The sequence below is a fragment of the Dysidea avara genome, chromosome 6 (genome assembly GCF_963678975.1).
Source record: "Dysidea avara chromosome 6, odDysAvar1.4, whole genome shotgun sequence".
Lineage (NCBI taxonomy): Eukaryota > Metazoa > Porifera > Demospongiae > Dictyoceratida > Dysideidae > Dysidea > Dysidea avara.
This window is the reverse complement of record NC_089277.1, coordinates 28,637,706-29,184,761: the sequence shown is the minus strand read 5'-3', so window position 1 is coordinate 29,184,761 and position 547,056 is coordinate 28,637,706. Positions and strand designations below refer to the sequence as shown.

Here is a 547,056-nt window from a genome sequence, read left to right as displayed (position 1 = left end):
AAAAACACCGTGCTGTGTTGTGTTATCTGATATAATATACTGTAACACAGCAGCAGAACACAGAGTGTAAAGTAATGGAATTGTGATGATGAGATTTTTGGCCTCAAATTTAGGGTTTCCACTGCAGAATAGGAAGATGCTGTGGCTAGTTCAGCTGGCTACAATGCTATTGCAGCTACAGACTGACCTTATAAAACTATATCAAGTGCTGATTTATTATTGTCTACTATATCATGATGCATAAAACATCAAAAACTGGTCACGTTACCAACAACCCCATAATTGACAGTGGCGGATTTAGGGGTGGGTCAAGGAAAGCTTCTTGGTGTTAAAATTGGGCTCTGCACTTAACAGTATCACCCTAAACATTGAAATTCTAATTATTTCATGCGTGATATAAGTAAGCTGTTCTCAATAGACACCTTAAACTCCCTGATGCTCTGGGAAATTTTACTGCCTTCTAGTATGTACCTACCCTGTGAAGTATACTTCAATCTCCCGTGATAATTTGGGAAGGCAATTTGACCTTATGTACATAACAACATTGATGAGGGGCGTCTGTTACAAAAAGACAATATGGGTGATTTTCAAATTTTGTGGTCAAATTTAATGAATCTTGTGAACATTCTATTAGGATATTTCAAATTTGAACGTTTCTATTAGAGTATATTGATTTTAAGCTGCTTTTCCCTTCACAAACTAGATGTAAATACTGAATTTTATCATGTTTTCCTGTATTATTACACTATAACAATTTGCATCACACAAAATCTGTAGAGTTTCTTAATCGTTTAAATATTATTATGTGTCATCTTAATGCACCCATATCATGATTTCCCAAAATTTGGTCACAAACATTCTAATAGAGCAAATGAGCAATCAAATACAATTTTCTAACAGCATAATTTATTTTGGGCATAAATGGAACATATATGCATAATAAGGCAAAAGTATACATTGTACAATGCTATACATGTACGTAATAAAAGAACCTGGAGGTGCATTTTACTAAGCACTTATTACGCTTTTTAAATTGTCTATTATTGTTGACAGTTGACAGTATTTGATTGTCCTATATAGCTAGTCCAATATGTACAATATACACTATAATTATATATATATATATACTGCAAAATTGTTTTTTTCTACAGTATCAAGACACATGGTAGTGTGTCGTGCGGCCCAAGAAGCCGGCGCGTATCACCCGTGAGTATATTGACAGGAAGAAAGAAAACACAATTTTCGCACCTCCGTAGCTCTGTGCTTCCTTGATGAAACTAGACGATTTTTGCTGTGGACATGCCCTCCAACTGCAGCACTCCACATTCCAAATTTGAGCGAAATCGCTTCACGCGTTCCCGAGATATGCGACTTCAAAAATTGGCTCAGTTTCTTCGTTTTTTTTTTCTTCTTATTTTTCTTCTTCTTGTCGCACACTTACAAAAACTGCTATAAAACGCGAACGCCACATCCGATTTCCTTGAACTTTGGCACACAGAAGGGGGATATAAAGGCGCATCTCGGTACCAACTTTGGCTGGAATACGATAAACAGGCAAAGAGTTATGAGGGATTATTCACGAAAAATAACACCAATATGTTGTTACGCCTACAGGGTAAACCGCGTATGGAAAGAAGCTGAAAATCGATGGGTGAATAGATTAACTATTGAACCTCAAACCTTTTGTGGTTTGAAAGAAATCGAGCTACAAATCAGAAAGATACAACGAAAAAACCAACAGTGTGTAACAATTATGCAATCAAGATTAGCTAATAAAAAAAAACGACTGCTTGCCACGCCTACCAGATAAACCGCTTGGGGTAATGCTTTGAAAATCTTTGTCAGATGGAGTAATCATCTTAGAAAGGATTATCAATGGTGTAGAAGAATCAGACTTAAAGCCACGGAGTTATAACATGAAATCCAACTTGGTGCAGCAAGTGCGAGATCGAGATACTCTATAATAGAGCAGTCATCCTAATAGAGCAGTCACCCTGAAGAGAATTCAAGAGATCAGGTAGTTAAAGTCTAAGTAGCTAAAGTCTTTGAGCTGGCTGTAGGACCAGGTGTCCTACAGACCTTCAGCACTTGTGCTGTAAAGCATTAATAAATAAAATCAGCTAGAAACAAGAAACCTGCATAGAGATCAGTTACACACAAGTCACCCTGTAGAGAGATCAGCTAGAAGAAGTTACCTTGTAGGGAGTTCATGCAACTATGGAAAGAGATAGTTCAGCTAGAAGAAATCACCTTGTAGAGTTCAGCTACAAAGAAACCACCATGTAGAGAGTTCAGCTACAAACAAATCTCCCTGTAGAGAGATTAGCTAGAAGAAGTTACCTTGTAGAGAGTTCAGCTACAAAGAAACTATCATGTAGAGAGTTCAGCTACAAACAAATCTCCCTGTAGAGAGATCAGCTAGAAGAAGTTACCTTGTAGAGAGTTAAGCTTCCAACAAATCACCCTGTAGAAAGATCAGCTAGAAGAGGTCACCTTGTAGAGAGTTCAGTTACAAAGAAACCACCACGTAGAGAGCTCAGCTACAAACTAGTGACCTTGTAGAGACATCAGCTAGAAGAAGTTGCCTTGTAGAGAGTTCAGCTACAAAGAAACCATTCTTTAAGAGCTCAGCTGCAAACAAATCACCTGTACAGACAAACAAATCACCGTGTAGAAAGATCAGCTAGAAAAAGTTACCTTGTAGAGAGTTCAGTTACAAAGAAACCACCATGTAGAGAATTCAGCTACAAACTAGTGACCCTGTAAAGACATCAGCTAGAAGAAGTTACCTTGTAGAGAGTTCATCAACAAAGAAACCATTATTTAAAGAGCTCAGCTGCAAACAAATCACCTATACAGAATTCAGCTACAAACAAATCACCATGTAGAGAGATCAGCTAGAAGAAGTTATCTTGTAGATATTTCAGCTACAAACAAATCACCCTGTAGAGAGATCAGCTAGAAGAAGTTAACTTGTAGACAGTTCAGCTACAAACAAATCACCCTGTAGAAAGATCAGCTAGAAGAAGTCACCTTGTAGAAAGTTCAGTTACAAAGAAACCACCATGTAGAGAGTTCAGCTACAAACTAGTGACCTTGTAGAGACATCAGCTAGAAAAGTTACCTTGTAGAGAGTTCAGCTACAAAGAAACCATTCTGTAAAGAGCTCAGCTGCAAACAAATCACCTGTACAGAAGTCAGCTACGAACAAATCACCCTGTAGAGAGATCAGCTAGAAGAAGTTACCTTGTAGATAGTTCAGCTACAAACAGATCTCCCTGTAGAAAGATCAGCTAGAAGAAATTACCATTTGTAGAGAGTTCAGCTACAAAGAAACCATTCTGTAAAGAGCTCAGCTGCAAACAAATCACCTGTACAGAATTCAGCTACAAACAAATCACCCTGTAGAGAGATCTGCTAGAAGAAATTACCTTGTAGATAGTTCAGCTACAAACAAATCACCCTGTAGAAAGATCAGTTAGAAGAAGTTACCTTGTAGAGAGTTCAGCTACAAAGAAACCGTTTTGTAAAGAGCTCAGCTGCAAACAAATCACCTGTACAGAAGTCAGCTACGAACAAATCACCCTGTAGAGAGATTAGCTAGAAGAAGTTACCTTGTAGATAGTTCAGCTACAAACAGATCTCCCTGTAGAGAGATCAGCTAGAAGAAATTACCTTGTATAGAGAGTTCAGCTACAAGAAACCACCATGTAGAGAGTTCAGCTGCAAACAAATATCCCTGTAGAAAATTCAGCCACAAACAAATTGCCCTGTAGAAAGATCAGTTAGAAGAAGTTACCTTTTAGAGAGTTCAGCTACAAAGAAACCATCATGTAGAGAGTTCAGCTGCAAACAAATCACCTGTAGAGAGTTCAGCTGCAAACAAGTCTCCCTGTAGAGAGATCAGTTAGAAGAAGTTACGTTGTAGAGAATTCTGAATCAGTTACAAAGAAACCATTCTGTAAAGAGCTCAGCTGCAAACAAATCACCTGTACAGAATTCAGCTACAAAGAAACCACCCTGTAGAGAGATCAGCTAGAAGAAGTTACCTTGTAGAGAGTTCAGCTACAAAGAAACCACCATGTAAAGAGATCAGCTAGAAGAAGTTACCTTGTAGATCGTTCAGCTACAAACAATTCACCCTGTAGAGAGAGCATCTAGAAGAAGTCACCTTGTAGAGTGTTCAGTTACAAAGAAACCACCATGGAGATTTCTGTAATAAATATATGTATTATATATATATATATATATAATTTGTACATTTACTGATAAAATATTTAAAGTACATCTACTTCATCTTTTCTTCTTCCTCTGGTAAAAAAAGATAGGTTTTGGGGTATACAAATACAAAAAGAAATGAAATCTAATCCAAAACAGCCAAGCTGTAAAAAAAGTGTGCGGCCCTCAAAAAGGCTATGGTGAAAAAAGATGTGAAATCCAAGGTGGCGGCCAAGAAATGGCTGTGATGGTAGGTTAATGGTAAAAATTTTAATAATGACAATTCAGGTGAATTTTGTGCCGCTTGGTAGCACACTTTTTTTTACAGCTGTGGCTGTTTTGGATTAGATAATTATATGACTAGTACACTATAATGTGTTGGTCATACATAATATTGCTATCTTCATTTCTACACATTATGATGGACAGTTTTACAGATATGCACACAAAACATACCACCATTATAATATTGTATATCTTAGTTACAAAGTAAAAGCTGGTAGTACATGGCTGCTGAGTATGTATATAGTTCATTGTGAGTCCATTAAAACATCTTGACTGATTGCACAGGGTAAACTGGCTGGCATTGATAATACTGCAATTTGTCCATGCTCCTGTGGTAATCACTGCATGCTTTATCAGAAACCCTGAGTATAGTGACTTGTACGTACATTATTATTATTATTATTAATTGTAATAATTACACCCAATCATGAGTGGCCCATTGTCATTTAAAGTTTGCTTGTTAGATGGGGACATGATATGGAGGAGACATCAAGACCATTTAAGACAACATCAAGAAACCACTGTCACTGAGCCATTTGGATCATCTGGGGAAGACCCAATAACAGAGACTGTCCCCTCCCTTCTGCCATGTCGTAACCCAAGACGCAGTTGTACCAAACCTATAAAAGGTATCAGAATTATTTACTATTTAATTATAATTGCTCTGTCAATTAAAGGAGGAGGAGATTTAGCGAATGACTTGTATAATAATGCACGCATATTATTAATTGTAATTACACCAAATCACATGCACCTTGATGTAATAAAACTTAGTTTCAGTTTTGTAAGAATTGCTGTAGTTTCAGCTGCTGTGTCTCATTTGAAGTGGGATGTATACCTGTGTGTCTTTTGTAACCATTGTGTGATTTGAATCTTTTGAGTGATTATAACACCCTGATCTATAAGTTTCATGTGGAAACTGGACTGCTATATGTACACTGTGGTGTTGCGCATGAATCAGACTTAGGCAAGTCAAGCATTAAAAAGACTTGTATACATGTCCTTTCCATCTGGTGTCACACACATTGTGAACCACACACATTTGTGAACCTTCTTGAACTCTGCCAGAAAGTTATTTTGTTCTATTTTGATACCACTATGCAATGCCACATGGTCAGATTTCCAGTCTTCTGTGTATCATAATTATACAAACTAATATCAAATGAAAATTTTACAGTAATATTACAGCAGTTTTTTATAGTCTAGCATGCTATAGCTATATGTACGTAAAACACAATTGCAAGTATTATAAAAAAGGCCATAGCTATTATTTTTGACTGGCCAATTTTCCTTGATTTGTATCAGAAGAAAGTGTTAATTAATTTGATCAATGCTGAATCAGTCTGCCGTTGGTTACATACATACTGAAACAATGTTTTGGCTCTGGCATGCAGCAACAGCTAACTATATATCCTTCCGAAAAATTTCTTGCTCAGACTGGCTCAGACATTATAATATAATGTATGATATTTAATGGGTATAGCTACTTAATTGTGTGTGTGATTTTGATGCACAGACTACGTCTCTATCCAAAATTTACAATAAACTAATTTATAATTTAATTAATTAAATAATTAATTAAAAATATACCTTCCAGAGAAGTCACACATGGCCTTAATTGCACATGGCTAATCTGCAATCTCTGTCCCTGAATCACCTGTACTGAAGCTTTAACCATCTTAAGACTTCGTGTACGGCTAAATCTTCACTCTTGCCAGCAATGGCACACTACATTATGTTGAGATAGTTACTGAACACCACTAGCTCTGATGGGGCTCGAAAACCCACGAAAACATCAGCTCTCACAAGCTTTCATCCTTTAGAGCCTTGCATACGGAATTCAAAAAGCACGCACGGTCAAGAAAGCACGCACGATCATGAATAAAGCATCGATCCACATGCATGCATGCCTTAATTATATCTCTTCCGGTCTGATCCGTAAAATAGACCTTCTAAACACCTAGCTTGCTAAGCAGAAGCTTCCGGTCCGACGGTCCGGTCCGGTCTGTAAAATAGACACCCCCACAATATCATAGTTAAAAATGCAGCTAGCTAATTTTAAACATGCAGTAACACGATATTGCTAATGCGTACATATAGTGTGTTTACAACCATAATGGTAACAGGTCTGTATCATATACAAAATTATCTAAATGCCAGGGTGAGTCCTTATAATTTTCACGTAGCAATCTGAAATCACCAACAGAAAACAATTTTCTGTGTGGAAATGTCTTCTTCACAGTCACTCTGATATCTTTCGCATAGACCCTCACATTTTGCTCATTGTATACATGCTGGTATGCAACAATAATAAGTGTCAGTAGACCAGGAGAGTTTGCTATGAGACTGATGATTCCCTCGGCAGTCACAGAGTGCACATGCATGAAAACATGTAGTAGTCTACCATGAAATAATATTGTATCCATAAAGATGTTAGGAATGACAATACGCACTGAATCAATGCACAGTTGTTCTAGCTTTGGGTGGTGGATAGAAGTAAGCAGCAACTGCTTCCAGGAATCACAGTAAAAACAAACAAGCTCCTTGTAGGCTGTGGTGATGTCTTGAATAGCATTTGAGTCATCAGTGCACAATTTACAGTACCTCAGTGCAGGGAAATTGGACAACAATGACCATTTAATCTCAGAAGCATAACACACTTTGCATAAATCACAGACGTAATAGGCATGTAACTGCAATGCCTGTAAATCAGAAAATTTTTGAAAGCACATAATCAATCTTTGTTCATACTCATCGCAGTATGCAAACGGTTGGAAAGCACAAACCTCAATAGATAAGTGTGTTAAATACATGATACTCAGTATTTCCCATAACTCAATATGACTCTCAATTTCTTCAGCTGGTATGGAATCCAAATTCAGTCCATGAAGATCACTACAGTACTGAGCAATCATGCGAAGACCTTTTAGACAACTTAGACAATGTGAATGTCTCTCCAACATGCTAAAGCCAATTGTTCCAGGTGGCCTGAATGCACACTATCAGCTCCACCAAAACTAAATTCCGTCACAAAGTTTAGTGAATCAAGAGAGGTATTAAACATATTATCATGAGTATTTTCCAAGGTGAAAAGTTCTGCCTTACAAACTACTGTACTATCGTGGACATAATCAGTTAATAGCAACAAATCACTATTTAAACCCAACATTCCATAGTCACTAGCTTTCACAAGAGATAATGTTGCATTCTCACCGAACTCTAACCAAATTGTGGTACTGCACTGTAAAAATTTAGTAGTGAATTGCTCTGCCACAATACTCACTACTTTTTGCAGTGAACGTCACTACTTGGTGGTCAATGTAGTGACGTTCACTACAAAATTAGTAGTGAACGTCACTACACAAAAAGTAGTGAACATCACTACACAAAAAGTAGTGAACATCACTACACAAAAATAGTGAGTATTGTGGCAGACATTAGTAGTGACGTTCACTAGTTTGTTTTTACTGAGTGTGGGGAACAGTTTTAGTGGTACTTGAAAATCATAGTAATACTTGAAATAAGACACATACTCTTTTGGCACAGCAACAGTGCTTCTTAGCAATGACTCCAAAAAATCTAGCCTATCTGTGTATAGCCTGTAAATTTGGATACAAGTGTAAGGTTGACTGGAACAAAGCCTTGTTTCATCCACTCTTTTACCCATGCTATACACAACAAACACTTATCTTCTGGTACCTGAACTGCGAGTTCCTTCAGCCCTTGAATAAGAAGTAATGGCTTGATGTCACTGCTTAATTGAACCTCCAACTTCTCTAGGCCTCTCATGTGTTGTGCAACTCGGTTTAGTTTTCTCAGATCTAACTTCGTTACAGCTGGTAATATAAGTTGTGTTACATTTTTACAGCGGCTTGCCATCTTTAAAAGTTTGGATGGGTAGCTATACATGATTAGGGAAGATCAATCGTTTGATGTGCTTTCCAAAAGCCTTCAACACTTTCATTACAGAACGCTCCTCTGGTGGGTCATACAATGGCCAAACAAACTCAGCCCATAGTGATGGTGTTTCGGTGGCTGTTCGTAGTTTTCTTGAAACGTAACGTTGCCTCACTAAATCACGTGCCGCAGGTAAAAATGACATGGTGTAAACTAACATCTCTATTGGAAGATTTAAGAGATTTGTGGACTGTTTTGGCGATTCGCATGGGTATCCAGTCTTCTTGTTGCCCTCACGGACGTCCTCCATCGTACACAGATATTGGCGCCTTTACGTAGATCAGATGAAGGTTTGATTGTGGGTTGTAGCTACTGAGATTGGTTTGATTGTGATTATGAACTAGGGGGCGGATGAGGGCCGGGGGGGGAGGGGGGGGGGGGGCAACTGGGCCCCAGTCTGAAAGGGACCCCAGGGGGCTCCACCAAGGGCCCCTTGAATAACTGTTTAAAAGATTGTTATATACTCTAACAGAGCAGTCAAGATTTAGATACTCTAATAGAGCAGTGACAGTTTCAGAGGAGCAGTGTAGCAAGCTTTAAATAAGGAGATATAGTTTGTGAGGGGCAGCTATTGTCATTGTCAGCACGTAATGACCTTCAGTTTTTTTTTTTTTGGTCTTTGCTTTACAGCTAGGCTGAAGTTGTGATTCAGAGTGGAACCCTCCTTGTCCCTGGGGCCTCACTTTAATTCTTTGCCCTGGGCCCCTTAATATCTCTGGGTGGCCCTGGGGCGGATCCAGGGTGGTTTCTGAGGTTTCCAGAAACTGGTCAAGTAGCTATATTCAGGCAAGATTTTGCATTGATTTGCAAAGGTATCAAAGGTTCAGATCGAAATGCTCTAATAGAACAGCCAATTAGCTACCCTAATAGAACAGTCAAATTTTCATTTTTATATCAACACGGTAAAAAGTAGTCAAAAGCATACCTTAGACTGTTTAAGACCTGAAAATTATTTGCTGGGAGCATGCCCCAGAATAGTGGCATGCACAATTTAACCATTTGATGTAAAGCAAAATGTGGCCAAACAGGGCATGCAGGCACAAACTACACCCTGTCACACAACAGGTCATATCTCTGTATTGCATTCTGTAATTGTGCTACAAAGCCAATTAAACTTTTAAGTAATGCTTAAAATTGTATGACCATAACATAATGAAATCACTGGCCACTTCTTAACTCTTTAGCCTGCTCCTGGTACTGTGCCAGCAGAAACTAGCATAAGTCAATCAATTCCTAACACATGTTTAAAATGTTAACTTTAACTAGAATTGGGATGCAACAGAAAGGAAACCATGCAGTCACCAAAGCCACCCTTGTATGAATATGATAATTGGAAAGACAGTACAATAAATGCTGATTGCATCATCCAGGTTGTAGTAGACATGCTGCATCCAGGTTGTAGTAGACATGCTGCATCCAGGTTGTAGTAGACATGCTGCATCCAGGTTGTAGTAGACATGCTGCATCCAGGTTGTAGTAGACATGCTGCATCCAGGTTGTAGTAGACATGCTGCATCCAGGTTGTAGTAGACATGCTGCATCCAGGTTGTAGTAGACATGCTGCATAAATAATAGGCTGAGCCGTATTGTAGATAGGCTATATATAATTAATTGTGGGAAACGTTTTTGGCATCATTAGTCACTAGCTAGCTATAGCTACTAAGCTAGTCTGAAATTCTCCAAACATTTTGACATTATATATAGCTATTATGTTAAAAATATAATCCCTAAATGCATCCATTAGCTTTGTAGCATAGATATTCTCAAACTTAGCAATTCTAAAATTTTACAATAAACAGCTGCAGTTTTAGTTGTAATCAACTAAATGTTCTGCAATGCTCAAAGTAGTAAAATTTGCATTTATAAATAGCCAGTTTTCTTTAATGTACATCCAATTCTCAATGAGTCATTGTTCAGTATAAGAGGAACCACATGCATGTACTCACAGATGTTCTTGAAATGGGCTGTCGAAGGGTATTTCAGTAGTTAGATACATACTGTATATAAATACTGTGACTCAGCGTAATTATGAATGATGTTCTCACCTGTTAATTAGTCCATGGTCATGGTGAATTTCATTATTTGGACCAACAACATACACTGTAGGTACTGTAGGTCACACTATAGTGACACCTACACCCAACATGGAGGTTATTGATATGATCTTTTCCTCTATCAACATGTTAATGAACCTATGCGATATAGACTCAAACACCCAATACCTTATCACTAGAGCACATGATGCAACCACAGATCTTGGGCTCAGTTGCCATGTTTGTTAAAACTGATGAAAGAATGTATTCCTATTATATCAATCCCTAGAAAAAGGAAATATTTTTACATTACTCGGGTAGCTTATAATCTTTAAGGAACTATCTTTGGACAAGATATACTAGATTGCAATCTCATGCTGATTACATACTGTATGCATGTATATATATATATATATATATAATAGCTTACACACAAGTTCATAATGCATACAAGAAACTGCAGAATGAAGACATGTTCAACTAATGGAAATATCGAAGGTAAAAGTAACCCTACACCTCATCATGATCAGAGAAGATTTTAACACAGCACCTACCTTAGTTTCACATAGACAAAATGATGTTTCATTGTCCAGTATTAGTACCATTAATCCACCTATTGTGTTTGAAAAATCAGCTTCTGTTAAAATTGCTATGTAAATCACCAACTGGATGGCCAGCTGAGGTTTTCGTGTGCAAATCTGACCAATTTCCAGTCTTGTTGTAATGTACTGCTCTCTAAAGATCTTCAATAAGCATTAAGCACAGTATAGATAGAGCTACACATAACTATAGTACTCACTTGTGCAAAAAGGCTAAGGTAAAAAGACAAAGGTAAATAAATATTGTCAGCTTTCCCACCAGTGTGAACTCTAAATATTCCATTATATCGTATTCTTCCGTTATTTTCCAGTTATTCTTACATACTGCACTGGAAAGAATAGCCATCTTGTAACATTGTCAGCTTTTTATGATTGTGCCAGCCAAATAATGGCTTGAAAAGCTGCCAATGTTATAACAGAATAATGGAAATAGATCGTCCGCCAGCACGCAAATATGCCTGAGTCCAGGACAGGAAACAGAGAATTTATTTGGAGTGGCCCTACATGGGTTTGATAGGCATCTACTTTTACATTTCTATTTTTAATGGTATAGGTTACAGGGGCGGATCCAGACTTTTAAAAAGGGGGGTTCCACTTTGGAATTGCAACTTCAGCCTATAGCTGTAAGTTGAAGACAAAAAAAAAAAATAAGGTCATCACCTGCTGACAATAGCTGCCCCTCACCATAGATGCCCTCACCAACTATACATTTCCTTATTTATAACTGTACACATAGCTTGCTACACTGCTCCTCAAAAGACTACTGTGACTGTGACTGCTCTATTAGAGTATCTCGATTTGACTGCTCTATTAGAGTATCTCAAGTAAGAGAGGCTCTTTCAAAAGGGGGATTCCATGGAACCCTTTGAACTCCCCCTGGATCCGCCCCTGGGTTATGACTAAGGAATGATAAAGTATTATTGGCTTTTTTACAAAATAATCATTGATATGTTTCTCAGTATTAAATGATAGTTTTGAGTCAATGACAACCCTGAGATATTTGGCTTCAGTTACTTGCTTGTCAATGAGTTTGCTGTTATAAAGAATGTAAGATGTTTCACTTTGAGGCTTGAGTGATATTTGTACTATATACTTCACATTTGTCTACACTGAATGACATTAACCATTTTCTTGCACACATTTCTATATTATAGAGATCCTGCTGCAGTGCTCTGCGGTCATCATCATTTTCTACCTTTCTATACAGTAAACAATCACCTGCAAATAAGCTGCAGGAGGATGAAATACAGGTTGGCAAGTCATTTATATAGATTAAAAATAATAGTAGGCCCAGAACTGTTCCTTGTGGTACAGAATATTTCTGGGAAGAAATTGTAAAGAGTGGTGTACCAACTAGATACATAGTAGTATTATATTTTTGTAATACAATGATTAGTTTACCTTGCCATGCCTACAGTGTGTACGTGGTTCTCTACAATGGTCACATGCAATGATGCATGGTTCTCTCTCTTTAACTTTGGTGTCATGTATATGGTCTGGCTGGACTGGCTAAAGCACCACAGGGGACCAGTTGTGGCAGATCTCACAGAACTACTTTATTATGTGTGAAAATCACGTTTTCTTTCTTCCTGTAAATACCCCCACTGTGTGGCGCCGGTTTCTAGAGCCGTTCATATTCACAACAATGATATGATTCAATTTTTACAAATACAAGGAAGACTAAATCTCATGTTATAAACTTGTCAACTAACTATATGTATGTAAAAAATTATCTGGTATAGCACTAGTTGTGAATTCAGTCTTGTTGACATTTGAAAACTCTTCAGAGCAGATAGATACAGCACATGCATTGGAGGGATGGAGGGAGAAGTATAAGTTTGCTGATGATTCTACAAAGCTGGAGTATTTTCCAAGTAGAATAATACAGTCGGCATGAATAGCAATTGTCTTTTCTAATATTGCAATAAACCCTCTGTCTGATATTCCACCTGAGGCATTTATCAACATTTCTTCTCTCTCCTTCATTTGAATACTGCCATTAAACACATCTGAGAATATTTGATCACGCATTGGAAATAGTCGTTTGTCACTATATGCAAAATATCCGTCACTCCCAAATGTTCCTAAGTCATAAGCCATGAATATTTCCCATCTGTTCCTAACCTTGTCTAGTGTGTGTTTTAGTTGTTTACTGCAATTAAGCAAATATTGGTTCTTTAAACTCTTTCGATTTATCCCGTAACGCAAAACACAATGTGTTCTAAAAACAATACCAACATACTTGCGGTCACCAATGTACCATGCAATATAATTTTCATATGCCTTTAAAACTCTTAAACTTGGTGATATCTCAGGTGAACTATGTGGAAGACGGAAGTCAACTTGAACAGCATCAAGGAAAGAACTATTAAGTGTGGTTTTCAATTGTATTCTCCATTTCTCTGTACCCATGCCAATCCAATTTACAATAATTAATGTCACTTTGGTTGGATCAAGGTCTCCAAATACATATGAATTAAGTTCTTCCAGTAACATGGGATACTTTTTCTTGCATCACGAATGAAAGTTACCACTCTGGTAATATTGAAATTCTGTTTCAGCCATAGCATGTCTTCAGTTGGAATGTGCTCAAACTTGCCAGGATCATATTTTTGTACATCATCTTCACCATATGTAACAACTATTGGTCCCGTAACTTCTCTTAGTAACGTATAAAAAACTATTACTTTACGAGGTGAATTAGATAGAAATTCTTCCCACTGTACTAATGAACTTCCACCATAAACATTCACCATTTTGTTCCACTTGTCTATATCATAATAATCACTGAACCGCAATGTTTGACTAAAGTTAGGTAATGCCCCAATCACACCAAACATAGAGTCTACAGCGAATGGTTCTGCAACTCTCATCTTCAACGTCTTAGCCCACATTTGTAACTGCCACAAATTTCTAGCTCCGTTTGTCTGTTCTTCATAGCTACTGTAGACCAAAATGTGGCCTTGGGATTCCTGGTCATTACCGAGACTGATGGCTTTACTGGCTGTGGTTGTTGCCTCTAGTTGGGGGTGATCAGAGTTTCGTTCCATCAAAATATCAACACTTGTTCGGTCAGTATCGATAGAAATCGAATCGTTATTAATCATAGTTCTTTTACGCCACATACCAGTTACCTTTGGCGCCAGCACTGAATCTATGAGCGACACCACTGGTGTAGTAACACTGATCCAATAGCATTTGTAACCAAGTACAATAACTATCGCGAAAGCTACGATACTTCCTCGTCTCAATACCGCAACAGGCTGTCGCATCGTCACTAACGTGACTCTCCGGCCGGCTGTCCCTGAATACGTGACACAGCTACACCCTTGGCATACACCGAGGCATACACTGTGTATTGCGAGGTGTATTGAGTATTATTGTCGTAATCCATGTATTCTCATATTACCTATGGTAACCGTATACTGTTGCACCCACCCCGGTTGCACCTTACAGCAATATAGCTAGGTAGTTTTTTTCCCCGGGCTAGATGGTATGCCCTTGCCACCACAATTTATAGGTAATCGCTGAGAGGTTGTGAGGGGTGACATTATAGTATATTAAACAGTGATTTAAGCACAGTATTACTGCTGCATGCAATGAGTTCGCTGTAATGCCTGTAGACTAACTAGTTACAAGTTTATTTAATTTGACATTTGTTTAATAACATAACCCCATGTGACAATGAATCCACATAATTATGTGATGCTCATAGCTAGCTACTGTACATGCCTGCCTACGCATACCACTGTAGCAGTACCAGCAACATGGCAACAGAATCAATCGCTAGACATTGAATCTGAGAACTGAGCATTTCTACAACGTAACTTGAGACAGTGTCCCATTACTGTGTCTTGTCATAGATAACAATAATATTATATACCTTACTTCTATAGTCTTGTAAACACTCTTTTCTTATAAAGATGCACCAACTTGAAATTTGCAGGTGAGAAAGGTGGCTGTCCACCTTGCCATTGGAGTGCCATGGTATTGCTAGGGTTTTTTGTGATGGAATCACACTACATTTTGTGACCCTATTTTGGAAAACCATACATCTTGGCACATGCAAATAAAATTTGTGGGAATTCTCAATTGAAAATTTCAGTGATTTTTTTAAAGTTAATTTTTTTGCATAATTATTCTGATAAAGCAACTATTAAGCCTTCTTGCTGTGAAATTTCACACCCATAGCTTCTTTTATCTAGGAGATATATATACTGAATTATATCAGACCATGTAGTAGTTTCACAATGCGTGGGACAACAATTAACTTACAAATTGGGTAATTTGTTCATTCCCAAAACCAAACATTTTCTTGTCTTTACACAATATTATATACAAGTGATTTAATTGAGGAAAAGCACAAAGAACTCATGATGAAACTCTCAAGAATCTCTTTTCATTAATTTTAGATTGTAAGAATGGTAATCTTTGTGACAAAGTGATTTGTCATCAATTTGTCACATCTGATCACTATTCAGTTCTATAAACTGATAATGAAAAGTTAGTTTGTAATGTATTAGACAGTAAATTGGCCATATCTTTGGAATGCTTCAACGTATCATCACAAAATTTTGACACAAGGTAGAACCACTCAGTGCTTCATTGTAGCTATAAAAAAGAAAATTGGCCAATGTGCCCTGATGTATGGTTTTCCAAAATATAGGGTCACATTATGGTTGATCACCCCAGAATCTCAGCCCTGCTAGCTGTGTTTGTGGTAGATATAAGTCTTAGAGTATTGAACATGCCCTCAGCTATTCAAATGGATCCTATATCATTCACTATACAAAGACATCTGAGACGGATCCAACAGCTGATTTACTGCCTGAAGTCTGCCACTATGCATCTACTGAGCTTTCCCTTCAACCTTTGATGGTGAGTCTCTCTCTCTCTCTCTCTCTCTCTCCATACTGCAAATTGTGATGCTGGTGATATCAAGGAATCTGGCTTCTGGGGTTGTTGGTTTCAACCTACGTATATACTTTTTCAATGTTAGAATATATTTAACTCATATGCCCCCTCTAACCATTTCAACTCCTACCACCAACATGAAAGTGTGAAGCATCGTCAGTACGAAGAGAGAGTTTGAAAAATCAAAAACTGAATATGTGACCTGATCTTGGAAAACCTACCTTTTTGGCACATTGGTCAATTTTCTGTTTTATAGCTTAAATGAAGTACTGGGTGCTCATCTATCTTGTGTTAAAATTTCAGCTTAATATCTTTAAGCATTCCTGAGATATTGCCAATTTTTTGTCCTGTACATTACAAACTAACTTTTATGATAATGTATTGAGTTCTGTGAGTGATTAAGGGTGACAAATCACTTTGTTCACCAATAATTCCATTCTTACCATATAAAATACTTTAAAAGACATTTCTGATAGTTTAATGAAGTATTCTTGGTACTTTTCTGTGATTAAATGGCATGTATCATTGTCTAAGACTACGTTTTAGCCATTCCAGCAGCTGAACAAATCACCCAATTTGTAAGTTAATTGTTATCCCACGCATGTGAAATTACTACATGGTCTGATATAATCATCCATATCCCCTAGGAAAAAGAAGCTATGGGTGTGAAACTTCACAGCAAGAAGGTTCAATAGTTGCTTTATCCAAATATGCAAAAAAGATTAATTTTAAAGAATTTGTTAGAATTTTTATTTGAGTTTTCCCAACAAGTTTGCTTGTGCCGAAAAGGTAGATTTTCCAAGATCCGGTCACATATATCTTTAATCCTCTCATTTTCTCCACTTCAGGTGGCATGGGTGCCTCACAACTGTAGCCTATAAGTGTCTGGCCTTCCTCTTGTCTCGCAAGTGGAAAACTCCATATTGTAATGTGGTAAGCTGGCTTCACTTCAGCCTTGATTTTTCCCTGTTGCAATCAGCCATCATTTGCATCAGGGGTTGTCGTTTCTCCTCCGGTCATCCCCTTACTGGTCATATTCCAGCCTCAGTTGACCTAGCACTGGGGGAGGGATGCCTTGGGGCTGTGTAAGCCCCCTTTCATTCTTCTCTTAACTATCGTTGGTTCTGTTGTTTTAGTTCTGTAGGTGTAGGTGTGTAGGTATATAGACAAAACTCTTTTAAATAGAACATCTTACCTTAGAGTTACAGTGTGGTGGATGGGTGTGCCATTAGAGCCGGTTCTTCTATCCTTAAACAAATAACTAAAATTTTAAAACTTTATACATTTACCTTTCTCCCCCTAGCTATAATTCCATGTACAGGGGTTCGCAAAATTCTTGCAAATTCCGTAATTTTCAAACGTTCACACATGCACGTTATTGTTCTCACATTTATCTTGAGACAAATGGTGTCTACTACAACTGTACATAATGATAGTGTTCGAATATGATACTATAGTTGCAATAGCTCATTCATTTTTGTGTCTAGGAATTTGAACTGCATTGTGCACACACATATAACATCATCACTGAAATAATAGGAGAATGTACATAATATACTTACATTAATGTCAGTGTCCTTGGTCACATGTGATCACAGAGAAGTAATGATGTGCAAGCAGCAATGTTCATCTCCTGTGCATGTGGCCGATTGAGCCCCTCCATCAAAGGTTCAATTCACTTAATATGTACATGGCAACTACTGTAATACTGTATTAAGTCTTGGTCTTATTACTGCAAGAGCCAGTTGTTTGTGCTGATTTGACGTGAATTTCCTCTGAGAGTCTCCATTCAAATCTTAATTGAGCAGACACTTCAATTCTCATGTATTACGTGTGATGAGATACACGCATCAGATTGCTGTCTCATACATGCATGCTTTTCCATCTCATTCATTGCAATTCCTGGAAAATTAAGCTCTCCTGTAAGTTAATTTCACTTCAAACCTCTTGGCAAAGCACTAAACAGTGCTCCATAGAAAAAGGAATATTTTTACATCACTTGAGCTGCTAAACCTTTATGCATAGATATATACAGTGTATATATACTGTAAGGTACTAGCTATTAAAAAAATTAAATTTTAAAAGAAAGTAGGGATTGATATAATAATACATGCTACAAAAAGTAAGGAAAAACAAGCTAAAAAATGTTACAGCTGAAATGAGAAACGATCCAGCAATAAAAGACAAGGAAAAAAGATTAGACAACTACTTGCTAAAGTGAGACACACTTTAATGCCTACTTTTGGCTATTTTGACGGTCTCATTTCAAGATGCTAGCCAAAGTATAGGTATTAAAGTGTGTCTCACTTTAGCAAGTAATCATCTAATCTTGTTTACTTACCTTTTATTGCTGGATCATTTTTCATTTCAGCTGTAACATTTTCAAGCTTGTTTTTCCTTACTTTTTATAGCATGTATATTATATCAATAATCCCTACTTCCTTTTAAAATTTTAATTTTTTTAATAGCTAGTAACAATACTTTCTACAAAAGATTGAGATATACTCTAATAGAGCAGTCAACCACTCTTAATATTTATTATTTACTTAGCTAGTAAGGCTTTACAGCACAAGTGCTGAAGGTCTGTAGGACACCTGGTCTTACAGCCTGTTTAAAGTTGTTACAGAAAGTGTGTTTGTAATAGAACAGTCTCATATTTTATGTCTCAGATGCCAGTAGCTAGTCAATTTATTTGTATTAACAACATGAAAGTAGTCTAAAAGTATTGCCTTAGGCCTCCTAAATTTTGAAAATCATGCATTGCTGGGTGGGCATTGTGCACCCAGAATGTCACCTAATCATTGTCTGACTCACATGCACACATTGCTATAAGTTTTCATAGACTCTTTGACCTGCTCCACCTCCCTTAAACTTTATTTTACTGAATCAAAATTTTCTTGGGAAATTTTTGTAAATCATTTTGATACCTGTGGGAATGTCCCCGTGCACAGACCACAAAACACTGATGATGCATGCTGTTGTAGTAATGTTGCAAGCACGTACTATTCTAAGTCCATTCCATTAATATTGTCACTGTTGTCTTTCTCACACTATGGCTTGTTCCACTTGATGATGGTATATAAATCACCTGGCAACATCTTATTCTTTATAGTCAACAATGGCGGATCCAGGATGGGGCATTTGGGGCAAATGTCCCTCCCCTTGTGGAGGAGCCAGCCATGCTTCTCATTAAAATAGCTACTAAACTGTATGTCAGGCCAAGATCAGTTTATCAACTCATGCAAATATGCACATTTTACCACAAATTCACCTGAAACCAAAGCAAACTAACTGTAAAATTGTCACCCAGCACATTCGTCCGTACTAAGCACCTCTAAAATAATTATCATGTTGCTGTTTAAGGCATTCAGAGCCTTTTAAAACTTCACAACCATCTGAAAAGGCCAAAATGGAAAAAATCAACAGTGAGACACTACTAAGAGGTGATTATTTACTGCTTCAAAATGCAGCACTGCATGAACTAGAGAATCTGGTTCTCCCCAACCACCTACAACTTAGCCTGCTTGTGCCCCTCCTCTTGTCAGCTCCTGGATCCGCCCCTGATCAAATCCACCAAATAAATTTAGCATCCTAAATGTTACCCAATTTTGGAAAACCATTCTTTTGGCACATTAGTCAATTTCTTTCTCTCTTCCTGTATCTAAAAATGAGACACTGCATTGGTGTTTAGTTATCTAGCTATCTTGTGTTAAAATTTAGCTTGATATCTTGAAGAATTCCAGCAGTATATGACCAATGTATAGCCAATGATACATGTATTCAATTATTATTGTGTTTATAGCTTCAATTCATATATAGTGTTCCTCAATTGTGATGTTGACTAGCCACATCATTAACTATAAAAAAAATAACCAAATGTACTCCATTGCATGCTTTATATTGCTGATCATCCAATGTTCTTCATCATGTTATATTTTTGCAATTTACCACTATAATCTTTGAGTTTTGATCATTGTGCTGGGTAGACAGACTGCATGGCTGATGCATCCAGGAGGTAAAAACTATCAGATTCAACTGCAATGATTCGTGAGTTATTCCATTCATGATTCAGCACAATTGAAATTTAAGTCACGTTATTGCCTTGTTGAAAATGAGTATAAAATTATTATGGACTGGTGGTAATTATAGTTTTAATCAGGAATAATTTCATTAGCTAATCTAAAAATAGATGCATAAACAGCAATGTTGGCCATCTAAATTGAACTAACATGGCTCTGTCTTCTATAAATACCCACCAGATTGCTATAATCTGTTTATGTCCTCATAGGGTCCCAAAAAGGGACACATGCTGTTGCCTTTACAGTATAACAACACTAGTACTTACTTACATTGTATTGAAGTTTAGCACTTTAGAGGCTTTTAAGGACATTGAATTGCATTTGCATGTCCAAGTTTAGCTCTTTTAGCTAACCAGCTGCTTGCCGTAATCCTGTTGAAATATTGGAGATAAGAGTCTTTCAAACACTATATAATATACTGTTCGTATATACTCTATAAAATGCATGCGGGCATTAGTGTGATACTTCAAGAATTTTTTATTGCTAACAGACACCAGTAATAATTCGTGTGGGACAAGTAACAAGAACAGTTCTTGTAGTACTCCAAATATATCATGAATTTAACTGAGGATAACTGTAAAAAACGCACACATTCGATCTACTGTCTATACACAACCAGCACTAGAGCAGCAATAACTCGGTAGAATAAATAAAGTCAGAGGAGGTGGACAAAGAGTCTGCATGGACAAGCTTCTAGTAATGAAGATTACACATGCAGTTTGAAACATACAACTACAAAGGCTGGGAAGACAATGAAGTCAATGATGCATGCATGGGTGACATTCTGGGGGCACAGCCCAGCATGATTTTCAATTTAAAAGGTCTAAGGCAATACCATTAGACTATTTTCACTTTGTTATTACAAATATTTCACCAAATAAATTGACTAGCTACTGGCATTTTGAGATATAAAATATGAGACTGTTCTATTAGAGTGGTTAACTGCTGCTCTATTAGAGTATATCTTGATCTTTTATAGAAAGTATTGCAATACCGAGCCTGCAGTTCTATATCTTATGTTTGAGGGAAGGGTAACTACTTATTATTAATTTACAAACTTAATCAAAAAGTATAATTGTGCATATTACATTTATATGTCATTTATTTACTTATAAATTTATTAAATCAATCAAGTGTTGAGGCTTGGACAATATGACTTGCCAGCATTGGTCCTCTTCTGCATCAATTAATAAACCATCAATCTTTAGTGCAAAAACAGCACTTGCTTGTAGTACTGTGCACATAATCTCCTAGCTCCCGGTTCCCAGTTTTACCAAGCAATCTTCCGCTCCCACTCCCCTCCCGGGTTTACCAATACCCAAGCTCCGCAACTATTAATTATATCCTTCGAGAAGGAAAAAGAAGCAAATGAATGATGAAAGCAAACAGCATGGTGGAGTGGACAGAACGTAATCGGAACAACAGATTCGTGAATCCACCATTATTATCTTGGCAGTCTGAAATTTCTGGAGCCGTACACCGAGCACAACTGGGTCTTATGGCAGGCAAGCAGGCAGGCAGGAGAATTTTGTACGTTCTACTTTTCGCTTTGTCTAACCAAGGTACAGCATCATTACAGCAGTACTAATGTATTTCAGGTGTTTTTCAGGTAGAACTTATTGCAAGGCTGCTTTTTAAAGTGCGAAAAAATATGAAGCCATATGATTCTTACCAATCCCTACTTATTAAGTACTATCATACTTAATGATATATTATCTATGCTTTAAGGAACCGTCTCTGGAAAAGATATACCAGATTACAATAGGAGTGATGAAACTGATTTCTAATATTAACATCCTTGAGGCTACTGTCTTTGAGAAGTTGTGTGAACTCAGGGTCAATAAGGCTCTAGGCCCTATAATTACATTCCTATGTCCTTAAATCATGTGCAAGTACCATTTTTGCTCCATTGACAATATTATATTCACAATCTCTATCTCATAGTAGTGGAGAACTTAAAATGAGTGGAAGCAGGCTCACATTATTCCTGCGTTCAAATAAAGTCGTAAAAATCAAGCTGCCAACAATATACAGACCAATAAGTTTTCTTTTAAAGTTTAACATCTATTGTTGTGAAGATTTTAGAATCCATCATACAATCATCTTTTGTACCAACAATAACATTCTAATTTATGAGCAGCATGGATTTGTTAACAGAAAGTCTTGTTTTACAAACTTAATGAAAACTTTTGAGGAATGGACTTCTGCATTGTATAAAGGATTTGTATTGATTTTCTTAATTTTCTTTCCAACCGATCGCAAAGGGTGGTATTAAATGGATAGTTATCCAAGTGGGTTCCAGTACTAAGTGGTGTTCCATAGGGATTCGTTTTGGGACCTCTCTTATTATTATATAAATTATATTCTTTATGTGAACGACATCCCTGATCTTATTCAGGGTATAATGTACAAATGTTTGCTGATGACACCAAATTTATTCAGCTATTTAAAGCTTGATGATAATTTGAGCTTACAGAAGGACTTGGATTACCTAATGCAACTGGGTTTAATGTTGCAAAATGTAAATTTTTGCAAATTGGAAACTCCCATCTTTATCTATTTTTATGATGGATAGTTTCTCCTCCCAACCTATTGCAATGGATGTAGTTCATGAAGAAAAGGATCTGGTACTAGCGATCTTAAAGCCATCCTTTCACTGCTAGAGGGCAGCAGTCAAAGCTATGCAAGTTGCCAAGTTCTAGGAGATTTTTTTAAATTATCTCATCTGACATGTTTACTTTTTTGTACAAAATGTTTGTGAGACCACATCTTGAGTCCCTCTTTCGCCAAAGATATTATATTATAGACCTACTTGAGAAAGTGCAGCAACATGGCACCAAGCTTCTATCTAACATCTTATTATTATCCCATCTGCATTATGAGACTCGTTCGTTAAGTTAGGCTTGTACTCTCTTTATTGCAGAAGACAAAGGGGAGATTTAATCAAAACCTTCAGGATCTTGAATGGATACTATGATATAGATTCTACTATATTTTTTACCCTCAGCAGCACTAATACCACCAGAGGTCATCAACATAAGCTTTTCAAATTTCGATATCTGCTTGTTGTCAGGCACAACTTCTTTACTAACCGAGTTGTTAATTATTGGAATTCCCTACCCAGTGATTTGGTCTCCGCATCTTCTGTGGTTTTAAGAAACACAGATAATTTTTGGGCTAGATATGGGCATACCGAAAGGCCTAGGCCTGGCCTGCGGCCTAACCTATAGCAGACTGGTATTGCTATGGTAACCGTCTATTCAATAATAACAGTAATCTCATGCTGATCACATACTAGCTGTACATATAGCTTGCACACAAGTTCATAATGCGTCCTTTAGAAAATTCCAGAGACAGATTGCCAACAAGTTATGGAGAATCTGAAAGCATTTTAGAATTATGCAAGAAACAGAATGAAGACATGTCCAACTTTTGAAATATTGGCAAAATTAACTCACCATCATGATCAGATAAAGATAAATTCAATGCTCTTAACAACTTCTGTTCAATAATGCTTTTCCACAAGAAGATTTTAACACAGCACCTACCTTAGTTTCACATAGACAAAATGATGTTTCATTGTCCAGTAATACTACCATTAATCCATCTATTGTGTTTGAAAAATTAACTTCTGGTAAATCACCAGCTGGATGTCCAGCTGAGGGTTTCAAACAGTGCATGTGTGCAGTTCAGTACTAGTTATGTGTACCTCTATCTATAATTATGCTTAATGCTTATTGAAAATCTTTAGAGAGCAGTACATTACCACAAGACTGGAAAACTGGTCACATAATAGCTTATACAAAAAGGCTAGAGTATAACAAACAGAGGTAAACATTATTGTCTATTGTCCAGTTTGCCTAGCAATTTTTGTCAGGGATGTAATATAACACATTGATGAACATCTCTCTACTATACTGATGTAGTTTTATTATTTTTGATTTTAGGCATTCAACACTCAACAGCGTCCCTCATAGCAGACTTTCCCAGCATACTAAATTAATGGTCGCTTTAAATTGGACAAAAGTTATTTTACAGTTACACATCAATGGTGCTTTCATCTCGGGCACAGGTTTCCAGTGCATGGGGTTCCGTGCTTGGGCTGTTTTTTTTTCTTCCTTTTTTACAAATAAAAAATATTAATGAACTGCCGTCACTAGCTATATAGTCTCCAGCTAGTTGCTTATGTGTTTGTACTGTAGATGATATCAAGCTCTATCATTGTATCCACTATGCTGAATACTTGACGTCTTATACTACAAAATGACATAATATCTTGCTTGACTAGTCAAAACATTGATTATAATCTTTTAATGTTTCCAAATGTAATCAAGGTTTTACAGTTATCCATACACACAGACAATTTTATGCTTTAAAAGGAATTCATCTGGCTGGTAAAATGCTATTTCTCTTGAGGAAAAAGTCACTTTTCTTTTAGCTGTTTTCTCAGGGCTCATGCAGCTCAACTTGTGGCATACTAGTTAGCAAGGTGCTATCAAGAATTAATAATAGTATCTCTCCTTATCTTGGTGTTATGGTAGTTAATGAGCTAAGTGCCTAATGGCTAGCTAAAACATTTTTTGCCCATTGTTCTGTTCGCGCATGTCTACTAATTTAAAAGTGTCTCGATCTTAATGCATCAGTTTATGCTTTTCCTCTCAATTCTTTTACACCACCAGTATTCTCAATTATTTAGGCATGGCTACTGTAATTCCCACTTCTCTACTGTACTGCTTACAAAATTGAATCGTTGATGATCCATTGTCAAATAAATCATTTAGATATGATAACTAATTAATCCAGAATACCATGCATAAAAAAGTATAATCTAGCTAACTTTACTAGCCATCAGCCAATGAATAACAAAATAAATAATCAGTTTCACCAATTGTTCTAATAGTAGGTGAGTGCTCTATTAGAGTGTATGGTCTCAGTTTCAAAAATGCTTTATGTTAAATAGGCTGTAAAACTGCTTCAAAATACTAGAGCAATTCTCAATTCTTCATGCATTATTCTTTCAGGCACAATTACTTCCCACATTCCTAAACTGTATACAAAGTAAAGTTGTCAGCAATCCATTGTGACATGCAAACTATTTAATGGACAATTTTAAAGGTAGAGATGGCTATAAACCAGACCAAACATAAGTGTGTAGAGAATAATCTTTTCTAACCACAAAGCATACTGCAGCTGTATGTTTGGAAACATTTGAAGGTAAAATTTCACTATTTTTGTGATTAGCCCACAAGTTACAATTTAAAAGGCTGCAGGTTTGATACCATACAGTTTAATGTCCTGAATCCTCCTCTTGCATACTGGAGTACAAGATTCACCTAACTACGTACCTTAATATTATTAAGCTGAAACAATTTAAAAAAATTCATTCCACCATAGAGAACATGCTACTAATCGCATACAATAGACTTGACGTACAGTAGTAATTAACTATTACTCTTCATAAAGTCCCTCGATCAAGTGAGCATATTTCTGTAGCACTGCTGATCTCTTCAACTTCAATGTAGGACCTGCAGACAACATAAGTTATAATTTCGATTCTCCATACACATGCAATATTACTGTGATACTTATTAACCTTGCAATATAATTTATATTATGTATGCTTTGTTAAATATTGTTCTAATGAATGACTGACACGTCTATATGAAAAATTATGATAGAAACCAATTTTGGGATAAAAGCGTACAGTCACAATTGCAAAGATGGGGGTGCCATATTGTAGCATCACAGAAGCACACTATGAGTGCTTCAACTATGCTTGGAAGTTTGATTTTATAAGCTTACAGGAAACTCTAATAGAACAGTCACTACAAGGTGAAAATTATACCTACGTACTCTATGCAGTGGTAAATAGATGCTGTGCAAGCAAAACAGTTTTGTACAGAACTACATCAAGCATAATAGGAGGGAAAGTGCTGGAAAGACAATAGGTGAAAAGGATTTTATATTAATAGTTGTTATCAGTTCACACACCTAACTCTCCACTAGCAACAGTGAAGTCTTTATCAAGTAACATCCACTTCTTCACCTAAAATTAATCTCCATTGAACACTTGTATATTGTGTTACATACATACATACTTTATCTACATTGGTCTGGCTGTGTTGTGTGTTGTAGCGATCAATACCATCCTGGATGGCCTTGAATACTATCTTGTCCTTACTATTGATCACTTGTGACACTCTTGTACAGTTGGTACCTAACTCCTCAAACATCGTGATCACTTGTGGGATGAGATTATCTGTGGCCTCTCCACTATCAGGATCCATAACACACTATAAAATATAAACTGTATACAGTAAGTTGTGTTCACCCAGTTCACCTTTAGTGTTAATAAACAAGTTAAATAGTTCTTTCCTTCTCCTGCTAACACCACATTGCTTAGAAATGGAATTTCAAACTTGATACGGTCCTCAATGTAACTTGGAACAATATTAAAACTATTTTGTAACATGACTAGATCTATAGTAAATTAATAGTAATCAGTTCTTCAATATGTATGTATACCTACCTTTAATGCGACCAGTAATGTACAGAAGACCATTCTATATACACACAGAGCAACAAGTTGTATAATTCATCTTAGAGAAATTATAACACTCACCTCATCCATACGTCCAAAGTCTCCAGTGTGTAGCCATCTTTCATCATCAATTACTTCCCTTGTCTTTTGCTCCATACCAAGGTACCCCATAGCAACAGGTCTGCCTCGAATTAAGACCTACCAACAAAAGTTGTATTTTGGTTCAGAATCTAAGATCCCTGCTCAAATACAATTTTTCCTTACAATTGTTTGTTTATAACATAATGCTGTTGAAATAACGTAATGCTGTTGAAATAACGTAATGCTGTTGAAATAACGTAATGCTGTTGAAATAACGTAATGCTGTTGAACCATCGCGTACTGCATCAAAGCAAAGAGAAGAATGGCGCCAGACCCATTTCAAAAACTAATTGTATGGAGCAGTATGAGCAGTGCCTCTGAAATTAATCCAGTAACACTACAGAAATTACAATTGAATACATGCCCTGACTATCAATTACTGAAATGCACAGTTGCTATTCCGCTTCAATTTCAGCTATGTTCCACCCATTCTAGAGCATTAAAACAAAGGACAGTATGAAAAGTACTTCTGCAGTCAATCCACATAATACTCGATAGAAAATTTAAATTTAAGTGAATTTTCTACTAACTGACTAACTAACTGACTGATGCCTTCAGCCAATCATAACTTGACTATAGTCAACTCCTTGGTTTCTTCACTGTTCAATGCCACTTTATCTCGAGGCGTGCCTTTTTGCCAAACAGCAGCAGCTAAAATGTATGTACACTGTATCATGGACTTGCCTTTGTTGTTCTTTTTTTCCAGAAACTTGTTTGAAAGGTTTTGGGGTTGTTCTGAAGACATTTATTGGTTTAGTTGTGCCTACAACTGTTATAAAGGAAGGAGAGGCTGCTTGAGGATGATATTTTTGGGCACGAAAGCCCAAACCTCCATGATCAATACTACCATAATTTAATGATAGCTGCATGGTTGCTGGAGTCAATAATAAAATAATAAAACCTATAAGGCTTTTGCATTTCAGACAAAAGGAATGTGAATTAGCTTTAGAGTTCACCACAAGCACTCCCCTGTGCATGCTTCATGAGATTTGTGACCTACTTAATTCTGACTTCCGACATACGTACAAACAACAGGTACATCACTGACCTCTCCATTGCCGTGCTTGTCAGGATTACTGATCTTGATCTCAGCACCAATACGACACATTTTACCACATCCACTCCTTGCTGCTGTAGCTATTGCTACCGATCCATTGCTCTCACTTGTTCCATATGATTCCCTGATAGGCATATCCATGGCCAAAAAGAATGCCAATGTTTTGGGATTTGCTGAACTACCTCCTGTTAACATCAGCTGGCATTTTCCAAAACCAAAGTCTTCTTTGGTAGTATAATTGTTGGTTTCAACTTTTTTCTTAATCTCCTCCCACACACTATACTAACTAAAAGTAAAATTAAAAAAAATTAACTAGTTTTCTCACAGTGGGTATCCATAGAATATAGTGGGTTGCACCTCTTTTAGAGTGGCAAAAAGGGAGCCCTATATATATTAAAAAAAAAGTAATCTCTTTGCTACGTTCCAATAGTCAACTTAAACATGCATGTGTACAGTAGCTATATATACACATAATGTAGCCACATACCTCCTTAGCGTCGGGTTGAGCAAGGTAGACAGTTCCACCAGCAGGTATTGGCCATAACATACTATTATTCTGATTATATAATGATTGTATATAATGCAATTTGCATTATCTATGATTTTATTCACCCTTGGGCCTATGTGAGCTAGACTAAGTGAGCCGTAGATAACAGTGCGCATCTCATCGCACGCCTTGTCACCAATGTGGTACATGTCACAAAAAGCATATGACCCCCACGTAACCTGTACAAGTAGACAATGCAAATTCAAACATTGTTTATATGTGACCGGATTTGACAAAACCAGGCTTCCACACACATCCAAATTTACGACTTTGAAGGACCATAATTCAGTATGAAAGTGAGCTATCAGTTTCTAATTTGGACTTGTTATTACATAATGCAATGACAGCATTGTGTAAAAATTATAGGGTAATAGCATACTGCGTTGTCAAGTTACTAGCAATTAAAGTTGAAGAATTGGATATGTGTGGAAGCCTGGTTTTGTCAAATCCGGTCACATATGTTACTGACATTGTCGTGACTTAACATGATTCCTTTGGAGGTTCCAGTGGTTCCTGACTGCAATGATTGCATTACACAGATATCCATATTAAGATGTCAGAGTTGAACTTACAGTGTAAACCACCATAGCACACTGATTAGGTTGCTGTTTACTAATGATGTCATCAATGACAGAGTCTTCCATGTCCTTACCAAGTGCCAAAAACTGCATCCACTATAGTAGATATGCTCTCATTATAACTTCATGACTATACACAATGTGGTTTAGCAGATACAGCCTGTGATACACACACGAAGTACATGCTGGATACTTCATACAGACTGAAATTCTAATAGTGTTTTCAAGTCCTCATATTTTCATTGTGCTAAAGTATGTATCAATAGGAATTATGAGCCACATACAATATGTATCTGGGTCACCTACCGCATATTAAATTGCCTCATACAGTAGTGCTAAGCTTGTTTGTTAACCATTAATACAATGGAACCTAATGTTGTCCACACACGACCATCCTTAGACTAGACGAAATTAAGTGCTCAGATGTGAGAATTTGTTCAGATAAATAAAGCGATTTAGACAATGTAAAATTACTCTAATGGAACAAACACAGAGTCTTGCTTGAGACATCATTTTTCCTTAATAACCAGAGGTTGAGGTCATTACTTTATTAATGTAAGTTGTTACATATTACTCATAATGTCTAAGCAATGTAACATACTACAGCTACATATGTGACCAGATTTTACAGAACCGATCCAAATCGCACATCAGGCAAAATCAAACTAACACCACCAGTGGATAGCTACACTATCGTACTACAAGTTTTGACCCTCAGCACTACTCAAACTACACGAGGCTGGTTTTTACACACGTCTTTTCTGGGTGGTGTGGAGTGCTCAAATGGCGGTTTCAGGCCTTGTGAAGGACCTGGCTTGGCAAGAGTCAGTGGTATACTGGTGGACAGCCTTATAATGTTGGCCAGACGTGTTCTCTGTTGATTTTGCTACATATCAGCCACTAGGGAGCCAGCACAGCCCTGTAATCTCGTGTCTGGACTCCAATCATGGTCTGCCTCCATTTTGAGGTATAACTTTTGCCCTCCCCGCCACCCCCCAGCCTCCACCCCTTTGTGAGCACTCGTGATACTACTTCGCTCGTCCAACTGCTCAGATTTTCTATCTTATTTGGCGGGAAACTGTACAAGCAGCTACAAGTACTGGAAGTGGCTTGAAAGGTAACAGATTGATGCATCTTTTGTGTAAATTTCATACGCGTGCTTGCTATCCTTGGAGAGTTATGCTGGCTTCAATTCTTTGAAACCGTTTATCTCGGAACTTCTAATGTGCGATTTGGATCGCTTTTCCAAAATCCAGTCACATATTACTCTCAACTAAAGATGAAAATACCATGATTAGTCATGTTACACATAACTTGCGTATATTTGTTACATGCTGTAAATCAAGTCCACCCTGCAAAATACTGTACAGGCTCCAGGCATGGGGCCAAGTACATTTAAAAGTACTTAGTACAAGTACTTTTGAATTTTCCAAGTACAAGTACTCCAGCAGCAATCAAGAGAGTACTTAAGTAAAGCACAAGTACATGCTGGAAGTACTTAAGTAAAGTACAAGTAATAGTTGTAACATGGGCACGAGGGCTTTGCCTGATATGTGGCCCGAGGGCAGAGGGCATACATATCATGCCCGAGGGCATTGCCTGATATTCTCATTGTACACCCATTGTGTACAAACTACGTATAATGTTTGTAGTACTTACAGGTACTTAAAAGTACTTTAAGTACTCAAGTACATACAAGTACTTGAGTATAAGTACAAGTACATTGGAGAAATTAAGAAAGTATTTAAGTAAAGTACAAGTACTTTCAAATCTGTACTTAAGTGTAAGTACTCATGTACTTGGACCCATGTCTGACAGGCTCCCAGCCTACAAGTGATATCCATTTCTCTCATGTAGTTCAGTTACATGCAATATTTACATACTTTACTTGGCCCCAAAGGTACTCACCATATGTACACTACTGCTCTTGATTCATGGCTGCAGTGCTAGTCTGGTTACAAAATGAATGTGCTGGATTCAGTGTGTATTTAAAAAGAAGTAATCATTGCAGTTAATAACCATTACATTTACTGTAAATTAAGCAGAAACTTCATGTCTACCTACGTATGGAACTAAATTAAGCTTAACTTTGATTCTGACAACAAATACTGTAACAGTTATTATCTACTGTGTCCCTATAAGATCCTTAAAACCACTAATTTTGATCCTCTTTAATATACCATAAAGTTCTAGATATGTTATAGTTATATCCCGGTACGAGGGTGATATCATTGTTATTACACGAGTCCGAGGCGGAGCCGAGGACGAGTGTAATAACAATGATATCATCCGAGTATACGGGATATAACTATTTTATATCCCAGTGCGCGGGAGTGCACAGACGTTTACGGATAGTAAATTAAGTTCCGGTTTGAGTTCCTGTCACTGTGCTCAAGATTCCGTCCGAATTGTGTGGAGATTCTACTTCGTAGCTACAAGAGAGACCTTACATACTGCCTACAAACTGTAGCAAAGGGCGGTGTTATGAAGCAGCGGTTCCAGGTACGATTTGCCTTCGTCAGAAGTTAGTATGGTGGTGTCGCGTGGTGTGTAAGAGAAAAATAAAGACCAACAAGTGGCTACCATAGTCCGAGATAGAACGATGAAGCTAGAGGAAGTTAGTTCTTCACTATAGTGACCGTTGGGAGTGATTGCTGGAGCGAAAATCGTCACGGACTATTCTTGACATTTGTTAAACTATCCGGCGTATTGGTAACTTGTAGTGTTATTGTGTAAAGGATTAACAGTTTTCTTGTAAGATTTAGCTAGTTTTAAGTGCTGTATTGGTGTGTTTTGTATCAATATTTCCTTATTTGGTTCTTTGTTCCATTGGTAAACAATGCCATTCGCGGTTATTATGATGTCATGAAAGAGACTGAGTGGCTCCGCAACAGGGTGATAAGTTAGTTATCACTGGGTGATAACTAATATATCGTACAGTAGCAGCGCCGCTCTGTCTAGCTGTATGGTAGTTATAACCCAGCGCGGCGCTTTGATACTCCCACGCACTGGGATGTAAATGTAGTTATTAGCAGTGTTGGGCAAGTTACTTTGTAAAAGTAACTAGTTACATATTACTTGCAACTGAACTATTTAGTTACAGTTACATATTACCCATAACTGTAATAATATTACATATTATATTACTTTGTGTCCACAGCCTTAAGCTGTCACGTGTGAAACTACCACCTTATCACGTGACATGATTGCGCTGTTGGACAATATGCAAATTTTGGTTATAAGTAAGAAGCTGATGAATAAGCTTCATTCAGTAGACCTCGTTACTTCGCTGTGGCTAGGCATTACTCAGAGGATAACTAACGAGATTAGTAACTTCGTTACTTGTAGTAATAATATTACGTAATATTAGACTCGTTACAGTAACTATATTACTTAGGTAACGCGTTACATTTGTAAGTAAAGTAGCTTGCGTTATATTACCTGTTTTTATAGCGTATTTCGTTATATTACTTTGTTACCACAAAAGTAATAATATTACCTAACGCGTTACATAAGTAGCGCGTTACTCCCAACACTGGTTATTAGGCTATAATTATGTAATTACTCATGGTAAATTATTAATATTATTATTATTAATTACTCATAATTCTGGCCATTGTATTAAATGTTAAAATAATTTAAAAGAAAGAAAAAAAAAAGAATCAAAGGCTATATATGGTAACGACTATAATTATTAAGTTGTATTACAGTGCCTGCATTTATTGCACTAGTCTTTTTCCTTCCAAGTTAGGTATGCATGAATGTACTATTAGGATTTAGATTTTGCAGTGACTGTCTTGGAGTATCTTAATTTTATGTAAACGTGGTACAAAGCAAATGTTGCACCTTTTGTGCAAGAATACATTTTCCAGCCTGTTGTATCACAAGCTCTGCTAACATAGAATTTATCATGACGATTATGATGATGACGATTAGTGCAAGTATGAGTGTACTACCAATATCAATGAGTGCCAAAATGGTTACAATATCAGCTCTGATTCAACAGAATACTAGAGAAGTTACAATAGTGTTGTACTGCAGAATTTATTTGATTGCTTTTTATTCTCTAATAGAGCGCACATAGTTTTTGAGGACTTCTAATAGAACAGGCATAGAATGTTCTAGATTTTTTATTGGTAGATCTATGAAAGTAGCTAAATTACAAATTAAGTGAGGTGAACAGCCATGATAGCAGCGTGTCACTAGATAAGGATTTGAGTATTTAGTATGGAGGTTCCTGGTTTGAATGGTGGTAAGTCTTTTCATGCACTTTTCTACTCTGTGGTGATAGCATATCTGCAATTTACTATTGTTTGGTTTATGTCTTGTAACTCTATAACTGTCATTGCAATATTTTTAAACCACAAAAGGTTTGAGCTATGATGGACAGTCTATACGCATATTGATGTTCCCATAAGCGGATTAGTTTATTCTGACCAAAAGTCAGCTTTTAACCAGATACATGCCTCAAATACAACCTTTGGCCAGCTGCGGGGCACGTGCCTGTTTACTGTAATTATTTTGGAAAAACATGACGTGTGTGTGTGCATGTGTGTGTATGAGTCCGTGCCATTGTGTCCATGTGAGCAAACAGTTCTGTGGCAAAAGCAGCCTGCATATATCTGAAATGAAGACTTTTAAAACATTGTATTACACTTTCAGGAAGCTAAGCTTTATGCTGAGGCCACTAATTTCAAAGTCAAGATAAATGGGTTTACTTTCCTAATGGACTATATGGGCATAATAAACAGCGTAATAGGCTTCGTAGAATACCAGAAATAACAAATTCCTTGGGGGAATGTCCTGTACTTATGCAAACAAAAATGACGGGCAGCCTTGAGGCTCTCTAAATTATTCGTATGATAAACACACTATAAAACAGTTGAGAAGATACTTCTGTGTGTAATTAAAGTGGCTTGTTAGAGTTATGTTTCTTTAGCAACATAATTACCAAATTATCATGAATTACAGAATGTGCTAAAATATTGTTACAAATCTAATTATCTAGCTTAGTAAATAATAGCAATAGTATGAAATCAGTTGATGTTGTGCTACTTCTAAAAACCAGATGCCATGCAGCAAACAAACCTAACTGGAATTAATCAACAGTGTACTATTTTGCTTTGTTGCTACATACACAATTGAATCATAGTAATTTGTATTATGTAATTGATGAAATATTTTGTAATTCTGTACTTACATTGCTATAAGCAATGCTAAGGAGGCGTACCTCGAACAAAACGCTTTAACTCACCAATAATGCACAGAAGTATCTTCTAAACTGTTGTATAGTCTGTCTACAACATTTTCTTACACAAATTCTCCAGGCTAAGCCTCAAAGCTGATCTTCATTTGCTTTCGCGTAGAGTAACTCACTTAATATCGGACGGGCTCCAAAATCAGATGCCATTACTCTAGCTACATCAAGAATTTTTGTATGTCTTTAGATAGTTCAAGGCTGTGGGACTTTGCACACCAAGTATCAGCTTTCTTGGCTTCTTTGTCGGTGGTGGCAGCCCTACAAAGTCATTTCCGATTAATACATATAATCCAGAAAAAAGATCGAATCACGGACAGCCAGCATTTACAGGCTAGATCTGCAATCCATCAACCATTCATTACATTGGCGGTGAAGGGCAACTCTTCTACTTTCTTAATATCTATGATTTTAAATCCCTTTTACTATGAATTACAATTGAGGATGTCACTGGAATAATGATCGGTTACACGTGATTTGTTTTATTAGTTCCGGTTTTGTGATTAGTAAAGTGCGGGCCAAAGTTTCTCCTACTCCAGTTCCTAATTGATGCTTAGACTATAGTCTAGGCTAGGTACCTGCTTTTTCACCGTTGATGTAAAGGTACATAAAGTGTGCATGATGTGAGTGTAATAGTCAGATCCATATACATGGTAGCTACTGATAAGTTGACGAGTCACATGATGACTAGTTAGCAGTAGCTACTACCTGTAAAGAGTGTCTATAATGGAAAATGATCACGTACACTTATAAACCTGGGGTTTATAAATCTATGATCTAAATTTGATGTAGACTATAAGTTTTTAAAGCTATAGCTAGTCACTGAACTTAGCCTACGAATAGACTCATAGTTCAGTAGTGCACAATAGCTAACTAGACTAGACTCTATGCTGCCTGATATTGTTGGCAATGGCGGTAATCTCTACTACTAGATGGCAGCTCAGGCTAAAGCGGCTAAGAATTCTTCCACAAAGAGCAGAATCATATGTTCCTCAGAATTGAGCATTTATACTCCACCGATACCTTCCAGAAGACTATCAACGTACACTAAATGGAATGAAGTCCACATGCAAGCAGCATGCAATGATGTCCGTGCAGGCCAATCAGTTTGGAGAGTAGCACTGACTTATGACATCCCAAAAAGTACTTTCTACGACAGAATGACTGGCAGAGTAACAGGGAATAAACCTGGGCCACCTCCTTTCCTAAGTGACAGACAAGAGGATGAATTGGCACCATTTTTAGAAGGCTGTGCATCAATAGGATATGCCCGTTCAAAGAAACAGGTTATTGCTTTAGTTCAAAGAGTAACCGTACTGTTGGAGAAGGGTGGTGGAAGTCATTTTTATGGACAGGCATGGCACCTTGGCTTTACGCATGGCTGAGTCACTATCATATGTTCGTGCTGTTTGTTCACAACCAGATATTCACAATCACTACTATGACTTGTTGCAGCAAATGTTGCTTGACCATGAGTTTGAAGGCAGACCAAATCAAATAGGCTAGATGAATACCATTGAATCCAATTCTACCAAAAATTGTGGTAGCAAAAGGCATAAAGCACTCCACTTCTATTACCTACAATCACAGTTCTTGCTTGCTATAGTGCTGCTGGATATGCAATTCCACCATTAATGGTGCTTGATCAAAAAACTTTGAGACCAGAATATGCATTCGGGGAAGTACCAGGAACCATGTATGCACTATCATCAAATGGATGTATGGATACCGAGCTCTTTGAAGAATGGTCCAAGCATCATTTCCTTATTCATGCGCCTTCCTGTATAGACGTCTTCTACTTATAATGGATGGTCTCTCAACACAATTACAACCAATTGTTGTTCGTATGGCAGCAAAGGAAGATGTAATACTATTTTGTTTGCCACCTCATTCCACCCACATGACTCAACCACTAGACAAAGGGTGTTTTGGGCCACTGAAGACTGCCTGGAAAGAGGTATGCCATGAATACATGACAAACAACCCAGGTAAAGTCATAACACACTACAAATACTCAGAATTGCTTGGTAAGGCAAGGGCTCAAAGCATGACCATGGCCAATATAACTGCAGGCTTTTGCACAACTGCAATATTCCCATTCAACAGAAATGCTTTAAAACCAATAGCAGCTTTAACATCTTCAAAGTTTAATCGTGAACGTCTCTGGTTAAAGGCACAAAATTGACCATTTACAGTCAGCAATTCAATAGTGACCATTACCAGCTCATTTCAGTGAAGAAACCAACCTTTTCACTTGTAGGTATGAGGAAGGTATATATGATCTTACTCATGACAAGTGCTACAATCAGTGGCTTCAGTTGAAAGTAGGCAAAAGTGATATATTGGATGAGTATGGAAAAATACCAATGGAGGTGGCAGTGGATCTATAGAGGAGTGTCTAGTGGTTAAGTCTTTGATACCACCCAAAGATACATCAGAGGTTGAGTTTAATGCTGTTAAGGTACAGACAGTACCCAATCACTTGGAAAAAGTTGGTCTTGCTGCTGACAAAGAATGTTTGACAGAGACAACAAAGAAGATTATTAAGAATAATGGTGCTGCTAAAAGTATTCTTGTTCTGCTGAAGCGCTCATCAACACTTTCCAAAGTTTTATCTTCATAACATACAGATGTCAAGATTGCTGCCAACCACCCTAAAACATCAGCTCGCATCTTAACAAGTACTGAGAACCTTAAAATGTTAGAAGAGAGAGAAAAGAAGATGTAAGAAGCTGAAAACAAGAGACAGTGTAAGGATGAAGCAGAAAAGAACAAGATGGAAGAAGCTGAGCAGAAAAGACAACATAAGGATGTAGCAGAAAAGAAGAGAAAAGAAAAGGAGAAGTCTAAATGGATAAAGAAAAGAAAAAAGGAAAGAATTTATTAGTTACATTAGTAAATTTTGTTGGCTATAAAACTTATTCATCTAGCTACATTGTAGGCTCACAAATATAACTGAATGTCTTTTTGTTTGCCATAAGGACATGGTGCAAGTATTGTAGTAGTGCTTTTATCATTTGCAAAACATATATAGCAATTGGATATTGTGGTACTTTACATGTGTACTGTAGCTGGTATTAAGTGCCAAATACTGTAATTGCCTCTTTCGTTGTTAACTAAATTTCTCATGCAACAAGTTGATGCTGTGCTACTTCTAAAAACCAGACAGCCTGTAAATACTATCCCTTGAATTTATCAGCTCTTTATAAATTAACACAGAGTATGCTATTAATTTGCTTGTTGCCTTCTTTTGTATGTACATTAAATATTTGTCATTTTCACATTTAATCACAAAGATCATTCCAGACACAAGGGCGTGCATTCAACTTTGGCCAGCAAGCACAGTGCTGCTGTATTAAAAGAGCACTTCAGGTAACTCAATGAGAACAGCATCTGAGAAATCAACGAGGGGTTTGGGCGGAGTACCACTCCAAATTTTCTACTGCATCTCGCCATATGCCACATGTACCTTCTTGTCCAAACATTTCTGGAGCATGATTTTTGGCTGAGGTATTATTCCACTTGACGTAATCTTCCTGTGTACCAAGTTTGGTGTCAATAGGTGGCTCCCTTGACCATTAACAGCGGAAACCGTACAGAGTCAAAGCAATTGCTTATCAGAACCCTGGCTCAATCACTGGAACTCCGTTAGCTTACATGTTTCAAATACTGGAAGATTACCAACTACTGGCCAGTATGTCACACCTACAGCCACTAAAACTTTGATTAAATTCCAGGCGTCTTATCAACAACCATGCAAATTTTCGATGCATAACATTTTGTGTCACCCAATAGTTACAATTTTTAAAAATAGAAATGCACACATAAATTGCTTGATAATTTAACACACTAGTGGTCATTTAACAGACCTACAGCACTGAATTAATAGTGAAGTAACTAGCTTCCTACCATTGTCTTTGCTCTGTTCTGGTTATTATGGTGGTTTCATGGTGGCATGCTTGAATCCCAGTAGTGGAAATGAGTATTGGACACATCGTGTCTCTTAGCAATTGGCTAGATTATTGGCACCATTCTAGACTATGTTCTTGCCAACAACTGCCTTGAAAATAGCTGCCATATCATTGTAGGTCATGACAGTTCAAGTATTAAGTTGGACCAGTAGCCATCACAGTGTTTATCTATGGTAACTTCAGCAAGTGCTCGCCTACATCATGGCTTGGCTTGTTCCTTTCATTGTTTGGTGACTATAACATTGAAGCAGCACTTGAAATTGACTGTCATGGCTTCTCAAAGTTACAGAAACAAATGCCATTGATGGCGCTCTCAAAGTGACAGAAACAAACACCATTGATGGTGGCAGGCGAAAATCACTTCCAACACAACCACACTAACCTACAATAAAGAAGTTACACATACTGTTAACTTTTGTCCAATTCTTTAGTGCAAATTATAATTAATCAGTAGAGTTATAGTTGTCATCAAGCTTAATACACACTTTGTCATTCATTGTGCCATGGAATCTTACTGTTTTTATTAGCATAACACATGTCTGATAATTGAATCACTGCTTTTTGATAATCAAGCCCATCTGATAATTGGTTGCTTACACTAGTTAGAAGAGCTTTCTTTGCCGCAGTCATCGTAGCATGAAAAAGTATTCACGTTGTACCTTGTTTATGAGATAGGTTATTTTCTAGAATTTCAATTATAAATGTTTACCAGGACAAGGCCTCAGGATGGATATGATTTATTAATTATAGCTAGCCACCACAGCTGTAACAGTGTTACACTATTCAAGGGTGTGATGCAATTAAAACACATTTTATTATTAATTTTGCTGAAACAAAAACATTCAGTTGAAGCACAGCACACTGCAGTACTATTTGGGAGTGCATGTGACACAGTTTGAGTAGATACAGTTTGTTATGCAATTGGTCCCACAGTGTGCATTATTTGGAGATTCTACTAGCTGTGTTGCATTGTTGATTTCTTAATAGTGGATCAAGAGAAGAATAAAGAAATAAGTGTCACTGAAGAGGAAGATGATCAACTATAGTGTGTATGTCGTGAAGAAGAATAAGGTCGAATGATTTTGTGTGAAAACAAAAGCTGCAAACTTGGCTGGTTCCACTTTAAATGTGTTGGATTATCAAGGAAGCCATCTGCCTCCTGGTATTGTGCTGACTGTAAAACATAAACATGTTTCAACTATTTACTGTGTCATGTTGTGATTATACAACAATTTGGTTGGGTGTTTAGATGTTCATTTGTTTATTGGATAATTTTGCGCAATAGTTATTTATGATAAACTGTTGTGAATTGTGTAGAGTTAACTAGCTAGTTTAGAGCAGAACGTGTAATCATTTTTAACTATCTGTGGCTTCAGCACATAGTTTAATGTGACCAGGGATGTTTATGCATTTAAAAAGACAAAGTGACTAACTGGAACAAAGCTCAAGAGGGCATCCATTGTACATAGCTGTGCCTGCCCAGTAATAATAAAAACAGCTAACTGCTAGGCAATCAAATCCTAGCGTGTCTGCCACATCCTAATGTTTTGCATAGTAGCAACCCGGTCTTTTTTTCAACCATGAAACACCAACCACTGGGAATTTAATAGAAAAAGCCATGCATGCTATATAAAAGCTGAATAACTTTATACTATGTCACTAGCAGTAGACATGCAATCAAAAAATGTTAAAAGCCCGGCCGCGCCGTGGACCACGCTTCACTAATTACAAAACCAGAACTAATACAAATCATGTGTGATCATTACTCCAGTGACATCCTCAGTTGTAATTCATAGTAAAAGGGATATAAAATAAATAAACCATAGATATTTAGAAAGTAGAAGAGTTGCCCTTCACCACCAATGTAACGAATGGTTGATGGATTGCAGATCTAGTCTGTAAATGCTGGCTGTCCGTGATTCGATCTATTTCTGAATTATAAGTATTAATTGGAAATGACTTTGCAGGGCTGCTGCCACCAGACTAAGAAGCAGAGAAAGCTGATACTCGGTGCCCAAAAGTCCCACAGCCGTGAACTATCTAAAGACATATGAGTTGTTCAAAAATTCCTGTTGTAGCTTGAGAAATGGCGTCCCCGTCCGATATTAGGTGAGTTACTCTATGTACGGGCACGCTTCCCTTTTAACTCAAAGGAATTCGTTATACCTGGTAGCCTAGAGTCTAGCTGTGCTGTTTTTCGGCTGTTTGACATCCATAGAGCCCTTTGGGTAAGGCCTTCACCACATCCTTATAAACTCGTTTCACCCATATTTCAAACCAGCATGTATTAACTGTCTTAAACCAAAGCTTACCTGCCCAGAAGTTTAATACAGGCTCTATATGGTCTTTATTTATCACATGCTGTTTTTAGTGAACAAAATGTTGCTCACATGGGTGTGGAAAGACAAATAAATATACAAACACACAAACACACTTTTCAGAAAACAATTTCAATAAACGCACGCCGGCCGGCTGTGATAAACAATTTGAAAACAATTTCAATTTGAAAACAATTTCAATAAAGGCCATTTCAATTTGAAAACAATTTCAATAAATGCATGCCGGCCGGTGTGCGCCCACAGCCAGCCTTTGGTAGGCTGTGGATACACGCCTGGTTTACTGTAAATACATGGTTGATTTGTTACCTATTAATTTTTAGTAAGAATGGGATAGTGTTAACTACATGGGTGCCTGGTTTTTAGAAGTAGCATAACATCAACTTGTTAATGCAAGTAATCATCTGTAGCTCTATGAATATATTTATCAGATTTGGTACATGATTTTGCTGTAATATGTCTTTAAAGTGCAGGAAAGTTCAAGAACATTAAGCTACATGTTTGCATTTCATATGGGTTTTTGTAAAGTGGGCTAAAAATGTCTCCCAAAAGCCCCTACAAATGTAGAAATTAATGGCTTGTATTTCACGACTGTGTTAGGCGATCTTGCTCAAATCTGGTTTGTGGGATGCTGAAGTTGGAGGGCATTTGCAATACAAAAATAATTCCAGGGAGTACGGAGCTACATACATATGTGTGAAAATTAGGTTTTCTTCCTATAAATAAATACAGTACCGCTCAAACACAATGTCGTCTTGCGAGAGTGCGAGTGATTTAAAAAAACTCACCAAGTGGCACCCATTTTGCTTCCGAGAATTCATCTCAAACTAAACAGGATGAATACTCGTGAGCAAAACAAGTGCCACACGTACCCTTTAATTGGCGAGTTTTTAAATTACTCCTACTCTCGCAAGATGACGCTGCATTTGAGCGGTACTGTATATTCATGGTGTGGCATACCGGTTTTCTTAGCCACAGACACACTACTGTGTGTCCTGATACCGCACATATAGTGTAGGTTAGAGACCTAGCATGAAGATCCAAGGGCGTGGTCTTTAACCGACTTAGAAAATGTATGTGTTTTATATGTGGAGTAATTGTGGGACTGGGTTATATGTCATTTTGAAATACCCGGGTTAGTAGTAGCCAGTGCTCACAGCAGTGTAAAGAACACGAAGAAGCAGCCTGTGCGGATTTATACAATGGAAACGGTTTGTCAAAAGTTGTGCCTTCAGTGGCACCACAGTAGTACAAAGAACAGGCACCAAGCTAGTCTCGCACGCTTGACCTAGGAACCCAAGCACCTGACCTAGAACAGGCACCGAGCTAGGCATGGTTTCGAATACGTACCACACCCACATTACAGCTAGTGCAAAATAACATTTCTACAAGGAAGTTTACTCATTTAAGCATTTAGTCAAGTCAACCCATAGTTTAATAGAAGACGAAAACAGCCTTAAAACACTCTAGAACAGATGGACACTAAACAGAATTTTCCATAATATTTCTGGATTTTTCCGTTCATCGTATTACAAACATATGTACAACGTTAGATTGTACAACCCATAATTGAATTCTTTAGACATACCTATAAAATGAATAGAGTGGTTAAACACATGTTGGCCTGGGTGACTGGTCGCCCACTGCAGGCTATCAGCCTGAATATGCTTGGAGGGAGCATTGCAAATCAATGATCTAAAGTGAGATTTGTGATGCTTGAGGTCTTTCTGCTAGCTGGTTTCTAACCATTATAAGAATCTGCTAGCAGGTCTCTTTAGTTAGTGGATTTTTAAAGACCTCATTATCCTCCAAAGATCAAAGCATATTATGCATACCATTTTCTAATGTATAGTAGGGATCATGGACGTTTCCACCTTTCTCACAAGAAAATATTGACCAAAAACTAATGGATTGGTGAGGTACCTGTATAATCAAGTCCAAAAATGCCTTCAGAAATGTTGCAACAAGTTGCTACAAAATATTAATTTAGTGGAGTTGTCTGCTGACTAACTAACTTACTTACTAGTACCTTCAGACAAGTGTAACTCGATAACAGCTGAGGCTATGGATTTGATTTTTCACTGTTAGATTTGCTTCATCCTGACAGGTGCCTTTTGGTATACCACAGTACGTGCAATGCACACATGATGAACTTACCTTCGTTCTCCTTTGTGTCCCATTTATTTTTGCTGACAGTTTTATGGTTTCCCTAACTAACTATCATCATAGATACTACACCTATCATGGTTATTGTCTGTATGTATTTTTTATAGTAACTGGAATGATCGTTCTTCATTTGAAATACTAACCACTGAACATACACCTGTATGTACTGTGACTGTGAAGCATGATGGCCTTTTCACTTCTCAGTAATTGATGCATGGGGCATGCATTTAGATTCAAAGTTTATTATGGCATGTCTAGTGCTATTCTTTCTTTTGATGTGGTAGGCGTGTATTCACTATAGGGATCTGCAATACATATCGATACGGCAATATATCGATACAGCAAATAAGTATCACGATACGATACTGTACTTAGGAAGTATCGATATATCGAAGTTTTCTAGTAGAACAGGTAGTAAGTGCTCTATTACTGCAACAGTGATCTAAATACTCGAACAGAAAGCCTACCCGTGCTATAAAATGCAACGTTACGAGAAGCCATACAAATACGCGTTTATAAGTGCTGCTGTTACTGTGTTATGGCTAAAATATTCTTACCCAAGTCTTCTAAAAACAGTAGCTGTTACACTTTAAGTATAAGGAACTAGCAGTAAACATCTGCTGTATATACTAGCCATCTTGACAACTCACAAAAATGCGGAGAAATCCGGACAAGCCTTTGTGGGAACATTTATTAAAATAAAATGATTGTGGTAGCTAATTGTCTGGGTGGTGTAATAGAGGCAGGTATCTAGGTAGAGATGTACTTTTAACAGCAACTCTGTTTTCCATACTAAAAATCATACCAGGAACACACTAGCTATTTGTCACATCGTGATCAGTATAATTATTATTACTGTAGTTTAGCAGCATTCACTGAATAAAGAAATTGTATACACAATGAATGTAGAATCAGTGTTGGTTCTTTAAGGTACAGATAAATTGGATATTGTTACAACTATTAGCTAATATGCCAGTTATAACTAGCCATGACCACTTCATTATAGTATCGTGATACAGTATCGTATCGAACAGTTTATTGATGGTGATACGCGATACACAAAATGCACTGTATCGCAGAACACAAATTCACTAGTTATAATTATGTTACAAAAAAGTAAACCAACATCCACAATGAAAAATTAGGATATTAAGTTTGATTAGGAATCATTAAAATAAAAGTAACAAAACAAGAGAGGTCGCCTACACCTGCAGATATACTTGGGGACATTTAATCCCTAATTCAGTCATGCATGGCTATAGACTGAAGTATAATGATTAAATGTCCACTAGTATATCTGCTGGTCTAAACAACCTCCCTTGTTTCACTATTTCTACGATCCCTAATCAAAATAAAATATTTATATTTTTTTGTACATACTGATATATAAGTATTATACATATTGAGATCTGGTTAAGACAACTGCAGTTGCAACTTACTGTGTAAACATCGGGATACTCCTTGTTGGGTTCTCCCTTACACTGAATCATGGCCTTCAAATTAGGAAGTCTACTTCGTACCTATACATACAGTAAAAACACATAATGACATTTTGTAAACTATCTTTGTACACTTAAGAAATCCATTGAATACTTGGCATACCATCCCATACTAACTTATGAACCTTATAATAACTATAATGACCAATTCTTGCTGAAATTTCTCTTGTAATCGACAGCTTCTAATAAGCCCCACCCAGCAGTATTACAAATTGTCAATGGCTACTGTGCAAAAACCTCTTTGAATATAAACACACTTTTGTACTACCACTTTTCACTACCTGCTCAAGCATCAATGGAAAGCTCATTTTGACTAGCACATAGCAAAATCATTTCTTTAAAAATATAGCACACATTCATCATATGCATGTGTAACTACATAATTGGTGGTGCACACATATTATTCATGTAAAGAGTGTATGCTTTGATGACAATGGTGCGTACACACATACGGCATATATTGAACAATGGTCTCAAACAAATTATGGTGGTTGAAATCATCAAAACCAGAATGCTAGCTAATGTTTTCACATGCAAGTTTTGATGAAGCATCTTTTGAGGGCAATACAATGAATAATTAGATAGCTTTTCATCACTACATGAACACAGGTATACGTACAGTGTAGTAGTCCATTATAAAACACAGAAACAATTTAATGCTATCAATGTCAGTATGTCACAGCTATTCGGTATAAACTTCTTTAAATTATGTGAATAAATCCTTCAATAGATTACAGACATTGTTGACGTATTGTATGTGTAAGTAATGTGGTCTGGTTTGTGAAATACTGACATTGTACAAACATGTAAAATTTTACTTGAAGTATCTTGTCTAGTTGTTCCTGCTCATCTACTACAACTACGTCAGTTCTGCTGTTCTCCAGAACATAATAACAACCAAGAGGATTAGTAGTGGCATAAATGCCAGTCGATAATCCTCTAATAATAACATAGAAAACATGGAAAAGTGTAGGAGTCGTATCATTTCCTACCCAGCATAAACTGCTCCAATACAACACGAATACAACTCAATGCAGTTGGAACCAAGAACAGCAACTGCATGAAATGGCTCCAGTCCAAGCTACGTACAGAACTTTATTAACACTCTAGAATAAAATTGGCATACTAGCTATTTTACCTTCAACAAGGACTTGGCAATATTGTAGATCAGCTTCTTGTATTCTCCATACGTCAAGCTCTTCCATGGGCCATCCTTGTTGTCCTTCCAACACAAAGCTTTCTTGTGTGACATCTTATCAAAAGTTGACCGATAATATTCTGGGATAGTAACAGGCTTTTTAGCTGCGATACCGGAGTCTCCCATTGCGATGTCTACTGTATCTGAAGGATCGAAACAGCGAACCTTTTTTCCAAATCCGGCGTTAAAATTTTCATTCAAATCCATAGTGATTCATTCATGTAGTTGCTGATTGCTCCCTCGTCAGTCCTACTGAAGTTCTAGGATTGGACTGTTAGATTGTTTCAACGCCACTTTGTTGAGACATAGATACTCACACCCAGACTAGACGCTATGTATTTCGTGCAAGACATGGCTAGTGCACGGCGCGCGCTAACAATACATGTCTGACGTGACGTCATTTTATTCGAGTTTCAATTAGCCTGATCGTGAAATTCCACACTATTTTGTATACATAGCTATACCTTACCACTATATTTATACGATCAAAAAACTATAGTATATAATTTAAAAGTGGAGTAGGGATCCAAGCTATAAAAAGTAGTAAAACAAGAGGTGAATGATGGTGTTACAGCATAGCTCGGTGGGAAAATTTATACTTTGGTATTGAACAAAATGATTGTTATAACATTCCAATGTAGGGATTTTCGCACCAAGCTGTGCTTTAATACTTTTGTTTCACTACTTTATATCACTTAGATCCCTACTTCACTTTTGAATTAACATACTTTCAATATACTACGTATATAATAGTTTTCCTTGACAGCAGGAAAATTCTTGTACTGTGGTTTAGTTTTGTTGTTTGCTATATCACTATAATATTGTGACTGGATTTGTGAAAAGGTACCTTTTTCACAAACACTTCTTTTTTGAAAAATTTGAAGGTTCATAACTTTTTATCATTACATATAATTGCCTGAAAATTTTCCTGAATGCAGCTAAAGTATCTGGCTGCACTTTGAAACTAATTAAATCACTATAGGAAGTCAAGTGTTAGTGTTACATCATTTTGATTGGTGGAATGTAAAATTTGTGAAAAAATACCTTTTCGCAAATCCAGTCACAGTTGTTGATATAATACCAATGGCAATATTACCAATGATGAATAGACGTACAAAGAAAACACCTAAAGACCTTAAGTGATCAGCAGTCACATGAAGCTGTGTAGTCTTCCTTTTAAAATTAGCATTCTTCTTTAATGTGCATAATTTTGTATGACAGTGTGTAATTGAATGAAGCATATACTTAATTGTTAATACAAACAAGCTTGTATGTGACTGTTGTGTGTACTAATTAGTTTATGCACTGCAACATTTGAATAGACAACACTGGAATGAATTACCCTCTGCTAAAATGATTGCTGAACAGATTGTGACAGTGCATGGTCTGAATCAACCACATGCGGAATATACAGGGCATTATTGACTACACTTCAATTCTACTGAGTTTTAGGTACAAAATACAACACAACAATTTTTTGTCCTCAGCATTATAAAGTATTCACTTTTCAGGTGGCTGTGGCCAACTTTCAGCTTCAAGCAACTTGCACTTCTGCTCCAAGTCTACATAAACAGTGATCCGAATTTGTCCAGGCAGTAAGTTGGCTACCTGCATCTATAAATGCACAGGTTTATATGCACATACTATTAATTTAGGTGAATAACAAGTTCTTACCACAATTCTGAAGTTAGTTCCTGTTACCATCTGGCTCTGATACTCCACAGCCTTGTACATTTCAAAGCGATACCCCATTTTCTTCTCTGCCTCTTCTTTCACCTGTTAATGTGAATGGTAGTCAACTGTATACTCTAACAAAAGTAGCTATTGTAGTATACATACAGTATGTAAGATTTAAGTTCACGACAAATGCTGTCATATGTACAACTATAAGGAGTATGAGCATAATAATATATATGTATACAATGGTTTTTTTTTTACCGCATCGGCAATCTTTTGCTCATGCTCTGTTGCTGGCTTTGGATCACTGTAAGCTCCAACATTACCATGGCTACTCATCTTGGTATTGTTACCAAATCTCTACTAGCTAAGTTATATATCACACTAACAGAGTATACTGTATAATGTGACTACCACTGAAAATTACTGCTCCTTTTATACATGCTGTAATTATGGTTGCTGATGTCATACTGTATTACAACATGATTCTGAGAAAAGTTATTACCCTAAACAATTGGTCAGGTATGATAATTATCAACTTTTGGCTATCACAGTTTTGTGGTTGCCACCTGGAGTTATTAATTATAATTATCGTGGTCCCATATCTCATATAAATCATTTAGCACATATGCTCATAGGCATGCAATTGTTACTCAGATATTACTCATGATCAATTATTTTACTGCTGCATGAATATCATGCATTCAGTGAACTATTTACAGTATAAACCTCTCACTCCTAACCCAGTGAAGTACGTATGTAGCTAGGTGTACATGGGCCTTGGGTATAGCTATACACTCTACCTACATAACTCTAAATCTCATGTTTTAAGAGCAGCTGGATAATCAATAATTTTGAATCCTTTGATACAGATAAGGAACCAGTAGATACCATAGTGTACTGTATATGTACTGTAAAAGAGACCAGATTGTAAATATCAGTTCAATATCACATTTGTGACTTTTACCAATTAGAATATTGGAAACAATAAACCTTTTGGACATGATATGTATTAACATGTACGTATATGTGCTCTAAGTATATAGGCAGATAGTGACTGCATTGTGGTGTCCATCATTGCTATATTTTTTACAAGGACTCTAGGCTTACCAGTATACTATGTAATTACCTTGTACTAGGCAATCTAAGACCTCAATCTCGTGCTGTATAATTATAAACATGCAAATAAGATCATTGTTGCTGACTCCATAAAATTTAGTTACACAAATGATGCGCAAGTTTCTGAGAAAGGGACTACCATGAAGGGATCATCGTTGCTACTGCATAATTGTGATGTAGGCAATCATGGAAGTCTCAGTTATATTAGGCAACTATCCCTCTAGGGACCTGCAAGGGGGCTACCCTTGTGAAGCAGGGATAGTAGCTAATGGCCTATATTATACCTGTAGTATTTACATACAGAAAAAAATTCTAATCAAAACTTGTGGATAGATATAATATGTCCTGCCACCTCACTTTAAATAGTGTTGGCTAGTGTTAATGTGGTAACCAGGAGTGTGGTACATACTTGCATGGCCACTATCCTGGACTCGTGGTGGCCTGTGCATGGTGAGTGCACTTGCAGTTGGTTTCCTTTTTTCACATAGCTATTTAGGTTGTCTGGCTGTTTGTTAGGTTGCAGTATTAAACTTAATCATGAATTATGAAGTATGTATGTACATACAGTGTAATATATGTTTATACATATATTTGGGTGGCAAACCCAGTTGTTAGTCTTATTCTGTAAAAGCCTATAACACAATGCAATACTATACATAACACCAGCAGTGAGGTAACTTACCACTACTGACGCAAAAATTAAGCTATGGTTATAGTTATTAGAAGGCAGTGATTTCTTAAGAAAAATATGGTCATGTATTTCCTGTTGTTTTTAGTTACACTTTAAATATAGGATAGCCAACCACACAGTAAAATTTTATTCTATGACTACATATACTTCTTATGAAAGTCAACATTACTTTAGGCAACACAAACTTCTTGTGGGTAAACCTAACCAATAAGTTGTTATTCTTTGGTTGCAAATAAAAATGTTTATGGTTAATTCATAAGAAAGTTAACATTTATTTAAGCAACCCAACACAAACTTTTCGTGGGTGAACTCAACTATCTAATACTGAATAAAGTTTCATTCTTTGGCTGTACATAAAAATGTTTATATAAGAAAGTTAGTACTAATTTATAGGTAACACAACCTTCTTGTGGGTGAGCCCAAGGTAATACTAAATAAGTTGGTAGCATATTCAGCCGCATGATAATATGTTATAGTCTTATAGATATAAATTATGGTATTCCTCATACAGAGAGATTTTCCTTGTTAGTGATTATATATTGTGGCTCCAATTGCATTATGGCCTGAAAAGAACAAAAAAACACCGTTATTATCTGCTACACACAAAAATTCCCTGTAGTTTATTATATCCCTTCTATAAAGTGCATATATGGTTGTGTGATTCATACATGCGTGTGTAACAGATTACAATTGCAAATGGGTGATTGACTGACTGTTGCATTTAGTTTAGGCGGAATTTGGATATATAGAACTGAAATCAAACCTTTTAGAATACTGCTCATGAAGGTGTATGGTCTGAACCAAAGCAGAAACACAGGACATTGCTGACTAAGTGAGCAAGCATCATACTTTGGTAGTACACTTGTAAGTGTATGTATGCTTCAATGTGTAGTACATGCTGTATGCTAGCTTGCTTGTACCTTGTGTGGATGATTTACTGTACATACGTAGGTAAAGGAAGAAGCTTTGATAAAACTCAAGCAAGAGGAGTTTTTTGAGTACAAGGCCATAAAATACCAGGATCAAGTAGTGGCTGGGATGAACTTTAAAATTAAAGTACGTCGTAAGAGCCATCATTATACAACAGTGCATGTGTTTACTTGCATTTCACTATTCATTTTTTATACTGTTCACATGTACAAACGAAACCTTTGGTTATGATAAGGGATGTGCCTTATGTTGACATCGTACAGCTTGATGTGTATCACAGCTTACAATTTGAGTACAGTTTGACTGATACAACAAACCTTGGCCAGCAACAAGCCAGGATTCAGTGCAACATTTATACATATTTAAATAGATTTTAGAATACTGCAATTATTCCTTACAAACTTATGCATAATTCAATACATATGCTGTACATATGTTACTATAGCATATGTAGTTACTGCTGTATGCCAAATTCAAGTCTGTCATCCACATGTAATTGCAGTATACTTGTAGAATGGCATGAATACCATAATAGTATTGCATGGTTAGCTCTACATTGATGTTAATCCTTTACAATAGAGCAATTATTATATATGTCAACACTAGTACTGGACCAGGTATAATCAATTTAATAATAATTTCCTTGTTCTGCTATAAACTTTATAGCAGCAACAAGGAGTATGTATATTAAACACTTTGATACTCAAGAGATTTGCAGAAACAGGAATAATTAACAAATGGCTACTTAATCCTTGTATCTACAATAATACAATTATGTCTAACTAAGATTAAACTCCTTGTGATTGAATCTGAAGTTATTTTGATGATTAGTCAGGAGTGATCTAATAAACTGAGATTGATGGTTGTATATCAGTGCTCAGTACTAGTTTCAAAATGTTGTAATGATCTGGTGAAAGTGCTATTAAAAGTGGTCACTGCTGTCTTAATCATGACATAATAAAATCAAACTCCTTTGCCCAATTGCTTCACAGTGATTAATACAGTTCCTACATGTAAATGTATATGTGACCGGATTTGCGAAAAGGTACCTTTTTCACACACAAATTTTGACCCATTTTTTTATCTTTGAAGCTTCATAACTTTTTAGTCATTACATAAAATTGCCTGAAATTTTCTATGCATGCAACTAAAGTATCTGGCTACATGTTGCAACTAAGACCAGGTTGATCAGTATATGGAGTCAAAAGTTATATTGCTTTGTTTATTCACCTGTAAAATGTGTGGAAAAGGTACCTTTTCGCAAATCCGGTCACATATAGAGTCCTTGTTTTCTACTTACACGGCATAATTATATGTAATGGTTTTCTATATACTTTTCTGGGTTTTGATCTGCTCTTGGCATCAACGTTGTCCTATTGCAGAGAGTCCAGAGGCAAGAATGTGGTCAGGGGACAAAACTTCCATTGTTCATTCAGTTCCACAAATGTTAAGGAAAATGCATCCATAATTGTGATTGGATTTGCAAAAAGGGGTCTTCCACACACATCCAATTCTATGAACTTGGAAGACCATAACTTTGTGTTCAAAAAAGATACAAGCCTGAAATTTTACCATCCGTTATTAACCTATGGCGGTGTACACTACTAACCAAATTTCAAGGCAATAAATTTTCCCAAACTGATGTTATGAATTGTTAAAGTTGGTAGATTGGATGTTTGTGGAAGATCCCTTTTTGCAAATTCGGTCACAATTTTTGGTATTTATCTGACTGGAATACAACAGTAACTGTTGTGGTAAGGTTTTAGAAGGTACTGTACACATTGAGATCATAATTTCTTAAGAAAAGTGTGCATGGTTACACATTTCCTGTCTTTGTACTTTATGCTTAGATGGTTATCTAGTGTATAAACACAGTGAATGGTTTATTGTTATTCTTTGGTTGCACATAAACATCTATGTGGTTAATTCATAAGAAAGTCAAAATAAAATTTATTTATGCTTAATATTAAACTTCTTGTGGGTAGCTATTAAACACGTACAAGGAAGTTAAGGAAATAATAATTAATATCTATTTTAAGTTTGATTAATGAACAAGGGAGGTTGCCTATGCCTGCAGATGCACTAGTCTCTACTTTGCTAAGGTGTAACAGTTCCCTGACCATAAAATATACGTATACCTTATCAGGCTGAATGCTGAGATAAAGAAACTCCATACATATCTTGGTGTGGCAATTTATGATACCCTGTCATAGTTATTGCATGCATGTAGTACAGTACAAGCAATAACTACAGTAAAAACAACCAAAGTGTTAAATTTATTAAACTAAACCTGAATGACTGTCCACCTAACACTAAAAGAACAGCATTAGGTATGGAATATTTACTGTATGCTGCCCCATGCAGTCTGGGATCCATATGTTGAAAAAGTACAAAGTAGAGCTGCTCGATGGATTTCCTGGAATGAATGGCTTGAATGTTTGATAGTATACTTATTGATAAAAGGTTGATCACAGGGAACATGGAGGTTTGCACTTTCTCACAAAAAATGTATTGACTATAAGAACCAGCATCACAGATTCACAGTGCCTTGCCTTAATTTGTGACATACTGACATATAGCTTATCTTTGCTGACAGCACAGGGTGGTAGTGTTGTTGGTTGTACTGGCCAGAATGAGTGATTAGTCACTCAAAGCAGGCTACTAGCCATCAAAAAGTCCTGGTAGTTCTAATATAGAACTAATATACAATAGTACCATACGGTAGGTAGTATTAATTTTATGATAGTATTCCTTGTACTGTGACTTTCTGTGTTAGCTGGCTATAATTGTGGCTCCAGTTGTAGGTTCAGTAGCCTGAAAAGTAAAAGCATCTTTATGTATGATTTGTTGTGGTTTGTAAGTGCATATAATGAATGCATGTATATACTTGCATGCATGAATAATGTGTGTTATAAAATAAAAGCTTGTGATTATTTCATTTAAGTAAGAGCACACCTAAAATTTACCGAATGTGAATTCTGAAGTCAAGCTTTTGCCAAAAATGAGTGGAATGAGTGCTACTGCTTATGGTGCTTGGTCTGAACCAAAGCCTGCTACAGCAGAAACACAGGACATTGCTGAAAAAGTGAGCGTGCATCATACTTTGGTAGTACAAATGCAAGTGTATATTTGTGAAAGTGTAAAGCATTGTATATAGTAGATGCTACTAGCTTGTTTGTGACTCTTTTCATATCATTTATTGTAGGTTAAGAAAGCAGCATTGGAAATACTTAAACAAGAGGTGTTCATTGAGTACAAGGCCATAGAATACCAGGATCAAGTGGTGGCTGGGATGAACTTCAAAATTAAAGTATGCAAGACCTAGCTATCATTGGAATGGTGCATTTATTTGCATACTGTTCATAGGTACAAACAACACCTATGGTTATGATAAGGGACGTTGGCTATGCTGGCATCATACAGCTTGATGTTTATCGCAACTTGCAATTTGAGTTCAATTTGACTGATGCAACCAACCTTGCCCAACAACCATTATAAGCCAAGAATCAGTGCGCATAATATTGTCATGTTATACACTTTCAACTATTGAGCAAAACTACATAGATTTTTTTTGTCTTAGTATATTATGTTGATATTTACATGTATTAATTTTTATAGCATTTTGTTATCACAGATACTGTAGATAGTACTTAGAATTATCTTATAAGTAATGTTATTAATTTTTGTTATAATACTGTAAGTAGGAAAATACTGGCACAATCAACATTGATTGTGTCAGTATTTTCCTACTGTACAAAAAACTGGAAAGAATACGAAAGGAAATTAGCACTTATGGCACTCATGCACATATGATTATTTATATCTATGTATATTAAACTATACACTTACACAGTCAAAAATAAATACTGGAAATTCTTAGTGACGGTTACTAAAATGTACAATAATGTTCATGCACTAACTATCTAATACTAAATAATTTGTTATTCTTTGATTACACATTTATTTAATGGTTAATTCATAAGAAACAACACAAATTTCTTGTGGATGAACTTAACTACGTAGCTAATACTAAATAAATAGGTAGCATAGTTATGCCATTAGCATAAATTATAGAATTCCTCATACAGAGATTTTCCTTGTTAGCTGGTTATAATTGTGGCTACAATTACATCATGATCTGAGAGAAAAATAAAGCACCTTTATGATCTGTTACACAAAACTCCCTGTGGTTTATTACATCACTTCTATAAAGTGCAGTTGCATGTATGCTTGTGTGACACATGCATGTATGTGTGACAGATTGTTATAAAAGGCAAACCGGTGATCATCGTTGCACTGGGGCATGCAGAATTTGGATTAATAGACTTGAAATAAAACCTTCCAAAATGAATACTACTCATGAAGGTGCATGGTCTGAACCAAAGCCTCCTACAGCAGAAACACAGGACATTGCTGACAAAGTGAGCAAGCATCATACTTTCATAGTACATATGCAAGTGTATGTATACTTGTGTAGATTTGTAGTACAGGCTGCATGCTAGCTTGCCTGTATCTTACATGAGCGATTTACTGTAGGTAAAGGAAGCAGCTTTGAAAAAACTCAAGCAAGAGGTGTTTTTTGAGTACAAGGCCATAGAATACCAGGATCAAGTGGTAGCTGGGATGAACTTCAAAATTAAAGTACATAAGAGCCATCATTATGCAACAGTGTGTTTAGTTGCATTTCATTTGCATACTGTTTACAGGTACAAACTACACCTATGGTTATGATAAGGGATGTGCCCTATGCTGACATTGTACAGCTTGACGTGTATCGCAACTTGCAATTTGAGTACAGTTTGACTGATGCAACAAGCCTTGGCCAGAAACAAGTATAAGCTAGGAATCAGTGCATATATATATATATATATATATATGCCTTTAATTGGTTGCATACCTTGAACTATTGAACAAAACTTGCCTCAGTTTGTGTATGTTGCAATTGATTTGTTCACATGTATTTTTTATCATGGTCATTTATATAACCTAGCAACCTGCATCACAGCCTGCATGATTATGTTGAATGCATACAGTGGAAATGCACTTTATGCCTTGTTCAACATTGATAATACTGAGAATTACTGTATAATTATAGATCAGAATTAATATTTTGTTATATTTGTATAAAAAATAATACAGCAGCTATGTATAGGATCTCTGCATGTATTAAACAGGTGTGTGTAATCCTGACACAAGCAGTCTTCATTGTGAGTAGCTATATCATTGCTTTGAAACGTAAAGACTAATGAAGTTTATAGTGAATAAACGTTTTACATTAGGACTAGGAGTTACAAAGGCTTGCAATGGTTTGTGCTTTGCGTACAGTACAGTATGAGCCATTTCTTAAGTAGCTACCATACATCCCCAACACTAAATTCATTAGCTACAGCGGTGAAGCACCAACCAGTAAAAATGATTTCCTTATCTTTTACATCCTTAAACATTTCTTAAGAAAAAGGAAACAGTGAATAGTTAAAATAGCATACAGTTAGTCCTTAGTATACAGTACAATAACAACTCCATGTACATTCCTGTACCAACCATCTTTTGTTACAGGTTTTTGCAATTGAATTCGGCGACTTTGCAATTGAATTCGTCCCGTTTGCAATTGAGTTCGTCGCTTTTGCAATTGAATTCGTCCCGTTTGCAATTGAGTTCGTCGCTTTTGCAATTGAATTCGTCCCATTTGCAATTGAATTTGTCGGTTTTGCAATAGAATTCGTCGCTTTTGCAGTTAAATTCGTCCGTAACAAGAATGGCAGCTGGAGCAAACACGAAAACATGATGTAGCAGCTGCTACAAGAACTTGTTCAAGTACAACAGTAGTAAACAACTCTTTATAAGGCAATAATTCTTCCTCGACAGCATAGGCGGCGGAAAGGGGGGGGGGGGGGGGCTAGGGGGCTAAAGCTCCCCCTCGGTCTGCTGAGGGGGGGCTTAGCCCCCCCTCAGAATGATATCACAACGAAATTATCTTTCTTGGAATGGGGCTGAAAACCGTGATAAAGATCGAGATACTCTAATAGAGCAGTCACTCTAATAAAGTAGTCAGTGTGTAGCGAGCTATGTAAGGATTTTTATGTAGTTTATCAGCTAGAAATGGTAGCTGGTGAGGTGGAAAGCTCTTGTCAGTTGGTTGTGACCTTTTTTTTTTTTTTTTTTTGGTCTCACCTTACTAAACTATAGAAATAAGTCTGGGTTAGCCCAGCCCCCCCTCATATCAACTACTTCCTCCGCCGCTGCTCGACAGCCTCTCCAGCAACATTCCAAACTCTACTGCGCCATTCACGATGGGTGTGGTCACTCGCGAGCAAGCTAATTAGCTTGTCAGACAGCTATCAACTTCGCGTACTACCAGCTCCATTTACCTTCTAGTGTCTCAAGTGTAACTCTCCACGGCGTAAATAATTCATCTCTTAATGAACGGTTGGTTTCTTGGAACCGTTTTGTTTATGACGAATTGTAATGCAAACGCGAAGAATTCTATTGCAAAACCGACTAATTCAACTGCAAAACCGACGAATTCAATTGCAAACGGGACGAATTCAATTGCAAACGGGACGAATTCAATTGCAAAACCGACGAATTCAATTGCAAACGGGACAAATTCAATCGCAAACGGGACGAATTCAATTGCAAAACCGACGAATTCAATTGCAAACGGGACGAATTCAATTGCAAACGGGACGAATTCAATTGCAAAACCGACGAATTCAATTGCAAACGGGACGAATTCAATTGCAAACGGGACGAATTCAATTGCAAAACCGACGAATTCAATTGCAAACGGGACAAATTCAATCGCAAAGGCGACTAATTCAATTGCAAAAACCTGTAAGATACACTATTATATTCATGTTTGGGTATGCACGTTCTGAATCAAACCAGCTGTGAGCTAACTGTCCAGTACCTAATCTTAAATCTGAATACGTACTGTATATGGTGTGATTATTCTATACCATGCAGTCATATATCAGTCTAGCATACATGTGTTAACAAATCACCAGATCATAGCAATGTACACATAATATATATAATGGTGGAAGAAATACTTAAACCAGAACCTTCTATGAAAACTTTCTGTACTTACACTGTACATACCTGTGACTATAATATATTTGCTATTATTATAATATTAGTCGCTACGGTCCGGTAAGTATATACTTGCTTATCACCTCTGAGTAATGAGCTAAGTGAACTATGATATAATTATTGTGATTTTGTTATTAGGGTTATCAAGTAAAAGATCTACTTTAAAGCAAATTGCAAGACCAATCTTATGTATATACTGTATTGTAGCAGTAATGGTGATCATTGTTTTAAAGTACACATGATATCTACAATTCATCAATGACACATATCAAGGCCCATTTGTATCAGTAGCTATACATTACTATTAGTCACTATCCCACAAAGAAGGCTACTGAATACCAGTGTAGGAGGAAGTCAGAAACTTGCATAGTTGCATTAAATGCAGAAAGAAAATAACCCAGACAAGGTGGTTATGGTATAATGCAAAAATGTCAAAGTATTCATTCAAATGATTTGCATTGCACACACATGCACCACTGCATGCAATCGGTGGATCCAGGAGGGTGCACAGCTGGAAAGCAATCCCCACTCTTAACTGTACATGCACATTTAGTGTAACCTACTGTAACCTACTGTAACCCATTGTAACCTGTTGTAACCCATTGTAATCTACCGTGACCCGTTGTAACCCATTGTAACCTGTTGTAACCCATTGTAACCTGTTGTAACCCATTGTAACCTGTTGTAACCCATTGTAACCTGTTGTAACCCATTGTAACCTGTTGTAACCCATTGTAACCTGTTGTAACCCATTGTAACTTACTGTAACCTGTTGTAACCTACCGTAACCCATTGTAACCTACCATAACCTGTTGTAACCCATTGTAACCTATTGTAACCTACCATAACCCATTGTAACGTATCGTAACCTGTTGTAATAGGTTTTCAGTTCCAGTTTGCTAGGTTAGGTAATCCAAAAGCTGCAGCACATGTTGCTGTCAGACCTTCAGTGCTGGTCACTATAAAGCTTTAATAATAGTAACCTACTGTACCTATTGTGATCCATTGTAACCTATCATAACCTACTGTAACCCATTGTAACCTACTGTAACTTGTTGTAACCCATTGTATCCTGTAAACTGTTGTACAAGGGGTCGCCAGCCACCCACGCAAACTTCTAAATTGTGTACGAGAGTTCCAATATTTCAAAACGTATTTCTGTACTATTTCAATAAATATTTCATGGATTTTGATGGATTTATAATTGGATTTCTCAGATAGTGTACGAGAGTCCCAAGACTTTGGCTACCCCTTGCTGTTGTATGAGCAGTAGTGCATGAGATCTAGTGATTGGTTGGAAACATGGATAAGGGTTTAAGATGTCTGTTACCTTGTAACCTTTTTAACTGGTCACGGGGAGAAATAAAAGCCAAAACAAGACTCTCATATTGTGCCATATCTATACTATAGCTAATAGGTAGCTAGCCACACGTGACAAAACTATCATACCGTATACGCAAGGAAATTTTGATTTAACTAGAGGGATGCTACGATAGACAGCATTCATTGGCGAGCCTTAGCTTGACTTAGTCTGGCGCGGCCGCCCCTTCGCAAACAGGAAAGGTGCAGCTGCGCCAGACTAAGCTTGACTGTCCGTCTTCGTTACGTAATTTTTTTGGGAACGGTCGGACGTACAGTTGACCAAACACTACCATGAGGTGGCTCGCTAAGGCTCACTAATAAAAATGGCTAAATGTGCCGATTGTAGGGACTATCAATGCACCAACGGTCTTGTCATATAAGGTCCACCCGGACCATGTATGTTGACATATTTGGCCCGGCCGGACCACTTGTGCTTGCATAATTGGTCCACTGGGACCAGTTATACCAGTGCAAATACGGTCCAGGCTGAACAAAAATGGTCCACGTTTGCATAGCTACACATTTATAGCTATAACCAAAGGTGTGCTCTCTACTATCTATACTACATGTATAATCATTCCAGCGTAATCAAAATTATCCAAACCTTTTCTATTTAACAATGTTAGGGATCATTATTTTATTCCTTGTTTCCCGTAACCGCCCGCATCAATTTTTAAGTATCCGCATCAATTTTTAAAATTTGATTATAGACCATGTGAATGCACTATTCATGACAGAGGGAGGTATAGGAGGACCGAGTGTTAAAGTAAATGCATTAGCTGTGCATATAAAGAGTAAGAGGTTGGAGACCCTCCACTCTTGTTCAACAGGATGCATGCATGGGTACACAGTCTTTGCACCTTTCAAGAGCGAAATACTCTAATACAGCAGTCACATACTCATATAACAAGAGTCAACTGTATATTTAATGATCAATAATCACCTCCCACCTGCATCAGTTTTTGCTTACTAGGTGATGGGAAACAAGCAATACAATAATGATGCATATAAAATTAAAACTCTTTAGCAGAACTAAACAGCGTTCATGTTCATAAGCCATTATTGCTGTGACCTTTTTTTTTTTGCTCTTCAACTTTTCAGCAATGTGTACCCCCTCTTTCCAAACTCTGGACCTGCCCCTATCCCTGTACTTGTTATTGGTAACATATTGATAAACATCCTCTAGCTAGTGACTCGATAGCCATCATCACTGTTCATTCCTTTGTCACAGTTCAATGGTTCGTCTCTGTCAGCATGGTCCACGTGGTCTATGGCGCACTCTCACTAGCTACAGCTACACTTACCACTAGCTAGTTTGTTAAGCTGACACCATTAAATAAAAGCAAAGTTGATACAACTAGCTACTATGGTACTAAGCAAAAACTCTGAAGATTGGCTGATTTCCTGTGGAGTGAAGTTTTATAGCTGAGCAGTCTGCAAGATTTTGCATGACATATCACGTTTGCAACTGGAAAGACACCATAGATGGCTTATAAAAAGTGATTTGTAGGCGTGGAGCAGTGAGTTACAATTAGATTCTTATCCGGACAATTTTTGGTTCAGTAGGACCACTTTTGTTGTCACATTTGGTCTGCCTGGACCATTTATGCAAGAAATAGAGTCTATTTGGTCTGGCTGGACCGATTATGCACCCGGACCAAATGTTATGTTACAGGACGCGTCGATTTCGCTAGCAAGTATTTTTGGCAAAAAGCAATGAACAAAATGCTACAATTTTTGTTAAGTGAACATAAAAATTGCACAAAAGCGGGTAAATTTTTGGCAAAATGGGTGAGGAAAAGCAATGAGCAAAATGCTGGTATAATAGGTACAATTTTTGGTAAGTGGACATAACAAAAACACAAAAGATCGAATAGAACAGTCACATGCGATAAAACATGACATCAAACAATGCATAGCTAATTGTTACGGGAAGAGGAAGTGGCCATTGAGATACCCTAATAGAATAGTCACATGTGTTAAGCAATTTTATGCTATTATTATTATTTATCTAGGACCGCGTCACATACAACCAAGTACATACAACCAAGAACATACACCAACGTGACAGCCCCCTAGTGAGGCTATTAGGTGGTGAAGGCACGATCCCCAAATAATCTCAATATGTCACAGTAGTGACAGATATAACACAGTAGTGGCGTCGTGACTAAATGCCACCAGTAGCTAAGTGCCAGTACATCATTGGTGTGGTAATGGCATAGTGATGTGTACAAAGTATATGTATACAAAACATACAGGAGAGAACTATACATTATTGCAGTATTGTATGCAGCAATACATTATAGGCAACATCACCAGATAAAAATTATTAGCCAATATACAGCACAGTATATCCAACATCAACTAGAGCTACATAGGGTTCATCAGTGATGTAGCAATGGCACAGTGATGGGTGACACACTATAATTATGCATACACAACTTGCAGGAGAAAGCTACACAATACTGTAGGAGTATGCAAGCCAGATGAACCAGATAAAGGAAGACAGCCAAGCCAGCCAGAGCCTAGAGGTAGTAGCTACGCCAGGTGACATATGGAAGAATTCAGTACAAAAAAATGACAGACTGCTTTATTAGAGTGTTTGAAAATCTTTCTCTCATATAACAGAGATAGCTATACTGAGAGATGATTGATGTATACAAACATCTTTAGTTGTTGATCAGTTGCCTATCTAACCAATGAAATCCCTACAAGTGCAAATTATATTCATATGGCAATATGTGACAGTAAGCCTTTTCTATGTCGCATTAACTTTCTTTAACATGATTCATTATTGAAGGGAATTCATTAGCTCATACAGTACACATAATAATTGTCTTCAAGGCAAACCCTTCAATTTTCTTTCAAGTGATCACTGTTTACTGTAAACAAGTTAAATCCAAACCTGGCCAACTGCTTTATTAGAGAACTTCAAAATAATTGTTATTGTATATCAGAAACAATTGTACTTAAAGTCAGTTGCTCTGTATTGCCTTCTTTAGTGGTCAGCTACTTACTTATTAAGGTAATGAAATCCTTACAACTGTTAAGTATATTGATACCACTCAATGAGACAGGTATGACATATTTGGTTTCTTAAATGTTATTCGTTATTAAAGCAAATTCATTGGTCCATATGATGTATATAGCACTTTACTAAGTGTCTATACACACAAACATTCTGAATGTGTTATGTATATTGTAGGAAACACGAGGTCAACTCTCTTTATCACATGATCACATAATAATGTACACACATTAATAGAATTACTTAATGTTACAAGTATGTATGCATGTAAGGCAAGTGTTACAGTTTACTGTTCCTACACCTCCCCCCAAGCATTGGTGGCACAGGGGAGCACCAATGCTGATATCAATCAGGCCAGCTGGGGTCTTCAATAAGTCTTGCAGGTGGTCTGTGGGGTCGCACAGAGCGTCGTATTTCAGCTGGAGGTTGTGATGGTGGTCTTGGAGATGTTGGTGGAGAGGCATGTGTAGCATTTGTTCTTCTATCATGTGACAGGGAGGGTGGTTGAAGTGAAGCTGGTGTACGGCGTCTGAGGAAGCGGCGATTATGGACAAGGATTCTTCCACTTTGCGTCTTGACAAAGTACCTGCGATTAGGTCCAATACTGACAACTATTCCATATATGTCCCACAGCTTTGTTTGTTGGTTTTGTAAAGCTACCTTAGAACCAACTTGAATGTCAGGAAGTGAATGAGCATGGGTATTGTAAAATTCCTTAGATTGGGCTAGCGTCTCAGTGGCTTGTTGTTCAGCTTCTTAAGTGCTTTTCTGCCACTCTGGTGCAAACGATCGGCGGTGTGCTGGTATACTGTCCTGTATGGGATGTCCAAACAATTTCTGGGCTGGAGAGGTTCCATCTTTACATGAAGGTGTATTACGGTATTGGAGAATGGCACGACACAATTGGTCTTCATTGAGGTGACGATGATCCCATGAGGCTGCCAGAATCTTCTTCATTGATTTTACTGTGGCTTCTATCTTGCCGTTACTCTGTGGGTACCGTGGTGACGAGGTGTTGTGTGTGAAACCCCAGTGCGTTGCAAAGTTTCTGAATGCATGGGCTGTAAATTGTGGACCCCCATCGGACCATAGAATGTCAGGTACTGATGTGCGACAAAATGTTTGCCTTAATGCTGTGATAAGGTAGTGTGTAGTAGAGTTATGACCCATTGGAATAATCTCTGGCCAATCCGTGTGACAGTCTACGAGGATCAAGAATTGGCGTCTACCATAGCTACAATAATCAACTGCAATTTCCTGAAAAGGACAAAGTGGCTTTGGTTTCTGCATCAGTGGCTCTTTGGGATGAGAGGGTAGGTGATCTTGGCACAACTGGCAAGATAAAATAATGTTATCAATATCATTATCGATTCCTGGCCAGTAGACAGTTAACCGTGCACGCTGTTTAGTACGAACTTCCCCCTGGTGTGATTCATGAAGGTCAGATAGGGATTAACAAACGGCACCCGTGGACAATAAAGCCACCATCTATGCTAAGATGTTCTCGTGCATTCCAGAATCGTCTGCAGGACTCTGGAAGCTGTTGTCGGTGATCTGGAAATCCTTTGAGAATCATCTCTCTCAGCTGTTGATATTCTGGGTCATTGGCTGCATTGTCTTGTAGTTCTTGTAAGCGTGTGGTGGTGAGAGGCTCTGAGCTTGACAGAGCTCTAATCTCGGCTGTTGATAATTCAGGGTTGTGTTGGCTATCATACTCTGCTAATGAGTCTTCAACAAGAGGGTTGCTAACAGGGTTGCAGGACAACGCATCAGGAGCACAGTGACTGCTACCTTTAGTCCATTGTGTGGTAAAGTGGTATCCCATCAAGCGAGACTTAAGGCGTTGCAACCTAGGGTTCTCTACCTCATCCAGGCGACGTGTATTAAGGATCGGGATCAGTGGGTTATGATCTGTTGTTATAAGAAAATGCTGTAGGCCTGCAAAGAATACACTCGGTGACTGCCCAACACACAGCAAGCATTTCCAACTCAATCACTGCGTATCGTGTTTCTGCGTCAGATAAGAATCGAGATCCTGCTTGGACCAGGTTCCATTCATCTCCAGTCTTCTGTTGTAGAATAAATCCAAGGCCTTGTCTACTGGCATCCGTACTTAACCTTGTCGGTTTGGTCTTGTCAAAGAAAGACAGCAGTGGTGAGGTAGTCAGGGATGTCTTGATGTTTGTGAAGGCTTCCTGATGATGACTAGACCATAAGAATTCATTTTTTGTGCTGAGCAGTGGTCTGAGAGGTGTCAACAGTGATGCCAGAGTGTGGGTGCTCGTTGACAGTTGGTTGACTAGACCCATGAAGGAGTGCAAGTCGGACCTGGTTGTAGGTGTAGGGTACTTGGTAATTGCTTCTGTGATAGATGGGTCTACTTTGTATCCATGTGATGATAGCTGAAAGCCTGCAAAGGTGACTTGAGCTTTAAAGAACTGGCACTTCTCCATGTTCAGTGCAATGTTGTTCTCCACACACCGCTGCAAGAATTGCTCCACGTGCTTAACATGGTCTGTGACATTGTTATCATAGATTACAAAATCATCAACAATGCGTCTGAACCCTGAAAACCCACTGAAGGCTTCAGTCATTCTCCGGTTGTAATGCTCAGAAATTGAGGAGATGCCATAGGGGGCTCGTAGGTATTTATATCTACCGAATGGTGTTATGAATGTGGTCAGTTCTTGGCTGTCTGCATCTAATGGGCATTGATGGTAGCCCTTAAGTGCATCAAGAACAGTGAATACCTTTGCGTCACTGGTGGCAATGTCAGCCACAGCTTGGGCAGGGGTGAGAGATTGGTATCTTTCTCGGATGACGAAGCGGTTGAGATGTGATAGGTCCACACACATGCGAATGTTCTGCGAATGCTTCTTCGGTGTGACCACAATCGGTGCACACCATGTTGTGGCCTCAGTGATTGGAACAATTACGTTCTATGACTCCAGGAGGTCTAGCTCAGCTTTTAATTTGTCGCGATAAGCAAACGGTATTGTGCGAGGTGTGTGTACACAAAAGGGTTTGGCATTTGCTGCTAGACAGATACGGAACTCTTCGCCCTGCATGGTTCTGATCTGGCCATCAAACACTGTGGGGTATTGATCATTGCATCAACTTCTGCTATACTGAGTGTTGCGTTGACAGTCTTGATGTCATTACTAGGTGTCATGGAGGGTGCAAAGATTGGTGTTGGTTGGGGGGTACTGTGAGGGTAATATGCTGAGGCTTCTAGCTGCCTTCCAGGACATGATGACCCCTGATACTTGTGAATAAATGTGCATGTCTTCCTTGTGCTGCCTTCCCTGTAGGTGAAATGTTATAGGTATTTTGCCCATTGGCTGCATGCTATGGCCATCTGCTGTACGGGGATGATCTCTGACGGTAATAGGTTAAGGGGGTGTTCCTTAAGCAACTGTAGGAGCTGTGGTCCGGCTGCTGAAATGTCAGCACCTGAGTCTGGTAGGGCTAGTGTATCACATGAACCATTGGCAGAGCAGATACAAACTTCAATGGTGGGTGCTGGTTCAGTGGCGGCGATCTGTGTGATGGTGTCTAGCCTATGCTGCTGATGGTCCTCAGTCCACGTTGTCTGTACAGATTTAGCAGAGACTGGTGGTGGGGGTCAGGGTAGTGTGGCTTTCTTAGCCCGACATACTCTGGAAAAGTGTCCCACCTTGTTGCAGTGATGACAGATTTGTTCATACGCTGGGCAGAGTACTCGACCCCCAATGTGTGGCTTTGACGCACACCCTGGGTAGATCACAGGCAGCTGGCTGGGCTGAGTAGTTGGTGGCTGTCGCCGTTGTTTAATTTCCAAGACAGCTCCAGGGTTTGCACTGTTCATTTCACTCCGCTGTTTCTTAGCAGCCTCCTGTGCCCTACACATGGTTATGGCAGTATCCAATGTCAAGTTTGGTTGCTTCAGTAGGTTCTCAGTGACATCACCATCGAGAAAGCCTTCAATTATCTGGTCCCGTATGCTTTTTTGCGTACATTGCTCTGAGCAGAAGCCACATGTCTTTGCTAGCTCGCGTAAGGAGACCAAGAAATCATCAAAGCTCTCACCAGGTTGCTGTGTGCGAAAGCGTAGGTTACGTCGCTCTACAGATTCGTTGATATTACCATCGATATGGCGCTTTATTGCTGTGATGATGGCGGATGGGTCTTGCCGTTGCTTGGTAGTGAGACCAAGATTATTAACAATGGCGAGGGTTCCTCGTGACAAACACAGAGTTAATACTTGTACCTTAGTTGCTACGGACTCCTCTGCCAGCCCTGAGAGGGTACAGTACGATGCCCATTGATCCTTCCACGCCTCAAAATCGGAACCTCTGTCTACTTGTATGTTGAGCTTGGGTAAGTCAGTTTGCCGGAACATGTATGGCATCTTCTCCGGGTAGTTTTGTATCAGTCTACAAGGGAGCACGCAACAAAAACGACTACAACTTGGTTAAAATCACCTTTACAGGTGCCTCGACCGGCACAGGGATATAGTCTGGTGGTTCCTTTACAGTTGCCGAATAGCGGTAAGTCGCAACTTCTCAGTTTTGAACTGCTCGCAGCGCCATGTAGGAAACACGAGGTCAACTCTCTTTATCACGTGATCACATAATAACGTACACACATTAATAGAATTACTTAATGTTACAAGTATGTATGCATGTAAGGCAAGTGTTACAGTTTACTGTTCCTACATATATCAATGAAATCCATGAAGACTGTATTTACATACTCTAATAGAACATTCACTGATGTCACAAAATTGTTTCCTTATGAAGGCAAAAATATTAAGCACGTATTGGATTGCCTGACACCAACACAAAGGAAGTTCGCCATGCCAGCTGCACAATACAAAATTGTTTACTTGTATTTTATATGTAACTGTATTGTAAAGAGCGCGGCATATGTTTTAACGTTTTCTTGTATTCACGTGAATGAATCCACTCATAGGCGGCGGAAAGGGGGGGCTAGGGGGCTAAAGCCCCCCCCTCGGTCTGCTGAGGGGGGGCTTAGCCCCCCCTCAGAATGATATCACACCGAAATTATCTTTCTTGGAGTGGGGCTGAAAACCGTGATAAAGATCGAGATACTCTAATAGAGCAGTCACTCTAATAAAGTAGTCAGTGTGTAGCGAGCTATGTAAGGATTTTTATGTAGTTTATCAGCTAGAAATGGTAGCTGGTGAGGTGGAAAGCTCTTGTCAGTTGGTTGTGACCTTTTTTTTTTTTTTTTTTTGGTCTCACCTTACTAAACTATAGAAATAAGTCTGGGTTAGCCCAGCCCCCCCCTCATATCAACTACTTCCTCCGCCGCTGAATCCACTGGCAGCTGGCATGGAGACTTGAGATGTTACAAACATAAAACTTACTTGTAATCTTCTTGTTTACACGTAAAGTGGCCTGTGGCTCTCCTGCACGGGCATCGCTAATCTTCTCCTTCGTGCTATCTGTAAATAATTAAGCAAGGGTGTGGTACTGGGCGTTATATAGAATTACATGTATGGTCAAGTCATCAGCACGAACAGGAGCGACGATTATACGTTTGCGCCTTCATTCACAGGCGAATCTATCCCCGGTTATTTCATGTCTCTAGACCTCGTAGTTTTCGAGAACATTAATTATTAATTATTTATTTATGACGTAATCTTAACCTCATTTCGTATTATCTTTAGTACTTGGTTGTATAATTATTTATTTATAATGTACAAAACTCAGAATTGAGTATGACGTACATGTAAACATGCAAAGCTAAAAGTGTTTTGAAATTGATAGCTAATATTAGCTAGCTAGCTAGTTTCTTGCAATACAAGAAGACAGAATTAATAGAACAGTCACTTAATTGCAGCTTTTCACTTAGAAATGGTCTAGCTATTACAAAGATTAATGCTGAGCAAAATATAAAATTGAACAAAATATGGAGCATAGCTAATACTATTAGGTGAAAAATAAAATGATTGCTGAAAAGAAAAATGGGTGGAAAAAAGCAAAATAGCTAGCTACTGTAGAGTCTAGACTCTTCCTAGTCGATTGCTGTGAGTATAAACTATTAAATCAATTTGACGAATTCACACTTCTTTAGCTACTTCATCAGATTACATACTGTAAACATTTTAAACAATCTGTCTGCTAATAAATCTCCTGGACCTGACTGTATCCCTAACTTTGTACTAAAACTCTGTAACTCAATCATTGCTCCAGTACTACAGGTAATTTTCACTCAAAGCCTTAAAAATCAGACACTTTCTACAGACTGGTTATCTGCTAACATTGTACCAATCCACAAGAAGGGTAACAGAAACCTGGCATCCAACTATAGGCCTATTTCTCTTACATCTACATGTTGTAAAGTAATGGAGCATATTGCATTTCATTTCATAATGGAACATCTCAACAACAATAACATCATTAATAAGCATCAACACGGTTTCAGGCCTTCTCATTCCTGTCAAAGTCAGCTACTGCTACTAGCTGATGACATTCTTAAAGCTACGGACGAAAAGAAACAAGTAGATCTGATCTTTTTAGATTTTTGCAAAGCCTTTGATAAAGTGCCACATAGACGGCTATTAAACAAACTAAAGTACTATGGAATTACTGGTAACCTTGTTAAATGGATAGAGCAATGGCTGACTAAAAGAAACCAACAAGTAACTCTAGAAAATCATGTGTCAAGTTAACTAATCGTAAAGTCTGGAGTTCCACAAGGAACCGCATTGGGACCTCTCATGTTTTTGTTGTACATTAATGACATTGATGAAAATATTTCCTCAACTGTTTGGCTATTTGCTGATGATTACGTTATGTATAGGATAATTGATTCCTTAGAAGATTCACTGTGCCTTCAAAGAGACCTCAGTACCATTCTTAACTGGACTAAAAAGTGGCAGATGCAATTGAACATTGACAAATGTGTAGTATTAAGGTGTACAAGATCAACATCTCCCATTAATTATGACCAATGGCGGATCCAGGATGGGGCATTTGGGGCAAATGCCCCCCTGTGGAGGAGCCAGCCATAGCTAGCTAGCTACTTCTGATTAAAATACTAAACTTTATATCAGGCCAAGATCAGTTTATAAAACTCATAAAAATACTGTATGCACATTTTACTAACATTCATTACAAATTTGCCTGAAACTAAAGCAAACCAAAGTCCAACTAGCTGTGAAATAGTCACCCAGCACTTTCGAGTGTACTAAGCGCCTCTAAAAATAATTATCGTGTTGGTGCTGTTTAAGACATTCAGAGCCTTTAAAACAGCTTTAAGACTTCACAACCTTCTGCAAAAGTCCAAAATGGCTAAAATCAACAGTGAGACACTACTAAGAGGTGATTACTTGCTGCTTCAAAAATTTAGCAACTAACAAGAGAATCTGGCACCTACAACTTAGCCTGTTTGTGCCCCTCCCCTTGCCAGCTCCTGGATCCGCCCCTGATGACTATAATTTAAATGACAAAACTCTTCAAGTAACAGAACAACATCGATACCTGGGACTTATTTTTCATGAAAGCATGCAATGGTCGCATCATATTCAAGCTATGTGCATTAAAGCAAACAGATCCTTGAATTTTCTTCGGCGCAACTTAAGTAAATTTAGTAGTAATGTCAAGCAAAACGCCTGCATTAGGCCAATGAAACTTGATTACCAGTTTCTCGCTCAGATTTTTGAAAATTTGATGCGGGCGGGCGGTTATTATTCATTATTCATTATTTTTCCAAAAGCACAACACACATCCAAACATGAAGATTCCTGCCAAAAAACAGTGAGATCTACACTGATTACTCTTGCATTAAATAGCTAAGGTACGTTACTAATCTATAACAAGTGATTTTTCCATTAGAGTATAGCTGATTGCTCTATTAGAGTAAAAGTGACCGTTCTATTAGAGTATTTCGATCTGAAATACCAATAATGAAATTCCATGCGGGTGTATCAAAAGCATGCGGGCGATGACGCGAAACTGCTAATCAAGTTTCATTGGACTTACCATTATAAGACCATTGTTAGAGTATGCAGCTTGTGTCTGGGACCCTTATCATGAATACTTAATACATGACATAGAAAAATCCAATGACGTGTTGCAAGATGGGTCCTTTCTGATTTTAGTTGGTACAGTAGTGTGACAGATATGTTGAACTTCCTTGAATGGCCAACCCTACAAGAGAGAAGACACATTAATAGGTTAAGCCAATTTCACAAAATTGTTCATCAGCTTACTCCTTCCATACAGCTACCATCTTATTTCTTACCAACTCAGTATCCAACTATAACATCGATTTATCATCCCAGTCAGTTCCACTGTATCGTATCAGAAAAGTTTCTTTCCGAATACTTTAAGAGAATGGAACACTTTACCTAACAACTTTATTGAAGAGCAATCCACAGAAATTTTTACCAACCACGCAATGAATAATTTTATGTATGCATGTATGTGTTAAATGTTTTTTTTGTTTGTAATTACCTGGGTCAATTATCAGCTATGCTGTCTCGACCCGGTATATAATCATAATCATAATAATCATAATCACTTACCGTACGCAAGGAAATTTTGACGTCAAAAAATTTGACGAATTTGACGAATCGGTTTAATTCTTCAAATTTAAATTCGTCAAATGTTTATAAGCGCACTTAAAAGTACAGGTTTTGCCTACAATTTTTTGATTTTCGTCAACATTTTATTCGTAAAATCTGCTAAAGTCTGAATTGGTCAAATTTTTTTGACGTCAAAATTTCCTTGCGTACGGTATGCGATCAACTCAATACTTTCAAGTAGCGCCTAAAACGCTGCGTTTTTTAGCTCAAAAATTGTGTCTTATTGTGAGTACGTGATTTAATAGCATGCATATAATCTACCACTCCCTAGACTGATTGCATGCATTCTATTACACTAGCTATATGCATACATGCAAACTCGCATGAACACTGCGTGGTGCAGTAGAGCGTGATAGCTAGTACAGCTAACTTGTATGTTAACTATAGCGTTTGGTTGTAGTGATTCAGTTAATACTAATAATTTAAACCTAACTTGAAAAAATGAGCAGTGGACCGGGGGAGTGGTCTAGTTTTAAACAAGCAACTCCAGAAACACAAGATATCGCTGAAAAGGTAACAGTATGTCACACAGACCGGCGCAAACTGTGAACGTGTGTTTAAATTGATGCTATAAGTGGCTTTGAAAAACTGCTTCTGACAAGTCACCTTGATAATTTCCCTACATTACCGGCACGAAATCTATCTCGCTAGTCTATATATTTTAATTCGTGAACATACTAACTTCGTGTAGTAAACTGAGATTATTGCAGTAACAGGTATATACGTGGACATAGCATGTTTATCGTTTCAACATATTATTGTTATCGCTTGAGTGCGGTCACGCGTGGTGGTTTCTAATTAAATTAGCCGCAGGCTATATTTTTAGGCACACTTGCAGTCTTAGTAATAGTTAGACACTCGCAATAGGTGTCTTCGAGGATTTAAAAACCTGAGGTGACGTCAAGACGTCACCGATGGTTTTTAAATCCTCGAAGACGCCTATTGTGAGTGTCTGTGTTTTAGACAATGGCGTAGAAGCAGTGAGTTAGTATAGAGAGTTCCCATTGGAAACACCTAGGGTATTTCAGCGAGCAAAAGATGTGAGGTCGCGCAAGCTCGCGCGCAAGCCATGAAGCGCGAATAACTGAAGGTTTGTAAAGTCGATAAAAGGTGTTTAATCCAACTGCTTCGTCATACCGTGCTACACCAGTGGCTTCATTGTATCGGAGATTTGAAAAGGAGAAACGTAGGAAATATGAGCAGAGGATTAGGGAGGTTGAGATGGGTTCATTTACCCCATTAGTCTTTTCAACGTTTGGTGGAATCAGTGGATGTACCAGCATCTTTTACAAACGTCTAGCCTACTTACTGTCCCTGAAGAGAGAAGTTCCCTACAGCAGCGCGATGTCTTGGCTACGTTGTCGCATCAGTTTCTCGTTGCTCCGCTCAGCGATTGCGTGCCTTAGGGGGGCGCGCTCCCACAGTGGTTGTCCCATCAGCCATAGGGCACTTGACCTTGTACTATCAGAGGGTCGGGTGCCTTCCCCCTAATTATTTAAATTGCTCCCTTTAATCTCAGTCCAATTTTTGTCTAGCACTTCAACATCTAGTGCTAGGGGTGGTGGCAAGGGGTGCTGGTTACCCCGGGAAAAAAAAAAAAGTCGATAAAAAGTATGTTTGAGGCATTATAGATACGTCTGAATGGCAGCAAATGGGAATAGCCAGTGCCAACATGGCTGTCTTGCATGGTTTACAGAGCGTGCTTTAATATGGCGAAGGCCACAAACTGAATTAATGGCTTGTACCACGATGGTCTATAAATCCGCTGAGCTACCCACGATAACAGCGTACCTGAGTGTAATTTATTTGTAATAATCTGCTCGCAATCGCTTGGTGTTTACTGATGTGCGAAATAATAATTGTCCACAAAAGGCTAATTGCATTACTGTAGGCCACATTGTGGTTGTAAACAACTGTCGGGTGTCTTACCAGTAAGACACCTGATACCAGGTTTCTTCGCAAATAAGAGACCTCCACACATCAAATGAAACGCTGCATGCCATTGTCTAAGTACAGTTAATAGGTCACTAGGTGTCGTCCTCAGCTGTTGTCACAAGACTCACAACTACCAACGTACGGGTGTATACGTAGCTAGGGACTCTAGGAAGCGGGCTTTCTAGGAGTGGGCTTCTCAGTTGTCATAGCTACTATGTAAGTATTGCTGTTGCCTGTGTTTTCTTGTCATCTATGTAATTCAGTGTTATGTGTATGCATGGTGCTATTTTCTTGCTTTGTGTTTATGCATGTATCAGTATGTAGGGTTTCCACTCAAAATAGGAAGGTGCTTCATTTTGTTGTTTCTGAAGATTTTCACACAGATTTACCTTTACGATAAAGCAAACAAGTGTTAATTTGTTATTGGAATGTTTGCAGCAGTCATTATCAGCACAATTTCAACATAATTATGTAAAAATCAAAAAAGTGGTCACGTGACCAAAAATCCCTTCGTATAGGATTCAGTTCCACTGCAAAATAAGATGATACCCCAGCCTTTTTCATTGTTTATGATGATTTTCACACAGGCCGACCTTAAGATAAAACAAACAAATATTAAACTGTCTTACTTTCAATATCAGTGCAGTTTTAACTATAAATAGCCAAAAAGTGGTCACTTGGCCAACAATCCCATTACAGCTATAAAGGATGTGTATAGCATTACAAGATGTAGAAGTCAGGTAAGAAAATACACTAATTGTGACTTAGGTCACCATAAAATACAATGATTTTCTAATAAGCTGTTCTTCCTATTATGCTAGCATTATGCTCAATGCTTTCAGGCACCTATTATGCTCATAGTTATCCCAGTATAATCGGCGGGTCCCTACTGACAGGAGAACAGAACATAGATTGCTGATGCTATATAAAATAATTCACTATCTAGTAGACATTGACGCTGACTCCTTACTCCCACCTTGCCCTTGTAACCACTCTACACGTGGACGCCCAAAGAGATTCTTACAGTTACCAGCAAGAATTAATGCTTACTCAAATTTTTCCCAAGTAGTATCAAGCTATGGAACTCTCTATCTTAATGATGATGTAAATATTTCTGATCTCAGCTTATTTAAGCAAAGGATAACAGGACTGCTCTTTTAATTTAAATAATTAAATAATTTTTTGTAATCACTTTGTGCATATATGCTCCTTGTGAGGCCTGCACAGTAATAATATTGAATTAAAGAATGCCCAACTATGGAGTAAGGTGGTACAACAGTAATACAGAAAGACAAATGGCAATGGTGGTTGGGTTGAGTAAAGATGTAGAGGATGCATCACTAGTTTCATTAGGCCACACATTGCCATTTTCCATTTTCCATGTTGCATTATGCTACTAACAGCTGAATGCAGCCACTAACCAACTGTGTTAGATAACATAACTACTTAAACATTTACATTCTTGGTCATGTGTATTATTACTGTGTTATATTAAGGTATTAATATCTAATCTTGTAATTTTTTTCCAGCAGTGCTGAATGCCCAGTAAACAATTGTGACCAGGCCTGCAAAAACAGGGCATCTGGGCACAAACTACACCCAGTGACTCTACAGGTCATATCTCACTCAGTACTGTACAGAATCTTTGCAATCTGTAACTTAGACAATTAAATGTTCACTAAGAGCTGATATTTACACAATTAAATGTTTACTCTAAGAGCTGATAATTGCAACAAAAAGTTATGATTGGTGAAAGTTTGATAAAGTAGGAAAAAATCATGTGCCCACAAGCCCTATTTTCGCAGGCCCAGTCACAATTTTATTTTTATTAATATTCCTTTTTACATGAGCCATCACCAAATGAGATTGATTGCTTCATGGTTGCCCGGCATTAGACATTGCTCATGCCAATTCATTTTGCTCCTATCAATGTCATGCCCCTACCCCAAGGGTCCCATACACGTACTGAGGATTTGTCATCCTCATCGTACCCCACTCTTGGGCTTTTGGTGGTGGTAGGCTGTTGAACCAATAACAAAATAAATTATTTTTATAGGTAACTAATGAATTATATTTAATGTACAGAACTTAGCAAATTGGATAAATCAAATCTCCTATAGAAACCTCTCTTAGGGGTGAAAATTTTATTGTTACTTGTAAAATTAATTCTATACCCCAGGTGGGCTCAGCTATTAAATCAGATAAGTATTATCAGTGTTGTGCTAATTGTAGTGAGAAGTGATTCTATATTAATAGCTGTAAATTCTTCACATAGTTAGTCATCTCTATGGTAATTAATTTTGATTGTTGATATAATAGGCCAGGCAAAGTAAAATTGGTAGTTTCTCATAAGCCACTTGCTCAATTTTGATTTGGGCAGGATAGTGGCAGTTATTTTTTACTATTTAGCTAATATGAAGGAAGTATGAAGGAAGCCACCCAAAATCACAGCAATAGCAGGTTATATCTGTCACTGCAAGGATTATCAAAAACCTTCTTAAATGTAATGCTTACAATCATCTTTCTGGATCAGGAATAAATGTTTCCTTGGCTGAAAATGATGGCTGGCTTGTCTAAACATCAAAACACCAGCGCACATGATCAATTATAGCAGCAATGAATTAAGAGTTTGTAGTGTTGGTAGCGGGTGATGAGAAACTAAAACTTTTCCTGGCATTATGATGCTGTAGTTATAATCATTTCCACCTGGATTTTCAAATTTTCATGAATCACGATCACATTTGTTTTAGCCTTGTGCCCATGTAAGGTTTCAACCATAGTGAACAATGAATAATAGCCACCTGCCAGAGTACCCTAAAAAAACCCATGTTTCACATTTGTGAAGAGTGTGCTCTGTGAACGTTGTGCCAGTATGCATTAACTTCTACAATTATATATATCATTGTCCCCTAGGCCTCAGCAAAATTTCCTAATGACAGGGTGTGCAGTAGGGTAGTAGGTATATGGAATAGGGGTCTAGGGGCTGTGCCCCCCACATGCCTGACACTATAGAGATATTTAGTATGTTTTGGGACTAAAATTTTTAATGCAGAGTAACAACTATGTACAGTAGTACAGTCATTATGAGAGTCAACCTCACACTAATTGCAACAAAAGCAAACTCAACAGATTTTGTTTCCTTATTATGTCCTCAATGATAGAAAAAAAGTCCTAAGGAATCCCCGTTGGGGAACAGTGTGAAATCACTAAAATAAAAATCCACGTTTTCGCTTTGATGTTTTAACAGTGTTTGCAGTCATATCTCAGCTAGGATACTACTTATATCAAAACTTATTATACCATTAAAAAGCTCTCGCAAAGACAAATCTTTTGGTACTAAAATTATCACCTTAGCAAAAATGTGTTAACGAGTTATAATCAAATATAATTAATAATATACAATACTATCAAAGAGATTGTAGCAAATGCCCTTGTATGACTACGCAAGTGTGTCAATACCATTGTTGTGAGGTATGTTTGTGCAGCCAGTTCCCTTGCAGTTACTACAAGCGGGAGTGCACTCATTATTGTGCTTCTTGCATGAGCATCTTAGTGTACTGCAGTCAGTCTGGCAGTTGCATCTGATCACCCATAGCAGATGTTCAGGACCAGGAGGTAGCGATGTTTGAAGTGGCACAAACCCCCTTCACACTCTTGCCATCCCCAGTCTCTGGGATAAAGTTCTGCAGCTGATCCTTTCCATTCTTCAACTTGAAGGTACACGTGCAGGATGTGGTACTTTGCTGCTGCTGAAGTTGGTGGTAAGGATTGTGGTTTTATGTGGGATGTTTTTGCAGCCACCTTTTCACAGAGCCATTTATGTCAGAGGGAATCTAGTGTGTCAGTTAACATTCCATTGTAGACTAGTACTAGAGCTTTCTCTCTTGCATCTATCACATCATGTGTGAAGGCTGAATCAGAATGGAACACCTTTGCTTACACACAGAACATACCACTTGCTTTGAACTTGCTAAGGGATGTCCCTTTTCCAATCCCATAGAGATGTGATGTTCCCAAGAATGGCATGGATGAAGAGGATGTTGTTGCAGATGTCTTGACCAAGCTTTTCTTTTGCAGCTTTGATGTTTCAGACACAAGCTTTTTGTGTTTTTCTTTGGCTCAAGACAAAAGAAGATGCCATGGTAGTTGAGACGTGTGTGGTAACAGAGCAGAACAATGAGGTCAGTGTCTTTACCAACTGGTATAATGGTACTGGTGGTAGCAGATTGAACAGCCTTCTGAACAATCAAAAGATCAGCATCTCCTGGTGCATAGTTTTGTAATTACTCTTGTACTCAGCATGAAAATAATTGCTGCTCATTTGTTTGGTTGGACAAAAACTGGTCCTTCGTTGTGATGGTCATGCATGTTAGCAGCAACTTTCACAGTTGCATCAGCCTTTCCTTTTGACTGCCTCTGATGTGTCATATCTTCTGTGTTCACATCTATGGCATCCTTGTACTTTCCTGCATTGCTACACATTCTGTGTACTGGTGCAGATGTCTCCATATGTACACAAGACCATGCATGGGATGCATTGTAGAGGTGTTCCACCCACCAAGACATACTGAATGCCATCATCTGGGATTTCTGCTAGGACACCACTTTCACAAGTCTTCTATATTGCATCAGCAAGTGCTGGCTTGTCTGTTTCATGGAGCAAAAGAGAGGAATCTAAGAAAGCAGGTGGATAGCTACACAGTTCATGTTTGAAGGCTACCTCCAGATCATCTGATGATTGCATGACAGTAGTAAGTCTCTGATCTGAAAGAGGAGCAGTGGACCAACCTGAATTCCTCTGAAGATGACCAAAGATGACCAAAAATCTCTCCTCAGATGAAAAAGTACAAGCCTGCCATTGTTTAATGTGCTTGGCATTGGCTCCTCTTGGTTGGTGTCTTTTGCTATTTGATGTGGGTTGCAGTATTTGCAGCAACAATGCTGATGTACTACTTCCCCAGGCATAGTACAAATGCTGTCATTCCTGGAAATACTGACCTGGTTGATGGTTGAACTACCCTTTACTGTTGGAGTAGAAGATGGGACACCTGTATCTGCAGAAATCTTGTAGATGGTGCACAATACAGGTTGTACATCCATTGCTGGAAGAAGAATTGAGAATATTTGAGTGAGCTGAAATACAGAATGATCAACCTACTTTTATCTAAAGGTCCCTGGTTCATTCCCGGGTTTCAGCACCTAATGTCAAAATTAACAAAGTTTGCCCTGGCTTGTTCAGTTAGTTAGTAAGTACTCTTCTCATGCTATCACCAGCATTAAAAAACAACTACAGATACTCTGCCTTATATACCACACAATGTTGGGCCTGATCATTCTCATTGGTAGATGTGATATTTTGTGCATCCACAACATAACCTTTCTCCTGCTGGTTGAAAACTCTCAAGCTCACTATAGTACTCTGTATGCATGCAAAAACATGCATAAAGGCATTGCTACAGTAGTTACAGTTGCAAAACATGTACATGTACAAAGAGTAAGCAAATCCAGGATATATTTAATTATAACTCATTACCACATTTTCCTAAGGTGATAGTTTTAGTACCAAAAGATTCGTCTTTGCGAGAGCTTTTTAATGGTATAATAAGTTTTGATATAAGTAGTACCCTAGCTGAGATATGACTATAAACACTGTAAAAAACATCAAACCATTAAGGAGCAAAAAGTGGATTTTTATTTCAATGATTTTCACACTGTTCCCCCATGAGGATTCCTTAGGACTTTTTTCTGTCATTGAGGACATAATAAGGAAACAACATCTGTTGAGTTTGCTTTTGTTGCAATTAGTGTGAGATTGACCCAATATTCTTGGTAAAATGACTGTACTACAGTGTATCAAATACAAATAGTGATTTTCTGAGTGCATAGCATGCACTGATCAAACATTGTAGGGTCAGTGACAGTCATGAGTAGTTCTGAATCAGTTACGTATGCCTAAAATATTATTAATAGCATTCAAAGGACCCTTGCATGACTGTGCAATTCATTTGCAAAAAAATCCTAGCAAGCCAAAATTAATGTGCCCATGGGATGGGATGGTGCTGCAGATGCAAGTTATCATATTCAGCAACTGCGCCTATTCATGCAGGTGACCGCTCTATTGGAGTAATTGACTGACTGCTCTGTTAGTGTTAGGGATGCGGCGATTATGCTGGCATAATTTCGGGCATAATAGGTATGTGTGGAAATCAGGAATTATGCTAGCATTTTGAGGTGATTATAAAGCTTTAACAGTAGGAAAATCTGCAGATTGCATAATTCCGTTAAAAAAGATCGAGATACTCTAATAGAGCAGTCAGAAACTCTAATAGAACAGTCATTGAATATTATTTACTCTAATAAAGCAGTCATATTGAAATGAAATTCTCTAATACAGTAACCAGCTAAAGAATTCAAGACTATTTGAAGCCTAAACATCAATGAAAATGGTCTGATACAGCAATGAACTGGCATTATTAGCCAATTATGGTGGCATAATTTTGGGAATAATGGGCAATTCTCAAAAGCATAATAGGTGATTTTTTGAGCACTGCTCAAAAGCATAATGCTCAATTTTTGGAGCATAATAGCCTCATGCCTAGTTAGTGTATATGTCTTGATCTTGTATAATTTTGAGGCACGTGCCCAGTGTTTCTCCTTGAATCTGCCACTGATACTTATACTACAATATGACTAACTATATATACATAGCTAAGCATTATTATTTAATGTTGAACCATATTTTACTGTAGGTAAAGAAAACTGCTGAAGAAAAAGCTCAGATGAAGTTTAATGTCTACAAAGCTATCAAATACCGAACTAAGGTGGTAGCTGGAATCGATTTCAATATTATTGTAAGAAAAGCTGTATTACGCATAACTCTGTACCAGTTGTACAATAATAATGTATAATTGCACACTATACCACTAGATTGATACAGAGATACCTGTATAATTAGAGCGGCACAGCACAAAAAAATGGGCATTTCATGCACTTTGTGATACAATTACGAAACTTTCGACACAAATAGTAATCCTTGTGATAATTATTTTTTGATATAGAGCCATCACTGATTTGACCTCTGGTGACCTTTACAGCCATGTTTTCATTGCAAATTCATCATTTTCTGTCTTTATTTCCCTGAGGCATTATTTTACACTGTTTAAACATGGTTACAAATTAAAGGCCTTGCTGACAGAAACTACTTGATTTTTATTTGAAGTCAATTAATGGTTTTATCCCAAAGTTATGATAATTTATTTTAGCCATGAAATCCTATGAAGTTTACTACCCATCGGTAATTTATACCCCAAGGGCAACAAATTTTATGACTACTTAAAGTAATCATGCATGGCTTTGTGATGGAAAGAGCTGTTCACTTCAAACAAAAGTCGTATTGTTTCTTAGATCAACACCTTTAATTTGAAACCTCTAAGCCCCAGGTGGGCTCAGATAAACTCTCAATGCAAAAAATGGCTATAAAGGTTTCCTAAGGCCAAACATGCAGTGGCACTATATCAAAAAATAAATGTCACAAGGATTATTATTTATGTGGAAAGTTTCATAATTGTATCACAAAGTGCATGATATGTGCACTATTCTGCTTTACTAGTAGACAAGAACATGACTATCTAAAGGCACTAGCTACCTTATAGTGTCACTAGACTATTGCAAATTTTCAAATTTAATAATTTCTTTTTGAAAAGACAACACTGCAGCTATAATAATTATGTATATCTGTGTCTGATGTATATATAATTGTATAGTGAAAGTGAGTAATCAAACAAGGATAGAATCTTAGCCTGCATGGGTTGTCAAGAATTTTAATTACCTTCCAGGAGAACTATATACACTGCAAGCCTGAAGCTGAAATATCAATTTCAGTTTAAATTATGTTGAAATCTGCTGAGTTGTGAGTCTGAAATATTGTATGTCTATAGTATGTTCACGTTGAGCTGAATCTTGAAAAACAGCTAAAAATTAAATGTGGATTTTATCTCAACAGAGTTACCATTTCAGCCAACCAGATGATTATTGGTAACAGCAAAGGTGTCAACAACAGACACATACGGTTTGGCTCCATTACAAGTTTAGGAAAGGGCTGTAATGGACACTGTATTTGTATGGCTTCCCCATAGGAAATGTATAGTGAAAATTTTGATTGGCTGTAAATATTATGTCAAACATTTGAACAAAAAGATTTTGAAACGTTTTTAGCGGGTCAAGCAGTACTACAAATCGGCCAAATTTCAAGATCGTGAGTAATTGCATCCATGAGTTATTAAATGTTTTTGAGGATTCAGCTCAACGTGAACATACTATAGCTAATGTTTTATTCATTGAAATTTGCAGTTGCAAATTGTTGCGGTAAGGCTAAGAAAAGTTAATTATATGTTTCTGGTTCCCTTCCTGGTCATTTTGTGCTGAATGAATTGCACAATCACCATACAATATTTTTATATCTGTTGAAAGGTATTCATGTCTTGTAAACACGACTTTTCTTATAAAGATGCACTAACTTTATACATTAACTTTGTTTTTTCCTGCAATTCCATGTACTGCCATGTAAAATGTATAGCGTACCACATCAAAAAGTTCAAAAAAAATCCTGGTCACCTGGTCAATTTTAGGGAATTGGCAGGACCAGAAAAATATAATTACCTTTGCATGGCCTAATTATGTGATTTTTCTTCAGGTGAAAATAACCGAGATGTCACAAAATGCTGATATGGTGGTAACTAGAAGTTTGGATGATGAGTTTTCACTGGTTTCAATAACATTTGACGTGAAACCTAATTGACAGGAATATAGAAAACATAATAGAGCATTTTACTTCAAGTTTAGTAGAGACAGTAGAAATTTAACATTTTTGTGTTTTGCACAGGTATCTAGCTATACTTTTGTGTGTTTGTACCTTCAATGAGGTTTACATGACAATTTAAACCAAGTTAATAACGGATGATATAATTGTGATATACATACAAAAATAACTGTAGGGTATACGCATGTGTGAAGTAGGCACGTGATCATTATTTGTCACTTTGACATGGTGTTGACACTGATTAAGTTTTCAGCTGGTTTCTTGCATGTCACGGTATATGATATGTTATTTGGCATGCACATATTCAAGGCTCATGTGCATTTGTATGCACAGTTTGACTGGGCCTGAAAACAGGGCATGCATGAGGGCACAAACTACACCGCATCACCCAATAAGTCATATCTCAGTTAATTTTGCATTCTGTAACTTGTATAGCTATAAAAAAGCCAATTAATTATAACTGTGTAACAATTACTGAAATTTGCATTGCCATAGCAAAACTGCATACAAAGTTATAGGTGATGAAAATTTGGCAACTTTTATGTGTCCATATGCCCTGTTTTTGCAGGCGTAATCAAATACAATGTATACACCATTACTATGAGGTGTATTGCTCTTATATACACCCCAATTTCAAAGTCAGGGAAAATTACTGTTGATAAACACTGAGGCGAAGCTAAGGGGTTTATCAATGGTAAATTTCTGATGGCTGAGGAGGAGAGGTGTATATGCAGTAAGTGCAATACACTAAAGTGAGCCATCATTTATATGATATAGCATGCCTTGTAAGTAACATACACTACATGAAATACTAACAGACCATATGCACACAGGATAATCAATAAAATGATCATTTGGACAACGCATATTTTTTACCTACTACATCTCAGTCATTGAGAATAACACAAAGAGGACAACTAGATTTAAATAGGTGAGTAACTTATAGTTTCAACTATATACTTAATATATCTTAATATATTAACTTATCAGGTGAGTGTGCCTAGAGTGATATATATCAACTTATACAACGACTGCGTCAGGTTTTGCTGATACATACACCCTTCACCCTCGGGCCTGCAGCCCTTGTGCTTCAGGTGTATATACATATCAGCGAAATCCCTCACAGCCGTGGCATAACTATTATATATCCAGTGGTTGTACTTGTATTGACTATTAGCCTACTATGGATCAAAGCTGTTATTTATTTATTAAGGTTTTTACAGCACAATCATGTACAAGTGCTGAAGGTCTGTAAGACACCTGGTCCTACAGCCTGTTTAAAGTTGTTACATTAAGTACATATGTTTGAAAAGGTGAAGAAAGGAGAAAAAAAATCATCACTGGCCTTGGGCAGCCTCGAACCAATTGACATTCAAACATTTAACCGGAGTCTTCCAAGCGGTCAGGATGTTTTCTCCTTGTAAATTTCAAGTATAATCCATAGGAACTCTAGAGAGTGACTTAAGTACCCCATTCGGAACCAAATGGACATTAGTTTTTACATTAGTTGTAACACAGGGCATTAGGGATTTTGTATGCCTTCAGCCATTGGGCTGTTGGGAATATCTCTCATGCCTTTGTTACAACTGTTACATGCATTATGGCATGACGTAGACTGTTCTGTTATTCTATATGTGCATTTTTGTTTTATTAGAATTCATTGAGTATAACATTGGTTCATGTACAGTAGAACTCACTGTCTGACTTATGCTGGTGAAGCATAATAATCATGTAGAAAAATCATGCTCACAAATGTTTTACCAAATGACCAAACTGGACTATACAATATCAAGATACATAATTATTTTAAGTAAAGCTTTTGGCAAGGCAGTTTTAGGTACACATGCCACCCATTTTTATGAAATGTATGACAACTTCCATCAGTCTGAAAACTATTCCCATTGTGGTAAAGAAAACAGTTGCATCAACTACAACAATAACCATCGTGGTAAGGTTTAAGAAGGTGGTGATTTCTAAAGAAAAGTGTGGTTACACATTTCCTGTCTTTGTAAAGATGGTTAACCACTGTATAAAATAAACACAGTGAATGGTTTATTGTTATTCTTTGGTTGCACATAAAAATGTTTATGGTTAATTCATAAGAATGTCAACACTAAAAAATTATTTTATGCTTTACAGTATATTATACTTCTTGTGGGTAGCTATTAAACAAATACAAGGAAATAAAAATATTAAGTTTGATTAAAGTATAGTATGGACAAGGGAGGTCACCTATGCCTGCAGACACACCCCTAGTCCCTGCTATGCTAAGGTGTACCAGTTTCCTGACCATACAATATATCTTTCCAGGCATTACATTATACAAACAAGTGCATAGTAGAGCAACCAAAAGTGTTAAATTTATCATTACGTAAATAAAATACCCACCTGACACTAAAAGAGCAGACCCATCATGGCCCCAGAGGACATTGTGATGCTGGTTCCTACTTTTTTTGTGAGAAAGTGCAAACCTACATGATCCTACTGTGCTGTGAGTATTATAGTATTCCTTGTACTGTGGTTTTCCTTGTTAGCTGACTATATTGTGGCTCCAATTGTAAGTTCAGTAACCTGTGCTAAGGTGTATACAAACAACAAGTGTGTAATAGAGCAACCAAAAGTGTAAAATTTATTATTACGTAAATGAAATTCCCACCTGACACTACCTAAGGACTAAGTTAGATCCATCATGGCTGCAGATGGCATATATAGTGATGCTGGGTCTTACTTTTTGTGTGAGAAAGTGCAAATCTTTATACTGTGCCGTCAGTATTATAGTATTCCTTGTACTGTGATTCTCCTTGTTAGCTGACTATATTGTGGCTCTAGTTGTAAGTTCAGTAACACGAGAAGTAAAAGCACCTTTATGACCTGTTATACAAAGAGAATCCTTGTGGTTTATTACATCATTTGCAAGTGCATGTCATAAATATGCATGAATGTATGTCATAAAATAAAAACTTGTGATTATTTCATTTAAGAGCACACCTATAGAATTTACTAAATGTGGAAAATCTGAAATCAACCATGAGTGGATTGAGTGCTACTGCTTATGGTGCATGGTCTGAACCAAAGCCTGCTACAGCAGAAACACAGGACATTGCTGAAAAAGTGAACATGCATCATACTTTGGTAGTACAAATGCAAGTGTGCTTGTGTGAATGTGTGAAAAAATGTATAATCATAGTACATGCTACATGCAACTTTTCCATATTCGTTAAGAAAGCAGCATTGGAAAAACTCAGGAGTATTTTGAGTACAAGGCCATAGAATATCAGAATCAAGTGGTGGCTGGGATGAAATTCAAAATTAAAAGTATGCAATGGAGCATTCATTTGTGTACTGCTAACAGGTACAAACAACACCTATGGTTATGATTAGGGATGTGGGTTACACTGGCATCATACAGCTTGACGTTAACGTTTATCGCAATTTGCAATTAATTTTGAGTTCAGTTTGACTGATGCAACCAACCTTGGCCAACAATAATAGAGTATAATTATATAAATCATGCAAGAGCAGTGCCGCGGTACATATTATGTTACACACTTAACTATACATTGAGCAAAACTATACGTGACTGGGCCTGTGAAAATAGGGATAAAATCTGCCTACTTTTTTTAGCTTTTCATGATTCATAACTTTTCATGGCTTTATGCCATGGCCAAGCAAGTTTCAGTCCTTATTAACCATGTAAGTGGCTATATGATAAAAGTTACAAAATGCAAATATTCCATTCCAATGCTCAGATGTGACCAGGTTTGTAGCAGGGTATAGTTTGTGCTCACATGCCCTATTTTCGCAGGCCCAGTCACATACATAGGATTTTTTATTCCTGTATTATGTGGATATTCACATGTATTTTACCATGGTAATATAGCTTAGTATTTTGTATCACAGCTTGTTCAATTCTATACAGGGCAGATATTTACATTTTGTCCTTAAAACTGCAGATATATAGTGCTGAGAATTAGAATTATCTTTTAAATAATATCCATAGCCTATACATATACACTATACATCGCATTATATTCTTCAAAGTAATTAAGTAAGTGATACTACTTGCACCTGTGACACCTATCCCAATACCCTCCCTTCAAAGAGTCAGAGATTTTAGTATTCGGTGTTATTGAACACTCTAGTGGGAGTTTTGCAACACCCTGATGAAGTGTATCAAAGCACCCCAAAGGGAGTCCCAGAAACATAGTTGTCAGTGTTGGGCAAGTTAGTTTTTAAAAGTAACTAGTTACATATTACTTGCAACTGAACTATTTAGTTACAGTTACATATTACCCATAAAATAAAGTAACTGTAATAATATTACATATTATATTACTTTGTGTCCACAGCCTTAAGCTGTCACGTGTGAAACTACCACCTTATCACGTGACATGATTGCGTTGTTGGGCAATGTGCAAATGTTGGTTATAAGTAAGAAGCTGGTGAATAAGCTTCATTCAGTAGGCTTCATTACTTCGTTGTGGCTAGACGTTACTCAGTGGATTACTAACGAGATTAGTAACTTCGTTACTTGTAGTAATAATAGATTCGTTACAGTAACTATATTACTTAGGTAACGCGTTACACTTGTAAGTAAAGTAACTTGAGTTATATTACAGGCCCGTAGCCAGGGATTTTGAAAGGGGGGTTCTTTTTGACCAAAAGTGGACCTTTAGTAAAGGTCCAAATATTGTGACTGTTCTATTAGAGTGGTTGACTGCTCTATTAGAGTATCTCGATCTTGCATTGCATTTAATCCATGCAATGAATGAGTTACTCGAAGCGCTTAATTTAGTTTCTTATTAGTGGTATCTAGTAAATTGTAGCTAATGGACTTTTGCTCCTGAAAATTTGGACTTGTATACCAAAAATTGTGGACCTTTTGGTTACATTATGGCCTTTTTTACTGAAATTGGGGACCTTTTTTCCAAGAGGGCGGTTCTTCAGAACCCCCCGAACCTCCCCTGGCTACGGGCCTGTATTACCTGTTTTTATAGTGTATTTCGTTGTAGCTATTACTTTGTTACCACAAAAGTAATAATATTACGTAACGCGATACACAAGTAGCGCGTTACTCCCAACACTGATATTTGTAGTTGGGACACCCAAAAAGGTGTGTTGGAACACCATTGTTTTTACAATGTACACTTCAAAGTAATCACGTGCATACAACATGTAGTACATGCAGAGCTATAATACAATAATTCTTATAAATAAAGAATCTTGCAACAATTGTGCTTAGTTGGCTTATAGCTACAGTAGATATTGCAGTGTTCTTTAATTACTAATAAACCTTCAGTTAAAATGAGTGCAGGTGGCGGAAAATGGTCTGATTTTAAACCAGCAACAGCTAAACACAGGAAATTGTTAACAAAGTTAGTGGTGCATTACTCTATGTATGCTGCAGCTATGTTCTTCTGATTATACAGGTGCAAGGAAAAATTAGAAATTCTATTATTTGAGTAGGGGATCATAGAAACAAAAGGCAACAAGGAGGTCATGTATGTGCACCTGCAGCTGTACTAATGGCCATTTAATTCCTATATACTTCAGCCATATGCAGATCTAGAGTACAATTATAGCCATGATCAAAATAGGTTGAAGGAGCTAAAATTAATGTGCCCTATAGTATAGCTGCAGGTGTAGCTAGAAGATCTCTCTTGTTTTATTGCCTTTAATTTCTATGATTCCTGCTCAAATACAATTATATAAATTTCTAAATCCACCACTCTGCAGACATTTTAGGGCTTGATAATATTGCTAAACTGTCACAAAAGAAAAATGAAGATTTTTTTTGGCCAGATAAGTCCAAACCTTTATGATGCCGGCCCACTTCACAGTACTGATTATATAGCTAGTATAGTTACAATAGATAGCAATATTCCTTATGTAGCACCTGTAGTGGTACGTTAGTGAATACACAGCCAACTCATTGTTTAAAACAATTATAATAGTACTAACCAACAAACATGATTATAATGATTTTTTCAGGTGAAGAAAGTTGCTGAGAATAAGATTGATTCTCAGAAGTGAAACTTGAAGTGTACAAAAGCATAAAGTACCAGACATTGGTGATTGCTGATTAAACTTCCGGATTATTGTAAGTAGAAGAATGTTTTTAGCTATGCTTTGCACCCTCTATTTTCTATGGCTATACCTGTACATTGCAATGAATAGTATAATTAATCAGTAATGGTAGTAGTGGTAATTAACTGCATAATACACAGGGGCAGATCCAGACTTAGACTTTTAAAAGGGGAGGTTCCACATTGCACATGATACTACCTAGTAGCAATATTTTCATAGCAAAAAAATCACTCTCCATGATCCAGTAGTGTTTCACTGTTGAATCTTACCATTAGAAATGCAAGAGAAGCCTTTAGCAGTAATTTTACGTAAGCGGTTATAATAACTTTAAATCACCGAATCATTTTAGAGGCACTTATTGTGCATGAAGACACTGGGGTAGCAGTTTCAAGTAATTTTAATTTCCAGTGAGAGGTATTGTATGTAAATAAAATGGGAGTTTTGCCACTATAAGTGTGTGCAATAAGCATTTCTTTAACTGATAAAAATAAGTTTTAGTTTACTAAGTATAACAGAATAACTTGCCAGCAGCTCATGAAGTAATATAAGGCTAGGCTTTTCAAAAAAGGAGGTTACATGGAACCCTGCCTATAAATGCTGTATATGTATGTATGTATTCAATAACTGTTTACGAAACTTTGTGCCTTTTGTGTTTTTCAGGTGGACTCCCCTCAATATGCTGAGCTCGTGGTGTATAAAAACCTGAGTGATGAACTGTCACTGACTTCTGCTAAACTTTTATTAAAGGAGTCCTAAGAAGACAAAGAAACATTGTCTTCATAATATGTTTTTGCTTTGTAGAGACTATAGATGTGACATTTTTTTGCATTCACCTCATAAAATAATTTTAGTATACATTCATGAATGGTTCTAATCCTCTGTACCTGTTATATCTTCAGGGACAAAACCGTTGTAGATTTGTGGCCCACCAAATTAAATTATTCTAGCTAATCTATTAGAATTAATTTTATGCATATATAATAGTGTTACTTACAAACATTAGTTTAATAGCTGCATAAGTACAACAGTCTAAATGCTATTACAGATCTGCGTATAGAAGCTGTACAAAACAATACTTACAATACTGATAACAAATCTACAATGTCAAGTGGTAATAACTTGAAGACGATGATTGCCATACTCTGTAACAAAGATAGTACCAACACTGTTGACTGCTATACCACGGATGTCATTAAATTGTCCTCTTTGACTTCCCCGTATTCCAAACTTAGTAATCAACTGGTGAGTAGGGCTGAATACTTTGAGAAAGTGATTAGCATGATCATTACTTATTATATAATCATCAGGAGTAAGACAAATGGCAAATGAACTGCTACAATTTATCTTCTTAATAAAGTGACCATCTTCACAAAATATAGTAATTCCTCCACCACTACTACTGTCAGTCACATACACTTGGTCACTGCTGTCTATGGCAATATAACGTGGACACTGAAACTGTCCTGGATTAGATCCTTTGGAGCCAAACTTGAATGAAAATGTGTTGCTGTTATCAAATACTTGAACTCTACAGTTACTACGACCCACCACATATAAGAGACCTTTACTATTGAATGTTAATCCTTGAGGATTATCAAATTGGCCATTTCCACTGCCACGGGAACCAAACTTTGACAGGTAGTCTCCTTGTAGAGTAAACGTCTTCACTGCATGATCATCCTTGTCACTCACTGCTATTACATTGTGACCAACAGCTATACCTAGAGGATTGTTTAGTTTACTGTCTCCACTTCCTTGACCAAATGTCCTAATTATATTCATATCCTTGTCTAGTATTATTACTTCATGATTGTCCCTATCTACCATAACAACATCATCATTTGTGGTGGTGGTAATATCCCAAGGCCACTGAAATGTCTTTCCTCCATATTGTGTGATTAGTTGACAATTTTGTATTTCAATTTTAGTGTAGTCTCTCGATGTTGCTGGCACTCTAAAACATTACACAATTGTAACACTACCATTACACCAGATATCCGAAATTGATTTTTTACAGTTTATAAACCAGGCAAGCACCCACAGCTGATGCAGGTTGACTGTGGACACAAGCCTCGTCTGTATGGTTTGGGACAAATGTTCCTTCTACAGTTATGTATGTCAAGTAGAGTGGGCTGCTTGCCTTCATTATATGTGACATGATTTGGGAAAACCGTTGATCTACGCACACCAATAGATTGTGAAATACAAGATTTTAAACATTTCAATCCAGTATACAGTAGCTCAAAAGCTAAGAGTTTGAAATATTCATCATGAATACAGCCAACCATAGCATTTATTTCAATTCAATCCATAGAAAACTAGTCGTTGATATAACCATGATTTTGAGCACCTTTTTCATGTCAGTATCAGTAACACAAGCACGTCACCATGGGTGGTGGTGGGCGGGTGATTGATATATGAATAGGAAATGGCCGAGAAAGTCATATGGTGTCTCCAGTCTTAATATTGGGCGTGTTTCAGCTGGCCAGTGGCATTACAAGGTGTCAGAATGTTCCCAGTGGCTGGAACACATCTCTAGAAATCTACTCGTGAAAAGCAACCCGATCAAACCAGAGGCATGGCTGTGGTGCAAATGTGTAAAGTATTGGTGTGGCTGTCTATTCATGGTGAAAAGTGAACTTTACTAGTGTGTGCGTATAGATCAACGATTTTCAAAAATTTGGTCACCTTGATATTTCAAGTGAGTCAAGTAGCAAACTATGGGGCTTAGCAGACATGACTTTACATACATGTATGAAAGCTTTGTCAAAGCTATTGGATCTCTTGGAGAAATGATAAATCACTGTTGTATGTGTTTGATTTTTAAAGTAAGGTACAAATCCTTGAAATTGATCCACTATACTACTAAGACTCATATAAAAATGCATATTTAACCCTAAAAGGTGCATAAGCCACTATAGTGGCAAAATTAAAAAAAAAAAAATGAAAATGCATAATGTTTAAGTAACAACAACAATCACAGATATTAACCCTCTCACTGCCACCACCACCTTATGTAGGCTTGAGCCAATTATGCCTTGAAAATTGCCTATTATGCTTTTGAGCAGTGCTCAAAAATCAAAGCCTATTATGCTCAAAATTATGCTCTCAAGATTATGCTCGAGCGCTGACTGTTTTATTAGAGTATATCTGCATTTCCTGACTGCTGTATTAGAACTGCTCTATTAGAGTATCTCAATCTTATTTCCATAAAGTGTGAATAATCAGTCAAGAAATGGTAAAAATAATAGCACTACAAGGTGTTTGATATGAAATAATGTGCAGTGTGTTCATGTTGTGCAGTATTGTTGGCACGCGCATTGCACATTTTAATTAAAATTCTTGAAAATCGTCCTATTATGCTGGCATAATGCTTCATGCTTTTGCTAGCCTATTATGCTCGAAATTATGCCGGTATAATTGGCGCAAGCCTAGCCTTATGGCAGTTTCGATATATAAATGCCCATAGCATCACATTCTAAGAACTCTGAAACTTCAGTTGAGTGTTTTAGTAGCTCCTGCGCTTATCCTGTAGTGGCCACGCCCTTAGGTGAACAGGAACAGGGATAACCGGTCTCTCGCGCACTATCGCATGGTTAGATGATTCAATCGCATACTTTCGGAATGTCAATACCAAGCATTGTAGACGATTCTTCGAAATGATAATGGCACTACCAATGAAGAGAAACAGTAAGGAGAAGGTTGGGGTGATGTGTTGCTACTTTTTTTACGCATCAAAGCAGTGACCTCGTGTCTGTATATGCATGCGCACTTGCTTAAATGCTGGAAAACTAGACTTGGTGATCATCACTTCAACTGTAAACAGGTTAGCTATGTTTATTGTGTTATTATAAACAGTCCTAGCCTGTAAAGTTAGTAGTGAAATTTCACGTTTGGTTTCACTTAGGTCGATTTTTTCACTTTGAAGTTATATAATGCCTTTGTGGTTGCTCTTGTGCAAATAGCAACTCGATAATTGGATTCCTTGTTCTATAGCAAGTAAATTGATATATGTGACTGGATTTCGGAAAAACAATCCAAATCACACATTAAAAGTTTTGAGATAAACGGTTTTAAAGAATTAAAGCCAGCATAACTCTCCAAGGATAGCAAGCACGCATATGAAATTTACACAAAAGATGCATCAATCTGTTACCCTTCGGGCCACTTCCAGTACTTGTAGTTGCTTGTAGAGTTTCCCGCCAAATAAGATAGAAAATCTGAGCAGTTGGACGAGTGAAGTAGTATCACAAGTGCTCACAAAGGGGTGGGGGGTGGCGGGGAGGGAAAGAGATAGACCTCAAAATGGAGGCAGACCATGATTGGAGTCCAGACACGAGATTACAGGGCTGTGCTGGCTCCTTAGTGGCTGATATGTAGCAAAATCAACAGAGAACACGTCTGGCCAACATTATAAGGCTGTCCACCAGTAAACCACTGGTTCTTGCCATGCCAAGTCCTTCACAAGGCCTGAAACTGCCATTTGAGCACTCCACACCACCCAGAAAAGACGTCTGTTAAAACCAGCCTCGTGTAGTTTGAGTAGTACTGAGGGTCAAAACTAGTAGTACGATAGAGTAGCTATCCACTGGTGGTGTTAGTTTGATTTTGCCTGATGTGCGATTTGGATCGGTTTTGTAAAATCTGGTCACATATAGTTTTATAGGATTATATGGCATGGTGTGTAAGTTATAGCAGTTTAGAAGCAGTAGATTGGAGTGGAGGCCTCTACAAACTTGGCGGTGAGGGGGTTAATAACAATACTGTTTTTCTCATTGTTTCATGGTCTTCTTTGCCTGATTTCAGTTGAAAATCTGTCCTTGATTGACAAGAATCACCAGCAAAGCATCCGCTTTGTGAAGATGACACAGGTAACTGATCTTAAAGTGATTTATTGAACGCAACATTGTTTGAACAGATTATATAAACTTGTATAGATCAACAATAAACTTTCTACATGACTAGAATCTATAGAGTTCACTTTCTTAAAATTTATACCCGTGTTTAAAAATTCGTGATGTGGTGAAGGAACACTGCAATTGGTGAAGCTTGCACACCATTTTATTCTTTATGACATCGGCATTCCAAAAATCTAATCTGTGTGACCTTCTGTATAATTATGGGCTTTTGATCGATCAATATCAATAGTGGCTTATGTGGGCATGATGCATGAATTTTATAAAGTTTTAAATGGCTTTAAGAGTTAAGCAATAAGCTTGCCCTGTATAATTTGTGACCGTCTCAGCAAAAACCGGATTTGTTTGCACAACTTCCATTGTTTTCTCAGCATTATCTGCAATGACCACGGAATGGATCACCAAAGTTTCAGCTTTCTGTGGTGAGTAGTTTTGAGATTAGAGCGCTAGACAGTAGGAAGAGCAAGACAATTGATTTGTACGGCAACTATACTGCTACAGGCACTTACAATACTGCTCAAATGTAATGTCCTTCTTGTTAGAGCACAAGCAACTAACAAATGAGCTAATTAAAAGGTGTGGCACCTGTTTCGCTCGCAAGTAGTCATACTGTTTCATTTGGGATGAATACTTGCGAGCAAAACAGGTGTCATTCATTCCCTTTAATTAGCTCATTTTTTAATCGCTCACACCCGTGCGAGAAGACGTTACATTTGAGTGGTACCGTACATTTGCAGCCAAAACTTCCATTAGTATTAGTCTCCAATGTTGCAATTTGGCTTAACATGTTCACCATGGATTAGCAAATCAACCAAGGTAAACTATAAGACAGTGTTAGCCCTGTAGTCACTTACGCATATGGATATGAAGGTGGTATAGTTGAAGAAATAACAACGATCTTGTTTACGTTTACTGCATCATAAACAAATGTACGTGACATGCATACTGTTTTCGGATACAGAAACAAAATAATTAAACTCTACATGTGACTAGTAGAAGTATTTCTAATGCTGTAACTCTATGTAATGGGCTGAAAATAGGTGAAAGCAAAGTGTTATGGCCACTTCACTTTCAAGTCAGTACTTGAGTCTACGATGTGTGCATTGTATGTACTATGTTATGCCAAAAGGCATATTTTGGGACAAAGCAATGTCGAATAGGAAAAAATCAAGCCAGTAGCCTTAGCCATTATCGAGTTACGCTTGTCCAAAGGGGCAGGCAGTTAGTCAGTAGAAAATTCCATTAAATAAAAATAAAAATTTTGCAATTATCTATTGGAAGCATTTAGGGTTGCACTGGAGGCATTTTAAGGCTTGGTTATACCAAACTAATACTGCCAAGGCACCAGGATGGTACTGTGAAGCTGGCTTTTGGATAATATTTTTGGTCCGAAAACCCAAACCTCTATGATCCCTAATATACAGCATTCCCGCACAGTATGATACCCTGAACTCTTGGTGGTAGGGACAACAATTTGTCCTTTTTACATGTATCATCATTAATAACTCATTTTAAAAATGAAAAAGTTTATTTTTACCACATCATAAATAAGCACTCTTATTTCATGCGCCTTTTGGTATATGAAAACAAAACAATAATCGTTTTACTCTCCATGAACATGCAGGTGACTATCTTTTGCTTTACTCAATCATGTGTTGGTAGGCTAAAAAAGCATGTACTGCAGAGATGATTTAAAAGAGCAGTCACATATACAATGTTTATAATAAAGAATATACAAATAAAATAGCTCCAAAGCCAGTCACCTAGGGCTTGTTGAGTAATCGTGGTGTAACTGTTATATTCTACACCCCAGTAGATGAAACAATTATAGATAGCAATTTATAGTGAAACAGCACCTGTTGAAGATCAAAATCAGTAGAAATCCTTGATGGATTAGATGTTTCAGACTCTTCAGTGATGCCACGCCCATCTACTCAAAATTAGTGAAGGAGAATCGAAAATCCTCCTTACTCAGGTGAGTAATTCTTGGTTGATTTAGGCTTACCATTTACGTAAGGATTTCGTGGAAATAGCGTGGTATATCACTTAATATACAAACTTTGGTATATATCAGTTATTTACCACAGTGCAGTGCTTTTGATCTCATGTATATATATGTGACCGGATTTGCGAAAAGGGGTCTTCCACACACATCCAATTCTATGAACTCAGAAGACCATAACTCTATATTCACATAACATATTAACCTTAAACTTTCTCCATTCACTAAGCTATGTTGTCACTCAATACTGACCAAATTTCAAATCAATAACCATTTTTAATCTGAAGTTGTAATACTATCGTTCACCTATTGTTTCACTGCTTTTTATTGTTTAGATTCCTACTTATCAATTATGTGACCGGATCTGCAAAAACCCGACACAATCACGCAAACGTAATTTTCCAGTATAATGTATTGAATACAATGAGTGAAATATTTGCATAATATTGAATAATTCCATAAATTTTTGAGTGCCTTTTTCTTAGTGAAGGAAGGGGCTACCAATATAAATCTGGATAACATCTTATTTGCCTACTCAAGAGGAGTTGGAAAATCTTTGTTTCAAGTCAGTAGACCAAAGGATATGCAAGATATGGGTGTTCGTTTGCATCACATCGAAGTGATTGTACGTGATTGATCTTTTTTCACAAATTTCACCTTTGTATACAGTGAAGAAGGGTGATAGAAGGACACACTTACCCAGTAATCGATTCCCCTATTAATGGCAAACACGCTGGTGTGAATTTCAACTCTGTACGTCATTTAGTTTGTAAGTTACAACTGTTGTATTAAAATTAGTAAGTGCCTGTGATTTATTTTCCCTATACTTGTTGTACAATCGATCTTTCTGTTGTTGCTACTTAAAGGGCGGTAACTCTGAAAGTTATTGTCATATTATGAAATTGAAACTTTGCCAGAGGGTACACTTGGCTAAGCAAATTACAAATATTAGGAATTCAAAAATGCATGATTATGTTGGGTTTTCTCAGATCTGGTCACATATGTGACCCAGTCTGGGAAAACCGGTCTTATCGCCTATGTAAAAGTATCGAGAAATGCCAGTTTAAAGTATTTAGTGTGTTGTAACTCGCTAATGGTTGAAGCTATGTGTACCAAATTTTCACACGTTTTACACCAATTCCTTACCTTTCAGAGCATCCACTGTGCTAGTAGCCAACAGCTAAATTTCCTGCCATTTTAGATAGTTTTTAAACCGAGGTTGACTGTATCAGGCAAGCTCCAAAAAGGGAAGGAGGTGGGGCCTGGAAGGAGGGAAAGAGGCTGTTTAAAAATTGAAAAGGAAGGTGTAGGGATAATTACAGGTAGGCCATGTTATGGGCCATTCAGGTCTCAAAACTGGCTAAAATGAAAGCACATTTACAGCACAGGTCTTTATTCAACACCACGGTGATGTACAGTCACTTACAGTGAACCCCAGGCTGGCCAGAGCTCCATTTGAGCCCCAGACCACTTGTACGGATCTCCACTGTGCTTGGGAAAAGCAGCCAGCAAAAGCAGCCCACTCAAATCTAGCTAATTTTGGTAATGGAATTTGATTTTTTTCCTTACTTTGGCCCCTTTTCTGTTACACTTATTAGCTATAAGTCATTAAGTCTGAGTCCTTGTAATTAGGTTAGGTAATCCTAAGGCTGCAGCACAAGTTGCTGTCAGACTTTCAGTGCCGGTCACTGTAAACTGTAATAATAAATACTTTAAGTAGGTTTAAGGAAGAAAATCCACCCGTCCTGGAGGAAGACTGAGTATGGCCCCGACTAGACATTGAATGACCTGCAGTTCGAATCCTGGGGTTGGAGGGATTTTTTCCTTTACTTTGGCCCCTTTTTGGTTATTCCTTATTAGCTATAAGTCATTAAGTCTAGTCCTTGTAATTAGGTTAGGTAATCCTAAGGCTGTAGCACAAGTTGCTGTGCAGACCTGCCGGTCACTATAAAGTGTAATAATGATAGTTTATTTATGTAGCTTTGTGCTAATGGTGAAAAATCAAATCTGCTGACATGGGCAATAAGACTAGTTCTTCCAGATCCAGTCATTATACTAGTTTCTTTAGCTTTTTTAATAGCATACAGCTTTACACCTGTAACTGTTCTATTAGGGTGACTGCTATATTAGAATATCTCGATTTCAGGAAAAAAATTTAGAGAGGTCATCAACACCTGATGTATACATTGATTTAACTCACTGAAATGGACTCCCAGGAATAGTTTCCCCTCCCACTTGCACAGACACAGTGTGACTCCGACCAAATTTACGAACATACGAAGCTTCATAACTGCCACCACCAATTTCTCTGATAGTAGCTGACTCAGAGACCTGATCCTTGTTGTCGTATTGCACTACTACATCTAATTCTGTGGAATTGCATATGTCATCACCCAAGAAGTCCTTCAATTTTACTGTAAAGCAATTATTTTTGTCAATTGGCACTATCTCCTTTAAGTCCGCAACAAAGCATTTCTGAGCATCACAAAATGACCCTAGTTTGGAAATGCGATGTGTCACTTTATCAAAGCCTTTGAAGCTGATGGGTACTTGTTCCTTAATGATGGGACTTAGCTTTGTCTTGCTCTTCATTTCTTTCAGTTTATCTCTTCGATCCAACATTGATCTTTTCATGGCCAACACATCCTTGGTAAGACCTCGTTGCAGCTTGCCATCGATGAAACTCCAGCAGCTCTTCAAATGGGTTAACAAGAAACACAGTTCATCTTCCTGCACAGCCAAGCCTTTATCCCTTCCCTCTGTATCCTGTGTGATGTGTTGTTGTAACTGTCTCTTTCGTTCATCTAGTGCGGCATGAAGGGTATGAAAGACATCATCCAACTTGTGCAAATTTTCTTCCTTTCTGTTCTTCACATCTTGTCTTTTGCTCTGTACTTCATTGATGGCTCCTTGTACGTCATCTATTAGTTTTTGGATACCAGGAAGAGCTTCCTTCAGTATCTTCTTCTCACCATTTACAACATCTGAAATCACATCATAGTCATGGTCCTTGTGTTTTTTGACAATGCAGTCTCGACAGATTAACACATCTTCACACCTGCAGTACAACTCTAGTGGTTTAGTTGGGTGGATGCGACACACCTCAACCTTCTCTGGTAAGATGGATGGAATATTAGTAGCACTGCCTAACTCATTCAATGAAAGTAAATTGTGCGTGTCAGTGGCCTTAAATCGTCGATGCGCCTTCTCACAAAAATTACATAAGAATATAGCACACTCGCTGCACGACGATGTAGCCACTTCTCCTTCAATACAATTTTGGCAGATGGGGGTGACTTTCTTACTGCTCGCTTGTTCTTGTAGACGCACGATCTCTACCAGACGTACGACTGAAAAATGCGATGGTAATTCTTCTACAGCTCGTGGAGTGGATAGCGCAACCTTTCCTCTACACAGTGGACACTCGAGCTCTTGCTTCGAAGCCTCCAAGTACGGCAATCGATCCAACCATTCTTTAAGACAGCCCGTACAAAACGAATGAAGACAAGGGAGTATCTTGGGATTGTTCAGGAGATCTTGGCAAACTGCACAGGTGAGCTCTTCTTTCACCTTTTCCCAGTTAGTCGCCATATTTTTCGCTGTAGGGTTTACCCTTAGCTTTCACGGTTCAAACAGCTGTTACCCTCTATAAATTTAGAATTATTCTAAATAAGGACTAAAGACCGCGGTAATCGCTTATTTATAGCTAAGTGCACCAGATCCGCCACCACCCAGAACACCAATCCACATCAATAGTGTAGCAAGCTTATAGATAAGGAGATATGGTTGGTGCTGGGTAGTTATTGTCATTGCCAGCAGGTTGTGACCTTTTTTTTTTTTTTTTTTTTGGTCTTCACCTTACAACTTGGGTGAAGGGCCCCACTTTAACTCTTTGCCCTGGGCCCCTTAATTTCTCTGGGTGGCCCTGACTATCATCTCCCACTAATCACATACCCCACAGAAAGAAATGTGGTATTAGAGCCAATTACACTGTGTAGCTATACATTTCATTTTTTTTCTGTTAAGTAGCTGACTTTAAAGATTCCAGATTCTGGAAACATGAAGTTTCAATTTCATAATGTTTCAAGTACTGTGTAATATCCAAAGGAGTTTCCTGAAACCCCTGGAAATCTCCCCTAATCCACCCCTTGGATCATTCAGCCTCTGATTGTAGATAGCTGGTAATCTAAAGTATGGAACAATTCACACTGTATATTGCAATTTTCTCTTCAATCATCCCTAACTTTTGTTCTTGATCAATGAAAACATCTTTGGCAAATGCTTTCATAGTTGTTCGTCTTTCATAAATCCTCAATAGCTTTAAATCTATTGACACCGACGATAATAGCTACTGCTTTATTGTTACTGTATGAGCTAATGAATACCCTTCAATGATGAATGCATATTAAAGAAAATCAACGGGACATAGAAAAGGCTTACTGTCAGATAATTATTACCATATGAATGCAGTTGTATGGGTTATAGGCAACTGATCAACAAATAAAGATGTCTGTGTACTGTACATCAATCAGCTCTCAGTAAAATGACTGTTAGACTATATGCATGGTAGAAAGATTTTAAAACCCCCTAATAAAGCAGTCTATTGATTGTTTGTATGCTTTATATCAGAATGTATGCAATGATGAATCATACAGTTAGTCGCATATGGCCAGACCCCTTTCTTTTTCTTGGTAGAGAGAAAAATGGGTTTGGTCCATTTCGAATCCCACAATTGTCTTGACTGTCACGAGCTTGCATCACAATTATGGCCCCGTGCACTAAAAAAATTCAATGTGACACAACTTTTGCAGCAAATGCCAGCAAAACAATAACTAAAGACTCAGCTTACTACGAGGCAACCATAAAATTGATGATATATTAAGCTCAAGTTTATAATTACTTTTACAATTAAAATACACATAGGAATGACTCTCTACATGCAGTTATTACATTGTAGCTGTATAAGTGACTACTGTTGACTACAACTATATTACAACTCTATGCTGGGATAGCATGAATTTCAGCGATAACCAAAAGCTCATTCAAATTTAAATATATGGAAATGTTGATACCTTGGAATCGAAACTTTAATGATCACCACAACTGTTGTACAGTATCTTTAATTTTGTAATTGATAGAGATAGTATGTTCAATGGATTCAATAGAGGGAATTTTATTGTAACTTCTTTGTGGGGCAGAGGAGCTTCTCCAAAATATTGAAATCTTCATCCTATTATGCTTGACATATGTGACCCGGTCTGCAAAAAGGGGTCTTATAGCCTTTTCAATTGCACGTACTTGGCAACCTGTAACTTGACTTGTGAATGTGGTATCACCCTGAAATTTGGTCCCCTTAAACCCCTAACATAGCACTATGGCTTGGTGTGATAATGAAGGTGATAGGATGAACACATGAGGAGTTATGATTAGTCAGATGTGACAATTTGGAAAGGCTATAAGACCCCTTCACAGACCGGGTCACATATGATAATGCCTATTATGCTATTATTATGCCAGCATAATACTTGACTCAGTTTTTTGCCCATTAATTATGCTGGCATTATGGCCTACAATTTTCCTGAAGAGACAGGTTAATGTGCACTACTACAGTATCTATGCATCATGAATAAAAATCTACAATAATTTGTATTCAGCATCATACAATAAGTGTCCACTTTTCTGATATTTCCTGCCTTGTGTATGTTGGTAGTCTCTTTAAAGTTTTCCACATTCCTCCAAGTGTTCATTTCCAAAGCAACTTTTAACTAAACCCCTTTAAAATAATGCATGTATGACTTCCATATGGCTGCTATGCATGCCACCTTTAACACTTCATTTCTTAAGAAACTTGTAGAACCAGGGAAAAGTTTAACTAAATAAACTTAAAGTTCAACATTTCTTGTATCCACAAATCTCTACATACTGTACATGCCAGCATGTTGTTAAGTAGTTTACCATACATTCTTCTGTGCCATGACACAGAATACTGTATTATGTACTGTTACAGTAGTTACTTGTTGTCTATGCTCATTGGAATCAAACTGTGTCAATGACATCAGCTAATCTGACTATGATCAGGTGTGTGACATACCATGGCTTCAGGATCAAGGCTGCCTATAGTATGTACAAGTTGAGCTGGATCCTGAAAAATAGCTTTTAAAAAATTAATGTTGAATTTTTCAAGAGAATTAGCATCCCAGCCAACCAGATGATTAGTGGTGACAGTAAAAGTGTCATAATCAGACATAAAATTAATAAAATATTATGTGGTTTGGCTTTATTACAGGCTCAGGAAAAGGCATAATGGATACTGCACTTTAATGGCTTACCCATAAGAAATGTATGGAGGAAATTTTGATTGACCATAAATATTGTGTTGGGCATTTGAACAAAAAAATTTTAAAACATTTTTAGCCGGTCAAGCAGTACTACCAATGAGCCAAATTTTAAGATCATGTATAATTACATCCGTGTCATTGAGTTACCAGCTCAACACGTACATACTATAGGTCCAGTCATGCTCCTTTATGCAACTTTTCAAACACACTTAAAATAATCACTTTAAACAGGCTGTTATTCACTACTTGTGGTGTAAAACCTAAAAAGTACATGTCATAATAGAAAGTAGGAGATTCTGTTTGAGGAATTGTATAGCCAGTATCAACACTCTGACTTGCATGAAATGTAGCTATGATGTGGGATGTGGCACTTCATAAGTGTGTGATTTTTTTTTGCAAAAATGTATAATAGTTCAATCATACTGGAACAAGCCTCTAGTCATGGACAATGTTGATATTTTGCTATACGATTATTGTCATGAATGATTATCACCAGTATTGTCAACTCAACTCTTGTAATAAAAAAAACCACTAAACACATCATGAATTGTCAATTAAATGGTAAATTTGAATACTTACTTATTTCTCTGAATTTCACTATTATTGCACGATAATTGCTGATTTTGATTATCACTGTTTAATGAAAAGTACATAATGTTGATTGCTAATAAAACATTCATGATTATCACGATAATTAAATAATTGCCCATCCATAGTCCTTACCTTACATATACTGTACATGATAAAAAAACTGGCTGGACAGTATGTACGTGTGCATACCATTATAAATTGAAGGCAGACCAATTACATGTACAGCATCTCTAGACTATGCAGTCAGCACCAAACCCATACCAACGTACAGAAATATTATGTAACATTAGCCAGATAACTACCATATGGTTTTCGTAATATACTGTACTTTGTATAATTTACATTCTTATGGTTGCATGCCATACAATTTTATAGTAAATCTATATATAGAGAGGTTTGTGACCATTAAGCACAGTTCACTGTTTGTTCTCCACAAACACCGTTTGCGACATTTAGGGTCAAGGTTGTAATTAAGTTGTTTCTGCAAAATGAGTGGTGTGTGGTCTGAACCAAAGCCAGCTACAACTGAAACTCAGGGAATTGCTGACAAAGTAAGTTTAGACAGCAGCTACTGTATTTTACAGCATGCATGCATTGAGTCACTAGTAAATTATACACATTTATGCATTGCAGCTGCAACATAGTATGAAATACTAGTTTCCAATGCATTATTTGCCATATAGTTATAGGTAAAGGAAGCAGCACTGAAAAAACTCAAGCAAGAATTGTTCATTGAGTATAAGGCTACAGAATACCAGACTCAAGTAGTATCTGGGATGAACTTCAAAATTAAAGTAAAAACCCATTCATATATATCTGACTCAATAACTTGCTTGCTATATGTTGTTCACAGGTACAAGTGACACCAGCAATTGTGATAAGGGACGTGTTTTATGCTGATTACATTCAACCCGTCGTGTATCATGACTTGAAGAATGAGTACAGTTTGACTGATGCAACAGACCTTGGAAGACAACCATGAAATATGAGTCCCGAACTCAAGTTTTTGACTTTATCATCAACTTTTGAACAAAGGTAGGTCTTTGTCTCTAGGTGTAGCTATAGCTGTAGAGTAACTGCAAATTTTTGATTTTATCAATAATGAATACAATCTGTGCGTTAAAATGAACATGACTGGACCTGTGAAACCGGCACTACAAGCCATGCATGTCTCTGAATCCTGTTATACAGCTGATGAAATGTTAACAAGACTGAAGAAATTTGCATAGGCATAATCATAATTATGATGGCATAAAGCATTATGCTATCATAATGGATTTTTGTCATAAATGAGAGTTAATTATCATAATTATGTGTGATTATAATATTAATCCATGGTATCTGTGTAAACTTGGCAGCTTGCAAACCGGTGTATCAGTACGATTACCTGATAGTATTGCTATCATGATAGTATTACTATCTGCACATCTAGCAATGCAGTGTGAACAGTGCTGGGGGCCATGCTGTCCACAGAAGATTGTGCAATCCATGGTAAGTGGATTTGCTCCCCCACTGAGGGAAAGACGTAAAATATCCAGATTACAAGCACTTTTTAAAATTATACATCAAGATTATTCACTGTCAATTCCTCCTCATTTTATTTCAATGACAAGATCCACCAGACTATATCACCCACATCGTTTTATTCTACCAAACTCATCCACCTATTCATACCAACAGAGCTTTTTCTCCAGATCAATTAAGGATTGGAACAACTTACCATCTTCCATCATTGAGAGCAACAATATTGACTCTTTTTCAGCGGAACTGCAAACATTGTATAGAACTCAATAAGTGTAATCTTTGTAACTACGTAGCTAAATTCATTTTATGATTGCTTTTCTTTTCCTGAGCATATCAGCTGTGCTGTCTGCTCAGTAACAATAATAATAATAATAATAATAAGACATAACCTGTAAGGGCAGTGTGATCAGGATCTGGTGTGTGTGTGTGTGTGTGTGTGTGTGTGTGTGTGTGTGTGTGTGTGTGTGTGTGTGTGTGTGTGTGTGTGTGTGTGTGTGTGTGTGTGTGTGTGTGTGTGTGTGTGTGTGTGTGTGTGTGTGTGTGTGTGTGTGTGTGTGTGTGTGTGTGTGTGTGTGTGTGTGTGTGTGTGTGTGTGTGTGTGTGTGTGTGTGTGTGTGTGTGTGTGTGTGTGTGTGTGTGTGTGTGTGTTTCCTTGTTCCCACTGTAAGTACCACTAGGCCTGCGCCTATTATGCCGGCATAATCTTGAGAATAATAGGTCACCAATTTCGTGAGAATAATTCCGGAATAATAGGATGGTTACAGGCATAATTTTAGAATAATCGGACGACCACGGAATAATCGGTGGAATTAGGGGGCGTGTCTCTTCTTGATTACCTAGAAGAAAGAGTTAAGCTACTACAAATGATATAAGGTTGACAGGAGTGCTGGTTGAAAGGAGCTGAAAAGCCTCTAAAAGATCGATATACTCTAATAGAACGCTCAAATTCTCTAATAGATCAGTCAGGTCGTTTCATGTTAATAATCTGCAGCCAGCATCAGGGATTTAACGGCATGATTATCTGCAATTCTGAAACTTGTACATCTTATACCAGTGTATCTTCTTCAAGTCTTTGAGCATTATTATCTACCTAACTTAGTAACTATAAAGTAGTTACAGCATATTATTATAATACACTAATAATTAAATACACTTGAATTATTACTGTAGATAGCTATTCTAAGTCTGCTGTAACTATTATGTATAGAAAAATGATGTTTAAGGTGGAATGTTTCATATATGGCTATTAATAATTCGGACAAAACTACTTATAGCAGCATCTTGAAAACTAAGTGACTAGCTACAGGTATATACTGAATGAGAATAATTATGGAATAATAGGCTGGATACAAGAATAACAAAAAGAATAATAGGGAAATTTTTTGGGAAATTCTGGAAAGATTAATAGGTAAAATTTTGAGCATAATAGGCTCAGGCCTAAGTACCACACAACAGGTGTCCACTTTTCCTGAATCTGATAATTTCTGTCTTGTGTTATGGGTCCAAGTGTCTGCATGTGTCTTGAGAATAATATAGAGATACAACATTAAGTAGCTATCTGACATTTGTCCTACAGTTGTTAAATAATTATCTGTAGTAGTACAGATACTTGCATATAATTATACAGTAACAATTCTGTGAATGCTATCCCACTAGGGACCTGTGAGAAAGCTCAAAACCTGTAATACAGGGAATCAGAAATGTGTAACTAAAATAATGAAGAATGCAGAAAAATATGAATGTACGTGCGTAGCTAACTCTATGCCTACTGTATATACACTGTAAACATTATACGTATGTATTTTAGTGAATTCATGGCATAGTTTAATCATTTTCCTTCTTGTTTCTTAAGAAAGTAAACCTACAAAAATTATACTGGTATCTTTGTAGTTATGTACATATAAGGAAAGGTACAACATTACACTTGTAAGGAAGCATGAAAGGGCAAACAAGTATAGCAGCAATGGACTTTGACTAAAGGGATTTTTAAAAATATTATAATTTCATTGTACGGAGTAGCACTTACACAGTTTGCAACATAATAATATCACTGTTTTATACATGTCCATTCATCTTTCTAGTGTGTATAAGTAAAGTAGCTTTAAATGAAACTGATTACTCAACTTGAGAGCCCATAGTTTTTCAAAACTTGCAATATGAATTTTCTCTGAAGTTCATCGTCATGGAGAAACCTGCTAGATGAAGCACTGCTAAAAACTACAGTACTATAGAACTGGATTTAATACATCCATCGTTACAGCTGAAATGTATGTACATGCTTAAGTTTGCTGCTATTTTACTTTATGAAAAACCTTGCATATGTGCATGTATGGGTATGTACTATATATACATTACCTATGTATCTATGTGGTATTGAACTCATGTCACGATCAATGCTTATTGTATAAATTTAATTTCATAAACTTAAAAGTTTAGTCATCTCATCCTTATGTATAATTTAGAACAGATGGCTGGAAACATCAAACAGTACTATGGGCTAGTAGCTACAGTGTTTGAGTATAACGTTCTTTACACACAATCATGTAGGACACATCATGGTTGATGTGTATATATGTGCAAGTACCAGGTGTATTATTTTTGAAAGCATTGGATATTTATGGCTATGTGCAGCTATGACAATAAAAGCACTGCATGCAGCAGTGTTTCGTGCCTAGCTACTAGGAGCAGTACATATCCGACCATCTTTATATATCTGCTCAGCCCATGCATGCATTAAGTACATAAAATTATGTTTACTGTATATTGCAACTTACAGTGCCATGATCCTTTCCTAAATGCAGTATCATTTTCCTATACATCTTAAACTTAAATCTAGTACTGCATTCTCATGCCCATGCAGTGCTCACATGTAGGTCACATGTGCAGTGCTTATAGAATCAGAATTAATTGTACAAAAACTCTGTAACTTGTTACTGGAAAACTATGGGAAAAGTTTTCACATGGTTAAGCTTTTAAATAAACACTAGCTTAAATAACTTTATAATAGTTTTCTTGTGTACATAGACAGTGGTTAAAAGGTGGCTTGTTTAGTTGTAGTCATTCTATTGTTTGCTTTTCAATCAAAGTATGTAGGCATCGAGGGAAAGTTGTGTTGTGGTGTTGTCATAACTGCAATCATTGATATATGCGTATCATTAGGGAAAGTTCATACTAGGTATCATGGTTACGACAGTACCGCAACACATGTTTCCTTGATACCCACTTTTATAGAAAAACAAACAATAGAATCACCTTGAACTAGCAAGCTGATGTTAATGATTGTCCAAGTATGTACATAGGAAAGCTATTGTAACAGTAAAGTAATATTTTGGTTGACATTTCAAATTATGACAAAAGGGTACCCTACAGTTCTCCTTACCATAAACTTCCGAAGTATTAAAAAAAAATTTTTTTTTAACTTTACAATAGCAAATCCTAACCACCTCATAAACTTTTATGTTGCTATATATGAATTATTAAACAAAAATCAAGCCAATTAGCTTAGATTACCACATATTTTAAATTAATTTCATAAAATTTTGAAGCAAGAATTTCCGCATGCCTGCAGAGATTGAGTAATATATGCACAAGCAAATACGCTAAGCTAAAATTGCTCTGTAATGTTTTCTACATTGCAATATGGATTCTGCTCCACACAAAAGAATTTTAGTCCCTACAAGTATATGGTAGTACATACGCTTTTTGGGTTTGTCACATAATTGTTCACATAAATCATTTAAAAGTAGCAATCAAAAAAATGCTCTGTATTTTCTTTACTTTACCATAGGTGAGCACATTAAATCTTGTAAATGTAGAATGCTACATTTTTCATTTGAACTGTTACATTTTTCATGAAAATCAGAGAGTTTCAAGCTCAAATATCAATGTCTCCTTGCAAACACTTTGCAAAAAGGTTCTCAAAATTAATATCTAATTTTGTGTCATAGTTTCAAATTTAATGGTAATATCATTTTCCATTACTGAGTTATGATTTTTAAGAATCGTGACAAAATTTCGGAAGTTTATGGTAAGGAGAACTATATGGATTCTCATGATAAACCCCTCTTTAGAAAAAAAACATTCTGATAGCTGTTAATACCTGTAGGTCTGAAATTAATGTGTTAGCATATTTTGTTGGGATTTACCGCTGCTGCTCAATGGGTAGTAGGCTGTGTTTTTCTAAACAGTTGTGAAAGGGGAAAGGGAAGCAGCCAGTACTATGACACATATGTATACATGTTTGACACTACATCAGTTTTAAAAATATTAGTGAGTTGCATGTATGATGTATGCCGTTTATAACCAATTGCATATGAGTATTCAAATTATTGAAGTTTTTAAAACAAAAACAACTAGGCATTATAGCTCAATGTAGTATTATAGACTCCATGTGACATTAGCCAACTGGCTAGTTATACGGCTTTTTCCTTGTGTTGTGTTATATGCTTGCAACTATGTTTGCATACCATACAAGTCGTGAGTAAACCTTTACAAATACCAGTTTGTGACTGCATGTTGAGCTCAGTTGAAAATTGGCACTCATTGCAATGTTATAAGTGAAGATTTCAAATTGGTGAGTGGCATGGGGTCTGAACCAAGGAAGTTACAGCAGAGACTCGCGAAATTGTTGAAAATAAGGTGCATGACAAATTGTACATATTCTCATGCATATGCAATAGTCTTTTATGTTGACAAGTCAACATTGACAATTAAGTGCATTGAATACATTAAGACATATTGCATTACATGTCCTTATTCTTTAGGTAAAAAAGCAATTTTGGAAAAAAGCCAAGCAAGGATCATTCATAGAGTGCTGAAGAATCGCAGACTCATTCAAGTTGTAGCAAGGTTGAACTGTACAATTTAATGTTTAACTCATCTTTACAGTTTTAGTAAATATTTAGTTGCATATTGTTCACAAGCACTATACATGTCAAGTGACATCATCGATTATGATAGGGACGTACATGTATTAGCTATATGCTGCCGGATTGCATTCAACCCATTGTGTATCATAACTCGAAAGATATGGGTTGAGCGTTTGACTGATGCTACAGACCTTTGGAAGGTAAACACAAAACTCAATTTGTTAGCTCCAGTACAGTGTATAAATGTGACAGGATTTGCAAAAAGGTACCCTTTTCACACACAAAATTTGACCCATTTTTGAACTTTACACTTCATAACTTTTTTCATCATTGCTGACATTGCATATGTATATTCAAATTTTCCATGAGTGAAACTAGAGTACCGGGCTGCATTTTGATACAAAGAACAACATATATCAGTATAATATAATCAGTATAAGGAGTCAACTATTTGTTTAATGGTACAGGTATTATACTATAATATGTGTAGAAAAGGTACCTTTTAGCAAATCCGGTTACAATGCTATTAATTTTTAATTCAAAAACAATGTCTCCATGTTAATACACATACGTACAGTATACTTATGCATACATACCCGTATGCAACTGTGTGAGATCACTACTAACATGAAATACGTATGCATATACGTACAATAGTAGGTTTATATTGTACCTGTATTTCACTCCACATATGTGGACTCAGTGACAACCGTACATTGTACATAATTATGATGATGTTCCATGCATTTCTGCCGTCAATGAACAATATTATCAATGCAGCTATTTCTTGACCACTATGACTGATTCTATATCATAAACCAAACCAATGCTAAAGGTTTTCTGGACATAATATTGTGCACACAAAATGAACATCTTCATTCCAGTTGCTATGTATTAGCTTGGTGTTGCTATGTATTAGCTTGGTGTTGCTATGTATTAGCTTGGTGTTGCTATGTATTAGCTTGGTGTGATTGTACTGCTTTGATACCTGCTCAGCAGTGAGTCATTATATAGGGATTATTAATAGTGGGTACACAGCAAATTCAAAAGGGTATATTTAACAACTGTGGGTTATTTTACCACAATTATGTAAAAGTGAAATTGACAATGAGATGGTTTCTATAACTAGAGTGGGTTAAAATTACTTTTGAGCATTAACAACCCAGGATGGGTCAGTTTAACTGTCCTTAAAATTGGTAACTTCAACTTCTTTGGGCCATTTAACAACTATGGCTCAAATTAAATTCAAATGGGTATATATAACAACTGCAGGTTATTTTACCACAATAATGTAAAGGTGAAATTGACAATGAGATGGTTGCTATTACCAGAGTGGGTTAAAATTACTTTTGAGCATCAACAACCAGGGATGGTTCAGTTTAACTGTCCTAAAAAGTGGTAACTTCAACTTCATTGGGCCATTTAACAACTATGGCTCAAATGTGCATACATGCACAGTTGTGACAACCATGCCAGAATCGGTTATTGTGATCTGTTGTTATACTTTGCATGCTATGGTATACCTTATATGTATAGTTCACTAAAACATGCGCAATGCAGACTTCTTTGTAGTTTTCATTTTTCTTCTTAAGAAAACTATTACTGCCGTGGGTGCAATCATTTCATAACACCTTTACTAGTTTATTTCACAAAATGATTATCACTGCTGTATACAGCAGTAACAGTTTTCTTAAGCAAAAATAATGAAAACTACTAAGACCTATTGTGATATAATATACTGAGGTTGCTATACATTCATTAATACCATGCACATGTCATTTTTCAAAGATGCAATACCTCCCATCTGCATTTCCATAATAGTTTGTTGTTATCACAAAATTTATTTTAAAGATATGTAACTGCATCCATTACATAGTGTGTGCATGTGATAAATGTTCCAACATAGAAGTTTATTATACAAAATTGCTCAAATGTAACTTTGACAGCGTAGGCATGATAATGTTCATCAAAGTAAAGAGTTTTACACTTGGCAACATTAAATACAACAACACCACTGCTGATTATCAAGATATCATCCAGTCTACCAAACACTGGATCCAAGCCATCAGTATCCACTACTAAATATGCATTATTAGCCTTGTACAGAATCCCATCAACTTTTACCCAAGCTGGCCGACAAATAGTGTTCTCTTGGCTGAGCTGAGGAAACAACTGTTCTAAAGGTCGTAATAGATTAGTTTCATTACCGACAAGCCCCATACTGATAACTGGACCACACTCTAGTTGGTTGGAATCAGCTCTCCACTAGCCATTTCGTAGCACATCCAATGTTGGTGACTATTAGCTAGACTAAGAGCAATATTTTTAAAATTAGAATTCCGTCACATTGCTTAAAGAAATTCAACTTTGCTTCATAACGCATTGTCCATGTATGCACCAGTGGACCAAGATTCAATAACTGTTCAGGATAATATGTTAAGAAATGTAGTTTTGGGATATAGGATGATAAGCCATAAAGCTGCACAAACTTGGAATGATGATCTCTGATCACTAACTTTAATGATGAACTAATATTTTCTGTGGCAATAGGGGTAAGGATCAGGTCAACTAACTTCCTTAATAGTATGAAACAAATCCAATGCTCATCACTTTCAGGAATCTTATCTGCAATTAGAAATGGTAGAGTTCGTACAAGTTGCAACATCTGTGAAGCTGATGATCGAAGTTTTTTATCACTTTTCAGTGATGTACTAAGTATAGGGAGTGGTTTATCTGTATCAGAATATCCAAAATTGAAGTTTAGTAGCCTGTCATTAAATTCCTGTAGAGTAAATACACGATTAGAAATGTAATGTGACAACATGTGTTTGATTTCATGTGGTGCCAATCCCTCAAGGAGATCATGCATTGCATCATGTGGCAGACCATTATCAAACATAGAAAGGTATTTAACATCCATCAATGAAGATTTTTCATTGATTCCATAAATTTTGGAGTAATGATTGGTTGTATCTTTATTTAATTCCCTTAAATGCTGGTTATGCCTGATGTCGTCTCTCTTTTCATACGCTTCTGAATAAAAACTGGATGACAGTGTGGTTTCTGTTGCCAAACAAGTACGGCAAATACGAAAAGCAAATGAAAAAGACTTTTTGAACCCAACCAAATCATTACTTGCTAAAGTATCAGCCAAAAATGCCAACAGAGCTCTTTTGTATAGCTTTGTGATGCCATCAACATTTATTTCTACGCCTGTTGTAGAGAGAATATTAAGATCATGAATGAATGGCTTCAGAATAGCATGAATTCCATACTTTTCTATCACTGGAATGGTGGATAATAGCCAATTGTGTAAGTTTCAACTTTGATCTGTATTTAGGGTACACATTTCCAAGTGTATATGTAACCACATCCACTTTGTGCTTTTTCACATGTGCACCTAATGGGTTGCACAATTCTATTTCATCATAGTGTGCAACTATTTGTAAAGCACACGTATCCACAGAAAACAAAGTATGTGATTTAAATCGAGCACCATCACAAAAATCTTCCAGTAAGCCATCATTGTGAATACGTTCTGCCAGACTGGTAGTTTCTCTATTCATCATTAACAGTTTTATCAGATATGAGAGCTTTAAGTGACAACAATAGAGGAACATATTGGTAGCTATCTTGCATTTCAACTAAGTGTCGCTTAGATCCAGAGAATCGCGGAACATACATAATATCACCAACCAAAATTTCTTGTGGTGCCTACAGTAGCTAAACAATGAGATTATTATTATAATAGTGTCACAAAGTGAAACCCAGTGTAATGAGCAATAAGGTTACCTGCTTATATAATGGCCACTTAGAAGCATGTATGTACACATGTGTCATTTGATTACAAGTCCCACTAGCTTTACTATTGGTTCTATAATATATACCTGAGAAAACATGTAAATTATCATGCATGAACACAGAGCAGTGTATTTATTTAACATGAACACAGAACACAGAGCAGTGTATCAAGACACACGGTAGTGTGTCGTGCAGCCCAAGAAGCCGGCGTGCCACCCGTGAGTATATTAACAGGAAGAAAGAAAACGCAATTGTCACACCTATGTAGCTCTGTGATCCCTTATCCGATTGGAACCAAATTTGCTAGAGAGGTGCCGGCCAGCAAGGGGAGTCTACATACCAAATTTGAAGAAAATCGCTCCAGCCATTTCCGAGATAGCATACGAGCGAACAAAATTTCGTTTTAATTTCTTCGTTTTTTTCTTCTTCATTTCGCAAAATCCGCCATAAAACACGAATGCGTGCTCGGAGCGGACTGAAATTTGGCACACTTAAAGGGCTCATTAATGCGGATCTCTGTACCAACGTAGGTAGGAATCAGATGAACATTCACGGAGGTATGACCGATTATTTGCGCGTAAAATAAGGTCGAAGGTCTGTCACGCCTACAGGGTAAACTCCTTTGAGGAATCAGTTGAAAATTGCTAAGTGGATGGAGCAACCATCGTAGGAGTGCCTTTTTGTGGTTTGAAAGGAATCGGGACAAAGACCACGGAGATATGACACAAAACCCAACCTGTGTCAAAATTACGCGATCGATTTTTATGAATAAAAAAACGATTAGTTTTCGTGTCTATCAGGCAAACCGCTTGGAGCAATGAGCTGAAAATCAGTCTGTAGCTGGAATAATCATCATCGAAAGTCCTTGCAGTAGTACAGAAGAATCGGATTACAAACCACTGAGTTATGATTCGAAAGGCAACTACGTGTAGCAAATGCGAGATCGAGATACTCTAATAGAACAGTCACCCTAATAAAGCATTCAGCTGCATTTATAATTCACTCAATTATATTATATAGCAAGTTATTCTGTAGGGAATTCAGCTACAAACAAGTCACCCTGTAGTCAGATCAGCCAGAAGAAGGTACCTAATAGAGAGTTCAGCTACAAAGAAACCATCATGTAGAGAGTTCAGCTCAAACAAATTGCCCTGTAGAGAGATCAACTAGAAGAAGTTACCTAGTAGAGAGTTCAATTACAAAGAAACAATCATACAAAGAGTTCAGCTGCAAACAAATCACCCAGTAGAAAGTTCCGCTATGAACAGATTACACTGTAGAGAGTTCAGTTAGAAACAAGTCATCTTGTAGAGAGATCAGCTAGAAGAAGTCACCTTGTAGAGAGTTCAGCTAAAAAGAAACCACCATGTAAGAGAGTTCAGCTGCAAACAAATCACCTGTAGAGAGTTTAGCTAGGAACAAGTCACCCTGTACAGAGATCAGCTAGAAACAAGTCACCCTGTAGAGAATTCAGCTACAAACAAATGACCCTGTAGAAAGATCAGCTAGAAGAAGTCACCTTGTAGAGAGTTCAGCTACAAAGAAACCATCATGTAGAGAGTTCAGCTGCAAACAAATCACCCTGTAGAGAACTCAGCTATAAACAAACATGCCCTGTAAAAAGATCAGCTAGAAGTTACCTTGTAGAGAGTTCAGCTACAAAGAAACCACCATGTAGAGAGCTACGCTGCAAACAAATCACCCGGTAGAAAGTTCAGCTATGAACAGATCACCCTGTTGAGAGTTCAGTTAGAAACAAGTCATCCTGTAGAGAGATCAGCTAAAAGTATCACCTTGTAGAAAGTTCATCTACAAACAAATCACTTGTAGAGAGTTCAGCTACAAACAAATCACCCTGTAGAGAGTTCAGCTACAAAGAAATCATCATGTAGAGAGTTCAGCTGCAAACAAATCATCCTATAGAGAGTTCAGCTATGAAAAGATCACCCTGTAGAGAGTTCAGCTAGAAGAAGTCACCTTTCAGAGAGTTCAGCTACAAAGCAACCACCATGTAGAGAGTTCAGCTGCAAACACATCACCCTGTAGAGAATTCAGGTACAAACAAATCGCCCTGTAGAGAGACCAGCTAGAAACAAATCACCCTGTAGACAGATCAGCTAGAAGAAGTTATCTTGTAGAGAGTTCAGCTGCAAACAAATCAGTCTGTGGAGAATTCAACTACAAACAGATAACCCTGTAGAGAGTTCAGCTAGAGTCAAGTCACCCGTTAGAGAGAATCCTGTAAAGAGTTCATCTACGTACAAGCAGATCGCCCTGTAGAGTGTTCAGCTACATTTCAAGTCACCCAGTAGAGAGATCAGCTGCAAATTATCCTGTGGGGATTAATTGACATGTAATAAATACATGCTCTCTTTTTATATTATGAACTCTTGATATATGCATTATATATATGATTTGTACATTTAGTGATAAAATCCGAATGAGTTAAAGTATTTATAAAATCTGCTTCTGAATCATCTTTTTCTTTTTCCTGTGGTAAAAGAAAAATATATAGGTTGAAAAGCCCCAAAGCTGGCCATAGGCCGGCTTTGGGGTATACAAATACAAAAAGAAATGAAATCTAATCAAAAACAGCCAAGCTGTAAAAAAGGGAGTGCGGCCCTTGAAAAGGCTATGGTGAAAAAAGATGTGAAATCCAAGGTGGCGGCCAAGAAATGGTTGTGATGGTAGGTTAATGGTAAAAATTTTAATAACGACAATTCAGGTGAATTTTGTGCCAATTGACCAAGCGGCACCAAATTCACCTGAATTGTTGTTATTAAAATTTTTACCATTAACCTACCATCACAGACATTTCTTGGCCGCCACCTTGGATTTCACATCTTTTTTCACCATAGCCTTTTCAAGGGCCGCACTCCTTTTTTTACAGCTTGGCTGTTTTTGATTAGATTATATATAACAAATGTTTTCCTGGAATAGCTATTCAAGTCAGTATATATAAATTTGGTGTGTGGCATCGCGGTTAACTGCTGAGTAGCCATAAAGACCAACGTCCAGACGATACACCTTATAACCTTCCTGTTTCTTCTTTTTTACCTCAGGACAAACAGAATAATGTTGGCTTCCCTTGCAGTACTGCTGGTGTTGATGAAGGTCAGTGCACCAGCTCCAACGAATAATGGACCTCCTCCTACTCCATATTATGGCAGTACTATGGACCCCACTGTGGCCAGTTTGGCTGAAGGCTGTGACATCTCTACTGATTCTGTAGCTGCAGTGTCTACCAGTCAGTATGATGCATTGACATCTAGTGTGCGGAATCTGTACAACCTCTCCCAATGGTTACATGAAATAGTTTAAATTATTATAATAAGGTATGCTTTCAAGTCTATATAGATGAGATGAGACAGTCGAGCCGAACTTATAATGCCATGTTATGTTGATTTCTGTTATGCTACATAAGCTGGTATGTAGCAATCAAATTTATTATGATAATAGTTAACTCATGAAAGATAGAATACTTTGTTCAAAGCATTGTGGGTTCATCATCTTTTGAGAAATTAACCCCATGTACAAAAAAAATGATACTATGTGGTCTATTTGTTGTTCATAGATTTATATAGGCAAATTGAATTAGTTTAAACAAAATTGACCATTTTAATATTTTAAAATGCTGTGCAGCTGTGCATGTATACAACTTTTCTTTGAAAGTGTCCAGACCATAGGTATGATGATGCCTATAATAGAATTTTCTGTCAATTATTTCTTGACATCAGCCCCATCACATGCAGGACATCTTATCCAGGTGGCATGGTTGGCACCTGCTATGCTATATATGTTCAAAAATGGATAGGGACAGTGGCTTATATAAGGTTGCAGCTCACTGTGACACAGTCATGGTCCATGCCTATACTTCTAGCTGGAACAGCTCTGCAAACCAACTACACGCCATATGTAACTCAAGACAAATTTTAGTGTGATAAATCGTTAGCCTGATATGTAGCTGATGTTATCTCAACTTTGGCTTTTGTAACTATGTGGTCATTTGTTTCCTAAAATGAAACCTGTATGATACATTTGGCCATCTTTGCATGTCAGTATCCAGCAATCTTATATCTATGTAGCAGATATTAGCTATAACATCTTTTCTTGAATTACAAGTCACCAAGTTGGTGCTTTCAGAAAGGTCATGTGACTGATTTTCACATGCTGCATGTGGACAAAATTATGAAGTGACAAAATTTTATTCTTTTACGATTAGTTTTGGGATCTTTAAATAGGTATTTGTGCTATTCATAGCCTTAAAGTATTTGCAAATAATAATTACTTACTTTCAATGAGCTGATTAGATGTGCTATTAAAAACCACACTATGGTACTGCTCAAATGCAACATTGTCTCATGAGTGTGGAAACGATTAAAAACTCACTAATTAAAGGTGTGGCACCCATTTCGCTTGTGAGTACTCATCCAAATGAAACAAGATGAATACTCATGAGTGAAGCAGGTGCAATGCCCTTGAATTGGCAAGTTTTTAATCACTCATACTCTCACGAGATGATGTTGCATTTGAGCAGTACCATATATGATGTATATAGTTACATGTTTTGGTTCCAAACATGGCTAGCACTTATCGGTAACTGTTGCTCAATTTATATAATGTTGTACTGGAGCTACTACTGAAATTTGTACCAGTCTTGTTTTTTTAAGAAGTTGAGAATTCCATGTCCCAGCTGTGCAGTTCTTGTCTATTCAATTCACCACCTGAACTTACATTTGATATAGTTTTCCTGTTCATATCTTTCACCCTTTAGTGGGTCCCTAGTGAGATGGTGATAAATGCATTGTTGGTTTCATAACTTCATTCACTGATCATCTAATTTGTGTTATAAATTATGTTAATGTGTGGGCTGCTATATAGCAACTCTTATATTCCCACCAATACTTTTTGCCATACCATTTTTGAGATGTTTATTTTTAGATGAGTGGAAATGGCTTCATTGACAACATACATCATACAGTAAGGTAGTTCTGTATGTCTGATTCCTTCGGACAAATGTACAGTAACTCAATAACAGCTAAGGCTATGGGCTTGATTTTAACTGTTACTAGACGTGTCATTCCATTTCTTCTTGTTAGCAGCACATGGTGTTGATTTGTGATAGTGCACATGATGGCTTCCCTATGTTTGTAATGTAAAAAATTGTTTGCATCTTCTGTACTGACTGGATTGATTACAGAGGTGCTTATTGTAATGTTTTGCTTGTAACACTGTGTAATGGGCTGAACATAGAAGCATAATGGACATTTCATTTTTCAGTAATTGATATATCTGGCCATGGGGCGTATGTTCAAATGAAAACATTAGGTGTCATTCTTTCTTTTGATGCAGTATGTGCTAGTTCACCCATCAGAATAATGTTACAAAAAAGGCAAGCAAACAAGTGTTGGAGATTTTAAGGGATCGTAGCCATAAAACATATAGTGAAACAAGCGAGGTCTTCAGGTATATACTAGTGGACATTTAATCCCTAATTCAGATATGGGTATAGACTGAATTAGGGATTAAATGTATTGTATTTTTGAAGTAGCTGCTAAACGTTTTGTGATAATAGCTGCAAGTATACACAAGAGATGCAAGGTTATAAAGTAAATAGTGTAATTGTATGGTTAAAAGGAATTTGCAATATTTGGGAAACCAGCAGTTAAAATATGTTATAGTGCAAAGGAATACCAGGATATTGAAAGAAAGGAAGTTTATTCTGCAGGATTACAGTTGAAATCTGTAATGTAGTCATAGCATCTGTAGTTGAATTTGACTAATTCCTTGTTTCGGTTTATCTTTTAAATTTACCTTTATTTGTTTTGCTAAGTTTTCTTATACTGTGCTGTAGTGTATATGCATCTTTAGGGAATCCTCAACTTAAGTTTTTTCATAACTTCTTTAAAAAGAGTTATTGTGGATTGTCTCTCCATCATGAAATTTGTGTCCAAACCTGACCCAGTGAGTAAAGAGTAGCTATTTTATCATGTAAACAGCCACATATTCATGGCTCTTTTCATTGTTTTATATTCAAATATTAATTCTGAGAATTATTATGAAGCTTTGAGGGTGGTGTTTAAAACTGGCTTGTGTATATGCTTCATTTTCTAGTAAGCTATTCAAGTATAAACCACCATTAATGGTTTTATTTCATATTCACCATTGTATTGCCATAATGTAATCAGTGGTAGTTGTATACATTTTCTTGCAGAGACAGCTATACATGCAATTCAAAAATGTAATACTATAGTGTAATACAAGTTCCACCAATTCTGTTTGTTGTGTTAAACCTTGAAGTATACAACATAAATAACTTCTCAGTACAGTTTTATTTGTAATGATGTTATATTTTAAATACATACTATGAGTCCATTTATAGCTACATCCATAAGTATGGTACATGTTGTTCACACACACTGCATGTGTACAAATATTCATGTAACCATCACATGCAAAGTGCACTAAATACCACTAGTCAAGTGATAGCCTTTATTACCTCACTTTTGATAACCATTAGGTTGTGTAAGCTAACAGCAAACACATGGCAAGCATGCACGATTAAAAGAAGTAGTACTGAAGTATCAATGTACAAGCTGAATACCAAATACTTTATTAAAAGTATTTATTCCTGCCATACTTCCATCATTTTAAATCTTTGTCTGCAGCAAAAAGTTATAAGTTCTGGATTTGTGTACTCACTTGATACTAGCAAGCGAAGCTATGCACACATTTATTAATATGCAAAATGGGCCAAATTGAATAATAAGCTGTTGTTGAAATGAACAGCTGGACATCACTATGCAACATACTGGGTTAGGGTTGTGACAACTAACCCTGAAGTGTTTCTTCACATGTATAGCAAGCATATATATATATATATATCTTTCTATGTACTCTTACTGTACATATATATATAAACTCAGTGTAAAATAGCCACTTGAATGGTGTCACTTTAAATTGTTATGCACACAGTCTAATAACTATTTGGTTGATTGTAATACATATGGTTTTGTTAGATCACGATAATCCCTGTTGGCAGCAGTACAATATGATATTGATATTGAAAGTGTTTTGTATCTTAATGTATAGTATATGGAAGCCACTAGTTGGTACGATGCAACATTGGGTTTTTTGTATTAGGAAATGAATCTACCAAATATTTGTAATCAAGTTGTTTCTGGCTTGCTACCTGACAAGTACTCTATCATATATTCAAATGAGGTAAAGATATTTTGTGTATTTCCTGAAACTTGAGTTAGTTCTGTATAACTAATAGTTGTATGTGGGTATTACATGTCTGTATATATTGTGTATCTCAATGGGAGGGAATCGAAGTATGCATGCAGTTTCTGTAGTTTGTAGCCATAACTTGATTTACACAGATGTCATTGAAATTTAGATACAGCAGCCACTGACTCCGAATGACAGAGATAACTGTTATCAATAATGCACACTTGTAAAATCTAGCAATTTATGATGGACATATGTGTGTGTGTATATCACTACTCATTAAAAGCATTGAATTGAAAGTGTTGTAGCTAGCTGTATATATTGCACTGTTGCTATGAATTCTTATACTGGTAAAAGATCTATGGATTGTAAAAACTGTATGATTGTATGGCCTTCTACGTCACAAAAGATTTTAATTTAAAATGTATATCTATATATTGTGAAACTATGCTAGTGCTCATCTCGTTAATAAGCTCACCTTGTTATAGTGGCCATGCATGTTAAGCCAAACTGAGTTACTGAACTGATGTAGTAAGGACACGATTTTGCATGGTTCATGTATGAAAATAGCCCTGTTGATGAATTCTTAATGCCGAAGAGGAAACTATCATTTAATGCATATAGTTACAGCACAAAGCAAAATTGCACATATTTATAACCAAGTTGGTAAATATAAACAAAGAGATACCAGTCTGTTAGACGTGTAGCTCAATATGTACTATCACTGTACATACAGATAATGACTGATGGAGTTGTGTTACCATCCATTGTACAAGAATACTACCTAATGAAGAAACTGATCACTAGACTGGGTACCATTCTGTTGAATGAGGTTGAACTTGGAGTAGTCCTTGAGCCTAGTTTCACTGATGTGGTGCTACAGATGTATAGACTGTCATATAACATTACAACAACTGTTAAAAGAATTGTGAGTATTCTAACCCTTCGTGTTTCATGTTATTGATGTTGTTATTGATGTTGTTGTCTATTATCCTGTCCTTGATATGTTTATACATTTACCATTATAAGTAGTTATTGAATCCTGTGAAGCTATATATAGCTTATTCCTTTTGTGGAAATTTTCTTACTGTGTTTACATTCCTGTGGATTGAATTCTTCCTTGTAGTTTAATGTAAAGCCACACCAAAATCCTCTGTTGTGATATATTTAGTATTCAAGTGGCTATTTGGACCACACAACATATCATGTGTCGTTTATCAGACAATACTTTGTGTTGTTTTGTGGAATCCCCATTTTCAGTTTGGTGGCTCTAATATAATTGTACTCTGGGGTGAGAATGTAGTGCTGTGGTGTTAACATGTAGGAGGAAGTTTAATGATGGTTTATTATTAGTTTATAAATACCCACTAAATAATTGCTTATTGAGTCCTGTACTACAACAGAAACAGCTTTTTTATTTGAAAATACTTGACTTTATCTCCTGAAAAGGAGTACTGTCAAACTTATGAATCATATACATTCTTTATTAAATGAACGTTATACATTTCTGTTATAAGCCATGTATTAAATTGACAGTGATTAATAATAAGTGCATCTATACTCAGCATGCTTTATAAGATATCAGTCTAAATCTGCAGTGTCTGTACCTACATTTTTACTGTCCTGTATTAATGTAGTAGATACCACTAATGATAACAATATATCATTTTGTTGCATAAACTGTATGCATTTTTGCAGATGCCTCACTTATGTTTCCTCTTTAACATACCTGCCGATAGCATAAATCTTCTAAAAAGAAATAGATTTTGTAGAGCCACAATTTTTCTTTCACAGCAGCAACAGTTCTGTACCACAAAAAGAACCACCAACAAATGTTTACATTGGTTTGAATGTGATATAACAGATCGTACTACGCTTATCCATTTATAGGCATATACGTAGTACAATATTAATCCACCCACCAAGCCTTAAAATTCTTGTACATGTAGCCACACAACAATAATGACTAGTATCCAATGTCATTTAGAGCTAACACCTGTTAATCTGTGATATAACTATGCAGTTACTGTATTCTATAGTTGACTATTGCATTTCTACTATATAAACTTCAGTGTAAAACTAAAATTGTATTGATATCTTGTCTTACAATATGATGGGTAATGATGTAATGGAACGTACATACATATACATGCACGTTAAATAATATGTGTATCTTCTAATTTTCAAACTAGCAGTTGCTAGCACAAGGTCACTGGAGACCATGCACTGATTCCACCACATTGAGTAGATAGGCATAATGTGTTTGGTATTCACTTATGTGCCATGCATCATTGTAACAGGATGACACTTGTGTGTCATGGGACCACAACTACTTAATAGTTGAAATACAACTTGGGCAATGGTGAAACTGAGAGTTTGTAAGAACTTCTTAAACCATGCTAGGACAAAACTTAGTTGATAATTGGTTGCTTATACTATATATCTACCATTCATTTTAGCTATTTTGTACAAATGACAAATGCATGTGTGCTGGCCGGGTTCAGTATTTTTGCCTACATTCATAAAGGTGCTTATGATAAGATCATAATATTGCAGGCATACAGTATATACTTACATATTTGAATATCATGAGGAAATATCAAGGCTTTCAGATTTATGATTTCTCACAGATTAAATTACAAAGTTTTGTGGCTAATTTTCAGTTATCATTCAAACAACTTCTGAAAATAGATACCTTTATCAATGGATCTAAGCAAAAAGAAATTTTTTTTGCTATGAGTGGTAGACTGAAACTATGCAAAGTAGGAATTATCAACCAGTGGTATACTTGTTATTGACCACATATATATTTTCTATATATTGACCTGTTGCTAATATCACTGCACCTGAAAGCTTTGCCCTATCCACCTATAGTATGCTAACAATGTACACGCTCACCAATTTCAGATCAATCACCAATGTTGGGCAAGTTACTTTGTAAAATTAACTAGTTACATATTACATATTACTTGCAACTGAACTATTTAGTTACAGTTACATATTACTCATAAAATAAAGTAACTATAATAATATTACATATTATATTACTTTGTGTCCACAGCCTTAAGCTGTCACATGTGAAACTACCACTTTATCACGTGACATGATTGTATTGTTGGACAATGTGCAAATCTTGGTTTTAAGTAAGAAGCTGGTGAATAAGTTTCATACAGTAGGCTTCGTTACTTCGTTGTGGCTAGGCGTTACTGAGAGGATAACTAACGAGATTAGTAACTTCGTTACTTGTAGTAATAATATTATACTCGTTACAGTAACTATATTACTTAAGTAACGCGTTACATTTGTAAGTAAAGTAACTTGCGTTATATTACCTGTTTTTATAGCGTATTCGTTATATTACTTAATTGCCACAAAAGTAATAATATTACGTAACGCGTTACATAAGTAACGCGTTACTCCCAACACTGTCAATCACATGATTGGAATGCAAAATACAACCGCGATCAGTTAAATTAATAGCACATACAACATCATCTTTATTAATACAAAAATAACAAAACTAAATCTTTAGACTGGTTTTTGCTTTTATGCTTCTCACAAAGACTAAACAGAAGAACCTGGCTGCCTTTGCCAATTTATTACATGGGTGAATAAGGCACATTTGGAGCATCATGTAACAATGAGTCCATGCAGTTTATCAGTTAGACATGTTTCAGGCTCAGTGCAGTTGTATATAAGGATCTACAAAACTTGAGGCTATATGTTTCCAATGAGTACTTGCAACACTGGTATATTGTTAGTCTTGGCCTTTTAAAATTATTTATCACCTCTGCTCAAATCATCTGTGTTAAACACGAACTTGCAACAGGAAACGCTTTTGTAAAATCCTTCTCTGGTAGTTAAAATCCTATAAAAGCGGGCAGAAACCATCAAAATAGTTCAACAAACAAGTACAAGTTTACAGAGGATTTTTTTACAGGAAATTGCTAGGTCGATGATACATACCAGTTGATAATCGGTCATTTAGCTATATACATAGTAAGTGTTTTCCTCATTTCTCTATACTGTGAATGTATCAAGATACGTACTTCTCAGAGATATAGGTTTACAATGGAAATATGTATATAACAGATTATGTTTCGCAGAGGAAATTGTACCATCCAGTCACAAATCACACCAACTGACAGATGTCTGAAGCTACCTTGTGATCATTAATTGGCTTCTGTTTTTACCTGTGTATATTTCCATAGCTACATTGTTATTACTGTCAATCACTTTAGATTTCCACATGTGCATGTAGTTATTTTTGTTGTTATTAATAACACGTTGTATTAATCCTTTGTAGATTATCAGAGAAGGACTTGGTTGTATTAAAGATGAGAACCCAGCTGAAAAACCAATCAAGGAAGTGGTAAGTACCTATCACCATCCCCTTAGCTAGTTTTGTAAAGAATCATTAGCACATCAAACAATTCTGATGACAATAATCCTATTCTTTATCTCTAAATATGGTAAAATTTAGTCGTAAAGAATCTTCCTAAATCCACACATATCCTTTTTTGGACAATGGTGGTGTGTCAGCAGGTTTGATACATGTATGTTACCGTAGCATGTCCAAATATGGCTATATTTATGCAGCAAGCTACAATATTGCAAATTAGCTAAAAGTTGTGACAAGGGGGTGTATAAACCTCATCATTGTAGTTGGTTGTGACTAAAAATGGATAGAGAGATAGTTCAGGAAAAACCTTATCTGTCAACAACCTATATTGTCTAGCTTCACAAGAACAAATTTGTCTCATGATAACAGTTCAATTTCTTTCTACTGTCCATATATCAATATTTATAATTATTATTATCCTTCACATTTGGTAGCACAGAAACTGTATTGAAAATGGCTAATATTTCAAATTACAACAATTTCTGTTAATTATGATAGTATCCTATTGGTACTACTATTTCATACAAAATAATGACGTCCATGTTGTGGTTGCAATATTGTAGCAATCATAGTTACAGCTGCACATGAATCCACAAGGGTGTACCTATATTATAATGCTTCCTGTAGGTAATATAATTTAGGTTAAGCACTTTTATTATATGAATCACTTGTGGTTATGTATAGGCAGTAGCAACCTGTATAATATAGTGTGGATTTTTTTCATTCCAATATGTGTACAGTGCAAGCTTGTCTACTTCTTTGAATTCATCATTAAATTGTGTAAAGGTTTCCTATTGCACTCTCTAATAACCAAGCACTCTTAAAACTCACAACACATAATTCCTGCATACAGCATTCAACTTGAAGCATTCTTCTATGAAGAGTCTTGTTAGAAAGATGCTACCAACAATTTTCAGATGTGACTAAAATCACATCATAATCAGATTGAATTATACCAGTCCTACTATATTTTATCCCTAAATATTAACTGACATACCATCCTCATGCAGGGTTGAAACTGGGCTGGGTCATCTGACTATCATTTAGGTCCCATTTGTCAAGTAGCCGGATCCATTTAATAGAATATCTAAGTCTGACCTGACATGTGACAATAATTTTGCAAGCTATACTAGTGGAAATGCAACTCAAAAACTTACAATGGTGCTACGTTCGCGTATCAGGATCGTATGTTGCTGTCTGTAGGCATACATGAGCCACATCCACTCACTGATTGTGTAGTATATGGAGACGATCTTCTCTATTGTGTGGTAACCTCTATGCATAACCTATTTCATAAATACTGGGGTCTTTTGTACAATGTCGTGCTCAATAGTTAATGCCACTGCCAAAATAGATGTACACCTCTGTTTTGATTAAACCGGGTCCCATTCAGATTGCTATTCAGACCAGTGGGTCAGCTGGGTCAGCAGTAGTGACACACTTTCAACAGTATAATGGGCCAGCGGGTGTTTTTTCCACTTAACTTTTCGCCATCCATGTTTAAGTTTTTGGCAGCCTTTTTTGACATGCACCTCAGTATTTCTCATTCTTCCCACTTTGCATTGTTGTTGGGTAGACCGTTTCATTCTTGTAGATAACTGACTCTGATTCCCTGAGCATGCACGGATATAACTACAAGAATTTTAATTAAAGCCTCAAGACACATGGTCACATGCACATACATATTACAATAATAACATTCAGGTCTCTACAATTGTTTACTAGGTTATTTGCTAAGTATAAAATATAATGAATATTCCTAGTAGTTTCATCTACCTTTTGAACAGCTTCCATTGAATTGCTTGTCACTATCTTGTTTTAAAATCACCTTGAAGGTTTTTAATGTGCATCTCAAGTGTTGAACTTACAATGTGCTTTAAAGGTATTAAATGCTCATATCAAATTATAAGTATCTTTATAGCTTCTGCTTTTATTGTTTGTGTGTTTATCACCAAGACATGATTGTGCATAGTAAGTTTCTAAAGTCTATAAAATGTACTGTAAGATGATTTAGCGATTATCTATAGCCAAATCATGGCAGAGGCATAGCTGCAGATGACATAAAATGTTCAAAAGTGAGGCTATAAGGGTTTCAATCTTTGCCATGATAAACCTGGATTAACTGCTGACCAGGGAGACCAACTGACCTGAATAGTAACCTGGATGGGACCCACACCTGGATGGGATCAGGTTTCATTACAACAAGGGCATGCACCAATTGGGCACTATGTCGGCTACAATTAGCCTTGCATATCACAAGGATCAGTGAGTTGCTGTAGCTCTATGTAAGTATACAGGCAGATGACAAATAATTGTTATTGTTTGGCGATTTACGCCATGCACATGATTCAAAACTGCTACCACACTTCAGCTCTAGTAGTGTCAACCTCCAGTTCAGATTGGTGGTTATTGGTACATACGTTCCTCATTATGAAATCTCTAAGCACCACCCCAGACATAAGACCTGGAGGACTAGAATATAATTCACTGCATTCTTCATAAAAAGGTCACATCTTCTTGAGTTTGATTCACACTTGATCCAACCCAGCCGAACATGCTTTACAACCCACATAACTGTATTGACCAGATAATCCGACCCATGTTTGTACATAATGTTTCTACTATCATGGGCTCACACATTGTGATGAGTAAAGTAATAATCATATTTTACATGGTTGTTTCCACTGTATACTTTAACCTGTAGTGATTAGCTACAGATGTTATATATATTTCCTATTTTAGGTTTCAGCAAAACTTAGCATATAAAGCTTCGAATCTATGTAATTCAATATGTATAATAGCTTTAATTTAAAAACATCAGTGAATAGAGCATTTAAAATATCATTGCACAACAAGTGTTCATGCAGATGGCCTTTATTAAGGCTTCTGCATGATGAGCTCATTTTTACATCAAGTTGGTAGCCCATTGAGATTACTGCTAGCAGATCAGCTACATGTTTGTGTACTTTGTTTTTTCATTGCTATATTCGCCAACTAACTTCCAACATAATAATACAATTATAATTTTACTTCATCTGTTTCTATTATACTGAACTAGCTAATCATTTCACTGTTAAACCATCCCAGAAAAAAAAGTTTCAAAGATGCAGCCTTGTACAATTTCAGGATAGTAATCTATAGAGTATAGCACTGTAACTATACACTTCACTTGTAGAGAATCCATTAAACAGTATATAAACTGAACGTAATGAGTAATGTGTTAGCAGGAAAATCCCTATACATGTAGTGTTGGCTCAATTGAATATGATTGTGTTACTGTACCAGACTAGTAAGGTCATTACAAGTTTTTACATGTGTTCTGTAGTTTGATGAGTGTCCAAAACGATTTGTCAATTTGGCATCAACTGGATGGGACTACTACTTATTGGGAACTCATCTCTACGAAGACTTGATGCTACACCAGCTGAACAGAGCCAGTCTTAACATGACAGATTAATGAGCGCTTGTCACGATGTAGCAACTTAGTAGCTGTGTATATATGTTATGATCCATCACTCCATGCATATACTATATACGTCAAATTTACCAGTTGTATACTATTATTCTGTTCACACAATTATATTTTTTACTTTATACCTTAAAAATACAAAATTGTATAATTACAGTAAATGTAAGTGAGTAAAATAGTATAAAATCACACCATAAAAAATCACTGGTCATGTATTCATCTGAAAATTAAAATGTTTTTAAAAACACACTTCTTGGTACAGTAACTATTAGTAGTGGCACCACTTGTTATCAAAAGTAATTTTAGCTTTTATTGAGGAAAAACTGTATGAACAGTGATGGGTGCTGTCATGACATTGTCTTTCTTGTGGTGATTCTTTTAATAACTGTATGAGAATTTTCTGTAGACTGTCAGCATCATTTTTGATTCTCCTGACTACACTGTTGACTGGATAACTTCTGGGTGAGAAGCAGTCCTTGGTTGCATTTATTAGTGATGCAAATTGTTTATCAGCTTGTAAGCAGTCACTTGGTATACAACTACATCCAGTGATGTTCAGCTACACAACACAAAATGTCGGTAAACAATATATAGAACTACAGCAATAATGGAGCTTTAAGCTAAGAGTATAACTAGCTATATACATGCATTTTACATAGAACTAACACTCACCAGATGATAAAGATGAACAATATTGTGTTCAAGTTGGTTCTTAATGAAATGGAGTGAATGATGTATTTCTCTTTGTCCTGTTAGTCTAAGTAGTTTCAACTCCACCAACATCACTTCTGTGATATACCTTCGGTGAAGGATGAGGCCATTGTAGAACTTTTGTAACAGATCTTTTGTGACATTTTGTGACTCTGGATAGTAGGCCAAGTTGACCTTGTAGCTATCATAACATTCTCCAAAAGTCTGTAAAGTAAGTCAACATTCATGATAATGCATAATAATTATTTTAATTATACAAACTTTACTTAGCTATTTAGCTGTAATTATGCAAACTTTGCTTAGCTATTTAGCTAGCTATTCCGGAAACACGTGACGTGCATACATATAGTAACAAATCTCTGCATTGCATTCGCACTTACTTCTTTGTTGTCAGTTAAACTAATCAGGAAGTCTGTTTCCATCGTTAGCTTGCTGATTCCAGCTTCCTTCTTGCTTGGGCTTAGCCACTTGGTTAACACTTTTGTCACATTGCAGCCACAATTGACGGTGCTGTTGTTCCCGCTGCCAATGCCGCTGCTAGAGTTAGTAGCGATATCATTTCCAGCGCCCAGCTCAGAAAAGTTCGTATCGTTTGTTGGTAGCAACGGGGAGGAGCTGGCTCTCATGCTAGCTAAAATGATCATGTATAGAAGAGTGTAGAATGATCCTTGCACTGGCGCCATTGCTGCTAACTAGCTGTTGTTTGGTCAGAGATTGACTTTGTTATGTTTTGATCAGTGAATTGCTTGCTCCTCCATTGCACAGCTAGCTATTTATAGAAGATTTCACCCTGCTGTCTTTACCGTGAGTGAAGTTAGATCATATGGGGAAATCCCCCTGTGCATGCCGTCGTATTGATTTGTGACGTACGATGATTTCGTAAAACTGTTCTTAGGGATTTTCAGCAAAGTAAGTCTATAGCAGTTATACCATAGCTACGTGCATACATTAGACACTGTATGCACAGTGATCTGACACGTCGGTATTAGCTATAGGGCTGCGTAGTGACGAATTGTTACAACGTGCATGCATCGATCGTAGCGTACATACAGGAATGTATATAGCTAGCTATATATCGCTATAGCATTGATGACTTATAGCCACAGGCTACAAAGCCACAATGTTGCAGGTACAGTATGCAGTAGCTAGAGTGAAAATTATAGTTAGCTATAGCTACTGAGCTATATACGTACAGTGTATTAATAAGCTTCATGCATGCATACACTCATACTTGAAGGGCTCAAGGTATGGCTAGCAATAGGATCCTATAATCCAACCATCAAAAATGTCTACAGTTAGCCAGTTTCAAAGCATACAGCTATAACAGTCATTTAGTTAATTGCATGGCTGATTTATTTTATTTATTAAAGCTTTTCAGCACAAGTGCTAAAGGTCTGTAGGACACCTGGTCCTATACAGCCTGTTTAAAGTTGTTACATTAAGTTTGTTTGCATGAAACTATTTCCCTGATTATAAATTGGTTAAAAGATAACATTTTTAGGTGTAATACTGGAAGCTAGCATATAGATACATTTAATAACTTTATAACACATTGTCCCTATAAGTAGCTATAATTGTGAAAAATACATAGTTATGCATGCCTGGATCATTTAGATTTCGGCAATAGTTATTGTAGCTATATCATTATTATTATTATTGTTTACTGTGCAAAACCTCTTACAAAGAGTATGTACAAGCACAAATAATGAATCATAGTTCATTGCCTGGTATTTCACAAGCATTTAATCACTCCAACAAATCGCAAATAAATAAAACCACAAATACATTACAACTGCAATTAACAGTTATATGGCTCCTATAAAGTAGTTGAGAGTACTAAAAGTACCAACGTACATTCTTGATAGCATAGTCACCTATGTACCTGACCACTTGTCTGCACAAACGTGCCCTTTAGCAGTGATGTACATGTTATTCGATATAATGACTAATGTTCAGGATATGACTGAGCACCAGCTTAAGGATGTTCCTGTATACAAAGAAGTTGATGGCTCTATCAGATACTGATTCTGTGTGTGCTGTATTTCTACTCATTTGCCACTCAAAACACACAGCTAAATACTTTCATTTATGTCTTTTTTAATATCAATATTTCCTCACTTCCTCAATTATTGTCCTGTACAAGGTTCCTACAATGTGTTGAATTCCTGATACACTATACTATTGTATGTATATATGTACATGGTACCGTCCCTACAATACGAATGACTATTCTTGGAAAAATAGTGTTACCACTATATATGCTCAACTCACTTAATTGGCCTTCTCTTGAATCATGCTGTACCTACTCTAAACTAGTTATGTTTTACAAGATAAGTATCTGATTGTTATGCCATCTGTATATCAACTCCAATGTTAACGTACACCATGCAGGGGGCTACTTGCAGTGTTTTAGAAGACCACATGCTAAACTTAACGCACACCATTACTCCTTCCTGCCTTCAATGATTAGACCATGCAACAATCTTTCAGAGAACATTGTCAACCAGCCATCTTTGAATGGTTTTAAAGATTTATACTTACTTACTGTAGATTACAAATTTAGTGTTTACTGTATTTCTGTGTGTCATACTCTGTCCTTACTACACAGTAATAATAAATAAATACTATAATTCACAATTACAAGTCTATACAGTCTGTTTAAGGTTTAAGCAACAATTGTAATTTTTGTATGTATTAGCTAAAAAGACATTAAATATCATAAACATTTTCAAAATGTTAAGTTACTGTAGGAATACTACATGTATGCCATATAAGGCATATAACTAGCAGTAAATGGGACAAATTTTTGTGATATAATCATAACTGCACATCCAGACAGCCACACAAGAGGTCACCAGAGATCTAATAAGTGTCATTTTCAAAACAGATAAAAAGGTTTCAATTGATGTGGTTGCATAAGTGCATATCAGCATTAATGCATGACTAGCTATAGGAAAGGGACTGGTAAATACCCTGACAATTTGTTGTCATCCTTCAGATAGGGCTAGCAAGCCATTCAGCGTTCAGCCATAGTTATCTTGTATAATTATACAGTTCGATAGCTTTGCTTTTCACCTCTGTGTAAATTCCGTATACCAATATATTTAAGTGCAATATAATTAATTAAGTATTTAAAAGTATATTTGGTAATGCATCTCTGCATGTGTAACACTGTGGATAAGTCTAAATATCTTTGCTCTAACAAGCATTACAATGCTTCTAAAAATCACCTGCATGATGTAATTAGATGCACTGATATATGTACTCTATGATGCCATTTCATTATGGTGGGGGGAGTTTCATCAAGCGAAAACACTTAAAATTCTGTGTAGACTTATATGTGTAAGCCAGCACTATAAATAAGTGTGGGAGCTATAGCTTCCTCAAGTTTGTTTGCAATGGCAAATATAGCAATGATGTCCACAGTGGGGATATTTCATTTAGTTTTGTACATGGTGATAGCTAAAGTGGTCATGGCTAGTAGCTCACACGATGATGGTTCCTCTTTCTTACTGAATGAAACAAACTCTGGCTCTGGCTCAGGAGAGCAGAGCAGTCTGGGTCAGGAGTTGATCACATTGACTATAATGGCAATTCTACTACCTGTCGCTGCAATGGGACAGATTTGGTTGTCAGTGGGTGCTTTTTAAACAAATGGCTAAGCCCTACCAAGAAAGACTCTGGATTTCACAAATTATCATCAGAAACAGATAATCTAATATCTATAACTGACAATAAGGAGGTTAGTGTATGTTAATGCATGCGGCCATATAAAAGCCATGCTTACATTTCCAATTAGCTTTTTACAAATGGTTGTAGTAGCTATCAATGAATCTATGCAATATTACAGAAAGTGTCTATGCTACTTTACAGACTTTTGGAGGATGTTATGACAGTTACAACCTCAATTTAGCCTACTATCCAGAGACGGAGCAAGTCACGCATGAACTTTTACAACATTTTTACAATGGCTATATCCTTCACCGAAGATTTATTATAGAAGTAATGTTTGTGGAGTTGAAGCCGCTAAGACTAACAGGAAAAAAAGAAATACACCATTCACTTTACGTCATTAAGAATCAGCTTGAACACAACATTGCTCGTATTTATTATGTGGTGGGTTTGTTTCAGTGTGCATTCTTAGCTAAGTATATAATAACTAGCTGGATGTTTCATTAACAGTTAAATGTTTTATGTGTTGTGTAGCTGAATGTCACTGGAAGTGATTGTATACCAAGTGACTGCTTACAAGCTGATGAACAACTTGCATCACTAATCCGATCAACCAAGGACTGCTTCTCACCTAAAAATTATCCAGTCAACAGTGTAGCCAGGAGAATAAAAAATGATGTCGACAGTCTACGAAACGTTATTAAACAATTAGAGAATGATAGATTACTACAAGAAGTACAAAATGATAATAATCCTGACACCCATGAATGCCTCTACAGTTTTTCGTCAATAAAAGCTGAGATTGCATCTGATAATATAACAAGTGGTGCCACTACTAACCATCAAAGAAAATATCAGTTGAAATGAATGTGTATAATTATTTTCATCTATTTGTATAGGCATAGCCAGTGTGTTCTATCAATCATTTATTTACCCTGAACTGTTATATTATACCCAATTTAAAAATCACGTGAATTTACATTTAGTGTAATGTTTGAACATATCTTGTGGGTGTCTGGTGGGATGGTATTTAATTAAGATTTGTTAGCATAATAATAGAATGCAGTATTCCAGATGCTAGTTGTGTGGCTTCTTGTAAGCACTTATTTACCTAAACTGCTCAGTGTTCATTATAGAATACTACCCTGTAGTTAGAACACAGTGCACCTGGGAGAGAGATGATTTGAATACAAGAAAAATACCAGGGATATATAGGCCATTGGCAAAATGTATTATTTCAAATCTAGTCAAATCATAAAAAAACACCATATGAATTTTATACTGACATGATACACCATTGGAATATGAGTAGACTTGCCTGTATCAAAGGAAAAGTGTTGAGGCATATAGTATTTCCCATGCAAGTTCTAATCCGCTTGTTGTACTATAGTTAGACAGCTACATACATGGTTGAACTGAATAGTATTGTGACAAAAGTGCTTCATTCTATGCATATACAGTACATACATGTACATCTCAGGAAATACCTATATAGGTGCACTTTTAATGTTTCAGTATGTATAAGAAAATAGTATGCGCTTTAAGCCACTGAATAAACCTATTCAGTCCATGCAAGCTTCATGTATGTTAAACATTACCTACAGGTACACACTTGGAGGAATTGGTGAGTATTCGTAACATTTGTGAATAAATTGTATTAGATATATAGTACAATTCAAGGAGGTAAAGAATCAAGTTGACATTTAACAATTGTATGTATTAAAAATAAGGCCACAGCACATGTTGCTGTCAGATCTTCAGTGCTTGTCGCTCTAAAGTTCTAATGAAATGATAAATAATAATAATATTGAAATAAGCTGTACATTTAAATATTGTAGAGAACTATTCAAACATAATGATTTGTTAAATTTTGGACTGCTCAATGCAGTGGTATTCAGTACACCCATACCATTTAATTTGATTGAGTTGTTTGAAACAATAACTGAATACCTCACACCATTAGAACATCCAAGCTACTGTGCACAGTTAATTACTATTTATAAATTTTAAAATCTTGAAAACAGCATTCATTTATTTTGCTATTCCAGTATGGATATGTGTATGTGTGTTACTGGACTTCATGTTCATTAAATGTATCTGTGAGGCTTGTTTTGATTGATACAGCCTCACATGGGTACCAGTCTCAGACTCAGTCAGTGTCCTTTGTTGGCAATTTTGTTATTGGTGTGTATGTATATGTGTGTGTGTGTGTGTGTGTGTGTGTGTGTGTGTGTGTGTGTGTGTGTGTGTGTGTGTGTGTGTGTGTGTGTGTGTGTGTGTGTGTGTGTGGGTGTGTGTGCATGCGTGTGTGTGTGTGTGTGTGTGGGTGTGTGTGGGTGGGTGTGTGCTCGTATCTGTGTGCATGTGTAGATGTAAGGTGAGAGGTTAGGTGAAGTAAAACTATGTAGAAGAGAATCTGTTGAATCAGATGTCATATGGAAGGCCTTCTGTAAAGCTTGGCATTTAGGCACTATATGTTCACTATGATTGGCTTAAAAGGTGATTAATTCATATCTTTATATCTTTGAATTAAAATACTCTAATAGAGCAGTCACATTTACCGTTGTGATTGATGTTTAAAAAATAACAATGCACTTTCAACATTGAAATAGGAAAATACTCTCAGTTGGAGTGGCCAAATGTATATGCCTGACTTGATCCTGTTAGTTTACTATGTTAATTACAGTTAGATATCCTGTTAGTTTACTATGTTAATTACAGTTAGATATCCTGTTAGTTTACTATGTAAATTACAGTTAGATATCATGAATATTGTGTAATACATTGTGCACTCAATATAAAAGCCATAATTAAATTATCACCACTATTAGGTACACAATAAAACAGTAATATATTCTAATAGAGCAGTCAGTAAAATGTTAGGCTTATATGCTACTATTGTATTTTTACTTATGCAAGAGCTTGCAATGTATTTTTTCCCAGTCCATGCAAATCTCATTATTTCAATACTTTATTTTAATACTAATCCTGGTTGATATAATGTTATTAAAAGACAATGTCTAGTAACACTGCTTGAAAATATCTGGACAGATCTAGATATTTTTAGAATGGCACTTTCTAATCACTGAATAATTACTATTTGATTGTCTTTGCATACAAATTTGTCACAGGGCTGTTTTAGTGGGTGAGACACATGTGACTACTATTTGGCTGCTACCTTCACAATGGTAGCTATGCCATTGTGTTGGTATAACCATATAAATAGCTATTCAACAAATATGATTATTATGTGTTCATAAAGCTCACTATCCAACTTATAACTTTTATATAATATGTTGGGAACAAGGTGTATGGTGTTCACAATAGACAGAAGCTAAAATGTCAATAATTAACTTTTGTCTAATTACAGCAATTACTAGTTGTCTTGTGATGTGGCAGTAACTCTTTTGCAGCATATATGAAACATGTTGATGATGTAAGGTATAATTTTTCTTATGTACAGTAAGAAATGTAACCATGTGATTGTATACAGTCAGTATGAAATGTTAGAATATTTCAATAGCTGGAGAATTGCTATTATTTTCTCTGCCTTCACTATAGTATACGTACGTGTTGAGCTGAACCCTCAAAAACATTTAATATCTCATGGATGCAATTATACATATTCTTGAAATTTGGCTCATTTGTGGTACTGCTAGACACACTAAAACATTCCAGTCTATGGGAAGCCATAAATGTACTGTCCATTATGGCCCTTTTCCGATCTGTAATGGAACCAAACCACACGTATCTGTTGTTGTCAACTTTACTGTCACCACTAATCATCTGATAGCTGAAATGTTATTTACTTTTTCCTTTTATATAGTAGTTTTTTTAATTCAGGATTCAGCTCAACTTGTACATACTATATTTGAGAGTCAAAATATAAAATCTGTTTTATCTATGGCTGTCTAATTGTGAATGTTGTATTAGAGTATATATGACAGCTTTACCTATATTAATTTGACTGTTCTATTAGAGTATCTTCCTTTATCTGAAATGTGCATCAAATGTTAAACTTCACAAGTACTTCAAAATGCCCACAGAATTCCTGTATGAGTCCCTTTATATCTAGCACAGTTTGTTAGGCCTATCACCTAGCTTAGTATGTCTTCCTAACATTGCATGTCTCATAGTTTTAGTTGAACCAAAAATAGTCACAGTGATAAAAGTTATTTTCTAATATGAGAATGACAATAACACCTAATAATTATAATACTAAGTAGGAGTGAAGTAACTGCCAAAATACTACTGTACTTGGAAACAATATAGCATTGCTTCTATGTACATTGCATGCAATCTATATTATAAGAAAGAAAAGCCGTCTGTCTGTCTGTCTGTCTGCATTCCATTTGATGTCACGCATTGTACTCTCGAACCGCTGCGCGTTTGGAAGCGTCTTTGGTGTCACGGAAGCGCTGATTATTGAGCTCAACAATGACGCTTTCGAAAAGTTCATGCGAGCTATCGTTAGTCGTCTAGGGGCCGTTGAAGGCAGGTGTGTAGACTAAAATTCGCTTGAATTCTTTCTATAAACCGCATGCAAACCGCAAGTAAACACCTATCTCAGTCCATTTGTACAAGTCTTTATAATCTAATCAAAAACAGCCAAGCTGTAAAAAAAGGTGTGGCCCCCATAAAGGCCATGGTGAAAAAAGATGTGAAATCCAAGGTGGCGGCCAAGAAATGGCTGTGATGGTAGGTTAATGGTTACATTTTAATAACAACAATTCAGGTGAATTTGGTGCCAAGACCAAGCAGCACAAAATTTACCTGAATTGCCGTTATTAAAATGTAACCATTAACCTACCATCACAGCCATTTCTTGGCCGCCACCTTGGATTTCACATCTTTTTTCACCATGGCCTTTATGGGGGCCGCACCTTTTTTGTTTTTGATTAGATATCACTTCTTTTTGTATTTGTATACTGCAAAGCCGGCCTATGGCTGGCTTTGGGGCTTTTTTAACCCATGTGTTTTTTTCTTTACCACAGGAAGAAGAAAAGAACTTAAAGAAGAATTTTAGTACTTCAATTTTAGTACTTCAATTATTTTTGATTTTATTAGTAATTATACAAATTATATACATGTATTTATTACATGCTCATTATTCCCCACAGGATTTTTTTTGCAGCTGATCTCTCTACTGGGTGACTTGAAATGTAGCTGAACTATATACAGGATGGTTTCTTTGTAGCTCTCTCTGTAACAGGTGATTTGTTTGCAGCTAAACTCTCTACATGGTGGTGTCTTTATAGCCGAACTCTCTACATGATGGTTTCTTTGTAGCTGAACTCTCTATAAGGTGACTTCGTCTAGCTGAAAACTCTCTACAGGATGATTTTTTTTGTAGCTGAACTCTCTGCAGGGTGATTTGTTTGCAGCTGAACTCTCTACATGATGGTTTCTTTGTAGCTGAACTCTCTACAAGGTGACTTCGTCCAGTTGATCTCTCTACGGGGTGATTTGTTTCTAGCTGAACTCTCTACAAGTGAATTGTTTGCAGCTAAACTCTCTACATGGTGGTTTCTTTGTAGCTGAACTCTCTACAACGTAACTTCTTCTCTACAGGGTGATTTGTTGTAGTTGAATTCTCTACAAGGTGGTTTGTATGAAGCTGAACTCTCTACATGGCGGTTTCTTTGTAGCTGAACTCTCCACAGAGTGATTTGTTTGCAGCTGAACTCTCTACATGATGGTTTCTTTGTAACTGAACACTCTACAACATAGCATGATCTTTCTACAGGGTGAATTGTTGTAGCTGAACTATCTACAAGGTAACTTCTTCTAGCTGATCTCTATACAGGGTGATTTGTTTGTAGTTGAATTCTGTACAGGTGGTTTCTTTGTAGCTGAACTCTGTACATTATGGTTTCTTTGTAGCTAAACTCTTTACAAGGTGACTTCTTCTAGCTGAACTCTCTATGGGGTAATTTCTTTGTAGCTGAACTCTCTATATGATGGTTTCTTTGTAAATGAACTGTCTACAAGGTGAACTCTCTACAAGGTGAATTCTTCTACCTGATCTCTCTACAGGGTGATTTGTTTGTAACTGAACTCTGTACAAGTGCGTTTTTGTGGGTGATCTCACTGCAGGTTGATTTGTTTGTAGCTGAACTCACTAAAGGGTGATTTTGCTTGTAGCTGAACTCCTTGAATTGTATCTAGTTTCTAGCTGATCTCTCTACAGGGTGATTTGTTTGTAGCTGATCTCTCTGCAGGTTGATTTGTTTTAGCTGAACTCTCTACAGGGTGATTTACTTGTAGCTGAACTCCTTACATTGTAACTAGTTTCTAGCTGATCTCTCTACAGGGTGATTTGTTTGTAGCTGATCTCTCTACAAGTTGATTTGTGTGTAGCTGATCTTTCTACTGGTTGATTTGTTTGTAGCCGATCTCTCTACAGGGTAATTTGTTTGTAGCTGAACTCTGTACAAGGTGCTTTTCTGTAGGTGATCTCACTGTAGGTTGATTTGTTTGTAGCTGAACTCACTAAAGGGTGATTTGCTTGTAGCTGAACTCCTTACATTGTGTCCAGTTTCTAGCTGATCTCTCTACAGAGTGATTTGTTTGTAGCTGAACTCTCTATAAGGTGATTTATTTGTAGCTGAACTCCTTACATTGTGTGTAGTTTCTAGCTGATCTCTCTACAGGGTGATTTGTTTGTAATTGATCTCTCTACAAGTTGATTTGTGTGTAGCTGATCTCTCTGCAGGTTGATTTGTTTGTAGCCGATCTCTCTATAGGGTAATTTGTTTGTAGCTGAACTCTCTATAAGGTGATTTGTTTGTAGTTGATCTCTCTGCAGGTTGATTTGTTTTAGCTGAACTCTCTACAGGCTGATTTGTTTGTAGCCGATCTCTCTACAGGGTAATTTGTTTGTAGCTGAACTCTCTACAAGTTGATTTGTGTGTAGCTGATCTCTCTACAGGGCAATTTGTTTGTAGCTGACCTCTCTTCAGGGTGATCTGTTTCTAGCTGATCTCTCTACAGGGTGATTTTTTGTAGCTGACCTCTCTTCAGGGTGATTTGTTTCTAGCTGATTGCTCTACAGGTTGATTTGTTTGTAGATGAACTCTCTACATGGTAATTTGCTTGTAGCTGAACTCCTTACTTTGTGTCTAGTTTGTAGCTGATCTCTCTACAGGGTGATTTGTTTGTAGCTGAACTCCTTACATTGTGTGTAGTTTCTAGCTGATCTCTCTACAGGGTGATTTGTTTGTAGCTGATCTCTCTACAAGTTGATTTGTGTGTATAAAGCTGATCACTCTGCAGGTTGATTTGTTTGTAGCCGATCTCTCTACAGGTAATCTGTTTGTAGCTGAACTCTCTATCAGGTGATTTGTTTGTAGCTGATCTCTCTGCAGGTTGATTTGTTTTAGCTGAACTCTCTACAGGGTGATTGCTTGTAGCTGAACTCCTTACATTGTGTCTAGTTTCTAGCTGATGTCTCTACAGGGTGATTTTTTGTAGCTGAACTCTCTTCAGGGTGATTTGTTTCTAGCTGATCTCTCTACAGGTAGATTTGTGTTGATTTGTTCATTGCTGATCGCTCTAAAGGTAATTGATTTGTTGCAGTTGAACACCCTGCAAAGTGTTTTGTTTGTAGCTGATCACTCTAAAGGGTAATTTGTTTGTAGCTGAACTCTCTCCACAGTGACTTGTGTGTAGCTGAATTCTGTGTAACTGAATTCTCTAGAGAGTGACTTAATTGTAGCTGAATTTTCTACACAGTGCATGACTTGTTTATAGCTGAACTTTCTTCAGTGTGACTTGTAATGTTCTGAATCTCTATAGTGGTATATTTGCTTAACTCTCCACATGGTGATTGTCTTCTTGCTGAACTGTCTATAAGATTAACTGTTTGCAACTGAACTCCCTACAGAAAACTTGTGATGTAATAAAATTCTATAATGGAGTAAATAAATTAGCCGAATGCTCTATTAGGGTGACTGTTCTGTTAGAGTATCTCGATCTCGCATTTGCTACACGGAGTTGGCTTTCGAATCATAACTCAGTGGTTTGTAATCCGATTCTTCTGTACTACTGCAAGGACTTTCTATGAAGATTATTCCAGCTATACACCGATTTTCAGCTCATTGCTCTAAGCGGTTTGCCTAGTAGGCGTGAAAACTAATACTTTTTTATTCATAAAAATCGATCGCGTAATTGTGACACAGGTTGGATTTTGTGTCATATCTCCGTGGTCTTTATCTCGATTCCTTTCAAACCACCAAAAGGCACTCCTACGATGGTTACTCCATCTACATAGCAATTTTCAACTCATTCCATGAAGCGGTTTACCCTGTAGGCGTGACAACAAATCGATCTTGTTTTACGCGAATAATCGGTCATAACTCCTGAACCATTCATCGGATTTGTACCAAATTTGATGCTAGGATTCGCCTTTGGACTCCCTTCCTGTGTGCCAAATTTCAAGGCGATCGGAGTACGCGTTTGCTTGTTATAGCAATTTTTGCAAGTGTGCGAAAAGACGAAGAAAAAAAACCAAACTTTGGCAGCTCGTATCTCGGAAATGGCTGGAGCGATTTCCTTCACATTTGGAATGTAGACTCCCTTGGCTGGCGGGAAACTGTTTAGCAAATTTGGTTCCAATCAGATAAGTGATCACCGAGATACAAAGGTGTGAAAATGACGTTTTCTTTCTTCCTGTCAATATACTCACGGTGTGGTGCGCCGGCTTCTTGGGCCGCACGACACACTACCGTGTGTCTTGATACTAAAATATTGCTGTAACAATGTGGTGAAGTAGATAGGTTAATGGTTTAGGTGCCTGCCTTACGTGCGCGAGGTTGTGGGTTCGAGTCTAGCTGGTGTTAATTTTTTTTTTTTCGTTTTGGGCACCTTTTCTGTACACCTTTTTTCGCACTGTACTGCATGTGTTTTTGCCAACTGTACACACGTGATATTTCTAATTCAAATTCATTTGATGTGCTGTGTAAGCATGCCCGAGCATGCCGCCTAAGCGAAAACGATCGTCTACTTTTTGTGCGTTTCAAGCAAAGAGACGCAAGTAGAACGAAAGATTGGATCCATGGAAGAGACGGGAAGAAGCAGAACGACAAATACTGCGCCGCCAGGAGGCTTCAACTGGAGCTACCACCTCATCCAGTGCTAGGTGTGAACTGGACTCACAACAGAGACGACGACAACGTGACGCAGAAGCCCATCGTGTGGCCCCGCCAGGACGAAGAAAGATCACAGGAACGGATCCACGATGCAGCTGCCCGTTGACTTGCGCGTGCGGACCCGGCCAGAGAAGAACAGCAGCGTGATACAGCTGTCCGTCGACTTGCGCGTGCGGACCCGGCCACCAGAGCAGTGGCGCAACCAGACTTTTCGCCATGCCTGGGCAATGGGTGGGCAAGCCATTTCCTACGTAACACACGTACACATGCCCATTTTCATATGGACATCAATATAACATTTTTAAAATGCATTATGTATCATCCTACACTACTGTATGCAAGATGAGTAATATCAACCTAATAGAAGCGAACGCCTAGCTAGCTATTGGCCTTCAAACATATTACATACATCTAGCTACATGTGCCTTTACAACAGACTACAAAGGTTCTTGAATTAAAGCACGAGGCGCTCTATCACGTGATGACTATGCTCTGCCACTACAGTTGTTAGCCTAGAAAAGTGGAAAGAAAAGAATTGCTGACTGAACAAGTACTCCATACCGTTTGAACTGAGCAGTATCCACACGGATAGATGGGTGCTAATTTCACAAATACCTCTAGACTGCTTTGCCTCCCGAGTTTTGACCACACCAATAGCTACCGTGATCACTTAATCCAAATGTAAACCGTCCAGCCCACTATAGTGAAACCAATTCTCTGTCCTTCACTCCTTGCCACAATGCTGCGCGGTTTTTTGTAATCACGTGATCTTGCTTCTATTTATTGCCTCCTCTATTTGTGCACAATCAAGTTACTTGTAGGGAAAATCCCTTGGATAACCCCATCTCTGTTTAGCCAAAAAGAAGGAAACCATCGGCGAAAATGGCACGGTGAGTGTTGTATAAGTTGTGCTACACTTATTCTTGTACAGTGACTAGTTAAGTAACTTTAGCAAAATCTCAAGCTATCCAGCCCACGTCTTTATAATTACTCTAGGAGCTGATGGTGGGGCAAAGAAGTCTGATGCCCGGGCAATGCCCTGGCTTGCCCGGGTTTGGCTACGCCACTGCAGAGAAGAACAGCAGCGTGATACAGCTGCCCGTCGACTTGCGCGTGAAGACCCAGTAACAAGGAGGGAGGAGCAACAACAAGACACAGCTTCCCATCAACAAGCTCGAGCTGATCCACTCTACAGAGCTCTGGAACAGCAGGCTAACACAGCACGCAGACAACAGGTACATGCAAGCACACACCCAAGCTTTAGGGGGCTTAACTATCAGCCACACAGCTTCTTCAACACTACAGATGTAGGCACACTTAGTGTAGAATGCACACACTGCGGCGCATTAAAATTTCCCCAGGAGACCAAATCCCTTTGTTGCTTGAAGGGTAATGTCCAGTTAGAGGCATTTCCACAGCCCCAGTCATTCTTGAGACACCTGTATGAAGGTACAAACACAGCAGGTAAACATTTTCTAACTAGCATACGTAAGTATAATAGTGCATTTCAAATGACAAGCTTTGGCTGTAACGAGATAACTATGGCTGGCTTCAATCCTTCTTTTAGAGTACAGGGTCAAGTCTATCATCGTATAGGTAGTTTAGTTCCATCAACAGGTGAGTCTCCTAAATTTTCCCAAATTTATTTATCGACAACCAGCAAACTGAAGTAGCTACAAGATGTGGGATAGTTGATGGGTTAAGGCTTGACATAGTTATGGGTATTACTGAGCTTTTGCATGACGATAATCACTATGTTCAACTTATTAAGGTAGCTAAAGAAATATTTGAGCAGCATGATGAGCCAGCAAATATTAGGGTAGTGATTAATGAGAACAAACGGCCAGTAGGAGAGCATGCTAGGAGGTACAATAGCCCGATGTGTGACGAGGTAGGAGTGCTAATGCCTAATGATAATGTAAATAATAGGGACATAGTTTTGCACTATAGGGATGGGTCTTTGCAGCGCATTTCTGAACTTCATAGGGGGTATGATCCTTTACAGTATCCTTTACTCTTTTCTTATGGCACCGATGGATGGCACATCAACCTGAAATTGGCTAATGGTAGGAAATTGACAGCCATGGTGTATTACCGCTACCACATCATGGTCAGGCAGCAAGTGCCTGTATTGCTTAAGGCTAAAAGGCTTTTCCAGCAATTCCTGGTTGACGCCTACTGTAAGATTGAAACTGAGCACTTACAGTTTCTCAGGCGTGAGCAAAAGGCACTACGTGCTGATTGCTACCAGGATTTGTGGGGTGCAATGGTAGATGGGGATGGTGACCCCAGGAATGTTGGTCGTAGGGTGATCCTACTGTCGTCATTTACTGGTGGACCACGCTACATGCATGAGCGTCAGCAGGATGCAATGACCTACGTTAGGAAGTATGGCCACCCCGACCTCTTCATCACCATGACCACCAATCCTAATTGGCCAGAGATTAGGAACAATCTACTACCAGGTCAAGAGCCTCTGGACCGTCCAGACTTAGTGGCCCGTGTGTTTAGGCTTAAGGTGAAGAAATTGTTAGAGATGCTCACAAAGGAGATGATTTTTGGGAAACCATGGGCTTGGCTCTACTCAACAGAATGGCAAAAGCGCGGTTTGCCACATTGCCATTTGCTGCAATGGCTTATTCCAGAGCACAAGATCACTCCAGATAAGATTGATGATGTCATCTGTGCTGAGATCCCTGATCCAATGGTTGATCCTGAGCTGCATCAGATCGTGATTTCCAACATGGTACATGGGCCCTGTGGGAGCATCAACCCTGACTCACCCTGCATGGAAGATGGCCGCTGCAGTAAGAGCTACCCAAAGCAGTTCAAGGCTGATACCCAACTACATGTAGACAGTTACCCACTGTACAGGAGGAGGAGCCCTGAGGATGGTGGACAAGTGGCTACCGTTAATATGAGGGTAATGGGGTCTCGGGTTACTCAAGAGATTGACAACAGGTGGATTGTGCCTTACAACAAACTTCTGCTACGTTCTTTAAACTGTCACTGTAATGTCGAGCTTTGCGTGTCCATCAAATCCATCAAGTATGTACTGAAATACGTACACAAGGGTTGTGATCAGGCAACCTTTGCTCTGAGGTCTGATCAGGTGGATGAGATCTCAGACTTCCAGAATGCACGCTACATCAGCAGCAGCGAGGCTGCCTGGAGAATACTGGAGTTCCCCATACATGAAAGGTTCCCTCCTGTTGAACAGCTTGCTGTTCACTTGGAGAATGGCCAACGAGTGTATTTCACTGAGGAGACTGCAAGAGAACAGGCTTCTGGTGACCCTCCGAAGACTACGTTGACAGAGTTCTTTGTCCTCTGTCAATCTGATGATTTCGCCAGGACTCTGTTGTATGAAGAAGTGCCTCAGTACTACACGTGGAGCAGGAAGACTTGGAACAGGAGAAAACAGGGAAAGGATGTCGCTGACCATCCTGGAGTTAAGGAGGCTCAGGTTATAGGCAGAGTCTACACCATCAGTCCACGTCAGGGAGAATGCTTCTACCTTCGATTGCATCTTCATCATGTTAGGGGACCCCAGTCTTTTGCTGACTTGAGAACTGTTGAAGGTGACCTCTGTAGTTCCTTTAGGGATGCATGTTTGAGGTTAGGTCTTCTTGAGGATGATAATCAGTACCACTTGGCTATGGAAGAGGCATCAGTCAGCAACTCACCTGCAAGTCTTCGCACCCTGTTTGCAGTGATCCTTAATTGGTGTGAACCATCCAACCCTCTGGAGATTTACGAGAACCACAAGGAAGCAATGGCAGAGGACTTCTTGCACCAGCAACGTACTCAACATAGGGATGATGACTTGGAGTTCAATGATGACATCTTCAATGTGGCTCTCAATGACTTGCAGGAAAAAGTTATTTCCATGGGAGGTAGGGAACTGTCTGAGTATGGGCTACCCCAGCCTCAGGCAGTGGATAGCGATAGGTTTGCACATGTGTACCGTAGGGAGATTGACTATAATCCTGAAGAGCAACAGGCATACGTAAATCGTAATGTTCCATTGCTTACTGCTGACCAGCAAGATGCCTATGACACCTTTTGCTCCATGATAGATAGAGACGAGGGAGGCATGTTATTCTTGGATGCCCCTGGTGGAACTGGCAAAACTTTCTTGATCAATCTTATTCTAGCTAAACTTAGGTCTGTAGGTGACATAGCATTAGCTACTGCTTCTAGCGGAATAGCTGCTACTCTCTTGACTGGAGGACGTACCTTGCATAGCACCTTTAAGATCCCTTTGGACTTGCATGCATCGGACATCCCCATGTGCAACATCAAGAAAGGAACTGCACTATGTAGGGTGATCATAGAGGCTAAAGCCATAGTAGTCGACGAAGCCCCCATGACCAACAGAGGTGCTTTTGAAGCTTTGGACCGTACCCTGAGGGATCTGACAGGGAATGATAATCCAATGGGAGGCAAGTGCATGTTACTGTGTGGTGACTTCAGGCAGATTCTACCTGTCATTCAAGGTGGCACTAGAGGTAACATTGTTGATGCTTGCCTCAAGCGATCTCATCTGTGGGACAGTGTGGTGGTTAAACAACTACACACTAACATGAGAGTGCACCTGTGTGGGGATGTGGCAGCTGGACATTTCGCTGAAGAACTATTGGCCATTGGAGATGGGAAGTTTCCTATTGACACTCTACCTGATGTTGTCCAGCTACCTGACACCATGGGAACCTTTGTGGATAGCAAGGAGGAACTGGTTTCCAGGGTGTATCCAGATTTGCTCTCTAACTTTAGCGACTTGGCTTGGCTTTCTGAACGCTGCATTCTTGCTCCTCTTAACAAGACCACTCATTCCATCAACATGACTCTGGTGGAGCAGTTACCTGGTGACTGCTGTGACTACAGGTCCTTGGACACCATACCTGATGAATCTCAGGCTGTTCACTTTCCAACAGAATTCTTGAACTCTTTAGAGGTATCTGGACTACCTCAGCATCTTCTCTTACTTAAAGTAGGCGCTCCTATTATTATTCTACGCTCTCTAGATCCTCCAAGGGTTACTAATGGCACTAGGTGTGTAGTTACTAAACTGTCGGCTAACACAGTAGAGGCCAAGATTTCTCACGGTAGATATGCAGGACACGATATTATAATACCACGCATTCCTCTCATTCCGAGTAACTCGGTTTTGCCTTTTGAATTTAGACGGCTTCGATTTCCAATTGTTGCTTTGCCATGACCATTAACAAAAGCCAGGGCCAAACTTTTAAGGCTGTAGGATTAGATTTGACGGACGAAAACTTCACACACGGCATGCTTTATGTGGCACTATCTAGGGTAGGTTCAGCAGATAGATTGACACTTTTAGTTAGAGGGGATTGCAAAACACGTAATGTAGTCTATAGTGAGGTTTTTAGATAGGCAAACACATGCACTTTAGTTAGGTTTGTCTGCTGCTACTGCTGCTTTGTGATATTGTGGATCAGCACCTGTGGATGGTGGTAAGGAAGGTATTATGGTAAAAAAATGTATCAGATGGTTGCTTTGTATATTTATGTATGTGTGAAACTATTTATCTTTTCTATTCTTTTGTCTTTATGCATATCCTGGATGGTTTGCTCGGAGGAGGGATGACTGCAGCTACACAGTGAAATGACACGGTCCCGTGGCAGACTGTTCTTCACAACGTGCGGCACGTTGTGAAAATGGGAGCTATTTTATAGACTTTGCAGCAATGATTTGAACTCTTTCTACACATGCATACAAAGCAGAGTGGAGCATTTTTTGGTTTTTCCTGTGCAGCAAAACAAAAGAAAAGGCTGGCAGGTTTTTTCCATGAGCTGTCTTGGGCTGGATGACTTAAAATTTTTTGTTTTCATTTATTATTATTTCTTGCTAGCCCCCACTCTGTGCCCATGCTGTTATATTTTATAAAGCCGTTATATTTTGTCATAACAGAATCGTTGTAGTGCAGATTACAGTAATTCATGGTATGTTTGGTTGATGGTAGAATTTGAGCAACTTAAGTCACAAAATATTCCAATAAGAGTGCACTTCTCCACAATTATTGCATTCATGCAATCCTTACACCACATTGTTTCCTTAGTCTTTTATAAAGTATCTATAATAGTATATTACCAACTGTAATTTCATTTAATTTCCATGTCATTGTACATACTGCCCTGCACGATAGGGCAGGTACTACAGCTAGTATACTTATAAATTGTGGTGCACAAGAAACATTTGATTATGTAGGTGTCTATCTAATGACATGACTGTATTCTACATATAAATATATATTCAAGTCATATGTTTTATCTGTGTGCAGATTTCCACTTTTGAACAATACAGACAGAAAATGTGATTGCTGTATTAGAGGGGTATATGTCATAACTACAGTTACAAACTTTTTTGTGCTTCAAACTTTAAATAATTTAATCCACCAGCTATTTGCTGATGGGAAATAAAAAAGATGATAATAAATGCTCAAACAGTGGGCAGAGAGGCAAACTCTGCCCAATCTTCTGATGAAGGAATTGTTGCCATTACAGAAGTGGCATTTCCACGTTGCATATCAATAGCAACCTTCTTAATCAAAAATTGGGTGGCCCTATTTGTACACATGCATCATTATGATGTGACGTGATACACTGATTATAACTCTTTATCCCAGTCAAACACAATAATTGTAATTGGCTTCATGTGCATGTCATCAAACTTGTGGTCATGTATATTAAAGTAGTGTTAGGCTTATATCAGTTATATGATACACTTACTAGTATAGCTGAGCAACACATGTACACTACAGAGCTGATAAAACAATGGTAGTTATTATCCTTAGCTTGCATGTATATGCTTACTCAAGGTTAACATTTGTTAAACTTTCAGACAGTACAAATTGTGCATAATAGACCAAGGCATCATTAATAAGCAGTCAACCTCCTCAGTTGTCGGCACACAGTCACCTCTACACATATCCTAACTACTTTATAAGTTACATATTGGTCATGTATCCATGCACTATTTATTATGAAACTGAAATGACTTACTAGTAACATCAAACAGGAACACTCAGACAGGGGATTTCCCATTTATCATCACAAACTAATGATGACACTCCTGTATGATGGGAACATTGTGTTCCCCTTTTTGATAGAGTCAATATTGTTGTATGCTAATCACGATGCAGTTAACACTTACAGTTTCTTAGTATTGGAATGTAGTGATGTATATTGTAGCAATGCATATATTCAACATACATGATAGTAAGTTCCAGTAATTCTCCTTTAGACTGCCACATAGCTATGCATTCGATAGAAACTCATGTAGGCTGTGATGCCTGCAAGTATGGGCCTTAATAGTATTCAATTATACGTTTTCCTTAAGGATGCAACTTAGTGTATGTACTTTTATATTTCCCAACTGCTAAACATGCAGCTTGACAGAGCAGTTACACTATAAGTCTTTAACAGATGTAGCTATTGTATAGTGTTACTATCCATGATCCATATAACATACATAGTAACTACATGGTTGTGTGTGAACAGTATAGGAGGTATAGGGTGTGCATATCTTATAAACCAGTATCTAATCCAAAACAGCCAAGCTGTAAAAAAAGTGTGCGGCCCTCAAAAAGGCTATGGTGAAAAAAGATGTGAAATCCAAGGTGGCGGCCAAGAAATGGCTGTGATGGTAGGTTAATGGTAAAAATTTTAATAACAACAATTCAGGTGAATTTTTGTGCCGCTAGGTCTTGGCACAAAATTCACCTGAAGTGTCATTATTAAAATTTTTACCATTAACCTACCATCACAGCCATTTCTTGGCCACCACCTTGGATTTCACATCTTTTTTCACCATAGCCTTTTTGAGGGTCGCACACTTTTTTTGCAGCTTGGCTGTTTTGGATTAGATTTATTTAACATGCCACATAGTATTAGATTATGATACAAAATTTTGGTGGGAGAAACTTTAGGCAAATTTGGTGCAATCATTTCAATTCACAAAAATATTCTAGTCCAATTTTAGCTGACTAAATAGAGAGAATGCAGAATGACACAAGCATTCACCAAAATATTATCTGCCATATTCCATCTGGAGATAAATCACCAAAATTTTATTATGATTAAAGTACCTGGTAAAGGCAGAGCCTGTATACCATAAGGCCTTACAGCACAAGTGCTGAAGGCCTGTGAGATACATGGTCCCACTAAAGATGTTTATAATAACTTCACTAAGTATGTGTGAAAAGTAGGAGAAAGAAGAAAAAATCCAAGACTGGACCTGGGCGGCCTCGAATCTGCAGCCATCTGATTTAAGCTCGAACACTTACAGGAGTCTGCCAGGCAGTAAGGACATTTTCTTCTTGCTATTTTCATGTATTTGTATCCATAGGAACCCTTGAGAGTGACTTATTATCTCTGAGTACCCCAAGTGGAACCAAATGAACATTATTTTATTATGATTAAAGTACCTGGGAAAGACAGAGCCTATATACCAGATTTTTATGCACCAAAACTTTGTATCGTACAATAACAGGGCACTTTATTTATACAGAATGAAGCATTGCATAAAGTAACACATCAATTTATTCAAAGATAAATTGTGGTCTTACATTGGTCAGGATCATGTATGCAAGCATACACGAATGTTCAGCAAAACAATAACACATGTATATTTGCGTGTGTGCATTTGTACATGTAGTATACGTCTGTGCATGCATGTAATATGCCATGTAGTATGTGTGCAAGCATAAATGTGTACATACTGCATCATAATTATTCACATACCACCAGTTGAAGCTCTTTTGTAAAATAAGCATTTTGTTGAGACTCAGTAGCTAAGGTGGCAAAAGGTTCCTCTACTTCATTGAAAACTTCTTGAATTGCTTCTACATCATTTGGATTGAATCCTAATTCTGCAAGTTTACCTCGTAGAGCTGCCTGCAAATGTTGCATCATGGTGGCATATAATGCACCATAACCTTCTACAATAGTGTTGATAGCAGCTTGAGTACACCGGTGTTCTTCTTTTAATTTTAAAAGTGCACTTGAACGTTTAATAGCTTCACGGTCTTTTCCTGTCAAAAACTTCATAACAGCTGCTAGTTCTGGTTCTAAAATTGCATAAGAGAAAGCACTTGTCAGTATAATAATGGAGATAAAGTTTCAACACAGATAAGTTCCAATGTGAGTGTGTCATACAGTGCAGTATGATACTACCGTGCTGTATGACACACACACACACACACACACACACACACACACACACACACACACACACACACACACACACACACACACACACACACACACACACACAGAGTGGTTGTATGTATAACATCATGCATGTGCAATTCGCTTGGTTTTCACTTTGCTATAGATAGTTCATGCTTGTTGCAATTTATTGCCAGATTTTAATTTAGCACATATATATCTCAATTTAATTTTTTAGTTTACTTCAATCACCTAGGTATGGTATACCTTAATAAGCAAGTAAATGTAATACAGGGTAACCTTATATGCATGCTTACAATGAAGCAATAGACAGTGGCATATATATATAGTTTATACTCAACACAGTTAACATACGTACCTTCAACAGATTGGGGTGAATCAAAGCACTCTGATCCTATGCTGCTCTGCTGTTCCAATGGATTGCTAACCAATTGATGACAAGTATCACTATTCAAAGAAACGCTATATGCTCCTCTCTTATCAATATATTCACTGTGATGACGATAAATGTGTGAATACAATCCAGCAAAGGAACGTGATGAAGTTGCACAACCATCCAGTCCACAAGTCACACAAAAGTTTGGCTCATTTGCATGATATGCACGCATGTGAGAGAGAATATCTTGTATTGTGGTAGCATTATATGAGCACAAAGGGCATTTGCTACCCTTATTTTTTCCATGACACAGTTCCATCATCACTCTGATTTAATGAACCAAAAAATCACAGTAAGCAATATGGATTAGTGAAACCCCAGTAACAGAGTCACCTCTGGGACCAAAAATGAGGTGGCCCTACAAATGAGGTCATCAAGCGCATCTCAGCTATATTTGGGACCACACTATGTACATACAGGTGGTTCCCTGTACTAGCAATACACCAGTGTATCAGGATGTAACAATACAATAATTAAGACAGCTTGCATTTAATTCATTGTGGTCGCCTCATTACTTCACCCGCTATCTATATTAACCCTCACTACATTAGGCCAAGCATGCAAACTCGATTGTTTCTCATCCTAATAGTATCGCCTACATCATTTTTAACCCAATTTCATTATTGTTTTTATCAATCGTGTAAACCTGGAATTCGATACTGAGGATGCATGAAGCTGAGAAACAACTATTTTATACCACACAGAGATCGTCTCTTGGTGCTCAGCAAAGGCAAGCTTATAGGTTGTAGCTAGTAATTACCCTGCTGGTGCAGTGTTTTAAGGCATTTTCTTAATCAGTGAATCATACCTCCCACTGGCATGCAAATCCCAAGGAAAATTTTGTGGATGACAACAAGTAGTCAATTTTACCTGGCCTGGCTTTACGATGTGAAATTCTGTGTTTCTGTGTTTATTCATGTACATTTTGTTGAAAGCTATTTTGATGAGAACAGAATAATCAAGCATTCAATCCTTACAGCTGAAGACATCGGGAGAGGGTGGCCTAGTGTGTGACTAAATGGAGGTAACTCCGTGGATATTTTGCGTTCGCATGATCAACCAAACTGATCGCAACTAAATTTGGGTACAAGTAACATACATTTATGCATTCTATGTATATCAAAATTATGAGTGATTTAACATATCCATTACGGAGAAAGCATCAGGCTGTGTCAAAAATGCATATGGGGTAACTTCATATTTACTGACATAAAGCCAGCAACACCACCAATCTTGCTGTAATTCAAGAAAATTAACTTACTTTGTTAGAAAGCATAACTACAGAAAAGCAAATCAGTCCTTAACTAAGCTGCAATTATCTTGTAGCACTGCTTCCGCGGGTGGGGACTATTCTATGGAACGGAACGGAATGATGGACTAAACTACAGAACGGAACGCTTTCTCAAATTGAAGCTTGCAACTTACCATTGCTAAAACTGCCCTTACGTGTTATCAGTGGCACCTCCAGTGGGTGATTAAACATAAGATAAAAAGAATTAAAGGATCGATTGTGGGTTCTTGTTGGTTGTCATTAGTAACGAAGTATTAATTGTGGGATGAGCTGTATCAGTGATGTTCATCCTTGGTTCATCTACGGATATACCAAGAAGGGCACTTTATGTGAGCTGGTTTGCTCATTTAGACTTTAGAAAACAGTCTGAGCCGGCTTTTCAAGTCATATGTTAGTGTACAAATAAAGCAAGCAGGAAGACACTGGTAACAGGAAACAGCCAGCTGAATTAAAACTTGAAGAATTTTGTGCAGTGTGAGAGGAGCAAATATTTAGGCAGATCGCAAAGGGGCTATATTCTGCGAACATCACTGAATTGTATGCATGGAGTTATTAACAGCCGGTATAGTGGACTAATGCTGTATTCAATAGTGAACTGATTTTTTCTGTTGCACAAATTCAAGGATGTGTCTGACTGCTAGCCTTGAATCAGGCCAAATGCCATAACTCCAAGATCAACCAAATCTCAATTATAAGCCTAGCTATGCATGTGAAACCATGCCCATAGCCACCAGGCAAATGTGATTTGGACTAAGATGTGTGTGTAATTTCAATGTATCTAGTCAGACCGGAAATGGAACACTCACATTAATTACATACCACCTAAGAATCCTAGGATTTCTTAAGTATAACATTTCACTTCAAACAAAACAGGTTAAATTTGTTCAACTATTTTCAAGTGATTCCTAGTCCAGCTGCATGGTCCATGAAATTACAGTGGGATCACATGTATTTGTTACAGTGTGGGCTGCTCTGTGTTGGATCTACTCTAGAGTTGAGATTTCAAGGTAGACTGCCAATGTACCGACACTGTTGTAGCATATTTAAGTGGAGGACAAATGAATACAGTAATGCTAGATTATTTAAGTATACAAATTTTTCATAATGAAATTGATATCCCATTTTGATTTGTACATCCACTTTGCAACATATTCAAGAACAAGAAGTTACTACCCTTTTAATCTCCAACCGCTGTCATTAAATAACCAAGATCTCACCAGTCCTTGTTTTTTCCATCTACAATTTTGCTTTGGAACAATAATTATCTAAAGGCTCTAATTCATATTTAGTATTTAAATCTGTAATTCACCTTGTTGTGGTTTTACTAATTTTATTCTTCATTTCCTTTGAAGTTGTACAGTATAGGTACACAAAGATAAATTTTTTCTCCCATCTTATTCTAGGACTGAGAAAATTTAATTATTTGTATACAGGCTCAAAATTGAGAAAATATAAAGCAAGTGAATTAATATTATACAGTCAGTTTGCTTTTGGATATTTAATGTCTCCAACTGTAACAAAAATTCAATGAATCCATGCATGCATGCATCTCATCGCTGGTTGTCTGAACATTCTGCAAGTGATACCTCACTCAATCAACCATATATTATTCTGTTTATTAGACTGAATAAAGTCATGATAACCTAGACTTTTCCTGTCACCAGTAACTTTCTAGTTAATTGCTCTGTGGATATTACGCTCTGAAACTGAAGAAATTGAGTGATCTTCTAAACTATTTATCTTGTTAAGATCACTAGAAGCAACTGACATCCAATCAGCTACTGTATTGTAGTAACAAAACTTGCCTTGGTCATGCAATAAATGAATTGAAGAGTCCTGCTTGATGTATCAGGCAGTAGAACAATTACTGCATGAGACAGCTATTAATATTTTATTATTATCCTATTCCATTTTCCTGGAGGTTCCACTGATAAAATACAATTTCAGCAATGATAGCGGCTAGCCAAGCTGCAAGTTTTGATTCAGAAAGCATTCCATTCTGTAAACTAGACCCCATCTTGGATTCAACTCACTACTCAGGCTGAGATATCTGGCATTAGTCCACTACTCTGTTAATGAATCATTAATGTTCACACAATATAGCCTCCTTGAGGTATCTGAATGTTTTCTCCTCACACACTGCACAAAATTCCTTTAGATTCTGCTTAGACTAAGCTTGTCACCATACTTGTCACCTTTGTAGTGTAGTTACATACTGATTTATGCCGATTACAAAGGCTGGGCCCCAGACTGTACATTCTGAAGTCAAAGTAAGCAAAATCAACTCACATACTAGTAAAAACAAGTCATGCATTAAGTTCCCTACTTGATACATCCGAAGATGAACACATTGAGACAGCTATTCCCACAATTAGTAGAACTCTACTTCATTACTAATGACAACCAACAAGAACCCACAATCGATCCTTAAATTCATTTTATCTTTCTTGGGGTACGTTTGATTACCTGCTGGAAGTGCCACCGATAACTTGTACAGCAATGGTAAGCTGCAAGCTTCAATTTGAGAAAGCATTCCGTTCCGTAGTTTAGTCCATCGTTCCGTTCCGTTCTGTAGAATAGACCCCACCGCTTCCGTGGGCAAGCTTCAAGGAAATCCCAGTGCACATTACACTACTTCAATCAAACTGGGCTCAGTGGGCTGGCATCAAAACCCTGCAGATTAGCTAAAGATACTACCACTTTGCTGTACAGGTAATCACCAAGCCTTTTATCCCGGGCTTGATGGACTGCCCTTGCTTACCACCCCCAGTACATAAATGGCCTGTGCTGGACAAAACAGGACTTTCTTAGTCTACGGCAAACTGAGATTCTGCCCGAATCAGCTCCACAATTTGGGGGAGTCTTAACATAGTGACCGATGGATGAGCGGGCTCCGCGGATGCATTGTATGGAGGACCGCAAGAGAGAAAAAGATAGACAGCACCTTAACCACCCCATGACAACAGAGTAATCATCACCCCACTTCCCCACTTATTTGAAAGTTGATGAGCCAAGCGTTGATAAAAAACAGAAGCCTCATGAGCCAGACCACCAGAGGCAGACATTACCAGGGGGATAAAAGAGGCATACTCCTCCTCACGAATTCTCTGAGCATACGCGCGTTTCTTAATGTTCTCGTGCCTCTGATAACAGGAGGCCAGTGATGAGGATGCATTAGAAGCAGCCAGAGGGTTGAACACCCGCACATCCACAAAACATCTTTCACTTCTTCCACCCCAAAAACCATTCATGGCGATGTCAAGATGGGCACCATCTTGGATATTGGCAGAAGCAGGGTAGTCCTGCTGTGAAACCGGCTGGAGCTCTTGTTCAACAGCTACCTGAGAGCATACTTCAGTCAACAGGGTGGCAGTTAGATCTCTGATCTCATTGTGTCGGATAGAAGGTAAGCCACCCTTGGGACAGGATAAAGCATGCTCCACTGAAAAGGAAGTCCCACATGCACAGTGAGCAGGAGTCCGCTGACGAGTCCACCCATAACGTAGTGCCACGGCATCGTGAAACGCGGACTTATGCAGTGCAAAGCCATGTTCCTGTAGGGGCCGGGTGGTAAGCCAGTTGGAGGCCCCTTTGGCTGAGGCTAGATCTAAAGTGTGTTGAGAGGAGGGATCTAAGTGGGTACGCAAACTGGAAGATCTATCCGAATAGTTGGAAGATTTGGAATTGCGGATTGCGGACTTGCGAGACAGCTGTTCTGTTTTAACAATAGCCGAATTGGTACCCCGGTCCAGAATGAATTGTGAAAGAGGCTCAGTAATGTGACACAAGGCTGAATACTCCTCAGCTGCAATAAGAGTTGGGTTTATGATACCCAAACCACCATATCGAGGTGGAAGGGCAAATAATTTACGGATTGTGTCATTTGGTGGAGAGCATCCCATCAAAGTAGGGATAAGTACCAGCCGGATGTTATCCTCAAGGGGTTGTAAAGCCTCTGATCACCAAGCCTTTCAACACAAATCTTATTTTGTTAAGCGGTAAGCTGCACCGGCTCCCCATAGGGCACAATAAAAATTCACGAAGCTATATACCCCAGTTATGAAGATAGCATATACACATACACTACAGTGTACAGAACGTACCTTATAGGCCAAGTCAACCAGCTACTCAGTGCCTCTAATTCACTCTGCTTGTAATCTCGTTTGCAGTTGTTCAATAATGTGCTTTATTAAGAAGTTTCGCGCGATCACTGAACTGCGCATGTGCCAGTATAGCTTTCAGTAAGTTTACGTAATCGACTACATTTGACGAGCTGATTGAACGAGCCTACTGTTTCGCTTTGCTGTGTTATGGCGTCTCATCCTCAAGAGTTAGATTGGAGAGATTACCACTCGCAGGACGAATATGATTAGTCTCGCGTGGCCAGACCGCTTTTTTCCGTATATTGGGTGGGGAAAAAAGGGTCTGGTGCAACTCCAATAGCTGTTTACTTCTGAGCCGTCCCCACATTCCGGGGACGCTAATTGAATAACATTGGTCACAAAGGAGGTGCCATGACGTCAGTAAAACTATGAAGTATTCCTACACTCCTGCTCCGGTTGTGAGTCTTGTTACACGATGAGGATTAACTTTCAAGACGCTATAAAAGAGACATCGGAGTGAATAAAGATTCGTTTAAAGGATACACAGATCTCTATAGTTAATTTACTGACGTCATGACACCTCCTTTGTGACCAATGTTATTCAATTAGCGTCCCCGGAATGTGGGGACGGCTCAGAAGTAAACAGCTATTGGAGTTGCACCAGACCCTTTTTTCTCCACCCAATATACGGAAAAAGCGGTCTGGCCACGCGAGACTAGAATATGATCGGGTGGATGATGACGAAACGCAGGTAGCAAGTTACATGTACTTGTACAGCCAAAGCTTGAGCTGCTGGATTTTCTGGTGTAGTCACTGATTTGATGGACGAAAATGAAGTAGCCTCCTTTTTGAAAGGTAAGGGTATTCCACAGAAGTACTGTGATGTTTTTGCAGGTATAGAACTGATCATCACGTGTATACCTATAGCTTATCACTGAGTGATTCTTTGTGATTGAGTATATATAGCTGCATTATAGTCAGATATGACCATGTTAGGATTTAATAATTAGCTATCCCTGTGTTATCACAACGATGCATGGTTTCCTCACATGATCTAACTTACATCATCAGGGGCAGATCTAGGATTTATAAAAGGGGGGGGGGGGGCTAACTCAAGGTACTAATCTCTTGGGTAGAGGTAGTGAAGCACACTTCCCAGCATGCGAAGCATGCTGGAACTAGGGGGGTCTGGGGGCATGCCCCCCCCCCTCCCCCCCAGGAAAATTTTGAAAAATAGATGCTAAAACACTGCAATTTGGAGACTTTTCCACATAAAATTCATAATGTTTTCTGCCTGTAGATATTTTATATACTGCCTTTAGATTATAGGTATGGCTCTCTGAAGCATTTTGCTAATGGAAAAGTTTGGGTAGGTACAGACAACCAAGTACTTGATGCACCCCTCTCACAATTGCACAACACTGAATAGGTGCATGTTAGAATAATAATGTTGAAAGTGGAAAATTTTGAAATTTGAACAATACAAGATTGAATCTGAGAGCATTTTCAATGGAAATTGTGAACCTGAATTAAGTATTGTCATACATATTAACTACACAAGTAGATGAATGAAGCCCTTTAAACAGACCAATTCACTTCATTGCATGTATAGGTGCAGGCAGATTTGGAAAATTTCCATAACAGAACCAACTACATGTTTCCAGTGATGTTCTATTAGAGTAGTTAGCTGACTGCTCTATTAGAGTATCTCGATCTTGTAAACCTCCATTGCTGATCCGGGTCCTTGTTGCATAAATTTTAGCATAAATCCACTGATAATACGTTGGAAAGACGTTTATAAGGTGGTTTTATGAGTATTTGTATTATTAGTGATCATATAATTATGCTAAGACAAAATTTCATTATAATACTCAGCATATTGATCAAGTAAAGCCTAAATATGAAGGGGGGGGGGGGGGGGGGGGGGGGGGGGGGGCTTCAGCCCCCTAAGCCCCCCCCCCCCCAGATCCGCCCCTGATCATATCAAGACACACGATAGTGTGTCGTGCGGCCCAAGAAGCCGGCGCGCCACACCGTGAGTATATTGACAGGAAGAACGAAAACGTCATTTTCACACTTTTGTATCTCGGTGATCACTTATCTGATTGGAACCAAATTTGCTACACAGTTGCCCGCCAGCCAAGGGAGTCTTCATTCCAAATTTGAAGGAAATCGCTCCAGCCATTTCCGAGATACGAGCTGCCAAAGTGTCGTTTTTTTTTCTTCGTTTTTTTTCTTCTTTTTCTTCTTCGTCTTTTCGCACACTTGCAAAAATTGCTATAACAAGCAAACGCGTACTCCTATCGCCTTGAAATTTGGCACACAGAAAGGGAGTCCAAAGGCGAATCCTAGCATCAAATTTGGTACAAATCCGATGAATGGTTCAGGAGTTATGACCGATTATTCGCGTAAAACAAGATCGATTTGTTGTCACGCCTACAGGGTAAACCGCTTCATGGAATGAGTTGAAAATTGCTATGTAGATGGAGTAACCATCGTAGGAGTGCCTTTTGGTGGTTTGAAAGGAATCTAGATAAAGACCACGGAGATATGACACAAAACCCAACCTGTGTCACAATTACGCGATCGATTTTTATGAATAATAAAGTATTAGTTTTCACGCCTACTAGGCAAACCGCTTAGAGCAATGAGCTGAAAATCGGTGTATAGCTGGAATAATCTTCATAGAAAGTCCTTGCAGTAGTACAGAAGAATCGGATTACAAACCACTGAGTTATGATTCGAAAGCCAACTCCGTGTAGCAAATGCGAGATCGAGATACTCTAATAGAACAGTCACCCTAATAGAGCATTCGGCTAATTTATTTACTCCATTATAGAATTTTATTACATCACAAGTTATTCTGTAGGGAGTTCAGTTGCAAACAGTTAATCTTATAGACAGTTCAGCAAGAAGACAGTCACCATGCGGAGAGTTAAGCAAATATACCACTATAGAGATTCAGAACATTACAAGTCACACTGAAGAAAGTTCAGCTATAAACAAGTCATGCACTGTGTAGAGAATTCAGCTACAATTAAGTCACTCTCTAGAGAATTCAGTTACACAGAATTCTGCTACACACAAGTCACTGTGGAGAGAGTTCAGCTACAAACAAATTACCCTTTAGAGTGATCAGCTACAAACAAAACACTTTGCAGGGTGTTCAACTGCAACAAATCAATTACCTTTAGAGCGATCAGCAATGAACAAATCAACACAAATCTACCTGTAGAGAGATCAGCTAGAAACAAACCACCCTGAAGAGAGTTCAGCTACAAAAAATCACCCTGTAGAGACATCAGCTAGAAATTAGACACAATGTAAGGAGTTCAGCTACAAGCAATCACCCTGTAGAGAGTTCAGCTAAAACAAATCAACCTGCAGAGAGATCAGCTACAAACAAATCACCATATAGAGAGTTCAGCTACAAACAGATTACCTGTAGAGAGATCGGCTACAAACAAATCAACCTGCAGAGAGATCAGCTATATACACACAAATCAACTTGTAGAGAAATCAGCTACAAACAAATCACCCTGAAGAGAGATCAGCTAGAAACTACACACAATGTAAGGAGTTCAGCTACAAACAAATCACCCTGTAGAGAGATCAGCTACAAACTAGACACAAAGTAAGGAGTTCAGCTACAAGCAAATTACCCTGTAGAGAGTTCATCTACAAACAAATCAACCTGTAGAGCAATCAGCTAGAAACAAATCACCCTGAAGAGAGGTCAGCTACAAAAAATCACCCTGTAGAGAGATCAGCTAGAAACAAATCACCCTGAAGAGAGGTCAGCTACAAAAAAATCACCCTGTAGAAAGATCAGCTACAAACAAATTGCCCTGTAGAGAGATCGGCTACAAACAAATCAACCTGCAGAGAGATCAGCTACACACAAATCAACTTGTAGAGAGTTCAGCTACAAACAAATTACCCTGTAGAGAGATCGGCTACAAACAAATCAGCCTGTAGAGAGTTCAACTACAAACAAATCACCTTATAGAGAGATCAATTACAAACAAATCACCCTGTAGAGAGATCAGCTAGAAACTACACACAATGTAAGGAGTTCAGCTACAAATAAATCACCTTATAGAGAGTTCAGCTACAAAAAAATCACCCTGTAGAAAGATCAGCTACAAACAAATTGCCCTGTAGAGAGATCGGCTACAAACAAATCAACCTGCAGAGAGATCAACTACAAACAAATCACCTTATAGAGAGTTCAGCTACAAACAAATTACCCTATAGAGAGATCGGCTACAAACAAATCAACCTGCAGCGAGATCAGCTACACACAAATCAACTTGTAGAGAGATCAATTACAAACAAATCACCCTGTAGAGAGATCAGCTAGAAACTACACACAATGTAAGGAGTTCAGCTACAAATAAATCACCTTATAGAGAGTTCAGCTACAAACAAATCACTCTGTAGAGAGATCAGCTAGAAACTGGACACAATGTAAGGAGTTCAGCTACAAGCAAATCGCCCTTTAGTGAGTTCAGCTACAAACAAATCAACCTGCAGTGAGATCACCTACAAAAAAGCACCTTGTACAGAGTTCAGCTACAAACAAATTACCCTGTAGAGAGATCGGCTACAAACAAATCAACCAGTAGAAAGATCAGCTACACACAAATCAACTTGTAGAGAGATCAGCAACAACAAATCACCCTGTAGAGAGATCAGCTAGAAACTAGACACAATGTAAGGAGTTCAGCTACAAGTAAATCACCCTGTAGAGAGTTCAGCTAAAACAAATCAACCTGCAGAGAGATCAGCTACAAATAAATCACTTTATAGACAGTTCAGCTACAAACAAATTACCTTGTAGAGAGATCGGCTGCAAATTAATCAACCTGCAGAGAGATCAGCTACACACAAATCAACTTGTAGAGAGATCAGCTACAAACAAATCACCCTATAGAGAGATCAGCTAGAAACTAGATACAATGCAAGGAGTTCAGCTACAAGCAAAATCACCCTTTAGTGAGTTCAGCTACAAACAAATCAACCTGCAGTGAGATCACCCACAAAAATGCACTTGTACAGAGTTCAGTTACAAACAAATCACCCTGTAGAGAGATCAGGTAGAAAAATTCACCTTGTAGAGAGTTCATTTACAAAGAAACCATCATATAGAGAGTTCAGCTACAAAGAAATTACCCCATAGAGAGTTCAGCTAAAAGAAGTCACCTTGTAAAGAGTTTAGCTACAAAGAAACCATCATGTACAGAGTTCAGCTACAAAGAAACCACCTGTACAGAATTCAACTACAAACAAATCACCCTGTATAGAGATCAGCTAGAAGAAGTTACCTTGTAGATAGTTCAGCTACAACAATTCACCCTGTAGAAAGATCATGCTATGTTGTAGAGTGTTCAGTTACAAAGAAACCATCATGTAGAGAGTTCAGCTGCAAACAAATCACTCTGTAGAGAGTTCAGCTACAAAGAAACCGCCATGTAGAGAGTTCAGCCTCATACAAACCACCTAGTAGAGAATTCAACTACAACAAATCACCCTGTAGAGAAGAAGTTACCTTGTAGAGAGTTCAGCTACAAAGAAACCACCATGTAGAGAGTTTAGCTGCAAACAATTCACCTGTAGAGAGTTCAGCTAGAAACAAATCACCCCGTAGAGAGATCAACTGGACGAAGTCACCTTGTAGAGAGTTCAGCTACAAAGAAACAATCATGTAGAGAGTTCAGCTGCAAACAAATCACTCTGTAGAGAGTTCAGCTACAAAGAAACCGCCATGTAGAGAGTTCAGCCTCATACAAACCACCTAGTAGAGAATTCAACTACAACAAATCACCCTGTAGAGAAGAAGTTACCTTGTAGAGAGTTCAGCTACAAAGAAACCACCATGTAGAGAGTTTAGCTCCAAACAATTCACCTGTAGAGAGTTCAGCTAGAAACAAATCATCCCGTAGAGAGATCAACTGGATGAAGTCACATTGTAGAGAGTTCAGCTACAAAGAAACAATCATGTAGAGAGTTCAGCTGCAAACAAATCACCCTGCAGAGAGTTCAGCTACAAAAAAATCACCCTGTAGAGAGTTCAGCTAGATGAAGTCACCTTATAGAGAGTTCAGCTACAAAGAAACCATCATGTAGAGAGTTCGGCTATAAAGACACCGCCATGTAGAGAGTTTAGCTGCAAACAAATCGCCTGTTACAGAGAGTTCAGCTACAAAGAAACCATCCTGTATATAGTTCAGCTACATTTCAAGTCACCCAGTAGAGAGATCAGCTGCAAAAAAAATCCTGTGGGGAATAATGAGCATGTAATAAATATATGTATATAATTTGTATAATTACTAATAAAATCAAAAATAATTGAAGTACTAAAATTCTTCTTTAAGTTCTTTTCTTCTTCCTGTGGTAAAGAAAAAACACATGGGTTAAAAAAGCCCCAAAGCCAGCCATAGGCCGGCTTTGCAGTATACAAATACAAAAAGAAGTGATATCTAATCAAAAACAGCCAAGCTGTAAAAAAAGGTGCGGCCCCCATAAAGGCCATGGTGAAAAAAGATGTGAAATCCAAGGTGGCGGCCAAGAAATGGCTGTGATGGTAGGTTAATGGTTACATTTTAATAACGGCAATTCAGGTGAATTTTGTGCCGCTTGGTCTTGGCACCAAATTCACCTGAATTGTTGTTATTAAAATGTAACCATTAACCTACCATCACAGCCATTTCTTGGCCGCCACCTTGGATTTCACATCTTTTTTCACCATGGCCTTTATGGGGGCCGCACCTTTTTTTACAGCTTGGCTGTTTTTGATTAGATTGTAATATTGCTTAGAAAACTTCATTGATGGAAGAGAATTCCTTTCTCTGACTGCAGAAGAAGTAAAGGAAATGATTACTCCCATTGGACTTGCAAAGAAGATTGTTAGATTCATACCATTATCAAAGGTATTGAAAACAACATGCATGAGGTGTTAAATCATTTTTGTACATCATTTTCTGTAGCACCTTTCATCAGCCTTACCTTCAAGGCAAGTGTCAATTGGTCACCAGTCTACCGCCACTGCAGTCACAGAGAGTCCTTCAGATCTGTCAAATTCCAGCTCAGGCACACTGGACTCTGACATTCCTGCACAGTCAAGTAACTCTGCAATCACCAACCCCACTAGCTCAGGGTTTACTGTGACATATACTGATATCTCATCTATATCAATTCCTGAAAATTGGAGACCTGAAGTCATGAAATCAATCAAAACCAAGTACTGGACAGATAGCTCCCGTAATGAAATTGTGAGGTGCCTGGGAAACTTGTTGTTTTCGGTGTCATCCAAGCCATCACGATTCCATTGCGCAGAAATAGCGAAAAAGCTTATTTTGAAGTACCCTTCCACCAGAGATGAGTTAGGAAATGGATATGTGAGTTAAAATTTAAATTGTGTTTGGTAATTTAATTGCCACATGTGTGTACACCATAACTATTATTGTTGACAACTTTGAAACTAGTGGTTTAATGCATGGACAATCCTCAGGTCAAACCACACCTTGAATGCATGCACTATATCCCACTAAATCTGCATTGTTTTCTTCATGAAGCTGTCCTGACAGTTTCCATCTTACTATTGAATTAGGTGAGAGTTTTAGCAAAATCATGCCGGGCTTGTATGATTGAGATAACAATCAGTCTCATGATGCTATTAAACTTAACCAACTAAAACAACTTTAACGCCTAATGTATTTTTTAAATGAATGTCAAATACTAGTATTAAAGGTGCAGTATTTCACCAAGTAAATTTGTATGGTTTTCCATATTGATTGTATATGTAGCTATATATAATGCAATCCTATAGTGTTGTATAATCATTTGTTGTACCCATGCAGCAATCTTGGAGTGACAAACTAGTAGAAAGGATAAGAAATGTTATTAAAAGGGATCGGATAAAGTGTGGTTGTGCAGAAGAAGAAGAAACCCCTGCAGCTAAAAGGCCAAAGAAGGAAACAGCATTGTTGAGCCGCTATCCAGTTTCCGCAGGAACAGATTATTCAACTGAATTTGCTGAAGATGCAGAAAGTCTAGCTGGCCATATTGAGAGTATTAAGAAAGAAATGGAAAAAGATAGGCCAAGAGATTCACTACTTGCTCAATTAATGAAGTCAACATACAGATCCCGTAGGGACCTTATTGTTACTGGAAGTGTTCCTGTTGCTCAAATTCTACAAGATTTTCCTGCATTAAAGCGACCTTCTATGGTATGTATATGTTCACACACAGATATTCATGTGTACTATATATGTGACCCGGTCTGCGAAAAGGGCTCTTATAGCCTTTCCAATTGCATATATATGGTAACCCATAACTTGACTGGTGAATATAGTACAAGCCTACAATTTGGTCACTCAACAACCCTAACCTGGCAGTAGCTGTGGGTGTAATTACATGGTGATAGCTTTAGTAGATTAGGAGTTATGATTAGCCAAACATGGGTAATTGGAAAGGCTATAAGAGCCCTTTTCGCAGACCGGGTCACATATATCATTTATTTAGATAGAACAAGAGATGTGTCTGATAATGAATAAGACTATACTGAAAGAAAAGTTTGTTCATCATTGGGTGGAGGTTTACGTTTCAGCAATCATAGAATATGGCACTGCTAGTACTAAAAAAGCACTCCGTACTTTGATGAAGGAATTGGTTGTTGATAGGGAAGGTAAATTAAGCTAGGTGTTAGGCTGTTATAATATTTTTTCATTATAGATGATGTAGTAATGCAATTAATTGCTTTGAAAGTGTTGGCCACTGCATTGGGTAAAGGTGATAAGTCATTGATCTACTTATACAAGGAGCATAATGTAAGTATACAGATTTTACTATTAAAAGTGGTATTGTTATATGCCTGCTCATAGTTTATTTGCATATCTTTTACAGGAAATGGAAAGAGTTGAGACTGCATGTCTTGGTAATCCAGTCCACAATCAACCTTGGATTGCCGCTTTCCTGGGAGATGGTGCAGCACAATAATTATGTTGTTGTATTTGAACGAAAAAGCTACACTAAGGTGTCTTCACTGGAGATGGCCATCTACGTGACATTTTCTCTATACTACTGTTTAAATTTGGAGTATCCAGATGGAGCCAAATTGATCTTCTCTTTTTTCCAAGACTTTGTCTTAGAGGAACCGGATAAATGTCATAAATCAGCAACTTACCTTAGTGTCACCTCTGATATTAAGCGTTGTCTTTCAATATGACTTCAAGTTTTGATGTAACGTATATAGTGTTTCATACTTTCTAACTTTCATTTATTATTGAGTTGTTGTAACACTGTACTATGCATAATGGCAAAGTATTTAATTTTAACTGCTTATTTAAAATATAGAAAAGATGTGGGTATTTTGACTTTGGATAGGAAGAATGAACTAGCCATGTGTGCAATAAAACCCAACTAGTTACACTTTAAAATGACTATGTTTCCAGTTAACTTGACCAGATGGCTTAGCAATACTTACCATTTATTGATAAGTTTGACTATATGACAAGGTAATACAACCAAAGCTATATGATTTAAAGTAACTGCCTCAGCTGGTAGTTAATATGTTCTCCAACAATAATGTTAAAATAACCAAAACTGAATTAATTGTTTTAATAGAAACCTATGCAGTTTATTTGACCTAAATGGCTTTGTGATTTATTTGACTGCTATGTAAAAGTGTAAATGACCACTATTATATTGGTTAAAATAGCCACCTTGAATACAGGGCATTATTACCCATCAACACAGTCATTTGAATTGCAGGTAAAACAACCCAAAAATTTGGGTCATTTCTACCCATTTGAATTTACAGTGTATATACACTATATAATTCTCATTGTAATTTCATTGGAAATTGTTGTCAAGGAAAAACAAACCACAGTAACCATGCAGAGTGATGCATAAATTCAACCACATTATCGCATGCTGTTAACATGCATGCATGCATGTACATCGCCCTATCATGCAAGTTTATTATAAGGAAGTAACCTGTACTAGTTAAACTCAATTTGCAATTAGCTGTCTATAAGAATTGCAGTGGCTTAAACAATCTTGCTAACATGGGTGAGTGGACCAAATTCATGCCAGCAACAGCAGAAACACAAGACATTGCTGACAAGGTAAGTGAGTATAAGTTTAGATCATACTATGTATAGCTATACACTATAGTAATGCTCTATTGTACAATAAGATGGCACCAAGAGTTCATAATAGATAGAGGGAGGGTTTGTGAACTCTTGATAGCACAGCTGATCTTTAATGATTAATGAAGCATGAAAACTATACTATGTGACATTTGTATAGGTGAAGGTAGCGGCTGAGGAAAAGCTTAGTATGAAATTTGAAGTCTACAAAGCATTTGAATACCAGTCTCAGGTGGTAGCTGGAATGAACTACAGGATTAATGTGAGTGGAATGCATGTGCACATGATACGTACTAAGAGTACACTATAGATGCATAGCTAGCAAAAAATTAATGAAGTTAAATAGTGTTATCTTTCAAATTTTGCATTTCTACAGGTGCAGATTTCTAACCTCCCTGGAAATGCTGAGTTGGGAGTGTTTCAGAACTTGGAGCATGAATATGCTCTTACTTCTGCAAAGCTCCTTCCAACGGATAAAAAGTAGTTTTCAAGCTAAAAGGCTATTAATTGCACAAACAATTATTATTGTTAAAACTACTTGAATTTTTTATGCATTACAAAATTTAATGTTGTATGCACATCTGCCTTTTGTGAGGCCTTGCTATAAACAGCAAGATTCTTTTTGCTATATTCATTCATATTATGTATAGTGTCCCTTTTGTATACTGTTGTATGTCATATCTTAATCTTCACATTACTATAATGCTGGAGGGATAAAAGTGGCAATGGTGATCAGCATGAAAACTATGTCAGTATAGTGGCTATGAAGCTTTGCTAGGTGAAGCCTGCACATCTAGTCTAATATTAACTACACTGTGTACGTATTTTACTATTAGAATTAGGTAGCCAGTGAGGTGTACGTACGTAATGCCGTAGCTAATTTGCGTGGGCGGTTAAAGTTTATAGCGGTTGCGACACATTTCTGTTACGCCCAAGGTTACGCCCCTCAATGTGACGCACAATTTCTGAAGAAATGAAACGTCCAGTCTTACTACTAGACTACATGATGATGATGTGCGTACCAACGTTGAGAAACTGCTGAGTACGTACAGCTAAACTGACCCGCGTGACTACGACGCTGACGTTATCAGGTCAATACTAAATCTGGTCTACAGTGTCACAACAGTGCATCTTGAGGCCATCCGGCTAGTAGCATTCAGATCAGTGTGAGTACTTAAAGATGGTCGACCACACGGTAACTGCTGGTGGGTGGATAACTCCACCAAAACAAGCAACTTCAGAAATACAATCTATTGCGGACAGAGTGAGTGAAAAATATACACAATTCTTAGATATAGCTAGCTACTCACGCATACCTAATGGAACCACACACAATCACCACACACATTGACAATCACCACACACAATCACCCGGTTTCACTTTTTTTTTTTTGTTTGTTTGAAATGTGGTAGGGAGCTAACCATTGGTACTACCAAAGGTGTATGTGGTCATGTGTGATAAGCAGTTGATAGAATTGACCCCACCAATATTGCATTCTAGGCTTTCCATGTAACAATCATTCGCCTCGGTTTCACTTTTTCTTTTTTTTTTTTCCTTGAAATGTGGTAAGGGGCTAACCATTGGTACTATCAAAGGTGTATGTGGTCATGTGAGATAAGCAGTTGATAGAATTGACCCCACCGATATTGCATTCTAGGCTTTCCATCTAACAATCATTCGCCTGTATCATCATCGGTTTAACTTTTTTTTTTACTTGAAATGTGGTAAGGGGCTAACCATTGGTATTACCAATGGTGTATGTGGTCATGTGAGATAAGCAGTTGATAGAATTGACCTCACCAATATTGCATTCTAGGCTTTCCATCTAACAATCATTTGCCTGTATCCATGGTTTCACTCTCTTTTTTTGTTTGAAATGTGGTAGGGAGCTAACCATTGGTACTACCAAAGGTGTATGTGGTCATGTGTGATAAGCAGTTGATAGAATTGACCCCACCAATATTGCATTCTAGGCTTTCCATGTAACAATCATTCGCCTCGGTTTAATTTTTCCTTTTTTTCCCCTTGAAATGTGGTAAGGGGCTAACCATTGGTACTACCAAAGGTGTATGTGGTCATGTGAGATAAGCAGTTGATAGAATTGACCCCACCAATATTGCATTCTAGGCTTTCCATCTAACAATCATTCGCCTGTATCATCATCATATCAGACAATTCAATGTATTTTAATGTCATTCAGCTACAGTATGAAAATGTACTGTTTGTTCAATTAGAATTTTAAAGATAAAACTGATTCTTCAAAAACCTGTTAATTTTAGCAACTTTTATATGCTCAGCTGTATAGCACGTATATCATATAGGGGGTGGGTGGGTGGGAGGGTGCGGAGGGGAGGGGTGGTGGGCCGCCCACGCGCAAGAAGTGGTTGACAGTGAAAAAACAGTCTATAAGTATCATACAACTGTTTAAATATATATGTTCTTTGATATTGTATATGCATTAGTTTGCCAGTGAGTTATAAACGGCGAAAAGAATGTAATGAATTGCCCGCCCACGCCCAATTTGCGCCATCGTTAAAATGGCCTTGCTCAAAGACGATTAAATGTCTATGACAGTTTTCTGTATAAATACTTTGGTTTGTTTATCATGCTGTAATATTGTGCTGCTGTGTTATGCTATAATAATATTAATGCTTATATTATTTAATGATGTTTGTTTCTATTACTTTAGTGCACGGTGGGAGGTGGAAGCGTCCATGATGACGATTGGGCAATGTGCAAATAAGGTGAGTGTATGCTTTGTAAAAAGAAGCCCACGTAGCTGTGCAGGGCTCATCTTCTGTACAGATCAGCTTCTGTATAGTCTTTCATTATTTTATTTTTCCCGAGGGGTAGCCAACACCCACGCAAAACACAGAAATGGTGTACTAGAGGGGTTGCCAACGCCCACGCAAAGCACCCAAATGGCGTGTACGAGACTCCCAATCTTTATGTATTTTTAAAGGCATTTAGTGATATTGCTAACTAGTATGAACTACCTGTACAGTTGTTGATCTACATCTTGTTCTAGTTATTCGTTATCGATCATTGTCTACTTTGTTAAACTCACTTTCTCCATTATTTTTACATGATTTTGGATTTAGGATTTGGTTTCTAATATATTTGTGTATTTCTGATTGGATTTCTCACATAGCATACAAGAGTCCCAAGGCATTGGCTACCCCTCGCTTTTTACCAAAAGTAAGTTCATCTCTAGTTGACAAAGATAGTGTGACCATCTAATTATGATATTTCTAAATTAAATTCTTGATCACAGATACACATTTCCCTTGTTGCTATATGTGGCACACCACAAAATTAACCAATGCAAACAACCATTACCATTCCTTGTAGTGTTTTATTTTTATGTGAATATGTAGTGAAGTGTGTGTGTGTGTGTGTGTGTGTGTGTGTGTGTGTGTGTGTGTGTGTGTGTGTGTGTGTGTGTGTGTGTGTGTGTGTGTGTGTGTGTGTGTGTGTGTGTGTGTGTGTGTGTGTGTGTGTGTGTGTGTGTGTGTGTGTGTGTGTGTGTGTGTGTGTGTGTGTGTGTGTGTGTGTGTGTGTGTGTGTGTGTGTGTGTGTGTGTGTGTGTGTGTGTGTAGGGTGTGTAGGGTGTGTGTGTGTGTGTGTGTGGTGTGTGCGTGATAAAGATTTTTTTTAATTCGCCAATTTAAATGTGACTGTTTTTTCCACAGGTTTATATGTTGGAGAACTACAATCAACTAACTTGAAATTTTTATAATGACCATTTTTAAAAATATTTATTTGATTACATGTACAAAATACAAAGATGTATCACGTGATCAAAAAAGTTATTAGCATGATGTACAAGGACTATTGACCATTCAAAAGTTGATGAATTAAACATTCAAGAACGGAATACTTCTCCATTGCAACTCTCCCACGCAATATAGCGCGCGCGTCACTAATAATCAGTGCTCAGCCGGGGTATGCGACTATTGGATTGAGATGGTGATTTTTATAAAATTATTTGTACCGTGTAAAACGTTCGTCACGAACGGTATAGCTAGCTGAAGTATTCAAGAAAGGATAGATCTAGCCTGGTATAACCTGGAATCGTTAAAAAGTTCGCACCTGGATTGTTGGGGTGAGCCAATATTTTCATTGCCAATGGTTTTATGTGTAATGTTAAACCCCCTACTTTGTACCATGAAGAAGGCCGTATTAAGCTGTTACATTTTACGTGAAAGTAGATATCATGTTGGCCATTCCTGCTAGAACCTGGAAAAGGTATAAAAGTTATCTGACGCTCCATAACAGAGCCTTGAAAACCTGCTTCCAGTGTAGACGCGTGTATCTTGCCAATAAAATTTTTTTTATTAAAAGTCGCTTAATTGTTGGATATGCACACATACAGTAGTCACAGTGGAAGTCTAATTATTTAACTTGCTGATGACTTGATCTGTAAATCTAGCTGATGAAATTTGAAATTAATTACTAGCTAATATATATAGTAATAATTATTCACAGCAAGATATGCAGTATAGCCATACATGTATGTGGCTACTGCATATCTTGCTACGAGTAGTAGGCAATGACCTTAAACTCTGAAAAAGACACCTATGAAAGATGATAAAGTAATATTTAATTGTTACCGATTTAGGAAAATTTCCACCTGTCAGATAAAAGATGTTGGAAGATTTTACTGACCAATCTCTTGGAAAATGTTCTGTAGCAACAAGAGTCCATGAGCATCACAAGGTGTCAATTTTATGGGTTCCTAGCAACAATAAAACCTAGCAATAATTTAATGATTGTGTGACCTTCATCTATTTGCATAATTATATACTGTAACTAGAATACGTATATAGTTACATCATGACAGTTACTGTAAGATATAGAATCCAAATTGTAAAATGATTGCATTTATATAATGGTATAATAATTAATAGGCAATATCTGAGTGAACTATTTGGGAAACTGAACTCCATTAACATTGTACGTACGTACATATGTCCATGCAAGCCCATGCCTACAACAGCCTGATGGCCAGCTATGTACATAACATATAGCCTGTCAATTGTCTTTTTGGACAAAGTTAATAATATTATTGTAATGGGTGATTTATAAATGGTAATAGCTGTAGATATCTTGAAGAAAGGCCATATATATACAAGAATTTCTCACAAAGCAGCTCTGCTTGATTGTACTTTTGTTAGGCATTAATTTATCCATTACTATATGCCTGCTGTGCACTGTAGGTAAACACAGTAGTAGAAGCTAACAAGTGTGTGTGTTGAGGTTACAAATGTACATAATTATGTAAATCAAACACTTCTGGAACTCTATTACATACTATGCTACTGACAATTTTTTTCAGTGAGAATACATAGTCGGGCAATTTGCATTACACCTACAGTGCCATACAATAAACTGTTTGGTTACACTGTAGTAAAGTATGCATTATTTTTATAGCTACGTATGTACATAAAAAAGCTCATGTAAAGTCTATAATACTGGTTAATAATAATTATTTCAAAATGCTTTTAAATTACTGTACACAAATGAGTGGCAAGGAGTAGCACAATGTTAAAGGCTTCAAGACTTTTTCGTGCACCGTGTATGCAGCTATACAGTAGGTATTGAGATGCACATTTCTATCAGTGATAGAGTATGTGTACATTATACAGTGATTCCCCTGAACAGCTATAACCTAATCATGTTTATTATAATCAAATAGCTTGCAGTTCAAAGTGTGAAGCCTTACACTAGTATGTGTTTTTGTGGGCTCAAATTCGTTTGATAACCATTTCCTTGTCTGAACATAATCAATTATTGGCATTTGTGAGGGTTTGCTCAACACACAGAGCTTGCTAAGGATTCAACTGTTACAGTAGCAATTATATACACACTATTTTAGAAGGCACACACAATGACACAACGTCCAAAGGTTACAGTATACTTCATAGGATACTGTATACTTATTATAGTAAACAATTTACATAATAACTGATGCTTGTATTGTAGCCATGCATGTACAATATGCATGTCAAGTAAATGACTGAAAGTTTGTGTGCTTCAGGTTATTAAGGTTGATGCAGAGAAAAGACTTGGCAAGCGATTTGCAAAGTACCAAAGCCATAGATTATGAAACTCAAACTGTTGGTGGGCTGAACTTCAAAGTTAAAGTAAGTTTTTCTAATTAATTTATACTTTGACCCACTAACTTATTATTGTACTTTTATAGGTTCAAGTATCACCACAAACACCCTCTTACATTGAACTAGTAGTGTTACGTGATTTGATGGGCAAATACAAATTGATTAAGGTGGAGTCAGTCAGCTCCTAGTAAATTCATTTTTACATAATCAATAATTTTTGTATATAGCTTCTACCTATAAAGTACATAATAAAAATGTCAAATACTGTGTATGTATATATATGTGTCTCAGAGAAGAGTTTGATACAACTTGGTATTTATGAAAAAGTGAACTACGTACTGTAACAGTTACCAAATATGGAATGCTTGCTGGCATAAAAGTAGTAGATACATCTGTACTGTACACACTCTTTTAAACATTATTACTGTACAAGCATGTGGCTCACATACATGGTTTAATTGTGTCTCGATAACCTTCAACAAAACTATGTACATGTATAAAATGTGTTTGTAGCAGTTTAATTCAAGTTATGTGGTCTTTATGCCTTACATAATCCACTGTCTTTTTGTATTAATTTTGTTCATGCTGCATTGTAAAATTTCTGTTACTACAAGTTAATACATTTTGTACATAATTCAAAGCTTCAACACAACAGATTATATTAAGCAGTGCTATGTTTGTTCTCAAGAGTCTAGGGTTTCTCCATGATGAGGAGCTTAGCAGAAGTCAGAGAATATTGGTCCTCCAAGTTTCGGAAAACAACGAGCTCAGCATTTTGTGGAAAGTCAGTCACTTTTATCTATAGCAACATAGTGGAAATTACATTTTAAAAATCATGTTAAAATAAATAATTGTCACTAGCTCCATAGTGTATGCAAACACAGAATGATGTAGTAATGCTTACAATGATCCTAAAGTTAGTTCCAGCTACCACCTGTGTCTGATACTCAATAGCCTTGTACACTTTACACTTTAAAAACCATTCCAACCTGTTCCTCAGCAGCTTTTTTCACCTAACATTTAAACAGAAAAATTTTAAATCCTATATTTACCATAAACTGCTGTATTCAGTATGATGCTTTGCTCACCTTATCAGCTATGTCCTGTGTTTCTTGAGTAGCAGGTTTTGGTTCAGACCAAGCACCAGATTTCCTTGCATCACTCATTTTGAGAGAGTACTCTTACACTGTAGGTACGAATACAAGTACTGTATATTAAGTGTCACAAAACTAGTTCTGAGTAAAGCAAGCATAAAGTGAGGGTTTTTATAGGGTGATGAAGACAAGCACGTGCATCACAGTCTAAGAAACCACAATATTAAGGAAGAATCAAGGAAAGTTACATCATTGTTATGGTTTTAGAATTTTTCCCAGTAAAGTTTTTATTGTGGTCATTGGCTTCACACATTGAATAGTTGACTTCATTAGCATATGTGACCATATTTGCAAAAAGGGGTCTTCCACACACATCCAATTCTATGAACTCAGAAAACCACAACTCAGTATAAAACATTTCATTCACTAAGCTATGTTGGTGCTCACTACTGACCAAATTTCAAGTCAATGACCTTTTCTAATCAGTTAAAAGAGTCATTAAAGTTAGTAATTTGGATGTGTGTGCATGGAAGATCCCTTTGGTCACACAATTATTACACATGATTATGTAAACTTCCTTTGCTGACAAAATAACTTCCTGCTTAAACAAACATGATAGGCAAACCAACAAGTTTACAGTACAGGTATGTTTACTTTCACCAACAAAAGGAAATTAGGAATTCAGCTAGGTATTAAATTCGAGATTCACTTATGCATTGCTATAATGAGCTAATGAGTGTAATGAGACAGCGTGGTACCCAATAATTAATAACTTGATTGACTTAAATTAAAGTTAAAATGAAAAGTGATGTAACTCACAGAATTCAGCAGTTACTGGAATACTGGTAATACTTTATTATAGTTATATCATGCTCCAAGAAGCATGATAGTATATATCATGCTACAAGAAGCATGATGGTATCATGCTCCAAGAAGCATGATGGTATCATGCTCCAAGAAGCATGATGGTATCATGCTCCAAGAAGCATGATGGTATCATGCTCCAAGAAGCATGATGGTATCATACTCCAAGAAGCATGATAGTATGTGAATATGTACTGCTATACATTAATTAAATTAATTAATTAACTCTTTGAAACCTAGTACAACTGGAGTAGTACTGAGTAACTATGCCGAATTGATATTATTTTTCTTTCTGCAAAGAGGACACAAAATTAATGAGACAGTGGCAGGTAGCTAAATGTAAGGAGATACCGGTAATTGAGGAAGCAGTTAGGATTGGTTCTGTTATGATTAGTTTATATCATTTCATTAGCTATTAGATAATCGCTGGCTAGCCATGTCTCTTCACTGTCTGTCACAAAATTGGAAACAATGATCAATTGCAGGACTGAAACATAGTCCTCAGCTGCAGTATACTATTACTTGTGACCGGATTTGCGAAAAGGCTTTATCACACACAAAATTTGACCCATTTTTTGAACTTTGAAGCTTTATAACATTTCAATCATGATATATATTTGTCTGAAATTTTCCATGGGTGTGTGGTATGTAGCAACTGCAGTATCAGGCTGCATTTAATACTAAAAGCAAGCTAATCAGTATAAGGACTCTTTGCTGGTATGTAAAATATGTGCAAAAGGTACCTTTTTGCAAATCCGGTCAAATTTACAATGTTATAATTAAAATTAGTTCAACCACATTAGCTTATTGAGTATCGTTCCCAAATCTAGAACCCTTACTTGGCTAAGGAAATTGAAGCATTAAAAATATGCAAAGAAGGGCCGTTAAGATGACAACACTTAATCTACACTGCCATAATTTTAAGCTAGACTGAGACCTGGATAAATACTTGCATTGTTGCAAAGAGGTGACTTGATTAAGGTGTTTAAAATATTTATCAGTTATTGCAGTAAGACGCTAAGACCACATTATTATGCATCGTCATTAAACACTCAATAGATGACCAATGGACAGAAACTGCCAACAAATATAAGGCCCTTGGTCTATTAATTTATATTGCCTCAAACTGTCCACCAATAATTCTGTCAACTAGCTATGTCGCTTTATTTTAACTTTAATTTGCAATAAACCATAGAGTCTCACAAAAGTTTTGAAGAAAGGCTTTACTGGACCATAATTATGACAAATTCTTATTTATTATTTAAGTTGCCTTTTCTTCAAACACAGGGTAAGTTTATACCAGCAAGGAGTGAAGATAGCTTCAATAACACAGTGGCAGGTAACAGCGATGAAGTGTATATTTACCTGTAAAATGAGGAAGCTGTTGAATCTAGTTGTAATAAAATAAATGTAGCTAATTTCAACAAGCAGTGAATCAAGAGAATATATGAAGGGGAAATATGACTGGAAATATTTGCAGTACAAACTTGTGTGGTTTGACACCATGCATATGGCTGATCCCAGGTAAACATCACTGACACACTAGACCCACACTGTAATCTCCACAAGAGCTGATCGGCATGTAGCTTACAGTCAATTTAGAACTGGTCCAGGAATGGATAGGGGGAATCTGATTGCCTAAACCATTGTGATGGCTGGTGATAGTGTTGATGCAATGTGATTTCTGCCCAGTACTCTGAATGTCAAAGTGTGAAGAAATTCAACCAAGCAGTGGGAGTATAGGTCAGACTCATGAATATGGCTCAGCAAATTTTCAACCTTGTTTAACTAATTAATCAAGAAAAAGAGCAGGTATTGACTATAATATCTCTAGAATATGCCTACAACAACAACAACAACCAACACGTATCTATAACTTATTATTAATGCACACCCTCATATACCTGTATACATGTGATTGTACTATACTACACTGACAAGAGTATTTCATAAAACGACAATGTGAATTTTGTACAACTCTACAAGGCTATACACCTGTACAGATTATTATGCATAGCCCTGTACAGTTTTACATTGATGTTTAGGCTAGCTATCTGTGTTAAGTAGTACTGAGCTAGCCACACCTGTACATGTACTTAATAGAGCTATACAGTTTTGCACAGTAACTAAATTAATGCACATTTAGTCTACAGTATGACACAAAAATTAATGATAACATTCTCGTTTTGTTTGTGAAAGTAAAGTTACCGTAAAATGTTTGGTTAACTTATCATGCATGTTTATTTTAGTAGGAAGTTATTAATGTCATCAAAGGAAGTTTGCATAATCATGATTTCTTAAGAAACCAGTTACAGTATGTAGTGTAATTACCTATTAGATGAAATCATTTCACTTTTAAGATAGCTGACCACACAATTATTATGATCTATGTGGCATACTGTATGTACAGTATAATAGCCTCATTGTATTAATATTGTATAGTGATGAGTAAACATAATTATCTATTATATTGGAGCTTTCTGTGACCTTGATTGCATATTAATATATTATTATCAATGGCTGTGACCTGGAGAGAGACAGGAAGGAGAGAGAAATCAAGAGAAAGAGAGCTAACTACATAATTATCATATGCATCAGGGTAGATTTTAAGTTAGATTTGAAAGATGCATGTATATAATAATAATATTAAGTTTAGAATGTAAACAATTTAACAATTCTATGTCAGTAAATTTGATTCTGTGAAGTCAGTGATTCCAACTTTCCAAGAATCCAAGTGATGATCTACATAATAAATATAATAGCTAACCTTCCTTGCTTGTGGTTTCTATGATGTAAAAGCTTGTATATTTATGGCCCGCACATACATGCTATTCTTCACCCTATAAAAGACTCTTACTTTTGTGTCTGCCTCATTCAGAGCTTGCTTTGGTACACTGAATAATTATACTTGTATAGATATCTAAGAGTCTTTCCCAAAATGTCAGGTGCATATTCTGATCCAAAACCTGCTACTCAAGAAACGCAGGAGATAGCTGATAAAGTGAGCAATTTTTATAATGTAACAAGTCGAATAGCGAAAAGTAGTACAAAGTGACAAATAATATTGTATGTATATATATATATAATCTATAATCAATAGGTGAAGGTAGCTGCTAAAGAAAAGGTTGGGAGGGTTTTTCAAATGTGCAAGGCTATTGAGTATCAGACTCAGGTGGTAGCTGGAACTAACTTTAAGATTATTGTAAGTACATTGGTACTTGTGTACATTTTTAGCTGTAGTGATATCTTCACAAAATCAACATGATGTATTATTTATGTTGCTGTAGGTGCAAGTGACAGACTTTCCACAAAATCTTGAGATTGTGGTTTTCCGAAGTTTGAAGGATCAATTTTCCCTGACTTCTGCTACACTCCTCATCATGGAGAAACCCTAGACATTTGAGAAGTCCACAGCAATGTTTATTTAACAAGACTCCATTGAATTAGTATTGAATATGTTTCTATAATATAATACATGAAATTAAACATTGCATCTGGAAATACATTATGTGGGGTACTCTAAAGAGTAGTGGGTACAGGATGCATGCAGTTGTTATCAAAACAAGATTACTGAATTGTAAAGTACATAAATTATACATAGGAGAATGGTGAACATCATTACTCTTGATAGAAGTCATGCATGTGTATGATAAGGGTACTACTACATGCATGCACATAATGGTTAAAGAAGATGTGAGAGTATAAAGTCTAAAACATACATAAGAAAAAAATAATCATCACATCAGTGTGACGGGATTTCTGAAAAGGGGTCTTCCACACACATCCAATTCTATGAACTTAGAAGACCGTAACTTACTCTGCAAGAAACATACAAACCTGAAATTTTTTCATCCATAAAGGTATGCTGGTGCTCACAGCTGAACAAATTTCAAGTCAATAGCATTAATTTTTGTAATCTGACAATTATGAATTGTCAAAGTTGGTAAAATGGATGTGTGCGGAAGACCCTTTTAATTTGCAAATCTGGTTACAAGTTTAGTTACTTAAGGTGTTTCTGCTGATTATATTACATACACAGTAGATTATTTTCTCATATGCACATAGATTATTCTCTCATATGTATTCATCGACCTTTAGATGTAATATGGACACATGTTCATTGCACCCTATAAATTCATCATGCCAATTTAGTTGCAAATTTTGTACAAAATTGTTATATACATTGGATTATCCACAAGTTCTACTGCATGTACATGTTTAGCATAATAATTATTATATGCATAATGTTTAAGGCCAAAAATAATTAATGTTGCAAAATAATTTGCTATAGCTATGTGCGGGCAGTGGCGTAGCTACCATTGAGGCAACCAAGGCAGCTGCCTTGGTAAAAAATGCTCAACAATTAAGGCTGAGCAGGCCTGAGGTTTGGCACCCCAATTTTTCATTACTAGACAGCATATAATACTGTACCACACAGATAGAATATTGCATACCAAAAAGGGCTGATTTTCATCTAAATTGAAGTACAATGTACAAGTATTGACCTGCATGTAAAAAAATTGTGTATTAAACAAAAGTGTATGCAAGATGTTACAAGTTAGTTGATTCCATTAAACGACGGCTCTGACATGGGCTGAAATGTAAGAGAACTAATAACCACCAAACTGGATAACATTAAGTGTCAGTGTTAGCTAAGTGTCTTCCTAATAAATAATTAAATAACATAATAGCAGTCACGTTTTCAAATGATACGTTTGCTTCCTCTGTAACATTGTATCTAATGTTAACTGGCCTGATGGTTTTCGCTTTATCACTCACGTGGACACTTGTACGCACTAAATCACGTTTTATTCTAAATAGAGCACACCACGCGCTAGTTGTGAGTGAGTTGGGAAAGACAGCCTTATAGCCAGAGATGGTGTGGAGGTAAGCTGCAGGTTGTTGTAGATTGTGTATATAATCAATACCATAGGTTCTTAGCTGAGTTCAATGCTCTCTGCTGTCACTGACATTTTCAGAGGGGGTTTCCTGAAACCCTTGGAACCCCCCTCCCTACGCCCCTGTATACCTTATAATTGCCTGCAATTATCCATGAGTGTACTGTAGCTACTAGTATCTAGCAGCATTTTAATACTAAGAGCAAGTTCATCAGTGTAAGGAGTCAAGTGTTACACCATTTTGTTTGCTGGTATGTAAAATGAGTGGAAAAGGTACCTTTTCACAAATCTGGTCACATTTTAACTCAACTATTCTAAAGAACACACAGTATACCAGCTTGTGTACTTTCAAAGCAATAGCATTTCCACTGTGGAGAAATGAAGACATTTATTATAAAAATGCAAGATGGAAATCCATGACAAATAAGGCAATAAATGAATATGTACAAAAGTCAGAAGAAATCAAGAAAATAATCTACAAGCGCTTACATAAACCATCATAATTATATGGGTGGTGGCGCTATTGTATTTTGTGGAACTGTCAGATACTTTGATGAAATGAAATGTTAAGCAGACAATGGGATACATTGTTATCAAGACTCACGGTAGTGAGTCGCGCGGCCAGTAAAGCAGAAACGCGCCGCAGACAATAAATTACGCGACCACTACGTGAGGATTTTACAAGAACGAACGTTGTCAAATTCGGCCTTCCTGTAATCCACCCGTCACTTACGCTATCCCTCTAAAACTCTGGAGTTGAACTCATCGTGTCACTAGTAACTACCACACAAGCAGTGAAGCAAATCCATGCCGATTGTTTCGTGATCGAGGTTGCCGACATCAAAGGGGAAGTTTCATTTTTATTTTTTTATTTTATTTTTATCGCATGCGGTTAGACGCAACCGCAGGTGTATGCCTTGCGTTCCTTTGTGCATTCCGAACATTGATCGCCCTGTTATCGCTTCAGTATTCACTCAATCACCTCAAGATTCACATCATCGATTTCACCATACATGATTACTCTACAGTCGTGATTTCAGCACCAAACGAAGTTTCAGTCGTCCTCAGTCGACCTAGAGGCCAAATACAAATCCCAGATTGTTGTTTTCCGCAATACTCGCTTGGCATGTAGGGCAATGTGTCTTTAAACTGTTCTGAAAGTTTCGTTCAGATTGAAACATTTGTTTTCGAGAATGGCTAGTTTGAAATTTGAATGTAATCGTCCCCACGTCATTGGCTCTCTAAGAATTTTACTCGGAATTTAAAGAATGACGCAGAGCACAACTGCGGTCACTGGGTATTGATGAACTGGCGCTCTATGTACTAGTTAATCAGTACATATATAACCACCAAGAAGTGTGCTGCCATAGATTATAGTCCATAGATATAATCTATGGTGCTGCATACCATCCTTCGTTTTAAAATTAGTCGCCCCCACATAATTTGTCCTCTAAGGGTGCGGCTTAAAGAATGACACAAGAGTACAACTGCGGTTACCAGTTGTTGACACAAGCTGTGAGTAATTAGCACATGTAGCTAGCACTGGAAGAATACTAAAATTTTCCTGGGATCAGGAAACATGCAGTACAGGGCAGAATTTCCTGAAAAACCAGGAAAGTCTATAGAAAATTCTGCCCTGTGCTGCATATTTCCTGATCCAGGAAATTTTAGTATTCTTCCAGTGTAGCTTAAAAGGAAGTGTGCAAAATCGCCTAATACAATTGTCACCATGCATTATTGCATTTTATAGCACCCCCACACAAAATTACACATGTAATTACAACATACAGAGGAGACACATGAATACCAAACACTTTTCACAACAATAATGTAAGAATTGTACAATAATGACTGTAATATAACTGCTATGCAAATGTTTTCCAGTGGCCCGCCATGGTAGCAAGTCTCACATGACGGCATGTATATTCATCCAAACACAATGGGAGTAATGAGTAAGTATGATGACAACAAGTTGGTATGACTCCATTTGTAGAATCCAGATGAGTGGGTGTGGCTCCAGTATGTCTAAACAGTTAACAAACATTCCTGTTATAAATACGTGCTAGAGTTGCAATATAATAGTATAGTATTTAAATGCAATAATACATAGTCTCCATTGCATCACTATCAAACGACACTAAGTGGAGGATATTGTTGCATCTCTAGTATGTACACTCTATCAGTACAACCTATCTTAATGGCCACTAGTATAGAAAGACAACCACTCTTGAAAAGCCAATTCCAATTGAGAATTTATACAGTTACCTGCTGAATGAGTGAAGGTGGCAATAAACAAGTTCCATAGAAATTTATACACGTGATCTGATCCTGTCAGTGGATGAGATCCACTTGGCCAGGACAAAATGTGACTCAAGTGCCCTGGATGATCCATACTCAACCAACATATGACCCAGTGGCACAATGGAACTGACTATTTATAGAGATAAAATTATATTTATTTCTAAGATGTGTGGATGTGTGGACACATTACAACACATTACATGTACATACAAGACATGCTACGTACTGTTTTAGCATTTCAAGTCACCACATTATACACGTACAAGTCAACAATGCTTCATAGTGCCCATCAGTAAACCTGAAGAAAAGTTACGAAAAATAAAAATTCACATAAGTACAATGAAACCTCATTAATATGGCAGGCTGTGGGACCAAAAAAATTGGCCTGAATAATAAGGTGGCCTTATTAATGAGGTCATAAGTAATGCTTAGCTATATTTGGGACCTACTAGAGGTGGCCAATATAATGAGGTGGTCTTATTAAAGAGGTGGCCACTAAGTGAGGTTTCACTGTACGGTTAACAATATACACTGAAACTTGCAGGTCACTTCTTGTGGAAGATTGCTCTCTAAACAAAATGACACATTCAGAGATTGTATTTAGATGGATGATACAGTAACGCATTGTGACTTCAATACTCGTGATGTGTCACTGCTAGGCAGCAACCATATACACGGCACTGCCACATCGCACTTGCTCGCAAACACAATTTTGATAAAGATTTTACAAATTGATAATTAAGGGGTGTGGCAACTAGCTGTTTCGCTCGCAAGACTGTGTGGCAGCTGTTTCCCTTCTGTACAAGTGGCCACCAAGACAGGTCCACTGTGGATGAAAGCCAGGCATTAGATATTTGGTATTTCATGTGTTGAAGACATTCCAGGGCTTCTGGTAGTCTCAAATCTCACCACAGTTTAACTCAGGCAGTGTTGTGGTCACCACTAAACTACTGGAATGCTGTGTTATGTTCATCTTATGCTTGGCTACTATATTGTAGAACTGAAATGGATACTCTGAAAAATATATCCTATGGATAATGACTTCATCACTTTCTTCATCAGGAGCTTATAAGGACCAATAGTGAAACTTTTACACTTGGGGCTGACAGTCAACTGCCTATGTCTGAAGCAGTGCTTTTGGTGCTCTAACAGATTGGCTGCCCCCTTGCTGCCAGCACTCACTGTCTCATACGCTGTCATACACTAAATCCATCTCTATAGCCAGTTAGAACAGCATGCTTCTTACTTTTTTTTAAGGCCGCATAATGCAGCCACCTCTTTAAAAGGCAAGGTTAAAAAATTTTGTCCCTACGGCCTGAATAATGACCAGTTTTCACTGTACTATTAGTGATTAGTGATCATGGGGGATTATTTATTAAGATACTAAGAAATACAAACGCTACAACCTCTAAATATAGCAGTAAATTTTTTACCCTGGTCCAATGTCTCGTAATAATCGTGACTTCGTGAGAGACTACTGTGACAAATACATGTTTATCATGATATGTGCTAATCGCCTTTTTACAATTAAGTTTTACAACACAAATACATGTATAGTTAAACTCACCAATTGCGACTAAATCCCTTCAACACGAAAAGACAAGTAATGAGACAACCTTGGACTAGGAGACAACAGCCACACAAGCCTATTCTGGTGCGTTTATTTAGTAGTAATATAAATTTTAAAGGCGTTTATTTACAACAGGACATAATTACGTGCCCCAATATTGTCTCTGTACATACTTACCTTTTCTTTACTATTCTCATTTCATTTCACAAGATCTCTTGGCAGGGGCGTAGCTTCTTCACTTGAATTAGTCAATGCTTGAAGTAGATCGAGATACTCTAATAGAACAGTCACATTTCTATAAGTGCCATATTTTTATATTGTAAAGTGTGTAAGTAGCTAGTAATTTAAACTATAAATCCGATGCTAAGCAGAAGTTGTAACTATGCTAAATATTGATTGTTGTGTTACAACTGTTTTGTGACTGCTCTAATAGAGTATCTTGATCGTTTCAATGCAGTACAAGATGAAAAGCAAAGTGTTGCTAAGGGTTTACTAGTTAAAATGGGTGTTAGTTGACTGCAGTTGAATGCCACTAACAGGGCCGTCCAGAGAAATTAGAGGGCCCAGGGAAAAGTTATAAGAGGGGACCAGGGGCAAGGAAGGGTCTAGATCCTGACTGCTCTATTAGAGTATATCGATCTTTCTTTAAACAGGTATTCAAGTGGCCCCTTTCGGGCTGTGGTAGGGGGCAAAATACCCCAGTTACCCCCAATGTGGGCGGCCCTGGCCACTAAAATTACATATTCTGTCACTGTAATCTGGGGTTTCTGTCAAAACCATGGAAACTCACCTACTGTTATCAACAGTGCATTAACAAAAAGTATTGAAATCCCATCCAAAAACAGCTTATAGCTGTAAAAAAAAGTGCGCGTCCAAGTAAAGCAGAGTTAACTGCGACAAAAAGTAATGATATCATAATGCGGCCATGTGCGAGGTGTGCAAGTTGTAAAATTAATATTAGCTAATCAGATAATACAATGTTATTGTTAAAGTGTTAATGAGAACTATGTGATGCTGCTAGTTTTTAAGTGTGTGAGCATCTTCATAAATGCCACATAAATTTAATTCTCAATAAAGCAATGTGTATAGATTCTCTGATAGTAATAAATAGTTTGAGTTTGGCCACCTTTCCTGTATACAGCACTGCTACGAACAAAGGAAAGGTGGCCAAACTCAAACTATTTATTACTATCAGAGAATCTATACACATTGCTTTATTGAGAATTAAATTTATGTGGCATTAATGAAGATGCTCACACACTTAATAACTAGCAGCATCACATAGTTCTCATTAACACTTTAACAATAACATTGTATTATCTGATTAGCTAATATTAATTTTACAACTTGCACACCTCGCACATGGCCGTATTATGATATCATTACTTTTTGTCGCAGTTAACTCTGCTTTACTTGGACGTGCACTTTTTGTACAGCTATAAGCTGTTTTTGGATGGGGTAGATTATATATCAATGACTACGCATAAATCAAGACATATTATATATAATCCCTTTCCTTTGATTTATACTTTTCAGACTTATACTGTATGCAGCTCATGTTTTTCGTAAAACTTCCAACCCAGATGATTGATCTTTATTAATTTTGACTATGTAGAATTCCATCAGATCCTACCAGATCAGCAGGACTTAGCACAATTCAAGACTGGATCTGCCAACAGTATGATGAATTTTTATCATATATTGTCCTAAATCAAGATGTCAGTTTCATCACCTATGTAGTAGTTGTAACATGGGCACGAGTGATTTGCCTGAAATATACATATACACACGAGCACGAGGGCGCAGCCCTAGTGCGAGTGTGTATATTTCAGGCAAATCACAAGTGCCCATGTTACAACTAATATATTCTACTTGGGTGAATCACCTGCAAGTGTACATGGAAACTGCTGGAACGCTTTGCGAGTGTATTTATATGGGACCATGTGACTTTCGATTGTGGGCAACGTCGTAAGAGCAACGACAAGGCACTGCTGAGAGGCCGAACGTAAGTGTATCGTCACGAGCATGCAGAGCGCTTCGATTGTGGATACGCAATTAAACACAGGAAGCCCAAATACGAGTTGAACAGCTCATAATGAAGCTTCAGTGCACTATAAAGTACTTGCTATACTAGCCATGAATAAACTAAAGCAGTGAATATGTTTACAGCGCTATAATGGCCTAGCCAATTAAGCGCCACGCCCAGTCACTACGCGTGTGTGACATCGCGCCAGGTGTCAAAACGGCAATGTAAAGACGATTCAACTACACTAAAGTACTTACTTTACTAGCCATGAATAAACTAAAGTAGTGAATACTATTAACACTAATGGCTATATCAATTAAGCGCTACACCCAGTGTCTGTGGGACATCCCCCCGTGACTATTGAATGTAACATGTTTAATATAAACTAACCTGTGACCTTCTTCGTTCAGTAAAGCAATGAACTATCTTCTTCCCCAAGTCCATGATCTATGCCTTGGCTCACTTTATACAAAAACTAAAACCCACTATCGATCCTGTGAAGTGTCGCTATATTAAAGGAGAGGAGATCACACAGTTTCATCAAAGAAATCAAATGATTTCTGAGAATGCTTGGAATGCATTAATGAGAATAGGAGGTAGTATATACAAGTTATATCACTCCTAGGAGGGATATAACTTGTATATACTACCTCCTATTCTCGTTACTGCATTCCTGAGCACAGCTAGCAGTGCTATTATACCACTTATACACCTTCTCTTCACTTTGAAGTGAGGTGTGAAAGTGGTATATATATTATTATAGTCATGCGAGATATCATGCCATCAATATTCTTTTATTTTAAGGAATGCTTTATTTTAAATAGGTTTGCATCATGCAGTAAAGCAAATTATATCTAAAGCTAAATACATCTCAGCTCTAGAGAATAGAGTAGCTAATCAGATCAAAATATGATCGTGCTATTAGAGTATCTTGATCTTCACTGAACAGAAACTGCTAAGCGAGACTAGCTCCTCCCCTCCCTCTTCCCCGAAAAGAAATGAAAGCAGAGTGCCATCCGGCATAGTCAATAGGTATATGGCAGTGCAAAAACCTGCGTGATATTATACGCATACCAGGTTAGGCCACTCCAATTGGTAATTATGTTTCTGGTCCACCGCCCGCATCCTTTTTTGGAGAATGCAAAATTTCAGAAATACATGGGGAAAATGCCCACATCAGATTTTTTAAAAAGCCAGATTTCAGAAACAAATATTGGGCTGGAACAAAGATGCTAAATCAAACTGCTAAGTATCATAATTTTCCTTTTATCAGTGAGTCCTTCAAGAAATGGGCAGAGTGCATAGTACGGATCGAAATAATCTATTAGGCCATTCCAAATAAATTCTCTGTTTCCCGTCCACCGCCCGCATCTGGTTACTGCCAGCTCTAAATATTCCATTATTCCGTATTCTTCCATTATTTTCCGGTTATTCTTGCATACTGATAGACTCAGTAAAAGCTATCTTGAAACAGTGTCAGCTCACGTGTCAGCAGTGCTTTCAAGTCAGTACAAACGTCGCGTTTGTGTTATTTTTGCAACTTACTAAGGAAAGAACAAGCTTAAGCATGTTTTTATGCAGCCTTTTTGGCTGTTCCAGGCAAATAATGGCTTGAAAGGCTAGCCAATCTTATAATGAAATAATGGAAATGGACCGTCCGCCCGCATGCGAATATGCCAGTGTCCAGGACGGGAAACAGAGAATTTATTTGGAGTGGCCTAATAGAACAGTTAGAAAATCACAAAAAAAATCATAGTAGACTACTCTAATTGAGCAGTCACTTCATTGTTGCTTTGTTGCTGAATTCCGCTCGCACGCATCTAAAACTAAACTTCAAATGACCAGAAACATAAAAACAAATTGGAGTGGCCTTAGGCGCTATACTCAGATGGCACTGTTAGGCGCAATCTGTGAATTTGCGCAGTTTATAAATTTCGCTGCGCATTTTGTGAATTCGTAAAATGCGCAACAATTTATAAATTGCGCAGGTGTCGTGCTGCCATATGGCAAGGCGAGATGCAACACGTACAGCTTGTTGTATCTGTTGCCGACCTACTGTCGTTCCAAGTGTTGGATCACGAGATTTCCTTATGGCAGTGTATGCGAGGTGTGAATTTCACTATGAGTTTGTGAGGTACGTCAAAAGAGGGTCACAGAGAGCCGGCTATTCGAAAGGTTCTCAGTGTAGAGGAAAATATCTTGGTCCCAATCACACTTCCAAAAAGCAAAACAAAACAGTAACGGAGGAGAAGGTGCAGAAAATCATGTTTGATATCAGACCGTTTTGAATGGAGTGGAAAGAAGTGATGCTCTAATTAGCCCTGCCTTTCATTACTACAACAAAGACGTTTGTTTTGTTAAACTACCCAGAGCTGAAGTTGGAACAAACGAAGGGTAAGAAACTTTGTGCCTGCCCTTCACAAAATTTTGTAATTATAGAATGAGAATGACCATCATTTAGTTGCAACAGTTGAGAAATTTTATGACATAGTAGAGCTGCGTGTGCATTCAACTGAAAATGGACATGTAGACTACAAGAAAATACCGAGCTTGCAGAGATATGGAAGTAATGTATGCTATCATATTCTCAAGCATCACAAAAATTTATAGCCACTAGCCATACATTGTGGAGATGGGTGATACCAATACTCTGTACTGAACAAGTAGTCCGGTTCCCAAGTTTGTAGTAATGCCAAGTTGTGAAGGACCAGTCAGGCTGGATATTAGCTGATATTTTTGCAAGAGACCAAACCTTTGTGGTCCCCATCGACCTATCAATTTATGGAACCCACCTATCAATTTTCTGATATATTAGTTTGTAAAAAGATTGAATAGAACAGTCATTTGTTCTAATAGAGCAGTCAGTAAGTGATCTCAGAAGGAATCTGTAGGGATATGCCTCCAGACCCCCTAGTAAGACCATGTGTGTATTTTGTACATGGTACTCAGCTTTACAACTACCTGGAACAGACCCCCTGCTACGGGCTTGATTTCTTCACTGTTCAACGTTGCTTGGTACCTTAATTTGGCATACTGCAGTACGTATAATGAGAACATCATGGACCTATGTGAGTCTTCCTTTATGTATCTTTGCTGACAGCGGAAGGTGTTGATTTGTGGTAGCTAGCACCATGCATGTAATGGCTTCCCTCAAAAATTATTATAATTATGCACCTATTAATTGCTTCAGCAATCAGTTTGATATACATCATCACATTGTGTCATTTGTACCATTAAGAAACATGTACGTGTTTGTTTATGTTGTGAATAGTTGGATTTCTTGGTGAACCATGCAGCAAATTTCTTTTCATCGTCTGTTGTATTATACCGATGAGTTATGATGTGTCACATGAATTATAATGTTTGTTTATTTAGAATCATTGGATGACTATTGTCAATCTTGTGGAATGATTAGTTTGGATGATGATACAACTGACATGGTGAGGTCTAGTTATGCATACAAATTAATGTATAGATTCCATAGGTCAGGTGTAATAGTTGCTCATGGGGGTACCATGAACGGTGTTTAGGAAGACATGTGGTTATAGCCAGGCAAGATGAAAATGGATACAACTTTTCTGGGTCTTGCTGTTCATCAAATGGATTTGTAACTCATGTATTAGAGCATACTAAGTTATATGTGTAACACAGCATACCTGATTCCAAGCACTATATTATATGTCTGCACTAATAACTGTATCACACAGAGGTGACATTATATTATGTAGCTAACCACGTGTTGTTGGGTTACATCTAGATGCATGGGATAACGTGAGAGTGAAACTAACTACGTGTATCATTTAAGGTTGGACATTAAAGATATGATGTTGGTCTTGAGTTACAATGTACCAAGCCTTATGTGCTGATATGCATTTCATTACTGGTGCAGCATGTGCAGTGTTTGCATGTGCTGGACAACTGCTAGGAGAAGTAAAACATGCAGACTGGACTGTGCCCATCAATATCAGCTGATCAAAACGAATGGCTTAGCCTACCACAAATGCTGTAGTATACGCAGTGCAACACTGAGAAAGAAAGACAGTGCACCTTATCCAGGCCAGCTGCAGAGTACGCAAAGGAACCTTGGAGGGAGAGATAGTCGGGTAGAATGCGTGTGTATCCATGTCCCTTCAGCTAGTTAAAGGGGGAAAAGAAGCCTGTCATTCCTCCCTGTGATACGTAGATCTACTTGAAGCGGCCAAGAAAGTAACGGCGGTACCCAGTTCATAAAATGCGCAGCTCATACGGTAGTTCACAAATTTCGCAACAATTTATAAATTGTTGCGCATTTTATGAATTCACAAAATGCGCAGAGCAATTTATAAACTGCGCAAATTCACAGATTGCGCCTAACAGTACGATTTTCCGTACCATACGCGTGTAGTTGTACCATACGCGTATACGCATTATGGTATGTACCATACGCGTATGGTACAAAATAATAACCCAATAATAGGGTATTGGTAAAACCGAGAGGGGAGCGGGAGCGGGAGATTTCTTTGTAAAACTGGAACCGGGAGCTGGGAGATCACGTACACAATACTGCAAGCAACTGTAACTTTATTTTTACACTAAAGATGGTTTATTGATGCAGAAGAGGACTCATGCAAGTAGTGTCCCTTCCTTCCAAACATGAGACCTTATACGAACTAGTTATAAGCTAGGGAATTGCAATACTTTTTACAAAAGATCGAGATACTCTGATAGAGCAGTCAGCCACTCTTATAGAGCAGTCAGCCACTCTTATAGAACAGTTTCATAATAATATTATTATATTCTGTCTCTTAATCTAAAAGTATAGCGTTAGAGCAACTTCAAAAAGATTATGCTGGGTGGGAATCATGCTCCCAGAAAGTCACCCATCACTGTCTGCATTTTGTAGCTGTATCTTCAAACATCATGTGTGACTTTCATTGCTATAAGACTCTTTGACCTGCTCCACCTCATGCTTTACTACTTAATTGTTCTACTAAATCAGAATTAATCTTGGGAAAAATTCTCATTTTGAGTTCTGTCTCCATGCACAGTCCCTGAAGTGATGCATGCCGATGTGAACACTCCGTTATAGTATTGTCAGACTCACTGTTGTACTTCTCATGCTATGGCTTGTTCGACTGACTTAATGCATGGTGGTAGCTAAACTGTATTTAATGCATTTGCCTGGCAACATCTTGTTCTTTATGAAATCCATCCTGATTGATTGACATCATTAATGTGACCCATCTTTGGAAAACCAAACAGTAAAAATGAGTAGTAAATGCAAGTGACAAATAGTGAGTATCACTAAGAATTTGTAGTGAAGTTCACTATTTGCCACATTATTCACTACTCATGATTTTTTTATATAGGTGCATGCATCCTTTCTCAATCTGGCTCAATGGTCAATTTTTCTGTGTTGTACCTAAAATATAAGGCATTGAATATTTATCTATATCTTGTGTTAAATATTAACTTGATAGCTACCTCGAAGCATTCCAGAGGTATGGCCAATGTGGGCTATATAGACAATGATACATGTTATTTTATTTAAGAAAAGGACCAAGAACATAACAATCAGAAATCTCTTTTATATAATTATTAGATGCATGCATGCATGTATGCATGGTATAAGAATGGAAATTTGTCCTCAAAGTGATGGTAGCAACACCAAGCCAAGATAGATCATTTTCAGTCATCAGTGTTAAAGAGTAAGAATTATCCACAAAAAGCTTCTTATACGTATGTAGTCATGCGTTAATAACATAATTTGAATAGTTAATACCATAAAGGCAGCATTGAATGATTCATTTACTTCAGACTCTCTTAATAAACATTTCAAAACTGTAGCAGTGATGTGTCAGTTCATTACATCAATCTGCTAGCTGACAACTTTGCAATACCTGCTACTTCATGTGACACTAATCCATTCACTTTTGCTGAGATTCCTGAATCTTTGGTCCTGTCTCAACTGAACTCTCTGGATCCTAGGAAGTCCACAGGTCCAGATGGCTTGTCTTAGGTTCCTGAAAGAGATAGGCTGCTCCATTGGCTACGTTATACTGTTAATGTACATTCATTGCAGAGTAGAGTTGTTCCTTCAGACAGGAAGTGCTCACATATACTCCAGTTCATAAAGGTGCATGATGCTTTGGACAATCCTAGCAACTTCAGACCAATCTCTGTTGTGTCTGTTATTGCTGTTTATTTTTTTGTGTATTTGTTCAGCCATTTTTATAATTTGCCTTAAGTTAATTGTTGCAATTGCATCAACGTATATTTGTTTTGTATGCATGTGTTAAGTTTTGTACTGTTAGCTAGCTATGTTCATTAATTTTGTCTGTATTATATGCTGCTCTGGCAAGGAAGAATGGTAGTTGCCAATTGTCAGAGGGTAATTTTTAAATCAATCAATCAAATCAGTCTGATAATTTAAGAAACTTTCATTGCTAACTCACAAAGAAAATTTCTTGCTGTACAAACTTCAAATATTTATTGAATTTATAAACTGACAATAGCTATTAAACTGTGAAAGTGCATGCACCATCTGGATCTAGCAGCTGTCTACACAACCAGAGCAACAATAACTCGGTAGAATAAAATCAGTGGAGCAGGTCAAAGAGTCTAGGTAAACTTATAGCAATGAAGGTCATGCATACATGGAGTGAAGCATACAGCTACAAAAGGGAAGACAATGATATGGGTGACATTCTGAGAGCATGATTCCCACCCAGGTAAGATTTTTTTAATTTGAAAACAGTAAGACTTTTCACCTTGTTATTAAAAGTACATTAACAAGCTACTGGCAGTTAGTGGCAGTTAAGAGACAGAATATAAGACAGCAGGGCCGGAGGAGGGAAAATTGAGTTGGTCAGGCCATTGACTATAATGTTGAAATTGCTACTATATACATGCCAATGAGAGAGGAGCTGTTGCACAGTGTGCAAAGCACACTCTGCAAAGTGCAAAGCACGAGCATTCTAGGGGGGTCTGGGGGCATACCCCCACAGGAAATTTTTGAAAATTAGACACTCAGATATGCACTTTTAGTGATATTTCACTGCTAGCTAGCTATATAAATATGCTCAAGCCTATCTGTTGTTCTGCAGACTTTCTATACTATGTATAATTGTAGACTTGACATATAGGGGACACAGCATGAAACTTGCTGTATGGTTCATTTAATTATAATTAGCAATTAGAAGTTTAAGGGGGGTCTGGGGGTGCAACCCCCAGGAGCTGCAGAATTTTTGCAATTTAAAGGCTTGAAAATGCCTTAAAATTTAAAATTGATGCTAAACTTTAAAAGTACAACTAGCTAGCAATTTGCAACTTTCCCCCAAATTTCACAGGAACCCATGCAGCATGGCCCCCTTTAGCTAGGATATAAGTACTATACAGTGAATTCACACACAGCTACAATAAAAAGCTACACAGCTACAAAAATACAGTATACTACTATACTGGTTTGTATGAAATGAACGGATCATCGCGTAAATATACTAGTGGACAGTCACGAGACCAATCAGTATTCGAAAATGGCGCGATGTGGGTGAGACTGAGAGTTTGCTCAGTATCTCGACAGGAGTGGGTAGTTGAAGAGGAGTGATTTCTACTCAACATCTCATCCAGATGGCCACCATGTAATGTATGGGTGTACAGCTTCTTGCTGCGGAATGAGTCATCTGGTTTGTCACTGCCAGCCCTTCGCCCAGTAAAAGAAGCCAAGAGAGACAAGCCAAGGAATGCTAATGATTATTTTATGAAGATTGAATTGTGATATAAGTGTGCTGGTTTAGAATCAAAGAAAACACCTGCCTTACACGTGATAAATGCCAACTGTCAACACACGTGATACGTACTGTACGTATAACCCACAATCATTTCTGTACAAAACCATACGAATGCTATGCTGTACTGTAAGGTAATTGGAGGTACTATACATGTAGTTCTGTGCTTTAGTTAGGCTGAGAAACTAGGTAACTACTCGTGTCATGCATTTTCAATACCATCTGTAAAATGTACGTAGCTACATGTGAAGTGATCGTCCAAAGATTGCATGAGAGTAATATAGTTCGAGCTGGTCAGCTAGTTAGTTCAACTCCAGATTATTGGTCCGGCTCAGGCCTGACCAACCGGACCGTCTCCTCCGGCCTTGGACAGTTCTATAGTCTAGAGTGGCCGGCTGACTGCTCTATTAGAGTATCTCGATCTTTTGCATCCGGGTCACATTCTCTCCGGGTCAGACCCGGTTTACAATTTATCCGGGTCTGGCCCGGATTGGATCACGTGAGAAACGAAATTGTTCATTTGACGACGTGGAACTTATAAATGCTATCGCGTAGCTCTTTCGTGAGCCACGCCCACTTATCGCATTACCAACATATGCTCAGCCACGCCTATTTGTTAGTAAGTGCAGTATGTAGCACGAAACTGAGGGTATCTATGGTGAGGGGTAGCTATTGTCAATAGGTGAAGACCTTTTTTATTTTTTTTTTTGGTCTTAAACCTACAGCTAGGTAGTCTGGCGTAGCCGACCCTCGCGCTACGCGCGCGAGTCGGCTACGCCAGACTAACAGCTAGGCTGAAGTTGCAATATTTACTCAACATGAATCGAACGCTCAAAATGTAGACTCGTTCGCTCGCCCGAGACTAGCCGTAACACGTCTCGGCTTTAATTAATCTGGGTCACATCCGGGTCAGTGGGTCATCCGGGTCAGTGGGTCATCCGGGTCAGCAGTAGTGACCCGGTTTCAACGTTGGTTCGTATAATATCTCATAATCCGAGTCATATTTGAAAGGAGGGGAGACTACTTGCATGAGTCCTCTTCTGCATCAATATCTTCAATTACTTATCCTTAATTAATTAATTTACTTACTTAATTACTTATACTTAATTAATTTACTTACTTATTTACTTACATTCTAATTCAATTTGTAACTAATCATTGTACTATGCTCATGCATATGAGTCTTACAATTATAAAATATAATATAATAATAATAAATCATCTTTAGTACAAAAATAACAGTTGCTTGTAGTATTGTGCACGTGATCTCCCAGCTCCCGGTCCCGGTTTTACCAAGAAATCTCCTGCTCCCGCTCCCCTTCCAGTTTTACCAATACACGATTATAAGTGGTGCACTATAAGGGTCTGGAATAGTTCGTGAACGTAAAAAATTTTCAACACGTTATTGGTGACGATTGATTGACTGAGTAACACCTAAGATACAAAGGGACAAAATGAAACTGATCTTCCTTCGAATCTTTAGCCTGTTCTGATCGGAAAATCCATTCAATATTTTCCGCCTACTTTCCCTGTAAGGCAAGATGAACCGAGCTTGTTTGTCTATATTCAACCGTACTTGTTGAAGATTCAATGGTAGGGAGAAGGCAAAACCCACACAGGTCGGTAGTCGTCTTTCCCAGAGATCTTCTTCAGTTCGTTCTTCAGTAATTACACTATTTTGGCAATTAAAAGATTGCGTGAGCCAATTAACACTCACCAACCACTGGTGAGAGCAGTATTTTTAAAAAGGTATTGGTTACTGAACTGAAAGTTTTTTATTTTCGCGTATAGTAGTTTTCCCGAGCATTCGACTTTAGGGAACGCGTCTAGTAGTTTCCCCGAGCATTCGACTTTAGGGGACGTGAAAAGTAACATTAGCGTTAGGGTTAGGCTCGGGTTCAGCTTTGGTTTCTTCTTCACCGTTAGGTTATGTTCTTCTTATAGTGAGACTACTACGTGAGTAGCATATATAAGGTAGAAAAGTAGGGGTAGTGGGTAGCTAGCAGCAATAGCACAGTGATAAGCTTACAGTTCCAGTAGTCCAGGGTTCGAGCCCAGGTTGAGTTTTGTGGTTTTTTATTTTAGTAACCCTTTTTTGTCTAAGTTTTACTGTCGGTTCAATAGCGAGCCCGGCTTATTGAAACGACTTTCGGTTCAGTAACCACTGCCTTTTTAAAATCACGAACTATTCCAGACCTTTGTAGCGCGCTGCTTATAATCTCTAATCGATAAGCGGCTGCGCGGAAAGGATCTGGCCACGCGAAACTAATAGCAGATGGCATGGATTCCCAACAATGGCCATTCCAGGCTGAATAGTTTACTGGCTATTGATGCAGTAATGATACTGTTCAACCATTGTTAGGCCACTCCAAATAAATTTCCTGTTTCCCGTCCACCGCCCGCATCTGGTTACTGTCAGCTCTACATTATTCCGTATTCTTCCATTATTCTCTGGTTATTCTTGCATACTGACAAGCTTAGTAAAAGCCGTCTTGAAATAGTGTTAGCTCACGTGTCAGCAGTGCTATGAAGTCGACATAAACTTCATGTTTGTGTTATTTTTGCTACTTGAAAAGGAAAGAGCATGCTTTTTATAGCTGTGCCAGGCAAATAATGGCTTGAAAAACTGCCATTTACATTGTGAAATAATGGAAATGGACCGCCCGCCCACATGCAAATATGCCTGAGGTCAGGACGGGAAACAGGAAATTTATCTGGAGTGGCCTTAATAATACTGAGCTTAAAACTTGTTAAGAATACACGAGTGAATACGCTTTGCTCGATCATGTGAAAGTACATTTATTTTTACTTGCGGAAATTTATTTTCGAAGAACAACAGGACTTGGGAATTTATTTTTGAAGAGAAGGGAGAAGGGCCTCTTCGAAACATCCGAAAATAAACTGCTATACGGTATATGACCCATGCACAGTTCCACCATATTTGACACAGTGCGTACACTACTAGCTACTGACTAGAATACAACATACATTAGGGATGGGGTAAAACCGGGACGGGGACAGGGACGGGGACGGGGACAATAGGGGTAAAACCGGGACGGGGAAAATAAGGCTAAAACGGGGACAGGGACGGGGACGGCCAACAGGAGTAAAACCGGGACGAGGACAGCCGAGGTATAGGGACCACTGTTAGAGTAAGCGATTTTCTCTGAAGGGATTGAATCTTGGATTGGATAGAAGTTATGTATGGCTTAGCAAAAATATCAAGTAGCTTTGAGGTAATTTAAACTTTAAACTGTCACTTAAGGTTTGAGAGATTTTGACGTCCTTATAAGCTAGTGCATGGCTTAGCTAAGAAAAAATCAAGTAGCTTTCTCGAGTAACCTTTGAACTACCGTATAAGGTTAGAGAGATTTTGACATCCTCAGCTAGCTATATAAACCCAGACCTCACACTAAGACACTCTTCAGTGGTTTTTCAAATGGATTGTGGTGTGGAAGATCAAATCATTTCGTGCCCAGATTGTAATTATTGTCTTTGTGCATACAAGATCCCCGGGAAGCCTGCACAGTATTAAAAATTACTTTTTAGCGATTTGAATGTAGCTCTGGACTATAACCAAGTTGTAGATCACTTGGAGAATTCTGACACAACGTATAAGGAGTACATCAACACTTTGGATGCTAATTCTTCCATCCAACCTAAAGGAGGGACAGTGTTCCTAGGTCTATAGATGTAGCACAGTGGGAAGTCAAGAAAAAGAAGCTAAGGCAAGTGGAATTATTTAGCTCAAGCTGCTGTGCATGCTGAAAATTAGTTTACTCATATGCTAGGCAAGAATTCATAATATGTGACCGGATTTGCGAAAAGGTACCTTTTTCACACACAAAATTTGACCCATTTTTTTGGACTTTAAAGCTTCATAATTTTTGATCATGGCATATAATTGCTTGAAATTTTCAATGAATGTAACAACAGTATTTGGCTACATTTTGATACTAAAGCAAGTTAATCGGTATGAGGAGTTAAATGTTACATCATTTAGTTTGCTGGTATGTCAAATGTGTGGAAAAGGTACCTTTTCGCAAATCCGGTCACATATAGTAGTGGAGGAGAGTGTCTAACTGAAATACTTCCATGGAACACACTGCATGTGTTAAGTTACACCTGAGTCTAATCAAAGAATAAAGACTTGACCTTATCAGCACCAATTAATGTTAATCAAATGTTCTCTATCACCAGTGGAGGTAGTTTTCTGTTTATATCCACAGGTATTTTCATGCAGGATAATATAGCTATATACTTAGTAATATATAAGGTCATAGGCGGATCTGAGGGTGGTGCAAGGGGTGCTGTGCCCCCCCCTGGCCCCCCTTGGACTTACGGCACTATATTGATACCAGAAACTGGAATCATATATTCATACTGTTCAAAAGTAGAGAAAACTAATGGACAAATAGAAGACAACAGTTATAAGTACACTTTACAGTTATACTGTACATTGTAAAGAAAGTGAGACAAATAAGTTTGATTTTTGTGCTAAGATCGAGATATTCTAATAGAGCAGTCACTACTCTAATAGAACAGTCACAATTCTATTGTCATTATAACAATACTATAGCTGTACCTTATTTTAGATTTAGTACGCTTTACCATCAAACAGGTTTTATCTCAAATAGGCTAACTAATCTTTATATGCGTTGCAAGCATACACTTTGTTAGCTAAATGTTATCAAAAATGCTCCCAAATTCAAACCTATAGGAGGTCTAATTTTTAAATTTTCTCTAACTACAGTCTTAAAACTGTATGTCTATCATTCATCCAACCATACTGAATAAAGTTATTCAACTAAATATAACTTGTGTACTAGAATTCCTCTTAGTGGAATAAACACTGTTGTATACTAAAACTCCTTGGCCGCCTCCTAGATATGCCTATGTATAAGATTGCCACTAGCTAGCTATACTGATAAGACAAAATTAATGATGACATGATAAACACTGAAAATAATTATAGGATTAGCTATTTAAGACACTAAAATCATGAATTAAAAATGAAGCTCAGTACCTACAGTATAATAAAACAAATGCTAAGAAAAATCATAGACATAACAATGTGTGGCATGCAAAATATAGAGTTATTATCTACAAAAGGTAACTGATTAGCATGTGAACCAGTTGAAATTTTCAACTTTGTGGTCATGTTAGAGGAATATTTTACAAATGACTTGTTTTGTTGACTTCATACCATCATAATATTAGGGACGTCCATGCCACAATATCTTGATAGAATAATGATGAGTAACAATGACAATAATAAGTTATTGATTTCTTTGAGGCCGGTTGATTCTATGCTGATCAGAATTACCCATGGACTTTTATTGGTAAACAGGCATGACAAAACTTTTGATTTACCTTTGCATTCATAAAACTGATTTCTTATACTGTTTGCTATTCAGGCAGTAGCAGCAATTCAATGAGCAATGATATATTTTGCCTTTCAAGGTGGCGTGCTGGGAAATTCAGTTCCACAATAAGCCATGACAGGGCCTGGGATGGGAAATATGATCCATCAATCCAAGGAGTCAAGCAAAAACAATGAAGTTTAACTTATCCATCTCAGACTGATAAAGATCCTCTGAGGAGGAAGAAAGATCAAATATTTAATCATTGGCTTCTTTCAAAGAAAGGAAATTGTATGCGGCATTTTTGTAGCAGCTTCGTTGTCCAATTCAATATTGGCCAGGTCTAGGTGTTCATCCATACAAGCTATACAATTAGCAGCACTACTGTAATGATATCCGCATAATCAGTGTTAAAGCACTGGACTGATGTGTGATAAGCAAGAGCTAACTGAACTAATGTGTGGACAGAAATTCCAGCATGATAGTAAAGCTCCATTCTGACAGGCTTATTGTATGCTGAAAATACCTGTGAATATAAACAGAAAACTACCTCCACTGGTGATAGAGAACATTTGATTAGCATTAATTGGTGCTGATAAGGTCAAGTCTTTTTTCTTTGATCAGACTCAAGTGTAACTTAACACAGTGTGTTCCATGGAAGTATTTCAGTTAGACACTCTCCTCCACTACTATATTATGAACTCTTGCCTAGCATATGAGTAAACTAATTTTCAGCTTGCACGGCGGCTTGAGCTAAATAATTCCACTTGCCTTAGCTTCTTTTTCTTGACTTCCCACTGTGCTACATCTATAGACCTAGGAACACTGTCCCTACTTTAGGTTGGATGGAAGAATTAGCATCCAAAGTGTTGATGTACTCCTTATACGTGGTGTCAGAATTCTCCAAGTGATCTACAACTTGGTTATAGTCCAGAGCTACATTCAAATCGCTAAAAAGTAATTTTTAATACTGTGCAGGCTTCCCGGGGATCTTGTATGCACAAAGACAATAATTACAATCTGGGCATGAAATGATTTGATCTTCCACTCCACAATCCATTTGAAAAACCACTGAAGAGTGTCTTAGTGTGAGGTCTGGGTTTATATAGCTAGCTGAGGATGTCAAAATCTCTCTAACCTTATACGGTAGTTCAAAGGTTACTCGAGAAAGCTACTTGATTTTTTTCTTAGCTAAGCCATGCACTAGCTTATAAGGACGTCAAAATCTCTCAAACCTTAAGTGACAGTTTAAAGTTTAAATTACCTCAAAGCTACTTGATATTTTTGCTTAGCCATACATAACTTATATCCAATCCAAGATTCAATCCCTTCAGAGAAAATCGCTTACTCTAACAGTGGTCCCTATACTCTGTACCTCGGCTGTCCTCGTCCCGGTTTTACTCCTGTTGGCCGTCCCCGTCCCCGTCCCGGTTTTACCCTTATTTTCCCCGTCCCCGTCCCGGTTTTACCCCTATTGTCCCCGTCCCTGTCCCCGTCCCGGTTTTACCCCATCCCCATTCATTACACTATTTATTTATTTATATATTTATTATTTATTATTGCTTTATGGTAAATGTGCCAAAGGTTTGCAAGCAACTGGTGCTTGCAGCCCGAAACACAAATATAGTAACTATTAATTAACAACTTAACTAAAGTGTCTGAAAGTTTGATGTTGGTGGGAGATCGTGACATTTGCTGCACGGACAAAGAAAATCATAGGCGGATCTAGGAGGCATTGTCAGGGAGGGCCAAGGGGGGGAGGGGGAAAGAAGTTTTAGTGTACAACAGTGTTTATTTCACCAAGAGGAATTCATGTACAAAAGTTATATTCAGTTGCATAACTTTATACATACAGTTGTAAGACTGTAGTTTAAGAAATTTTTAAAAATTAGACCTAGGTTTGAATTTGGTAGCATTTAGCTAACAAAGTGTATGCTTGCAATGTATATAAAGATTAGTTTATCTGAGATACAACCTGCTTGATGGTACAGTGTACTAAACAAAATAAGGTATATTGTTATAATGATATTAGAATTGTGACTGTTCTATTAGAGTAGTGACTGCTCTATTAGAGTATCTCAAATAAGATGTATTGTTATTACAATTGTGACTGTTCTATTAGAATAGTGACTGCTCTATTAGAGTATCTTGATTTTTGCACAAAAATTCAACTTATTTGCCTCACTTTATTTACAATGTACAGTATAACTGTAAAGTAAATTTATAACTGTTGTCTTCTATTTGCCCATTGGTTTTCTATACTTCTGAATACAGTGTGAATGCATGATTCCAGTTTCTAGTATCAATATAGTACTGTGAGTCCAAAGGGGGCAAGAGAAGGGCGGGGGGGCACAGCACCTCTCAGATCCGCCTATGAAGAAAATGATAGGTACATTGATTATCATCATCGAAGTGATCCACAAAAATGATTTCACATATATTTCTTCAGTTTAGCCTTGATGGTTGTAATATATAAATTGGTGCCAATTACAGGAAGTCGAGAGCATTCCACAAACGAGGAAGACGATGAAAGTAAGAATTTCTATTTAAGTTGTTGGTGTGGAGATGATGTTTGAGTTTGTTTTGTGTAGAGGATCTGGTGTGTCCCTGAGTAAATGTAATGTAACTGTTGATGTCGAAGTTTCTTGTAGGTGACTTGAGTGATTTGGTTGCAAACAAAACATCCTGGATCTCAAAGATATAGTAAAAGATGGAGTTCTAATAGCCTGGACTTATAACTGATATTATAATTACTCAATATGTGTTTGGTTGCTCGAAATTGAATACGCTCAAAAGATAAGATGTCCTTGATTAGGTACAGTCACCATAACTGTGAGCAATAGGTGAGATGAGGATGAACTAGAGTAGTATACAGATGTACATAGTTTGACTGATGGGCAGTGCTTGGAGCAAATTGTGTGCTATGCAGTAACAAGTTTGTTACAAGCTCTTGACAATGTAGTAAACAAAAATGCACATTATGGATTGTGATGGGCTATCTTCACTTATTAATAAATTCACTGCCATCTGATTGGGGAAAGGAAGTCTGAGCTCAAAGTACATAGGTATGTCATGGCTAAACATATAGTTTATACGGTATTGCTCATTTTCTTGACATAGTTTTAAATGTATGTACATTACAACATCTAAATTATCTAATCTTTTCTTTTCTTCCCGAGATGTCTTTGCTAAAAATGAGTTTTAGGGACCAGCATATATAGTGGGCTCCTGAGTGGCCAATAGCCCAAAAGTAAGACATTCAAAAGCCAATCACTATACAGGATGCCAGCAATAGCATGATATAGGGATATTTACCTATAAATGGGATGCACTTGGAGAGTTCTGCATTACAGTTTAATCTTATACATATATACTGTAGTATGAAAATTTTCTAATTTGTCTTAACAAAAAGGTGAGGAAAGAGCCACGTATCCTCTGCTCTCTGTCTGTATGAATCATAAATCATGATGCATATTTATGAAGTATGATGAGGATGTACATAGCTTTAATGTGTTTAAGATTACATGCAATCTCTGTTATATTTCTGTGAAAATAAAATTGCATAAAGGCAAAAACATTGTATGTACTTGTTTACCACCTCTATGGTGACAAATATATCTGGTTTCAGCACAACAGTTCATGTTATGGTAAATGTGATGTAAATATAAATAACATGAGTACATATAATTATACAAGCCAATACATAAAGAGCGTTTAATTTCATAAGCATACACAGTGAGCCTCTTTCAGTTTTCCAGTTGTAAAGTAAACACGTGGCAGGGGAAATTTCAAAAGTAACAAGTTAACAAAAACAGTGTATCTATACATTGTATATGTACACACAGATGTAGCTATCAGAAACTTCTTGAAGTGCATATTTAGTTGCTGAATCAAGTTATATACTTCGTGACCCTGTTTTGGGTGCTGAATTAGTACGGAAATTTAAAATAATTTTTAATATTCAACACATGTTCATATGCTTTATTTTGATTGTGTTCACAATAAAAGTTTATCATACTGTAACTCTATTACAATAAGGTAAATTGCTGCCATCATGTTGGCAATGCTTGAGTTGTTTACTGTGGTGTGTTATTCATTTGTAATTAAAAGAAAACTGGTGGCCTCTTCCCTGGCTGATTAAAACTGTTCTTTTCTATGTGACTAGACATTAAAAATGTTACCAGTCATAAAAGTCCATTCTGACTGAAGAATTTTCAGCAGAGCACGACTCCTTTTCTGTTACCACCAACGCATACATACATGTACATTTGTGCATTAATATAAAATATACATACAGTATAATGTTATGAATTCATTAACCCATTATAATATATGTTTTCTTCCCACCAAGTGCCAAGCATATAACCCAAAGAGGTTTCCAATAATGTGATTATCCTTTATGGAGATCTCAAAAACATTTAGATAGAATTCAATGAGAAACTGGGGACTGCCACAGGGCAGAGGCTGCCAGTTTTGTTTTAATGACAAATGGTTTATTCACTACCAGTTATTACAAGTACATCTTAAGCCGTTGTACTAAAGTTCAACTGCAGGTACATTTAAAACAGCAGCTGCAATGTGTCTGCACTGTATTGTTTGAGTGAAACAACTTATCAAAACCAGCTTTGTAAGTTTCCAGTGGACAGATACTGGTAACTTTTTGTTAACTGCATTCTTGGATAGACAATGATGACTACATACAGATGCATTAGCTCAACCCAAGCAATGCAGAGTTATAGATAAGATAATCAATTCCCTTTACAACACCTCATTGTACCAAACCTACTGTATAATGACTCACTACTTCTGTGATCTGTAATGCAAGCTTTCATGCATTGTATACTAAGCTACAACCTGACTTGGGGCAGATGTGCAGCATACATGAGCTCTATTTAATGGCAGTATAGAAATGTATTGAATAAGCAGGAAAGTGGAGTGCTTTTGTTGACTGTTACTTTGTTCTTACGTATATGTCACGTTGGCATATGTGCTGGAATATTATATAGTGTAGCATTTACATACAAGTAATGACAATAAGTAAAGTGTGCATCATTACTGAGTTACATGTCCTTTTAAAATGTATCTCTATATACGTAATTGTAGGACTATTTAGTCATACCAAGAAGTGGTTCTTGAAACTCATTGTAATTATAAGCAACCTCTGGCACAGTATTAACTAACTCAATCGGTTGTTGCTGTTGAGTTTTTCTTGACCAAATATAGAGCGACTTTGCAGCATTTAAAATATTAGTCAGTTTTTTAAAACCAAATGAACTTTTCAGTAATGCTTTTTTTAGGTGTAATAGTATTACACATACTAGATGAAGCATTGCTAAGACAACTGAAACATCAATTAAGGCTGATCCTGGGGTTGTGAAAAGTGCCATCACAAACACTATATGCAGATTCAGCAGAGTCAAAAACTCCATTGTATTGTTCAGAACATTTTTAAACGGTAAACACATTACATGAATCCATAAAAGTGCCTGAAGTAAAACAACACTGATCATCAAATTAAGCTTTCTATCCAATGCTGAAATACCAAAGAAAATGGCTCTCATCAAAAGCTGCAAACCAGGCCAATAATAGAACTTGTTCTTGTATGGTCCTTGATAAGCATCCAGTAGAGGCTTGAAGTAGGTGACTACCTTAAAGTATGATAATTTCTTAGTAAAGATCAATACAACATTGAATGGTACCAATATTAAGAAGAGGATGAGACAAGCTGTAAACAGTATAGTAAACCTCACTCCAAACAGTGGTACATTGGCATCCACAGACCACATTAGTTTAGTGTGATTACTGGGTAGGTGAGTGATTGAAGTATAAGAAGAAAACAAGACATTTGATACAGTTAGTAATACTTTAGTATAGGACAATAGGAATAGTGTAGCAAGTACTGGTAGAGCTCTACGTGCAGTGAGTCTCTGTATTGTAGTGGAGTATCGGCTTGTTATGATGAGTAATGTAGCAATGAAGATGAGGTAAATTGGAAACATCAACTGTAACCACATTTTAGCATAATCATCCATTCTGTCAAAGAAACATATTTCAATTCCTAAATCAAGGTTAGTGAGTGAAGTAAAGGTGTATGTTATTAACGTGTTTGTTGAATAAAATATTACATGATTTATACCTATGATATTTGTATAGAATAAAAAACTGTTTATTTTCCCCTCAGTAGCTGTAAGGTTAAGGAAGAACATCAAAGAAACTAACATAAGCCCAGCTATTCCAATAGGTATATTGATCAACAAATATATATTGGAGCAATGTTTACACTGAGATGAACCAAACACAGTACTGAGACCATGTTGACATTGTCCACACAACAAACCAGACCTGTTGAACTGACACTGTAAGTCAGGACTGGACAGGTTGAGTTGTGATGAGTGAGGTAGACAGTAGTCAAATGGACAATGTAGGGAGACATGGTAAGAGTGTGAGCTGTTGATAGTATGAGCAGATATCCAACTGTTATCAGGACGTGGTATAGTTTGATTATCAATATCACAAGTAGTTAGTGAAGGTATATGTGATGAGAGGATGGGATCACATTGACAATATCCTTGTGGATGTAGTGAGAATCCTTTAGGACAAGGTTTTAGTAAGACTGTGTACATATCTAACCATTGAACTTTATGATGCAGTGGTATAAGTGTTGCAAGCAGGCTAAGTGCACACCAATTTCCAGTATACCTAATAGTATAAGTGAGAGCTGTACATTTACCTAGTAGAATTTCATACTGTATTGGTTGTTTATCAACATGACAAAGAAAAGGCGAACTTAGTATGTGTTTGGAATTTGTATTCTCTATTTGCACTCTGTTTACACCAGGTATTCTTGAATAATTAAACATAAGATTAATAGTTATGCATTCTCCTGGAAAGAAAGGCCCAACCTCCTCAACAGTGCAATCAAGCATTTTATTGCTTTTGCATAAGCAAATATTTTTATTTTCAACTGATGAGTTGATGTAGTGAATAAACATTTGGTTTACTTGAGCAGGTTGCAATTCTGAAAATACTGAAGCTGTGCTCCATGTGCAATGCTCAGTGTCAATGTTAGATAAACCCTTCATGCGGTTGTTGTTAAATACCACAGAGTAATTGAGTTTATTATCAAGAGAATCCTTGTTAAGGTTAGCTTGGTCACTGATATATTGAATAGGACATTTTGCAAATGGATAATATGGAAACTTAGAATATAGCACGAATCCTCTAATATTATTGAAGGCAACGTATACCTTTACATTTGCTTTCAAGTGTAATGTTTCAGCTATAATGAAATGAGTGAATATAACATTATCTAATATATAAATGTTACCATGAAATGCTAAATGAGTATCTGTTGCTGTTATACATGCCATTGCTTGTATGCTGATAAGAGTCATTCCTTCAATAATCAGGTTTAAACCAACAAAATTAAACATGTTTCCAATGGCAGTATGGCATTTGGTTATTGTGATGTTTTTAATGAACACTAAACCTGGATGTTTTTTATTATTAAAGGCAATTGTTATGAAAAAGAAAGGGTACACAACACGATGGAAAGTACATCTGATAATTGAAACAATAGTGTGAAATTTTGTGCCTGTTTCTTTGAAATAATTTTCTGCAAATAGAAAATTTAACATCAATCTTGTTGAAGTAGTAAAATTTACAAATATACAATCTGAGAATATCATCTCCGTTTGGTTTATGTTGTTCTTACAGTTTCTGTAGTCAATATATATGACAGGTGGGAATGTATAACTGGGTGTACTGTGCACACCAAATCTAGTATCGCTGAAATTGCATCTCTTCACAAATATTACATTGTATCCTATACAGTCCTCACAAGTCATCCATAGAGATGTGGCATTTGTAAATGTTGAGTGCAGTACTGCTATATTCATATTAACAGAACTATTCCATTTTTCCAGTTTCATTGTAGTACAGAATTTTAAAACATTGTTGGAAAGTTTTAAATTATCAACAAGAATGTATGTAGTACTGTTTGATGGATCAGTATGAACGTTATGATATAAAATATTCACCTTTAGTGCAGTTACATTTATTAGTGTTAAATTATGCACTATATTCATGAAGGTCATGTCAGTATTCCATACAGACTGAACATGAAAATCAAGAACAGTAATGGAGGTGCTGTTAAAGGCTAGTAAACTAGTGACCTTGAAGCGTTTTACAGTGAAGGGAGGATTCCTGTACTTACCACTCTCTCTCATCACTATATTAGACAAAACAATTCTTGTGCTTCCAACCACTGCTAGTGCATTAATAGCATATGGGAAAGCATAAACTTGCTCTTTACCACAACCACTAATTACAACATTAGCAATAACAATGTTACCACTATCAATCACTGCAATACCCACAGGCAAAGTACACTTAATAATACTATTGGTTACCTCATTGGTTCTGTGTCCAATAAGTGATAAATTACTAACATGTTGTATGATCAGGTCAGTATTAAGATAATATTGTCCTGGTGGGAAGTGTAGTTGAGTGTGAGAGGTGAAGTATTTGTTGGTATTGTTGAGGTAGTGTTGTAGGGTATAAGTGTTGTTATTGGTTGTGTAGTGATCATCAGGTATCACATAATAGACGGTAGAAGATACTGAGTGTAGTATAGCAACTACTAGCAGTAGCAGTGGGGTCAGCATCATTCTCTGGATGATGTTTAAATCTATACAAAACATTAATGTAGTGTTACAAAAGCAGTGCAGATGTGTTTACTACAGTTATAATTTTTATTCAGTATTTAGTTTAAGTGTATCTTTACATATCATGCAATATTAAGTTAACCAGATTTTTTTGTAAGGATTTTAAGTTGACCGCAATAGATTGCATTATTAGGAATTAAGGTTATCGTGTATTATTCACTGAATTACAGCAACGATGGTGGAGTCAGTCCCTCTGCATAATCTTTCTACATAATCCCTCTGCATAAGCATACTCTTACCTGAATGGCTATGATGATGCTGATTCTAAAGTTGTACCGATGCAAGATGAAGATGAAAAGAGAAACAACTCAAACAAGGCACATACCACCATTTAAACTGCTTAAAAGAACTTCAATGGATTGCAGACATTACTTTAAGAAGCTACAGAAGTGCTGGTGGATATTGCATGGGTTTCATATAAGTGACAGTAAGGAGATTAGCTAGTTTGAAACTAAATTAAAATCTCATCAGTAAGTATAGAAGTTATACTGCTGAGTTTTGCATTTTCACCAGAAATAATGAGACCAGAGTTACAGTATGTAATCCTCATGTGTTTCATGGCCAGTGACGATGAATGTTGCTTTTAGTTTCACTATTTGTGTTATTTCAGTATACTGGTATGGTGTAATTGGTATGGCATGATTTACTGGTGTGTTCCGTGGCAGTATTCAAGTATTCATGACAAGCAGCATTTAGATGAGTTCTGGAAATTATCTGGATATGGGTACACTCAAACGCCTGCGGCCTAGCCCTGGCAAAGTGATTTTGCTTGGGCATTCCAGCCCATCCAATAATAAGAATAATTTGGTGCTTCAGACACATTTTATAGCTACATAAGTGATTCTGGACTATTATAATTGGCATTTTCAAACACTTGATAATATATTCCAGGTTTTAATTATAAAGACTTGGACTCTGATGTGTATGATTACAATTTGTTTGGTCATAATACCTTTCTAGGTGATACAGTATGCATAGTTATAAGTATGCAGTTTATATATACCCACAGAAAATAACTGGCACCACACTCTATTGCTGCCTTACTGTAACAGTTGGTAAAATTAATGGCAAAGTATTATGGTACAGCATGAGCATAGAAATTTTCTATAGTAAAATCACCTTGTGTACAGTGTATCATCAATGCTTACTACCACAAACACATGACAAAGTTGGGTCAAACTGAGGGGTCCAACACTACCCAAAAATTGCATGTAAGATTCTGAATCTCACCTTTTTTTTACAAAGATTCTGGATTTCAAGCCAAGATTCCAGATTCTAAATTTCAAAATTTACGTAGCTGGCTACACATTGCACAGAACCTCATATATGAGTGTGTGTCTGTGTGTCTGTGTGCATGTCAAATTATTCAGCTGGTCAGTAAAATTTATCTAAACTAGAAGAGGTAACTACATCAGCTGGATCCAATCACGGATTGTGGCTAGCAAAAATGAGGGTTTAAACAAATTAATTCTTGTTTGCAGTTGTCTAAACTTTAATTGATGGCCTCTAGTCGGTGTTTCAGAAGGGAACAAATGAGAGTTGAAGTCAACTTCCACTAAATTATTATAGCTAATGATTTTAACAGATCAATTTGGATTGAATTCTATCTTGTGGTGAGTTCCATTTCAGTTCCTGAAGCATGGTTGTTACACTTGAATAAGATCAGAAGTTATTAAAAACAAATCAGGCTTCCTTTCACTGTACCATTTCTAAAGTATTTAGATCAGAGTTCGAATGTGAGGACTAGATAACTGATGCATACTCAACTAAAGGTCTAGATAAGCCTTTGATTTCACAGTAGTTGAACATTGCTATAAATTTCTTTGTAAAAAGCCACAAACTGAATGTGCCTTGTTTGTAATAATGGAGATGTGTTTACTCCAACTGAGATTGTCCGTAATTGTGACATCAAGGTATTTACTAGAGTTAACCTTATTGATAACACAATTGTTGATGATACAGTCTGATAAAATAGGTAGCTGTTTGTTGGTTATGGTTATTATGTTCACATTTTGATAAGTTAAAGTGCATTAGCCAGACATTGGCCCACTGAGTTAATCTAGTTACCAGATCTTCTTGCAATATAAGTACATCTTCATTAGAATTAATATATCTATACAGATGATGATGTCATCGGCATAAGTAGTAGATATAATTTTCACTTGGTAGGTCTTGGTATAAAGTTAAAGGAGTAAGTGTCCCAACACAGAATCCTGTGATACTCCTGATAAAACCTGTGAGGAACTACTGATGGCTCCATCCAAAATGACCTTCTGCTGTAACGCGAAAGTTATACAAAAGTCGTTGGTGAGACACTTTGTCAAAAGCTTAATAAAAACCCAAAAGTAATAAATCAGTTTGCTTGCCATTGTTTAATGCCATGATAGCGATATCATTGATGGTGTATTACTGTGTTTCACAGAATCAATTTTTCTAAAACCATGTTGCTCCTTGCAGATGATTTTATAATAAGATATAACATGCTAAAAAACTTTGCAACAAATAGCTATAAGTCAAGGATATTAGTCTATAATTTGAAGGGTCAGTGCGAGAGCCTTTCTTATAATTATATCAGTACAACCGTAGCAGTCTTCCAATCAAGAGGCAACTTGCCTTGATGAAGCGATGCATTGAAAATAAGATAACTGGAGTAATATGAATATATCGATAGTTCCTTTAACAATCGTGATGCTATACCATCAGGGCCAGAAGCTTTATGGGATTCTAATTTAGATAATAGTGTAATTATGAATTCCTTGTGCTTCAATCTGATTATGTGATGCATGAGGTGATGCATAATGGGAAAAGTTAGGTAGAAGTACAACTATAGATACATTTTATAAAGTGAGTTTTAGGACCTGGAATTTATATAAGTACGGGAGGATAGCTACTGTACCTACAGAGTGCGTGTAAATTTTGCATTCCTGTCACGTAAAGAAAGAGAAACTTGGTTTGATAATAACGTTATCTTTTCACTATTCCTAACATGCTGCAATGGATAAGGAGTAATTTTGGTGAAAGTCGATCAGTTTTTTTTCCGATTGCGACACCGGCCCATGCAGCTGCAGCATGGGAGTGATACTTTGTGATACTTTGTTCCATATAGAGGAACTCACCTAATATCGGACCGGCTCCAAAATCCGATGCAATTACTCGAGCTACAACAGGAATTTTTGAACAACTTATATGTCTTCAGGATAGTTCAAGGCTGTGGGACTTTGCACATCAAGTATCAGCTTTCTCCGCTCCTTTGTCTGGTAGCAGCAGACCTGCAAAGTCATTATCAATTAAGACAAAAAAAAGTCGATTCACGGACACTCACCGTCTACGTATCAGACTTACATTCAATCACCAGTTTTATATGATGCTTTGTAGATGAACTCATCTACTTTCTAAATATCCCCAGTTTATTGAATCGAATCCTTTTATAATCACAAATTGCAAATCAAATAAAGCGAGAATACGTTGTTTGAGATACGTTTATGGGAAATGTACACCGTATACCTTTACAAACACCGTTTACGTCCGTATACTTAAATTCATAGTACTCTAGTGACGTCTCATTTTATTTGATTTGTAATTCGTGATTAAAAGGATTTGATAATGATTAAATAAACTGGGGATATTTAGAAAGTAGATGAGTTCACCTACAAAGTGAACATGTTCTATACCATAATATCAGGGGCGGATCCAGGGGGGACTGAAGTCCCCCCCCCCCTTCATATTTAGGCTTCACTTGATCAATATGCTGAGTATTATAATGAAATTTTGTCTTAGCATAATTACATGATCACTAATAATACAAATACTCATAAACCACCTTATAAACATCTTTCCAAAGGTATTATCAGTGGATTTATGTTAAAGTTTATGAAACAAAGACCCGGATCAGCATTGGAGGTGTACAAGATCGAGATACTCTAATAGAGCAGTCAACTAACTACTCTAATAGAACATTCACTGGAAACATGTAGTTGGTTCTGTTATGGAACTTTTCCAAATCTGCCTGCACCTATGCATACAATGAAGTGAATTGGTCTGTTTACAGGGCTTCATTCATCTACTTGTGTAATTAATATGTATGGCAATACTTTATTCAGGTTCACTATTTCCATTGAAAATACTCTCAGATTTAATCTTGTATCGTTCAAATTTCAAAATTTTCCACTTTCAACTTTATTATTCTAACATGCACCTATTCAGTGTTGTGCAATTGTGAGAGGGGTGCATCATGTACTTGGTTGTCTGTATCTACAGCCATACCTATAATCTAAAGGCAGTATAAAATATCTACAGGCAGAAAATATTATGAATTTTATGTGGAAATGTCTCCAAATTGCAGTATTTTAGCATCTATTTTTCAAATTTTCCTGGACGGGCATCCCCCCAGACCCCCCTAGTTCCAGCATGCGAATGTGCTTTGCACATCTCTACCCAAGAGATTAGTACCTTGAGTTAGCCCCCCCCCCCCCTTATAAATCCTAGATCCGCCCCTGAATATATTATGCGTATTTTGCATATAATATCTCATTTATTTATTTATTTATGATTACTCGGCAGTCAGCACAGCTGGTGTGCCCAGGAAAAAAAAAGGGGGGGGGGGGGGGGTGTGTGATATCAAGTTAGTTGTAAACTCATCATAGTTTGTCTGTCATCTCTATAATAAATACAGGCAGTTCATTCCATTCTTTGATTGATCTTGAGTAAAATGATTGTTGATAAGATGTTGTTGATGGTGTGGGCAGGATAAAATGCAAGGGATGATAGTGTCTTGTTTGTCTCTCTACGGATTGATAATATGGGGGAATTGATAGGGATATGTCTTGATGGAGGATTTTGTGGAGCAGTTGCAGTCTAGATATCTTTCGTCGTGTCCGTAGGGTAGGCCAGGATAGTTGATTTAATATTTGTGTCACGGAGCTAGTTCTGTTGTAATCACTGATGACCCACCTGGCTGCTCTACACTGGATTTTTTCCAATTTGTCTACATCAACATTATAACAGGGGTCCCAAACAACTGAGGCAAACTCCATTTGGGGTCTTACCATGGTAAGATATGCTTGTGCTTTTACTTCTCTTGAACAATCACTCAGATTACGCTTTATAAAATTTAAAGTATTAGATGCTTTCTTAGCTATGTTTGATATGTACGACGACCATGACAATGTCTTATTCAACATGATCCCCAGGTAGAGATGCTGGTCAGTTTCTTTTAGGAAAGAATTATTAAGTGTATAGTGATGAACTATTGGTGTTAGGGATCTACTACATCGAATTAGTGCACATTTTGTAACATTTAGTCTAAGCTGCCATATTTTGACCCAATGTGAGATTTGATCTAGGTCTTGTTGGAGAATGATGGTGTCTTCTGGAGAGTTAGTAACTCTGTACAAAAGACAGTCGTCTGCAAATATTCGTAAATGCGACTTTATGTTGGTGGTGATGTCTCATGTTTGGAAGGAAGGGAGACTACTTGCATGAGTCCTCTTCTGCATCAATAAACCATCTTTAGTACAAAAATAACAGTTGCTTGCAGTATTGTGTACGTGAACTAGTCTGTTATACTGTACCCTGATCGAGCCGATTGCCTCGCCAGTGGCTGCTATCTACTCCACTTATAATGGCACGAATTGTGATGAATGACTACTCCCGATACATGCATGCAGTACTTAGTGTTACAAGTATGTTAAACCATTTATCCTGGCCCACACTAACAAACAGGCGGGCTCACCTAAAACTATTATTGTTTTACAAAATTGAGAAGACTCTTGTCGAAACCACCATAAGCTTGACACCATTGGATTCAGTCACACGAGGTCACTCCTGCCGCTATACCATCCCTTCCATCAGAACTGAAACCTTTGCACATTCCTACCTACCCTCAACTACCAAGATGTGGAATAATCTCCCCGAGTTACTGGTGATGATCAACAATTTAGATGAATTTAAAGATAAACTAGCACACTATTTGTTATAGCACTCATTTGTATGATTATCTGTGTTGTATATTCTGCATGAGGTTTACACAGTAATGATAATAACTCAATCTTCTTTCCAGTGTGCAAAAGTGGGGCGGGTTTATTCCATCCTCGATTTCGTAAGTTAAGTAAGGCGAGCATATGTAGACTCTACATATTTTTGTAATTTGTAACATGAATTTCTATTTGCTTGAAATCCACCTGTACTTCGAAATATGCATTCTTCGAAATGTGCATTCTTCGAAACTAAAACCTTCAAAACTCAGATTTTACTGTTCCTACGAAAATTTCTGGTTCGAATATAACCATAGGCGGATCTAGGAAACACTGCCTGGCGGCAAATGGAGGCAAGAAGTTTTAGTGCACAACAGTGTTTATTCCACTAAAAGAATATGAATGGAATTCTAGTACACAAGTTATATTCATTTGCATACCTTTATTCAGCATATAGCTAGGGACCCGCCGATTATGCTAGCATAATTTTGAGCATAATAGGTACCTAAAAGCATTGAGCATAATGCCAGCATAATAGGTTAAATATTTGTACGATAGTGTAAATTCTTGCTGGAAAAATGACAATTGCAAAATAAGATCGATATACTCTAATAGAGCAGTCAGTAACTCTAATAGAACAATCATCAAACTGACTGTTCTATTAGAGTATATCGATCTTTTCTCTTACATGCAGGCATGCAGCAAGAATTTATTATTTGTGTTCCAGCCACTCATTTTTTCTTTCTATACAGTGTTAAACTAGTAGCAAAGTATATGAACTAAAGCATGGACATTGAGCATAATCGAGCATAATAGGTAAATATTAAGCATTAATTTAAGTATAATAGGTGAATTTTTGAGCAGTGCAGCATAGCATAATAGGTAAAATTATGAGCATAATCGGCGGGTCCCTACATATAGCTAGTCTAAGATGAATGATAGACATACGGTTTTTAAGACTGTATAGTTGAAGAAATTTTTTAAACATTAGACATCCTAGGTTTGAATTTGAGAGCATTTTTGATAGCACTTAGCTTAAAAAGTGTATGCTTTGCAAGATTGGTTAGCCTATCTGAGATAAACTTGTTTGATGGTAGTGTATAGTAAATTGAAATAAGGAGTAGCTAGTTTTGTAAATTGATGACATTAGAATTTGCGACTGTTCTATTAGAATAGTGAATGCTCTATTAGAGTATTGCGTGATTGTTCTATTAGACTATATTCTGATGACTGCTGTATTAGAGTATCTCAATTTCAAGCAACTGAAAAGTGATCCAGCCAACACTGCACTGGCCGAACCATGGGCTCTGGCCTTGACTTGCAATTGGTTTCAAAGGTATAATTGAAAACTTCTATTAAGATATATAGCTTTTCTCATCTCTGATCAAATATCAGGTAAATCACAGTAAATGTGTGTGGGTGTGCGTACAAGTGTGTGTGTGTGTGTGTGTGTGTGTTTGTGTGTGTGTGTGTGTGTGTGTGTGTGTGTGTGTGTGTGTGTGTGTGTGTGTGTGTGTGTGTGTGTGTGTGTGTGTGTGTGTGTGTGTGTGTGTGTGTGTGTGTGTGTGTGTGTGAGAGAGAGAGAGAGAGAGGCAGCATATCCAAGTAGCTAGAGCATCAGCCTGGTAATCAAAACGTTCCCAGTTCAATGCTCGGTCATGCCAATTTGGTGTTGTTGTTATTTCTTTGAGCAAGAAACTTTACTCACACTTCTCCAGTATACCCAGCTGTTTAAATGGTGGCCTGGTATCAGCCCACTCAGCTGTAACATCAATGGGTACCTGGTATAATCTGGGGAAGCAAATGCCAGCTGTCAATGACTCACACAGCGAGTGAAGGTCCAGGTGAGACTTCAGGTGCCCAAACCTTCACCTGTGGGACATGATACAGCCTCCTGTGGGTTACTAGTCCTGCCATAGGAGGATTTGCCTGTGCTGACTTCTAGCACCTGAGTAGCACAGGTGTCCCTGTGCTGGTTCATTTGGCAGGTGTGACCATGCTAGCATGGCAGCTGAAGGCTTTGCTTTTGTGTGTGTGTGTGTGTGTTTGTGTGTATAAGACCTGTTTTACAAATCTAGACAACAATACTAATGACAGGCAAATCAAACATTATGCATGTCTATAGGCAGTACTAGGTCCCTAATGAAATTAATTTCTTTTATACACATAAGCAACATATTTATAATGTGTGGACATACACATTTTTGTAACTATTGTCATGGAACTTGTGGATATTCCAATGCAATGTAATGATTCTGTAAGCAATTTACAACAAAAGGAGCATGATGCATGGATAGCATATGTGTGCTTTATGAATAATATTATTTCTGGTTATGTATGGCATATACGTAACATTATAGCATATGAGCCATGGAAAATAGAAAGGGACCGTAGGGTGAAAAGTGGGAATTTACAATATCCCTAATTATCTGAACAAGTGTAAAATTTTTGCTGTTACAAAATACGTCATTAGTCATGTTCTATCCATTGTATTTAAAAAATTTTCTTCAGTATATTGCTAATACATCAATGTATTTTTTTAATTAAAGGGGTTGATAATTACATAATATTAATTTAAATAATTGTGACATTCTAATTAATGCACACTGTTTTAATTTTATATTCAACTTAAATAGTGCTGTTCATAGCTTTTACACATGACATAAATATCAAAACTATAACAATTAGATAGAACATCCATCATAGTATTTATTATAATTACTGAATAATTAGAATTTTTTGGAAGTCACCCTAAGCACCCTTTGTATTTTCCATGGCTCATATAATGGTGACAGGATCTGCGAAAAGGGGTCTTATAGCCTTTCCAATTGCATGTACTTGGCAATGCATAACTTGATTAATGGTAGCAGCTTGAAATGTGGTCACTTTACATTCCTAACATGGCACTATTCCTGGATGTAATTGTAAGACAATAGTGTAAATACATGATTATGACTCATCAAACTGGAAATTTGGAAAGGCTATAAGACCCTAGGCACTGGCCGATTATGCCAGCATAATTTAAAGCATAATAGGTGACCAAAAGCATCAAGCATAATGCCAGCATAATAGGGACGATGTTTGAAAATTTAATTAAAATGCGCAATACGCGTGCTTGAAAGAAAGCAAATAATCACTGCCAATAGTATTATTAGTGCATTTCATATTTAAAAACACGTAATATAACTTATTAAACCGTTTCTTTGTTGGTTATTCACACTTTACAGATATAAGATCGAGATACTCTAATAGAACAGTCACTTACTCTAATACAGCAGTCAGGAAAAGCTGATATACTCTAATAAAACAGTCAGTTCTAGAGCATAATCTTGACTTGAAAGCATAATTTTGAGCATAATAGGCTTAATTTTTTAGCAATGCTCAAAAGCATAATAGGTAATATTTTGGGCATAATAGGCCGGTGCCTATAAGACCCCCTTTTTGCAGACTGGTCACAATTATGGAATTAGATCAAAGTTCATAATGCTGTCAGTGTAACTATGTAGAATAGCTATATAACTTGAGTACAATCAGCGAAACACAGTGTACTCTTTAAACATAATGTGTACTCTTTACTTACATATATACCATTGGTATCAAAGGTAACCTCTATGGAGTGTTTATACTTTACTCACACATTTTCTTTTAATTTACATGTACATGTGTACTCAGTAGTACTCTGAAAACATGCCGGACTGGGTTCTATCAACAGTTATCAATATTTATATACACTTCTCTCTTATACACAGTCTATAATGTATACTTTACAATTTGGTAATCTTGAATTACATAATATGCATCCTGTACACATTATTCTTTAGAGTACCCCACATAATGTGTTTTAAATATAACATTTGATCATGTATTGGAAATACTCAATGCTAATTCAATAGTCTCTTGCTCTCAAGTGTCTAGATGTCTGAAAGTGCCTATGGTTTCTCCATGATAAGGAGCATAGCACTGAGAAGTCAGAGAAAATTGATCCTCCAAGCTTCGGAAAGCCACAATCTCAAGATTTTGTGGAAAATCTGTCACTTGCACCTACAGCAACATAACTAATACATCATGTTGAGCTTGAGAAGGTATCGCTACAGCTAAAAATGTACACAAACACAAAGACCCATGCACTCACAATACTCTTAAATTTAGTTCCAGATACCACCTGAGTATGATATTCAAAAGCCTTGTACATTTGAAAAACCATCCCTTCATCAGCTAACTTCACCTAATGATTACAAATATCTACATAAATTACCATAATATTTTTTGTCTCTCTATGCTATCTATTCAACTTGTTACATTATAAATGTTGCTCACCTTATCAGCTACAGTGTATCTGCTGTGTTTCTTGAGTAGCAGGTTTTGGATCGGAACATGCACCTAGCATTCCAGACATTATGGGAAAGGACTCTTAGATATCTATACAAGCATAATTATTCAGTGTAACAAAGCAAACTCTGAATGAGGCAGGCATAAAAGAGGGTAATGAATGGCTTGCATGCATGGACCGGCCACATATATATAAGTATTTACATTACAGAAACCACAAGCAAGTTAAAATCAAGGAAAGTTATATCACTGTGACAACCTGGAAAGTATTGCTACCAAGCAATTTTTTGTGGTCAATGACTTCACGTTTATATTACTAACATTGAATGTTTAAATTGTCAACCATTTAAACATACTACAGTTGAGTACTAATGAATTCTATATGAATCTACCATGACGCATACAGTAGATTACTTGCTTTCTGGCTGTCTCCATCTGATGCTCATCACTCTCCAGGTCACAGCCATTGCATATAATAATGTATTACAGGCAGCAATCAAGGTCACATGTCAGTAGTTGATGTCCACCTCACATTTTCATGACTGATTCAGATGTCACAACTTATTTCCTCTGCACTTGCCACTCAATAGAAGTATGGGCAGCTGCTGCATTTTTTAATGTAATGACTCAATATTACAGGCAGTACAATACATTGTGGCTATAATGTGAAATATACTGTAGTCTGGCAGACAGCAGGGTAAAGTACTAAAGTTTGCACAATGGTCTATAGTATATTTTAATGCACTTTTGGATTGTCCTACGTCCTGTACACCTAAAACAATATTCCACCTGCTGCATGGACAGGTGTCAGCCTTGGGCATTTTGCCATAGCAACCAAAGTTTAATTAGCAGCATAGCAACCATACAAATTTCACAAAACAGCTTCTGTGGATTTCAGTTTTACCCAAAATTGTTTGATAACCTGACCATTTAACAAATCTGAGGTATCAATATCCACGGTAGTGAGGCGCGCGGCCAAGAAACTACCGTACAGCGGGTTATTTTCGAAACAGAAATTTTCGCACAAGAAACAAAATCTGAATTTCGAAAGATTTTAATTTCGAAGAGTGCATAATTATTTCGAAGTCCGGATGGATTTCAAATAAATGGAAATTCGTGTCACAAATTATGAAGATGCGTGAATTTTTGCCGAAAACTGACTTACTGATAGAATAATCCCCATTCCTGTGCACTGGAGAGAAGACTGAGGGAGTCTCGGGTGGAGTGAATTCACTGGCATGATCACGCTCGATCATAGCTAGCTATCCTACCATAAATTCTGGCATCAATTCCCATTCTGGATCACCTGTTTCCTGGTTATTGGTACAGTAATGATACAGTTTACCCATTGTCATCAGCAATACTGAGCTAAAACTCGAGGAATACACAAACGAATCGCCGAAAGTTGGATGGTTGCTTTCACTTGTGGGAATTTATTTTCGAAAAACAACCGGACGTGGGAATTTATTTTCGAAGAGAAGGGCCTCTTCGTAATATTCGAAAATAAATACCTTTTGAAAATTACCGTCATTTTGTTTACTGCGTTCAGCAATCCAATGCATTAGAGGAGCACGATCTTCACAAGGTCGTTGCATCAAAAGTGCTCCTGTGGCCTTGGTGCAATCAGAGACTCAGTTTTTGATTTAATTGTTTAACTGTTTATTTGTATGTTCTAATCTTATATTTTCTTTATATCTTAAAAAAAAAACTAAAAAAAATAAAAAAATTACCAGCTATACGGTACGAAGCGCACGCCCAATTAAAAGACGCGGCCACTACTTTGAGTTAGTTGTTCTTGTTATTTTATTGGTTGTGATTTATTACTGTAAAAAAAATTTATGCAATAAAAAAGAAGTTATTTACGTGTAGGGTAGGTTTCGCAATATTAGACCTGGATTACGTAACATCTCTCATGGATTTGTTTGTATTACGTAATAAAAAATCTTTAGTCGTCATCGTTTTCATGTGACCTTGCTAAAATAAAAAATATAGTCGTATTTAGACATATTTCATTATTTCTCTACCTTGTATTACACGTATCGTCATGTTATACCATTCATCTTACCCGTGTTTGTACCGGAAATCTAGGCCTGACATTATCTAATTCTGGTTGGCCCTACGCGTATTTTCTCCATTCAAACCTGTAATCCCTACAATAACTTTTAAAGACACGATGTGGACACAAGCCCTAATGTCTGACAAACAAGTTGTGAAAGCATGCAGACCTGTAAGTTCCCTAGGGAAGGCGTTTTGAGCAGAAATATAATAATAATAAATCTTTTAGAGTCCATTTAGTGCCACGCCCCATATGAGTGTTTATAATCGGCATATTTCTTATAAACAAGGTGTGAAAGTGTCAAGAATGTACAGACACTATAAATCATTAGTCAATACTCCATTTAGTACCATGCACCACTTATGATACAAGAAATATTTAGCAAGGTGTGTGGAATGATCAAAACTCATGTACACAGTCACAAACCACGAACCACATTCCAGACAAAACTTTGCTGCCCTACATTAGTTTATGTACATAATGAAAGCCACTACACTCCACCTTAAACTGACGGTGCTTTGTGGAAGTGTGAAACTGCCGTGACAGAACAAATGAGGCAATTCTAATTGTGGATAAGATGGCTGCAAAATTCATGAAAATTTCTTGCGGTAGAGTAAACATATAACAATGCTATTACAACACATAACAAAAATTTAATAAGCATCAGTTTAACACCAAGTGATTATTTCTTGGATATCTGCATGATGACACAACATTAAGTGAGCCCTGCAAAAGAACAAGCAGGCACTGAATTAAACATTTTAAAAATTATATTCAAGACTATAAGTGAATCTGGTGTACCAGTGGCGGATACAGGGGGTTGCAATGGTTTCAGCTGAAACCCCCTCTGGAAATAGCACGCCCAAAATTTATTGACGAGTCGTCGTGTGGGTATAAAATGAAAAACTTCATACTTTAGCCTTTGAAATCACAATTACGACTTCCTACAGCAGGTCGTGACCTTTTTTTTTTTGGCCTTTGACTTACAGCTAGGCTGAAGTTGAGTGGAATCTGAAACAGAAGTTAATGTACATGTATGTAGATCATCAAATGTAAGCTCAATTACTAGTATTTGCTATATATATATACTTGCAGAGTATGTCATAAAGCACTCATTATACAGTGAATGGCATATGTGTGTTCTTCATTAACTGCCTGGTGTTTAGATTCTTCACACCTGTTCCACTATCATCTACAGTAGCTCACTTAGCTTATTTTCAAGAAATAATGGAAGTTGTGCCTTATTTGGGGCATAATATGTGGTATCCATGCAGTACAGTAGCTGCCTCTTGTACCACCTATATACCCTGAAAGGTGGACACCATGATAACCAGAATTTATTTTGCCTAAGGTCCCATTTGTATAAAACACACATACAATTAAGCCTCTGAGATCAGGACAACTTTCCAATAAAAACAGTATAATGGGGTCTCAGAATAGTATCGTGAGAGCCTCTATAGCTAAATTGTATACAGTAGAGGCTCTCACAATACTATTCTGAAGACTGAGATCAGGACAACTTTCCAATAAGAACAGTATAGTGGAGTCTTAAGGTGTCCAGAATAGTGTTGTGAGAGCCTCTATAGCTATATTTGATATAGGATACGTACACACGTATGTATGACTGTGTGCTACCTCTTAATCAATATATTAATATGTACAGTAATGCATGTGGAAGACACAAATTCAGCCTTTAAGAGCATCCATCGCATTATATTGCATAAACAAATTAGACTTAAAAGTCTTTCTTGCTGCCACCTATTTGCTCCACTAATGATCTCCTCTATTGACATTACCGTAGATTCTCTAAATATTCGACATCTCTAATTATTCGGCACCCTATGAACAATAACGAAATTATTTCTCTAAAAAATTTCGGCATGTTGAGGAGCTGCGACGTTGCTGAACTGTTAGTGACGACTGATACTAGTAGTGAAGCTACTGAATCTGAGGTTGAATTCATTGAAACAAGTGAAGATTACTCAAGCAGCCTAAACTATCTGATGGGGAAGTTAAAGACTGTAGGATAACACGTGTCGAACCGCAGCAGCTGAATCATGATAACACCAGCACGGACTCAGATGTTGAATGCACAGGAGTTGAACTACCCGAGCCACTAGACGAACCTACTCTACAAAGGCAAAGAAAGACACTAATGGATTACTTTCGTAAAGACGAGACACCTTCGCAGCTACGTGAGACGTACCCACAATTCCTTCAGCGGTATGAGCCAACTGATGTATTGCGTCGATCTACTCGTGGAAAAAAAATCTGTAACTCTCGGAAGGAACAGTCTGCAACTGGTCTTCTGATGCTTGACGTGGGGATGGAAACTCTTCCCAAGGCAGTAAAGAAAAACGTGGATCACACAGAACTTACAGCCTCAGTCAGAAAATAAAAATCGTTCAGTATGCTCGTAAACATTCTGAGTATGCTGCCAGCTTGTGCTACAAGGTAGCTCGATCAACTATCTATGGATGGAAAGATGTTGACAAATCTCCAGCTGCAGTTGCAAAAGCTAAAAAGAAGTTCCCATCTGCTAGAAAAGGGAAGCACCTGAAGGTGCTGGCAGACCCATAACATATTGTGAAGAAATCGATGACAATTTGATAGCTTGGGTATTGAAACAAAGAGATATGGACCAGTCTATTTTGCTTTTTTTTCCCACCTATTTTTCTTTCCAGCAATTCTTTTATTTTTCACCTATTATGCTCCATATTTTGCTCAAGAATTATAAATTTTGCTCAGCACTGATCTTTGTTAATTGAATATTCCAATTGCAAAGCTACAGTTTCGCCTTAAAGTGACTGTTCTATTAGAGTATCTCAATCAGCAATTACTTCTAACATGTAAAGCAAGAAGCTAGCTAATATTGCTTAACATGTGTGACTGTTTTATTAGGGTATCTCGACTGTCACTTGTTGTTCCTGTAACAATTAGCTATGCATTGTTGATATTTTAGGGCGTCTGACTGTTCTATTAGATTATCGTGATCTTTTGTGTAATTTTTATGTCCACTTCACAAAAATTGCACCTATTATGCCAGCATTTTGCTCATTGCTTTTACCCACCCATTTTGCCAAACATTTTACCGGCGAAATCGACGGGTCCCTACAAAGAGACTTGCACTTGCCAGTTGGGAAATTAGAATTGAAGCTCAAAGCAAAAGCTTTAATCTGTCCAACCTTGCCAAATTTTAAGGCCTCTAGTGGATGGATACAGCTATACAAATAAGTAGTAATATTTGAACATAATGATTTGCAAAAACAGAATTAAGATATCTGTTATTGCTCTGAAATTATCATCAAAACAAAATTTTGGAACTGCATGCCTTGGCACACTATACATTTCTCGGAGTTCCAGAAAACTGTAACATGCATGCCACCAACTTCCCTGCAGTACCTGCGTGGTCCAGTTACTTCCCTGGTTATCTTCCCATCATGCATTGTAAAATAATGACTAATCCTGGAATTCTCACGAGCAATATGACCTACAATTAGTCCAGGTTCGTCTACTCTATACACACCCATTGCGTGGTGATCGTGGTCATTACCAGGTTGGTGTAGCACTACAAAACCTTCTCCAATTGTTGGATTCCAGACAGTTCTGTACACATGATAGCCCCTGACCGTAGTATTAACATTTAATACAGCTGGCATGTTGCACGGATACTTATTCTTGTCACTAAAGTAGTCTAGTTAAAAGCTTCTAAATATTTCGCCATTTTTTTTTATTGAGCCAATTAGTCTCTAATTTTCTGTCGAAATTCGGCGAGATGAATTATTATTATTTTTAATATGCCGAATATTTAGAGAATCTACGGTAATTTTATCAACAGCATGTATTGGGGTCTGCAACAGCCTGCCATATGTATGTGTGTGGCACACTTATGCGGTACAAATTAGGTTTTACAAATAATTCATAATAGTGCATGCTGAATGAGCACATGTACGTACATATACAGCCAGTATTCTATGAAGTGCAGTGATAGACAGGGACAGTGCTCGGTTACAACAAATCCATAACAGTCAAGCTGTAGTGGTACTACAACTGTATCATTCAGAGTTACTGTCAGTAGCTATAAACTAAAAGTAAAAATTGGTCTAGCTGAAATTTTAATTATTGGAGCAATTTCTTGGTGATTTACTTCACAGTTTGGCTATTCTGTCTGCAGCTTGGCTATTTTGGCATGGATCCCATCATTTACTACTTTACATGTGCTCTATTCAAGGCAGAAAGTCAAGCTGATGTTGAAAACAGAAGTTAGACAATTTACATATATCTAAAACCATTTAGTTAATGAGATTACATTAATTTTGCTTTACTTAATCGCTCAGCATAAAATTAATGGTGAACTTGTTCATTCCAGTCACCTCTGCCAGGCCTGCCTTATTAAGGAGGTGGCTGCATAAACATGTTAAAGTCACTGTGTGCACAAATGACACAGTTAGGAGATTGTTACAATGGTCAGTTTATTATATATACAGTGATCCAGTTGGACAGGTTTCATTGTATAGTTGAATATTAGAAGTATTGTGCAATCACAAATGCAGCAAAATACCAGTAAAACAAACAGGCATAATACAGAATGTGATCAAAGGAATCAAACGAAACTTGGTGTATGACTGACCCATGATGCACTGTCTTTGTGCCAAATTTGAAGAAATTGAAAAGAGTGGATTAACATTTTAATTTCGTTGATAATTTAGCATGGAATGACCAAAATACTAGAATTTCCTGAGTTAATATCACAATTTTCCAAATGCTGATGGAGGTCCAGCAGATGGTTTTGAGTAGTCCATAGTATAAAGAAATATTTTGTGGCATACTAATAAACTATAGACCATATTGCAAGGTTCAGCAAAAAAAACCACTTATTCTGCCGGACTAGTACATTTAGTACGCTAGGTAGATGATAATAATTGTGTGGTCAGCTATGTTAAAGAGGGAAATGATTTCATTTAATAGTTATACTACATAACCGGTTTCTTCAGAAATCATAGTAATGCAAACTTACTTTGATGACAAAAAACTTCCTGCTTTAACAAACATGCATATGATACAAAGCAAACCAACAATTTTACAGTAAGCTTATTTACATTTATTTTACCGACAAAAGGAAATTAAGAATTCAGCTAGGTATTAAATTCCAGTTAAGCATTACTATAAGGAGCATGATGAGACTGATTATAGTATGTTCGCATTGAGCTGAACCCTCAAAAACATTTAATAACTCATGGATGCAATAGGCCAGTTTCATGTAAGGGAAAGTATTTTAATTGATCTTTTAATTGTGGTTGCGCAACCATTGGATGCTGTGGTTAGCCATAGAAATGTACAGAAAACATTGGGAAACGGACAACCACGGACACAAAATCTATTGTCGCATAGAATCTAATGGAAATATCCGAGCTTTTAAAGCAGCACTGTAGACTACATTGATTTCTACGCCCTGTGGTGTTTGTCTGCTGTAAATACGCTAGGCCACTAGCAAGTTATGAGTCAATAAAGGTTAGAATGCATGATAAAAATGTTTTCTGGAGACGAAACACACAAGCAGCTGCTTGTTATCCTTGTTTACCAGGCGTACAGTACAAGAGCAAGCCTTACTATCACCTGGATGATGTATCTGGGCTCCCTGAACACGCTGTTAACTTATTAGCTCTCATGCCAATTCAGCGCTTTCCTGCAAAGCAATTCGCAACAAAAACTATTGTTAAGACTTGTTGAAGCTCCTGTGTTATTTTCTGACTTCGAACTTATGAATATCAGCTGTGGAAGGCCTTGTTTGGTGACATTTCTAACTTCACCACCCTATTAACTTGGGCATCTTTCGTCCTATTCACAGCGGACAACCACAAAACGAAAGAGAAATCAATGTAGTTTCTTTCCATGTACAGAAAATTAGAACATACCGTATACTTTGTAAGTTATTGAAGTTTTGCTGCCGGTTATCATCGTTTTCCCAATGGTTTCAATACATTTTTATGGGCATCCACAGCATCCAGTGGTTATGCAATAGACAATTAACACTGATTGCATTCTTAAGGCCTTATGTGAAACTGGCCTATTACACACGATCTTGAAATTTGGCTCATTTGCAGTACTGCTTGATCCGCTAAAAGTATTTCAAAATCTTTTGTTAAAATGTTTGACATAATATTTATGGCCAATCAAAATTTTCACAATACATTTCCTATGGAGAAGCCATATAAGTACAGTGTCCATTAGAGCCCTTTCCCGAACTTGTAATGGAGCCAAACTGTACGTGTCTGTTGTTGACACCTTTGCTGTTACCAATAATCATCTGGTTGGCAGAAATGTTAACTCTGTTGAGAAAAAATCCACTTTTAATTTTTAGCTGTTTTTCTGGGCTCAGCTCAATGTGAACATACTATAGTATCCAGTTAATACCTGTAAAGTTTGAGATGAAAAGTGACATAAGCTAACAGAATTCAGCAGTTACCGGCCACACTATTTTCCAGTTATATCATGCTTCAAGGAGTTTAATGAGGCACGATATAGTCTGTGATTACCATGTAGTATTGTAATTCTTTGAAACGTGTCACTTTTCATATTACAATAACTTTATGAACTGAGTCTTCATTATATGCATATTGGAGCAATGCTTAACTGGAATGTATACAATGAATCCTTAACTTCCTGTCACCTTTCTTCAAAGATGATACAAGATTAATTGGACAATGGCAGGTAGCTATAATATTATGTAAGGAAGCACCAGTCTGAGGAAGCAGTGGGATCGGTTCAGTTCTGATTAATTTATATCATCCCATTATTGGATTGTGTGGTATAATTACTGTCTACTCATGTCTCTTCATTGTCCGTCACAAAATTGCAAGCAATAATCAATTACAAAGGACTAAAACATAAATCAGGGCCATCATTTACAGCGTTATAAATAACATTAGTTCAACCATGCCTTGATTGTTTTATAAACTGGTATATTATATTCTGATGGTCAAATGTGGTTTAAAAGTGCATGCTCATAGCTCTCAGAATGTTGCTAATGCATCATTATGCATATGCTTCAATATACAATGGTAGAATTTAAGATTGTGTGTTGCTGGGTTAAGTTTTCCTATCGTTCATTTGGTCTTTGTAAATGTAAACCCATTTCTTGGGCCCCAAAATCTTCTTTAAATGATGCAGCAATGGCAATAATGCTTCACCAATCAAACACCAATACTTTTCAGCAAAGGTTTGCTCACAGAAAAGGTTGAAATGTGGTATTGCGATCATTTCAGTGGGTTAAAGCTCATAATCTTGTGATTTGCAAATAATTCAGCTGGTTTTCACCCCTAGAAGGCAACAGAATTTTCCTTCACTGCAGCTTTGTCCAACATGTAACAGTAGTTACCAAATTGTTTTGGAGGTGCAATTTTTTTTCATTTACAGTGGACCCTCAGTTATCCAAACCCCAATGTGTTTTAGGCAATGGTAAAAGTGTTCAGATAAGTGATTTTTTGGATAACTGAAGCCCATACATTTATTATATAGATTTCAGTTCAAATACTCTAATAGAATATACAACTGCAGTTAAAAGTTAAAATACCCTAATAGAACATTCATTTTCAGTTTTGGATAAACATGGGTACAGATAAATGAGTGATGGATAACTGATGGTTTACTTTATTGGTAACCCTAATATAGAACATTACACTTTTTGAACATTATATATGATGTCTGGCACTATAATAAGCATCTTCAAGCATTTAAAACCCGTCGACAACATCAAAAATTGCCTTGGCGGTGCCTCAGCTGTTACTAGTGCTACCTCAGGTTTTTAAACCCTCAAAGACACCTATTACAAGTGTGTAACTATTTCTGAGTAAGCTATAAATAAGTAAGTAAAGTAAGTATACAAGTATAAGTATTGAGTAAGTAGCAGTGAATAAGTGAGTAAGTAAATAAACAATAAGTAAGGCAGCTAGCACTAGTTGCTGTTGGCTTTCAGATTGTGTAATTTTAATACCCTGATTACTTTTATTTAATGTTTCTGTACATGTATTTTTGATCTGTAAAGCAATACATAAACAATTAGATACTTATGCACTTTTGACCATGTTAGGAACTATTCATAGTCATGTATAAACATAATACCATTTTGCAATAATTGTGTGTACATGAATACAGTACATAAAGTTCATGTTGTACAGAGCAAAGTAACTATACATGCATATAATTTGTTGTATTAAAAGGTACTTTTTGATGGACTCCATTTAGACTGCTAAATGCCTTGTTACAACCTTGCTTGTTATGACCTTGTAAATCATTTTAAAGCCATACTTAATACTAAAATTTTGCAGTAGTATTGTACACATTAACTGAAGAATAGCGAAAAGTGTTAAGATACTGGTTATGATTGAATATTCTTTAGATACTGAAACTACAACATATATGGAGAAAAGATTTAGCATATAGAATATTTCATTTATGTTGTATATTTTGTTGCAATATGGAGACAGTTTTTCTTGCAGACAAATAATTAAAGAGATTAGAATAAGACCTGTCATCAAATCATTTATTTTAAGATACGAAACACCCCAAAAAAGCACTCTAACTGCTAGCTGTAAACCAACCCAAAAATGAAAGTGTTTCTTAAATGGAGCTTTGTAGCAATCTAGTAATGAGTTAAAGTGCCGGCAGCACTTGAAGAGATGTGTAATCTTGGTAAAAGTTAAGATAACAGTGAACATGATTAATGATAAGAAGATCACAACACTTATTGAGAATAATATGGTAAACTTCACTCCAAACAGTGGTACACTGGTATCCACAGACCACACTAGTGTAGTGTGATTACTGGGTAGGTAAGTGATTGAGGTGTAGGAAAACAAGACATTTGATACAGTTAGTAATACTTTAGTATAGGACAATAGGAATAGTGTAGCAAGTACTGGTAGAGCTCTACGTGCTGTGAGTCTCTGTATTGTAGTAGAGTATCGACTTGTTATGATGAGTAATGTAGCAATGAAGATGAGGTAAATTGGGAACACCAATTGTAGCCACATTTTAATGTAGTCATCCATTCCATTGTAAAAACACACTGACATTCCTAGATTAAGATTGCTTAATGAAATAAGAAAATGCTCAATACTAAAGCTCGATGAAATTAGAACAGATTGATTAATACCTAATATATTCACATACAGCAAATAGCCATTAATAATCCCTTTGTTTATAGTGACATTGAAAGCAAACATACACAGTATTAATAATACTCCTGATACTGCAATGGGTAAAATTAATATCAGGTAAACATTAGAACACTGCTCACATTTGGGCTCTGTGCCAAACACAGTACTAAAACCATGTTGACATTGTCCACACAACACACCAGACCTGTTAAACTGACACTGTGAGTCTGAAATGGACAGGTTGAGTTGTGATGAGTGAGGTAGACAGTAGTCAAATGGACAATGTAGGGAGACATGGTAGGAGTGTGAGTTGTTGATAGTATGAGCAGATATCCAAGTGTTAGCAGGACGTGGTATAGTTTGATGATCAATATCACAAGTAGTTAGTGAAGGTATATGTGATGAGAGGATGGGATCACATTGACAATATCCTTGTGGATGTAGTGAGAATCCTAGTGGACAATGTTTTATGCGAATTGTGTATCTCTCTATATATTGTTTTAACTGATTTGAATGTATCCATGTCTCTAACAGCAAAGATAATTCACACCATTTAAAATTACTATGCCTTACTTTAAATTTCACCATTTTACACTCATTCGAATTAATCTGAGTAAAAAATGTACCACATTTGCAAACAAAACTTGAATTAGACTCTATAATTTGCATAACAGTAAATTCTGGATTAAACAAAGTGTGAAGGAATTTGTGAACAAAAGTAAAGTTTAAGGTCACAGTTTGTCCGGCAAAATATGGGCCCAGTTCTTCCTTGTTACAGATAATTTTGTTATTAGCACAAAGACAAAGTGTCCTTGTTGCTGCCATGTATGATGGTGTTGTTATATTGTTGTCAATGAAGTGAACAAATCTTCTCATAATATGGAGAGGTATGGAGGTTAAAAAAGCAGTCCCTTTCTCCCAAGTGCAATGTGTCATTTTGTCATCATTAAATTGTACAATTTTATTTTTGTAAAATATTATTGAGTAGTTCAAACTTTTACCCATCTCAAACTCAGAGTCCAAATTACCTTTTTTGCTGTTGTATTGTATAACACATTCATCAGAGGTAAACACTGGCTTTGCATCTAACAGTATTTCACCCACAAAGCGTGTAGCAAAGACACTAACAAAATTGTTATCAGTAAAGTTTAATATAACTGATTCCTTTAAAAGTATTTTTCTAGTTTTAATTGCTGATATTGCCTGACTTTTTGAAATCTCAAAATACTTATGAATGGTTATTTTACTTGCTACGGTTGAAATGATTATTGCATCATTGGTTGCATTGAATATGATCAATCCTGTTGAATATACTGATATGCATTGGCCTTGTATTAAACTGGGTGCCTTGGTGTTAGTGAATACCACATCGTTTAGGTAAAGTTTTGTTAATATATTATTTTGCTTGCAGCCAATCATCAGTCCAGAATTTATTTGATAGATGTTATTGCATTCATTGCTCTGAAAATTACACTTAGTAATATTAATTGACATATACATTGCGTACAGAGTCCAAGAACTATAATAATTATTTGGGTCCCAATAGATATTAATTTCTAGAAGTATTCCTAGAAATGTATTACTTGTGAAATTACATGCAATAAAAAATGCTGTGTTTGGGTTGATTACATGTCCTGTACAATATACATTTTTGATTTTTACTGTAGACAGCAAGGAAGTAGAATTCCTGCCTCTGAAGCTACAATTCTCCACAGTTAATGTACTATAATTGGAACATCGATAGCAATGCATGAACAATGCTGGTCTGTTGATGAAATTAATATTGGCAAGTTTAACAGAGAGATGATGTTTGGTATGATAATGCTTAATGGTTATTGCATAAACTGAATGAGATATGTTGTAAGGTTCAAAGAAACTGATATTAATATTCCTTATGTTGGCTGCCAATTTTGAGTACTTTCCACTATACCATATATCTATATTAAATGAGGTCAGCTTTGAAAGCATTATGTTACCCCAAACATTGAAAAGATTAATTTCAGAGAAGTTTTTGTATGATTTAGAGTAGAAGTGCTCAATGCTAATGGACACACTGTCCATTGTCAGTAAAGTAGTGAGAAGACTTTTCTTTATTGAATATTTCTTTGTAAGGTAATTATAGTCATTTCCACACTCCTTCATCACAATATTAGCAATAACAATGTTACTACTACCAACCACTACAATACCAGCGGTTGAAGTACACTTAATAACACTATTGATTACCTCATTGGTTCTGTTTCCAATAAGTGATAAATTACTAACACGTTGTATGATCAAGTCAGTTTTAAGATAATATTGTCCTGGTAGTAAGTATAGTTGAGTGTGAGAGGTGAAGTATTTGTTGGTATTGTTGAGGTAGTGTTGTAGGGTATAAGTGTTGTTATTGGTAGTGTGGTGATCATCAGGTATCACATAATAGACATTAGAAGATGTTGTGTGGAGCAGTGATAATATCAGCAGTAGTACAAGAGAAGGAAATATCATGGAGCTCTGCATAATGTGTAATGCAATCACCGTTTTGGTTATGACTTGTAACTCCTCCTAGGATGCAAATAACACACATGAGTATACTGTATATATAGATTATGATCCAAAGCATGTATACATATTGATACTCTAAATTTATATGCATACAGTATACAAAGTCACACAATCTTGCAACATACCACCATAATTATTATGTGTGCTTACCACTGTAATATGTAGCAACTTTTACTGTTCTTTACAATCAAAATTAAAGTAGTGTACATTATACAACATTATGCATATATATATATATATACACACACAATCATGGGATGTCACTGCATGGGCATACACCTTATGGTTCTGTTTGTTGATGTGAGTGCATAGAGAGAAAACAAACATGTAGACTATGACGTATTTTAAAAGATACTGAAAACAGAAAGTACATTATAATTAACAAAACATATCTGGTATCTACAATAAAATTTTTACAAACAAATTCTTGTTTGTGTTTCAATACTTTTGTCCGTGCAGTATCAAAGTGTGTGATAACAACAAAATAATAGTTAAAGCTAGCAAACATCATACACATAGAAGGGTTGCTGCTCAGGCACAGGTGTCATGGTATTAAATCTGTTGACCAATGAACTTGCACATACCAGGGACATATTTAATGGATTTCCTGGGGCTCCAGAAGTCCCTTTGAAATTTTAACTTGTAGGTTTGCAGCCAAAACACCAGCCTATCTTAATTTGGCAGCAAAAATATACACAGTGAGTTTAAAATTGGCAGGCCAGTATAGTTACAATATAGCTAATAGGAAACTAACATTGAATTGTCAAAATTGGATGAAGGGAGAAAAAGGTAGCTATGCACTGAAACATCTTTATTAAGATCAATAGAGCAGTCAGATGTATTCTAATAGAGCAGTCAAAACCTCTCTTATAGATTGAACATTCATAACCAAATACAATCTTTAACATAAAGATTAAATGTAAGACTAAAATTAAAAGAATTATTTAGCAACTAAACCAGAATTCGGATATGTTCTTAGATCACTGCAAACCATATGCATATCCATATATCATAAATGAAATTTTACTGTAGGACTGGGAAGCATATGACACGAACGTACTATAGCAGAATAATAGCACCCCATCTGACCATATTTTTATACACTGAAGAACTAACATTATTTCAACCAAAATCCTTGGAAAGAATACTTAGGGGAACGATGGCTAATAACACCTTCACCTCAAAACAGGTGAGCGACCAACATTAAAATAATGACATTTAAATTCCTTTAAATGCATTTAATGTGGAGCAGAATGCCAAGTCTTCTCCTGTCAGCAGTAGGATGGCATTAAAAGAAGTAGCTTGTTGATGATGCATCTGCAGTTGTTACATGAAGCTAGTTGAGCAGCCGCTAGAGAGTGTTACCCATAATCCCTTCCACCACTTCTCTAACCTGGTCCTACTGTAGCTATGCTGCTAATTTTTTGACATAGTTTATATGTGTAGCAGGGGCCAATGGCAGGCTTCATTGATTGTAGTTTCAACAAGTGCAGTAAGATATATTACATATGCATCTACATCGCAATTGAATAATATTATATACATACAAGGTTGACTAATCGCACTTGCCATAACTGCATATATTTATATGTGTATGCATACCTAGCAGCAGCTCTCACAGTACAACTGGACACCACATTTGATGCACCAAATAAATGTTTGTTACTGTATTCTTTACCACTGTAGACGAGCTTCACGTGTATCAGACCAGATGAGCCACAAACTGACTATGCAGGCACTACTGTCACCTCCCAAGTGTGGCGCCATTACCACTGTCCGGTTTGCGAGTGCTTATCGGCTGCTACCATACAAAGCTAATGCTAGCACCTCGCTCTGAGAAGAATGCACACTAGTAGGGACCCGCCGATTATGCTCATAATTTTACCTATTATGCTATGCTGCACTGCTCAAAAATTCACCTATTATGCTTAAATTAATGCTCAATATTTACCTATTATGCTCGATTATGCTCAATGTTCATGCCTTAGTTCATATGCTACGCTACTAGTTTAACACTGTATAGAAAGAAAAAAATGAGTGGCTGGAACACAAATAATGAATTCTTACTGCATGTAAGAGAAAAGATCGATATACTCTAATAGAACAGTCAGTTGTATGATTGTACTATTAGAGTTACTGACTGCTCTATTAGAGTATATCGATGTTATTTTGCAATTGTCATTTTCCAGCAAGAATTTATACTATCGTACAAATATTTAACCTATTATGCTGGCATTATGCTCAATGCTTTTAGGTACCTATTATGCTCAAAATTATGCCAGCATAATCGGCGGGTCCCTACACACTAGCAACTACTTTTCCCTTACGCTCTGAGTACTAACATGCTGCTGTCTCAGTGGCAAATGTTGGTCCCAGCATGGCCAGATTGTTGTACCTACATTCTGGAAACTGTTGTCAAATATAGACATGCAACTTTCTCCATTGCTGATAGTGGATGATAGTATCAGGGTCTCCCCTAGCCTTAAATATATTATTATATATGCATTATATATACATAGGCTGTATCCAAAGTTGAGGCTTGAGTAAAAGGAATTCGGAGGAATGAAAGCAATTCGCTGACTCCGAATTCCACCTTACTTAAGTACCCGTTGTCTTAAAACAAGAGCCTGTTCATGTTTGGTCACAAAATAGAGGTGAATATTTATCCAGCAAATACAGCTGAGACCCCATACATTTACCAAACTACCCCACACAATCACACAGGCACAGCAAAAATAGTGTTCCAATACCACATATTCTAACCCCGTCTTTATTCAGTATTGGAACAACTATTTAAAAAAAAACTCCTTATAACGAGACAAAACGAACGTCAAATCTATAAATGACTCTAATGTTATTCACTATTGGGGGCTGTGATCTGTTTTTGTTTGAGCCAAGGTAGAATATTTGGACTATTAGTTCCAACACCTAAACACAGACGGAATAAATACAGTCAGTATTTGTATATGAATTATACTGTGTCAACTTGTGGGAGATGAAGAATACTCAGAAGAATGGTGGCTGATAGGACACCTTCACTTCAAAACAGGTGAGCAACCAACATTAAAGTAATTCTAAAGAAAGCTCGAAATGAATTTCAAAGTGTTCAACTTATAGGGTTTATTTCCTACAACCCTACAGTGTATGGTCACTTAAATATCTTCTGGTACATAATGTAAGTATTGTTAACTAGCTATCTTACAACTTAACTTGGTTTTAGTGCAAAATAGAAATGTGTTGAATAGCAAAATAATATATTTTAAAGTCATCCAATTTTAATGAATTCAACACTCAAACAGGGTGACCAAGTATATAACTCGATTCAGCAACTATACATGAACTTCAATAATTTTCTGATGGCTAAATCTGTATAATAAAATTCATGCAGTGTATAGAGATACACTGTTTTCATTGCTAAATTGTTACTTTAATATTCTGCTGCCTGCGATGTTTACTTTACAGTTACAAAAACTGAAAAAGGCTTACTGTGTAAATGTTTATGAAAGTAAGCACTCTTTATGTATTGGTTTGATATAATCATGTATGTGTAGTCATATTAACATCAAGTTTACCATAACATGAACTGTTATGTTGATTATCGAAACTAGACTATGTTAAATATAATAATATTATATATATATATATATATATATATATATATATATATATATAGATCAAGAACAATACATTTGTCACCAAAGAGGTGATATAGCTACAAGTACAATGTTTTTGCCTTTATGTACTTTTATTTTCACAAAAGTATAACAACAGATATTGCATAATAATTTATTATATGTGTGTTATAGCTATATAGACTGTGCTCATCACAATTCCTGAATAAGCATTAATTCAAATTCATTATGATTCATACAGATGAAAAGCAGAGAGCACATGGCTTTTCCCTTACCTTTTCCTCAAGACAATCCAGAGAATTTACATAATACAAGATTGAGATACTCTAATAGGATGCCTATATTCAATTCAGTAATCGCTGGAATTGCTGGTATTGCTGGCATCCTGTATAATGATTGGCCTTTGAATATTTTGGGTTATACATCACTCCTGGAATCCACCATGAAGTCATGCACTGGCATTGATAACTAAACCTACTTGAGTTCTCAAAAAGAAAAATTCATTCGTACAGTTTAGATATTTGAATGTACATACATTCAAGAAAATGAGTATAAATTATATTTGGACATGACATACTGTGTGACCAGATTTCACAGAACCGATCCAAATCGCACATCAGGCAAAATCAAACTAACACCACCAGTGGATAGCTACACTATCGTACTACAAGTTTTGACCCTCAGCACTACTCAAACTACACGAGGCTGGTTTTTACACACGTCTTTTCTGGGTGGTGTGGAGTGCTCAAATGGCGGTTTCAGGCCTTGTGTAGGACCTGGCTTGGCAAGAGTCAGTGGTTTACTGGTGGACAGCCTTATAATGTTGGCCAGACGTGTTCTCTGCTGATTTTGCTACATATCAGCCACTAAGGAGCCAGCACAGCCCTGTAATCTCGTGTCTGGACTCCAATCGTGGTCTGCCTCCATTTTGAGGTCTATCTTTTGCCCTCCCCGCCACCCCCCAACCTCCACCCCCCAACCTCCACCCCTTTGTGAGCACTCGTGATACTACTTCGCTCGTCCAACTGCTCAGATTTTCTATCTTATTTGGCGGGAAACTGTACAAGCAGCTACAAGTACTGGAAGTGGCTTGAAAGGTAACAGATTGATGCATCTTTTGTGTAAATTTCATACGCGTGCTTGCTATCCTTGGAGAGTTATGCTGGCTTCAATTCTTTAAAACCGTTTATCTCGGAACTTCTAATGTGCGATTTGGATCGTTTTTCCAAAATCCAGTCACAACTGTATCCCTGTACTTTAACCTCAGTTCAAGTCAGACTAAAATTTTTGGCAGTTAATCTAAGTACAGGGTTACATACCAATGATGTATCTTTCTAATGAATTTTAGACTACTTATAACATTCTATTAGTAGGTAGGTAATAGTTAAAAAAAAAAATTAGTAGGTACAAGTTGAGCTGAACCCTGAGGAAATAGCTACAAAAGAAAAGTTTGTTTTTTTCTCAAGAAAATTGACACATCAGCCATCCAGATAATTAATGGTGACAGAAAAGATGTCAAGAGCAGACATGTGTGGTTTTGCTGAATTAAAAGTTTATGAAGATGCCGTAACAGTATCAAGACACGCGATAGTGTGTCGTGCGGCCCAAGAAACCGCCGCGCCACACCGTGGGTATACTGACAGGATGAAAAGAAACGTCATTTTCACACCTTTATTTCTCGGTGATCCCTTATCCGATTGGAACCATATTTGCTAAAAATTTGCCCGCCAGCTAGGGGAGTCTATATTCCAACTTTGAAGCAAATCGCTCAAGCCATTTCCGAGATACGAGATGCCAAAGTTTCGATTTTCTCTTGTTTTGTTTTTTATCTTCGTCTTTTCGCACACTTGCAAAAAGTGCTATAAAACGCAAACGCGTACTCTGATCGCCTTAAAATTTGGCACACAGACAGGGAGTCCAAAGAGAATCATAATATCAATTTTGGTGCAAATCCGATGAATGGTTCAGGATTTATGACCAATTATTCGCGTAATACAAGATCGATTTGTTGTCACGCCTACAGGGTAAACCGCTCCATGGAATGAGTTGAAAATTGCTATGTAGATGGAGTAACCATCGTAGGAGTGCCTTTTGGTGGTTTGAAAGGAATCGAGATAAAGACCATGGAGATATGAGACAAAACCCAACCTGTATCACAATTATGCGATCGACTTTTATGAATAAAAAAGTATTAGTTTTTACGCCTACTAGGCAAACTGCTTAGAGCAATGAGCTGAAAATCGGTGTACAGCTGGAATAGTCTTCATAGAAAGTCCTTGCAGTAGCACAGAAGAATCAGATTACAAACCACTGAGTTATGATTCGAAAGCCAACTCCGTGTAGCTAATGCGAGATCGAGATACTCTAATAGAACAGTCACCCTAATAAAGCATTCAGCTAATTTATTTACTCCATTATAGAATTCTATTACATTGCAAGTTATTCTGTAGAGAGTTCAGCTACAAAAAAAATCACCCTGTAGAGAGATCAGCTAGAAACACATCACCCTGGAAGAGAGCTCAGCTACAAACAAATCACCTTGTAGAGAGTAAAGCTACAAACAAAATACCCTGTAGAGAAATCAACTACAAACAAATCACCTTGTAGAGAGTTCACTTACAAACAAATCTACCTGTAGAGATATCAGTTACAAACAAATCACCCCCTGTATAGAGATCAGATCACCTTGTAGAGAGTTCAGCTACAAATAAATCATCCTGTAGAAAGTTCAGGTATAAAAAATCCCCCTGTAGGTAGTTTTGGTACAAACAAATCACCCTGTAGAGAGTTCAGCAAGATAAAGGTCACCCTGCAGAGAGATCAGGTAATCCTATAGAGAGGTCAGCTAGAAGAAGTCACCTTGTAGAGAGTTCAGCTACAAAGAAACCATCATGTAGAGAGTTCAGCTGCAAACAAATTACCCTGTAGAGAGTTCAGCTCTACAAACAGACCACCCTGTAGAGAGATCAGCTAGAAGAAGTGACCTTGTAGAGAGTTCAGCTACAAAGAAACCACCATGTAGAGCAAACAAATCATCCTGTAGAAAATTCAGCTACAAACAAATCTCCCTGTAGAAAGATCAGCTAGAAGAAGTTACCTTGTAGACAGTTCAGCTACAAAGAAACCATTCTGTAAAGAGCTCAGCTGCAAACAAATCACCTGTACAGAATTCAGCTACAAACAAATCACCCTGTAGAGAGATCAGCTAGAAGAAGTCACCTTGTAGAGTGTTAAGTTACAAAGAAACCACCATGTACCGAGAGTGCTGTAATAAATATATGTATTATATTATGTAATTTGTACATTTACTGGTAAAATCAGAAATATTTAAAGTATTTAACATCTGCTTCATCTTTTCTTGTTCCTGTGGTAAAGAAAAAAAGATAAGTTAAAAAATCGGCTTTGGTGTATGCAAATACAGAAAGAAGTGAAATCTAATCCAAAACAGCCAAGCTGTAAAAAAAAGTGTGCGGCCCTCCAAAAGGCTATGGTGAAAAAAGATGTGAAATCCAAGGTGGCGGCTAAGAAATGGCTGTGATGGTAGGTTAATAGTAAAATTTTTAATAACGACAATTCAGGTGAATTTTGGTGCCACTTGGTCTTGGCACAAAATTTACCTGAAGTAACGACAATTCAGGTGAATTTTGTGCCAAGACCAAGTGGCACCAAAATTCACCTGAATTGTCGTTACTAAAATATTTACCATTTATCTACAATCACAGCCACTTCTTGGTCGCCACCTTGGATTTCACATCTTTTTTCACCATAGCCTTTCTGAAAGCCACACTTTTTTACAGCTTGGGATTAGATTTGCTTTTATGGCTTCCCAATAGTAAATGCTACATTGCTAAAGAAACCTTTGGTTGACCATAAATCTTTCAGTGTGTCAAATAGTACTACAAATTGGCCAAATTTCAAGAATTTGTGCAATTTCATCCTTGAGTTATTAAACGTTTTTGAGGGTTCAGCTTAAAGTGTACTATAGTGGAGTCACTCCAGCTACCAGATACCACACAGAATTTCAAGGATATTTTTGTGGTGATGAGACTTAAATATCAGCTATAGAATAAATAGCCATTCAAACTGCAATTATACCAAACAAGTGATCCAATTAGCTGATTTTAGTGATAAATGAAAATGGTAGGGATTGCTATTATATTGACACCCAACATGGCACCTGACATGTATCACATATTATGCAACAAGTGTCACAACATTCAAGTGCAACAAACATTACAACAATCGTAGCACAAACTTTACTGCATACAGACGTCAGCAGCAGCAATATTCAACAGCAACATATAATATTATACCAAACATACAATTGCAACAGAGATTAGCACATTCAGTCACGACATGTCAATTTAAAGAATAGATAGCATTTAGTGATAACACACACATCTTTGGACTGGGTAGATATTACACTTAATGGTTCAGCAATTTGTGCCTCAGTTGCCATAGCAAAGTAAGATGTAGCAGGCTATCAGGGTGGGAGGGAAATTTTGATGTAACTTCATAAGTTTAGGTCCTCTATTACCTGAGGAATGAGGAATTACAAGGTTCTGTAATTCTGGTCGAGCACCGAACCATAATAACATGACAGCAACAATAATAATGAATGATAAGATTCAGGAATTTAATTACTTATGCAGCCAGGTGACAAATGGTCACACTTGGCATTACATTACAAATTACTATATGCAGACAACCCAGCCAGCCTGCTACGTTGCTGTGGCAGCAAACTACATTTCAATTGTACACAATTAGCTCTGTTAATATTATTGCAGCAATACTCTAATAGAGTGCACATTTTTTCAGGGCTTCTAATGAGACACATATAGAATGTCTACGATTTCCACTGGTATACCTACAGGAGAAGAGGGAGATAAGAGGGGCTGTAGTCCACCCCCTTCTGTATTAATCAATACATGGCCATCATAACTCAATACCTTCTATGATTGTCAAAACAGTACATTTTATTCATTGCAAGCAATACTAATTGTGTCTGTGCAACTGTTATACCTATTGTCTAACACAATTTCAGAAGAGGGTCATTTTCCTTAAGAGTCTTTTAAAAATGTTCATTTGTGAGTTGCATGTCCATACGTACACTTTGACTCCATAATAGACACTTAAATAGTTGAATAGGTTATATATACTATAATTAAGAATACCTCTAAGACTTTTAGTCATAATGGAAAATATTGCTAATCATCTGATTAAAGCATGACCCACAATTAAAAATTTTTACTTAGCTAATTAGCCCTTTCACAGCTGAATTTGCTGCTTAACTCTGATCTGTAAATTTAAAGCATCATTTGCTCAACATCAATCTTTAACCACTTAGTTAGTTAGTTATACCTGTTTTCATCTCACAGATTATGGCTATAATAATAAGAGGAGATCCTGTATAACTAATTGCATGGTATAGTTCATATCTCATAAAAAGCTAATGCGAATTTAATTGAACTTATCGTGCAACTGGTGGACAACTATGCTGTACATATGTGAAAATCATGTTTTCTTTCTTCTTGTTCAATATACCCAGTGTGGCATGCCATCTTTCTTGGATGCATTGCACACTACCATATGTCTTGAGCTCGATTATGTTACTATTTCAGTCTGATTTTACAACTAGTTCATCATCAATTCATCATTTACAACTAGCCCAATGTCATGTTTACTAGTTCTTTTATATTATATAGACTCTTGTTAGCCTGGCACCTTATCCACTTGAGTTAGTGTGAAGTGGAATTTCGTTAATGTCACTTTGATTCCCATGCAGTGGTAGCTAACTGTTTTATGGATTGGATTCTGTTAGTAAAAAATTTGGATAAGCAAAGAGTATAAATTCAGAATCTTTGCTTTAATCCAAGCATGCAGTGCAGCCAGGGCCGCCCAGAGAAATTAAGGGGCCCAGGGTAAATAATTAAAGTGGGGCCCCTTTCAGGCTGGGGCCCGGGGCAAAATGCCCCAGTCCTCCCCCCCCCCCCCTCCCCCGTGGGCGGCCCTGAGTGCAGCATATTAATGTCCATATCATTAGATAATCAAATTTTCACCGTATAATCTAAAAATGTAAGTTTGATTTTTTTGTGTGTGTGGAAGTAGGGTTATATGAAATCCGGTCACAATTTAATATTAAGAGAGGCATCACGTGAGAGCACGTAATCTAACAATAATACAGATCGTTTGTTTGGCTGCCTCTTGGTGTTCCATGTGCTGGTAATAAAGTGTAGCCCTGTTTTCAAGCATCAATTGGTAAGTTACACTTTGTATGGGCATAGATAATATATACCTTACGGTATACGTATATTATCTATGGTATGGGCTATAGTGTATTCATGTGTGACTGAATTTGACAAAACCCGGCTTCGACGCACAAAGCTTCGTTAGGAGATATGGAGATTTTAAGTAATCGTTGTGTAGTAACTTCCCAGTGCCTACAGCTGTGCAAACAAACTTTGCAGCAACTATTATAATTCATCTATTTACTAGCTATCACTGTGTGGGTGTGTAAGTTCTGATACCAAATATATGCCGTTTTGAGCAGCTTTTTTCCAGCCGGTGATAATATCACAGGTGGTAGTAATAGGGGGTGGCGGGTGGGCTTAGTATAGGAGTGGAGCAAGAAGACGATTGGAATCCAGAGGCCATGTTTGGGCCATATAGCCCTCAAATCACTCCAAATTAATCGAGAACACTATTGGCGAGCTGTCTGTGAAGTCCCAGTTCACTACACACCATTCGTACAACAAAGCCATGACCATTTAATGGCGCCAATCTTCCACTCGTGGCTTTGACAGGGTCGGAAGAAAGCTACTGCAGAAACCAGACTTGCCAGTCCTGAAGGAAATACAAAGTGGAATACGATAGTAGACCAACAATCATTTCTAGTAAAATCTTAAGTTTGATTTTGTGTTTGTGGAAGCCGGGTTATATGAAATCCGGTCACATAATCCTATCTTGTAGCTGTAAAAAAAGTGCGCGTCCAAGTAAAGCAGAGTTAACTGCGACAAAAAGTAATGATATCATAATGCGGCCATGTGCAAGATGTAAAATTGATTAGCTAATCAGGTAATACAATATTATTGTTAAAGTGTTAATGAGAACTATGTGATGTTGCTAGTTTTTAAGTGTGTGAGCATCTTCATAAATGCTACAAAAATCTGATTCTCAATAAAGCAATGTGTATAGATTCTCTAATATAAATAGTTTGAGTTTGGCCACCTTTCCTTTGTTCATAGCATTGCCGTATATAGGAAAGACGGCCAAACTCAAACTTTTTATTGCTATCAGAGAATCTATACACATTGCTTTTTTGAGAATCAGATTTATTGTGTGGAATTTATGAAGATGCTCACACACTTAAAAACTAGCAACATCACATAGTTCTCATTAACACTTTAACAATAATATTGTATTATCTGATTAGCTAATATTAATTTTACATCTTGCGCACCTCACACATGGCTGCATTATGATATCATTACTTTTTGTCACAGTTAACTCTGCTTTACTTGGATGTGCACTTTTTTACAGCTACAAGCTGTTTTTGGATGGTATTTCAATACTTTTTGTTAGAATAAGCATACACTGTTGATAACAGTAGGTGAGTTTCCATGGTTTTGACAGAAACCCCAGATTACAGTGACAGAATATTAAATATAACTGTAATTTTAGTGCAGGCATGCAACTGCAGTCAACTAACACCCATTTACCTAGTAAATCCTTATTGACTCTTTGCCTTTCTTCTTGTACTGCATTAAAACGATCAAGATGCTCTAATAGAGTAGTCACAAAACAGCTGTAACACAGCAATAAAAGTTAAAGCATAGTTACAACTTCTACCTAGCATTGCTTAAATTACTAGCTATTTACAGATTTTACAATATAAAAATACAGCACTTGTAGAAAAGTGACTGTTCTATTAAAGTGATTGACTGCTCTATTAGAGTATCTTGATTAGGCCACTCCAAATAAATTCTCTGTTTCCCGTCCACCGCCCGCATCTGGTTACTGTCAGCTCTAAATTGTTCCATTATTCCGTATTCTTCCATTATTTTCCGGTTATCATTGCATTCTGACAGACTCAGTGAAAGCTATCTTGAAACAGTGTCAGCTCACGTGTCAGCAGTGCTATCACGTAGGCACAGACTTCACATTATAATACTCATCTGGCTGTAAAGGAGCCAAACACACAAAAACATACTTTGGAATCACTCCATGACCAGTGCCTGCCACCACACACTGACCAGACTTCTTTCCACTGCTCCAGGATTCTTGGCAGGTCACGTGATCTCACGTGATGCTCCAGAAATAATTTATTATAATACTCATCTGGCTGTAAAGGAGCCAAACACACAAAAACATACTTTGGAATCACTCCATGACCAGTGCCTGCCACCACACACTGACCAGACTTCTTTCCACTGCTCCAGGATTCTTGGCAGGTCACGTGATCTCACGTGATGCTCCAGAAATAATTTATATGTGACCAGATTTTACAGAACCGATCCAAATCGCACATCAGGCAAAATCAAACTAACACCACCAGTGGATAGCTACACTATCGTACTACAAGTTTTGACCCTCAGCACTACTCAAACTACACGAGGCTGGTTTTTACACACGTCTTTTCTGGGTGGTGTGGAGTGCTCAAATGGCGGTTTCAGGCCTTGTGAAGGACCTGGCTTGGCAAGAGTCAGTGGTTTACTGGTGGACAGCCTTATAATGTTGGCCAGACGTGTTCTCTGTTGATTTTGCTACATATCAGCCACTAAGGAGCCAGCACAGCCCTGTAATCTCGTGTCTGGACTCCAATCGTGGTCTGCCTCCATTTTGAGGTCTATCTTTTGCCCTCCCCGCCACCCCCCAACCTCCACCCCCCAACCTCCACCCCTTTGTGAGCACTCGTGATACTACTTCGCTCGTCCAACTGCTCAGATTTTCTATCTTATTTGGCGGGAAACTGTACAAGCAGCTACAAGTACTGGAAGTGGCTTGAAAGGTAACAGATTGATGCATCTTTTGTGTAAATTTCATACGCGTGCTTGCTATCCTTGGAGAGTTATGCTGGCTTCAATTCTTTAAATCCGTTTATCTCGGAACTTCTAATGTGCGATTTGGATCGTTTTTCCAAAATCCAGTCACATTTGTGCTATTTTGCATCTTAAAAAGGAAGGAACAAGCTTGAGCATGCTTTTATGCAACTTTTTATGGTTTTTCTAGGAAAATAATGGCTTGAAAAGCTGCCAATATTATAATGAAATAATGTGGGCATGGTGATACTGTATATTAATTTATTAGGTCCTGTGGAAGCGTGTTTGGCATGTCTCTTCCCAGTGACTCAGATACAAGCCTTCAAAGAGCTTGTTTCACTCGAAAAAACTACTAAAAGTTGAATAAAACATCCATACAACCAGTAACTTAAACAAAATTGCTTCCACAGGACCTAGATATTTTAGTTGTTTAGTCACTTGTGTTGAAATTATAAGGATTCAGTAATCTGTTAGTCTGGTTTTTGGCGGTGCGTTTTTACACACCCAAGAACAGTCATTGTTCTGTAGTAAAAACAAACAAGCACAATTAGTTGGATTGCTAACACAACACAGTTGTTGAAATTATTTATCCCTGCTTGGGTTAAAGCAGGTTTTGTAATTTGTTCCGCCCATGCATTTAAAACTATTCCGTAACCTTAATTATCAATATTAAAATCTTGAGCAAAATTGTGCGTATGAGCAAGTGGGATGTTGCGCTTCGGCAGTGCCGTATTTTTGGTAGCCATATCAGATACTGCCTAGCAGTGACACATCACGAGTATTTAAGTAACAATGCGTTACTTTATCATCCATCTAAATACAATTCCTGAATGTGTCATTTTGTGTACAGAGCAATCTGCCATAAAGCGACCTGAGTAAGGTTTCAGTGTATATTGTTAACCATTAATATTGTTCACCATTGTCAATGGTAGGTACAATGAAACCTCACTTAGTGGCCACCTCTTTAATAAGACCACCTCTTTATATTGGCCACTTCTAGTAGGTCCCAAACATAGCTAAGCAGTACTTTATGACCTCATTAATAAGGCCACCTTGTTATTAAGGCCAAATTTTTTGGTCCCAGAGCTGGCCCTATTTATGAGGTTTTACTGCACTTATATGCATTTTTTATTTTTCGTAACTTTTCTTCTTCAGGTTTACTGATGGGCACTATGAAGTATTGTTGACTGGTCCGTGCATAGTGTGGTGACTTGAAATGCTAAAACTGTACAAGAAGTTACCAAAGTGTAAGCTGAAATTAAGCCTACCGTCCTATGCACTGCTATCTAACCATTTTTCCAACCATCCTTCCATCTACCATTTGCTTGAAGTTAAATTTACATTAAAACATCAATAATTCTTAAAAATCTATTCTGAAAACAATATCTTCTGTCCTTTACTATTATAGTGCATGGTATTTTCAGTTCTATACAAACTTAAAGCTTGGGTTGAAATTCTTCCTTTTGCAAGTTGGTATAGAACAGTAATAATTACAGTGAATTTCTAAATATTTATAATGTTAACATGGCTGTACACTGCTTGAAGTATCTTAGTTTACTACAGTGGTATATCCCCAGTATATGGAACAGTTAATTGTTTGTTATTTTAGTAGTTTTTCAGTAAACCCGCATTCACTGATGTTTTACTGAGAGTTTAAAACTTAGTAAAATAATTATGTTCCATATACTTAAGTTTACTGACACTTTACTATCAGTATAACTACAGTAAGGCATCTTAACAAATTAGTAAACTAAGAACCTTCAAGCAGTGGTAGCATCTGAGGGTTGGTTGTTTTTATCTGTACGCTTTACCAGTTAGGCAACAAGCATCCTTACGTAAATTCCATTCTACATTAATCCGGTCTACGGGGGCTTCGATTTCTTCTCCCACACTTTGCCAAAATTGCTATAAAATGCAAACGTGTATATAGCTCGATTGCCTCGATCTTTGGCACAAATGAAGAGTGTGTAACGGTGGATTAAGTTTGTTGTGAATCTGAGTAATATTCAAGGAGTTATGAGCGTTTATTCATGTAAAAAAGATCAAACTTCTGTCACGGCTACAGGGTAAACAAAGTATAGAAATACGTAACTTGAAAATTGGTGTGTAGATAGGCTGATCAACGTAGCAGTGCCTTTTGATAGTTTGAATATCAATAGAGTTACAGCGACAAAGTTATAAAGCAAAAACTAAGCAAGTGTAAAATCGCGGATCAAGATACTTTAATAGAGCAGTCACCACGGGGTAAAAAAGGTGTTCAAAAATGTCTGAAAAAAACTTACCAGAGTTCGAACCAGGGACCTCCATACCTAAACCTGCATCCTTAACCACTGAACCACTGCTACCTTGGCTGATCACCTCACTTCTGCTTTATAAATGAAATTTATAGTTGAAATCTGATTGTAATCAAACGTTTGTAATTTCATAGATCTACCAATAGAAGTACTAGATTGTTCTAGGACATTCTATGTATGTTCTATTAGAAGTCCTCAGAAAAAATGTGCACTCTAGAGTATTACAATAATATTATCAAATATTGAATTAAATCATGCAATGAAATACATTTATAAGTCTGTCTTCAATAATCATCATTGTATGTACATAGAAAAGAAGAAATGTGAGTAAAACAAACCTCAAAATTAGCCATAGGCTGATTTTGGGGCCTTATAAAGTACAAAAAGGAGACACACAAAAACAGCCAAGCTGTGAAAAAATGGTGCGGCCTTAAAAGGCCTGGGTGAAAAAAGTTGTGAAATCAAAGGTGGTGGCCAAGAAATGGCTGCAATGATGTTAATGCTAAAAAAAATTTAATAATAGGTGTGTGCATTGTTAAAAATTTATTAGCATTAACATCATTGCAGCCATTTCTTGGCTGCCACCTTTGATTTCACAACTTTTCTCACCCAGACTTTTTAAGGCCGCACCATTTTTTCACAGCTTGGCTGTTTTTGTGTGGATATAATTTTATGACAATAGGTTAAACACCTGATGAGTTATGACTCATCAAACTTGGAAATTTGGAAAGGCTATACGTAATACCCCTTTTTGCAGATCTGGTCATATTTGACCTTATACAATCAACTACCCTTTATTCTCTTTGACAATCCACTCTGATATGTTGCCTTAAAATCCAATAAATGAAACAGTGCATGTAGTATCATTTTTAAATTAAAATTGCTTCCAAGTGAATTCATCCATCTGCATCTGCATGCAATTTTCAGTAGAAAATAAGTACCATCCACACTTAATCTTGCGATATGCATTTTTACTGGGGGAGCATGCACCAGACCCCATAGTTGGAGAATTCTATGAATGTTGCTGAGTGTACATGTACTCCATGCACACACTGGCGACTTGATGAGTCTACTTGCCCTCTCGGAATTTAAAGAATGACGCAGAGCACAACTGCGGTAACTGGGTATTGATGAACTGGCGCTCTATGTAGTTAATCAGTGCATAAAGCCACAAAGAAGTGTGCTGCCATAGATTATAGTCCACAGATATAATCTATGGTGCTGCATATAGGGATGCGCCGATTTTGCTGGCAAAATTTTTGGAAAAATACGTTGGTAAAAGCAAAGAGCAAAATGTTGGAAAAATAGGTGGAAAATTGGAAAAATGGGCACCAAGGAATGGCTACTTGGCACATTTTGTATGATAAAGATCGAGATACTCTAATAGAACAGTCACTACGTACGAAATATTCTAATAGAGCAGTCACACATGCTTGTAAGCTATATATACTACAATAAATTTTTAGCAAAATAGAAAAATTTCGAGCAAAATATTGAGCAAAATAGGTAAAAAATAAAAGAATTGCTAGAAAGAAAAATAGGTAGAAAAAAAAAGCAAAATAGGCTCATCCCTAGCTGCATACCATCGTTCGTTTTTAACAAATTTAGCCGCCCCTACCGTGACGTAATGTGTCCTCTAAGGGCGTGGCTTAAAGAATGACACAATACAACTGCGGTTACCAGATTTTGACACAAGCTGCGAGTAATTAGCACATGTAGCTAGCCAATTGTCACCATGCATTATTACATTTTATAGCACCCCACACAAAAATTATACATGTAATTACAACATACAGAGGACACATGAATGCCAAACACTTCACAACAATAATGTAAGAATTGTACAATAATGACTGTAATATAACAGCTATGAAATGTTTTCCAGTGGCCCGCCATGGTAGCAAGTCTCACATGACGACATGTATATTCATCCAATCCGAGCACAATGGGAGTAACACGTAAGTATGATGACAAGTTGGTATGACTCCATTTGTAGAATCCAGATGAGTGGGTGTGGCTCCAGTATGTCTAAACAGTTAACAAACATTCCTGTTATAAATACGTGCTAGAGTTGCAATATAATAATATAGTATTTAAATGCAACAATACATAGTCTCCATTGCATCACTATCAAACGACACTAAGTGGAGGATATTGTTGCATCTCTAGTATGTACACTCTATCAGTACAACCTGTCTTAATGGCCACCAGTATAGAAAGACAACCTCTCTTGAAAAGCCAATTCCAATCGAGAATTTATACACTGTTACCTGCTTATTGAGTGAAGGTGGCAATAAACAGTCAAGTTCCACCGTAATTTATACACATGATCTGATCTGTATATTCTGTCAGTGGATGAGATCCACTTGGCCAGGACAAAATGTGACCCAAATGTCCTGGATGATCCATACTCAACCCACTTATGACCCAGTGGCACAATGGAACTGAGTATAGAGAATACATTTATATTTATTTCTAAGATGTGTGGATGTGTGGACACATTACAACACATTACATGTACATACAAGACATGCTACGTACTGTTTTAGCATTTCAAGTCACCACATTATGTACGGACCAGTCAACAATGCTTCATAGTGCCCATCAGTAAACCTGAAGAAAAGTTACGAAAAATAAAAATTCACATAAGCACAATGAAACCTCATTAATATGGCCAGCTGTGGAACCAAAAATTTGGCCTGAATAACAAGGTGGCCTTATGAATGAGGTCATAAAGTACTGCTTAGCTATATTTGGGATCTACTAGAGGTGGCCAATATAATGAGGTGGTCTTATTAAAGAGGTGGCCGCTAAGTGAGGTTTCACTGTACATACAGTTCACAATGGTGAGCAATATTAATGGTTAACAATATACACTGAAACCTGCAGGTCACTTGTGGAAGATTGCTCTCTACATAAAATGACACATTCAGAGATGGATGATACAGTAACACATTGTAACTTCAATACTTGTGATGTGTCACTGCTAGGCAGCAACCATATACACGACACTGCTAATGCACAACATCGCACTTGCTTGTACACACAATTTTGCTCAAGATTTTACAAATTGATAATTAAGGGGTGTGGAAACTAGCTGCTCGCTTGAAAGACTGTGTGGCAGCTGTTTCCCTTCTGTACAAGTGGCCACCAAGACAGGTCCACTGTGGATGAAAGCCAGGCATTAGATATTTGGTATTTCATGTGTTGAAGGCATTCCAGGGCTTCCGGTAGTCTCAAATCTCACCATAGTTTAACTCAGGCAGTGTTGTGGTCACCACTAAACCACTGGAATGCTGTTATGTGAAAATATATCCTATGGATAATGACTCCATCACTTTCTTCATCAGGAGCTTATAAGGACCAATAGTGAAACTTTTTACACTTTGTGCTGACAGCCAACTGCCTAAGTCTGAAGCAGTGCCTTTGGTGCTCTAACAGATTGGCTGCCCCCTTGCAGCACTCACTGTCTCATACGTTGTCACACACTAAATCCATCTCTATAGCCAGTTAGAACAGTATGCTTCTTACCTTTTTTAAGGTGCAAAATGCAGCCACCTCTTTAAAAAGCTAGGTCAGAAAATTTTTGTCCCTACGGCCTGAATAATGACCTAGTCTCGTGTGGCCAGACCCTTTCCGCGCAGCCGCTTATCGATTAGAAATTATAAGCGCCGTGCTACAAGGGTCTGGAATAGTTCGTGAACATGAAATTTTTTGACACGTTATTGGTGACAATTGATGGACTGGGTAACACCTAAAATACAAAAGTACAAAATGCAACGTGTGTTCCCTTGAATCTTTAGTCTGTTCTGACTGGCAAATCCACTTCAACCTTTCGCCTACTTTCCTTTTACCTCGAGATGAACTGAGCTTGTTTGTCTTTATTCAACCGTACTTGTTGAAGATTTAGTAGTAGGTAGAAGGAAAAACCCACACGGGTCGATAGTCGTCATCCACAGAGGCCTTCTTCAGTTCGTTCTTCAGTAATCAGACTACTTTGGCGATTGAGGGATCGCGTGAGCCAATTTACACTCCCCAACCACTGGGGATTGTAGATTTTTTTAATACGTGAACTGTTCCAGACCCTTGTAGCGCGGCGCTTATAATTTCAAATCGATATTTGTTTATTTATTTATTGTTAATCAGCAGGACCCTCCAGGGGTATAATGCTGATGTGCAATTACATGTGTACAATTTCCATTAGTTACTTAACTATATAAGTATGTACAATTACGACAAGTTACTTAATTATATACATATGTACAATTACAATAATAAACTATAAAAATATATACAATTACGATAAGTTACTTAACTATATACATAGAAGGGACTAATTTTTGCTTAAATTCTTCAACACAGTCAGTCTCAATAATCTCATCATCTAATCTATTCCATTCTGGTACAGTTCTTGGGAAGAAGGAATATTTATATACATCAATTCTTGGTTGGTAAGGTACTAGTTTAAAGTTGTGTGAGTGTTGGGTCCGTAATACAGTAGATTTAAATGGGAGATAACAGTTCGGTATAATTAATAAATCATGTAGTACTTTATATAGTAAAACTAGTCTAGCTGATTTGCGACGTTCTTGTAGTGTAGGCCATTGCAAGTTTTCAAGGATGTTAGTGATGCTGTCTCTATTATTTCGTCTCCATGGTTGACCGATAAGCAGCTGCGCGGAAAGGGTCTGGCCAAGCGAGACTAATAATGACCAGCTTTCACTGTACTATTAGTGATTAGTGATCATGGAGGATTATTTATTAAGATACTAAGATATACAAACGTTACAACCTCTAAATATAGCAGTGAATTTTTTACCCTGGTCCAATGTCTAATAGCTAGTCGTGAGAGACTCTACTGTGACAAATACATGTTTATCAAGATATGTGCTAATCGCCTTTTTACAATTAAGTTTTACAACACAAATACATGTATAATTAAACTCACCAATTGCGACTAAATCCCTTCAACACGAAAAGACAAGTAATGAGACAACCTTGGAGACAACAGCCTCACAAGCCTATTCTGGTGCGCTTAGTTAGTAGTAATATAAATTTTAAAGGCGTTTATTTACAACAGGACATAATTACGCGACCCTCTATTGTCTCTGTACATACTTGCCTTTTCTTTACTATTCTCATTTCATTTCACAAGATCTCTTGGCAGGGGCGTAGCTTCTTCACTTGAATTTTTTTTATATTTTTTTTTCCCGGGCTAGATGTAATGCCCTTTCCTACCACCTCCAGCACAAGAGGCAAACATGCTGGACAAGAACTGAAAAGCGGGACACCTAATGGTCCCTAGGGCCATTTGTTAGGCCCATTTCCGGGGAAGCATCTGGTGATCTAAACGAGATGGAGCGGCTTCCACGGATGCACATCGTCGCTGACCTCAACAGGGAGAAAGACAGGGTACAGCGAATCCACGCCAAAGTACTACTGTACGATAAAGCACTACGTTTGGAAAGGAGCTCAGCAAGCCGGCGATAAAATGTGATGGCTTCCTTCCCCATGCCCCCAGTTGTGGCAAACACCAATGGAGTAAAAGATGCAAACTCCACCTCACGGACACGGTCACCATACTCCCTCTTCTTCTGCATCTCATGACGCCTATACACAGATGGTATCGAAACATTGCGGTAGCTTTGTGCGTTTGGGTGAAAAACCCTTACATCGAAAAAGGCACTTTGCCGCCGCCCCCAAAATCCGCGTGCATGAATGTCAGCCCTGGCATCATCTTGGCAGTTAGCTGATCGAGGGGTAAGTTCTTCGCCACTCAGAGATTGAAGTGGTGGCTCAATTGCAACATTGATTTATTTAACAATTATATAAATTTGTAAATAAGTAGCTAACTACATATGTACGAATATACTCATGATTGAGTTTGTACATTAACAAATATATATATATTAGTACAAACATTTGAAAGTAATTCAGCAGTTGTATCACGCAGGTCATTGTGGCGAACAAAGGTCAAACCACCATGTCGACAGATCATTGCATGATCAGCAGTGAAAGGCGAGCCACACACACAGTGGCTAGGAGTATTCAGTAAAGTCCATCCATAACGCAGGTGAAGAGCATCCCAGAACTCCTGCTTTGTCAGATGGTAACCCTGGTCTTGCAGTGGTAAAGCCTGAAGCCACGGAAGAGGCTCCAGGTTCACTATTCAGATGAATAGCTCTTTGAAACTGTGAAGAGAGACCATTTCTGATCTCAAGAGCCCGTTTCTTAGAAGCCTCACGCCGGTGTTGGTGAACCTGAGCCTTGATGGATCGAGTATCTGGGGGATGAGCATGTGCTACCTGACTAATAATCAAGTCTTTTAATGGTGCAGTAATTCGCAGGGAAGCATCAAACTGAGATTCACAGAAAGCTGTAGGGTCACCCATACCGAGCCCACCGAAACGACATGGCAGAGAGAACAACTCACGTTCACCGGTGGCGCATGCAACATGTCCAGTGATAGAAGGAAAAAGTTTGAGTCTGATAGCATCCTCTAATGGCTGAAGTAAAGAACTAATGTTTGGAATGGTTCTCATCAGGTAGACCCAGCGGCCCATCATACCGTGGGTAAAAGCACAATATGCAGCATGTGGCCGACTATTTGTAATTCCAGCAAAGGCAGACACCTCAGCAGTCCAAGACTCAACCTTTGAAGCCACGTATTCTTCAGCGAAGTCTCTTGTACCCAGAGCTGCACCAAGGTGTCGCTGGCCACGAGCAGTGATCTGTATATTAGAATCAGCAAAAATAAATTGTGCAGTGGATAGATGTTCTGGCTTCACAATTAGGACTGTCTTGGTAGCATTTGTAAAATAACCATAATCAGGTCCAACAGAAGAGAGATGCTGCCACCAGGAAAAAAGTTTTGGGAGTGATCCAACAGCAGTAGCATCATCCGCAAACCATGCCTGAGAGACATCGGGCACTGTTGTACGGAGATGTCTAATCAAAGGTACAACTGCCAAAGCATACATGGCCATTGCAAGGGGGTCTCCCTGAGTTGTACCCTCAGTTGATTGAATTTCCCACTCACCCACTACAAACAAACGAACAGGTGCACCATAAGTATTGTGCAAGACGGTTGCAAAAGATGGACAAAGAACTGAGATGTTGTGAAGCGCAGCCTGGCGATTAACACAATTAAAAGCATTGGAAGCATCAACAAGGAGAGCAGCCTCGCAATTACCATTCTCGAACATTTCCTTCATCGCATGAACAGCTGCCTCAGAGCCAGCAGCATGACCAGCACAAGTCTGCAAAGGACCAGCAGCAGAGATAACATCCTCACCAATTACAAACAGTATTGCCTTTGCTACAATTCTTCGGGGCACATCCCTAATACCTATGGGGCGGACACCAGGACGTTTGTCTAAGGGAATCAATCTGCAGGCCACAAAGGGCATCAAGGCTGCAGGGTCCTTTACTGGGGATGTACAAAGGTAGCGAGACACAGAGGCCAAGGCCTTAAACAATCCAGCGGAGGCTTCTTTGAAAGAAGTACACATTCGTCTCCAGGCATAGGTGCCTTGTAGTTTGTATTGAGCAATACAGAAGGATTAGCTGGTCTACCCAAGGGATGTTTTTCCAGTAAAATGTCTCTAGCTGTACGTACAATGGGTTGACCAGAGGAATCTCTACCCGAAGGAATCATAGAGTCAAGAGACAACACTCCACCCTTGGAGTCAGTTGATAATAGGCGCAGGGCCATACTGACGTTTTCCTCTGACATCAGATGGTCAAACAGTCGAGATTTGTCATCGGGCCTTCTCTTAGATGACAAGGAGCGGCTAAGGTGGTCTTGAATACAACGTCCCTCCTTAAGAAGAGCATCAAAGGAGCCCTTGCTCCACAAATTTAATCTCCTCAGGAGATGAACAGAATGATCCTTAGCACGGCTCTGCTGATGAGGCTTCTGTAGTAGTAAAGGTTGCATCACTGAACATGCCAGCAGTGCAACTCAGCCAAGTGCAGAATCCTCTGCAAAGGCCTGGTACAGCCTTGCTAATTCCTGTACAAAGAGTTTTCCAGCTTTTCCAAAAGGTATTAAAAATATATTTGGTTTCCAATGAATGACCTCTTCATATGTTGACGTGAAAAATTCACAAGCTCTCTCACCAGTAACGTCATTCCACAGAAAGTCAGTACAGGGCTTGAACTTGGAAACAGGGTAGGAATCACTAAATTCTGGGTTCTGTCTGACAGAAACAGCATCAAAGTTAGAAGGAGGGGTAGCTGTATCAAGATTGGAACAATTTGGACATACAAAGTTTGCTTCAGAACTTCCCAATCTCTGACTTTCAGTAAGTGAAAACCCTAAACAATCATAATGGTACCATACACAACAACCCTCACGTTGTCGATCACAATTGAGCATTAACCGGCCGTCATCACGTCCCCCACAGCAGCACCACTTTCTATTCGACTCAGTGTCATCCACACTGGACGACGGAAAATCATCAGCAGAAACAGCAGCTTCACGCGCGCGGATATGAGCATTTCGACGCAGCATAATCAGAGGTTAACTGAAATAAAGCCCACCACGACCTGAAAAACAGGTAAGAGAAAGCAACCGTTACAAACCAGCAGCAACGTACACCTTATTTGAAGACCGTCTACAGTCCTAAAGCGTATCAGTTGCTGAAAGAAAGGCCACTAAGACTCAACATCCGATCAGGGTCGCCAGGCCATCCTCCACGCGATCACGTGATTGTGCCCACTTGAATTAGTCAATGCTTGAAGTAGATCGAGATACTCTAATAGAACAGTCACATTTCTACAAGTGCCATATTTTTATATTGTAAAGTGTGTAAGTAGCTAGTAATTTAAACTATACAATCCAATGCTAAGCAGAAGTTGTAACTATGCTAAATATTGATTGCAGTGTTACAGCTATTTTGTGACTGCTCTAATAGAGTGTTTTGATCATTTTAATGCAGTACAAGATTAAGGGTTTACTAGTTAAAATGGGTGTTAGTTGACTGCAGTTGCATGCCACTAACAGGGCCGCCCAGAGAAATTAGTGGGCCAAGGGAAAAGAGTTAAAGAGGGGCCCAGGGGCAAGGAAGGGTCTAAATCCTGACTGCTCCATTAGAGTATATCGATCTTTCTTTAAACAGGCAATCAAGGGGCCCCTTTTGGGCTGGGGCAGGGGGAAAATACCCCCCCCCCCCCATGTGGGCGGACCTGGCCACTAAAATTACAGTTATATTTTAATATTCTGTCACTGTTATCTGGGGTTTCTGTCAAAACCATGGAAACTCACGTACTGTTATCAACAGTGCATCGCTTATTCTAACAAAAAGTATTGAAATCCCATCCAAAAACAGCTTATAGCTGTAAATAAGTGCGCGTCCAAGTAAAGCAGAGTTAACTGCGACAAAAAGTAATGATACTATAATGCGGCCATGTACGAGGTGTGCAAGTTGTAAAATTCATATTAGGTAATCAGATAATACAATGTTATTGTTAAAGTGTTAATGAGAACTATGTGCTGCTAGTTTATAAGTGTGTGAGCATCTTCATAAATGCCACACAAATTTAATTCTCAATAAAGCAATGTGTATAGATTCTCTGATAGCAATAAATAGTTTGAGTTTGCAGGCCGCCTTTCCTGTATATGGCAATGCTACGAACAAAGGACAAGATCCACCAAACTATATCACCCACATCGTTTTATTCTACCAAATTCATCTACCTATTCATACCAACAGAGCTTTTTCTCCAGATCAATTAAGGATTGGAACAACTTACCATTTTCCATCATTGAGAGCAACAATATTGACTCTTTTTCAGCGGAACTGCAAACATTGTATGGAGCTCAATAACTGTAATTTTTGTAACTACGTAGCTAAATTCATTTTATGATTGCTTTTTTTCCTGAACATATCAGCTGTGCTGTCTGCTCAGTAACAATAATAATAATAATAAGGAAAGATGGCCAAACCCAATCTCTTTATTGCTATCAGAGAATCTATACACATTGCTTTATTGAGAATTAAATTTGTGTGGCATTTATGAAGATGCTCACACACTTATAAACTAGCAGTACATAGTTCTCATTAACACTTTAACAATAACATCGTATTATCTGATTACCTAATATGAATTTTACAACTTGCACACCTCGTACATGGCCGCATTATGATATCATTACACTGTAAAAACAAGGGTGTTTGAGTACACCATTACTGGGGTGTATGACAACACCCACACCCTTTAGAGTGTTTAAAAACACCAAAGGGTGTGTAGTTACACCTTTAGCGTATACTTTATAACAAAATTAATTGTGAATTAGCTTGTTCAACTTCAGCAAGTTCAAGTATTATAATGCCATCACAAATGTGTGAATTTATAAAGGCTTGAAGGGGCAGACACATACAATTTATATCACCCATGCACTTTGATCTAACAAATAACATATTATATGGACTACCATGCACATTCGAAGACTGTTTCATGCAAGTTGTCATGCACCCCATGTGCATTAATATTCTTATAGTAGTGTACTTAAGTCATGCATGCATGCATACACTCTACCTTGGCATGACTGTGGGAAATAAAATTTTCTATACTTGTCTCCAGAGAAGTGCGACTGATTATAGCATCCTATACAATACACGTTTTCTTTAAATATTCTTGTATGTTTGATCATGAAAATTACAGTGATTATTGTGCCACACATGTAGCTATGCATATATAATCTCATGGCAATAATTGACAATCCAACAAGGTCCAGCATGACTTGGCACAACAACAGACGTACTGCATGAAACAATTAGACTTCATTAAATTAATAATCTCACAACATGTGTCTTACCATATCCATAGTATGTGATCTGTCGGTTGACAATTTGTACAACCAATATCCACCATGGTCCAGCATGTTGACACGACAGACTGCATGAAACAATTAGACTTCATTAAATCAATAATTTCACAACACGTGTCTTACCTTATCATAGTACGTAGTCTGTCAGTTGACATTTTGTACAACCAATATCTAGCATTTTGATGTAACGACAGTCTGCATGAAACAATTAGACTTCATCAAATTAATAATCTCACAACATGTGTCTTACCATATCCATAGTATGTGATCTGTCGGTTGACAATTTGTACAACCAATATCCACCATGGTCCAGCATGTTGACACGACAGACTGCATGAAACAATTAGACTTCATTAAATCAATAATTTCACAACACGTGTCTTACCTTATCATAGTACGTAGTCTGTCAGTTGACATTTTGTACAACCAATATCTAGCATTTTGATGTAACGACAGTCTGCATGAAACAATTAGACTTCATCAAATTAATAATCTCACAACATGTCTTACCAGAGCAGATTGGTCATGCGTCATCATTCATCTCGTGATCTCAAAGAAAGTGTTGAACTAATTCAAAATTGACACCTTTTAATATTGTAAAGAATGGAGAGTGTATCCACACCAGTACTTCCCAGCGCCATTTAAAGCGTTCTTAGTACAACGCGCCTCTTTCCTATCTGTTAAACAAGCCTTATCACTGAGAACAATGTCTGATTGCATAATCTTACGTCACAGGGTTATGACGCATGACCCAACCTCCTCTGACGTCTTACCATATCCACAGTACATGTGATCTGTCGGTTGACGATTTGTACAACCATGGTCTAATATGTTGACACAATGACAGACTGCATGAAACAATTAGACTTCATCAAATTAATAATCTCACAACATGTGTCTTACCATATCCATAGTATGTGATCTGTCGGTTGACAATTTGTACAACCAATATCCACCATGATCTAGCATGTTGACACGACAGACTGCATGAAACAATTAGACTTCATTAAATTAATACTTTCACAACAAGTTTCTTACCTTATCACTGTACGTAGTCTGTCGGTTGACAATTTGTACAACCAATACCCATCAAGGTCTAGCATGTTGACACATACGACAGACTGCATGAAACAATTAGACTTCATCAAATTAATAATCTCACAACATGCGTCTTACCATATCCATAGTATGTGATCTGTCAGTTGACAATTTGTACAACCAATATCCACCATGATCTAGCATGTTGACACGACAGACTGCATGAAACAATTAGACTTCATTAAATTAATAATTTCACAACATGTGTCTTACCATATCCATAGTATGTGATGTCGGTTGACAATTTGTACAACCAATATCCACCATGGTCTAGCATGCTGACACGACAAACTGCATGAAACAATTAGACTTCGTTAAATTAATTTCACAACAAGTTTCTTACCTTATCACTGTACATAGTCTGTCGGTTGACAATTTGTACAACCAATATCCACAATGGTCTAGCATGTTGACACGACAAACTGCATGAAACAATTAGACTTCGGTAAATTAATTTCACAAGTTTCTTACCTTATCACTGTACATAGTCTGTCGGTTGACAATTTGTACAACCAATATCCACCATGGTCTAGCATGTTGACACAACAACAGACTGCATCAAATAATAAGTGAATACTTACTTCACTTGTGTGCATATATACTCCATTTTCCAAAGGATGCTCTAGCAAACACACATATGTGTAGAATTGAGTACATACCCAGGGAATTTATATGGTGTGTCCATAAGCATGCTGCCATGCACGGATTGTATTCTCCATTAAGATACTAAACAAAAGTGAATTAATAGCACTGCTATGGTGAAGTACTGCTTCATTTATTAAACTAGTATGCATATGAAATACTAGTCACACACGCAAAGTGCAAATGGTAATATGAATACAGCTGAAAAGTCAGTCACATGTAACTTGCGGATATGTACAGCAAAGTAAATGAACAAATCTGGATAGCCAATTATTCTTGAACAAATTTTGTCTTCCAGTATGTATGTCCAATAGTGTGGTTCATAAGAAGTTGAAAACTGATTCACATTAAAAAATATCTTATCTTCATTAATAATGTAGATATCCTGTATAACTCCTACAATTGGTAAATCATGTTTCACATCAAGGATGACTCCAGCACCAAGTTTGTATTCGTTGCCATCTATCTTTACCCATTTACAGCTGTAAAAGATGTATAGTAATATATACTAGTGCAGAAGTTTATATACCTGAAAACATTGGATACTGGAAATTCCAGTTGATCACTAATGACATCAGAATTTGCAACTGATCCTGGATAAAATAGCATGGATATGATGATGGCTAATGTGAAGACATTTTTGCCTGGACCACTTTCCAAATTATGTTCCCATCCTGGCAGATGCTGTCGGCAAGGACTGGTAGGATAGGACTGGTAAAGTAAGTAAAGTAAGGACTGGTAGGATAGGACTGGTAAAGCTGTCGGCAAGGACTGGTAAAGTAAGGACTGGTAGGATAGGACTGGTAAAGCTGTCGGCAAGGACTGGTAAAGCTGGTAAAGTTGATACCAGTCATATTCAGATAGGACTGGTAAAGTTGATGCCTCATGGCCAAGGAATACACGATATTCACAAAATTTCCCATTGATTGTGCCAGCTGCTTAAAGTAGGAGTGCTTCGCCTCAAACCGCATCGTCCAATGACGAACTAGAGGTCCAAATCTATTAAATGAAATAATGGCATGTCTAATGATTTTAAACATTGCTTTAATCACTTACTGGGTCATCATTCTCGGCATGTGAATCATAAAATGCTGCTTGGGGAGAATGTTGGCATCTGAATACAGCTTAGTGAACTCATGGTGGTGGTCACTAATTAAAGTAGCAAGATATATTGCATGGTCCTCTGATGTACAAGGGGCAAATAAAATATCCACAATATCCATGAGTTGCAAAAATAAAGCCCATCTGTCGTCATCATCAGGAACATATTCTCCGACTGCAATTGGCAATATGCATCCTAATAGCCACATCTGCGATGCGATAAAAGAACAATTAACCTTTGCAAGACTATTGTTACACTAACCATTTTGCCTCAGACTACTTCCATCTGAGTTTAAGGTGTTTGATGATATAGGTGTAGGCCTGCTTTTAGATTCAATGCTTCCAAGTTCAAGATTTTCCAATCTTGAATTGATTTTATCAAGTGTGAAGTAATTTTCTTCGTAAATCATATGTTGCAATATTAATTTGACTTCATATTGCAAGGCTCCCTCAAGTACATCATGCATGATGTCAGGAACGAGGGAACCATTGCACACATGAAAATAAGCCAAACTATTTAGAGAAGAGGCTCGATTAATGCCATATTCCTTTGATCACTTTCCAGTATTGTCAGCTTCTGCTAATGCACACTGATCTTTGTAATTTTCTGCTGTTCGCAATTCAAAGTTCACTTCAAGAAACTGCAGTACGATAGAATTTAGGTCATAAACTGTTTGATACAAATTTTGGTGGGAGAAAATTTTGGCAAATATGGCAAAATGAATTCAATTCACTTGTCCAAATATTAGATAACTAAATACATGCAGAGTAGGCAATATGACATGCATTCGCTAATATGCATATTATTATCCACCAAATTCCTATCTTGTATAAAATAGACAAATTTTCTCTCACCAAACTTTTGTATTGTATGGTATTGCTTAACATTTCACCTTCTTCTGTGACTCGGGTCTCGTTGTCATACACTGTCTGCACATCTTTTCAGCACTACAGCTTTCTTTGAAGCCACCCAATGCGAGGCTTCCAAGGTTGCCTGCAGAGACTATAGCAAGAGTGCCATAGAATTTTCTTTTAGGTCCCCGAACAATAAATTCAACTCCTTTCTCCTACAAAAAACAAGCAAGCACATATGTAGCAATATTATAATGTTACAATTTATGTGATTACCAGTTTCTTTAAATCACTAATGAACGGTTCCATAACAGCATCCATACCATACTTTGAAACATGAATAGACTTTACCAGCACCAAAAGTTGTATGCTAGCAAGCCTAGACCTGTACTTAGGAGGTAAATTGCCAAGAGTAAAATAGAATGACCCTATATTATTGAAATAAGTGTTTAAACATATAACTAACAGAATACATATACGTACCTAATTTGTGTATTTTAACTTTGTATCCCAATGGGTTACAGGTTTCTAATTCGTCGTAGTAAAGAAATATTTGTAAAGCATCATTGGAGGTAGAAAAGAGAGGATGATTAGTAAAAAACTCTCCATCACAAAAGTCATGAAGAATGGAAGAAGACCTTCTGTGCCCACGCTCAAGCTGAAAGATACATTGCAGAAATATATTATAGCTAGTTCACCTTGACTTCAATGTGCCTCTGGTAAGCATAGCATCATTCTTTAAAAGTGCTTGAAGACTCTGAAGTATTGGTACATACATAAGACTGTCTTCTTCAAGCACACATCTTCTCTTAGCACCTATTCCCTTCCAGGGAGTTTGTAAAAGGCGGAATAAGGAATAACGGAATAGCGGAATAACTCGAGTCAAAACGAATGTGCGTTTTAAATCAATATGGCTTCTTATGCAATGTTAGGGTGATTGTACTGTTACAGCTGTGAACTCATCCGTCGTAGATATCCTTGCAATGACACTGCTTCGTCGCTCATAGCCGTCCTAGCGAAGTGATTACTATACGCTCTTACTACTACTGTATGTAGCTAAGTATCATTGCGCTAGCACAGCTAGAATATAGCTATTAGTTTCGTTTTAAGTCTTCATCCTTCCAGTGGAGGGATGAACGAAACGGCTGTCACACCCCCTTTTGCTCGCGACATTGGTACCATACTTTACAAACAGTAGTAGCTAGTAAGAGCTATAATCAAATGTAATTTTGCACTTCGTGAGCGGGTACTGTATGTTAAGTATGGTACCAACGTCATGAGCAAAGGGGGCGTGACAGTCGTTTCGTTTCACCCCTCCACTAGAAGGATGAAGACTCGAAAACGAAACTAATAGCTAACTACTGTATATTCTAGCTTAGCTACATACAGTAGTAGCTAAGCTAGAATAGCTACTACTGAAGGTGCTGGAGAGTTTTCTCACATTGTGAGTGACCTTCTATTGGAGTATGAAGTGAGTTAAGATTTTTTATGATTGACATGTGGTTGGGAGTAACCATTGGTAGTACCAATGGTGTGTGTGGTAATGTGGTATCAACAGTTGGTAGAATTGACCCCACCAATATTACATTCAGGGCTTTCCATGTACGTATTTTACAATCATTCACCTGTACATGTACGTTTAGAGGTTTTTTTGATTGACCTGTGGTTAGGGGCTAACCATTGGTAATACCAAAGGTAGGTGTGTGTGTGTGTGTGTGTGTGTGGTCATGTCACATCAACAGTTGGTAGAATTGACTCCACCAATATTGCATTCTGGGCTTTCCATGTAACAATCATTTGCCTGTATCACCGAGTTAAGAATTTTTTTTATGATTGACATGTGGTTGGGGGTAACCATTGGTAGTACCAATGGTGTGTGTGTGTGGTAATGTGATATCAACAGTTGGTAGAATTGACTCCACCAATATTGCATTCTGGGCTTTCCATGTAACAATCATTCGCCTGTATCACAGTTAAGATTTTTTTTTATGATTGACATGTGGTTGGGAGTAACCATTGGTACAATGGTGTGTGTGGTAATGTGATATCAACAGTTGGTAGAATTGACCCCACCAATATTACATTCAGGGCTTTCCATGTACGTATTTTACAATCATTCGCCTGTACATGTACGTTTAGAGTTTTTTTTGATTGACCTGTGGTTAGGGGCTAACCATTGGTAATACCAAAGGTGTGTGTGTGTGTGTGTGTGTGTGTGTGTGTGTGTGTGTGTGTGTGGTCATGTCACATCAACAGTTGGTAGAATTGACTCCACCAATATTGCATTCTGGGCTTTCCATGTAACAATCATTCGCCTGTATCACCGAGTTAAGATTTTTTTTTATGATTGACATGTGGTTGGGGGTAACCATTGGTAGTATCAATGGTGTGTGTGGTAATGTGATATCAACAGTTGGTAGAATTGACCACACCAATATTACATTCAGGGCTTTCCATGTACGTATTTTACAATCATTCGCCTGTACATGTACATTTAGAGTTTTTTTGATTGACCTGTGGTTAGGGGCTAACCATTGGTAATACCAAAGGTGTGTGTGTGTGTGTGTGTGTGTGTGTGTGTGTGTGTGTGTGTGTGTGTGTGTGTGTGTGTGTGTGTGTGTGTGTGTGTGTGTGTGTGTGTGTGTGTGTGTGTGTGTGTGTGTGTGTGTGTGTGTGTGTGTGTGTGTGTGTGTGTGTGTGTGTGTGTGTGTGTGTGTGTGTGTGTGTGTGTGTGTGTGTGTGTGTGTGTGTGTGTGTGTGTGTGTGTGTGTGTGTGTGTGTGTGTGTGTGTGTGTGTGTGTGTGTGTGTGTGTGTGTGTGTGTGTGTGTGTGTGTGTGTGTGTGTGTGTGTGTGTGTGTGTGTGTGTGTGTGTGTGTGTGTGTGTGTGTGTGTGTGTGTGTGTGTGTGTGTGTGTGTGTGTGTGTGTGTGTGTGTGTGTGTGTGTGTGTGTGTGTGTGTGTGTGTGTGTGTGTGTGTGTGTGTGTGTGTGTGTGTGTGTGTGTGTGTGTGTGTGTGTGTGTGTGTGTGTGTGTGTGTGTGTGTGTGTGTGTGTGTGTGTGTGTGTGTGTGTGTGTGTGTGTGTGTGTGTGTGTGTGTGTGTGTGTGTGTGTGTGTGTGTGTGTGTGTGTGTGTGTGTGTGTGTGTGTGTGTGTGTGTGTGTGTGTGTGTGTGTGTGTGTGTGTGTGTGTGTGGTCATGTCACATCAACAGTTGGTAGAATTGACTCCACCAATATTGCATTCTGGGCTTTCCATGTAACAATCATTCACCTGTATCTAAGATTTTTTTATGATTGACATGTGGTTAGGGGTAACCTTTGGTAGTACCAATGGTGTGTGTGGTAATGTGATATCAACAGTTGGTAGAATTGACCCCACCAATATTACATTCAGGGCTTTCCATGTATGTATTTTACAATCATTCGCCTGTACATGTACGTTTAGAGTTTTTTTGATTGACCTGTGGTTAGGGGCTAACCATTGGTAATACCAAAGGTGTGTGTGTGTGTGTGTGTGTGTGTGTGGGTGTGTGTGTGCGTGCGCATGCGTGCATAATAAAGATTTTTTAAAATTCACCAATTAAAATGTGACCGTTTTTTCCACAGGTTTACATTCTGGAGATCTGCAAACAGCTAAGGTTTACATTCTGGAGATCTGCAAACAGCTAACTTGAAAGTTTTATATTGACAATTATTTTTTAAATTAATATTTATTTGATTACATGTACAATGGCTATTGTCCATTGAAAAGTTGATGAATTAAACATTCACGAAAGGAATGCTTCTCTATTGCAACTCGCCCACGCAATATAGCGCGCGCTTCACTAATAATTAGTGCTCAGCCGGGGTATGCGACTATTGGATTGAGATGGTGATTTTTATAAAATTATTTGTATCATGTATAACGTTCGTCACGAACGGTATAACTAGCTGAAGTATTCAAGCAAGGAGTGATCTAGCCTTGTATGACGGGGATTAGTTTAAAAGTTCGCGCCTGGATTGTTGGGGTGAGCCAATATTTTCATTGCCAATGGTTTTATGTGTAATGTTAAACCCCCTACTTTGTACCATGAAAAAGGACGTATTAAGCTGTTGCGTTTAAGTGAAAGTAGATGTCATCTTGGCCATTCCTGCTAGAACGGGGGAAAGGTTTAAAAGTTATCTGACGCTCCATGACAGAGCCTTGAAAACCTGCTTCCAGTGTAGACGCGTGTATCTTGTAAACGAAAAAAAAATTTTTTAAAGTCGCTTAATTATTTGATATGATAATTTTGCCAACCTGTAACGGACGCCATCGTCCTCGTAGAATGGAAACAATTTTGAAGAACCTTACTGACATGAAGAACGCTTCTCGTAGACATATGGATGGCTATGACGGGAATTTTATTACACTGGTGCGAACGCACAATAAAGTTTTAAAATGCCATCGCCGCCAGCAGATCACTAGGGAAATGTGTAAGAATGGGCAGGAGTTCCGAAAGAATCCCTGGCAATATGTTCACAAGAAGTTACAACCATCTAATAATCCTGATCCATCTTTCGATCATAGTTCTGCTACCAGTTACTTTACGGAAACTTACTCTGATAGTACAGTTACTTACAACAAATTACCGGATTGGACCCATGAATTTATACCTGATTGTGATCCGTCATTATTCAACACAGAGAAGATCACTCCTGGATTAGTGAAATCTACATTGAAACACTGCTCTATGCAGTCTGCTCCAGGAATGGATGGCATCACCTATTACCATCTATACCACCTTCCGTCAATTCATCATTTCATGGCTACCTTGTTTAATAAATTACTTGAGACAGGAACTGCTCCACCTAGCTGGGGAGTTGCCCGGTTAAGGCTTATCCATAAATCTGGTGATACCAGTGATCCATCTAACTTCCGTCCAATTGCCCTTACTTGTGTGGTAGGGAAGTTATTTCATAAGATTCTGAGCCGCCATCTTGAGATTTACTTGAGAGCAAACAATGTTATAGATACTAGTATTCAGAAGGGTTTTGTTTCTGGCTTGCCGGGTGTGTTTGAGCACATATACTCTCTATCTGCTATCATGGAAGATGCTTTGACAAATAGAAAGCCACTGATGATGACTTTCCTCGACTTGAAGAATGCTTTCGGCTCTGTGTCCCACCAACTGATTTTTGATATGCTGGAAGCAGTAAAAGTACCACCTTCTTTTAAAGATTACGTTCAATCCTTTTATTCACAGTTTTTTGTCATCGTTAAGGGTAATTCTTGGGAAACAGACCAGATACCTTTTAAACGAGGTGTTTTTCAGGGAGACACACTCTCTCCTATAATCTTCCTACTTGTGTTCAACCCTGTTCTCAAGCTAGCAGAATCATTGAACTCCTCCCACGGCTATCAGTTTCAGTTGAAGATCAAGGACACTGAGATGCTTCCACCTGTTGGTACCTATGTGTATATAAAATGGACTGAAGACAATGGAGAATTGCCAGGATGGTACAAAGCTTATGTTGATGAGTACTACACAGATGGATCTTGTAAAATTGTGTATAGTGAAGATAATGGACAAGTGGTATATGAAACAGTTGATCTCAATAGGACGCAGTGGCTACCCTGTTCTAAAAGAGCTAGGAAATTCGTTCCTCTTGAGACAGATCCGGTCACCAGTAAAGCTAAATGGAGGCCTTCATTGAAAGTAGTTAACTCCAGTGAGCATTCAATGATGGGTTATGCTGATGATGTTACGTTGGTTTCTGATAACTTTGATATACATGTTAGTGTTCTTCAAACAGTTGACCGTAGAGCATGTGACTTGGATTTATCTTTCAAACCTGTGAAGTGTATATCGTACCTATTCGACGGCTCTAAGTGTTTGCAGAAAGGAATAGTTTTATCTAAAGGTGTTACAAGGTCAATTACTGAAGGCGGCACAAAGTTTTTAGGAAAGCTTATTGGTGTATCATTAAGTGCCACAAAGAGATCTGCTAATAAACGTATGGTAGGCCGGATAACAGAATTACTATCAGCTACTGACACCCTGCGCATACGTGGAGAATACAGACTTTGGATTTATCGAAACTACATTTTATCACTGTTGCGTTTCCACCTTAGTGTGGATGCAGTTACACCTACTGCCATATCGAAGATGGAGTCTATGGCTACTCGCTACTTGAAAAGATGGCTACATCTACCAAGAAGTGCAACACGTGTAGTCCTTTATTACCCGGGGATATGCTGCCCAAGTGTATCTAATGTTACAAGAGAGGCCAAGATTAGCTTGTTGTCATGTATCAGTGCTTCCTCAGACCCTAAGCTCCAAGAGCTGGGCGTGCATCTACATTTAGGACAAGAATTTCTGCAATTTCAGGATTGTGATTATTCCATCCTATCTACAGCCAGGAAGCAACTCTCTTCATTGCCTACTGCGAGATCATTGTATGTGACAGCTAAGACTCAACTACTTAGTGAGGTTAAATCTACCTCTGAGGATCATCTTCAAACACTTTCTGTTCAGTGCAAGTTTGCAGACTCTGCCGAGCTTGAGACCTCTTGTCGAACTTGGAACCGATTACTATCCAGTATGCATCCTGGTCAGCTGTCATTTCTTTTGCGGGCGGCTTCGGACACTCTGCCAACTGCCATGAACTTGCGAAGGTGGAATATACAGTGTCATGCAAAATGTGTACTTTGTGATTCCTCACGTCCAACTACTGCTCATGTCTTGGGGGGCTGCCCGGTTGCGTTATCTCAGGAAAGGTACACTTATCGACATAATTTAGTTATTCAGTCTTTGGTCGACAGTTTCATCAGGGTTTACATTGACTTGCCCTATATCCGGGTTTATGCTGACCTTCCTAACTTGCGAGCCAGTGAGTCACCTCCATCTACACTTCCACCTAATGTGATTGTGACCCCCTTTAGACCAGACATTGTTATCCATAATACCGTCACTTCTAGTATACTTTTATTTGAACTGACATGTCCATTGGACAGTGCCCACCATCTTGAGCAGGCTAGATCTCGCAAACAAAATAAGGCTGAATACCACCAAATTCTATCAGAGCTAGATCGGTTAAATGTTACCAACTTTTATGAGACTCTTGAGATCAGCGTTTTAGGTCACTTCCAGCAATTTTCAGTCACTAACACTTACAATGTACTACATTTTATTGATAAGGACATCAATATCACAAGGTCACTGGTTCGACGGATGCTGGATGATGCCTCGAAGGTTTGTATGACTGCATCCCAGAGGATTTTTATGGCAAGGGATTGCCAAGAGTGGTTGTGATAATGTACTTATAATTTAATATTTTTGTTTTGTTTTGTAATCGTTGTTTTTGTTTGTAATTGTAATTACTTTTCTCCCTTGCCATGCCCATGTTGGTATCACTTGATCACCAGCCTTGTGGTCGCATGTGACCGAGGGTTACTGAATTTGTAAATGTATATACATGTCTCATTTATTATGATGGTTTCAACAACAAGAGCGTATAGTAATCATTTCGCTAGGACATCTATGAGTGACGAAGCAGTGTAGTTCACAGCTGTAACAGTACACGCAATCACCCTACATTGTATATCTACGAGGGATGAGTTCACAGCTGTAACAGTACAATCACCCTAACATTGCATAAGCCATATAAATGCCCGTTCGTTGTGATGCGAGTTATTCCGCTATTCCTTATTCCGTCTTTTACAAACTCCCCTTCCATACACGGCGAATTCAAAGTACAACTTCAACAGGTTCCTAATATAGTAGCATAACACAGATTCAATTTAAACTATAATTGAATGCTCACAATAAAGTCGAAGTTACTTTTGTAGTAGTTTAGCTGCTTGTGTTGAGTTTCAAGGTTGGCAAAAGGATGTTCATATTTTTCAAAACACTTCTCAATTTCTTGCATTTGTGAATGAGGAATATTTGCAGTATTCGTAACTTCATAGATCTACATGGCAAGAACAATGTAAGCATACACATAAATTACAGAAAAATGATACCTGTGACTTCAATGTGTTGATGTTTTGTTGATTTAAAGCAGTCACACCTTCTATAACACCCTGCAGAGATACTTGAGTAAGTTTGAACTTTTCTTTTATTCCAAGTAAGAACATGGCCGAGTTCTTTTGTAACATGTCTTGGGAGGGTATATATGACTGGTTATCACAATCAGTTGGCTCATTAGTACACCCTGTGTTGCAATTGGTAATGTCCTCCTGCACTGCCTGATCATGACCTCCTGAAGTTTCACTAGGCTGTGAGGTATTTCCGTGTACATCATAAACATGGTTAAAGAACGTTCCTGGCTTTCTGTACATTCTCTGACAGCCTTCTATGCCACAAGTTATTTTGAAGTCTGGTCGATGTGCATGAAATAACTTGACATGTCGGATATATTCTTTAACATTCAGCATGAGATGTGACGTAGCAGAACATAGTGTGCACGATATTCCCGACATTTATCTAAGACGAAATACCAAAAAAGAGCTGTTAGGATTTCGCTAATTAAGCTTTTAAGTACATCGAATGATGAACATACATACAAAACACAATTAATAAACGTACCTTGCAGTGCATGGAAACACCCAACCTTAACGATCCTAGCTGCACTGACGAAAAAATCGCAACGTGGTTACCAACTGCCTAACTGGTAAAGTAGATAATAACAACAACATTTCCCTACTTAGGTGGCCTCCCCAAAGTTGGCTCCGAGCGTGGCGCTTGGCCGGAATCTGGGTGGCCTGCGGATCAAGTCACGATGGGGTTGGCTTTTTTTCTTTTCAGCCCTTCTAGGTATTTGTCCCGTTTCACTTTAGGATATTTAGCTCAAAGATTTTCGCTTAGGCTCCTAGGCTATGGGTAAACACCTCGAACAGGCTCTGCCTTCTGTGTACACCCTCCAGTGCCTAACTGGCAAAGTAGATAATAACAATAACAACTCTAATTAAAGCACAGGTGAAACAACTAGTGCAAACGTCCTACAAAATGGCGAAAAGAATGAGCAACAACGTTAAGAGTGCTTACCATCATCAGAAATGGGCAAGGGGTTGCGATGATCAGTCTACACCCAGCAGCAAAATTAGATTTGCTCTGGAATGCGGGATTCCACCTTGGGAATTCCCGTACGGATTCCGGAATTTGTCCGAAGCGAATTTGTCGCCAATCGAGCTTACTCCGCTGCCAACGCCCCCCCCCCCCCCCCCCCAAGAAAGAAGGCGAAGTAGATATAGACCAGAACCGGATACAAATATCTTGATGCACAAAGTCTGTGCAGAACTAGTTTTGGCGCTAAAGTAAAGGAAAGATTCGTCATGCAAAATATGGCAAAAATTGAGGCGTGCTGCTAAGGAGAGGACTTTGAAAAAATTGAAAAGTTGGATTGGTATGATTTTTCTGGCTGTACCAAGAAATAGACCTACATTATGTAACTATTATCATGTGCCATATTTATATACACTGGGTGTTAAATAAAACAACTTCTATTTAGTGCACGTGACTTACCTCGTGTCAAGTGTTGTACCAACAGTTAATAATAGGTGAGTACCTCGTGTCGAGAGTTGGACGTAAAAATGTCGCCCGCGGTTGAATGGGACCTTGAAGAGTTAAGCGATTATTTACGTACTAAAGGGCTACACGAAGATATTGTTGCAGCAGTAGCTATATGACAATAGAATAACTGGTAGTCTTTTTGTCAGTTTAACGGAAAACGATCTTAAGGAACTTGCACCGACTATTGGGGACAGAATCACGCTGAGAAACGTCATTGATGAAATCCGCAAGGTAATCATCTCATGATATCTAGTAACTGCTCTAACGTACTTTTTTAGAGTGGAGGTGCTGAAGAATATGGACAGGATTCACCAGCAATGCCGCTTTGTGACAGAATATCTGGTGTTTGCTATGTAGCTGAGCAGGAATCTTTTGAGTGGCAAATGAACTTTACAATCCCAGAACTTTCTACCTTTTCACACCATGTTCTACTGGTGTTGTGACAGGAAAAGCCTGAAGAGAAATTGTCCAAGTGCTGCGGACCTACATAACTGCATACACAAGTTACCCAACACCAGAACAATACCAGAAGATTTGCAGAATGCTGATTTTAAAATACCCAGTTCTGAAAGATGTGGAAGGAGCCACTAAATATGTATGTCGTGTATATGTTATTATAACTTAATCAGTTGTGTTTATTTTTTTACAGAGTTCATGGAAGCTTGCTTTACGGAATTCTTTAAAAAATTTTAGATGTGGAAGTTTGAAAGAAGATGCTAACAATGAGAACAGTGCTCCGCAAGCCAAACGTCTAAGAGTTACCCAGTCTGATGATCCAGATATAACTGAGGATGATTATGATAATGCAGTTCAGGAATTGAAAGGTTGGTAGAGAGATGTCATGTATTATTCAATCATAACTTAACATGTACTTATTAGGAGGCAAAAATAAAAAGGGATCAAAGAAAAGATCAAAGTTAAGTGCTCGGGAAGTTAAACAACTGTTGCAGAAAACCCGACATAAAAGAAACTCTTGGATAAGAAATGACAAGCCACATGTATCAGATGTTACTGAAAAGTTTCCGCAATTGGTTAAAAGTCGATGGGTAAGTCATTTTTATCTAGAAATTGTGCTTTAAATTAATGCACGTAGTTACGAGATGAATCCAAAGCTGTGCTATATGCTCTGAAGTTGATGTTTATGCCAAGCTGGAAAACTGGCAAGATTAGAAAAAAAAGCTGATCCAAGCTACAAAGTTAGAGGTTTTTACACGCCCCACCATCAATAAGCTGTTGCAAGAACTTGGTTCATGTGAAGAGCTTTCTTGTCCTGATGGTACGTGCACCTGTACAATGATTTAGAAATATTAAATTTTGTTTACACTGCAGATGCTATTGATGCTATCTTCCTTGATCTTCTTGTAAAGCTGTTATATCCACGAGGTATAGGAAAAGGTGCTGTGTTTCTGAAGATAATTGAGGTCAGATATTGACAGGTTGTAAACGCATTCTAACTGTGCTTCATTTAAATGTAGAGCTGTGATGTTGATCTGGGTGATGAATTGTCAGATATCCAGCAGTCTGAGCCTTTCCTTGTTGTGACCAGTAAACCAGGAACTGAAACTTCCCAAATGTTTGTGTGCTGTGAAGGAAAATTGTTCCTCGAGTCAAAATGTATAAATGAGGCAATACTTGATTTAGTGTCAACGTACTTTGTGTTCGATATTTCCTACCCTAAGGGTATTTACAGGGTTATGGTGTTTATATAACACTTCATTTTTGACCTGGAAGATGAGCAGTCTGTGCCACAAGCTGTTGCAACACTAGTTACAAACATTAAGAAACTTCCTGCTGAACTTTAAACTTGTAAATCTGCTGAGTGTACTTAGTCACTTGTACATGCTGTATTGCTATTTGTATTTGTTGTTCTTTTAAGGTATAATGAAAATTTGTGTATATAAATTCTTAATACACTTGTCTATAATACACCAAGTTTGTGTTGCAATATGCCATTTAATACCCAATGAGGCTCCTGTCTGGTGACTTGTAACACTCCTCACAGAGTTTTGTAGCACCCCATCTGTGTATCACAACACCCTCTTAGGGTGTAATAATGCACTTAAAGGGAACACCACACAAATGGTAGTTAAAACACCCCAAAAGATGTTTCTGAAACACCCATATTTTTACAGTGTACTTTTTGTCGCAGTTAACTCTGCTTTACTTGGACGCGCACTTTTTTACAGCTATAAGCTGTTTTTGGATGGGATCTGAGTAGCTTTTTTTCTTTTTATTTTTCTGTAAGTAGCTAAAGCTTTGTTTTCTATTTTGTAAGTAGTTAAGTAGTTTAATTAATCTTATGGCTGACACAGGTTGCTGCCAGACCATCAGCATACACTCTTTTCTTTTTTTGTATCTCCTTCCTTATGTCACTTCGCCCTGTATATGCTGTAAAGTCTAATAATAGCTAATAAAAATAATGTGTGCTGGATACACAAAGCTCGGGGGAACACATATCACGTGACAGCGGCAAACACGACGACTCCCACAATCGATTTTTTCAAAGTTCAGTAGTTTTGGGTGTGTTTGTTATTTCTTAAAGTGCAAGTTTGCTTCTCTTAATAATGGCCGAAGCGAAGGGTCGCATTTCACGAGACAAATATAATGTTGACTCCCAGCTAGTTGATGGGTGGGAATGGTCCCATTGGGTACTTGTCATGTCTCCCATACGGACACAAAATTGCTGGAAATCTCGACGAAGCAGAAGAAATAATGAAGGCTACAGAATTGAAAAGGCTGTTCTTAAGGACCGATTTAAGAACTTTCCGGCGGTTTGTGGCATTTATGAATTGAAGATAACAAAGGGCGGGACATCACTCGTCGTCTACATGGGATGCACATGTAGACGTAATGCTGCTAATGGATTTATTGCCAGACTGATGGAATACTGCCGGCATGGATCTCACAAGAAGAAGTACTTAAATGCAGCATTGAAGGAAGGATACCGAGTTTATGTGCGATACAAGCAGTCCTGCAATCCTAGGGAAAACGCAAATGAGTGGAGCAAGAGAAAGGCGGAGAAAGATGAAGATGTTGTTCTGCTGCACATCATGTATCCTTGGAATTTACGATACCCAAATCCTTAGTCTAGCCAATGTAGCGCTATACATGCAGCTACACGACGATTGTTATACCTACAGGCTATCTAGCTATATCTATCACGCGAAATGTATATTAGTTGGTGCACATCATGTGTCTGAAAAGAACACTAGTTATGATTAATTTTAATGTATTTGCACATACCCTGTATTAAAACATGCGAGTATAATTCGTATACATTACGGAAAAAGGGTCACGCCCCCTAATTAGACGTAATGTACATGAGCCATTGGGAGTGAAGCCGGATTTTACAAAATTTCGTAATGTAAACAAAGAGATCTAAAGGTATATAATTTATACATATATATATATATGTACCACTTTCACACTTCAGATCAAAGGAAAGCCAGTGCATATGTAGAAATGGGGATAAATTTCAAAAGGCGAAGCCGAGTGAAATTTACCATTTCCAATAGCTACAACAAAAGTGGTATTTATCCCAAATCTCGCTGCTATACCCATGCTATATGGCCATCGCTTGAGAATCGTAGAATACATTCACGTTTAATTCTGCTATTAAAGTTCGTAAACAAGTTGATACATATTCCTACCCAGTATTTGCCAGTGCCATCCACCTTAACAACTAGCTACCAGGGCTAACCACGATCAAAAGTTTATGCAACAGTATGCTAGAACGAACCGATATCTTTATTCATTTCTGCCAAGGACAATCCCTGACTGAAATAACTTGAGTATTGAGAATTGTAATCTAGATTTTTTGAAAGATTATTTATCTAGTTATAGCTAGCTATAGTTAATCACTTAGCTACATGACCTTTTTTTTGTACATTAGCGTTATACCGTTGATGGGTTTTGCTAATCAATAAATAAAACAACGTGGCAATGCTGCTTCTGTAATGGCAACAATACCATCATCCCAGGACTGGGCAGAGTTTGCCTCTCTGCCCACTGGTTAAGTGTTTATTTTTATTATCATTATCGTTAATTAACAATGAAAAAATTAATTAATTAATAAATATTCCCAGTTAATACCATACTCGCTGCATATGCGCATGCTGTGCATTAGCGTTGCTATATGTACGCAATTCAACTAATTACGTGTCAACTCTAATTGGCGCTACATTGTTAACATAAATTCTAGCCAATGAAATTGTAATTACAACTTTTTCACTGCTGTCAGTGAAATACGGGATAAATTTCACTGCTACTATTGAGACTTTTGTATGGGCAGTGAAACAGGTATGGTATTAATCAGAATAATCAAACATGGCTGTTGTACTAGGGTGACTGCTTTTTTGAGCATCTTAAGCCAACTGGACTATATGTGATATTTAAGGGCATGATCATAGTATGTCTTGTTTTCACCATGCTACCAATAATAAACACTAGTCTCTAAGAGTATAGCTAGAGAGTTGCTCGATCAACTTCTTAGATCGTAGAGATGTGTTGATCACTTGCTTGTTTTTACCTTGCCTAGCTACCACCCTAGCACATGTAATGAACAACTGCTGCAGCATGAAGAGACTGGGAAAGCCAAGGGGATTAAGAACGGTGAGAAAAATGTATGTGCACAGATACAACCAGTGGTGGCACAACAAGAAACACACTTGGCTACAGCCCTAAAGGCGAATCCCTTCAAAGGAGCTTCTCATGCTAAGGGAAATGGAAAACAATAGTAGTTAAATAATACACCCAGCACTTGAGTGTTATTGGTTCAGCTAGTTTGTAAAAGGTCCAATAATGCAGGTACAGCTATATACATTATACCAAGTAATACCTATTAAAACAGCATGCATATATTGGATTCTCAGTTAACTGAATTACGGAAATGACTGCTCTATTAGAGTAGTGAATGTTCTATTAGGGTAGTTAATAATACTGAAAATTTAAATATGTTCTTATGCTATTTAAGGGTATTTATACAGTTTCAGAGATACAGACTTTTGAGACTTATGGACCACCCCTGGTCCAAAGGGGTTCAGATAACTGAGGTTCCACTGTATTTGGTCATTGTGAAGACATTAGATAATAATAGCAAGAGTTATTAATAGTGGTGATCATCAGTAATTAGATCTGAATTGTCTAATACGATGTGTATATAGCAGTTTCATATTTCAGAGCAAAACGCACTCTTACAATCCTGTAGAAATACCAAAATCTAATACCACCCCATCCCCCCACAGATTCCAAATCACCTTACTTTGCCCACCCACAGCTTAATATTCTGGATTGGTATGTACTATCAAGGGATAATTATCACTACTATTAACTAATGGTACTATGATGATCAACTGTTCATCTACACCTTAAAGGTACGGTGTTTATGATGACATCATGTTGTTGAAAGCCACTAGACAGCGAGGCTAAGATCTGAGCACCATCAAAAGTAAGAGATATTTAAACTGTTTTTTGAAATGCCTTTTGATAGTGTTTACACTGTGCATGCACAACATTTATAATTGATTGTTTACATTGCTTTGTCTCTAATCAGATTGCAATGACCGCTATGTAATTCCTGCATGTAGGGTAGGTAGCAATGCTACAGAAGTTCATAATAAATATAGAAATAGCCATATACAGACATGTACAGCAACAAGAAAATAAATGTCAACAATCTCCTAAATTAATTTTTCACTTTTGTATGATGGTCGTCAATGGCTAAATTTGATCTTTTTGACAAACCCAGTGATTTCAGTAGAACCTTGCTATAAAAAAAAATTATAACAGAGCACATATAAACATACATGCGTGCACTCATTACGCCATGTTAACCATGTGTACACTTTTCACCAACCTTTCCTTATCTGTACAGTAGTAATATGCCACTGGATGAGGGAATCCACAAAGCATTGTCTGAAAACACACAGTGTAAGCTCCCACATGTTCATAGTATAGCCAGTCTCCCACATTGAGTTCAGGCAGTAATACATTCTCATTGACTTTGTCTGTTGAGTCCATGGTTGGTCCCCAGACAGTACTAGCATATAACCCAGCATCTTTTGAATCCTGTGAATGATTGATTTGATTTATTTGTTTAACCTCTGGAATTTGGCCAAGGCCGTTCTTTCATTCCAGAGTATACACATAATTGTTTATACACATACAAGTAAAACATTAAACAATATAATAATAATGTGACTGGGCCTGTGAAACAGGGTATGTGGGCACAAACTACACCCTGACACACAACAGTTCATATCTTGGTACTGGAATAGAATATTTACATTCTGTAACATAGCCAATCAATGTTTGATAATGACTGAAAATTGTAAGGTGATGACAGTGGCATAAAAAGTTATGTGCCATGAAAGTTTGAAAAGTAAACTATTTTTATGTGCCTGCATGCCCTGTTTTCGCAGGAGTGGTTACATATACAGTACAAAGCACAACATAACTACACACACCATAAAATAAATGATTATATAAATTGTTATAGAAGGAGGACAAGTTTTAAAACAATCTGTATACCATATTTATTTTCAACAAATCTGGTGGTTACGTATATCAGTCGCAAGCACAACCAGAAGGGTGTGGCCATAAATCACGAGTTAAAAGTTGCCCCCCCAGCAGATGCCAACCTCTGAACAATTTTAGGAGTGAGACCTCAAACACTACCAGCAATGTGGACTAGACTCAAGTGAAGCTCCAGGATTTTTCGTAGTGAAGACCAAAAAAAAAAAAAAAAAAAAAAAGGTTGTTACATGCTCAAAGTATATAAATAAGCACAGGGCTTACAGTATGATAAAGCAGATCAGGCGTGAGAACTAAGCTGAAAGAGTGAGTAATAGAGGATTAGGCGTGAGAGCGTGAGATTAATAGCCAAAGAGTGAGACTCACACCTAATGCATGAGAGTTGGCATGTCTGCCCTTAGCTACACCTCTGGTCACCAGGGGTATAGCAGCTAAGAAATGGCAATGGTCAATTAAGGCATATCACATTAAATCAATTGGCATAACTTAATTAATTTACCCATTGATGGCTGAATTCCTGGTGACCAGAGGTGTAGCTAAGGAGGGGCAAGGGGAAGGGGGAATTCGCCCACCCATCACTAAGTGCTTTTTATTTTAAAACCTCTGTCACAAGCTTACTAGTATTAACTGACACTTAAATGACTATAAATATGTGTGGTATCACCAGGGGTTGCTAGTGAATGTGCACACAACATTCAACTCGTTCGTCAATTCACTGAACAAAAATATTAGAGACACACTTCTAAATTTAGCCTAGAATACTGATGTGATGGAGCATTATGACCTAAAGAGTGACCCGCTCAAAGTGACCTCGCAGGAATCGCAACTCACGAGTGACAAAGGAGATCAGATGACACTACGAACCTACTGCTTATGAGGTGATAAAGTGTTATAAGTATATTTTCTCGAGTCAATCACACTGAATCGCCCAAACTGGATTTTCATATGGCAATGCAGTGGTATGCCAGTCAAATTTTTTTACTTTGTCAGTCAATCAGGCGGATCAGTAACAAGGTTACAAGTTTTGCTAGCAAGACAAGTGTTGAACAGGAATTTCGTGCAATATGTGGCATTTGAATTTTGTCGGCTGAAGTGAGTAAACACGTCATCCTCTCCGCAGTGTGCTAGGACTGCAGCACAGGCTGTGGCTACTTGTATTTATAACAATATAGCTCTACTGGATTGTGGATGAATTTGTTGGAGTATAGCTGTGGCACATGCGATGATGCTCCACGAATATACCTCCATTGATATTAAGTGATAAGCAATTAATACTGAAATAGTTATGTAGCTATAGTTATGTAGCTATAGTTATGTAAGCTGTAATAATACAACACCGTATGTTGGCTAGCCCACCATTGGGTCATTAGCCTTTGTTGCATTCATGAATGATTTTGAGCATTTCGTGGGGGCTTTCCTACCCCTCCATCACCTTCTGGCTAGCTACGCCCCTGCTGGTGACTACTGACTAAATCGCCTAATCATGTCATAATACAGTAACTTATTTATACAAAGTCTTATGGCCTTTTGTTCTCCTATTTATGTAATAGGAGTATATTTGTCATGGTTCATGGTGATGCTTCTTCCCAGTAGTACTTTATAGTGGGTGTTTCTCAGGGTTGTGTCTGGTCCCCTACATCAAGACACACGGTAGTGTGTCATGTGGCCAAGAAAGCCGGCACGCCACACTGTGAGTATATTTACAGGAAGAAACAAAATGCAGATTTCATGCATACGTAGCTCCGTGCTCCCTTCTCAAATTGGAACCATTTTTATACTGCAAACATCCTCCACCTTCAGGATCCCACATACCAAATTTGAACAAGATTACTTAATGCAATCGTGAAATATAATCCTTCAAAATTCAGCTTAATTTCTTTGTTGTTTTTCTTTGTTTAGGGGATTCAGGGAGCTTAGATTATTCTTTTCGCACACTTTACAAAAACCATTATAAAATGCAAATATGTACCTCAATTGTCTTGAGCTTTGGTACACCATAAGAACATATTGTGGTACAATCACGTACGAAGTTGGTGCAAATATGATTACTATTCATAGAGCTATGGATAGTGTTTTGCATTTAAAAAGTCAACTTATTGTCACACCTACTGAGTAAACCACTTATGGAAATAACTTAAAGATTGGTATGCATATAGGTTAACTATCATAGCTCAAACCTTTTGTGGTTTAAAAGAAATTGCATTGACAGCTACAGAGTTACAAGGTAAAAACCAAACAACTGTAAATTGTGGGGTCTAAATACTCTAGTAGAACAGTCACCGTGGGGTAAAAAGGTGCGTAAAAAATGTGCGTAAAAAATGTCAAAAAAAGTTTATGACCAGCGTTCGAACCAGGGATCTCCATACTGAATATCCAAATCCTTAACCACTGAGCTGCTGCTATCACGGCTGACCATCTCACTACTTTATAAATGAAACTTCTAGTTAAAATCTACTCAATAGTCAACAAGTTCATAATTTCATAGATCTACCAATGGAAAATCTAGAATATTCTACAAAAATTATGAAAGTGTAAGTATATAGCCATGTCATGCGGCCAAGTACAGGTTGTGTGGGTGGGAAACATACTCATTTTACGGAACTAGAAAATGCAGTTTTCATGCATCCGTTGCAGCCTATTTACAAGTGAGGCCCGGCCTTCGATATGCAACAGCTAATAATGAGGATGGAGCTTGTGTAGATGTTTATGCTTCAGGATTCTGGGAAGGTAAGCAAATATCTGAAGCCATTGTTTTTGATGTTAAAGGCTATTGCACCTTCATATTGTGGTACCCAAGTATCCTCACCATAGTTTATTGACGTTTTGATGGCATGAGAAACAATGGAAGTATGAACAATGTAACTGAGTTGGGTTCTTTTACCCCACTTGTATTTTCAACATTCTGAAGGGGTGGTATGGGTCATGCTACTCAGTGCTGTTACAGAATACTTGCTCTCCTAGTTTCTATTCAGAAAGAGTAGAGTCATATAGTTCTGTGATGCCAGGGTGGTGGCAAGGGGTTCTGGTAACCCTGGGAATAATAACAAAAAATCTAAATAAAAAGCTTTCACGTTTCCGTAGCTCCATAGTGCTAGAACGGCATTTCTGCAGTGGAAGCTTCCTCAGCATAGGGCATCTCCCATTCCTAGTTTGAGTTGAATCTGCCCAGCTATCATTGGGGGTATACTCACCTTCAAAATTCATCATATTTCAGTTCTTCATATAGCCATGCAGTCTGATGATTCCTGTAGTAAAGGGAAAAAGTTAAAAGGATTTATCAAGGTCAACCATAGGCTGGCCTTGGAACTTGCAATTACAAAAAGAAGTGATATCCACACAAAAACGATCCTTTATTACTGTCCTTATCAATTCAACTCATATCTTTTTAGAAGAACCTTTCTTGGTGCGATCACTGACATAATAGGCATCTACTCCTTCAGACATCAGAGTGAATGGTTCTGAAGAGAGATGGTCTGCTATTTGAAACTGTTACAGAGACATTTTATGTTGATGCTCTTTAGATTTTATTGTAAATAAATACACAGAACTACTTAGTAACAATACATCTAAGTACTTGCAATGAAATGAGGAACCTGACTGTGTTTGTTTACATTGTTAAGACCACATAAACTTAATTACTAGTTTCTTATCCTTGCCTGCACCTGCACACCATTTTCCTTGCTGCATCAAGTATTTTTTTGTACCATTAGTAGCTGAACGCAGCCATCCAGCATCTTTTACATTGCTAGGGCAGTCTAAGAAAATTGCATTCCAAGTTATCTTAGCTAGCCAATTCAGCTATTTAGTTATCATAAAAAACCTGCCCCCTCCTGCACCACTATTTTGAGGATGAGTCATGAGGCCTAACCGCAATGAAGTTATATTTACTACAGTATACTGCTCTTGAGCAATGCTGCGAGCACATGTACTTGCCACACTCCCAATAAATGTGTCACATACAATTTACCTACATTTACCTCCCTCAATGCACGACACGTGGACAGGTATAGTGTGTTTCAAACAAAAACAGCACCCATTTCTAAAATGCATGACAAATTTAACAGTTGGCCCTACAGGAAATGATAGTGTAAATACATTATTTAAAAATGAAGTGCTATGGTAGCACCTAGAGGTGCTATTGTTTGACTGGAGCAGTAAACATTTAGCACTTTCAGGTATCCAGATACTAATGTACTATCTAGATAGTAATCGGAAGCCATCAGAATAATTTAAAGTTTCTTTGATACCATGTTCCTATGCCAATCATTACTACAAACCTATAATTACCATATGAATGAATCATGAGCAAAGAAAGCATGTTTATGACAAAATATATAACTGTTTTTGCAGTAATCCCGAAAGGATTTTGTTCAGGATTTCAAGACAGTGAAACAGGTACCCATTCATCTAGCGCTGTGCAAAAATAATGACAAATCAATTATCATTTTGCAAAGCAATTGCACGATAATGATAAAACACTTTATATTATTGCAATAATTACTAAACATTTTTTTGCACACAGGCATTAACTAAGTCAAAATGGTGACCGATATTGAAGACCTCCCTGCTGTGAACAGGAAGACAGTGAAGATGAAGATGTGCATAATTATAGTAGAGGAAAGAAGATGACAATGAAATTGGAAGTGAAGTTAATCAACTAGAACTTGAAAATGATGAAGGTATGAATAATGACGCTATCAAAAGAATTTCTTGTGAGGTAACTACATTGGATACTGTAGTCAAGTTTCTACCTCTGGAAAATGCTAATATCCCTGTTTGGGAATGTGTCGGGTTTCATACATATTCCAGTGAGTGTGAAAAGAAGAACAAGTACCACCGCAAAGAAATGTTTTGTATGTTGTGTGCAAAAATCCTTTGCACTATAAGGGAAGCATCATAAACATGATTGTCATTTACAACAACACTGTCACTCAGCTGAATACAATTATAAACTAGAGTCACAGCAGAAAGCAAAATCTAGGAAGCAGACTAAGAAGCTACTCCAACCCAAAAAACAGCCAGATTTATTTGGAAAAGTGGTGCCTCTTACACATAGTTCTACAAGATAGAAAATTGTAACTTCTTCCATTGGCTAATTGATACAGTGAATGACACTGATGTTTGGCTCATTTTAAAGTTGTTTAAGTCCAGGTACACTCTTCCTGATAGAACCACATTCGGTAGGAATCACTTGCTGTCCTTGTATCAGAAACAAAGCCATAGTAAGTGAACAAATGGCATTTGGAGTGAAATAATTTTGCAATAACAACGGATTGTTGGACTCCTGAGTACAGAACAGTTTATGAGTGCAACAGTTCACATTATATTTCTGCTATATGGAAGTTGCACTCTGGTGTTGCCATGATATTTCGATACATTAATAGTATCAATATAACAAGGTGGTGATATGTTATGATACAGCCAATCAGTTATATTGATGGTTGTGTGATAGTGGCACTGCTCAGTATAATGATGTGGGGGAGGGTAGACATGTGGCATTTGGCATTTAATTAACTTATGTGTTGATGGTGTAGTGTGGTAAACAAGCCAATCCCCAAGTGAACTGGGAGGACTTAGGGTTTCTATGTAGTGCCAGCCACTTGTCTCAACTGTTAAGCAGTAGCAAAATGCATTTAAAACCGGATAAACAAGAGTAGCTTTTGCTTGTGGTATACATCCAATTTAAATATGAAGAGTATGCATACATTTGTCTTGCAAATGTTACAATTAGTTCTACATTGTGTTAGACTACAACAAGTTTGATACTGAAATTTGATTGGCTGAAAACGTGGTCTCTAAATCTCGTAGAGCCACACTCATGTCCAATAGAGACCACGCTCTGAGGCGATACGAAACACGATAATTACGCGCCTGTAACATTGGCAACGCATGGGCATTTAAATGGCTAGTAACAGCCGTACTGAATTAGAGGGAGGTGTAATGGGCTTGTTTGTACTAATCAACACTACATTACTTGCTTACAAGCAGCTGTCGAGGCACAACAACAGCAACAATGAGTTGTAGTCCACTCGCTGAGTCCAGTACTTCGATACATAGCACGCGCCTGTAACATTGGCAACGCATGGGCGTTTAAACGGGTAGCAACAGCCATGCTGAGGTCCCGCCATGTCGGGAGGTGTAGAGGGCTTGTTTCTAGTAATTAGCCATACATTTCCTATTTACAAGCAGCTGTCAACTCAAGGTACAATAACGAGTTGTAGTCTAAATAAGTTAGACGTCAAGAACCACTGGGTTCTACGGGATTTAGAAAACCCTCAGGCCCTTAGTAGCGCCCTCGCTGCGCTCAGGCGCTACAGCCCAGGGCCTTCGAGTTTTCTAAATCCCGTAGAACCCTGGTTCTTGACGTCTAACTATTATATATGTACCATGAAGCCACCTAACTTCAAAGGCAAATTTCAGGGTACATATCTCATAACCCCTGGCTGCATTTAATGGCCTTGATTTGATATCTGGTAAGGTAACGTTGGTTTGTTTTTATAAGAATCCAGGCAGCATTTGATTGTGGGAGTTTATTATTGCTCACGTGATGAAAACCATGAAGCTGATTTTCCATCTTACAGCACTCAGACGGAGGCAATTCAATTCCCTCACCACACTATGAGTTGACAAACGAAAGTTCAAGGTGAGAACTTGTGTCATGGGTAATTTACAAGCACTTGTCCATGTGTTTGATTACGTACAACGCCCGTTATTCATATATCAAGAGATAACTACTCTACAGTGAACCTTACCCCTCTGGATGTTTAGAAAACTGTGTAAATAGTGTTTATGTGAGGTAGCAACTTTGAAACACTAGCAAAAATTGCTAAATTAAGTGTTTCTGTGATATCAATAGGATTTGCCTGTTTATGTTAACAAACATGGCCACAACATTAGCTATTGCTGTCCCACAATCGAATTTCACAAGTTGGTCTATATAATGAATCGGTGGTCGGTCTCATGTATTGGTTTGGATGATTAATCGCCTGCAGGCTCTTAGCCTGCATACCAGGCTTGCTACCCGGGCACCAGCAATGGTTGCCCGGGCCTGTGCCCGTGCAGGCCTGGGTGTAGCTAAGTCTCTGCACAAGCTTACGTGTACATATCAGGTAAATCACTCAGGTACATGAAACAATTATTACATATGTTCACATTACATATGTTCACATTACATATGTTCATACAGATCATGACATAAATCTTTGTGATCATGATATATAGTTTTTCTATATCGTGGCAGCACTATTACACTCTCACATACTTGAGACAGGAAAAATTACTGTTGAACACACTACAGTTTATGTGTCCAGTTATTTTTGACAAGTGCAATTTGCAGTCCACACAAGTCAGTACAGTTATCAGCAGATTGGAATGGTAACACTTTGGCTGTTTCAGCCATACACTGCAGCTGGGTATATACGCACACAAAAGATTATATTAATTTTTTAACAGATGTATCCAGAGCTTTTATACAAGCAAGTAAACTTTTTAAGAAATTTTCATTCCTCATTGATATCTAGCAACATTCTCAGGTAAAAGTAACAGGGCCTACAACATGACTAGCACAAATAATAATTACAGGCATTATAAATGTATTAACGAAATAGTGTGATGATACGCAATAAAGTAAAGGTAGTGTATACTGAACTAAACGTCGGTTCAATAAGCTGTACTACTGACAGCAAAACTTTGACAACAAAGAGTCACTAAATAAAAAAATAAATTAAAAAAACCACAAAACTAAACCGGGACTTGAACCTGAACTACTAGAGCTTTAGGCAAGTATGCTAACCACTGTGCTACCTCTGCTAGCTACCCACTTCTTCTACTCTCCTATCTAATAAATGTCACTCAAGTAGTAGTAGTCTCAGTATAAGCTTATAGTACATGTAAGAAGAACATAACCTATTCAGAGGTGAACAAGGAACCAAAGCTGAACCCAACCCTAACCTAATGTTAATACTACTTTTCATGGCCCCTAAAGTCAAATGCTCAGGGCAACCACTAGACACATCCACTAAAGTTGAATCCTCGGGGCAACTATTAGATGCGTCCCCTAAAGTTGATTGCTCAGGGCAACTAGTAGAGGTGAAAATAAAAACCTTTTGGTTCAGTAACCACTTATATGCTATGGTAGATCTCTGTAAAGATTTTTAACAAGGGAGTTCTGCAAACCCATTGTCGCATTGTTCCTTAACAGTATAAAACATTAAAGAACATCATGACAATGGTAGTGTGCTGTGTGGCCCAAGAAGCCAGTGAATCACACCGTGAGTATATTGACGAAGAAAGTAATTTAAAATTGGTGCATCACACCGTGAGTACATTGACAGAAGAAAGTAATTTAAAATTGATTTTGATATAGTTTTGTAATCCCTTATATGATTAGAACCACATTTACTACAGATGTGCCTGCCAGTAAGGGAGTTTACATACCAAATTTGAAGTAAATTGCCTGAGCCATTTCTGAGACACAAGTGACAAAAGTTTCATTTTACATTCTTTGTTATCTTCTTCATTTTGCACACTTCACAAAACCCACCATAAAACACCAATGAGTATACTCCAATCAAGATAAACTTTGGCACAATTAAAGGGCGCATTAAAGTGCATCTCAGTAAAAAGTTTGGTAGGAATCTGATTAACATTCATGGAGTTTTGGCCAATTATTTGTGTAAAATGAGGTCAAATTTCTGTCACACCCACAGAGTAAACCTCTTGGAAGAATGAATTGAAAATTACTATGTGGATGGAGTAACCATTGTAGGAGTGCCTTTTTGTGGTTTGAAAGGAATTGAGATAAAGACCATGGAGATATAACACATAACCCAACCTGTGTCACAATTACTCAATTGAGTTTCATGAACAATTATTTTCACACCTACTAGGCAAACCACCAAGAATAGTGAGCTGAAAACCAGTATGCAGATGGAATAATCATCATAAGTGCAAGCCACAAACTAGTCCAACAAATGGCTCCTTTCTTTGATAAAAGATTAATTTTGATGGATTCACCATCTGTGATATCAGATGGCCGCCAAGAAAGAAGTCCAACAATATCTCTATTTATCAATAGATTATCTCATTGATCCAGTAAAATAGTAGAAAAGTACTTGATGCAGCTGCCATGTTGGTCTTCACTAGCAAAGAAGTATTCAGTTACCATAGCCTGAGAGGGCATTCAGTGTTACATCATCACTTCAAAAGGTCTTGCCAACTCTCAGAAAATGCTGAAATGTTGACATGTTTAGATTCTAAATTTTTATTGTACTACCCACTTAAGTAACTTTTTATTGTGCCATGATCAATCAGTTGAACTTAACTATTTATTGTAACACTTAACAATTCTTGAATAATTTACCTTAACTTTTGAATTTTATTTTTTAACACTTGATTAGTTACAGGGGTAAGTTAAACTTTTTATTGTAACACTGGAGTAGTTTACAATTATTATAATAGTAAGGCTTGCGCCAATTATGTTGGCATAATTTCAAGCATAATAGGCTAGCAAAAGCATCAAGCATTATGCCAGCATAATAGGACGATTTTCAAGAATTTTAATTAAAACTCGCAATGCGCGTGCCAAAAATACTGCACAACATTAACACACTGCATATTATTATTACTGCATTTCATATCAACAACCTTGCAGTGTTATTATTTTTACTATTTCTTCACTGATTATTCACACTTTATGGAAATAAGATCGAGATACTCTAATAGAGCAGTCATGAAATGCAGATATACTCTAATAAAACAGTCAGCTGTCGAGCATAATCTTGATTTTGAGAGCATAATTTTAAGCATAATAGACTGGATTTTTGAGCACTGCTCAAAAGCATAATAGGCAATTTTCAAAGCATAATTGGCTCACGCCTAGTAATAGTGGACTGATTAACATTTTTATTGCAACACTCAACTACTTACTTACTATGAAATAATTATTATGTAAAGTTTTCAACTTTTACTGTTATCGAGATATAACCAATCTTATTATGAAGATATAGAAGTTTCCATTGGTGTACAGCACTAGTTTTAGCCCCAATGTATATACAACAAATGTATATTACTGAAGAACCTTTAGCTGTTTATATGTATAAAAGGGGTGCAGGCAGGGGAAACCCCCTTTCAGTTGTAAAAAAACTTAAATCATAAAAATCACATTAAACTATCATCCTTGGACTCTTCAGTAGATATACGTACACACGCTGTTGAAGCTCCCTGATGTTCAAATCATACTAAAGATGAAACTAAGAGAATCTAACGTATAGAGGGAAACTTTGGTGGGGGAAAACTTTAATGAATTTGCCTAAATTCATAATAACCCGCCAATTACTTGTAGCGTGTGAGATTAGCTATAGATTGTGAGCTTAAAGTCACCAAAGTTTATTTTGCCAGATGTATTAAGCTATTTGCCAAAGTTTACCCCAGCCACAGTTTTCCTCTATATGGTACATGGAGTATCATATGAGCAATTGTGCGTGTGATTCCTGGAACAGCAGAGACCTGATTATGAAAATAGTTGAAGGGCAGCAGCTGCAGTAATCGTGATATGCATGTGTCAAGTTAGTATAAAGTATTGAATACATGATATATTTACACTGTGAATGTCTGTTCAGTGCAAGGTTTAGTGTCATGAGACGAGCACATGATGTCCCGAAGTACAAGTCAGTCTGGTGGGAAATTGACAGAAGAGCCAAGAATGATATTTACACTCAGAATAATGCTTTGTAAACGAAAGGAGCTCAGGTGTAAATCCCAGAAAGGGGCAGCATGCTAGAAGATTAAAGTTGGGAATCAGATGCTATCCAAAGTGAAAATTAGCTAGTTTCATAGCATTCATCATCTGCATAAACCGCAATGCATAGGTTACAGCTAGATAGATGCACACACAATTTTAATGTTACTGCCTAAGGGAACATTTTGTGTATGCATAGTTTTCATTACAAACTGCATGGCTGTAGGAGAATTCCCTGAAAATGTCCATTCTCAAATTCGAACCCCCTTCCCAAATTTCCTGACTATGTCCCTATATATACATACCTTTGGAAGTTTGGGAATTAAATTAGCCCTATGAAATTCATTCAATGATCCATATGCGCCATCATTTATGTAGTACATGAATTTCTGTAGAGATAAAATATTACACTCATAAAAGAAAATTACTGTTGGCATATTTCTTACCTTATCAGAACCAATTGTTCTACATTTCTTGCTAATAACATTCACAGCTAGTACATGTGAGGAGCAAGCAAAATAGTTTCCAGGCTCTGCAATAATCTTGAGGTCTTTGTATGAGCTGAATAAACTGGTAAGTGACAAGTTGATGGTATCAGCCATCTACACAAATTTGAAATGTTTAGAGAAATTTCAGAATACATACCTCTTTAAATAAGCTATCCAAATGTGATAACCCAGGATAGCCGCCTCCGATATCCAGTAACTTCATTTTAAACCCTGCCTCTTCCTACATTATCATGCTACATTTTCAGCATATTTGCACACTTCCATGTCACTTACTGCAAGAACAAATGTATCTTTTGCAAGGGCTAGGGCATTAGCATAAGCGACAGCATATTTTACTCCATGACCAACATGGAAACTATAATGAGAGAGTCAACAGTAATGCATAGCCAGACCACTATTTTCCTTTTTGGACTTGTCTAATGATGTGCAAATGATGCATGTGTAATCTCTCTTAACAATAATAAATGGTGCTTGTAACTCATGTGGGCTGGATATGTGTGAAAGACAAATACAAGGTGAAAAGACTGTCGAGAAGCTTATATTTATGGACACAAAAAGAGCTGGGTCTTCAACTGAACGATAAACAACTTGTGAGTTACGAGTGCCGTTTATTAGTATCAATGGAGATTATGTAGGCATCATTCGCACGTCATAGATAAGCCTTTTTGGCTTGTCAATGCTTCATTAACACTCACCAGTTTCTGACGATTCTGTTGCACAGGATATGTATGGAAGGGTATCCAGACCTTTTTTCTTACCTCAACACAAAAGGAAAAAAGCCATTTGGCTGCGTGAGACTAGAGCAAGTAATTCTGATGGTAAGCTTGATAAATGTGCAAATGTGTACTAGTAAACTCTTTAAATTTAATAATCTATCAGGCTTTGTTAATTTAAAGCCCTTAATAGTTTGTATACATTATAGTTGATTTTTGCTCACTTAAGCTCCTATGACAGTTGGTAACATAGGGAAGTAAATATGTGTTCTTTCCACTTGCTTGTATTATAACAATTTGTTACATAACAACATAAAAAAATGAGGACTCGGTGGAGCATGACAAACCACAGTTGAGTGTACAGTGTATCACTATTATACTGTATTTTAACTGCCAAGGTAATGATTGTGGATTCAAAAAATGTCACATACATTCTCTTTACAATAAGTTCATACTGATGTCTATTGGTATGTAGATAGGTAAGTACACAAGGACTATGTATGACTGAACCGTCTTATTACATGTGCACAAACCTTACTCCAACAACATTGAGGTTCAGTTCTTTAGCTACCAACAGAAGATGAGGTACGTCACTTGGTTCTGCACCAAACTTCTCTCCAAGTGGTTGCTACAAGGAAATATCATAGGGTGCCATGAAACCATGAAAATGCTCATGATTAATCATAACAATGATAATTATTTGATTTCCATCAAGACATATTAATTATCGATAATGATGGTGTGTCATGCAAACCATGGAAAACCAGTGCGGGCATGCAACAGACAAGTGCGTATTATACAGGAACTAAGAAAATAAAATTTTCGTGCACCATGACTTAGATATAAATACTGTAGATAATGTGAATTTCCTCAGAAAGGGAATAAAGGATGAATAAAGTCCTTTATTTTGTCTCACGTGATTTGTAATTTTGATGGGTCTGATTGTAAATGTGTGTTGTGTGCTGAGTAATGGAGTGTAGTTATTCCACTGGTAGCAGAGAATGGCTGAGCATCACATCAGCTTACCAAAGCCTTTTCCTAGTGGAGATGCTAAGGACTGGTTACAAAAGTTCAAAATATGCGTGAAGGTGAATGATTGCAACAATTAATACTTCTCATAAGTTGCGGCTGTTCTATTAGAATACTTTGACAATTTAGTTAACTGCTGTATCAGGGTAACTAGGTATCTTGGTCTCATAAACTGGGTCTCAGGTTAAGCTATCCTATGCAATAAGCCATTAAGTGGAGTATGGTCCCGATGATTAGTTTTTGTAGTGCAAATGACTGCTATACTGTATCTATGTGATAAGCTATCCACTCCATAGCGCCACCGCTAAAAGCTTCTTAGTTTACTAGAGTGTTATATCCCCAGTATACAGAACAGTTAATGATTTACTGTTTTAGTAAATTTTTAGTACACTCACATTCACTGACGTTTAACTGAGAGTTTACAGCTTACTTAAACAATACATTCCTATATACTAAATGTTACCGATATTTTGTTATCAATATACCTGGGTATAACTGCAGTAAAGAAGTTAGTAAACTAAGAGCCTTTAAGCAGTGCGTATATGAAACTATATGCTATATTATATGAAACAGAATGGATAGCGTATATAGCATTTTTATGCTATAATATACTGTTACAGTAGCTATAGCATGTAAATTATGTATATACGTACATGCCTGTGAGCAAGTGTTGATACAGTAAAGTGACTTCTTGGTATATGGTTTACTTATATGAAGAAGATGATGACAAGAATTACATGTATTGGAGATGAACGTAAAGGTAAGTCACAAGAAGCACATATTTCGGGACTCCAAAAGGTACATTCCGCTAGTGAGCTTGTTATATTATTCTCAGATAAATGGAGGCTGTGTAATAATTATATCATTTACAGTAGTCACTGGACTTTCAATTTCGATGCAGGTAGACCGGCAGGCAGGCAGGCAGGCAGGCAGGCAGGCAGGCAGGCAGGCAGGCAGGCAGGCAGGCAGGCAGGCAGGCAGGCAGGCAGGCAGGCAGGCAGGCAGGCAGGCAGGCAGGCAGGCAGGCAGGCAGGCAGGCAGGCAGGCAGGCAGGCAGGCAGGCAGGCAGGCAGGCAGGCAGGCAGGCAGGCAGGCAGGCAGGCAGGCAGGCAGGCAGGCAGGCAGGCAGGCAGGCAGGCAGGCAGGCAGGCAGGCAGGCAGGCAGGCAGGCAGGCAGGCAGGCAGGCAGGCAGGCAGGCAGGCAGGCAGGCAGGCAGGCAGGCAGGCAGGCAGGCAGGCAGGCAGGCAGGCAGGCAGGCAGGCAGGCAGGCAGGCAGGCAGGCAGGCAGGCAGGCAGGCCGGCAGGCAGACCAAAAATAGCACTTTTGGAAAACTTTTAACATGGGCTTCCGAGAATATTTTCTTCCTTTCAATACAAGATACATACAGTAGTTACACAAAGACTACTCCAAGAAGGTGTTATTCATCATAAAAGGTAGTATTTGTATGATGATTTCAAAGGCAGGGGGTCATTTAATTATGGAGGTATCAGTGTACACAATGGCATCATGGACTAACTTACTGTTGTGTTCCATCACTTTCCTCTGTCAGTGCCAGTTATGGTGCCAGGTGTCATTTCGCGGTAGTGTGTGTGGCTTCTTTGTTAACTATTGTGTTATTTTTGGAAATCTTCTGTGTTTACTGTAGTAACTTGAATGACATCTCTTGTGCTGGTCTTCACCTGTAGCTGTGTAACAGGCTAAAAATGAAGCGTAATGGTACTTTGCTTTCTGTATAATTGACTGTTGGAGTGCACATCTAGACGTATGGTATGTCAGCCGTCCTTTTTCCTTTACAATATGCGCAGCTGAAATGCTGTTTCTCGTATTGTTCTTCGTCTGTAGGGCTGTGTAATGGACTGAACGTGGCTGAAAAGGAACTGTAAAGGCACTTTGCTTTCTGTGTAATTGATTGTTGGGGCATGTTTATGTCAGGCTTCTTCCTTTGCAGTAAACAGGGGCTCACAAGCCATGATTATGTTACAAAAAGTAAAAAAGTAAGTAGAAGGAAAAATTAGAAATTTTTAAGTTGGATTAGGAATCAAAAAAGTAGTGAGACAAAGGATAGCTAAAAAGTACTAAAACAAGAGAGGTTGCCCACATACCTACAGATATACTAGTGGACATTTAATTCCTAATTCAGGTTATATTATAGACTGAAGTATAGGGATTAAATGTACACTATAGCATATCTGTAGGTATAAGCAACCTCTCTTGTTTCTGAATCAGTACTACACTGTATTTAGCTATTCCCTTGTTTCACTACTTTCCTTTGATTTCTAATCCAACTATAAAATTCCTAATTTTTTGCTTCTACCGTACTTGTCTAATATATCATGCTACCACATTGTTTGATAAAACCCATACAAATACTGTGAGCTCTTGCATGGTGACACTGCATTAGTCTGCAAGTAACAGCTGCTGTTCCAGTAAATATTCCCAACATTTGCTGCAATACTGCATTCATTATTTTCAACTGGACTAACCCTAGCATTGGCAGTAGAGTCATCAACAAAAATTCTTAGCACCAATTCAGCTGTAGGAAAAAGCTCCTTTACTTTTGGCAACTCAAGTTCATCATCAAATGTCATTAACTTAACACCAACTTTGGCTGCAAATCTAGGGTATATAATTGAGCTATATACAAACATACCACAATTAAAATTCAGCGTACCTAATGTGAGAGTTCTGCTTGCAAGGGTTAGCATAAATGATTCTGGAGGGATCCACTCCAAGATTTAGTATAGTGTTAATCTCTTGTTCACTGCAACAGTCAAATCCAGCTCCGAGTGCAGCAAGTGTTCGTAATAGCACCGGATCATAGTTACACTTGACAGCTATAATATAATGTAAAATATTAATTGAAGCCATATTCTGTATTGGAAAATACTGCAACAAAAGGTGCACATACTTTAGAATATAATAACATTTTAAACATAATATCAAAACCCACAACAGTGATTGTATGACCAAAAAGTACAAAGCAAACAATAATGCATGAACACTATACAGTAGTGCTGGGTGGTATTGAAAAATAGCAAATGGTATACCTTCCATAAAAAGTATCATGGTATTACTAATTATCACAGTATTAATGTAAAAACCAGGTATTATAGTAACTGCCATTTACCTCTACAAAAGCACCAAATACCCATGGTAGCTCAGCAAACCTCAGGTACATATTACCACAAACAAACTTGTTCACATAGTTTGGTTGGCTGACTACATCAGCACCTGCCTACAAACATTGTCACATGTTTGGTTACCTTCTAAATATGGGATGAACCAAGCCCACAGGGAGGCCATAGTGCCCAGATGGTATGGCGACATTAAAAAAAAGAACAGGTGGTATCAAAACCAGTATGACTTAAATATCACAGATTACTAAGAATACCAGTATATCGCCCAGCTCTACTATACAGTGACTCATCAGTGACTTGTTTACATGTCTATTGTGCAATCTTCTTGCCTTAGTTCTCTGCCTTTTGTGAAGTATCCAACTATATAACAGTGAAATGTACTCCTTGTGTCTACATTTGGTTACATGACCAGGTTGAAACAAAGCACTGCATGGGTACATAGCTGCAAAATTCCTTTTACATTTGCCCGTATTCAAAAATATAATTTGTGACCAGATTTTACAGAACCGATCCAAATCGCACATCAGGCAAAATCAAACTAACACCACCAGTGGATAGCTACACTATCGTACTACAAGTTTTGACCCTCAGCACTACTCAAACTACACGAGGCTGGTTATTACACACGTCTTTTCTGGGTGGTGTGGAGTGCTCAAATGGCGGTTTCAGGCCTTGTGAAGGACCTGGCTTGGCAAGAGTCAGTGGTTTACTGGTGGACAGCCTTATAATGTTGGCCAGACGTGTTCTCTGTTGATTTTGCTACATATCAGCCACTAAGGAGCCAGCACAACCCTGTAATCTCGTGTCTGGACTCCAATCGTGGTCTGCCTCCATTTTGAGGTCTATCTCTTGCCCTCCCCGCCACCCCCCAGCCTCCACCCCCCAGCCTCCACCCCTTTGTGAGCACTCGTGATACTACTTCGCTCGTCCAACTGCTCAGATTTTCTATCTTATTTGGCGGGAAACTGTACAAGCAGCTACAAGTACTGGAAGTGGCTTGAAAGGTAACAGATTGATGCATATTTTGTGTAAATTTCATACGCGTGCTTGCTATCCTTGGAGAGTTATGCTGGCTTCAATTCTTTAAAACCGTTTATCTCGGAACTTCTAATGTGCGATTTGGATCGTTTTTCCAAAATCCAGTCACATTTGATGTTTTTAAAAATTTATGCATCATACTATTTAATTTAAGTTCCATCTAGAATATGCCAAAATAATTTGGGAATAATAGGTAGCAAAAAGAATCAGGAATTATTCAAGAATAATAGGGTGATTTTTAAAATGAAACTAATAAATGATTCTTTTGAAGACACCCCTTAGCTACACACTGCTATACTAGCATGAAATCAGAAAAAATGGCATACTCTAATAGAACATTCACCTACCTAAAAAAGCAGTTGTTCAAATAATAAATGACTCCTCTAATAGAGCATCTTTTTAAGTCACAATTTATGGCTGCTAGAAACAATGCCTGTACAGCTGCAGTAAAAATAGATGTATTTAACTGTATTTCAAAAATCACTCCAGGATTTTAGGGAATAATTTTGGGAATAATAGGTAAAGAAGAAAAAAAAAGGAATTGCCAGAAAGAATAATAGGGAGGCTTAAAAGCATATTCTGTGCCGTGGGTCCCTATTCCATCTAGTCACTAAAATTCTTTAAAACTATGAGAATCTATTACCATCTAACATTCGTTTATTTCTTTTGTCTTGCTAGAAGGCAGTCAGCTAATGGTACAATTATGCAATAATAATACTGTAGGTGTAGTTTCTTCATAAGATACTCTGATCAATATCTTTTAGTCTTCCAGTTAGTAACCAAAACACCAAAACCATACTGCACCATAATATAATATGTAATTGTAAAATGGGCACAAGCGATTTGCCTACTATGTACGGCAAAGTCTGAGGGTGCAGCCCAAGGACTGTGGGCATACATATCAGGCAAATCACAAGTGCCCAAGTTACTATGCAACACTATTATTTCAGACTAATAGCCTGATGCCAATACAAGTGTAACCACTGGATTTGTGCATGTATGAAATATTCAATTATGGTTAGGCAACAGGTAACATTGACAAAACTTGACATGGCATCCTTTCAGATCATTGCACCAGATAGTTTCAATCTCAACTGCGTCGAAGAGTGGCCATGATGGATCCACAAGTTCGAATGCTTTCACCAAGTTTCAGGACTACACTCTAAAGATGAAGCGAAGTAAGTTAACACTCTAATCTACTCAATGAATGATGCAATTGACCTTAGTGATGACAACTAAAAGAAAGATGGACTAGTGAAGACAGAGTTTGATGAACATTTTTCAAAGGGGAGAAATGTGATATACGAGCATACCAAATTCAACACCTGCCACCGACAGGATGGCAAGTCATTCAATCAGTCCATGACAGCACTACACACACTCACTGAGAACTGCTGTTACGAATCACTTCAAGAGGAAGTGATCCGAGATTGTTTAGTAGTGGGTTTGCGTTCCATTCAAGTGTCTATGAAGCTTCAGCTTGATACATGTTCAAACTCGGTCACTTCTGCACAGTACACTAGACTAGACTCCTATCCACTGTGCTACTGCTGCTAGCTGCCAGATAACTGCATGAAATTTGACTTTGAATATTAATAGTGGTCCAACCTATAATAAAGATAAACAGAACCGTAACTCTAACTCTAACCCTAACCCTAACTTCGAATTACTAGAATCATGACCAATAGTAGATGCTCTCTGCGTCTTATATAAACTCTTCTCTTTATACTTATACAAATAATGAAAGTGTAGCTAAAAAACGCTGCTACAAAAAACTGTATATGAGTCAAGGGTACAATCTTGAAACAAGCAGTAACTACCGCCAGCCAGAGTGAAGCACTGAAGCATCAACTGTCAATGATGTGGGTCCGGATCAACCCCTGAAGATAGATAGGGGGTGCACAAGGAAAAGAAATTGCAAGTGAGAAAGAGCACACATTCTCCACACCACCAACTGATACTCTTAAACAAAAGGACAGTTGTGTTACACTGTAGATGTGGCAAATCACTATCACACAGTCAACAATGCCCAACTCAAGAAGCCATCTGTCGGAAATGTTCTAAGAAAAGTCATTACCAATCAGTGTGCCACTCAAAAGGAGTCAATACGATTGAGTCAAGTCCCATGTTAGACAGTGCTAATGGCTTTCTAAGAGCAGTTGCAACTAATACTGCCACTCCAAAATAGACATAGGAACTGATGTAAACGTTAAATCTGAATTGATTTTCAAGAAGTTAACTGGAGTGAAGTTACAGCCCTGTAGTCGATTTCTTAATGGACCATGCCAGAAAAACCTTGAGGTATGTGGTAAGTTTATTGGTGTTATGCAATATAACAACATAGGGGTTGAGTAACCTGTGAATTGCACAAAGCACTTATTGGGCTTCCAGCTATTGAGGCACTCCATCTAGTTTCCACATTCCATCTGGTACTGTATTCCAGCTAAATTTCCCAAACTCTATGAAGGCTTAGGATCCTTACCAGGAAAGTATACAAGAATACCTGAATGGTGCACAGCAATGGTGGTAGTGCCGAAGCCAAATGGCAGAATACGTATTTGTGTTGATCTTACCTAGTTAATGAAAGTATCCAGAGGGAACGGCACCCCATACCACCTGTGGAATACATCTTTGCTCAGTTCGGTGATGCAAAGGTATTCTCCAAGCTCGATGCAAATTCTGGGTTTAGGCAGATCACATTACAGAACACTACACCATTTGAAAGATTCTGCTTTATCTGGGTTCCATGGAATCAGTTCTGCTCTGCAATACTTCCAAAAGAGAATCAGTGAGTCACTGCAAAATCTGAGTGGTGTGGTATGCATGATGGACTACATTCTTGTCTATGGTCAGGACCAGGATGAGAACGATCACAGACTGATTGCTGTATTGAACATCTCAAGCAAGCCAAAGTTATGTTCAATAAGGAGAAATGCAGTTCTTCTACTCACATTGCCTGATTTCTGGGTCAACTTGTGCAATATGTCCAGATCCACAGAAGGTGGAAGCAATCAAACTGATGAAAAGTTTCACCTTTCCTCCAGAAGTACAACGATTTCTGGGCACGGCAAACCAGCAAGGTAAATTCCTATCAGAAATTACCAAACCTCTTCATGACCTACTCAGCAAAGAATTCCTGAGAGCCATAACACCAAGCATTTACTGCAGTGAAGAAAGTCCTGAATTCCAATCCAGTTCTAGTACTGTACAGCCCAGATCGCCATACTATTTTAATCAACAGACGCTTCAGCATTTGGATTAGGGAGTCTTACCTCAGAAACAACCTTGCAGAACATAGCAACCAGTTTTGTATGTATCTAGAGTACCTACACCTACTTGACAAAAGTACGCACAGATCAAGAAGGAGGTACTGGCTATTACTTGGTGCTGTGAACGATTCAGTGACCATTTACTTGGCAAGACCTTCCACATTCAAACCGACCACAAATCCATCATTCCACTCTTAAGTTCCAAACATCTTGGCGATTTATCTATCCGTGTTCAAAGATTTAAGATGCAAATGATGCGAATTCACTTCATGATTTCTCATGTAACAGGAAAGATCTCCAATACATTATCTCAAGCACCTGTTAGAGGCTCTTCCTTTGAAGATGCACAGATTAACCAACAAGTTGCAGCTTACATCAGTCTACAGTAGTTTGTGAGTATTTACTGGTGTCAGATCAGCATATCCAACAAATCAAACAATAACTAACTCAAGGATGAAGTCTGTCAATAATTATCTCATAAAATACTGCAGTGATGGATGGCCAAAAAAGATACACATACCAGGTATACTGGAATCATAATTATTCCTTTGTTGCGGGTGAAACTTCATTTCAGGATGACCCGCTAATGAAAGGCATATACCATACCTACACAGATTAGACCTAATGTCCTAGAGATGTTGTATGCCGGTCACCAAGGTATCTCAAAGTGTTGTGAGAGAGCCAAAAGTGTCCATATGGTGGCCAGGTCTCAGTACCCAACTAGAGAACCTTTGCCCAATTTGCTGTAAGTTCCAAAGCCAACCTGCCAAACCGTTAATACCATCTGCTCTGAATATCATTTACTCTAATAAAGTAGTCACATTGAAATGAAATACTCCAATACAGCAACCAGCTAAAGAATTCAAGAATATTTGAAGCTTAAACATCAATGAAAATGGTCTAATACAACAATTAACTGGTATTATTAGCCAATTATGGTGGCATAATAATGGGCAATTCTCAAAAGCATAATAGGCAATTTTTGAGCATTGCTTAAAAACATAACGCTCAATTTTTGGAGGATAATAGCCTGATGCCTAAGCTGAGTGAGCTGTCCGCACTATCAAAAATCTTCTCAGCAACTGTGAAGACCCCTATTGTGTATAGGAGCACTCTAATTGAATGTGGTTACAGCCAAGCAGAATTCCTTATGAACAGACAATTATGTTCAACAGTTCCCATCCCTCATTCACAATTGAAACCATATATCCATATAAATACACTGCCGTGAAGGAGAAAGAGAAGAAGAGACAGGACTGACAAGGATCAAACTACAATGATCGCCACAGAGCCAGTAAGGTGAGTCCCAGGAAGCCATGTGTGGATTACTGATCAACAAACAAAGAACAGTTGTACAAACGTCAACAATGAGACCTTATCAAGTTGCAACGATACAGGAACATCGAGACAAAACTGTAGACACTTGAATTTTTACCAGAAATAGTCAGTAACAGTTCAGCCGAGACAGAACAGTTCTCTAGTGGGGACCAGCATTGAAACTGGGCTGGGTCACCTGGGTTACATTTTGTCCAGGTCATCCGGGTCAGACCCACTTTAAACATTATCTGGGTCTGACCCAGATTGGATCGCGTGCAAAGCAAATTGTTCAGTTGGACAGTACAGAAGTGTATAAATGCATCATAGCCAAGTCCTGATGTCCCTCAGCTACTTTCGTGAGTCACTCCCACTTATTGGACGACCACCTGCAACCATACGTGCAGTAACGCCCATTTATGGGTGATATTAAAGTCTACAGGTATGCATGAAACCATGCTAATAGCTGCCCGGTAGCTTATGTGGAGCCATGCCCACTAATTGATTGTTATTGTACAAGGTAAGTCAAGGTTAGTTTCTTTCATGAGCCACGTCCACTTTATATTGGGAATGTGTTGTACTTTTTAAAATTATGGTGTGTTAGATATGTGCAAAGCCACACCTACTTGCAGGAAACATATCTTGCTTTTTGCAAACTTACGTGGAATCATGCCCACTGACTACCATCATTAAGTATGGACACCCTCGTACTTAATGCGCTAGTTGGCACCCAAAACGTAGCAGATGGCGTACGCCTCACTTTAAATCAATCCGGGTCACATCCGGGTCAACCGTGTCAATAGTAGTGACCCGGTTTCAATGCTGGTGGGGACCCTAACAGACCTCAGCCTGATACTTCAGTTACTAGAAGTGGTAGAGTTTCAAAGCCTCCCTCTAGGCTTCTGGAACATACCCACTGGAACTAACTAACTGACCTTTCTCTGAAAGAGCGTATACTTATGTGTTGTAAAATTAATGGCGTATGTCTTGTGATTCTGATTTGATTTTAATGCTTAACCCAAGTGCTAAACTGTCACGATAAACTTGCTCAATATTTACCTATCATGCTCAAATTATGCTCAATACTTATACCTCAGTTTCCATGTTTTTCTAGAATTTGCACTTTGGTCTTTATTCAAACACCAAAAGGTGCTGACCATAAGCAAACAGCAATCCAAAAATACTTTTCAACATATACATCACATAGAAATTATTGCTTAAGTTTGTTACTTTGATCTATATCTACATGCTGTGATACATGTACTTACCATAAAATGGATCCACAGATGGTAGTAACTTCTGCCACTGTATGAAAGAAAGACACAGTTAAACTATAGACATTACAAGTAGAAGGAAATTTAGGATTTTAATTTTGGATTAGGGATAAGAATAAAAAAAAACTGAAAAGGTTGAGATACAAGGGAATAACTAAAAACTACTGAAACAAAAGAAGATGCCTATACGATGGTGGACATTTAATCCAAGTACCATGATTATAATCAAGACTGAATTAGGGATTAACTACTAGTATAGCTACAGGTATAGGCAACCTCCCTTGTTTCACTACTTTCTATTTTTTTACTACATTTTAAAATCCCAATCCAACTTTTAAATTAATTTTTTTTCGTTCCACTTCCTTGTTCATTCTTTAAATACTATAATTATGATTACAATGAAACTGCACATGCTACATCAAAAGGGAGAATGATGCATGGAATGCCATCAAACTGTCTGAATGTGTGCCCCAATGAGTCTCTCATAGCAACAATAAGCCATGCTTGGTTCTTGATCTACCAATCCTATTTTTACCACAACATAACCAAAAGATTTTCCCATCATCTGCCACTTCTTTGTGGAATTCTCTCACTGCTGTCACACCTGTTACTTACAACTATAATGAATTCGTATCCCTTTTACTTAAAGTAATTACGTACTTGCAGTATGACTAGCTATTAAGTTTATACGTTTGTTTATTGTGTGTATTGGTGTGCTGTACATGTGTATGTGCACTATTGCCAACTACCATGACATTAATTAAAGATCAATTAAATCCTAACTATCAATTATGACTGAAAAGCAAAGTGCCATTATGCTTTATTTTTGGTCATGCTCAGCCCATTACACTGCACTACAGATGAATACCTTCAGCATTTGCACTGTAAAGTCTTAATAAATACAGATGCCTTTTTATAAATGTGATAGTCAATAGAGGAAGCCATATACACTACCATGAACCGACACTTTGTACCTTCAGTGAAGAGAAAAGGGATACAAAGGAGGACAAAAAGGTATGACCATGACGGATGCACTGTATATGCCAAAAAGCATCAGTCAGGCTATAGTATTCCATGACTCTGTAGCCATGCGTCTTTCAGCACTTATTAAACTTTTAGTTGACTTTACAATACAGTGAAATATTCTATCCCAATACTGAGATATAAGATGTTATGTGACGGGGTGTAGTTTGTGCTCACATTCACTATTTTTGTAGGCCTGGTCACATATTTTTTTCAACAAGACAATGATGTCATGGTTACATCATCCACCCAATTTCAAAACTAGCATTTTGTGCAATTAATTTTAACAGTGCTTAAAAACAGTTCCACCCTCCTCTGGTTTTCAACTGTCTCACATTATTGCCAACTAGATGAGAAAGTGACTTACCAAGAAGGCAGGAGATCTGTTAAATGTTTACGTACTACAATTGTAGTAATCCTACAGCACATCATGAACGGTGGTTACGTAGTTTGTGCTGTCATTGGATATTACTCTGTACCAGAGCACCTAAGCTCTTAGGGGTGAATAAATTACTATGGTGAAGAATGGGATAGTATTTCAAGTTTGTGCAATAGTGTTACTAGGCCTCTAGATCTGCTGAGCCAGGCTTTCTAATAGCCATCATAGCTCAATGAATACACTCCACAAAACCATCATTTGTATTACACCATGAGAAATATTCCAACACCATAAAATTATGTGACTGAATTTGACAAAACAAGGCTTCGACGCACAAAGCTTTGATAGGAGATATGGCGATTTTAAGGAATCATTGTTTAATAACTTCCCAGTGCCTACAGCTGTGCAAACAAAATTTGCACCAATTGTTCATCTGTTCACTAGCTATCACTGAGTGGGTGTATACATTTCTGATACCCAAAATTTGCCCTGTTTTGAGCAACTTTTTTTCGAGCGGGTAATGATATCACAGGTGGTAGTAATAGGGTTGGAGGGTGGGAGTGGACGGTGGTTTTAATATACGGATATAAAATGAAGTGAGAAGACGATTGGAATCCAGAGGCCAAGTTTGGGCTCTCCATGGCCCTACATGGCCCTCAAATTACTCCAAATTGACTGAGAACACTATTGGTGAGCTCTCTGTGAAGTCCCAGCTCACTACACACCATTATCACAAAGCCATGGCCATTTAATGGTGCCAATCTCACACTTGTGGCTTTGACAGGGTCGGGAGAAAGCTGCTACAGAAACCAGACTTGTCAGTGCTGAAGGAAGTACAGTGTGAAATATGATAGTGTATTAGACCAGCAATCCATTTCTGGTAAAATCGTAAGTTTGATTTTGTGTGTGTGGAAGCCTTGTTATGTGAAATCCGGTCACATATTATAATTATTTTTAACAGACATCCTACCGTGTTATTAAGTCACTTTTTCATCTAATTTAGCAAGAATGTAAGACAGTCGAAAACACTTTTGCCACTACATTGCCATTTCTAACAAGTAATATTACGGATAGATCCTGAGCACATACGAAAAATGAATTACACATGCCTGTATGAATAGTAAAAACATCATTTGGAGTATAGAGTGGTATCACCTGACATCACAGTAGACACAATCACTTCCACGGGGCAGAAAATGTACACATGCCATTGGAGTACTGTTGATTTCAGTTCCGTTTGAACAGTTCCATCCACATGTCAAGTTCCGCGTTATGTGAGAGGTGAAGCTAATTAAAAACCCTTCTTCAGCTAAGCTGTATTATTGTAGTGTCACAGTGACTTCTTGTGAGTGGTTATATCCAATCCATAAAGTTTCTTGTGGCTGGCTCAATTTAAAAACCACCACAGAATAGCTCGTGGCTCGGATGGAAGTGATCAAATTAGGCCTGAGTCAAATATGCTCAAAATGTTCATCTATTATGCTCTTCAGTTGTTCTCATTATGCCTACATTATGCTCGTAGGATAGCAATATCTCTTACGATTATCTTGGAACATTTTAATCAGTGAATTCTTTATTAGAGTATTTCACTACAAAGTGATTGCTCTATTAGAGAGTATCAAGTACTGATCTAAGGAGCTATGTACAATCAAGCGTTCATAATATATATACTGAGGAGAGTATCCTACTCTCATATACCCCTGTAGAAGGGAGTATCGTGAAGTTATGATGCAATATTTATGGATTCGCCTGTTTTTCTTTGTATAATTAATGATGTCATTAGTTGAACATGGTATCGATTGAACGTGTGCCTAACAACGTTGCTAGCAACCAAATTAACTAGCGTTTCTCACCAAACTACAATCGTTCTTTCATGGGTTAAGAATGCTTCGTAGGCATTTCTTGCTAGGCCATTCGCGAATAAGGCTATACTGAGCGTCGCGAGTGTGAAATGGTGCTAACGATTCTTGCACTTTTATGGCTGCTTTTAAGTCACAAACCACAACATCTTGTCGTTACATCATGACTTCACAATACGCCCTTCTACAGGGGTATATGAGAGTAGGATACTCTCCTCAGTATATATATATTATGAACTCTTGGTACAATGCATTTGAGTGCTCTTTTGCAGTTTGCAGTTTCTACTGACTGCGAAGTATCAATCTGCTTTCATGGAATTATGCTCCATGGTTTGAAATATCTGCCTAATATGCATTATGCTGGCATAACACTCCAACCTATTATGCTGGCATGTTTGACTCAGGCCTAGTTCAAATGGAACTGAAATCAACAGCGCAAGTTTACTTTACCTCAGGTCTGTTGAAACCGTCTTTCTCAAAGTCAGAATATCATCAGGAGTAAGGGAGGGAGTAGTATAAGAGATGCTTAAGTAGTGCAATTTGATTTGATTTGTGCTGGGTGAGTTATGACTGATAATTGGCAAAAATTGCATGGGCACAAGGATTTTAACACTTTGATAAGTACGACAGAAGAGTCCCACCATATATATATCGACAAACTGGCACACATTAGCTCAATATTATTCATTCTTTCTTACTGAAGTGTTGTTTGGTGACAATTGCTTTCTCGAGTTAAGCCCAAAACAGCCGTTTTATCCTTGTAACCTGGGTAAAACCAACCCGATGCCAAAATAACACTTGCATGGTCTTTCCTAACTTCTGTTCTACGTATTTTGTAAGTTTCACATGGAATAAATCACCAGAAGCCAAGTTACAGCTTCTTGAAGTAACCATGTCATTGAATTTACCCTTCTATTGCCCTGCGGAAGTTGCGGTTATGCGTTTTCATGTAATTTTTAGTGATGCACCGATACCACTTTTTCACTACTGATCTGATACTGATACATTTGAGGCCAGAAATGGCCGATACCAATCCGATACTTTGTCCCACAGGTATTTCTCACAAGAAACAGCTAGTGATTTAGCTTACTAAACTCATTTGCTAATCCCATCAACTGCAGTTTGGTGGTTTTGTGGCTATCAATTACACGAAGATAACAGTTTATGGCTTCAATGAATCATATACAAGTCTGATACTGCCAAAATAAGGCCGATACCGATACTAGTATTGGTATCTGTGCATCACTAGTAATTTTGTGGCGTAAAAGATATTGCTCTATAATGAAATTAATGAGGGGTAGCCACAAGCTTTAAAAATCCAAAATTGTGTACAAGAGTCCCAATATTTAAGTATTTCATCAAGTATTTATAAATACAATTAAAAATTTATCTACTTTCTAAAGATGTTTCACTGGCATTCTACTTGTGTAGGAAACAGGGACAGTAAACAAGAAGTGACCAAAGAAGACCTGACAGGAGCACAATAGTGCTTTGTAATGGGTGAATTGATTCACGAAACATTCAGCACCTAGTTACTCCAAATAGTCATTGTAGCTACCTCTGAAGGCCTCATCTTCATTGATTTTAGCTGGTTGCTGCCCTTGAAGTTCATGAAAGTAAATAAATACGTGAACACATGGAAACAAAAATAACTGTAAAAGCGATTATAGATTTCAGGATTTCTAAATATTTAATGGATTTATAATTGGATCTCTCCGAGAGTGTACAAGAGTCCCAGCTTGTGAGCTACCCCCCGGAAATAGACCACTTTACCAGAAGCCATGGAATATAGATTGGATACAGTGTAATAAATCAGCTATTGCATAATCACTGGATTACTATTATTGTTGATGGATTGGCTTCTTGAAAAATGCTATTATTTGGGCTATGCTTTGCCACAAGTCTATGAAACTAGTTTTATAGTCACTGACAAGGTAAACCATCAGAGCCTTGCTTATTACTTGTATGGGTGCACTCAGTGATAATGATTTGTAGCATGGTAATAAACATTCTCTCATCACCCTGTTAAAGTATTGCAAATTTAATGTTGTTTTATATCACTAAGGGAAACCATTGAACACATAACAGCAGTGTAGTCATAATGCTTGCTGCACTGTGATCATTTTGATATAAAAACTGGTCATCAAGTACCTGTAGTTCATGACTTTTGATAAAATTCAACCTTTTAATTGCTACTGACACTCACATTAGCATTGCCACAGACCACATAGGAGAGTAGTGTAAACCAAAATTCAGTAAGTTACAGATCCCAGCAAAGTATCTAGTAACAGGGCAAAGTATATAGTAACAGAATGGGAGTATAGCATTATTTGACCTTTGCTGCACCAGTAAGGATTGATCATGGCTTGTATGACTGGATACTGAATCAGATACATTAGGATCTTTTCAGCAAAATTTAATGTTTCTGTGTCTAACAGGCTTATTCTTCACCACAACATGTACTATTCTTGAAGCCATTATCTTCATCTACGAATATACTATTTTCACTCTATTTGAGCCAATTGGTGGTTCTATGGGAGGCCCTGTGTCCACGCAAGTTTCAATTCAATCCAAGGGGCTGTGGGTCTGTGAGGCACTTTGCATGGGAACCAATGTGTGGTTTAGAAATATGTACTCCAATCCTTAATTAACCTCTTCATGCCTTTAAATAATGCAGTGGTTACTGAACCGAAAGTAGGTTCAATAAGCCAGTCTCGCTATTGAACCGACAGTAAAACTTAGACAAAAAAGAGTCACTAAACGAGAAAAAAAAACACCGCAAAACTCAACTTGGGCTCGAACCCTGGACTACTGGAACTGTAAGCAGTAGGCTTACCACTGTGCTACCGCTGCTAGCTATCCACTACACCTACTTTTCTACCTTATAAACGCTACTCACGTAGTAGTCTCACTATATACACTATTACAGAGTCAGAAGAACATAACTTAACGGTGAAGAAGAAACCAAAGCTGAACCCGAGCCTAACCTAACGCTAATGTTACTTTTCGCGTCCCCTAAAGTCGAATGCTGGGGAAACTACTAGACGCGAAAATAAAAACCTTTCGGTTCAGGAACCACTTCCTTTAAATAAAGTAGTCTATTAAGTATTGATTTATTGCCGACGCTACTTTATGCAGTGTATAACTTACGTGACTATATAAATACTCCACTCTTCCAAGGTTCACAACGAAGAATGGATCCTCTTTATCATTACGGTCATTCGCCTCAATTTTGTTCATAATAACGTCTTCCACGGTGTAGTCTGATGGGTAAACATGAAGAGAGACATTCTCGTCGATGCAATACTCCGACTCCATTACGAAGCTTTAGAGGCTGGATAGGTGACCTTTTATTATGCGTTATTAAAGTTAATGACAGAATTATTCAGGCCACCCCAACGGCACGAGAGGTTATGGGAAAGGTCTCTAATGCTCGCTCTAATGGGTTATCAAGTGAACTCGGCGCACTCAGTCCGATAGAAAAAGGTCTGTGATTGACTAATCCCATGTAACTCACGTGACTAGTATTATGTAATCACAGTATATTGACGGTTAATCATGAGGTGACGTTCCTTACAACTCTTGTTAAAGCGCTTCAAGTTTACGATGATGAACTTGCAGGATGCTTGTAAGAGAACAGCGGTTTCTTTGTTAGGACTAGACCAAGTTTCCTATTGAACGATGAAACTAGAGTAGCTACTACAAATGGTAAGCAGGAATGTATTGCATTGTACTGGTAGCTAGCTCCATAGTAATTACACCTTTTCAGTCAGTCAGTAAGTCAAGTCATTAGGTCTAAGTCTCTGAAATTAGGTTAGGTAATCCTAAGGCTGCAGCACATGTTGCTGTCAGACCTTCAGTGCTGGTCACTGTAAAGTGCTAATAATAATAATAATAATAAAAAAAAGGCTACAGTCCACTAGTACCTTGCAGTTTAGCCAAATAACTGGGCTGCTTACAAAGCTGCCGTAGTTCTTTTTCCAAGACAGTACAGTGGCCAAACAGAAGTTGTCAGGCTTGTAATATTTATGCTATGGTACATGGCTATTAAATACTCATTCTGTATTCAATGGTGCTGCTGTTGGGTATGCCCTAGTTGTTGCATGCTACCACTAGAACTTACTTGATTGACACAATAACAACATACTGCAACATATTGGACAAGGCAATGTTCCTCATCACCTGCCCAGCCTTATTTGTGTGTTCCCTTTTTCAACTGTCCTTGTCATCCTTGGCAATATTTAGGTCGTTGTGGAACTTCAGACCTGGCCACTATCTGTGACACTTGGACAGTCTTACCTGAGTAGCTCAGTGCTGGTTTGCTGGGCAATATAACTGCCAGAAGTGCGTGTATGCAAAGGGGTGTCACTCAGGCTCTTACTGTAGGTCGATCTGCGACCGCGGTCAAACTCTAAGTCAACGGTCAAGGCCACAAAATAGCTCTTACAGTGGGTAAAGGGTCAAGACAATACGGAAGGTTCAAAACCCACAATCGAAAATTATACGTAGCTATTATCAAGTTTACGGAATTATACGTAACTCACAATCTCCAAGAAGATGTTTTAAAGCTCCAACAGGCACTTCGCCATAATTATAATGATTTTTCTCTCCCAGCTGCTGGTAGCACGCACTAAGAAAATATTATACTAGGTTACAAGCACAGGTGCGTATAGGAAAATAGAGAAATAAGTGGAGGTCAAAATTTCGACAAGAAACGCTCAAGTCACAGGTCAAAGATGATAAATGCTGCAAGTCAAGGGTCAAGGTGAAATTTTCCCTGGTCAAGACTTTGACCGCGGTCGCAGATCTACCTACAGCGTGAGCCGACGTGACACCCCCTTGGTATGTCTTCGGTTGTGCCCGATGGCATTTTCCTTCAGTAGGAAACTATTACATTGTTCAAGTGTACCCAGCTATTTAAGTGGGAATCAGCTGCTAGTTAACACCAGGTCCCCATTAGATTAACCCAGGTCTGGCTATAATTACTGTAACTGGTTGTACTGGTTTTTCATTAATATTACTGGGGAAGAAAATTCCCTAGGTATATACATGGATGTACGTCGTACATGTTACATGATAATTATCTGATATCAAGCACTGCATGATACATGGCGGAATCCTCACTTGATGAGAGCACTGAGATTATTTGCAAGAAATCAGTTTTCCAAATGTTTGTCATTGGCATGACTGCCGGATTTGGTGGTTGAGCCAAAAAGACTTGTGTTGAAGGTGTTGCTAGTACACCACAATTATCTACTGGTGTGTAATCTCATTGTAGCCACTACTCCTGACTCTTCTGATTCTTTTATTATGATAAGTAAAACTGTGTACATGCACTGAGGTGGACTATAAGTAGCTACAACTCATAGTTTCAACATTTTGATTCATGTTTTTTGTACAGGCAGAACTGTTATAAGTCAAGTGGGACCCTCAATGGCATTATTCATTTGATCCATAGTTGCTGCCATGGAAGGCTTCCCTACAGGAGAGCTATGAAAATTGTCCTTTGTATCAATAGGATCCCGGTGGGTTGAATAATGTACTATTAAGGTGAGAAGTAGCTACTTAAGTGCAGTGGAGCCTGTTAAGTAATGGACACTTGGGGACCATGCTTGCTTGTTCTCTGTATGGAGGAGTCCTATGCAGGAAGGTTGCGGTTATTGTAACTTGCAATATAATTTTAGCAATACTTTAAATTAATATTCTGGAGGCTGCAGCAAGGAAGTGTACACACTACATTACATTAGACACAAAATATGGCTTAGACAGCAACTACCTAGCTTTATAGTAGACTGCATGATAACATACTTAGTTTCTTACATACCTATTTATTCATGATCACCACAAATGTTCCACAACTCTCCTCCCAATTTAAAAACACGAGAGTATTGTAATATTTGGTGCAGTGCATGTTGTCTCTAATAGTGTGGAGGATTGACTTTAAGGAACTGCAATTAAATAAATATGTTATTTAGAGGTAAAGGCATGCATTCAGTGCACAGCAGGGGTACTCATAGATTGTCCATTAGTTGTTATATAGAGGTGTACAAAGTTTACCAAATGGTAGGGGCCCATGGTGTAGTGTCCGTAATCAGGAAATGTCTATTTCAGGGAATGTCCGTTAATTGAGGTTCTATTGCTGCTAGATTTGTATACAACCAATTGGTAAAAATTGCTACCTGCTTCACAAGTAAGGTACATACACATATACTGTATATCATCCTGATATGATGTGGATAATTTTACTGTAGGTTGTAAGCAACAAGGCATAGGTGTTTTCAACCAGGTGTTTTTAACAGGTGTTGATTCACTGAAGTTACTGCTGATGGTGCATATTGACAAGTAAGGTTAGGTCTTACAACAAAACCATTTCTAAAGTGGAATTCTTTAGCATTACTTTACTAACTGCACTACAGTCAACTAACCTTATCATATTTAGTGGAATTGCAATTATTGGGCACTAATTAAGTTGTCCGGGTGCCTATGTACGCAACTTATGGGACCAAATTATATAACCTTATTAATAGGGGTGTTACAGAGAATTGGTTTGAAGTGTTATGATAACTATTCATGTAGGAGGCATCTGATGACCTCATCACCAGCCAGGCTTACAAGGTTATCATGAGCTCTTAAAGACCAAGCCATCCTACACTGTATTATTGGAATGTGACGATGAATGGCAAAGTAGCCAAAGGAGTCATGTCCAGCTTATATTAATCTCACTAATCTACATGTATCCTTAGCTCAAGTGGAGAACCTTGACTAGAACAACGGAGACAAGAGAAGGCAGCTAGAAAGAAAAACATCGGTCATACTCGTTTAGTGTTGTACAGTCATTATGTTCCCGGCAATAATATCGAAGAAGCCAAGAAATGACACAGCTTGTCTAAACAGCATCCTAATATTCAACTATACATGAATTGAGACCTTCCATATGCAGAATAAATTTACTGTAGAAAATGGTGTGCATAAAAGGTTTTGATCTTTGGGCCTTTAGAATCACTAAGAGACGTCTGGAGAGCCCACTCAGATCTTCATGGCTTTAAAAAACTTTGACGTTGCCTTGGATTTTTTATTATCTGTAGTTTTTAAAACCACAAAGATCCCTCATGGTACATCTCTAACTAATACTTAGTGTCTGTAAAAGTATTGCTTATTACAGTAGGGTGGCTAAGTGACGAATTTTGATGAAATCGTTCACTATTGTGATGTGATAAAAGCACCAAATTTTCTGTACAAGTTGAGTAAGATATACTAAATCATTGAAGTATGGTGCGACGTCCAAATCAATGCAGAAAGCCATACAAGTGTATTCAAATCTTTGTTTTTTGTTTAAATAGCATGAATGTAATTTCAAATTTAGTGCGGTCAGAAAATCTTTCAAAATGTAATCAACTATCACTTCTAAAGGTACTGCCATTATTTCAGTGTAAAAAGTAGAGACACAATCCAATAGAAACAGTTTTCTATGGTTTTGTATACCTTACTTCTCCATGCTTCTTAACATCGCAAGCTAATGAATGACCTCGTTGGACACCTTAGCTTCTGGATGTGTTGTTTATGGATACCTCCCTTGATCAGCTCCTGGCCAGATCTTCAAACTCAACATAATGTATCTAGACTACAAATATTTTACAAAGCATTCCACAACCAAATTCCTTTATCTATTCCTACCAATTATCCAGAGAAACCAGGCAACGTTACTTCATGCTTCCAACAACACCTACAGCATCATACCAAAAAAACTTTTTCCAGAACAGTACAAGAATGGAACTCATAACCACAATTCCTAATCGAACTAGATGACTGACTCATTTTCTATTTCAAATTACTGTACCAATGTAAATGTATGAATTTTCTTCCTGAGCATACCAGCATTGCTGACTGCTCAGTAAATGAAGACGCAAAGTTTCAGTATATTCACTTTTATGGCTTCTTCAATACATTTCTGTTGGTTTTACTTTACGTGTCCTTTGAGCATATGATTGGTAATTTTAATGGCACCGTATCTAATATCCTTTAGTATGAATCAAGCAAATATGTGATCAGATTTGTGAAAAGGGGTCTTCCACACTTACCAACTTTGATGGTTAATGACTTATGATTGGAAAATGCTATTGACTTGAAATTTGGTCGGTAGTGAGTACTAACATAGTTTAATGGAAGGAGAGGTTTGTACATTAGCCGAACACTAAGCTATGATCTCCCGAGTTCATACAATTGGATGTGTGTGGAAGACCCCTTTCGCAGATCCAGTCATCAAGTTTGGTGCTTATATCAAAAAGGGAACAATTTATTTTTTTTGCTTAGCCGCTCTACTATTATGGACACCTTAAGACCAACTGACAGTGTCTTGATTATCAAGGCGTCCTGCTTTTTCACGTCAGTCTATGTACTGTGGGATACTTTGGGACCATTACTGTGTGTTCAGAATGCACAGGTGTTGCTGTAACAGGTTAACGTATTCCACTATACCAGGTACTATTGACTGTTGTTCATTAAAATCTCCATCTGCTGCAAATGCTTTAAGGTGTGATATTATTATGTGGTTATTTGTGTACAAAGTGACCTGCTCATTAGTAAGGGCAAGTGAAATTGAATTAACGCATTCTTTGCTATCCAAACTTTCTCATGGACAAATTTTGACATGTCTTATAACTTGGTATTATTATAGTCATGAAGGAAATAATGATTTCAAACTGTCTAGGTGAAGGGGAGCAGTGTAATAAGTAGCACACACAATAATGTAAATGTGGTCTAATTGCATTTGGTGATTTTAATTGGGAGACTATGCATTAGTTTTGTATCCATGGCATGGAGAGATATTGGCAGTATTTTATTTCTGGGATACATTTAATTTTCAGTTTAAATTTCACACCAGTGAAACCACGTATCTGGTAATTCATTATATCCTTTAATTTTACATTAGATAATCAAACATAATAGCTGTGTTGGCCTGTCAGATCAGTATTGCTCCATATCATACTTCAGATAGCCGTCCCTCCAATATGTCCTGTATACAAATACAGCAGTAATATCTCCTGAGCATTTAATTCTCCACTAGCCGTATAGACAAGGTCTTTAGCCTTGCACACTCCCTAGTAAATTTTTCAGGTCCAGAGCTTATAAATATCAGGATAGATGGATCAGTGAGATTATTATATCAACTAATTGAGCTAACACAAGTTGGACACTGACATTGCCCTTCTTCGTCACATTCCACAAGTACATAGCTGCATCTTTAGGAGCTCAGGACAACCCTTGCAAACACAGCTGGTGACGAGGTCATTAAATGCTTCCTACATGAATTTAGTTATCATATGATACTTCATCTATTTACAAGGAGTATCTCTGTCATATAGTTTGGTCCCATAAATTGTGAACGTAAATTATTAATAACATACATGGGCATCTGGACAATTAGTGCCCAATACCTCAGGTTCACAGTACACAAATAAGGCAAGCAAGATGGTTCTACCATTTCATCACACTAACTGGCTTACACCAGGTACTTCATCAGGGATGTGCCCAGGTTTAGAATAGTGGTGGCTACAAGAGACAGGGATGAGTCAAGAAATGTTGTGTGAGGCCTTAACTCATGTATGGCAGAGGTGAATTTGTAGTGATTGTTGTTGAGTGGTAGTGGTGGCTATTTCATTTGAATGGTGGTTGGTACGTGGGCTCATCCCTGCTCATGGTTTGTAACAAGGTTTAGTTTAGTCCATGGGCCGTGTACATAAACAGTCCAGGTGGACCTAATATTCTTGCAAAAATGGTCCAACTGGATCATATGTGACAACAAAATGGTTGTGATGATATACAATGGCTAGTTGATTACTTCTCCCAACAGTATCACAGTTAACATCTCACCCATGATACACCACACATGTTTCCACTCAAATAGGTAGCCAGGCCATTTGTTAGTTTATGAATGGAGCCATACTAGTATATAGTGCTGTAGTAAGCTTTCCTGTGAGGCCATGTAAAGTTATCAGATAACTTCACTGCTTGAAGGTTCTTAGTTTATTAATTTGTTAAGCTGCTTTACTGTAGTTGTATCCAGTTATACTGATAGTAAAATGTCAGTAACTTTATAGGTATATGGAACATAATTGTTTTACTAAGTTTTAAACTCTCAGTAAAACATCAGTGAATGCAGGTTTACTGAAAAACTACTAAAACAACAAACAATTAACTGTTCCATATACTGGGGATATACTACTCTAGTAAACTAAGGAACTTCAAGCAGTGCTTGTTTCTGATCAGCTACTTAATTCCTCAGCTTTGATTCAGGGTGGGTTAGGAATTTAGGAGTATGCAATAATGAATAAGACTATATTTCAATAACTTAATGAAACCAATTATCACAATAATAATGAGTCTTTACAAGTGCAAAAAAAATTGTTTATAAGCAAGTAATTATTCCCAAAATGGTTCATACAGCACTGCCTCAACTGGTTGGAGAAATTTCTCACAAGTGTACCCTCTAACTGCCCTTGATATACAGCAGTATACAAAGGTTTCTGTTATCTCAATAATTAGAAAATCAATCACAGTGGTGAGTCGTACAGGTATATACACCCTTGCACATCACTAATCTAGGTAACCAAACTTGTAACAGCAGGCTATTTGTCACTGCAAAGATTTGAAAGACATTCTAATCACAAATACTTATAGACCCTAAGGAGTGGTCTGGCTAAACATTACTATGGCTTCAGATTTCATGATGTTTTATTTTTACAGGGAAACTGAGGGCAGAAGTGTTGAGTGTTCTATTGCAAAGTGGAAGAACTCGACATGGAACAAATTTTTTACCTAGTAACTTACTTTTCAATAGCACTACTTTACTTTTCTGATTCCTTCACATTAGCATTCAAAACAATCTATAGAGCACATACATTTTTTGTCCTCTAAAAAGGTGGATGCAGTTTTCACGGTATGTATTAAAGTGCCACACCCTTGTGCACACAGGGTCTGTACTTTTATCGCTTTTCTGGAAACATTTCATAGATGGTTTGTCTATCTTAACATCGCAGCTTACACAAATTATTGTAATGTATTTTGAGGTAGTGAATGTAAAGTGAGGCAGGCTGCAAAAACTAGGGCATACTCAACAGTACCACCAGTGAATACAGAATGAGCATTAATAGCCATGAACCATAGCATAATTAACAAGCCTGACAATTGGCTGTTTCTTCTGCTTGGCCTCTGTACTGACTTGGAAAAAGAACTATAGCAGCTTTGTATGCAGCCCAGTTATTTGGCCACAGTGGAAGTATTAGTGGACTGTAACCTTACTACGGGGCTAGCTACCAGTATAATACATTCCTACTTACCATTTATAGTACTCTAGTTTCTTTGTTCAGTAGTTACCCCACTGAAACCTTGTATAATCGTTGGAAGGCATTTGATCACTTACGCTGATTTTCCTAACAAAAGAAACCATTTAACATCCTGCAACCTGTGCGAGTAATCATCAAGAGGGGATCATTATTCATTGTAGGTATATATGTGACTGGGCCTACGAAAACAGGGCATGTGGGCACAAATTACACCTTGTCACTCTACAGGTCATATCTCAGTACTGGAACAGAATATATACATTATGTAACTTGCATCGTAATGCCAATCAAATGCTTACTAAACACTGAAACTTTCATTACCATATCACAATGGTACAAAAAGTTATGAGTGATGAAAACATAGGCAAAAATCACGTGCCCGCATGCCTTATTTTCGCAGCACCAGTCACGTATGTATAGACTATAGGTATGAGCAGGTATAAGTCAGAGTGGCTATACAGAGTGCATGAGGCTGCCCTATTTAGCTGTTCCAGTAATTGCTGTTACAGTAATTGAAAGCTAGTTAGCTACCATGGCTGCTTGACGCAAGGCTTGTTATCTCAGTAGCTGGTCCGTGCATTGTACTAGGGAGTCAGAAACATGTTACTGAAATGTTGAAGAATGCAAAAAATCCCTGACCCAGTGGTGACTTGATTCCCCACAACACGTAAATCTGATCCATTTTTGTAGTGAATACCTTTTAAAATAACTTGTAAATATCACCTTTAGGTATTTTAATTGTGTATGACATGTGGAGTTAGTTTTGTAGTGAGAGGTTGTTGTAGTGTTTGTTAATATCAGTGTTCTAAGAGAAGCCATTCAGCCATATTACACTAGCCCATGCTATTTTTTACTGTGTCATTTGTAATGCATTACCCTCAACACTGGACGTTGGCAATTTAATGCATATGGATTCAAAGATTTGCAGATTAGTTTCAAAATACACACCAAGTAAAATAAATAAAACTAAAAAGAATTCTGCATAGCTAAACACTTCATTGCCACATAATACTATGTGCAACTACAAAGCTGTAGATAGAACAGCTGCAGGCTTAACGTAAGTCTTCAGTTCTTCTAGTATCGGCTCATAAATATCCTTAGTTACTGGAAGTACAATTCCTTTACGTGGGATCCTTCCTGTACACAAGTGGAGCATTATACAAAAAAATATATATCAACTAGTAAGATCATCATACCTTCTAGTATCATTTTAGCAGCAATACCAGTTGGAAAGCCAACAGTTTTGTCCATTGCAGTGAATCCACCAATATCACCATAGTCGACAAATGTAACCGTCTTTCTCTCCTATAGAGAAATTTTAGCTATATAGCTAAACTATATGAAAATTACTATCTTACTTTTGATTTATCAGGCCATTCAACATCAATGACGTTATAAATAATGGCCACATCCTGTTCTCCAGGTTTGTAAGATAATATTCCTGTCAAGTGTTTGGCAAGGCTCTGGCTAGGGCTACCCATTTGAGGCACTTTCTCAGTAGATAGCAGACCCATACTATAACAACAGTTCATTGCTATAGGTAAACTAATACAATGGTAATAGGGTCTCACCAACTATAATAATTATGGTTTTTAGTTTTTCTGTTATGTTATGCTGGGGTGCAGTGCTCAAGCATTTTGTTAATTGTGCTTAATATTTATCCCTTAGTTCCCACATTTACCAATAAACTTATCCCTTATAGGTAAACAAGTACATGAAAAAATTTGGAGTTTTCTACTAGAGTAGGGACCATAGGACATAGATAAAAAGTACTGAAACAAGTTGGAGTAGTCCATGATATTAAATCACTGTAAAACAATAAGAAGTGTTATATCCCTACTGTGCTCAAGATACCATAATGGAAATGCACAGTATAGGGATATAACATTTCTTATTGTTTTACAGTGATTTAATATCATGGAATACTCCAACTTGTTTCAGTACTTTTTATCGATGTGCTATTGTCCCTACTCTAGTCGAAAATTCCAAATTTTTTTGTGTACTTGTTTGTTAACTTTTTTTTGTACATAATTTTATTATGACTGGTAAGCCCACACCAGCTGTGGTACCGTGGCTCCCTCGGTACCTGTAAAGGTTTGTTCCCGTTTTTTATCATGTTGGTGTTGTTTGCCTTTCCTTTTCGACGTAGCGGTGTGCATCATTTGGAATCATCATTATTGTGATGGCTGGTGGAGCCATCAAGCGCAAGGAATTAGCAAGCTCTGTGTCACCGGAAGCCAATCGATCGAAGAAACATCAGGGAGGTGGCATATGTGGTGTTTGTAATGCTATAGTTAAGGATGAAGATGAGTGTAGCATACAGTGTCAGTGGTGCAGTTCATGGGAGCACAGTGAGTGTGCCAAAATAAGTATAGAAGAGTGTACTGTTCTTGCTAAGTCAAGCATAAGGCTAGTGTTCCTCTGTACCACTGGATAATAATGTGCTCCAAACTTAGATGAGGCCCTTGAGTATTTTGGTGACAAGGACAATCACCCACCCCAAAAATTGATGGATAGCTTACCTGAAAAGCAAAGTCAACTTGAAAATAAACTGTCAGTTGTTGAGTCTAAATTGCATGAAATTAAGGAAGAACTAACGCTTCAACTTTCCAAGTGTCGTGAAATGCTTAGAACTCCTGAAACTAATTCTGCCAAACCACCTGCTGGTCCTGCACTTATAGCAGACACGGTTTTTACTGCGATGAATGAAGAGAGAGATAGAGAGAAAATACAGCTCAATTTGATAATCCATAATCTTGCAGAATCGAATTCTGATCACGGGGAAACCCGAAAGAGTGAAGATATAAAGCACACCACTGACATTTTCAACTACTTGCGTGCAAAGGCCACTGTAACCAAGGCTATTAGGCTTGGAAAGAAATCTGAAAAACCTAGGTTACTCAAAGTTGCTGTCAACACTGTTGAATCAAAAGCATTTATTCTCCGCAACTGTACAAGTTTACGAAAAGCCGATCCTTCTAGCTTCTGTCATAAAATTTACATAACACCTGACCTAACCGCTGCAGAAAGAGAGGCAAACCACAAATTACGCATGAAACTCAAAGAAATGAATAAGGATGGGAAGTTATACAAAATAAAAAACGGGAAGATAGTGCAGAGGAAGGACTAGATCCCCCCTCATGCAGTGATAATAGTTTTAACCCTAAACCTTACCTGATAATTTACCACATAATGTTGCTTTTAAATTTCCTTGTCTACTAATTAATACTCAAAGTATTGTGAATAAAATGGATGAATTTACAAGTCTGGTGAACTCCCTTGGACCCAAGATAATAATAATAACTGAATCATGGTGTAATGAGTCTATTGGTGATGCTGAAATATGTTTACATGACTATGTTTTGTATAGATGTGACAGGTGTAACACCACTGGTGGTGGTGTTCTGTTGTATGTTCACAACTCATTACAGTCTGAATCATGTACCCCACTTAATGACTTAAATATATATGAAGCTGTATGGTGTACCATCCAATTGAGAAACAATGACCAGATGCTTGTGGGTGTTGTTTATCGCTCACCAAACTCTAATTTTGAAAACAGTTCTAAAATAATCAACCTCATTCCAAAGATTTCAGAGTATGTTGTAGGCACCGGCCGATTATGCCAGCATAATTTAAAGCATAATAGGTGACCAAAAGCATCAAGCATAATGCCAGCATAATAGGGACGATGTTTGAAAAATTAATTAAATGCGCAATACGCTCGCCTGAAAGAAAGCAAATATTCACTGCCAATAGTATTATTAGTGCATTTTATAATTAAAAACACGTAATATAACTTATTAAACCGTTTCTTTGTTGGTTATTCACATTTTGCAGAAATAAGATCGAGAAACTCTAATAGAGCAGTCACTTACTCTAATAGAGCAGTCGGGAAAGGCTGATATACTCTAATAAAACAGTCAGTTCTAGAGCATAATCTTGATTTTGAAAGCATAATTTTGAGCATAATAGGCTTAATTTTTTAGCAATGCTCAAAAGCATAATAGGTAAAATTTTGGGCATAATAGGCCGGTTCCTAGTATGTTGGATATTCCCATTGCTTGCTAATGGGAGATTTCAATTTCCCTAATATAAACTGGGCCACAATAACAACTCTCGAAGGTGACCAGTCACTAGCAGCCAGCTTTTTAAATGCATGTGAGGATGGATTTTTAACTCAGCACGTCACCAAACCAACTAGGCACAGACATGGCCAGAATTCTTCCTTAATTGATCTTGTATTTACATCAGACCCAGAAATGATAGAAGATAGCATTATCAACCACTTATCTCCCCTAGGTAGTAGTGACCACGAAGTTTTGTTGTGGAATGTTATCTGCTATCTTGATGCAACCAATGTCAATCCTGTAAGGAAGAAATGGAATTATCACCAGACTAATATACCAGCGATGAATGAGTTCCTTACTGACATCGACTGGGTAAATGTTCTATCTAGTGACAATGTTAATGATAATTGGCTTACTTTCAAGAACATCATATTGGATACCCAAAGTAAATTTGTTCCCCTTCAACCTACTAAATCAAACAATAAACTACCATGGCTCAAGAAGAGTATTCATAAAGAAATTAAGAAAAAAACAAGCAGCCTTTAAACAATACCTTAGCACCAAGTCACATAGTGACCTTCGCAGTTATCAGTTACAGAGAAACAAGACTAAACAAGTTATTCGCAAAGCCAAGATTGATCATGAATCATCTATTATATCTGAACTTAAATCTAATCCAAAAGGGCTGCATAAATATATTAGGCAAAAGCAAAAGGTAAAACATTCTATTGGTATGATTAAAAATCCTGATGGGTCAACAACTACAACAAATGAAGAATCTGCAGAAGCTCTAGCCTCCTTTTTTAAGTCAGTTTTTATTCATGAAGATCTCCAGGAACTCCCCAATGTTTCTAGGAGAGTCGATGAAGACATCCCTAATTTTGTCATTACTGAAGAACTGGTATATCATAAACTGTCAAAACTCAACAGCACCAAAGCCCAAGGTCCTGATGAGATACATCCATACATACTTGCTTCTTTTTGTGAACACTTATGTAAGTCCTTTTGTTCGATTTACAACCAGTCATTGCAGTCAGGACAACTTCCCGAGGATTGGAAACTGGCAAATGTAACTCCCGTTTTCAAAAATGGGCAAAGAAATGTACCTAACAACTATCGCCCAATCAGTCTAACTTCTCAAGCCTGTAAAGTATTAGAGTCAATCATTCGAGACCAAATGATTGATTTTTTATCTGGCAAAAACATTTTTTCCATCCAACAACATGGATTCACTTACCTGAAATCCTGTTTCACCAACCTACTTGAAACATTTGAAGATTGGACAACATCTATTGACTTAGGTTATAATGTTGATGTAGTATTTCTTGACTTTAAAAAAGCCTTTGACAGTGTTGCCCATCAAAGGTTGTTAATCAAATTAAGGGGTTATGGTATAGCAAATGATTGTTTAAATTGGATCAGTAGTTTTCTGTGCAGCCGACACCAAAGAGTTGTTGTGAATGGCAAGACATCTAAGTGGTACCCTGTTGACAGCGGTCTCAGTGCTTGGACCTCTACTGTTTATCTTATATGTTAATGATATCCCTGACTTAGTGGAATCTAAGATCAAAATGTTTGCTGACGATATAAAGATCTATAAGCAGATAACAAGTTTTGGTGATGCATTATCTCTTCAGAATGATCTGGACAAACTCTTTGATTGGGCAAAAGAATGGCTATTGCATTTCAATGTTGTTAAGTGTAAGCACTTAAAGTATGGAAATAATGCCTCTCCTTATGAATACTATATGAATGATGATGAAGGGACAAGTACTAAACTTGGTATAGCATCATCAGAAAAGGACCTGGGAGTGTGGATAACATTTAAGCCAAATTTCTCACTACAATGTGACAAAGCATCAGCTAAGCTCTGTGGCAAATAGCGAACTTCACTACAAATCCTTAGTTGGATGCTCATGCACCATAATTTGCCATGATAGCTATTCACTGCTCATTTTTACTGTCAAAGTTGGTTCACATTTATGATGTCAATTCATCAGGATGGATTTCATAAAGAATAAGATGTTGCCAGGCAAATGAATTAAATACAATACCCTGTTAAAAATGAAGTGCTATGGTAGCACCTCGCTTTTTTTTTACTAGAGCAGTCAAAATTTAGCACTTTTAGGTGCTACCATAGCATTTTTAGGTGCTATCATAGCACTTCATTTTTAACAGTGTATAGCTACCATCATTATTAAGTCAGTGGAACAAGCCATAGCATGAGAAGGACAGCAATGACAATACTATTGGATTGGACTTATAGAATAGTGCTCCACCAGCATGGATCCTTTCAGGGACTGTGCATGGGGACAGAACTCAAAATGAGAATTTTCCCAAGAAAAAGTTTGATTTAGTAGAATAATTAAGTAGCAAAACATATGAGGTGGAGCAGGTTAAAGAGCCTGGACAAACTTATATCAATGAAAGTCACATATGCTAGATCACCTAATCATTTAAAGTCTCTAGTTCTTGTTAGGTTAGGTAATCCAAAGGCTGCAGCACATGTTGCTGTCAGACCTTCAGTGCTGGCCACTGTAAAGTGCTAATAATAGTAATAATATGGAGTTTGAAGCATGCAACTACAAAAGGCAGACAGTGATGGGTGACTTTCTGGGAGCATATAATTCCCACCCAGTATGATTGACCTTTTTTTAAATTTGAAAGCCCTAAGACTATACTTTTTTACTTATTACAAATAAATTAACAAGGCTACTGCCTGTTAAGAGACAGAATATGAGACTGTTCTATTAGAGTGGCTGACTGCTCTATTAGAGTATCTCGATCTTTTGTAAAAAGTTTTGCAATTCCCTAACCTAGCTATAGCTAGTTCGTATAATATCTCATGTTTGGAAGGAAGGGAGACTACTTGCATGAGTGATGAGTCCTCTTCTGCATCAACAAACCATCTTTAGTGCAAAAATAACAGTTGCTTGCAGTATCTCCGGTCCCGGTTTTACCAAGAAATCTCCCGCTCCCGCTTCTCTCCCGGTTTTACCAATACCCGCTGATATAAGTATGTACAATTACGACAAGTTACTTAATTAGATACTTATGTACAATTACAATAATAAACTATAAAAATATATACAATTACGATAAGTTACTTAACTATATACATAGAAGGGGCTAATTTTTGCTTAAATTCTTCAACACAGTCAGTCTCAATAATCTCATCATCTAATCTATTCCATTCTGGTATAGTTCTTGGGAGGAAGGAATATTTATATACATCAATTCTTGGTTGGTAAGGTACTAGTTTAAAGTTGTGTGAGTGTTGGGTCCGTAATACAGTAGATTTAAATAGGAGATAACAGTTTGGTATAATTAATAAATCATGTATATAGCACTTTATATAGTAAAACTAGGTGGTCCTTACTATACAGTTACTATTATTTTCATACAGTTACTAACTGTATAGTAGGGACTTTTGTGGTCCCTACTATACAGTGACTATTGTACTGTATGAAAATAATTGTTTGGAGCATAGGAGATGGAAACAGGGAGGCAATCTCCCCCTCCCCAGTTTTACTGGACGGTGTCTGCAAGGAAGATTGAGATACTCTAATAGAGCAATCAGCAACTCTAATAAACTGAGTAGTAATAGTATTAAGAGAAGCAGTGTAGCAAATATGTATGTACTGAATAAGTGATTATATCAACACACACGATAGTGTGTCGTGCGGCTTAAGAAGGGGTTTACTCTTTTCACCACCTTTCATAACCCTTACGTAATATTAAGCTCAAAAGCATCCAGACTTCCTATTGTAGTTGTTGCTCTCTCTCTCTTCGACTTTAGGGCACGCATCTAGTAGTTGCCGCGAGTAGTCGACTTTAGGGGATGCGTCCAGTAGGGTTGCCGCGAGTAGTAGACTTTAGGGGAAGCGTCCAGTAGTTGCCACGAGTAGTAGACTTTAGGGGAAGCGTCTAGTAGTGTTAGCGTTAGGGTTAGGGTTAGAGTTCAGCTTTGGTTTCTTCTTCACCTTTAGGGTTAGGTTTTTCTTACTATATACAGCTTAGCTATTTCGTTAGTCACATTTATAAGATACAAAAGAAGGGAATCAAGGGAGCGAGCAGCGGTAGCATAATCGGTAGCACACTGGACCATCACACTGGGATCCTGCGTTCGATCCCCCTTCAATATTGCACTTTTTTTTCGCCTTTTTGGTTCACCGCTTTTTGTCTAAGTTCTGTAGGGTTATGAAATAGGGTGAAAAGAGTGATACCCGCTTAAGAAGCTAGCGCGCCGCACCGTGGGTATATCAAGACACATGATAGTGCCGTGCGGCCCAAGAAGCCGGCGCGCCACACCATGGGTATATTGACAGGAAGAAAGAAAACGTCATTTTCATACTTTCGTATCTCGGTTATCCCTTATCCGATTGGAACCAAATTTGTAATAGAATTGCCTGCCAGCAAGGGGAGCCTATACACCAAATTTGAAGGAAATCGCTCCAGCCATTTCCGAGATACGAGCTGCCAAAGTTTCGATTTTTTTCTTCGTGTTTTCACACACTTGCAAAAATTGCTATAAACGCAAACGCGTACTCCGATCGCCTTGAAATTTGGCACACAGAAAGGGAGTCCAAAGGCGAATCCTAGCATCAAATGTGGTGCAAATTCGATGAATGGTTCGGGAGTTATCATCTATTATTCGCATAAAACAAGATCGATTTGTTGTCACGCTTACAGGGTAAACCGCTTCATGGTATGAGTTGGAAATTGCTATGTAGATGGAGTAACAATCGTAGGAGTGCCTTTTGGTGGTTTGAAAGAAATCGAGGTAAAGACCATGGAGATATGACACAAAACCCAAACTGTGTCATAATCACGCGATCGATTTTTAGTAATATAAAAGTATTAGTTTTTACGCCTACTAGGCAAACTGCTTAGACCAATGAACTGAAAATCGGTGTATATAGCTGGAATAATCTTCATAGAAAGTCCTTGCAGTAGTACAGAAGAATCGGATTACAAACCACTGAGTTATGATTCGAAAGCCAACTCCGTGTGGCAAATGCGAGATCGAGATACTCTAATAGAACAGTCACCCTAATAGTAGGCATTCCAGCCCGATTTTTAAATTTTGGAAAAATGGACTTTTTATATGCTCAATAGATAGAGTATTGATTGCCGATCTCAGAAATATATAGTTTGTTGGGTTGGAATTAGCTACTTTGGCATGCACAGTGCTTAAAAACTGAAAAAAGGTACATTTTTTCTCCGGGGCTCCCCATACATTTTAAAGGGGAAAATGGCACAATTGATTCAGAAGCCATCTAGCAATCTGGACTATCTTGAAACTGCAGTTGCTTCTATCTGCAAGTTTGTACATGTAATGAGAGTAACTTCAGATTGTATCAGATCTCAGCTATCTTTGTATACTTTGTGGTGAGCAAATTTGTTTCACCTATTGCACACTTCTCAATACAATGGTGTATACCTATAGGCAAGAGGCTATGTCAAGTAAGTAAAAACATCAAGTTAACAACTTATAAAGGTAAACAACTAAAGTGGAGATGCCGCAATGATGCAAAAATACCTAAGGTGGAGTTGTGGTTTCAATTATGGTATTGTTATGCCGACTTTGAAGTGGTTTATACTTTTGAGCTGATGATACAGCCATCAGAAGATTGCTCTGGAGCTGAAAATCGCTAACCCGAGCGAAGTAACTACGCACTTTAAAGTAAGCACCAGTGACTACCTTCCACCCGACAGTACGTTTTTTTATTTTAAAGTTTTAAAGTATTCTACATACATTATAAGGCTTGAAAAGATTACAAAACAACACAAAACTTACTTATATGTAATGTGCACGATAAAACTAAGATTTTCATGATGATCAACGTGTGGACAAACCCCACAGTGATTTTCATCCTCATTGGAGCTTGGACGAGGGAGCAATCCCAAGTTAAATACGAGTTGTTATTTTGTGCCAGGGATCTATTGGGGAATATACGGAGATTTTTTTTATTAAAAAATCTCGGATACTGGAATGCCTACTAATAGAGCATTCAGCTAATTTGTTTACTCCATTATAGAATTCTATTACATTACAAGTTATTCTGTAGGGAGTTCAACTGCAAACAGTTAATCTTAAACACAGTTCAACAAGAAGCAAGTCACCCTATAGAGAGTTCAGCTACAAATAATATATTGTTGAAGTGATTCAGAACATTACAAGTCACACTGAAGAGAGTTCAGCTATAAACAAGTCATGCATCCTGTAGAGAGTTCAGCTACAAACAATTCACTCTGTAGAAGTTCTGCTACAAACAAGTCTTCATGCAGAGAATTTAACAACCAAACTCCTCCATGTAAAGACTTCAGCTTTACTAAAAGTTACTCTGTAGAGAGATCAGCTAGAAATAAGAGAGAGCTCAACTAGAAAATATCACCTTGTAGAGAGTTCAGCTACAAACAAATCATACTGTAGACAGATCAGATAATAGAAGCCACCCTGTAGAGGATTCAGCTGTGAAGTGATCACCCTAGAGAGAATTCAACCAGAAAAAATCACCCTGTAGCGAGTTCAGCTACAAAGAAACCATCCTGTAGAGAGATCAGCTAGAAACAAGTCATCTGTAGCTACATCAGCTACAAAGAAACCATCCTGTAGAGAGTTCAGCTACAAACAAATCACCCTGCAGAGAGTTCAGCTACAAAAATCACCCTGTAGAGTATACAGTTACAAACAAATCACCTTGTGGAACGTGCAACTAGACACAAATCACCCAGCAGAGAGATCAGCTACAAGAAGTTACATTATAGAGAGATCAACTAGAAGAAATCATCTTGCAGAGAGTTCAGCTACAAAGAAACCATCCTGTAGAGCAGCTACAAACAAATCACCCTGTAGAGAGTTCAGCTAAACCACATCACCCTGCATAGAGTTTGGCTACAAAGAAACCATCTTGTAGAGAGTTCAGCTGCAAACAAATCACCTTGTAGAGAATTCAGCTACAAACAAATCGCCCTGTAGAGAGATCAGCTAGAAGAAGTCACCTTGTAGAGAGTTCAGCTACAAAAAAACCACCCTGTAGAGAGTTCGGCTGCAAACAAATCACCTTGTAGAGAGTTCAGCTATAAACAAGTCACCCTGTAAAGAGATCAGCTACGTACAAAGAAACTATCCTGTAGAGAGTTCAGCCACAAACAAGTTACCCTATAGAGAGATCAGCTAGAAACAAATCATATTGTAGAGAGTTCAGCTACAAACAAATCACCCTGTAGAGACTTCAGCTATGAAAAGATCACTGTGTAGATAGTTCAGCTATAAGAAGTCACCTTGTAGAGAGTTCAGCTACAAAGAAACTACCATGTAGAGAGTTCAGCTGCAAACAAACCACCCTGTAGAGAATTCAGCTACAAATAAATCACCCTGTAGAAAGATCAGCTAGAAGAAGTTACCTTGTAGAGAGTTCAGCTATATACAAAGAAACCATCATGTAGAAAATTTGACTACAAACAAGTCACCCTGTAGAGAGATCAGCTAGAAGAATTTGCCTTGTAGAGAATTCAGCTACAAACAAACCATCAAGTAGAAAGTTCAGCTACAAACAAGTCACCCTGTAGAGATATCAGCTAGATACAATTAAGTTACCTTATAGTGATCAGCTACAAACAAATCACCCTGTAGAAATATGATTGTGTTGGAAACAATCACCATGTAGAGAGTTCAGCTAGAAACAAGTCACTCTGAAAAGAGTTCAGCTACAAACAATGGGAATTTCAGCTACAGTTCAGTTATGTATAAGAAGTCACCTTATTACGTACCTACAGTATGATTATCTTTCATTGTTAAATATACAAATATTTTTAATCAGACAAAAAACTGTACACAACATTTCTTCCTTTGTTCGACAATTCCTGCAGAAAAGAAAAAAAACAAGTTAGAAGGAAGCACCAAAGCCAGTTAATGGCCGGCTTCGTGGCTTGCAATACAAAAAGAAGTGATATCTAAACCAAAACAGCCAAGCTGTAAAAAAAAAGAGTGCGGCCCCCAAAAAGGCCAGGATGAAAAAAGATGTGAAATCCAAGGTGGCGGCCAAGAAATGGCTGTGATGGTAGGTTAATGGCAAAAATTTTAATTATGACAATTCAGGTGCCGAATCCTAGTGGAGGAGGCACCGCAAATTCACCCGAATTGTCGTAATTAAACTTGGATTTCACATCTTTTTTCATCCTGGCTTTTTTGGGGGCCGCACTCTTTTTTACAGCTTGGCTATTTTGGTTTAGATTTATATATTTGGTGGAAAGCAGCCATTGTTAGCAGGTGGGAACCTTTCTCTCTTCTTTTTATTTATTTTTATTTTTTCACTTCTGAAGTTGGCCCCTCCATTCTTTGGCCTGCTCCGCTGCCCCTGGTTTGGATCTTGCTTGTTTAACAAAAAACATCAACATACTCTAATATAATGGTATGCCACCTGATTATTCTATTAGGGTATATCAATCTTTTCCTGTGATATGTATTTGATTAATAGTCAAAATCTTTATGTGCAGAGTTAGCTGGTAATGAAACAAAAAGTGACAATTAGTTCAAGTTCAGAATTTTCTGCAAGTTTTTTTCTTTTTAAAATTCATTTATAAGTCAGGCATGGATTTCTGTGGGTAACAACACTTTATGATTATATGGCACAACACTGTTAAAAGTGGCTTGTTAAATTAACACTCTGAGTGGTAATAATTGGTACCCAAACTCATTAATTCCTGTAAATTTTTGTGGCACTGTACCAAAATAACCATCTTTGGTGTTAATGTAACAAGCCATTTGAACAGTGAACATTTTGCTAGAATTTTGCGCAATGCTTTAATTAAGGCATCTATTATAATATATTCATATCATGGTATAACTTACGCTTCTATCTCTTTTAAGCTATGGCTATCATAATCAATTCTTTTGAATACAACATCTTTTAATGTTGAGACACTTGTTTGCATCAAATCAGCTAAGAGATCTTGCTACAGATAATTAAGCAGTACGGATATTATGACATGTTTAAAAAATGTAGCTTGGTCATACCCAAGTAATTGGAGGAGATCCAGGCTGAAGCTTACGATGTTGCTCATCTGTGATTAAACCAATCTGTTGCAAACTACACATTGTAGCACTAAACCCCTAAACATAACCACTTTTACCAGCAAGTTTGTTTACATTCTACAAAAATACACCTTATATCGAATGCTTCCTCTTACAAGAGAGTGCACTTCTGGAATGTTGTAGAAATCAATGTATTTGATAGAAGGATTAACAATTCCTTCAAATTCAACTTCAGGAATTATATGACTCAAGTCAAGATGCTGTGGGTGATACATCACACGTCCCTCTGGTACAGTAATAACCTAAAAATACATACACAAGAACAGTAGCTATATTGCATTAAAATTTGATAGGTCATCAGAAGTAGTTTTAAAATACATTATGTGTAAACGACTGCACCTTTCCATCTTGCAACCATGAGGCTGAGCTAAGTGGCTGTAACATAACAGTTGGTGGACTCCAACTGAACTTGTACTTTAATGGAACATTGGCTGCTTCAGGTACTGGCAAACCAGCACTCCATGACATGTATGACAGCACCTAGAGTGACACGTAATGTTGTTTAATTGTCAACAGATGAACAATTACCTTTCCTCCTTTCTCATGCACGTCATCAATGCATTGCTTGGTCAACATATGATCAATACCTGGATCAAATCCAATCTCATTAAACACCATAATGCCAGCATCCTTAATCTGTTGTTGTAGTTTCATCATCTCTGGTGTCACATAACTCGATGTCAACATGTGCACTTTGTGGTGTAGACACGATTTGAAAACTGGCTGGTGATTGAAATCCTGCACCAAGCTGAGTACAATTGAAATTATTTTCACAGTATTTACCCAACAGTAACATCAAACCTGATCACAAGGTCACTACTGCTAATCAGCTTAGACAATCCAGGCTCATTATGTACAGATAATTCAACAGGTGTGGTCCTCTCATACAGTGAAGTTATTTCTTCTGCTTTATTCAGTCGTCTAGAGGCTGTAAATGTTGTCTATCTTCTCCAACAGTATACATAGTATATTAAACATTATAAATTAAAAAAATGAAGTAGGGATCTACATGATAAAAAGTAGTGAAACAACACTGTTAAAAATAGGGTGTAATCCAATCACCTTTAGAGGAGTTCTAACTGCTGTGTAAATTAAACTCCTTTGAAGGGAGTTGTAGTACTCCCCAGGGGTGCTCTAGGAGCAACTAAAAGGTGTTACAAAGGCGTTACAATACTCCCTAAGGGTGTTCTAGGAATAGCTATAAAGGCGTCACAGTATACTTTAAAGGTGTTCTAGTGCTCTCCATGGTTGCATTTTGTTGAAAAGAAATGTAGGTTTGCTATAACATTCCGGTAACCTTCATGTTGATTTCAATTTATACGCATTGATTAACAACAACAAACCACATTAGCAGTACACAATTATATTTTTGCAACACTTTTATACTTATCACATGGTTGTTTCCAAGTCACTCTTATAGAAGTTAACAAAATGTATTTATAACCTAATTTTTAATAGAAGCATCCGATTGTGGGTTTCAATATACCAAGGTGTAGGCAAACACCCTTACAGTGGCTTAGCTATTATGGGGAATAAAGTGACATTTGTGGTATTCAATAACACCCCTAGTGCTACAGTACTCCCTTAGGGTGTTGTAAATACCATGGGTGTACATGAACACCTTTACGATGGGTGCACCTGTAACACCTCATTTTAACAGTGAAGAGATGGACGATGGTAGCTATTACAGAATAGCTCGGAGGGAAATTTCTACTTTGGCATGGTATAGCAATTATTTTGTGTTCAATGCCAAAGTAGGGATTTCCCACGAGCTATGCTGTAATAGCTATCATCGTTCATCTCTTGTTTCACTATTTTTTATCACTTAGATCCTTGCTTCATTTTTAACTTTAATATATTTAGTTTGGTTAGTGCCATTTTTAATCCTTGTCTGATTAAAAATATTTGTATATTTAACAATGAAAGATAATCATACTGTAGGTACGTAATAAGGTGACTTCTTATACATAACTGAACTGTAGCTGAAATTCCCATTGTTTCTAGCTGAACTCTCTACATGGTGATTTGTTTCCAACACAATCATATTTCTTGGCTTAATCAAGTTGTATTGCTTGCATAATTCCATACCAACAGATTTTCCATGCACAGCAAGTATTAGTATACAAAGTATATAGCTAGCTCTGTGTACTTACAATATTATTTTCAGGTACATAATTATATATTATTTATAGTTGTTGTAACATGGGCATGAGTAATTTACCTGATATGTATGCCCAAAGCCTGAGGACGCAGCCTGAGGGCTGCAGGAATACGTATCAGGCAAATCATGAGTGCCCCTGTTACAACTAGTAATGCTTCCATTTAAGGCTGATAGCCTTGATACCAATACGAGTGTAACCACTGGATTGGTTTTTTATGCATGCCTGAAACATTCAATTATGGTTAGGTAGCAAGTAACGTTGTAGCTATGATTGTTATAATAAACAGACGAGTCCTATGGATATCACCAAAAAGTCAAGGAGGGCAAACTTTGGTGAAAATAGTCCATTCTCAATAAGCAACCAAGGTATGAAATTAAGTTTATGGCTTCGGTGGGGTGCCTGCTTTTAACTGTGAAACTATGTTTTTCAATGGCTACAATGTATTTTAGCCTCTTTCTGCACATGGTACTCAAGCATACTGGATTGTGTTGGAAGCTGTTAAAGCTTTAACACTGCTCTTTAAAGCAGTCCATGTTGGTAGTTCATACCATGAAACATGACAAAAATATGCAGCATTAGAAATAATTGCTAACATATGACATCATTTGTGCATGTAATCTAGAAGACAAAGGCTAGTCTAACAGTAAGGAACTCTACCAGAACAATAGCACAAAGAAAACATCAATTACAACAATTAAACTTAAGCCTTGATGGTTATATTAAGAGAAACACCACTATCAATGCTACCACATGTGAAAACTACATAGGTTTGCTTAGATAATGAAGCAATACAGCGCTTGCTATTGGCTTGTTGTTTAAAGACTAATCACAATGTATATTAAAGACTTAAAGGGGTTAAGCTTCATGAAATTCATGGTAAGCAATACAAAACCACAGCACCAGGCGTGGTTTTAGGGGGGTTTCTGAGATTTCCGGAAACCACTCAGAATTATATGATTATTCTAATTAAAGCACACCACGTACGAGTTGACTTTACTCCACGTGCCACATGGCAGAACTATTAGAAGAAGATGAGGAGCAGTTTGGCGAATACAGAAGCTCAAAAAGTCTGACTGAGGATAGATAAGTGATTTAGACAGTAACTACCCTTTGCATGGATATCCATGCGTGAGTCCCTAGGCCTAGTGAAGCAGCAATTACAATTATACAGTGTGGCTTTGTGAAAGAATGTTTTTTTAATAGCAAGGCTAGTGGCGTCATTAAATATAGCTAGATGCAGCTCATTATAAAGAATTGTGAGTTATCAAATACTGCTAGCTAATTGGAGTAGTGTGTTCAAATGCTCAACCTCAGCATTAGCAAGTACCAACTACGTAGTTGTGGCAGTGCTTAGTATTGTAAACAACCAAGGTGTTTACATTATTACGCTATAGGATATAGCTAGTACTAGCAGTTAATCTTGTGCATGTCTGTAGGTTCTGATGTTTGTGAGGGCAGTCAGGAGAATATAGAAGATGATGTTTGTGTTGTCATAGATTCAGATGACAGTTCTGATGAAGACGTAATTGAAGTATCTAATTGAAAACACGGGTGCAAACAAGGACTGCAGTGATTCTCAAGATTGTTCAAGCACTATTCTACTGCACCACCCTATAAACTCTAATGATTTTAGTTCATATGTTGGTCAAAGGTTATTAATAAGTGATCACGAGCGGCTGAATGCAATTACCAATCATTCTAAGCCAACTAAAGGTACTTGCTTTCCATCACACACAGAATATGGGAAAAGTCCTTTGTTTATGCTTGGCTTCATTGGGTTAGCACTAATGAACATTCATCGCCATATAGATATTGACAAAGTGATAACTATCTTTGCTATAAAACATCCCAGGCGCATGAAACTGGTTAATTAATAGGCACCAGCCTATCATGCTGGCATAATTTTGAGCATAATAGGTGCCTGAAAGCATCAAGCATAATAGGCAGAATAATTGTCATGCTGTAAGCAAAAATGTATGCCACAGAAACAGGTTGACTTACAATAACAGAACAGTTGACGCCACTCATATGGCATTAAGTAGTTATTTGACATGACTGTTATTATAGTTTACAATGTAGCCAATTCTTAATGCACAATGAGTACATTTCAGTTGTTCATAGGCCAAAGTTTATCATTATCCACTATATTAGAAAGGAACAAAACATTGGAACTGTAGCAAAAAGTTTGAGCATAACTATGAGCATAATTGGCAAAAAAATTTAGCGCTGCAGCATAGCATATTATATAATAGCAAGAGTAAATAATGGAAGAGAGAGTATCCAACTCCCATATACTGCATCAAAAATGAGCATGTCAAGTAGAGAAGCCATCCTGTAGTGCTGTCAAAGTAAGTGTTGAATGAAGTAATAAACACCTTCTAGCTCAGACTGTTTGACTTCAAATCATGCCTGGGCACTTCAAACAGACTGAGCTAGCATGTGTTTATTACTTTATTCAACACTTTCTTTGAAAGCACTACAGAATGGCTTCTCTACTTGACCTGCTCATTTTTAATGCAGTATATGGCAGTTGAATACTCTCTCTTCCATTATTTACTCTTGATAATAGGCAAAATTAAAAACATAATAGGCTGGTGCCTACTGGTTAATATTCTAGAAGATTAATAATTTTTACTTTTATATTGCTTTGTATAGCTACTGTACTTTACTACCTCTGTTGTACATGTATCTCTCACAAGAAAATAAGTTGTTTTATTCAGATTGAATAGAATTTTTTACACTTCGTGAGCATAGTGAAATACCTGAGAATGCATTCAGATTCAATCTCAACTATCATAATGTTTAAAAATTTCCTGGGGGGCATGCCCCCAGACCCCCCTAGAGGGCTTATGCTCCACATTTCACTGAGTGTACTTCACGCACTGTGTGGTGACTGCAGTATGCCACCCTTTTCAAAATCACCTGATTATCAGCGTGCAAATCATGCACTATAGTCAACTTTTTTTTTTGGAAACCACTCAGCTAAATCTCTAGAATTGCCTCTGCACAGCACCAATCCATTGTCACATCAGCTGGCTGAAGGAAACAGCCAATGGAAAAGGAGCTACCTAAATCACCATTAAATGTAAAAGAAGTTTATAAGTAGGTTGGTGTTGTGGAAAATTGTCTAGATGTTACACATTGGCACTGTGACACTGCAGAGCTCTGATCCTGTGACACTCTACTACTTAGCTATAGACCCAACAAAGAAAATTTGTGTGGCTTCCCTGGAACAATACTGGAAACAGGTGGGAAACCTGTGGGAGGTTAGAGTACTAATGAGTAGGTAAGTGGAATCCATAGCCACGTGAATTTCATTAACCACTGTATCCCATGTGACAGGTCACCCTGGTCAGGAGCTGACACCTTTCCAACACCATGCCGTTAAACACAGAAGACCACAGCAGTGGCAGCACAGTGCAAAAATGGCTACAACCTCTCACGTTTAAAGCTATATAGTTAAATTAGTATTAGAATCTATGTACCGTAGTTTTTGGATACTGGCACAGAATGCCAGTATTCTATCAGTGTAATTTTACATTAATATGGTTCATTTCATTGTGCAGCCTTTTGTCTGTCACTGCATTTTAGCTACACTGCAAAGTCTTTAGGCCCCTATTTGGTGATTATTAGTTTCTCATCCAGCCTTTCTAATTATTATGATGCGGGCGGGAGGGTGTTACCATTATGCCATTATTTTCACAATGATGTACAGACCTTGTCCAAATTGTTTTTCTTTCTTACTACAAACATTTCCTTCACTAGCTGATTCTACTTTTCTTGATCGCCAACTGTTTTTCGACAGACAACTGAAAGCGAAGTCGATAGAACACGATTGCAACTGGCACTGCAGCAATTTGCTAAGGAAAACAACAGTTCTCCTGGCGATATATAGCGTATTGTAGCGTTCACCAACAAAAAAGTATAAGAGTTTGGCATCACGTGTTCTTCTGAGCATGCACAAAGTAAATGGCTTACCATGCGGTAGCTTTAGAAGGATGCGGGCGGTGGATGAGAAACTAATAATCACCGAATAGGGGCCTTATTGAAACAAAAAAACTAAGTAGATTATACATAGTTAGTAACATAGCTACGTACCAACGGTGATGTCATAATCTCGACAACTTGACTAGTAGGACACTACGGGTCTTGCCATATAACCAGATCCCAAAACAAGTATCTTGTTCATCTTATACGCTTAATCGTGACAGAATTGTCTATAGAAGTCGTTCGACACAGTGACCTGTGATAGCTAGCTACCCTCAGAATGACGGAGGAAGTCTGGAAGTACTGTGAGCCTGGCAATGATCCAGTGGCGTAGCCAAACCCGGGCAAGCCAGGGCATTGCCCGGGCATCAGACTTCTTTGCCCCACCATCAGCTCCTAGAGTAATTATAAAGACGTGGGCTGGATAGCTCGAGATTTTGCTAAAGTTACTTAACTAGTCACTGTACTAAGTATAGCACAACTTATACAACACTCACCGTGCCATTTTCGCCGATGGTTTCCTTCTTTTTGGCTAAACAGAGATGGGGTTATCCAAGGGATTTTCCCTACGAGTAACTTGATTGTGCACAAATAGAGGAGGCAATAAATAGAAGCAAGATCACGTGATTACAAAAAACCGCGCTGCATTGTGGCAAGGAGTCAGTGAAGGACAAAGAATTGGTTTCACTATAGTGGGCTGGACGGTTTACATTTGGATTAAGTGATCACGGTAGCTATTGGTGTGGTCAAAACTCGGGAGGCAAAGCAGTCTAGAGGTATTTGTGAAATTAGCACCCATCTATCCGTGTGGATACTGCTCAGTTCAAACGGTATGGAGTACTTGTTCAGTCAGTAATTCTTTTCTTTTTGTTTCCACTTTTCTAGGCTAACAACTGTAGTAGCAGAGCATAGTCATCACGTGATAGAGCGCCTCGTGCTTTAATTCAAGAATCGTTGTAGTCTAGTATTAAGACACATGTAGCTAGATGTATGTAATATGTTAGAAGGCCAATAGCTAGCTAGGCGTTCGCTTCTATTAGATTAATATTAGTCATCTTGCATACAGTAGTGTAGGATGATACATAGTGCATTTTTTTAAATGTTATATTGATGTCCATATGAAAATGGGCATGTGTACGTGTGTTGCATGAGAAATGGCTTGCCCACCCATTGCCCAGGCATGGCGAAAAGTCTGGCTACGCCACTGCAATGATCACTGATCCACCTTCAACACTCACGCACCACGACGTTAGCTGTGTAGCTACTGCGTGACTATACATGCAGTTATTAGCTAATATAGAGAGTTTGCAAGGGGTGTGTCGACCTTACGCAATTATCACGTGAATATTGACGAAGCCATGTTTGAGTGGTCTAGAATCCAGACCACTCAGGCTTTTTGTGTCTTGCTTTTCGTGTCCCGTTTATTGTGTACAGTGATGGTGAAGAACTGTTGTGTAGTTGGCTGCCACAATGTATTCATAAAGGGGAAAATTTCATTCTATCGATTTCCTTCAGCCATAAAGTATCCTGTAAAGCGAAGTAAATGGATAGCGGCTGTAAAACGTGAAAACTGGGTTCCCAATCGTAATACTTGGATTTGCAGTGAGCACTTTGTGACAGGCCAGAAAAGCAATGATGCTTTGGCACCCAACTATATCCCTACAATATTTCCACAGGTTAAATCACCTGCAAAGCGAAAACTGGAGAATAGTGCTGCTGTATTTGAACGAAGACAGGCGACCAAACGCAAACGGCTCTATGTTGTGCAGCAACAAGCGTTGTCCAGTAGGGAAGAGAATGAAGGAGAAGCTGAAGATGGTAATGAAAGCGATGATGATGAAAGTAACACTGACCCTGATAATGCCTCAGACATTGCTGATGACCAAGTAGTTGCTGGTGAAATAGTAGATGACACTTCTGATGACCTTGAGGAGGAGGAAGATGACGAAGCAATCATGACGCCTTTTTCTGAAGATGCTACAGATCATGAACCAGTTTTCAGATGTGATTTTTGTAAAGACCTGGAAGATGAGCTTTCAACAGCCAAGAAACATTGTAAACATCTTGAATTGGTCAATGAAAAGCTAACAGCAAAGGTGGTCAGCAGAGAAAGCTTGCATAATGATGATATAAAAGTTCAATATTATACAGGTTTGCCATCATACGAGATACTGGAAATTGTATTTGAGTTTGTAACTGTTGGATTGCCTGATTCTTTTGCAACAAGCTCTTGTAGTGTTTTTGACCAATTTCTTATGGTTCTAATGCGTCTTCGACTAAATGCAGGAATACAAGACTTAGGATATCGATTTGATGTTCACCCCTCAACAGTGTGCCGATACTTTAGCAAGTGGCTTGATGTGTTGTACACAAAGTTGCATGTTTTTATAAATTGGCCAGACAGAGACAACTTGCTGAAAACTATGCCCATGGTGTTTCGAAAAGCTTTTTGAAGTTGTGCTGTCATCATAGATTGTTTTGAGGTTTTCATTGATAGGCCAACCTCACTAAAGGCACGAGCCCAGACATGGTCAAACTACAAAAAACACAACACCGCTAAGTTCTTGATTGGCATCACTCCACAAGGTTCTGTTTCCTTTATTTCAAAGGGTTGGGGTGGGAGAGTGTCTGATGTACATCTGACAGGAAATAGTGGCCTTCTACGCCACCTATTGCCAGGTGATATTGTACTTGCAGACAGAGGGTTTACCATTGAGGAAAGTGTAGGTTTGCTGTGTGCAGAAGTTAAGCATCCTCCTTTCACACGAGGAAAGCCTCAGCTTAGTAAATTGGAAGTTGATACCTCAAGACAGCTCTCCAAAGTAAGAATACATGTGGAGAGTTGTCGGTGCTGTTAGGCAGAAGTACATGATTTTACAGTCGACACTTCCTATTAGTATGATTACATGTACTGGAGATGACAATTTGTCACCAATTGATAAAGCAGTTACAATATGTTGCGCTTTATATAACTACTGTAGTTCTGTAGTACCATTTAATTGAAATTAATTGTCAAAATAATTGCTGTAAATAGTGACAACAATTCATAGTAACACTGTAAATGGCACTAGTAATTACCAAAGCCTATTATACAATTTACTGTAATCTATGTAAATTATGTAATTAATTAACAAAGTGACACTTAACTCATTGATTAGCACAGTCAGGACAATACCATTCACCAGTGGGAACAATTTCTTCTGTCAAGTCCACACAGCCCCAATGAAACCATTCAATGGAACAGTCCTTACCACCACATGCTATCATTTGATCATAATCCTCATTTTGTCGGCAATAGCACCACAGTCTGTCATCTTCGTCCTCTTCAACATCAGCAGTACTATTACTTGTACTACTGGTAGATTGATTTGCAGTATTATCATCCAGTGGTGGTAACTGGTCATCTTCACTCTCTTCATCTTGTTCTTCATTGGATTCAACTACAGGAGGATCAGGTGTTATCATTCCACTGGTGAAACAGCGACTTAGTAGTTCTGGCAGTAGACACATTTTCACAAAGTTTTTCACTTGTTTCAATGCATCATTGATGCATTCTGCATTATAATCAACTCGCTGCTTCAAAGCACCATCTTTTCCCCAAACCACAAAGTCACAAAACTTTGCCTGACACAGCTTCATTTGTAGCTGCACTTGAAAATAGTATGGATGATCTTGTTTAAGCAAGAAAGTATCTCCTTCCAAACAAAACTCCCTGTGTTTGACAGCTTCATCAAAAGACTTATCCCTGCATGAAAATGGGCACTTCACCTCTACAACCTTTTTGCCACAGCATGAACAGGAAATAATCCCATCTGGTGAAGCTCCAATAAAAGGATTCTCACTGTCAAGAAATAGCCCACACTTTTTAAGCTCAAAAAATGCATGTATAGCTTGCATGCTATCTTTGTATATACGCAATGCATCAGCTTCATGGGTAAGTCCATAGTCACAAGCCTTGCTATAAAACTTTGTAGACTCGGGATAGCAAATGGTCTTTACCAATGACACTGAAGGTTTTGAAAAATCTGTATGAAGGACTCTACGTAAATTTGATGCAGTAACACGGCCAGCTCGTTGTTCATACCACAGCTTACATTTGGATTGCTCCCTGGTTTTCAGTTCTACCATGTGGGCCTGCTCTGGAGTTGTAGATACCATGTCATAAAAAGCATCACATGCCTTTACCAAATCTTGAAATGGTACTTCTTGATTATCTTTATGAAATAATGATGTCAGTGGTTCAGGAAGCAATCCCCTCACATACAATGGCACAAAATCATCATTAAAACCACTCACCAAGGATAACAAAAGTGGCTTGTGCTTAGCTTTAGAAAGCTTTGAATAATGCTCTTCCAACATTGCCTGTGTAGGCTTTTGAATTGTCATACTTTTCTTTGGAGCAGGTGCAGCAGGCTCTAGAAAGCTTTTTCTCTTTTGTCTTGGTGTTCTAAAGTCAATTTCTGCTAATAGCAAGAATGGCACAGTTCTAAATGCTGGTGGAAGCCATGTACAAGGCAGGGATGTGCAAGAGAACTGTTGCTTTACTAGAGTATTGGCTTCAGCAGCAAACAGGATGGCAGCAATGTGCGAGCAAGCTTCTCCACACCCTGCCATGCAGGTACAGTGTGCTGCCATCACTTCTCCATCTGATTTACAGCACATCCATACCTTTAAAGGTGGAGCTGACAGCGTCTGTGAATGTTTCACTGTAGTAGTGTAGATGTATCTGTTGCTACCATCTATCGCAGTTACAAGAATGTTGTTGATCCAACCATTCATGAAGAAATTATAGCCATCCATGCTCTTGTAAGCCTTTAGCATTTCATGGGTATATTCGCTAGGCGTACTGATCAAATAATTGTAAACGTCGCCATAACAAACACTCGGCCAATCTACCCACTCTACGCTTCGAGTGCAGCCGCCTTTTCGTTCCATTCGACAGTAAGGATCTTAATGACAACCCAGTAGCGATACTTTTTCTTGGTATCGCCTTTTATCATCGTCATTCTTTAGATCGGCGAAGTACTTCGAAAACGTCAGACCACTCATTTCACTACAATCCACTCAAAAATGGCTTCACTGTATTCACATGATATTTGCGTAAGGCTGACACACCCCCTGCAAACTCTCTATAATTATTCGTGTCACGTGGTTCACTCAATACGCAAGTGTTCAAAACAGAGTTCAAACCAGGGGCGGATCCAGGACCTGGCTAGGGGTGGGGCACAAACAGGCCAAGTTGTAGGTAGTTGGCGAGACCCAGATTCTCTTGTTAGTTGCTGCATTTTCGCAGCAAACAATACACCTCTTAGTAGTATCTCACTGTTGATTTTTACTATTTTGGCCTTTTAATGCAGATGGTTGTGAAGTGTTTAAAAGACTCTAAATGTCGTAAACAAGCAACACGATAATTATTTTGGAGGCGTTTAGTACGAACTAAGGTGCTGGGTGACAATTTCATAGTTATTATTATTACTATTATTACTAGGACCGTGTCACATACAACCAAGTACATACACTAACGTTGCAACCTACCCATTGGGCAAGTATAAATAGTGCCATAGGAAACACTCAGAGCAGTGTGCGTTAGGTAGGGCTGGGCGGTTTCTCGGTATTATAGTAATACCGCGGTATTGCAATGAAACGATATCTGTATCGCGTAGATTTCGGTGAAACGATAATATCACGATATCGATATTATTACGATTTTTAGTGTTTGTGACAGCTTATTAAGTCCTTAAGGTTGTTATAATGCACCTCAAATAATCACGTGATACTACTGCAAACAAGGACCTAGTACTAGCTAGTCAATTTTTTTCCAAAGATCGAGATACTCTAATAGAACAGTCAGCTAGGATAGAGATACCCTAATAAAGCAGTCAGCTACTCTAATATAGCAGTCATCTTTAATAACCGCGATACATAGTAATATCGTGATATATTTCTGTACGATATATCGTGAAGCGAAACTCCAATACCGCCCAGCCCTAGTGTGCGTGTACCTGTGGAAATGATACATATGCATACGTACACAGGCAAGGGAGTTTAACTGGCATCAGAAAACCACAATACTAAAACACAACTTACACAAAAAAAAACCAAGCTATATTGAAAGTAACTATATATTGTAGGTGTGACGTGTCTCTGAAGATGACTCAGCAGTGAAGTGAGGCTATGCAGAATAAGGGATATGGTGAGGCACAATTAGCAATTGATCCCAATCAAGCCAATATGGCACAATAGACTCTGTTGTAACTAGAAACCACTGGTGATGTACCTGTATATCAGCGGTGTGGCATTGGCACAGTGATCACAGTCTATAATATTATGCATGTTCTATACCATAATTATGCGTATTTTGTACCGCCATACGCGTATGGTACATACCATACGCGTACGGTACGATTTTCCGTACCATACGCGTACGGTATGGACATACGCGTATGGTACGTACCATATGCGTATTATGCCTTTTCTCAGTGTCTTCTCACTGGGCGAAAAGTTCCATGTCCGCTTGTAGGTAATGAGTATAAAATGTGCATGAAGTTTGTCATTTCAGCCACATTTCATACTTAGAACATTAGTAGATTTCAGTAAAGTTTCCTACAGAGGATAGGGAAAGATTTACTGCATCTTAACAGGCCCGTAGCCAGGGGGGGTTCGGGGGGTTCGGAAGAACCGCCCTCTTGGAAAAAAGGTCCACAATTTTTGGTATACAAGTCCAAATTTTCAGGAGCAAAAGTCCATTAGCTACAGTTTACTAGATACCACTAATAAGAAACTAAATTAAGCGCTTCGAGTAACTCATTCATTGCATGGATTAAATGCAATGCAAGATCGAGATACTCTAATAGAGCAGTCAACCACTCTAATAGAACAGTCACAATATTTGGACCTTTACAAAAGGTCCACTTTTGGTCAAAAAGAACCCCCCTTTCAAAATCCCTGGCTACGGGCCTGATCTAGAATGGTGCTGGAAATGAGGCAGTGAAGAAATGTACATTTTAACACTGTGAAATGCATACAGGATGTAAAAAATCCTGTAGCTGAAATCAACATTTTCTGTATTGTGCATCTGCTTTATACTGTGCTAGTAATATAGCTAGCAATGTCTCGCTCCTGTGTTGTATTTACTACCGACAATATGTATTTCATTAATAAGTAAAAAAGCACATCATTTGTACAGCAACTATAATTTTCAGTTCACAAATTGAAGTTCTTGACACCTTCAGGATTCTTTTTTTCTGAGGGATGTTACATCACTAAAATTAATGTAGATTTGCTCTTTTACTTCTGTCCGTTGAGTGCAGCTTTCTTCTCATAATCTGTTTCATCACTAGTTATATATAGTTCTTATAGGTAGCATCTGTAAAAATGTTGTTACAATAAAAATATTGCTATGGCAATTTTTTTCTGTGACAAACCTTGAATTAATGTATACTATTCCTTGTACAGTGTCATTCATAGCTTTCACAAGATCCAGCCATGATCACAGGTTTCTCCACTGCCTAACTTCAATAGACCACAAAATACTCATTTCCAAGAACTATAGCAGAACTTACTATATTTCACCTTTACAACAGGATCTAGACCAGCTATATATCTGGAGCATCGACTCAGACTTATTTTTTGGCATCAGTAAATGTATCTACTTGAGTTTTAACAATAAGACACCTACTTCCTATTCACTTGATGGTAACACACTTCCTCGGCTGCACAGTCATCGTGATTTGGGTATACAAATTTCTGACAACCTCTCCTGGGAGAATCATTACAAACATATAACTTCCAAGGCTTATAGATATCTCGGCCTCCTAAGGCGTGCTTTTAGTAACTGTCACTCTGTTAAAGCCAAAAAAACTCTATACATAACTCTTGTTCGATCTCAGTTAACTTATTGCTCTCAGCTGTGGAATCCGTACTTGATCAAGGACACTATTACCCTAGAAAAGATTCAGCGACAAGCAACTAAATTCATCCTTAAAGACTATGAATCTAGCTATCATACTCTCCTCAAACTAGATCTATTGCCTTTAATGTATACACTGGATTTCTATGACATCATGTTTTTCATCAAAGCTCTAAAGCAGCCTTCCAACCATTTTAATATATATGATCATGTTTCTTTTAGCACTGAAAACACCAGATCATCCTCTAATAATAAACTCAACCATGTCTATACACTTCTAACAATTACACCAGGAACTTCTATTTCAACAGAATATCAAGACTGTGGAATAAATTACCATCCATCGATCTAAGCCAGCCACTATCAGTCATTAAAGTCAACATCTACAAGTATCTACATCAACACTTCACACTTCATTTTTCAGCTGACAATCCTTGTACGTATCATTTTTGTTGCAGATGTAGTAATTGTTATAACGTAGGTTTATCTAGCAATTTCTCGGTACTTTAGTTCTGTAATTAAGTAAATTAAGTTTTAACTTTTTCGGGCTGCCAACACGGGTTGTTGGTTGACCCTCAATACGTTTACTGTATTGTAAAGTATTAATAATAATAATAATAATCTACAGTACTACCACAAGACATCATCAGCAGTCCAAGTTTTGAAAGCATCAGTAACTACTTTGTAACTTTGACAACTTTACGTAGCTAGGTGATGTCGATGGCAGATCCCACTGCCATGCAATGATAGATAACAAATTAATAACGAATCATGAATTAGCCACATCTTCTTACCTCACAATTGCTACAAATGCAGCTCTTCCTATATGTCATTCTGCAAAGTTCCCTATGTCAGGGTAGCTTGCACTTGCAGTTATCTATAAAGTAGACTTAACCAATTCACTGTGAGGTAGTTGTACTAGAGATGATGAGTGCTTGTGGAATGCACCCAGTTGTCTCTCGACCCAGGGGGTCACAGTGTTATCCTCTACTCCTTTTGCCAGCAAGCAACATGCGATTTTGTAGCTGCCAAATTCGTAGCACTGTAGCTAGCTACTGTAGCAAAGGAATACAATTATGGCGTCGCTAGAAACTGGCGGAAAAGGATGGAAGAGGCAATATCTATGAACGATCATAAATGCTGTGACAGTCTTTATAGCTATACCTGCAGGTAAGTCTGCCATGGAGCACAAGCACTGTTCTAGTTCTGGATGACAGCAAGCTGCATCATTGCTAGAGCCTCGTTATTAACTGCGACTAGAACAATCGGAAGAAACATGCAGCGAAGGTGATTGTGTGCAATCTGTGCATGCATGCATGCTGTTGGTATATATACGAACATGATAGAGCAGTGACCTCATACATGCGCAGCCATATAGCTAGTGCGGTGGATGCACTGTCAGTGGCTAATTAGATTGTCCACACTAATTAGTAAAAATATTCATGTACTTGAATGCATTCCTGTCAACTTCTTAGTCAGCCTTAGCCTACACTAACAGAGCAAAGCCCAACACACACACACACACACACACACACACACACACACACACACACACACACAAAAGACAATACCTTCAGATACCACTTGCCATGTAGGCTGGTGCTAAGAGTCATCGTAAGCATAATCCTTCGAGGGCAGGACTAGTATAATACGTAACTCACAGAAAGGTGTACCATACAGTATCTCATGTGAATGCGTGGGCATGGCAGCTCAATTAAGTATTACCTGTACCTTCACCCACTACATAATATTTATGTTATATCAGAGCTATGGATGGTCTGCCTCCCCAGTTGTCACCAGGTTGCCACTTAACACCTGGGTAACTGGACTGGGCATCAAACCTGGCTGAAACCTTTCAATTACCAAACTCAGACCACTTATCTTAACTGCCTCATTTACTCTCTCTCTCAAACACACACACACACAAACACACACACACAGCACACTAGCTACTACACAACATTAAATTTTTCCATGTATCAAAGCACTGATTGTGCCTACCAAAGGTAATGGATTTGATAATGACAGACTGTTAGCAGCTACAGAATTTTTTTGTGATTTATAATGTCCGTGCTTGCATGCATGCATGAGTCAAAAGCAATAGCAAAGTATAAGTCCTTTCAAACTATTGGCACACAGACTAACAGCTGTTCCTTCAAGCCACTAAAATGAATATAACCATTAACACTAATGAAATAATGTGCTGTGGTGGATTCCCAGTATGCAAATTCATAGAATTTTTTGCACTACACATCACAGCCTGCTTTGAAGAGCTTTTGCTCAATATGCTTCACACATCACTGTGGCGATTATTGTGAACACTTGGCACTTTTAAGTTAGTTATAATATAGAAAAAGCTAGCTACCACCATTAGCAGGACACATGTGCATAGATGGATTGCATTCCATCTTAAGAGCCTCTGTGATTGAAACTTACTTTGCTACATGCTTAATGCATGTTCCTGACATGTAGATATGTATTATAGTGCACACAATAGTTGCTAACAGGTGACTAGAAATTCATTTATAACAGAACAAAGTAATGTTATAGTTTAATATGTATTCAACCAAAAGCATTTAAAAGTAGGGCTACCAAAAAAGTCACCATTTAAGAAAGGTCCCTATTTAACAAACTGGGTAAACCGGAGCAATGTGAGTAACCTTTTTTGCTCAAGGAAGCAACAACAGCAACTGAGCATCAACCCTGGCTGAACCTTACAATTACCAAACTTTGTTTGTGTCTACTATAATAATTCATGCATTTGATAGTGACAGACCGTTAGCAGCTATAGAAGTTTTTTTGTGATTCAAAATTTCTATAGGCCATGCATACATGAATGAATAGCAAAGTACGTATATAAGTCCCTTCCAAGCATTGGTGACACAAAGACACAACAGCTGGCAGTGGCGATTCTAGACCTGACCAAAAGGGGGGGCCAAGTAGGGAACAGCATAACTATTGTTGTTTGGCTATAGTATAAAGTAGAATTTCAGGGGGGTCTGGGGGTGCAACCCCCAGAAGCTGCAGGATTTTTGCAATTTAAAGGCTTGAAAACAGCCTAAAATTTATTCTAAAAACATGAAAAATGCTAAAAATAACAATGCCAATCTATACTGCAACTTTTCCCCAAGATTTTTTAAAAGTTATTTTTTAGCAGGGGGGGCCATGGCCCCCCCTGGCCCCCCCTTAGAATCGCCTATGACAGCTGGTACTTCAAGCCACTAAATGGATATAACCACTAATGAAATAACGTTAAGTGCTGTGGAGGATGCCCAGTATGGAAATTGATAGAGTAGATTACTAAGCTACACTTCACTGCCTGCTTTGAAGAGCAATGTGTTTCACATATTGCAGTGAAAAAATTGTGAACACTTGACACTTTAAACACATAAAGCTGCAGCTACCACCATGCAGGATCAGGTAACACAGTTAAGCAGGACACTTGTACATAGATGGATTGCATTCCATCTTATGAACCTCTGAGATTAAACTCTTACCTTGCTGATATGATAGAATTTTGTTCACACATTGCTGCTAAGAGGTGACCAGAAACTCATTTACAACAGAACAAAGAAATGGGCAGGTAGCCATAGTTTATGTATTTAACCAAAAGGTCTACCAAAACATTTGAATATAGTTAATAGTATGTGTAATTCTTCAACTCTATGAATATGACCAATTAGCTGCCACCACCCTTCTCACTCATGCAGTTTCTTAGCAAATGGCTAATTTTAGGAGACCTTTATTCCTCATGCAAGTCCTTGCACATTACTAGCTACTAGTTACATGTGAATGATGATCACATCTAGTTGGTCTCATAATGTTTTTAAGGCATACAGGTCTCCAAATCTGTATAGTGAATCTGTGAACTAAAAAAATGTTATGTGATACTATATGTGACCGGATTTGCGAAAAGGTACCTTTTCCACACATTTGACATATCAGCAAACAAAATGATGTAACACTTGACTCCTTATACCAATTAACTTGTTCTTAGTAGCAAAATGTAGCAAGATACTGTGGCTACATTCATTGAAACTTTCAAGTAATTATATGCAATGATCAAAATGTTATGAAGCTTTAAAGTCCAAAAAATGAGTCAAATTTGTGTGAAAAAGGTACCTTTTCGCAAATAGCTATAGACCACCATATGAGAGTGCTGTAATCCAAACATTTTGTTTTCTTACAACATCATAATTCTTGCATGGATAGAAGCCATTTAACTGTAAACCAACATTGCAATTAATAAACCATCTAAGTGTCATTAGTGTTTTTTTCCTGCAATAAAGTTCTACCAATAACCTCTTGTACCAAGAGTCCATACTATAAGACCTCTTATTATGAACTATTGATAGTACACATATACAATCAAAAATCAGTAATGTATTGTTATATATTACATACACTTGTCAGAAAGTGCCCAGTGGCAGTGACACAAAGACTAACATCTGTTGGTTTAACAACCATCCACTATAGGATTGCGGGAGAGACTATACCACAGTTGGCTGTGGTGCCTCAACAGAGACTAGGGGAGGTCACAACATTACAGTATACTGTGTTAACGTCATCCATGACTGACCAAGGAGTTGAGATTAGCCATATTGTATATTGTCAATGTAGACTTGCGTGCATCATGTATCAGGTAATGTAGACAGTATGATGCAGCTAATGCACACAGAAACTAGCTATATGTAAAATGATATCATCATAACTAAGTTGATAGCTTGCTCAGTTATAAAATTAATAACATTACAATAATATGTCACCCGAGCGATGACCGGGAATGCTATGATGACATCAACTTAGTCACTGCACTGTAGCTATGTTACACATAATCACCCACATAACTGTAAAGGCATATATTCCCATTCCTTATATATACACTAGGGGAAATTTTTATGGTGTACATGTATAATATTCATAGCCACTTACATTTCCTTTATTATTTTTATTCATGAAATGCACTATTTCTTTTTTATCTCCTGGCAACCAAGTGCAGGTTATTTTATCGTAGTAACCAGTACCTTTCCACAAATCCAGGTATATCATTGTAGCATACATTAAAGTACATAGCATGAAGATGGTGAACCGCTGAAACAGTAAGTAAAGCCATCGCTAGATATTTACTAAAATAAACACTTTGTCACAACGCCATACTCCCCAGCTGTCTATCACTATTCATGACAAATTCTAACATCCATATTGTACAAAGACACAAAGTGTAACTCACAATTAAGGCCATAAATTCATGTAATATTTACCTTGGCACACAGTACATAACTATCTAGTTCCATGCGTTGCAAATTGACTGTTTACATTGTCATGTTGAAAGCCCTAAATGGTTGAGTATCATCACTGTATGCCATAGCTTCTTTTTTCTGTAGCACGGCACTGAGAAATATGGTGTAGTTAATTTAGATACAATTCTGGCATCACGTAAAGTTAATTTTAAAAGTAAAATAGAGCTTCCTTAGTATAACAATTCATATACCACTAAAATGTTATTGCAGCAGCATAATATGGGTTACAGTGTTACACATTGTTGTAGAGACACTCTGTTATATGATGTTGAAAGCCTATGTTGTGTTGAGAACCAAGTTTTGGCTCAGTATTACACTGAGCTAAACACAAGAAACCTGCAGTATCCATTTGATCAGTTTACAGCTGCATTTTCACTAGTCATGAATGTGGTGAAAATCTTAATACTGATTTTAGCTACATTTCTTGTAAATGTTAAAACAATTTACTGCAATGTGACACTAACAGGAAATTGTACAGAAAATGTTCAAAAACATTTCCTGCATGATAACTCAAATATGAAATTCTAAAGGAAATCATTAAAAAAATTTCCTACATGCTGACACAAGCAGGACATCTTACTTTTCGTGCAGTGTCTAGTCTTGCCATCACCTAGCTACAATGGGCTGTCTTTACAAGCATTTCTAGCTGAGTAAACTTAGAACACAACATAATAATCTGCTTACTACTGAGCTGTAGCTAACTACGTAGATTTATTCATCAGCACACACATGCATTTTATCCTTGCCATGCCCATGCATTTCCCACTATATAGTCCTACACCAATGTACCTAAATCTTATGTACATGATCTCGCTTTGTCTGCAGAACTTCACATGAATGGTACTGTGTATGTATGCTACTTTATAGCTATCAGAAACATGCAGATGGTCTCATACTCAATTATAAATGTGGATAACTGCATGACAATTTACAACACAGTCAATTAGGTAAATAAGCGAGGAGAGCAATTACAACGTGCATGGTAGCTAGTAGGTTCTAACTGAATTATATACATATACTGCTTGTGCAAAGCTAATAACTTGAAAAATGAACTTCGGAAGTGTCATCAGTTGTGCAACATGCCATGCATGGCTCCTCACTGTATTTGCATTTTGATATACTATGTATACACTCTTCTTTTGAGGATCCAATTTCTTGTTTACGTACTTTTCTTGATTATACATACTGTAAATAGTACCACCACTCACATTCATCCCACTGGACCTACAGCAAAAATTAATGTGGATGTTAAGGAGTACATTCAGATAAGAGTAGCTAAACACATTGTCTTAATTCCCATCCACAAGCATGACAGTAAGTAGTGAGTAGCTATACAACACACTTATAACAATTAAACAATGCTAGATAATATACATTCATTACTGAATTATTCATTAGAACCCATAAACTCACCATAAAATCTCTGCCATGTTATGTTTTCCTACTTCATCTCATTAGGCAATGTGCATGCCTCATTCAATAGCAAAGATTCAGCAAACTGCAGTTTTAAAAAAAATATTGCACAATAAAATTAATTACTATGCACATCAGTCTTAGAGTATAGCATGTCTAATATTGCTATAAGTTACAGCCATGTAGGTTTACATTAATTTGCAAAATGAAACATTACTTTCTCTACAGCTTTATCTCTTTCCTACCTCCCTCAATGTTATTGTATCAGCATTCTCCAGGTCTTCCTAGCTCTGTTTGATCAATCATTACAATGTACTTCTTGAGCTCATCTGTTGTAATTGTCTGGTCAACACTACTTTAGTGCCACCAGGCATAAATATCCATTTTAAGTAACAAATTAAAGGTAAACAATAGATTATATGTAGCAACAATAAAATAAAATATTTAATGAAATAATATACATATATATATCTAATCCAAAACAGCCAAGCTGTAAAAAAAGTGTGCGACCCTCAGAAAGGCTATGGTGAAAAAAGATGTGAAATCCAAGGTGGCGGCCAAGAAATGGCTGTGATGGTAGGTTAATGGTAAAAATTTTAATAATGACAATTCAGGTAAATTTTGTGAAGCGGCACAAAAATTCACCTGAATTGTCTTTATTAAAATTTTTACCATTAACCTACCATCACAGCCATTTCTTGGCCGCCACCTTGGATTTCACATCTTTTTTCACCATAGCCTTTCTGAGGGCCGCACACTTTTTTTACAGCTTGGCTGTTTTGGATTAGATTTCATTTCTTTTTGTATTTGTATACCCCAAAGCCGGCCTATGGCCAGCTTTGGGACTTTTTTAACCTATGTTTTTTTTCTTTACTACAGGAAGAAGAAAAGATGAAGTAGATGTACTTTAAATATTTTATCAGTAAATGTACAAATTATATATATAATACATATGTGACCGGATTTGCGAAAAGTGGCCTTCCATACACATCCAATTTGCCAACTTTGACAATTGATAACTTCAGATTGGAAAGAGCTATTGCCTTGAAATTTGGGCAGTGGTGATTTCTTTGCAGCTGAACTCTCTACAAGGTAATTTTTTCTAGCTGATCTCTCTACAGGGAGATTTGTTTGTAGCTGAACTATCTACAAGGTAACTTCTTCTAGCTGATCTCTCTACAGGGTGATTTGTTCGTAGCTGAATTCTGTACAGGTGATTTGTTTGCAGCTGAGCTCTTTACATAAATGGTTTCTTTGTAGCTGATCTCTCTACAAAGTAACTTCTTCTAACTGATCTTTCTACAGGGCAATTTGTTCGTGGCTGCATTTTCTACAGGGTGATTTCTTTGCAGCTGAACTCTCTACATGGTGGTTTCTTTGTAGCTGAAATCTCTACAAGGTAACTTCTTCTAGCTGATCTCTCTACAGGGTGATTTGTTTGTAGCTGAACGATCTACAAGGTAATTTCTTCTAGCTGACCTCTCTACAGGGTGATTTGTTTGTAGCTGAATTCTGTACAGGTGATTTGTTTGCAGCTGAGCTCTAAACAGAATGGTTTGTTTGTAGCTGAACTCTCTACAAGGTAACTTTTCTATAGCTGATGTCTCTACAAGGTGACTAGTTTGTAGCTGAACTCTCTACATGGTGGTTTCTTTGTAACTGAACTTTCTACAAGGTGACTTCTTCTAGCTGATCTAACACAGGGTGATTTGTTTGTAGCTGAACTCTCTACAAGGTAACTTCTTCTAGCTGATCTCTCTACAGGGAGATTTGTTTGTAGCTGAACTCTCTAAATGATGGTTTCTTTGTAGCTGAACTCTCTACAAATTAACTTCTTCTAGCTGATCTCTCTACATGGTGATTTGTTTGTAGCTGAATTCTGTATAGGTGATTTGTTTGCAGCTGAGCTCTTTAAATAATGGTTTCTTTGTAGCTGAACTCTCTCAAGGTAACTTCTTCTAGCTGATGTCTTTACAGGGTCACTAGTTTGTAGCTGAATTCTCTACATGGTTGTTTCTTTGTAACTGAACTCTCTACAAGGTAACTTTTTCTAACTCATCTTTCTACAGGGTGATTTATTTGTAGCTGAATTCTGTACAGGTGATTTGTTTGCATCTGAGCTCTTTAAAGAATGGTTTCTTTGTAGCTGAACTCTCTACAAGGTGACTTCTTCTAGCTGATCTTTCTACAGGGTGATTTGTTTGAAGCTGAGCTCTCTACATGGTGGTTTCTTTGTATCTGAATTCTCTACAAGGTGACCTCTTCTAGCTGATCTTTCTACAGGGTGATTTGTTTGAAGCTGAACTCTCTACAAGGTAACTTCTTCTAGCTGATCTCTCTACAGGGAGATTTGTTTGTAGCTGAACTCTCTACATGATGGTTTCTTTGTAGCTGAACTCTCTACAAGGTAACTTCTTCTAGCTAATCTCTCTACAGGGAGATTTGTTTGTAGCTGAACTCTCTACATGATGGTTTCTTTGTAGCTGAACTCTCTGCAAGGTAACTTCTTCTATTGTTCTATTGATCTCTCCACAGGGCGATTTGTTTGTAGCTGAACTCTCTACATGGTGGTTTCTTTGTAGCTGAACTCTACAAGGTGATTTTTTCTAGTTGAACTATCTCTTTCCATAGTTGCATGAACTCCCTACAAGGTAACTTCTTCTAGGTGATCTCTCTACAGGGTGACTTGTGTGTAGCTGATCTCTATACAGGTTTCTTATTTCTCTTGAATTCTCTTCAGGGTGACTGCTCTATTAGGATGACTGCTCTATTAGAGTATCTCGATCTCGCACTTGCTGCACCAAGTTGGATTTCGTGTTATAACTCCGTGGCTTTAAGTCTGATTCTTCTACACCATTGATGAGCCTTTCTAAGATGATTACTCCATCTGTACAACGCTTTTCAAAGCATTACCCCAAGTGGTTTATCTGGTAGGCGTGGCAAGCTGTCGTTTTTTTATTAGCTAATCTCGATTGCGTAATTGTTACATACTGTTGGTTTTTTCGTTGTATCTTCCTGTTTTTTAGCTCGATTTCTTTCAAACCACAAAAGGTTTGAGGTTCAATAGTTAACCTATTCACCCACCGATTTTCAGCTTCTTCCCATACGCGGTTTACCCTGTAGTCGTGACAACATATTGGTGTTATTTTTCGTGAATAATCGCTCATAACTCTTTGCCAATTTATCGTATTCCAGCCAAAGTTGGTACCGAGATGCGCCTTTATATCCCCCGTCTGTGTGCCAAATTTCAAGGCAATCGGATATGGCGTTCGAGTTTTATAGCAGTTTTTGTAAGTGTGCGACAAGAAAAAGAAAAATAAGAAGAAAAAAACGAAGAAACTGAGCCAATTTTTGAAAGTCACATATCTCGGGAACGCGCGAAGCGATTTCGCTCAAATTTGGAATGTGGAGTGTTGCAGTTGGAGGGCATGTCCACAGCAAAAATCGTCTTGTTTCATCAAGGAAATACAGAGCTACGGAGGTGCGAAAATTGCGTTTTCTTTCTTCCTGTCAATATACTCACGGGTGTTACGCGCCAGCTTCTTGGGCCGCACGACACACTACCGTGTGTCTTGATATGCCCTGAAAAAATTGGTTTGATTTGCCAATGGATATAAATTATTTAATATGGTTGCTATATTTTAACCAATCAGAATGCAGTATTTTAATGTGTATTTATATGGATAATTATATCAAAATCTTATGTTTACATTTAGCTACAATGCTACCTCTACTGCAGGCTTAGTGTTTATATCACCATGCATTCCTGTTATATTCATTGAAAAATCGTGAATACCAATATGCTGGCACAATTCTAAAGCATAACAGAAATCAATGTCTTTTGTCCTAAATAATACTTTAGAAGATCAAATTTCAAATTTCAGTTTCTGAGTAAGGCAAGGAGCATGCTGCTCTTGTTTTATGTTGAAAGGATAATTGGGCACCTTTAAACCCAAACACATTTTTTACAAAGTTCATATATACAAGTAGAGAAGCCCCTAGTAGAGTTTTTTGGGTAATATCGCTCTGTAGCGTTTAATTATTGCACTAATCTTTGACTATCTTCAGGTGTATTTGTAAACACAAATTATGTGTGGGTATTGCTCTAATTGTAGGGAAGCATAGGCTCTTGGGCAGACCGTTTATAGTCAAAACAGACCACTGTATATAATATTATTAATCAATAACTGAAAGTACACAATAACAACTAACTCTTACAACTACAGTACACAATAATTAATTATTAATATTACAGGTATATATGCATAAATTACATTATATTACATCATGTCACATCATTACATTACATCATTAACTCTATTACAGATATGGACCACGAATCCAATAGGAAGCAACATATGTGTAGCAATTGCAGCCACAATGTACTGTGTGGAAGAAACAAAAATTAAAATTTACCATATGTTGTCAGTGTGTGCAGTTGCTATGCAACAGCTAGACAATTTGTGACCGGATTTGCAAAAATGTACCTTTCCACACACAAAATTTAACCCATGAACTTCGGGGTTTCATAAGTTTATGAACATATACCTTATAATTATCCATGAGTGTACAGTAGCTACTATAGTATCTAGCAGCATTATGATACTAAGAGTAAGTTTATCAGTGTAAGGAGTCAAGTGTTACACCATTTTGTTTGCTGGTATGTAAAATGTGTGGAAAAGGTACCTTTTCACAAATCTGGTCATTTTAACTCAACTATTATAAAGAACGTACAGTATGCCAGCTTGTGTATTTTTAAATCAATAGCATTTCCACTATGGAGAAATGAAGTCATTTGTTATAAAAATGTGAGATGAAAATCCATGACAAATAAGGCAGTAGACAGCTGGACAAGCCAATAAATCAATATGTACAAAAGTCAGAAGACATCAAGAAAATAATCTACACACTGTAAAAAAGGATTTTTCATTTTAACAAAGAACTTGTTATCCCTGCTGTAAAAAAACAGCAAACACTTCATTTATTAAAAATAACAACGGGGAATTTTTGTTGTTGTAACATCATTTCCTTGTTAAAGTAAAAAATTGTTGTTACACTCACTTTTCGTTAAAACATCTAGAATGTTAAAAAAGCAATTAACAGTTCTGCTGAAACAACGTATGCTTTTTGTCATTTTTTTATATACAGTGCAGGTGCTTACATAAACCATCATAATTGTATAGGTGATGGCACTATTGTATTTAGTGGAACTGTTGATGAAATGAAATGTTAAACAAACAACAAGATACGGCATTGTTATAGATTATACACTAATCACTATGTATAAATCAAGACATATTATATTTAATCCCCTTCCTTTGATTTATACTTTTCAGACTTATACTGTATATAGCTAGGTTTTATCATGTTTTTCGTAAAGCTTCGAATCCAGACAATTGACCTTTACTATTTTTGACTATGTAGAATTCCATCAGATCCTACCAGATCAGCAGGACTTAACACAATCCAAGACTGGATCTGCCAACAGTGTGATGAATTCATGATTGTTTTTATCATAAATAAAGATGTCAGTTTCATCACTTATATATAGTCATGCAAGATATCATGCCATCAATATTCATTTATTTTAAGGAATTCTTTATTTTAAATAGGCTATTATTATTATTATTATTGGTAATACTGTGCAGACCTCTATACTAGAGTCTATAGTGCACAGGTCACAACATACATATAAGTACAAATTAAATAATTACTAGTTTTTGTTTGAACTGATCAATATAATTGGAGTCAATCACATTTAGGGGTAGATCATTCCAGATTTTGATTGCCGAAGGGAAAAAGGAGTACATATAAGAATCAATCTGTGTCATTGGTTGCATAAATCTCATATTATGACCTCTGGTACTATGTACAGTGGATATGGGTATCAGAAATGGATTTGCTGGGATATCAACAAGGTGGTTGATTTGCATCATGCAGTAAAGCAAATCATATCTTAATCGCAGTAAAGCTAAATACATCTCAGCTCTAGAGAATAGAATAGCTAAATATGATTGCTCTATTAGAATATCTCGGTCTTCACTGAACAGAAACCGCTAAGCGAGACTAGCGCCTCCCCCTACCTCTTCCCCGAAAAGAAATGAAAGCAGAGTTCCATCCGGCGTAGTCAATAGGTACGGCAGTGCAAAAACCTTCTGCTTGATGTTATACGCATACCACGTTAGCTATACTCAGATGGTACGATTTTCCGTACCATACGCGTACGGTTGTACCGTACGCGTATACGCATATGGTATGTACCATACGCGTATGGTACAAAATACGCATAAGGTATAGAACATGCATACAGCCATGCACAACATACAGGAGATAGTTACACATTGTTGTATATGCAGCACTACATCGGCTTCTTGTTTAGCTATTACAGACTCACAGTAGACTACTTACGACTACACACTTCATGATGATACAGGCGAATGATTGTTACATGGAAAGCCAAGAATGCAATATTGGTGGGGTCAATTCTATCAACTGCCTATTTCACATGACCACATACACCTTTGGTAGTACCAATGGTTAGCCCCTTACCACAAGTAAAGCAAAAAATAAAAATAAAAAATGAAACCGATGATACAGGCGAATGATTGTTACATGGAAAGCCAAGAATGCAATATTGGTGGGGTCAATTCTATCAACTGCCTATTTCACATGTCCACATACACCTTTGGTAGTACCAATGGTTAGCCCCTTACCACAAGTAAAGCAAAAAAAATAATGAAACCATATCAAACAATTAAGCGACTTTTAATAAAAAAATTTTTATTGACAAGATACACGCGTCTACACTGGAAGCAGGTTTTCAAGGCTCTGTTATGGAGCGCCAGATAACTTTTTAACCTTTTCCAGGTTCTAGCAGGAATGGCCAGCATGACATCTACTTTCACGTAAAATGTAACAGCTTAATACGGCCTTCTTCATGGTACAAAGTAGGGGGTTTAACATTACACATAGAACCATTGGCAATGAAAATATTTGCTCACCCCAACAATCCAGGCGCGAACTTTTTAACGATTCCAGTTTATACCAGGCTAGAGCTATCCTTTCTTGAATACTTCAGCTAGCTATACCGTTCGTGATGAACGTTTTACAAGGTACAAATAATTTTATAAAAATCACCATCTCAATCCAATAGTCGCATACCCCGGCTGAGCACTGGTTATTAGTGACGCGCGCGCTATATTGCGTGGGCGAGTTGCAATGGAGAAGCAATCCGTTCTTGAATGTTTAATTCATCAACTTTTCAATGGTCAATAGTCCTTGTACATCATGCTAATAACTGTTTTGATCACGTGATACATCTTTGTATTTTGTACATGTAATCAAATAAATATTTTTTTAAAAATGGTCATTATAAAAATTTCAAGTTAGTTGTTTGCATGCAGTTCTCCAACATATAAACCTGTGGAAAAAACAGTCACATTTAAATTAGTGAATTTAAAAAATCTTTATCACGCACACACTACACACACACACACACTACACACACACACACACACACACACACGCTACACACACACACGCTACACACTACACACACACTCACACACACACTACACACACACACTACACACACTCACACACACACTACACACACACTACACACACACACACACTACACACACTCACACACACACTACACACACACACACACACACACACACACACACACACACACACACACAAACACACACACACACAAACACACACACACACACACACACACACTACACACACACTTCAATGCATATTCACATAAAAATAAAACACTACAAGGTATGGTAATGGTTGTTTACATTGGTTAATTTTGTGGTGCGCCACATATAGCTACAAGGGAAATGTGTATCTGTGATCAAGAATTTAATTTAGATTGAAATAATATCATAATTAGATGGTCACACTATCTTTGTCAACTAGAGATGAACTGGCTTTTGGTAAAAAGCGAGGGGTAGCCAATGCCTTGGGACTCTTGTATGCTATGTGAGAAATCCAATCAGAAATACACAAATATATTAGAAACCAAATCCTAAATCCAAAATCATGTAAAAATAATGGAGAAAGTAGACAATGATCGATCATGAATAATTAGAACAAGATGTAGATCAACAACTGTACAGGTAGTTACTAGTTAGCAATCTCACTAAATGCTTTTAAAAATACATAAAGATTGGGAGTCTCGTACACACCATTTGGGTGCTTTGCGTGGGCATTGGCAATCCCTCTGGTACACCATTTCTGTGTTTTGCGTGGGAGTTGGCTACCCCTCGGGAAAAATAAAATAATGAAAGACTATACAGAAGCTGATCTGTACAGAAGATGAGCTGTACAGAAGATGAGCCCTGCACAGCTACGTGGGCTTCTTTTTACAAAGCATACACTCACCTTATTTGCACATTGCCCAATCGTCATCATGGACGCTTCCACCTCCCACCGTGCACTAAAGTAATAGAAACAAACATCATTAAATAATATAAGCATTAATATTATTATAGCATAACACAGCAGCACAATATTACAGCATGATAAACAAACCAAAGTATTTATACAGAAAACTGTCATAGACATTTAATCGTCTTTGAGCAAGGCCATTTTAACGAAAGCGCAAATTGGGCGTGGGCGTGGGCGGACAATTCATTACATTCTTTTCGCCGTTTATACCTATCACTGGCAAACTAATGCATATACAATATCAAAGAACGTATATATTTAAACAGTTGTATGATACTTATAGACTGTTTTTTCACTGTCAACCACTTCTTGTGCGTGGGCGGCCCACCACCCCTTCCCTCCGCACCCTCCCACCCACCCACCCCCTATATGATATATGTGCTATACAGGTGAGCATATAAAAGTTGCTAAAATTAACAGGTTTTTTTAGAATCAGTTTTATTTTTAAAATTCTAATTGAACAAACAGTACATTTTCATACTGCAGCTGAATGACATTAAAATACACTGAATTGTCTGATATGTCACAGTCACATACTAGATATATCTGATCAACATATGTACCTAGGAGTCTTAATTCATAAATCACTGTCTTGGTCACCTCACATATCAAATGTTGTCAATAAAGCATCTAGAACACTCAATTTCTTAAAACGCAATCTAAACAAATGTTCAAAACAAGTTAAAGAATCAGCTTACCTAACAATGGTGAGACCACAACTAGAGTATGCATCTGCTGTCTGGGATCCCTACCACGTTGGAGATATTTCAGAGTTAGAGAAAGTACAACGAAGAGCAGCGCGCTGGGTGTTGAATGACTATGGCAGATTCAGTTCAGTTTCTCTAATGTTGGATCAGCTGAAATGGCCTACATTACAAATTCTTCGGAAATTATCTAGGTTACAAATATTGCATAAGATACACTACCAACAGTTATCACTCCAAATTCCTCATTATTACTTACCAAAAATACGACCAACAAGACAATACCACCATCTTTACTATATTTTTCCTACCTCATCCACCACGGCATACCAAAACAGCTATTTCTCAAGAACAATAAACGAGTGGAACATACTACCAACTGATACAATTGAAATTGCAGGTACTCAGAGGCGGATCTAAGATTTATAAAAGGGGGGGGGGGGGGGGGCTAACACAAGGTACTAATCTCTTGGGTAGAGGTGTGCAAAGCATGCTGGAACTAGGGGGGTCTGGGGGCATGCCCCCCTAGGAAAATTTTGAAAAATAGATGCTAAAATACTGCAATTTGGAGACATTTCCACATAAAATTCATAATATTTTCTGCCTGTAGATATTTTATATACTGCCTTTAGATTATAGGTATGGCTCTCTGAAGCATTTTGCTAATGGGAAAAGTTTGGGTAGGTACAGACAACCAAGTACATGATGTACCCCTCTCACCATTGCACACATGCAACACTGAATAGCTAGGTGCATGCATGTTAGAATAAAAATGTTGAAAGTGGAAAATTTTGAAATTTGAATGATACAAGATTGAATCTGAGAGCATTTCAATGGAAATTGTGTACCTGAATTAAGTATTGCCATGTATATTAACTACATAAGTAGATGAATGAAGCCCTTTAAACAGACCAATGCACTTCATTGCATGTATAGGTGCAGGCAGATTTGAAAAATTCCACAAACTACATGTTTCCAGTGAATGTTCTATTAGAGTAGTTAGCTGACTGCTCTATTAGAGTATCTCGATCTTGTACACCTCCAATGCTGATCCGGGTCCTTGTTGCATAAACTTTAGCATAAATCCACTGATAATACCTTGGAAAGATGTTTATAAGGTGGTTTTATGATTATTTGTATTATTAGTGATCATATAATTATGCTAAGACAAAATTTCATTATAATACTCAGTATATTGATCAAGTAAAGCCTAAATATGAAGGGGGGGCTTCAGCCCCCCCCCCCCCCCCCCCCCCCCAGGGGCGTAGCTAGCCAGAAGGTGATGGAGGGGCAGGCATGCCCCCCCCACACACAATCCCACCCCCCCACAAAACACTCAAAATCATTCATGATTGCAAAAAAAAGGCTAATGACCCAATGGTGGGCTAGCCAACATACGGTGTTGTATTATTACAGCTTAAATAACTAGCTACGTAACTATTTCAGTACTGACTGCTTCCAATCGAGGTAGCTATATTCGTCGAGCATCACCGCACGTGCCACAACTGTACTCCAACAAATTCACCCACAGTCCGGTAGAGTTAATACTTTAGTGCAAATACAAATTACTTTACGTTAGCCACAGCCTGTGCTGCAGTCCTAGCACACTGCTGACAAGATGACGTATTCACTCACTTCACTCGGCGAAATTCAAATGCCATGTATTGCACGAAATCCTGCTAGCAGAACTTGTAAGCTTGACTGATCCATCTGACTGACTGACAAAGTAAAAAAGACTGCACTGCCGTACGTACAAAGGTCCAGTGTGATCGACTCGATAAAATAAACTTACATTTATTTAGCTAACACTTTATCACCTCGTAGGCAGTACGTTCGTAGCGTCATCTGGCCTGCTTTGTCGCTTGTGAGTTGTGACTCCTGCCGCGGAGAAGCGGGTTACTCTTTTTAGATTCAAAAATGTTCTATCACGCGAGTAATCTAGGTTAAATATAGAAGTATGTCTCTAATATTTTCGTTCGATGGATTCACGAGCGAGTTGAATGTTGGTGTTTGCGCATTCACTAGCAACACCTGGTGATACCGCGTAGTAGTGTACATAATTTACAGTCATTTGCGTGTCAGTTCAATACTGGTAAACTTGTGACGAAGGTTTTAAAAAAAATCATTTAGTGATGGGGGGCAAATTCCCCCCCTTAGCTACGCCTCTGCCCCCCCCTGGATCCGCCCCTGGTACTGATCTATTTACAGCTAGACTCCAATCATATTATTGCACCTAATGTATTTGTAGTAAACAATAATAATAGTAGTTAAGCCGAGTGGAAAATAATTCCAGCCGCCAGCAAGCCAGATGAAGGTGCCGGTATAATGAAAATAATTCCAGCCGCTAGCAAGCCAGACGAAGGATGAAGATGTAGACCTATAATACAACTACCGGTACAAGTATTAAATTACTCATTACCTTGCTGTTCCAGCTGGTTGTTTATGAGCGCATCAGCTGGTATCCCAACTGGTCATCAACTGGTCGTTCACTGCATGACGCCTGGAGCGCATATCCTACACACAAAATACACAGTTACAAATATTTAAACATACTTGTAATGTTGTTGCTTACCAGTAAAGTGGCGCCTGGCCTCTCCGCGGACGTTTACTAATCTTCTCGTTCGAGCAATCTGTAATTAACAAGGGCGTGGTGCCGGGCGTTATATAGAATTACACGTACTGTAAAGTCATCAGCACGAATAGGCGTACTTATTATACGGTTGTGCCTTCATTCACAGGCGAATCTATCCCCGCTTAGTTCATGTCTCTAGGCCTCGTAGTTTCTCAAACATTATTTATTATTTATTCATTCATTATTAATGACGTAATTTTACCGCATTTCGTATTATTCTTAGTACATGGTTGTATAATTATTTTATTTATAACAGGTAAATTTGTAAGGCTAAACATGTACAGCCTGTTACACCTGATCAACAGGTAAAAAAGTAGCTACAAGTAAACTAATTACATATATTCTACACACATAGTATTAGATGAAAACTGGTCAATCAATTTCTTAAAATCATCAACTGATGCTGCACAGACTACTTGTTGGGGTAAGTTATTCCATGGTTCAACAACTCTTCTTGTTAAAAAAATATTTCCTGGCATCTGTTCTAGAAAAATATCTGAATAGCTTAAATGTGTGACCTCTGGTATGGGTAGTGGGTGAAAAAGTAAAAAGTCAGAATAGCCTATATCATACTTATCATGTAGCATATTGTAGACAACAATCATGTCACCTCTGTAATGTCTATAATGTAATGATGGCAAGTTAAATACTTTCAATCGTTCTTCATAATCAAGATTTCTTATAGATTTGATCATTCTAGTGACTTTCTGCTAGATTTTGGATGTCTATTTTATAGTAAGATATCCAAATCAAGTTACCATATTCTAAAATAGGATGCACTAATGATTTGTATGGACATGTAAAAGAATCTGCAGAAATATTCAAAAAGGTCTGTTTAATAAGGCCAAGAAGTCTATTAGCTTTGTTAACCACTGCCGAACACTGACTATAAAACTTGAGATTGCAATCAATTAACACCCCCAAATCTTTTTCCTCATTTACCTTAACAATGTCCATCCCATCCATCTTATAACAATATCTTGAAATAAACTGGCCTTTGGTTCACCTTGGTTTCAGGTGAATTTGTAATAAATGCTAGTAAAATGTGCATATTTTCGTGAATTTTATAAGCTGGCCTGACATAAAGTTTAGTAATTTAATCAGAAGTATGTGAGGAGGGAGGGGGAGGGGGGCATTTACCCCAAATTCCCCATCCTGGATCTGCCATTGCAAGCAGACACTATTTTAATCATCGCTGAAACAGAGAAGGTTGGAAGCGTGCAAGTGAGTCCAATGGTTTTGGATTGAAAAGCACACTGACTTGACTTTTTTGGGTATATGGGTGCATGGCTACTAAAATACCTCCTGATTGTTGAAAAACAATGTCAGAACAGCTATCTAAATGGCAGTGCATGGTGCTTTACTGAAGCCCCAGTAAGGCCACATGCATAAACCTCATTATCAGTTCTCATACTTAGTCCTAGCTACACTCAGATTGGAAGGGCGGATTTTTATTTACTTTTTATTATCTGGATAGCTGAATTAGGTAACTAAAATGACTTAGAATGCAAATTTCCACTACTACTACTACCACTACCACTACCACTTGGATTATCTTAGCTTGATAGACCCTTGTACATAGTACTTGGTCTTGGATGGCAAAGATTGCACTTTCACTATGTAGTGAGCAATGCAGCCAACGAAAATTTCTTGCTGTGTTAATGTCAGACGATTGTGCCCAAGTAGAGAGTTGGGCACAATCGTCTGACTCAACCACCCTGTAGAGAGTTCAAACAAGTCATGCTGTTGAGAGATCAGCTAGAAGAATTCACTTTGTAGAGAGTTCAGCTACAAAATACTACCCTGTGGAGGATTCAGCTATGAAAAGATCACCCTGGAGAGGAAATGAGCTGCAAACAAGTTAACCTGTAGAGAAATTGGCTAGAAGAAGTCACCTTGTAGAGAGTTTAGACACAAAGAAACTACCCTTTAAAGAATTAAAGAAACTACCCTTTAAAGAGTTCAGCTACTAACAAATCACCCAGTAGAGAGTTCAGCTACAAAACATCATCCTGTAGAGAGTTTGGCTACAAACAAACCACCGAGCAGGGATCTTTACTACAAGCAAATCACCTTGTAGGGAGTTCAGCTACAAATAAACTACCCTGTAGAGAGTTCAGCTACAAAGGAACCGTCCCGTACAGAGTTCAGCTAGAAACAAGTCACCCAATAGAGGGATCAGCTAGAAACAAGTCACCCTGTAGAGAGTTCAGCTCCAAATGTGTAGATAGTTCAGCTACGAAAAGGTCACCCTGTAGAGAGTTCAGCTACGTATGAAAAGATCACCCTAGAAAGAGTTCAGCTTGAAAAAAGTCACCCAGTAGAGAGAGAGATCATCTAGAAAAGTCACTTTATAGAAAGTTCAGCTGCAAAAAAATTCTGTAGAGATTTCAGCCACAAACAGTTTACTCTGTAGAGATATCAACTTGAAACAAGTCACCCAGTAGAAAGATCAGCTAGAAACAAGTCACCCTGTAGAGAGATCAGCTAGAAGAAGTCACAGAGTTCAGTTACAAACAAATCATCCTGTAGAGAGTTAATTTATTTTAAAAAATCACCCTGTAGAGAGTTCAGCTGCAAACAAAACACCCTGTACAGAGATCAGCTTGAAACTATACACAATGTAGGGAGTTCAGCTACAAGCAAATCACCCTGTAGAGATCTAGAGTTCAAGCTACTCTGTAGAGAGATCAGCTACAAGCAAATCACCCTGTAGAGAGATCAGCTAAAAAAAGTCACCCAGTAGAGACTTCAGCTACAAATAAATCAACGTGTAGAGAGTTCAGTGGTGAACAGATCACCCTGTAGAGGGTTCAGCTAGATACAAGTCACCCTGCAGAGAGATCAGCTAGAAGGAGTCACCTTGTAGAGAGATCAGCTAGAAACAAGTAACCTTGTAGAAAGTTTAGCTACAAAGAAATCATCCTGTAGAGAGTTCAGCTACAAACAAATCACCCTACAGAGTTCAGCTGCAAACAAATTACCCTGTAGCTAGAGTTCAAAAGTCACTCTGCAGAGAGATCAGCTAGAAGACGTCACCTTGTAGAGAGTTCAGCTCCAATAAACCCACTCTGTAGAGGGTTCAGTTACAAATAAGTTACCCTATAGAGATTAGCTAGAAAGAAGCCTGTAGAAAGCTCCGCTACAATCAAATTGCCTCGCAGAGAGTTCAGCTACAAACAAACCACTTTATAGTGAGATGAGCTAGAAACAATTAAGTCACCTTGTAGAGAGTTCAGCTACAAAGAAACCATCCTGTAGATAGTTCAGCTATATACATTTCAAGTCACCCAGTAGAGAGATCAGCTGCAAAAAAATATCCTGTTGGGAATAATTGGCATGTAATAAATATATGTATATAATTTGTATAATTACTAATAAAATCAAAAATAGTTGAAGTATTAAAAATCTTCTTAAAGTTCTTTTCTTCTTCCTGTGGTAAAGAAATAACAGATGGTTTTAAAAGCCCCAAAGCCAGCCATAGGCTGGCTTTGCAGTATACAAATACAAAAAGAAGTGATATCTAATCAAAAACAGCCAAGCTGTAAAAAAAGGTTCGGGTCTTGGCACAAAATTCACCTGAATTCTCGTTATTAAAATTTTTACTTTTAACCTACCATCACAGCTATTTCTTGGCCACCACCTTGGATTTCACATCTTTTTTCACCATGGCCATTTTGGGGGCCGAACCTTTTTTTACAGCTTGGCTGCTTTTGATTAGATAATCTCTGCTAGAAGGCCAGACATTGTTATTGAAGATTATAACCTCCGGAATGGGATTATTGTATTGTATGTTGCTTTTCCAGCAGATATTAATTATTATTGCTAAGGAGCAGGAGAAAGTATTACTAATGAATTACCAACAATTGTGGCTGGAGCTTGAGAAACTGTGGAATGTCAAGTTTACCATCATTCCTATTGTTATTGGAGCACTTGGCTCATTTATGTCCAATTTACCATCAAATTTAAATTACCTGGATATCATACTGCTCAACCTCTTGTAAAAGCAGCTCTCCTGGGATCAACTCACATCCTGCACATGCAAAGTTATAGACCTCCATGAGCTCGGATAGATCTCTGAAATCTAGAACTTAACCAGTATATATATTTTTGTATGTGTCACAGTGAATTTGATCAACAATAATTAATTACTTACTTACAAGTTACAATTAGCTACATATCTACAAATAATAATTACATGGGGTATAGCTATAAAGAGTACAAGTTATAACTAATTAAAAGGAGCTGGAATGTTTGAACATTTGGCCGGGAAGAGGGGCAACAGAAATAAAAAGTGCAAAGATTATAGTATTTACAAAATGATTCCAAAAATAATACTTGAGTTTGAATTGATAGTTTGGAGGGATTGGGATGGGTCAATTAGTGGTAAACTGTTCCATGATGTGGATATACAGTAGAAGTAGGAATTCATTATTTATACTGTTAGTAGATGCTGAGTGTCATATTCCTGAGTTGTATCCTGTTGATCTTGTGGGTCCAGAGATAAATTCTACTACGTTGAACTTTTCAGATGGAAATTTTACTGGCTTTATAAAGAACACAAGTTTAAGGAAAATTAGAAAATTTAAGTTCAATTAGGGATCATAGAAAAAAAAGTAGGGAAACAAGGGAGGTCACCTACACCTGCAGATATACTAGTGAACATTTAATCCCTAATTCAGTCTTGGTCTTGGGGTATAGAATGGATAGGGATTAAATGTTCACTAGTGTATCTGCAGGTGTAGGCGACCTCCCTTGTTTCCCTACTTTTTTGAACGTGTGCCCTATAGCTATCAGAAAGTGCAGTGGCGCTTTCAGCTATGTTAAGCACGTTACACAGAGTGCTACAGACAAAAAACAGTAGAAGAAGTACCTCTGCAACAATCCAGTAACCTCAAAAATACGACGGTTCGTGCACCCTCAACTATCAGCGGCCATTACGCTTCACTTTCAGCTATGTTCAGCCCATTACACAGCATTACAAATAAAGAACAGTGCCGGTTAGAATTGTCTCTGGGATTCAGTCCATTCACCACAGAAAATACGGACGATTCCCATTTACAAACATACTGTAGGAAGCCATGCATCGCGCTACCACGAATGGACACCTTGGGCTGTCAGCAAAAAGAAATGGGGCACAAAATAGGACAAATGTAAGTCCATTATGCGTGCATTGTAGGTGGGGACTATTCTACGGAACGGAACGGAACGGAACGGAACGGAACGGAACGGAACGGAACGGAATGATGGACTAAACTACGGAACGGAACGCTTTCTCAAATTGAAGCTTGCAACTTACCATTGCTGAAACTGCCCTTACGAGTTATCAGTGGCACCTCCAGTGGGTGATTAAACATAAGATAAAAAGAATTAAAGTATCGATTGTGGGTTCTTGTTGGTTGTCATTAGTAACGAAGTATTAATTGTGGGATGAGCTGTATCAGCGATGTTCATCCTTGGTTCATCTACGGATATACCAAGAAGGGAACTTTATGTGAGCTGGTTTGCTCATTTTGACTTTAGAAAACAGTCTGGGCCGGCTTTTCAAGTCATATGTCAGTGTACAAATAAAGCAAGCAGGAAGACACTGGTAACAGGAAAGAGCCAGCTGAATTAAAACTTGAAGAATTTTGTGCAGTTTGAGAGGAGCAAATATTTTGGCAGATCACAAAGGGGCTATATTCTGCGAACATCACTGAATTGTATGCATGGAGTTATTAACAGCCAGTGCAGTGGACTAATGCTGTATTCAATAGTGAACTGATTTTTTTCTGTTGCACAAATTCAAGGATGTGTCTGACTGCTAGCCTTGAATCAGGCCAAATGCCAAAACTCCAAGATCAACCAAATCTTAATTATAAGCCTAGCTATGCATGTGAAACCATGCCCATAGCCACCAGGCAAATGTGATTTGGACCAGGATGTGTGTGTAATTTCAATGTATCTAGTCAGACCGGAAATGGAACACTCACATTAATTACATACCACCTAAGAATCCTAGGATTTCTTAAGTGTAACATTTCACATGCTACACTTCAAACAAAACAGGTTAAATCTGTTCATCTATTTTCAAGTGATTCCCAGTCCAGCTGCATGGTCCATGAAATTATAGTGGTATTGTATTTGTTACAGTGTGGGCTGCTCTGTGTTGGACCTACTCTAGAGTTGAGATTTCAAGGTAGACTGCCAATGTACCAACACTGTTGTAGCATATTTAAGTGGAGGACAAATGAATACAGTAATGCTAGATTATTTAAGTATACAAATTTTTCATAATGAAATTGATATCCCATTTTGATTTGTACCTCCACTTTGCAACATATTCAAGAAGTTACCACCCTTTTAATCTCCAACCGCTGTCATTAAATAATCAAGATCTCACCAGTCCTTGTTTTTTTTCCATCTACAATTTTGCTTTGGAACAATAATTATCTAAAGGCTCTAATTCATATTTAGTATTTAAATCTGTAATTCACCTTGTTGTGGTTTTACTAGTTTTATTCTTCATTTCCTTTGAAGTTGTACAGTATAGGTAAACAAAGATAAATTTTCTCTCCCATCTTATTCTAGGACTGAGAAAAATTTAATTATTTGTATACAGGCTCAAAATTGAGAAAATATAAAGCAAGTGAATTAATGTTATACAGTCAGTTTGCTTTTGGATATTTAATGTCTCCAACTGTAACAAAAATTCAATGAATCCATGCATGCATCTCATCACTGGTTGTGTGAACATTCTGCAAGTGATACCTCACTCAATCAATCATATAATTATTCTGTTTATTAGACTGAATAAAGTCATGATCACCTAGACTTTTCCTGTCACCAGTAACTTTCTAGTTAATTTCTCTGTGGATATTAATTACGTTCTGAAACTGAAGAAATTGAGTGGTCTTCTAAACTATTTATCTTGTCAAGATCACCAGAAACAACTGACATCCCATCAGCTACTGTATTGTAGTAACAAAACTTGCCTTGGTCATGCAATAAATGAATTGAAGAGACCTGCTTGATATATCAGGTAATAGAACAATGCACTGCATGAAACAGCTATTAATATTTTATTATTATCCTATTCCATTTCCTGGAAGTTCCACTGATGAATGCAACTTCAGCAATGATAGCGGCTAGACAAGCTGTAAGTTTTGATTCAGAAAGCATTCCATTCTGTAAAATAGACCCCATCCTGGATTCAACTCACTACTCAGGCTAAGATATCTGACATTATGTAGTCCACTATTCTGTTAATGAATCATTGATGTTCACACAATATAGCCTCCTTGAGGTATCTGAATGTTTGCTCCTCACACACTGCACAAAATTCCTTTAGATTCTGTTTAGCCTGACAGAGTTGATTCAGCTTGTCACCATACTTGTTTCCTTTGTAGTGTAGCTACATACTGCCAGATTTATGCCTATTAGAAAGGCTAAGTCCCAGATTGTACATTCTAAAGTCAAAGTAAGCAAAAACAACTCACATATTAGCAAAAACAAGTCATGCATTAAGTCCCCTACTCGATACATCCGAAGATAAACAGCAAGAACCCACAATCGATCCTTAAGTTCGTTTTATCTTTCTTGGGGGTACATTTGTTTACCAGCTGGAAGTGCCACCGATAACTTGTACAGCAATGGTAAGCTGCAAGCTTCAATTTGAGAAAGCATTCCGTTCCGTAGTTTAGTCCATCATTCCGTTCTGTTCCGTTCCGTTCCGTAGAATAGACCCCACCTGCATTGTACATACTGTGGTATGCCAAAAGGCACATCTCGGGATGAAGCGACATCAAACAGTGAAAAAATCAAGCCCATAGCCTTAGCCGTTATTGAGTTACGCTTGCCTGAAGGAATCAGGTGGGCAGGCAGGCAGGCAGGCAGTAAAAAAATTCCATTGGATAATTTTTTTTTAAATTTCATAACTATTTATTGGAAGCCTTTAGGATTATACTGAAGGCACTTTTGGGCCTGGTTATGCCTAACCAATAGTGCCAAGGTACCAGGATGAAGTTGTGAAGCTGGTTTTTTGGTGAATTTTTTGGCTATGAAAACCCAAATCTCCATGAACCCTAATATGTAGTACTACCATACTGTATGATAATGTCAGCTAGCTACGTAAATCATAAGTATACGTGAATGGAAAAAGGTTTCAGTTTCAAAAGCCTTTCTTCGTAGTTACTGGTGTAATGATTAAGAATATACTTGGTTGTCCTCTTTTGCACTCTTTCTAGCTTTCGATGCTGGTTCCATTGTAATTGGCTGAGTTGATTCTATACTATGTACACATGTGCTTTGCAGTCCATTAGCTTAAAGGTAGCTAGTCCATTAGTAGTCCAGATGCCAGTCCATTAGACGCCGATCCATTAGATGCCAGTCCATTAGTAGTCCAGATGATTCATTAGCAGCCATTAAAAGCAGCCATTAAAAGGTATTGGCTAAAGGGCAGCCAGTTCTGGCATAGCACAGTATAATATGCCAGTGACTGCAAATTTAGAATGTATATAGGAGAAATCATTAATATAGCTAGTTACAGTAGTTAGACAGATTTGTAAAAAATCATGCATGGCTTTATGTACAAGCTGCACGTACAAGATCAACTATCTGTTATGCCATCAGCACAATCCTTTTGTGATAAGAAGGCCAAAGACCAGTTATTGAGGATTGTTGTCTTAGTTTGTGAGACTCCTCTCACTCACCTCACTGTTCAAGGTAAATTTTTGGGTTCAGCCAGATAGGAGGCATCTTGTTGAGGGGTAGCTCACAAGTTGGGGACTATCTGAGAAATTCAATTATAGTCTAAATCCATTAAATATTTAGAAATCCTGAACTCTATAATCAACTTCCAATATGGTTATTTTCATTTCTGTCCATTTGCACATTAATTAAAAGAATTTTGAGCCATTCGAGGGCAGCAACTAAAACACAACCATGAGTTTATGGTGAAGATAAGACTTTCAGATGATGTCTACATTGTAGGTAGACTATTTGGAATAATTAGCACTGAATATGTGACTGGGCCTGCGAAAACAGGGCATGTGGGCACAAACTACACCCCATTACTCTACAGGTCTTATCTCAGTACTGGAACAGTATATTTCCATTCTGTAACTTGCATCATGATGCCAATTAAATTCGTACTAAGAGCTGAAAATTGCAGTGCCATAGCATAATGGTACAATACGTTATGAGGGATGAAACTTCAGAAAAGTAGGCAAAAATCATGTGCCCACATGCCCTGTTTTTGCAGACCCAGTCACATATAGTGAAAAAGCATAATATACTCCTTTCAAGGCTTCTCTGCATGGTCCCTGTTCAATTTCCTGCACAAGTATTAGGAATGAGAATGCCAGTGGAACATTTTTAAATTAAATTTAATATTGTATTTGTAAGTATCTATTGAAATACAGGTAAGTATTGAAATAATATTGGGACTCTCATACACAGTTTTGGATTTTTAATGTTGTGAGCTACCCCTTGCATCTTGTAGAACATGAAACAACTTATTGGTTGGTTATCACCCTGGACAGTTTTCCCTTTTGTTGAGCAAATTGTACAGTAACACAGACAACTTCAGGGAAACATCTCCATGCAAGCCTAGTCTTTCCCTTTCAATTTAGATAGCTAGCTATAGGGCTTCATCAGACACATTGTCCACTGCAGTCGACCTGTGTCACTGCATGGCACATCTAATCTGACACTAAGTGCACTTTGTGTGATTCCAATCAACAGACAGCAATAACTGTTTTATGGACTGGATTCTTTCGGTAAAGAATTTAGATAGGAAAGTCAACTATCACCATAATACTGTAATCTGCCTAATTCCTTCTCTATGGCAGTTGAGGACTAGTATATTGTTCTACCTTCACAACTTTAAATCTCCATCAGCTTATTTACAGTACTGCAGTATTCATGAGTACCAGGTCTCAATCAATTTTGGTGTAAAGAGCCGGGTAGATACATACCTAGACACGGTGAAATGACAGTAAGTTCTACTTTCACGTTTCCATGAGTTGAGGTGAATATAAATCAACGTATACCATTACTAAATATTTTTATTGCTATATACTCTCCATATATTAAACTTTTATCAACCATGTTTTTTCTCATAATTGAGTCCACTGCCACTGCTCAGTTACAATTGATACTGGTATCATGTAAAATACATTATTACTGTATCATATATAACAGTGTTTACATGTACTTATTATATTAATATTTATTAGTCTAAGAGGTGTACAATTATCTAGATATATTCGATTATCGAGATATCATAAGACTTATCGAGATAAGGATGATAGGTTTATTAATGTAAACTTCCGTAATTATTTACATACCTGATGGTGTAGGTACCTCCAACTCTCTTACCACTTGGGAACTGTGTTAAGAATAACATTTTTCACTTTATTGCAGTCTTAAAATTGAAATTTGCTCACTTTACTGATTACAATTATATTGGCAGCTTACTAAAATAAATAACTGTTTCAGCTATTGAGACATGTTAGATAATCGAGATAAGTTCAAAGAAAATATTGAGATATATCTAAATTAGTCATCGCACACCTTTAATATTTATGTACAAGTGATCTACTGTTATTACAGTATATAATAATATTGATTCACAGATTAAAAATAATCATCCAGTATCTTATTAAATAGTATACAAACATATGCACGTTTGTTTCTACATGTATGTGAAGCTATGTACCATGCAAATGGTTATATTATTTGATGAAAATTTTACACAATATGTGAACAGCTACACACAAAATACAATCAACTGAAATGAAGGATGCATTATATTATAGTACTAAGTTATAAAAGTAGTTTTAATACAATAACAAAATTATTTGCTTATTCCAATAAATGGTTCTTGAAACTCTTTGTAATTATAATCAACTTCTGGTACAACATTAACTGGTTGAATGGATTGCTGTTGGTGAGCGTTTGCATGCCAAATATTTAATAAGGATTTTGAAGCAATAATGGTGCTCATTTTTGCAAAACATCTTGAGTTTTTAAGCAATGCCCTTTTCAGATGTATCAGTATTAACACATGCTAGATGGAGCATGGATAATGATAATGCAACTGATATTTCAACTGCAACTGATTATGCAGTTACAACAAGAGACATGGCAAACACTGTATGAAGGTTCGACAAAGGTAAAAGCTCTATTGCATTGTTTTCAACAGTTTTGAATGGTGAGCACTTCACATGTAGCCATATCAGTACTTCAAACATAATAATGCTGATTGTCAAATTGGTAGTTCTATCCAGCACTGATATATCAAAGAAAATAGCTCTCATCAGAAGCAGTAAGCAAGTCCAGTAATGAAATTTGATTTTGTATGGACCTTGATAGGCATCCAGTAGTGGCTTGAAGTAGTTGACTACCTTAAAGTATGACAATTGCTTAGTAAAAATCAATACAACTATAAACAATACTAATACTAAGAAGAGGATGAGACAAGCTATAAACAGTATAGTAAACTTCACTCCAAACAGTGGTACACTGGTATCCACAGACCACACTAGCGTAGTGTGGTTAATGGGTAGGTGAGTGATTGAGGTGTAGGAAAACAAGACATTTGATACAGTTAGTAATACTTTAGTATAGGACAATAGGAATAGTGTAGCGAGTACGGGTAGAGCTCTAAGTGTAGTGAGTCTCTGCATTGTAGTGGAGTATCGACTTGTTATGATGAGTAATGTAGCAATGAAGCTGAGGTAAATTGGGAACACTAACTGTAGCCACATTTTAGCATAGTCATTCATCCCATTGTAAAAACACATTTCTATTCCTAAATCAAGATTAACAAGTGAAATAAAGGTGTATGTTAGTGATCTTCTTGTGGAATAAAACAACATGGTTGAAACCAATAATATTTTTGTAGAATAAAAAGCTGTTTATTTTCCCATTGGTTGTTGTAAGATCAAGGAGAAACATTAAAATAACTAGCAAAAGTCCTGATATTCCAAGAGGTATAATGATCAACAAAATTTAATAGATATTGGGGCAATGTTTACACTGAGATGAACCAAACACTGTACTCAGACTATGTTGACATTGTCCACACAGCGCACCGGACCTGTTAAACTGACATTGTGAGTCAGGGGTGGATAGGTTAAGTTGTGATGATTTATGTAGACAGTAGTCAAATGGACAATGTAGGGAGACATGGCTGTAGTGTGAGTTGTTGATAGTATGAGCAGATATCCAAGTGTTAGCAGGACGTGGTATAGTTTGAATATCACAAGTAGTTAGTGAAGGTATATGTAATGAGAGGATGGAATCACAATATCCTTGTGGATGTAGTGAGAATCCTATAAGACAAGGTCTTAATAGTACTGTATATGTGACTGGATTTTGGAAAAACGATCCAAATCGCACATTAGAAGTTTCGAGATAAACGGTTTTAAAGAATTGAAGCCAGCATATCTCTCCAAGGATAGCAAGCACGCGTATGAAATTTACACAAAAGATGCATCAATCTGCTACCTTTCAGGCCACTTCCAGTATAGTACTTGTAGCTGCTTGTAGAGTTTCCCGCCAAATAAGATAGAAAATCTGAGCAGTTGGACGAGCGAAGTAGTATCACGAGTGCTCACAAAGGGGTGGAGGGTGGCAGGGTGGGGGGTGGAGGGTGGCGGGGTGGGGGGTGGAGGGGAGGGAAAGGGATTGACCTCAAAATGGAGGCAGATCACGATTGGAGTCCAGACACGAGATTACAGTGCTGTGCTGGCTCCTTAGTGGCTGATATGTAGCAAAATCAACAGAGAAAACGCCTGGCCAACATTATAAGGCTGTCCACCAGTAAACCACTGATTCTTTCCAAGCCAGGACCTTCACAAGACCTGAAACCACCATTTGAGCACTCCACACCACCCAGAAAAGACATCTGTTAAAACTAGCCTCGAGTAGTTTGAGTAGTACTGAGGGTCAAAACTAGTAGTACGATAGTGTAGCTATCCACTGGTGGTGTTAGTTTGATTTTGCCTGATGTGCGATTTGGATCGGTTTTGTAAAATCTGGTCACATATGTTTCTAACCAGCTGAAATGTATTGATAATTACTGTGAAATAACTGATAGGCTTATGTAATACACACCAATGTTTACTTGCGTGTAAGTTACACTTTTACATTCATGTAATAGTAATTATTGATGTTTAATTGGCTTTTTATAGCTACCACATACAAATGATGAGCTGTATTTTGCAATAACATTCTCCATTGCCACTGTTGTAAAGTTTGTATATGTGACGGGATTTGCGAAAAGGTACCTTTTCCACACATTTGACATACCAGCAAACAAAATGATGTAACACTTGCCTGCTTATACTGTTTAACTTGCTCTAAGCATCAAAATGTAGCTAGATGCTGTAGCTACATTCATCGAAACTTTCAAGCAATTATATGTCATGATTAAAAAGTTATGAAGCTTTAAAGGTCAAAAAATGGGTCAAATTTTGTCTGTGAAAAAGGTACCTTTTCGCAAATCCGGTCACATATTTTGAATCGGTCAGTAAAAGGTTGACAGCCACTTGCTGTCCAGGAAATACAGTCCCAATTTTATCTTGACTGCAGTTGTATGCTTCACTGCTATTGCATAAGCAAACACATTTTTTGAGCATGTATTCAGAAATGTATATGTAATGTACAAATCTTTCATTTACTTGAAGAGGTGTGAGCTGTGAAGAAAATGCTGAATTTGAACTCCACTCTCAGTCTCACCATCTAGTTTTAACGTTTGTTATACTATACGACTCATTGGTATTAAATGAATAGTTTTACTTCTTATTAGCTAGAAATTCACTGTCAAGATTATATTTATCACTGAGGTATTGAAAAGGGCAATTAACAATGGGATAAGTTGGTACATCATAGTCTACTACATGTGTGAGACTATATTTATATTTCGAGAGAAGTTAAGTGTTACGTTTTCTTTTAAATATATTTCAGCAGTGCTGAAACAAGTCATTAGATTGTTATAAATCTCAATGCATCTATGAAATGCAATATGACCACTTGTTGTTGCAATAAGTTTTTGAGCAATGCTGTCTTCAATGGTCATTCCTTCTACAGTTAAATTAATTCGGTGCAAACTTAAAGCAGTTGATAGAGCAACAAGATGAGATATTGTTAGGTTTCTAATCAAGACTGCTACTAGGTGCTCGTGCTGGTAAAAACTTTTATTGTGATGGAATTCAAAGCAATTATTTGGCTGAAAGTGCATCTAGTAATAAACACTAAAGGACGAAACTCTGCAGTAGTTGTGTTGTACTTTTTCTCACTAAACAAAATTAGTATTAATACCCCTTTAGCGTAATGTTCTGAGGTTTGGTTAAATTTTACAAAATTACAATCGATAAGCTTTATTTCATTTGCTTTTTCTTTATTCATGCAATCATTGAATTCTAAATATATTGTAGGAGTTAACCACTCAAGAAGAGTGATTTGGTACCATCTACTATCACTAAAGGTGCATTCCATCACAGATATCAAACTATATCCAGAGCAAGCATTACTGGTTATGTGCAGAACTGGACCATTCGTAAAGTTTGAATGCCTTAAAGTGAAATTTAAATTGACAGAAGTGTTTTGTAATTTCAATACCATTGCAGTAAAAGAGTTTGAATGAATATAAATCTTCAGATGATGAACACTAATGTGTGTAACACTTTGTTGCTGAATATGAAGGTTATAATAGTGTATTGTCATGTTTGGGGCTAGTATGTTAAACAATGATAAGTTTTGCAATATATTAATGAAAACCAGACCAGCTTGACTGCTGTAAGTCAGTGAATGAAAATGTAAAATAGTAATGGAAGTACTATTGAGTGCAAGTAAACTTGTTACATTTGAATTTGTATATGACTGACTGTAGACATTACCACACTCCTTCATCACAATATTAGCAATAACAATGTTACTAGTACCAACCACTACAATACCAGCAGGTGAAGTACACTTAATAATACTATTGATTACCTCATTGGTTCTGTTTCCAATAAGTGATAAATTACTAACATGTTGTATGATCAAGTCAGTATTAAGATAATATTGTCCTGGTAGGAAGTGTAGTTGAGTGTGAGAGGTGAAGTATTTGTTGGTATTGTTGAGGTAGTGTTGTAGGGTGTAAGTGTTGTTATTGGTAGTGTAGTGATCATCAGGCATCACATTATAGACACTAGAAGATGTTGTGTGGAACAGGCATACAGTTAGCAACAGCAGTTGGCAAATCATGATCACTCTACTTTGAAGAACAGTATGTAACAATTTCAGATCCTGAAGCTGTAGTAAAGGTTGTATGTATCTTTAACAATGCTTACACAGTCATAAGAACTTATGTACATGCACAGTAAGTATTAGATACGTACTCAAATGTGATAAATGTATATACATAATTATTCAGATGTACCATATAAATCAATACTTCTCCTACTTACTTTGTTTAGGTAGTGTACATACAAACAGATATGAGGAAAATTCCAATGCTGCAGTCTCACTGTATTATGTATGAGCTGAGTTTTGAGTGTGTTTGTTTTCTTTTTATGTGTGCTGGGTTGTTAGTTACTTTGGGCAAAACGAAAATAACATTGCATTGTGCTATATTGAACATGTTAACTCAATTTCATAAGTTTTGGTTCAAATACCAAACATTGAAATAAATAGTTTGTATAAATTATTTCATTTTTATATTGTTACAAAACAAACAATAACTGCAGTAATTCACGCTTTCAACATTATGAGCAAAAACAGTATGTAGGTACTCAATTATCCAAAGTCTATCAGGGAGTATATAGACTGTGGAATAAGCCATTGTTATTGCATAGTTACAAGGCACAGTACATGTAGCAATATTGAGCTAACGAAACATATAGGTTATACCTTCCAGCTTTTTGGGAATAAGTATATTTTAACGTAGCAAAAATATACACAGACTGTATCTGCACTACTTTACATGCATCATTTGTGACCAGGCCTGCAAAAATAGGGCATGTGGGCACAAACTGCACCCCATCACATAACAGGTTATATTGCAGTACTGGAGTAACATATCTGCATTCTTTAACTTATATTCTATATATACCCAATTAAATGGGTAACACGTGCTGAACTTTTCATGGCCATAGCCTACTAGTATCAAAAGTTATGAGCTACGACAGCTTGAAAAATTATGCTAATTTTATGTGATATGTCCTATCTTCACAGGCCCAGTCACATTTTTTGCTATACTGTATGTGCATTGTTCTGATATTCAAGAAGCACAGTGTTTACAATGTACAAAGTGGAAACTAAAGGATATAAGTGATAGGTAAAATACCACTTTCAATGACTTTCACACTGACCTACTTTTAAACAACCTTCATTGTATTCAGCAAAGAGACCAATATTATATGTGCGTGTGCGTGTGCGTGTGCGTGTGCGTGTGTGTGTGTGTGTGTGTGTACTGTGTGTGTGTGTACTGTGTGTGTGTGTGTGTGTGTGTGTGTGTACTGTGTGTGTGTGTGTGTGTGTGTGTGTGTGTGTGTGTGTGTGCGTGTGTGTGTGCTGCCCACCTCCAATTGCAAGTGGTGGCTTGGTAAAACACCACAGAGGATCGGTCCTTTGGGTTTACGTAATGGCAGCAGTCCCTGACCCTGTGGTGGAGACTAGGCAGGGACAGAGTGCCCTAGAGTTGGCCCTGCAAGCCAATAATGGGGTTTAGATCATGCATACATTTCAAGCATACACCGCATTTACTTACATTAAGAAGAACCTAGAAGAGGCTCAGGGCCCTGCTATTGTCTATAACTATAGTCGAAATACAAGGGAAAGAAGATACAAGAAGACACTCAGCATCCCTTGGATAGGTGGGCAAATATAATGTGTCTCCTGTGGGAATGGGGCTGGGAAAAAGAGGATTCAGAAGGTAGAAGGTGTCTGTGTGTGTATGTGTGTAATAGTACAGTATATCACAGCAGGAGCAGAATATCTTAGACTTAGTTATTAACATGAGTCTCTGGTGAAGCTGAGGATGAGTGTCAACTCAGTATTCTAAGACTGCTTTAATATAATTGGTATCTATCCTTGTGAAAGACTTGCAAGTACGTATACATACTTTAATGTAGTATAATGGCTTCATACAGTGTTTACAGCTTCAATTACAAAAACCACTGACACTGAGTAATACTTAATATGCATTTTACTTGTTTGTTGTTTGTAATGAACATTTCATTTTTGTGTTAAAGTTGTTAATTAACACCTTATTGGACTATATGGTATGGGCAATAACTACCATCAAGAGTACATGATAATAGAGTAGGGAGGAGAGTGTCTAACTTCAGTGGATTCACCAAACTCACTGCGCTCAGACCTTGTGAAATCAACTATAGCCACCAAAGCTGACAAATGGCTTGCTCTATGAAGGAGGTTGTAGCACTTCTACTGCTTCAATTAGGAAATATCAACATACAGTCTTCTGTTCACTTAAAGATATTGATTTATTACTAGAAGTTTTATGGATTGAAGTAGGAGGGTTTGAGCGCAGTGTGTTTGTATGGATTATATTGAGAGTTAGACACTCTCCTCCCTCTTCTATTATTATGTACTCTTGCTACCATACAGCTCATTATAATGACTTCACAGTGATGTAAATAATTATATACGTACCAAGCATGATGTTTCATTTTGTTATACATAAATAATTGTCAAGTTGTGCATGGTTCTTTAACTTCTTTTGGCTTCTGATCCAATGTTCTCAACATAAAAGTAGGTAATTACCCTAAACCATACAACCTGAGTGGTTGCACTTCCTAGATCACCTGCTATGTATTTCATCCCATAATGTCTATCTCTGTTTTTAATTTTATCGGCGTGTCTTGCTTTGATCAACTTGTTTACTGTTTGAACTGTGCTGTGTTGGGATCAAAGAGATGATACAACACAGTTAGAACTAATACAGCACACCTAAGCTTTGAAGAGTGTACAATATGGAAATAAATAAAATACACTTTTCACCTTGTCGACTTTACATCCAAAGTACAGGTGTACAATAGACCTAATTTACAGCAGCATGACTAGTGCAGCGACTGTTATTCATGGTTTTCAAAAAAAAGCCATATGAACATCAAGATGAACCAGGAAGAACCGATCAAATTTTTATTCAAGCAATTTATGTGCATATACATACAGCAATCAAATTATTGGTCTTATGTAGGTCTAATATAATTATAGCTTGATGGATTCAGTGCAATGCTATAAAGCAAAATTAACTTCCAAGAAACCAATTAGTAACATTACAGAGGGCTGAACTAGCGAGACATGAGTATTGTTTGTGTATATTACTGCCATTGACTCTTGCCCGCATCTTCACATCAGACCCTTGTTAAAATGAACTATTCTTACTACTCAATCTTCTCTCCACATTCTAAATAGTCTATGTTAAAACTGAAACAATGTGCTTTATAAATAAACAGGTATCATTCATGAGTGTTTTTCTTAGAACTCTACATGTGTACTGATACTATACTAGTTTCAAACAAAACACAAGGAATGATAAATGCATCTTGTTTATCAATGCAATGAGCATTGAAATTGAAGAAATTTAAAACCAAAATGTTATTATGTTGTGTCATATACAAAGAAAACATTACAACTGCTAATATGCGAGCATTTGCTACATGCGTACATGTCATAATGTTTGTATAATTATATAGGTAATGATGATGTTTTCTTTTCTATATATATACATGGCATCAGATGATATTACATGCTTTAGTTTCAGGAAGAAATAGTTGTATAAAATGAATATGACTCAGTCACTACATGCGTAAGAATTATTGTGAACAAGATACTAGATTGATCTGCAGCTATATATGCAGTTATTTTAAAGAATTACTGAGCTTTTCAGTAAGGATGTTGCGATATTCAATGATACTGCTAATAACATCACTGCTCCACTTGACATCTTCTACTGTCTATTACGTGATACCTGATGATCACTACACTACCAATAACAACACTTATACCCTACAACACTACCTCAAAAATACCAACAAATACTTCACCTCTCATACTCAACTATACTTCCTACCAGGACAGTATCATCTTAATACTGACTTCATCATACAACATGTTAGTAAATAAATTTATCACTTATTGGAAACAGAACCAATGAGGTAATCAATAGTGTTATTAAGTGTACTTCACCTGCTGGTATTGTAGTGGTTGGTAGTAATAACATTGTTATTGCTAATATTGTGATGGACGAGTGTGGTAAAAACTATAAATCACTATTAAAGAAACATTCCTTAAAAACTGGCTATGCAACAAATCTCATTAGTTTGGACACTGTAACAATTACAGTGAAGTATTTTTACTCACAGGAATATAAAAGACTCTGTGGCATTAAGTTAGTGAATGTCTGGGGCAACGTATCAATGTCAAATATCACTGCATTCTTTATTGATATATGGTATGGCTCAGAGCCAAATGATTTGGCTTTAAACACAAGAAAGTTGACATAAGGTACTTCAAACCCAATGGCATATCCCATTCAGTATATCCAGTAAGTATCAAACATCATAACACCTATTCTGACCTAATTATTAAATTGGTGAACATTAACTTTATGGACAGATCAGCATTTCGTATGCAGTGTAATCAGTGTTCAGGTTATAGTATGGTGCATGTAAGGAACTGCAACTTTAGCGGCAGAAATTCTAGCTATGCAAACCCAACAGTAAAAATTGAATACAAAATTGCTAAAAGGAATCATACCATCCCACATAAAGTAGTGTTCAAGAACTGTAGTTTTACAAACAATGACTTTCTAGGAATGTTACTGGATATAAGTTATACAGAAAGTACATACACAAACGTAACACAGTTAATGGTCTCTGTCTCTCAGAGTGTTTTTCATAGCAACAAATGTACCAATGTCTTCCAGGTAAATTATGGTAAATACTTAAATCGGTGTACAAAAGATGATGCAGTATTGATATCCTTAACTGATGTAGTGTTGACTAGCCACCATGTCTTTAGTTTGCTACATGGAAAATGTATATCAGCACACATCGAACAGATAATTATATCCAATTGTATTGCCCATTCATCAATACTCACGGTATTATCTAGCAAAATTATCTTTCAAAAGAACAATAAGGTGACAAGAAGTTCGGCTGTAACAGCAATTACAGATGACAGTTTGTAGGAGAATGGTGGTGTCGTTTGGCTTCCGCAAAACAACTGGCGCCTGGACTTCAGAAGTCAGCAGGCACCCCCAAGCGAGCCTTATTTCATGGTTCACGTGATCTAGCTGATAACCATAAAATCTTACAAGGTTACAGTCATGTGGGTTCACGTGATCCGATGAAAGTCATCCCTGACCTTCTCTCCCAAACCACATCTTCCCGGCATGTTCAGCAATAACCCAAGTTATGTCCATGGTACAGTCGAATATGTTAACTGCTGCAAGACTATACCTAGACTATATACAACTCATACATTAATCGATTAGTGGGCGTGGCCCCACGTAAGCTTGCAGACAGAAACGGACACAGTTTCATGCTACAGACTGTACTTACTAATAAATGGGCGTGGCTGAGCGTATGTTTGTAACGCGATAAGTGGGCGTGGCTCACGAAAGAGCTACGCGACTAGCGTTTATAGGTTCCACGTCGTCAAACGATCAATTTCGTTTCTCACGTGATCCAATCCGGGTCAGACCCGGATGACCCGGAGAAAATGTGACCCGGTTGACCCGGATGACCCGACCCGGTTTCAACGCTGCACTCCACCAAAACAAGCAACTTCAGAAATACAATCTATTGCGGACAGAGTGAGTGAAAAAATATACACAATTCTTAGATATAGCTAGCTACTCACGCATACCTAATGGAACCACACACAATCACCACACACAATCACCACACACAATCACCACACATACAGTAGTCACAGTGGAAGTCTAATTATTTAACTTGCTGATGACTTGATCTGTAAATCTAGCTGATGAAATTTGAAATTAATTACTAGCTAATAGTAATAATTATTCACAGCAAGATATGCAGTATATAGCCATATGTGGCTACTGCATATCTTGCTACGTGTAGTAGGCAATGACCTTAAACTCTGAAAAAGACACCTATGAAAGATGATAAAGTAATATTTAATTGTTACCGATTTAGGAAAATTTCCACCTGTCAGATAAAAGATGTTGGAAGATTTTACTGACCAATCTCTTGGAAAATGTTCTGTAGCAACAAGAGTCCATGAGCATCACAAGGTGTCAATTTTATGGGTTCCTGGCAACAATAAAACCTAGCAACAATTTATATGATTGTGTGACCTTCATCAATTTGCATATATACTGTAACTAGAATACGTATAGTTACATCATGACAGTTACTGTAAGATATAGAATCCAAATTGTAAAATGATTGCATTTATATAATGGCAATATATAATTAATAGGCAATATCTGAGTGAACTATTTGGGAAACTGAACTCTATTAACATTGTACGTACGTACATATGTCCATGCAAGCCCATGCCTACAACAGCCTGATAGCCAGCTATGTACATAACACATAGCCTGTCAATTGTCTTTTTGGACAAAGTTAATAATATTATTGTAATGGGTGATTTATAAATGGTAATAGCTGTAGCTATCTTGAAGAAAGGCCATATATATATAAGAATTTCTCACAAAGCAGCTCTGCTTGATTGTACTTTTGTTAGGCATTAATTTATCCATTACTATATGCCTGCTGTACACTGTAGGCAAACACAGTAGTAGAAGCTAACAAGTGTGTGTGTTGAGATTACAAATGTATATAATTATGTAAATCAAACACTTCTGGAACACTATTACATACTATGCTACTGACAATTTTTTTCAGTGAGAATACATAGTCGGGCAATTTGCATTACACCTACAGTGCCATACAATAAACTGTTTGGTTACACTGTAGTAAAGTATGCATTATTTTTATAGCTACGTACGTACATAAAAAAGCTCATGTAAAGTCTATAATACTGGTTAATAATAATTATTTCAAAATGCTTTAAAATTACTGTACACAAATGAGTGGCAAGGAGTAGCACAATGTTAAAGGCTTCAAGACTTTTTCGTGCACCGTGTATGCAGCTATACAGTAGCTATTGAGATGCACATTTCTATCAGTGATAGAGTATGTGTACATTATACAGTGATTCCCCTGAACAGCTATAACTTAATCATGTTTATTATAATCAAATAGCTTGCAGTTCAAAGTGTGAAGCCTTACACTAGTATGTGTTTTTGTGGGCTCAAATTCGTTTGATAACCATTTCCTTGTCTGAACATAATCAATTATTGGCATTTGTGAGGGTTTGCTCAACACACAGAGCTTGCTAAGGATTCAACTGTTACAGTAGCAATTATATACACACTATTTTAGAAGGCACACACAATGACACAACGTCCAAAGGTTACAGTATACTTCATAGGATACTGTATACTTATTATAGTAAACAATTTACATAATAACTGATGCTTGTATTGTAGCCATGCATGTACAATATGCATGTCAAGTAAATGAGTGAAAGTTTGTGTGCTTCAGGTTAAGGTTGATGCAGAGAAAAGACTTGGCAAGCGATTTGCAATGTACAAAGCCATAGATTATGAAACTCAAACTGTTGATGGGCTGAACTTCAAAGTTAAAGTAAGTTTTTCTAATTAATTTATACTTTGACCCACTAACTTATTATTGTACTTTTATAGGTTCAAGTATCACCACAAACACCCTCTTACATTGAACTAGTAGTGTTACGTGATTTGATGGGCAAATACAAATTGATTAAGGTGGAGTCAGTCAACTCCTAGTAAATTCATTTTTACATATCAATAATTTTTGTATATAGCTTCTACCTATAAAGTATACATAATAAAAATGTCAAATACTGTGTATGTATATATGTGTGTCTCAGAGAAGAGTTTGATACAACTTGGTATTTATGAAAAAGTGAACTACGTACTGTAACAGTTACCAAATATGGAATGCTTGCTGGCATAAAAGTAGTAGATACATCTGTACTCGTACACACTCTTTTAAACATTATTACTGTACAAGCATGTGGCTCACATACATGGTTTAATTGTGTCTCGATAACCTTCAACAAAACTATGTACATGTATAAAATGTGTTTGTAGCAGTTTAATTCAAGTTATGTGGTCTTTACGCCTTACATAATCCACTGTCTTTTTGTATTAATTTTGTTCATGTTGCATTGTAAAATTTCTGTTACTACAAGTTAATACATTTTGTACATAATTCAAAGCTTCAACACAACAGATTATATTAAGCAGTGCTATGTTTGTTCTCAAGAGTCTAGGGTTTCTCCATGATGAGGAGCTTAGCAGAAGTCAGAGAATATTGGTCCTCCAAGTTTCGGAAAACAACGAGCTCAGCATTTTGTGGAAAGTCAGTCACTTTTATCTATAGCAACATAGTGGAAATTACATTTTAAAAATCATGTTAAAATAAATAATTGTCACTAGCTCCATAGTGTATGCAAACACAGAATGATGTAGTAATGCTTACAATGATCCTAAAGTTAGTTCCAGCTACCACCTGTGTCTGATACTCAATAGCCTTGTACACTTTAAAAACCATTCCAACCTGTTCCTCAGCAGCTTTTTTCACCTAACATTTAAACAGAAAAATTTTAAATCCTATATTTACCATAAACTGCTGTATTCAGTATGATGGTTTGCTCACCTTATCAGCTATGTCCTGTGTTTCTTGAGTAGCAGGTTTTGGTTCAGACCAAGCACCAGATTTCCTTGCATCACTCATTTTGAGAAAGTACTCTTACACTGTAGGTATGAATACAAGTACTGTATATTAAGTGTCACAAAACTAGTTCTGAGTAGGGATGCGCCGATTTTGCCGGCAAATTTTTTGGAAAAATACGTTGGTAAAAGCAAAGAGCAAAATGCTGGAAAAATAGGTGGAAAATTGGAAAAATGGGCACCAAGGAATGGCAGCTTAGCACATTTTGTATGAAAAAGATCGAGATACTCTAATAGAACAGTCACGCATGGTATTAGCATAATTAGGATAACATGAGCTCATAGGAAATGGTGACAAAAGATCGAGATACTCTAATAGAGCAGTCACTATGTACAAAATATTCTAAAAGAGCAGTCACACATGCTTGCAAGCTTGAGATACTGCAATTAATTTTACTGATGCTCAGCAAAATAGAAAAAACCCGAGCAAAATATTGAGCAAAATAGGTGAAAAATAAAAGAATTGCTGGAAAGAAAAATAGGTGGGAAAAAAAGCAAAATAGGCTCATCCCTAGTTCTGAGTAAAGCAAGCATAAAGTGAGGGTTTTTATAGGGTGATGAAGACAAGCACGTGCATCACAGTCTAAGAAACCACAATATTAAGGAAGAATCAAGGAAAGTTACATCATTGTTATGGTTTTGGAATTTTTCCCAGTAATATTACAAAAGTTTTTATTGTGGTCATTGGCTTCACACATTGAATAGTTGACTTCATTAGCATATGTGACCATATTTGCAAAAAGGGGTCTTCCACACACATCCAATTCTATGAACTCGGAAAACCACAACTCAGTATAAAACATTTCATTCACTAAGCTATGTTGGTGCTCACTACTGACCAAATTTCAAGTCAATGACCTTTTCTAATCAGTTAAATGAGTCATTAAAGTTAGTAATTTGGATGTGTGTGCATGGAAGATCCCTTTGGTCACACAATTATTACACATGATTATGTAAACTTCCTTTGCTGACAAAATAACTTCCTGCTTAAACAAACATGATAAGCAAACCAACAAGTTTACAGTACAGGTATGTTTACTTTCACCAACAAAAGGAAATTAGGAATTCAGCTAGGTATTAAATTCGAGATTCACTTATGCATTGCTATAATGAGCTAATGAGTGTAATGAGACAGTGTGGTACCCAATAATTAATAACTTGATTGACTTAAATTAAAGTTAAAATGAAAAGTGATGTAACTCACAGAATTCAGCAGTTACTGGAATACTGGTAATACTTTATTATAGTTATATCATGCTCCAAGAAGCATGATAGTATATATCATGCTACAAGAAGCATGATGGTATCATGCTCCAAGAAGCATGGTGGTATCATGCTCCAAGAAGCATGATGGTATCATACTCCAAGAAGCATGATAGTATGTGAATATGTACTGCTATGCATTAATTAAATTAATTAATTAACTCTTTGAAACCTAGTACAACTGGAGTAGTACTGAGTAACTATGCCGAATTGATATTATTTTTCTTTCTGCAAAGAGGACACAAAATTAATGAGACAGTGGCAGGTAGCTAAATGTAAGGAGATACCGGTAATTGAGGAAGCAGTTAGGATTGGTTCTGTTATGATTAGTTTATATCATTTCATTAGCTATTAGATAATCGCTGGCTAGCCATGTCTCTTCACTGTCTGTCACAAAATTGGAAACAATGATCAATTGCAGGACTGAAACATAGTCCTCAGCTGCAGTATACTATTACTTGTGACCGGATTTGCGAAAAGGCTTTATCACACACAAAATTTGACCCATTTTTTGAACTTTGAAGCTTTATAACATTTCAATCATGATATATATTTGTCTGAAATTTTCCATGGGTGTGTGGTATGTAGCAACTGCAGTATCAGGCTGCATTTAATACTAAAAGCAAGCTAATCAGTATAAGGACATACATACATACATACATACATACATACATACATACATACATACATACATACATACATACATACATACATACATACATACATACATACATACATACATACATACATACATACATACATACATACATACATACATACATACATACATACATACATACGTAGGACTCTTTGCTGGTATGTAAAATATGTGCAAAAAGTACCTTTTTGCAAATCCGTCAACCACATTAGCTTATTGAGTATCGTTCCCAAATCTAGAACCCTCACTTGGCTAAGGAAACTGAAGCATTAAAAATATGCAAAGAAGGGCTGTAAAGATGACAACACTTAATCTACACTGCCATAATTTCAAGCTAGACTGAGACCTGGATAAATACTTGCATTGTTGCAAAGAGGTGACTTGATTAAGGTGTTTAAAATATTTATCAGTTATTGCAGTAAGACGCTAAGACCACATTATTATGCATCGTCATTAAACACTCAATAGATGACCAATGGACAGAAACTGCCAACAAATATAAGGCCCTTGGTCTATTAATTTATATTGCCTCAAACTGTCCACCAATAATCCTGTCAACTAGCTATGTCGCTTTATTTTAACTTTAATTTGCAATAAACCATAGAGTCTCACAAACGTTTTGAAGAAAGGCTTTACTGGACCATAATTATGACAAATTCTTATTTTTTATTTAAGTTGCCTTTTCTTCAAACACAGGGTAAGTTTATACCAGCAAGGAGTGAAGATAGCTTCAATAACACAGTGGCAGGTAACAGCGATGAAGTGTATATTTACCTGTAAAATGAGGAAGCTGTTGAATCTAGTTGTAATAAATTAAATGTAGCTAATTTCAACAAGCAGTGAATCAAGAGAATATATGAAGGGGAAGCATGACTGGAAATATTTGCAGTACAAAATATGTGTGGTTTGACACCATGCATATGGCTGATCCCAGGTAAACATCACTGACACACTAGACCCACACTGTAATCTCCACAAGAGCTGATCGGCATGTAGCTTACAGTCAATTTAGAACTGGTCCAGGAATGGATAGGGGGAATCTGATTGCCTAAACCATTGTAATGGCTGGTGATAGTGTTGATGTAATGTGATTTCTGCCCAGCACTCTGAATGTCAAAGTGTGCAGAAATTCAACCAAGCAGTGGGAGTATAGGTCAGATTCATGAATATGGCTCAGCAAATTTTCAACCTTGTTTAACTAATTAATCAAGAAAAAGAGCAGGTATTGACTATAATATCTCTAGAATAAGCCTACAACAACAACCAACACGTGTCTATGACTTATTATCAATGCACACCCTCATATACCTGTATACATGTGATTGTACTATACTACACTGACAAGAGTATTTCATAAAACGACAATGTGAATTTTGTACAACTCTACAAGGCTATACACCTGTACAGATTATTATGCATAGCCCTGTACAGTTTTAATTACATTGATGTTTAGGCTATATCTGTGTTAAGTAGTACTGAGCTAGCCACACCTGTACATGTACTTTATAGAGCTATACAGTTTTGCACAGTAACGAAATTAATGCACATTTAGTCTACAGTATGACACAAAAATTAATGATAACATTCTCGTTTTGTTTGTGAAAGTAAAGTTACCGTAAAATTTTTGGTTAACTTATCATGCATGTTTATTTTAGTAGGAAGTTATTAATGTCATCAAAGGAAGTTTGCATAATCATGATTTCTTAAGAAACCAGTTACAGTATGTAGTGTAATTACCTATTAGATGAAATTATTTCATTTTTAAGATAGCTGACCACACAATTATTATGATCTATATGGCATACTGTATGTACAGTATAATAGCCTCATTGTATTAATATTGTATAGTGATGAGTAAGCATAATTATCTATTATATCGGAGCTTTCTGTGACCTTGATCGCATATTAATATATTATTATCAATGGCTGTGACCTGGAGAGAGACAGGAAGGAGAGAGAAATCAAGAGAAAGAGAGCTAACTACATAATTATCATATGCATCAGGGTAGATTTTAAGTTAGATTTGAAAGATGCATGTATATAATAATAATATTATGTTTAAAAGTAGACAATTTAACCATTCAATGTCAGTAAATTTGATTCTGCGAAGTCAGTGATTCCAACTTTCCAAGAATCCAAGTGATGATCTACATATATAACAGCTAACCTTCCTTGCTTGTGGTTTCTATGATGTAAACTTAGCTTGTATATTTATGGCCCACACATACATGCTATTCTTTACCCTATAAAAGACCCTTACTTTTGTGTCTGCCTCATTCAGAGCTTGCTTTGTTACACTGAATAATTATCACTGCTTGAAGGTTCTTAGTTTACTAATTTGTTAAGCTGCTTTACTGTAGTCGTACCCAGTTATACTGATAGTAAAATGTCAGTAACTTTAAGTATATGGAACATAATTATTTTACTAAGTTTTAAACTCTCAGTAAAACATCAGTGAATGCGGGTTTACTGAAAAACTACTAAAATAACAAACAATTAACTGTTCCATATACTGGGGATATACCACTCTAGTAAACTAAGAAACTTCAAGCAGTGTATACTTGTATAGATATCTAAGAGTCCTTTCCCAAAATGTCATGTGCATACACTGTATTCTGATCCAAAACCTGCTACTCAAGAAACGCAGGAGATAGCTGATAAGGTGAGCAATTTTTATAATGTAACAAGTCGAATAGCGAAAAGTAGTACAAGTGACAAATAATATTGTATATATATATATATAATGATATCTATAATCAATAAGTGAAGGTAGCTGCTGAAGAAAAGGTTGGGAGGGTTTTTCAAATGTACAGGCTATTGAGTATCAGATTCAGGTGGTAGCTGGAACTAACTTTAAGATTATCGTAAGTGCATTGGTACTTGTGTTTGTGTACATTTTTAGCTGTAGTGATACCTTCACAAAATCAACATGATGTATTATTTATGTTGCTGTAGGTGCAAGTGACAGACTTTCCACAAAATCTTGAGATTGTGGTTTTCCGAAGTTTGGAGGATCAATTTTCCCTGACTTCTGCTACACTCCTCATCATGGAGAAACCCTAGACATTTGAGAAGTCCACAGCAATGTTTATCTAACAAGACTCTATTGAATTTAGTATTGAATACGTTTCTATAATATAATACATGAAATTAAACATTGCATCTGTAAATACACAATGTGGGGTCCTCTAAAGAGTAGTGGGTACAGGATGGATGTAGTTGTTGTCAAAACAAGATTACTGAATTGTAAGTGTTTGTGAGGTATATAAATTATACATAGGAGAATGGTGAACATCATTACTCTTGATAGAAGTCATGCACGTGTATGTTCAGGGTACTACTACATGCATGCACATAATAGTTAAAGAAGATGTGAGAGTATAAAATCTAAAACATACATAAGAAAAAAATAATCATCACATCAGTGTGACGGGAATTGTGAAAAGGCATCTTCCACACACATCCAATTCTATGAACCTAGAAGACCATAACTTACTCTGCAAGAAACATACAAACCTGAAATTTTCTATCCATAAAGGTATGCTGGTGCTCACAGCTGGACAAATTTCAAGTCAATAGCATTAATTTTTGTAATCTGACATTTATGAATTGTCAAAGTTGGTAAAATGGATGTGTGTGGAAGACCATTTTAATTTGTAAATCTGGTTACAAGTTTAGTTGCTTAAGGTGTTTCTGTAATTACATGCACAGTAGATTATTCTCTCATATGTACTCATCGACCTTTAGATGTAATCTGGACACATGTCATTGCACCCTATAAATTCATCATGCCCATTTAGTTGCAATTTGTTTGTACAAAATTGTTGTATACATTGGATTATCCACAAGTTCTAACTGCATATACATGTTTAGCATTATTAGTATCTATTATGCATAATGTTTAAGGCCAAAAATTAAAGTTACAAAATAATTTACTGTAGCTATGTGCGGGTATAATTCTACTAAGACTTGCAATGATATGTAATAATAATGATGTTTGATTTGCCTATTAGGATATTATTTTGTGACTGGATTTGCGAAAAGGGGATCTTCCACACACATCCAATTCACTAACCTTGACAATCAATATCTTCATATTGGAAAAAAGCTAATGACTTGAATTTTGGTCAGCAGTATAGTTTAATGGATGGAGATAATTTCAGCTGCACGTGTGGACAGTGTATGTATAAATTTACAGCAGGGACATAAGTATATATAGATATACAAAGGGTTAGAAAAACCAAAATTAATGTCTAAAATGTATAAAATAATTTTAGTTGGCATTTGAGAGGGTTAAATATTATATTGAAAGGAAAGAATTCTACAAATGAGGTAGTCTACAAAAATAGAAATGTCTGTAGTCTTTCGTTTTCATGACGTTGTGATATTTATGACAGTTTAAAAGAAATTTTGATCACCTTGAGCATACAAATTACAAATGGAAATCTATTCAGTAAAAATTGTTGATCATTCTATTAGGAAACAGATGATGATGATTGGAATTAATTAATTTTGAAACCTGGCATACATTTTTTATTGTTATTACCTGAAAAGTCACAATCTTTATAATCACATTGATCACGAAATGTAGCTAATTTTCAATATACTATACTGTATGTGACCATGCAGGGCTGCATAAACAGGGAACATGAGCACAAACTATATACACCTCATCACATATCATCATTATTTCAGTACAAGGATGGAATATCTGCAGTGACATTCTGTATCCTTTATTATAAACCCAATTAAATACATAATAAGTGTTGAAAACTGCATGGCAATGCCAAAAATCCCAAAATGTCTTTAAAAGTTAAGTCATGAAAGTTTGAAATAGTATATAGCCATTAATAGGTAATTTATATTATTGTGTCTACATGCCCTATTTTCACAGGCCCAGTCACATAATTATATTATTTGATTAGTAGGAATTATGGAGGCATCAAAAAGAATTCATGTGGTACATAGAATTCAAATAAAGTGCTTAGCTACAGGGTATTCAAAAAGTGCAAAAAAGGGATTTTGATACATCCATGCACACCATTTAATACAGGTAGACTCAAAGATGGCAGGGGGAAGTGGTGCAGTGGTTTGCGCCTTAACCCTAGCTCATTAACTCACCAAAAACTTGCCTTCATGCAACTAAGTCTCGTGTCACAGTACTAGTGTTTGGTTCTGGATGATTTCCATATGAATATACATATAGTTGAATAGACAGTCTGTACAGAATCATTGATAAGCAGTGGCAAAATAATATTGTTAATTTTCCATGCCAAAATCTTACAGTTATAATTATTTAGAAATATGCTCAAAATTTTGTGTTTGGTAATTTCCCAAAATTTTTATCTATTATGCTTCTTCAGTGTTCCCTTGCTTTCATTATGCTCATAGGTTAGCAACATTTCTTACAATTATCTTGGAACATTTTAATCAGTGAATGCTCTATTAGGAGTATGTCACTACAAAGTGATTGTTCTATTAGAGAGTATTGATCTAAGGAGCTATGTGTGATACATTTTAGAGTTCTATTGCAGTTTACATTTCCACTGACTGCTCTAATAAGGAATATCAATCTATTTCATGGAATTAAACTCCATAGTTTGAAATATCCACCTACTGTAATATGCTAGAATTTTGCTGGCACGTACCACTGATCCAGCCTATTATGCTAGCTAGTATATTTGACTCAGGCCTAGCTATATTGCAGACAGACACACATACAGTAACTGTCTTATTGGGTGGAGAAAATTTCTGACTTATGTGTTGTTTTCAAACAAATAATATTATAATTAATTAGCTCTAGTCTTTCAAATTCATAGAATTATTTGTTTGTGAAAAGTACTTTTTCACAGCAATAATTCCTGTCAAGACCAGGTCATGATTATAACAATAGTATAATTTTGCATTGTTCCCTATAAACTAAACTTATTATTGTTGCAGTAACATGCCACCCACCACCCTGTATGTACTATTATAATAATATAGTAAAATAAAGAAACATGTGACAAAACCAGTCTTATAGCCAGAAAATACACAAGTGAAGGATCATATGATCACCATGCATAAGATAACATGATCACCTCACAATTCACCAACAGATTCCTATTAGTGATTTTATGATTAAAGCATTTGGTAAAGGCAGAGCCTGTATACCAGAAGGCCTTATAAAGGCCTAAGATGTTTATATTAACTTCACTAAGTACAGTATGGTAGGAGAAAGAAAAAAATGTGCTCATTAATATTTTGTATCTCGTATAACAATTCTGGAAAATCTTGATCCATGCAGGGATATTAGCATGAGTAGTAAAAATGTTACTTAGTTATCATGTACAGAGAGAAAGTTATGAAATTTCAAACTTTAAAATAGCAATCAAAATTTGAAGAGTAAGAAGTGAAGAAGAGTGGTTCCGGGTCACAAATTTTGATAAAATACTTTAGACGATCAATCATTTTGACGAGTAAAAATTTTTAATGAAATAGTTCAATTTTATAAGAGAATGCATCAAAAAATTTTGAGAGGAAAATTGCATTAGAAATTATTATATTGATTATATTCTCAAATTAATTTGAGGAAAAATTCCACTAAACTCCAATGTTGTGCTATACTGTAAGCCATGCCTTATCATGAAGAATGCTTTTGAGAAGTTTTATTTTAGTGACTTGATTCTCACTAAATCGTTGTAATAGATCTGTGACTTCATAGGAATAGCATGACTATATTATATATAATCTTCTTGCAAGAGAAAGGAAAAATTTCTCCTCAACAAATGCTATACCCAAACAATGAAACCACATTATTCTCAATTATCACGAGTCATTATCAGTTTTGAACAAGAAAACAGTGTTTGTAAACCATGTCTATAACTACCTGGTTTCCATAATATTGAGTGTATGTGAATGTGTGCATTGTACATGTAGGTGAGAACAGTATCATGTACAGTATGCTATGATGTACATGTGTGCAATAAAAGAATGCTTTTTATGGAGTATATATATATCTACATAATTTCCATACAAATCAAGACACACGATAGTGTGTCGTGCGGCCCAAGAAGCCGGCGCGCCACACAGTGAGTATATTAACAGGAAGAAAGAAAACGCACTTTTCACACCTATGTAGCTCTGTGATCCCTTAACCGATTGGAACCAAATTTGCTACAGACGTGCCTGCCACAGTGCCAGTTATGGGAGTCTACATACCAAATTTGAAGAAACTCGGTCCAGCCATTTCCGAGATACGAGCGAACAACATTTTGTTTTAATTTCTTCGTTTTTTTCTTCTTCTACTTCTTCATTTCGCACACTTGACAAAATCCGCCATAAAATATGAATGCGTGCTCCAATCGGGATGAAATTTGGTATACTTGAAGGGCTCATTAAGTCGGATCTCAGTACCAACTTTGGTAGGAATCCGATGGACATTCACGGAGTTATGATCGATTACTCGCGTTAAATAAGGTCGAAGGTCTGTCACGCCCACAGGGTAAACCCCTTGAAGGAATGAGTTGAAAATTGCTATGTAGATGGAGTAACCATCGTAGGAGTGCCTTTTTGTGGTTGAAGAGAATCGAGATAAAGACCATGGAGATATGACACAAAACCCAACCTGTGTCACAATTATGCAATCGATTTTTATGAATAAAAAAACTATTAGTTTTCACGCCTACCAGGCAAACCGCTTAGAGCAATGAGCTGATAATCGGTGTGTAGCTGGAATAATCATCATAGAAAGTCCTTGCAGTAGTACAGAAGAATCGGATTACAAACCACTGATTCGAAAGCCAACTACGTGCCTAACTGGTAAAGTAGATACATGTAATAACGCGTTGCAAATGTGAGATCATTATCAATCAATGCCAACATTGGTCTGTATGCTGACGATACCATACTTTATACTGTTATTCACTCTACATCCGACTGTTTATCACTTCAAAATGATCTCAACTCCTTATCACAATGGGGCACTAGATCTGGTATGTTTTTTAATCCTGATAAAAGTGTATTCATGAGAATCACTCGTAAACACAATCCGATCACATACAACTACACCATTAATGACATCTCTATCCAAGAAGTTTCATCTACTAAATATTTAGGAGTTACAATCACCAATGACTTGTCTTGGTCCACACACATTACTAACATCACATCCAAAGCTCTATCAGTCAAAGCATTCCTACAGAGAAATCTTAAGTCCTGCCCAACTCAAATCAAATTGAAATGTTATAATGCCATGATAAGACCAATCTTAGAATACGCCAATCCTGTCTGGTCCCCTCACATAAGAAGAGACATTGATAGGCTTGAACGAGTACAGAGGCAATCTGCCAGATTCATCATGGCTGACTTCTCGCGTTTCAGCAGCGTAACTAACATGCTCATTGACCTTAACATTCCCAGCTTAGAACACCGCAGACAAGTATCTAGTATCACCCTCCTCTACAAAATTGTTCATAATCTCATTGATATATCCCCAGTTGATTTAATCCCTGTCATTTCTAACACCAGAGGACATGATCAAAGAATTCATCATATCTATGCAAGGACCAATCAGTACAGTAATTCATTCTTCCCTAGATCAATTAGACTGTGAAATTCACTCCCACCTGACCTAATCCAACAACAATCATTACAAATTTTTAAGTACCAACTGAAATTATTATTACTTTCCCCTACCAATCAGTAATCCCATAATCAATCATATTGTAAAACATTTTGTATGCATGTTTCATATGTGCGTTAATCCTCAAACTGAGGCTGCACATTTTTGGAAATTAAATAAATAAATATCTGAGATCGAGATACTCTAATAGAACAGTCACCCTAATAGAGCATTCGGCTACGTTTATAACTTACTCCATCAAAGAATTATATTACATTGCAAGTTATTCTGTAGGGAATTCAGCTACAACCAGTTAATCTGATAGACAATTCAGCTACAGGCAAGTCACCCTGTAGAGAGTTCACCTAGAAACAAATCACCCTGTAGAGAGATCAGCTAGAAGAAGTCACCTTGTAGAGAGTTCAGTTACAAAGAAACTATACACCGTGTAGAGAGTTCAGCTGCAAACAAATCACCCTGTAGAGAGACCAGCTAGAAGAAGTAACCTTGTAGAGAGTTCAGCTACAAAGAAACCATCATGTAGAGAGTTTAGCTGAAAAAAATCACCCTGGAGAGAGTTCAGCCACGAAAAGATCACCCTGTAGAGAGTCCAGCTAGAAGAATTCACCCTATAGAGAGTTCAGTTGCAAATAAATCACCCTGTAGAGAATTCAGCTACAAACAAACCGCCCTGTAGAAAGATCAGCTAGAAGAAGTTACCTTGTAGAGAGTTCAGTTACAAATAAACCATCATGTAGAGAGTTCAGCTGCAAAGAAATCACCCTGTAGAGCATTTAAATCACCCTGCAGAGAGTTCGGCTGCAAACAGTTCACCCTGTAGAGAGATCAGCTAGAAGAAGTTACCTTATAGAGTGTTCAGCTACAAAGAAACCATCATGTAGAGAGGTCAGCTGCAAACAAATCACCCTGTAGAATGATCAGCTAGAAGAAGTCACCTTGTAGAGAGTTCAGCTACAAAGAAAAACCACCATGTAGAGAGTTCAGCTGCAAACAAATCATCCTGTAGAGAAATCAGCTACAAACAAATTGCTCTGTAGAAAGATCAGCTAGAAGAAGTTACCTTGTAGAGAGTTCAACTACAAAGAAACTATCATGTAGAGAGATCAGCTACAAACAATTCACCCTGTAGAGAGTTCAGCAAGAAGAAGTCACCTTGTAGAGAGTTCAGCTACAAAGAATCCATCATGTAGAGAGTTCAGCTGCAAACAAATCACCCTGTAGAGAGTTTCAGCTACGAAAAGATCACTCTGGAGAGAGTTCAGCTAGAAGAAGTCACCTTGTAGAGAGCTCAGCTACAAGAAATCACCATGTAGAGAGTTCAGCTGCAACCAAATTACCTTGTAGAGAATTCAGCTACAAACAAATTGCCCTGTAGAAAGATCAGCTAGAAGAAGTTACCTTTTAGAGAATTCAGCTACAAAGAAACCATCATGTATAGAGTTCAGCTACAAACAAGTCACTCTGTATAGAGATCAGCTAGAAGAAGTTACCTTGTAGAGAGTTCAGCTACAAACAATTCACCCTGTACAGAGATCAGTTTGAAGAAGTTCTTTGTAGAGAGTTCAGCTACAAACAAATCACCCTGTAGAAAGATCAGCTAGAAGAAGTCACCTTGTAGAGAGTTCAGTTACAAAGAAACCACAATGTAGAGAGTTCAGCTACAAACAAATCACCTGTAGAGAGTTCAGCTACAAACAAATCACTCTGTAGAGAGATCAGCTAGAAGAGGTCACTTGTAGAGAGCTCAGCTACAAAAAAAACTCTGTAGAGAGATCAGCTAGAAGAGGTCACTTGTAGAGAGCTCAGCTACAAACAATTCACCCTGTACAGAGATCAGCTAAAGAAGTTACCTTGTAGAGAGTTCAGCTGCAAAGAAACCATCATGTAGAGAGTTCAACTATAAACAAATCACCTTGTAGAAAGATCAGCTAGAAGAAGTCACCTTGTACAGAGTTCAGTTACAAAGAAACCACCATGTAGAGAGTTCAACTACAAACAAGTGACCCTGTAGAGACATCAGCTAGAAGAAGTTACCTTGTAGAGAGTTCAGCTGCGAAGAAACCATCATGTAGAGAGTTCAGCTACAAACAAATCACCCTGTAGAAATATCAGCTAGAAGAAGTCACTTTGTAGAGTGTTCAGTTATAAAGAAACCACCGTGTAGAGTGTTCTGTAATAAATATCTAATCAAAAACAGCCAACCTGTAAAAAAAAGGTGCGGCCCCCAAAAAGGCCATGCATGGTGAAAAAAGATGTGAAATCCAAGGTGGCGGCCAAGGATTGGCTGTGATGGTAGGTTAATGGTTACATTTTAATAACAACAATTCAGGTGAATTTGGTGCCAAGACCAAGCGGCACAAAATTCATCTGAATTGTCGTTATTAAAATGCAACCATTAACCTACCATCACAACCATTTCTTGGCTGCCACCTTGGATTTCACATCTTTTTTCACCATGGCCTTTTTGGGGGCCGCACCTTTTTTTACAGCTAGGCTGTTTTTGATTAGATATCACTTCTTTTTGTATTTGTATACTGCAAAGCCGGCCTATGGCTGGCTTTGGGGCTTTTTTAACCCATGTGTTTTTTTCTTTACTACAGGAAGAAGAAAAGAACTTAAAGAAGAATTTTAGTACTTCAATTAATTTTGATTTTATTAGTAATTATACAAATTATATACATATATTTATTACATGCCCATTATTCCCCACAGGATATTTTTTTGCAGCTGATCTCTCTACTGGGTGACTTATATACAGGATGGTTTCTTTGTAGCTGAACTCTCTACAAGGTAACCTCTTCTAGCTGGTCTCTCTACAGGGTATTTTGTTTCTAGCTGAACTCTCTACAGGTGATTTGTTTGCAGCTAAACTCTCTACATGGTGGTGTCTTTGTAGCCGAACTCTCTACATGATGGTTTCTTTGTAGCTGAACTCTCTATAAGGTGACTTCGTCTAGCTGAACACTCTACAGGGTGATTTTTTGTAGCTGAACTCTCTGTAGGGTGATTTGTTTGCAGCTGAACTCTCTACATGATGGTTTCTTTGTAGCTGAACTCTCTAGAAGGTGACTTCGTCCAGCTGATCTCTCTACGGGGTGATTTGTTTCTAGCTGAACTCTCTACGGGTGATTTGTTTGCAGCTAAACTCCCTACTAGGTGGTTTCTTTGTAGCTGAACTCTCTACAAGGTAAGTTCTTCTCTACAGGGTGATTTATTGTAGTTGAATTCTCTACAAGGTGGTTTGTATGAGGCTGAACTCTCTACATGGCGGTTTCTTTGTAGCTGAACTCTCTACAGAGTGATTTGTTTGCAGCTGAACTCTCTACATGATGGTTTCTTTGTAACTGAACACTCTACAAGGTGACTTCTTCTAGCTGATCTTTCTATAGGGTGAATTGTTGTAGCTGAACTATCTACAAGGTAACTTCTTCTAGCTGATCTCTATACAGGGTAATTTGTTTGTAGTTGAATTCTGTACAGGTGGTTTCTTTGTAGCTGAACTCTGTACATGATGGTTTCTTTGTAGCTGAACTCTTTACAAGGTGACTTCTTCTAGCTGAACTCTCTACGGGGTAATTTCTTTGTAGCTGAACTCTCTATATGATGGTTTCTTTGTAACTGAACTATCTACAAGGTAACTTCTTCTAGCTGATCTTTCTACTGGGGTGATTTGTTCGCAGCTGAACTCTCTACATGGTGGTTTCTTTTTTTGCTGATCTCTCTACAGGTTGATTTGTTTGTAACTGAACTCTGTACAAGTGCGTTTTTTTGGGTGATCTCACTGCAGGTTGATTTGTTTGTGGCTGAACTCACTAAAGGGTGATTTTGCTTGTAGCTGAACTCCTTGCATTGTATCTAGTTTCTAGCTGATCTCTCTACAGGGTGATTTGTTTGTAGCTGATCTCTCTACAAGTTGATTTGTGTGTAGCTGATCTCTCTGCAGGTTGATTAATTTGCAGCCAATCTCTCTATAAGGTAATTTGTTTGTAGCTGAACTGTCTGTAAAGTGATTTATTTGTAGCTGATCTCTCTGCAGGTTGATTTGTTTTAGCTGAACTCTCTACAGGGTGATTTATTTGTAGCTGAACTCCTTACATTGTGTCTAGTTTCTAGCTGATCTTTCTACAGGGTGATTTGCTTGTAGCTGATCTCTCTACAAGTTGATTTGTGTGTAGCTGATCTCTCTACAGGGTAATTTGTTTGTAGCTGAACTCTGTACAAGGTGCTTTTTTGTAGGTGATCTCACTGCAGGTTGATTTGTTTGTAGCTGAACTCACTAAAGGGTGATTTGCTTGTAGCTGAACTCCTTACATTGTGTCTAGTTTCTAGCTGATCTCTCTACAGGGTGATTTGTTTGTAGCTGAACTCTCTATAAGGTGATTTGTTTGCAGCTGAACTCTCTACATGGTGGTTTCTTTGTTGCTGAACTCTCTACAGGGTGTTTTGCTTGTAGCTACTCTCTACAGGGTGATTTGTTTCTAGCTTATCTCTCTACAGGTTGATTTGTGTGTAACTGATCTCTCTACAAGCTGATTTGTTTGTAGCTGAATTCTCTGCAAAGTGTTTTGTTTGTAGCTGACCTCTCTTCAGGGTGATTTGTTTCTAGCTGATCTCTCTACAGGGTGATTTATTTTGTAGCTGACTTCTCTTCAGGGTGATTTGTTTCTAGCTGATATCTCTACAGGGTGATTTTTTGTAGCTGACCTCTCTTCAGGGTGATTTGTTTCTAGCTGATCGCTCTACAGGTTGGTTTGCTTGTAGCTGAACTCTCTACACGGTGATTTGCTTGTAGCTGAACTCCTTACATTGTGTCTAGCTTCTAGCTGATCTCTCTACAGGGTGATTTGTTTGTAGCTGATCTCTCTACAAGTTGAATGGTGTGTAGCTAATCTCTCTGCAGGTTGATTTGTTTGTAGCCAATCTCTCCACAAGGTAATTTATTTGTAGCTGAACTGTCTAAAAGGTGATTTGTTTGTAGCTGATCTCTCTGCAGATTGATTTGTTTTAGCTGAACTCTCTACAGGGTGATTTATTTGTAGCTGAACTCCTTACATTGTGTGTAGTTTCTAGCTGATCTCTCTACAGGGTGATTTGTTTGTAGTTGATCTCTCTATAAGTTGATTTGTGTGTAGCTGATCTCTCTGCAGGTTGATTTGTTTGTAGCCGATCTCTCTATAGGGTAATTTTTTTCTAGCTGATCTCTCTACAGGGTGATTTTTTTTGTAGCTGACCTCTCTTCAGGGTGATTTGTTTCTAGCTGATCGCTCTACAGGTTGGTTTGTTTGTAGCTGAACTCTCTACACGGTGATTTGCTTGTAGCTGAACTCCTTACATTGTGTCTAGTTTCTAGCCGATCTCTCTACAAGGTAATTTATTTGTAGCTGAACTGTCTAAAAGGTGATTTGTTTGTAGCTGATCTCTCTGCAGGTTGATTTGTTTTAGCTGAACTCTCTACAGGATGATTTATTTGCAGCTGAACTCCTTACATTGTGTCTAGTTTCTAGCTGATCTCTCTACAGGGTGATCTGTTTGTAGTTGATCTCTCTATAAGTTGATTTGTGTGTAGCTGATCTCTCTGCAGGTTGATTTGTTTGTAGCCGATCTCTCTATAGGGTAATTTGTTTGTAGCTGAACTCTCTATAAGGTGATTTGTTTGTAGTTGATCTCTCTGCAGATTGATTTGTTTTAGCTGAACTCTCTACATGGTGGTTTCTTTGTTGCTGAACTCTCTACAGGGTGTTTTGCTTGTAGCTGATCTCCCTACAGGGAAATTTTTTTTGTAGCTGATCTCTCTACAGGGTGATTTTTTTGTAGCTGACCTCTCTTCAGGGTGATTTGTTTCTAGCTGATCTCTCTTCAGGGTGATTTGTTTCTAGCTGATTGCTCTACAGGTTGATTTGTTTGTAGATGAACTCTCTACAGGGTAATTTACTTGTAGCTGAACTCCTTACTTTGTGTCTAGTTTGTAGCTGATCTCTCTACAGGGTGATTTGTTTGTAGCTGAACTCCTTACATTGTGTGTAGTTTCTAGCTGATCTCTCTGCAGGTTGATTTGTTTGTAGCCGATCTCTCTACAGGTAATCTGTTTGTAGCTGAACTCTCTATAAGGTGATTTGTTTGTAGCTGATTTCTCTGCAGGTTGATTTGTTTTAGCTGAACTCTCTACAGGGTGATTGCTTGTAGCTGAACTCCTTACATTGTGTCTAGTTTCTAGCTGATCTCTCTACAGGGTGATCTGTTTGTAGTTGATCTCTCTATAAGTTGATTTGTGTGTAGCTGATCTCTCTGCAGGTTGATTTGTTTGTAGCCGATCTCTCTATAGGGTAATTTGTTTGTAGCTGAACTCTCTATAAGGTGGTTTGTTTGTAGTTGATCTCTCTGCAGGTTGATTTGTTTTAGCTGAACTCTCTACAGGCTGATTTGTTTGTAGCCGATCTCTCTACAGGGTAATTTGTTTGTAGCTGAACTCTCTACATGGTGGTTTCTTTGTTGCTGAACTCTCTACAGGGTGTTTTGCTTGTAGCTGATCTCCCTACAGGGAAATTTGTTTTGTAGCTGATCTCTCTACAGGGTGATTTTTTTGTAGCTGACCTCTCTTCAGGGTGATTTGTTTCTAGCTGATCTCTCTTCAGGGTGATTTGTTTCTAGCTGATTGCTCTACAGGTTGATTTGTTTGTAGATGAACTCTCTACAGGGTAATTTACTTGTAGCTGAACTCCTTACTTTGTGTCTAGTTTGTAGCTGATCTCTCTACAGGGTGATTTGTTTGTAGCTGAACTCCTTACATTGTGTGTAGTTTCTAGCTGATCTCTCTGCAGGTTGATTTGTTTGTAGCCGATCTCTCTACAGGTAATCTGTTTGTAGCTGAACTCTCTATAAGGTGATTTGTTTGTAGCTGATTTCTCTGCAGGTTGATTTGTTTTAGCTGAACTCTCTACAGGGTGATTGCTTGTAGCTGAACTCCTTACATTGTGTCTAGTTTCTAGCTGATGTCTCTACAGGGTGATTTTTTGTAGCTGAACTCTCTACAGGGTGATTTGTTTCTAGCTTATCTCTCTACAGGTAGATCTGTGTTGATTTGTTCATTGCTGATCGCTCTAAAGGTTGATTTGTTACAGCTGAGCACCCTGCAAAGTGTTTTGTTTGTAGCTGATCACTCTAAAGGGTAATTTGTTTGTAGCTGAGCTCTCTCCACAGTGACTAGTGTGTAGCTGAATTCTGTGTAACTGAATTCTCTAGAGAGTGACTTAATTGTAGCTGAATTCTCTACACGGTGCATGACTTGTTTATAGCTGAACTTTCTTCAGTGTGACTTGTAATGTTCTGAATCTCTATAGTGATATATTTGTTTAACTCTCCACATGGTGACTGTCTTCTTGCTGAACTGTCTATAAGATTAACTGTTTGCAGCTGAACTCCCTATAGAATAACTTGTGATGTAATAAAATTCTATAATGGAATAAATAAATTAGCCGAATGCTCTATTAGGGTGACTGTTCTATTAGAGTATCTCGATCTCGCATTTGCTACACGGAGTTGGCTTTCGAATCATAACTCAGTGGTTTGTAATCCGATTCTTCTGTACTACTACAAGGACTTTCTATGAAGATTATTCCAGCTATGCACCGATTTTCAGCTCATTGCTCTAAGCGGTTTGCCTAGTAGGCGTGAAAACTAATATTTTTTATTCATAAAAATCGATCGCGTAATTGTGACACAGGTTGGGTTTTGTGTCATATCTCTGTGGTCTTTATCTCGATTCCTTTCAAACCACCAAAAGGCACTCTTACGATGGTGACTCCATCTACATAGCAATTTTCAACTCATTCCATGAAGCGGTTTACCCTGTAGGCGTGACAACAAATCGATCTTGTTTTACGCGAATAATCGGTCATAACTCCTGAACCATTCATCGGATTTGTACCATATTTGATGCTAGGATTCGCCGTTGGACTCCCTTTCTGTGTGCTAAATTTCAAGGCGATCGGAGTACGCGTTTGCTTGTTATAGCAATTTTTGCAAGTGTGCGAAAAGACGAAGAAGAAGAAAAAAACGAAGAAAAAAAACACGAAACTTTGGCAGCCCATATCTCGTAAATGGCTGGAGCGATTTCCTTCAAATTTGGAATGTAGACTCCCTTGGCTGGCGGACAACTGTGTAGCAACTTTGGTTCCAATCAGATAAGTGATCACCGAGATACAAAGGTGTGAAAATGACGTTTTCGTTCTTCCTGTCAATATATTCACGGGTGTGGCGCGCCGGCTTCTTGGGCCGCACGACACACTACCGTGTGTCTTGATATAAAGTCTTGTTCAGAGAAGAACTTAGTAGCAATGCTGTTCATGAGTGGAATCAGTTAGACACACTCTCTCTCTGACATTTTGGTACTACGTATTATGCTAATGGATTGTGCACACATTAAAATAGCACTTTTACCAAAAAAACTTTACAAATATTTGCAGAATATTGGAATCCAACAGTTACACATTTGCTACTAACATTATGTTATAATGGAAGAGTCTAAAGTGTAACTAAACAATATGGTACACTGTATTATTCTTCATAGAGTCCTTCAATCAGTTTAGCATATTTCTTCAACACTACTGGTCTCATTATCTTCGTCGTAGGACCTGTGGGAACCACAAGCAAGACTAACATTGCTACTGTAGCTCCATCATCATTACATCTTGCTCACCAATTATGATAATGTAATGCAACCGAATTACAACACAGTTTAATCAGTAATCAACAGGAAGTTATTTCTGCATGTCACTACGTTAGGAGCAATATTACTTTTTTGTACATGTGTTTATCATTTACACATTAAATGTTTCTCAGAAGCAGTGGCATATCTAGATTAGGTATCAGGTATGGTTGGGTACGAGGATAACAGTCTAATCTTGGGACTAGCCCTCCTCCCTATCCAGGAAAAATAATCAGGACCACTATGATTGATTAAAGAATTTAGTTTTGTATTTTACATGCAAAAAAATTGTCTTTAGATGTGGTGCATACCATGATATTATGTAAGTCATACTGGTTTTGATACCACCTGTTTTATTTTCTAATACCACCATACTGTCTGTGCTTTATGGCCTTCCTGTGGGCATGTTTCATCCCATATATTGAGGGTAACCAGATATTTGTAGGCAGGTGGTGATTTAGCCAGCTAACTGAACTATGTAAACAAGTTTGTGTTAATACACTGTATGTACCTGAGCTACCATGGGTATTTGGTGCTTTTATTGAAATAAATGACTAGATTCACTAGAAGCTTCAGGTAAGTAGAATTTGAGGAAAGCGGGAATGGGACAGGAATGACTGCCTGATGAAGGTCATCAAGCAATATACAGGTTGGATATAGGTTGGATTTTACAGTACAATGTTTCTTTGTCTGTATCCTTCTGCTAAAACAATCGAAACACTCTAAAGAGCAGTCACCTGCATTAAAATACTCCAATAGAGCAATCAAGAACGTCTTGTAAACTATCCCACCAGGGACCCACATTAATGGCCTGTGAATTGATGGGCTGTAGCTGTCATATTATTTATAGACTAGCCTAGTCATCAACATTGAAAGTTAGCTACTCCCGGCTTGAAGCCATAAAATTTAGTATAAACAGGTTTACAAAGGATGTAATTAGCTGCATATAGATATGGGAAGTTGTACCTGCAGCCTCAAGTAAAAAAAAACATATGAAGAGTATGTGGTAGCTGCAGTATGTCATGGCTCCAATGAGGAGACTAAGGACAATATTTCCAGTATGGGGACCTCTCTTAGAGCCACTTCAGCTTGAAAAACATAACAGTGCTGCATATACTCCCATCATATGACTTCTTATCTAGATATAGAAACAGCGGGTGCAGTTTTCGAGCACTGTCAGTTAACTAGAATATATACTTTGTGAATCTCACTATTCATTTGATGTGCAATAGTAGAATATTTTAAAATGATTATGGTTTATGGTTTCAAAGGAGTAGCTAACTTCAATATTGATGACTTGGCTAGTCATTATACAAGCTAATCTATCGAGGATTGTGCCAAAAATTCTGGCATAATTTTGTAAATAATAGGCTAGCAAAAGCATCAAGCATTATAATAGGATAATTTTCAAGATTTTCAATTAAAATTCACAATGCACGTGCCAAATATACAGCAAAGCATAAACACACTACACCTTATCACATCAAGAAAATGTGCAATGTTATTATTTTTATTATTTCTTGGCTGATTATTCACACTTGGCGGATATAAAGGCTGATATACCGTAATAAAACAGCGAACTCTTAGAGAGCATAATCTGAATTTGAAAGCATGATTTTGAACATAATAGACTGGATTTTTGAGCACTGCTCAAAAGCATAATATTAAGCTATTATCAAAGCATACTTGGCTCAAGCCTAACAGCTATAGTCCATCAATTCACAGGCCATCAATGTGGGTCCCTGGTGGCTAATAACAAAACATTCTTGAGTGCTCTATTAGAGTAATTTAATGCAGGTGACTGCTCTATTAGAATGTTTCAATCGTTGTAGCGAAAGGGTTCAAACAATACCGCAAAGAAACATTGTATTGTAAAATTCATCATTCCTGTTTTCCTCGAATTCTACTCACCCAAAATTTCAGCAGTTTGCAAAAATTACCAATATCAACATATTATTGCACTGTACATGTACGTACACTGTCTTTGAAACAAAATTTTTGCAATATGCATGCAACTGCAAAACTTATAAGTGTTGCATACCTAACTCTCCACTAGCAGCAGTGAAGTCAGTGTCAAGCAATGTCCACTACTCTACCTACATACACATACATAATATTATTTTCTCCACTACGGATTGTGCTGTATGTGTGTACTTTGTCTAAATTGGTCTGGCTGTGTTGTGTGTTGTAGCGATCAATACCATCCTGGATGGCCTTGAATACTATCTTGTCCTTACTACTGATCACTTGTGACACTGTTGTACTGTTGGTACCTAACTCCTCAAACATCTTGATCACTTGTGGGAGAAGATTATCTATGGCCTCTCCACTATGAGGATCTATAACACATTATAATAGGGCATAAAATATGTGATTATTTACATAGATATGTAGACATTATGTAAATTACCTTTAGTGTTAGAAAACACACCAAATAGTCTTTGTTTTCTCCTGCCAACAATACATTGCTCAGGAATGGGGTATCCATCTTGATATGGTTCTCAATGTAATCCAGAGCAATATTAACACCACAATGCAATACAACTAGTTCTATGAATATATACGTATTTGCAGTTTAAGTCACTGTGACTGTTACCATGCTTTTATTCTCTCACCTTTAATCCAACCAGTAATGTGCAATGAACCATTCTAGAACAAGAAATAATGCAAATTTAATTTATTTGTAACCCGCTAAATGAAAAACCAAAGTTAATAGTTTGCATAACTCCGCTTTTGAAATAAATCGTATTGAAATAGTATTTTTTTAAAAAAAGTTAATTTAAAAATGAAGTAGGGATCTATATATGCAATAAAAAGTAGTGAAACAAGAGATGAATGATGGTTTTACAGCATAGCTCAGTGGGAAGTCCCTACTTTGGCATTGAACAAAAGCTAATGTGCCAAAGTAGGGACTTTCCCACTGAGCTATGCTGTTACACCATCATTCATCTCTTGTTTCACTACTTTTTATTGCATATATAGATCCCTACTTCATTTTTAAATTAATATTTTAAAAAAATACTAGTTTGTTTAGTTTTTCTTTGTGGCACAGCTAGCTACAATGTAGCTTGTATTAGTCCACTTGTATTTTCCATATCTGTAGGTATGGGGAAGGTAGATACCATCACTTATAAGCATCTTGCCCATTTGCTCAGGGAGAAGTGGAGTTCCCTATATTCTGTGGTTATGGGCAGGCTTCACTGATGTTTGGGTTCTCCTTGCTGCACTTTTCAGTTACCCCACTGAACACAGCAAGATGTGACTATACATGCAGCGGAAACAATTCTCAATAAATAATGAAATCATTCAAGATCAGTCAACCTATGAATCCAGTCATATACACAACCTTGCTTCCACCACTGATTCCAAAATTAATCTGACTACTTCACCCATTTGTATATCTGAGCAGCACTGATGATCTCATTAAAGCCGCTCTTTTTAACCAGTGTTTCTATTCTGTATTCACTACTAGTAGAATTGACCTCCCATACGATGTAGATGCTATTGACTCATTTGTAGCTGGTCTCTATATCTATATTTGAGAATGAAGTGCTTGAAGTACTCAGTTCTCTTGATCCCCACAAATCCACTGAATTTGATGGCATAGGACCAAAGTACAGTAGCTACTGTACTCTATCACTATACAAAGCGATTGTGACATTTTGCTACTTTCACGATTGTATATAGAATGTAACATACTATACAATTATGATAATTATCACAATGTTATAACAGCATCATATTATGGTCAATTTTGTATAAAATATTTATTTAACAATACACGGTGAAATTGTGTACAAATGTTCAATGCAATTAAGGCCATAGGCAGTTACAGTTCAGTACAAATATGCATGTAGCATAATGAATAATAGTACAGGTAACTTCATAGAAATTCAACAGGTATACTTTTAATTAGCTATACGTAGTAGGGCCCAAACGAACTTGGATTGTCAGGGTTTGAACATTCATCAACTAAAGTTCATGAATCTTTCGAACTTTTAAATGGAGCTGATTCCTGTTTACAAATTATAAATCACAGCATATTAAATGTTAAATGCATGTCTGCAACACACACATGCAGTTGTACTGACTCAACAGTTTTACTGAGAAAACTTGAAATTGAATACCACAAGTAAAAATGTTTGTGATTATACTAGGTTTTAAATACATTTTACTACTGCTATACAGCTGAGACAAGTGATGGCACCACATAGAAACCTTAAAACCTCATAGAGGCATGGCCTGTGACCACCACTAAACCATCAACACATAACTTAATTAAATGCCTAATACCATATGTCTGGCCTCCCCCACATCATTATGGAACAAAGCAAAATGGATAGCTAAACTGCATCACTATCTAATTAGTAACTATAGTTCGAACTGTTCAACCCGCATTCGAATGTTCGTTCATTCGAACGAACCTTCGAATTCACCTAAGTTCGTTTGGGCCCTAATACGTAGTAAGATTTATTCACACAATTAGCTGTTTCAGAAGTATTCTATTGTGGGCTTGTTGTCTTGATCATGTTCATCCACAACTTGCATGTGATGTCACAACATCATGATTATTTATAATACACATCAACATCATGATGTGCAGAGACAATCACGATTAATCCCACAATCAATATAATCTTCCAGCCCTAATACAAACCACTATATCTCAGCCTTAAGCAGAAACTATGTACCTACTTATGGAACTACTTCACACACTGCTTGAAGGTTCTTAGTTTACTAAATTGTTAAGCTGTTTTACTGTAGTTGTACCCAGTTATACTGATAGTAAAATGTCAGTAACTTTAAGTATATGAAACACAATTGTTTTACTGTTTTAAACTCTCAGTAAAACATCAGTGAATGCAGGTTTACTGAAAAACTACTAAAATAACAAACAATTAACTGTTCCATATACTGAGGATATACCACTCTAGTAAACTAAGAAACTTCAAGCAGTGACACTTACGTAACATCAATCCCAACAACAAATAATGGTTATTCTTTTTAGTGTCCCTGTAACAATACCTAAAACCACTAATTTTGATATAATTAATGTAATATTTTTAGATAATTATGTGCAGTTATTAGGCTGTAATTATATATCATTGATTGTAATTGCTGACATACAAAATTATATAATTTGCTTCACTCACCTTTATGCATACAAATCATCCACTCTTCTTTCTTCAGCACTACATAGTGCCTGATTGCCCACCACTATCGACTGAATGTGTAGGTGTACAAGGGCTCCATCTGCCTGGGAGTTAGGCATGAGGCTATTATGCTCCAAAAATTGAGCATTATACTTTTGAGCGTGCAGTGCTAAAAAATCACCTATTATGCTTTTAAGAATTGCCCATTAGTCCCAAAATTATGCCACCATAATTGGCTTATAATGCCAATTTATTGCTGTATTAGACCAGTTTCATTGATATTTAAGCTTCAAATAGTCTTGAATTCTTTAGCTGGTTACTGTATAGAGTATTTCATTTCAATGTGACTGATTTATTAGAGTAAATAACATTCAGTGACTGTTCTATTAGAGTTTCTTACTGTTCTATTAGAATATCTCGATCTGAACTTCAGCTGTGGTTTTGCACAGAAAGGGCATGGCAATCAGTACATGTGTATACACATGTCATGTATTTTATTCATCACTGAGCTAACTTGTAAAGGGGTGGCACTCCTACATACTCCTATCTCTTGGTCCTTAATGAAAGTAGAAAACATGAGCCTCGATCCTTGATTCAGCTAAAAACAGTGCTTGACCATTATTTGAGTGTATTGATGTGGTAATCTCTTCATACATCAAATTTAGAATAAAGAGTGTGTATAGAATACAGTGGCATCACATCACCGTTAAGAGAACGACCTCTAATGAAAGTTAGATCAGCTTTAAAGCACAAATCAAAATCTTACACTGCACATCACTCATATACTAGAAACGGCCTGATAGTGTTAGTGTGATAGCCTAATGGAACTATAGCATGTTAGCAACTCAATGGCTTGTACATACCACTGTACTCAATTTTAAGTTACAAGCTATGTTCTTGTCGAGGGGTAGCCAACTCCCACACAAACTTCTAAATTGTATACGAGAGTCCCAATATTTCAGTATTTCAAAACGTATTTCTGTATAATTTCAATAAATATTTCATGTATTTATGTGTATTTATAATTGGATTTCTCAGATAGTGTATGAGAGTCCCAAGAGTGGGGCCAAGACGTTAGCTACCCCTTGGTTCTTGTTCATATTAGTACTGAATTAGTTCCCCTACCCCATATGGCCCATAACATCAGGGAATTCAGTTATCAAAATTAATTTTAATGTTATGTAATTCAAAACTGATGGTCAGTATGAGGTTTCTACATACAGACATCTTTGATTGTTGAACTGGAGTATTGATTCTGTTGAGTGTATATGCTTGTGTTTAATCATTGGTGCACTACTTTACCTTTTTTGATGGATGTTATGCAAATGCAACAGATCACTGAATCAGATATTAAATTAATGCATGTTTATAATGGAATACATAATGAAATACATCTAATAAATTTTGAACACTATAATTGATCTTCAGTAGTGACGTCACTGACATGACTTATAATACTATTATTGGAACCCTTTTAAAGTTTTTCGATACACCCCTGATGGCTTTAAATACATATTAAGCTTTGTATCTACTACACACAATTACCACAAAGCATCCATTAAACAAATTTATGCACATTATGATTTTAATATCCTTATTATTCTTTGTGTGAAAAACATTATTTACAGTTGAAATTTTGCAGGTACTGTATGCATCTACATGTACATCTAGTAAAAGCAATACAACACGTATGGCTGAGCTAAAGTATCAGTGAGACTTAATATGTACTGTAGCTAGACTAAGTGTAGCAAATAATTAGCAGTCAGTTCACTATTTATTAGTCCGCATGATTAGTGGCACTTGAGTTTGGTGTACAACTGGAGACTTCTTGACTTCTCTGCTTATTTGAAAAGGTAATCTGAAGCTACATTTTCTCATGATAGACATGCAAATTGCTTTAAGATAATACCATGAACTTGCATTCAGCAGTGCTATTATGCATACTAGTTTAAGCATGGACAAAAATATTAAGATGGTGATTATGACAGTAGTGTTGTCATATGCACAAGCTACAAATATGGAATAAAGGTTTAACAGGAATAGTGTTTCTATTGAGTTATTAACTTTGCTACAATACGGAGTACATCTTTCATGCACACAAATGATCAGCCCAAGGACTGCAATGCTTGATATCAAATTTGTGTCTTTGTTTAGAAATGATAGTCCCCAAAGCATCATACGCAATAAGAGATGTAAACCAGGCCAATAGTGAAATCTTTTCTTAAATGGGCTTTGGAAGGCATCCAGTAGAGGATTGAAATATTTTAAAAATCTAAACCTTACTAAAATAGTAGAGCATGTTAGAATTACAGTGAATGCAATCAGTAACAAGAACAGAACACAGGAAGTGATAAACAGCACAACAAACTTCACTCCAAACAGTGGTACACTGGTATCCACAGACCACACTAGCGTAGTGTGATTACTGGGTAGGTGAGTGATTGAGGTATAGGAAAACAAGACATTTGATACAGTTAGTAATACTTTAGTATAGGACAATAGGAATAGTGTAGCAAGTACTGGTAGAGCTCTACGTGCAGTGAGTCTCTGTATTGTAGTGGAGTATCGACTTGTTATGATGAGTAATGTAGCAATGAAGATGAGGTAAATTGGGAACACTAGCTGTAGCCACATTTTAACATAGTCATCCATTCCATTATAAAAACATGTTTCAATTCCCAAATCAAGATTAGCTAGTGCAATGAAAGTGTATGGTGATGATTTGTCTGATAAAAAGAAAGTGGATGCATTAATACTAATAATATTCACATAGAAAATAAAGGAATTTACTTTTCCATCTGTTACTGTAAGATTGAGAACAAACAGCAGGAGTATTAATGCAATTCCAGCTATTCCAAGAGGTATAATGATCAACAAATAGATATTGGAGCAATGTTTACACTGAGATGAAACAAACACAGTACTAAGTCCACGTTGACATTGTCCACACAACACACCAGTCCTGTTAAACTGACACTGTGAGTCAGGAGTGGACAGGTTGAGTTGTAATGAGTGAGGTAGACAGTAGTCAAATGGACAATGTAGGGAGACATGATAGGAGTGTGAGTTGTTGATAGTATGAGCAGATATCCAAGTGTTAGCAGGAAGTGGTATAGTTTGAAGATCAATATCACAAGTAGTTAGTGAAGGTATATGTGATGAGAGGATGGGATCACATTGACAATATCCTTGTGGATGTAGTGAGAATCCTTTAGGACATGGTTGCAATAGTATTGTGTATCTCTCCATCCATTTTTTTATTTCTACTTTAAATACTACTGCTTCTAATAGAAAAGGAAGTTCACACCATTTTTCATTCCTGTGATTTATTTTGTACTTCACAACATTGCATTGATTTGAATTGAGCTGAGCAACATTTGCAGTACTATTGCAGACAAATCTTGAACGAGATTGTGCAGGTTGTAAGATTATGTCATGGGCATGAAACAATGTGTGATAAATTTTGGGCCTGAAAAAGAAATTGAAGTGTACAGTTTGTCCTGGAAAAAACCTCCCTAGTACTTCCTTGCTACAAATAGCTTTGTTCTCACTACAAATACACAGCGTTTTTCGATACTCTAAGCTTGATGGCTTTACAATGTAATTATTGCTAATATAAAAGAATTCTTCCATAACAGACTGAGGTACAGAAGATAAGAAAGCACTACCTTCATTCCAACTGCAGTGAATTATTTTGCTATCATAAAATTGTGTGACATTGTTTTTGTACAGTATCATTGAGTAATTCAATTTTATTCCCTTCTCAAATTCATAATCAAGATTTCCTCGATCACTGGTATATTGTATAAGACATTGTTGAATAGGAATGGGGGGACTACTCTGGAATTCTAGCAAGATATATTCACTAATAAAATTACTATAATGGAAGACATTAACTAAATTGTTATGAGTAATGTTAACTATTATCATTTCCTTGAGTAAAATTTGTTTAGCAGTGATTGCTGTTACAGCCTGACTATTTGAAATCTCGCAGTATTTATGAAAAGTAATATTGCCCTTTAAAGATGTGATTATTGATAAATCATTGGTTATATTAGATATGACCACTTCTTCAATGTATATTGCTATGCATTTACCATGTATCAAACTGGATGCTTTGTGGTTGGTAAATGTAACATCTTTTAGCAAAAGTGATGTTGATCGATTCTTGTCACACGCATGAAAATATTTATCATTGTTAATGTGACAAACATAGGTACAATCGTTGTTTAAAAACACGCACTGATTGACAGATACTAATACCTGAACCAGGTTAAAGCCTCTATGGAAAAAATCAATCTCCACTATCATTCCCATAAAGAAATTGTTAATAAATCTACAGTTAATGAAATGTACTTGATTCAACATAGTATGACTTATTTCAGACACTTTGTATTGGATATTTACTGTAGAATCTGTGCTATCAGAATTTCTACTACTAAAGTAGCAGTTCTTTACATGCAGCATGCTAAATCCTGGGCAGTGATCACAGGACATGAACAGAGCTGGTCTCCTGATAAAGTTGATGTGCATCAGTGATATCTTAAGATTAGAATAGGTGCTGTAATGCTTGATGTTTAGAGCATACTTAGAGTCAGGTACACTGCAAGGTGTAAAATGTGCTATATAAATAGTTCTAGTGTTTAACCTTAAATCATTGCTAGGCTCAGTGTGATACCACATATTTATACTAAATGTAGTTGCATGAGAAAGAGTTGTATTACCCCAAACATTTATGAACTTGATCCCACACAGTTTTTCACACCCATTGGAATGAAAGTATCTAATTGTAACTGAGACACAATCAAAAGCAATTAAATTTGCTTGCTGAGCTGAATAAATTTTGTACTTTAGCAAACGATAATTGTACTTTTTACCACACTCGTTCATTACAATATTAGTAATAACAATGTTACTACTACCAACCACTACAATACCAGCAGGTGAAGTACACTTAATAACACTATTGATTACCTCATTGGTTCTGTTTCCAATAAGTGATAAATTACTAACATGTTCTATGATCAAGTCAGTATTAAGATAATATTGTCCTGGTAAGAAGTTTAGTTGAGTGTGAGAGGTGAAATATTTGTTGGCATTGTTGAGGTAGTGTTGTAGGGTGTAAGTGTTGTTATTGGTAGTGTAGTGATCATCAGGTATCACATAATAGACAGTAGAAGATGTTGTGTGGAGCAGTGATGATAATATCAGAAGCAGTGGAGAAAGCAACATCATCCAGCTATACATACTCCAAGCATATACCTTTAGTGTACTGTGTGTGAAAGCAAACAAATATTACAAACTAACTTTGTAAACCAATCTATCAAGCAGTAAAACAACAATGATCTATATGCACCTACCTGTGATCTTTGTTGCATACAAAACGTCAATGTAAGACCTTGTGTATGAAATTAATATTTGTATTAACTTCTGTGGACTGTAGCTACTAAAAGTAAATATATGCTAAATTTGGTTTGGTCTTTACACCACATGATTGAAACTAGTGTGACTTTGTCATGATAGCTAATTTATAAACATGTATAGAAAATGAATTAAATATAGTCTTCAATAACTGTGGATTATTATAACACAACCTATGGTGTTTCAATTCTGTCTAAATCATACTAAGCATTCCAATAACAAAGTAGGTAGTCTGCAAAAACATGCATGTGGTAAGGCCATGTGGGCACCAAAAATTTGCCTACATTTTCAAACTTCAGTCAACCATAAATTTTATGCAATCTTGCTATACGGCTAAGAACTTTTCGGTACCTTGCTGCAGATAGGCCCCAGCCAATTATGCTGGCATGATTTTAAGCATTATAGTTAACCAAAAACATCAAGCACAATGCTAGTATAATAGGGATGATATTTGAAAATTTAATTAAAATGCGCAATGAGCATGCCTGAAAGAAAGTACATGATCACTGTGATGCACATTATTACTGTATTTCATACTTAAAAACATTTATTAACCATTTCTTGTTTGGTTATTCACACTTAAAAAAAAAAAGAGATACTCTAATAGAGCAGTCACTTACTCTAATACAGTAGTTAGGAAACAATAATGTGCTTTAATAAAATAGTCCTTTCTCAAGCATAACCTTGATTTTGATTGATCACTGCTCAACATCATAATACAGGTAGTCAAAATTTTGGGCATAATAGGCCGGGACCTGGTTGTAGAATGCAAAATAATTATATTGAATTTCAATACTGAGACAATTATGACCTATTATGCAATAAAGTTTAGTCTGTGCCCACGTACCCAGGCCTGGTCACATATAATCTTATCTAACTACAGTAGCTCTTATTGCTTAGGTCCATGCTTCTGAATCAGTTTTAAATAAATATTTTTAAAATTATTGTTACAAATGTAGCTCCTGTGAAAGTTTCACACTGACTGATTATGGTGCATTCTCTTTTAGAACTATATTCTACAGGCCACTTTTAATCTGAATTCAGTTCAGGCCACATAGTTATTCTAAGGGTTAGATACTGTAGTAGCATTAAAAATGAGCATTTTGTGCACTTTGTGATACAACTACGTATGAAACTTTCCATAAACATTGTGCTCCTCTTGACATGTTTTTTTGATGATATATATGCCATCACGGATTTGACCTTTGGTGACCTTTACAGCCATTTTTCATTGAAACATTTTTGTCTTTATCTCCCTGAGGGATTATTTTACACTGTGAAAACATGGTATCAAATTAAAAGTGTTGATCTAAGAACTATAATTGACTTTTGTTTGAAATTAGTATCTCATTCCACTACAAATTTATGATCATATTTACTGTATAAGTCACAAAATTCTTTGCCCTTTGGGTGTAAATTCCTAATGGGTAAGTAATTCATAGAATTTCAAGGCTAATATAAATGATTGATCATAACTTTGGAATGCAATCACCTATTGAAAGCCGAGTAGTTCGTTTTAGCAGCATCTTTACTTTGAAACTGTAAAAAAATGTTGCCTCAGGGAAATAAAGATAAAAACAATGAATTTTCAATACAAAAATTGCTGTAAAGGTCACCAAAGGTCAAATATGCCATGGCACTATATCAAAAAATATATGTCACAAAGAGTAAGAGATAATTTTTTATATGGAAAGTTTCATAATTGTATCAAAAAGTACACAACTATCGCACTATGCCGCACTACTAAGACTCAGAGTCCCCAAAGTGTTGATAGGTATATAATCTGAGTGAAACTACAGTTTTATTAGGTTTCATTTTCTCACACATAAACAATGTGTCAGTAAGGCTATATGGATAAACATGTAAGTTTGTATATGGTTTCGATTTAATAGATTACTGTACTTCAAGAGGTTTCAGTTTTACCTAGGCAATAGCTAACTACCACCATGCAGCAAATTAAGCTATTGTATGATCTCAAGGAAGGTCTTCTATCACAAACAGAAGCCAATTAACTTGCTATTGTATACAACAGCACGTTATGGCATGTTTTCCTAAACACACTGCCCTTCCACTGCACCAAGCTCTATAAAAATTACCAAACAAACAATATGAATGCAAAAAGACACCACACTTTGTGGCAAAAGCACAATTGTACAGGTATAACAAAATATTGTATCAACTTGTCACACAATAGTAGTCATAACAAATATCAAGTTACGACTTTTAGTTGCAACAAACAATCATACAGGACATGACATTAATTATAGGGTATGGTATTCCTACACCACATACATTAATCGCAACAAAAAATCAAACTGAAACAACATCCACACTCCACAAATATCAACACACGTTCATACACATGAACACTGATTGCAACAGAACATCAGTTACAAAAATCACAACATTCAGTCACAAAAAAATAGTGTTCATGACAAGTACCAGTTGCAATAAATGAAATATTCATAATTATTAATCATGTACAACAAATTGATCGCAACAAAGCATTGGCTACAACAAGCACGACATTCACTTGCAACAAATATTGTTTGCAACAAATACCACATTCAGCAACATTCACAAACAGTGATACACACTACAGCTTTGGATAAGCTGATGTTTAATATAACAGGCATGGACTACATGGCAAGCAATTCTGTGCTCTGCAGCTGCCTCCTTTGCCAGGAAGAACACAAGATAGCAGACTATGGTGGATAGGTGTGCGGATAACTGTCTGTTTCTGGTATATACTGAAACTAGAGAAGATCATGTAAGGTGGTCTCACAGCAGTGTAGTAACAAAGGGATGGTAATACCTTACCTAAAGCTATTAACTGATTATGATATGCACCCATCCAGCTATTCTAAAGATGACAGATGGTCATAATAAGTGTCTAGGCATGTGATATCCAAGCAGGCAAGTTCCAGCTTTTCCAAAAAAAAACTAGCCTTTTAACTTGTTTGTTTCTAAGACAACAAACTACACCCAAAACAGCTAGGAGACTGAGTGACAGTAGTCACAGAACATCATAGTAATTAACACTGATCTCATCTTTATCTCATTTTTGTACTGTACAATATTGTAATTATTGTAAGATGTTCTATTCCTTCTAGGATACTGTATAATGTAACTGTTGCACACTTGCAGTAATATCCAGTGATGCATTACTTTATGTAATATAGAAAGTGTCATTATAATAGCAAAACACAACTACGTAAGTACGCACATGTGAGAAGAGCTTGAAAGTGAATTTCATAAAAAGGAAGCTGTGAATAAAATAATTATACTACTGTAGGTTATATACATTTATACTTGCAACGTAATTACAGATGTAGAAGCAAGTAGCAATTTAACATATAGGTGAGTTAATAATGCATCTAAACCTGCCCTTGAGGGTTAGTTAGATGGATATAAAGTATGTGATGTACAGTATGGAACTTACAACTGCTCTTGTGTATTACACTGTAGCTATCTGTTCAACAAATTGAGGCAACAAGATGGTCGGGATATCACTACTACTGATGTTGTCACTGCTCCACACAACATCTTCTAGTGTCTATTACGTGATACCTGATGATCACTACACTACCAATAACAACACTTATACCCTACAACACTACCTCAACAATACCAACAAATACTTCACCTCTCACACTCAACTACACTTCCTACCAGGACAATATTATCTTAACACTGACTTGTTCATACAACATGTTAGTAATTTATCACTTATTGGAAACAGAACCAATGAGGTAATCAATAGTGTTATTAAGTGTACTTCACCTGCTGGTATTGTAGTGGTTGGTAGTAGTAACATTGTTATTGCTAATATTGTGACGAATGAGTGTGGCAACAAGTATAATCATATCTTTAAAAATTCATACATGACTAGTCTGTTTGTTTGCAACTGCACGGTCATTACAATTTATTATTTTCATTCACTAACAATAAATAGACAAAGTGGTATAATGTTTTTGAACACTCTGCAGAATATTAAATTATTCAACTTGGTAGCACCAAACTTAACAATTTTATATTACAAAGTGAGCCATCTGTATGCAGAGAGTGCTAACATCATTTATATTGATCGTTTAAATATGTATACACCTTGGAATTACTTTGCTATATTGAAATTAGAAATGCAAAACAGTTCTGTCATTATCAACACAACATTAATCAATTCAAGTTTTACAAGTGGTCCAGTCTTGCAAGTGATGTGTAAAGAATGCTCTGGATTCAGTATCATATCAGTGATTCAATGCAACTTTAGTGACAGTAGAAACACTAAAGTAATGGAACTTTGGCAGTATTATACACCATCAGTGTTTATCAATTATGAAAATTGTATGAGCAACAGACATCCAAATAATATTAAATTTACTAATTGTCGTTTTTCAAAATATAACCTTACAACAACTCATTATTTTAAAAATTCATTAATGCTATTTCTCTTTGAAAAATATAAAAAAACAAACACTAGTATGCATACATTCGTTTCTATCACTGACTGCATTTTCACCCACATAGTGGCTATAAATTGCATTACAATGCATTATGAGCAGTACAATCAAGTATTAGTGTCATTTAAAAATATTACAATATCTCATCTTTATGTTTTGAGAAATGCTTTGAGCTTTTATCATATTAATTTAACTATAGAGGGATTAACCGTAACAGACATCATGAGTCACTTTTTCATTGATATTACAGATGGCTACTTGGAATTTCATAAATATGTTGAAATTGCAAGTAGCGTTATGATGGTTTCTTTCCATACACCTGAAATATATTTAAAAGAAAATGTTGTAATGAATTTTACTAGCAATCAACTTCTTTATGTGATATTTTCCAGGCTACAAAAGTATCCAATTTTAAGTTGTCCCATTCAATATATAAGCTCTAAGCATAACTTGGACAAGAGGTTCCTTGCTCATGAGCAACTAAATTATTCTGTAATACTTGACAGAAATTACATGTTAGGATTATCAAATACGAATACGAAATGGTGTAAATGGAGTTCAAGGGCAGCTTTTTCACAAGTAACACCTCTTCAAGTAAATGAAAGGTTTGTTCACTTCATGAACACTACTCTATCTAAACGGGAAAAAATAGTTTGCTTATGCAACAGCAATATAACGTATAACTGCAGTCAAGAGGAAATATTAGAGGATGCTTTTCCAGGAGAGCACATTTCTATCAATCTTTTTCTGAGACATTCTAAATTCACTGCAGTAATAGTAGAAAACATTGATGAAAAATACAGTGAAAATTCGCTTGTGTGTGATACTGGTAAAGAAAAGATAAAGCTTGAAATAGCACCCTACGAATGCAAACGTGCAACTTATTTAATTAAGCAGAAATCTAAAAATTGGTGTGCATTAAGTTTATTGGTTACTGCATTGCCAAAAGCCAACAACTGGCTAGCAATGTACACTGTTTTACTTAGACCCTGTCCTAAAGGATTCTCACTACATCCACAAGGATATTGTCAATGTGATCCCATCCTCTCATCACATATACCTTCACTAACTACTTGTGATATTGATCTTCAAACTATACCACGTCCTGCTAACACTTGGATATCTGCTCATACTATCAACAACTCACACTCCTACCATGTCTCCCTACATTGTCCATTTGACTACTGTCTGCCTCACTTATCACAACTCAACCTGTCCACTCTTGACTCACAGTGTCAGTTTAACAGGTCTGGTGTGTTATGTGGACAATGTCAACATGGTCTCAGTAATGTATTTGGTTCATCTTACTGTAAACATTGCCTCAATTTCTATTTGTTGATCATTTTACCCATAGGAATTGCTGGAATTTTACTTGTAATTTTGATGTTTTTGCTCAACCTTACTACAACCGAAGGGAAATTAAACAGCCTTTTATTTTATACAAATGTTGTAGGCATTAACAATTCAATGCTTTTTCCAACTCGTGGAACAATGTATACATTCACTGCACTTGCTAATCTTGATTTGGGAATTGAGACTTGCTTTTACAATGGGATGGATGATTATGCTAAAATGTGGTTACAGTTAGTGTTCCCAATTTACCTCATCTTCATTGCTACATTACTCATCATAACAAGTCGATACTCCTCTACAATACAGAGACTCACTGCACGTAGAGCTCTACCAGTGCTTGCTACACTATTCCTATTGTCCTATACTAAAGTATTACTAACTGTATCAAATGTCTTGTTTTCCTACACCTCAATCACTCACCTACCCAGTAATCACACTACACTAGTGTGGTCTGTGGATACCAGTGTACCACTGTTTGGAGTGAAGTTTACTATACTATTTATAGCTTGTCTCATCCTCTTCTTAATATTGGTACCATTCAATGTTGCACTACTATTCACTAGGACATTATCATACTTCAACATAATAAATTACTGCAAGCCTCTACTGGATGCTTATCAAGGACCATACAAGATCAAGTTCTATTATTGGCCTGGCTTGCAGCTTCTGATGAGAGCTATTTTGTTTAGCATATCTGCACTGGACAGAAATATTAATTTGTTGGTCAGTGTCATTATGCTTGAGGGTATGATATGGGTTCATGTAATATACTTGCCATTTAAAAATATTCAACATAATATAATGGAGTTTTTCTCTTTATTGAATCTGCATACGGTGTTTATGGTAATACTTGTCACAACTTCAGAGGTAGTTATAGTTAACATTTCTGTTGCCTTAACTGTGTTTCAGCTAACATGGATAATACTGTCACACTTAAACAGTGTATTGATGAATAAATCAACATACTCTATAAAAATTACTCAGCTATTGACAGCTTTAAAGTCATCACTTCAGTCCTGGACTAAATTAGGAAATGTTCATCAAAGGCAGCCCATTGAGTTAGTCAATGCTGTGCCAGAAGTTGCGCATAACTACAGAGAGTTTCAAGAGCCACTTATAGGAATAAGCAAATGATGGTTAACTGTTTAATATTTTTACAGTACTGTACGTATGTTATACAGTATCTGATTAACTTTTTGACAATTGTAATTTTTTCCATTGCAATTAACTTAATGTGTAAGTGTGTAAGTACCTATGCACATGCAAACAATGTAGCATATGCACCCAGCTGTAAAGCTTCTATATATTCATGCAATGCAGTTCAGGATAGACATTTAATGTATATAATTATTATGTTTTCCACATAAATTGAATTTTACTAAGGACTGAAAATGTTTTAAGAACAGGAACGTGTCATTGCTTTGTATGTACACAGCAATGTGCTTAATATCTCTGCATTGCAAGTACCTTTTAACCTGGCTGGGTTGCATATTAGAGAAAATCTTTTAAATAGGTGACTGGGCCTGCAAAACGGTATATGCGACACATAAAATTTATCTTCTTAATGAACACATTTTCAACCATGCATTCAGTGTAAAGCATTTACCTTCCATTTTATTACAAGTTACAGAATGCAAATAATATTCTATTGCAGTGCTAAAGATATAACTTGTTGTGTGACAAGGTGTAGTCTGTGCCCACATAATTTATACTGGCCTAGCTCAGCTGGTCACACAATAATGTACATACTTCAATATACGTGACCGGAGTTCGAAGACCATAACTTTGCATTCAAGAATGATACAAACCTGACATTTTCTTCAATCATTAACCTATGTTGGTGTGCACTGCTGACCAAATTTCAAGTCAATATCATTTTCCAGTCCTAAAGTATGACTTGTCAAAGTTCGTAAATTGGATGTGTGTGAAAGACCCCTTTTCGTAAATCTGGTCACATAATATTATTATTATGTTTTGTTATTAAAGTTTTACAGTGGCCAGCACTGAAGGTCTGACAGCAACATGTGCTGCAGCCATGACATGCAATATCTACTGTATCTTGGTAGTTGCAGTAGTAACTTCACAGTTTTCACCTCGGTTATTATGTTTCATACAGTAGTCAAACAGCATTCCTCAACTGCAACAGATAGCCTAACTGTCTAAGGGTCTTGTACAAACTTAAATATTACAGTAGATGATAACAGGCAGGTTGTCTTGGTCCATATGGAATATATAGTCTACCCACATTCTGTACCAACAATGTCTACAGGCAAGCAGGCTTTGGTAATTGTCCCACCGAAATGCAGTGATGTTACCACGGTCAACACAATTATACTGACATTGATCACAGCTATTGTTGATGTATATATAATGCCATTTAACTTCTTGGTGATATAAGATTTGTGATCAGGCCTGCAAAAATAGGGCATGTGGGAACACAATATCCTACTACTGCAAAATCTGGCTTTCACGACTCATAATATTTTATATCATTGTTATATGACCATGCAAGTTTCAGCACTTATTAACTGTTTAGTTGGCTATACAATACAAGTTATAGAATAATGATATTCCATCCTGGTACTGAGATGTGACCTGCTATGTGATGGGGTGTAGTTAGGCCCTAATCTCGCAGGCCTGGTCACTTACGTAGCTTGCTTTAACTACCAAGAGATCGCTGAAATTGCCAAATAAGATTGCACATACCTAACAACACTATTATTTACAGTTACAACACATATTAAAATGCCTGGCTTAATTATGGTACCTACGTAACATCAGCTATAGTTTGAGTACAGTGTATTTATGTGGTAGCAATACTCACTAAATGCTGTGAGTATTTTTACTGCTGCATTTCTAATTGTATGTATACTAATCTTGTTGTAATTCAGTCTCTTGTTTTCCTGGGCACACTAGCTGTGCTGTCTGCCCAGTAATAATATATAATGAATGCAATGTAATAATTGGGTTGTCATAAAATTAATGCAGTTGGTTTGATCATTGCATGAAATGATTTAACTGGCTTTAATGGATTCTAAAGAGAACCTGTCAAATCTAAATGCAATGCCACTAAATAAAAACTATTATTTTACAGACACCGCTATCTTTTATGTATATATGTACCTCTCATTGGCATTCTTTTACATTCTACACGAAAGTTCAAACACCAGGTTGTTACAAACATAGGAGATGTTCATATATAGCACTAAATTTAAGATGCTACAGCCTGTACATGTCATGCTCTGTAAAATTAATAATGCACTATTTCTACATAGTACTTGATTCACTCAGCCTACCTGTGAATTTCTGATAGTATATCTTACAGTAAGTTTTGTTTTGGCATTATGATATATGTACTTCATGTATGGGAAATGTGCATTTGTTTATTTGTTTATCTATAGTAGGTCCTGAGCATAACCATATATCCCATAGTCCTCATTAATAAGGATATTGAATCATCCTATGTGTGATCAGGTCTGCAAAAAAATGGCATGCATTTGGGCAAATAAAATTTGCCTACTTTTTCAATTTTCATTACTCGTAACTTTTAAGCCATTGTACTATAGCCATGCAATTTTCAGCCCTTGCTACACATTTATAATTAATTGTCTTTGCAATACCAACTACAGAATTAAAATACACATTCCATCCCAGTACTGAGATATGACCTGTTGTGTGATGGCATGTAGTTTCTGCCCACTTGCCCTAATATTTTTGTAGGCCTAGTCACATACATATTATTGAGTGAGGTTTCATTGCATGTAACAGGTTGTCCAAGTGTTCATTAATCAGCAATCAAATAGGGTTACCATGGATATAACCATTAGACTTCAAAATGGAGGCAGACAATGATTGAAGTACAGACACAAGATTACAGGGCTGTGCTGGTTTCTTAGTGGCTGATGTGCAGCAAAATCAACACAGAAACATCAGGCCAACCTTATCAGGCCATCCACTTCACAAGGCCAAATACTGCAATTCAAGCTCACCACACCACTCAGAAAAGATGTATGTTAAAAAACTAGTCTTGAGTAGGTTGGGTAATACTGAGGGTGAAAACCAACAGACCAGTAGTGTATAGCTATCCACTGGTGGTACTACAGGGGGTGTAGTTTGATTTTGCCTGATGTGCAATTTGGATCAGATTTATAAAATGTGGTCACTGTTTGCACTGAACTTGATTTTTCTTGTTAAGCTTTTAATTAAACTATGGACTGTATGTTAGCTTTCATTTAGTTTAGCCACTTCTGTAAAAGTAAAACATGAAGTCAAAACATTGTAATGTAGTTGTTTATCTCACTCGTTGTCAATGCACACTGTAGGTGTTTACAGCATGACTGTGTGATCAGTGCTTATGAAAATATATTATACTTTTGACATTTCATGTTATAATAAACATAAAGTAAATATACATGTTAAGAGTCCAAAAAGTCCATAACAATAAACAAGATACACTATAAGCAAGCAGTTTCATGTTTTTGCTTTAATGTCTTGTTGACCGTCTAAAGCTCAGTCATATTTCAACAAACGTTTACAATAAAAACACCTGTTTACAACTTGCTGTCACTTTTTACAGATATTAATGAGAACGATATAACCGTTTGTATATAAATATATAAATGATGTTCCAAAATTCTCTTAGTCTATGTATGTATGCAATTACAGTCATAGGCGGTGGAGACGGGGGGGGGGGCAGGGGGGGCCATGGCCCCCCCACTTTTATGGGACACTGTTTGCAAGAAAGATCGAGATGCTCTAATAGAACAGTCAGGATCTGGATACTCTAATAGAGCAGTCACGGTATTCAGAGAAGCAGTGTAGCAAGTTACTTAACTACGTATGTGTAGTTATAAATAAGGAGATATAATTGGTGGAGGACTGCTATTGTCAGCAGGTTGTGACCTTTTCTCTTTTTTTTGGTCTTCAACTTACAGCTGGCCTGGCCCCCTCACTCTTTGGACTGCTCCACCGCCCCTGCAATTACTCACCTCATCAATCAACTGGGTATATAATTACACTTATTACAACATGATCTTTTATGCTACATGATTACAGTTAGTCTGGCATAATTATTTTCTCTTGACTGAAGTTCTTACCCTTAAAAGAGTAGCTGGATAAACAAAACACACAAATTCCAAAATATATTGCTATAATAGAACAGTCATAATACTCTAACCTAATTATAGTGGTAATTTTGTGACATACTTCAGCTGCATAGTGACTACTTCATTGTCATGCAGAGTGAAAGCATAGACTAATGGGTTAATAACTGTGAGCCAATATCAGCAATTTGTTTACAATTGAGCTACAGCCTTATTATATAATAATCTGATCATTGCATGCTAACATCAATTTGATACACATGTACACAAGCCATATCATGTTAAGGTATCATGATGTTTACAGTAAATACATTGCACACTTGTAGTTCATTAAAAATTAATGTATAATGGTAAATGTCTGTGTATTTAGCTTTATACCGCAATTTATTTTTTCGTTGTAAAATAATTTTCGTATGTAAAATTAGTATGAAAATTTCTTGTACGAAACTTTTTATACAAGATCAAAGTACTCTAATAGAGCAGTCATTCATGTAAATCATACAAAAATATTTTTACACGAAACTTTTTATCATGAATTTTTTTTGTATGAAAATACAGCAAATTGTGGTAATATTTCCATCTCATTGAAGAACCCCACAAGCAACGGCCACCTACATATCCAAGCATAGGGCACAGGGTTACTGCCTAGTGTTAAAGGTAGCCCAATCTAGTTGAATTTCAGTAGAGGATTCAATAGAGAGTTTCATCATAAACTATGAGCAAGTCACTCAGTAGAGAGTTTTGCAGGAGCTATAATTACAAGTTGATAACCCTTTTGGTGTAAAATAATAATGTCACCATAAACATTTACTTCGAATTAAAAAAATATATATCTTCACTTTTTTCTACAGTAATGAAAAATGCAAGTAAAAAGTCAGCTCCAAGCCTGGTTATGGCTGGTTTTGGGACTTACTAATACAAAAGAGGAAGTAATATTTGTACCAAAAACTGCCTGTGAAAAAGAGTGTGGCACTCGAAAGGCCAGGGTGAAAAAGTAGTCTAATCAAAAGTTATGGCCAAGAAATGGCTACATTAATGATGCTTATTTCAATCAATTTCAGTAATCATTAGTATCGCTGCCACCTTCGATTTTGCAATTTGTTTTCACCCTGGCATTTTTGGGGGCCGCACCTTTTACACAGCTCAGCTGTTTTTGGCATAAATTGCTAATACTGATGCTATTTTGATTACCCTAACATTATTAGGGCAAAATTTAGATAGATACAAATACTGTATGAATCATGTATAATGAAGTGGTAAAGGGATCAGTTTGTGATTTGCTGTATTTTTGCCATGTGTCTTGCACATTTAGTTAAAATCTTGAAAATCATCCTATTATGCTGGCCTAATGATTGATGCTTTGCTAGCCTATTATATATTCTCGATACTATGCTAGCATAATTGGCACAAGCCTAAATCAGATAATAAGCAAAATACTGTATCTACTCGGCAGTGTTTCATTACACAAGTTAAATTGTATTGTTATTTAGTGCATAATTAGTACAGTATATACATTGTAAAATTAATAATGCTAAAGTATGGAAGTTCATATTTAAGGTACGTCTACTGCAGTCACTTAGTATAGTGTACCCATTCAAAAACAGCTTATAGCTGTAATAAAAAAGTGCATGTTCACAAGTAAAGCAGAGTTAACTGCGACAAAAAGTAATGATATCATAATGTGGCCATGTGCGAGGTGTGCAAGTATTAGCCAATCAGATAATACAATATTATTGTTAAAGTGTTAATGAGAACTATGTGATGCTGCTAGTTTTTAAGTGTGTGAGCATCTTCATAAATACAGTACCACACAAATTTATTCTCAATAAAGCAATGCGTATAGATTCTCTGATAGCAATACATAGTTTGAGTTTGACCACCTTTCCTGTATATGGCAATGCTATATATATGAACAAAGGAAAGGCGGCCAAACTCAAACTATTTATTGCTATTAGAGAATCTATATACACATTACTTTATTGAGAATCAAATTTGTGTGGCATTTATGAAGATGCTCACACACTTAAAAACTAGCAGCATCACATAGTTCTCATTGACACTTTAACAATAACATTCATTATCTGATTAGCTAATATTAACTTGAACACCTCGCACATGGTATCATTACTTTTTGTCGCAGTTAGCTATCTCTGCCGCTTTACTTGGACGTGCACTTCTTTTACAGCTGTAAGCTGTTTTTGATGGGATTTCAATGCTTTTAGTTAGAATAAGCATACACTGTTGAAAACAGTAGGTGAGTTTCCATGGTTTTGACAAAAAAACCAGATTACCGGCAGTGACAGCATTAAGGCCATGCCACTTGAAGTTGATTCACAGTTTATAACGTCAGAATATTTGAAAACGTCATGCGGGGGGGAGCAAGGGGGGGAGTCATTTTTCATATTTCATAATTTTTTAACATGGAAAACATTTAAAAAGTAGCTTCACACAGTAGATAGCTACATACTGTAACAATAATTGCAAGCTTATTTGATTACGTCACTATGTACGCTTACTCATTTGTGCAATTTCTCTTTAGAAATCCATTTTATTGAAGGTACTAATGAGTCCAGGCTGGGGATAATTGTTACGTTTGTTGCACACAACATGTTTCAATACAAAAATGAATTCGGGAGTGTAAGCAAAGATCATCATGTGAGAAATAATGAATTATGAAATTATTGCTCTATTCCTAAAAACCCATGTAGGTGGTGACGATATATAAACTGTAAAGCAATTTGGCCTGGCCTAAAATACAACTGTAATTTTATTGGCATGCAACTGCAGTCAACTAACACCATTTTATCTAGTAAACCCTTAGTAACACTTTGCTTTTCACCTTGCACTACATTTAAACGACCAAGATACTCTAATAGAGCAGTCGCAAAACAGCTCTAACACAGCAATCAAAGCTACATAACTTCTGCATAGCCAGGTGCGGATGGAGGAGCTGGCAAGGGGAGTGGCACAAAAAAGTTCAGATTCATCCACACTGCAATCTGTTGTAGTTGATATATGGCAGTAAAAAATTACCTCATAGTAGTGTTTCACTGTTGAATTGTGCCGTTTAGACCATTGCAGAAGGTTGCAAAGTCTACGATAATTAATTCTAAAGGTGCTTAGTACACACAAAGGTGCTGGGTGACAGTTTTAGTTTGATTTCAGGTTAAATGTATAGTAAACAGATTGCCGAGCTAAAAGTATTTATTTTTCTTGAGTCTGATATTGGCTTGACTGGAATAGCTATCAAAGTAATCAGCTATCAATTTTTCCTAAAACAGGGAAGGGGAATTTTCCCTGAATGCCTCATCCTGGATCCGCCATTGAACACTGTTGCAGACTTTTAACTTTGTTTATTACTTTACAGCAGTTTACAAGGTTTACTATTGCAAGCAGTGTAAATGTTCTATATAACAAAGCTTATAACTTAGAGTAACTAGCTATATAATTTTTATGTACAAGATTGCTGATTAGTCTAAGACTTTGTGTGCAATAATGGGATTCATACTATTTTATACTCTAATCATAACATGTTTGTGTAATTAAAATTATAATTATTAGTGTATAAGTATGCACATAATTTACAGTGTACTATAATAAACAATGGCTACAAGGTGTATTGCACTTATGATACACTCTGACTCTGAAGTTTACTGTTGATAAGCCCTGAGGCAAAACCAAGAGGCATATCAACAGCAAACATCCTATGACTGAGGAGGAAGGGTAGAAGTGCAATACACTAATAAAGTCATGATCAGCCATGGTTCATTATTATTATACCATGTGTCTTGATTAAACCGCACTACTAACAACCCATATGTGACTGGATCTGGGAAAGCCGGTCTTATCGCCCATGTCAGCAGATTCAATTTTTCATCGAAAACACAAAGCTACATGAATAAACTACACTCAAAATCAGCTTTTTTCTAAACCCAGTGGTGATCCACATGTGTGATGTATGGAGCACTGGTCAGCCTGGGGATGGCTGTACAGCTCTGTGGTATTAAGTCAAGACCTGTGCTGTAAATCTCCTTACATTTAAGCCAGTTTTGAGACCTGAATAGCCCATAATGTGGCCTAATTCATCCCTACGCCTTTCTCTTCACTTTTTTATACAGCCTCTTGCCCTCCTTCCAGGGCCCTGCCTCCCACCCCATTTGGAGCTCACCTGATACAGTCAACCTGGCAGGAAATTTAGCTGTTGGCTATTTGTACAGTAGATACTCTGGAGGGTAAGGAATTGGTGTAAAATGTATGAAAATTTGGTACGCATCATTAGCGAGCTACAACACACACACACACTTAATACTGTAGCATAAGTTACTATCAGACCATCAATATGTATGGCATATAAGTCTTCGCTTCTTCAGTTTCTGATTCTTCTACATTCAAATATAATATTACTGCAACTTGAAAGCTTCAAGTTGTTTACAACTCGCCATTATTATTCTGTCCACTAGTTAGCTTTTTACATTGTGCAATAAAAATTAAAGCCAAATTCACTTTCAGCCTATTTGCCAGAACTATGCTCTCTCTTTAAGGTCTTGAATACTGCAAGTAGCTATAATATATGATCATAATTTGCATGAAATACAGGGTTTTGAAACTCTTTTACTGTTTTATTACAGCATATTTACTTGCACTGTTCTATTAGAATGGATGCTCCTTGTGTTTCTACGTACACTTGATAGGAGACGGGTTCTCTTTTTCTCATTATGTAGCCTGTGGAAAATGTTTTAATTTATAAGCATCATATTAATTTTAATTTGCATCATATTTAACTGCTACACTTTTGTTTAACTGTCACACACCTAAGAAGGATAAGGGCAGATTTAAGGAGTACTTGCAGGGTCTGAAGCATCCTCCTTCAAAATTTGTCAAGTGCAAACTAAAATGCTTCTACAAGCTGTAATACAGGTGTTATTACATCTTATACGCATGCATGGGCAATGAAAAAGGGAAAGCGCAAGGAGAATAGCTAATCGTTTGGTTCAAAATCATACATTTGAAATGAGTATTGATTTAGAAGCTGCTAAAATTAAAATAGTGTACTCTAATGGAACAATCATCTACTCTAATAGAACATCCACCATTTAATCTATAATTTCTCCAAAGTGTAAGCTGAAATTAAACTTACTGACCTATGCACTGCTATCTAACCATTGTGCCAACCATCCTTCCATCTACCATTTGCTTGAAGTTAATTTTACATTAAAACATCAATAATTCTTCTTAAAAATCTATTCTGAAAACAGTATCTTCTGTCCTTTAATATTATAGTGCATGGTATTTTCAGTTCTATACAAACTTGATGCTTGGGTTGAAATTCTTCCTTTTGCAAGTTGGTAGAACAGTAATAATTACAGTGAATTTCTAAACATTTATAATTTTAACATGGCTGTAGCATCTGAGGGTTGGTTGTTTTTATCTGTACGTTTTACCAGTTAGGCAACAAGCATCCTTACTTAAATTCCATACTACATTTGTCCAAATCTCCCTATTTTAGCATCAATTTATTCTAACAAAATTTAAAAAAAATAGAAATATAATACAGCTTCTGGAGCTTGCACTCCTAAGCCCCTTTAGGTTCAACCTTTTAGCTCAAATGATACTGCAGCAATTATGCTGTCAGCAAGCCTGAGAATTAACAGGGGTTATAGTTGTGATCAAAAATAGTTGTACGTGTATGTGACTTTGGACTAGTTGTAAACTATCCCAATGCATCCATAGTTGCTCAAATCAGATCGATATAGCAAACTTCACCACAGTGCAGTGGCTATATGATTAGAAGTTGAAGTTATCAAGTGTATAGGTGCATTTAATGCATGTGACTAAAATGACCTCAAGACCCAATCTTCCATGTGTTTTTTTAAAATACTCTCCTTGCTTTAGCCTTTCCACTTGCATGTACTTTGCATTTCATAACTTGACTTGTGAGTATGGTACCAGCCTGAAATTTGGTCACTTTACACTCCTAACACAGTGCTATATCTGGAATCCACCTGGATATAATTTTATGACAATAGGTTAAACACATGATGAGTTATGACTCATCAAACTTGGAAATTTGGAAAGGCTATACGTAATACCTCTTTTCACAGATCTGGTCATACTTGACCTTACAATCAACTACCCTTTATTCTCTTTGACAATCCACTCTGATACGTTGCCTTAAAATCCAATAAATGAAACAGTGCATGTAGTATCGTTTTTAAATTAAAATTGATCCAAGTGAATTCATCCATCTGCATGCAATTTTCAGTACATTTTGTAGAAAATAAGTACCATCCAGACTCAATCTTGCGATATGCATTTTCCTGGGGGAGCATGTCCCAGACCCCATAGTTGGAGAATTCTATGAATGCTGCTGAGTGTACATGTACTCCATGCACACACTGGCGACTTGACTGGTCTACTTGCCCTCTCTACTTACACTTACCACACAAACCCTCTCTACTGTTTGGACATTATAGTTTTAAAATTGCAAAATTTCGAGACCCCCTAGACAGAGCATGCTCTGCATGCTGGGTGTACTTCACGCACTGTACTAGCTGTAGTTGACTTGTATCAAACAGTTGTTACTTTTCTTAGCCACATGCATATGTTATAAATACTATTGTTAGCACCCCCTATGAAACCCTAGATCCTCCCCTGGTATACTATAATCTAGTAGCACATTAACAAAGTTTGCTTCATTTCTACATTCTGTATACTCTCAGGATGACTGATTCTACAAGTACACAGAGTTGTTTGGAAGTCCACAAGCTGGTGAGTGCAACAGTAGGTGTGATTCCTTCACAAGAAACATTGTACATTTGCTGGAAACACTACATGGCTTTTCAAGGAAATAGTGGTTTATGAATACAATGAATATAAGCATGCATGTGTGAAGTTTCACTTTGGTATTTCAATATAGGTGCATTTTTGGCAACAGTGGAGATGGCATAGGCGATTTGTTAAAATGCGATTGCAAAAAAATGTTGGAGAATGGACATTTAGAAAAATTTACATCTTAAAACTGCAAATATACAGTATTCATTTCTCATGTGTTTAGCTATGTACGTATATATGAAATTTTTCCATGTAGAAAAAGTTGCCTGAGTGCTTAACTACAGACTGCTATGAGCCTGTTTTGGCTAGGTGTTAAAGCTAAGTCTACCAAACAACAAATAACATCATTTTCTCTTAAGTTGTTACATGTATCATTTTGGCATCCAGACTGCATGAATGGAGTGAAAAATCTGTGTTACATTATGAAAATTGGTATGCTTGATTCTGGAATCTGGATGGCATGTTCTAAATACTGATGGAAGTAGTTGAATGAGCAGCATACTTCTTTATTAGTGGGAGAAGGTATGAATACTTTGTGAACTTTGTATAAGTATTGTTTTCAATCCAGGAGATATGCCATTGCAGCTGGTTTCTGTACTATATAAGGTTGTATACTCTAGGCACAACTTATAAACGACATGAAACCATACTACACAGTGTATGCAGCAGCACAAGTTACTTCTTGAGAAAGTGAAACATGACAAGTTATGTCAAGCCGGACAAGCCCGTTGACAAAATAGTTATTAGTAATCATGCAGGTTAAATCATGATGGACAAGACAACCTAAGGGACTCTTTTGCCTAGAGATAATTAATTGTTGAATATGTGCATAATATAGCTTGTAAATGAATGATGTAGGTTAAAAAAAATGATTTAGTACATACACTGGCTTTACAAGTTAGCATCTAGTCATGAAACCATTGCTATGAATTCTGTATAACTGCACAAATAGAAGCCACTTATGCACACTGGCTATAAGGCTTGATTTAATAAAGGAATGAAGCAAATGCACTTTAGCTCTATAAAATCATCACTATAAAGTGTAGCTGGTCAATTCATACACCATTGACGTGTCTTGATCATTAATTTTACTATAATAAATACACTTCAAGAACACTTGTTGTAATGCTACAGTGCTTTACATTTTTGAGGCCACATCACAGCAACTATAAACATTCAGATTTAAAGGGCTTACTTTTTACCAGTAAGTCGATGAGCTGTGATTGAGTTGCTATTTATTTACACAGCAATTGAGTATTTTACTGGCAGTCTTGCATGTACTGACTCATCAATCTAACTCTTCATAATTATACCGTAACTCTAGATGAAATGCTGTAACATGCATATCTATTAGCACTGCTATGATATATATCCCATCCAAAGCAGCTTATGGCTGTAAAAAAAGTGTGCGTCCAAGTAAAGCAGAGTTAACTGCGACAAAAAGTAATGATATCATAATACGGCCATGTGCGAGGTGTGAAAGTTCCATTCAGGTATCATTCTGGGGAAGAAAGGAGAAAGTATAAGTATCACAAGAGCTTTGAACATAGTAAAATTTACAAGGATGATTAATCTAGTTGATGTCAGTCTTGCGGGTGAGGATAAATAGTGTTCAGGTATTAATTGAAGACCATTAACAACTTTAAAATAGTAGGATCAATCTAAGGTATTTGTGATGACTTTGAAGTGTTGGCCATTTCAAATCATTTAACATCACAATTATACACTGTCCAAATTATTATTCCATTGTTTGTTGAGAATAAATCTTGCTGCTCTACATTGCACTGACTCTAGTTTGTTCATGTCTGTTTGATGGTGAGGGTCCCAAATAGGAGTACAATATTCAAGTAGTGGAAGCACTAGTTGTTTGTACGCTGGTTATTTCAAGTAAGTATAGGGCAGGTTCTTAGATTTCTTTGTAAGAATCCCAGTGTTCGATTTGCTTTGTTACAAGTATACAGGATGTGAGTTTGCCATGACAGTTTTTCATTGATCCAGACTCCAAGATATTAATTTTATGTTCTTTCACTGACTTTAGTTGTCAATGAGTTTCATACATTGTATAGGTGTAGCTACTTGTAGTGTGGAGATGTTATATTTGTAAAATGTTACATTTGGATATATTAAATTCCATTTGCCAGGTTGTAGCTCACTTGGATAACTGGTTTAAGTCTTGTTGTAATGTTGTATGGTCTTCGGGAGTGTTTATGGTTCTACATAATATATAGTCATCTGCTAATAGATGAAGTTAGCTTTGTATACCATCTACTATGTCATTGATGTACACAAGGAGAAATGTTGGGCCTAGTACAGACCCTTGAGGTAATCCAGAATTGACCTTGTATGAGGAAGATAATGCACTATTTATAGTTACTTGTTGAGAACGAACTGATAAGAAAGCTGCAAGCCATGATAAAGTGTGACCAGTAATACCATAGAACTCACAAGTTTATGCAGGAGGCATTGATGGGGTACCTTGTCAAAGGCTTTGGAAAAATTAAGCTTGCAGGTATCAACTTGTATCTTTTGTCATTTGTAGCCTTAGCAAAATCGTCAATAATAGTTAGGAGTTGTATTAAACCCAGTAACAATTGATCGCCTTAATGGAATGTGAGTCTTTAGCTATGTGACTGGAATGGTCTTACAGTGTTTATCATCATCAACATCAACTAACGCTGTTTACAATTTTGGCAACTTTGAATTATCCAAAATGTCTCAACGCAAAGATCTTGACATCATTTTACGGCTACTGATGAAAACTGGAATGGAATGGAACAGAACGAATTGGGGTATGCACCAGTTTAAAAAAAATGTTTTAAACAGATTGTGCACTGTTTCCAACTGTCACACAATAACTAGAATTGTGCTAGAATTAGTTTGCTTCTGCTTATAGGCATGCTAGAAATCATTCGCTCAGTGGTTCTGTTTAATGCCCACTGCAATAATGTGTTGTATGATCATCTAAGCTGAACAACGATCATTTAAATAGCTAAGCTGCTAAACTATTTTTTTGTAAGCACTGTTAATATAACATACTGCAGTTACTGCCAGTTAATCTAACTCTCATAAATCGCTGCCAATTAGCTATGGTAGAATTATAGTCGCTTCAGAAAACCAGTGTCACTTTTGCTAAAAAGGCCTGAATACCACTACTCAACATCAATATAAACCGAGTAGTTTACTTTTTAGAGTAAGGAAATACTTCTACATCAGGATTAAACTAAGGGTTTTATTTATGCACAACTTTCCATGTGACGGGCATTTAATAGAACTTTTGAGCGAACGATTACTAGCATGCCTATAAACAGAATTCTAGCACAATTCTAGTTATTGTTGGAAACAGTGCACAATCTGTTTAAAATGATTATTAACTTGGCGCCCGTCCTTATTGATTACAGCTTAAGTATCGCATTTTTATAACAAATTTAACATGGCAATGCCATTACAGATAAAGCGTGCAAATCAATTGGTTTCATCAGTATGGCAAACATTTAAAATACTACATCAGTATAGCTACAAGCCAAAAGGACTCTTCATTAACCTTAACTTTACAGTATTGTTCTCCTTTGTGGAGGCCCAATCTTCAATTGAGTATTAATGATATTATTTTGATATTGGAAACGATTCAGCGACATGCCTAGGGTACTATAAATTCATTTTAAATGATTTTCTATGGATTATAAAGTAAGACTCATTGATCTTAATGTATTACCCTTAATGTATATATTCGAGTTACAAGAAATTCTATTTTTCATAAGATCATTAAAACATCCTACCTCCAGTTTTAACATTTCTAATTATGTCACTGGCACACTCAACAGTTCTAATACAACATCTTCAAACATCAAACTATGTCACAAGATTTCAAGTAACTCAAGATGTGTTAACTCCTATTTTTCAGTATAGACTTACAATATTATGCAATGCTCTGCCAATAATTGATCTTACCCTTTCCTTTGACACCATTAAGCAAATGTTAGAGAACTATTAATAGGATCATTTTAAATTAATTTTAATTCAAATAATAATTGTACTTTCCTTTTTGTGTGCCCTTTTTGTAATTGTACTAAGCTCCCTTACCCTTTTAACTATCATTTATTGTGATTAATTTTAAGCTGTAGTTGGTATTTATAGTATTGTAATTTTCAAGTTGCAGTTAAATAGCTAAGTAGTTTTATAGACTTTTGGCATTGATTGCCATTTGTCCTTTAGATCACTTTTAATCGTATACTGTCTTATCTTCTTTGTACCTCACCATCTTGTGTATCTGTAAAGCAGTGAAAATAAAAATAAAACAATATGCCAGTGGACCTTCAGCATACACTATTTAAGGACAACTGATGTTTATACTGTAAGCTACGTATCTTGTTGTATGTATGCTGTAAAGCAAATAATAAATAAATACTCTGATCTCAGTAGTTAAGTAATTATCAATGCAAAATATTCAAACGCTCCAGTTCAGCTAATATTTGCTGGTTTATTCTACTTCCGATTACGAGCTGATTCAAGAGGAATTCGTAAAAGTCGCATAGCTATAGGCTTTCGCGTGCCTGCAGAGGCTATCTTTCCTGCATAGTTGCCAACGCACTTCCGTGTGGGCTCATAGCGAAATCTCTTTCGTTCTGTTACACCTTATCAGTCAGTAAGTCAATTAAGTCATTAGGTCTAAGTCCCTGAAATTAGGTTAGGTAATCCTAAGGCTGCAGCACATGTTGCTGTAGACCTTCAGTGCTGGTCACTGTAAACTGTAAAGTGCTAATAATAATAATAATAATAATATAAAGGCTTGAGTTGAGGAAACATAATGAGAACAGGAAAATCCGCTTTAATAGTTATATCATGTTATTTCCTGTTAGCTACGCAGCCATTGTAGTTACACGCATGAATATAAAGAAGGCCAGTCGCAAGGAATAGCTATCATAAGGTTGGCTAAGTGTAATGGATCACCAACGGTACAACAAATCAAAGAGGTCGACTTTTATAGTTAAGCAGCTTCCAGAGAAGGCGGGGCAGTGCTTCAACCTCGATCATGCAGCTGGAGGTGACTCAACTACTATGGATCATCAGTGGTATGAAGACGAATCGAGAAAGCCCACCTGGATTAAACATTTTCCAGTGGTGGGGCAAGGCATCATATCCTTCAATATCATTAGGAGCACGGATTTTTCAATAGTGGTGAAGCCCGATGGGAAACCTCCCGCCTGGCAATGGATAACACTCGATATATACAAGGACAAAGTTATTTTCCGCCTTGGACAAAAACATGGTCAACCTCAAGATTTGTGTGAAAAGAAAGGGGAAAAGGCTGGATTTGAGAAAAACGAGAAAATTAGCTATTGGTTAAGCTTTGACCGCGATCGTCTTGTCGTGAAATACGGAAAGGGATATTTTATGGAGGAGACCACCATTTTGGAATATAACTTTTTGAAAGGAGCTGGCAAGGATGCAAGCAAGCAGGCCAAGATACGCGAAAAGATGGCTTATCTATTCAACCCCGTTGACCAAAAAACAATCGAATTTTACGACTGCAAGCCACGAGAAGAACTAGCAAAGTACTATGCTGCTGCACACCTGCTTCTTAGCAAGCCAATGGGTCAAATCGATGAAATCGATTTTGATGAGTCCACTCTCCAAAAGCTGACAACACCAGAAGGCAAAGAATCTTATGATAAGGCCATATCCATCGTTGACCTTGAAAGCAAAGTCAGTTTTAGCCGATACCCTCTAGTAAAGAATTGGTCCCCGCTAGTGTTAGACAGTAGTAAACTGACCTTGTTTGATCTTGACCAAAATCAGTACATTTTCTCAGCTAGTCTTCCACCAGCATGTCAAGAGCTCTATGCAAATGTAGCAGGTAGTCCAGATATTAACCTTGACTGGCCACAGAATACTGGACAACCAAGTCTTTCTGATGCTATTCGATACAGTATCAACACTAAAGGTAAAATTCTCAACAAAAAACTCAAAGAAAAAGCTACAGAGTTTGGAGGTGAACCAAATGAGGAAGAAACCTACTTGCGTGTAACCCTTGGAGTTTATCGTGGGAATTCACCTGGGATACCTTATGTACTGGAAATCTGGCCATACCAGCACTACAGCCCAATCCATGATCATGGAAATGCTTATGCTATCATTAAAGTGATACATGGCAGCCTCAATGTGTACGTCCACAACAAGACATTTAATGAAAAGCCATTAAAGAAACTAACAATTACTAAAGGAGATGTGACCTGGATTTCTCCCAATTGGTATCAGACACATCAGTTGAAGAATGACACCCATGATGATCAGGATTACTGTGCCACAATTCAGTGCTACCAGTATGGCAATGACAATGATCAACATTGGCCATATTTTGATTATGTGTCTGATCAAAGTCAAATTGAAGATTTCCTTCCTGATACTGATTTTAACTTCATACCACTGAGAGAAGAGCTGCTCAAGGAATACTCTGCTCATCTAAAGGAATCGAGGGAAAAATAGACTGCATGTATATGGTTAATGCATAACTGTATAGTTAGCTATTTAAATGCTGTATAAACAATTTGTGCACTTGCATACATATACCTAGTATGTAATATGTATTCTACCAACATATAATTATCAAATGTTTAGACACAAACATTTTAATAAAATTAAATTGCGCTGTATGTTATACCCACACATTGACACCTTCACAGGAACCTAAAAGCAGTGGAAACAATTAATGACATATTAAAAGCAGCTTAAGCAATGCATGGACAGGCAGAACAGAAACTGCATGTGGCTTACAGTACATTGTTAACATAAATTTATTATAACATCATGTTGACTGTTGTGCTATGTAAATAAGATTGCTTGGTACAAGCTTAACAGTGGCTAAAAGTGGGGCTAGTTGTGGCCAAAAAGCTAGTTGTAAATGACTCTTGGCTAGTTGTAAACAGTGATTGGGCTAGTTGTAAAGTTAGTCTAAATAGCAGCCTTCCTATCAGGAAGCATTTGTTCAGTCTATTTTGCACAGCATGATTTGTATCTCAAAATCCATATTGAGATAGCTGTTTTCAAAATGTTTTCTTCCAACTTATAATAATTATTATGTAGCTATATGGTGTTGCATTATTTTACAACAGTCCAGTAATAAATAAAATTGCCTTAAAATTTAAAATAAACAATATAGCTATGCATGTAGTTTATCACACCATCATTCATATAATTTTGTGTCTCTAGTTTTTCCTTGCTTATATCCCTACTTCTGAATCATTTAATTGTTAATAGAGTTTTTGTTAAATAGCTACAGCTATGATATGCACATGTGACTTGTTTTGTACAGGTAATCACACACATTTGAGTGTAATTTGCACGAAAATGCGTGTGATTACCTACTAATCACATAGTGACCACACTATACATCTATCCAGTTCTATGTGGCCATTAACTTCTACCAGGTGATTGCATCATCCTTCTTTGTATCACACATCATTTGTTGTTGCACTTAAAAGGCTTCGCGTGTCAACAATTCTGATTGGCTACTCACAATGTCTACATATGTTGTACTTAAAAGGCTTCTGTATTGTCAGCATATATTTGATAGGTTATATCATAGATAATAGAGTAAAGGGATAGGAAACGCAAGCGATTTCCGGTTTGATTTCCGTTACGCGTGACTTGAAAGGACAAGACAGTTTTGTGCTCAAGCATGAGAATTAGTGTTCTAAGCAGCGTAAATAGTAATCCAACAGACTACAGAAAGTATTTAGACTATGTGAGAGATTTTGGCGAGAGAATTCAGACCGTAGATTTTGTAACAAAGCGTATCGAATTAACCGTGATTGTTACACGCTGTCACACTTTCGCTCATAGTACCTTCATGTCTCGTACATACCGCTTCTTTTATAGCCGGTTCCACTTTCGAATCTTGTGGTAAGCTAGGCGTGTCACCAACACAGTCTTTTACCGTTGCGTTGTACTGCAAGGTGGTTTAAACTTTTGGTTTACAATGGAAGATACTTAGTCGTTTCTTCAAGCAACAGTTCCTGTTTTGCTCCGATATTTCCTCTGGTTCCCTCCGTTAAATGGTAAGGAATAGGTTTATCACAGTTAAAAGGATAGAATATATTTACGAAGAAAATAAAGTAGTTTAAAGTAATTTTTGGGCCGTTTTTTTCACTTTCAATCTCCTTTAATTTTGCGTATAACTTCCTTGAGGGTTGGTACCATCCTATTTCCCTCGATTACTTACTTGAGTTCACTGTAGCGAAGTTTCACAGTCGTTGGTTACAAAATTCTGTCGTTACAACAATTTGTTTCTCTTTGATACAAGCGCAGCAAGCGTAACGAGTATGTTCGTGACGTACTACACGGAATTCCAATAGAAATGTACGTATTTTGTGACGTCACGTTATTGCGTTTCCTATCCCTTTTAAGTACTCTATTATCTATGGTTATACATTATATCACTTTCTTGTTGCACTGAAAAGGCTTCTGTTATTCTGCTATTTTATTGGCTACTTTACAGTGCAATTACAGAAACAAGGCCATGTGATTTGAGATTAATTGCACTCCTACTATTGAGACTAATGTATGGCAAATTAAATCACTATGTGATTAGTACTAGTAATAGCATGGGTAGCAGTAAAATTTGGGATAAATACTACGAGTGTTGTATTGGAAATGGGGATAAATTTCCAACGTATGGTATTAGTGATCTATGCACGTAAACTCCAATTTACCATTTGCACGTTCTATGCATGCACGTAATTTTAAATAAGTAATCTGAGTAGCTTTTTTTCTTTCTTTCTATTTTTCTGTAAGTAAAGCTTTTGTTTTCTGTTTTGTAAGTAGTTAAGTAGTTTAATTGTAATTAATCTTATGGCTGACAACACAGGTTGCTGCCAGACCATCAGCATACACCCTTTTCTTTTTTGTATCTCCTTCCTTATGTCACTTCGCCCTGTATATGCTGTAAAGTCTAATAATAGCTAATAAGAAAAATGTGTGCTGGAAACACAAAGCTCGGGGGAACACATATCACTGTGACAGCGGCAAACACGACGACTCCCACAATCGATTTTTTAAAAGTTCAGTAGTTTTGGGTGTGTCTGTTATTTCTTACAGTGCAAGTTTGCTTCTTAATAATGGCCGAAGCTAAGGGTCGCATTTCACGAGACAAATATGATGTTGACTCCCAGCTAGTTGATGGGTGGGAATGGTCCCATTGGGTACTTGTCATGTCTCCCATACGGACACAAAATTGCTGGAAATCTCGACGAAGCAGAAGCAATAATGAAGGCTACAGAATTGAAAAAGCTGTTCTTAAGGAACGATTTAGGAACTTTCCGGCGGTTTGTGGCATTTATGAATTGAAGATAACAAAGCGGGGCGGGACATCACTCGTCGTATACATGCATGGGATGCACATGTAGACGTAGTGCTGCTAATGGATTTATTGCCAGACTGATGGAATACTGCCGGCATGGATCTCACAAGAAGAAGTACTTAAATGCAGCATTGAAGGAAGGATACCGAGTTTATGTGCGATACAAGCAGTCCTGCAATCCTAGTGAAAACGCAAATGTGTGGAGCAAGAGAAAGGCGGAGAAAGATGAAGATGTTGTTCTGCTGCACATCATGTATCCTTGGAATTTACGATACCCAAATCCTTAGTCTAGCCAATGTAGTGCTATACATGCAGCTACACGACGATTGTTATACCTACAGGCTATCTAGCTATATCTATCACGCGAAATTATACTAGTTGGTGCACATCATGTGTCTGAAAAGAACACTAGTTATGATTAAAATTTTAATGTATTTGCACATACCCTGTATTAAAACATGCGAGTATAATTCGTGTACATTACGGAAAAAGGGTCACGCCCCCTAATTAGACGCAATGTACATGAGCCATTGGGAGTGAAGCCGGTTTTTACAAAATTGCTTAATGTAAACAAAGGGATCTAAAGGTATATAATTTATATATATATATATATATATATATGTATGTACCACTTTCACACTTCAGATCAAAGGAAAGCCAGTGCATATGTAGAAATGGGGATAAATTTCACAAGGCGAAGCCGAGTGAAATTTACCATTTCCAATAGCTACAACAAGAGTGGTATTTATCCCAAATCTCGCTGCTATACCCATGCTATATGGCCATCGCTTGAGAATCGTAGAAGACATTCACGTTTAATTCTGCTATTAAGGCCAATGAAACTTGATTACCAGTTTCTCGCTCAGATTTTTGAAAAATTGATGCGGGCGGGCGGTTATTATTCATTATTTTCTAAAAGCACAACACCCACCCCAAACATGAAGATTTCTGCCAAAAAAGAAACAGGGAGATCTACATTGCATTAAATTGCTAAAGTACGTTACTAATCCATATAAGAATATTCAGCTATCTAAACAAGTGATTTTCCCTAGAGCTGATTGCTCTATTAAAGTAAAAGTGACTGCTCTATTAGATTATTTCGATCAAAATTACCAATAATGAAATTCCATGCGGGTATATAAACAGTATGCGGGCGATGACGCGAAACTGCTAATCAAGTTTCATTGGCCTAAAGTTCGTAAACAAGTTGATACATATTCCTACCCAGTATTTGCCAGTGCCATCCACCTTAACAACTAGCTACCAGGGCTAACCACGATCAAAAGTTTATGCAACAGTATGCTAGAACGAACCGATATCTTTATTCATTTCTGCTAAGGACAATCCCTGACTGAAATAACTTGAGTATTGAGAATTTGTAATCTAGATTTTTTGAAAGATTATTTATCTAGTTATAGCTAGCTAGTTAATCACTTACATGACCTTTTTTTTGTACATTAGCGTTATACCGTTGATGGGTTTTGCTAATCAATAAATAAAACAACGTGGCAATGCTGTTTCTGTAATGGCAACAATACCATCATCCCAGGACTGGGCAGAGCTTGCCTCTCTGCCCACTGTTTAAGTGTTTATTTATATTATCAATATGTCGCAAGATTTCTCAACATCTAATGAAATGAGAGCTTCAAAAACATCAGTGACAGTAATAGTTATGGAGTTTAAGGATTCATGTGTGGCTGGGTAATTGTCATGGTTTGCTGATGAAGATGAATTGTGAAAAACAGAGTGGAAGTATTGATTAAACAAATTGGCCTTGCTGGAGTCAGTGCTAGTGGATGAAGAGTCAAAGTTCATGATAGGAGGATTAGTATTAGACTTAGTGATAGATTTTAGATATTTAAATATTTTGTTGTTGTTAGTTGGGGCAAAACTGTTTATGAGGTGAAATTCATAGTTCTGTTTGGCTGCTTTTATTTTGTCTTGAAGAGAGTTCTCAAGGGAGTCAATGATATGGGAAATGTGATATGTTGGGTGCCGCTTATTTCTACGTCGAAGAGTTCTGAGACGTTTGATGCTGTGCCTTATTTCTGAAACCCATATGGGTTGTCGGTCTGAATGAACTTTATTTACAGGAATGAACAGTTCCATGGCTGTAATTATCTGATATTCAACAATGTGCCATATATACTCAACGTCATCACTTGAATAGCATGATGTAAAGTCAGAGCAACATAGGTAGTCATGTAAACCTTGGTAGTCACCTTTGGAATAACCAAATGTAAAGTAAGTGGTTGGCTTAGAAGACATTGTAGTACTTGTAGACAGTGAAAAGGTAATGTTGAAGTGATCAGATGGTAGTAGTGGAGTTGAATGGACTTGTAAATTGTCATCTAAATTAGTAAGAACCAGGTCTAGTATGTTGCCATGATTATGGGTAGGTATGTCGATGAGCTGACTTAAACCAGTCTGGAAAACCAGATCACAAAACTGATTGGAAGGAAGAGAATGACTTGACAATGAGTCCCAGTCTATGTCTGGAAAGTTAAAATCACCAAGAATGATTAATTGATCAGACGCATTAGATAAATTTGAAAGAAAATCGAACAGGGTTTCATAATAAGTAGCAGTACTGTTGGGGGGTACGTAAACTGTGCAAACGGTGACAGGATTAGGTAGATTCAGTATGACACATACGGCTTCCAAGTTTGCAGGTGAAGTTAATTTCTGGGAGGAGATTTTGTCGTTGACTGCAATGAGGACCCCACCACACGAGATTGACGACCGTGACGAAACAGGGTATAATTGGAGGGTAGAATTTCATTATCAAATATGCTATCGGAAAGCCAAGTTTCTGTTAAGCCAATTATATCAAACCATTTAGAGTAAGCTACAGATTGGAATTTCTGGAGTTCATTTACTATACTTCTGGAATTGGTATAGAAAAAAGAGAGTCATTGAGAGGTAGGTGTGACAACTTCCATTGTAGAATTACTATTAGAAGTGTTTGATGCTTCAGATCTAGATTTAGGTACAAAGGTTGAATCAACTAGTTCACCATGTATTTGGTTTTTAACGTAAATTTTAGTGCCACGAATTTTAATGTGTTTTTTATCAGTTCCTGAACTAATCAGGCTCCAACGTTCCTTTAATAGTAGTTGCTCTCTCAGCTTTTCTTCTTTGCTCATATCCGGTTTGACTTGTGTGCCTTCGGGGATTTTGGATCTATTGTAAAGGATAGTATTTACATCAAAAGCACGAGATAATTTCACAAGTAGAGGTCTTGGCTTTGTTCTAGTTGAATCGAACTTTCCCAGTCGGAAGCAGTCTCTAATAGACTGTTCAGTGATGTCATTATTTGCTTCCTTCAAAATGTGGACACAACAATCGATATCTGACTTAGTGCGGGCACTCCTAGGAGTGCCAGTGGGATTCTCTTTGATACCGTAAACCACGACATTGAATTTGCGATCTATGGGATTGTCAGGCACAGCTACATGTTTGTTGTTTGGTGAAGGAGTAGACTGTGATTTGCTGGTAGAAGATTCTGAAGTGATCAGTTGTGGCTCTGGAATGATATGTTGAGTGATACCAACAATTTCCTTGGGTTGGGGACTTTCAGCTTTCAAGTCTGTGACTTCTTTTTTGAGGCTATCTATGGCGGATGTTAGCTCATGTAGTTGCTGCTCTTGAATGGCTAGGCGACAGTGGGGACAGTAGAATGGATCATCTCCATCTTGGTAGACTTTATAAAGTGTTTGTGAGAGACCGGCACACTGCCTGTGAATCCAGGCGTTGCATCACAGTATATGGCTTCTTGTCCTTCTGCATCTTTTGTGGCATCTATGATAGGGTCCAAACAGATTGGACAGATCGTTGCATCAGAATCACCAGGTGAGTTTGGCGGTGGTCGCTTCCTCTTGGAACGTGGGGTTGTTGACATTTTGCCGCCTCAATCTAAATAAAGAACACCATGAAGAAAAAAAAACGAACCTGAAATCACAGTGACTAGCCTTAGGTGGTACCGTTATTAATAACATGCCACGGTACAACAGCGTCTCAACGTAGTGGCGGAGAACACGAGAGGAAACAGTCCTGAGCAAAAACAGCATAAACGTTTCCCACAATCGATGGTTTATATTATCGTTAACAATGAAAAAATTAATTAATTAATAAATATTCCCAGTTAATACCATACTCGCTGCATATACGCATGCTGTACATTAGCGTTGCTATATGTACGCAATTCAACTAAATACGTGTCAACTCTAATATTGGCGCTACATTGTTAACATAAATTCTAGCCAATGAAATTGTAATTATAACTTTTTCACTGCTGTCAGTGAAATACGGGATAAATTTCACTGCTACTATTGAGACTTTTGTATGGGCAGTGAAACAGGTATGGTATTAATCAGAATAATCAAACATGGCTGTTGTACTAGGGTGACTGCTTTATTTGAGCATCTTAAGCCAACTGGACTATATGTGATAATTAAGGGCATGATCATAGTATGTCTTGTTTTCACCATGCTACCAATAATAAACACTAGTCTCTAAGAGTATAGCTAGAGAGTTGCTCGATCAACTTCTTAGATCGTAGAGATGTGTTGATTACTTGCTTGTTTTTACCTTGCCTAGCTACCACCCTAGCACATGTAATGAACAACTGCTGCAGCATGAAGAGAATGGGAAAGCCAAGGGGATTAAGAACGGTGAGAAAAATGTATGTGCACAGATACAACCAGTGGTGGCACAACAAGAGACACACTTGGCTACAGCCCTAAAGGCGAATCCCTTCAGAGGAGCTTCTCATGCTAAGGGAAATGGAAAACAATAGTAGTTAAATAATACACCCAGCACTTGAGTGTTATTGGTTCAGCTAGTTTGTAAAAGGTCCAATAATGCAGGTACAGCTATATACATTATACCAAGTAATACCTATTAAAACAGCATGCATATATTGGATTCTCAGTTAACTGAATTACGGAAATGACTGCTCTATTAGAGTAGTGAATGTTCTATTAGGGTAGTTAATAATACTGAAAATTTAAAAATGTTCTCATGCTATTTTAAGGTTATTTATACAATTTCAGAGATACAGACTTTTGAGACTTATGGACCACCCCTGGTCCAAAGGGGTTCAGATAACTGAGGTTCCACTGTATTTGGTCATTGTGAAGACATTAGATAATAATAGCAAGAGTTATTAATAGTGGTGATCATCAGTAGTTAGATCTGAATTGTCTAATACAATGTGTATATAGCAGTTTCATATTTCAGAGCAAAACGCACTCTTACAATCCTGTAGAAATACCAAAATCTAATACCACCCCCTCCCCCCACAGATTCCAAATCACCTTACTTTGCCCACCCACAGCTTAATATTCTGGATTAGTATGTACTATCAAGGGATAATTATCACTACTATTAACTAATGGTACTATGATGATCAACTGTTCATCTACACCTTAAAGGTACGGTGTTTATGATGACATCATGTTGTTGAAAGCCACTAGACAGCGAGGCTAAGATCTGAGCACCATCAAAAGTAAGAGATATTTAAACTGCTTTTTGAAATGCCTTTTGATAGTGTTTACACTGTGCATGCATGCACAACATTTATAATTGATTGTTTACATTGCTTTGTCTCTAATCAGATTGCAATGACCACTATGTAATTCCTGCATGTAGGGCAGGTAGCAATGCTACAGAAGTTCATAATAAATATAGAAATAGCCATATACAGGCATGTACAGCAACAAGAAAATAAATGTCAACAATCTCCTAAATTAATTTTTCACTTTTGTATGATGGTCGTCAATGGTTAAATTTGATCTTTTTGACAAACCCAGTGATTTCAGTAGAACCTTGCTATAAAAAAAATTATAACAGAGCACAGATAAACATACATGCATGCACTCATTACGCCATGTGTTAACCATGTGTACACTTTTCACCAACCTTTCCTTATCTGTACAGTAGTAATATGCCACTGGATGAGGGAATCCACAAAGCATTGTCTGAAAACACACCGTGTAAGCTCCCACATGTTCATAGTATAGCCAGTCTCCCACATTGAGTTCAGGCAGTAATACATTCTCATTGACTTTGTCTGTTGAGTCCATGGTTGGTCCCCAGACAGTACTAGCATATAACCCAGCATCTTTTGAATCCTGTGAATGATTGACTTGATTTATTTGTTTAACCTCTGGAATTTGGCCAAGGCCGTTCTTTCATTCCAGAGTATACACATAATTATTTATACACATACAAGTAAAACATTAAACAATATAATAATAATGTGACTGGGCCTGTGAAACAGGGTACGTGGGAACAAACTACACCCTGACACACAACAGTTCATATCTTGGTACTGGAATAGAATATTTACATTCTGTAACATAGCCAATCTATGTTTGATAATGACTGAAAATTGTAAGGTGATGACAGTGGCATAAAAAGTTATGTGCCATGAAATTTGAAAAGTAAACTATTTTTATGTGCCTGCATGCCCTGTTTTCACAGGAGTGGTTACATATATACAGTACAAAGCACAACATAACTACACACACCATAAAATAAATGATTATATAAATTGTTATAGAAGGAGGACAAGTTTTAAAACAATCTGTATACCATATTAATTTTCAACAAATCTGGTGGTTACGTATATCAGTTGCAAGCACAACCAGAAGGGTGTGGCCATAAATTACGAGTTAAAAGTTGCCCCCCCAGCAGATGCCAACCTCTCAACAATTTTAGAAGTGAGACTTCAAACACTACCAGCAATGTGGACTAGACTCAAGTGCAGCTCCAGGATTTTTGTAGTGAAGACCAAAAAAAAAGGAAAAAAAAAAGGTTGTTACATGCTCAAAGTACATAAATAAGCACAGGGCTTACAGTATGATAAAGCAGATCAGACGTGAGAACTAAGGTGAAAGAGTGAGTAATAGAGGATTAGGCGTGAGAGCATGAGATTAATAGCCAAAGAGTGAGATTCACACCTAATGCGTGAGAGTTGGCATGTCTGCCCTTAGCTACACCTCTGGTCACCAGGGGGGTATAGCAGCTAAGAAATGGCAATGGTCAATTAAGGCATATCATATTAAATCAATTGGCATAACTTAATTAATTTACCCATTGATAGCTGAATTCCTGGTGACCAGAGGTGTAGCTAAGGAGGGGCAAGGGGAAGGGGGAATTCGCCCACCCATCACTACGTGCTTTTTATTTTAAAACCTCTGTCACAAGCTTACTAGTATTAACTGACACTTAAATGACTATAAATATGTGTGGTATCGCCAGGGGTTGCTAGTGAATGTGCACACAACATTCAACTCGTTCGTCAATTCACTGAACAAAAATATTAGAAACACACTTCTAAATTTAGCCTAGAATACTGATGTGATGGAGCATTATGACCTAAATAGTGACCCGCTCAAAGTGACCTCGCAGGAATCGCAACTCACGAGTGACAAAGGAGATCAGATGACACTACGAACCTACTGCTTATGAGGTGATAAAGTGTTAAATGTACTAAGTATATTTTCTCGAGTCAATCACACTGAATCGCCCAAACTGGATTTTCATATGGCAATGCAGTGGTATGCCAGTCAAATTTTTTTATTTTGTCAGTCAATCAGGCGGATCAGTAACAAGGTTACAAGTTTTGCTAGCAAGACAAGTGTTGAACAGGAATTTCGTGCAATATGTGGCATTTGAATTTAGTCGGCTGAAGTGAGTAAACACGTCATCCTCTCCGCAGTGTGCTAGGACTGCAGCACAGGCTGTGGCTACTTGTATTTATAACAATATAGTTCTACTGGATTGTGGATGAATTTGTTGGAGTATAGCTGTGGCACATGCAATGATACTCCACGAATATACCTCCATTGATATTAAGTGATAAGCAATTAATACTGAAATAGTTATGTAGCTTTAGTTATGTAAGCTGTAATAATACAACACCGTATGTTGGCTAGCCCACCATTGGGTCATTAGCCTTTTTTGCATTCATGAATGATTTTGAGCATTTCATGGGGGCTTTCCTACCCCTCCATCACCTTCTGGCTAGCTACGCCCCTGCTGGTGACTACTGACTAAATCGCCTAATCATGTCATAACACAGTAACTTATTTATACAAAGTCTTATGGCCTTTTGTTCTCCTATTTATGTAATAGGAGTATATTTGTCATGGTTCATGGTGATACTTCTTCCCAGTAGTACTTTAAAGTGGGTGTTTCTCAGGGTTGTGTCTGGTCCCCTACATCAAGACACACGGTAGTGTGTCATGTAGCCAAGAAAGCCGGCACGCCACACTGTGAGTATATTTACAGGAAGAAACAAAATGCAGATTTCATGCATACGTAGCTCCGTGCTCCCTTCTCAAATTGGAATCATTTTTATACTGCAAACATCCTCCACCTTCAGGATCCCACATACCAAATTTGAGCAAGATTACTTAATGCAATCGTGAAATATAATCCTTCAAAATTCAGCTTAATTTCTTTGTTGTTTTTCTTTGTTTAGGGGGGCTCGGGGGGCTTAGATTATTCTTTTCGCACACTTTACAAAAACCATTATAAAATGCAAATATGTACCTCAATTGTCTTGAGCTTTGGTACACCATAAGAACATATTGTGGTACAATCCCGTACGAAGTTGGTGCAAATATGATTACTATTCATAGAGCTATGGATAGTGTTTTGCATTTAAAAAGTCAACTTATTGTCACACCTACTGAGTAAACCACTTATGGAAATAACTTAAAGATTGGTATGCATATAGGTTAACTATCATAGCTCAAACCTTTTGTAGTTTAAAAGAAATCGCATTGACAGCTACAGAGTTACAAGGTAAAAACCAAACGACTGTAAATTGTGGGGTCTAAATACTCTAGTAGAACAGTCACCGTGGGGTAAAAAGGTGCGCAAAAAATGTGCGTAAAAAATGTCAAAAAAAGTTTATGACCAGCGTTCGAACCAGGGATCTCCATACTGAATATCCAAATCCTTAACCACTGAGCTGCTGCTATCACGGCTGACCATCTCACTACTTTATAAATGAAACTTCTAGTTAAAATCTACTCAATAGTCAACAAGTTCATAATTTCATAGATCTACCAATGGAAAATCTAGAATATTCTACAAAAATTATGAAAGTGTAAGTATATAGCCATGTCATGCGGCCAAGTACAGGTTGTGTGGGTGGGAAACATACTCATTTTACGGAACTAGAAAATGCAGTTTTCATGCATCCGTTGCAGCCTATTTACAAGTGAGGCCCGGCCTTCGATATGCAACAGCTAATAATGAGGATGGAGCTTGTGTAGATGTTTATGCTTCAGGATTCTGGGAAGGTAAGCAAATATCTGAAGCCATTGTTTTTGATGTTAAAGGCTATTGCACCTTCATATTGTGGTACCCAAGTATCCTCACCATAGTTTATTGACGTTTTGATGGCATGAGAAACAATGGAAGCATGAACAATGTAACTGAGTTGGGTTCTTTTACCCCACTTGTATTTTCAACATTCTGAAGGGGTGGTATGGGTCATGCTACTCAGTGCTGTTACAGAATACTTGCTCTCCTAGTTTCTATTCAGAAAGAGTAGAGTCATATAGTTCTGTGATGCCAGGGTGGTGGCAAGGGGTTCTGGTAACCCTGGGAATAATAACAAAAAATCTAAATAAAAAGCTTTCACGTTTCCGTAGCTCCATAGTGCTAGAACGGCATTTCTGCAGTGGAAGCTTCCTCAGCATAGGGCATCTCCCATTCCTAGTTTGAGTTGAATCTGCCCAGCTATCATTGGGGGTATACTCACCTTCAAAATTCATCATATTTCAGTTCTTCATATAGCCATGCAGTCTGATGATTCCTGTAGTAAAGGGAAAAAGTTAAAAGGATTTATCAAGGTCAACCATAGGCTGGCCTTGGAACTTGCAATTACAAAAAGAAGTGATATCCACACAAAAACGATCCTTTATTACTGTCCTTATCAATTCAACTCATATCTTTTTAGAAGAACCTTTCTTGGTGCGATCACTGACATAATAGGCATCTACTCCTTCAGACATCAGAGTGAATGGTTCTGAAGAGAGATGGTCTGCTATTTGAAACTGTTACAGAGACATTTTATGTTGATGCTCTTTAGATTTTATTGTAAATAAATACACAGAACTACTTAGTAACAATACATCTAAGTACTTGCAATGAAATGAGGAACCTGACTGTGTTTGTTTACATTGTTAAGACCACATAAACTTAATTACTAGTTTCTTATCCTTGCCTGCACCTGCACACCATTTTCCTTGCTGCATCAAGTATTTTTTTGTACCATTAGTAGCTGAACGCAGCCATCCAGCATCTTTTACATTACTAGGGCAGTCTAAGAAAATTGCATTCCAAGTTATCTTAGCTAGCCAATTCAGCTATTTAGTTATCATAAAAAACCTGCCCCCTCCTGCACCACTATTTTGAGGATGAGTCATGAGGCCTAACCGCAATGAAGTTATATTTACTACAGTATACTGCTCTTGAGCAATGCTGCGAGCACATGTACTTGCCACACTCCCAATAAATGTGTCACATACAATTTACCTACATTTACCTCCCTCAATGCACGACACGTGGACAGGTATAGTGTGTTTCAAACAAAAACAGCACCCATTTCTAAAATGCATGACAAATTTAACAGTTGGCCCTACAGGAAATGATAGTGTAAATACACTATTTAAAAATGAAGTGCTATGGTAGCACCTAGAGGTGCTATTGTTTGACTGGAGCAGTAAACATTTAGCACTTTCAGGTATCCAGATACTAATGTACTATCTAGATAGTAATCGGAAGCCATCAGAATAATTTAAAGTTTCTTTGATACCATGTTCCTATGCCAATCATTACTACAAACCTATAATTACCATATGAATGAATCATGAGCAAAGAAAGCATGTTTATGACAAAATATATAACTGTTTTTGCAGTAATCCCGAAAGGATTTTGTTCAGGATTTCAAGACAGTGAAACAGGTACCCATTCATCTAGCGCTGTGCAAAAATAATGACAAATCAATTATCATTTTGCAAAGCAATTGCACGATAATGATAAAACACTTTATATTATTGCAATAATTACTAAACATTTTTTTGCACACAGGCATTAACTAAGTCAAAATGGCGACCGATATTGAAGACCCCCCTGCTGTGAACAGGAAGACAGTGAAGATGAAGATGTGCATATAGTAGAGGAAAGAAGATGACGATGAAATTGGAAGTGAAGTTAATCAACTAGAACTTGAAAATGATGAAGGCATGAATAATGACGCTATCAAAAGAATTTCACCTGATGCTTGTGAGGTAACTACATTGGATACTGTAGTCAAGTTTCTACCTCTGGAAAATGCTAAAATCCCTGTTTGGGAATGTGTCGGGTTTCCTACATATTCCAGTGAGTGTGAAAAGAAGAACAAGTACCACCGCAAAGAAATGTTTTGTATGTTGTGTGCAAAAATCCTTTGCACTATAAGGGAAGCATCATAAATATGATTGTCATTTACAACAACACTGTCACTCAGCTGAATACAATTATAAACTAGAGTCACAGCAGAAAGCAAAATCTAGGAAGCAGACTAAGAAGCTACTCCAACCCAAAAAACAGCCAGATTTATTTGGAAAAGTGGTGCCTCTTACACATAGTTCTACAAGATAGAAAATTGTAACTTCTTCCATTGGCTAATTGATACAGTGAATGACACTGATGTTTGGCTCATTTTAAAGTTGGTTAAGTCCAGGTACACTCTTCCTGATAGAACCACATTCGGTAGGAATTACTTGCTGTCCTTGTATCAGAAACAAAGCCATAGTAAGTGAACAAATGGCATTTGGAGTGAAATAATTTTGCAATAACAACGGATTGTTGGACTCCTGAGTACAGAACAGTTTATGAGTGCAACAGTTCACATTATATTTCTGCTATATGGAAGTTGCACTCTGGTGTTGCCATGATATTTCGATACATTGATAGTATCGATATAACAAGGTGATGATATGTTATGATACAGCCAATCAGTTATATTGATGGTTGTGCGATAGTGGCACTGCTCAGTATAATGATGTGGGGGAGGGTAGACATGTGGCATTTGGCATTTAATTAACTTATGTGTTGATGGTGTAGTGTGGTAAACAAGCCAACCCCCAAGTAAACTGGGAGGACTTAGGGTTTCTATGTAGTGCCTGTCTCAACTGTTAAGCAGTAGCAAAATGCATTTAAAACCGGATAAACAAGAGTAACTTTTGCTTGTGGTATACATCCAATTTAAATATGAAGAGTGTGCATACATTTGTCTTGCAAATGTTACAATTAGTTCTACATTGTGATATGTACCATGAAGCCACCTAACTTCAAAGGTAAATTTCAGGGTACATATCTCATAACCCCTGGCTGCATTTAATGGCCTTGATTTGATATCTGGTAAGGTAACGTTGGTTTGTTTTTATAAGAATCCAGGCAGCATTTGATTGTGGGAGTTTATTATTATTGCTCATGTGATGAAAACCATGAAGCTGATTTTCCATCTTACAGCACTCAGATGGAGGCAATTCGATTCCCTCACCACACTATGAGTTGACAAACGAAAGTTCAAGGTGAGAACTTGTGTCATGGGTAATTTACAAGCACTTGTCCACGTGTTTGATTACGTACAACGCCCATTATTCATATATCAAGAGATAACTTCTCTACAGTGAACCTTACCCCTCTGGATGTTTAGAAAACTGTGTAAATAGTGTTTATGTGAGGTAGCAACTTTGAAACACTTGCAAAAATTGCTAAATTAAGTGTTTCTGTGATATCAATAGGATTTGCCTGTTTATGTTAACAAACATGGCCACAACATTAGCTATTGCTGTCCCACAATCGAATTTCACAAGTTGGTCTATATAATGAATCGGTGGTCGGTCTCGTGTATTGGTTTGGATGATTAATCGTCTGCCGGCTCTTAGCCTGCATACCAGGCTTGCTACCCGGGCACCAGCAATGATTGCCCGGGCCTGTGCCCGTGCAGGCCTGGGTGTAGCTAAGTCTCTGCACAAGCTTACGTGTACATATCAGGTAAATCACTCAGGTACATGAAACAATTATTACATATGTTCACATTACATATGTTCATACATATCATGACATAAATCTTTGTGATCATGATATATAGTTTTTCTATATCGTGGCAGCACTATTGCACTCTCACATACTTGAGACAGGAAAAATTACTGTTGAACACACTACAGTTTATGTGTCCAGTTATTTTTGACAAGTGCAATTTGCAGTCCACACAAGTCAGCACAGTTATCAGCAGATTGGAATGGTAACACTTTGGCTGTTTCAGCCATACACTGCAGCTGGGTATATACGCACACAAAAGATTATATTAATTTTTTAACAGATGTATCCAGAGCTTTTATACAAGCAAGTAAACTTTTTAAGAATTTTTCATTCCTCAATGATATCTAGCAACATTCTCAGGTAAAAGCAACAGGGCCTACAACATGACTAGCACAAATAATAATTACAGGCATTATTAATGTAGTAACGAAATAGTGTGATGATACGCAATAAAGTAAAGGTAGTGTATACTGAACCAAACGTCGGTTCAATAAGCTGTACTACTGACAGCAAAACTTTGACAACAAAGAGTCACTAAATAAAAAATTAAAAAATAAATTTAAAAAACCCACAAACTAAACCGGGACTTGAACCTGGACTACTAGAGCTTTAGGCAAGTATGCTAACCACTGTGCTACCTCTGCTAGCTACCCACTTCTTCTACTTTTCTATCTTATAAATGTCACTCAAGTAGTAGTAGTCTCAGTAAGGGCTTATAGTACATGTAAGAAGAACATAACCTATTCAAAGGTGAACAAGGAACCAAAGCTGTACCCAACCCTAACCTAATGTTAATACTACTTTTCGTGGCCCCTAAAGTCAAATGCTTAGGGAAACCACTAGACACATCCACTAAAGTTGAATCCTCGGGGCAACTATTAGATGCGTCCCCTAAAGTTGATTGCTCAGGGAAACTAGTAGACGTGAAAATAAAAACCTTTTGGTTCAGTAACCACTTATATGCTATGGTAGATCTCTGTAAAGATTTTAACAAGGGAGTTCTGCAAATCCATTGTCGCATTGTTCCTTAACAGTATAAAACATTAAAGAACATCATGACAATGGTAGTGTGCTGTGCGGCCCAAGAAGCCAGTGAATCACACCGTGAGTATATTGACAGAAGAAAGTAATTTAAAATTGATTTTGATATAGCTTTGTAATCCCTTATATGATTAGAACCACATTTACTACAGATGTGCCTGCCAGTAAGGGAGTCTACATACCAAATTTGAAGAAAACTGCCTAAGCCATTTCTGAGACACAAGTGACAAAAGTTTCATTTTACATTCTTTGCTATCTTCTTCATTTTGCACACTTCACAAAACCCACCATAAAACACCAATGAGTATACTCCAATCAGGATAAACTTTGGCACAATTAAAGGGCGCATTAAAGTGCATCTCAGTAAAAAGTTTGGTAGGAATCTGATTAACATTCATGGAGTTATTGCCAATTATTTGTGCAAAATGAGGTCAAATGTCTGTCACACCTACAGGGTAAACCTCTTGGAAGAATGAATTGAAAATTACTATGTGGATGGAGTAACCATTGTAGGAGTGCCTTTTTGTGGTTTGAAAGGAATTGAGATAAAGACCATGGAGATATGATACATTACCCAACCTGTGTCACAATTACTCAATTGAGTTTCATGAACAATTATTTTCACGCCTACTAGGCAAACCACCAAGAAGAGTGAGCTGAAAACCAGTATGCAGATGGAATAATCATCATAAGTGCAAGCCACAAAGTAGTCCAACAAATGGCTCTTTTCTTTGATAAAAGATTAATTTTGATGGATTCACCATCTGTGATATCAGATGGCCGCCAAGAAAGAAGTCAAACAATATCTTTATTTATCAATAGATTATCTCATTGATCCAGTAAAATAGTGGAAAAGTACTTGATGCAGCTGCCATGTTTGTCTTCACTAGCAAAGAAGTATTCAGCGATCATAGCCTGAGAGGGCATTCAGTGTTACATCATCACTTCAAAAGGTCTTGCCTGCACTCAGAAAATGCTGAAATGTTGACATGTTTAGATTCCAAATTTTTATTGTACCACCCACTTAAGTAACTTTTTATTGTGCCATGATCAATCAGTTGAACTTAACTATTAATTTTATTGTAACACTTAACAATTCTTGAATAATTTACCTTAACTTTTGAATTTTATTTTTTAACACTTGATTAGTTACAGGGGTAAGTTAAACTTTTTATTGTAACACTGGAGTAGTTTACAATTATTGTAATAGTAAGGCTTGCGCCAATTATGTTGGCATAATTTCAAGCATAATAGGCTAGCAAAAGCATCAAGCATTATGCCAGCATAATAGGACGATTTTCAAGAATTTTAATTAAAACTCGTAATGCGCGTGCCAAAAATACTGCACAACATTAACACACTGCATATTATTACTGCATTTCATATCAACAACCTTGCAGTGTTATTATTTTTACTATTTCTTCACTGATTATTCACACTTTATGGAAATAAGATCGAGATACTCTAATAGAGCAGTCATGAAATGCAGATATACTCTAATAAAACAGTCAGCTGTCGAGCATAATCTTGATTTTGAGAGCATAATTTTAAGCATAATAGACTGGATTTTTGAGCACTGCTCAAAAGCATAATAGGCAATTTTCAAAGCATAATTGGCTCACGCCTAGTAATAGTGGACTGATTAACATTTTTATTGCAACACTCAACTACTTACTTACTATGAAATAATTATTATGTAAAGTTTTCAACTTTTACTGTTATCGAGATATAACCAATCTTATTATGAAGATATAGAAGTTTCCATTGGTGTACAGCACTAGTTTTAGCCCCAATGTATATACAACACATGTATATTACTGAAGAACCTTTAGCTGTTTATATGTATAAAAGGGGTGCAGGCAGGGGAAACCCCCTTTCAGTTGTAAAAAAACTTAAATCATAAAAATCACATTAAACTATCATCCTTGGACTCTTCAGTAGATATACGTACACACGCTGTTGAAGCTCCCTGATGTTCAAATCATACTAAAGATGAAACTAAGAGAATCTAACGTATAGAGGGAAACTTTGGTGGGGGAAAACTTTAATGAATTTGCCTAAATTTATAATAACCCGCCAATTACTTGTAGCGTGTGAGATTAGCTATAGATTGTGAGCTTAAAGTCACCAAAGTTTATTTTGCCAGATGTATTAAGCTATTTGCCAAAGTTTACCCCAGCCACAGTTTTCCTCTATATGGTACATGGAGTATCATATGAGCAATTGTGCGTGTGATTCCTGGAACAGCAGAGACCTGATTATGAAAATAGTTGAAGGGCAGCAGCTGCAGTAATCGTAATATGCATGTGTCAAGTTAGTATAAAGTATTGAATACATGATATATTTACACTGTGAATGTCTGTTCAGTGCAAGGTTTAGTGTCATGAGACGAGCACATGATGTCCCGAAGTACAAGTCAGTCTGGTGGGAAATTGACAGAAGAGCCAAGAATGATATTTACACTCAGAATAATGCTTTGTAAACGAAAGGAGCTCAGGTGTAAATCCCAGAAAGGGGCAGCATGCTAGAAGATTAAAGTTGGGAATCAGATGCTATCCAAAGTGAAAATTAGCTAGTTTCATAGCATTCATCATCTGCATAAACCGCAATGCATAGGTTACAGCTAGATAGATGCACACACAATTTTAATGTTACTGCCTAAGGGAACATTTTGTGTATGCATAGTTTTCATTACAAACTGCATGGCTGTAGGAGAATTCCCTGAAAATGTCCATTCTCAAATTCGAACCCCCTTCCCAAATTTCCTGACTATGTCCCTATATATACATACCTTTGGAAGTTTGGGAATTAAATTAGCCCTATGAAATTCATTCAATGATCCATATGCGCCATCATTTATGTAGTACATGAATTTCTGTAGAGATAAAATATTACACTCATTAAAAGAAAATTACTGTTGGCATATTTCTTACCTTATCAGAACCAATTGTTCTACATTTCTTGCTAATAACATTCACAGCTAGTACATGTGAGGAGCAAGCAAAATAGTTTCCAGGCTCTGCAATAATCTTGAGGTCTTTGTATGAGCTGAATAAACTGGTAAGTGACAAGTTGATGGTATCAGCCATCTACACAAATTTGAAATGATTAGAGAAATTTCAGAATACATACCTCTTTAAATAAGCTATCCAAATGTGATAACCCAGGATAGCCGCCTCCGATATCCAGTAACTTCATTTTAAACCCTGCCTCTTCCTACATTATCATGCTACATTTTCAGCATATTTGCACACTTCCATGTCACTTACTGCAAGAACAAATGTATCTTTTGCAAGGGCTAGGGCGTTAGCATAAGCGACAGCATATTTTACTCCATGACCAACATGGAAACTATAATGAGAGAGTCAACAGTAATGCATAGCCAGACCACTATTTTCCTTTTGTGGACTTGTCTAATGATGTGCAAATGATGCATGTGTAATCTCTCTTAACAATAATAAATGGTGCTTGTAACTCATGTGGGCTGGATATGTGTGAAAGACAAATACAAGGTGAAAAGACTGTCGAGAAGCTTGTATTTATGGACACAAAAAGAGCTGGGTCTTCAACTGAATGATAAACAACTTGTGAGTTACGAGTGCCGTTTATTAGTATCAATGGAGATTATGTAGGCATCATTCGCACGTCATAGATAAGCCTTGTTGGCTTGTCAATGCTTCATTAACACTCACGAGTTTCTGACGATTCTGTTGCACAGGATATGTATGGAAGGGTATCCAGACCTTTTTTCTTACCTCAACACAAAAGGAAAAAAAGCCGTTTGGCTGCGTGAGACTAGAGCAAGTAATTCTGATGGTAAGCTTGATAAATGTGCAAATGTGTACTAGTAAACTCTTTAAATTTAATAATCTATCAGGCTTAGTTAATTTAAAGCCCTTAACAGTTTGTATACATTATAGTTGATTTTTTCTCACTTAAGCTCCTATGACAGTTGGTAACATAGGGAAGTAAATATGTGTTCTTTCCAATTGCTTGTATTATAACAATTTGTTACATAACAACATAAAAAATGAGGACTCGGTGGAGCATGACAAACCACAGTTGAGTGTACAGTGTATCACTATTATACTGTATTTTAACTGCCAAGTTAATGATTGTGGATTCAAAAAATGTCACATACATTCTCTTTACAATAAGTTCATACTGATGTCTAATGGTATGTAGCTGATTTAAATAGGTAAGCACACAAAGACTATGTGTGACTGAACCCTCTTATTACATGTGCACAAACCTTATTCCAACAACATTGAGGTTAAGTTCTTTAGCTACCAACAGAAGATGAGGTACGTCACTTGGTTCTGCACCAAACTTCTCTCCAAGTGGTTGCTACAAGGAAATATCATAGGGTGCCATGAAACCATGAAAATGCTCATGATTAATCATAACAATGATAATTATTTGATTTCCATCAAGACATATTAATTATCAATAATGATGGTGTGTCATGCAAACCATGGACAACCAGTGCGGGCATGCAACAGACAAGTGCGTATTATACAGGAACAAAGAAAATAAAATTTTCGTGCACCATGACTTAGATATAAATACTGTAGATAATGTGAATTTCCTCAGAAAGGGTGTTGTCCATTCCATATTTGGGCTGTCACTGAGATATATAGGTATCTTTAAAGTTTGCATGATCTATTTAAAATCTATTTATGCAACACTCAGAAAATTTGCCATAACTTGTCATGTTAAAGGTGGCAGCCAAGAAATGCTGCAATAATGTTAATGCTAATTGATTCAACTTTACAATTGCAAGTGTGTCATTGTGTTTAAATTACTTAGCAAAACAACTGCAATAAATGATTACACTTCAAAAATTAACTAGGCGCACTCGTATAATTGTATCACACACATGCAGTTTGTAAACATACATAGGTTATTTTGTCTCACGTGATTTGCAATTTTGATGGGTCTGATTGTAAATGTGTGTTGTGTGCTGAGTAATGGAGTGTAGTTATTCCACTGGTAGCAGAGAATGGCTGAGCATCACATCAGCTTACCAAAGCCTTTTCCTAGTGGAGATGCTAAGGACTGGTTACAAAGGTTCAAAATATGTGTGAAAGTGAATGATTGCAACAATAGATACTTCTCAAAAGTTGCGGCTGTTCTATTAGAATACTTTGACAATTTAGTTAACTGCTGTATCAGGGTAACTAGGTATCTTGGTCTCATAAACTGGGTCTCAGGTTAAGCTATCCTATGCAATAAGCCATTAAGTACAGTATGGTCCTGATGCTTAGTTTTTGTAGTGCAAATGACTGTTATACTGTATCTATGTGAAAAGCTATCCACTCCATAGCGTCACCGCTAAAAGCTTCTTAGTTTACTAGAGTGTTATATCCCCAGTATACAGAACAGTTAATGATTTACTGTTTTAGTAAATTTTTAGTACACTCACATTCACTGACGTTTAACTGAGAGTTTACAGCTTACTTAAACAATACATTCCATATATATACTAAATGTTACCGATATTTTGTTATCAATATACCTGGGTATAACTACAGTAAAGAAGTTAGTAAACTAAGAGCCTTTAAGCAGTGCGTATATGAAACTATATGCTATATTATATGAAACAGAATGGATAGCGTATATAACATTTGTATGCTATAATATACTGTTACAGTAGTTATAGCATGTAAATTATGTATATACGTACATGCCTGTGAGCAAGTGTTGATACAGTAAAGTGACTTCCTGGTATATGGTTTACTTATATAAAGAAGATGATGACAAGAATTACATGTATTGGAGATGATGTAAAGGTAAGTCACAAGAAGTACATATTTCGGGACTCCAAAAGGTACATTCCACTAGTGAGCTTGTTATATTATTCTCAGATAAATGGAGGCTGTGTAATAATTATATCATTTACAGTAGTCACTGGACTTTCAATTTCGATGCAGGTAGACAGGCAGGCAGGCAGGCAGGCAGGCAGGCAGGCAGGCAGGCAGGCAGGCAGGCAGGCAGGCAGGCAGGCAGGCAGGCAGGCAGGCAGGCAGGCAGGCAGGCAGGCAGGCAGGCAGGCAGGCAGGCAGGCAGGCAGGCAGGCAGGCAGGCAGGCAGGCAGGCAGGCAGGCAGGCAGGCAGGCAGGCAGGCAGGCAGGCAGGCAGGCAGGCAGGCAGGCAGGCAGGCAGGCAGGCAGGCAGGCAGGCAGGCAGGCAGGCAGGCAGGCAGGCAGGCAGGCAGGCAGGCAGGCAGGCAGGCAGACCGACCAAAAATAGCACTTTTGGATAACTTTTAACATAGGCTTCCGTGAATATTTTCTTCCTTTCAATACAAGATACATACAGTAGCTAAACAAAGACTACTCCAAGAAGGTGTTATTCATCATAAAAGGTAGATGATTTCAAAGGCAGGGGGTCATTTAATTATGAAGGTATCAGTGTACACAATGGCATCATGGACTAACTTACTGTTGTGTTCCATCACTTTCCTCTGTCAGTGCCAGTTATGGTGCCAGGTGTCATTTCGCGGTAGTGTGTGTGGCTTCTTTGTTAACTATTGTGTTATTTTGGAAATCTTCCGTGTTTACTGTAGTAACTTGAATGACATCTCTTGTGTTGGTCTTCACCTGTAGCTGTGTAACAGGCTAAAAATGAAGCGTAATGGCATTTTGCTTTCTGTATAATTGACTGTTGGAGTGCGCATCTAGACGTATGGTATGTCAGCCGTCCTTTTTCCTTTACAATATGCGCAGCTGAAATGCTGTTTCTCGTATTTTTCTTCGTCTGGGCTGTGTAATGGACTGAACGTGGCTGAAAAGGAACTGTAATGGCACTTTGGTTTCTGTGTAATTGATTGCTGGGGCATGTTTATGTCAGGCTTCTTCCTTTGCAGTGCACAGGGGCTCACAAGCCATGATTATGTTACAAAAAGTATAAAAGTAAGTAGAAGGAAAAATTAGAAATTTTTAAGTTGGATTAGGAATCAAAAAAGTAGTGAGACAAAGGATAGCTAAAAAGTACTAAAACAAGAGAGGTTGCCCACATACCTACAGATATACTAGTGGACATTTAATCCGTAATTCAGGTTATATTATAGACTGAAGTATAGGGATTAAATGTACACTATAGCACATCTGTAGGTATAAGCAACCTCTCTTGTTTCAGTACTACACTGTATTTAGCTATTCCCTTGTTTCACTACTTTCCTTTGATTCCTAATCCAACTATAAAATTCCTAATTTTTTGCTTCTACTGTACTTGTCTAATATATCATGCTACCACATTGTTTGATAAAACCCATACAAATACTGTGAGCTCTTGCATGGTGACACTGCATTAGTCTGCAAGTAACAGCTGCTGTTCCAGTAAATATTCCCAACATTTGCTGCAATACTGCATTCATTATTTTCAACTGAACTAACCCTAGCATTGGCAGTAGAGTCATCAACAAAAATTCTTAGCACCAATTCAGCTGTAGGAAAAAGCTCTTTTACTTTTGGCAACTCAAGTTCATCATCAAATGTCATTAACTTAACACCAACTTTGGCTGCAAATCTAGGGTATATAATTGAGCTATATACAAACATACCACAATTAAAATTCAGCGTACCTAATGTGAGAGTTCTGCTTGCAAGGGTTAGCATAAATGATTCTGGAGGGATCCACTCCAAGATTTAGTATAGTGTTAATCTCTTGTTCACTGCAACAGTCAAATCCAGCTCCGAGTGCAGCAAGTGTTCGTAATAGCACCGGATCATAGTTACACTTGACAGCTATAATATAATGTAAAATATTAATTGAAGCCATATCCTGTATTGGAAAATACTGCAACAAAAGGTGCACATACTTTAGAATATAATAACATTTTAAACATAATATCAAAACCCACAACAGTGATTGTATGACCAAAAAGTACAAAGCAAACAATAATGCATGAACACTATACAGTAGTGCTGGGTGGTATTGAAAAATAGCAAATGGTATACCTTCCATAAAAAGTATCATGGTATTACTAATTATCACAGTATTAATGTAAAAACCAGGTATTATAGTAACTGCCATTTACCTCTACAAAAGCACCAAATACCCATGGTAGCTCAGCAAACCTCAGGTACATATTACCACAAACAAACTTGTTCACATAGTTTGGTTGGCTGACTACATCAGCACCTGCCTACAAACATTGTCACATGTTTGGTTACCTTCTAAATATGGGATGAACCAAGCCCACAGGGAGGCCATAGTGCCCAGATGGTATGGCGACATTAAAAAAAAGAACAGGTGGTATCAAAACCAGTATGACTTAAATATCACAGATTACTAAGAATACCAGTATATCGCCCAGCTCTACTATACAGTGACTCATCAGTGACTTGTTTACATGTCTATTGTGCAATCTTCTTGCCTTAGTTCTCTGCCTTTTGTGAAGTATCCAACTATATAACAGTGAAATGTACTCCTTGTGTCTACATTTGGTTACATGACCAGGTTGAAACAAAGCACTGCATGGGTACATAGCTGCAAAATTCCTTTTACATTTGCCCGTATTCAAAAATATAATTTGTGACCAGATTTTACAGAACCGATCCAAATCGCACATCAGGCAAAATCAAACTAACACCACCAGTGGATAGCTACACTATCGTACTACAAGTTTTGACCCTCAGCACTACTCAAACTACACGAGGCTGGTTATTACACACGTCTTTTCTGGGTGGTGTGGAGTGCTCAAATGGCGGTTTCAGGCCTTGTGAAGGACCTGGCTTGGCAAGAGTCAGTGGTTTACTGGTGGACAGCCTTATAATGTTGGCCAGACGTGTTCTCTGTTGATTTTGCTACATATCAGCCACTAAGGAGCCAGCACAGCCCTGTAATCTCGTGTCTGGACTCCAATCGTGGTCTGCCTCCATTTTGAGGTCTATCTCTTGCCCTCCCCGCCACCCCCCAGCCTCCACCCCCCAGCCTCCACCCCTTTGTGAGCACTCGTGATACTACTTCGCTCGTCCAACTGCTCAGATTTTCTATCTTATTTGGCGGGAAACTGTACAAGCAGCTACAAGTACTGGAAGTGGCTTGAAAGGTAACAGATTGATGCATATTTTGTGTAAATTTCATACGCGTGCTTGCTATCCTTGGAGAGATATGCTGGCTTCAATTCTTTAAAACCGTTTATCTCGGAACTTCTAATGTGCGATTTGGATCGTTTTTCCAAAATCCAGTCACATTTGATGTTTTTAAAAATTTATGCATCATACTATTTAATTTAAGTTCCATCTAGAATATGCCAAAATAATTTGGGAATAATAGGTAGCAAAAAGAATCAGGAATTATTCAAGAATAATAGGGTGATTTTTAAAATGAAACTAATAAATGATTCTTTTGAAGACACCCCTTAGCTACACACTGCTATACTAGCATGAAATCAGAAAAAATGGCATACTCTAATAGAACATTCACCTACCTAAAAAAGCAGTTGTTCAAATAATAAATGACTCCTCTAATAGAGCATCTTTTTAAGTCACAATTTATGGCTGCTAGAAACAATGCCTGTACAGCTGCAGTAAAAATAGATGTATTTAACTGTATTTCAAAAATTACTCCAGGATTTTAGGGAATAATTTTGGGAATAATAGGTAAAGAAGAAAAAAAAAGGAATTGCCAGAAAGAATAATAGGGAGGCTTAAAAGCATATTCTGTGCCGTGGGTCCCTATTCCATCTAGTCACTAAAATTCTTTAAAACTATGAGAATCTATTACCATCTAACATTCGTTTATTTCTTTTGTCTTGCTAGAAGGCAGTCAGCTAATGGTACAATTATGCAATAATAATACTGTAGGTGTAGTTTCTTCATAAGATACTCTGATCAATATCTTTTAGTCTTCCAGTTAGTAACCAAAACCATACTGCACCATAATATAATATGTAATTGTAAAATGGGCACAAGCGATTTGCCTACTATGTACGGCAAAGTCTGAGGGTGCAGCCCAAGGACTGTGGGCATACATATCAGGCAAATCACAAGTGCCCAAGTTACTATGCAACACTATTATTTCAGACTAATAGCCTGATGCCAATACAAGTGTAACCACTGGATTTGTGCATGTATGAAATATTCAATTATGGTTAGGCAACAGGTAACATTGACAAAACTTGACATGGCATCCTTTCAGATCATTGCACCAGATAGTTTCAATCTCAACTGCGTCGAAGAGTGGCCATGATGGATCCACAAGTTCGAATGCTTTCACCAAGTTTCAGGACTACACTCTAAAGATGAAGCGAAGTAAGTTAACACTCTAATCTACTCAATGAATGATGCAATTGACCTTAGTGATGACAACTAAAAGAAAGATGGACTAGTGAAGACAGAGTTTGATGAACATTTTTCAAAGGGGAGAAATGTGATATACGAGCATACCAAATTCAACACCTGCCACCGACAGGATGGCAAGTCATTCAATCAGTCCATGACAGCACTACACACACTCACTGAGAACTGCTGTTACGAATCACTTCAAGAGGAAGTGATCCGAGATTGTTTAGTAGTGGGCTTGCGTTCCATTCAAGTGTCTATGAAGCTTCAGCTTGATACATGTTCAAACTCGGTCACTTCTGCACAGTACACTAGACTAGACTCCTATCCACTGTGCTACTGCTGCTAGCTGCCAGATAACTGCATGAAATTTGACTTTGAATATTAATAGTGGTCCAGCCTATAATAAAGATAAACAGAACCGTAACTCTAACTCTAACCCTAACCCTAACTTCGAATTACTAGAATCATGACCAATAGTAGATGCTCTCTGCGTCTTATATAAACTCTTCTCTTTATACTTATACAAATAATGAAAGTGTAGCTAAAAAACGCTGCTACAAAAAAACTGTATATGAGTCAAGGGTACAATCTTGAAACAAGCAGTAACTACCGCCAGCCAGAGTGAAGCACTGAAGCATCAACTGTCAATGATGTGGGTCCGGATCAACCCCTGAAGATAGATAGGGGGTGCACAAGGAAAAGAAATTGCAAGTGAGAAAGAGCACACATTCTCCACACCACCAACTGATACTCTTAAACAAAAGGACAGTTGTGTTACACTGTAGATGTGGCAAATCACTATCACACAGTCAACAATGCCCAACTCAAGAAGCCATCTGTCGGAAATGTTCTAAGAAAAGTCATTACCAATCAGTGTGCCACTCAAAAGGAGTCAATACGATTGAGTCAAGTCCCATGTTAGACAGTGCTAATGGCTTTCTAAGAGCAGTTGCAACTAATACTGCCACTCCAAAATAGACATAGGAACTGATGTAAACGTTAAATCTGAATTGATTTTCAAGAAGTTAACTGGAGTGAAGTTACAGCCCTGTAGTCGATCTCTTAATGGACCATGCCAGAAAAACCTTGAGGTATGTGGTAAGTTTATTGGTGTTATGCAATATAACAACATAGGGGTTGAGTAACCTGTGAATTGCACAAAGCACTTATTGGGCTTCCAGCTATTGAGGCACTCCATCTAGTTTCCACATTCCATCTGGTACTGTATTCCAGCTAAATTTCCCAAACTCTATGAAGGCTTAGGATCCTTACCAGGAAAGTATACAAGAATACCTGAATGGTGCACAGCAATGGTGGTAGTGCCGAAGCCAAATGGCAGAATACGTATTTGTGTTGATCTTACCTAGTTAATGAAAGTATCCAGAGGGAACGGCACCCCATACCACCTGTGGAATACATCTTTGCTCAGTTCGGTGATGCAAAGGTATTCTCCAAGCTCGATGCAAATTCTGGGTTTAGGCAGATCACATTACAGAAAGAATCAGCCTTACTTATCACATTCACTACACCATTTGAAAGATTCTGCTTTATCTGGGTTCCATGGAATCAGTTCTGCTCTGCAATACTTCCAAAAGAGAATCAGTGAGTCACTGCAAAATCTGAGTGGTGTGGTATGCATGATGGACTACATTCTTGTCTATGGTCAGGACCAGGATGAGAACGATCACAGACTGATTGCTGTATTGAACATCTCAAGCAAGCCAAAGTTATGTTCAATAAGGAGAAATGCAGTTCTTCTACTCACATTGCCTGATTTCTGGGTCAACTTGTGCAATATGTCCAGATCCACAGAAGGTGGAAGCAATCAAACTGATGAAAAGTTTCACCTTTCCTGCAGAAGTACAACGATTTCTGGGCACGGCAAACCAGCAAGGTAAATTCCTATCAGAAATTACCAAACCTCTTCATGACCTACTCAGCAAAGAATTCCTGAGAGCCATAACACCAAGCATTTACTGCAGTGAAGAAAGTCCTGAATTCCAATCCAGTTCTAGTACTGTACAGCCCAGATCGCCATACTATTTTAATCAACAGACGCTTCAGCATTTGGATTAGGGAGTCTTACCTCAGAAACAACCTTGCAGAACATAGCAACCAGTTTTGTATGTATCTAGAGTACCTACACCTACTTGACAAAAGTACGCACAGATCAAGAAGGAGGTACTGGCTATTACTTGGTGCTGTGAACGATTCAGTGACCATTTACTTGGCAAGACCTTCCACATTCAAACCGACCACAAATCCATCATTCCACTCTTAAGTTCCAAACATCTTGGCGATTTATCTATCCGTGTTCAAAGATTTAAGATGCAAATGATGCGAATTCACTTCATGATTTCTCATGTAACAGGAAAGATCTCCAATACATTATCTCAAGCACCTGTTAGAGGCTCTTCCTTTGAAGATGCACAGATTAACCAACAAGTTGCAGCTTACATCAGTCTACAGTAGTTTGTGAGTATTTACTGGTGTCAGATCAGCATATCCAACAAATCAAACAATAACTAACTCAAGGATGAAGTCTGTCAATAATTATCTCATAAAATACTGCAGTGATGGATGGCCAAAAAAGATACACATACCAGGTATACTGGAATCATAATTATTCCTTTGTTGCGGGTGAAACTTCATTTCAGGATGACCCGCTAATGAAAGGCATATACCATACCTACACAGATTAGACCTAATGTCCTAGAGATGTTGTATGCCGGTCACCAAGGTATCTCAAAGTGTTGTGAGAGAGCCAAAAGTGTCCATATGGTGGCCAGGTCTCAGTACCCAACTAGAGAACCTTTGCCCAATTTGCTGTAAGTTCCAAAGCCAACCTGCCAAACCGTTAATACCATCTGCTCTGAATATCATTTACTCTAATAAAGTAGTCACATTGAAATGAAATACTCCAATACAGCAACCAGCTAAAGAATTCAAGAATATTTGAAGCTTAAACATCAATGAAAATGGTCTAATACAACAATTAACTGGTATTATTAGCCAATTATGGTGGCATAATAATGGGCAATTCTCAAAAGCATAATAGGCAATTTTTGAGCATTGCTTAAAAGCATAACGCTCAATTTTTGGAGGATAATAGCCTGATGCCTAAGCTGAGTGAGCTGTCTGCACTATCAAAAATCTTCTCAGCAACTGTGAAGACCCCTATTGTGTATAGGAGCACTCTAATTGAATGTGGTTACAGCCAAGCAGAATTCCTTATGAACAGACAATTATGTTCAACAGTTCCCATCCCTCATTCACAATTGAAACCATATATCCATATAAATACACTGCCGTGAAGGAGAAAGAGAAGAAGAGACAGGACTGACAAGGATCAAACTACAATGATCGCCACAGAGCCAGTAAGGTGAGTCCCAGGAAGCCATGTGTGGATTACTGATCAACAAACAAAGAACAGTTGTACAAACGTCAACAATGAGACCTTATCAAGTTGCAACGATACAGGAACATCGAGACAAAACTGTAGACACTTGAATTTTTACCAGAAATAGTCAGTAACAGTTCAGCCGAGACAGAACAGTTCTCTAGTGGGGACCAGCATTGAAACTGGGCTGGGTCACATGGGTTACATTTTGTCCAGGTCATCCGGGTCAGACCCACTTTAAACATTATCTGGGTCTGACCCGGATTGGATCGCGTGCAAAGCAAATTGTTCAGTTGGACAGTACAGAAGTGTATAAATGCATCATAGCCAAGTCCTGATGTCCCTCAGCTACTTTCGTGAGTCACTCCCACTTATTGGACGACCACCTGCAACCATACGTGCAGTAACGCCCATTTATGGGTGATATTAAAGTCTACAGGTATGCATGAAACCATGCTAATAGCTGCCCGGTAGCTTATGTGGAGCCATGCCCACTAATTGATTGTTATTGTACAAGGTAAGTCAAGGTTAGTTTCTTTCATGAGCCACGTCCACTTTATATTGGGAATGTGTTGTACTTTTTAAAATTATGGTGTGTTAGATATGTGCAAAGCCACACCTACTTGCAGGAAACATATCTTGCTTTTTGCAAACTTACGTGGAATCATGCCCACTGACTACCATCATTAAGTATGGACACCCTCGTACTTAATGCGCTAGTTGGCACCCAAAACGTAGCAGATGGCGTACGCCTCACTTTAAATCAATCCGGGTCACATCCGGGTCAACCGTGTCAATAGTAGTGACCCGGTTTCAATGCTGGTGGGGACCCTAACAGACCTCAGCCTGATACTTCAGTTACTAGAAGTGGTAGAGTTTCAAAGCCTCCCTCTAGGCTTCTGGAACATACCCACTGGAACTAACTAACTGACCTTTCTCTGAAAGAGCGTATACTTATGTGTTGTAAAATTAATGGCGTATGTCTTGTGATTCTGATTTGATTTTAATGCTTAACCCAAGTGCTAAACTGTCACGATAAACTTGCTCAATATTTACCTATCATGCTCAAATTATGCTCAATACTTATACCTCAGTTTCCATGTTTTTCTAGAATTTGCACTTTGGTCTTTATTCAAACACCAAAAGGTGCTGACCATAAGCAAACAGCAATCCAAAAATACTTTTCAACATATACATCACATAGAAATTATTGCTTAAGTTTGTTACTTTGATCTATATCTACATGCTGTGATACATGTACTTACCATAAAATGGATCCACAGATGGTAGTAACTTCTGCCACTGTATGAAAGAAAGACACAGTTAAACTATAGACATTACAAGTAGAAGGAAATTTAGGATTTTAATTTTGGATTAGGGATAAGAATCAAAAAAAACTGAAAAGGTTGAGATACATGTACAAGGGAATAACTAAAAACTACTGAAACAAAAGAAGATGCCTATACGATGGTGGACATTTAATCCAAATACCATGATTATAATCAAGACTGAATTAGGGATTAACTACTAGTATAGCTACAGGTATAGGCAACCTCCCTTGTTTCACTACTTTCTATTTTTTTACTACATTTTAAAATCCCAATCCAACTTTTAAATTAATTTTTTTTCGTTCCACTTCCTTGTTCATTCTTTAAATACTATAATTATGATTACAATGAAACTGCACATGCTACATCAAAAGGGAGAATGATGCATGGAATGCCATCAAACTGTCTGAATGTGTGCCCCAATGAGTCTCTCATAGCAACAATAAGCCATGCTTGGTTCTTGATCTACCAATCCTATTTTTACCACAACATAACCAAAAGATTTTCCCATCATCTGCCACTTCTTTGTGGAATTCTCTCACTGCTGTCACACCTGTTACTTACAACTATAATGAATTCGTATCCCTTTTACTTAAAGTAATTACGTACTTGCAGTATGACTAGCTATTAAGTTTATACGTTTGTTTATTGTGTGTATTGGTGTGCTGTACATGTGTATGTGCACTATTGCCAACTACCATGACATTAATTAAAGATCAATTAAATCCTAACTATCAATCATGACTGAAAAGCAAAGTGCCATTATGCTTTATTTTTGGTCATGCTCAGCCCATTACACTGCACTACAGATGAATACCTTCAGCATTTGCACTGTAAAGTCTTAATAAATACAGATGCCTTTTTATAAATGTGATAGTCAATAGAGGAAGCCATATACACTACCATGAACCGACACTTTGTACCTTCAGTGAAGAGAAAAGGGATACAAAGGAGGACAAAAAGGTATGACCATGACGGATGCACTGTATATGCCAAAAAGCATCAGTCAGGCTATAGTATTCCATGACTCTGTAGCCATGCGTCTTTCAGCACTTATTAAACTTTTAGTTGACTTTACAATACAGTGAAATATTCTATCCCAATACTGAGATATAAGATGTTATGTGACGGGGTGTAGTTTGTGCTCACATTCACTATTTTTGTAGGCCTGGTCACATATTTTTTTCAACAAGACAATGATGTCATGGTTACATCATCCACCCAATTTCAAAACTAGCATTTTGTGCACTTAATTTTAACAGTGCTTAAAAACAGTTCCACCCTCCTCTGGTTTTCAACTGTCTCACATTATTGCCAACTAGATGAGAAAGTGACTTACCAAGAAGGCAGGAGATCTGTTAAATGTTTACGTACTACAATTGTAGTAATCCTACAGCACATCATGAACGGTGGTTACGTAGTTTGTGCTGTCATTGGATATTACTCTGTACCAGAGCACCTAAGCTCTTAGGGGTGAATAAATTACTATGGTGAAGAATGGGATAGTATTTCAAGTTTGTGCAATAGTGTTACTAGGCCTCTAGATCTGCTGAGCCAGGCTTTCTAATAGCCATCATAGCTCAATGAATACACTCCACAAAACCATCATTTGTATTACACCATGAGAAATATTCCAACACCATATGTGACTGAATTTGACAAAACAAGGCTTCGACGCACAAAGCTTTGATAGGAGATATGGCGATTTTAAGGAATCATTGTTTAATAACTTCCCAGTGCCTACAGCTGTGCAAACAAAATTTGCACCAATTGTTCATCTGTTCACTAGCTATCACTGAGTGGGTGTATACATTTCTGATACCCAAAATTTGCCCTGTTTTGAGCAGCTTTTTTCGAGCGGGTAATGATATCACAGGTGGTAGTAATAGGGTTGGAGGGTGGGAGTGGACGGTGGTTTTAATATACGGATATAAAATGAAGTGAGAAGACGATTGGAATCCAGAGGCCAAGTTTGGGCTCTCCATGGCCCTACATGGCCCTCAAATTACTCCAAATTGACTGAGAACACTATTGGTGAGCTCTCTGTGAAGTCCCAGCTCACTACACACCATTATCACAAAGCCATGGCCATTTAATGGTGCCAATCTCACACTTGTGGCTTTGACAGGGTCGGGAGAAAGCTGCTACAGAAACCAGACTTGTCAGTGCTGAAGGAAGTACAGTGTGAAATATGATAGTGTATTAGACCAGCAATCCATTTCTGGTAAAATCGTAAGTTTGATTTTGTGTGTGTGGAAGCCTTGTTATGTGAAATCCGGTCACATATTATAATTATTTTTAACAGACATCCTACCGTGTTATTAAGTCACTTTTTCATCTAATTTAGCAAGAATGTAAGACAGTCGAAAACACTTTTGCCACTACATTGCCATTTCTAACAAGTAATATTACAGATAGATCCTGAGCACATACGAAAAATGAATTACACATGCCTGTATGAATAGTAAAAACATCATTTGGAGTATAGAGTGGTATCACCTGACATCACAGTAGACACAATCACTTCCACGGGGCAGAAAATGTACACATGCCATTGGAGTACTGTTGATTTCAGTTCCGTTTGAACAGTTCCATCCACATGTCAAGTTCCGCGTTATGTGAGAGGTGAAGCTAATTAAAAACCCTTCTTCAGCTAAGCTGTATTATTGTAGTGTCACAGTGACTTCTTGTGAGTGGTTATATCCAATCCATAAAGTTTCTTGTGGCTGGCTCAATTTAAAAACCACCACAGAATAGCTCGTGGCTCGGATGGAAGTGATCAAATTAGGCCTGAGTCAAATATGCTCAAAATGTTCATCTATTATGCTCTTCAGTTGTTCTCATTATGCCTACATTATGCTCGTAGGATAGCAATATCTCTTACGATTATCTTGGAACATTTTAATCAGTGAATTCTTTATTAGAGTATTTCACTACAAAGTGATTGCTCTATTAGAGAGTATCAAGTACTGATCTAAGGAGCTATGTACAATCAAGCGTTCATAATATATATACTGAGGAGAGTATCCTACTCTCATATACCCCTGTAGAAGGGAGTATCGTGAAGTTATGATGCAATATTTCTGGATTCGCCTGTTTTTCTTTGTATAATTAATGATGTCATTAGTTGAACATGGTATCGATTGAACGTGTGCCTAACAACGTTGCTAGCAACCAAATTAACTAGCGTTTCTCACCAAACTACAATCGTTCTTTCATGGGTTAAGAATGCTTCGTAGGCATTTCTTGCTAGGCCATTCGCGAATAAGGCTATACTGAGCGTCGCGAGTGTGAAATGGTGCTAATGATTCATGCACTTTTATGGCTGCTTTTAAGTCACAAACCACAACATCTTGTCGTTACATCATGACTTCACAATACGCCCTTCTACAGGGGTATATGAGAGTAGGATACTCTCCTCAGTATATATATATTATGAACTCTTGGTACAATGCATTTGAGTGCTCTTTTGCAGTTTGCAGTTTCTACTGACTGCGAAGTATCAATCTGCTTTCATGGAATTATGCTCCATGGTTTGAAATATCTGCCTAATATGCATTATGCTGGCATAACACTCCAACCTATTATGCTGGCATGTTTGACTCAGGCCTAGTTCAAATGGAACTGAAATCAACAGCGCAAGTTTACTTTACCTCAGGTCTGTTGAAACCGTCTTTCTCAAAGTCAGAATATCATCAGGAGTAAGGGAGGGAGTAGTATAAGAGATGCTTAAGTAGTGCAATTTGATTTGATTCGTGCTGGGTGAGTTATGACTGATAATTGGCAAAAATTGCATGGGCACAAGGATTTTAACACTTTGATAAGTACGACAGAAGAGTCCCACCATATATATATCGACAAACTGGCACACATTAGCTCAATATTATTCATTCTTTCTTACTGAAGTGTTGTTTGGTGACAATTGCTTTCTCGAGTTAAGCCCAAAACAGCCGTTTTATCCTTGTAACCTGGGTAAAACCAACCCGATGCCAAAATAACACTTGCATGGTCTTTCCTAACTTCTGTTCTACGTATTTTGTAAGTTTCACATGGAATAAATCACCAGAAGCCAAGTTACAGCTTCTTGAAGTAACCATGTCATTGAATTTACCCTTCTATTGCCCTGCGGAAGTTGCGGTTATGCGTTTTCATGTAATTTTTAGTGATGCACCGATACCACTTTTTCACTACTGATCTGATACTGATACATTTGAGGCCAGAAATGGCCGATACCAATCCGATACTTTGTCCCACAGGTATTTCTCACAAGAAACAGCTAGTGATTTAGCTTACTAAACTCATTTGCTAATCCCATCAACTGCAGTTTGGTGGTTTTGTGGCTATCAATTACACGAAGATAACAGTTTATGGCTTCAATGAATCATATACAAGTCTGATACTGCCAAAATAAGGCCGATACCGATACTAGTATTGGTATCTGTGCATCACTAGTAATTTTGTGGCGTAAAAGATATTGCTCTATAATGAAATTAATGAGGGGTAGCCACAAGCTTTAAAAATCCAAAATTGTGTACAAGAGTCCCAATATTTAAGTATTTCATCAAGTATTTATAAATACAATTAAAAATTTATCTACTTTCTAAAGATGTTTCACTGGCATTCTACTTGTGTAGGAAACAGGGACAGTAAACAAGAAGTGACCAAAGAAGACCTGACAGGAGCACAATAGTGCTTTGTAATGGGTGAATTGATTCACGAAACATTCAGCACCTAGTTACTCCAAATAGTCATTGTAGCTACCTCTGAAGGCCTCATCTTCATTGATTTTAGCTGGTTGCTGCCCTTGAAGTTCATGAAAGTAAATAAATACGTGAACACATGGAAACAAAAATAACTGTAAAAGCGATTATAGATTTCAGGATTTCTAAATATTTAATGGATTTATAATTGGATCTCTCCGAGAGTGTACAAGAGTCCCAGCTTGTGAGCTACCCCCCCGGAAATAGACCACTTTACCAGAAGCCATGGAATATAGATTGGATACAGTGTAATAAATCAGCTATTGCATAATCACTGGATTACTATTATTGTTGATGGATTGGCTTCTTGAAAAATGCTATTATTTGGGCTATGCTTTGCCACAAGTCTATGAAACTAGTTTTATAGTCACTGACAAGGTAAATCATCAGAGCCTTGCTTATTACTTGTATGGGTGCACTCAGTGATAATGATTTGTAGCATGGTAATAAACATTCTCTCATCACCCTGTTAAAGTATTGCAAATTTAATGTTGTTTTATATCACTAAGGGAAACCATTGAACACATAACAGCAGTGTAGTCATAATGCTTGCTGCACTGTGATCATTTTGATATAAAAACTGGTCATCAAGTACCTGTAGTTCATGACTTTTGATAAAATTCAACCTTTTAATTGCTACTGACACTCACATTAGCATTGCCACAGACCACATAGGAGAGTAGTGTAAACCAAAATTCAGTAAGTTACAGATCCCAGCAAAGTATCTAGTAACAGGGCAAAGTATATAGTAACAGAATGGGAGTATAGCATTATTTGACCTTTGCTGCACCAGTAAGGATTGATCATGGCTTGTATGACTGGATACTGAATCAGATACATTAGGATCTTTTCAGCAAAATTTAATGTTTCTGTGTCTAACAGGCTTATTCTTCACCACAACATGTACTATTCTTGAAGCCATTATCTTCATCTACGAATATACTATTTTCACTCTATTTGAGCCAATTGGTCGTTCTATGGGAGGCCCTGTGTCCACGCAAGTTTCAATTCAATCCAAGGGGCTGTGGGTCTGTGAGGCACTTTGCATGGGAACCAATGTGTGGTTTAGAAATATGTACTCCAATCCTTAATTAACCTCTTCATGCCTTTAAATAATGCAGTGGTTACTGAACCGAAAGTAGGTTCAATAAGCCAGTCTCGCTATTGAACCGACAGTAAAACTTAGACAAAAAAGAGTCACTAAACGAGAAAAAAAAACACCGCAAAACTCAACTTGGGCTCGAACCCTGGACTACTGGAACTGTAAGCAGTAGGCTTACCACTGTGCTACCGCTGCTAGCTATCCACTACACCTACTTTTCTACCTTATAAACGCTACTCACGTAGTAGTCTCACTATATACACTATTACAGAGTCAGAAGAACATAACTTAACGGTGAAGAAGAAACCAAAGCTGAACCCGAGCCTAACCTAACGCTAATGTTACTTTTCGCGTCCCCTAAAGTCGAATGCTGGGGAAACTACTAGACGCGAAAATAAAAACCTTTCGGTTCAGGAACCACTTCCTTTAAATAAAGTAGTCTATTAAGTATTGATTTATTGCCGACGCTACTTTATGCAGTGTATAACTTACGTGACTATATAAATACTCCACTCTTCCAAGGTTCACAACGAAGAATGGATCCTCTTTATCATTACGGTCATTCGCCTCAATTTTGTTCATAATAACGTCTTCCACGGTGTAGTCTGATGGGTAAACATGAAGAGAGACATTCTCGTCGATGCAATACTCCGACTCCATTACGAAGCTTTAGAGGCTGGATAGGTGACCTTTTATTATGCGTTATTAAAGTTAATGACAGAATTATTCAGGCCACCCCAACGGCACGAGAGGTTATGGGAAAGGTCTCTAATGCTCGCTCTAATGGGTTATCAAGTGAACTCGGCGCACTCAGTCCGATAGAAAAAGGTCTGTGATTGACTAATCCCATGTAACTCACGTGACTAGTATTATGTAATCACAGTATATTGACGGTTAATCATGAGGTGACGTTCCTTACAACTCTTGTTAAAGCGCTTCAAGTTTACGATGATGAACTTGCAGGATGCTTGTAAGAGAACAGCGGTTTCTTTGTTAGGACTAGACCAAGTTTCCTATTGAACGATGAAACTAGAGTAGCTACTACAAATGGTAAGCAGGAATGTATTGCATTGTACTGGTAGCTAGCTCCATAGTAATTACACCTTTTCAGTCAGTCAGTCAGTAAGTCAAGTCATTAGGTCTAAGTCTCTGAAATTAGGTTAGGTAATCCTAAGGCTGCAGCACATGTTGCTGTCAGACCTTCAGTGCTGGTCACTGTAAAGTGCTAATAATAAATACTTTAGGTTTAAGGAAGAAAATCCATCCCTCCTGGAGGAAGACTGAGTGTGGCCCCGACTAGACATTGGGTGACCTGCAGTTCGAATCCTGGGGTTGGAGGGATTTTTTTCCTTACTTTGGCCCCTTTTCTGTTACACCTTTTCAGTCAGTCAGTCAGTAAGTCAAGTCATTAGGTCTAAGTCTCTGAAATTAGGTTAGGTAATCCTAAGGCTGCAGCACATGTTGCTGTCAGACCTTCAGTGCTGGTCACTGTAAAGTGCTAATAATAATAATAATAATAAAAAAAAAAAGGCTACAGTCCACTAGTACCTTGCAGTTTAGCCAAATAACTGGGCTGCTTACAAAGCTGCCGTAGTTCTTTTTCCAAGACAGTACAGTGGCCAAACAGAAGTTGTCAGGCTTGTAATATTTATGCTATGGTACATGGCTATTAAATACTCATTCTGTATTCAATGGTGCTGCTGTTGGGTATGCCCTAGTTGTTGCATGCTACCACTAGAACTTACTTGATTGACACAATAACAACATACTGCAACATATTGGACAAGGCAATGTTCCTCATCACCTGCCCAGCCTTATTTGTGTGTTCCCTTTTTCAACTGTCCTTGTCATCCTTGGCAATATTTAGGTCGTTGTGGAACTTCAGACCTGGCCACTATCTGTGACACTTGGACAGTCTTACCTGAGTAGCTCAGTGCTGGTTTGCTGGGCAATATAACTGCCAGAAGTGCGTGTATGCAAAGGGGTGTCACTCAGGCTCTTACTGTAGGTCGATCTGCGACCGCGGTCAAACTCTAAGTCAACGGTCAAGGCCACAAAATAGCTCTTACAGTGGGTAAAGGGTCAAGACAATACGGAAGGTTCAAAACCCACAATCGAAAATTATACGTAGCTATTATCAAGTTTACGGAATTATACGTAACTCACAATCTCCAAGAAGATGTTTTAAAGCTCCAACAGGCACTTCGCCATAATTATAATGATTTTTCTCTCCCAGCTGCTGGTAGCACGCACTAAGAAAATATTATACTAGGTTACAAGCACAGGTGCGTATAGGAAAATAGAGAAATAAGTGGAGGTCAAAATTTCGACAAGAAACGCTCAAGTCACAGGTCAAAGATGATAAATGCTGCAAGTCAAGGGTCAAGGTGAAATTTTCCCTGGTCAAGACTTTGACCGCGGTCGCAGATCTACCTACAGTGTGAGCCGACGTGACACCCCCTTGGTATGTCTTCGGTTGTGCCCGATGGCATTTTCCTTCAGTAGGAAACTATTACATTGTTCAAGTGTACCCAGCTATTTAAGTGGGAATCAGCTGCTAGTTAACACCAGGTCCCCATTAGATTAACCCAGGTCTGGCTATAATTACTGTAACTGGTTGTACTGGTTTTTCATTAATATTACTGGGGAAGAAAATTCCCTAGGTATATACATGGATGTACGTCGTACATGTTACATGATAATTATCTGATAACAAGCACTGCATGATACATGGCGGAATCCTCACTTGATGAGAGCACTGAGATTATTTGCAAGAAATCAGTTTTCCAAATGTTTGTCATTGGCATGACTGCCGGATTTGGTGGTTGAGCCAAAAAGACTTGTGTTGAAGGTGTTGCTAGTACACCACAATTATCTACTGGTGTGTAATCTCATTGTAGCCACTACTCCTGACTCTTCTGATTCTTTTATTATGATAAGTAAAACTGTGTACATGCACTGAGGTGGACTATAAGTAGCTACAACTCATAGTTTCAACATTTTGATTCATGTTTTTTGTACAGGCAGAACTGTTATAAGTCAAGTGGGACCCTCAATGGCATTATTCATTTGATCCATAGTTGCTGCCATGGAAGGCTTCCCTACAGGAGAGCTATGAAAATTGTCCTTTGTATCAATAGGATCCCGGTGGGTTGAATAATGTACTATTAAGGTGAGAAGTAGCTACTTAAGTGCAGTGGAGCCTGTTAAGTAATGGACACTTGGGGACCATGCTTGCTTGTTCTCTGTATGGAGGAGTCCTATGCAGGAAGGTTGCGGTTATTGTAACTTGCAATATAATTTTAGCAATACTTTAAATTAATATTCTGGAGGCTGCAACACACATCTTAGCAAGGAAGTGTACACACTACATTACATTAGACACAAAATATGGCTTAGACAGCAACTACCTAGCTTTATAGTAGACTGCATGATAACATACTTAGTTTCTTACATACCTATTTATTCATGATCACCACAAATGTTCCACAACTCTCCTCCCAATTTAAAAACACGAGAGTATTGTAATATTTGGTGCAGTGCATGTTGTCTCTAATAGTGTGGAGGATTGACTTTAAGGAACTGCAATTAAATAAATATGTTATTTAGAGGTAAAGGCATGCATTCAGTGCACAGCAGGGGTACTCATAGATTGTCCATTAGTTGTTATATAGAGGTGTACAAAGTTTACCAAATGGTAGGGGCCCATGGTGTAGTGTCCGTAATCAGGAAATGTCTATTTCAGGGAATGTCCGTTAATTGAGGTTCTATTGCTGCTAGATTTGTATACAACCAATTGGTAAAAATTGCTACCTGCTTCACAAGTAAGGTACATACACATATACTGTATATCATCCTGATATGATGTGGATAATTTTACTGTAGGTTGTAAGCAACAAGGCATAGGTGTTTTCAACCAGGTGTTTTTAACAGGTGTTGATTCACTGAAGTTACTGCTGATGGTGCATATTGACAAGTAAGGTTAGGTCTTACAACAAAACCATTTCTAAAGTGGAATTCTTTAGCATTACTTTACTAACTGCACTACAGTCAACTAACCTTATCATATTTAGTGGAATTGCAATTATTGGGCACTAATTAAGTTGTCCGGGTGCCTATGTACGCAACTTATGGGACCAAATTATATAACCTTATTAATAGGGGTGTTACAGAGAATTGGTTTGAAGTGTTATGATAACTATTCATGTAGGAGGCATCTGATGACCTCATCACCAGCCAGGCTTACAAGGTTATCATGAGCTCTTAAAGACCAAGCCATCCTACACTGTATTATTGGAATGTGACGATGAATGGCAAAGTAGCCAAAGGAGTCATGTCCAGCTTATATTAATCTCACTAATCTACATGTATCCTTAGCTCAAGTGGAGAACCTTGACTAGAACAACGGAGACAAGAGAAGGCAGCTAGAAAGAAAAACATCGGTCATACTCGTTTAGTGTTGTACAGTCATTATGTTCCCGGCAATAATATCGAAGAAGCCAAGAAATGACACAGCTTGTCTAAACAGCATCCTAATATTCAACTATACATGAATTGAGACCTTCCATATGCAGAATAAATTTACTGTAGAAAATGGTGTGCATAAAAGGTTTTGATCTTTGGGCCTTTAGAATCACTAAGAGACGTCTGGAGAGCCCACTCAGATCTTCATGGCTTTAAAAAACTTTGACGTTGCCTTGGATTTTTTATTATCTGTAGTTTTTAAAACCACAAAGATCCCTCATGGTACATCTCTAACTAATACTTAGTGTCTGTAAAAGTATTGCTTATTACAGTAGGGTGGCTAAGTGACGAATTTTGATGAAATCGTTCACTATTGTGATGTGATAAAAGCACCAAATTTTCTGTACAAGTTGAGTAAGATATACTAAATCATTGAAGTATGGTGCGACGTCCAAATCAATGCAGAAAGCCATACAAGTGTATTCAAATCTTTGTTTTTTGTTTAAATAGCATGAATGTAATTTCAAATTTAGTGCGGTCAGAAAATCTTTCAAAATGTAATCAACTATCACTTCTAAAGGTACTGCCATTATTTCAGTGTAAAAAGTAGAGACACAATCCAATAGAAACAGTTTTCTATGGTTTTGTATACCTTACTTCTCCATGCTTCTTAACATCGCAAGCTAATGAATGACCTCGTTGGACACCTTAGCTTCTGGATGTGTTGTTTATGGATACCTCCCTTGATCAGCTCCTGGCCAGATCTTCAAACTCAACATAATGTATCTAGACTACAAATATTTTACAAAGCATTCCACAACCAAATTCCTTTATCTATTCCTACCAATTATCCAGAAAAACCAGGCAACGTTACTTCATGCTTCCAACAACACCTACAGCATCATACCAAAAAAACTTTTTCCAGAACAGTACAAGAATGGAACTCATAACCACAATTCCTAATCGAACTAGATGACTGACTCATTTTCTATTTCAAATTACTGTACCAATGTAAATGTATGAATTTTCTTCCTGAGCATACCAGCATTGCTGACTGCTCAGTAAATGAAGACGCAAAGTTTCAGTATATTCACTTTTATGGCTTCTTCAATACATTTCTGTTGGTTTTACTTTACGTGTCCTTTGAGCACATGATTGGTAATTTTAATGGCACCGTATCTAATATCCTTTAGTATGAATCAAGCAAATATGTGATCAGATTTGTGAAAAGGGGTCTTCCACACTTACCAACTTTGATGGTTAATGACTTATGATTGGAAAATGCTATTGACTTGAAATTTGGTCGGTAGTGAGTACTAACATAGTTTAATGGAAGGAGAGGTTTGTACATTAGCCGAACACTAAGCTATGATCTCCCGAGTTCATACAATTGGATGTGTGTGGAAGACCCCTTTCGCAGATCCAGTCATCAAGTTTGGTGCTTATATCAAAAAGGGAACAATTTATTTTTTTTGCTTAGCCGCTCTACTATTATGGACACCTTAAGACCAACTGACAGTGTCTTGATTATCAAGGCGTCCTGCTTTTCCACGTCAGTCTATGTACTATGGGATACTTTGGGACCATTACTGTGTGTTCAGAATGCACAGGTGTTGCTGTAACAGGTTAACGTATTCCACTATACCAGGTACTATTGACTGTTGTTCATTAAAATCTCCATCTGCTGCAAATGCTTTAAGGTGTGATATTATTATGTGGTTATTTGTGTACAAAGTGACCTGCTCATTAGTAAGGGCAAGTGAAATTGAATTAACGCATTCTTTGCTATCCAAACTTTCTCATGGACAAATTTTGACATGTCTTATAACTTGGTATTATTATAGTCATGAAGGAAATAATGATTTCAAACTGTCTAGGTGAAGGGGAGCAGTGTAATAAGTAGCACACACAATAATGTAAATGTGGTCTAATTGCATTTGGTGATTTTAATTGGGAGACTATGCATTAGTTTTGTATCCATGGCATGGAGAGATATTGGCAGTATTTTATTTCTGGGATACATTTAATTTTCAGTTTAAATTTCACACCAGTGAAACCACGTATCTGGTAATTCATTATATCCTTTAATTTTACATTAGATAATCAAACATAATAGCTGTGTTGGCCTGTCAGATCAGTATTGCTCCATATCATACTTCAGATAGCCGTCCCTCCAATATGTCCTGTATACAAATACAGCAGTAATATCTCCTGAGCATTTAATTCTCCACTAGCCGTATAGACAAGGTCTTTAGCCTTGCACACTCCCTAGTAAATTTTTCAGGTCCAGAGCTTATAAATATCAGGATAGATGGATCAGTGAGATTATTATATCAACTAATTGAGCTAACACAAGTTGGACACTGACATTGCCCTTCTTCGTCACATTCCACAAGTACATAGCTGCATCTTTAGGAGCTCAGGACAACCCTTGCAAACACAGCTGGTGACGAGGTCATTAAATGCTTCCTACATGAATTTAGTTATCATATGATACTTCATCTATTTACAAGGAGTATCTCTGTCATATAGTTTGGTCCCATAAATTGTGAACGTAAATTATTAATAACATACATGGGCATCTGGACAATTAGTGCCCAATACCTCAGGTTCACAGTACACAAATAAGGCAAGCAAGATGGTTCTACCATTTCATCACACTAACTGGCTTACACCAGGTACTTCATCAGGGATGTGCCCAGGTTTAGAATAGTGGTGGCTACAAGAGACAGGGATGAGTCAAGAAATGTTGTGTGAGGCCTTAACTCATGTATGGCAGAGGTGAATTTGTAGTGATTGTTGTTGAGTGGTAGTGGTGGCTATTTCATTTGAATGGTGGTTGGTACGTGGGCTCATCCCTGCTCATGGTTTGTAACAAGGTTTAGTTTAGTCCATGGGCCGTGTACATAAACAGTCCAGGTGGACCTAATATTCTTGCAAAAATGGTCCAACTGGATCATATGTGACAACAAAATGGTTGTGATGATATACAATGGCTAGTTGATTACTTCTCCCAACAGTATCACAGTTAACATCTCACCCATGATACACCACACATGTTTCCACTCAAATAGGTAGCCAGGCCATTTGTTAGTTTATGAATGGAGCCATACTAGTATATAGTGCTGTAGTAAGCTTTCCTGTGAGGCCATGTAAAGTTATCAGATAACTTCACTGCTTGAAGGTTCTTAGTTTATTAATTTGTTAAGCTGCTTTACTGTAGTTGTATCCAGTTATACTGATAGTAAAATGTCAGTAACTTTAAGTATATGGAACATAATTGTTTTACTAAGTTTTAAACTCTCAGTAAAACATCAGTGAATGCAGGTTTACTGAAAAACTACTAAAACAACAAACAATTAACTGTTCCATATACTGGGGATATACTACTCTAGTAAACTAAGGAACTTCAAGCAGTGCTTGTTTCCGATCAGCTACTTAATTCCTCAGCTTTGATTCAGGGTGGGTTAGGAATTTAGGAGTATGCAATAATGAATAAGACTATATTTCAATAACTTAATGAAACCAATTATCACAATAATAATGAGTCTTTAAAAGTGCAAAAAAAATTGTTTATAAGCAAGTAATTATTCCCAAAATGGTTCATACAGCACTGCCCCAACTGGTTGGAGAAATTTCTCACAAGTGTACCCTCTAACTGCCCTTGATATACAGCAGTATACAAAGGTTTCTGTTATCTCAATAATTAGAAAGTCAATCACAGTGGTGAGTCGTACAGGTATATACACCCTTGCACATCACTAATCTAGGTAACCAAACTTGTAACAGCAGGCTATTTGTCACTGCAAAGATTTGAAAGACATTCTAATCACAAATACTTATAGACCCTAAGGAGTGGTCTGGCTAAACATTACTATGGCTTCAGATTTCATGATGTTTTATTTTTACAGGGAAACTGAGGGCAGAAGTGTTGAGTGTTCTATTGCAAAGTGGAAGAACTCGACATGGAACAAATTTTTTACCTAGTAACTTACTTTTCAATAGCACTACTTTACTTTTCTGATTCCTTCACATTAGCATTCAAAACAATCTATAGAGCATATACATTTTTTGTCCTCTAAAAAGGTGGATGCAGTTTTCACGGTATGTATTAAAGTGCCACACCCTTGTGCACACAGGGTCTGTACTTTTATCGCTTTTCTGGAAACATTTCATAGATGGTTTGTCTATCTTAACATCGCAGCTTACACAAATTATTGTAATGTATTTTGAGGTAGTGAATGTAAAGTGAGGCAGGCTGCAAAAACTAGGGCATACTCAACAGTACCACCAGTGAATACAGAATGAGCATTAATAGCCATGCACCATAGCATAATTAACAAACCTGACAATTGGCTGTTTCTTCTGCTTGGCCTCTGTACTGACTTGGAAAAAGAACTATAGCAGCTTTGTATGCAGCCCAGTTATTTGGCCACAGTGTAAGTATTAGTGGACTGTAACCTTACTACGGGGCTAGCTACCAGTATAATACATTCCTACTTACCATTTATAGTACTCTAGTTTCTTTGTTCAGTAGTTACCCCACTGAAACCTTGTATAATCGTTGGAAGGCATTTGATCACTTACGCTGATTTTCCTAACAAAAGAAACCATTTAACATCCTGCAACCTGTGCGAGTAATCATCAAGGGGGGATCACTATTCATTGTAGGTATATATGTGACTGGGTCTGCGAAAACAGGGCATGTGGGCACAAACTACACCTTGTCACTCTACAGGTCATATCTCAGTAGTGGAACAAAATATATACATTATGTAACTTGCATCGTAACGCCAATCACATGCTTACTAAACACTGAAACTTTCATTGCCATACCACAATGGTACAAAAAGTTATGAGTGATGAAAACATAGGCAAAAATCATGTGCCTGCATGCCTTATTTTCGCAGCACCAGTCACATATGTATAGACTATAGGTATGAGCAGGTATAAGTCAGAGTGGCTATACAGAGTGCATGAGGCTGCCCTATTTAGCTGTTCCAGTAATCGCTGTTACAGTAATTGATAGCTAGTTAGCTACCATGGCTGCTTGACGCAAGGCTTGTTATCTCAGTAGCTGGTCCGTGCATTGTACTAGGGAGTCAGAAACATGTTACTGAAATGTTGAAGAATGCAAAAAATCCCTGACCCAGTGGTGACTTGATTCCCCACAACACGTAAATCTGATCCATTTTTGTAGTGAATACCTTTTGAAATAACTTGTAACTATCACCTTTAGGTATTTTAATTGTGTATGAAATGTGGAGTTAGTTTTGTAGTGAGAGATTGTTGTAGTTTTTGTTAATATCAGTGTTCTAAGAGAAGCCATTCAGCCATATTACACTAGCCCATGCTATTTTTTACTGTGTCATTTGTAATGCATTACCCTCAACACTGGACGTTGGCAATTTAATGCGTATGGATTCTAAGATTTGCAGATTAGTTTCAAAATACACACCAAGTAAAATAAATAAAACTAAAAAGAATTCTGCATAGCTAAACACTTCATTGCCACATAATACTATGTGCAACTACAAAGCTGTAGATAGAACAGCTGCAGGCTTAACGTAAGTCTTCAGTTCTTCTAGTATCGGCTCATAAATATCCTTAGTTACTGGAAGTACAATTCCTTTACGTGGGATCCTTCCTGTACACAAGTGGAGCATTATACAAAAAAATATATATCAACTAGTAAGATCATCATACCTTCTAGTATCATTTTAGCAGCAATACCAGTTGGAAAGCCAACAGTTTTGTCCATTGCAGTGAATCCACCAATATCACCATAGTCGACAAATGTAACCGTCTTTCTCTCCTATAGAGAAATTTTAGCTATATAGCTAAACTATATGAAAATTACTATCTTACTTTTGATTTATCAGGCCATTCAACATCAATGACGTTATAAATAATGGCCACATCCTGTTCTCCAGGTTTGTAAGATAATATTCCTGTCAAGTGTTTGGCAAGGCTCTGGCTAGGGCTACCCATTTGAGGCACTTTCTCAGTAGATAGCAGACCCATACTATAACAACAGTTCATTGCTATAGGTAAACTAATACAATGGTAATAGGGTCTCACCAACTATAATAATTATGGTTTTTAGTTTTTCTGTTATGTTATGCTGGGGTGCAGTACTCAAGCATTTTGTTAATTGTGCTTAATATTTATCCCTTAGTTCCCACATTTACCAATAAACTTATCCCTTATAGGTAAACAAGTACATGAAAAAATTTGGAGTTTTCTACTAGAGTAGGGACCATAGGACATAGATAAAAAGTACTGAAACAAGTTGGAGTAGTCCATGATATTAAATCACTGTAAAACAATAAGAAGTGTTATATCCCTACTGTGCTCAAGATACCATAATGGAAATGCACAGTATAGGGATATAACATTTCTTATTGTTTTACAGTGATTTAATATCATGGAATACTCCAACTTGTTTCAGTACTTTTTATCGATGTGCTATTGTCCCTACTCTAGTCGAAAATTCCAAATTTTTTTGTGTACTTGTTTGTTAACTTTTTTTTGTACATAATTTTATTATGACTGGTAAGCCCACACCAGCTGTGGTACCGTGGCTCCCTCGGTACCTGTAAAGGTTTGTTCCCGTTTTTTATCATGTTGGTGTTGTTTGCCTTTCCTTTTCGACGTAGCGGTGTGCATCATTTGGAATCATCATTATTGTGATGGCTGGTGGAGCCATCAAGCGCAAGGAATTAGCAAGCTCTGTGTCACCGGAAGCCAATCGATCGAAGAAACATCAGGGAGGTGGCATATGTGGTGTTTGTAATGCTATAGTTAAGGATGAAGATGAGTGTAGCATACAGTGTCAGTGGTGCAGTTCATGGGAGCACAGTGAGTGTGCCAAAATAAGTATAGAAGAGTGTACTGTTCTTGCTAAGTCAAGCATAAGGCTAGTGTTCCTCTGTACCACTGGATAATAATGTGCTCCAAACTTAGATGAGGCCCTTGAGTATTTTGGTGACAAGGACAATCACCCACCCCAAAAATTGATGGATAGCTTACCTGAAAAGCAAAGTCAACTTGAAAATAAACTGTCAGTTGTTGAGTCTAAATTGCATGAAATTAAGGAAGAACTAACGCTTCAACTTTCCAAGTGTCGTGAAATGCTTAGAACTCCTGAAACTAATTCTGCCAAACCACCTGCTGGTCCTGCACTTATAGCAGACACGGTTTTTACTGCGATGAATGAAGAGAGAGATAGAGAGAAAATACAGCTCAATTTGATAATCCATAATCTTGCAGAATCGAATTCTGATCACGGGGAAACCCGAAAGAGTGAAGATATAAAGCACACCACTGACATTTTCAACTACTTGCGTGCAAAGGCCACTGTAACCAAGGCTATTAGGCTTGGAAAGAAATCTGAAAAACCTAGGTTACTCAAAGTTGCTGTCAACACTGTTGAATCAAAAGCATTTATTCTCCGCAACTGTACAAGTTTACGAAAAGCCGATCCTTCTAGCTTCTGTCATAAAATTTACATAACACCTGACCTAACCGCTGCAGAAAGAGAGGCAAACCACAAATTACGCATGAAACTCAAAGAAATGAATAAGGATGGGAAGTTATACAAAATAAAAAATGGGAAGATAGTGCAGAGGAAGGACTAGATCCCCCCTCATGCAGTGATAATAGTTTTAACCCTAAACCTTACCTGATAATTTACCACATAATGTTGCTTTTAAATTTCCTTGTCTACTAATTAATACTCAAAGTATTGTGAATAAAATGGATGAATTTACAAGTCTGGTGAACTCCCTTGGACCCAAGATAATAATAATAACTGAATCATGGTGTAATGAGTCTATTGGTGATGCTGAAATATGTTTACATGACTATGTTTTGTATAGATGTGACAGGTGTAACACCACTGGTGGTGGTGTTCTGTTGTATGTTCACAACTCATTACAGTCTGAATCATGTACCCCACTTAATGACTTAAATATATATGAAGCTGTATGGTGTACCATCCAATTGAGAAACAATGACCAGATGCTTGTGGGTGTTGTTTATCGCTCACCAAACTCTAATTTTGAAAACAGTTCTAAAATAATCAACCTCATTCCAAAGATTTCAGAGTATGTTGTAGGCACCGGCCGATTATGCCAGCATAATTTAAAGCATAATAGGTGACCAAAAGCATCAAGCATAATGCCAGCATAATAGGGACGATGTTTGAAAAATTAATTAAATGCGCAATACGCTCGCCTGAAAGAAAGCAAATATTCACTGCCAATAGTATTATTAGTGCATTTTATAATTAAAAACACGTAATATAACTTATTAAACCGTTTCTTTGTTGGTTATTCACATTTTGCAGAAATAAGATCGAGAAACTCTAATAGAGCAGTCACTTACTCTAATAGAGCAGTCGGGAAAGGCTGATATACTCTAATAAAACAGTCAGTTCTAGAGCATAATCTTGATTTTGAAAGCATAATTTTGAGCATAATAGGCTTAATTTTTTAGCAATGCTCAAAAGCATAATAGGTAAAATTTTGGGCATAATAGGCCGGTTCCTAGTATGTTGGATATTCCCATTGCTTGCTAATGGGAGATTTCAATTTCCCTAATATAAACTGGGCCACAATAACAACTCTCGAAGGTGACCAGTCACTAGCAGCCAGCTTTTTAAATGCATGTGAGGATGGATTTTTAACTCAGCACGTCACCAAACCAACTAGGCACAGACATGGCCAGAATTCTTCCTTAATTGATCTTGTATTTACATCAGACCCAGAAATGATAGAAGATAGCATTATCAACCACTTATCTCCCCTAGGTAGTAGTGACCACGAAGTTTTGTTGTGGAATGTTATCTGCTATCTTGATGCAACCAATGTCAATCCTGTAAGGAAGAAATGGAATTATCACCAGACTAATATACCAGCGATGAATGAGTTCCTTACTGACATCGACTGGGTAAATGTTCTATCTAGTGACAATGTTAATGATAATTGGCTTACTTTCAAGAACATCATATTGGATACCCAAAGTAAATTTGTTCCCCTTCAACCTACTAAATCAAACAATAAACTACCATGGCTCAAGAAGAGTATTCATAAAGAAATTAAGAAAAAAACAAGCAGCCTTTAAACAATACCTTAGCACCAAGTCACATAGTGACCTTCGCAGTTATCAGTTACAGAGAAACAAGACTAAACAAGTTATTCGCAAAGCCAAGATTGATCATGAATCATCTATTATATCTGAACTTAAATCTAATCCAAAAGGGCTGCATAAATATATTAGGCAAAAGCAAAAGGTAAAACATTCTATTGGTATGATTAAAAATCCTGATGGGTCAACAACTACAACAAATGAAGAATCTGCAGAAGCTCTAGCCTCCTTTTTTAAGTCAGTTTTTATTCATGAAGATCTCCAGGAACTCCCCAATGTTTCTAGGAGAGTCGATGAAGACATCCCTAATTTTGTCATTACTGAAGAACTGGTATATCATAAACTGTCAAAACTCAACAGCACCAAAGCCCAAGGTCCTGATGAGATACATCCATACATACTTGCTTCTTTTTGTGAACACTTATGTAAGTCCTTTTGTTCGATTTACAACCAGTCATTGCAGTCAGGACAACTTCCCGAGGATTGGAAACTGGCAAATGTAACTCCCGTTTTCAAAAATGGGCAAAGAAATGTACCTAACAACTATCGCCCAATCAGTCTAACTTCTCAAGCCTGTAAAGTATTAGAGTCAATCATTCGAGACCAAATGATTGATTTTTTATCTGGCAAAAACATTTTTTCCATCCAACAACATGGATTCACTTACCTGAAATCCTGTTTCACCAACCTACTTGAAACATTTGAAGATTGGACAACATCTATTGACTTAGGTTATAATGTTGATGTAGTATTTCTTGACTTTAAAAAAGCCTTTGACAGTGTTGCCCATCAAAGGTTGTTAATCAAATTAAGGGGTTATGGTATAGCAAATGATTGTTTAAATTGGATCAGTAGTTTTCTGTGCAGCCGACACCAAAGAGTTGTTGTGAATGGCAAGACATCTAAGTGGTACCCTGTTGACAGCGGTCTCAGTGCTTGGACCTCTACTGTTTATCTTATATGTTAATGATATCCCTGACTTAGTGGAATCTAAGATCAAAATGTTTGCTGACGATATAAAGATCTATAAGCAGATAACAAGTTTTGGTGATGCATTATCTCTTCAGAATGATCTGGACAAACTCTTTGATTGGGCAAAAGAATGGCTATTGCATTTCAATGTTGTTAAGTGTAAGCACTTAAAGTATGGAAATAATGCCTCTCCTTATGAATACTATATGAATGATGATGAAGGGACAAGTACTAAACTTGGTATAGCATCATCAGAAAAGGACCTGGGAGTGTGGATAACATTTAAGCCAAATTTCTCACTACAATGTGACAAAGCATCAGCTAAGCTCTGTGGCAAATAGCGAACTTCACTACAAATCCTTAGTTGGATGCTCATGCACCATAATTTGCCATGATAGCTATTCACTGCTCATTTTTACTGTCAAAGTTGGTTCACATTTATGATGTCAATTCATCAGGATGGATTTCATAAAGAATAAGATGTTGCCAGGCAAATGAATTAAATACAATACCCTGTTAAAAATGAAGTGCTATGGTAGCACCTCGCTTTTTTTTTACTAGAGCAGTCAAAATTTAGCACTTTTAGGTGCTACCATAGCATTTTTAGGTGCTATCATAGCACTTCATTTTTAACAGTGTATAGCTACCATCATTATTAAGTCAGTGGAACAAGCCATAGCATGAGAAGGACAGCAATGACAATACTATTGGATTGGACTTATAGAATAGTGCTCCACCAGCATGGATCCTTTCAGGGACTGTGCATGGGGACAGAACTCAAAATGAGAATTTTCCCAAGAAAAAGTTTGATTTAGTAGAATAATTAAGTAGCAAAACATATGAGGTGGAGCAGGTTAAAGAGCCTGGACAAACTTATATCAATGAAAGTCACATATGCTAGATCACCTAATCATTTAAAGTCTCTAGTTCTTGTTAGGTTAGGTAATCCAAAGGCTGCAGCACATGTTGCTGTCAGACCTTCAGTGCTGGCCACTGTAAAGTGCTAATAATAGTAATAATATGGAGTTTGAAGCATGCAACTACAAAAGGCAGACAGTGATGGGTGACTTTCTGGGAGCATATAATTCCCACCCAGTATGATTGACCTTTTTTTAAATTTGAAAGCCCTAAGACTATACTTTTTTACTTATTACAAATAAATTAACAAGGCTACTGCCTGTTAAGAGACAGAATATGAGACTGTTCTATTAGAGTGGCTGACTGCTCTATTAGAGTATCTCGATCTTTTGTAAAAAGTTTTGCAATTCCCTAACCTAGCTATAGCTAGTTCGTATAATATCTCATGTTTGGAAGGAAGGGAGACTACTTGCATGAGTGATGAGTCCTCTTCTGCATCAACAAACCATCTTTAGTGCAAAAATAACAGTTGCTTGCAGTATCTCCGGTCCCGGTTTTACCAAGAAATCTCCCGCTCCCGCTTCTCTCCTGGTTTTACCAATACCCGCTGATATAAGTATGTACAATTACGACAAGTTACTTAATTAGATACTTATGTACAATTACAATAATAAACTATAAAAATATATACAATTACGATAAGTTACTTAACTATATACATAGAAGGGGCTAATTTTTGCTTAAATTCTTCAACACAGTCAGTCTCAATAATCTCATCATCTAATCTATTCCATTCTGGTATAGTTCTTGGGAGGAAGGAATATTTATATACATCAATTCTTGGTTGGTAAGGTACTAGTTTAAAGTTGTGTGAGTGTTGGGTCCGTAATACAGTAGATTTAAATAGGAGATAACAGTTTGGTATAATTAATAAATCATGTATATAGCACTTTATATAGTAAAACTAGGTGGTCCTTACTATACAGTTACTATTATTTTCATACAGTTACTAACTGTATAGTAGGGACTTTTGTGGTCCCTACTATACAGTGACTATTGTACTGTATGAAAATAATTGTTTGGAGCATAGGAGATGGAAACAGGGAGGCAATCTCCCCCTCCCCAGTTTTACTGGACGGTGTCTGCAAGGAAGATTGAGATACTCTAATAGAGCAATCAGCAACTCTAATAAACTGAGTAGTAATAGTATTAAGAGAAGCAGTGTAGCAAATATGTATGTACTGAATAAGTGATTATATCAACACACACGATAGTGTGTCGTGCGGCTTAAGAAGGGGTTTACTCTTTTCACCACCTTTCATAACCCTTACGTAATATTAAGCTCAAAAGCATCCAGACTTCCTATTGTAGTTGTTGCTCTCTCTCTCTTCGACTTTAGGGCACGCATCTAGTAGTTGCCGCGAGTAGTCGACTTTAGGGGATGCGTCCAGTAGGGTTGCCGCGAGTAGTAGACTTTAGGGGAAGCGTCCAGTAGTTGCCACGAGTAGTAGACTTTAGGGGAAGCGTCTAGTAGTGTTAGCGTTAGGGTTAGGGTTAGAGTTCAGCTTTGGTTTCTTCTTCACCTTTAGGGTTAGGTTTTTCTTACTATATACAGCTTAGCTATTTCGTTAGTCACATTTATAAGATACAAAAGAAGGGAATCAAGGGAGCGAGCAGCGGTAGCATAATCGGTAGCACACTGGACCATCACACTGGGATCCTGCGTTCGATCCCCCTTCAATATTGCACTTTTTTTTCGCCTTTTTGGTTCACCGCTTTTTGTCTAAGTTCTGTAGGGTTATGAAATAGGGTGAAAAGAGTGATACCCGCTTAAGAAGCCAGCGCGCCGCACCGTGGGTATATCAAGACACATGATAGTGCCGTGCGGCCCAAGAAGCCGGCGCGCCACACCATGGGTATATTGACAGGAAGAAAGAAAACGTCATTTTCATACTTTCGTATCTCGGTTATCCCTTATCCGATTGGAACCAAATTTGTAATAGAATTGCCTGCCAGCAAGGGGAGCCTATACACCAAATTTGAAGGAAATCGCTCCAGCCATTTCCGAGATACGAGCTGCCAAAGTTTCGATTTTTTTCTTCGTGTTTTCACACACTTGCAAAAATTGCTATAAACGCAAACGCGTACTCCGATCGCCTTGAAATTTGGCACACAGAAAGGGAGTCCAAAGGCGAATCCTAGCATCAAATGTGGTGCAAATTCGATGAATGGTTCGGGAGTTATCATCTATTATTCGCATAAAACAAGGTCGATTTGTTGTCACGCTTACAGGGTAAACCGCTTCATGGTATGAGTTGGAAATTGCTATGTAGATGGAGTAACAATCGTAGGAGTGCCTTTTGGTGGTTTGAAAGAAATCGAGGTAAAGACCATGGAGATATGACACAAAACCCAAACTGTGTCATAATCACGCGATCGATTTTTAGTAATATAAAAGTATTAGTTTTTACGCCTACTAGGCAAACTGCTTAAACCAATGAACTGAAAATCGGTGTATATAGCTGGGATAATCTTCATAGAAAGTCCTTGCAGTAGTACAGAAGAATCGGATTACAAACCACTGAGTTATGATTCGAAAGCCAACTCCGTGTGGCAAATGCGAGATCGAGATACTCTAATAGAACAGTCACCCTAATAGTAGGCATTCCAGCCCGATTTTTAAATTTTAGAAAAATGGACTTTTTATATGCTCAATAGATAGAGTATTGATTGCCGATCTCAGAAATATATAGTTTGTTGGGTTGGAATTAGCTACTTTGGCATGCACAGTGCTTAAAAACTGAAAAAAGGTACATTTTTTCTCCGGGGCTCCCCATACATTTTAAAGGGGAAAATGGCACAATTGATTCAGAAGCCATCTAGCAATCTGGACTATCTTGAAACTGCAGTTGCTTCTATCTGCAAGTTTGTACATGTAATGAGAGTAACTTCAGATTGTATCAGATCTCAGCTATCTTTGTATACTTTGTGGTGAGCAAATTTGTTTCACCTATTGCACACTTCTCAATACAATGGTGTATACCTATAGGCAAGAGGCTATGTCAAGTAAGTAAAAACATCAAGTTAACAACTTATAAAGGTAAACAACTAAAGTGGAGATGCCGCAATGATGCAAAAATACCTAAGGTGGAGTTGTGGTTTCAATTATGGTATTGTTATGCCGACTTTGAAGTGGTTTATACTTTTGAGCTGATGATACAGCCATCAGAAGATTGCTCTGGAGCTGAAAATCGCTAACCCGAGCGAAGTAACTACGCACTTTAAAGTAAGCACCAGTGACTACCTTCCACCCGACAGTAGGTTTTTTTATTTTAAAGTTTTAAAGTATTCTACATACATTATAAGGCTTGAAAAGATTACAAAACAACACAAAACTTACTTATATGTAATGTGCACGATAAAACTAAGATTTTCATGATGATCAACGTGTGGACAAACCCCACAGTGATTTTCATCCTCATTGGAGCTTGGACGAGGGAGCAATCCCAAGTTAAATACGAGTTGTTATTTTGTGCCAGGGATCTATTGGGGAATATACGGAGATTTTTTTTATTAAAAAATCTCGGATACTGGAATGCCTACTAATAGAGCATTCAGCTAATTTGTTTACTCCATTATAGAATTCTATTACATTACAAGTTATTCTGTAGGGAGTTCAACTGCAAACAGTTAATCTTAAACACAGTTCAACAAGAAGCAAGTCACCCTATAGAGAGTTCAGCTACAAATAATATATTGTTGAAGTGATTCAGAACATTACAAGTCACACTGAAGAGAGTTCAGCTATAAACAAGTCATGCATCCTGTAGAGAGTTCAGCTACAAACAATTCACTCTGTAGAAGTTCTGCTACAAACAAGTCTTCATGCAGAGAATTTAACAACCAAACTCCTCCATGTAAAGACTTCAGCTTTACTAAAAGTTACTCTGTAGAGAGATCAGCTAGAAATAAGAGAGAGCTCAACTAGAAAATATCACCTTGTAGAGAGTTCAGCTACAAACAAATCATACTGTAGACAGATCAGATAATAGAAGCCACCTTGTAGAGGATTCAGCTGTGAAGTGATCACCCTAGAGAGAATTCAACCAGAAAAAATCACCCTGTAGCGAGTTCAGCTACAAAGAAACCATCCTGTAGAGAGATCAGCTAGAAACAAGTCATCTGTAGCTACATCAGCTACAAAGAAACCATCCTGTAGAGAGTTCAGCTACAAACAAATCACCCTGCAGAGAGTTCAGCTACAAAAATCACCCTGTAGAGTATACAGTTACAAACAAATCACCTTGTGGAACGTGCAACTAGACACAAGTCACCCAGCAGAGAGATCAGCTACAAGAAGTTACATTATAGAGAGATCAACTAGAAGAAATCATCTTGCAGAGAGTTCAGCTACAAAGAAACCATCCTGTAGAGCAGCTACAAACAAATCACCCTGTAGAGAGTTCAGCTAAACCACATCACCCTGCATAGAGTTTGGCTACAAAGAAACCATCTTGTAGAGAGTTCAGCTGCAAACAAATCACCTTGTAGAGAATTCAGCTACAAACAAATCGCCCTGTAGAGAGATCAGCTAGAAGAAGTCACCTTGTAGAGAGTTCAGCTACAAAAAAACCACCCTGTAGAGAGTTCGGCTGCAAACAAATCACCTTGTAGAGAGTTCAGCTATAAACAAGTCACCCTGTAAAGAGATCAGCTACGTACAAAGAAACTATCCTGTAGAGAGTTCAGCCACAAACAAGTTACCCTATAGAGAGATCAGCTAGAAACAAATCATATTGTAGAGAGTTCAGCTACAAACAAATCACCCTGTAGAGACTTCAGCTATGAAAAGATCACTGTGTAGATAGTTCAGCTATAAGAAGTCACCTTGTAGAGAGTTCAGCTACAAAGAAACTACCATGTAGAGAGTTCAGCTGCAAACAAACCACCCTGTAGAGAATTCAGCTACAAATAAATCACCCTGTAGAAAGATCAGCTAGAAGAAGTTACCTTGTAGAGAGTTCAGCTATATACAAAGAAACCATCATGTAGAAAATTTGACTACAAACAAGTCACCCTGTAGAGAGATCAGCTAGAAGAATTTGCCTTGTAGAGAATTCAGCTACAAACAAACCATCAAGTAGAAATTTCAGCTACAAACAAGTCACCCTGTAGAGATATCAGCTAGATACAATTAAGTTACCTTATAGTGATCAGCTACAAACAAATCACCCTGTAGAAATATGATTGTGTTGGAAACAATCACCATGTAGAGAGTTCAGCTAGAAACAAGTCACTCTGAAAAGAGTTCAGCTACAAACAATGGGAATTTCAGCTACAGTTCAGTTATGTATAAGAAGTCACCTCACTGTTAAAACGAGGTGTTACAGGTACACCCATCGTAAAGGTGTTCATGTACACCCATGGTATTTACAACACCCTAGGGGAGTATTGTAGCACTTGGGGTGTTGTTGAACACCACAAATGTCATTTTACTCCCCAATAATATCTAAGCCACTGTAAGGGTGTTTGCCTACACCTAGGTATATTGAAACCCACAATTGGATGCTTCTATTGAAAATTAGGTTATAAGTACAGTTTGCTAACTTCTATAAGAGTGACTTGGAAACAACTATGTGATAAGTATAAGGTGTTGCAAATATATTATTGCATACTGCTAATGTGCTTTGTTGTTGGTAGTCATTGAGTATAAATTGAAATCAACATGAAGGTTACTGGAATGCTATAGCATGCAAGCCTACATTTCTTTTCAACAAAATGCCACCATGGAGAACACTAGAACACCTTTATAGCTATTCCTAGAACACCCTTAGGGAGTGTTGCAATGCCCTTGTAACACCTTTTAGTTGCTCCTAGAGCACCCCTGGGGAGTACTACAACTCCCTTCAAAGGAGTTTAATTTAAACAGCAGTTAGAACTCCCCCAAAGGTGATTGGATTATACCCTATTTTTAACAGTGCTTATTACGTACCTACAGTATGATTATCTTTCATTGTTAAATATACAAATATTTTTAATCAGACAAAAAACTGTACACAACATTTCTTCCTTTGTTCGACAATTCCTGCAGAAAAGAAAAAAAACAAGTTAGAAGGAAGCACCAAAGCCAGTTAATGGCCGGCTTCGTGGCTTGCAATACAAAAAGAAGTGATATCTAAACCAAAACAGCCAAGCTGTAAAAAAAAAGAGTGCGGCCCCCAAAAAGGCCAGGATGAAAAAAGATGTGAAATCCAAGGTGGCGGCCAAGAAATGGCTGTGATGGTAGGTTAATGGCAAAAATTTTAATTATGACAATTCAGGTGCCGAATCCTACTGGAGGAGGCACCACAAATTCACCCGAATTGTCGTAATTAAACTTGGATTTCACATCTTTTTTCATCCTGGCTTTTTTGGGGGCCGCACTCTTTTTTACAGCTTGGCTATTTTGGTTTAGATTTATATATTTGGTGGAAAGCAGCCATTGTTAGCAGGTGGGAACCTTTCTCTCTTCTTTTTATTTATTTTTATTTTTTCACTTCTGAAGTTGGCCCCTCCATTCTTTGGCCTGCTCCGCTGCCCCTGGTTTGGATCTTGCTTGTTTAACAAAAAACATCAACATACTCTAATATAATGGTATGCCACCTGATTATTCTATTAGGGTATATCAATCTTTTCTTGTGATATGTATTTGATTAATAGTCAAAATCTTTATGTGCAGAGTTAGCTGGTAATGAAACAAAAAGTGACAATTAGTTCAAGTTCAGAATTTTCTGCAAGTTTTTTTCTTTTTAAAATTCATTTATAAGTCAGGCATGGATTTCTGTGGGTAACAACACTTTATGATTATATGGCACAACACTGTTAAAAGTGGCTTGTTAAATTAACACTCTGAGTGGTAATAATTGGTACCCAAACTCATTAATTCCTGTAAATTTTTGTGGCACTGTACCAAAATAACCATCTTTGGTGTTAATGTAACAAGCCATTTGAACAGTGAACATTTTGCTAGAATTTTGCGCAATGCTTTAATTAAGGCATCTATTATAATATATTCATATCATGGTATAACTTACGCTTCTATCTCTTTTAAGCTATGGCTATCATAATCAATTCTTTTGAATACAACATCTTTTAATGTTGAGACACTTGTTTGCATCAAATCAGCTAAGAGATCTTGCTACAGATAATTAAGCAGTACGGATATTATGACATGTTTAAAAAATGTAGCTTGGTCATACCCAAGTAATTGGAGGAGATCCAGGCTGAAGCTTACGATGTTGCTCATCTGTGATTAAACCAATCTGTTGCAAACTACACATTGTAGCACTAAACCCCTAAACATAACCACTTTTACCAGCAAGTTTGTTTACATTCTACAAAAATACACCTTATATCGAATGCTTCCTCTTACAAGAGAGTGCACTTCTGGAATGTTGTAGAAATCAATGTATTTGATAGAAGGATTAACAATTCCTTCAAATTCAACTTCAGGAATTATATGACTCAAGTCAAGATGCTGTGGGTGATACATCACACGTCCCTCTGGTACAGTAATAACCTAAAAATACATACACAAGAACAGTAGCTATATTGCATTAAAATTTGATAGGTCATCAGAAGTAGTTTTAAAATACATTATGTGTAAACGACTGCACCTTTCCATCTTGCAACCATGAGGCTGAGCTAAGTGGCTGTAACATAACAGTTGGTGGACTCCAACTGAACTTGTACTTTAATGGAACATTGGCTGCTTCAGGTACTGGCAAACCAGCACTCCATGACATGTATGACAGCACCTAGAGTGACACGTAATGTTGTTTAATTGTCAACAGATGAACAATTACCTTTCCTCCTTTCTCATGCACGTCATCAATGCATTGCTTGGTCAACATATGATCAATACCTGGATCAAATCCAATCTCATTAAACACCATAATGCCAGCATCCTTAATCTGTTGTTGTAGTTTCATCATCTCTGGTGTCACATAACTCGATGTCAACATGTGCACTTTGTGGTGTAGACACGATTTGAAAACTGGCTGGTGATTGAAATCCTGCACCAAGCTGAGTACAATTGAAATTATTTTCACAGTATTTACCCAACAGTAACATCAAACCTGATCACAAGGTCACTACTGCTAATCAGCTTAGACAATCCAGGCTCATTATGTACAGATAATTCAACAGGTGTGGTCCTCTCATACAGTGAAGTTATTTCTTCTGCTTTATTCAGTCGTCTAGAGGCTGTAAATGTTGTCTATCTTCTCCAACAGTATACATAGTATATTAAACATTATAAATTAAAAAATGAAGTAGGGATCTACATGATAAAAAGTAGTGAAACAATTCACTGTTAAAAATAGGGTGTAATCCAATCACCTTTAGAGGAGTTCTAACTGCTGTGTAAATTAAACTCCTTTGAAGGGAGTTGTAGTACTCCCCAGGGGTGCTCTAGGAGCAACTAAAAGGTGTTACAAAGGCGTTACAATACTCCCTAAGGGTGTTCTAGGAATAGCTATAAAGGCGTCACAGTATACTTTAAAGGTGTTCTAGTGCTCTCCATGGTTGCATTTTGTTGAAAAGAAATGTAGGTTTGCTATAACATTCCGGTAACCTTCATGTTGATTTCAATTTATACGCATTGATTAACAACAACAAACCACATTAGCAGTACACAATTATATTTTTGCAACACTTTTATACTTATCACATGGTTGTTTCCAAGTCACTCTTATAGAAGTTAACAAAATGTATTTATAACCTAATTTTTAATAGAAGCATCCGATTGTGGGTTTCAATATACCAAGGTGTAGGCAAACACCCTTACAGTGGCTTAGCTATTATGGGGAATAAAGTGACATTTGTGGTATTCAATAACACCCCTAGTGCTACAGTACTCCCTTAGGGTGTTGTAAATACCATGGGTGTACATGAACACCTTTACGATGGGTGCACCTGTAACACCTCATTTTAACAGTGAAGAGATGGACGATGGTAGCTATTACAGAATAGCTCGGAGGGAAATTTCTACTTTGGCATGGTATAGCAATTATTTTGTGTTCAATGCCAAAGTAGGGATTTCCCACGAGCTATGCTGTAATAGCTATCATCGTTCATCTCTTGTTTCACTATTTTTTATCACTTAGATCCTTGCTTCATTTTTAACTTTAATATATTTAGTTTGGTTAGTGCCATTTTTAATCCTTGTCTGATTAAAAATATTTGTATATTTAACAATGAAAGATAATCATACTGTAGGTACGTAATAAGGTGACTTCTTATACATAACTGAACTGTAGCTGAAATTCCCATTGCTTGTAGCTGAACTCTCTACATGGTGATTTGTTTCCAACACAATCATATTTCTTGGCTTAATCAAGTTGTATTGCTTGCATAATTCCATACCAACAGATTTTCCATGCACAGCAAGTATTAGTATACAAAGTATATAGCTAGCTCTGTGTACTTACAATATTATTTTCAGGTACATAATTATATATTGTTTATAGTTGTTGTAACATGGGCATGAGTAATTTACCTGATATGTATGCCCAAAGCCTAAGGACGCAGCCTGAGGGCTGCAGGAATACGTATCAGGCAAATCATGAGTGCCCCTGTTACAACTAGTAATGCTTCCATTTAAGGCTGATAGCCTTGATACCAATACGAGTGTAACCACTGGATTGGTTTTTTATGCATGCCTGAAACATTCAATTATGGTTAGGTAGCAAGTAACGTTGTAGCTATGATTGTTATAATAAACAGACGAGTCCTATGGATATCACCAAAAAGTCAAGGAGGGCAAACTTTGGTGAAAATAGTCCATTCTCAATAAGCAACCAAGGTATGAAATTAAGTTTATGGCTTCGGTGGGGTGCCTGCTTTTAACTGTGAAACTATGTTTTTCAATGGCTACAATGTATTTTAGCCTCTTTCTGCACATGGTACTCAAGCATACTGGATTGTGTTGGAAGCTGTTAAAGCTTTAACACTGCTCTTTAAAGCAGTCCATGTTGGTAGTTCATACCATGAAACATGACAAAAATATGCAGCATTAGAAATAATTGCTAACATATGACATCATTTGTGCATGTAATCTAGAAGACAAAGGCTAGTCTAACAGTAAGGAACTCTACCAGAACAATAGCACAAAGAAAACATCAATTACAACAATTAAACTTAAGCCTTGATGGTTATATTAAGAGAAACACCACTATCAATGCTACCACATGTGAAAACTACATAGGTTTGCTTAGATAATGAAGCAATACAGCGCTTGCTATTGGCTTGTTGTTTAAAGACTAATCACAATGTATATTAAAGACTTAAAGGGGTTAAGCTTCATGAAATTCATGGTAAGCAATACAAAACCACAGCACCAGGCGTGGTTTTAGGGGGGTTTCTGAGATTTCCGGAAACCACTCAGAATTATATGATTATTCTAATTAAAGCACACCACGTACGAGTTGACTTTACTCCACGTGCCACATGGCAGAACTATTAGAAGAAGATGAGGAGCAGTTTGGCGAATACAGAAGCTCAAAAAGTCTGACTGAGGATAGATAAGTGATTTAGACAGTAACTACCCTTTGCATGGATATCCATGCGTGAGTCCCTAGGCCTAGTGAAGCAGCAATTACAATTATACAGTGTGGCTTTGTGAAAGAATGTTTTTTTAATAGCAAGGCTAGTGGCGTCATTAAATATAGCTAGATGCAGCTCATTATAAAGAATTGTGAGTTATCAAATACTGCTAGCTAATTGGAGTAGTGTGTTCAAATGCTCAACCTCAGCATTAGCAAGTACCAACTACGTAGTTGTGGCAGTGCTTAGTATTGCAAACAACCAAGGTGTTTACATTATTACGCTATAGGATATAGCTAGTACTAGCAGTTAATCTTGTGCATGTCTGTAGGTTCTGATGTTTGTGAGGGCAGTCAGGAGAATATAGAAGATGATGTTTGTGTTGTCATAGATTCAGATGACAGTTCTGATGAAGACGTAATTGAAGTATCTAATTGAAAACACGGGTGCAAACAAGGACTGCAGTGATTCTCAAGATTGTTCAAGCACTATTCTACTGCACCACCCTATAAACTCTAATGATTTTAGTTCATATGTTGGTCAAAGGTTATTAATAAGTGATCACGAGCGGCTGAATGCAATTACCAATCATTCTAAGCCAACTAAAGGTACTTGCTTTCCATCACACACAGAATATGGGAAAAGTCCTTTGTTTATGCTTGGCTTCATTGGGTTAGCACTAATGAACATTCATCGCCATATAGATATTGACAAAGTGATAACTATCTTTGCTATAAAACATCCCAGGCGCATGAAACTGGTTAATTAATAGGCACCAGCCTATCATGCTGGCATAATTTTGAGCATAATAGGTGCCTGAAAGCATCAAGCATAATAGGCAGAATAATTGTCATGCTGTAAGCAAAAATGTATGCCACAGAAACAGGTTGACTTACAATAACAGAACAGTTGACGCCACTCATATGGAATTAAGTAGTTATTTGACATGACTGTTATTATAGTTTACAATGTAGCCAATTCTTAATGCACAATGAGTACATTTCAGTTGTTCATAGGCCAAAGTTTATCATTATCCACTATATTAGAAAGGAACAAAACATTGGAACTGTAGCAAAAAGTTTGAGCATAACTATGAGCATAATTGGCAAAAAAATTTAGCGCTGCAGCATAGCATATTATATAATAGCAAGAGTAAATAATGGAAGAGAGAGTATCCAACTCCCATATACTGCATCAAAAATGAGCATGTCAAGTAGAGAAGCCATCCTGTAGTGCTGTCAAAGTAAGTGTTGAATGAAGTAATAAACACCTTCTAGCTCAGACTGTTTGACTTCAAATCATGCCTGGGCACTTCAAACAGACTGAGCTAGCATGTGTTTATTACTTTATTCAACACTTTCTTTGAAAGCACTACAGAATGGCTTCTCTACTTGACCTGCTCATTTTTAATGCAGTATATGGCAGTTGAATACTCTCTCTTCCATTATTTACTCTTGATAATAGGCAAAATTAAAAACATAATAGGCTGGTGCCTACTGGTTAATATTCTAGAAGATTAATAATTTTTACTTTTATATTGCTTTGTATAGCTACTGTACTTTACTACCTCTGTTGTACATGTATCTCTCACAAGAAAATAAGTTGTTTTATTCAGATTGAATAGAATTTTTTACACTTCGCGAGCATAGTGAAATACCTGAGAATGCATTCAGATTCAATCTCAACTATCATAATGTTTAAAAATTTCCTGGGGGGCATGCCCCCAGACCCCCCTAGAGGGCTTATGCTCCACATTTCACTGAGTGTGCTTCACGCACTGTGTGGTGACTGCAGTATGCCACCCTTTTCAAAATCACCTGATTATCAGCGTGCAAATCATGCACTATAGTCAACTTTTTTTTTTGGAAACCACTCAGCTAAATCTCTAGAATTGCCTCTGCACAGCACCAATCCATTGTCACATCAGCTGGCTGAAGGAAACAGCCAATGGAAAAGGAGCTACCTAAATCACCATTAAATGTAAAAGAAGTTTATAAGTAGGTTGGTGTTGTGGAAAATTGTCTAGATGTTACACATTGGCACTGTGACACTGCAGAGCTCTGATCCTGTGACACTCTACTACTTAGCTATAGACCCAACAAAGAAAATTTGTGTGGCTTCCCTGGAACAATACTGGAAACAGGTGGGAAACCTGTGGGAGGTTAGAGTACTAATGAGTAGGTAAGTGGAATCCATAGCCACGTGAATTTCATTAACCACTGTATCCCATGTGACAGGTCACCCTGGTCAGGAGCTGACACCTTTCCAACACCATGCCGTTAAACACAGAAGACCACAGCAGTGGCAGCACAGTGCAAAAATGGCTACAACCTCTCACGTTTAAAGCTATATAGTTAAATTAGTATTAGAATCTATGTACCGTAGTTTTTGGATACTGGCACAGAATGCCAGTATTCTATCAGTGTAATTTTACATTAATATGGTTCATTTCATTGTGCAGCCTTTTGTCTGTCACTGCATTTTAGCTACACTGCAAAGTCTTTAGGCCCCTATTTGGTGATTATTAGTTTCTCATCCAGCCTTTCTAATTATTATGATGCTGGCGGGAGGGTGTTACCATTATGCCATTATTTTCACAATGATGTACAGACCTTGTCCAAATTGTTTTTCTTTCTTACTACAAACATTTCCTTCACTAGCTGATTCTACTTTTCTTGATCGCCAACTGTTTTTCGACAGACAACTGAAAGCGAAGTCGATAGAACACGATTGCAACTGGCACTGCAGCAATTTGCTAAGGAAAACAACAGTTCTCCTGGCGATATATAGCGCATTGTAGCGTTCACCAACAAAAAAGTATAAGAGTTTGGCATCACGTGTTCTTCTGAGCATGCACAAAGTAAATGGCTTACCATGCGGTAGCTTTAGAAGGATGCGGGCGGTGGATGAGAAACTAATAATCACCGAATAGGGGCCTTATTGAAACAAAAAAACTAAGTAGATTATACATAGTTAGTAACATAGCTACGTACCAACGGTGATGTCATAATCTCGACAACTTGACAAGTAGGACACTACGGGTCTTGCCATATAACCAGATCCCAAAACAAGTATCTTGTTCATCTTATACGCTTAATCGTGACAGAATTGTCTATAGAAGTCGTTCGACACAGTGACCTGTGATAGCTAGCTACCCTCAGAATGACGGAGGAAGTCTGGAAGTACTGTGAGCCTGGCAATGATCACTGATCCACCTTCAACACTCACGCACCACGACGTTAGCTGTGTAGCTACTGCGTGACTATACATGCAGTTATTAGCTAATATAGAGAGTTTGCAAGGGGTGTGTCGACCTTACGCAATTATCACGTGAATATTGACGAAGCCATGTTTGAGTGGATGAGTGGTCTAGAATCCAGACCACTCAGGCTTTTTGTGTCTTGCTTTTCGTGTCCCGTTTATTGTGTACAGTGATGGTGAAGAACTGTTGTGTAGTTGGCTGCCACAATGTATTCATAAAGGGGAAAATTTCATTCTATCGATTTCCTTCAGCCATAAAGTATCCTGTAAAGCGAAGTAAATGGATAGCGGCTGTAAAACGTGAAAACTGGGTTCCCAATCGTAATACTTGGATTTGCAGTGAGCACTTTGTGACAGGCCAGAAAAGCAATGATGCTTTGGCACCCAACTATATCCCTACAATATTTCCACAGGTTAAATCACCTGCAAAGCGAAAACTGGAGAATAGTGCTGCTGTATTTGAACGAAGACAGGCGACCAAACGCAAACGGCTCTATGTTGTGCAGCAACAAGCGTTGTCCAGTAGGGAAGAGAATGAAGGAGAAGCTGAAGATGGTAATGAAAGCGATGATGATGATGATGAAAGTAACACTGACCCTGATAATGCCTCAGACATTGCTGATGACCAAGTAGTTGCTGGTGAAATAGATGACACTTCTGATGACCTTGAGGAGGAGGAAGATGACGAAGCAATCATGACGCCTTTTTCTGAAGATGCTACAGATCATGAACCAGTTTTCAGATGTGATTTTTGTAAAGACCTGGAAGATGAGCTTTCAACAGCCAAGAAACATTGTAAACATCTTGAATTGGTCAATGAAAAGCTAACAGCAAAGGTGGTCAGCAGAGAAAGCTTGCATAATGATGATATAAAAGTTCAATATTATACAGGTTTGCCATCATACGAGATACTGGAAATTGTATTTGAGTTTGTAACTGTTGGATTGCCTGATTCTTTTGCAACAAGCTCTTGTAGTGTTTTTGACCAATTTCTTATGGTTCTAATGCGTCTTCGACTAAATGCAGGAATACAAGACTTGGGATATCGATTTGATGTTCACCCCTCAACAGTGTGCCGATACTTTAGCAAGTGGCTTGATGTGTTGTACACAAAGTTGCATGTTTTTATAAATTGGCCAGACAGAGACAACTTGCTGAAAACTATGCCCATGGTGTTTTGAAAAGCTTTTTGAAGTTGTGCTGTCATCATAGATTGTTTTGAGGTTTTCATTGATAGGCCAACCTCACTAAAGGCACGAGCCCAGACATGGTCAAACTACAAAAAACACAACACCGCTAAGTTCTTGATTGGCATCACTCCACAAGGTTCTGTTTCCTTTATTTCAAAGGGTTGGGGTGGGAGAGTGTCTGATGTACATCTGACAGGAAATAGTGGCCTTCTACGCCACCTATTGCCAGGTGATATTGTACTTGCAGACAGAGGGTTTACCATTGAGGAAAGTGTAGGTTTGCTGTGTGCAGAAGTTAAGCATCCTCCTTTCACACGAGGAAAGCCTCAGCTTAGTAAATTGGAAGTTGATACCTCAAGACAGCTCTCCAAAGTAAGAATACATGTGGAGAGTTGTCGGTGCTGTTAGGCAGAAGTACATGATTTTACAGTCGACACTTCCTATTAGTATGATTACATGTACTGGAGATGACAATTTGTCACCAATTGATAAAGCAGTTACAATATGTTGCGCTTTATATAACTACTGTAGTTCTGTAGTACCATTTAATTGAAATTAATTGTCAAAATAATTGCTGTAAATAGTGACAACAATTCATAGTAACACTGTAAATGGCACTAGTAATTACCAAAGCCTATTATACAATTTACTGTAATCTATGTAAATTATGTAATTAATTAACAAAGTGACACTTAACTCATTGATTAGCACAGTCAGGACAATACCATTCACCAGTGGGAACAATTTCTTCTGTCAAGTCCACACAGCCCCAATGAAACCATTCAATGGAACAGTCCTTACCATCACATGCTATCATTTGATCATAATCCTCATTTTGTCGGCAATAGCACCACAGTCTGTCATCTTCGTCCTCTTCAACATCAGCAGTACTATTACTTGTACTACTGGTAGATTGATTTGCAGTATTATCATCCAGTGGTGGTAACTGGTCATCTTCACTCTCTTCATCTTGTTCTTCATTGGATTCAACTACAGGAGGATCAGGTGTTATCATTCCACTGGTGAAACAGCGACTTAGTAGTTCTGGCAGTAGACACATTTTCACAAAGTTTTTCACTTGTTTCAATGCATCATTGATGCATTCTGCATTATAATCAACTCGCTGCTTCAAAGCACCATCTTTTCCCCAAACCACAAAGTCACAAAACTTTGCCTGACACAGCTTCATTTGTAGCTGCACTTGAAAATAGTATGGATGATCTTGTTTAAGCAAGAAAGTATCTCCTTCCAAACAAAACTCCCTGTGTTTGACAGCTTCATCAAAAGACTTATCCCTGCATGAAAATGGGCACTTCACCTCTACAACCTTTTTGCCACAGCATGAACAGGAAATAATCCCATCTGGTGAAGCTCCAATAAAAGGATTCTCACTGTCAAGAAATAGCCCACACTTTTTAAGCTCAAAAAATGCATGTATAGCTTGCATGCTATCTTTGTATATACGCAATGCATCAGCTTCATGGGTAAGTCCATAGTCACAAGCCTTGCTATAAAACTTTGTAGACTCGGGATAGCAAATGGTCTTTACCAATGACACTGAAGGTTTTGAAAAATCTGTATGAAGGACTCTACGTAAATTTGATGCAGTAACACGGCCAGCTCGTTGTTCATACCACAGCTTACATTTGGATTGCTCCCTGGTTTTCAGTTCTACCATGTGGGCCTGCTCTGGAGTTGTAGATACCATGTCATAAAAAGCATCACATGCCTTTACCAAATCTTGAAATGGTACTTCTTGATTATCTTTATGAAATAATGATGTCAGTGGTTCAGGAAGCAATCCCCTCACATACAATGGCACAAAATCATCATTAAAACCACTCACCAAGGGTAACAAAAGTGGCTTGTGCTTAGCTTTAGAAAGCTTTGAATAATGCTCTTCCAACATTGCCTGTGTAGGCTTTTGAATTGTCATACTTTTCTTTGGAGCAGGTGCAGCAGGCTCTAGAAAGCTTTTTCTCTTTTGTCTTGGTGTTCTAAAGTCAATTTCTGCTAATAGCAAGAATGGCACAGTTCTAAATGCTGGTGGAAGCCATGTACAAGGCAGGGATGTGCAAGAGAACTGTTGCTTTACTAGAGTATTGGCTTCAGCAGCAAACAGGATGGCAGCAATGTGCGAGCAAGCTTCTCCACACCCTGCCATGCAGGTACAGTGTGCTGCCATCACTTCTCCATCTGATTTACAGCACATCCATACCTTTAAAGGTGGAGCTGACAGCGTCTGTGAATGTTTCACTGTAGTAGTGTAGATGTATCTGTTGCTACCATCTATCGCAGTTACAAGAATGTTGTTGATCCAACCATTCATGAAGAAATTATAGCCATCCATGCTCTTGTAAGCCTTTAGCATTTCATGGGTATATTCGCTAGGCGTACTGATCAAATAATTGTAAACGTCGCCATAACAAACACTCGGCCAATCTACCCACTCTACGCTTCGAGTGCAGCCGCCTTTTCGTTCCATTCGACAGTAAGGATCTTAATGACAACCCAGTAGCGATACTTTTTCTTGGTATCGCCTTTTATCATCGTCATTCTTTAGATCGGCGAAGTACTTCGAAAACGTCAGACCACTCATTTCACTACAATCCACTCAAAAATGGCTTCACTGTATTCACATGATATTTGCGTAAGGCTGACACACCCCCTGCAAACTCTCTATAATTATTCGTGTCACGTGGTTCACTCAATACGCAAGTGTTCAAAACAGAGTTCAAACCAGGGGCGGATCCAGGACCTGGCTAGGGGTGGGGCACAAACAGGCCAAGTTGTAGGTAGTTGGCGAGACCCAGATTCTCTTGTTAGTTGCTGCATTTTCGCAGCAAACAATACACCTCTTAGTAGTATCTCACTGTTGATTTTTACTATTTTGGCCTTTTAATGCAGATGGTTGTGAAGTGTTTAAAAGACTCTAAATGTCGTAAACAAGCAACACGATAATTATTTTGGAGGCGTTTAGTACGAACTAAGGTGCTGGGTGACAATTTCATAGTTATTATTATTACTATTATTACTAGGACCGTGTCACATACAACCAAGTACATACACTAACGTTGCAACCTACCCATTGGGCAAGTATAAATAGTGCCATAGGAAACACTCAGAGCAGTGTGCGTTAGGTAGGGCTGGGCGGTTTCTCGGTATTATAGTAATACCGCGGTATTGCAATGAAACGATATCTGTATCGCGTAGATTTCGGTGAAACGATAATATCACGATATCGATATTATTACGATTTTTAGTGTTTGTGACAGCTTATTAAGTCCTTAAGGTTGTTATAATGCACCTCAAATAATCACGTGATACTACTGCAAACAAGGACCTAGTACTAGCTAGTCAATTTTTTTCCAAAGATCGAGATACTCTAATAGAACAGTCAGCTAGGATAGAGATACCCTAATAAAGCAGTCAGCTACTCTAATATAGCAGTCATCTTTAATAACCGCGATACATAGTAATATCGTGATATATTTCTGTACGATATATCGTGAAGCGAAACTCCAATACCGCCCAGCCCTAGTGTGCGTGTACCTGTGGAAATGATACATATGCATACGTACACAGGCAAGGGAGTTTAACTGGCATCAGAAAACCACAATACTAAAACACAACTTACACAAAAAAAAACCAAGCTATATTGAAAGTAACTATATATTGTAGGTGTGACGTGTCTCTGAAGATGACTCAGCAGTGAAGTGAGGCTATGCAGAATAAGGGATATGGTGAGGCACAATTAGCAATTGATCCCAATCAAGCCAATATGGCACAATAGACTCTGTTGTAACTAGAAACCACTGGTGATGTACCTGTATATCAGCGGTGTGGCATTGGCACAGTGATCACAGTCTATAATATTATGCATGTTCTATACCATAATTATGCGTATTTTGTACCGCCATACGCGTATGGTACATACCATACGCGTACGGTACGATTTTCCGTACCATACGCGTACGGTATGAACATACGCGTATGGTACGTACCATATGCGTATTATGCCTTTTCTCAGTGTCTTCTCACTGGGCGAAAAGTTCCATGTCCGCTTGTAGGTAATGAGTATAAAATGTGCATGAAATTTGTCATTTCAGCCACATTTCATACTTAGAACATTAGTAGATTTCAGTAAAGTTTCCTACAGAGGATAGGGAAAGATTTACTGCATCTATTCTAGAATGGTGCTGGAAATGAGGCAGTGAAGAAATGTACATTTTAACACTGTGAAATGCATACAGGATGTAAAAAATCCTGTAGCTGAAATCAACATTTTCTGTATTGTGCATCTGCTTTATACTGTGCTAGTAATATAGCTAGCAATGTCTCGCTCCTGTGTTGTATTTACTACCGACAATATGTATTTCATTAATAAGTAAAAAAGCACATCATTTGTACAGCAACTATAATTTTCAGTTCACAAATTGAAGTTCTTGACACCTTCAGGATTCTTTTTTTCTGAGGGATGTTACATCACTAAAATTAATGTAGATTTGCTCTTTTACTTCTGTCCGTTGAGTGCAGCTTTCTTCTCATAATCTGTTTCATCACTAGTTATATATAGTTCTTATAGGTAGCATCTGTAAAAATGTTGTTACAATAAAAATATTGCTATGGCAATTTTTTTCTGTGACAAACCTTGAATTAATGTATACTATTCCTTGTACAGTGTCATTCATAGCTTTCACAAGATCCAGCCATGATCACAGGTTTCTCCACTGCCTAACTTCAATAGACCACAAAATACTCATTTCCAAGAACTATAGCAGAACTTACTATATTTCACCTTTACAACAGGATCTAGACCAGCTATATATCTGGAGCATCGACTCAGACTTATTTTTTGGCATCAGTAAATGTATCTACTTGAGTTTTAACAATAAGACACCTACTTCCTATTCACTTGATGGTAACACACTTCCTCGGCTGCACAGTCATCGTGATTTGGGTATACAAATTTCTGACAACCTCTCCTGGGAGAATCATTACAAACATATAACTTCCAAGGCTTATAGATATCTCGGCCTCCTAAGGCGTGCTTTTAGTAACTGTCACTCTGTTAAAGCCAAAAAAACTCTATACATAACTCTTGTTCGATCTCAGTTAACTTATTGCTCTCAGCTGTGGAATCCGTACTTGATCAAGGACACTATTACCCTAGAAAAGATTCAGCGACAAGCAACTAAATTCATCCTTAAAGACTATGAATCTAGCTATCATACTCTCCTCAAACTAGATCTATTGCCTTTAATGTATACACTGGATTTCTATGACATCATGTTTTTCATCAAAGCTCTAAAGCAGCCTTCCAACCATTTTAATATATATGATCATGTTTCTTTTAGCACTGAAAACACCAGATCATCCTCTAATAATAAACTCAACCATGTCTATACACTTCTAACAATTACACCAGGAACTTCTATTTCAACAGAATATCAAGACTGTGGAATAAATTACCATCCATCGATCTAAGCCAGCCACTATCAGTCATTAAAGTCAACATCTACAAGTATCTACATCAACACTTCACACTTCATTTTTCAGCTGACAATCCTTGTACGTATCATTTTTGTTGCAGATGTAGTAATTGTTATAACGTAGGTTTATCTAGCAATTTCTCGGTACTTTAGTTCTGTAATTAAGTAAATTAAGTTTTAACTTTTTCGGGCTGCCAACACGGGTTGTTGGTTGACCCTCAATACGTTTACTGTATTGTAAAGTATTAATAATAATAATAATAATAATAATAATAATCTACAGTACTACCACAAGACATCATCAGCAGTCCAAGTTTTGAAAGCATCAGTAACTACTTTGTAACTTTGACAACTTTACGTAGCTAGGTGATGTCGATGGCAGATCCCACTGCCATGCAATGATAGATAACAAATTAATAACGAATCATGAATTAGCCACATCTTCTTACCTCACAATTGCTACAAATGCAGCTCTTCCTATATGTCATTCTGCAAAGTTCCCTATGTCAGGGTAGCTTGCACTTGCAGTTATCTATAAAGTAGACTTAACCAATTCACTGTGAGGTAGTTGTACTAGAGATGATGAGTGCTTGTGGAATGCACCCAGTTGTCTCTCGACCCAGGGGGTCACAGTGTTATCCTCTACTCCTTTTGCCAGCAAGCAACATGCGATTTTGTAGCTGCCAAATTCGTAGCACTGTAGCTAGCTACTGTAGCAAAGGAATACAATTATGGCGTCGCTAGAAACTGGCGGAAAAGGATGGAAGAGGCAATATCTATGAACGATCATAAATGCTGTGACAGTCTTTATAGCTATACCTGCAGGTAAGTCTGCCATGGAGCACAAGCACTGTTCTAGTTCTGGATGACAGCAAGCTGCATCATTGCTAGAGCCTCGTTATTAACTGCGACTAGAACAATCGGAAGAAACATGCAGCGAAGGTGATTGTGTGCAATCTGTGCATGCATGCATGCTGTTGGTATATATACGAACATGATAGAGCAGTGACCTCATACATGCGCAGCCATATAGCTAGTGCGGTGGATGCACTGTCAGTGGCTAATTAGATTGTCCACACTAATTAGTAAAAATATTCATGTACTTGAATGCATTCCTGTCAACTTCTTAGTCAGCCTTAGCCTACACTAACAGAGCAAAGCCCAACACACACACACACACACACACACACACACACACACACACACACACACACACGCACACACACACACACACACACACAAAAGACAATACCTTCAGATACCACTTGCCTGGTGCTAAGAGTCATCGTAAGCATAATCCTTCGAGGGCAGGACTAGTATAATACGTAACTCACAGAAAGGTGTGCCATACAGTATCTCATGTGAATGCGTGGGCATGGCAGCTCAATTAAGTATTACCTGTACCTTCACCCACTACATATGTTATATCAGAGCTATGGATGGTCTGCCTCCCCAGTTGTCACCAGGTTGCCACTTAACACCTGGGTAACTGGACTGGGCATCAAACCTGGCTGAAACCTTTCAATTACCAAACTCAGACCACTTATCTTAACTGCCTCATTTACTCTCTCTCTCAAACACACACACACACAAACACACACACACAGCACACTAGCTACTACACAACATTAAATTTTTCCATGTATCAAAGCACTGATTGTGCCTACCAAAGGTAATGGATTTGATAGTGACAGACTGTTAGCAGCTACAGAATTTTTTTGTGATTTATAATGTCCGTGCTTGCATGCATGCATGAGTCAAAAGCAATAGCAAAGTATAAGTCCTTTCAAACTATTGGCACACAGACTAACAGCTGTTCCTTCAAGCCACTAAAATGAATATAACCATTAACACTAATGAAATAATGTGCTGTGGTGGATTCCCAGTATGCAAATTCATAGAATTTTTTGCACTACACATCACAGCCTGCTTTGAAGAGCTTTTGCTCAATATGCTTCACACATCACTGTGGCGATTATTGTGAACACTTGGCACTTTTAAGTTAGTTATAATATAGAAAAAGCTAGCTACCACCATTAGCAGGACACATGTGCATAGATGGATTGCATTCCATCTTAAGAGCCTCTGTGATTGAAACTTACTTTGCTACATGCTTAATGCATGTTCCTGACATGTAGATATGTATTATAGTGCACACAATAGTTGCTAACAGGTGACTAGAAATTCATTTATAACAGAACAAAGTAATGTTATAGTTTAATATGTATTCAACCAAAAGCATTTAAAAGTAGGGCTACCAAAAAAGTCACCATTTAAGAAAGGTCCCTATTTAACAAACTGGGTAAACCGGAGCAATGTGAGTAACCTTTTTTGCTCAAGGAAGCAACAACAGCAACTGAGCATCAACCCTGGCTGAACCTTACAATTACCAAACTTTGTTTGTGTCTACTATAATAATTCATGCATTTGATAGTGACAGACCGTTAGCAGCTATAGAAGTTTTTTTGTGATTCAAAATTTCTATAGGCCATGCATACATGAATGAATAGCAAAGTACGTATATAAGTCCCTTCCAAGCATTGGTGACACAAAGACACAACAGCTGGCAGTGGCGATTCTAGACCTGACCAAAAGGGGGGGGGGGGCCAAGTAGGGAACAGCATAACTATTGTTGTTTGGCTATAGTATAAAGTAGAATTTCAGGGGGGTCTGGGGGTGCAACCCCCAGAAGCTGCAGGATTTTTGCAATTTAAAGGCTTGAAAACAGCCTAAAATTTATTCTAAAAACATGAAAAATGCTAAAAATAACAATGCCAATCTATACTGCAACTTTTCCCCAAGATTTTTTAAAAGTTATTTTTTAGCAGGGGGGGCCATGGCCCCCCCTGGCCCCCCCTTAGAATCGCCTATGACAGCTGGTACTTCAAGCCACTAAATGGATATAACCACTAATGAAATAACGTTAAGTGCTGTGGAGGATGCCCAGTATGGAAATTGATAGAGTAGATTACTAAGCTACACTTCACTGCCTGCTTTGAAGAGCAATGTGTTTCACATATTGCAGTGAAAAAATTGTGAACACTTGACACTTTAAACACATAAAGCTGCAGCTACCACCATGCAGGATCAGGTAACACAGTTAAGCAGGACACTTGTACATAGATGGATTGCATTCCATCTTACGAACCTCTGAGATTAAACTCTTACCTTGCTGATATGATAGAATTTTGTTCACACATTGCTGCTAAGAGGTGACCAGAAACTCATTTACAACAGAACAAAGAAATGGGCAGGTAGCCATAGTTTATGTATTTAACCAAAAGGTCTACCAAAACATTTGAATATAGTTAATAGTATGTGTAATTCTTCAACTCTATGAATATGACCAATTAGCTGCCACCACCCTTCTCACTCATGCAGTTTCTTAGCAAATGGCTAATTTTAGGAGACCTTTATTCCTCATGCAAGTCCTTGCACATTACTAGCTACTAGTTACATGTGAATGATGATCACATCTAGTTGGTCTCATAATGTTTTTAAGGCATACAGGTCTCCAAATCTGTATAGTGAATCTGTGAACTAAAAAAATGTTATGTGATACTATATGTGACCGGATTTGCGAAAAGGTACCTTTTCCACACATTTGACATATCAGCAAACAAAATGATGTAACACTTGACTCCTTATACCAATTAACTTGTTCTTAGTAGCAAAATGTAGCAAGATACTGTGGCTACATTCATTGAAACTTTCAAGTAATTATATGCAATGATCAAAATGTTATGAAGCTTTAAAGTCCAAAAAATGAGTCAAATTTGTGTGAAAAAGGTATCTTTTCGCAAATAGCTATAGACCACCATATGAGAGTGCTGTAATCCAAACATTTTGTTTTCTTACAACATCATAATTCTTGCATGGATAGAAGCCATTTAACTGTAAACCAACATTGCAATTAATAAACCATCTAAGTGTCATTAGTGTTTTTTTCCTGCAATAAAGTTCTACCAATAACCTCTTGTACCAAGAGTCCATACTATAAGACCTCTTATTATGAACTATTGATAGTACACATATACAATCAAAAATCAGTAATGTATTGTTATATATTACATACACTTGTCAGAAAGTGCCCAGTGGCAGTGACACAAAGACTAACATCTGTTGGTTTAACAACCATCCACTATAGGATTGCGGGAGAGACTATACCACAGTTGGCTGTGGTGCCTCAACAGAGACTAGGGGAGGTCACAACATTACAGTATACTGTGTTAACGTCATCCATGACTGACCAAGGAGTTGAGATTAGCCATATTGTATATTGTCAATGTAGACTTGCGTGCATCATGTATCAGGTAATGTAGACAGTATGATGCAGCTAATGCACACAGAAACTAGCTATATGTAAAATGATATGATCATAACTAAGTTGATAGCTTGCTCAGTTATAAAATTAATAACATTACAATAATATGTCACCCGAGCGATGACCGGGAATGCTATGATGACATCAACTTAGTCACTGCACTGTAGCTATGTTACACATAATCACCCACATAACTGTAAAGGCATATATTCCCATTCCTTATATATACACTAGGGGAAATTTTTATGGTGTACATGTATAATATTCATAGCCACTTACATTTCCTTTATTATTTTTATTCATGAAATGTACTATTTCTTTTTTATCTCCTGGCAACCAAGTGCAGGTTATTTTATCGTAGTAACCAGTACCTTTCCACAAATCCAGGTATATCATTGTAGCATACATTAAAGTACATAGCATGAAGATGGTGAACCGCTGAAACAGTAAGTAAAGCCATCGCTAGATATTTACTAAAATAAACACTTTGTCACAACGCCATACTCCCCAGCTGTCTATCACTATTCATGACAAATTCTAACATCCATATTGTACAAAGACACAAAGTGTAACTCACAATTAAGGCCATAAATTCATGTAATATTTACCTTGGCACACAGTACATAACTATCTAGTTCCATGCGTTGCAAATTGACTGTTTACATTGTCATGTTGAAAGCCCTAAATGGTTGAGTATCATCACTGTATGCCATAGCTTCTTTTTTCTGTAGCACGGCACTGAGAAATATGGTGTAGTTAATTTAGATACAATTCTGGCATCACGTAAAGTTAATTTTAAAAGTAAAATAGAGCTTCCTTAGTATAACAATTCATATACCACTAAAATGTTATTGCAGCAGCATAATATGGGTTACAGTGTTACACATTGTTGTAGAGACACTCTGTTATATGATGTTGAAAGCCTATGTTGTGTTGAGAACCAAGTTTTGGCTCAGTATTACACTGAGCTAAACACAAGAAACCTGCAGTATCCATTTGATCAGTTTACAGCTGCATTTTCACTAGTCATGAATGTGGTGAAAATCTTAATACTGATTTTAGCTACATTTCTTGTAAATGTTAAAACAATTTACTGCAATGTGACACTAACAGGAAATTGTACAGAAAATGTTCAAAAACATTTCCTGCATGATAACTCAAATATGAAATTCTAAAGGAAATCATTAAAAAAATTTCCTACATGCTGACACAAGCAGGACATCTTACTTTTCGTGCAGTGTCTAGTCTTGCCATCACCTAGCTACAATGGGCTGTCTTTACAAGCATTTCTAGCTGAGTAAACTTAGAACACAACATAATAATCTGCTTACTACTGAGCTGTAGCTAACTACGTAGATTTATTCATCAGCACACACATGCATTTTATCCTTGCCATGCCCATGCATTTCCCACTATATAGTCCTACACCAATGTACCTAAATCTTATGTACATGATCTCGCTTTGTCTGCAGAACTTCACATGAATGGTACTGTGTATGTATGCTACTTTATAGCTATCAGAAACATGCAGATGGTCTCATACTCAATTATAAATGTGGATAACTGCATGACAATTTACAACACAGTCAATTAGGTAAATAAGCGAGGAGAGCAATTACAACGTGCATGGTAGCTAGTAGGTTCTAACTGAATTATATACATATACTGCTTGTGCAAAGCTAATAACTTGAAAAATGAACTTCGGTAGTGTCATCAGTTGTGCAACATGCCATGCATGGCTCCTCACTGTATTTGCATTTTGATATACTATGTATACACTCTTCTTTTGAGGATCCAATTTCTTGTTTACGTACTTTTCTTGATTATACATACTGTAAATAGTACCACCACTCACATTCATCCCACTGGACCTACAGCAAAAATTAATGTGGATGTTAAGGAGTACATTCAGATAAGAGTAGCTAAACACATTGTCTTAATTCCCATCCACAAGCATGACAGTAAGTAGTGAGTAGCTATACAACACACTTATAACAATTAAACAATGCTAGATAATATACATTCATTACTGAATTATTCATTAGAACCCATAAACTCACCATAAAATCTCTGCCATGTTATGTTTTCCTACTTCATCTCATTAGGCAATGTGCATGCCTCATTCAATAGCAAAGATTCAGCAAACTGCAGTTTTAAAAAAAATATTGCACAATAAAATTAATTACTATGCACATCAGTCTTAGAGTATAGCATGTCTAATATTGCTATAAGTTACAGCCATGTAGGTTTACATTAATTTGCAAAATGAAACATTACTTTCTCTACAGTTATATCTCTTTCCTACCTCCCTCAATGTTATTGTATCAGCATTCTCCAGGTCTTCCTAGCTCTGTTTGATCAATCATTACAATGTACTTCTTGAGCTCATCTGTTGTAATTGTCTGGTCAACACTACTTTAGTGCCACCAGGCATAAATATCCATTTTAAGTAACAAATTAAAGGTAAACAATAGATTATATGTAGCAACAATAAAATAAAATATTTAATGAAATAATATACATATATATATCTAATCCAAAACAGCCAAGCTGTAAAAAAAGTGTGCGGCCCTCAGAAAGGCTATGGTGAAAAAAGATGTGAAATCCAAGGTGGCGGCCAAGAAATGGCTGTGATGGTAGGTTAATGGTAAAAATTTTAATAATGACAATTCAGGTAAATTTTGTGAAGCGGCACAAAAATTCACCTGAATTGTCTTTATTAAAATTTTTACCATTAACCTACCATCACAGCCATTTCTTGGCCGCCACCTTGGATTTCACATCTTTTTTCACCATAGCCTTTCTGAGGGCCGCACACTTTTTTTACAGCTTGGCTGTTTTGGATTAGATTTCATTTCTTTTTGTATTTGTATACCCCAAAGCCGGCCTATGGCCAGCTTTGGGACTTTTTTAACCTATGTTTTTTTTCTTTACTACAGGAAGAAGAAAAGATGAAGTAGATGTACTTTAAATATTTTATCAGTAAATGTACAAATTATATATATAATACATATGTGACCGGATTTGCGAAAAGTGGCCTTCTATACACATCCAATTTGCCAACTTTGACAATTGATAACTTCAGATTGGAAAGAGCTATTGCCTTGAAATTTGGGCAGTGGTGATTTCTTTGCAGCTGAACTCTCTACAAGGTAATTTTTTCTAGCTGATCTCTCTACAGGGAGATTTGTTTGTAGCTGAACTATCTACAAGGTAACTTCTTCTAGCTGATCTCTCTACAGGGTGATTTGTTCGTAGCTGAATTCTGTACAGGTGATTTGTTTGCAGCTGAGCTCTTTACATAAATGGTTTCTTTGTAGCTGATCTCTCTACAAAGTAACTTCTTCTAACTGATCTTTCTACAGGGCAATTTGTTCGTGGCTGCATTTTCTACAGGGTGATTTCTTTGCAGCTGAACTCTCTACATGGTGGTTTCTTTGTAGCTGAAATCTCTACAAGGTAACTTCTTCTAGCTGATCTCTCTACAGGGTGATTTGTTTGTAGCTGAACGATCTACAAGGTAATTTCTTCTAGCTGACCTCTCTACAGGGTGATTTGTTTGTAGCTGAATTCTGTACAGGTGATTTGTTTGCAGCTGAGCTCTAAACAGAATGGTTTGTTTGTAGCTGAACTCTCTACAAGGTAACTTTTCTATAGCTGATGTCTCTACAAGGTGACTAGTTTGTAGCTGAACTCTCTACATGGTGGTTTCTTTGTAACTGAACTTTCTACAAGGTGACTTCTTCTAGCTGATCTAACACAGGGTGATTTGTTTGTAGCTGAACTCTCTACAAGGTAACTTCTTCTAGCTGATCTCTCTACAGGGAGATTTGTTTGTAGCTGAACTCTCTAAATGATGGTTTCTTTGTAGCTGAACTCTCTACAAATTAACTTCTTCTAGCTGATCTCTCTACATGGTGATTTGTTTGTAGCTGAATTCTGTATAGGTGATTTGTTTGCAGCTGAGCTCTTTAAATAATGGTTTCTTTGTAGCTGAACTTTCTCAAGGTAACTTCTTCTAGCTGATGTCTTTACAGGGTCACTAGTTTGTAGCTGAATTCTCTACATGGTTGTTTCTTTGTAACTGAACTCTCTACAAGGTAACTTTTTCTAACTCATCTTTCTACAGGGTGATTTATTTGTAGCTGAATTCTGTACAGGTGATTTGTTTGCATCTGAGCTCTTTAAAGAATGGTTTCTTTGTAGCTGAACTCTCTACAAGGTGACTTCTTCTAGCTGATCTTTCTACAGGGTGATTTGTTTGAAGCTGAGCTCTCTACATGGTGGTTTCTTTGTATCTGAATTCTCTACAAGGTGACCTCTTCTAGCTGATCTTTGTACAGGGTGATTTGTTTGAAGTTGAACTCTCTACAAGGTAACTTCTTCTAGCTGATCTCTCTACAGGGAGATTTGTTTGTAGCTGAACTCTCTACATGATGGTTTCTTTGTAGCTGAACTCTCTACAAGGTAACTTCTTCTAGCTAATCTCTCTACAGGGAGATTTGTTTGTAGCTGAACTCTCTACATGATGGTTTCTTTGTAGCTGAACTCTCTGCAAGGTAACTTCTTCTATTGTTCTATTGATCTCTCCACAGGGCGATTTGTTTGTAGCTGAACTCTCTACATGGTGGTTTCTTTGTAGCTGAACTCTACAAGGTGATTTTTTCTAGTTGAACTATCTCTTTCCATAGTTGCATGAACTCCCTACAAGGTAACTTCTTCTAGGTGATCTCTCTACAGGGTGACTTGTGTGTAGCTGATCTCTATACAGGTTTCTTATTTCTCTTGAATTCTCTTCAGGGTGACTGCTCTATTAGGATGACTGCTCTATTAGAGTATCTCGATCTCGCACTTGCTGCACCAAGTTGGATTTCGTGTTATAACTCCGTGGCTTTAAGTCTGATTCTTCTACACCATTGATGAGCCTTTCTAAGATGATTACTCCATCTGTACAACGCTTTTCAAAGCATTACCCCAAGTGGTTTATCTGGTAGGCGTGGCAAGCTGTGGTTTTTTTATTAGCTAATCTCGATTGCGTAATTGTTACATACTGTTGGTTTTTTCGTTGTATCTTCCTGTTTTTTAGCTCGATTTCTTTCAAACCACAAAAGGTTTGAGGTTCAATAGTTAACCTATTCACCCACCGATTTTCAGCTTCTTCCCATACGCGGTTTACCCTGTAGTCGTGACAACATATTGGTGTTATTTTTCGTGAATAATCGCTCATAACTCTTTGCCAATTTATCGTATTCCAGCCAAAGTTGGTACCGAGATGCGCCTTTATATCCCCCGTCTGTGTGCCAAATTTCAAGGCAATCGGATATGGCGTTCGAGTTTTATAGCAGTTTTTGTAAGTGTGCGACAAGAAAAAGAAAAATAAGAAGAAAAAAACGAAGAAACTGAGCCAATTTTTGAAAGTCACATATCTCGGGAACGCGCGAAGCGATTTCGCTCAAATTTGGAATGTGGAGTGCTGCAGTTGGAGGGCATGTCCACAGCAAAAATCGTCTTGTTTCATCAAGGAAATACAGAGCTACGGAGGTGCGAAAATTGCGTTTTCTTTCTTCCTGTCAATATACTCACGGGTGTTACGCGCCAGCTTCTTGGGCCGCACGACACACTACCGTGTGTCTTGATATGCCCTGAAAAAATTGGTTTGATTTGCCAATGGATATAAATTATTTAATATGGTTGCTATATTTTAACCAATCAGAATGCAGTATTTTAATGTGTATTTATATGGATAATTATATCAAAATCTTATGTTTACATTTAGCTACAATGCTACCTCTACTGCAGGCTTAGTGTTTATATCACCATGCATTCCTGTTATATTCATTGAAAAATCGTGAATACCAATATGCTGGCACAATTCTAAAGCATAACAGAAATCAATGTCTTTTGTCCTAAATAATACTTTAGAAGATCAAACTTCAAATTTCAGTTTCTGAGTAAGGCAAGGAGCATGCTGCTCTTGTTTTATGTTGAAAGGATAATTGGGCACCTTTAAACCCAAACACATTTTTTACAAAGTTCATATATACAAGTAGAGAAGCCCCTAGTAGAGTTTTTTGGGTAATATCGCTCTGTAGCGTTTAATTATTGCACTAATCTTTGACTATCTTCAGGTGTATTTGTAAACACAAATTATGTGTGGGTATTGCTCTAATTGTAGGGAAGCATAGGCTCTTGGGCAGACCGTTTATAGTCAAAACAGACCACTGTATATAATATTATTAATCAATAACTGAAAGTACACAATAACAACTAACTCTTACAACTACAGTACACAATAATTAATTATTAATATTACAGGTATATATGCATAAATTACATTATATTACATCATGTCACATCATTACATTACATCATTAACTCTATTACAGATATGGACCACGAATCCAATAGGAAGCAACATATGTGTAGCAATTGCAGCCACAATGTACTGTGTGGAAGAAACAAAAATTAAAATTTACCATATGTTGTCAGTGTGTGCAGTTGCTATGCAACAGCTAGACAATTTGTGACCGGATTTGCAAAAATGTACCTTTCCACACACAAAATTTAACCCATGAACTTCGGGGTTTCATAAGTTTATGAACATATACCTTATAATTATCCATGAGTGTACAGTAGCTACTATAGTATCTAGCAGCATTATGATATTAAGAGTAAGTTTATCAGTGTAAGGAGTCAAGTGTTACACCATTTTGTTTGCTGGTATGTAAAATGTGTGGAAAAGGTACCTTTTCACAAATCTGGTCATTTTAACTCAACTATTATAAAGAACGTACAGTATGCCAGCTTGTGTATTTTTAAATCAATAGCATTTCCACTATGGAGAAATGAAGTCATTTGTTATAAAAATGTGAGATGAAAATCCATGACAAATAAGGCAGTAGACAGCTGGACAAGCCAATAAATCAATATGTACAAAAGTCAGAAGACATCAAGAAAATAATCTACACACTGTAAAAAAGGATTTTTCATTTTAACAAAGAACTTGTTATCCCTGCTGTAAAAAAACAGCAAACACTTCATTTATTAAAAATAACAACGGGGAATTTTTGTTGTTGTAACATCATTTCCTTGTTAAAGTAAAAAATTGTTGTTACACTCACTTTTCGTTAAAACATCTAGAATGTTAAAAAAGCAATTAACAGTTCTGCTGAAACAACGTATGCTTTTTGTCATTTTTTTATATACAGTGCAGGTGCTTACATAAACCATCATAATTGTATAGGTGATGGCACTATTGTATTTAGTGGAACTGTTGATGAAATGAAATGTTAAACAAACAACGAGATACGGCATTGTTATAGATTATACACTAATCACTATGTATAAATCAAGACATATTATATTTAATCCCCTTCCTTTGATTTATACTTTTCAGACTTATACTGTATATAGCTAGGTTTTATCATGTTTTTCGTAAAGCTTCGAATCCAGACAATTGACCTTTACTATTTTTGACTATGTAGAATTCCATCAGATCCTACCAGATCAGCAGGACTTAACACAATCCAAGACTGGATCTGCCAACAGTGTGATGAATTCATGATTGTTTTTATCATAAATAAAGATGTCAGTTTCATCACTTATATATAGTCATGCAAGATATCATGCCATCAATATTCATTTATTTTAAGGAATTCTTTATTTTAAATAGGCTATTATTATTATTATTGGTAATACTGTGCAGACCTCTATACTAGAGTCTATAGTGCACAGGTCACAACATACATATAAGTACAAATTAAATAATTACTAGTTTTTGTTTGAACTGATCAATATAATTGGAGTCAATCACATTTAGGGGTAGATCATTCCAGATTTTGATTGCCGAAGGGAAAAAGGAGTACATATAAGAATCAATCTGTGTCATTGGTTGCATAAATCTCATATTATGACCTCTGGTACTATGTACAGTGGATATGGGTATCAGAAATGGATTTGCTGGGATATCAACAAGGTGGTTGATTTGCATCATGCAGTAAAGCAAATCATATCTTAATCGCAGTAAAGCTAAATACATCTCAGCTCTAGAGAATAGAATAGCTAAATATGATTGCTCTATTAGAATATCTCGGTCTTCACTGAACAGAAACCGCTAAGCGAGACTAGCGCCTCCCCCTCCCTCTTCCCCGAAAAGAAATGAAAGCAGAGTTCCATCCGGCGTAGTCAATAGGTACGGCAGTGCAAAAACCTATTGCTTGATGTTATACGCATACCACGTTAGCTATACTCAGATGGTACGATTTTCCGTACCATACGCGTACGGTTGTACCGTACGCGTATACGCATATGGTATGTACCATACGCGTATGGTACAAAATACGCATAAGGTATAGAACATGCATACAGCCATGCACAACATACAGGAGATAGTTACACATTGTTGTATATGCAGCACTACATCGGCTTCTTGTTTAGCTATTACAGACTCACAGTAGACTACTTACGACTACACACTTCATGATGATACAGGCGAATGATTGTTACATGGAAAGCCAAGAATGCAATATTGGTGGGGTCAATTCTATCAACTGCCTATTTCACATGACCACATACACCTTTGGTAGTACCAATGGTTAGCCCCTTACCACAAGTAAAGCAAAAAATAAAAATAAAAAATGAAACCGATGATACAGGCGAATGATTGTTACATGGAAAGCCAAGAATGCAATATTGGTGGGGTCAATTCTATCAACTGCCTATTTCACATGTCCACATACACCTTTGGTAGTACCAATGGTTAGCCCCTTACCACAAGTAAAGCAAAAAAAAAATGAAACCATATCAAACAATTAAGCGACTTTTAATAAAAAAAATTTTATTGACAAGATACACGCGTCTACACTGGAAGCAGGTTTTCAAGGCTCTGTTATGGAGCGCCAGATAACTTTTTAACCTTTTCCAGGTTCTAGCAGGAATGGCCAGCATGACATCTACTTTCACGTAAAATGTAACAGCTTAATACGGCCTTCTTCATGGTACAAAGTAGGGGGTTTAACATTACACATAGAACCATTGGCAATGAAAATATTTGCTCACCCCAACAATCCAGGCGCGAACTTTTTAACGATTCCAGTTTATACCAGGCTAGAGCTATCCTTTCTTGAATACTTCAGCTAGCTATACCGTTCGTGATGAACGTTTTACAAGGTACAAATAATTTTATAAAAATCACCATCTCAATCCAATAGTCGCATACCCCGGCTGAGCACTGGTTATTAGTGACGCGCGCGCTATATTGCGTGGGCGAGTTGCAATGGAGAAGCAATCCGTTCTTGAATGTTTAATTCATCAACTTTTCAATGGTCAATAGTCCTTGTACATCATGCTAATAACTGTTTTGATCACGTGATACATCTTTGTATTTTGTACATGTAATCAAATAAATATTTTTAAAAAAATGGTCATTATAAAAATTTCAAGTTAGTTGTTTGCATGCAGTTCTCCAACATATAAACCTGTGGAAAAAACAGTCACATTTAAATTAGTGAATTTAAAAAATCTTTATCACGCACACACTACACACACACACACACTACACACACACACACACACACACACGCTACACACTACACACACACTCACACACACACACACTACACACACTCACACACACACTACACACACACTACACACACACACACACTACACACACTCACACACACACTACACACACACACACACACACACACACACACACACACAAACACACACACACACAAACACACACACACACACACACACACACACACACACACTACACACACACTTCAATGCATATTCACATAAAAATAAAACACTACAAGGTATGGTAATGGTTGTTTACATTGGTTAATTTTGTGGTGCGCCACATATAGCTACAAGGGAAATGTGTATCTGTGATCAAGAATTTAATTTAGATTGAAATAATATCATAATTAGATGGTCACACTATCTTTGTCAACTAGAGATGAACTGGCTTTTGGTAAAAAGCGAGGGGTAGCCAATGCCTTGGGACTCTTGTATGCTATGTGAGAAATCCAATCAGAAATACACAAATATATTAGAAACCAAATCCTAAATCCAAAATCATGTAAAAATAATGGAGAAAGTAGACAATGATCGATCATGAATAATTAGAACAAGATGTAGATCAACAACTGTACAGGTAGTTACTAGTTAGCAATCTCACTAAATGCTTTTAAAAATACATAAAGATTGGGAGTCTCGTACACACCATTTGGGTGCTTTGCGTGGGCATTGGCAATCCCTCTGGTACACCATTTCTGTGTTTTGCGTGGGAGTTGGCTACCCCTCGGGAAAAATAAAATAATGAAAGACTATACAGAAGCTGATCTGTACAGAAGATGAGCTGTACAGAAGATGAGCCCTGCACAGCTACGTGGGCTTCTTTTTACAAAGCATACACTCACTTTATTTGCACATTGCCCAATCGTCATCATGGACGCTTCCACCTCCCACCGTGCACTAAAGTAATAGAAACAAACATCATTAAATAATATAAGCATTAATATTATTATAGCATAACACAGCAGCACAATATTACAGCATGATAAACAAACCAAAGTATTTATACAGAAAACTGTCATAGACATTTAATCGTCTTTGAGCAAGGCCATTTTAACGAAAGCGCAAATTGGGCGTGGGCGTGGGCGGACAATTCATTACATTCTTTTCGCCGTTTATACCTATCACTGGCAAACTAATGCATATACAATATCAAAGAACGTATATATTTAAACAGTTGTATGATACTTATAGACTGTTTTTTCACTGTCAACCACTTCTTGTGCGTGGGCGGCCCACCACCCCTTCCCTCCGCACCCTCCCACCCACCCACCCCCTATATGATATATGTGCTATACAGGTGAGCATATAAAAGTTGCTAAAATTAACAGGTTTTTTTAGAATCAGTTTTATTTTTAAAATTCTAATTGAACAAACAGTACATTTTCATACTGCAGCTGAATGACATTAAAATACACTGAATTGTCTGATATGTCACAGTCACATACTAGATATATCTGATCAACATATGTACCTAGGAGTCTTAATTCATAAATCACTGTCTTGGTCACCTCACATATCAAATGTTGTCAATAAAGCATCTAGAACACTCAATTTCTTAAAACGCAATCTAAACAAATGTTCAAAACAAGTTAAAGAATCAGCTTACCTAACAATGGTGAGACCACAACTAGAGTATGCATCTGCTGTCTGGGATCCCTACCACGTTGGAGATATTTCAGAGTTAGAGAAAGTACAACGAAGAGCAGCGCGCTGGGTGTTGAATGACTATGGCAGATTCAGTTCAGTTTCTCTAATGTTGGATCAGCTGAAATGGCCTACATTACAAATTCTTCGGAAATTATCTAGGTTACAAATATTGCATAAGATACACTACCAACAGTTATCACTCCAAATTCCTCATTATTACTTACCAAAAATACGACCAACAAGACAATACCACCATCTTTACTATATTTTTCCTACCTCATCCACCACGGCATACCAAAACAGCTATTTCTCAAGAACAATAAACGAGTGGAACATACTACCAACTGATACAATTGAAATTGCAGGTACTCAGGGGCGGATCTAGGATTTATAAAGGGGGGGGGGGGCTAACTCAAGGTACTAATCTCTTGGGTAGAGGTGTGCAAAGCATGCTGGAACTAGGGGGGTCTGGGGGCATGCCCCCCTACTACTAGTAGGAAAATTTTGAAAAATAGATGCTAAAATACTGTAATTTGGAGACATTTCCACATAAAATTCATAATATTTTCTGCCTGTAGATATTTTATATACTGCCTTTAGATTATAGGTATGGCTCTCTGAAGCATTTTGCTAATGGGAAAAGTTTGGGTAGGTACAGACAACCAAGTACATGATGTACCCCTCTCGCCATTGCACACATGCAACACTGAATAGCTAGGTGCATGCATGTTAGAATAAAAATGTTGAAAGTGGAAAATTTTGAAATTTGAATGATACAAGATTGAATCTGAGAGCATTTCAATGGAAATTGTGTACCTGAATTAAGTATTGCCATGTATATTAACTACATAAGTAGATGAATGAAGCCCTTTAAACAGACCAATGCACTTCATTGCATGTATAGGTGCAGGCAGATTTGAAAAATTCCACAAACTACATGTTTCCAGTGAATGTTCTATTAGAGTAGTTAGCTGACTGCTCTATTAGAGTATCTCGATCTTGTACACCTCCAATGCTGATCCGGGTCCTTGTTGCATAAACTTTAGCATAAATCCACTGATAATACCTTGGAAAGATGTTTATAAGGTGGTTTTATGATTATTTGTATTATTAGTGATCATATAATTATGCTAAGACAAAATTTCATTATAATACTCAGTATATTGATCAAGTAAAGCCTAAATATGAAGGGGGGGCTTCAGCCCCCCCCCAGGGGCGTAGCTAGCCAGAAGGTGATGGAGGGGCAGGCATGCCCCCCCCCCCACACAATCCCACCCCCCCACGAAACACTCAAAATCATTCATGATTGCAAAAAAAGGCTAATGACCCAATGGTGGGCTAGCCAACATACGGTGTTGTATTATTACAGCTTAAATAACTAGCTACGTAACTATTTCAGTACTGACTGCTTCCAATCGAGGTAGCTATATTCGTCGAGCATCACCGCACGTGCCACAACTGTACTCCAACAAATTCACCCACAGTCCGGTAGAGTTAATACTTTAGTGCAAATACAAATTACTTTACGTTAGCCACAGCCTGTGCTGCAGTCCTAGCACACTGCTGACAAGATGACGTATTCACTCACTTCACTCGGCGAAATTCAAATGCCATGTATTGCACGAAATCCTGCTAGCAGAACTTGTAAGCTTGACTGATCCATCTGACTGACTGACAAAGTAAAAAAGACTGCACTGCGGCCGTACGTACAAAGGTCCAGTGTGATCGACTCGATAAAATAAACTTACATTTATTTAGCTAACACTTTATCACCTCGTAGGCAGTACGTTCGTAGCGTCATCTGGCCTCCTTTGTCGCTTGTGAGTTGTGACTCCTGCCGCGGAGAAGCGGGTTACTCTTTTTAGATTCAAAAATGTTCTATCACGCGAGTGATCTAGGTTAAATATAGAAGTATGTCTCTAATATTTTCGTTCGATGGATTCACGAGCGAGTTGAATGTTGGTGTTTGCGCATTCACTAGCAACACCTGGTGATACCGCGTAGTAGTGTACATAATTTACAGTCATTTGCGTGTCAGTTCAATACTGGTAAACTTGTGACGAAGGTTTTTAAAAAAATCATTTAGTGATGGGGGGGCAAATTCCCCCCCTTAGCTACGCCTCTGCCCCCCCCCCCCCTGGATCCGCCCCTGGTACTGATCTATTTACAGCTAGACTCCAATCATATTATTGCACCTAATGTATTTGTAGTAAACAATAATAATAGTAGTTAAGCCGAGTGGAAAATAATTCCAGCCGCCAGCAAGCCAGATGAAGGTGCCGGTATAATGAAAATAATTCCAGCCGCTAGCAAGCCAGACGAAGGATGAAGATGTAGACCTATAATACAACTACCGGTACAAGTATTAAATTACTCATTACCTTGCTGTTCCAGCTGGTTGTTTATGAGCGCATCAGCTGGTATCCCAACTGGTCATCAGCTGGTCGTTCACTGCATGACGCCTGGAGCGCATATCCTACACACAAAATACACAGTTACAAATATTTAAACATACTTGTAATGTTGTTGCTTACCAGTAAAGTGGCGCCTGGCCTCTCCGCGGACGTTTACTAATCTTCTCGTTCGAGCAATCTGTAATTAACAAGGGCGTGGTGCCGGGCGTTATATAGAATTACACGTACTGTAAAGTCATCAGCACGAATAGGCGTACTTATTATACGGTTGTGCCTTCATTCACAGGCGAATCTATCCCCGCTTAGTTCATGTCTCTAGGCCTCGTAGTTTCTCAAACATTATTTATTATTTATTCATTCATTATTAATGACGTAATTTTACCGCATTTCGTATTATTCTTAGTACTTGGTTGTATAATTATTTTATTTATAACAGGTAAATTTGTAAGGCTAAACATGTACAGCCTGTTACACCTGATCAACAGGTAAAAAAGTAGCTACAAGTAAACTAATTACATATATTCTACACACATAGTATTAGATGAAAACTGGTCAATCAATTTCTTAAAATCATCAACTGATGCTGCACAGACTACTTGTTGGGGTAAGTTATTCCATGGTTCAACAACTCTTCTTGTTAAAAAAATATTTCCTGGCATCTGTTCTAGAAAAAGATCTGAATAGCTTAAATGTGTGACCTCTGGTATGGGTAGTGGGTGAAAAAGTAAAAAGTCAGAATAGCCTATATCATACTTATCATGTAGCATATTGTAGACAACAATCATGTCACCTCTGTAATGTCTATAATGTAATGATGGCAAGTTAAATACTTTCAATCGTTCTTCATAATCAAGATTTCTTATAGATTTGATCATTCTAGTGACTTTCTGCTAGATTTTGGATGTCTATTTTATAGTAAGATATCCAAATCAAGTTACCATATTCTAAAATAGGATGCACTAATGATTTGTATGGACATGTAAAAGAATCTGCAGAAATATTCAAAAAGGTCTGTTTAATAAGGCCAAGAAGTCTATTAGCTTTGTTAACCACTGCCGAACACTGACTATAAAACTTGAGATTGCAATCAATTAACACCCCCAAATCTTTTTCCTCATTTACCTTAACAATGTCCATCCCATCCATCTTATAACAATATCTTGAAATAAACTGGCCTTTGGTTTCAGGTGAATTTGTAATAAATGCTAGTAAAATGTGCATATTTTCGTGAATTTTATAAGCTGGCCTGACATAAAGTTTAGTACTTTAATCAGAAGTATGTGAGGAGGGAGGGGGAGGGGGGCATTTACCCCAAATTCCCCATCCTGGATCTGCCATTGCAAGCAGACACTATTTTAATCATCGCTGAAACAGAGAAGGTTGGAAGCGTGCAAGTGAGTCCAATGGTTTTGGATTGAAAAGCACACTGACTTGACTTTTTTGGGTATATGGGTGCATGGCTACTAAAATACCTCCTGATTGTTGAAAAACAATGTCAGAACAGCTATCTAAATGGCAGTGCATGGTGCTTTACTGAAGTCCCAGTAAGGCCACATGCATAAACCTCATTATCAGTTCTCATACTTAGTCCTAGCTACACTCAGATTGGAAGGGCGGATTTTTATTTACTTTTTATTATCTGGATAGCTGAATTAGGTAGCTAAAATGACTTAGAATGCAAATTTCCACTACTACTACTACCACTACCACTACCACTTGGATTATCTTAGCTTGATAGACCCTTGTACATAGTACTTGGTCTTGGATGGCAAAGATTGCACTTTCACTATGTAGTGAGCAATGCAGCCAACGAAAATTTCTTGCTGTGTTAATGTCAGACGATTGTGCCCAAGTAGAGAGTTGGGCTCAATCGTCTGACTCAACCACCCTGTAGAGAGTTCAAACAAGTCATGCTGTTGAGAGATCAGCTAGAAGAATTCACTTTGTAGAGAGTTCAGCTACAAAATACTACCCTGTGGAGGATTCAGCTACGAAAAGATCACCCTGGAGAGGAAATGAGCTGCAAACAAGTTAACCTGTAGAGAAATTGGCTAGAAGAAGTCACCTTGTAGAGAGTTTAGACACAAAGAAACTACCCTTTAAAGAATTAAAGAAACTACCCTTTAAAGAGTCCAGCTACTAACAAATCACCCAGTAGAGAGTTCAGCTACAAAACATCACCCTGTAGAGAGTTTGGCTACAAACAAACCACCGAGCAGGGATCTTTACTACAAGCAAATCACCTTGTAGGGAGTTCAGCTACAAATAAACTACCCTGTAGAGAGTTCAGCTACAAAGGAACCGTCCCGTACAGAGTTCAGCTAGAAACAAGTCACCCAATAGAGGGATCAGCTAGAAACAAGTCACCCTGTAGAGAGTTCAGCTCCAAATGTGTAGATAGTTCAGCTACGAAAAGGTCACCCTGTAGAGAGTTCAGCTACGTATGAAAAGATCACCCTAGAAAGAGTTCAGCTTGAAAAAAGTCACCCAGTAGAGAGAGAGATCATCTAGAAAAGTCACTTTATAGAAAGTTCAGCTGCAAAAAAATTCTGTAGAGATTTCAGCCACAAACAGTTTACTCTGTAGAGATATCAACTTGAAACAAGTCACCCAGTAGAAAGATCAGCTAGAAACAAGTCACCCTGTAGAGAGATCAGCTAGAAGAAGTCACAGAGTTCAGTTACAAACAAATCATCCTGTAGAGAGTTAATTTATTTTTAAAAATCACCCTGTAGAGAGTTCAGCTGCAAACAAAACACCCTGTACAGAGATCAGCTTGAAACTATACACAATGTAGGGAGTTCAGCTACAAGCAAATCACCCTGTAGAGATCTAGAGTTCAAGCTACTCTGTAGAGAGATCAGCTACAAGCAAATCACCCTGTAGAGAGATCAGCTAAAAAAAGTCACCCAGTAGAGACTTCAGCTACAAATAAATCAACGTGTAGAGAGTTCAGTGGTGAACAGATCACCCTGTAGAGGGTTCAGCTAGATACAAGTCACCCTGCAGAGAGATCAGCTAGAAGGAGTCACCTTGTAGAGAGATCAGCTAGAAACAAGTAACCTTGTAGAAAGTTTAGCTACAAAGAAATCATCCTGTAGAGAGTTCAGCTACAAACAAATCACCCTACAGAGTTCAGCTGCAAACAAATTACCCTGTAGCTAGAGTTCAAAAGTCACTCTGCAGAGAGATCAGCTAGAAGACGTCACCTTGTAGAGAGTTCAGCTCCAATAAACCCACTCTGTAGAGAGTTCAGTTACAAATAAGTTACCCTATAGAGATTAGCTAGAAAGAAGCCTGTAGAAAGCTCCGCTACAATCAAATTGCCTCGCAGAGAGTTCAGCTACAAACAAACCACTTTATAGTGAGATGAGCTAGAAACAATTAAGTCACCTTGTAGAGAGTTCAGCTACAAAGAAACCATCCTGTAGATAGTTCAGCTATATACATTTCAAGTCACCCAGTAGAGAGATCAGCTGCAAAAAAATATCCTGTTGGGAATAATTGGCATGTAATAAATATATGTATATAATTTGTATAATTACTAATAAAATCAAAAATAGTTGAAGTATTAAAAATCTTCTTAAAGTTCTTTTCTTCTTCCTGTGGTAAAGAAATAACAGATGGTTTTAAAAGCCCCAAAGCCAGCCATAGGCTGGCTTTTCAGTATGCAAATACAAAAAGAAGTGATATCTAATCAAAAACAGCCAAGCTGTAAAAAAAGGTTCGGGTCTTGGCACAAAATTCACCTGAATTCTCGTTATTAAAATTTTTACTTTTAACCTACCATCACAGCTATTTCTTGGCCACCACCTTGGATTTCACATCTTTTTTCACCATGGCCATTTTGGGGGCCGAACCTTTTTTTACAGCTTGGCTGCTTTTGATTAGATAATCTCTGCTAGAAGGCCAGACATTGTTATTGAAGATTATAACCTCCGGAATGGGATTATTGTATTGTATGTTGCTTTTCCAGCAGATATTAATTATTATTGCTAAGGAGCAGGAGAAAGTATTACTAATGAATTACCAACAATTGTGGCTGGAGCTTGAGAAACTGTGGAATGTCAAGTTTACCATCATTCCTATTGTTATTGGAGCACTTGGCTCATTTATGTCCAATTTACCATCAAATTTAAATTACCTGGATATCATACTGCTCAACCTCTTGTAAAAGCAGCTCTCCTGGGATCAACTCACATCCTGCACATGCAAAGTTATAGACCTCCATGAGCTCGGGTAGATCTCTGAAATCTAGAACTTAACCAGTATATATATTTTTGTATGTGTCACAGTGAATTTGATCAACAATAATTAATTACTTACTTACAAGTTACAATTAGCTACATATCTACAAATAATAATTACATGGGGTATAGCTATAAAGAGTACAAGTTATAACTAATTAAAAGGAGCTGGAATGTTTGAACATTTGGCCGGGAAGAGGGGCAACAGAAATAAAAAGTGCAAAGATTATAGTATTTACAAAATGATTCCAAAAATAATACTTGAGTTTGAATTTGATAGTTTGGAGGGATTGGGATGGGTCAATTAGTGGTAAACTGTTCCATGATGTGGATATACAGTAGAAGTAGGAATTCATTATTTATACTGTTAGTAGATGCTGAGTGTCATATTCCTGAGTTGTATCCTGTTGATCTTGTGGGTCCAGAGATAAATTCTACTACGTTGAACTTTTCAGATGGAAATTTTACTGGCTTTATAAAGAACACAAGTTTAAGGAAAATTAGAAAATTTAAGTTCAATTAGGGATCATAGAAAAAAAAGTAGGGAAACAAGGGAGGTCACCTACACCTGCAGATATACTAGTGAACATTTAATCCCTAATTCAGTCTTGGTCTTGGGGTATAGAATGGATAGGGATTAAATGTTCACTAGTGTATCTGCAGGTGTAGGCGACCTCCCTTGTTTCCCTACTTTTTTGAACGTGTGCCCTATAGCTATCAGAAAGTGCAGTGGCGCTTTCAGCTATGTTAAGCACGTTACACAGAGTGCTACAGACAAAAAACAGTAGAAGAAGTACCTCTGCAACAATCCAGTAACCTCAAAAATACGACGGTTCGTGCACCCTCAACTATCAGCGGCCATTACGCTTCACTTTCAGCTATGTTCAGCCCATTACACAGCATTACAAATAAAGAACAGTGCCGGTTAGAATTGTCTCTGGGATTCAGTCCATTCACCACAGAAAATACGGACGATTCCCATTTACAAACATACTGTAGGAAGCCATGCATCGCGCTACCACGAATGGACACCTTGGGCTGTCAGCAAAAAGAAATGGGGCACAAAATAGGACAAATGTAAGTCCATTATGCGTGCATTGTAGGTGGGGACTATTCTACGGAACGGAACGGAACGGAACGGAACGGAACGGAACGGAACGGAATGATGGACTAAACTACGGAACGGAACGCTTTCTCAAATTGAAGCTTGCAACTTACCATTGCTGAAACTGCCCTTACGAGTTATCAGTGGCACCTCCAGTGGGTGATTAAACATAAGATAAAAAGAATTAAAGTATCGATTGTGGGTTCTTGTTGGTTGTCATTAGTAACGAAGTATTAATTGTGGGATGAGCTGTATCAGCGATGTTCATCCTTGGTTCATCTACGGATATACCAAGAAGGGAACTTTATGTGAGCTGGTTTGCTCATTTTGACTTTAGAAAACAGTCTGGGCCGGCTTTTCAAGTCATATGTCAGTGTACAAATAAAGCAAGCAGGAAGACACTGGTAACAGGAAAGAGCCAGCTGAATTAAAACTTGAAGAATTTTGTGCAGTTTGAGAGGAGCAAATATTTTGGCAGATCACAAAGGGGCTATATTCTGCGAACATCACTGAATTGTATGCATGGAGTTATTAACAGCCAGTGCAGTGGACTAATGCTGTATTCAATAGTGAACTGATTTTTTTCTGTTGCACAAATTCAAGGATGTGTCTGACTGCTAGCCTTGAATCAGGCCAAATGCCAAAACTCCAAGATCAACCAAATCTTAATTATAAGCCTAGCTATGCATGTGAAACCATGCCCATAGCCACCAGGCAAATGTGATTTGGACCAGGATGTGTGTGTAATTTCAATGTATCTAGTCAGACCGGAAATGGAACACTCACATTAATTACATACCACCTAAGAATCCTAGGATTTCTTAAGTGTAACATTTCACATGCTACACTTCAAACAAAACAGGTTAAATCTGTTCATCTATTTTCAAGTGATTCCCAGTCCAGCTGCATGGTCCATGAAATTATAGTGGGATTGTATTTGTTACAGTGTGGGCTGCTCTGTGTTGGACCTACTCTAGAGTTGAGATTTCAAGGTAGACTGCCAATGTACCAACACTGTTGTAGCATATTTAAGTGGAGGACAAATGAATACAGTAATGCTAGATTATTTAAGTATACAAATTTTTCATAATGAAATTGATATCCCATTTTGATTTGTACCTCCACTTTGCAACATATTCAAGAAGTTACCACCCTTTTAATCTCCAACCGCTGTCATTAAATAATCAAGATCTCACCAGTCCTTGTTTTTTTTCCATCTACAATTTTGCTTTGGAACAATAATTATCTAAAGGCTCTAATTCATATTTAGTATTTAAATCTGTAATTCACCTTGTTGTGGTTTTACTAGTTTTATTCTTCATTTCCTTTGAAGTTGTACAGTATAGGTAAACAAAGATAAATTTTCTCTCCCATCTTATTCTAGGACTGAGAAAAATTTAATTATTTGTATACAGGCTCAAAATTGAGAAAATATAAAGCAAGTGAATTAATGTTATACAGTCAGTTTGCTTTTGGATATTTAATGTCTCCAACTGTAACAAAAATTCAATGAATCCATGCATGCATCTCATCACTGGTTGTGTGAACATTCTGCAAGTGATACCTCACTCAATCAATCATATAATTATTCTGTTTATTAGACTGAATAAAGTCATGATCACCTAGACTTTTCCTGTCACCAGTAACTTTCTAGTTAATTTCTCTGTGGATATTAATTACGTTCTGAAACTGAAGAAATTGAGTGGTCTTCTAAACTATTTATCTTGTCAAGATCACCAGAAACAACTGACATCCCATCAGCTACTGTATTGTAGTAACAAAACTTGCCTTGGTCATGCAATAAATGAATTGAAGAGACCTGCTTGATATATCAGGTAATAGAACAATGCACTGCATGAAGCAGCTATTAATATTTTATTATTATCCTATTCCATTTCCTGGAAGTTCCACTGATGAATGCAACTTCAGCAATGATAGCGGCTAGACAAGCTGTAAGTTTTGATTCAGAAAGCATTCCATTCTGTAAAATAGACCCCATCCTGGATTCAACTCACTACTCAGGCTAAGATATCTGACATTATGTAGTCCACTATTCTGTTAATGAATCATTGATGTTCACACAATATAGCCTCCTTGAGGTATCTGAATGTTTGCTCCTCACACACTGCACAAAATTCCTTTAGATTCTGTTTAGCCTGACAGAGTTGATTCAGCTTGTCACCATACTTGTTTCCTTTGTAGTGTAGCTACATACTGCCAGATTTATGCCTATTAGAAAGGCTAAGTCCCAGATTGTACATTCTAAAGTCAAAGTAAGCAAAAACAACTCACATATTAGCAAAAACAAGTCATGCATTAAGTCCCCTACTCGATACATCCGAAGATAAACAGCAAGAACCCACAATCGATCCTTAAGTTCGTTTTATCTTTCTTGGGGGTACATTTGTTTACCAGCTGGAAGTGCCACCGATAACTTGTACAGCAATGGTAAGCTGCAAGCTTCAATTTGAGAAAGCATTCCGTTCCGTAGTTTAGTCCATCATTCCGTTCTGTTCCGTTCCGTTCCGTAGAATAGACCCCACCTGCATTGTACATACTGTGGTATGCCAAAAGGCACATCTCGGGATGAAGCGACATCGAACAGTGAAAAAATCAAGCCCATAGCCTTAGCCGTTATTGAGTTACGCTTGCCTGAAGGAATCAGGTGGGCAGGCAGGCAGGCAGGCAGTAAAAAAATTCCATTGGATATTTTTTTTTTTTTTAATTTCATAACTATTTATTGGAAGCCTTTAGGATTATACTGAAGGCACTTTTGGGCCTGGTTATGCCTAACCAATAGTGCCAAGGTACCAGGATGAAGTTGTGAAGCTGGTTTTTTGGTGAATTTTTTGGCTATGAAAACCCAAATCTCCATGAACCCTAATATGTAGTACTACCATACTGTATGATAATGTCAGCTAGCTACGTAAATCATAAGTATACGTGAATGGAAAAAGGTTTCAGTTTCAAAAGCCTTTCTTCGTAGTTACTGGTGTAATGATTAAGAATATACTTGGTTGTCCTCTTTTGCACTCTTTCTAGCTCTTTCGATGCTGGTTCCATTGTAATTGGCTGAGTTGATTCTATACTATGTACACATGTGCTTTGCAGTCCATTAGCTTAAAGGTAGCTAGTCCATTAGTAGTCCAGATGCCAGTCCATTAGACGCCGATCCATTAGATGCCAGTCCATTAGTAGTCCAGATGATTCATTAGCAGCCATTAAAAGGTATTGGCTAAAGGGCAGCCAGTTCTGGCATAGCACAGTATAATATGCCAGTGACTGCAAATTTAGAATGTATATAGGAGAAATCATTAATATAGCTAGTTACAGTAGTTAGACAGATTTGTAAAAAATCATGCATGGCTTTATGTACAAGCTGCACGTACAAGATCAACTATCTGTTATGCCATCAGCACAATCCTTTTGTGATAAGAAGGCCAAAGACCAGTTATTGAGGATTGTTGTCTTAGTTTGTGAGACTCCTCTCACTCACCTCACTGTTCAAGGTAAATTTTTGGGTTCAGCCAGATAGGAGGCATCTTGTTGAGGGGTAGCTCACAAGTTGGGGACTATCTGAGAAATTCAATTATAGTCTAAATCCATTAAATATTTAGAAATCCTGAACTCTATAATCAACTTCCAATATGGTTATTTTCATTTCTGTCCATTTGCACATTAATTAAAAGAATTTTGAGCCATTCGAGGGCAGCAACTAAAACACAACCATGAGTTTATGGTGAAGATAAGACTTTCAGATGATGTCTACATTGTAGGTAGACTATTTGGAATAATTAGCACTGAATATGTGACTGGGCCTGCGAAAACAGGGCATGTGGGCACAAACTACACCCCATTACTCTACAGGTCTTATCTCAGTACTGGAACAGTATATTTCCATTCTGTAACTTGCATCATGATGCCAATTAAATTCGTACTAAGAGCTGAAAATTGCAGTGCCATAGCATAATGGTACAATACGTTATGAGGGATGAAACTTCAGAAAAGTAGGCAAAAATCATGTGCCCACATGCCCTGTTTTTGCAGACCCAGTCACATATAGTGAAAAAGCATAATATACTCCTTTCAAGGCTTCTCTGCATGGTCCCTGTTCAATTTCCTGCACAAGTATTAGGAATGAGAATGCCAGTGGAACATTTTTAAATTAAATTTAATATTGTATTTGTAAGTATCTATTGAAATACAGGTAAGTATTGAAATAATATTGGGACTCTCATACACAGTTTTGGATTTTTAATGTTGTGAGCTACCCCTTGCATCTTGTAGAACATGAAACAACTTATTGGTTGGTTATCACCCTGGACAGTTTTCCCTTTTGTTGAGCAAATTGTACAGTAACACAGACAACTTCAGGGAAACATCTCCATGCAAGCCTAGTCTTTCCCTTTCAATTTAGATAGCTAGCTATAGGGCTTCATCAGACACATTGTCCACTGCAGTCGACCTGTGTCACTGCATGGCACATCTAATCTGACACTAAGTGCACTTTGTGTGATTCCAATCAACAGACAGCAATAACTGTTTTATGGACTGGATTCTTTCGGTAAAGAATTTAGATAGGAAAGTCAACTATCACCATAATACTGTAATCTGCCTAATTCCTTCTCTATGGCAGTTGAGGACTAGTATATTGTTCTACCTTCACAACTTTAAATCTCCATCAGCTTATTTACAGTACTGCAGTATTCATGAGTACCAGGTCTCAATCAATTTTGGTGTAAAGAGCCGGGTAGATACATACCTAGACACGGTGAAATGACAGTAAGTTCTACTTTCACGTTTCCATGAGTTGAGGTGAATATAAATCAACGTATACCATTACTAAATATTTTTATTGCTATATACTCTCCATATATTAAACTTTTATCAACCATGTTTTTTCTCATAATTGAGTCCACTGCCACTGCTCAGTTACAATTGATACTGGTATCATGTAAAATACATTATTACTGTATCATATATAACAGTGTTTACATGTACTTATTATATTAATATTTATTAGTCTAAGAGGTGTACAATTATCTAGATATATTCGATTATCGAGATATCATAAGACTTATCGAGATAAGGATGATAGGTTTATTAATGTAAACTTCCGTAATTATTTACATACCTGATGGTGTAGGTACCTCCAACTCTCTTACCACTTGGGAACTGTGTTAAGAATAACATTTTTCACTTTATTGCAGTCTTAAAATTGAAATTTGCTCACTTTACTGATTACAATTATATTGGCAGCTTACTAAAATAAATAACTGTTTCAGCTATTGAGACATGTTAGATAATCGAGATAAGTTCAAAGAAAATATTGAGATATATCTAAATTAGTCATCGCACACCTTTAATATTTATGTACAAGTGATCTACTGTTATTACAGTATATAATAATATTGATTCACAGATTAAAAATAATCATCCAGTATCTTATTAAATAGTATACAAACATATGCACGTTTGTTTCTACATGTATGTGAAGCTATGTACCATGCAAATGGTTATATTATTTGATGAAAATTTTACACAATATGTGAACAGCTACACACAAAATACAATCAACTGAAATGAAGGATGCATTATATTATAGTACTAAGTTATAAAAGTAGTTTTAATACAATAACAAAATTATTTGCTTATTCCAATAAATGGTTCTTGAAACTCTTTGTAATTATAATCAACTTCTGGTACAACATTAACTGGTTGAATGGATTGCTGTTGGTGAGCGTTTGCATGCCAAATATTTAATAAGGATTTTGAAGCAATAATGGTGCTCATTTTTGCAAAACATCTTGAGTTTTTAAGCAATGCCCTTTTCAGATGTATCAGTATTAACACATGCTAGATGGAGCATGGATAATGATAATGCAACTGATATTTCAACTGCAACTGATTATGCAGTTACAGCAAGAGACATGGCAAACACTGTATGAAGGTTCGAAAAAGGTAAAAGCTCTATTGCATTGTTTTCAACAGTTTTGAATGGTGAGCACTTCACATGTAGCCATATCAGTACTTCAAACATAATAATGCTGATTGTCAAATTGGTAGTTCTATCCAGCACTGATATATCAAAGAAAATAGCTCTCATCAGAAGCAGTAAGCAAGTCCAGTAATGAAATTTGATTTTGTATGGACCTTGATAGGCATCCAGTAGTGGCTTGAAGTAGTTGACTACCTTAAAGTATGACAATTGCTTAGTAAAAATCAATACAACTATAAACAATACTAATACTAAGAAGAGGATGAGACAAGCTATAAACAGTATAGTAAACTTCACTCCAAACAGTGGTACACTGGTATCCACAGACCACACTAGTGTAGTGTGATTACTGGGTAGGTGAATGATTGAGGTGTAGGAAAACAAGACATTTGATACAGTCAGTAATACTTTAGTATAGGACAATAGGAATAGTGTAGCAAATACTGGTAGAGCTCTACGTGCAGTGAGTCTCTGTATTGTAGTGGAGTATCGACTTGTTATGATGAGTAATGCAGCAATGAAGATGAGATAAATTGGAAACACTAACTGTAGCCACATTTTAACATAGTCATCCATTCCATTGTAAAAACATGTTTCAATTCCCAAGTCAAGATTAGCTAGTGCAACAAATGTGTATGGTACCGACATATTGCAGTACTGGAGTAACATATCTGCATTCTTTAACTTATATTCTATATATACCCAATTAAATGGGTAACACGTGCTGAACTTTTCATGGCCATAGCCTACTAGTATCAAAAGTTATGAGCCACGACAGCTTGAAAAATTATGCTAATTTTATGTGATATGTCCTATCTTCACAGGCCCAGTCACATTTTTTGCTATACTGTATGTGCATTGTTCTGATATTCAAGAAGCACAGTGTTTACAATGTACAAAGTGGAAACTAAAGGATATAAGTGATAGGTAAAATACCACTTTCAATGACTTTCACACTGACCTACTTTTAAACAACCTTCATTGTATTCAGCAAAGAGACCAATATTATATGTGCGTGTGCGTGTGCGTGTGCGTGTGCGTGTGTGTGTGTGTGTGTGTACTGTGTGTGTGTGTACTGTGTGTGTGTGTGTGTGTGTGTACTCTGTGTGTGTGTGTGTGTGTGTGTGTGTGTGTGTGTGTGTGTGTGTGTGCGTGTGTGTGTGCTGCCCACCTCCAATTGCAAGTGGTGGTCTGGTAAAACACCACAGAGGATCGGTCCTTTGGGTTTACGTAATGGCAGCAGTCCCTGACCCTGTGGTGGAGACTAGGCAGGGACAGAGTGCCCTAGAGTTGGCCCTGCAAGCCAATAATGGGGTTTAGATCATGCATACATTTCAAGCATACACCGCATTTACTTACATTAAGAAGAACCTAGAAGAGGCTCAGGGCCCTGCTATTGTCTATAACTATAGTCGAAATACAAGGGAAAGAAGATACAAGAAGACACTCAGCATCCCTTGGATAGGTGGGCAAATATAATGTGTCTCCTGTGGGAATGGGGCTGGGAAAAAGAGGATTCAGAAGGTAGAAGGTGTCTGTGTGTGTATGTGTGTAATAGTACAGTATATCACAGCAGGAGCAGAATATCTTAGACTTAGTTATTAACATGAGTCTCTGGTGAAGCTGAGGATGAGTGTCAACTCAGTATTCTAAGACTGCTTTAATATAATTGGTATCTATCCTTGTGAAAGACTTGCAAGTACGTATACATACTTTAATGTAGTATAATGGCTTCATACAGTGTTTACAGCTTCAATTACAAAAACCACTGACACTGAGTAATACTTAATATGCATTTTACTTGTTTGTTGTTTGTAATGAACATTTCATTTTTGTGTTAAAGTTGTTAATTAACACCTTATTGGACTATATGGTATGGGCAATAACTACCATCAAGAGTACATGATAATAGAGTAGGGAGGAGAGTGTCTAACTTCAGTGGATTCACCAAACTCACTGCGCTCAGACCTTGTGAAATCAACTATAGCCACCAAAGCTGACAAATGGCTTGCTCTATGAAGGAGGTTGTAGCACTTCTACTGCTTCAATTAGGAAATATCAACATACAGTCTTCTGTTCACTTAAAGATATTGATTTATTACTAGAAGTTTTATGGATTGAAGTAGGAGGGTTTGAGCGCAGTGTGTTTGTATGGATTATATTGAGAGTTAGACACTCTCCTCCCTCTTCTATTATTATGTACTCTTGCTACCATACAGCTCATTATAATGACTTCACAGTGATGTAAATAATTATATACGTACCAAGCATGATGTTTCATTTTGTTATACATAAATAATTGTCAAGTTGTGCATGGTTCTTTAACTTCTTTTGGCTTCTGATCCAATGTTCTCAACATAAAAGTAGGTAATTACCCTAAACCATACAACCTGAGTGGTTGCACTTCCTAGATCACCTGCTATGTATTTCATCCCATAATGTCTATCTCTGTTTTTAATTTTATCGGCGTGTCTTGCTTTGATCAACTTGTTTACTGTTTGAACTGTGCTGTGTTGGGATCAAAGAGATGATACAACACAGTTAGAACTAATACAGCACACCTAAGCTTTGAAGAGTGTACAATATGGAAATAAATAAAATACACTTTTCACCTTGTCGACTTTACATCCAAAGTACAGGTGTACAATAGACCTAATTTACAGCAGCATGACTAGTGCAGCGACTGTTATTCATGGTTTTCAAAAAAAAGCCATATGAACATCAAGATGAACCAGGAAGAACCGATCAAATTTTTATTCAAGCAATTTATGTGCATATACATACAGCAATCAAATTATTGGTCTTATGTAGGTCTAATATAATTATAGCTTGATGGATTCAGTGCAATGCTATAAAGCAAAATTAACTTCCAAGAAACCAATTAGTAACATTACAGAGGGCTGAACTAGCGAGACATGAGTATTGTTTGTGTATATTACTGCCATTGACTCTTGCCCGCATCTTCACATCAGACCCTTGTTAAAATGAACTATTCTTACTACTCAATCTTCTCTCCACATTCTAAATAGTCTATGTTAAAACTGAAACAATGTGCTTTATAAATAAACAGGTATCATTCATGAGTGTTTTTCTTAGAACTCTACATGTGTACTGATACTATACTAGTTTCAAACAAAACACAAGGAATGATAAATGCATCTTGTTTATCAATGCAATGAGCATTGAAATTGAAAACCAAAATGTTATTATGTTGTGTCATATACAAAGAAAACATTACAACTGCTAATATGCGAGCATTTGCTACATGCGTACATGTCATAATGTTTGTATAATTATATAGGTAATGATGATGTTTTCTTTTCTATATATATACATGGCATCAGATGATATTACATGCTTTAGTTTCAGGAAGAAATAGTTGTATAAAATGAATATGACTCAGTCACTACATGCGTAAGAATTATTGTGAACAAGATACTAGATTGATCTGCAGCTATATATGCAGTTATTTTAAAGAATTACTGAGCTTTTCAGTAAGGATGTTGCGATATTCAATGATACTGCTAATAACATCACTGCTCCACTTGACATCTTCTACTGTCTATTACGTGATACCTGATGATCACTACACTACCAATAACAACACTTATACCCTACAACACTACCTCAAAAATACCAACAAATACTTCACCTCTCATACTCAACTATACTTCCTACCAGGACAGTATCATCTTAATACTGACTTCATCATACAACATGTTAGTAAATAAATTTATCACTTATTGGAAACAGAACCAATGAGGTAATCAATAGTGTTATTAAGTGTACTTCACCTGCTGGTATTGTAGTGGTTGGTAGTAATAACATTGTTATTGCTAATATTGTGATGGACGAGTGTGGTAAAAACTATAAATCACTATTAAAGAAACATTCCTTAAAAACTGGCTATGCAACAAATCTCATTAGTTTGGACACTGTAACAATTACAGTGAAGTATTTTTACTCACAGGAATATAAAAGACTCTGTGGCATTAAGTTAGTGAATGTCTGGGGCAACGTATCAATGTCAAATATCACTGCATTCTTTATTGATATATGGTATGGCTCAGAGCCAAATGATTTGGCTTTAAACACAAGAAAGTTGACATAAGGTACTTCAAACCCAATGGCATATCCCATTCAGTATATCCAGTAAGTATCAAACATCATAACACCTATTCTGACCTAATTATTAAATTGGTGAACATTAACTTTATGGACAGATCAGCATTTCGTATGCAGTGTAATCAGTGTTCAGGTTATAGTATGGTGCATGTAAGGAACTGCAACTTTAGCGGCAGAAATTCTAGCTATGCAAACCCAACAGTAAAAATTGAATACAAAATTGCTAAAAGGAATCATACCATCCCACATAAAGTAGTGTTCAAGAACTGTAGTTTTACAAACAATGACTTTCTAGGAATGTTACTGGATATAAGTTATACAGAAAGTACATACACAAACGTAACACAGTTAATGGTCTCTGTCTCTCAGAGTGTTTTTCATAGCAACAAATGTACCAATGTCTTCCAGGTAAATTATGGTAAATACTTAAATCGGTGTACAAAAGATGATGCAGTATTGATATCCTTAACTGATGTAGTGTTGACTAGCCACCATGTCTTTAGTTTGCTACATGGAAAATGTATATCAGCACACATCGAACAGATAATTATATCCAATTGTATTGCCCATTCATCAATACTCACGGTATTATCTAGCAAAATTATCTTTCAAAAGAACAATAAGGTGACAAGAAGTTCGGCTGTAACAGCAATTACAGCTGGGAAGATAGTGTTAAAGGAAACAGTGACAATAAACTTTACTCTTAATAATTTGACTAGTGTCTTTGTTAGTAACATTATGATAGAAACTGTACTATTTGAGCAACCACCAAAAATTGCTACTCAGACAATTGCAAAATGTCTTATACAGTACACTAGCAAACAAGGAAATCTTGACTTTGAATTTCAGTCAGGAATGAGTTTAAATTACTCAATAATGCTTTACAAAAACAATATCACACAATTCAATGATGACAGAGTGACGCACTGCAGTTGGGAAGCGGGATATGCTTTTACAACTTCAATACCTCTCCATGTCATGAAAACAATTATTCATTTTAATGATAATCAGTTTGAAAAGCCATCAATGTTAGCATTTAAAAGAACACTTTGTGTTTGCAATAAGAAAAAAAGCTTCTGTAATCAAGAAGAACTCGGTCCATATTTTCCAGGACAATTAGTGACTCTTACTTTTTATTTTAAACAGAGACTCCAACATATGCTTTTTAACATGCGTAACATACTATTGAGACCTTTAAACTCTGATTCAATATTTGTTTGCAACACAAGTGGAAGTGCTACTGATCTATATGCAAAAGAATGTAACACTGCAGTGTATAAAATAAGCCACAAAAGTGGCGGATGGTGTGAGCTATCTATGATAATAGAAGCCACGATATACGAATATTCAATTACTAAATGGACAGAGAGATACACTATCCTACTACAACCTTGCCCTAAAGGATTCTCACTACATCCACAAGGATACTGTCAATGTGATCTCATCCTCTCATCACATATACCTTCACTAACTACTTGTGATATTGATCATCAAACTGTACCACGTCCTGCTAACATTTGGATATCTGCTCATACTATCAACAACTCACACTCCTACCACGTCTCCCAACATTGTCCATTTGACTACTGTTTACCTCACTCATCACAACTCAACCTGTCCACTCCTGACTCACAGTGTCAGTTTAACAGGTCTGGTGTGTTGTGTGGACAATGTCAACATGGTCTCAGTACTGTGTTTGGTTCATCTCAGTGTAAACATTGTTCTAACATCTATCTGATATCACTTTTACCCATTGCAGTAGCAGGAGTAATCTTAATTTTATGTATGTTCATTTTCAACACCACATTCACTAATGGAAACATTAATGGCTTTCTTTTATTTATCAAAATACTTGACATTAATCGAATCACTCTCTTATCATCACATAACAAATTTGTGTTTTACATGGTTTCATTAACAAACCTAAACTTGAGCTTTGAATTATGTTTTTACAATGAAATGGATGATTATGCGAAAACATGGCTACAGTTAATGTTCCCAATTTACCTCATCTTCATTGCTACATTATTCATCATAACAAGTCGATACTCCACTACAATACAGAGACTCACTGCACGTAGAGCTCTACCAGTACTTGCTACACTACTCCTATTGTCCTATACTAAAGTATTACTAACTGTATCAAATGTTTTGTTTTCCTACACCTCAATCACTCACCTACCCAGTAATCACACTACACTAGTGTGGTCTGTGGATACCAGCGTACCACTGTTTGGAGTGAAGTTTGTTGTGCTATTTATCACTTCCTGTGTTCTGTTCATGTTATTGGTTGTATTCACTGTAATTCTAACATGTTCTAATATTTTACTAAGGTTTAGAGTTTTAAAATATTTCAAAACCCTTATTGGATGCATACCAGAGTCCATTTAAAAAAACGATTTCACTACTGGGCTGGTTTACATCTCATAGCGCGTATGGCATTTTGGGGACTATCATTTCTAAATGAAGACATTAATTCAATATCAAGTATTGTTTTACTTGGACTGATCATTTGTATGCATGAAAGCATGGCTCCATATTGCAGTGAAGTTAAAAACTTAATTGAAACATTATTCCTACTAAATCTTTACTCCATAGTTGTGGTTGCCTGTGCATATGACAAGAGCAATGTTGTAATCAGTATTTTAATAATTCTGGCCATGGTTAAGCTGGTGTGTGTAATAGCATTGCTGAATACAAATGCACAGGTTCACTTTATAGCAGTGAACACGTTTATTGCAAGATGTCACCTTCAAAAGCTCAAAAGACTAAAAAGACAGAAAGATGTGCACCAAACTGAAGAGCCACTAGTTACTCACAACCAAATTTAACGAACACATTGCCAAGCACGTGCACATGCACCAGTACCATTAAGGCATTTGTTGCACTGTACACGATATTGTACTGTACACAGCACTGCACACATGTATTGAAAAAACAAGTTTAATACTATGTAGTTCTATCAGATCACCTTTATTAGAGTTTCTTTAAGTCACGAAGCAGGTAATTCGACAGAAAACTCAAGAACCACACCAAAAACATTATAATTTATTTTTATTACCACGCACTGTATAATAATGATTGGTCAGATATGTAAACTGTAAGTGGTGGTGCTTAATTTTGAATGTAAAGTTCCACACAATGAAAGGACGACGTATATAGATAATAGGCCATGCTATGTATGTACATAAATTATGTGTACATACTGTATATGAAAATTTTTAGCAGTAAAATTATATGGAAGTCTCATCCATTACACCCTAGCAGTGTGCACTAACTACTCAAATCTTCTACAGGTACACATCACTGGATTGTTATAGTATAATACAATTGTGGAGACCATGCTGCAAATTTGTTTTCAAGAACTATTAATACATCAGTGTTTCAAAAGTATCCCTTAGAGTACACTGAATGACATATCTGCATATTATGTAAATTTTTTGTACAGAAAGTGCATATAGATTTACCCAAGACTTATTTACAGTCAACTATATAGGGTTTATACCTCACATTGTATCGTGTTTTCCGTACAGCTAAAATTCTATAACTAAACTGATTTTATATA

At 37.3% G+C, this 547,056-nt stretch overlaps 26 protein-coding genes and 11 long non-coding RNA genes across 91 annotated transcripts; 17 read left to right on the top strand and 20 right to left on the bottom strand.

Annotated features, from left to right (window-relative positions):
• Positions 1–25,450: 25,450 nt before the first annotated feature.
• Positions 25,451–45,726, bottom strand: LOC136257432 (long-chain-fatty-acid--CoA ligase ACSBG2-like). The gene is made up of 16 exons (XM_066050638.1): positions 45,317–45,726; positions 45,171–45,259; positions 44,997–45,117; positions 44,119–44,199; positions 28,944–29,045; positions 28,841–28,888; positions 28,437–28,550; positions 28,312–28,380; positions 28,150–28,208; positions 27,816–28,101; positions 26,708–26,824; positions 26,615–26,648; positions 26,426–26,565; positions 26,184–26,378; positions 26,077–26,131; positions 25,451–25,610 (listed from the first exon to the last, which is right to left on the bottom strand). Exons 1-16 carry the CDS (start codon positions 45,581–45,583, stop codon positions 25,534–25,536), a joined length of 1,854 nt encoding a protein of 617 aa, XP_065906710.1. The 5' UTR covers positions 45,584–45,726; the 3' UTR covers positions 25,451–25,533.
• Positions 45,727–46,745: 1,019 nt separating this feature from the next.
• LOC136258066 (cystatin-B-like) lies at positions 46,746–47,457 on the bottom strand. The gene is made up of 3 exons (XM_066051372.1): positions 47,315–47,457; positions 47,051–47,152; positions 46,746–46,990 (listed from the first exon to the last, which is right to left on the bottom strand). The coding sequence occupies exons 1-3, from the start codon at positions 47,390–47,392 to the stop codon at positions 46,877–46,879; spliced, it is 294 nt and encodes a 97-aa protein (XP_065907444.1). The 5' UTR covers positions 47,393–47,457; the 3' UTR covers positions 46,746–46,876.
• A 2,054-nt stretch (positions 47,458–49,511) lies between these two features.
• LOC136257765 (cystatin-A-like) lies at positions 49,512–53,455 on the top strand. 5 transcript variants are annotated; one of them, XM_066051072.1, is made up of 5 exons: positions 49,512–49,695; positions 49,815–49,919; positions 52,742–52,878; positions 52,999–53,103; positions 53,160–53,455. In XM_066051072.1, exons 3-5 carry the CDS (start codon positions 52,795–52,797, stop codon positions 53,289–53,291), a joined length of 321 nt encoding a protein of 106 aa, XP_065907144.1. In that variant the 5' UTR covers positions 49,512–49,695; positions 49,815–49,919; positions 52,742–52,794; the 3' UTR covers positions 53,292–53,455. The 5 variants fall into 5 exon arrangements, with proteins under 5 accessions (XP_065907144.1, XP_065907145.1, XP_065907146.1 ...); XM_066051073.1 differs by having other exon boundaries at positions 52,738–52,878; XM_066051074.1 differs by having other exon boundaries at positions 49,512–49,727.
• Positions 53,456–54,049: 594 nt separating this feature from the next.
• LOC136257764 (cystatin-A-like) lies at positions 54,050–54,782 on the top strand. Its single transcript, XM_066051071.1, has 3 exons — positions 54,050–54,214; positions 54,330–54,434; positions 54,500–54,782. Exons 1-3 carry the CDS (start codon positions 54,140–54,142, stop codon positions 54,629–54,631), a joined length of 312 nt encoding a protein of 103 aa, XP_065907143.1. The 5' UTR covers positions 54,050–54,139; the 3' UTR covers positions 54,632–54,782.
• Positions 54,783–64,900: 10,118 nt separating this feature from the next.
• On the bottom strand, positions 64,901–65,665 carry LOC136259385 (uncharacterized). Its single transcript, XM_066052877.1, has one exon. The coding sequence runs from the start codon at positions 65,663–65,665 to the stop codon at positions 64,901–64,903; it is 765 nt and encodes a 254-aa protein (XP_065908949.1).
• A 4,551-nt stretch (positions 65,666–70,216) lies between these two features.
• LOC136258940 (cystatin-B-like) lies at positions 70,217–80,758 on the top strand. Its single transcript, XM_066052328.1, has 3 exons — positions 70,217–70,384; positions 78,556–78,657; positions 80,499–80,758. The coding sequence occupies exons 1-3, from the start codon at positions 70,313–70,315 to the stop codon at positions 80,601–80,603; spliced, it is 279 nt and encodes a 92-aa protein (XP_065908400.1). The 5' UTR covers positions 70,217–70,312; the 3' UTR covers positions 80,604–80,758.
• Positions 80,759–81,456: 698 nt separating this feature from the next.
• Positions 81,457–87,580, top strand: LOC136258277 (uncharacterized). Its single transcript, XR_010702719.1, has 3 exons — positions 81,457–81,555; positions 86,616–86,724; positions 87,372–87,580. It is a non-coding gene; the product is annotated as an uncharacterized lncRNA (long non-coding RNA).
• Positions 87,581–87,697: 117 nt separating this feature from the next.
• Positions 87,698–97,273, bottom strand: LOC136258275 (E3 ubiquitin-protein ligase TRIM71-like). The gene is made up of 2 exons (XM_066051613.1): positions 95,830–97,273; positions 87,698–88,665 (listed from the first exon to the last, which is right to left on the bottom strand). The coding sequence occupies exons 1-2, from the start codon at positions 97,218–97,220 to the stop codon at positions 87,816–87,818; spliced, it is 2,241 nt and encodes a 746-aa protein (XP_065907685.1). The 5' UTR covers positions 97,221–97,273; the 3' UTR covers positions 87,698–87,815.
• Positions 97,274–110,502: 13,229 nt separating this feature from the next.
• LOC136257306 (uncharacterized) lies at positions 110,503–154,668 on the bottom strand. Its single transcript, XM_066050423.1, has 4 exons — positions 154,436–154,668; positions 148,964–149,307; positions 148,159–148,484; positions 110,503–110,664 (listed from the first exon to the last, which is right to left on the bottom strand). Exons 2-4 carry the CDS (start codon positions 149,301–149,303, stop codon positions 110,509–110,511), a joined length of 822 nt encoding a protein of 273 aa, XP_065906495.1. The 5' UTR covers positions 149,304–149,307; positions 154,436–154,668; the 3' UTR covers positions 110,503–110,508.
• On the top strand, positions 113,691–125,859 carry LOC136258749 (uncharacterized). 2 transcript variants are annotated; one of them, XM_066052104.1, is made up of 5 exons: positions 113,691–114,086; positions 117,895–117,975; positions 118,721–118,912; positions 122,291–122,356; positions 125,712–125,859. In XM_066052104.1, exons 2-5 carry the CDS (start codon positions 117,898–117,900, stop codon positions 125,841–125,843), a joined length of 468 nt encoding a protein of 155 aa, XP_065908176.1. In that variant the 5' UTR covers positions 113,691–114,086; positions 117,895–117,897; the 3' UTR covers positions 125,844–125,859. The 2 variants fall into 2 exon arrangements, with proteins under 2 accessions (XP_065908176.1, XP_065908177.1); XM_066052105.1 differs by lacking the exon at positions 113,691–114,086 and having other exon boundaries at positions 117,692–117,975.
• On the bottom strand, positions 126,124–127,249 carry LOC136258354 (uncharacterized). Its single transcript, XM_066051670.1, has 3 exons — positions 126,947–127,249; positions 126,528–126,770; positions 126,124–126,414 (listed from the first exon to the last, which is right to left on the bottom strand). Exons 1-3 carry the CDS (start codon positions 127,247–127,249, stop codon positions 126,124–126,126), a joined length of 837 nt encoding a protein of 278 aa, XP_065907742.1.
• LOC136257304 (uncharacterized) lies at positions 139,872–168,421 on the top strand. Of its 2 annotated transcripts, XR_010701898.1 has the most exons (3): positions 139,872–140,277; positions 167,280–167,334; positions 168,283–168,421. XR_010701898.1 is itself a non-coding variant. In XM_066050419.1 (2 exons), the coding sequence occupies exon 2, from the start codon at positions 141,105–141,107 to the stop codon at positions 144,606–144,608; it is 3,504 nt and encodes a 1,167-aa protein (XP_065906491.1). In that variant the 5' UTR covers positions 140,133–140,277; positions 140,384–141,104; the 3' UTR covers positions 144,609–145,547. The 2 variants fall into 2 exon arrangements, 1 of the variants encoding a protein (XP_065906491.1); XM_066050419.1 differs by lacking the exons at positions 167,280–167,334; positions 168,283–168,421 and adding an exon at positions 140,384–145,547 and having other exon boundaries at positions 140,133–140,277.
• Positions 155,130–163,749, top strand: LOC136258531 (uncharacterized). 2 transcript variants are annotated; one of them, XM_066051847.1, is made up of 7 exons: positions 155,130–155,296; positions 161,255–161,367; positions 161,425–161,835; positions 162,298–162,666; positions 162,962–163,124; positions 163,172–163,266; positions 163,343–163,749. In XM_066051847.1, the coding sequence occupies exons 1-7, from the start codon at positions 155,257–155,259 to the stop codon at positions 163,433–163,435; spliced, it is 1,284 nt and encodes a 427-aa protein (XP_065907919.1). In that variant the 5' UTR covers positions 155,130–155,256; the 3' UTR covers positions 163,436–163,749. The 2 variants fall into 2 exon arrangements, with proteins under 2 accessions (XP_065907919.1, XP_065907918.1); XM_066051846.1 differs by having other exon boundaries at positions 155,130–155,329.
• LOC136257309 (cystatin-B-like) lies at positions 164,470–165,294 on the top strand. Its single transcript, XM_066050427.1, has 3 exons — positions 164,470–164,565; positions 164,750–164,851; positions 164,966–165,294. The coding sequence occupies exons 1-3, from the start codon at positions 164,506–164,508 to the stop codon at positions 165,071–165,073; spliced, it is 270 nt and encodes an 89-aa protein (XP_065906499.1). The 5' UTR covers positions 164,470–164,505; the 3' UTR covers positions 165,074–165,294.
• Positions 165,492–381,384, top strand: LOC136257307 (cystatin-A-like). Of its 3 annotated transcripts, XR_010701899.1 has the most exons (4): positions 374,850–375,379; positions 377,053–377,452; positions 380,879–380,980; positions 381,040–381,384. XR_010701899.1 is itself a non-coding variant. In XM_066050425.1 (3 exons), exons 1-3 carry the CDS (start codon positions 165,770–165,772, stop codon positions 381,139–381,141), a joined length of 288 nt encoding a protein of 95 aa, XP_065906497.1. In that variant the 5' UTR covers positions 165,492–165,769; the 3' UTR covers positions 381,142–381,374. The 3 variants fall into 3 exon arrangements, 2 of the variants coding, with proteins under 2 accessions (XP_065906497.1, XP_065906496.1); XM_066050425.1 differs by lacking the exons at positions 374,850–375,379; positions 377,053–377,452 and adding an exon at positions 165,492–165,853 and having other exon boundaries at positions 381,040–381,374; XM_066050424.1 differs by lacking the exons at positions 374,850–375,379; positions 377,053–377,452 and adding an exon at positions 378,763–379,113 and having other exon boundaries at positions 381,040–381,380.
• Positions 168,539–171,008, top strand: LOC136257310 (uncharacterized). Its single transcript, XR_010701900.1, has 3 exons — positions 168,539–168,695; positions 170,631–170,736; positions 170,796–171,008. It is a non-coding gene; the product is annotated as an uncharacterized lncRNA (long non-coding RNA).
• On the bottom strand, positions 171,271–171,943 carry LOC136258665 (uncharacterized). The gene is made up of 3 exons (XR_010702916.1): positions 171,798–171,943; positions 171,614–171,722; positions 171,271–171,508 (listed from the first exon to the last, which is right to left on the bottom strand). It is a non-coding gene; the product is annotated as an uncharacterized lncRNA (long non-coding RNA).
• On the top strand, positions 175,494–176,134 carry LOC136258795 (cystatin-A-like). Its single transcript, XM_066052147.1, has 3 exons — positions 175,494–175,668; positions 175,768–175,869; positions 175,955–176,134. The coding sequence occupies exons 1-3, from the start codon at positions 175,606–175,608 to the stop codon at positions 176,060–176,062; spliced, it is 273 nt and encodes a 90-aa protein (XP_065908219.1). The 5' UTR covers positions 175,494–175,605; the 3' UTR covers positions 176,063–176,134.
• LOC136258796 (uncharacterized) lies at positions 179,274–181,527 on the bottom strand. The gene is made up of 3 exons (XR_010703006.1): positions 181,434–181,527; positions 180,093–180,164; positions 179,274–179,590 (listed from the first exon to the last, which is right to left on the bottom strand). It is a non-coding gene; the product is annotated as an uncharacterized lncRNA (long non-coding RNA).
• On the bottom strand, positions 254,966–259,729 carry LOC136257883 (uncharacterized). 31 transcript variants are annotated; one of them, XR_010702252.1, is made up of 17 exons: positions 259,351–259,712; positions 259,144–259,295; positions 258,909–259,082; positions 258,279–258,656; positions 257,971–258,233; positions 257,559–257,913; positions 257,444–257,507; positions 256,744–257,396; positions 256,616–256,694; positions 256,486–256,563; positions 256,351–256,430; positions 256,213–256,295; positions 256,078–256,157; positions 255,903–256,022; positions 255,685–255,851; positions 255,560–255,631; positions 255,460–255,504 (listed from the first exon to the last, which is right to left on the bottom strand). XR_010702252.1 is itself a non-coding variant. In XM_066051202.1 (16 exons), the coding sequence occupies exons 10-16, from the start codon at positions 256,628–256,630 to the stop codon at positions 255,048–255,050; spliced, it is 459 nt and encodes a 152-aa protein (XP_065907274.1). In that variant the 5' UTR covers positions 256,631–256,635; positions 256,774–256,801; positions 256,854–257,396; positions 257,444–257,507; positions 257,559–257,913; positions 257,971–258,224; positions 258,278–258,656; positions 258,909–259,082; positions 259,144–259,295; positions 259,351–259,542; the 3' UTR covers positions 254,966–255,047. The 31 variants fall into 31 exon arrangements, 8 of the variants coding, with proteins under 8 accessions (XP_065907274.1, XP_065907273.1, XP_065907279.1 ...); XR_010702254.1 differs by having other exon boundaries at positions 256,486–256,542; XM_066051202.1 differs by lacking the exons at positions 255,685–255,851; positions 256,213–256,295; positions 256,351–256,430; positions 256,486–256,563 and adding exons at positions 254,966–255,107; positions 255,163–255,242 and having other exon boundaries at positions 255,425–255,504; positions 255,560–255,649; positions 255,948–256,022; ... (5 more) ...; positions 258,278–258,656; positions 259,351–259,542.
• LOC136258660 (uncharacterized) lies at positions 266,554–267,993 on the bottom strand. Of its 6 annotated transcripts, none has more exons than XM_066051998.1 (6): positions 267,874–267,993; positions 267,790–267,827; positions 267,440–267,490; positions 266,850–267,312; positions 266,651–266,797; positions 266,554–266,598 (listed from the first exon to the last, which is right to left on the bottom strand). In XM_066051998.1, the coding sequence occupies exons 4-6, from the start codon at positions 267,306–267,308 to the stop codon at positions 266,575–266,577; spliced, it is 630 nt and encodes a 209-aa protein (XP_065908070.1). In that variant the 5' UTR covers positions 267,309–267,312; positions 267,440–267,490; positions 267,790–267,827; positions 267,874–267,993; the 3' UTR covers positions 266,554–266,574. The 6 variants fall into 6 exon arrangements, with proteins under 6 accessions (XP_065908070.1, XP_065908067.1, XP_065908072.1 ...); XM_066051995.1 differs by having other exon boundaries at positions 267,415–267,490; positions 267,874–267,992; XM_066052000.1 differs by having other exon boundaries at positions 266,668–266,797; positions 267,415–267,490; positions 267,874–267,992.
• On the top strand, positions 268,815–270,286 carry LOC136259050 (uncharacterized). The gene is made up of 6 exons (XM_066052459.1): positions 268,815–268,993; positions 269,048–269,222; positions 269,278–269,444; positions 269,492–269,674; positions 269,728–269,819; positions 269,874–270,286. The coding sequence occupies exons 1-4, from the start codon at positions 268,940–268,942 to the stop codon at positions 269,579–269,581; spliced, it is 486 nt and encodes a 161-aa protein (XP_065908531.1). The 5' UTR covers positions 268,815–268,939; the 3' UTR covers positions 269,582–269,674; positions 269,728–269,819; positions 269,874–270,286.
• On the bottom strand, positions 273,988–304,576 carry LOC136257305 (ornithine decarboxylase-like). Of its 2 annotated transcripts, XM_066050420.1 has the most exons (12): positions 304,364–304,576; positions 297,947–297,983; positions 290,592–290,754; positions 290,404–290,536; positions 287,423–287,517; positions 286,872–286,886; positions 286,450–286,531; positions 286,313–286,396; positions 286,114–286,269; positions 285,973–286,056; positions 274,253–274,464; positions 273,988–274,163 (listed from the first exon to the last, which is right to left on the bottom strand). In XM_066050420.1, exons 1-12 carry the CDS (start codon positions 304,529–304,531, stop codon positions 274,082–274,084), a joined length of 1,311 nt encoding a protein of 436 aa, XP_065906492.1. In that variant the 5' UTR covers positions 304,532–304,576; the 3' UTR covers positions 273,988–274,081. The 2 variants fall into 2 exon arrangements, with proteins under 2 accessions (XP_065906492.1, XP_065906494.1); XM_066050422.1 differs by lacking the exon at positions 286,872–286,886.
• On the top strand, positions 304,773–309,112 carry LOC136258562 (uncharacterized). Of its 4 annotated transcripts, none has more exons than XR_010702824.1 (5): positions 304,773–304,921; positions 306,672–306,763; positions 307,325–307,408; positions 307,465–307,555; positions 307,790–309,112. It is a non-coding gene; the product is annotated as an uncharacterized lncRNA (long non-coding RNA). The 4 variants fall into 4 exon arrangements; XR_010702827.1 differs by having other exon boundaries at positions 307,465–307,560; XR_010702825.1 differs by lacking the exon at positions 306,672–306,763.
• On the bottom strand, positions 313,465–332,486 carry LOC136257806 (alpha-aminoadipic semialdehyde synthase, mitochondrial-like). Its single transcript, XM_066051115.1, has 10 exons — positions 332,372–332,486; positions 326,527–326,653; positions 326,254–326,473; positions 326,065–326,205; positions 325,797–325,967; positions 325,648–325,743; positions 325,483–325,586; positions 313,914–314,070; positions 313,752–313,860; positions 313,465–313,692 (listed from the first exon to the last, which is right to left on the bottom strand). The coding sequence occupies exons 3-10, from the start codon at positions 326,410–326,412 to the stop codon at positions 313,577–313,579; spliced, it is 1,053 nt and encodes a 350-aa protein (XP_065907187.1). The 5' UTR covers positions 326,413–326,473; positions 326,527–326,653; positions 332,372–332,486; the 3' UTR covers positions 313,465–313,576.
• LOC136258610 (uncharacterized) lies at positions 339,014–341,161 on the bottom strand. 3 transcript variants are annotated; one of them, XR_010702880.1, is made up of 4 exons: positions 340,948–341,160; positions 339,437–340,904; positions 339,299–339,386; positions 339,014–339,240 (listed from the first exon to the last, which is right to left on the bottom strand). It is a non-coding gene; the product is annotated as an uncharacterized lncRNA (long non-coding RNA). The 3 variants fall into 3 exon arrangements; XR_010702881.1 differs by having other exon boundaries at positions 339,299–340,516; positions 340,578–340,904; XR_010702879.1 differs by having other exon boundaries at positions 339,299–340,904; positions 340,948–341,161.
• Positions 346,000–346,879, bottom strand: LOC136257699 (uncharacterized). Its single transcript, XR_010702123.1, has 3 exons — positions 346,742–346,879; positions 346,497–346,581; positions 346,000–346,307 (listed from the first exon to the last, which is right to left on the bottom strand). It is a non-coding gene; the product is annotated as an uncharacterized lncRNA (long non-coding RNA).
• LOC136258499 (uncharacterized) lies at positions 353,714–358,341 on the bottom strand. Its single transcript, XR_010702798.1, has 4 exons — positions 358,239–358,341; positions 358,086–358,180; positions 354,897–354,951; positions 353,714–353,916 (listed from the first exon to the last, which is right to left on the bottom strand). It is a non-coding gene; the product is annotated as an uncharacterized lncRNA (long non-coding RNA).
• A 169-nt stretch (positions 381,385–381,553) lies between the features above and the next one.
• On the bottom strand, positions 381,554–382,181 carry LOC136257308 (cystatin-B-like). The gene is made up of 3 exons (XM_066050426.1): positions 382,037–382,181; positions 381,860–381,961; positions 381,554–381,754 (listed from the first exon to the last, which is right to left on the bottom strand). Exons 1-3 carry the CDS (start codon positions 382,112–382,114, stop codon positions 381,647–381,649), a joined length of 288 nt encoding a protein of 95 aa, XP_065906498.1. The 5' UTR covers positions 382,115–382,181; the 3' UTR covers positions 381,554–381,646.
• Positions 382,182–415,233: 33,052 nt separating this feature from the next.
• LOC136259383 (uncharacterized) lies at positions 415,234–545,882 on the top strand. Its single transcript, XM_066052875.1, has 3 exons — positions 415,234–415,292; positions 415,401–415,684; positions 543,176–545,882. The coding sequence occupies exon 3, from the start codon at positions 543,582–543,584 to the stop codon at positions 545,880–545,882; it is 2,301 nt and encodes a 766-aa protein (XP_065908947.1). The 5' UTR covers positions 415,234–415,292; positions 415,401–415,684; positions 543,176–543,581.
• Positions 434,570–436,331, top strand: LOC136257681 (uncharacterized). The gene has a single exon (XM_066050972.1). The coding sequence runs from the start codon at positions 434,617–434,619 to the stop codon at positions 436,159–436,161; it is 1,545 nt and encodes a 514-aa protein (XP_065907044.1). The 5' UTR covers positions 434,570–434,616; the 3' UTR covers positions 436,162–436,331.
• On the bottom strand, positions 444,709–474,796 carry LOC136258116 (ornithine decarboxylase-like). Its single transcript, XM_066051416.1, has 11 exons — positions 474,565–474,796; positions 468,148–468,184; positions 460,776–460,938; positions 460,588–460,720; positions 457,443–457,537; positions 456,460–456,541; positions 456,323–456,406; positions 456,124–456,279; positions 455,982–456,065; positions 444,956–445,167; positions 444,709–444,865 (listed from the first exon to the last, which is right to left on the bottom strand). The coding sequence occupies exons 1-11, from the start codon at positions 474,730–474,732 to the stop codon at positions 444,784–444,786; spliced, it is 1,296 nt and encodes a 431-aa protein (XP_065907488.1). The 5' UTR covers positions 474,733–474,796; the 3' UTR covers positions 444,709–444,783.
• On the top strand, positions 474,972–479,605 carry LOC136258534 (uncharacterized). Of its 3 annotated transcripts, XR_010702807.1 has the most exons (5): positions 474,972–475,122; positions 477,153–477,244; positions 477,818–477,901; positions 477,958–478,048; positions 478,283–479,605. It is a non-coding gene; the product is annotated as an uncharacterized lncRNA (long non-coding RNA). The 3 variants fall into 3 exon arrangements; XR_010702808.1 differs by lacking the exon at positions 477,153–477,244; XR_010702809.1 differs by lacking the exons at positions 474,972–475,122; positions 477,153–477,244 and having other exon boundaries at positions 477,470–477,896.
• Positions 483,962–503,380, bottom strand: LOC136258728 (alpha-aminoadipic semialdehyde synthase, mitochondrial-like). Its single transcript, XM_066052072.1, has 10 exons — positions 503,094–503,380; positions 497,634–497,760; positions 497,361–497,580; positions 497,172–497,312; positions 496,904–497,074; positions 496,755–496,850; positions 496,590–496,693; positions 484,405–484,561; positions 484,243–484,351; positions 483,962–484,183 (listed from the first exon to the last, which is right to left on the bottom strand). The coding sequence occupies exons 1-10, from the start codon at positions 503,182–503,184 to the stop codon at positions 484,068–484,070; spliced, it is 1,332 nt and encodes a 443-aa protein (XP_065908144.1). The 5' UTR covers positions 503,185–503,380; the 3' UTR covers positions 483,962–484,067.
• LOC136259384 (uncharacterized) lies at positions 503,535–505,100 on the top strand. Its single transcript, XM_066052876.1, has 3 exons — positions 503,535–504,466; positions 504,599–504,923; positions 505,083–505,100. The coding sequence occupies exons 1-3, from the start codon at positions 503,535–503,537 to the stop codon at positions 505,098–505,100; spliced, it is 1,275 nt and encodes a 424-aa protein (XP_065908948.1).
• LOC136258589 (uncharacterized) lies at positions 508,914–511,056 on the bottom strand. 3 transcript variants are annotated; one of them, XR_010702866.1, is made up of 4 exons: positions 510,863–511,055; positions 510,493–510,819; positions 509,202–510,431; positions 508,914–509,143 (listed from the first exon to the last, which is right to left on the bottom strand). It is a non-coding gene; the product is annotated as an uncharacterized lncRNA (long non-coding RNA). The 3 variants fall into 3 exon arrangements; XR_010702865.1 differs by having other exon boundaries at positions 509,202–509,289; positions 509,340–510,819; positions 510,863–511,054; XR_010702864.1 differs by having other exon boundaries at positions 509,202–510,819; positions 510,863–511,056.
• LOC136258078 (uncharacterized) lies at positions 516,105–516,810 on the bottom strand. Its single transcript, XR_010702561.1, has 3 exons — positions 516,673–516,810; positions 516,428–516,512; positions 516,105–516,238 (listed from the first exon to the last, which is right to left on the bottom strand). It is a non-coding gene; the product is annotated as an uncharacterized lncRNA (long non-coding RNA).
• Positions 545,883–547,056: the final 1,174 nt, after the last annotated feature.

Bases quoted from the DNA above. Each gene is read 5' to 3' on its own strand.
- LOC136257432 (XM_066050638.1), bottom strand. From the start codon at position 45,583: ATGGATTTGAATGAAAATTTTAACGCCGGATTTGGAAAAAAGGTTCGC. The intron at 28,889-28,943 runs GTAAGTTCAACT...CAATCATTGCAG, and splicing joins GTGCTATGGTGGTTTACACT to TCAGGAACCACTGGAACCTC. The intron at 25,611-26,076 runs GTGTGTGAACTG...TGTTGTCTGCAG, and splicing joins TGTTGCTAGTGGAGAGTTAG to GTCCTACATTGAAGTTGAAG.
- LOC136258066 (XM_066051372.1), bottom strand. From the start codon at position 47,392: ATGAGTAGCCATGGTAATGTTGGAGCTTACAGTGATCCAAAGCCAGCA. The intron at 47,153-47,314 runs GTAAAAAAAAAA...TCACATTAACAG, and splicing joins AGCAAAAGATTGCCGATGCG to GTGAAAGAAGAGGCAGAGAA. The intron at 46,991-47,050 runs GTAAGAACTTGT...GTGCATTTATAG, and splicing joins GAACTAACTTCAGAATTGTG to ATGCAGGTAGCCAACTTACT.
- LOC136257765 (XM_066051072.1), top strand. From the start codon at position 52,795: ATGAGTGGAATGAGTGCTACTGCTTATGGTGCTTGGTCTGAACCAAAG. The intron at 52,879-52,998 runs GTGAGCGTGCAT...CATTTATTGTAG, and splicing joins CACAGGACATTGCTGAAAAA to GTTAAGAAAGCAGCATTGGA. The intron at 53,104-53,159 runs GTATGCAAGACC...TACTGTTCATAG, and splicing joins GGATGAACTTCAAAATTAAA to GTACAAACAACACCTATGGT.
- LOC136257764 (XM_066051071.1), top strand. From the start codon at position 54,140: ATGAATACTACTCATGAAGGTGCATGGTCTGAACCAAAGCCTCCTACA. The intron at 54,215-54,329 runs GTGAGCAAGCAT...GATTTACTGTAG, and splicing joins CACAGGACATTGCTGACAAA to GTAAAGGAAGCAGCTTTGAA. The intron at 54,435-54,499 runs GTACATAAGAGC...TACTGTTTACAG, and splicing joins GGATGAACTTCAAAATTAAA to GTACAAACTACACCTATGGT.
- LOC136259385 (XM_066052877.1), bottom strand. From the start codon at position 65,665: ATGCCATACATGTTCCGGCAAACTGACTTACCCAAGCTCAACATACAA.
- LOC136258940 (XM_066052328.1), top strand. From the start codon at position 70,313: ATGAGCAGTGGACCGGGGGAGTGGTCTAGTTTTAAACAAGCAACTCCA. The intron at 70,385-78,555 runs GTAACAGTATGT...ATTTTACTGTAG, and splicing joins CACAAGATATCGCTGAAAAG to GTAAAGAAAACTGCTGAAGA. The intron at 78,658-80,498 runs GTAAGAAAAGCT...ATTTTTCTTCAG, and splicing joins GAATCGATTTCAATATTATT to GTGAAAATAACCGAGATGTC.
- LOC136258275 (XM_066051613.1), bottom strand. From the start codon at position 97,220: ATGGCGACTAACTGGGAAAAGGTGAAAGAAGAGCTCACCTGTGCAGTT. The intron at 88,666-95,829 runs GTGAGTTAAATC...GTAATGTTTTAG, and splicing joins ATTCCTGGGAGTCCATTTCA to AGTGCCAGCAACATCGAGAG.
- LOC136258749 (XM_066052104.1), top strand. From the start codon at position 117,898: ATGAATCTACCAAATATTTGTAATCAAGTTGTTTCTGGCTTGCTACCT. The intron at 117,976-118,720 runs GTAAAGATATTT...CTGTACATACAG, and splicing joins CTATCATATATTCAAATGAG to ATAATGACTGATGGAGTTGT. The intron at 122,357-125,711 runs GTAAGTACCTAT...TGTGTTCTGTAG, and splicing joins AAAAACCAATCAAGGAAGTG to TTTGATGAGTGTCCAAAACG.
- LOC136258354 (XM_066051670.1), bottom strand. From the start codon at position 127,249: ATGGCGCCAGTGCAAGGATCATTCTACACTCTTCTATACATGATCATT. The intron at 126,771-126,946 runs GTAAGTGCGAAT...CTTACTTTACAG, and splicing joins GTTTAACTGACAACAAAGAA to ACTTTTGGAGAATGTTATGA. The intron at 126,415-126,527 runs GTGAGTGTTAGT...TGTGTTGTGTAG, and splicing joins TTGTTCATCTTTATCATCTG to CTGAACATCACTGGATGTAG.
- LOC136257304 (XM_066050419.1), top strand. From the start codon at position 141,105: ATGGGTATTACTGAGCTTTTGCATGACGATAATCACTATGTTCAACTT.
- LOC136257306 (XM_066050423.1), bottom strand. From the start codon at position 149,303: ATGATGGAACTGTGTCATGGAAAAAATAAGGGTAGCAAATGCCCTTTG. The intron at 148,485-148,963 runs GTACGTATGTTA...ATGCAATTTTAG, and splicing joins TTCACCCCAATCTGTTGAAG to AACCAGAACTAGCAGCTGTT. The intron at 110,665-148,158 runs GTATGTGAATAA...TAGCTACTGTAG, and splicing joins CAAAAGAGCTTCAACTGGTG to GCACCACAAGAAATTTTGGT.
- LOC136258531 (XM_066051846.1), top strand. From the start codon at position 155,257: ATGGACGAAAATGAAGTAGCCTCCTTTTTGAAAGGTAAGGGTATTCCA. The intron at 162,667-162,961 runs GTATGTATATGT...TCATTTATTTAG, and splicing joins CATTAAAGCGACCTTCTATG to ATAGAACAAGAGATGTGTCT. The intron at 163,267-163,342 runs GTAAGTATACAG...TATCTTTTACAG, and splicing joins ACTTATACAAGGAGCATAAT to GAAATGGAAAGAGTTGAGAC.
- LOC136257309 (XM_066050427.1), top strand. From the start codon at position 164,506: ATGGGTGAGTGGACCAAATTCATGCCAGCAACAGCAGAAACACAAGAC. The intron at 164,566-164,749 runs GTAAGTGAGTAT...ACATTTGTATAG, and splicing joins CACAAGACATTGCTGACAAG to GTGAAGGTAGCGGCTGAGGA. The intron at 164,852-164,965 runs GTGAGTGGAATG...GCATTTCTACAG, and splicing joins GAATGAACTACAGGATTAAT to GTGCAGATTTCTAACCTCCC.
- LOC136258795 (XM_066052147.1), top strand. From the start codon at position 175,606: ATGTCAGGTGCATATTCTGATCCAAAACCTGCTACTCAAGAAACGCAG. The intron at 175,669-175,767 runs GTGAGCAATTTT...TATAATCAATAG, and splicing joins CGCAGGAGATAGCTGATAAA to GTGAAGGTAGCTGCTAAAGA. The intron at 175,870-175,954 runs GTAAGTACATTG...ATGTTGCTGTAG, and splicing joins GAACTAACTTTAAGATTATT to GTGCAAGTGACAGACTTTCC.
- LOC136257883 (XM_066051201.1), bottom strand. From the start codon at position 256,868: ATGCACACAAGTGAAGTAAGTATTCACTTATTATTTGATGCAGTCTGT. The intron at 256,695-256,743 runs GTAAGAAACTTG...TGTTTCATGCAG, and splicing joins AGACTATGTACAGTGATAAG to TTTGTCGTGTCAACATGCTA. The intron at 256,023-256,077 runs GTAAGACACATG...TGTTTCATGCAG, and splicing joins GATCACATACTATGGATATG to TCTGTCATTGTGTCAACATA.
- LOC136258660 (XM_066051998.1), bottom strand. From the start codon at position 267,308: ATGTCGGGAATATCGTGCACACTATGTTCTGCTACGTCACATCTCATG. The intron at 266,798-266,849 runs GTATCATTTTTC...CTTGCCATGTAG, and splicing joins TCAACACATTGAAGTCACAG to ATCTATGAAGTTACGAATAC. The intron at 266,599-266,650 runs GTGAGCATTCAA...CTACTATATTAG, and splicing joins AAAGTAACTTCGACTTTATT to GAACCTGTTGAAGTTGTACT.
- LOC136259050 (XM_066052459.1), top strand. From the start codon at position 268,940: ATGCTGATTTTAAAATACCCAGTTCTGAAAGATGTGGAAGGAGCCACT. The intron at 268,994-269,047 runs GTATGTCGTGTA...ATTTTTTTACAG, and splicing joins TGGAAGGAGCCACTAAATAT to AGTTCATGGAAGCTTGCTTT. The intron at 269,223-269,277 runs GTTGGTAGAGAG...TGTACTTATTAG, and splicing joins TGCAGTTCAGGAATTGAAAG to GAGGCAAAAATAAAAAGGGA.
- LOC136257305 (XM_066050420.1), bottom strand. From the start codon at position 304,531: ATGGAGTCGGAGTATTGCATCGACGAGAATGTCTCTCTTCATGTTTAC. The intron at 286,057-286,113 runs GTAAGAAATATG...TTATCTCTACAG, and splicing joins GAACAATTGGTTCTGATAAG to AAATTCATGTACTACATAAA. The intron at 274,465-285,972 runs GTATGTATATAT...AATCATTCACAG, and splicing joins TAATTCCCAAACTTCCAAAG to GATTCAAAAGATGCTGGGTT.
- LOC136257806 (XM_066051115.1), bottom strand. From the start codon at position 326,412: ATGTTGACATCGAGTTATGTGACACCAGAGATGATGAAACTACAACAA. The intron at 326,206-326,253 runs GTAATTGTTCAT...GTGTCACTCTAG, and splicing joins TGCATGAGAAAGGAGGAAAG to GTGCTGTCATACATGTCATG. The intron at 325,587-325,647 runs GTATGACCAAGC...AATTATCTGTAG, and splicing joins GATCTCCTCCAATTACTTGG to CAAGATCTCTTAGCTGATTT.
- LOC136257307 (XM_066050424.1), top strand. From the start codon at position 379,006: ATGACCCGGAGAAAATGTGACCCGGTTGACCCGGATGACCCGACCCGG. The intron at 379,114-380,878 runs GTGAGTGAAAAA...TGTGTGCTTCAG, and splicing joins TACAATCTATTGCGGACAGA to GTTAAGGTTGATGCAGAGAA. The intron at 380,981-381,039 runs GTAAGTTTTTCT...GTACTTTTATAG, and splicing joins GGCTGAACTTCAAAGTTAAA to GTTCAAGTATCACCACAAAC.
- LOC136257308 (XM_066050426.1), bottom strand. From the start codon at position 382,114: ATGAGTGATGCAAGGAAATCTGGTGCTTGGTCTGAACCAAAACCTGCT. The intron at 381,962-382,036 runs GTGAGCAAACCA...TTTAAATGTTAG, and splicing joins CACAGGACATAGCTGATAAG to GTGAAAAAAGCTGCTGAGGA. The intron at 381,755-381,859 runs GTAAGCATTACT...ATGTTGCTATAG, and splicing joins GAACTAACTTTAGGATCATT to ATAAAAGTGACTGACTTTCC.
- LOC136257681 (XM_066050972.1), top strand. From the start codon at position 434,617: ATGGATCACCAACGGTACAACAAATCAAAGAGGTCGACTTTTATAGTT.
- LOC136258116 (XM_066051416.1), bottom strand. From the start codon at position 474,732: ATGGAGTCGGAGTATTGCATCGACGAGAATGTCTCTCTTCATGTTTAC. The intron at 456,280-456,322 runs GTATGTATTCTG...AAATTTGTGTAG, and splicing joins TGGATAGCTTATTTAAAGAG to ATGGCTGATACCATCAACTT. The intron at 444,866-444,955 runs GTTGGTGAAAAG...TTTTTTTTATAG, and splicing joins TACTGTACAGATAAGGAAAG to CAAGGTTCTACTGAAATCAC.
- LOC136258728 (XM_066052072.1), bottom strand. From the start codon at position 503,184: ATGAACAAGATACTTGTTTTGGGATCTGGTTATATGGCAAGACCCGTA. The intron at 496,694-496,754 runs GTATGACCAAGC...AATTATCTGTAG, and splicing joins GATCTCCTCCAATTACTTGG to CAAGATCTCTTAGCTGATTT. The intron at 484,562-496,589 runs GTAAGTTATACC...CTGTTGTTATAG, and splicing joins AGCTTAAAAGAGATAGAAGC to TATGGGTCTGCTATCTACTG.
- LOC136259384 (XM_066052876.1), top strand. From the start codon at position 503,535: ATGGTGAAGAACTGTTGTGTAGTTGGCTGCCACAATGTATTCATAAAG. The intron at 504,467-504,598 runs GTACACAAAGTT...TTTCATTGATAG, and splicing joins AGCAAGTGGCTTGATGTGTT to GCCAACCTCACTAAAGGCAC.
- LOC136259383 (XM_066052875.1), top strand. From the start codon at position 543,582: ATGGACAGATCAGCATTTCGTATGCAGTGTAATCAGTGTTCAGGTTAT.